The sequence below is a fragment of the Microcaecilia unicolor genome, chromosome 1 (genome assembly GCF_901765095.1).
Source record: "Microcaecilia unicolor chromosome 1, aMicUni1.1, whole genome shotgun sequence".
In the NCBI taxonomy this organism is placed as follows: domain Eukaryota; kingdom Metazoa; phylum Chordata; class Amphibia; order Gymnophiona; family Siphonopidae; genus Microcaecilia; species Microcaecilia unicolor.
The window spans coordinates 406412786-406900372 of record NC_044031.1 but is presented as its reverse complement, the minus strand read 5'-3'; the positions used below and the strand labels follow the sequence as shown (position 1 = coordinate 406900372).

At 42.8% G+C, this 487587-nt stretch overlaps 4 protein-coding genes across 6 annotated transcripts in view; 3 read left to right on the top strand and 1 right to left on the bottom strand.

The window, feature by feature from the left end:
* Positions 1-24256: 24256 nt before the first annotated feature.
* Positions 24257-197856, bottom strand: KDM1B (lysine demethylase 1B). The gene is given in 24 exon segments (XM_030211446.1): positions 24257-26503; positions 50792-50944; positions 69982-70103; positions 75358-75487; positions 75707-75823; positions 87927-88001; positions 91491-91622; positions 99742-99869; positions 101961-101988; positions 101990-102045; positions 102048-102099; positions 102101-102133; positions 107196-107333; positions 127354-127428; positions 130482-130658; positions 134133-134317; positions 135699-135906; positions 137208-137246; positions 156632-156748; positions 160164-160275; positions 161087-161176; positions 174605-174729; positions 182209-182311; positions 197776-197856. Coding segments are annotated over 23 exon segments (2466 nt in total). The 5' UTR covers positions 182299-182311; positions 197776-197856; the 3' UTR covers positions 24257-26419.
* Positions 197857-205819: 7963 nt separating this feature from the next.
* Positions 205820-303870, top strand: LOC115460296 (thiopurine S-methyltransferase-like). Of its 3 annotated transcripts, none has more exons than XM_030190090.1 (9): positions 205821-205974; positions 244894-245022; positions 266878-266970; positions 267907-268039; positions 276420-276472; positions 288058-288129; positions 298624-298709; positions 301744-301788; positions 303246-303868. In XM_030190090.1, the coding sequence occupies exons 2-9, from the start codon at positions 244895-244897 to the stop codon at positions 303368-303370; spliced, it is 735 nt and encodes a 244-aa protein (XP_030045950.1). In that variant the 5' UTR covers positions 205821-205974; position 244894; the 3' UTR covers positions 303371-303868. The 3 variants fall into 3 exon arrangements, with proteins under 3 accessions (XP_030045952.1, XP_030045950.1, XP_030045951.1); XM_030190091.1 differs by lacking the exon at positions 205821-205974 and adding an exon at positions 227985-228006 and having other exon boundaries at positions 303246-303869; XM_030190092.1 differs by lacking the exon at positions 288058-288129 and having other exon boundaries at positions 205820-205974; positions 303246-303870.
* An 11100-nt stretch (positions 303871-314970) lies between these two features.
* LOC115460295 (E3 ubiquitin-protein ligase NHLRC1-like) lies at positions 314971-317248 on the top strand. The gene has a single exon (XM_030190089.1). The coding sequence runs from the start codon at positions 315048-315050 to the stop codon at positions 316221-316223; it is 1176 nt and encodes a 391-aa protein (XP_030045949.1). The 5' UTR covers positions 314971-315047; the 3' UTR covers positions 316224-317248.
* A 37318-nt stretch (positions 317249-354566) lies between these two features.
* Positions 354567-487587, top strand: part of KIF13A (kinesin family member 13A) — an 818528-nt gene continuing 685507 nt past the window's right edge. The window contains 4 exon segments of the mRNA XM_030211397.1: positions 354567-355018; positions 355308-355401; positions 463358-463365; positions 469903-469907. Coding sequence (XP_030067257.1) covers positions 354964-355018; positions 355308-355401; positions 463358-463365; positions 469903-469907 — 162 coding nt within the window. The 5' untranslated portion in view covers positions 354567-354963.

The window sequence follows — 487587 nt, the reverse complement described above, 5'->3', positions numbered from 1 at the left end:
TGAGCCCTGTACAGAAGTTTTGACTCCTTATTTTAGGGTTGTTGTTTTTTTTGTTACATTTGTACCCCGCGCTTTCCCACTCATGGCAGGCATAGTGCGGCAGGCAATGGAGGGTTAAGTGACTTGCCCAGAGTCACAAGGAGCTGCCTGTGCTGGGAATTGAACTCAGTTCCTCAGTTCCCCAGGACCAAAGTCCACCACCCTAACCAGTAGGCCACTCCACTTCTCCATTAGGGAATATTGACCTTCAGTGTTTTGTTTGGACTCCTACCTAAAGGTTTTGACCCCGTGCCTGGAATTTTGATTATTTTCTAGAATTTTGGCCCTTGCACAGAAGTTTTGACTCCATAGTTTAGTATTGATCTCCACCAGGGAATATTGACAGTCAGTTTGCAGCTTTGACTCTTACCTAAATGTTTCGATGAATGGCTTGGAATTTTGACTCTTTTCTAGGATTTTAACCCATGTACACAAGTTGTGATTCCTTAATTTAGTTCTGACCCCCACCAGGAAATATTGACCCTCAGTGTGGAGCTTTGACTCCTAAATAAACATTTTGAAACCTGGCCTTGAATTTTTCCTCTTGTCTAGAATTCTGACCCCTGTAGAAAAGGTTTGAATACTTAACTTAATTTTGACCCACACCAGGGAATATTGACCCTCAGTGTGTAGTTTTGACTCCCGTCTAATAATTTTGATGCCTGGACTGGAATTTTGACTCTTGTGTAGAATTTTGATCCTTGCACAGTAGTTTTGACTCCTTAATTTAGTTCTTACCACTAGTGTGTAATATGTATATACTAGACTTTAAGCCCGTAAAGACGGGCTATTATAGGAAGGGGGGGTTGAAAGGCCCGCCCCCACCGCCGAGTTCGCCGCTGCCCCTCACCTTCCGAGTTTGCGCCCCCCCCACCGAGCCGTCACCACCCACCTTCCACCCGGCCGGGCCCTCGCTCCGCTATTGAAACAGCGAGGGTCCGGGAACGCAGCACTGAGCTCTGCTGAGCTGCCGACGTCGGCCTTCGTTCTTCTTCTCTGCCTGTCCCGCCCTCGTGTGACGTAACGTCGTCGAGGGCGGGACAGAGGCAGAGAAGAAGAAGGAAGGGCGATGTCGGCAGCTCAGCAGAGCTCAGTGCTGCGTTCCTGGACCCTCGCTGTTTCAATAGTGGAGCGAGGGCCTGACCGGGTAGAAGGTGGGTGGTGGCAGCGACTCGGGTGGGGGGAGCGTTAGACGGCGGTGTCTCTCCCTCAGCAATGCGCAGTACAGACCCTCTGTGTTCCGCCCCCCATCATCACGTATTGACGTGGGGGCGGGGCAGAGAAGGTCTCTACTGCGCATTTGCGAGTGAGTACGGTCACTTGCTGTTTATATGGTTGATATCATGGGGCGTGTCAAGATGGTGCCGTGAGCGGTTGTGTTTGAAGCGGTCTCCTGCCTTCCCTGCTAATTAAATATATATTTCTGTTAGAATGCCGCATACAAAACGCAAAGGGACGATCCGGGGAGTTCCCCTACCTTCCGGGACATCCACTCCGGCGAGGACAGGCTTGGAGCGCTTCTTCCCCGCGGTTTCCCGCGTTAGCGGAGCGGAGTCCTTAGCGGGGGGAGCCGGTGAAGCGGTTCTCCCGCTGGACATAGAAACATCTCTTTCCCCGCTATGCTCTATAACCCCTCCTTGCCCGGCAACTCTCGCTAGTCGAACGGGGTTTCCTCTAGGACCCGGAAAGGGTGACACTGAGGAGCCCAGAGGGGAGCTCGACCTGACGGGGAGATCAGAAGTTGCAGGAGAGACGGAGGTGAATCTAAGTCGGATTTGGCTGAAGTTATTAGAAATTGAAAGAACCCTGAAACAATCTTCTGATGAGGTAAAGACATTAAATTTATCGGTACAGGAAGTGAAGAACTCTATGGAAGTGGTTAACCAAGATTTTTCAAAGAAAATTGAGGCCTTACAGACAGACTCTAAGCAAACAGAAGAATTCAAAGTAGCTGTGATAAAAGATAGTATTGAGATCAGAAGAAAAATGGAACAAATGGAAAACTATAACAGGAGGTTAAACCTTCGACTATTAAATTTTCCTAGAATGATGGGAGTCTCTCCAAATGATATGTTTTGTAGATTTTTGAAAGAAAATTTGAATTTTCCCCATAGGCGGTCAGTGGCCCAACTGTTTGGGGAGGCTAAAGGGGGTGGGGTTATGGGTGGGGCCAGGGGCGGGGCTTACATCCATAATTGTCTGACAACATAGAAAAAAAATAAGTAAAAAATAAGTCACAATTAATACCTTTTATTAAATTTAGATATTAAATATGTATCATATGTCAAAATAAAGTGGTTGCTCAAAGCATGTACTAACCACAATTCCTCAACTGCAAAACACTATGCACAAATTTGTGCAAAAACACACTCATAAACCTTACTGTACCATAACACTGGGCAGACCTTAATAAACCAATATACCACCCATACGGAAAATGCAGACCGTCAATAATATGAAACAAGGGATCATAATATAATTCTCATGTAGAGCCACAAAAAACCCTTTTAGGGTGGAAAGTGTTCACAATGAGCTCCTTTTATGTAGATCCTTCAAGAGGTAGTGTGTCATGATTTAGGCTCTAAAACCCTTTCTGATGATTTGGTGCCACTTCAGTAAGGCCAATACACAATCTCTCCACTGCAAAACACTATACACAAACTTGTGCAAAAACACACTCATAACTTTACCAAACCATAACAGCACTAATTCCAAGGACAGGACAAGCTACAACCTTATGCATGGAAAGGCAGAACTGTAATTACACCGGGCTCTAAAACACCAATACACTACCTCGTGAAACAAAAAAACACCAAAAAGGGCTGAAAATACTACACGCTAGCAGAATACTGCACCTTGATCACACATGAAAAACACATGACACAACAGATATGAAGGCAAAATACTGAACTGGAAAGTTACCTCAAGAAGTCAGACTCAGCATGCAGCAATACTAGAAAAATTGAAACTTACATGCAAAACAGCACAGATGCACATTTCCAAAAGCTGACATATTCCAGTTAATAAATTCTGAATAAAATACTTTTTTCTACCTTTGTTGTCTGGTCATTTAGTTTTCCTATTCGCTTTGGTCCCAGTGTCTTCTTTCTATTTGATATTTTTTCTCTCACCATGTCCACCATCCTCCTGTGTCCTTATGCGTCCTGTCTACCATCTGTAGCCCTGTCCCTATCCTTCAGTATCCCGATCCAGCTCTTAAATTCAACAGTTTCTCCTCCATCCATATCCAGCATTTCTCCTCACTCCCCTCCATCCATGTGCATAAACTTCCCTCCCCTCCATCCATGCCCAGCACCTTCCTTCTTTCTCTCCTACCCTTCCATCCAGTGTCATCCCTCTTTCTCTCTCCATCCTTCCACCCATTACCCTCTCCCAATCCTTCCGTCCATTGTCTCCCTCTATCTCCCCTTCCTTCTAGACAGTTCTCTCTCTTGACCCTTTTCCATTCAGCATGTCCTCTCTCACCCCATCCTTCCAGTGTCTTTCCTCTTTCCCTCCCTACCAGCGTCTTCCCTCATTCTGCCCCCTCCTTCCAGCATTTTTCCTCTTTCTCCCTCCTTTCATCCAGCCAGCATTTCTCAGTCTGACAGCTAGGGTCTCCCCCAGTTTCTCCCCAGCAGCTTCTCTCTCTTTCTCCTGCCCATGTCCCCTCTTTCCTCTCCCCATCTTTTTCTGGCTCTCCCCTGCTTTTTTCCATGTCCCTGGCTCTCCTCTGCTCTTTTCCATGGCCCCTCTTTCTCTCCCCATCTCTTTCTGGCTCTCCCCTGCTCTTTTCCATGGCCCCTCTTTCTCTCCCCATCTCTTTCTGGCTCTCTCCTGCTTTATTGCATGTCCCTGGCTCTCCCCTGCTCTTTTTCATGGCCCCTCTTTCTCTCCCCATCTCTTTCTGGCTCTCCCCTGCTCTTTTCCATGGCCCCTCTTTCTCTCCCCATCTCTTTCTGGCTCTCCCCTGCTTTTTTTCATGGCCCCTCTTTCTCTCCCCATCTCTTTCTGGCTCTCCCCTGCTCTTTTTCATGGCCCCTCTTTCTCTCCCCATCTCTTTCTGGCTCTCTCCTGCTTTATTGCATGTCCCTGGCTCTCCTCTGCTCTTTTTCATGGCCCCTCTTTCTCTCCCCATCTCTTTCTGGCTCTCCCCTGCTCTTTTCCATGGCCCCTCTTTCTCTCCCCATCTCTTTCTGGCTCTCCCCTGCTTTTTTCCATGTCCCTGGCTCTCCCCTGCTCTTTTCCACGGCCCCTCTTTCTCTTCCTATCGCTCTCTGGCTCTCTATTGCTCTTGTCCATGTCCCCTGGCTCTCCCCTGCTCTTCCTCTCTCTCCTCCTACCATTTCCCGCCAGTGACCACGTTCTCTTCTCTCCCTCCAGCCCGGGCCTCTTAACAGCTGCGCTGACAGAAGAAAAAGAAGCGCGGGGCCGCAGCAGCCTTCAGACATGCGCTGTCGGCTCTGCCGGTCCTCTAACCCCGGAACGGGAAATTGACGTCACGGGGCAGAGACCGGCAGAACCGACAGCGCATGTCTGAAGGCTGCTGCGGCCCCGCGCTTCTTTTTTTTCTTATGTTATGCTGGCTGTGGGTGGAGAGTAGCGACGGCAGGTCTCGTTCGGCTGCCGCTGCGCTACTAAATAGAAGATTTCGTCGAGTTTTGTCTTGGGCTGCATTTAGAGGTAGGCGTGGCCGCAGGGAAGTTCACAGCTGGGCTGGGGAGGCTTAGCCTCCCCAAGCCTCTTATACGGGGCGCCTATGATTTTCCCCAAGAAATATTTCCTCCTTTGAATAAAATTTATTATATTTCAAAAACAATGAATAAAGTAGAAGGAGAAGACTCAGTGGATTTACAAAATGTCACAGCCATTTTAGAACAATCAATTACAAATGTGAATGAAAGAGGAACGTTGATAGTCTCCTTTGTTTTCCAACAGGACTTAAATGCAGTAATGAGACTTTATTTTAAATCAACCAACCGCATGTTTGTAGGCCAGAAGATCTGGCTTTATCCTGATGTAACCAAAATAACTCAGGAAAAAAGGAAAAGGTTTCTGTCAATGAGGTCAAAATTCTAGAGGTGGGAGGTTCCTTCCTTCTTGTGTACCCTTGTAAATGTGTTATCAGGATAAATCAAACAAAATATATATATTATATGCCTGATCAGCTTCAGAACTTCTTAGATACTAAACAAGCTTAGAGATAAGAATTATGGGAATAACGATGTCATTAATTTTCTTGTTTAAATATGTGAAATTGTGTAAATACACTTCACTAATTCCTACCCCCCCAACCCTTCATATTGTGGTCTAAGGAAGCCAATGTTATATAAATAATTGAACAAAGTTTTACTTTTTTCCTAAGTTTGTAAAGTTATTACAATTGTGGCTGTATTACACTTTGCAGTTGTATTTATCTGTATAAGTATATATAAAACAATAAAAATTATAAACTATATATGTTTGATATCATATATTACATGTTATATATTACATAAGTAATATATCATATATTAGCTATGTAATATATATACTATAGTACATATGTAATATGCATCATATCATACTACTACTATTTAGCATTTCTATAGCGCTACAAGGCGTACGCAGTGCTGCACAAACATAGAAGAAAGACAGTCCCTGCTCAAAGAGCTTACAATCTAATAGACAAAATGTGTAATATATGATATATATTACCTATGTAATACGGAAATATATCACATATGTAATATCACATATTACATGTGTAGAATATGATTTATATTACACATGTAATGTGATATTTTAGATATGTAATATGTCATATATATCACATATGTAATATTTATCACCTATGACATATGTAATATATGATGTGTATTACATATGCAATATATGATATATTATGCATAATATATCACACTAGTAAAAAAGCCCCGTTTCTGATGCAAATGAAACGGGGGCTAGCAATGATTTCTTCTGTGTGCATGTGGGAGTGTGTGTGTCCCTGTCCTCTGCCCTCTCTCCCCTCCCCCCCTCTGAGTCCATCAGTAAAAAAGCACTGTTTCTGATGCAAATGAAACGGGGGCTAGCAAGGTTTTCTTCTGTGTGCATGTGGGAGTGTGTGTGTCCTTGCCCTCTGGCCTCTCTCCCCTCCCCCCTCTGAGTCCTTCACTGTTACAGAGCCAGCGATTTGATTTCGTGCTCTGCTGTTTTCCTTCACTGACTGTTTGTGTTACAGAGAGGGCGGGGCAGACACTCATGGGGAAACCGGATATCTCTCCCCCTTCACACTTCCGGCTGGAGGCTTCATAGAACGTTGGTGTTGCCTTTTATATAGAGAGATATTATGTATGCAATATATGTCACATATTACATATGTGATTTTGACCCCTGCACAGAAGTTTTGATTCCATAATTTAGTTCTGACCCTAAACAGAGAATATTGACCTTCAGTCTGGAGTTTTGAGTCCTACCTAAATGTTTTGACCACATGAATGGAATTTTGACTGTTTATTTAGAATTTTGACCTCTGCACAGATGTTTTGACTCCTTAATTTAGTTTTGACCCTCAGCGTGGAGATTTGACTTGTACCTAAAAGTTTTGACCCCTGGCTTAGAATTTTGACTCTTTTTAAGGATTTTGACCCCTGCACAGAAGTTTTGATTCCTTAATTTAGTTCTGTCCACCAGCAGGTAATATTGACCCTCAATCTGCAGTTTTGACTAATAGCTAAATGTTTTGACCCCATTCCTGGAATTGTGACTCTTGTCTAGAATTCTGACCCCTGTAGAGAAGATTAGATTCCTTAATTTAGTTTTGACTCCCACCGGGAAATATTGACCCTCTGAGGCTTTGAGTCCTACCTAAAAGTTTTGACCCCTGACCGGAAATTTGACTCTTTTCTAGAATTTTGACCACTGCACAGAAGTTTTGACTCCCTAATCCAGTGCGTAATATATATGTATTACATATGTACTGTATATCATATTAAATATGTTATATATCGTATTTTGCTCTGCAGTTTTGTTCTTTATAATAATCTTGAATAAAATATAATAATTAGAAATACAGAATTTAAAAATAAAAAATTAGGGAATAAATAATGAAATAAAAAGTAAAAAAAAAAACCAGTAAATTACATAAATAGAAAATCTAAAAAAAAGTTAATTAAATAAATAATTAGAAATACGTAACGTAAAATTAAAATAAATTAAAGAAATCAGTGAATAAATAAATAAAATATAAAAAAAACTAAAGGGTGATGATGTTGAGGCACTGAAAGAAATCTTGGTGAACTTGGAAGACGTACTGAGTCACACTGACAAGTTTAAACACAGAAACAGAGAATAATGACGGCAGATATAGGCCAAATGGTCCATCCAGTCTGCCCATCCTTTGTAACCCCTAACTCTTCCTTTTCCTAAGCAATCCCACGTGCTTATCCCATGCCTTTTAAAATTCTGACACAGTCCTCGACTCCACAACCTCCACCGGGAGGCCATTCCACAGTTCCACCACCCTTTCCGTGAAATAATACTTTCTTAGATTACTCCAAAGCCTATTCCCTCTTAACTTCATTGTATGCCCCCTCATTCCACAGTTTTCTTTCAGTTGAAAAAAGCTCACTTCCTGTACATTAATGCCCTTGAGATATTTAGATGTCTCTATCATATCTCCTCTCTCCCAGCGTGTATACATGTTAAGGTTCATAAGCCTGTCCCTATACTTTTTGTGTTCAAGAACGCTTACTAATTTTGTAGCCACCCTCTGGACTGACTCCATCTTGTTTATATCTTTTCGTAGGTGCGTTCTCCAGAACTGCACACAGTACTCTAAATGGGGTCTCACCAGAGACATACAAGGGCACTATCACCTCCTTTTTCCTGCTGGTCATTCCTCTTTTTATGCACCCAAGCATCCTTCTGGCTTTGACCGTCGCTTTTTCTACTTGTTTGGAAGCTTTAAGGTCATCAGACACAATCACCCCCCAAGTCCTGCTCTTCCTTCGTACACTGAAGCACTTCACCCCCTATACTGTACCGTTCCCCTTGGATTCTTGTGACCCTGCATTTTTTAGCATTAAATCTTAGTTGCCAAATATAGGTCCATTCCTCCAGCTAGAGTGATAAAATTACCTGTATTGAATGGTATACACCCCAGTGTATTGAAAGAATTCAAACAGGAAATTGCTGAGCTGTTGCTAATGATCTGAAACCTGTCATTAAAATCATCTGTAGTACCTGAAGACTGGAGGGTCGCCAATGTGAAGTCAATTATTAAAAAGGGTTCCAGAGGTGATTCAGGAAGTTAGACCAGTAAGCCTGACTTCAGTGTCAAGTAAAACAGTGGAAATTATTATAAAGAATAAAATTATGGCACACGTAGACAGACATGGTTTAATGGAAGAGAGTCAGCATGGATTCAGCCAAGCAAGGCCTTGCCTCACCAATTTGCTTCATTTCTTTGAAAGCCTGAATCAACATGTTGATAAAGGTGAGCTGGTTGATGTAGTGTATCTAGATTTTCAGAAAGCTTTTGACAAAATACCTCAAAATTAAGGAGTCATGGGATAGGAAGCAAAGTCCTTCTGTGGATTAAGAATTAATGATTGGACAGAAAACAGAGGGTAGGGTTAAACTGCCATTTTTCTTAATGGAGGAGGGTGAACAGTGGAGTGCCACAGAGATCTGTACTAGGACCAGTGCTATTTAATATATTCCTAAATGATCTGGAAAACGGAATGGTGAGGGAAGTGATAATTTGCAGAGGACATGAAACTATTCAAAGTTGTCAAAATGCATGCGGATTGCAAAAAATTGCAGGAAGACCTTAGGAAACTGGAAGACTGGACATCCAAACAGAAGATGAAATGTAATGTAGACAAATGCAAAGCGATGCACACATGGAGGAGCACTTTAGGAGTCGGCACTCAAGAAAAAGACCTAGGTGTCATTGTAGACAATATGCTGAAATCTTCTGCCTACTGTGTGGTGGCAGCCAAAAAAGCAAACAGGATGATAGGAATTATCAGGAGAGGGTTGCAAAATAAGACAAAAAATATTATAATGCCTTTGTATCTTTCCACAGTTTGACCTTACCTTGAGTATTGTGTTCAGGTCTGGTCACTGCAGGTCTGGCTCAAAAGACCATGGCACCGTGAGCCAACTTTTGGTTTGGCATCCTTCCCCCCAGCCTAGCTTTAAAACTAGTTTTGCCCTCCTGAATACTGACTGCATTTCACCCAATGCTGCCCACATCAGCCCCTGTGTCTTCCCTCTCGCAGATCACCTGCTAAAGTGACTATTTTTACTTTCTCAAAGGATCATATAAACTGAAAACAGACAAATAAGAGGGTGGTTCCGCAGATATAGCCTTATAAATAAGGTAAAGGATTTTAAATTTTAACACACCAGACCACCGGGAGATAATGTACTGAAAAGCAAGCAGGATGAATAAGCTTAAACTGAAACACCAGGTAGAAATCAAGCACCTGAGTTTTTCTGAATTGCCCAAAAAGCCTTGGTAAGAGCTAAGACCATAGCTAGTAATGAGTACACGATTTTAGGTACTCATTTGACAAAGCTAAAGTGCTGCAATGTCTGCATTATCCAAGAGTTGGTAGTTTGATCTCTGGGAGTGAATCCACTCTGTGGCAGACCTCCAGCTACAAGGTAATTGGACCTGCATTGGCCACTGTTGGCAAAAGGGGAAAGTGAAATGGGACTTGATATACCGCCTTTCTGAGGTTTTTGCAACTACATTCAAAGCGGTTTACATATAGTCAGGTACTTATTTTGTACCAGGGGCAATGGAGGGTTAAGTGACTTGCCCAGAGTCACAAAGGGCTGCTGTGGGAATCGAACTCAGTTCCCCAGGATCAAAGTCCACTGCACTAACTACTAGGCTACTCCTCCACTAGCAACATTCCATGTAGAAGCCTGCCCTTGCAGATCAGCAATGCAGCCACGCAGGCTTCTACATGGAATGTTGCTAGTGGAATAGCAACATTCCATGTAGAATCTCATATAGTAGCAGCATTCCATCTAGAATCTCCAATAGTAGCAACATTCCATGTAGAATCTCAAATAGTAGCAACAGAATCTCAATAGTAGCAACATTCCATCTAGAATCTCCAATAGTAGCAACATTCCATGTAGAATCTCATATAGGGAAAGGGAAATGGGACTTGATATACTGCCTTTCTGAGGTTTTTGCAACTACATTCAAAGCAGTTTACATATATTCAGGTACTTATTTTGTACCAGGGGCAATGGAGGGTTAAGTGACTTGCCCAGAGTCACAAGGAGCTGCAGTGGGAATCGAACTCAGTTCCCCAGGATCAAAGTCCACTGCACTAACCACTAGGCTACTCCTCCACAAAAGGATACTGGGCTTGATAAAGCTTTTGGTCTGTGCCAGTATGACAATACTTATATTCTTAGAACCAGGCTGCACCTTACTAAGTGGTCCCGCCAGGCTAAACACTGCTTTCAAGCAACATAAGAAGCCATTGATAAACCAAAAGGCAATGACTGAAGGCAACATCAGGCCCAGCACAAAGAACTTCAACTGCTCCTAGGACTCCCTTCAACTTGGAACCAAGGAACGTCAAACTCTCATTTCTGCACCACCACTAATCACCAAGGTGAAGCACTCCTTTGAAAATATGGAATGCAGAGCTCTAAGGTTATGCTCTATCAGGCAAGAACTTTACAAAACAAACTGTCTTTGGATCCACAAAGCACATTGGATCACTGCCTAGATGTGATCTTCATTACCAGGGGAAGAGACTGCTAAGGCTCTTGCTCTACACTTAGTGAATCTGTTGGCCACAACCATAGTCCACAACAGTGCTTCTCAACCTTCTCCTGGAGGTATATCTAGAGGAGTATTTTCAAAGCACTTAGACTTACAAAGTCACATAGGAACCTATGGAACTTAGAAGTGGTTTGAAAATGAGCCCCTTAGTCAGTCAGGTTTTCAGGATTAACACAATGAATATGCATGAGAAATGTTGCATACAATAGGTTTTTATTATATGCAAAATCTCTCATATGCATATTATTGTGATGGTAATTCTGAAAACCTGACTAGCTACATGTGTCTCCAGAAGACGGTTGAGAAGCACTGATGGATAGTTTAGGTTTCCTAACCTGGTTGAAATACCACCAAACACAGACATACATAGCAGGCTTTAAATGCTTTCCAGCTTTCCACTCGATAGATGCCTTGTCAACGAAATCTGGTTGTTTTTTTCTCCATTGCTATTCTCCTGCATGATGTTCTGCTGTCCAAAGCTTCAGTAATGGGGCAAGAATTCTTACAACCTTGTCCTTGTTTGTGGAAGTCCTATCTGATCCGACACAATGTGTGACCACTCCTTGTGAAAACTGGATAAATAGCTTCTAGTCCATTCCATCATGAAGTGGACCTCTAGAACCTGCAGCAGCTGTCATGCCTCCTGTTTGCCAGGCACTCAAGGACTACAATCAATCAGATTATGTCAAGACAGACTCTTGCCTCACTCTCCTCCAGCAGTGTTGGCATTTAGACTGTCCCCAATCCAAAACCTCCAAGTGCCTAGTCAAACTGAATCCATATTTTAACAGATAGTACTTGGAGGAGGCTTTGAACTGTACCTGTTGCTCCACTCTGGAGTCACCTTAAGCACTTAACTAAGGGTTACCTTAAAGAATTTGCATGAGGGCTCCACAATGTATATCCATTGCTCAAAACAGTGTGCTTACGATTCAAGCCTCCTCCAAAGAATTTGTAGGTAGTGGCTGAATCCAGGGTAGTCAAGCCCTGGACTTGTGACATCTGTACCCACAGCTTACAAACCCAGCATGCCATTTTAAAGGAATGCTTCCACGGGGTTCCTGTCTTCTCATTTGATGTCTATTATGAGCCTAGGGTGGTGGCTTGGCAGGAAAACAAGGTCTCCAGCTTGGCCAACTGTCACCTTTTCTTTTCTTGGAGCAGCAAGGGCCCTACCTATTTCTGAATGGACCCAGGCGTATCCCCACTCCACTGGGGGCCATGTTAATGATGGCTTGAAGTTCAGGGACCAACTTAGCAGGGTCTCTCGCGGCCTCCACATTCTCAAGCTCCTCAGACCTGTGGCAGACTGGAGAGGGTCTTCCCTCTGGAAGGTTTAAAATTATCAAAGGGCCTTCAACTGGCTGTCCCCCCTCCCCAAATGTATTCCAGCAAAACCACTATCTGAGCCTGCACAGACCCTGCTTGCTTGCTTTCCTTTAATTTTTTTAAACTGAACCCATTTCCTTGGAAGCTGAGAGGGAACCTTTAACTCCCAACAAAAGGCAGCTCTACGACACCAACTGGACCAGCTCAGGGGAAATAAGCATTGTGAACCCTGAGATTCCTTTGTTCTCTACAGAACCAGGGAGTCTTTGATGAGACTGAAAAGACTCCACTGCAAGCTCCTTCTTGAGCAAGGCTTCCAGTGAATCAAAGCTCTCTCAGAAAATACCCACAAAAGTGGCCAACACATGAGAGCACTTAAGTGCCAACTCCATTGGCCTCTCAACATGCTGCAGCTGCAGAAATAACCATTGTTGTAGTCTGACTAACCCAGGCACAAACTGCCATGTGGGGACTTCTGCTTCATCATCTGCTGCCACAGGAACTGTGCTCAGTTCTCCCTGCTAGAAGCTTCAGGGAGTGAACATTTACTTATTGTTACATTTGTATCCCACATTTTCCCACCTATTTGCAGGCTCAATGTGGCTTACATAGTACCGGAATGGCATTTACTGTTTCCGGTGTGAACAAATACATTGTGCTGTTGTGGTAAAATGAAGTTAATAAGGCAAAGCCACAGAATAGTCGTAATGTAGAAGGGTAGTATTGTGATCATACGTGCTTTGGTTTTCTTGTGTAGCCGAGGTCAGTCTTTTAAGTTGGATTGGGATGGTATGCCTTTTTGAACAGGGTGGTTTTTAAGTTTAATATCTTTTATTGGATTTCAACATAATACAATAGAAGCAAGAGCTCACCACAGTTCAACAAGCAACAGTTACAAACATGGCAAAACTGGAGCTCACATTCAAGAAACAACTATCCACAACTAGAAACGCATTAAGAAAAAGGGGGAAGAAAGAGGAGGTGGAGAAATAATAAAAAAAAAAAAGGAGGGGAGTGCTGGAGGATACAAATCCAGACATGGAGCATGCATAGGCCACAAAATACATCAACCTCAGTGCTTAACTCTGTACCGAAGCAAAATAGGACACCAGTGGCAGCCATTTTTCCCTATAGGAAGCGAAGCGAGACAATTTCTTCGCCAGATATAATTCGAATTTGTACATTTGGAGCAATGAGTTCCACCATTCCTGATAAGTGGCCTGATGTTCCAAAATGGCCGCCGACTAACGGGCAGACGATCAACTCCTGATCCCATCTCGGAGCTCGCCCGTTGTCTGTCAGGGCATTTTGACCCTTGGGGTCTGTGGAAATCTGGGGCTTTTCTTCTCACCTATTTTGGTGTAACTTGATGTTTCGGTGCCAACCTGTTCGCTTTGACAGGGCGGTTGCAGAGGCCAGCGATTTCTGTCTTCAGGCTCCGGTTTCCTCCGCTCTGCGGGACTAGCCTGGTGCGCTCTGCTTTAACCTAAAATCGGGCACAGGCTAAACATCACGTTGTCAGTTGAACTAGGGCTACATCGAGTCACCTTTTCCGTCTACAACTTGCTACTCGCCGGCTTTCCTTTCTTCGCAGCAGCCACTGCAGAACTCTCCGGCTCTGCTTCCTCACAGCTGATCGTTGCTGAGCTCGCCGGCTTTCACCTCTTCACTGCAGCCGCTGCTGAAATCACCGTTCTGCCTCCTCCAAGCTGATCCCTGCTGAAATCGTCGTCTTCTGCAAACTTCTCCAGTGTCAACTCTTCTTCCCTGCTGCTCTTCTGCTTGCTGCGGACTTCGTTGGCTTGTCTGATGGAGTGGATTCCCCTGTGGATTTAATTTCAACCTTCTCACATATCAGCTGTCCCTCTCATCTTCAATTGCTGGATTACAGTCTTCGTTCATCTCACCCCCTGGATTAATCATGTTCTCGTCTTCCACAATTCAAATTCTCTACCTGTCAGCCCTGTTGCATTCTGCCCTAACTGCTACTGAACCCACTTACGCTCACATTCCCATCATCTCTGGACACAGGAGGCTTTCATCCCGTATGCCATCTCGCAACTCATCACAAGTTGCTCAACTATCTGTCTCTGTTGCCTCTAAGCCCCATCCTCGCAAACAATATCATCGCACTCTGGTTCCCATTGTGCATGCGAATCAAGTGCAATTCCAATCATTTCATGTGGGCTATATAAATGCGAGATCCGTAGTGAGTAATCCCGAACTGATATCTGACTGGATCTCCTCCGATGCTCTAGATATGTTGTTCATCACGGAAACCTGGATAAGAACACCTAAAGACCCCATTGTGCTGGATCTCTGCCCAGCAGGCTACAAGATCATCCACTGGGACAGATTAGATAAGCGAGGGGGCGGGTTGGCGCTCATCTACCGCTCCCACCTCATAGTAGATGCAAGTTCGGTTTTGATCTCCTCGTCGCTGGAAGTTGCTGCTGTCAAGGTTCATCACCCCTCCCTTCATGGCCAGCTGGCCTGTGTGCTGTTTTACAGGCCTCCAGTTACCTGGTCAAGCAGTCAATCTGCGCTTTTGGATTTCATCTCTAATGCAAGCATGAACAACTCGAACATACTTTTCTTGGGTGATCTCAACCTCCATTTGGATAATCCAACATCCCCAGAAGTATCCCAGTTCCTGGATTTTCTCCACCTTTGTGACCTTGAATGTCCTATCTCTGGTCCAACTCACTGTAAGGGTCATTCACTTGACCTCCTCTCATTTAAATTTTTTGACGATCAGAACTTTTCTGTTCATGATATTCGCTGGCTGGAAACGGCTTGGTCGGATTACTTTAAACTACAGTTCACCCTGCGTTGGCAAACCTCAGGTCCCCTCCGGCCTCGTCAGTCTCACCAACATTACACCAGAGGTGTCATTGACCCCAGCTTGTTCTGGAGGTCTCTTTATAGTCACGGCTTGGATCTGCAACCATCCTCGCCCACTTATCTCACTGACTGGGACCACTCTTGCAATGCTGTGCTGAATACAATTGCACCCCTGCGTCTCAAATCCTCGTACATTCGCAGATTATTACCCTGGTTCTCAACAGACCTGAGAGCTTTGAAATGTGAGGTACGACGTATGGAAAGAACTTGGCGAAAAGGTAAATCTGATCAGGCTCGGGAGGCCTGGAGAAGTAGTCACCGCAAGTATAAATACGCCATCCGAATTGCAAAGCGCACCTACTTTTCATCTAAGATGCAGGCGGCTGGCCGGGACATCCGACAGATATATCAACTACTAAACACCTTTCTAGATACTCGCAAGCTAGAACGCTCCAGTGTTGATCCTCCCTCAGCTATACAACTTGGAACCTACTTCAAGGAGAAAATTCTTACCCTGCGGTCTTCAACCGTCAGCTGTCTCTCTGATGTGGACGACTTTCTGGCATCCTTGGATGTGCCTTCGGGTGCTTGCCCTGCTGACCGCTTTTGGATCAAATTCAATCGCCTGTTACCCGACAAGGTGACTGCTGCTCTACGTAAATTCACAAATAAAAGCTGCAGATTAGATGTATGTCCGACTCATCTCCTAAAAGTCGCACCAAAATGTTACATTGTAGAACTGACCTGTTACCTTAACTATATGTTAAGCGCAGGATTCTTCCCGCCAGGTCATGGAAACATCCTTCTCACCCCAATCCCAAAAAATTTAAAGATCAAGCCAGATGTCATCTCTAATTATCGCCCAGTGGCTTCGATACCTCTAGTTATCAAGCTGATGGAGAGTCTGGTCAATGTTCAGCTCAACGAATTTTTGACTAATTTCGATATCCTCCATCATTCACAATCAGGTTTTCGAGTTCATTACAGCACGGAGACTGTCCTGGTTACCCTCTTATCCAACTTTCGACGAGAACTATCTATTGGACGGAAGATTCTTCTGTTACAATTTGACATGTCTAGTGCTTTTGACATGGTAGATCATGAACTCCTGCTCCATCTACTGGATTCTATTGGTATAGGAGGGCCAGTTTTGCATTGGTTCAAGGGTTTCTTGACCTCAAGGTCCTATCAGGTCATGGTGAATTCCCACACTTCTGAACCGTGGAATGCTTCCTGTGGGGTCCCTCAGGGCTCTCCCCTCTCACCTACCCTATTCAATATAATGATGATGCCTTTAGCCACAGCACTTGCAAATCTGGACCTCAATCCTTTCATCTTTGCGGATGATATTACAGTCTATATCCCTTTTCAATCCACAGTATCAGAAGTTGCCAACCTCATAGATGCCTGTTTCTCCACTTTAGATCAATGGGCCAGGGTGTTTCGCTTCAGGCTAAACAGGGAAAAAACTCATTGTCTCATCCTCTCGTCCATGCACGCTCATGTAACTGACACAATGCTTCCAGTTCAGGGTTCTGCCCTCCCGATTGCCAACAGCCTGAGACTTTTAGGAGTGCATCTGGACTCACATCTCCAGCTGGTTGATCATGTACACTTGGAGGCATATTTTCAAAGCACTTTGGGAGGCTAAGTTCCATAGGTTTCTATGGAACTTTGGGAGGCTAAGTGCTTTGAAAATGAGCCTGTTGGTCTCCAAAAAAATGTTCCAGGCCATGTGGAGGCTTCGGCGCATCAGATACCTCCTTCCCAGAGACTTGTTTCGTACCCTTGTCCATTGGCTTGTCCTATCCCACCTGGATTATTGTAGTGGTATTTAGGTGGGTTGCCAGGCCTCCTTATTGAAAACTTTCCAAACGGCTCAGAACACTGCGGCGAGGCTCATCCTAAATGAAAGGCGTTTTGCACACACCGACCCCCTGCATTTTAAACTTCATTGGCTGCCAGTACAGGAGCGAATTGCTTTTAAGATCTGCTCCCTAACACATAAAATCATCTATGGGGCTGCCCCGGAATACATGCTCCCCTTGATCGACCTTCCGCCTAGAAATGCCAACCCTGCTGCCCGGTCCTATCTCCACCTTCATTTTCCGAATTGTAAGGGAGTCAAGTATAAGAAAATCTTCGCCTCGTCTTTCCGTTATTGGAGTCCCAAACACTGGAACACGTTACCTCGTCACCTTAAAACTCAAGTGGACCATGCCCTTTTTAAGAAGTTGTTAAAGACATTCCTCTTTGCTAAGACTTATCCCTCAAGTTACCATGTTGATTAAAGCATCCCTTGTCCCTTACCCTACCTAGTTCACTTTGTTAGTTTCTTCCCTCCTACTTACTTCTTAATGTTTGCCTAAGCTGTTAAGTTTGTACTCTTATTTAATGCTCTGTAAGCCACATTGTGCCTGCATGAGTGGGAAAATGTGGGATATAAGTATCAAATAAATAAATAAATGTAAGGACTTCCAGTGAGAGAAGATCACCTTCAATGCCAAAGAGACCATGGCACTAACAAGAGCCCCCTCACTAGGAGTTAACTGACCCCCAAAGGACTGTTCCCGAAGAATCACAAATTGATAAGAGATGGAGCCAGGGAGGGGAAAAATGGCTACCAGCTGAGACCAGACTTCTGACCAGTACTTATGAAGGCACACACATTCAAATATAAGATGCCTGAGAGTACCCGTTTGGGAGTGACAAGACCAACAGACAGCTGGACTACAGAGATTAATAACATGCAACTTATACGGCGTCCAGAGGGTGGTTTTTAGCATCTTCTGGAAGTTTAGGTGGCTGTAGGTTGTTTTCATTGCTTTTGGTAGCGCGTTCCACAGTTGTGTGCTTATGTAAGAAAAGCTGGATGCATAAGTAGATTTGTATTTAAGGCCTACACAGCTTGGGTAGTGTAGGTAGAGATGTGATCGTGTTGAATTGGAGGCGTTTTTGGTTGGTAAGTCGATTAAGTCTATCATGTATCCTGGCGCTTCACCATAGAGAATTTTATGAACCATGGTGCAAATTTTAAAGGCAATGCGTTCTTTGATTGGGAGCCAGTGTAGTTTTTTTCTGAGGGGTTTTGCACTTTCGAATCGCGTTTTTCCCCAATATGAGTCCAGCTGCTGTGTTTTGAGCGGTTTGAAGTTTATTTAAGGTTTGTTCTTTACATCCTGCATATATTCCATTGCAGTAGTCTAGTTGACTGATTACCATTGATTGTATCAGGTTGCGAAAGATATCCCTCAGGAAGCACTGTTTCACACATTTGAGCTTCCACATTGAGTTGAACATTTTCTTTGTGGTGGATTTTACTTGGCTCTCCAGTGTAAGGTTGCGGTCTATTATGACGCCCAGGATTTTCAGGCTGTCTAAGATGGGGAGGGTGTGACCTGGGGTGTCGATGCTTGTGGGGTTGTCCGTGCTGTATTGGGACAAGAGGACAAGGCAGTGTGTTTTTTCTTTATTGAGTTTTAGTTGAAATGCATTGGCCCATGAATCCATGATATTCAGGCTTAGCTCGATTTTGTTGGCGATTTCTTGCAGTTTGGCTTTGTAAGGGATGTAAATTATTACATCGTCTGTGTAGATGAAAGGGCTGAGGCCTTGATTGGCTAGGGACTTAGCTAGTGGGATCATCATTAAGTTGAAGAGGGTCAGTGATAGCGGTGATCCTTGTGGTACTCCACAGTTTGCTTTCCACGGTGATGAGTTTGACTTTACTTGATATGATCTTGTGGTTAGGAAACCTTTAATCCAGCTGAGTATGTTTCCACTGATCCCGAACTTTTCTAGTAGACTTATTGTGGTTTACCATATCAAACACACTCAACATGTCGAATTGAAGGAGGAGGATGCTTTTGCCTATTGCTATTTTTTGTTTGAATTTGGCTAGAAGAGTGAGCAAAACTGTTTCGGTGCTATGGAGGGGGCAAAATCCTGATTGTGATTCATGTAATATTGAGAATTTATTTATGTAGTCTGTGAGTTGTTTGGTTACCATGCTTTCCATCAGTTTAACTGCCAATGGGATGGATGCTACTGGTCGGTAGTTGGTGATGTCGTCTGTTTTTTTTCTTGGTGTCTTTTGGTATTGGGGTGAGTAGAATGTTGCCATTTTCCTTGGGGAAGCGACCTTGTTGTAGCATGTGGTTTAGGTGGGATGTGAGGACTGTTATGAAGCGTTCCGGGGCGGATTTCAGTAGGCAGCTGGGACAGGTATCTAGTTTGCAGTGAGAGTTGGAGAACTTCCTGATAGCCTGGGTAACTGTTTTGGCAGTCAGGGGGGCAAAATTTGACCAGGTTCGGTGAGCCAGGTATTCAACAGGGGTTTGGTCCAGCTCGATAAGGAAGTTTTCGATGTCAGTATTGCCTTGTGGTAGCGGTGTTGCGTAGATTTATGATTTTTTCATTAAAATATTTGGCGAGTTTGTCTGCAGGTGAGATGTCTGTGTTCGTTGTACTGACCATGTTGGTATCTAGGAATTTATTCACAAGCTGGTGTAGTTTTTTCGTGTCTTTGTGATCTATCCCTATTTTGGTTTTATATGATCTTTTGGTCCGTCTTATTGCGTATTTGTATTTTCTTAGTGCTTGTTTCCAAGCGTTGTGTGTAAGATCATCTTTTGTTTTATTCCATGCTCGTTCAAGTTTCCTGTGTTGTGTGTTGAGTTTTTTTCAGTTCTTCATTGAACCATGGTATTGCGTTGTGTTTGTGCGAGGTTCTTGTTTGTAAGGGTGCTATTTCATCTAATATTTTTTTTGCATCTTTTGTCCCAGTCTGTGAGGTAGTGTATGGAGTCCGTTTGTGTTGTCCAGTCGTTATTGTACATCATCTGCCAAAGCATGGCTGCCTGCAGACAGAAAGAGCTCAAGCAAGCACTGCCATGGGCTCAGATGTATAGTGGCTCTTGGATTAAAGGATAGCTATCATTGGAAGCTGCTATTCCCACATGGTGCTCAAATGCTGATCCTTTGTTGCATCACTACCGCATGCCAATCTCAGTGCTCAATCCTTCGATGATGATGGCTGACATCAGGCGTTTCCTCCTGTTCAAACATGCAGACATGCAAAACTCTGCACCCTCCAGCCCCGGCAGATCACAATCCACCTCCTTCTGCTGACCACATCAGGACCCATAATGCCCCAGCCTAAAGTCCTAATTTTCACTTATCAGTTTGTAAAGTTTAAAATTATAACATTTAAGAAACTAAAACAAACCCTAGCCAAAGGATATTAAGCTTAGTTTCTAATCTAAAAGAATGCCAAGGTAAAGAGGGATCTAAATTTGTCCAAGTATCAATCTAGATACAAGAGACTGATTCCAAGAGAGCTCAAGGACATTCCCCATCTACCCCTGCTCACCTAGTTGACCAGTTCTCCAAATGGGCCCAGGAGCTAAAACCAGGATTGCACTGCTGTTATTGGCTGGCCATCTATCACTTGCCGGAGATGGAAAAAATGAAGAGGAGCTGGCTGCATAGTGCCCTATATAGGGCAGGACTCACAAAGAACAAATTGACATTGGTGAAAGAGAAATATTACAAAACCACTAGTTTATTCCCTACTTCAACTTTTTGTTTTAGGGCTTGCAGTTTCCTGCTGCTGCTGCTTTGGAGTTCCAGTTCCAATTGATTGAAATCCATCTTTATAAAAAGCTACAGTGTTATATACACCTTCGTTCACAAGCAGCTGGGTGGTGTTTCACTCCCCATCCCTACTATTTTGATATCCCCCTCCCAACATAGCCCAGCAGTCATTGACGTTTCTTAGCTAGAAGGCTCAACTGCAGCACATCCAGTACATGGTTAAAAAGGACCATAAATCCAGCCTTTAGGAATTATCATTGAGTGATGATTGGGACTCCCTCTCAACAGGGGCTGCCAATACTGCCTCTGCAGGATCCCTTGCAAACCCAAAGAATTAAGGTCTTGCACACAGCAGTATGCAATTTGTTACTAAGATAAAAAACCTTACTCAGCTGTTCCTTCAGCCATGCCAACATTTAATTTTAGCCAGAAATTTTTCATATCATTACAATGTAGGAATCAAATGTACCATAAAGGGTTGTGGGAATGAGGAAAAAAATTGAAGTAATGACTAGTACCCTGTATAGTGCAAAAAAAAAATCCAAATTTTAAAAGAAATCTCCAGTAAATTAGTAGACTAAGGGGCTCATTTTCAAAGACTTAGATTTACAAATTTTCATAGGTTACAATGAGGCTCAAGAGAAAAATGTCCAAAAAGTGTTAATAAAGCATCATTTGGACAAATTTCTTCTCAAAATGTCCAAATCAGAATTTTTGAAACCTATTTTGCAGATGTTTATCTATGCAATTTGTCTGCAGTGCATCTAAATCACAAGGTGCCATTTTGAAGGTGGGGATTAGGGTGTGCCTAACACTTGGATGTTTTACAGCCATAATGGAACAAAGCCAAAACCTCTAGGGTAAAAACATCAATATTTTGGTCTAGACCTGTTTTTCTAACAAATACGACACAAAAAGGTGCACTAAATGACCAAATGACTACTGGAGGAATTCAAGGATGACCCCTCTTACTTCCCTCAGTGGTCAGTGACCCCCTCCCCCCCAAATGTGAATAAAAATAGTACTCACCAGCCTCAGATATTATACCATTAGAGCTGAATGCAGGTCCCTGGAGTAGTATACTGGTGGATGCAGTGTGCACTGTAGAGAAGTAGACCCAGGCCCATACTTCCTACACTTGTGGTGGAAACTATGAACCCTACAAAACTCACTAAAAACACACTATACCCACATATAGGTGCCCCCTTCACCCATAAGGGCTAGTGGGTTTTGGAGGGCTCAATAGACAAGATAGGGGAGCAAAGATGAGATGTGTACCTGGGCATATTTATATGAAGTCCACAGCAGTGCTCCCCTATGGTGCCCCATTGCTCTCCTGGTATGTCTGGGGGACCAGTCTGCTAAATCTACTGGCCCCTCTTACATCCTAATGGCTGAAGTTTGTGCATTTCTAACTGATGCATTTTTTAAATTCAAAAATGGCCTAAAAATATAAACACACAAAGCACAAAACCTTGTTTGAAATGGTATTTTCACACACACAAAAAAAAACAATTTTTGACATTTTTCTTTTTTCAAAAATGGTTGCATTTGCTATTTGGATTTTGGACGTTTAGTGCAAAACATCCAAGGTCCGACTTAGATGCCATATCGAAAATGCCCCTCCACGTAACTTTGTAAGTCTAAGTGCTTTGAAAATCCACCTCTAAGGGGCTCGTTTTCAAAACAGAAAAACATCCAAAAAGCGGCACATGGACTTTTTGCCAAAACGTCCAAATCGCTATTTTTGAAACCCATTTTTAAGCTGATTTTCTATGCAGTTCATCTAAATCTCAAAGGGGCCTGTTGGAAGCGTGTTTTGGACAGTACTATAGTGGGCTTATGATTTAGACATTTTTCTGTGATAATGGAACATTGTAAAAACATCCAGGGCAAAAATTAGGATGTTTTAGGATGGACCTGTTTCAATAACGACTAAGTGCCAAAAAGGTGCCCATACTGACCAGATGACCACTGGAGGGACAAAGACATGACCCTCCCTTAATCCCCCAGTGGTCACAGACCCACTTCCCTAAGAAGTGAAAGTGACAGTACATACCAGCTCTATGACAGCTGCATATACAATGGCCATTCCTCTTACAGCAACACGCAGGTCCCTAGCATAGTCTAGTGGTCGGTGCAGTGGACTGTAGAGATGGGGAGCCAGGCCCATATCCCACTATAACTGCTACACTTGTGATGGAAATACTACAAAATACCTATTGTACCTATATATAGGTTATACTTGCAGGCTTAAGGGCTATTGCAGTGGTGTACAGTATATTTTTTGCTATTCCTGGAGGGTTCACCATATATAAGGGAGTTATGGTGAGATGTGGACCAGGGACCTTGTTTCTAAAGTCCACTGCAGTGTCCCCCTAGGGTGCCCTGCTGCTCTGTTGGGATGTCTGTGTGGCCAGTGTACTAAGAATCCTGGCCCCCAGCCATCCCAATAGTTTACTTTTGTGCATTATTTTCCTAGGAAATTATTATTTTTTTTAATGGTACCAAAAGATAGATGCACTGAGCACAAAAGCATCTAGAAAACAGCAATTTTCAAAACAAAGAATTTTTCTGGTTCGAAAATTGCTATATCTGCCACTCGATTTTTGGATGTTTTCAGCAAAACGTTCTAAATCGGACTGAGATGTCACACTGAAAATACCCTCTAAATTATCTGATAGTTCAAAAAGAATGTATGTATGTATGCAGGAGCACAATCTTTTGAGAAGCTTGACTCACAGTCCTACTTAAATTAGATTAAGTTTCAGGTAAGAGTTTACTAAAGTTAACATTTGTAGTACAGACTGGAGCCTACTGTTAACCCTCAACTGTCCAAACCATAATCCAAATTTTTTCTAAAACTGTTCCTCCACCCTATGCCCAATACCTAAAATGGTAGGGTGAATGCAGGCCAGCCGAGCTCCAGTCATTTATACTTTGTAGCTGAAGCAATACTGAATTGAGTAATTTTTAATACAAATGGCCAAAAAAGCACAAGCAGCCTTCAAGATTGAGGGCGTCTCAACTTCACTTTAATAATCAGACCGACATGGTTCGTGTTTCGGCGAGGAATGCCTGTGTCAGGTGTCTAGGTAAATAAACATCAATAAATGAGTAAACAATATTTAACTTAAAAAAATATAAACATGAATCTTAAATATCAGAAAAAAGAATATACATAAATTAAATAAAACCATCTTCATCATATAAAAACTTAAAACATACAGAATGGTAAAATACAAAATCTTACAAACCATAAGGAGATTTCTGATTTAAATGCAAAGCCAAAAGATAACAATAAATGGAAGCTGAATGTATCTCATATCCAATGATGGTATCTCAATCCAAAGGATCAAATCATCCGGTGAAAGTACACAAACTCGTCTTTAAAAAGACAAATCTGCAAGAGACTAAAGTGGCAGAGAAAATCAATATAGAGAAAAATATTTTAAAATGGTTGCAAGTGACGACGCACACATTCCTCGCTGAAACACAGACCATGTCGGGTCTGATTAATAAAATGAAGTTGAAACGCCCTCAATCTTGAAGGCTCCTTTTGCTTTTTTGGCTATTTGCTTCCACTTTTGTGCCTTTGGATTCCATCTCCTTTGTATTCTTTATTTTTTATAACACAAATGGCCAACATATTGTTTCCAGTTTTATTATACAGGTTTGAAAGTCACACAGAAGAGTTATAAAATCAATCATGTTCTGCATCCAAACCCCACTGATAACATTTTAAGGCAAAAATAGATATTTCCTACCCTATTTACACACACATACAATCTGTATATACATAGCAAATAGTTAAAATTAGAAAAACAGACCACCATAGTTTAAGTCTGACATAATAAATGTTTAAAGTGATCTTCAGGGGCTTAGAGGCCAGTGTGAAATCTCATAATACATTTGCTAATGGACTGTAGAATGCACACATGAATACAACTGCAATGCAGGCTCTGTTTATCTGTCCTGCAGTGTGATCTTTCCACAGCACAGATATTATGGTAGTCCACATCTCTTCATTTTACACCAGGTGGTTTTGGGCCTGGGTTTTAAGTGTTTGATTAAATATATAACTTATTTGTCATGTATGACTTTTCTAATGGTGTAAACACATTATAAAGAATAGGTTGTCCTTCTGTTTGTGGAGGAATTGGAGACTGCAAACTGTCAACACTGGTTCCTATACACTGCAAGCTCTTAAGATACGACATTAGCAATGGATTTTCATTTCTTTCTTTTTTTTTTTTTTACCACATAGGTAGGCCTTTTGTGTATTAGGAAAGTACAGTTCTGCTCTTTCTTTGACCCAAACTGCCAAATACGTTTTCTGAAATCTACAGCACTCAATTCATGAATGAGATCAGTATTAATGTGACACAACAAAAATAATGACCATTAGGCCACTTTAATCAACATTACTATAGCATCCATAAAACAAAAAGCATTGCACTTGCTGAAAACAAACCTAAGATCCAAAGAGTTTATACTGCTGAATTATAAATCTAGCTTTTTCTTAGTCATGCTGTATCCTTTCAACAAACCACTATTCAACTTTAAGTATTACTTTTCATCAGTAATAAAAGCGTCTTGCTCTATTACACAACACACACACATCTTACATTTCTGGTTTGCAGAATATAAGAACAGCATTCTATTGCTTGAATGGTACAATTACAGCCAAAATATTCCATCTTTGTGTCACTGATCTCATGCATTCTCTCCAAAGGGTACTTTTCAGGACAGAAAATGAAAAACAGAAAAACATGCTTTACTAAGTACAAATCTGTTCATACTCAAAACACTGTACATACAACATTGTTCTTACTTTCCTAACAGCTTATTTAACCAATTTCACTTTTTTAGTTAAATAAGTAAAACCAACCACCAAACCTAATTTTGTTAGTTAAAAAACAAAAAAAAAACACACCAATGTATGTCTTTTCAAATCTTGATGTTCAAAACCAAACATTGATAGGTTTGCTTCTTATCTAAAATGGCCCACTCTGCTGAGCCATTGCATAATTTAAAGAGGGAAAAGATTAATCACCTGAACATCTACCAAAATGAAAACAATGCAAAATATATGTGAAGCCCAAAGAAATGACCACTGTCATTTTCTTTCTGAGGACACGTGGTAGGTATCACTCATATCCAGTAGGGCTGTACCAAATATTCATATTCGATTCGGCCCCGAATATATCATTCATATTCAGACAAATAGTGATTTAAATTTGAATATGAATAATCCAGGGCTATACTGTGCTAAATCTTATTAAATAAACGCGATCTCCAATTTCAAACTGCTTCTTTTATTATTTATGTTAAAGCTCAATGCCCATTATTTGTATTTGGCAGAATAATATTTTTCTTTATTCAGATATGCTATTCGGTACAGTTCTAATATCCAGTATTTTTATTCACAGTAAGCTAATTACAGCTTTTATTTCAAGCAATGATTATATTTTTTGAAAGGCTGGCTGAGGAAAAGGAGGCATGTATCCTCAAAAAAGTGTCACCATCGTTAGTAGCAATGAGGTAATGTCAAATTCCTCCTCCACCCATCTTCTGTGTACAGAGATCCACAGTAGCAGGATTGTTCTAAGATCACCTAAGGCCTCTATTGCAAGAGGAAACAGTAGATCTGGCACATGAGCATGGTAGATTAGTTCATTGGTGGTTGCATAGGAGCTGATGTGAAGAATAATCTTGAGCTGTACTTCTTCTAATCTCTCCCACCAGTCTTTTTTTTTTTTTTTGAACACTAGAGAAAATGGCAGAAAATGCAGGTTCTCGGTACAATATTTAAGATGCAGCTATTTTGCTTGCTTCTCGCACACCACTGAGGTATGCTCCTGTGACAGTCTGTGGAAAATGTCTGTTTGTAGCCTGCAATAAAACAGAAATAATTCTTAGCAGTTTTGATATTATGTTCAGTATTTATTTCTGTTCTAGAAAATCTTTTCAAGAGACATCAATAAATGGAAATTCTTGGCTACTTATCTCAACCTATGGCTGCCAAAAACTATATTTTATGTGTGCATCATCTTTATTCAAAGACCATAACAAATCTCTATAAAGCACATAAAATGTCCTAACTTAGCCAATACAGTAACAATCTATACCCATTCTCATTTTCTAATTTTTCTCTTAAAGGAGGGTGGGGCAGGGAAGGGAAGGGAGTATCACCATCTTTATTTTACAATTCCAGAGTATTCAATAGCGCAATCCTCCCTGTCATGAACAATGACCCCAGAAATTACTTCCATACATTAATAAACTTTTACATTCTCCCAGCGTGCTCCAGCCATCCACGCCATCCACAACAGGTTATGCATTTGATTTCTCCAAAATAGAAGATCCATGGGAGTATCATTAGTTCATTCTCTCAAGATGCACTTCTTTGCAATCAGACAAGCTTCCTGCACAAAATCTGTGTCCCAGAGCCTAATGTAAATTACTCCCCCATATCTGACATATTTCAATATTTTTACCCATTCTAACCCTCATTAAGCCTCTAAATAATCCCATATGTCCTGCCAAAAGTTTTCTACAGCAGGGCATTTTTAAAGGTTCTTTCCACATAAGAACAAAAGAGTAGCCGTACTAGGTCAGATCAATGGTTCATCTAGCCCAGTATCCTGTTTTCCAAACAGTGGCCAAGCCAGGTCACAAGTACCTGGCAGAAACCCAAATCATGGCAACAGTCCATACTACAAATCCCAGGGCAAGCAGTTGTTTCCCATGTCTGTCTCAATAGCAGACTATGGATTTTTCCTCCAGGAATTTGTCCAAACCTTTTTTAAACCCAGATAAGCTAAACGCTGTTACTACCTCCTCCAGAAAAGAATTCCAGAGCTTAACTATTCATTGAGCGAAAAAATATTTCCTCCTATTTGTTTTAAAAGTATTTCTATGTAACTTCCTCGAGTGTCCTCTAGTCTTTGTACTTTTGGAACGAGTAAAAAAAAAATCTATTAACTTCTACTCATTCTACTCCACTCAGGATTTTGTAGACCTCAATCATATCTCCCCTCATCTGTCTCTTTTCCAAGCTGAAGAGCCCTAACCTCTTTAGCCTTTCCTCATATGAGAGGAGGAGTTCCATCCTCTTTATCATTTTAGTCACTCTTCTTTGAACCTTTTCTAATTCCGCTATATATTTTTTCAGATATGGTGACCAGAACTGAACGCAATACTCAAGGTGCGGACGCACCGTGGAGCGATACAAAGGCATTATAGTATTTTAGGTCTTATTCCCCATCCCTTTCCCAATAATTCCTAGCATCCTGTTTGCTTTTTTGGCCACCTCTGCCGCACACTGAGCAGAAGATTTCAGTGTATTATCTACAAAGACACTCGGATCTTTTTCTTGAGCGCTGACACCCAAGGTGGACCCTAGCATCAGGTAACTGTGATTCGGATTATTCTTTCCAATTTGCATCACCTCCCATTTGTCCATATTAAATTTCATCTGCCATTTGGACGTCCAGTCTTCCAGTTTCCTAAGGTCTTCCTGCAATATTTCACAGTCCGCACGTGTTTTAACAACCTTGAATAGTTTTGTATCATCTGTAAATGTGAACACCTCACTCATCATTCCGATTTCCATATCATCATTTCTAAATATGTTAAATAGTACTGGTCCCAGTACTGATCCCTGTGGCACTCCACTGTTCACTCTCCTCCATTGAGAGAAATGACCATTTAACCCTGTTTTCTGTCCAATAATCAATTCCTAATCCACATAAGAACTTTGCCTCATATCCCATGACTCCTTAATTTTGAGGTATTTTGTCAAAAGCTTTCTGAAAATCTAGATACATTACATCAACTGGCTCACCTTTATCCACATGTTTATTCATGCCTTCAAAGAAATAAAGTTTGTGAGGCACGACTTCCCTTGGCTGAACCCAAGCTGACTCTGTCCCATTAAACCATGTTTGTCTGTGTGTTCTATAATATTATTCTTTTTAATAGTTTCCACTATTTTGCTTGGCACTGACTTCAGGCTTACCAGTCTATAATTTCCCCGATCACCTCTAGAACCCTTTTTAAAAATCGGCGCCACATTGGCCATCCTCCAATCTTCAGGTACTACGGACGATTTTAATGACAGGTTACATATTACTAACGAAAGATCAGCAATTTCATGCTTGAGTTCTTTGAGTACCCTTGGATGTATGCCATCTCCAGGTGATTTACTACTCTTTAATTTGTCGATGTGGCACATCTTCCAGGTTCATGGAGATTTCTTTCAGATCCTCCACGTCATCATCCTAGAAAAAAAAAAAAAAAAAAAATTCCGGTACAGGCAGATCTCTTACATCTTCTTCCGTAAAGACAGAAGCAAATAATTAATTCAATTTCTCTGTTATGGCCTTGTCCTCCCTGAGTGCCCGTTTTGCTCCTTCATGATCTAACAGTCCCATGGATTTCCCTCACAGGCTTTTCTGCTTCTGATGTACCTGAAAAAACTGTTACTCTGAGTTTTACCCTCGCAAAGCAAGTTTCTCTTTATATTCTCTTTTAGCCTTCTTTATTAATGGTTTGTAGCGGACTTGCCAGTGCTTATGCTGCTATTTCTTCGTTTTGGTCCTTTTTCATTCTTTGAAGGCAATCTTTGCTTCACCTTTCAACCATGCTGGCTGACGTTTTCTCTTCGTCCATCTTTGCATATACATGGAATGCATCTGGACTGGGTTTCCAAGATGGTATTTTTAAATAACTTCCACACTTGATTGAGTGTCCTAACCTTGGCAGATGATCCTTTTATTTCTTTTTTAACCATTTTCCTCCTTATTATTATAGTCGTCCTTTCGAAATTAAATGGCAGCTACAGTAGATTTCTTTTGCAGGTTCATCCCAGATAGAAGCTCAAATTAATCATGTTATGATTACTGTTTCCCAGGGGACCCAACACCGCCACCTCTCACACTATACCCTGCATGCCACCAAGGACCAGATCCAAAATGGCTCCCCCTCACGTCGGTTCCTGGACCAGATGCTCCAAGAAGTAGTAATTTATTATATCTAGAAACTATCTCCATGGCACTCCCTGATGTAACATTTATCCAGTCAATATCGGAGTAATTGAAATCACCCATTATTATAGCATTGTTCAATTTGCCAGCTTTCCTAATCTCTGTAAACATTTTTTCATCAGTCTGTTCGTTCTGCCCCAGTGAACGGTAGTACTGCCCTACAAGAATACTGCTTTCCTTCACACATGGAATTTCTAACCATAATGATTCCATGCTGCTATCTGTGTCGTGTGGAATGTTTATTTTATTTCACTCTATTCCCTCTTTAACATATAGCGCAACCCCCCTCCAATTTGAACCTCTCCATCATTGCGATACAATTTGTACCCTGTTAATACAGTGTCCCATTGATTGTCCTCTTTCCACAAAGTCTCTGAGATGCCTATTATATCTACCTCATCATTTTGTGCTATATATTCTAACTCTCCCATCTTATGTTTTAGGCTTTCCGCATTTGTAAACAGGAACTTAAAATTATGATTTTTTCCTTTGATCTACAAGCTACTTAGAAGTTGAAGGGGATAATGTGCATTCTTTATCCTGCTCTCTCATTAAGCACACCTGGCTTACTTTAAGCATTGTTGAAACCTCTCTACTGGGATTCCCTAAATGTCCTGTTTCAATAGTATCCTTCAAGGTACTCCACACCGAACCAAGTGCTCCTAGGCGACTGTCAGCTTCCCCCACCTCCCCATTCTAGTTTAAAAGCTGCTCTATCTCCTTTTTAAAAGTTAGCACCAGCAGAGCCTGGTTCCATCCCGGTTAAGGTGGAGTCCATCCTTTCAGAACAGTCTACCCCTTTCCCAGAATGTCGCCCAGTTCCTAACAAATCGAAATCCCTCATTTCCTATATGTGCTTGACTAACACCTTTGCTTTGTATGCCCTATGTGGGTACATATACATTCTGTGAAGTATTTTGAAATGTGCCTTCTTGAATTGTCTACTTTCTACTATATTTCTTCCCCCTTCAACCACACACCATCCCTAAAGTCCTCCTCTGAGTATTTTAACCCTAAATCCTGTGCCCAATTTTGTACCACTACTGTACTACAAAAGCAGACTTCAAATGACCCTCAAAAAACCCTTCATACCAAATTCTATTGGATTTCTTCATCTTGACCTCCTGAGGTCAAATTCTGAATCTTCAAACACCTCCTTGTGCTCACGAAAAATCCCTACCAAACAGTGCTATATCTGGGTGTATATTTCTCTTTCAGCTCTCCGAAGCTCATCACATTAGCTCCAGCAAATGTTTCACTAGGGCAATCTTCTTTTCATCCCACCCCTGAAAATTTGCAGCTCCTGTACCCTACAAAAAACTCTCCATTTCCTGATATAGGCAGTATCTGGAACACTGTGGATCATGTCCATAGAGTTTTCATAGTAACATAGTAAATGGTGGCAGATAAAGACCTACACGATCCATCCAACAAGATGGCCAGAGTTGAATCTGGCACTCTGCACAAGTTTCACTTCTTCATGATTAAATGCTTGTATAGTCAATCTGTATCACTCCACGCCAATTTTGAGGCACAGACCACAGAAATCTGCCTGACATTGGTCCTACCTTCCACTAGTGCAGTTGCTGCTGAAGCCCATTTCAGCCTTGATCTTGATCTGTTTTTGCCATTTACAGAACCCAGATCATAGAAGTCTGCCCAGTATCAGCCTTACTTCCCAATATCTCTGAAGCTGTAGTCAAAGCTCACTACAGTGATGAGGCCACTTAAGTTCTGCTTTAATTGGATTCCATCCTTTTTCTAGATAGTGATCCTCTGTGTTTATCCCATGCATTATTGAACTCTGTCACCATTTTAACCAATTTACGTCTCATGGGCAACGGAGGGAAGGACTCAGTCTTGGCATACAGCAAATATTTGCACTACACAAGGCTCCCACGTGTTTTCCCATAGCAATACCACTAAACTGAGCAGTCTCCTGCATTTGTCTAAGCAAGCAAGCAAGCAATATTGTACACCTGAAGATCAGATAATCCCAATCTTCCCTCGCATTTGAGTTACAAAATCATATTTTAATTTTGAATATGTTAACAAGCCTGAAGCACCATGCCCTAGATATAAACTATTGCAGATAGGATATCATGATGCATGAAAGTCTATGCATTTAGAAAATAAATATCACTAATCCTGGAAAAGCAAATCAGATGATTAGCTGTGTTGGATTAATTAATGTCAACGCCACAAAATCCATAAAACAATATACCACATATACTTGACTATGAACTTTGATAACCTTTTTCTCCTTTTTTAGGAGAAAAATGTGAACTTGAATATTCCAGCATTCCTCCCCTTCTTTCTTTTCTCCCCTGTGGTGTCCAGCATTCCTCTATCTCCTTCCTGCCCGCTGGAAGTCATAACAGCCATTTTTACCATAGAGGCATGGGGAGGATCAAGTGTGGATCGCTCCTGACCCAATGAACCACTAGACCACCAGAAAGGTACAACAGGCCTGAGGAGGGGTGGGGCTATCAGTGGGACCGGGAAGGTTCATCTGGGGGAAGGGGGAAAGGGAGGGAGGAACTAAGAACTAAGTTCGAGCCATGACTGTCCAGGGAGAGGGAGTCAGTGAGAACTCTTCTGGTTCAGTGAGGGGGGGGTGGGGGGCTGGCGATAGTGTTCCTCCTTCTCCACTGTTGCCGCAACTAACAGGAGGCAGGAAATGGTAGGAATTCCAGACATCACAGGGGTGGGAGAGAGGTAGGTCTCAAATATAAACCAAGATTAAGCTTTTGATACTTTTTTTTGGCCAAAACATCTTGGTTTATATTCCAGTATATATGGTATATGCAATTGCACGCACATGTTTATGCCAGTATTTAATCAACCAGAGTTCTACAGAATCCACATGTCCTGCAAGCATCCTTAGAGAATTCCACCCAGTTTTACATATACAAATATACAGCAGGAAGGGGCTTCTCATACAATTTCATATTATAACTAGGACTCCTTTACCCAAAACAAAAGAAAAAGAGAGCTTTTGGAAACCACTGGCTGAGAAAGTGATCTTGGTTCATTCCCTAGTTATTTCGAAACCTGACTACTGTAATTCGCTGTATAAAGGTTTGAGACAAAATCTGCGGCATCTACAAATGATACAAAACATCTTAAATTAAATTTCAGGTTCACGGAAGTTTGATCATGTCACACCACTTCTTAAAAATGCACACTAGCTACCACTCACACATCGTATCACCTGTAACATTCTCCTTTTGGTTTTCAAAATTAAAAACTCTGGATCTCCTCCCTTTTTGGTGAGATTGTTAACTCCATATGTTCCTATGCACGCTTTTCATTCATGCCAACAGCATCTATTGGTTGTACCATTCTTTTCAGCATATTAGATATGAGGCTACCCAGGATGCTATTTTTTTTTCTGTTCCTGGTCCCTCCCTATGGAATGCATTACCACTATTTCTTAGATCACAAACTTCCTTGACTAAATTTAAGACAGATCTCAAAACTTTACTTGAGAATGCATTCGTACTACCCTAGAAGCTATTCTAAGGCTGAATCTGTCAACCAGTTTAGACTTGCCCCCATCTATCCTTGGACTCATCTTTACTTTCTTGACTATTTGACAATGGAGTTCCTTTTCTACCCCTCCCTGACCTGTTCCTTTCTCTCTTAATCTCCAGTTTCTCTTTATTTATATTGATCTGTGGGATAGCAAGTTTTAAATAAACCTTTAATAAACCTATTGTTAAAGTCAAATGCCATCAACAGTTTTATTCTCTTTGGATGGGTTTTATATTGACCTTTGATCCATAAGAATTATTTTACGTGCACATCTGCAGTTGTTTGTTGTGACACCAAGTACCTGCATATAAAATGTATGTAAACCGCTTTGGTTGTACCTACAGAAAGGCGGTATATCAAGTCCATGACCATTTACCCAGTAATATAACACTGATGGTTGTCTAATGATTTACATATGCATTTTCTTGTTTGCCAGCAAATTTATATACTTTGGAAAGGGGCATCCAGATTGTGAAATTTTGAAAATTTAAGAACATATGAAAAATGGATCTCACCACATCTATATAATAAACCATATATACTTCTATTTTAGCTTGATGGAGTTAAGTGGCAGGACAACCAGGTACAGGCTACCAAACATGTCCTCACCCCCGGGATGAACCCAATCCTATGAGATAGGGGCTGAATATGATGCTACAGCCTTGCCATAACATGTTGTTCCTCCAAAGCAGAAAGCAGCATCCCATCTACTCAAGAAAGGGACTCAGCTCCCATTCCAAAAGAGGCAAAAAAAACAACGGAAGTGGAAAAATTATATAGAAAGGGTCAAGTCTATCCATCTGGGAGTAAAATAACTCAGAAAATGTAACAGAATGGGATGAAATCTGGCCCCGAGAGAAAAATGGTAAAAAGACAAATTCAAAAGCAAACCAGGGGTTTAGAGAGAAATCCTACCTCCTCCCTCCCCAAATGGCCCAATGCATTTCTATGGGAAAAGTGGTTTGAGGGTCTGAGTGTAGAAACAGAGTGAAATGTACAGTAGCAGTTAGAGAACAGGGCAAGGAGATTAAAAGGTGACACCCCCCTACTCTTCAAAACTCCAAATAACCTCCACAGTTGAAAAACTACCCAATATTCCACCACCCTGCAAATCTGCCTCATCACCAACAATTACCTTACAACTCAAAAACAAACCACCTGCAACTGCCACACCACTCCCAAATTTCCCCCAAGAAATATCCCATGCAAAACTGCCCCACTCCAAAAACAATCCCATAATTGCCTCCCCATTCTGTAAACTGCACCAACCCCCAAAACTACCTCATCAAGTGCTCCCCAACCCCCACTACCTTCCCCACAGTCACAACATATGCCCTGTACACACACAGACACATGCAGACCCCACAGATACACACAGAGAGAATGTAAATAATTTTCTTCCTTAACTTCATTTTCTTTGATTCTTGAAGTTTTCACAGTAGAATTAACAGACATTTTTCTTAATAGTTATTATGTGCGCTGCCAAGTAACATCTGTTGCCATGGACAAGGCCAGATTAAGACATTGGCAAGCTCTGCATACAGTTTGTATCCAAATGTTTCAAGAGCCCTGGGGGATGTACTCAGGACTGGGGAGATTAGGATTACAAACTGTCTGGCATTTTCATAAGTCAGCAAAATTTTGCATTAACATAGTGCTTATCAATCTTTCTGTGGCCCTAACCTCATTTGCACTGGCACAGAAAGTGCGTGACCCCAAGGAGGCACAGGTCAATGATGTCTTTATAGCATACCTGCCAGGGGATTTGACCCAGAAATTGGGAAGCCCTGCATTAATGTCCAGAAGGGAGAAGGATGGGAATAAGTGAAGGAGTGGCCTAGTGGTTAGGGTGGTGGACTTTGGTCCTGAGGAACTGAGTTCGATTCCCACTTCAGGCACAGGCAGCTCTCCTTGTGACTCTGGGCAAGTCACTTAACCCTCCATTGCCCCATGTAAGCCGCATTGAGCCTGCCATGAGTGGGAAAGCGCGGGGTACAAATGTAACAAAACAAAAAAAATATGTCTGGGCATTTTTTGTAGTTTAAAACCTCTAATATCAGCGGGCTCATTTTCGAAAGAGAAGGACGTCCATCTTTTGACATAAAACGGAACATAGACGTCCTTTTCAGAGAGAGGCCCAAATCGGTACAATCGAAACCCGATTTTGGACGTCTCCAACTGCAGTCTGCCGCAAGGACGTCCGAATTTCAAGGGGGCATGTCGGAGGCGTAGCGAAGGCGGGACTTGGGCGTGCCTAACACTTGGACGTCTTTGACCCATAATTGAAAAAAGCAAGGACGTCCCTGACGAAAACTTGGACGTTTTCACCCAGATGTGTTTTTTTTAATAAGGCACAAAAAGGTGCCCTGAAATGACCAGTGACCTCCCGTTACTCCCCCAGTGGTCACTAAACCCCATGCCAGCCTCAGATGTCATACTCAGGTCCGTGACAACGCATGCAGGTCCCTGGAGCAGTTTTATTGGGTACTGCAGTGCACTTCAGACAGGTGGACCCAGGCCCATACCCGTTACGTCTGTGGAGGAAACAGCGAGCTCTCCAAAATCCACCACAAACCCACTGTACCCATATATAGGTGTCCCCCTTCACCTGTAAGGGCTATGGTAGTAGTGTACAGTTGTGGGTATTGGGGGGCTCAGCACACAAGGTAAGGGAGCTAAGCTCCTGGGAGCAATTTATGAAGTCCACTGCAGTGCCCCTAGGGTGCCCAGTTGGTGTCCTGGCATGTGACGGGGACTAGTGCACTAAAAATGCTGGCTCCTCCCACATCCAAATGGCTTGCATTTGGACATTTTTGACATGGACGTCTTTGGTTTCGAAAATCACCAAAACTAAGAAACATCCGAATCCAAGGACGTCCAAATTTAAGGATTTGGATGTCTCTGACGGTATTTTCGAAACAAAAGATGGACGTCCATCTTTTTTGAAAATACGGTTTTTCCCGTCCCTGGATTCTGACGTTTTGCAAAGACGTCCAAATTGCAACTTGGACGTTTCTTTTGAAAATGCCCCTCCAGGTATTTTCCTTCTCCCCCACAACCCCACCCTGCTGTGTACTTCCATTGTAACTAGCAGCAGAAACTGTAGGTAGGATACAGCTAATGTGAAAGCAGTAGAGTTGGAGGACGGGAAGGCAGTTCTAGTCATAGAAGTGAGGAGGTGATCTAGAGAAAGCTTCTGTGCTGCATGTAATGAGGGGAGGCAGAGAAATGAACCCCTTCTATGCCCCAATACATTTCTATGGGAGAAGCAGTTCCAACAGCTGCAATATATATACACTGGTGATTAAACTGCACCTTTTAAATGGTCTTCCTCTTATCCTCTCTCTTGATCACAGATACACAGAAAGCAGACACATGAACACACACTCCCCGCATACGAACGTATTTACATGCAGCGGGGCTGGAAAGAATTCCTTGAGCCACACTCTCCATACTTAACTCACTTGTATCCAAATACAGTAATATTTTTAATTCTTGCTCAGTCTGATGTCCAGTGTCATGGGGGAAGGCCGATAGTAGCTCAAAAGCGCATGGTTCAGAATAAGGTATCTTTCAAAGATATTACCAAAACAGGGAAGATAGGGTATCCCGATAGTGAGGTTGCAAAAGAGACCACAGTAAATCAGGTGTCCTTAAATAAAAATCAGACAAAAGACTGCAAACTAATACTGTCAAGTACTAAGCATGATGTAAATAGGAACAACAAAGATAGTTTGAAATGTCTAAATGTGAATGCCAGAAGCCTAAGAAATAAGATGGGACAGTTAGAATATATTGCACTAAATGAAAAATTAGATGTAATACGCATCTCTGAGATCTGGTGGAAGGAAGATAACCAGTGGGACACTGTCATACCAGGGCACAAATTATATCGTAGTGGATTAAATTGGTGGACGGGTAGTATTGTATGTTTAGGAGAGTCTTGAAACAAATAGAGGCGTGGATACTATTCAAAAATACCATCCTGGAAACCCAGGCCACATAGTAAAAATATTTTTAGGTATATTAAAAAGAAGAAGCAGGCAAAAGAATTGTTGGACCGCTAGAAGACCGAGGAGTAAAAGGGGCAATCAGGGAAAACAAAGCCAAAGCAGAGAGATTAAATGAATTCTGTGCTTCGGTCTTCACCGAGGAAGATTTGGGAGAGATACCAGTGCCAGAAATGGTATTCAAAGCTGACGAGTCGAAGAAACTGAATGAAATCTCTACAAACCTGGAGGATGTAATGGGGCAATTTGACAAACTGAAGAGTAGCAAATCTACTGCACCAGATGGTATTCATCCCAGAGTACTGGTAGAATTGAAAAATGAACTTGCAGAACTATTGTTAGTAATATATAATTTATCTTTAAAACTGAGCATGGTACTGGAAGATTAGAGGGTGGCAAATGTAACGCCGATTTTTTAAAAAAGGTTCCAGAGGAGATCCAGGAAATTATAGACAGGTGAACCTCATGTCAGTGCTGGGCAAAATGGTAGAAAACTAATACAAAGAACAAAATTACAGAGCATATTCAAAAGCATGGATTAATGAGACAAAGCCAACATGGATTTAGTTAAGGGAAATCTTGCCTAACCAATCTACTACATTTCTTTGAAGGGGTGAACAAACATGTGGATAAAAGTGAGCCAGTTGATATTGTGTATCTGGATATTCAAAAGGCGTTTGCCAAAGTACCTCATGAAAGACTCTAGAGGAAATTAGAGAGTCATGGGATTGGAGGTAGTCTCCTATTGTGGATTAAAAACTGATTAAAAGATAGAAAACAGAGTAGGGTTAAATGGTCAGTATTCTCAATGGAGAAGGCTAGATAGTGGGGTTCCCCAGAGGTCTGTGCTGGGCCCGTTGCTTTTTAACATATTTAAAAAATGATCTACAGATAGGAGTAACTAGTGAGGTAATTAAATTTGATGACACATTATTCAAAGCTGTTAAATCGCAAGAGGATTGTGAAAAATTACAAGAGGACCTTATGAGACTGGGAGACTGGACGTCTAAATGGTAGATGACGTTTAATATGAGCAAGTGCAAAGCTGTGCATGTGGGAAAGAGGAACCTGAATTATAGCTATGTAATGCAAGGTTCCACATTAGGAGTCACCGACCAAGAAAGGAATCTAGTTGTTATCGTTGATGATAAGTTGAAACTTTCTGCTTAGTGTGCTGCAGCGGCTAAGAAAGCAAATAGAATGTTAGGTATTATTAGGAAAGGAATGGAAAACAAAAAAATGAGAATGTTATAATGCCTTCGTAGCGGTCCATGGTGCGACCGCACCTCGAATACTGTGTTCAATTCTGGTTGCCGCATCTCAAAAAAGATATAGTGGAATTATAAAAGGTACAGAGAAGGGCGACGAAAGTGATAAATAGGATGGGATGACTTCCCTATGAGGAAAGGCTCAAGCGGCTAGGGCTCTTCAGCTTGAAGAAAAGACAGCTGAAGGGAGATATGATAGAGGTCTATAAAATAATGAGCGCAGTGGAACGGGTAGATGTGAATCGTTTGTTTACTTATGTTGGTCTTGCAAATCTGAAAAAGGTACACTTTTACACATGCTTATAGAATGCAATCATACTTTTCAATTTTGGAATAAAGTATGGCAAAAAATCTCAACTATACTCTCCTTGTCTGAAAACATCTCTACAAGCAAAATTATATTTGGTTCTCTTGTTTTGGAAACCCCAATAGACCCATATCTTTCCAAACTCTATGACACATTAATTGTTATAGCGCTAAAAATGGTGGCAACTAACTGGAAAGACAATACCAAACTCAATATTCATTTCTGGTGGCATTCTGTACTACAGATTCATAAATTTGAAATTTCCCTTGCCATTAAACTAAACTCAATACATCAAGTTAAAAAAATATGGCTACCAATTGAACACTTTTTGACAAATGGTCAACCCAACTCTTTTATATAATGTTCTTTTTTGTCTACTTATCTATATGCAGAAACAAGTAATTACCCTCAAATACCTTAATTTTTTTTTCTATAGTGTCATGTATTCTAACAAATCATATATTCTAACAAGCCATTTAAACTCTTGTTGTACTATCACATTATTGCATAATGGTCATTGTACCCATATCTTCATTTTAGGTCTTCAGCTACTTTCACTCTCCCTTCTCCTTTTTCCCCCCTTTCTCCTACCCTCCTTTGTTCCCAATTTCCTTATCATTTATTATTCTCCTTATACATATTATACATTTTCTATTTTCAAGATATTCACTTAAATCTTAAAAAATTATAAAAGTTTAAGTTTTGAGAAATTTATTATAATGTGTTAAAGGTTATTAGGTTATCACTTTGCATAACTTACTAGAAAATGTACAAATAAAATAATAACATCTTTGAATATCTATTTTCCCTGTTCCAATGTGTATCCCTTTTTTCTAACAAAAATTTCAATAAAATCTCTTTAAAAAAATTAAAAAAATAATAAATTTAATAAATAGATATACAGAATTAAAAAAATAAAAATTAGGGAATAAATAGAACCTAAAAAAAATGAAATTAAATTAATTAGAAATACTTGACTTAAAATTGGCCACTGTTGGAAACAGGATAATGGCCTTGATGGACCTTTGGTCTGTCCCAGTGTGGCAATATTAGGAACAAGAAATACAGAATTTCAAACTAAAAAGTTAATGAATAAAAAATTAAAATAAAAAATAAATTACATCAATAATTAAAAAATTAATATTTAGCAAATCAAAAAATATATATAAAATAAATAAATTACAACATCTTTTTAAAAGACTTAATTTATATATTTTACTTTTTAAAAATATTAGAAATACATAACTTAAAATTACTGAATTAAAATAAAAGAACTATAAAAATATATAAATGTCAAAGTAAATATATTAACTAGAACTACAGAATTTAAAAATCAAAAATTAGGGAATAAATAAAATGGAAAAAAAGAATTAGAAAAACTAAAAAAAAAAAAAAAAAGTACATTAAGTAATCTAAAAATGTATAAAAATTAAAATAAAGGCAAGATCCAAGATGGCAATGGATTGAGTAGCATCAACAGACGCACTTTCTATCCGGCCCACGCGAATGCCACTGCGAGTTCCTTACCCGTCGGAAGATGGGCAAGCGTAGGGGCATGGTTCGGGCTGTTTCCTCCGTCCCAACCGGAGTGCCCCATCTCCAGCAGACAACGCTGGACCGTTTCGCAGTGCTTCCCGGTCTCGAGATGGCGTCTACTCCGACTGCGGAAGCCTGCCCTTTGGAGCAGAACAGCAGTGTAGACAGGGCTTCCCTTAGCCCTGTTGTGCGTGTGGCGCCCCCAAAACCTGGAAGGAAGAATCTCCAAGCAAGCCCTGACAACGTGGTTAGAGTCCCGATTGAGAAGGGAGGGAGTTTGCTGGAGAAGACATCTGGAGCTGAAAACTTGGAGGAACCAGAAAAAACAACTTCTGTCGTGTCTTCTAGGGCAGTGAGTATATTGGAGCAAGTTTCAAAAGCCCACCTACCAGACTGTATAATGGGAGAGGTAGTCAGACCAGCCGTAGTGACTTTAGAGTCACTTTGGGACTTGACTTCTAAGACCCAATCTGCATTGCAAACAGTAATTTTAAAAAATATGGGGACAATTAAAGTTTTGTCAGAGACTGCACTGATTCAGTTAAAATCTGGTGAAAGCCAAGCGTCCGAAGTTAAAAGACTGTCTGAGAAAGTTGGAAAAATTGAACTTGTGGAACAAACTTTACTAAAAGACAAGAATTTTACCCTAAGACGCCTGGAATACTTGGAAAAATCAATCCAAGAGATTAACTTTGCGTTTTATAAATTTTCCGAGGTCACCATTGATCGTCCCGACGCAAATGGTTAAAAAGTACTTAATGGAAACTCTGGGAATGCCTGAAAGCTCATTGCCCCCAATAACTAGGGCATATTATTTACAGACTGGTGTTAAGACATCAGAGAATATTTCAGAACAGGGAGCAATGGGTTTAACAACATTCCTAGAGTCGTCTCTTGAGGTGATAACACAAAGAACTACACTGCTTGTAACCTTTGCGCTGGAAATGGACAGAGTCGCAGTACTTAGGCTTTCATTTAGGCATCTGGATTCATTATTTTTGGGTTCAAAGGTGAGAGTGTTCCCGGATTTATCCAGGGAAACCCAAAAGAGACGCAAGATGTTTTTGCTATTGCGCCCAAGAGCTCTGGCAATTGGGGCAAATTTTCTTTTGAGGTATCCATGTGTGTGTAGAGTAATCTTGCAGTCCAAGCAATATCAGTTCTTTGACCCAAAACAATTAGAAGATTTTCTAAAAAGCAGAGAAGAGGTCAATATACAAGTCTAGTCACTTATGTAACGCTGTATGCAGACTTGAGTAACCCAATTGGGATAGTAGCTACTTATTTGAATTTAATATAATTTGAAACTGCTTGTTTTAAGCAAGAATTCTTTTTCTATTTCTTTCTTGGATCGTTTTCATGATTATTGTGGTCGTTAGTAAATCATTATTATTTCCTGTAGAATTTATTTCTAATATTGGATGGAATGTAATTCGATTTGTGCATTATTACTCATAAATATATGTTTGATAAAAGTTTAAAGATTTAAAAAAAATTAAAATAATTTAAAAAATCAGTGAATAATTAAATAAAATCTAATAAAACTTAACAAAAAATAAATATGTAAATAAAGTAAATAAATTAAATAACTAGAAATACAGAATTCAAAAATAAAAGATTAAGGAATAAATAAATAAAATGTTTTAAAATAAAATTAGAAAATCTCAAAAATAGTAAAATTAGAAATACATTAAAATTAAAACAAATTTTAAAAAATTGGTGAATTAAATAAAATCTAAAACAAATTCACAAAATAATAAATCTGTAAACGTTGAATTAAATAAATTAATTAGAAATACAGAATTTAAAAATAAAAATTAATTAAAAAATGTAATAATTACAAATACATAAGAAATACTTAAAATTAGAATTATAAAAATTAGTGGTTAAAGAATTACATAAAATCTAAAAACTATATTAAAAAATTAATATGGAAACAAAGTAAAATAAATTAAATAATTAGAACTATAGAATTTAAACCAAAAATTTAGAGAATAATTAAATAAAATGTAAATAAAAAAATAAAGCTATCAAATGTAAAAATATATAAATTAGAAAATATATTAAAAAATTATAAATAAATTAGAAACTGAATGAACTATATTAAATAATTAGAAGTACAGAATTTAAAAATAAACAATTAGGGAAGAAATAATTAAAATGTAAAAAAATAAAATTAAATAATTAAAAACTATATAAAAGAAATTTAAATAAATAATATTAAACACTTAATTTAAAAGTAAAATAAATTTTAAATAGTGAATAATTACAATTTTAAAAAATAAAAAAAATAAATATGGAAACAGTAAATAAATTAAATAATTAGAAATATAGATTTAAAAATTTGGAATAATTAAAATCTTTAAAAAAAATAAATTACATGGTTAGAATATGTAACTTAAAATTAAAATAAATTTTTTAAATTAGTGCATAATGAAATTAATAAAATTAAAAAATAATAAATATGTAAACGTAAAATTAAATAAATTAAAAATTAAAATAAATTTTTTAAATTAGTGCATAATGAAATTAATAAAATTAAAAAATAATAAATATGTAAACGTAAAATTAAATAAATTAAAAATTAAAATAAATCTTACAAATTAGTGATAAAGTAATTAAATAAAATCTAAAAACGTAATAAAAATAAATATATAAATGTAAAATTAAATATATTAAGTAAATAATTAGTAATACAGAATTTAAAAATAAAAAATTAGGGAATAAGTAAATAAAATGGAAGAAAATAAATTAAACAAATTAGAAATGTAAAAAAGTAAAACTAGAAAATCTAAAGAAGTACAATAATTAGAAATACGTAACTTTAAAATAAATGTAAAAAATTACTGAAACAAAAAATACTAAATATGTAAACGTAAAGGTAAATAAATTAAATAAATGAGAAATAAGTAACTTAAAATTAAAATAAATTTAAGAAATTTGTGAATTAAATAAAATCTAAAAAAAAAATTAACAAAAAGTAATAAATATGAACACTTCCGAACATGGCAAGCTTAAAACTTGGTGGGTTGGGGAATGTGTAGCAGCTGCGGCACAAGGGAAGAAGGGAGAAGTTGTCATGTTATTTAGGAAAGGGATAGCAGAGCAAATGAAATCTACTTATGCGGACCCTATTGGTAGAAAGTGATAGTATACAATATTTATACTCCTAACCAATTTGATCGTAAATTTTACAAGAAGATGACTACCAAACTTTTGAATTATTCTACGACACCTTTAGTGGCAGGGGGGGTGACTTTAATTCTGTTTGGGATCCGACAGTGGACAAAACACTCCCCACAGCTTCCACAAACCTCCACAACAGCAGAGGTTTGTCTAATACGTGCCTTCAATTAGGCATAATTGACATCTGGCGGGTGCTTCACCCCCAAAAGAAAGACTATAAGCATATATCCTGTGCACACTCCATGCAGGCTAATATCGATTATTTGTTGATATCTAGACAGTTATTTGGGTCAGTAGTCAAGGCAGAAGTAGGACCTTATACTATTTCCGACCACATTTGGGTGTGGATGGATTGGTGCCTGAGAAGAACTGCAGAGTGGAACTGACGGTGGGTCTTCCCCTTGGAGCTATATAAAGATCCAGCTCGTCACGCTAAGCTCTTTACCTGTTGGGAAGGACTACAAAACCCACAACATAGGACATGAAGCTTATCCAATCCTTTATTGGGAAGCAGCGAAAGTTGTGTTGAGGGGGGAGATAATCAGCTACACTCGCTACATTAGGAAGACCAGACACATTATAGTTGAGCCGCCAACTCTGCGCAATGCGTCAACAGTTTGGTCAGACACATACTACAGAGAATAAAAGAAAAGTCCTAGAGCTCCAGGTAACACTAGATAAACTTCTTCATCAGCAGACCCTTAAATCCCAGACCTATTATAGATATATGTTGTACCGCTATGGGAATAAGATGGGCCAGCTGATGTCTCAATTGTGGAGAAGGGGGTTGTTCAAAAATTTTGACTATGTGAACAAAGCAGGGAGGCCATGTTAATACAGAAAAGGATATTTGTCAAATATTTTACTCTTATCAACAACTCTATGCCGCCTCAATGGATGAGGGGATCTCGAGCGATCTATACTTAGAAAATTTAACTTTGCCTTCTTTGAACTTGGCAGATCAAGATGTGTTAAATCAACCTCTACAAGCTGACGAGGTGCATTTGGCAATTCAACAGAGTCCTCTGCTAAAGGCACCTGGCCTCGATGACTTTCATACTGAATTCTATAAAATTTTAGGTGAGATCGTATTCCCTCTCACGAGTTTGCTCAATGCCATGGTAGATGCTGAAGCAATGCCCCCATTGTTAAATACAGCTCAAAATTATAATACTTCCTACTGTTCCAGAATCCTATCGCCCTATTTCTTTATTGAATTATGAAGTTAAACTGCTTGCAAAAATTATGCCCAACCATTTGGCTCGATTTCTTCCTAAGCCCATTCATGACTCTCAGGTGGGTTTTGTTAAAGGCCAATCAGATCCCCAACACAAGTGGTCACATACCTGACATCAAAATCAAAATCCAATTTGGGAGAGGAAGCGGTGCCACTGAGCTGAATGGCAGCTATGTCTTTTAGCACTTCTCCATCCTGATTAAAGCTGCACCCATTGGTCACCCTCTTGGTGATTCTACAGAGCCAGCCTGTAGAATTTTGTCTCTCACAGACTGATACAGAAAGCTTCCCACACAGTTATTACAGGTTTAAAACAGTTTTACCATGGGAAAATTTATGCCAAGGTTCAGGGCAGTGTAGAAGGGTTGGTTGAGAGGAGTGGGTGTCTACACAACTCTCTCTCTCTCCCCCCAACTCGACCACCCTGTCCCAGATACCTGCAATGCTCACCCCCCACAGTTCTAAACATTTCCCTGGTGGTATAGTGACCATTCCCTCCCCTGGACCCAAACCCCTTGCTTCAAGTAAAAAAAAAAAACATTTAATCCTTGGTGTTTTAGTGGCACACTCCCACTGCCCAACTTCCCCCCCCCCCCCCCCAGCCTACCCAACATACCTAATAAGAGAGGTAGGGGCGATGCTCACACACTCCTGCCTCCAGTGCTACCATCTTTTGAAAAAATGGCGAACCTTGCCCTGTGTGGTGCATCCTGGGAAAGGAACGTAGTGAAGTTCTTACGACTCCGCTGTTTGGCCTTTTCAGTGATTCTTTAGAGTCAGGAGTAGTCCCAAAAGACTGGGGAAACAGAGGATAGTGTAGTTTTTGAAATCCAATGGATTGCAGGACTTTAAATAGTATGGTTTTGCTAAAGGTAGATTTTGTTTGACAAATCTGATCAATTTCTTTGACTTGGGCAACCAGAAAGATGGTGCTAGATGTGGTGTACTTAGATTTTAGAACCACCTTTAATATGGTCCCACAAACTGGTTGAGCGAAAGACAACAAAGTGTAGGGGTCAATGGAATTTATCTTGAGGGAAAGAACATTTCAGTGGTGTGCCTCAGGGATCAGTTCTTGGACTGGTTCTTAACATTTTTGTTAGTGATATTGTAGAAGCACTGTCTGATAAGGTTTACTGCTTTGCAGATGATATCAAAATCTGCAATAGACTAGACACCTCAGATGGTGTGGATAACATGAGGCCAGATCTAGTAAAGCTTGAACAATGGTCTAAAACTTGGCAGTCCAGATCATAAGAACGTAACAGTAGCCATAATGGGTTAGACCAATGGTCCATCTAGCCCAGTATCCTGTTTTCCAAACAGTGGTCAAGTCAGGCCACAAGTACCTGGAAGAACCAAAATCGTGGCAACACTCCATACTACAAATCCCAGGGCAAGCAGTTGCTTCCCATGTCTGCCTCAACAGCAGACATGGGAAGCAACTTTTCCTCCAGGAATTTGTCCAAACCTTTTATAAACCCAGATACACTAACCGCTGTAACCACATCCTCTGGCAAAGAGTTCCAGACCTTAACTATTGGTTGAGTGAAAAAATATTTCCTCCTATTTGTTTTAAAAGTATTTCCATGTAACTTCCTCGAGTGTCCCCTAGTCTTTGTACTTTTGGAATGAGTAAAAAAATCCATTTACTTCTACTCGTTCTACACCACTCATGATTTTCTAGACCTCAATCGTATTTCCCCTCATGTGTCTCTTTTCCAAGCTGAAGAGCCCTAACCTCTTTAGCCTTTCCTCATACGAGAGGAGTTCCAACCCCTTCATTATTTTGGTTGCTGTTCTTTGAACCTTTTCTAATTCTACTATATCTTTTTTGAAATATGGTGACCAGAACTGAATGCAATACTCAAGGTGCAGATTACCATGGAGCAATACAAAAGGGCATTATAGTATTTTCGGTCTTATTCACCATCCCTTTCCTATTAATTCCTAGTATCCTATTTGCTTTTTTGGCCACCGCCGCACAATGAGCAGAAGATTTCAGCGTATTATCTACAACACCCAGATCTTTTTCTTGAGTGCTGACTCCCAAGGTGGACCCTAGAATTAGGTAAATATGATTCTAATTATTCTTTCCAATGTGCATCACCTTGCATTTGCCCACATCAAATTTCATCTGCCATTTGGACGCCCAATCTTCCAATTTCCTAAGGTCAATGCTAAAAAAATGTAGGGTCATGCATTTGGATTGCAAAACCCTACAGAAGTGGTACAGTATAGGGGATGACGTAGTACCATGCAAGAAAGAAGATCTGGATTTGAAGGCAATTGAACCTGATGTTCTTAAGAGTGACAAACAGATAGAAAAGGTAATGGCTAAAGCCAGAAGGAGGTCTGGCTGCACAGGAAGAGAAATGGCCATAAGGAAAAAGGAAAGCGAAAGGGACTTGATATGCCAACTTTCTGTGATTACAATCAAAGCGGTTTACATACAGATACTTTTGGCTCCCTTATTATTTAACATCTTTTTGGCACTCCTCTTGACTCTGACACACTCCCTTGAGTTCACTGCATTTATTTACACCGACAATATTCAGTTCCTTTGTAATCTTGATCCATCAAACTTACAGAAGATTTCAGTCCTCATCACTGATTGGCTCTGGTCTAATAAACTGGTTTTGAATCCCAAGAAATGTAATCTTCTTTTTACTGGAGATAAAGAGACTTCCCGTAGCTCTCCACTATTTCTTTGTCAGTCTTCTGTTCCTTTGGCTTCTAGTACTAGAATTCTTGGGGTGGTCCTCAATAACAAACTCACTTATTGTCTGCAACTCTCCCATGCCATCTGTTGGTCATTCCATAAGTTAAGGCTAATTCGCTCTGTTCGAACACTCTTACACCTACTGGCACTCATTGTCTTAATTCACTCCCTTATTCTTAGTCAACGTGATTACTGTAATTCACTTTATAAGTCGCTTACCATGAAAGACCTCCACCACCTGCAGTTTGTTCAGAATACGGCAATTAACCTCATTCATGGTGCTCAGAAATATGATCATGTTATGCCTTTATTACAGTCTTTCCACTGACTCCCACTCCCTTACTGTATTACCTATAAAATCATGCTTTTGGTTTTTAAAATAAGGTCTACTGGAGATCCCTCATTCCTTGCCTGCCTACTGTCTCAATCTGTCCCAGCCCGATCTCTCCGCTCCCTTCCGCGGCATTGTCTGATCATCCCTACTATCCGAGATATTGCTCATGTTAGAATTAGACACACTGTTTTTTCTGTTCAAGGCCCAGATTCTAGAGTGTCTTAGATCTCAATCTTCTCTGGAACAGTTTAAGACTGAACTTAAAACCTAGCTTTTCACTGCACTCCATCACTCTCTTCTTTGGCTCTGGCACCATCAGGCTCCGGGTTTGCTCTCCTGTTGTGTCCCCCCCCTCTCTGCTTTCCTATCATGACTATTGTAGTTTTTCCCCTCTTTTGTTGTGTTGTCCTTTCTTTGTTCTCCTCTTCTCTCTTATTAGTCTGATAGGTGGGGTAGTAAGTTCTTCATAAACTTGAAACTACTTATTTTGTACCTGGTGTAATGGAGGATTAAGTGACTTGCCCAGAGTCACAAGGAGCTGCAGTGGGAACTGAACCCAGTTCCCCAGGTTCTCAGACCACTGCACTAACTACTAGGCTACTCCTCCAAGAAGATGATAGTGCCTCTGTATAGATCAATGATTTAAAGACCTCAATATAAATACATTTTTCTGGAAGAAAGACAGGAGAGGTCAGATACAATAGATACATTTAACTACCTCAGTGGCATAAAAGTACAGGAAATAGGCCTCTTCCAATTCAATGAAAGCTCTGGAACGAGGGGCATAGGATGAAGGGGGATAGACTTGGGAATAATCTAAGGACAAATTATAAGGAAAGGGTGGTGGGATGCATGAAATGGCCTTCCAGCGGAGGCGGTGGAGATGAGGACTTATCTGAATTCAAGAAAGCATGGGATAAGCACAGAGGATCTCTAAGGGAGAGGAAGGGATAGTAGAGATTAGTAGTTAGTATGACAAGTGACCTTTATCTGCCATATTTTCTATATTGCTATGTCTGGGAAGAAGGAAAAATGACATGCAGCAGGTAAGTCATGATAAAACTGTGTCAGCCAGTGCATTTGGTCTGGCCTGGGAGCAGGTAGGCAAGTTCAATGCATGGAGGTTTAGCACCCAGCCCAAAGTGAAACTGGAAAGGTCTGTGGCCCATGCAGTGTGCAGAGAATAAGGTCTGGTCAGAGTTTGGGCCAAAAATAATAGGTCAAGCATATGTTTTGTTTTCTCTACATATCTACTCTCAGGCATGACAGAGCATGCACAAAGCCAGTTCTCTACTGAGTTATTACTTCAGCAGGTGACCTCGCAGGCATATTAGAGATTCTCTCCTGCTGAATACAGTAAGGTCTTTAGTCTTCATTTGGATAACCATAACATTTGCAAAATGAGACTGCTGTAACCCCGGGAGAACTCAAACCAATACCTTTACTCCAAACTACATAAACAATCTTGTGCACTCTACCCTTTAGTCTAAACATTTTAAAGATATGAACATTTTTTTTGTGTAGAAATTATATTATGGTAATATAATTTTTATTGATTTCATATACTTACAGAGATATCAACACTGCATAGTGTAATACAGCCAATAATTACAAAGTAAACAAGAAAAGAATACTTCTTCAAATAACTGTACATCACTTGGCTTCTTCACATAAAAGAAGGGGGGGGGGGCAGGAATCTGTGAAGTTAACACCACTTTACATACTTAAGTTAGGCAATATTTATGGTTCCGTATATCCCATTACAAACTTTGAACATTTTTTTCTGATTAAAAAATTTTTTTCTCTTCATTATATTTATTTTGTTGGGGGAGGGAGTAGGATCTATTGTATGGATGAGGAAACACAACTATTCACTAGATCATCCCTTTTTCACCAGGTCAGTGCCCCAGTTATTCAAGTTATTTTCAATTTCCATGAAATGTAAATAACTGCACCTCAACCACCAATTAAAACTATGCAAAGAAAATTAACAACCCTGACAAACTAGGAATTTGAACATTTCTGAAGTAACTTCTCTTATCCCAGCATTAGCTGCTGTGACTTATTTCGCTATATCTTACATTTATTTTAGCCTTTTGATTTTTTTTCTCTTTTAGTGTTTATAATGAATATTTGAAAGTACTAAGGTCATGCTGTGGTATCAACTGTAGTAACTGATACCTGTTTGATAACCGTGCTATGGCTGAAAACATAGGCAACTGTAACAGCTCAGTAGCAGCTGACTCAGGAAGATGGGCTAATCCATGGTTTGATTGCATATCTTTGCTTCTGCACCACATTTTGTCTACAATTGCCAGTAATTTTCAAATGTTTCCTTTTTGCCATAGGGAGTGCAATTTTCATACAGGCCAATTTGCCCAGATAAAACATATTGAAAATTGCATTCCTCTGCCTAAGAAAGATTACAAGTTAGAATGAACACTGGGAATATGCTTGATCAAGTTAAAGACAGGCATTCTCAGAAGTGTGTTTAGGCTGGTGGAGGAAAGCTACATGCACACATTTGAGTTTAAGATGTATGAATATGCCTTCCTCCGTCTTTCAAAGAATGCCCATGACTGGTTAAAAGTAGGAATGTACTCTATGCTAAGCATTTTTCAAAGAGAAACTACCTGGGTAGTTTCTCTTTAAAAATAAACTAGAGCAGGTGGAGTAGGCAACTCTGGTCCTTGAGAGCCCCAGGCAAGTCAGGGTTTCGAGATATCCACAATGAACATGCAGGAGATAGATTTGAAAAGCAAGGAAGCAGTGTATGCTATATTCATTGTGGATACCCTGAAAACCTGACCTACCTGGGGCTCTCAAGGACCGAGTTGCCTACTCCTGAACTACTGAGTATATGCATTAAAAATAATTTGCAATTAGATGATTTGTTAAAAATTGCCCCATGATTTAAGAATCTAGGCAATACGAGTTTATACCCCTTAGTGGATTTAAGAAAATAAATGTGCATCAAGAAGTTAAGGAGAACTTACCTCACCAGCAAAAAATATTTTCTCTTGTAAGTCCTCAGCAATAATGTCATATGCCTCACCACTTCCTCCAGTCTTTACAAAACTATAAGCCATCTGGATCCAAGGGTCTTTGCTCCACTGAGTAACAAAATATTTTAATGGGTCTGGAACTTCCTATGGCATTGAAGAAATATTACACATTAATTATGAAAGTCTTCAAAAAGCATCCTATATAATAATTCTCACCTCCAACGTTCTGTGCCTGGGACCGTAGCTCCCTAGGCTGGAGGTGGTCTGCTAGGCAGACACACACTGACGTCATGACAGCGGGTTCCAAGGCAAGGGGAGGAATAGGGAAACACGCGCAGTGTGTTTCCCTACTCCTCCCCCTGCCTCGGAATCATCTGTCACCCCACACGCTACAGCCCCCTCGACCGGACCGCCGAAAAACGCCCCCCCCCGCCGTTGTGTACTACCTGTGCTGACGGGGGACCCAAACCCCCGACAGCCGAAGTGTTTTCGTGCCCTTCGCGTTCCTTCCTCATCTTCTCTGGAAGTTCCTCTGCGTGCGTCTGACTGCGTGCGTCTGACTGCGTGCGTCTGACGTCAGACGCACGCAGAGGAACTTCCAGAGAAGATGAGGAAGGAACGCGAAGGGCACAACAACACTTCGGCTGACGGGGGTTTGGGTCCCCCGTCAGCACAGGTAGTACACAACGGCGGCAGGGGGCAATTTTTGGCGGTCGGGGGGGGGGGGGGGGAATTGCCTGCCTAGGGCCTGTTTCCTTGCCTTCAAAAATGGGCCTTTTTTACTAGTAAAATATAAGTCTCAGTGTAATTGGACCTCAACAGTGAAATTATTTCTCACGTATATGCCAATAGAATATACAGACATTTGTAAATCATTTAAAGAAAAAATTATATTTAGAAGGGATTCATCAAAAGATGATTGATGTTTTATACAAGCTCTGTATAAAAGATTTGCTAGTTAGGGTAAAAGGGGTGATTGAATCTGGGGTTATCATTATGTATTACCTGCACTCTCTCGCTTTGACATAGGTGAAGAATTAAAATTCTTGAGACTTGGTGCAAAACCACAGGAAAAGACTGAGGAAACTAATCAAGGAAACTAAAGCAGCTTACTTTGCTGAACATTTTTGGAGAAGTCATTCTTCGTAGTCTTATTTTTACCCTCTATAAACCCCTCCACACTTGAAAGTATGCCTGGGCAGCACTGGTAATAAATTGTCAGCCCTGGGAGTTGAAAGGATATCTGCTTGGTTCCACCACAATAGTAGCAGCTATACCCTCTCCTTCCCTGGGACTAAGTGTAATGCCTCTACAGAGCACCCAGCCCCATCTAGCCTTTACAAACTCAGACCTAAGCATTATAACCTAAGACAAGAAGCCAGCCCAGTTTTGTCTGTCTTTTGAGCCAAGGGTTGACTAAATTCTAGAATCCTGTATGTTTCTCTCACTTTGATAGCCACTTTAAAAAAAAAATCCTCTCATACTCCATGTGTTCATATATTTTATTCAGTTCAGTTTAGAGGAAAACAGACTATCAAATTTTAAATCTTTCTGCATTACTAAGTAGATTCAAAAGCTTTACTTGATAGATAACGGGTGGACAACCTTTTTACATGGAGGGTCACATGAACATCAACATCATCACACTGCACACATTTCCTCCCTCTCCCCTGCATAAAGTTCTTTCATCCACATATGGTTTCCTGCATTTCTCTCCTTCCTGCTCCCCCCCCCCATTCTCATCCACCTGTCCCACAAGCCATGTGTCCTGGTTTCCCTCTCTCATCTTTGCCCCATGATCCATATGCCTTGGTTCCCCTTCGCCTTCCCTGCCTCACAATCCATGTGCTGCAGTTCCCCTCCCTCTTCCCTGACCCACAATCCATGTGCCATGGTTCTCCTTTCTTCATGCACCCCAGTTCCCCTCTCTATCTCCTCTCTTCCCTGATTCCAACATCTCCCCTTCTCTTTCCCTCAGCACCACAAGCATATCGCCCCTCTCCCTTCCAGACCCATGGGACTGAAGAAAAGTATCTGGCCCAGCTCACTCAGTACTGGCAAATAACTTCAGCTCAGAGGAGCCTTGGTGCCACATGCACATGCATGAAAGCCTTGCTGGTCCCGCCCCCTCTGATGTGTTCCATACACGTTATGTATGCATCAGTGGGGGTGGGACCAGCAGGGCCTTGTGGTGCCAAGGCTTCCCTGTGCCAAAATTAATTGCTGATATTGAGTGAGCTGGGCCAGGTACATTTCTTCGGTCCCGTGGGACTGGAAGGGAGAAGGAAGATCTGTTTGCAGGCTGTATGAAATTTGTTATTGGGCCACATGCAGCACACGCAAGCAGTAGGTTGCCTACCCCTGTTGTAGATAAATGAAATTATAATCCAACCACTAACTTGTTTTTAAAAATATTTTTCCATACATTTTTCCTGCACCCAAAAGTCATCACAAGCATCATGATCTTCTCACATGATACTAAATACACCATTTCTGAAACATACCAATGTGCCCAGACAGACCTAAATCTACTGTAATTTTCCTAACTGGGAAATGCTAGGATGTTAATGTTAATCAGCCTACCTGAAGAAAGTCTGAACTTTTATAGTGAATGAAATTACTCACCTGTAAAGCTCATTCTCTAATAAAAGCAGCACACTGGACTTACACACAGGTAGGGAGGATAATTTTCAAAGCCACTGATGTAACTAAAATGGCTGTCTCACTACCTCTGCCAATGCACAGAAGTGGAAGATGCCAAAAGCAATGTCCACTGGATCAAGGCAAATTGTCCAAAAGGTTACAGAGAAATGCTGACATGCAGACCGAACACAGGCCATGTTTCAGCACTCCAGCCTTCATCGGGGGTCCTTACTAGTCAGCTATTATCAACTTACACTGTAAGACCAGGACGTAGTGTATAAAGTCTTCGCAGAGAATATTTACAAAAGGTCTTCCTGTCAGGAAGAAATAATTGCTTTACTTTTCGTTCCTTCTCCCCAGGAAATGTATACTTTTGCAGTGGCGTAGTATTGACCCCCTGAAAATAACACAATGGTTGAACCTGGTCTACAGAGTGGCCTGGAATGAAGCTAGATGTTGGATCAAGTTTTAAAAAATATGGGAGCCAATCTGGAGAGGGATGTCTCATAGGGCACACAGCAAGATTCTTATTAATTCAGAAGGTCTTACAGTTGTCTTGTCTTTTTTGTTTGGGGAGAAGGGGTGTTTGGTCCAACTCTGGCGTAATGAATACTGCTCAATTTGGACCTTAAGTTATCATCTATGGGTGGGGGTGGGAGTGGCTAGGATGAACACTTCATTAAATTAAATTTTGCTGTAATTTCTCTTGTTAACATAAAGTAGGGCAGTAAGCTATTGCTATTGATATCAAAGGACAAAAAGTAGGCACAATTTTTTTTTACCCTAGATCTCTGCACATGTTATTTTCCACAAAGCATCTACAAAAAGTGTCAATACCCCCCAAATATCAATACAAAAGTACAAGCTTACGTTTGCTTTAAAAACTGGTGAAAATTTGGGAAACAAAGTACCACAAAACTGAGAATATAATGCCTTTTCATTGCCCCATGGTGTGACCACACCTCAAATTTTGTGTGCAATTTTGGTCACTGCATTTCAAACAAAAATAGTGGAATTAGAAAACACTCAGAAGAATGATGAAAATTATAAAGGGGATGGAACGACCTCTATGAGGAAAAGCTAAAGCAGCTATGGCTCTTCAGCTTGGAAAAGAGACAGATGAGGGGAGATATGACTGAGGTCTACAAAATCCTGAGTGGTGTAGAATGAGAAGTAAATTGATTTTTTACTCATTCCAAAAGTACTTGTGACCTGGCCACTGTTTGGAAAACAGGACACTGGGCTAGATGGGCCATTGGTCTGACCCAGTATGGCTACTCTTATGTTCTCCATTAATTCCAGGTACAGAAGCAGCTGGTCGTGGGAAGGTTTGCTGTCCTTGGATGAGAAGGAAGATGCAGAGTCTCCTTGTTTCAGTGATCCTCCCAGTGCCTGGACATCAGCACACAAAAGCATCAATCGGTCTGGTCATCAAGACCGAAGCAGTGGAGGGGGGCCTGATGGCTTATGTACTCCCTTTTCTGTTTACCCATAACAAGCAAACAGCAAAAAAAAAAAAGGTAAGAAAGCCTCACAGCACCACCATCATCTCAATTACAGACCAATTTATGAGCATAATAATATTATTAAGGCATGGTGAAAGGGGTGTTTCAAGATGGCCGCATATTGACTAGCAGAGAAGCGCTCGCTATTCTTGGGGAAATATACCTTGAATAATGCCGCATACCAAGCGGAAAGGTGTGGTGAAACGGCTTCCCTCGCCTCCCACGACCTCGACACCAACACAGCCAAGAATTGAATGCTTCTTCTCTGGCTTCTCTCAAGACAACCAGGAGAGGGATCCCCTTGTGGAGCCAACCGGAGAAGCGGAAGCTTCACGGGGAGAGGAAGTCTCCCTGTCGCCACCATTGTTGGTACTCCCTCCGTGCCCGGCGACAAAGACAGCCCTGGAGATGACGTACCCGGCCACCGGAAGTGTGGAAGAGAAAGCGCCGTCTGAGGGACTAGCGCTGTCGGAGGAGACGCCGAGAACTGAGATATGTTCTCAAGGAAAATCTCCAGAGGTAAATCTAGGAATGATTTGGACACTGTTGAAGAAAATGGAAGGAACTTTGCATAAGACACCGGGTGAGTTACAAACTTTAAATGGAAAATTTGATGAGTTGAAAAATGTTGTGGACACGGCAAAACAAGAATTTGCTGCAAAAACTAACAAATTAGAGAAAGAAATAGAACATCTACAAGACTTTAAAATAACAACAATGAAAGACAATACAGATCTAAGGCGAAAAATAGAACAAATAGAAAATTATAACAGACGCCTGAATCTTCGAGTCCTGAACTTCCCTAAGCTCTTAGGAAATTCCCCGTTGGATTTGTTTAAAAGATACCTTAATGAAAATTTAAAAATTCCTAGAGATGCTATACCTCCAATAAATAAAATTTATTATATTGAAAATCCTAAAAGGGAAGCAGGAAGACTGGAAACAATGGTGAAGGCCAAATTGATCTAAATAATGTTTCGCTTTTACTAGAACAGTCTCTGGAAAACGTAACACAAAGAGCTACTCTCTTGGTATCGTTTGTGTTTGAGCAGGATTTGAATTCTGTTATGAGATTGTACTTCAGAAATGCAAAATCTCTTTTTGGAGGACAGCAAGTGTGGATTTACCCCGATGTCACTAAACAAACTCAGCAAAAAAGAAAGGCATTTCTAGCTCTGAAAAAAGGGACATTGGAGGTTGGGGGTTCCTTTTTCTTAGCATACCCATCTAAATGTATTGTAAAGCTGGGATTAACAAAATATGTGTTTTATTCACCAGAACAGCTCAAGTCATTTCTAGAGATGAGACAACTGAAATAATAAGTAAAATGAGAGATTTGCAACCTTGTTTAATTATAATAATATATGATGACTAATCTTCTCTTTTCATTAGCCCCACTGCACTATAATTTGTGGTCTAAGGAAGCATGACAATTTAATTTTGTTGGTTTTACCTATGCTTTGTAAAAATATTATTGCTGCATTTCATACGACCTTTGTTTTTGTTTAAGAGGTTGAAATAAATATATTAACATTAAGAGTATTAGGAGAGAGTAAGCAGCTCTTTTCAGTTCATCTCCCTCAGCTGTTGCTCAAACAGGTTTTACAAATGGGAGATGTAGGGGTTGACAAAAGAAACCGCTATAAAGATGGGAATCCCCATTCTTAATTAGAGAGAAATGATAAGTGTATGCTATACATTTGATTAATTTAGTAGTAAATTAATCAAATACAGCTTACATTAGAAGAAACAAAGTGTAGAAGAAAGGCCTCTCATTTGGTATGATTTCCAGGTACAATGTAACGTAAATTTTCTACATAAATCAAAGATTACGGATTGCTTTTCTCAGAAGTCTACCAATAATTTTGAAATTTCGATAGTCAAACAAGACTCTGCATGGAGCCCACCAGGTCCCACAAACCCTCTGATTCAGGCATATGAAAAAATGTTTTCATGTGAGAAACAATTAAAAAAAATAAAAAATAAAAGAAGGATGTATTGCACTTTTACTAAAAGAAAAAGAATGGCCTTAAATAAGCTCAAGAGAATCCACGAACGTGAAGAACTCAATGTACATATATAGGTCTGTATATGATATGAGAAGGACTAACCTTATAACTGAAAGCAACAGTGAAATAAGATCATGAATTGATATTATAAAGAAATGTGTACAAAAATAAATAAATAAATAAATAAATAAATAAATATGAGAAAAAAAACAATAAAACATAAAAGAAAAAAAGAAAAGAAAAAAATACAGGTGAAGAATAAAAAAGTATAATGTAAAGGAAAAAATTAAATTAAAATAAAGGTAGACTAACCTTAAATCACAAATGAAAAATCTGCAGACAAGAGCTTAAAAATGGTCTGCAAAAAACAGAAGAAAGTATAAGAAAATATATATATATGGTCATGCATGCATCCTGCAAGTGCGTGAGAGGAAGGGGCTTTGACGTGTGAGCTGGAGTCTGAAGCAGAATGCATGTGACTTGACACCGTGAAAAATAAGGGGAAAGACACTGATTATGCATGTGCCTCTCAGTATCCTGCTTCCACCAGTGGCCAGTTCAGGTTACAAGTACCAAGCAGAGTCTCAAAAGGTAGCAAGATTCCATGCTACTGAACCCAAAAGTAATCACCAATAGACCACCTCCTCTTTTCCCTATTCTTGACTGGAAAAAAGCAATATAATCAGAAGGACAAAGCTGATTGAAAATAACAGAACCCATGTTTGATAACAAAGACTCAGTAACACATAAAGGCATTTATTTGCAAAGCATATGGTCATCTCAAAATGCTGAAATGGCCATCCATAAGCTTGAAACATCTAAATCTTGAATCTGCAAAGGCAGAAAAGAGATGTCCAACACTGCAGTACATCCAAATAGCAAAGGGACATGTTTTAGCTGTGTTTGGGTGGGACTAGGGAAGGCCCAAAATCAGGCCCAACTGCAATAACTGAACAGGCAATCTAAAAAGGACGACGTCCTTAGACCTGGTTCAATCAAGTCTAGGGTACAAAAAACTGCTCTGATTGAGCAGCTGACCACTAGAGGGATCTCCACTACATAATAATAATAATATGGATAATGGGATTAAAACCCACCTCCCCAAATGAATGTAATAAAATCCCTATATGCATAGGCGCCAACTCCGTGTGTCACGATTGTGGTCGTGACCCCTCTCAGACTCACCTTATTTCCGGCGGTCAGCTTCTGAGCTGGCTTCTGTCTGTTCTTCCTGGGTTAGTTCTGTCTCTGTGTGCTGACTGCTTCCAGCATGGCTCTGATTACTCCACTATACTGCACCTGTGTGTGTTTAGCCTCTCTGTGCTTCAGTATGCTTTCTACCTGTGTCTTGGTTTGTGTTCCTCTTGCCCTCTGGTGGCCAGAACCGGTGGCTGCCATAGACTTTCCAGACTTTCTTTCTGGTCCGGTCCGGTCCAGATATTCCAGCCCTCCAGACTTGGTTTGGCAGCTAGCCTCACCCATAGCTGCCTCATGATTCCTGCAGTGAGTTTCAGCTGCTGATGGGTTTATTACCACCTGGAACCTTCTAAGTTTGCCTTTGCATCATCTAAGGTCCCTGGTTTGTTGGTGCTTTGTTGCACTTCTGCCTAGTCTGGTTTCTTGTTGGAGTTTCTTGTCCGGTTCTAGTTAGTCTGTGTGTAGTTTAGCTTAGGTTTATTGCTTATTTCCTAGTCTTGTTTCTCGTCTGTATCCCTGGTCTAGTTTCTGTTTGTGTCTCTTTCTTAGTGGCTGTGTGGCAGCTTTCAGTCCTGACTCTTTTCTCTCTGTGTTCTGGCTTAGTGGCTGTTACTTTGGTTTTTGGATTGTTGTGAGAGTTGTATTTAGGAACAACCTAAATACAACCCTCACAACAATCCAAAAACCAAAGTAATAACAACAAAAAGGCAAGCCCTGAACAATCAACACGACCACAATTTCAAAAAAGATAAGTCACACAGACAACTACAAAATGTTAAGCATCAAATACGGCACCTACGTCCCAATAACCATAGGATATGTAAATGCGTGATCGGCAGACAAGACAGTGTCTATAATTAAGTTTTATTTCAGGTATACTGCATTAACTTATTTCAGGTATACTGCACTATTTCCCATCCCACATCTCTCTTTTTCCTATCAGCCACATGAAGGAATTTCTGGCTGGTCACATGCTCTGATGGGGTCTCATCTTGCTAAGGCAACTCAGATACCTGGTATTTCCTGTTTATCAAAAGTGAGTTAGAGGTGTTGCAAGGGACAAAATTGCAAGCTTCCAGCACATATGAAAGTCCCAATTACAAGTCTCCAGCCCATGTGCAGCACCTATGATTGGTCCAGGGTAGAGGAGAGGTGAATGCTCAGAACAGCCTATAAAACCCTGCTGCAGTGCAGACACAGGAACTCTAAAAACCAGGCATGTTTGGAGAGAGAGTTTCAGATCCATCCGATGGCCTATGTTTTTTCCCAAGGGGGTTTTACTCTCCCCCCTCTTGATAGAAACTAATTCTCTATAGCTATGAATCTTTCTTTCATTCGTTCATTCTTTCTGTCCCTGCCTTTTCTCTGCTTTCTCTCTATTCTGTGACCTTTGTATGAGGAACAAGCTTTTCTTCCTTTTTTATCTAATTAGTTGAATTACTTATAATTACCAGAGGTACGGATGTTAGATTTTGTAAGTTTGTTATAAGTTGAAACTGATGTCTGATGCTGTGCTGGTGGGTGAGTAATTAAAAAGACTTTTAATTCTCTCTACTTCCTGTCAATTATTTCTGTTTTATAATGTGATACTTCATAAGTGTTGTAGCGGATAGCAAACCAAATTGCGCAGCCTAGAACAACAGAGACTGGATAGAAACAGAACTAGGTCTACTGTTCATTAACAGAAACATGGCTACGTCTCAAAGGTGACCCAGTACTGCTCGACATATGCCCACCAGCATACAAAATGAACAGAACTAAAAAGAAAAGAAGCAGAATCGCAATATGCAAAGCCTCCTTCACAAATGCATCAAAAATGCACATCCTCTGTAACTGAAATCTTAGAAAGCAAAATTGCAGACACCACACTAAACAGCTAACTATGCATCATACTGTTCTACCACCGTATAGGAAGCTGGCCCAACACCCAGGAGGACTTCCAAGATTTCATATCAAACATTTGCACAAACCAGTCAGAGGTCCTACTACTAGAAGATATCAATCTACACCTAGAAAAACAACACAACAGCAACACCAGAAGTCTAATGGATTTTCTAAACGAATAGAATTTTAAAATAGCACAAGCTATGTCATAACACACCAAAGGGCACCTACTAAACATACTTGCCCACAGATTCTCAGACAACCACCACCACATATCAGAAAATCACAAAGGGGAAGAAGTAATATGTTCAGACCACAGTAAACTCACATTTACATTACAATGGACAAAGAAAAACATGAAAAGAAACCTGTCTCACCACAAACCTTCACAACCAGAGGAAAAGTGAACAATCAAACCTTCTGGACAACAGTGTTGGACGACACAGCAATATACTATCCAACAACATCCACTTCATAAGAAATTGGGACATACTAAGCAAAAACACAAAATAGCATCATTCAAACCGAAAACAAAAAACAACCACAACCTTGGTTTCACGATGAGTTACTACAAACGAAAAAATTATGTAGGAAATTAGAAAGAAAATCAACCAAAAAGAAAAAAACAAACAAATAAAACCATATGAAGGAAAGCCATAAGAATGTACAACAAAATAAAGAAGGCAAAAGCAGAATACTACAGTACACACGCGAACCACGAGCAGATTAACACAAAAAAAATATTCAAACTTATGACAGCTTATTGAAAACCCAAACACCACCAACTGCCTAGTGGTTAGAGTGGTGGACTTTGGTCCTGGGGAACTGGGTTCGATTCCCACTGCAGGCATAGGCAGCTCCTTGTGACTCTGGGCAAGTCACTTAACCCTCCATTGCCCCAGGTACAAATAAGTACTTGGTATATAATATGTAGCCGCATTGAACCTGCTATGAGTGGGAAAGCGCGGGGTACAAATGTAATAAAATAAAAATAAAAATATTTTGAACAAAAAATAATAAAGACAAGAACAAATCTAGCGCAAAAACTAACATCCATCACATACTTCTTACACGATGGCCAAACCAATGATACCCACATCATAGGAGACAGAATCTGGTCTGACTTAAACCACCCAAAACCATAACAGTTAAGACACTACTGACAAGATATGCACATGCATACTGTGTGCTAGATAAATGTCCCAATTATATGATGAAAAACCTACCAGACTGGTTCATCGATTGCCTCACCGAACACATCACCCACATGTTTCGAATGGACAATTCCCCTCTGACAAGGGCGATATTATACTCACTCCGATCCCTAAAAACACCCACCACCACCATCAGCAACATCAAAAACTACAGACCAGTAGCCTCAATACCACTACTGACAAAATGGAGGGTCTGGCAGCACAACAACTAATGGAATACCTGACACAATTCTCAATCCTTCACAAGTCTCAATTAGGTTTCAGACAGCACAGAGATGGTAATAACCACTCTGACAACAAAAGTTCAGAAGTTTAATATGCCAAGGTCAGAAAATCTTACTACTACAATTTGACATGTTGAGTGCATTCGACCTAGTAGACCACACAATACTAATGGCCCTGCTCGACAGTATGGGAATCAGTGGAGCAGTGGCAACATATTTTCCTAAGGACCAGATACTACATTGTAAAGATGTCCAACCAGCTATCAGCCTCCTGGACCTCAAAATGCAGGGTACCACAGGGCTCACCATTATCACCTATACTGCTCAATATAAAGATGGCCCCACTCAGAAAAAAATGGAACATATGGATTTGAACCCATTCATATATGCAGATGTCACCATCTGCATACCTTTTAACCACAGCATCACAGCAGTACTAGACAAGGACAAAAAAGCCCTGGACCTTATGGAAAACTGAGCCCACAACCTTCAAACTCAAATTAAACAGAGAAAAAACTAAATTCCTGGTTCTATCCAGCCCGCACAACCCCACAGCTCACCAAAACTTTAAAATCAATCACCCTACCTACCAAATCAAAATACAACTAAAAATAATGGGACTCATTCTTGATACACATCTATCTCTGGACAGTCAAATATCAGATATTATATCACAATGCTTCAAAACACTATGGAAACTGAGAAGGATCAGAGACTGCTTTCCTAAGCAAACATTCTGGCTAATAGTACAATCGATATTATCAAAACTAGATTACTGTAATGCAGCATATGTAGCATGCAAAGAAAACACAAAATCGCTGCAAACTGTCCAAAATACAATAGCACGGCTGACATTTTTTTTTTTTTTCAAAATATGAGAAAGCAAACCCACTACCTGTAATGTTACACTGGCTGCCAATCAAGGCAAGAGTATTCTTAGGGAACAAGATGGCCGAATACAGCAGACATGCGTGTTTGAGCTCCCAACTCACCAGACTGTGAACGAGAAGTTGGATACATACTCTGTGCTGGTCATGGGGAAACGGAAGGGAAAACCCAAGGAGTCGGCCTCCTCGGTACCTGGGTATGACCCCCCTCCTCGCCAAGCATCTTGGAGCAGTTCGAGATTCAACCGTTGGCTATGCGGGCGCCCCCGCTTCGGAGCTTTCCACGATGACATCGGCGGGAAAACAGCGCGGGTGGAGGCGATCTCATTGAGTCCGCCGGGGAGTACCATTCCTCCACGACCCAGAAGCAGTATGACCTCGACGGAGAAGACGGATGGAACGCCCAGAGTGGAGAAGATTCTACCGCCTTCAGGAGGCCTAGTCGGTGGTCTTTCCCCAATTGGTATTGAACAACAGGGGGGTTTGTCCATTTCTACCCCACTCCAATGGGAGCTGCACCGGTGTTTCGGGAGGTGAAGAGACCTCAAGTGGTAATGTTAGACTCTATATGGGATGCTATCCAGGGTATGAACTCTCTACTCTCTCAGGTAACCAATTCCTTTACTCAAGAATTTGATAATGTGAAACAAGTTCAGAAATAGCTTACAGAGAAAATGCAAATCCAAGAAGGTCAAATGGAATCTTTAAAGATTGAACTCTGCTCTTCAGAATTTTGCAGGGACGGTGGTTAACGATAGAGAGGTTCTAGTTAGGAAACTAGAATCTCTTGAAAATCAAGGGAGAAAGAATTTGCGGTTTATCAATTTCCCAAATCGTACCTATTCTAGCTATGGAGATGCTACGTAAATATTATACACAAATACTTGGATTTCCCCCTATTGTTCGGCTTCAATACACAACTGGAAGAAAGTCTAATCCTTTGAATCCTTCACCTCAACACCTGAGATGAACTTAACACAGTTTTTAGAAAACTCTTTAGAACTGGTAACAGAGAGAACTACTCTTATAGTTTCCTTTGCACTTGAAATGGATAAGATGAATACCTTTAATTATATTTTCATCATTTGAATGATAAATTTCTTGGGGAAACTGTGCGTATATTTCCTGATTTAACCAGGGAGACTCAAGCCCGTCGGTGAGAGTTTTTGAATTTAAAAAGCTAGAACCCTTGCTATAGGGGACTCGTTTAAGTTAATATTTCCATGTCGTTGTATAATATCCCTGGATTCAGCTAATATATATTTATGGAACCCAAGAAATTGAGAGAATTTTTAATTGACAAAGAAAGTAGTGATAGATTAACCCAGGAACGCCCAATAGAGAGTGAAAGTGCTGAGTTCTCTGGCTGTGGGTGTTCCTCATGCCTCTGCCCTGTGGTTTGCTTTTTTTTTTTACCTTGTGCATTTATTCAGAAATCTTTACCTTGTATCTTGTCCTTAAGGTTGTGGTCTAAAAGATGTAAATTTACCTATGTATAATTGATATTTTTTCTTTTTTCTGTAATTAACATTTTATGTTATTCTTGATGATTAAATGGAAATAAAAAAAGGCAAGACTAGTCTTCAAAATAAGCACCCTCATCTACAAAATACTATTTGAAATGTCTTCCTGAATATATGCTAGACCTAACTGAACTAATCCCCAAGAAATACAAGCCCAGAAACAGAGACTACCTACTTCTCCACCTACCCAGCTGAAGACATAATATACAAAACCATGTACATACGGCCAGACTCAGCTACCTAGGCTCCAAATAATGGAACTGAATACCCAAAGCCGTAAGAAGAATCACTAAATATCTCTAGGTCAGAAAGAACTGAAAGCCTACATTTTCAAAACGTTTTATAAATAAACACAAACTACAGGCGCTCTACAATACTAAGTAAATGAAAACACTACTGTAAATTTATCTAACTGTAAAATTGTGAGCCACTTTGAACCAAAACCTGTTTTTGGAAAATAGTGGGATAATAGTGGGATACAAGAACACACAAATAAATAAATAACTAAAATTTGTTGTTGAATGTAAGAGGGCGATAAACCATATATGATTTGGTAAACAGTCACACATATTTTAAAGGTGATCCTTCAGTTTAATGGAAGCCAGAGAAGTTTTAACAAGAAAGGGGAAACCTTCTCAAAGTGAAGAGCATGGCATACAAGGCAGGCGGTGGTATTCTGTGCTATTTGTAATTTTTTAAGGAGTGAGATTTTAATACCCCCTATATGGAATTACAATAATCAAATTTAGACAGTACCAGAGATTGGGTGATAGTATGGACCCTGGGAGGAAAGGACGCAATCTTTTTAACTTCAATAGTGTATGGAAGATGCTCGAGACCACCTTTGAGACCTGAGATTCGAATGATAAATGCTGGTTGATGGTGATGCCCAAGATTTTCATCGATTGATCTAAGGCATATGATGTGTTGTCAATAATGGAAGTCTTTTTTAATGAAATGGGTTGAAAGGGGTTGGTAAGTATGAGGAATTTAGTCTTTTCTCAATTTAATTTGAGTTTGAAACTGGATGCCCAAGATTCCATCAGATCTAAACTGACTAATTTTATATATAATTTCTAATGATTCCCTTTTGAAGCGGCTATAAATGGTGACATCATCAGCATAGATGAAGGAATTAAATCTGTGAGCCTCAAGTAAGTAACCCAGTGGTGCCATCACGATATTGAATAAAATGGGTGACAGGGTGAGGGAGATATGACTTGATTGTTTTACTTGGTAGGATCTTGATATTAGGAAACCATGGCACCACTTTAAGACAGTTCCACTAATACCAAAGTGGTCTAATAACAATATATTGTGGTCAACGGTGTTGAAGGCACTGGACATATTAAATTGTAAAATTATGATTTTTCTGCCCATGCTCAACTCTTTTTTGAAATTTGCAATAAGGGTGGTGAGCCCTGTCTCAGTGCTAAAGGATGGCCAAAATCCCAATTGTGTACTGTGAAGGATGGAAAAGGCCTGTAGGAAATCCATGAGCAGACTAGTTACTAAACCTTCAATCACTTTTACCAATAAAGGCATAGAGGCTACATGTCTATAATTAGATGCTTCACTTCTACTGGGCCTTGGGATTCTTTGGGACAAGTGTTAGAATTACTCTGCCATCATTTTCAGGGAATAGTCCATTTGATAACATGAAGGATAAGTATGATTGTAAGCGACTGATAAACAGGTTGGGTGCTGACCTTAGAAGATAAGATGGGACATGTATCTAAAATACATTGTGACATTCTGAACTTGAATAGAAAAAAATTTTACCTGATCCAAAGTAGGAGGGGAGAAGTCAGACCATGTTCTGTCTGCTGGGTGGCATACAGCAGAATTGACAGATGGAAGAATATATTTGTCAATATTGGTGATGGAGCCTTTCATTTTTTTCTAATTTTATTAATTTTCTCCTCAAAGTAATTTGCTAGTTGGTCTGCGGAGGGAGTAGATTCATTGGTTACAGTCAGGTATTGCGTGTTAAGTAGATTATTAACCAAAGCATAGAGTTTTCTGATATTTAATGTAAACCCATCTACATATTTAGCATAATAGTTAGTTTTGGCTTTTTAAATTTTATATTTGCATTCTTTTAGTAATTTTCATCAGCTGTTCCAGTTGTCTTCTGTTTTTGCTTTGGACCATATTCTTTCTAGACACCTGTATGATCTTTTTGCCGCTAACAGCTTGTCATTGAACCATGGAGACAGTTTTTTGCCAGATCTCATCTTTGGTGCTATATCATTTAAAAGACCTAAGAATATAGTGTTCCAGTCATGTATGAAGTTTGATGACTGAGAAATAGATCCTAATTGGTCAAAAGGTATTTTGGAAAGCCTATTTATTTAGAAGTACATATTTTTGTTAGCCTTTCATTGTTTATCATCTATTTCTTCTGAGTTTGTCCATTATTACAATTTTGTTTATTCTAAATGTTTGACTGTACTCCGCCTTGGCCCATGGTAATTTGGTGGGTTATAAGCTTTGTAAATAACTAAATAATGTGGTTCTAGGTACACTGTGCTTTCCCAATGTTATGAACTATAATTTGTTCTTCAGTATGTATGTTATATTTGACCACAAAACATATTTTAAAATGACATAGGATGTTTAGTTTCTTTTCATACATTGCAAGTCTTATTTTTTATTGAAAGATTAGCCACTTTCTTTGGGCTATGACCTGTAATCAGATATATTTTATTTAACAACTAGGAGATCCATCTGTCATTTGGCTTGTTTGGAAATACAATGTTATGCTGACATCCTAATATTTCTAAATGTTCGATCAGCATTATTAGTTTTAATGACCACAAAATGTGTGGGGGTTTTTGTTGGTTCTTCACAATAGGTCATTTGAGCTGAAAGGATGGTCTTGTCCATTTGTGACCTAAGAGCAGATTTTTTTTTCAGTATAATCACATACAAAAAGGCTGTCTTTCAGTATTTACCTGAGGATACAATGATAGCATACAACACAATAGACACATATAAAATAATATTTTTATTATGTTTTTATTTACATGCCTTTCAAATCTTGACATCTGTTATAGTTCACAATACTATATGAGCGGTTCAAGTATTTCACATATAAATCTTATTTGCTTATTTGCTCATTATTGGTTTTATTCAGTGGCATAGCCACAGGTGGGCCTAGACTCAGGCCCACCCAAAATTCTGTCCAGAACAAGTCACTCCCCTACTTGCTGCAGCCAGTGGCACTGTCCACACGCTGCTGTCGCACCTGCCCCACCCCCCGTACTAAATTTGCATATGTTAGTTTCTCTGAAAACCGGACAAGTGTGGCCTCCAGGACCACACTTGGAAACCCTCCCATGACCTACAACTATTACCACGGACTTTGGTTCTGGAAAAACATTTGGACATTGCCAACAACTTCATGGTCATTTTGAAACAGAATCTACTCCAAGCTAAAAGGAGATTTTCTTCTTCAAAAATAATGACAAAAAATGAATGAACAGCAATTCAACAAGTAGACAGACTGCTGCAATTGACATGGTGCAGCCATTACAATAAAATAAGTGAAAAAAAGCTCAAAAAAAGTTGAAATACCTATCTAGGGTCATTAAAGATTTGATTTAGTAAGGCTTTTTCCCCCCATTCTGAGTCTAAGGAAAAATACTATGATCAGTCATGTTGTACAAAAGAAAAGTCAGGAAAAATTTAGCAAAGAAAAAACTGTGACAAAGCAAGACTGACATGAAAAACAATAGAGGTCCAGCAACAATCCTCACCAGATGGCAGACTAAACAAGAAATCGAGCAGCAGTTTACCAATTGTGGCACAGGTCTTCCCCTGGCATTCTTCTTGGAACACAGGTCACATAACCCACATGTGAACCCACTGAAGCTATACATCTTCACAGAAATGCAAGAAAAGAAGCAGTGGAAGACGAAAATAGCAGGACAAATCAACTTATCATAAAACCAAAAGCACAAATATCACATAATAAAAAGTCCACCATGGTGGGGAGAGAGGACGACTACTAGAGGTGAGAGGAAATGGCTGTGATTCCCCTTGTTCAGCAGCTAGCAACCTGTGGCATTACCATTTGTGGGACACCTTCAGTTACATTTCTGTGCGACCCAGATCATCATAAATGCTAGCTCCAACTGTGACAGGCAGCTCGGAGCTCCTTAAGAACATTTAGGGGCCCTTTTACTAAGGTGCACTGAAAAATGGCCTGTGGTAGTGTAGACGCGTGTTTTGGGCGCCAACAGAATCATTTTTCAGAACACCTTTAAAAAAATGCCTTTTTAAAATTCTTGCCAAAAATGGACGTGCGGTGCAACCATTTTGGGTCTGAGACCTTACCACCAGCCACTGACCTAGCGATAAGGTCTCACGCGGTAACAGTCTACGAGCGTAAAATGCTAATTATCACCCACTTTCCGTCTGCATCCCAGAAAATAAAAATATTTTCCGGCACGCATAAAAAATGAAATTACCACACAGGCCACGCGGTAGCCGAGCAGTAACTCAGAATTGCCACACGTTAGGTACGTGTAGGCGCTTATGTGGCTTAGTAAAAGGACCCCTGAAGGAGCAGTGTTTATTGTAAGCCACATTGAACTCAAACTTGTTTGGGATAATGTGGCATATAAATGTCACAAATAAATAAACAAGTAGTACAGCCTCAGGTTTCCATCTTACAGGCAACGAGTCTATGTTTAAGGATAGTCTCTCTGTTTGGTTTTGGATTGAGAGAGGCTTTAGAATTTGCTAAATCCAGGAACTTTAGATTTCTGAATTTTCCCTAGACAAGATTGCTTTATTCTGAAATTTTTTCTTTTAAGATATTTCAGGAAGGTGCTTTGTACTGTATCCCTCAATCAGATATTAAGTTTACTAATTAGTTTCTCAGTATACCCAGATAAATGATGCAAAGGAGAGCACCTTTCACTCCCTCAAGGGAAAGAAGCCCGATTTAACTGTTTTCCTTGAATTCTTCTGACATTAATACCAAGGTTACCCTCTACTTGTTGTGTTCTCTTCTGAGAAAGATAAACTAATGGTGTTAAAATCTTTTTTGAAAGAAAGAATAGTTTCCTGACAAGGGAAACAATTTGTATTTTTGAACCTACTCAACTGGAAGGATCTCCTTCTAGGTAACTCTACCTAGTAATGACTACTGGGATACGTGCGGGGATTGTTTGGGATTTGTAAAGAATATACTATTTATCGTGCAAGATTATATGACTTTTCTTGTTTGTTTGTTCTATTTATAATGTCAATTCTTCTGTTCTCACGGCATAAGCTATACCATCTTTCATTGAACAGGTGTTTTTTTGTTTTCATTTTTCAATATTGATACAGTGATTTTTCCTTAATGTTTATTTTCAAAATCTCATTTTTTTTTTGTTACTTTTGTACCCCGCGCTTTCCCACTCATGGCAGGTTCAATGCGGCTTACATGGGGCATGGAGGGTTAAGTGACTTGCCCAGAGTCACAAGGAGTTGCCTGTGCCTGAAGTGGGAATCGAACTCAGTTCCCCAGGACCAAAGTCCACCACCCTAACCACTAGGCCACTCCTCCACAGTGCATTTTTATTGTGCGATATTTCTTTTTTTGTTTTTTTTTAACAAATTTTGTTTTGTAGGTAGACAGGGCAGAGGTATAATCAGCTCAAATGCACATCCAAGAGAACACAACCACGATCTGAACTGGTTTTTCTTTGTTACTCCTGAAGCTGCCTAAGGGCAAAACATAGCACCATGTCAGGTTATCACTTTGGATATCAATAAAGGAGTTTTGAATTATAAGTGCAGCTCACTGTTCTGGGCTCGTAAATTCCCTTTTGTCCTGCTATTATCTTCCACTGCTTCTTTTCTTGCAGATCTCTGCTGCTGCAGCTGGTTTTACCTCTCGTTTGACTTCAGAGAATTACCATCACATGGATTCCATAATGTCTAATCGAGAGCTAGCCTAGAACCATATCCAAGTCTACGCCAAGTTTTAAGAATGAAAAAAAAAAAACCCAAACTTAAAATGTATATTACCATATGAAAGAATTAACATAAGACCAGTAGAAAATCAATTCTTATTTCAAAAAAATACAAACTCTTACCTGCTCCTTGAACAGTTCTCGAAGTACTATCATACATTCCTGTATAACTTGCTTTTCATTTAAATCCTTAATTAAAGTGACAGCATCTCCGGTAATTACTGACATCAAAATAGCTTGCTTAACTAAAATAGAAACAAAATATGAGATAGATGACACCATTTCATTTCACAAACTATAACATCTGAACTCTACAAGGCGTCATGTTTGATCCTGTATATTAACACAGTTAAATCTGGGGCTGCTTATTACCAAGAAAAGACTACAGTCCTTAATCCAATACTTCACTGCAGTTGATGACAAGATAAACAAATCAGTCACTTACAGTTGTGTTGAGCCAGATTAGGGATTCTGTACATACAGAGCGGGTCTGTGTCTGTTATTAGTCCCTCTCCCAGAGAAGAGGAACTGTCAGTGGCTGATATGAAATAATCTGCAGCCACTACAGTAACCGCAGCAGGTAAATCAATATGGATTACTAACTCAGAAGAAAAAAAATTAAAAAACAGAAGTTTACTGCCTCAGCATGGAGAGTTCAAACTCCCTTCCTGGATATATGACCTAGGCACAGTTCTAAACAGGGGGTCATATCTTTCTTTCTTTTAACCTCGGAGAGCAATTGGAGGGAAGGAGGGGGAAAAATGTTTCTCCCAGCATGCTCCGAGGCAGGAAGTAACATCAAAAACTCCAAAAGGCCCTGAGAGCAGAACACGTGTTCATACAGGCTAATCACAGAAGACTCAGACATGCAGGGACCTGGTGCATTATACACAGCTTAATAAATATACAGACATGTAATCTGTTACACACAGACAGCAAAAGCTGACCCATGTAATGAGGGCAGAACAGTACATGTTTCACAACCTTTTTAAAGCTGCTTTCTATCAGGAGGAACTATGCTAAAAGATCTTGAACAAACTAACCAAAAAGGAAAAAATCCTTACATGCCCAACAGTTTAATCAAAGAAGTAAGGATGAACCATCCAAAACCAAATCAACATTTATATCCCGCATTTTTCAGAAAGGGAAATGGGACTTGATAAACCGCCTTTCTGTGGTATTTTGCAACTACATTCAAAGCAGTTTACATACATACAGGTATTTATTTGTACCTGGGGCAATGGAGGGTTAAGTGACTTGCCCAAAGTCACAAGGAGCTGCCGTGGGAATTGAACCCAGTTTCCCAGGATCAAAGGTTCGCTGCACTAACACTAGGCTACTGCTCCACTCGTAAACTTAACAGATTAAGGGAATTAATCATAATACTTAATGAACAAATAAGTTTGACCAATTTCCAAAAAGTCACATAAGACGTAATTCATATAGTCACTGGAAGGTTGTTCCACAACTTACTGGAAAAATAATAAAATGAGTTATAAAATCTTTTCAATAAAACCCTTTAGCTGTTGGGTAACCCAAGCTAAAGGTAAAGCAAAATCGGGGAGGTTATTCTAAAGGAAGGATTGACAGTAAATGTATAAGAGAACTTGGACAAGGACCATGGATAATTTTAAACACCGTGCAAACAAAAACTCCACACGGAAGTCCACCGGCAACCAATGTAGGTTCCTCAGCAATGACGTAAAATGACGAACGTTTGGCCCAAAGATCAATCTGGCCACAGTATTATCATCAGCTGCAGTCTAGTTAAATTTCTGTTAATTTCAACATATAAAACATTGCAATAATCCATCTGATTTAGGATTATTGACTGAACTAATACTCAAAACTATTGTGGAAAAAATGAGATCTAACAGACCTCAGCTTATGCAATTTAAAGTGTATCTTCTTACTTAAGCTGCTTAATTTATTGTTCCATAGTCAGCTGAGAATCTAATATCACTCCTAAGACCCTTCCAAAAGTTCCAATCTTAATTGTTCTCCTGAATCTAAAGTAACAGCATTCAGAATATCCAATATAGTAGACTTGCAGCCAACCAGGGATAAGTAAAAATGTGTTTATTAAGCACTACTTGAATTGTAGACCCGACATGGGGACGTGTTTCAGTAAAAAAAAAAAACGCCTGCTCAGGGGTCAAAACAGCCTTGGGTGGGCGCCAAAACCAGCCAACCTTTCAAGGAAGGAGGACAGAAAGTATTGGTGTTCAAATCACCTCTGTCTACAGGAAACCATTCCTCAGGAAGAACAACCTGAGGCAATTGTCAGACCACATTGCAATTTAAGTTGTGATTTTGTGTTTTACCCATTGGGAGAATAAACTAAAAGATGCATGTAACAGGCCCGCCCAGCAGCAGTATTCCTGCACAGCAATTCCGGTCACAGGCTCGGCTCGCAGCGATTCCCACACGCTGCCTGCCGCTCAACAATTTCCTTGCAGCTACTAAGTGCTAACCTAGAAGTCTCTCCTCTGCCGCATCTTGACTGGGCAGAAACCGGAAGCTGTGGCAGAGGAGAGGCTTCCGGGTTAGCGCTTAGTAGCTGCAAGGACATTGTTGAGCGGCAGCCGGCAGGCAGCGTGTGGGAATCGCTGCAAGCCGAGCCTGTGACCGGAATCGCTGTGAGCTACAGGAACACTGCTGCTGGGCAGGCCTGCAAGGATGGTGAGGGAAGATGGGGTTAAAGTTGCTGCACAGGGGAAGGAATGATGGGGAAAAGATGTTGCACGGGGGAGGGAAGACGGAGGACAGCAGCTGCACAGGGGGGAGGGAAGATGGGGAAAAGATGTTGCACGGGGGAGGGAAGACGGAGGACAGCAGCTGCACAGGGGAGAGGGAAGATGGAAGGAAAGATGCTGCACAGGGGGAGGGAAGATGGAAAAATGAGGCACGGTGGGTGGGGGAGATGCTGCACGGGGAAGGGAGAGATGCAGAAAAAGGGGTGAACGGGTGAGGAAGGGAGAAGTCTTGGCTGAATATGAGGTGGAAGGGAGAGAGACATGCTGCATAGAGAGGGGGAGAAATGTTAGACATGATGGTAGAGGGGAGGAAGGGAGAGATGCTGCATGGGAAGGGGAGAGAGATGTTGGACCAGAACACAAGGGAGAGGGAGAGAGAAATGTTGGACATGATGGTAGAGGGGAAGAAGGTAGAGATGTTGTATGGGAAGGGGAGAGAGATGTTGGACCCAGAACCCAAAGGAGAGGGAGAGAGAGATGGTGGACAGTGGGAATGAGAGGGGAGATAGACATGGGGGTGGATGAGAGGGAGAGAGAGGTACACAGTAGGTGGTGAGGGGGGAAATGCTGGGCCATGGTGGAGAGAGAAGGGCAGGAAAATATAGGCTACCAGGGTAGGGTGGGGTGGGGATCAGTTGCTGGTTAGAAGGGTGGAGGGAGGAAGACGATGGGAATGGTGGAACCCTGTGTGGGAGAGGCCAAGAGGGGGAGGAGGGGGTGGCAAGGAAATGAATGAGAGATAGTGATTACAGAGGGGAGTAGATTAAAGATAAAAGAGAAAGTAGGGATGGGGAGGAGTAAGATGGGGAATGGGAGAGCTAGTGGGTGAAAGAAGATGGAAATTTGATAGGTAGTTGAAAAGTAAAAAGGAAACAAGAAGGGTGAGAGAGAGGAAGAAAAGAGCTAAAAAGTAATGATCAATATGTCAGAGGCAGGAATAGTGAGGGAACAGACAGGAGAGAGGAGAAAAGAGAAATGGCCTGCAGCTGCTTGAAGAAGAATTAGCAGATGACAGAGAGGAAAGCAGAAAAGAGAATTGGAACCAGCAAGATGGAAAAATAAAATGTCCAGACAACAAAGATAGAAACCAAGCATTTTATTTTGAATGTTTTAAATGGAATATGTTAGCTTTTGGAAATGTGCATAGCAAATGTCTTTGTATTGTGTTCTGTAGAAAGGAAATGCATCTCTGTTTTATGTCTCCAGTGTTGCAGTAATGCTATGTTTAACTTCTTGGGGTTCCCTTTCAATTTTGTCTAAATATTTTTATTTCTAATTTGTGATCCCTTGTTCTGTATTTGGTGAGGGTCTGTTGGTGTGATAGTAATGGCAGGTGGGAAATTGGAGGGGAGGCAAAGAGGAGAGGAATCGGGGAGGGGAGCCCTCCTTTATTTTCTGACCTGGGCCCAAGCAGGTCTAACACCAGTCCTAACCCTTGCTGTATAGTTGGTGAGGATTCCCAGGCATCCCCAGCTAAGGACCTCCTCCAAAGGCGGCCAGAACTCCCTTCTACCAAGCTCTGGCAACAGCATCCTTGAGCCATCGATAGCTAAGCATGTGTTGGGTGCTGGCATCAGTGGCTTAGGGTCATTGCTGCTGCCTGCCAAGCTTGGTAAAAGAGAGTTTTGGCCACCTTCAGAGAAAGTCTTCAGCTGACTGAGCTTGAGGATCCTCATTAGCTAAAGAATTTATATTTTGAGGTGGAGGTAGGGCAGAGCAGAGAAAATTTTGTGCCCACCCACTTTGGGCTCAGGCCCACCCAAAACTGGCTGTCTGGCTACGCCACTGATTTGCTCATTTGCTGCGCCAGGAATCACTAGCATGGCTTAGTAAAAGAGGACCTAACAGCATTATGATAGGGTAAGATATCAACGTTTGATAGCATTTGAGCACCATATAACAGTGAGTGCTCTCTGAGGCAATCAAAGACAGAGTATGAGCTATTTGGGGGGGGGGGGGGTGCAACTTTAAGTGATAGGGGAGAAAATAAGAGGGTGGAGTTTGTAATCCATCATGCAAAATGGGAGATCTGGTATTTTTATATTTTGTAAATCCAATATGCTTTGATCAAGTGAGATACAGTGACAATACAGCTATAAGTTAAGTGATCCCTGCACGTTTACATATTTGAGTGCCAGGAGACACAATAAAAGTTAGGAGGTTTTCAGCCTATGATGATTAGGATGATTAGGTAGAAGCTCCCTTAAGTTGAAGTCCAACAAAGGAGCTTTCTACCCGTGTTTGAGGCATTTTCCTCCAATTTAACATCATAATACCATAATAGTAGAACACATGGGAGTGTATTGATTGAGGAAAGACTGTTTAATTATTTACACTCTGTAAGCTCTATTTTGTTAGATAACAGTAACATAGCCAGAGGTGAATTCCTGGGTGGGTCTAAGCATTTCCTCTCCTCCAACCCCAGCATGAAAAATACCTTGGCTGGTGGGGATCCCCAAGCCCCGTCAGCTGAAGATGTCCTCCACTGAAAACCCGCTGGACTATATGAACACTGGGGAAGTTGGTGGTACACTTTCATTTGCTGACGTTTGCACCCTTGCACCCTCTCCCATACATGCTCAGTTCATGTGCATGAACTGAGCATGCGTGGTTGGGTTCCGGCCTCGGTGGATAGAAGCTCATCGCCAATTTCAGTGTGGACAAGACTCGGGGCATCCAGAAGAGGATGTCTTCAGCTATAAGGAACTAATGTGGACAAAATGCATGCTCAGCTACAACATACACACCTGTGGATCCATGTCATAGAACATCCCAAATAGGCCTCGTTTGCTGGAAATGGGAGGTATATGACCAAAGAAATCTGCCCCTTGAATTTTACTATCCCAAAATCTATATGGGAAATGCAAAACAACCTATAGGAGAAAAGAAAAACACACACGCTGAAAAGACATTACATCTTTTACTTACCGACTTCTATTAACAAAAATCTCTAGCCCCTAATAGTTGTAAAGTGCATTACTTGAATGCCAATTTTATAAACTTCTCTTTGCTTCCCCCAAATCTTTTAGAGCATGGTTTGCTAAGGGCTTTCTCCTCCCTTTCACAAACAAGCCGAAATGTGTTCTACCTACCTTTTCAATAACTCCTGCTCCTAAACTGTTAATGGCCTTCATTTTTCTCTCAGGCAATAGTGGATTAAACTGTATGACGCTTTTCTGAAGCACAGCAAGTGGTATAGTAACTAAAACCTATTAAAACAAGACACAATGGATTACTACAAATAGCCTACAGTTATTGCCCAAAAAGCAAACCTTTTTGTATCCACAAATGCACACAGAGTAGTTATCTAATGGTTAGAATAGCAGACTGTGAATCAGGGAAGCCAGGGTTCAAATCTCGTTGTCACTCTTCATGATCTTGAGGCAAGTCACTGAACCCTCAGATATAAACTTAGGATCTCATTTATTAATATATATTAACATATGTTAATGTGATTTAACTTATGTTACTGAATGACTTCATAATCTGCAGGTTATTCAGAATGCTGTGGTGAGATTAATTACTGGAATCTCTAAATCAGCACACTGTATTAAAAACACTTCATTGGGAGTCACGTGACGCGATGCACAAGAGCGGACGCTAAAAACTTCGCTCCGTGCCTACTCCCGCATTCATCTGGGCTAAAACCCATAAAAACAAGAAAAAAACATTCACCCTTTTTACACCCTATCGTATTGCTGGGAAACGGCGATCGACGGCTAGATTGACGATGGCGGCGAAAACTTTGAGAAAAGACAAAGACAGAGGCAGAGTCGGGGAAGACAAAATGGCGGCCCCTGTGAGTCTTTTGGGTTCGTCGGTTAGCTCTGCATGGACAGCTGAAATAGTCGGAGAGGTAACAGCAGCTCTGGAAGGAGTATTGGACAGAAAACTACAGGGGCTGGAACAAAAACTGGAGGGGATAAAAGACAACATGTCCCAACTCACCCAAGACATGGCAGGATTCCAAAAACAAACGGGAGCGCTGGAAGACCAGGTATCAGCTATTGAACAAAACTATGCTAAGTTGTTAAAGTTGGTTGAGACACAGGCTGAAAAACTGGAGGACTTAGAGAACCGGTCCAGTCGCAATAACTTGCCTTTTGTGGGGATATCAGAGGAATTGAGCGACGGAGACCTATGTTCACTTTTGGAGGACTGGCTTGTGAAAGAACTGAAGCTGCCCGCTGACATGGGGCCGCTGATAATAGAGCACGCGCACCGGGTGGGACTCAAGCGCCAGAACGAAAACAGACCCCGAGTTGTAATTTGCCGAGTGCTCAACTTTGCCCAGAAAGTGGCGATTATGCAGGCCGTTCGGAGCGGAGCTGGATTGCACTATAAAAATCAAAAGATTATTTGTTTCCAAGATTACTCAGTTGCAGTGGCGGCGCAACGAAAGGCCTTCTCGCCGACATGTTCAACACTGGTAAAACACAAAATTAAATTTGCGCTGATGTATCCAGCCAAATTGAAAATATTTCACCAGACAGGCATAAAGATTTGTGAAACGGTACCAGAGGCCCAGCAGTATGTTCGCCAAATATTAAATACAGGTGATGAATGACTCCAGCAAGAGAGCGGACCGGAATGGTTATGTATTGCAAATAAGGAAATGGATATTATAAGCTCTAAGGCCAAATGAGCTGTTGACAGAATGATATCCCAATGATCCTGGGAGGTGATTTTAATATGGTGTGGGACCCGCAAATGGATAAATCGCTTGCTACCCCCACGCCTCCCCGGTGGATGTTGAGGGGACTCCCGAACTTGGGTATGTTGTTAGATCTTTTGGACATATGGAGGGTTTTTCACCCACAAGAGAGAGACTACACACATATGTCTAGGGCCCACAACACGCAATCACGGATTGACTATCTCTTGGTGTCTCGATCCCTAATAACAGATATACAGGACACACAGATTGGCCCATATGCGATATCAGACCATGCAGAGGTATGGGCAACTCTGAATTTTGGGGGACAGGGTACGAAAAATAGACAATGGATATTTCCTAGCCACTTAGCTCAGAACACACGGTTTCATGAGCACTTATTGAAGTCTTGGAGAGAATATAAAAGCCATAACGAACATTCTGTATTAGACACAGACATAGGGACGTACTGGGAGGCGGCGAAGGCTGTGATAAGGGGAGATTATCAGTTTTGTAAGCCAGTTTTAAAAGGACGAGGGATAGAGAAATATTGAGATTAGAAAAACAAATTCTGACATTGAGGAAGAAATTTGGGGAACTGCCTTCCCCACAATTGAAAACAGACCTCATAGCAGCCCAGGTGAGTTTGAACTCCCTTATACATGAGAGGGAGAAGAAATCCCAGGACTATTATCGGTATCAATTATACAAGTATGGTAGCAAGGGAGGGCGGATGTTAGCCAGATTGATAGCCCGGAAACAAGCCTCAAGAACAGTTACAGCGTTAAAAGATAAGGCTGGGAAGCTGTGTCACACAGATAAGGAGATTAGAGAGATTTTCCATGAATTCTACCAGAAGTTATATAAGGCAGAAGACGACTCTGGTCTTGCAAGCAAGGCCTACCTAGGGAGTGGATCACCCAGTACTTGGAGACAAAGATCAGAAAGGTTTAAACGCCCACATTACAGCAGAAGAAGTACATTGGGCAATTACCCGCAGCCAACACTAGTGGAAGTCTTTAGCTGGGTCGACAAAGGCTCGGTACCTAAGCAGCTAAACATAGCCCAAATTATTTTAATACCAAAGCCTAAAAGGGATGTGGTTTTGGCAGAATCTTATCGGCCAATCTCCCTGTTGAAGTGCGAATTGAAATTATTGGCAAAAATTCTGGCCAACCGCCTGGGTTGAGTGCTACCAAAGCTCATCCATGAGGGACAGGTGGGGTTTGTAAAGGGGCGATCAATCTCCAAGAACTTAAGGAAGATACTAGCAGCATTGGAGTTTACGGGTACAAGAGCAGAACCCACATTAATGATTAGTTTTGATGCAGAGAAAGCTTTTGATCGCGTAAAATGGGAATATTTGTTTGACACCCTTAAAGCATATGGGATCACAGGGTGGTTTGAAAGAGCGGTCAAAACATTATATCTAGACCCAATGGCACGAATTATGGTAAATGAGGGTTCCTCTGCAGATTTTGCGATAGGGAGAGGCACCCGGCAAGGATGCCCACTATCGCCATTATTGTTTGCCATATACTTGGACCCTCTGATCAGGGACATACATTCCATGCCGACAGTGAGAGGAGTAAAGATCAACAAACAGGAGTTTAAATTGGGGGTGTTTGCAGATGATCTGCTGGTAATGCTTACGAACCCAGCGGAATCACTGAACGCTCTATTGGAAATATTTCAGGAATTTGGTGCTCCCCAGTATCTCTCCACACTCGTCCTTCCCTACACCCCTTCCCGTGCACTCCGCTCCATGGATAAATCCTTCTTATCTGTTCCCTTCTCCACTACTGCCAACTCCAGACTTCGCGCCTTCTGTCTCGCTGCACCCTACGCCTGGAATAAACTTCCTGAGCCCCTACGTCTTGCCCCATCCTTGGCCACCTTTAAATCTAGACTGAAAGCCCACCTCTTTAACATTGCTTTTGACTCGTAACCACTTGTAACCACTCGCCTCCACCTACCCTCCTCTCTTCCTTCCCGTTCACATTAATTGATTTGATTACTTTATTTTTTGTCTATTAGATTGTAAGCTCTTTGAGCAGGGACTGTCTTTTTCTATGTTTGCGCAGCGCTGCGTATGCCTTGTAGCGCTATAGAAATGCTAAATAGTAGTAGTAGTAAGTTAAATCTAGAGAAATCAGAGGCGTGGGAAGGAACATCAACAAAAACGAGCTAGGGCAGGAACGTTTTCCCCTCAGATGGGCGGAGGGTAAATTCAGATATCTAGGAATTATGTTGACACCCAAAACTGAGGACCTTTAAGGAACTAATATTCAAATATTACTGAACACGACAAACAACAATTAGAGAGTTGGAAAGTACTACAACTGCCTTTAATAGGGAGAATATGCTTAATTCGAATGATCATACTCCCCAGGTGGCTTTATGTCCTGCAAACAATTCCCATTTGTTTATTACGCAAAGACCTTCGTGTGTTTAATAAATGGTAGTGAAATTTTGTTGGGCAAACAAGAAAGCAAAGATGAAATCCCAATGGATGGTGGGGGGTTGGCAACAAGGAGGGCTGGGACTGCCAGATCTGGAGCAATACAATATGGCTGCTTGTTAAGATATGTCAAAGACTGGATTTTTGGTACCACCTATTACACACCTCTCGAATTGGAAGAGCCCTGTTCGTCCCATTGCGGCCACAAGCCTTGGTACAAATAGAGAAACGCGAATACCTGTAGGATACCGACACAGTCTACTGCTGCTGGGTCCTCTGAGGAAGGCATGGAAATTTATGGAAAAAGATTAGGTATAGGGGATGGAGAACAGAACTACTACCGATAAGGGGAATCCACTATTTGAGGCAGGAGGGATAATGCAGTTTTTTCTGCTGGGAAGAGAGGGGACTGATAACTTAGAGGACATCATTGGGGAAACAGGGGAGATTCGGACGCTAGAGCAGCTGGTGAGGGCAGATGAACTGCAATGGGGAGACATCGCCTATTGCCAATTAAAACACTTTGTTAAATCTATGAACAAAGAAAGACTTTCACAGAAATTAAGCTAAGATCAAACAGTTTTTTGAAAAATCTCAGAGACAAATCCCTCCATTTCAGGAATTATAGGCCCTGTGGGAAGGAAGCACCAAAAGATCTAACACACCTAAAAGAACGGGAAAAGATTTGGATCAATCTAGTAACATGGGACATTACTAAGGAATTGCAGAGGATTCCCAGATTGTTAAATGGAGCACAATATAGGGAATGTGCATTCCGATTCATCATAGAGCTTACATGACTCAAGCACAGCTGGCGAGGCTCGGGGGGATACAGTCAGCGCTCTGTAGGAGGTGTGGGGGAGCAGAAATACCTTTTATCATGGATTTTGGAGTTGCAGGAAACTTAAAGCATTCTGGAGGAAAATAGCCCAGTATTTGACTACAATTATGGGACAACGGGTAGCATGCACACCAGAGCAGTTGTTGTTGAACCTCCCAGGATCAGGCAGAGGTGTTATCAAGGGGCAACATATTATTTGGTAAACTGACGCTGCTGGCGAAAAAATGTATTCTGCTATACTGGACGACAGAAACGGGACCCGAATTCTGGCACTGGCGGAATCTAGTTCACCAATTGGTGATGTGGGAGGCAAAGAAGCTAGGAGTGGCCCCAAAAAACGTATTAAATTTCTGAAGATTTGGGGCGGATACCTGGACTCTTTGATGCCTAGGAGTAAGCTCTCTCAACACCCCCATACACTTGACAAATAATCTCACACCCCTTCTGCACTGACCCCATAGCACTCTTTTTCTGCCCCCTTCAGCATGCACCTCCATAGCTCTCCCCATATACCCCCATATCATTTTCTGACCCCCTCCCCAATCGCTTATTCTCAATCCTTCTTTGGCATTCTCCCCCTCTGCCCAAATTTCAAACTTGGCCTCTCTTTCAGCACCCCCTAGGCATAATCCCTCACAAGGCACCCTCCTCCTACAAACCCCAAGTTTGGCCTCTTATTCCCATCCATCCTTTTCAAGACACACCTGTCCTGCTCTGTTCCTCTCTTGTGCTTTGTGCTATATTTATTTTGTTGATGCACTGTGGCTGGGATTGTTAAGGGGAGAGAGATAGGGTGAGGTATGGGAGTTTGAATGACATTCTTATTAGACTGATTAGTTGTATTGGTTTTCTATACCTTGTGAATTGATGTATCTGTGTTTCCTGTTGGTAATTGTGCCTATTCCCAAGTTGTATAATCAATTAAAAAAAACATTCAATAAACAATTTGAAGTTGTAATTGTTACTTGCATTTTTCTCTTGTTCTTTTACGTCTGAAGCTTAATTAGAACTAGGTCAATACCAGAAACGTTAAGTTGCACTGCCTGGGCATTCTCCATCTATTTTATCTTTATATACCTTTGTCTTTCTGCTCCCAAACAAATAGCCAGTTTGGTCAATGCAGGTCACAAGTACCTGGCAGGATCCCAAAAGAGTAAAATTGATTTTATGTTGCTTATTCCAGGAATAAGCAGTGGATAGGCTGAAATGGGCTTTGATGGGAGCTCCAGTAGTTGGAACATAAGGACAGGGCCAGGTGGACTTCTAGGTCTATGTCCCAAAAACACCAAAGAAAAACCATGATCAAGTATATAATATCACGTTCATTATTGATTTAAATCTTGAATTGATGTGAATGTGACTATTGTGCAGACTGGATGGACCATTCAAGGTCTTTATCTGCCGTCACTTACTATGTTACTATGATTTTTCAGTGACAGTCCTTGCTCAAAGGCTCTGTAGTGGGGTGCTCCTTCCAGAATCCAGCAGTCTTAAGACTGAATGCAAGCACAAGGCACTGACCCTAATACCGTCATCTTCTTTTCACTTCCCTTAGTTCTGTGATTGTTACTCTGTAGGCATCCCCAGCTGAGTTGGAGAACAGAAAACCCCAGCTGTATCCAAACAGGCTGGCTGGGGCTCACTTTAAAACATTTATTTAATAGAGAGCAAATAGACATCTGAAGCTTCACCTGATACAGTACAACTTTATTTCAGTGTTTCATTGTACTTGAATCACACTGACTCAAAAAATCAGCAAAGTTAAAGTTCCCTTTAAAGGATTATGCCTCTAAAATATAGCATTATGTATCTCTTAAATGGCAAAAACACTTGTAAATAAAGATTATTTAGTTTTAACCATTTATACTGCTTGAGGCCAAAGTGGATTATAATAAAAACATACATAAAAAATTAAAACAAACACAATCATCTGATCTATGCCTAGTTGAGAGTAAAATGCATTATGCTTATGCAGATAGAACAGGTTTGCACAAAATAAAGATTTAAAAACAAAATTAAACTGAGTAGCATTAGCACAAAGCCTTAGACAGCCAGGAAGTTAATTCCATAACAGTGGTTCTGCAAGCGGAAAAGCACATGCTCAAGTCTCAGCATAAAGAAAATCTGACGCTGAGGGCAGAGCTAACTGCTTTGCTGTTTCAGATCTTAATTGTCAGCATGGTATACATCTGCAACATCTTAGAAAAATAAGTTGGGACAGTAGCATATATTCCCTGGGTATTATTGACAACATTTTAAACTGCACCCTGTTAAAAAAAATTGGCAACCAATGAAGTGTTTTTAGTTTTAAACATTTTTTAATGAACAACAATAAAATATTACAAACAGATTTTATAGCACATGTTCATTTTCTTTTGTTCCCCCCTTCATGAGTACCCACCCCCAGCCCTCTTTTACAAAAACAGTATCCATTCTACATACCTAAAAAATCATGCCCTGACAATTTTCACTTCAAGTCCAGATATTGAGTACGTTGATGAGGGATTCCTGGTTTTGTTCTTTCCCACAACCGATCCTGTTATTCTCCCTTGGCATTAAGTAGCTTGAGTTTATGATTTATAGCATACTATGTTTTACCGTGTGGCTGCCTCTTATCAACAATGAATACATTCTCGCACTTTCCCACTCATAGCAGGTCAATGCGGCTCTACATAGTAGTAGACTTAACAACGCATAATGCAGAGGAAAAACGGCTAAGCTTAGCGGAGTAATGGGGATGGTGGGATAGGTAATATTATAAGGGAGAGAGGTAGAGGAGGTAGGAGGAGGTGTTAGTATTAGGTTAGATGATATAATCAGGGATAGGGTCAGGATAAGCATAGGGAAAATTGGAGGAGGCGTGGTCGGAGTCCTTGCCGTTGTCACAGGAATGGTGATGATTAGGTGGGTTCGTAGGGTTAGGTCGCTGGCGTTTGGATAAGCTCCTTGAATAGATGGGTTTTCAGCGATTTTCTGAAGGGTAGGTAGTCTTTAATAGAACGAATGGATCTGGGAAGGGCGTTCCAGAGTTGATGCCTTTGAATGAGAAGTTGGAATCATACGAGACTTTATACTTGAGTCCTTTGCAATTAGGGTAGTGCAGGTTTGAGGTAATTTCAAGAGGATTCCAACGTGTTTCTGGTAGGTAGGTCGATTATTATGCAATTATGCAACTTGAAATAGTATTTTGACATTTACTTACCCAAGTAGATGTACCAATGTGATGCAGTTTTAATTGCTACAATATTGTCTAATCTATAATCTTTCCCCAGTTTTAAATCTGCTTTGCCTGTGCTGTGAATTAAGTTTTATGTTGCCATCTCATCTGGAGCAGATTTAAGGAAGTCCTTGTATATGAATATTTTGGGTTTGGACAATTGTAACTGTGATTGAATCTTGTAGAATTAATGTGAATCACATCACATCACTTTCTCCTTTCCCCAGTTGCCCTGAATTTCAGCTGCTTTATATTGTTTTCACGTATAGTGCTTACACTCCTCCACCTTTTCAGCCATCTCTATACTTTCTAAAGATATTATAGCCTGGTATGGTTACATCCCATTCATGGGAGTCATTAAACCATGTGATAGCAACAAGATCTAAGTCTGCAGATCCTGCACTTTGTTGCTCAGACAGCGAGCATTTGTGCTCATTGCTTTCCAGCTCTATTTATTGAGTCTCTTACCTTTTGCACAGTTCTTTTTTCAAGTATCCTCTTCTGTTCGATTGCTGATAAACAATTTGCTAAGATGGCTTATTTTAGTGTTTCTCCCACTGTTGTCTAACTTTTGTTTTTGCTGGAGTTGACTTCTTCAACTCACTTGGTTCTGTTTGTCACCCCCACTCTTTAGTTTAAACACTTGAAAATATATTGACTAAATTTCTCACCAAGGATCCTCTTTCCTGCCAAAGAGAGGGATAGGCCGTCATTACAGTATAGCCTTTTGTTTCTCCATGTACTGCTCCAGCCTCCTATATATCTAAAACCTTGACACCAAGTTTTAAGCTACTTATTGAAGTTCTCTGTATTATGTTATCTTCCCTTTCCTTTATATGGGTAGGAAGCACTTCAGAAAAAGCTACAGTCTGTACCAAAGACTTTAGCCCCTCCCCCAACTTCTGAAAGGCACTCTATACTTCGAGAGCCTACTGCGTTACCACAATCAAAAAAGAAACCTAGCACTCACAATACATGTCACACAGAATACATCAAGACTGTCCTCAGGACCTCCAATTATTACTTTTAAAAATGCAATAAAGGCAACAGAACTGCTAGTGAAACTGGTAGTATAGAAGACAGCTATCAAGTGAAAGATAAAAAAAATGCTACTTTCAAAACATTGATGACTAATCATAGGAAACCGAAAAATAAGGCAAAATTCCATTTAGGGAAAGAAGCGACCAACAGAACTCAAAATTTAACTAGATTTAACAACTTAATCTCTTCACGGAATATGCAGTACAGTACAGTCTCAATTATCCAACTTTCGCTAATCCAACCATCCAGCATATCTGACAGACCCCCTAGTGACATCATCACATTGCTGTTAGAGCATGCGACTTCTCTTTCTGTTTTCCAGAGTAGCAAAGACTGAAGTTTCGCACCAGAGATGTTCAGTTTCAACTTCTTACCTGCTTGAACCTGAAACAGCATTGTGTGAGGCACGACCCTGCTTTTACTGCGCAGTGAGTTTTAACTCTCTGTAACATTTCTCATACAGTAGGTACTGTATTTTTATTCTTCCCCTTCAGATCTGTAGATCATCACTTTTGCAATAGCCAGTCAAAAGAGGAAAAAAGTTGTTTTGTCTATACAGCAGAAACTTGAAGCTTTAAAAGAATGACAATGAATCCATCCAAAAAAAAAAAAACTGCAACAGAACTAGGAGTGGGAAAAGTAACAGTTCTTGACTGGAAAAGGCAATGCAGTGATCAGGAGAAATGAGACTCAAATCATGTGTTTACATTTTCACTGGACTCTAGAAAAACTATGAAAAAAGTGCAAATATGAGAAGGTGAGTAAAGCCTTATTCCTGTGGTTCACACAGCAAAAAGACAAGGGCATACCTATATCAGGACCCATAATGCAAAAGAAAGCCCAGTTTTGAAAGGAATTCAATGAAGGTGACCCTGATTTCACTGCTAGTATTGGGTGGCTTGATTGTTGGAAAAAAAAGACTATGGCGTAAGGCTCAAGACACACACACACTATACACACACACATATATATATATATATATCCTATATAATAAAAAGCACCCTCAACGTTCTGAAGCTGACTCCGTGGCTTCAGTGAAGGGTTGTACACATCCGAAGCTCAGGCTCCATCTCTGTCTGCTCCGCTCTCGCGTCAAAACGTGATGACGTCGAGGGCGGGTAATGAGTTATACTGGAATTAAAGAATTGCACTCGCGCCACTCGCGTGCACATACGCACGCACCTTCAACTAGACTCGCATGCAAACACCAAGCGCGCCTGTGTCTCACTGCACAAAAACCCACCAAGCCACTCCCGTGCCCACAACAAGCGACCATCTCTGTCTGCTCCGCTTTCGCGTCAAAACGTTATGAAGTCGAGGGCGGGTAATGAGTTATACCGGCATTAAAGAATCGCGCTTGCCCAACTCGTGTGCATACAGGCGCACGCCTTCAACTCCACTCGCGTGAGAACATCAAGTGTGCCTGTGTCTCACTGCAAAACAAAGCGCCAATCGAGTCCCATGCCCACAACAAGCCCACCTGCACACCAGCTACGATCAATGTGTCAATCCGCTCACGCACAGCACCAGCTGTCATTTTACCACAGTGCTGCAAAACGGACAGGATTATTTCAAAACACAAAAGTTGATCCTGGTGAGTGCCCAGACTCTCCCACACAGACGCTGCTAAACTGTCCCCACCCCCCCAATCATACACAAACTCTGACAACCTCCCCACACACACACCCCCACTGACACCATACAAGAAATGTCCAAGGAAAATCAGCATGTTTCTGTATGACACACACACAGACATACATTCCTTCAAACCCCCCCTCCCCCAACCCTTCCCACAAACATCATACAAACACTGTGCCATGGAGAATCACACTCACCCAGACACACACACACTACCCCCCACCACCCCCACAACAGCAGACACAATCTCTGCCACGGTATGTCTCACTTACACCACACACTCCCCCCCCCCCCAAAAAAAAAAAAATACATACACAAGCTCTACCCTGGAAAATCAGCATCTCTCACTCACACCCACAAACACAACCAAACTCCACCCCCCCCCCAACCCACACAACAACATACACACACTCTGCCATGGAGAGACAGCATCTCTCTCTCACACTCACCACAATCCCACCCCCCCCCCCTTCATACACAAACTCTAACAAGGACATTCAACATCTATCTCACTCACACACACACACCCACAGCCCCCCCCCCCCCACCAAAAAAAAACACATACACTAATGTAGGACAACACTACGCTCCCCCTCACCCCCAAGAATGGGTACGCAGATTAGACATGCAAACCAAACAATCCCCAAAAAAAAAAAAAAAACAAGGCAAACCCCCCCTCCCCCCCAACTTCCAAAACAGGGCAAAAGAAAGGGAAGTACCGGGGAACAAATGCAATTGTCCTCCCCCCCAAACACTCAAGCGCAGACGCCTCTACCCTCTCCCCGCCCCACATCATACACAAACTGTACAACCCTCCACACTCAATCTCATACACTCTCGATCTCACAGAGAGTCTCAATCTCACACACACACTCTCTAACAGACACACACATTCACTCTCACACACTCACTCACACACAATCTCTCAAACATACACACTCCAAGGAAAACCTTGCTAGCGCCCGTTTCATTTCTCACAGAAATGGGCCTTTTTTACTAGTGTATATATATATATATAAACTTTCTGGTCAATATTTCATGTCAGTAGTATTTTATGATAAGATATACCTGGATATGGTGTGTCCTGTTACTATACGTGTTTTACTGTGGCCAAAACACAAACTCGTGTCGCGTCATTGAATGTTTTAATAAACTTTGTTTCTGGACATTGTCTAATTTTCACTTTTTGTCATCTTCGCTGTGGTTGATCCATTTGTGTGTTTGCCAAGGTTCCTGTTCTTCTGTCCCTTTGGTGTTTACTTCAGCCTTTCCAGGTATGCAGTTCAAAATACCCCCTCTCTAGACAATATATTGTAGATGTAAGCAAATTTTGAGAAGTGTTTCCAGCAGCATACGAGAGCCTTTGTCACAATACTACTCTCTGGGAGTCAAATAAGAAATTCCCCTTCCCTCCTCCCCCTCCCCCCCCCAAAAAAAGGAGATTTCCCTTTCAAATTTACCTTACGTGCAGTCCACACAGTTCCATCTGTACTGGTGACCCGGACTACTTCTCCAGAATAATCAATACTTCGCACCTGGACAATGAACAAAAACAGTCAAGAATCAAAGTGTGGCAATCTCTGACAATTCTAAGGTGCACTGAGTAAGGGCTATTGAAAAAGGACACATACTATCAGAATGTTAATGAGATAAGATGGGAGAAAGTTTAGAGCGCCCTCACTGCATATAAAAAAAAAAAAACATTTTAGTTACTACGGTAAAGAAGGGATGGGATGGGAATGCAGAAGTATGGCAAGAAACTTCTATGGTTATAAAAGACATAATTTCAGGCATGCTGAATAAGTGGCCCACAACGCAGAGATAATGTCCATAACCATGCCAGATATTCTGGGTATGTACAGCATTCTGAAAGATGGCACAGTACTAATAGCAAAGTTTCCCATAAAATGATTTGGCTTGTCATCTAATTGGTTTAAGTGTAATTATTGTACACAGATCTTTCTGTCTGCTGCCCTCCTATAGAGGGAAAGTCTTCTGAATATCCTGCTCTCTGAAAGAAAATGCCTCAAGCAGCCATTAAATGTCATATGGTAATGTTACCATTTATCTCCTTATTTCAAACATTTGAAATAAAAATAAAGGTCCTCCTTTAAAGAGATCATTGGGTAGCGAGATGTGGTAGCCGTGTTAGTCCACTTCTAAAGCCAGACAACAGAAATAGAATAGAATAAAATAAAACATAGAAAAGAAAATAGGATACCTTTTTTATTGGACTAACTTAATACATTTTTTGATTAGCTTTCGAAGGTAGCCCTTCTTCATCAGATCAGAAATAAGCAAATTTTGATAAGTAACAGCATATATAAGTGAAACATCAAAGTATTTCAGTAACAGTCTGAAAGAATGATTAAAATCTGCCACAAAGGCAACTTCCTAGATGGTTCTTTGGATCCCGATTTCAACAGATGATAAAAGTAATGAGGTTAAACGCTGAACTATGTCTCCATAATTGGAACTACTTTAGATTTATTTTTTTTTTTAAAGTTCTGCATTCCTTTTCATTAAATATCCTAAATTCAGGTTAAAAGGGCATCCAGACTGTGGTTTGGAAACAATTCTCCTATTATAATGTCCATAGTTAGGCCAACTGTAGTCATATTTTTACAGGACACCCCAAGGCAGATTTCAATTATTATGGTGATGACCTTCCCCAGGTAAGTATTAGTGTGACAGTGATACTTATGCTGTCTACTGTAAAACATACAATTTGAAATGAACTAAAATAAGAAGCTGTTTCACTGAGCTAGACAAAGCATACTCTATACTTTAACACCAACAATAATAAAAATATTCAAAAATTAAGAACAAAGTCTCTATACCCTTTGTTATGGCAAATCCACATTAGCTCCCTTCTTGAAAACATACCTTAACAAGGCCATAATAGGTTACATAAAGCTATCTGTATTCAGTGACAGTAGCAATGCCGAAGAAGTTAGTTAAAAGTATGGACTGGGTGAGGGCTATAAGAAAAATGCATTATGCTTTAATATTCCCTGGAGCACTGTAAAGTGCAAACAGTTTGGTACCACTCAGACACTGCCTCAATCAGATCATTCTTCCAAAGTCAGGAGCTATGGGTTAGGCAAACTGTTGAAGGTGATTGAGGGACCTAAGATCAACTTGAAAGAATTAGAGAGGTAGAGAAAGAGTTTAGTCCACAAACATTGTCTGTAAAGGAAAGCGGCAAAAAGAAAGCCACTGCTGAAGAAAAGCCATATGATGTGCCACATGTTGTTCACAAAACAAAAAACAAACCATAAAGGGACAATACTCACATGCTGAAGGTTTTGTCATCTGCTGATACCAAAGTGGAATTTTATTCTGAATGCTAAGTGACATGGAGCACAAAAGTAGCTCAAGGGGGAAGATCAAGGAAATCTGCTGCCCGAGGCAGGGATGAGATACCTCCCCCACCCCGTCTGGCATCTCCCCCCTTCCCTCCACAACCCTCTTCCTCACGTTTACCTTATTTTATTCTTTTCCAAAAAGTGGCAGCGATTCCCATAGGCTGCCCTGCCACGGTGTAGCCAACGCAGGCCTATTCACTCTACTGCATCCCGCCTCTGAGGCAACAAGTTATGTCAAGAGCCGGGCCGCAGTAGGGAGAAGAAGCCAGTGCCGGCAGAAGGGCAGCCTATGGGAAATTACTGCTGCTGCAACATTTTGGAGAAGAAAAAATAAGGTAAATGTGGGGAAGAGGGTTGAGGAGGGAAGGGGAGAGTGCAGTCTAAGGCCCCCCACCTCAGCTGGCCTAATGATAGGGCCACCACTGCAACACCCTAACACCACCCCTGAAGAAAAACACATGCTGCTGGCAGCACTATATTGTGGGGATAATTTACAGCAGTAAAGGCAGGGGCCCTTGTACAGAATGAGGGAAAGATGATTGTGAAACAAATAGGCAGGTGCGCGAGTCGAGCAATAAGAGGTCAACTGCAAAAAACAGGGTCTTAAGAGTAACAGGACCTATAGTAAGGCCATGCACCGCCTCCTCCCTCCGCAAGGTACACAACAGGGCTCCAAGGTCAAAATAAATAATAAAGGAGATAAAGGACACCCCTGATATATCCCCTGTCCTATTGAAAACAACCAGTACAAACCCCATTAACAAGCAGGGAAGCAAGCGGTCGGGTATACAGCATTCAAACAGTATCAAGAACCAGCCAGTGATACCTACATAAGACAAAACTTGAAACAAATGTCCAACTCACTTGATCAAAGGCTTTGGTGGCATCCAAACTTGCCAATAACGGTACATTCCCACTGCTAACTATAGGCTAGAGCTAAAATAGCCTTCCTGACATTCAGAACAGACTGACATCTTCGAAAGAATCAAGTGCCAGACTTATAAAATACTGTAATTTGTGTACCTAGGTATCAACATTTAGGCGCTAACATTTATACCTATATTTTACATAGTATAAATGCTGGTGCCTCAAGTTAGCTGCCCAAATGCCAACTTATGCTCTATTCTATATTGGAATCTTAGCACACAGATTTTGGACATCTAATTTTTAGTGCTTTATAAAACTGCCCCCTAAGTGTGTGGGAGAGCAGATTCTGTCATTTGGTCTTATTAGAAATGCTTAAGGCCATGTGGCCTGACAGACATGAGAAATTTGAAGAGCAAAGGCAACCATCGCTAAACTTTGTGGGGATATACTGTGGAAAGGGGAAAGACATTTGAAGGTTGAGAAAGGAGTGGGATCCCTACAAGGGTGTACCTGACAGTTTCAAGGACTGTTGTAAAGTGGATGGCACAGATTTATGAATGAAGGAAAGAAAATGAAAGGAGTTTGGGGGGGGGGGGGGGTTACAGGAAAACACACTGCTCTAACTGTAGTGCTGTAGTTCGTTCTGTGTTAAGTGTTCAATGGCGCAAATAAAACAAAGATATATAACAAAACTGAAAAAGACCCACCCAATTTACACTAATTATTCCTTTATACCAATCCAGCGTGAACAAATACAAACTGCATATCAATTTCAGTTCTGAGACTCACGGGAGACTTAAGCCGGATATCCAGTCCTTCAGCTAGCTTGTCAGTTATGGTAGAATATCCTGCTGTTAGAAGCGTGTGATCTCCAGCAAACTGGGCAAAAAACTCATTATGGTCCCAAGAACGAGCCGATACCTGTGAATAAAACCCGAGATAGACATTGACCTGTATATAACACTTGATGAAAATGAAGTCAGATACCAACGACAGAAAGAATAAGAAATCCACAGGCCTCACAATATGAAGATTACCAAGAACAACTGTAAATAATTAGAAAAAAAAAAACTCTTCTCTCAGAACTTGCTGGAACGATTTATAAGGAAAAACTAATTCTTACCTGATAATTTCCTTTCCTTTTTGTCCCAAAGGTTCAGTCCAGGATAATGGGTTATGCCCATCTGCCAGCAGGTGAAGATAGAAGCACTAATAAGCTGTCTTTTATTGGGTACTGTGCAGCTTAACTCAGCCAATATTCGATAGCTAAGCAGTGAGGAAAAAAAGTGACTTAAGCGAAAAACTCCTTTCTTCTTAAACAATGTTAGCAACATGAACCAGAATATAGCCCAAAACCTGCAAAAAAAAAAAAAAAAATTTGTGCCTAAGAACCAAAGAAACCCCTAAACTATGTATACTAAGAAAGAACAAAGTACCTATGAAGTGTGGGTTCTGGACTGATCCCTTGGGACTAAAGGAAAGAAAAATCAGTTAAGAACTAATTTTTCCTTTCATTACATCACCAAAGGATCAGTTTAGACTAATGGGATGTAAACAGGGGGTGGGGGGGGGGGGGGGGAGGCAGTCAATTAGGGAGGGATTTTGACAACCCTGCAGAAATAACCTGAGACCCAAAGGAGACACCTGATCTGGCTGCCATATCTAAACAATAATGCTTAATAAAGGAATGAGAGGCCCACATAGCACACCTACAAATTTCCTCCAGAGAAATACCTTGTACTTCAGCAAAAGAAGTAGACAAGGATCTTTTAGAATGAGCCTTAACATGTAGGGGATCAGATTTCCATAACAATAAATAAGCTGAAGGGATAGCCTCCTTCAACTTTGAGGCAGGCATACCCTTCCTGGGGCCCGAAAAAAGGACAAAGATGATCAGCGCATCTAAAATCATTGGTAGATTTTAAGTAACACATAAGTATTCAATGTCTAAGAGGTGAAGCGAGAAGTAGTCCAAGACACAATCTTCCCTTCAAAACAAGGTGAAAAAGAAGAAACTACTTTGGGTAGAAAGGAAGGAACCATCCTAATAGAGGCTCCTGATTCAGAAAAGCAAGGGAAAGGATCTCTGCAAGAGATCTTGTATCTCTGAAATTCTTCTTGCAGAGGATAAGGCAACTACAAAAAATTGATTTCAAAGTAAGATCTTTGACAATGGCCTTAGGAAGAGGTTCAAATAGAGCCTTTTGAAGAGCCCTGAGAACCAAGTTAAGATTCCACTCTGGACACACCTTGCCGAAGAGGACGCAAATGAGTAGCTCCTTTAAGAAAACAAATCACATCAGATGTGCTCCATTCAAAACTCGTGATTACGGCCTCTATAACATGCAAACGCTGCAATGAACTTTTAGAGAATTAAGGGTCAATCCTTTTTTTTTTTTTTAAACCTTTCTGAAGGAAGGCCAAAATCTGAGGTAAAGAAGCTTTAAGCAGAGAAATATTAGATCAACTTTCAAAGGCTCTCTAAACTCTTGCATATGCAGTCGAGGTGGATCTTTTCCGAGTGTGGAGTAAAAGTTTTAACAACTTCCTCTGAATACTCTTCCTTCCTTAGACGAGACCTTTCAATAGCCAGGCCGTAAGACCAAAGCAGGAGGGATCCTCCATGAGAAATGGACCCTCATGTAAGAGACCTTTTTGAGAGGGAGACGAAAGAGCAAATTGAAGGAAAATGAAGTCCGCGTACCAGGGCCGCCTTGGCCAGTCTGGAGATACGAGAATTACCTACCCTAGATGAGCTATGCATCCATGCATCCTCCCTAGGGTTGGCCGAGAATTACCTACCCTAGATGAGCTATGCATCCATGCATCCTCCCTAGGGTTGGCCAAGGCGCATCCAAGTGTCTTCCTAGCATTGGCCAAGGGAGAAAAACAAAGAAGATCTGCTGGCCAATTTTGAATTATAGCATCGATTTCCCAGAAAGCCTGTTTCCCTTAGCAACTAAAGAAGTTATTCACTTGTGCATTGACTCTGGAAGCCATGAAATCCAGAACAGAAAGCCTCCAATGGCATGTAATCAGACTGAATGCTGGGCATGACAGCTGCCATTCCCCTGTATCCAGAGGAATTCACTGAAGTAGTCTGTTTGCATGTTCAGAGTTCCCACAATGTGAGTCACTGAAAGAAGGGGAATGTTCAAGTCCCCTACTGAAAGAGAAGGTGAGCTTCCCTCTCAAGCAGAGCACTCTTTTGTTCCTACTTGTCTGTTAAGGTAAGATACTGCAGGTATGTTATCTGAACGCACACACACCAGTTTCCCCTGAAGAGGGACAAAGGCAAGAAGAGACTTCCTGATGGCCCATGAGTTTCCAAACTGCTGATAGCCCATGATGCCTCCACCAGAGACCATCGCCCCTGTGCAGTCTGATGAAGACAACCTAGAAGGCTGGCATCTGAAGTCATCACACATTAATCTTGAATGTGCAATGAAAAAGCCTGCTTGCATGTTTGGAGGATGAAGCCACCAGTTCATTTCATTACATTCCAAATGGTGGAACTCAATAACAAAAACCATAAGAAACATCACAAATCTCTTCCAATTTAGAAAATAAATAAAAACCCACCTCTTTAAAAAATTCTACAACTAAACACAGTGACCATCACGTTCCACTCCAAATCAACTTCTTCTAAATCCATATGTAAAATTGCCAGACCTCCACAATCAATTTAACTCTCCTAAAACTCCTTGAATAGCAACACAAACTATAAATACCCTCCCCACGTTGGGCAACCCTACTGTAACTTCACCAAAACTTAAATTGCAATGTAATGAAATGTAAATTATAAGCCACTTTGAACCAAAACTTGTTTTGGGATAACAGTGGGATACAAGAATGCATAAATAAATAAAGAAAATAAAAACTAGCTTTTGTAGGTCCTCACCAAACTGGAGCTTGCCTCTGAAGGGTAACTTAGATTTGGAAGCCATATGGCATATTTTCAAAGCACTTAGCCTTCCAAGTTCCATAGAAACCTATGGAACTTTGGAAGGCTAAGTGCTTTGAAAATATGCCTCCATATCAGCTGCCCAGTGTCTTAACCATAACACCTTCTTGCACAGGCAACCAGTGCCATTGCTCGGCTGAAGCTCTAAGAATGTCAATAAGGCATCTGCGAGGTAAGATGAACTTGTTTCAAGAGAAGTGAGAAAATCTGGTGGTGAATCCAACACAGACAACTGCAGAGCCCAGGATAAGGAAGCTCTAGCCACAAAAGAACTGCAAACTGCAGCTGCAAGAAGAGTGCTGCCACCTGAAAGAGAAGCTTTAAAGATGACTTTAAAGTAGCTTGTGGTCATGCAGATCCTTAAGCACTGTGCCCCCTTCTACTGGAATAGTTGTCTTTTTGGTGACAGCAGTAATAAAAGGGCATCTACCTTAGGTAAATTAAACTGCTCCAGCACAGAAGAAAGAAGGGGGTAAAAGCTTAGACATCGCCCTAGCCACCTTCAGTCTGGAATCTGGAAGTTCCCATTGTGCCATAATAAACTTGCCTCATGAATATGAAAAGTTTTTGGAGGTCTCTTGGTGCCAGACAAACAGAAGGTGCTACAGTGTTAGCCTAAGCAGCTGGTGAGGAATATTCAACACCTCTAAAATATTTGTAATTAACAATAACTCCTCTTTAAGGAATAGATTTTGTTGTTATGGTATAATCTCCTCCTCCTACACCAGGAATCTTTGCCTCAAGTAACCCCTGAGGAACAGACTGGTCTGAAAGGAAAGACCCCCTTCTGACCCATGAGAAGAAGGGAAGACACTTCATCAACTTCTCCAGGCTGAGGCTGAGAGGGAGGTGACTCAAACATTTTGTGTACTTTTTAACATGAATGCCTTGTGCAAAAGGACAAATTCTGGTGAAATGGGCACCAAAGAAACTATCTGAGAGATGGGTAAAGGCTCTGCAACTGCCCACATTAGTAGTGAAACAATTCAAAATAACCACGGCAACATCGTACTCTGCAGCTCCTGCAGCTAAGCTCACCAAAACCCCGCCAGTAGCCTGACCCTCCTGCACCATAATAGAGCCCCGAGAGGCACCTTAAAATGGCTGGATCTGTCTGACAGCTTAATACTGATAGCGTACTGTTCCCACACTGAAACCAGACTCCCACAATGGGAACAGCATTTCGTTCAGTGATAATTAAAGCAGAAGTACTCACAATTTAAATTCAGGAACTGCCAGTCTGTTTAGTCCCAAGGCACTTCAGAGAAACTTCTTCCAAACCACAGAGAAAATCTTGTCAAAATATGGGTTTGTTTGTTTGTTTGGGTTTTTTTTTTTTCGGGGGGAGGGGGGTAAAAGAGGCATGAGAAAAAATTATTGAAGAAAACAGAGGAAGAGAAGTGGTAGCAGGGGAGAAGGAAGGGGGACCTAGCACCACTAGGTCTATACCTTAAGCTTAATAGCACCTCAATCCCAGACTCAACTGAACCTTTAGAGAAGGACAGGAGACTCAAAAATAGTTTCTAGGCTTTAAGATCCAAATTTTTCCTGATGTATCAGAGACACTCAATGTAGACATAAGCAGTTTCTACTATTGAAACCTGGAGTTCTTCAAATAGGTGGAACTTTTTTTTTTTTAAGATATCCACGTAAATGTATTATTAGATATAAAGCTGTTAAATATATTTTCTTCAAACCTTCTCACCCGTTAGCCTTTTTAGGCAACTAAGAGAACTACAGCAGCTTGAGATGAGCTCTTCATTTAATTAGTATCTAGCCCGTGTACCTAAGGTATGTTATTGCCTTCAATGTTTTCTTATTTTTCCTCTATTTATGTCTTGGATCCTGATATTGTGGACTTGACTGTTTGCTTATCTTCTTTAAGAACATTCTTTCTATGATTTCCTTTTGTAACACTTTTCTGTACGAGTGGAATTGCTTGTAAAGTAGTGTTAAACTTTATAAATGTAAAGGAAAAAAGAAAAGGACAGGACACTACCAAACAAGAGCTCCTATCCACCTGCTGGAGATAGAGAACACTGGCTAAGCTAGGCAGCACAGTACCCTATAAAGTATAGCTCATTAGTGCTCTCTATCTCCACCTGTTGGCAAATAGGCACAACCCATTAATCTGGACTGATTCTTTGCAGACGTAATGGAAATATACCATACACACACATTCCGCAATACCCTCTTCCTGCCACAAGCAATGAGCCTTTACATCTCTAAGAGTGATCAATATGGATGGAATATTTAGATATGATGTAAGACCAGTTTTAAACAATTCATTCTTTTCAACATGTGGGATTGTGTGAAGCAGACCAAAAAACATGCTTAACAGAGCTTACTCAATATGTGGACCATCTATGGGAAAAGTCCTGGAAAGCATCTATTTTAGAGTCTTTATAAAAAAATACAGGTGCTTTTGTATCTTTATTTTAGAGTCTTTTATAAAAAACAACATATGGTAGGTGCTTTTGTATGTTTATAAAATAGGCTTCAAGAACAACCCCAAATGGTGCACAATTCTCAAATATCAATTTATATCTGCTCCCAAGGGTGCATTGCACTCACATGCTGCTCATTGACAAGTACACACTATCTTGTTAGTGCACACCTTCGGCCATGCAACTGTATAAGAGCCATTTTCTACATGTAAAACACTCTATATGTGGAAGATATTTTATAAAATGATCTAAAAAAACATATACACACACACATATATATATATATATATATATATATATATATATATATATATATAGTGCACTCCATTTATGTGCATATCGGATAAGCGCATGCTCTGTTTAACTGCATGCCATACTTCGGTCCCGTTTTTGGTGCCATCAATTTCTATGGGGAAAACTTCGGTTTAGCGCACCACTGATAAGTGCAAGATTCGCTTATATGCATGGTGTAAGATCGCTGCTCTGAAGGAAAGACTCGCATAAACCCACGCACAGACTATGGAAGCCGATTGGCGCATAACAAAGGGGCAGTAAATTTGAAATCTCGTTGATTAACTGCCACAGGCAGAATAAGTGAAAAAATGTTGTTAGAGTGTACATTGGAGTTGTCATCGTCATCACACAACTGTAAGACTTTAACACTAGCTGAACTAATAGAAGTTCTTAAAAAATTAGAAACCAAAGTCAATATGGGGTCAATCCCAGTCAAATTTCACGTATCTTGAAGCAGAAAGACCAGCTTCTGGAAGACTGGCAAAACAATACAAATCCACAACGGAAACGGGCGGGGAAAAGCTGAGGATGTAGAAGATGCTCTTCTTCGGTGGTTTTCTCAAGTCAGGAGCAGACAGTTCCTCTCAGTGGTCCACTGCTTATGGAGAAAGCTAATCAGCTAGCTGAAAGTCCTGGACTAACTGAATTCAAAGTCACTGTTGGATGGTTGAAAGATGGAAGGAGAGGAACAACATAAAATTCAAGAAACAGCATAGTGAAAAACAAGTCGCTGATGACTTTGGTGCTGAAAATTGGGTTGTTTCAGTTCTTCCTATCATCTTGAACGAGTTTGCCACCTCGTGACATTTTCAATGCTGACGAAAACGGCCTCTACTGACGAGCAATTCTGATGGAACACTTGCATTCAAACAAGCCGAAACTACAGGAAGTAAAACGTAGAAGGATCGACTGATGATCCTCCTTTGCTGCAATATGGATGGGAGTGAGAAGTTGGAACCACTCATCACTGGAAAGAGCAAAAAGCCCGTTGTTTCAAGAATGTTAAGCGACTTCCTGTGTCATACAAGGCTAACGCAAATTCATAGATGACTGGGAAAATTTGGAAGCAGTGGCTAAAGAAGTTAGACACTAGAATGAAGGCATAAAAGCATCAGATTTTGTTGCTTTGTGATAATTGTGCTGCACACAGTGATGATGTCAGGCTGTCTAACGTCAAGGTGGTCTTCCTGCCACCAAACACTACCTCTCTGATCCAACCTATGGATCAGGGCATAATAGCCAATTTCAAACAACGTTATCCGGCTCTTATGCTACGTCGTCTGATGAGCGTTATTGATAACCAGACTGGCAAGGATAAACGTGCTGTTGAACTGGCTCGTAATCTATCACTGCTGGATTCCCTACATATGCAGAAAGAAGCCTGGAATCATGTTACACAGGCAACCATTGTGAACTGCTACAAGCGGGCAAGCTTTGTTAAAGATGTGGAGAGGGACGAAACAGATGCAGCCGTTGCAAACGTGTCAGATGAACAGGCTATTGACATCCCAGCCGGTGTTACTGAAGAGGAGTTTCATCACTACCTAGCTGTTTGATTATGATCTACAAAACGCTGACGACAGCACTGATGTCCAGATACGCACCTACATGCAGGCAGCGGCTGATGATGAAACAGATGATGAAATGAGCAACAAGGCACATACTGACGAAATTCACAACCTCCTGTCAGTTTTGCAAGAGCGCTGGAGAGTCTCAACACCGTACGGCCTATCTGGAGGCCACTGGATGTCAGTGCTATGACAGTTTTTACCGTCTGGCAGACGTAGTCTATGGAACTCACAAGAGTGTACAGAAGACTATGACTGATCACTTCAAGTAAGCCTAACGTCAGTTAACGGGAGACTGTATAACATCAGTTAAGGGAGACTGTATAACGTCAGTTTAACGGAGACTGTATACTGTACGTATAATAAACAGTACTGTGCATATGTTTATCAGATGTCACACTTCTTTGGGTCACAACGCTTAAGTGCACGATCCGGTTAACTGCATGTATTTCTTTGGTCCCAGACCCTTGCACTTAAGCGGATTGTACTGTTTGTTTGTGTGTGTGTGTATATATATATCTATATATATATATATATATATATACATACACAATATATACATACATATACAACACACATACACACATGTACATATAAATTTGTGAGGTAAAGTTATTGATCCCACTGATTTTTGCTCCATTAAGAAGAGAAATAATTCTTTGGAAAGAAAGATAAATAAGGCTGTTAAATAATTCTAATCTAATGTGACCAAAAAGAAACTGGACTCAACAGACACACTGCCCTTTCTGTGTACAAACTAAACCTACCTGAGAAAGGCTACTGCCACAGGCATACTCTAGATTACTTAGATGAAACTGTAACACCTTTTCCTCTAACTCGGTAAACTGGATACCTGATTCTTGAACAAAGGCTTTGTAGATTTCCTGTATTTTTTCTATTTAAAAAAAGAAAAAAGATTAACATAAAATTCTCACAATTTATTAAACTCCTGAAACTTTGTTTCATTTTTCTATACCCTTCTTCGTTCATCAGCAGCATCACAAATGTCAAGAAACACTTAAAGAGTGTGTTGGCACTGTGTCACACATTTTTAACACAACAGAAAAAAAAAGGTGAACAGCAGCAAACTAGGCAAATAGAAAACGAGCAGACCTGAAGTCTGGAAAAATGTGCAGCTCTATTAGAAATAGTCACCCTATAGAACTTAAATGTTCAAAATGACAAACATCAAAACTAAATCAATAAAAATGATACATAAGACAGACAATGATGCCTTGAAAAATTCAGTGACTGTGAAAACCGCCATTCATTCTAAACAATGCTCAACAGCAGTGATGCCATCTTTAAACAAATCAAACACACCATTGTGGTGCACAGTATCCATGCAAAACCACAGCAGTGATAATGCTTTCTTAAAAGCCAAAATAAACACTGAAAGGGAGCACATAACTACTGAAGAATAACCATACCAACCGGGTTTCATTCCCCAATAGGTATGTGCTCCTTTCAGTGTTTTGGACTTTTTAAGAACACACCATTCATTGAATTTTTTCAAGGCATCATTGTCTTCTGTGTGATTTTTATTGATTTAGTTTTGATGTTTTGTCATTTGGAATCTTTATTTTGAAGTTTAACAGAAGTTTTATAGGGCCAAAAGGAGCCAATGACATTGTTTACAAATAACATCTTGGAAGTCCAAACATGCAGCACAGTAAAAAGACAAGAGGTACCCTAGCCATTTTTTCCTTAAAAAATGGAAAAAAGAAATCTTGGAAGTGGCATAAGTAACTGGCAAGTTAGATGCTGGGACTTCAAGCAATAGTCTTGTACCAGAAGTCCTAGCAGCCATGGTTGAGATTGGAGCTAGCATGGATAAGCAATCAGTGTACCCATGCAGGCTCCAATCTCAACATGGCTGCCGCAAGACTGCTCCTTGAAGTCCTAGCAGCCATGTTGACAATGGAGCCGGCAAGGGAGTGTGTGGATCGCTCCTGCCCCCACTGCACCTCCATGCTTTTAAGGTAAGCCTGGGGGTAAGGGTCATTTTCGGTACCAAAACTGAAACCAAAATTTGGTCAGCCTCTACAGTAGTACATTCTCTTGCATCACATGTAACACTGTTGTTACAGGGCGAGTACAATGAGCTGCATACAGCATTGAGCCCCACCACATACTGTGAAATAATACCACAGTACACATGGCAATTAATAGCATGTTCTGCATCCGCTTTTCCTTTATATTGAAGATAATTTTTTTTTTAATGCTTTGAGCTGCAAGAGCATTACAAATTATATTCAAGACTCGGATACAATTGGTCTACACTGGCTAATGTCATAAGCAATAAAACAAACTACACAAACCCATCATAGCTTTATGTGCCATATCAAGTCCGGCTCTTACTAGATGATTAAGGGAATGGAACTCCTCCCATTTTAGGAAAGGATAATGAGGTTAGGGCTCTTCAGTCTGGAGAAGAGACAGCTGAGGGGAAATATGATAGGGACCTATAAATCCTGAGAGAAGTAGAACAGGCAAATGCAAATCAACTGTTTATGCTATCAAAAAGTAAAAAGATAGGGGCCTCTCCACGAAGTTACAGAATAGTAGAATTACATTTAAAACAAATTGAAAATATTTTTCATTTAATGCATAGTTTAAATTCTGGAGCAAGTGGTAAAAGCAATTCTTGTACCCATGTCTTAAAAAGGTTTTGAACAAACAGAGATAAACTCCATAAACGGTTTATGGTTAGCCCCGAAGGAAAGCCACTGCTTATCTTTGGTGTTAGAATGGAATCTTGCTATTTTTGGAGATTCCTTCAGGCACTTGTGATCTGGATTGGCCACTGTTATAAATCAGGATACTGGGCTAGATGGACCTTTGGTCTGACCCAGTAGGGCAACTCTTACATTGCTACATGTGTTTGGTTCTCAAAGATGTAGGATATGCCATGGGTATTTACTAAATATTCCACATTGAATAAGGCAATTTTCTCCTAAAAATATATAGAACAAGGCAACCATACCTCCCAGAGGAACATCTTGATGCTGAGATCTTATCCTTTCTCCATTCAGCTACAACATCCAAAATGGCATTGAAATGAAAATCCTGCGTTTGTCTATGGTGGGGTCCGTAATTCTTCCACCTTCCTGAATTAAGTCGCATTCTCTCCCTAAGTTTGCGCATCTTAATGCCAAGCTTCATAAATAAATAATTTTAAATAAGTTCAAAAGAAATACTTAATTCCTATGATGTTAAAACAGAATATGGCAAGTGTCCTACTTCCTAATATACTTCAATGACTAAAATACTTTAAAGGGAATACTTTAATAAATTAAACACAAAATTAGTCCTGAAGAAGTGCTGGGAGAGGACCTGCTGAGGGGAGAAAAACTTCACTGGTGTATCTTACCTGCTGGAAATTGCATTCAAACTTGAAAAAAAGGTAAACTTGGGGTTGAATAGGTAATTTAATCATATTTTTTTGTTAAATTACTCTAATTATTTAAGCAAAGTCAGTTTAGACAACAGTGTAGCCAGGTTTGATATAACTAGTATTTTAAAGTCTAGCTTAGTATTTAGGTTGTATTTTAGGAGCTTAGCATAGCATCCAGTTTAGCACACATAGTTGAGAGAAGCTTTCCCAAGGTCTGCTAAGCAAAGATGGTGTTCATGTATCAAAGAAGGGAAAAAATGTTTTTAGTAGCAGACTGGCTTAACCTACTGAAGAGGGCTCTAAACTAGAATCTTCAGGTAAGTGAAGATTCAATTCCTCTACACAAATGGGAAAGAGGAGCAACATTTGGAAAGCAGGATGAGCAGGTAGACGCAGAAATGATAAAAAAGCAGAGACGCAAACAAAATGGGCAATGTGATAATAATGGGTGACTTCAATTATCCAAATATAGACTGGGTAAAATGTAACATCGGGACATGCTAGAGAGGTACAATTCCTTGATGACGACGAGAGACGGAAAAATTCTAGACTTGGTCCTTAGTGGAGCGCATGATCTGGTGAGGGACGTTATGGTACTGGGGCCGCTTGATAACAGTGATTATAATATGATCAGTTTTGATATCAACAGGAAGTCAAATACGTTACCGTTAACTTTAAAAAGGAGCTATGATAAAATGAGAAGAATGGTGAAAAAAAAAAAAAAAAAAAAAAAACTTAGGGGGGCAACTGAGAGGGTAAAAACTGTACAACAGGCATGGACACTGTTCAAAAATACCATCCTGGAGGCCCAGGCCAAACATATTCCGCGAATTAGAAAAGAAAGAAGGAAGTCCAAAAGACAGCCGGCGTGGTGAAAAGTGAGGTGAAGGAAGCTATTAGGGCTAAAAGAAACGCCTACAGAAAATGGAAGCAGGAAACCGTCTGAAAACAAGAAGAAAAGCATAAGGAGTGTCAAAGCAAATGCAAGGCGCAGATAAAGAAGGCCAAGTGGGATTACGAAAAAAAGATAGCATTAGAGGCAAAAAACATAGTAAAAAAATTTTTCGGTATATTAAAAGCAGGAAGCCAGCAAAAGAATCGGTTGGGCCGCTGGATGACCGAGGGGTAAAAGGGGCGATCAAGGAAGACAAGACGTAGCGGAGAAGATTGAATTAATTCTTTGCTTCGGTCTTCACCGAGGAAGATTTGGGTGGGATACTGGTGTCGGAAATGGTATTTCAAGCGGATGAGTCAGAGAAACTTACTGACGTCACGGTAACCTGGAGGGCGTAATGGGGCAGTTCAGCAAACTGAAGAGTAGCAAATCTCCTGGACCGGATGGTATTCATCCTAGAGTACTGATAGAACTGAAAAATGAGCTTGCGGAGCTACTGTTAGTGATATGCAATTTATCCTTAAAATCGAGCGTGGTTACCGGAAGACTGGAGGGTTGCCAATGTAACGCCAATTCTCAAAAAAGGTTCCAGGGGAGATCCGGGAAATTATAGACTGGTGAGTCTGATGTCGATGTCGGGGAAAATGGTAGAGGCTATTATTAAAAACAAAATTACAGAGCACATCCAAGGACATGGATTACTGAGACCAAGTCAGCACGACTTTTGTGTGGGGAAATCTTGCCTGACCAATTTACTTCAATTCTTTGAAGGAGTAAACAAACATGGACAAAGGGGAGCCGGTTGATATTGTGTTATCTGGATTTTCAAAAGGCGTTTGACAAGGTATCTCATGAAAGGCTACAGAGGAAACTGGAGGGTCATGGGATAGGAGGAAATGTCCTATTGTGGATTAAAAACTGGCTGAAGGATAGGAAACAGAGAGTGAGATTAAATGGGCAGTATTCACAATGGAGAAGGGTAGCTAGCGGGGTTCCTCAGGGGTCTGTGCTAAGACCGCTGCTTTTTAATATATTTATAAATGATTTAGAGATGGGAGTAACTAGCGAGGTAATTAAATTTGCTGATGACACAAAGTTATTCAAAGTCGTTAACTCGCGACAGGATTGTGAAAAATTACAAGAGGAACTTACGAGACTGGGCGGCTAAATGGCAGTTGACGTTTAATGTGCGCAAGTGCAAGGTGATGCATGTGGAAAAAAAGAACCCAAATTATAGCTACGTCATGCAAGGTTCCACGTTAGGAGTTACAGACCAAGAAAGGGATCTGGGTGTCGTCGTCAATAATACACTGAAACCTTCTGCTCAGTGTTGCTGCTGTGGCTAGGAAAGCTAATAGAATGTTGGGTATTATTAGGAAAGGTATGGAAAACAGGTGTGAGGATGTTATAATACCATTGTATCGCTCCATGGTGCGACCGCACCTTGAGTATTGTGTTCAATTCTGGTCGCTGCATCTAAAGAAAGATACAGTAGAATTGGAAAAGGTGCAGCGAAGGGTGACTAAAATGATAGCAGGGATGGGATGACTTCCCTATGAAGAAAGACTAAGGAGGCTAGGGCTTTTCAGTTTGGAGAAGAGACGGCTGAGGGGAGACATGATAGAGGCATATAAAATAATGAGTGGAGTGGAACAGGTGGATGTGAAGCGTCTGTTTACGCTTTCCAAAAATACTAGGACTAGGGGCATGCGAAGAAACTACAGTGTAGTAAATTTAAAACAAATCGGAGAAAATGTTTCTTCACCCAACGCATAATTAAACTCTGGAATTCGTTGTTGGAGAACGTGGTGAAGGTGGTTAGCTTGGCAGAACTTAAAAAGGGGTTAGATGGTTTCCTAAAGGACAAGTCCATAAACCACTACTAAATGGACTTGGGAAAAATCCACAATTCCAGGAATAACATGTATAGAATGTTTGTACGTTTGGGAAGCTTGCCAGGTGCCTTTGGCCTGGATTGGCCGCTGTCATGGACAGGATGCTGGGCTCGATGGACCCTTGGTCTTTTCCCAGTGTGGCATTACTTATGTACTTATATGTAATATATACTAATGCCCAAACTATGGGAAATAAAGTTTAGATCTTGAGGCTGTCATGGAAAAGGCTGATTTGGATTTAGTGGCGATCAAAGAACATGGTTCACAAAAAACCATGACTGGAATATAGTTATACTGGGTTATAGTGTATTCAGGAAAGATAGGGTAGGAAGAAAGGAAGGGGTAGTGGCATTATATATTAAAGACAATACTGAAGCTACTAGAGGCCGACTGCAACTTTTTTTCCCAGTTTCGGCTGAAACCAAAAATGCTACCAAAATGGTCTGAACACTTTTGGCCAAAACTGAAACTGCAGCCATAACTTATCACCTGGATTAAGCCGAGACCAAAACCAAAATTCTGTGGATAGCCTTTTCTACTGCTATTTTATGCAGTGAGCCTTACAGTGATTTTCCTGCATAGATAATTTTGAAGACAGACGTCTCGTTTCACAGATTTTTTTTTTTCTGTGCCCTGATGGTGCTACTTTTTGTTTTGGACTTATTGACTGATATCCTTGCACTATCAACTAGACAAAATTACTTGACTCTTGAGACAGGCACCTTCTGCGCCGAAATGCAGGACCATGTCGAGTTTTAACAAGTTGATTGTCAATAAGAAGGACCATTTTAGTTTTATTGTACACTCATTTTTTACATTCAAATAAATAAGTACCCTCAAGTTGGAATTTGATTGGTCTGCTCCCATTTTTTCTTTTTCCCTTTATTTAATTGTACAACCACATTCTAGTCTTCAAAACCTGTCCTCCTCAATTACCTTATTATGAGCTCAATGTATGTTCAACTGTTAAGTCACAGTTCATGCACAAAGACAAAACTTCAAGAATTACTTTCTGAAATACTTTATTTTTATCAAAGTAGTCCTGAAAACTATATGACCCCAAACTATGTGACCCCAAATGGGCTCGCAAAACCCTCAGCTGAGGTCATCAGCATGTCTGCAGAAAAAAAAAAGGGCAGGACAGGAGGATTGGTCTAGTTATGCCATGCTAACATTACAACTCGGCCTGCATGGTTTAATGGAGGAAGGGGGGGGTAAAAATGGCTGAAGTAAAGAAACCCAGGGGTATGTTTACTAAGTTGTGTTTACGTTTCTAACACACCTTTAAATTTAAGGTACGTTAAACGCTAACAATCCTATACATTTCTATGGGCGTGTTAGCGTTTAACGCTAAAAATGCTAACGTGCCTAAAGCACACCTTAGTAAACAAAGGCGCCAGTGTCAAGAGCGAAGACAGGGACCGGGGTTCACTTGTATTTTCAGACTGCTATAATAGGGTTTACATTTGTGAAAAGTTTGGCAAGCACTGATCTATAACAATAACTCTCTTGATCTTCAGAATAGAATGAGACACCCAGGTATTCATAAAACCATACTTGAAAGTAAATATTTGGTGTACTCTGTAGTCAAAATAAGGATTCTGTCTTTGCATATACTGTACATATGAAAAATATAACCTTAGTCAAATCACTTTGCCTGTGCTTCAGTCACTCATCTGCAGCTGGGTAAAACAGTTTCTTGTCACCTCCAACTTCCAAAATGGTACCACACAGTGTGATTTACTTAAGCTGCCAGGCCATGTATCCCAAAGATACTTCCACGTACATTTTCAGCCCATTACTATTTAAAATATAGTCAGATCCCTGTTTGTCTGAGAGGTGCTGTACAAATGCAAGTTTTCCCTGTTATTACTGCCACCTCTGGAAGGATGATTCTGATAAAAGGAGAAGTGATCAACAGAAACAAAATCTTCCTCACTTATGCCTTGACGATCAAGGGGATCAATGTGTATACACTGCCCCCGAATTAAAACTAACAGTTTCATAACAGACACATCCATTATAGAAACCCACTTGCTCACACATTAGGGCTATAGGGTTGTTGATGCAGCCATTAACAATTTGTGCTCCTCTTCCCACCGTCACGCCTTTCAGAGACTTCTCATCCCACACTCGCCCTCCAATTCTATCTTTTGCCTCCAGTACCATCACCTACAAGAGATGAGCAGAAACAAGGAATTGTAAAATTAATAAGTAACCCACAAAAATATATCACTTGAAAAAACAAACACAAAATACACTAAACAGTGATTCCAAAACATGGTTCTGGAGGCACCCAGCCAGTCAGGTTTTCAGGATATCCACAATGAATATCCATGAGGGATATTTGCATGCACTGCCTCCATTGCATGCAAATCCTTCGCATGAATATTCATTGTGGATATCCTGAAAACCTGATTGGCTGGGGGTGCCTCCAGGACAAGGTTTGGGAACCTCTGCACTAAAACAAAAAAGAGGCTTCATAATTTAAAGTAATCTTATAATAGACATACTGAAACATTCAAAATGCTTCAAGCAGTTCTTTCTTAATGATGGATGCCTAGCACAATTTTTAGCATCCACATTGATTAGTAAGACTGTTCTATATGATCCCCATTCTAGTTTCATTTTGCACTTTTCTTTATAGAAAACTAATGTTGACTGCATCTAACAAAGTTCCTGCTGCAGCACCAAGTAATTGAACAGTTCTACCAATACACTTATACCACACTTTTCAATATCTGTATGGGTCTAGGGTTTCCAAGTGAGCAGACTTTTTATTGTCCACTGCACCTCACTTATAGTGACTGGAGCTTTTAAGCATCGCCCATTAGTCTAATATCTCTCCTCCAAGGTATGCAGCTCCTAAAATAATTTTTTTAAACATTTTGGTGACCTCTTTGGCTAGATACTCACTTGGATCTGTTGGTCTGCAATTTTACAAACTGCCCGACTACACCGTTTCCTCTGTTATCTTTGCAACCAGTTTTGCAATCTTGTCCCCATGTATAGAAAAACCGCTTTGAATGTCAAAACGGAGATTTGATCTCAGCTACTTGAGGATTTTTAAGCTCTTCTCTGACAAGAGTCAAAACTATATATGTATTTTTGAAGCCCTGTACATTTGTGTTCCTTTCAGCTGATTAATGATTCATGTTCAAGGTGGTATTCCAATTTAAATTTTTCCAAGAAGCTTTTACAGTGTCCCACCACGATGTTGGGACTGTTCTTCCTGAAGACTGCTACTTTGGAAATCCTTTACTGAGCTCTCAACTAATTTCTGAAACGTTATGCATCCCAGTAAAAAGACATTTATTCTCCACATGTATCCAGGTGGGGGCTAGTGATTTACACAGATGAGGTGGTGGTCCAGTGTCACACATAGCCATATTCTCTCATTATTTACACAGGAAGCTGGTAATATTTAACATAAAAGATCTTGTTTATAGTGTGTGTTGCTGGGGGGGGGGGGGGGGGAGGAAAAGTGGGTTTATGTCCCTAGAATATACACTGATGAAAGGTTTATATCTTACAGTTACAGGATTTTTTTTAACCCTACCATATCTTCCATGGACTCTATGGCAATTGGATCAAACATGACCAGCTGTTGCATCTAATCAGGGCCATACTAGAAGAGGGATTTGTGTTATCTACAGTACATACCCTCCAGGAAAGGGTTGTAATGTTACCTGATTAATTACATATACATCAGTGGGAAGAGGGTTGTGGGAATCAAGGGGGGAAAAGGGGGGGATGACAAGGTGAGGAGGGGAATTCAAGAGCTATTGGGTGGGGGAAAGGGTATTTTTTTTATTGTTTCTAAAAGGTAACTGCCTTATATATCACTTCATCACAGGTGAGCCTTAGGCAGATGGGCGGCAGATGTGGACGAATGGTGGGAGTAGAGACAAGTTTTCTAAAGACCAGATCAGAAGCGGGGACTGGTGGCTGAGACAGTCTACCATTTTAGTAGACCAATTTTATGGTGGTTCACACAATGATACACATGATTTAATGTGAAGATTATAACCTGAAAGATGAGGGGTATTAACTCCCCGATCAAATGATCAAAAATTTAGCAGCAGCTTCAGAGACATACAGTAGACATACTGTCACTGTAGGAGACACCTTAATGATGTGGAGTATACAAAACTCAAAAGGTGGTAGGTGGGCGACTGCATAGAAGTGCCAACGCATGGGAAAAAGGATGGAGTGGTCATCCTTCTCCATAAAAGGTGTTGCAGACCAGATTAGACCTCTCACTGTAGATTCAGGGGTTAGATGTTTTTTGTCAGCTAATGATGGCACAGAGTGAGGTGCACTTGGGTAGTATCCATGCCAATTACAGAATAAAGGACCAAAATTATAAAAGGAAACACTGAGAAATCACATACTCTGTAAGCAGTATAACACAGCCCGCACGGACCGTAGGATGAAATTACCTCGCAAGGAGGCACCCAGGCATGGTATGAAGTTGCTAACTAAAATGTTCAGAAGAGGAAATAAAGAGGTTTCTAAAGAAGTCACTGAAAAAACTGCCATGCCCCTAAACCAGTAAAGCATGCCACTGTCAAATAATGCACATTTCATAACCTCAGACCCCCCCCCCCCCCCATGCGCCCTGGTCTTCTGAAGGATCCACAGGGGCAATCGAGCACGCCAACCCTGTCATATGAATGCTTGACATTCACCCCCCAGCTGCCTCTCATTTCTGGTAGTAAGATACAAGGGTAGCATCTGGAACACATAAAGCAGATGGGGAGCCAGTATCATATTGAACAGCTGAATTCTCCCCAGTAAAGAGACAGTGTGGATGCGCCAGACAGCCAACCTATGTTTCATGACTTGCAAAACAGAGCACACATTGCAGGCATACAAACAGGAAAGATCAGGGGGAATGAAAATACCTAAGTACTTACGAGGTCCCTCGGCCCACATAAGAGGAAAATCCCTTCCCTAGCATGTACACAGCGTAAAGTCCAAGGGCAGAGCCTGGAATTTCTGTAGATTGTCAAAAACCCGCCAAATCTCCATAAGCCAAAATAAGACAGAACAGGCAATGAGGCCCTGGGATCCCACAGAATTCAATAGCAAAATACCTTCAGGTCCATCCTGTAGGGGTATTTCCCTGTGATCTAGCCTGAGCTGGTCTTGGCCTATACAAGCCTATGACAGCTTAGTACAATAAGATGGCTGCTGCACCCTCTGACCTGCACATCTCTGTGTCAGCAAGATCCAGCTTCAGCTTGTGGAAAATCACCGACAGGCTTGCTGAAGCCAAGGACATTCTGTGTTCCAACCATCCCCCTTCTATCTCTGAGACGCTGGGAAGGGTGTCATACTCATGGCACCAGAAGTTACCATCTCCAAGGTCACAAAACAAAGAACTCTTCTTGCCCATGCACTGGACTGTACGAGAGGCTAATTGGTCCGGGCTATCACCTGACCGGGAGGTCTGGAAGAACGCTGGAAGAGTGGGAGAAGTTAGTCGGAGACCCTCGGAGGAGGAGTACCTGTGAAGGACCTGAGAAATCCAGCAAGGCTCGGGGTGAGCTAGAAACTGTATGATACCAACCTTGTGACCTGCATAACTGGTGCAAATACCTGTGGCAGAGATATTGGCTCTGAATACCAACGGAGCGACGGAAACCTGCTTGGTTGCTGAGTAAGACCTGCACTATATCTAAGACACAGACAGCTGAGATAGCGTCTGGGGAGATTCTACTCCGGTCTCATCTGAAGCCGTCATCAGGACAGCGTGGTAAGATCACAGTGATATATTTCCTAGTCTGGGATTAGGCAGTGGTTTTATCTAAGTATGACTGGTTTATGTCATCTCTTGGTCAGGGACAGCTGCTAATGTGTATTTTGCATAAGATGTGATAAGTTTTCATAAGGATCATTAGGATATCATTTGTACTGTTCTAATCATTACTGTACGTAGTCTCAGGATAATCAGAGTGTAGTTAGACAATATATTTTGTTAGTGTGCAGATCAGTAAGAGATATATATTGCATATAAGCTATTGCAGAGTGTTCCTATTTTTCTACCTATAATAAATTATAACAACATCATCTGTGACGTACCTTCGGTTCTTTGGCGGGGAACAAAACACTTGCAGGGTGCCAGCTCCAAGGTTCCTTTATAATATCCCCTAGACTGAGCGAGGAACCTTGTAATAAGTATTATCAGGGAATAATTATTGCCCTAATTACTTATTTTCACCCTACAATCCCCCAAATATGCACCCCGACCACAGTTTTCGAACGATGCAGCATACATAACAAGGGTTCAAGGGAAAGTACAAAGAGCAGCAGGGAAAGGGGGCATCCCTGGCGAGTACCACAGTGAATAGAAAATATATCCGTTCAAATGCCACTGACCAGCAAAGAAGCCCAGGGATTAGCATATACAGCCGCCACTGCCTGGGAAAACCATCTCACAATATCCACATAAGTAAGAGTTTGAAAAAGAAAAGGCCACCACATCTGATCAAAAGAGCACTCAATGTCTAAACTAGTCAACAGCAATGGCACCCCCTCCTGGTACCTGTACAACATTGATAACAACAGATTTCAAACCCTGCCCACTGAGGGCAGGTCTTTAACAAAGACAACCTGATCTTCTCCAATCAGCCCTGGCAGAAACAGCGCTACGCGATCCACTAAAATACGTAAGACAACCTTATCATCAACATTAATAAGCGAGATCGGGCAATATGCAGACAGCAGGCTAGCCTGCCTGCCCAGCTTAAGGAGAAGGCTGATGAGCATGACATTAACATGGGAAGGAAAGCACTGCTCCGTGACCATAGTATTGTAATAATCCAAAAAGGGAGCCCATCAGCAGCACCTGGAGCAATTTATAAAATTCTCCGGTAAAACCATCTGAGCTAGGAGCTGAGTGAAGCTTCAAAGCTTTGATAGCAGACTTAGCTCCTTGGCCTACAATGGGTTATTCAAAGCAGACACTGCTACCTCATCTAGGCGAGTCATCCCATCTCGCAATCCGAACTCATCAACTGCAGCATACTGATGTCTAAAGGGGCACAAAAAGCATTCTGCAATTTCCTCCATCTTAGCGGTCAAGTCACCTCCTGGCCACTGGAGAATAGGAATGTAGCGAGAACCATACCCAGTTTTTACTACCCATGCTAAAATCTTACCCGCTCTGTTACGGTATCAAACTTTTAAAAAATTGTATTTGCGGTAAAACAACATGCGTGAAACACGCTCATTAAGCATAGAATTCAAAGCAACATAGGCAGCAGTTAAGATTTCAAACAGGGCAGGTGTAGGGTGTGCCACATATTGATGCTTTAACCTGCGCAGCTTCTGCTCCAGAACTATAATTATCTTGAGCAATGTGCCTATTACATGCACTAACATACGCAATGATGTCTCCATGTAAAAAGGCCTTCGTCATGGGCCAGAACAAGCAGGAGTTACCCATATGCTGCCAATTATGACACACAAACTCCTTTCACCTAGTTTATAGATAATGACCAAACAAGAGAAGTAAAGAGGTAGGCTGGAAAGCACCACCCAGAGCATTGACGAAAATAAGGTTCTGCTTCCAGATCTAGACTGAAAGCCCACCTCTTTTACATTGCTTTTGACTCGTAACCACTTGTAACCACTCGCCTCCACCTACCCTCCTCTCTTCCTTCCCGTTCACATTAATTGATTTGATTTGCTTACTTTATTTATTTTTTGTCTATTAGATTGTAAGCTCTTTGAGCAGGGACTGTCTTTCTTCTATGTTTGTGCAGCGCTGCGTATGCCTTGTAGCGCTATAGAAATGCTAAATAGTAGTAGTAGTAGTAGATCCACCCAAATTAAAGCATGATCTGAAATCTCCTCAAGACCAATGGTCCCAGAAAGCACCTGCGGAAAAAGATCTGTGCTGAAAAAGATATAATCAAGATGGGATAGAGTATGATGTACCTGAAAAGAGTAAATTCTCTTCTCATCTGGATGACGTAAGAACCGAAGCTCAACAAGATACAGCACATTACAAAACTGTAAAAGGGCACACTCTGAACTTCTGCCTCTATTCAACCCTGGGGAGCAGCGATCCATCTCAACATCAAGCACTAAATTCATATCCCCGATAACTAACAACGATTGGCAGGCATAGGAATGGCAGACCTATAACAATTTAGATAAAAAGGATAGGTCAGAATTGAATGGACTATATACCTCCACTAAAATTATCTCCCATCCCTGGAAATTAATCTGTACCCCTACATAGCAGCCGCCCTGATCCTTAAATAAAAGTCTGGACATACAAGCCAGAAATTTACATACTAAAATCGCCACACTCCCACAATGACCAGAGGCAGGAGAGCCATGAACCACTCCCATACAAGAGTGTCAAGTGCTCCTCAGAGGACAAGCGAGTCTCCTGGAGACAAACTATGTCCGTCTTATGGCGATTCAGAGCTGTTAAAATCTTTGTGTGCTTTATGGGGGAAGAAATCCCGCACACATTCCAGGGAACTAAGCGGACAGATTAACCCCACAAAGAACTCATACAAACTAAAGAGCCTACAGCCCAGCCAAAGAATGTGCACATTCCACAGAAAGCCCCAAGGTACTCAGCCCTCACCCCAAGTTAAGCCACAAATCAGAACTCCTCCCAGCGCACCCCCACCCTCAGGAATTACATGTCTCAAGGTCACGCATACCCACACGTTCAAACCAAACACTCAGATCAACCCCTTGCAGTGCACCAGATAAACCCACCCCACCTCCCAAACTTCCCAGTACTTAATTCTAACCCCTTCACATCCTCCTCCCCTTATGCAATAACTAGAAACCGATCCCATACACAATGTATGCAAAGGTGCAGGCACGGAGATCACTCTAGAGCTAAGAGACTTCCCTGCCAAAACTCACAGTCATAGCCCACAAGCCCAGATACACGGCTAAAACAGTCATTATGATGCAACCTGAGAAAGACTATTCAATAAGTCCTCTGCCTCTTATAAAGTCTCAAATGTGTTCAAGGTGCCATCCACATTAACTGAGACAGAGAGGTACATAGAAGAGACCTACAGGGATGTTGTACAGAAGTCCTACCTCCAGTCTGGTAGCCCCTGTGCTACCTTGGACGAGGGAGGTCTCCTAGAAGGACAGCATCACCCTGGTGAAGTAGGAAGTACTCCTGTAGCCAGGACCTGCCCACCAGGGGATGTACTAGCTCTCGCACCGAGGATATGTCTCCAAGTGCTGCCCAGGAGGGAAGGGTTAGGACAGCTGTTGTAGTGATTTGCTCATTAGGCATATAGATAGCTGGGTGGCTAGTGGACGTGAGGATTGCCTGGTGACTTGCCTGCCTGGTGCGAAGGTGGCGGACCTCACGCGTCACCTAGATAGGATTTTAGATAGTGCTGGGGATAAGCCTGCTGTTTTGGTACCTGTGGGTACCAGTGACATAGGAAAATATGGGAGAGAGATTCTGGAAGCCAAATTTAGGCTCTTAGGTAGAAAGCTCAAATCCAGAACCTCTAGGGTAGCATTTTCTGAAGTGCTACCCATTCCACGTGCAGTGCCCAAGAGACAGGCAGAGCTCTGGAGTCTCAATGTGTGGATGAGACGATGGTGCAGGGAGGAGGATTTTAGATTTGTTAGGAACTGGGCAACATTCTGGGGAAAGGGGAGCCTATTCCGAAAGGATGGGCTCCACCTTAACCAGGGTGGGACCAGGCAGCTGACATCGGCATTTAAAAAGGAGAGAGAGCAGCTTTTAAACTACAAACGGGGGAAGGCCGACAGTCGCTCAAAAGCACATGGTTCAGGATAAGGTATCTTTTAAAGATATCACCAAAACAGGGAAGACAGGGTATCCCGATAGTGGGGTTGCAAAAGAGACCATAGTAGATCAGGTGTCCTTAAATAAAAAAAATAATAAAAAAAAATCAGACAAAAGATTGCAAATTAATACAGTCAAGTACTGAGCATGATGTAAATAGGAACAAACAAACAGTTTGAAATGTCTATATGTGAATGCCAGAAGCCTAAGAAATAAGATGGGAGAGTTATAATATATTGCACTAAATGAAAAATTTGATATAATAGGCATCTCTGAGACCTGGTAGGAGGAGGACAACCAGTGGGACACTGTCATACAGGGGTACAAATTATATCGTAGTGATAGGGTAGATCGAATTGGTGGAGGGGCAGCATTGCATGTTAAGGAAGGCCTTGAATCAAATAGATTGAAAATTCTGCAGGAAACAAACCACATCTTGGAATCCCTATGGATTGAAATTCCATGTGTAAAGGGGAAATGGATAGTGATAGGAGTGTACCACCATCCGCCTGGCCAGGATGAACAGACAGATGCAGAAATGTTAAAGGAAATTAGGGACGCAAACAAACTGGGCAACACAATGTTAATGGGTGATTTTAATTATCCCGATATTGACTGGGTAAATGTAACATCAGGGCATGCTAGGAAGGTAAAATTCCTTGACGAAATCAAGGACTGCTTTATGGAGCAGCTGGTACAGGAGCCGACGAGAGAAGGAAAAATTCTAGACCTAGTCCATAGTGGAGCGCATGATCTGGTGTGGGAGGTAATGGTGCTGGGGCAGCTTGATAATAGTGATCATAATATGATTGGATTTGATAATAGCTTGAAGTAAGTATACATAGGAAATCAAACACGTTAGCGTTTAACTTTAAAAAAAGGAGACTATAAGAAAATGAAAAGAACGGTGAAAAACACAAACAACTTAGAGGATCGGTTGCGAGGGTCAAAAATTTACATCAGGCATGGATGCTGTTCAAAAATACCATCCTGGAAGCCTAGGTCAAATATATTCTGCATATCAAAAAAATAGGACGGAAGACCAAACAACAGCCGGCATGGTTAAAAAGTGAGGTGAAGGAAGTTATTAGAGCTAAAAGAAAATCCTTCAGAAAATGGAAAAAGGGACCAACTGAAAATAATAAGAAACAGCATAAGGAATGTCAAATCAAATGCAAAGTGCTGATAAGGAAGGCTAACAGGGACTCCAAAAAAAGATGGCATTGGAGGCAAAAACACATTGTAAGAATTTGTTTAGGTATATTAAAAGCAGGAAGCAGGCAAAAGAATCGGTTGGACTGCTAGATGACCGAGGGGTAAAAGGGGTGATCAAGGAAGACAAAGCCATAGTGGAGAGATTAAATGAATTTTTTGCTTCGCTCTTCACCGAGGAAGCTTTGGGAGAGATACTGGTGCCAAAAATGGTATTCGAAGCCGACGAGTCGGAGAAACTGAATGAATTCTCTATAAACCTGGAGGATGTAATGGAGCAGTACTACAAATTCAAGAGTAGCAAATCTCCTGGACCAGATGGTATTCATCTCAAAGTACTGATAGAACTGAAAAATAAACTTGCAGAGCTATTGTTAGTAATATGCAATTTATCCTTAAAAATCGAGCGTGGTACCAGAAGATTCGTCGAATTCTTATGGCTATGGCACATAGCAAATATGCCCAGTCGCCTATGTTGGTGGCAAGCTTGGATGCTGCTAAGGCATTTGATCAGGTGGACTGGGGATATTTGTTTCATGTCTTAGACTGGGTGGGTCTGCCCAAAGGTTTCTTGAGGGCCATAGAGGCACTTTATTCTGGCATGGCTGCGCAGGTAGTAGTGAATGGGACTAGATCGGAGCCATTTGAAGTGCAGCGTGGCACGAGACAGGGGTGTCCCCTTTCTCCGCTCCTATTCGATCTGTCGCTGGAGCCTTTTTTTGCGGATGCTCAGATGCTGGAGATATGAGGAATTGACGTAGGTGGGGAGGAGCTTAGAGCGCTTGCGTATGCAGATGACATTATGCTATTGCTTACGGATCCTCAGATATCACTGCAACATGTCTTGAATGTGATGGACCATTATGGCACATTATCGGGGTTTTCCCTAAATCTCCAGAAATCCTGTGCGATGGCATTAGAAGAGGATGATGTTATACACTCTTGGAAAGGCCCATTTCCACTTCAATGGGAAGATGTAGCATTAAAATATTTGGGGATTTATATTCCTCAAGATCTTACATTGTTATATGAGTGTAATGTTAAGGGGCTCCTGGAGTTGACTAAGAAACAATAGATGTTGTGGCAAGCTCTACCTTTATCGTTATGGGGACGGATAGCGTTATTTAATATGATGGTTGTGCCTAAGTGACTCCAGAGACCCGAGATAGTGCAAAAAGTCTCCACACCATGCAAAGCCTGTGACAAGGAGAATGGCGGACACATCAATGCCATTAGGAGGTCGTCCACAAAAAGGGCCAATTTAAACTCTCTACTCTCCACTGCTATACCAGAAATCTCCTGCTCATCTAAGACGGTCAACGCTAAAGGCTCGATCCCCAAAATGAACAAAGTGGGTATTTAAGGGGCACCCCTGCCGCATACAGGGTATGATACATACCTGTAGCAGGTGTTCTCCGAGGACAGCAGGCTGATTGTTCTCACGACTGGGTGACGTCCGCGGCAGCCCCCACCAACCGGAAAGAAGCTTCGCGGGACGGTCGGCACGCAGGGCACGCCCACCGCGCATGCGCGGCCGTCTTCCCGCCCGTGCGCGACCGCTCCCGCCAGTTGAATGACTAGCAAAAGATGAAACACACAACTCCAAAGGGGAGGAGGGAGGGTAGGTGAGAACAATCAGCCTGCTGTCCTCGGAGAACACCTGCTACAGGTATGTATCATACCCTTTCTCCGAGGACAAGCAGGCTGCTTGTTCTCACGACTGGGGTATCCCTAGCTTTCAGGCTCACTCAAAACAAGAACCCAGGTCAATTGAACCCCGCAACGGCGAGGGTACAACAGAAATTGACCTACGAAGAACAACTAACTGAGAGTGCAGCCTGACCAGAATAAATTCGGGTCCTGGAGGGTGGAGTTGGATTTACACCCCAAACAGATTCTGCAGCACCGACTGCCCGAACCGACTGTCGCGTCGGGTATCCTGCTGGAGGCAGTAATGTGATGTGAATGTGTGGACAGATGACCACGTCGCAGCCTTGCAGATCTCTTCAATAGTGGCTGACTTCAAGTGGGCCACTGACGCTGCCATGGCTCTAACACTATGAGCCGTGACATGACCCTCAAGAGTCAGCCCAGCCTGGGCGTAAGTGAAGGAAATGCAATCTGCTAGCCAATTAGAGATGGTGCGTTTCCCGACAGCGACCCCTAGCCTGTTAGGGTCGAAAGAAATAAACAATTGGGCGGACTGTCTGTGGGGCTGTGTCCGCTCCAAGTAGAAGGCCAATGCTCTCTTGCAGTCCAATGTGTGCAACTGACGTTCAGCAGGGCGGGTATGCGGCCTGGGGAAGAATGTTGGCAAGACAATTGACTGGTTAAGATGGAACTCCGACACCACCTTCGGCAGGAACTTTGGGTGGGTGCGGAGCACTACTCTGTTGTGATGAAATTTGGTATATGGAGCATGAGCTACTAGGGCTTGAAGCTCACTGACCCTACGAGCTGAAGTAACTGCCACCAAGAAAATGACCTTCCAGGTCAAGTACTTCAGATGGCAGGTATTCAGTGGCTCAAAAGGAGGTTTCATCAGCTGGGTGAGGACGACGTTGAGATCCCATGACACAGTAGGAGGCTTGATAGGGGGCTTTGACAAAAGCAAGCCTCTCATGAATCGAACGACTAAAGGCTCTCCAGAGATGGCTTTACCTTCCACACGATAATGGTAAGCACTAATCGCACTAAGGTGATTCCTTACTGAGTTGGTCTTGAGGCCAGACTCTGATAAGTGCAGAAGGTATTCAAGCAGGTTCTGTGCAGGGCAAGAACGAGGTTCTAGGGCTTTGCTCTCACACCACACGACAAACCTCCTCCACTTGAAAAAGTAACTCTTTTTAGTGGAATCCTTCCTAGAGGCAAGTAAGACCCGGGAGACACCCTCAGACAGACCCAACGCAGCGAAGTCTACGCCCTCAACATCCAGGCCGTGAGAGCCAGAGACTGAAGGTTGGGGTGCAGTAACGCTCCGTCGTTCTGCGAAATGAGAGTCGGAAAACACTCCAATCTCCACGGTTCTTCTGAGGACAACTCCAGAAGAAGAGGGAACCAGATCTGACGGGGCCAAAAGGGCGCTATCAGAATCATGGTGCCGCGGTCTTGCTTGAGCTTCAGTAAGGTCTTCCCCACCAAAGGTATGGGAGGATAAGCATACAGGAGGTCAGTCCCCCAATGGAGGAGAAAGGCATCCGACGCTAGCCTGCCGTGTGCCTGAAGTCTGGAACAGAACAGAGGCAGCTTGTGGTTGGTCTGAGAGGCGAAAAGGTCCACCGAGGGGGTGCCCCACGCTCGGAAGATCTTGCGTACCACTCTGGCATGGAGCGACCACTCGTGCGGTTGCATGACTCTGCTCAGTCTGTCGGCCAGACTGTTGTTTACGCCTGCCAGGTACGTGGCTTGGAGGAGCATGCCGAACCGACACGCCCAACGCCACATCCCGACGGCCTCCTGGCACAGGGGGCGAGATCCGGTGCCCCCCTGCTTGTTGACGTAATACATTGCAACCTGATTGTCTGTCCGAATTTGGATAATTTGGCAGGACAGCCGATCTCTGAAAGCCTTCAGTGCGTTCCAGATCGCTCGGAGCTCCAGGAGGTTGATCTGCAGATCCTTTTCCTGGAGGGACCACAGACCCTGGGTGTGAAGCCCATCGACATGGGCTCCCCACCCCAGGCGAGATGCATCCGTCGTCAGCACTTTCCCGGGCTGCGGAATTTGGAATGGACGTCCCAGGGTCAAATTGGTCCGGATGGTCCACCAGAGCAGTGAAGTGCGGCAACTGGTGGAGAGGCGGATGACATCTTCTAGATTCCCGGTGGCTTGGAACCACTGGGAAGCTAGGGTCCATTGAGCAGATCTCATGTGAAGACGAGCCATGGGAGTCACATGAACTGTGGAGGCCATATGACCCAGAAGTCTCAACATCTGCCGAGCTGTGATCTGCTGGGACGCTCTGGTCTGCGAAGCCAGGGCCAAGAGGTTGGTGGCCCTCGCTTCGGGAAGGTAGGCCTGAGCCGTCTGGGAATTCAGCAGCGCTCCTATGAATTCCAGAGACTGAGTTGGCTGGAGATGGGACTTTGGGTAATTTATCACAAACCCCAGCAGCTCCAGAAGTTGAATAGTGCACTGCATGGACCGGAGGGCTCCTGCCTCCGAGGTGTTCTTGACCAGCCAATCGTCGAGATATGGGAACACGTGCACTCCCAGCTTGCGTAGGTAGGCCGCTACCACCACGAGGCACTTGGTAAACACTCGTGGGGCAGAGGCGAGCCCAAAGGGCAGCACACAATACTGAAAGTGCCGTGCGCCCAGGCGGAATCTGAGATACTGTCTGTGAGCTGGCAGTATCGGTATGTGAGTATATGCGTCCTTTAAATCCAGGGAACATAGCCAATCGTTTTTCTGAATCATTGGCAGAAGGGTGCCCAAGGAAAGCATCCTGAACTTTTCTTTGACTAGGAATTTGTTCAGGCCTCTCAGGTCTAGGATGGGACGCATCCCCCCTGTTTTCTTTTCCACAAGGAAGTACCTGGAATAGAATCCCTGCCCTTCCTGCCCGGGTGGTACGGGCTCGACCGCATTGGCGCTGAGAAGGGCGGAGAGTTCCTCTGCAAGTACCTGCTTGTGATGGGAGCTGAAAGACTGAGCTCCCGGGGGACAATTTGGAGGCAGGGAGGCCAAATTCAGGGCGTATCCGCACCGCACTATTTGGAGAACCCACTGGTCGGAGGTTATGAGAGGCCACCTTTGGTGAAAGAATTTTAACCTCCCTCCGACCGGCAGATCGTCCGGTACGGACACTTGTAGGGCGGCTATGTTCCCGTGGATCCAGTCAAAAGCCCGTCCCCGGCTTTTGCTGTGGAGGCGCAGGGGGCTGCTTAGGCGCACGCTGTTGACGAGAACGAGCGCGCTGGGGCTGTCCCTGTGCCTGACGAGGCCTTCGGGCCGGCTGGTTGTACCTACGCTTCGCAAAAGAATAGGGTGCAGCCTGCCGGGCCCGGGAAAAACGTCCACCTGTAGAGGTGGATGCTGAAGGCGCCCGGTGGGAGAGCTTGTCGAGAGCGGTTTCCCGCTGATGCAGTTGGTCCACCATCTGCTCGACCTTCTCACCGAAAATGTTATCCCCCCGGCAAGGGACGTCAGCCAGTCTCTGCTGGGTGCGGTTGTCCAGGTCAGAGGCACGCAGCCATGAGAGCCTGCGCATCACTATACCTTGGGCCGCAGCACGAGATGCCACGTCACAGGTGTCAAAAATACCCCTGGACAGGAACTTTCTGCACGCCTTCAGCTGCCTGACCACCTCCTGATAAGGCCTGGACTGCTCCGGCGGGAGCTTCTCGACCAGGTCCGCCAGCTGTTGCACATAGGTCCGCATGTGGATGCTCATATAGAGCAGGTATGACTGGATGCGGGTCACGAGCATGGAGGATTGGTAGGCCTTCCTCCCAAACGAGTCCAGAGTGCGAGACTCCCGCCCCGGGGGCGCCGAGGCGGTATCCCTCGAACTCCACGCCCTCTTGAGAGCAGAATCCACGACCGCCGAGTCATGGGGCAGTTGGGGCCGCATTAACTCTGGGTCAGAGTGGATCCTGTACTGGGACTCTGCTTTCTTGGGAATGGTGGGGTTAGTTAACGGTCGCACCCAGTTCCGGAGCAGCGTCTCCTTCAGGACATTGTGCAGCGGCACCGTGGAGGACTCTCTAGGTGGTGATGGATAGTCGAGGACCTCGAGCATCTCGGCCCTCGGCTCTTCCACAGAGACCACGGGGAAGGGAATGCTGATAGACATATCCCGCACAAAGGAGGCAAAGGAGAGACTCTCAGGAGGTGAGAGCTTCCTCTCCGGTGAAGGCGTGGGGTCCGAGGGAAGGCCCGTAGACTCCTCTGAGGAGAAATATCTAGGGTCCTCCTCTTCCCCCCACGAGTCCTCATCCTCGGTATCGGACATTAGCTCATGTAGCTGAGTCCTGTACCGGGCCCGGCTCGACGTCGAGGCACCGAGGTCTCGGTGTCGTCGAGCGGTGGACTCCCGCGCCGGCGGGGACGGAGCTCCCTCCATCGACGTCGACGGGGACTCCACCTGCGTGGCGGTCGAGACCGGCACCGCAAGCGGCGGCGGTGTCGACAGCCCCGGCGCCGGGCTAGAGCTCGCCGGCGCCACAGTCATCGGCGCCGAGGGCGCAAGCACCCCCGGCGCCGGCACAGCCTGGCGCATCAGCCCTTCCAGGATCCCCGGAAGGATGGCTCTGAGGCACTCGTCCAGGCCCGCTGCCGGGAAAGGCGGTGGGGCCGGTAAGGGTGTCGGTGCCGGAAGCTGCTGGGGGCCAGGAGACGGCACCGAGGTGCCGGAACCCCGACGCGTCGGTACCTCCACAACCGACGGAGACCTCTCCTCACGACGATGACGCTTCGGCGTCGTCTCCTCTCCGACATCGGGATGCACCGAAGGCGACCGGTGACGACGCTTCTTGTCTTTCTTCCGATGCACGTCACCGGCGCCGGAGGGCATGGAGGAGGAGGTCGATCCCCCTCGGTCTCGAGGTACCGGGTCAGACAGGGTTCGGTCCCGCGGCCCACGAGCTGAGGGCGTGACCGGGGCCGACTGCCCACGCGGCCTCTCCCCACTCTCACCGGAGGACCGGCGGACCGACGGGACCTGTTCTCCTGGGGTCGCTGCCATCGGTGCCGAAGTCTCGGGCATCGATACCGGTACCGAAGGGCCGGGCGTCGATACCGATGCCTTCGAGGTCGACGTCGAGGGGCCGGCGCAAGTTCCAAAAAGACGGTCCCGCAGAACTTGCCTCGCAACCTGAGTCCGTTTCCGGAGACCGAGACACAAAGAACACGACTTGAGATTGTGCTCCGGCCCGAGGCACTGGAGGCACCAAGCGTGGGTGTCGGTCTGCGAGATCGGCCGGCCGCAGCGACCACACTTTTTAAATCCACTCGGGACCTTCGAGGACATCGACGGAAAAATCGCGTCGGCGAAGTCAAAGTCGTCAATGGTGGCTAAAATCACACCACGAAAAACAAACGACCGAGCGGCCACTAGGCCGCAATGTGGCGTCCCCGCTGGAAGCGAGGGAAAAAAGGGAGCGCGTGTCCCACACGCGCAGGGTTTCTTTTTTTTTTTTTTTTTTAAAGGAAACCGGGCGATAACTAAAACCGAAAAACAAAGTTAGAAAAAGCACGATCAGCGTAAACGCGATCGAACGATCCGGCGGCTGAACAGAGAGAGCGCAAAACACGACTCTCTCCAGGCGCGGAAAAAAAGGAACTGGCGGGAGCGGTCGCGCACGGGCGGGAAGACGGCCGCGCATGCGCGGTGGGCGTGCCCTGCGTGCCGACCGTCCCGCGAAGCTTCTTTCCGGTTGGTGGGGGCTGCCGCGGACGTCACCCAGTCGTGAGAACAAGCAGCCTGCTTGTCCTCGGAGAACCCATTGAATATCTAGCCTAGGAGATAGAAAGCTATTGATCAAGACCTGGGCCCAAGGATGCTGATACAAGAAATTATAGCCAATATCTGCCCAGAAAACCCATATCATGGCAAAACTGCCCAAAGATAGGACCAGGAAATTGTATCAAAGGCCTTTTCTATATCAAACCCTATCAGCATAGAATCTTTTTGGTCACTCCACAGCATTTCGTCCCTTAACAAAGCAAGCCTGATGCTAGCCCACTAAACAGGGAACTATATCTGCCAAGCAATTGGCCAAAATTTTAGAATAAAGCTCAACATCTACATTTAAAAGGGAAATTGGTCGATATGAAGATGTCTGCAGCAGATCTCTGCCCTGTTTAAGAATGTGAATAATAGTAGCACCCCGCATAGTCTCTGGTAAGATGTCTTGTCGCAACACGTTCTCATACACAGCAAACAAAGTAGGAGTGACATGGTGAGTCAGTATTTTATAATATCCTACAGGGAAAGCCGTCCGGGCCCGAAGTTTTCCACGAGGCAGTAGTCTCAATTGCATAACGAATCTCACCCTCATGTAGTTGAGAATTAAAAGTAACTAAGTTATCCCACAACTTTAAGAAACAGACACCCTTCAAAAAGGCTGCCTGAGGCGGAGACTCCACCTCTTGCAATGTATACAGTGTCATAGTAACTGGAAAACATTTTGCAAATAAAAGAACCGTCTGCGACAGGATGACCTCCCAGGTCTCTGACTATGGGAATAAATCTATGGCCCACTTCCACGCATACCAACCACATGAGCATGTTCCAGCTCGATTACCGTATCTATAAAAGCAATGACGCCGATACTGGATGCCCTGTATAGTATGCACATGTAGGAGTTCATTAATGGAATGCTAAAGATATAAATATTATTTTTTATTGGCTGGGGTTCAACATTTAGCTAGTTCTCACTGTGCCTTATTTAACTGGTCATGAAGGCACAAAATATCCCGATTAAGTTGCATCTCCCTATGATGTAAATAAGAGATGGTCTGACCGCCTCCCAAAACAAACCTGGTTTATCTGTCGATTATTCATGCTATAGTCTTCCCACATAGCGGCGAGATATTGGTGGACGGTTACATCATAGAGATGTAACGGCAAAGCAGACTATGTGCTTTTCAAGCTACAGTTAAAGTAAGGTGAACCATAGCATCATCAGAAATGCATCCTGAAACTATCTCCACAGCTTTAACAGCCAAGAAAGCCATCTCGGAAATCAAAATATAATCTAATCGACTCTCACTACGATGGGCTCTAGAGATAGAGGTAAAATCAAATTCTCCTGGGTGGAGAACTCTCCAAACCTCAATTAAACTAGGACATGATAAATCATCCTCCCCACCCCCAGCAAGATCTGACAGCGGGGCTCAAGGCAACTCTTTTTCTGTCCCACCACAAGTCCACCACTGTATTAAAATCACCCCCCCCCCCCCCCCCCAGCAGAATAGGACAGGACAAATAGGGCAGAAGAGTCTGAAATAGCGAGACAGAAAAAAAGAGCTAAAAGTGATATTAGGATGTCTCAGATCATTTAATTATGGCTTGAGATCCCAAGAAATAGAGTGACCTTTCTCCTCCTCAAACTAGTGAAACTTCTGATTCCACATTCAAGACTGACTCATGTTTAGGAAACACATGGTGCAAGATGAGCAGTAGGCTTAGTCGTCTCCTTCAATTTAGACTTTTGAGTCATGGCCAATGCACAAGAAATCAAAAGGTTGTAAATTCCTGCCTCTAACCGGGTCGATAATCAGGTTTATAAAAGATATTAAAGAGGCCGAGCGGCAGCAAGGGAACTAAGCAGACATAATGGAGAATGAAATCACTTCCAGCTCCTCATGGTTTCAAGTTTTACAAGGCTTCCAATGGAAATTCCTGCACTGTTCAGTGTAAATGTACTGAATGCCATGCCTGCAGGTATACATGAAACTCCTGCAGATACAGTATCATGAAAGCTCATGTACTAAGGTTCAGTTCTTAGGTGCCATGGCAGTCTGACACCTGCAATTTACTGAGCCCTGATGTAAAGTACTAATCCATTACATGACCCTTAAGGGCAGCTTAATTTCCTTCAAAGAACCTCTTTAGTTCTGTATTGTGTTATAAGTTATTCCAGAGAAAATGGACCCCAAGTAACAGCAAAACAAGAATAAAAGTTTATGAAAAGAAGCATACCTCCCACCTAAACATCATGGAAGAGACCATGTTTGGCTGTCACTATTTATGTCCATCTCAATCAATTCTTAGATGCGCTGGTTCTACAGATAGGGGCACTGACTATTTCTCTGGACACTCCAAGTGATTTTTAGCCTAGTGGAGTACAACATGGCATAAGAGTTAACCATTCTTGCAGAGTTCTTCTTTCAACTGGTACCAATAAATGTCTGTGGCACTGTGAGAAGGCAGGAGTCCTGTTAATGCATTTCCCCAAACTTCTAGACAATTGTCATAATATACTGCTTATCTCCAAAATAACACAACCTAACAATCACAGTGCCAGAGAACGATGAACACGGTCTATTTTAATTGATTCGTGGCTGATATATTTAGAATTGTAAGGGGGGGTGGCACTATGAAAATAACTCAACTGGCCTTTAAAAAAAAAAAAAAAAAAAAACTTTCCATCTTTTTTTTTTTGGTAGGCCATTATCTGTATGCTGTTCCAATGTCTTCTACTCTCTAAAATCATCCTGTTCCTTGGCCTTGTCACTGTCTCACCCTCAACTCACTTTTCTGCAATGGTACAGTAAGTGACTCTTCGATCTCCCCCATTCCATCCTCCGCTTCTTCAACCTGTGCACTGGTCTTGTTATGGAAGAAACTATTTTGGCAGCTAATGAAAAAACAGAAGCTAAATGCAAATAAATATATCTTGTAGAAAAATATATATTTCCTGTTGCAAATCCAAGCTAGTATGAATTTCAGTGGACAAACGATCCAGGACCTATTTCATTGCAATGATCATATCTGGGAAGAAGAAGGAACTCACAATTTCACACATTCGATTGCCATTTTGTCATTTGAGCCCACCTTCCAGATGCTTGATTTTTTTTGATGGTTAGTACCAATTAATAAAAAATGGCTTGTTCTACCACAGATATTCCAAAAAAAAAAAAAAAAAAAGCCCAGTGCTAATAAAAGCATTTCTTTTCAAACTTTATTGCACATCTTTCTTAAAAGTATCACAGACTGACCGACTTTTAAGAAGGATGTGCAATAAAGTATTATAAGTCTGAAAAGAAATGTTTTTATTAGCACTGGGCTTTTTTTGGAATTTTATTGAGCAGCCCCCATTACAAAGATCACCTCTATTGAATTCAATTAGGTTGTTCTACCACAGAAGCACATATATGTTAGAGCGCACTTTAGCCATTTGGGCAGCAACTCTATAACCTAGGTGCTAACATTTACCTGTAAATATATGTAGAATTTCTATTTCTTTTATTCAAACGGACCCGTAGCCACGTTTCGCCAATTAGGCTGCTTTAGGGGTAGCGATACAAAACAGCTAATCGGGGGCAGAGAAGGCTTAACCCAGCTAGTACAACTGACCATCCAAGATGACTTCAGTATCCGTTTCCTCACAGGACGATAAGCATCAGCTTCATACTTCTACATCCACCTCTCATATAGCCCTCGGGACGGCTCTGGTTTAACCCCCCTAATGAGGAGCTTATATTTATTCTCACCTTAATTCCAAAGTTCTGTAATTGTCTTGCAGCTGCTAGCCCTGCTGGGCCAGCCCCAACGACAATGACGGATTTCTTGAAAGGGAAAAAATGAATAAACGAAATCACAAGTTGAACTTAAAAGATATTTTATATGTTATTTAATGTGTACTATTTGCTAGAGGGCTCATTTTTATGTATTAGCAAACTTAACTGGGCATCACTGGGTGGAGCAGGAGTAGCATGCTAATGTATATGAATATTTTAGGAAACACACAAGTACAAATGTAGAAAACTGCACACATCTGCACCTGCCTCAGAGCATGTATAAATAAGTGCATCGCATTTGCACACTAATCAGCTGGATCTTAGAGCTTATTTTCTAGCAGTGCTTTAATAAAACAGGAGCCTTTCTGGACTCCTCATACAGGCAACCTGTTACAAAATCGGGCTCTAGGCTGCACATGCATTCATCCAAAATACGTTAAGATTAAAATGCACGATGGGGGCAATTTTATGAAAACAAATATCCTAGGGTAACCCATGTAAACGTACTGAAGTGACAAGGAGAATGCTTTTAATTAACCCATGTGTAGTGTTCAGGGTGGAGCGCGGCAGTTTTGTGGTTTACATGTACTATTTCTAAAATACATGCATATATATGAACATTTATGCACATTTCTGAGCAGGCATGTATATACCCATGGCTTCAACCTAGCAGAGATTTCTGACATTTTGCTCCTAGTATTCTTTTTTTTATACAGATAGGTGCCTACATGCTTTTATGAAACAGGCTGAAAAAAGGTGCCTAACTTGCCCTTCACCTACAGGCAGCCGTTATAGAATCACCCTCTCTGCCCCTCATTCTATATTTTCCGGCATACATTGTCAAGCTTAACATGCAAAATTATGCAAACAGGTTATAGAATACTGCCAGTTAGTTGGCTAATTAGGTGAGAATTCTGGAGTTAATGGGCTCTAATTTAGTGTTACATATGTATTTGCACTTAGGTGCTATTCTATAATGTTGGTGCCTAAGTGCTACAGTGCATAACCGCTAGAGAGGTGATGATTGAGTGGGTGGGGGGAGGACGGCATGCCAAGTACCTATGCACTAACCTTTTTAGAACACTGCCAGTTACGCACATAATTGGCGCATTTAGGTGCAAGTATTGACACCAGCCTTTGACACAGTATAAGTAGTCGAGCCTAAATGCCAACTTGTGCAAAACGTTAATTATGCATGTAATTGGTGATATAGAATCCATACTTAGCACACATCCTAGTGCCTAACTTTAGCTGACCTTCATAGAACGACCTCCATACATGACTAGACATGAAGAGGGGACTTCTATAAAAGGGTTCCTACCTTGTGCACCAGAAAAGCACATAAATGATGACTATTTTACAAAGTATATATATATATATATATATATATATATATATATATATATATATATATATATATATATATAAATAATGATAAAGTCACCTCCAGGATATTTGGGTTAAGGCAGTTTCAGTCTGAAATACAAGTCCCAGAAGGCATTGCAGGCAAGGAGCCAGAGGGTGAGATGAAGAACCCGGACTGGACTCCTAGCTGCAATCGGGGAAGACATGGGTGTAAGCTGGCAGGTTGTGTAGAGTGGCTGCCACTAGGCGGAAAGAGAGTTGGGAAACCCTGTGTGCAGGAGCTCATCATTGGTCTCATTAGTCTAATGCTTAACTCAGCTGGTTTGGGTGTGAGGAAGCTAATGGTAGGAGAATGACTGGTGGTGGTAGCGGAAGCCAGGGATTGATTAGGCAGGTGGGAAGGAGTCCCAGCAGAGTGGAGTTCAGGTCAGTTCAGTTCAGGACAGAGAAGCAGAAGGAGAGAAGCAGTTGCAAGCTGAAAACCCTTGGGCAGGGAGGTCCCTAAAGTATTTGCAGGCTAAAAATCCTTGGGCAGGGAGGTCCCTAAAGTACTGAAGCAGGCTGAGATTCCTTGGGTGAGAGGAAGTCCCAAAAGTATTGAATTCATTGTGAAGCTGATGCAGGGGAAAACCCTTGGGTAGGAGGAGTCCCTAAAATATTGAACTCTCCTAAAGTGGATAAAGAGCCCAGACTGGAGCCTGTAAGCCTGTATTGAATCCTGGTATGTGCTATGCTGCTATTGGAACTGTGTACTAGAAACCTGCATGGAATAAAAGTTCTTAAGATTGAAGTTACTGGTGGACATCTGTTTCTTCACTGTACCGGGAGCCTGTGGCTGGAGGAGATTGTTCTATCCTTGGCTGCACAAGAGAGGTACCTGGTTACAATATATATATTTATACATATACACACATATATATATGTACACATATATATTTATACATACATACATACACACACCTGCCCTTACAAACCAACCCTCTACAACCCTCTAATGAGTACCATGCACACCTACTGCGAGGCTCACACAGAACGTCAGACATTTCTAGCCACTTTTACACATGTTTAATACCCAGTGTGCCTAAGTCATGGCTCTGCCTCAGCTCTACACCTTGGAATGCCTCCACTTATTCTAAGTAAAGTTATGCGCTAGAGGCAGTTAGTATATATTTATGTGCATATAACCCCAGCAATTTTATATTTGTGTATTAGAACACCATTTCACACACAGAAATCAAATAAATTAAAGTCAGTCTCTCTCTGTATATCTCTATATCTATCTATATATATATATATCTATATATATATGAGAGAGAGAGACAACATTCGCAATCTTGTTAAAATCACACTGGAAAAATTGACAAACGCAGGGGTAGATATAATGCTGCAGCGCCAGAATGGTCACAACTAGAGAATATAAAGGGGACAAAGGGTGGGGGAATCAAAGAGTAGGGGGTATTCGGACTGTTGGGGGGAGAGGTAAAGAGGGAATGGAGGTGTTGGAGGGCGGGGGGGGGGGGGAGGGAAGGAAAGGTGGGAAGGAAGGAGGGATAAAAGGGCTTGAAGGAAACTGTTAAGATAAAAAATAAGTTGTAATTTGTTCAGAGCCAGAAGCTCTATGTTGTACTTGAGATGATGTTTCAATAAAATGTATAAGTTAAAAAAAATAAATAAATAAAAACGCACTGGAATTCAAGTTTATTTCTTAAAAATACTACAAAGCCATGACTACGTACATTATGATACTCTTTTGGGAGGAAATGCTGGCCAGAGCGGGCAGAGAGAATCCCTGTGTTGACCAGTCCTTTTCTGGTCATGAAGTGTAGTATCTTCTCCACCTCTTGCACACAGCGGATGCGCACAAGCCCTCGTACCATTATGTGATGAGAGCACAACTGTGGGGTAAGAGCTTCCTGAATGTAGAGAACAAAAGTGAAACAAAATTGGAACTCGCTCTAGATATAATATTCGACAATTACCAGGTACTTTGAAAAGGCCTAGTGGCTGCAGCATGGGACTACTATTTAGCAAAAGTGCTGGGCCATAAGTTCAAGAATCCTCTCTACCACAGAGACCTGGGGCACAACTACGAGTGAAAACACATTTGACTTACCGGATTTTCCAGTCAAAAACTTTGTTATTAATTTAGATACAACACGTTTACAAGGAACACAGGACAACTAAAGAGTTCCATGCACACAACTGCCCACACTGATGCTGTCTCAATTGACATTAATAAAAGAAAAGCAATAAAAAAAAAATAATCTCTAGCTAGACAGTCACCAAACAATAAAATTAAGCCCTAATTGTGAAGCTAATCGTTAGCAACAAATTATTGGTGCTAATTGGCTCATTAGCCAATTTAGTTGCGAACACATCTCAGGATAGTGATCCAGATATTTGCACCCCATTTACAGAATGTGGGGGTTAGCGTGCAAATTTGCATAATTTATAGAATAATGTTAGTTATGTGGATAATGCTAATTAGCAGCTAATTAAGTTAACTATCAATTATTGGCACTAATTAAGTTACATATGTAATTGTCAGTATAAATTAGTCTGAATTCTGCAAACTGCATGTTCATAATGCATAACTGCAAGGGGGCTTGGGCATTATAGAATTGGTGCTTAGTGCGCATCTTCCTGGTGCCTAACTTTCGAAGACCCTTTGAAAATTAATCCCATGAGATACTAAAAATTGCAAACAGTATTTAGCAAAGGGTTTTGTCCTCCCTATAACATTAGGCCCATCAACAGAGCAATTCTGGACATGCCCCACCCTGGTTTCTGGAGTATTCCGAGTGGACAGTGCAGGGGCGTATCTGCATGAGGCCACAGGGGCCTGGGCCCCTGCAGATTTCGCCCTGGCCCCCCCTCCCGTCGCCAACCCTCCCCCACTAATGTTGTTTACCTTTGCTGGCGGGGGACCCCAACCCCCGCCAGCCGCCGAGGTCTTCAAAGTTCTTGTTCGTCGTCCTCCGTGGCCATGCTGTACCCTGTTGATTCGGAGTCTGTCTGACGTCGCACCATGTTGTACGTGCGTACAACGTGGTGCGACGTCAGACAGACTCCGAATCAGCAGCGTACAGCATGGCCACGGAGGAGGACGACGAAAAAGAACTTTGAAGACCTCGGCGGCTGGCGGGGGTTGGGGTCCCCCGCCAGCTGAAGAATTATTTTTAAAAGCAGGCGGAAGCGGACCTCGGCTGGCGGGGGTTGGGGTCCCCGCCAGCAAAGGTAAACAACGTCAGCGGGGGACGGTTGGTGGCGGGAGAGGAGGTGGAGAGAGTCGTTGGTGGCGGGGGGGGGCTCTGGCAATGGCGGGGGGGGGGGCTAAATGTGCCCCCTCCCTCTGGCCCTGGCCCCCCCTACTGCCAGTCCAGATACGCCCCTGGGACAGTGAAAACTCCACCTTGAGCACCCCATCCGGTACTTACCCTTCTCATCTTTGCTCCCTAGAAGCAGGGCTGTTTTGGTTATGTAATCCCAGTGTGGTTGCTACAACTGCTTATGCCACCTACCAGCTTCTGCGAGGTGGGTGGCCAAGAGGATTTAGAAAGCACAGGCAAATGCAAGAGGCCAATGGTGTTAACGATAAGGGCGGAAATGTTTGTCTATGTTTATTAAAATTTGATTGTATATCCAAAAACAACAGAGCAGATGTCAACATTTGAAGAGAAGCTGTTGTAATGACCCTTAGAGCATTTATGAGAACAGGATCCCACTATCCAGAGAAAAGTATCAGGGGTTAAAGATATGAGTAGGGAAATAGACAAAGAGTGAATTAAGCAGTTTTCCAAGTTTCAGTGCATGGGCAAGTGTATCCCGTGCAGATGCTGGAAATTTTCTGAACGTTGTCTGAAAGCTGTAAATATCTCTTGTGCAAACAGAAAAGGAACAAAGTTGAACTTAAATTTTTAGCTTTGCTTATCTCTGAACTACTAGAACACTGCATATGTACCCAAAATTCAACGTATACATGTAATCAGTATCTGTTTACTGATTATAATAGTGGGACTTTACCACCTAACTGCAGACTGTTATTGCTTTATTGATTACAGTATTTGGACTGCTGAACTGTTGATTTATATAACACCTGTCAGAGGCTCTTCAATAAAAGAGCAAGAGTGACAGGGTGGGTTGAGTCAGTCAGGTGTCAATTCACTAAGTGAATGCTGTGACTGCTCCCAAAAGCTTTTGCCATTTAACTAACAATTGTTTGTGTGTGGTATTCTTTCTATTGGTCTCTCCCAGGAACAAGAGGCAAGGGCTGAGCAGGTGTTCTGCCTGAGTAGATATCCAAACAACTGCTACCACTGCGAATGAGGTATGTGTGGTACATAGGACCTGTCCTAGCCTGTCCCCAGCTACCCACATTGTGATAGAGCTGCTAAGATCAAGGGAACATAACCAGAAATAACCTGTGGGCAGAACTACTAGCCAGTTCTTTATTTTAGTTACAAGTCATGGTTTTACCCCACTGCACATGGCAACGTATGTTTCTGGTTTTCTAAAGAAAGAAAAACTGGGGGACAACTACAAATACCATTTACCTTCTAATTAGCTGCCCATCTATTTATCCCAATGACTCTGTATTACCCATTTTGTCCCATCTATATCTCTCAACTGCACTTGCCCCCTTGTCTGCCTATTAAAGTGTTTCATCATATTTTACAAACAGCATGAGCATCATCATACAAATGTTTGACAAACCTGCTGTACACTATCTTGGGTGAATTTCTTTATAAAGGTACTTAATAAATCCCAAAACATAAATAAAAATATAAGAACAAGTTCTAAAGTCTGGATGTTTTCTACAAACGTTAATTTTAAATTAGGATTGACGATCTGGTATTTTACAGAGGAGTTTGATGATCTAGGTACTTCCTAGTTGTTGGTATGACTAGATTTGTGGCTTTGGTTGTCAATCTTTGTGGTGCAATATTTTATTTCGTTCTTTTATTAATACGCTTGAGTTTTAAACTGTATAATTTAGGCTATTAGCAGCACAAGTTTATAATCTGGTCTTGCAATTTGATTTTAATTACTTTATTGATGCTCAAATGAAATATGTTGTTATTTTAAAGACATATGTCACTTTGCAGATGTAATCGAAAGGTGGATAACCACATTTAAAAAAATGAACCTAAGACTACTCAGCAGTTCCTTAGAACTAATTATTCCTTCCCATAATATCCAAAAAGTGCCATTGTTTAGCATTCTGGCTAGAAAAAAGATCTTACAAAAGCAGAGGAGGTTGGTTTTCTCATATTAGGGAAAAAAAAAAAAAAAAGAAGTTCATGACAAAAGTAATATTTTTTATTACTTTTCTGACTGTCAGATGAAAGGCATCAAATTATAGGATAGATCTAGAGGATTCCTCTTACTTTGCAGTTTTTGTACCACAGAGCTAGAATAAGATTCCTCATGGCCAGGTACATGGTAGGGTCTCGGGAATACTCTGGAAACTCATAGAGCTCGTCTAGTTCCATCACATCTGGCCTCACGCACAGCGCTTTTCCACACTCATTGGGCTGGTAGAATGGCTGGAAATACCGGTTCATTCCTGTAACTGAAAAACAACACTGCATTATTTTCACATATTGGGATTCATTTTATAAAAATCTCCTATTCTTCTATTCAAGGTGCCTTTAAATATTAAGTTTCCCTTTGGTTACTTCCCTGCCATGATGTGTTTATTTACTTTGAAGAAGAAAAGGTTGTTGGATAGGCAGTGCACTACAGTATGGAGGAGAAGTCCCAGATGGTGATGCTGGAAAGATTGTTGCAGGAATCACTTTAGACCGCGCTGCCATTTTTAAGGTAAGTGTGGGCTGTTAACTTAATGTTCAGAATAGTTGTGAAATATTAAGTATACTCATTCATTCTAACCTGTTTTACAAGGCAGAGGGATTTTTTTGGAACCAGCCATTTTTCTCCATTAGTTAGGAGGTTTTTTTTAACATTGGTTCTTTTTTTTCCCTCTTAGGAACCAATGATATGAATGTACATAAGTAATGCCACACTGGGAAAAGACCAAGGGTCATCGAGCCCAGCATCCTGTCCATGACAGCGGCCAATCCAGGCCAAGGGCACCTGGCAAGCTTCCCAAACGTACAAGCATTCTATACATATTATTCCTGGAATTGTGGATTTTTCCCAAGTCCATTTAGTAGTGGTTTATGGACTTGTCCTTTAGGAAACCGTCTAACCCCTTTTTAAACTCTGCCAAGCTAACTGCCTTTACCACGTTCTCCAGCAACGAATTCCAGAGTTTAATTATGCGTTGGGTGAAGAAACCTTTTCTCTGATTTGTTTTAAATTTACTACACTGTAGTTTCATTGCATGCCCCCTAGACCTAGTATTTTTGGAAAGCGTGAACAGATGCTTCACATCCACCTGTTCCACTCCACTCATTATTTTATATACCTCTATCATGTCTCCCCTCAGCCGTCTCTTCTCCAAGCTGAAAAGCCCTAGCCTCCTTAGTCTTTCTTCATAGGGAAGTCGTCCCATCCCCACTATCATTTTAGTCGCCCTTCGCTGCACCTTTTCCAATTCTACTATATCTTTCATGAGATGTGGCGACTAGAATTGAACACAATACTCAGGGTGCGGACTCCAAAAGTGATAGCAGATTGCAAAATTGTTGGCTATTCCCCTATCGGTTCCAACAGTTTAATATGTGTTAAACAGGAAGAGTGGATGTATTATAGCTTTATTATTTAACAAACTGCATTATTCTGGTCTTAGTGTTTATTTACTATGAATGTGTTCAAACACTTATTCTCTCATTATCATTTTTGAATAAAAGTACCACCTTCATGTTGGTTGAACAAGGCCTCTACACTTTCAGAACTTACAGTGAAAGTGTTACAAACCCCATACTAGTAACAAAGGCACACGTAACCATAAATTGATACCACCACAGAATTCTGCACATAGCTCTTACCCACAGGGTTGGCTATAACACCTTTGTAGTGTTCTAGCTTCCCAAGGCTAGGTTCACTGAGTAAGCGGTTGGTACTGGTACAGGACGGGCTCATGCCTACACAATCTGGATAGTATGCAGACAACAGGGCAGCTGCCGGACTGTCCTTCAGCAAAGGAGGCAAGATAAGCATAGAGTACCACCGATGGTCTGAGACTTCACATACTCTCTTGGGTAGGGAGCACAGTGGTGTGTTGGAAGAGAAGAAAAGGCACAGAAACAAGGGGAAAATGAAAGAATTATTTTGTTGTGATTTAGATACTATATTCTTTCATCATTTTATCCTTCAGTATTATATTCCTTATGAAGAAATTCTTAGGAATGTTCTGCATGCCTCAAATGGTAAGATAATTACTTACTACAATATATCGGTTTTAACCAATAGACTAAATATATAAAAGTGTAAAAGATTAGAAGATTCAGGCAATTCAGCTGGAATTCTGAATAACCTTCTGCATATCGAACTCTAATTTACTGACACTGCTTTAGGTGAAGCATATTTAACAAATGAAATCTAAGACTGGAAGGGGAGGCACAGAAGGCTGCAAAAGTAAAATTTAATCTTGACTCCTATTTGCTATATCCACTAACTCAAAAATAGCAAACAAAAGAAAAAGAAATGCCACAAGAAACCTTGGGCAATGCAAATTTTGAAACCATAGTGGATCGCCTCTTTATGCAGGACACAAATGTTCTCATTAACCTGCCATTACAATCTAGGCTTTTCTTATCAATTAAGCCTTACATTTTTTAATCAACATGGATCCCTAGTTTAAACTAATTGAGATTAAAATTGTTAATAGCAAGACTGATCGCATATGTTGGTTAATAGATGGTTTTATTGTCTGGTACACTGCTATAGTAATCCTATCTGTTTAAAAGGTTACCTCTCCCCCCTCCCCTCCAGCTAGTAGGAACCTCTCCTCTTTGTCTCTCTCTCTTCCCTCATCCATGATCACCCATTTTTTAATCTCCCCACACTATCCAGTAATTACATCATCTCTCCTCCCCATACCATCATCCAGTATCACTTTTCTCTCTCTGTTCCCCCATCACCCAGCTCCCTCACTCCCTTCTCCCATTGTCCAGTATCACCCATCTGTCTGTCCCCCCTTTCCCCACCACCATAAAGCATTGCCTCACCTTCTCTGTCTCACTTCCCCATACTATCCAGCATTGTCTTGTCTCCATCTCCCCAATCATCATCAGTTTTAAACTGATTTTCATCCAGATTTCAAAACCACAAGCCCACTATGCTTTCGAATAATCCCTCTCTAGAAAACCGACAGTGGGTCAGATGCAAGAATTGAGCCCAGATCACAAGTGCATCAAAGTAGTACGGATTCTGTATGCACATGCATGCTGCAGTCACAACTATGTGCCAGGACTACAGGAGGAAGACAAGTGGATTCACTGCTCAAGTGGAAGTGAAAACCAAGAATATCTCAGGAAAGCAGCTGCATTACATACCATATCCTCAGGCATGGAGCACTGGTCGGGGCTCTCATTCTAAAACCCAAGAGAAAAGCAGCACTGTCAAAAGCCATTCTAAAATATGATGCAAATGAGAGCTTACGTCACACTGGTTTATAATAAAGACAAAACCAAAAACATACACTAAAAGCCATGTCCCACTCACTAGATTGGGGAAGCTTCATACTATTGTAGTATAACTTGGTTTGCTCTTAGTGGTCATTTATTTCTTTGTTTTCCCTTCTGAATCTGCATTGTGTTGATGGAATCTCTTTTTTGTGGGATATCTCCTATAATATAGGCTTAAGTGATAAACATGAGATTTACCTTTTTTTCTTTTTGCTTGTTTTTTTAACATAAGATGTGTCTCTGTAAGATCTGACTATCTGCCATCTTTGGAATATTATAAATATAAAAATAAAACAAGGTAATTTGAACCAAGTAATGTATATTTTTAGAACTGAATCCATGTTCAGAAGTTTTGAGAAAAAAAAATTAGTGCATTTTTGTCATGTTCAATATGAAACTCGTACTTTGTAAATCATTTAGCTGGGATTAATTCTTAAATTTACACACCTAATTACAACCAAGAATAATTTATTTTTATGGCACTTCTATCTGCAAACAGTATATAATGGCTAAATAGCTGGAAAAAAAGGCTCTAACCTTTAATCCCTGTTCATCAGAATGACAGAAAGATGTCTTTGGAAAAAGTTACAGCCATCATCTCAAAAGAAGAATAAGAGCAAAAGTTATTATAATGCAAGAAGGGAATGGTGCCTGTTACTTGCCAAATAAAGAGCCCTATTTACTAAGGTGCGCTAGCATTTTTTGCTTGTGCTAAAAGTTAGCATACACTAAAGCTAGACAGCAATAGAAATATATGGGTGTCGTTAGCATGTGCTAATTTTTAGCATGCGCTAAAAACACTAGCGCGCCTACAACACGGCTTAGTAAACAGGGCCCTTAGAATGTTTAATGACAAAACTATGTGTTATTTGCCCCTAATGCACAATATTTTAGCACAACACATGGTATATAATAAAGAGTTGCAAAGCATACAATTGTATGCAAAGCAGCACATGGTTATACAAAATTAATAATACAGCTTGCATTTAACTTTGCAAGCTGTGTTATTATAGAAAAATAATGCCACCTCAAAAGTGGCATTATCTTTCTTCTCAGGATGTATCTGGTCTCTAACATATGGCCTGATACTCCTTCAGACCCTCTTACAGGGGCCAATGGTGAACCAACCAACCAACCTGCTCATCCCCAGCTCCCATCATCCCAGCACTAAGAACATCTCCATCCCCCTGACAACTACCAGAGTAGTTGACTAATGAGACAAAGGATAGATCCCTGGATGCGCTTGCCCCAGTGACTCTATGAATCAAAATGGCTGCCTCAGCCCCCTAGCAATAACCTTTTAGTACTATTACTAAGGGACTCAGACTGGGGTAGAGTCAGCTTACCTGGAGAACACGGTGTCAGTGAGTAGAGTTGAACACCTGGGGGAAGGGGGAAGAGTAGTAGAAATGGGCAGAAAAGGGTGCAAGCTGATTTATCTCTGTTTTATTAACGAAGTACTGATTTAGATTTACTGTATAAGTTAGAAGTTATTATTTGGGTTGCAGGAATACATATTTTCTTCTATTGGACTGCAAGAAGAAATGCTTGAAAAAAAAACAATATTTGGCAGCAAAGGGGTATTTGGAGCAGGCTCTGACTAGACTGGCAGCTCAGGTAAGTTGGAAAGAAAAACAAAATACCAACCAAAAAGGAAGGAAGAAATCCCTACATGAAAAATACCAGGAACCAGAGTAGAGGTGGGCCAAAGAACTTCCCAGCACTTTGCTCGAATTTCTTTGGCCCAACCCTACTCTGTTTCCTGGAAAGTAAAACAAAACATTTAAAGAGAAGAAATTTTGTCTGAAACAGCATAAACTTCCTTCAGAATGAGCAGTACCCAACTTATTCAAAGAGTGAATGTAATGAATTCTGGATCCAAACTGATCCAGTGAGCTTGAGGTAATTTGGCAGAACGGAACTACTCAAGCTTAAAAACTGATGTGGAATTTCTAAACTAGCATTGATATCTATAACTGTTAAAAGGAAAGTTATTCTTGCATTACTACCTGAGAATTACATATTAAATAGTATACCTAACAAATCACCAGGACCAAATGGTATCTACCTCACAATTCTGAAACAACTCAAAAATTTAAAAATACAGACTTTGCTATACAGTGCACTCCATTTAAGTGCACGTCGGATAAGCTCGTGCTCTGTTTAACTGCATGCCGTATTTCGGTCCCGTTTTTGGGGCCATCAATTTCTACGGGGACAAACTGATAAAACCGCACCACTGATAAGTGCAAGATTCGCTTATATGCATGATTTAAGACCGCTCCTCTGCAGGAAAGACTCTGCATAAGCTCACGCACGGAATATGGAAGCCGATTGGCACATGACAAAGGGGCGATAAATTTGAAATCTCATTGGTTACCTACCACAGGTAACCAATGAGAGTTAATTTGTTAGAATAAGAGAAAGAAAGTTGTTAGAGTGTACAATGGATTCATCGTCGTGCTGTAAGTCTAACACTGGCTGAATGAATAGAAATTCTTAAAAAATTAGAAAACAAACAAAGTCAAGCATCTATTGCTAAAGATGGTTGACTGAATTCAAAGTCACTGTTGGATGGTTGGAAAGACGAAAGGAGAGGAACAACATAAAATTCAAGAAACAGCATGGTGAAAAACAAGACGCTGATGACTTTGGTGCTGAAAATTGGGTTGTTTCAGTTCTTCCTATCATCTTGAACGAGTTTGCACCTCATGTAGTGACATTTTCAACGCTGACGAAACCGGTCTCTACTGGCGAGCGATTCCTGATGGAACACTTGCGTTCAAACAAGCCGAAACTACAGGAAGTAAAACTTCGAAGGACCAACTGACGATCCTCCTTTGCTGCAATATGGATGGGAGTGAGAAGTTGGAACCACTTGTAATTGGAAAGAGCAAACAGCCCCGTTGCTCCAAGAATGTTAAGCGACTTCCTGTGTCATACGAGGCTAATGCAAATTCATGAATGACTGGGGAAATTTGGAAGCAGTGGCTAAAGTTAGACACTAGAATGCGGGCACAAAAGCGTCAGATTTTGTTGCTTTGTGATAATTGTACTGCACACAGTGATGATGTCAGGCTGTCTAACGTCAAGGTGGTCTTCCTGCCACCAAACACTACCTCTCTGATTCAACCTATGGATCAGGGCATAATAGTCAATTTCAAAAAACATTATCGGGCTCCTGAGCTACGTCATCTGATGAGCGTTATGGACGACCAGACTGGCAAGGATAAACGTGCTGTTGAACTGGCTCGTAATCTATCACTGTTGGATTCCCTACATATGCAGAAAGAAGCCTGGAATCATTTTACACAGGCAACCATTGTGAACTGCTATAAGCGGGCAAGCTTTGTTAAGGATGTGGAGAGGGACAAAACAGATGCAGCTGTTGCAAATGCGTCAGATGAACAGGCTATTGACATCCCAGTTGGTGTTACTGAAGAGGAGTTTCATCACTACGTAGCTGTTGATTATGATCTACAAACAGCTGACGACAGCACTGATGTCCAGATATGCGCCTACACGCAGGCAGCGTCTGATGATGAAACAGATGATGAAATGAGCAGCGAGGCACATGCTGACGAAATTCAACAACCTCCTGTCAGTTTTGCAAGAGTGCTGGAGAGTCTCAACACCGTGCGGGCCTATCTGGAGGCCACTGGATGTCAGTGCTATGACAGTTTTTACCGTCTGGCAGATATAGTCTACGGAATTCACAGACACAATTGTGTACAGAGGACTATGACTGATTACTTCAAGTAAGCCTAACGTCAGTTAACGGAGACTGTATACTGTACGTATAATAAACAGTACATATGTTTATCAGATTTCAAGCTTTTTTGGGTCACACTACGGAGACTGTATACTGTACATATAATAAACAGTACATGTGTTTATCAGATTTCGAGCTTCTTTGGGTTACAACAGTTAAGTGCACGCTCCGGTTAACTGCATGTATTTCTTTGGTCCCAGACACTTGCACTTAAGCAGATTGCACTGTATATTATTTTAAAATTTCTATTCCAAATAAATCTAAGCGGATTATAATCAAAACATACATACCATTAAAAAAAAGAACACACAATAAAATACAAACTCCCAAAACAATGTACAGTTAATACTTAGCACAAAAACACAGCCCATCAACCTTTTTCATGTGCCGCCCATCTACTATTGTACAACATGAAAAGCCTGAACAAATAAATATGTTTTTAAAAATTCAATCTTGACCTACATAAGTGTAAAACCCCTGGGAGTGCACTATGCTGCAATAGAAAATGCAGACATTCTGGCACTTGAGAAATGTGTGACACAACAACCATTGATAAGACAGGTGCATAGCTGATTCAGAACTTAAATTACACCTCAGCTAAGTTGAGAGCAACAGTTTTAAATGTCATAGGGCATCAAGATACAGAATTTGGTGAACCAAACACAAAATCTTCAATTATATCTGAAAGTTAACAGGAAGCCAATGAAGACTCTTTAACTCAGGTGTAATGTGTTCTCTTTTGGCTATCCCTGCAATCATCCTGGCTGCTGCATTCTGCACAATTTGTATTGCACTGCAATGGGATACAGCAATCCCAAGGTAAAATGTATTGCAATAATCTAATCTTCATATAACCAAAGCTTGAACTACAGTTCTAAAATCAGCAACAGATAACACGGGCCTCCATTTACTTAAGAGTCTCAACTGAAAAAAGGAACAACAAACAACTTGTGAGGTCTGATACTGCATAGACACACCTGAGTCTAGAATCGCTCCCAAAGACCTCAATTTCCATTTTACTGGTAGTGTTGTTTATCACATGTTCACAGCATCTGGCCAGCTTGGCTCCTCAACTCTCCCAACCAACATCACTTCTGTTTTATTTATATTCAGAACCAATTTATTGGCACATATCCACCCTTTAATCTCATTCAAGCATTTAGGTTACTGACACTGCCAATCATCCCAGCTACCTTCCATGCGGGGGAAAAAAACTGCACACCTTCGACATAACTGATATTGTACCTTTAACTTTTCAAATGCTAACCCTAAGGGAGCCATGTAGAGATTAAACAAAAAGGCAGACAAAGCTGCACCCTGCAGACCACCTGTTGATACTTTAACTACTCATGAAATAGATCTGCAACTTCACTTGAAATGTAAGTCTCTTCAATTAATATTCAAACCATCGCATCACTATACCCTGTAATCCATCTGCGCTCTCTCAATCACTATTTCGTCAGAGTCAAGCTCCATGCCCAGCAATTTCTCACAGATCACCCACGCTATAGTAGGTACATCCTCTATCTCCGGACTCGTGGACACCTCGGAGGCGGAGATTATTTTGGCGCCCCCGATTCTCCAAGTCGTTGACTTTATACTGCAGTTCCTCATAGTGAGCCAAGACCTTTGTGAGACGGGAATCAGCACTATTTATCTGTTCAGTGTGGTCATCCATGCACAACTCCAAGTCCTCCATGTGGCCCCCCAGTTCATGGAGATCAGCGCTAATAGCATCCATTCACTCAAGAATTTCCTACTTGGAGGATTTTATCTCCACACGTATCTCCTCAAGACATTAGGCTAAGTCCTTCGGGAGCCCCCCTTAGGAAGCGCATGTCACACATCAGATAATGACAGAGCAAAATCAGAGGTGGAATGAGAAAGGTGTGCAGGTGACATGTGGTGTTACAGGCCCTTACCAAATTGTCTGGCAGAATGGCACTCACCATCCTTCCAAACTACCGACATAGCCTTGCTCAACTCACAATAGCCTCACAGATATCAAAAATGATGTAGGGGGACAGGATACAGGCCAGATGTTAGCAGATTTTGCTCACTAAGGATAGGAAAGTGTAGGCGCTATGGACTCAAGCGACCATCTAGTACCGTGACGTCACTTCCTAATTTCGGCCTATTTTTTTTTTTCAAATTACACTGGCTCCCAGTAACATACAGATTTCAATTCAACACTCTTGTATTCACTGATCAACGTATATTTGGGAATGTTCCAGCCTATTTTCAAAATACCCTGCAATCATATAAACCGAAATGTATTTATTTGCTGCATTTGTACCCCACATTTTCCCATCTATTTGCAGGCTCAATGTGGCTTACATTATGTTGCAAAAGGTATAATCATAAACAGAGTAAGAGGTTTGGTCTAATTTAACATATTACTGTGTAAGAAATTAGGTAGATAGGTCTGTAGAATGATTTACATAACACAAAATAAAAACAGGTAAGATATAATGACCAATAGTGATAATATGATTAACATAATCAATTTAGAAATGAGCACTAAGAGCCGAGACGTCCCATAAGCTCTGTTTATATTCCACTAAATCATATAATTACGATGAGACAAAACCGCGAGTCTTCTCTATCACTGCCCCATCCACGTGGAATGCTCTACCTGGATACCTGAGATCATGTGAAGACATTCAACAATTCAAGCTGCTGCTAAAAATGCATCCGTTTGTGAAAGCCTTTTTGGCTACATGACGACTTATCTGATTGACCCGTCTTTCTCTGGGGTTTTTTTTTCTTTGGTTAGGACCAGTCTAGTGATCATGTTTGAGCTTAACATGCTTAGAGATTGTTATGTGTTCAAGACTATGTATTTGAATATTGTTACCCACCTTGGATAAAGGTGAGATATAAATGTAGTAAATAAATTAAATAAATAAATAAGATGCGAGCTCCCAGAAGTAACAGGCTTTCCGCTTCAAATACCTTTTCCTTTTACTCTCACTAACAGTCAATGGGACAACTAAAAGGATAAAAAAGGTCATGCAAGAGTGCAAAGCTTTGGAGACTATGAGCTTTAACAATCTGGAATGAAAACAGGAAGAGAGGGTTTTGGTACAAGACTTCATTGGAGGTCTCGAGGTAGTAGCAGATCCCCATGAAGGGGAAGTGCTTCTGCTGCACATCCAAGATGACAGACAAATGCCAAATAAGCTCGAAGAGAATGTAAAGTGGAGGAAGGAGGGGAAGAAATCTCCTGAACTTCACAGCTGAAATTAACATGAATACTGGAAGAACACATTGGGGGGGGGGGGGGGGGGTATGGGGAGTGCTGAATGCATGAGGTGTGTGAGGGGGTAAATTGAAATGATGTGTGGACTTCACGCGGGTGAATGTAAGAAACTGCAGTTGACAGATAAGTGATGGGATAATGAATCCATGCAGGAGAGCAACTTTCTCACAGTGGAAGTGAAGTTGGGTAAAAAGACTCCATGTGTGTCAGAGGGCTGGGAAATGAGGGGGGAGGTGTTAATATAATGAGTCATAGAATGTGAACATCAAATAGCCTTACAAAAATCAAATCTTAAAAAAAAAAAAAAAAAAAGAAGAGTTAGAGTTTAAAAGGTAGACTGGTCTATTGCCATGCTGTAGAAGATAAATATGAGCATATGGGAAAAGGGATTATTGCAAAACAAAGGATATGGGCAAATACAGTTCATTAAAATTTTATAAATCACCTGGCAACTAATGATCATGGTGGTGTACAATGTATATTAAAAATACATATAAAACTATAAAATAGAAAGGAACTCCATTATGGATAGGGAAGACCTAATCAATATGAGTAAGACAGGTTCTAAAGCAGCAGGGGTAGCCATAATAATTAGGAAGGATTTGGGATTTCAGTTGGAAGTAGTTTTTTGGTTTTTTTTTAAATAAAAAGGGAAGTTATCTTGCTTTGAAGGGGACAGGCTACCTTCATCAATATTTATGTGCCTAATTCCAATAAAAAATGTGTTTTATAAGAATTTGGAAGAGGACCTTGGAGCCTTTGTAGGAGGAGAAATTATTAGGGGTGAAGACTATAACATGATGATTGATCCCTTCCACCCCCTCCCCACCCCCCACATGGATAGGTTGAGAGGGTCTGGAGAATATTATAAAAGCCTACAACATGTGATCAGTAGTTTTAATTCACTTGACATTTGGAGGGTTCAGTACCCAGGACAAAGGAACTATTTTTTCTACTCCCACTTGCACAAAAACTCACACCTACATAAGCTTTATGTTTATAATAAGAAATCTATTCCAGAAAGTGATGGGGTCAGAGGCTGAAGGTATACTTCTACCAGATTATTCCCCAGTGTTGTTGGAATTGCAAAGGTTTGTGGAAGAGCAGAAATGATTATTAAGCTTCCAAAACAAAGCATTGCTGAGGGATAAAAAGAGGTGAATATGAAACAGTAGAACAACGTGGAAGTGGGAACGGAGTAGTTTGGGATGCTTTAAAAGCAGTGAGGTGACAGTTTATTGGAGGATGAAAAAGAAAAGGTACAGAAATGGTAGCAGACAGAGGAGACCAGAATGGAACTGAACAGGCTACAGAACAATTGAAGGCACTCCAATTGGAGCATGTCAAGTTTTAATTGACAAGATAGAGTTTAGGAATAAAACAAGCAAGCAGTTGGTGAGTAAACTGGCAGTGAGGGTGGCAACCACTCATGTGCAGAAAATAAAACCAAAGGAGAAATATTGGTGTATATGACAATAAGAATACAATTTGTTAAGTTCTATCAGCAATTACATGCCAAGGAGGGAGTGCAAAAGGGGTAACAAATAGGAAAATACCTAAGAAATAGATACAAGAAAACTCTGAAAACTATACTCCAAATACTCTGCAAGGAGAAGTATTGATGAAAACAACTGGAACCCAATTTCACCAATGAAAATAACTCGAATAACTGCTGCGGCTAAAGACCCAAGCTGCCTTGCTGTTTAGTCAAGTCACCAATAAGACCAAAACTGTATGGCCCCCAATGCTCCATCATCAACTGAAATGCCTAGGGATTCGGTTCCCACACACTGGGATCTTGAATATGTTACCCAAGAAAGTGCACCTGCATGTTTTCTATGCTTGTCATGTAGGTCACTGGAGAGGGCTACCAAATGGCATTCTGCCTAACACCAAGAGCAGAAAAATCTCAGGACGCCTTTTGCTCCAGATGCCTCCCTGCTTGTTGGCATATGAATGGTTGTGGTACTGTTGGAAAGGAACCAGACTGTTCCCACTACAATCTCACAGAACTTCTCCAAGGCTAGCCGAATTATCGTCATCTCCAATCTACTTTGACAACTGACCCAGCTCTAACTGACCTTAACAATGGGCCCTTCAGCCCAAAAGACAGGCATTGGTAGTCTAATACTTGTAACTAAATGACAAAGGGATCACCACCAGGTCAACTCTCTCCTCACCAATGCCAGGAGAGGTAAAACAACCGTTACGGGAGCCTGTGCACCTACCTGAAGAGGCTGGAGTTCAGGAATGAAGGAATGCACTACCTATTTCCTCCCAAAGTTTCCAGCTAATTCAGAAGTGAGAGCACAGTAGAGATGTCATCACTGCATGCTTCCAGACCATCTTAAAAGCCAGCAATGCCTGCGAATCATGGCTGGTGTGCCCTAAGAGGCATGTCAGACCCCTTGGAGTGGCAAGGAGTGGGTGTCGTGGTTGCCTCTCTATAGCAATGGGGAAAAGGAGGAAGGCACAATCTTAGAATACATCAAGTGTAAGTACCCCTTTGAGGGGCACATGGATACAAATGTCCAGCCTGCAGCAGTTGATAATCATCATGGTGTGTCTGCTTCTCCTGAAGGAGTGTCATTTAGTTCGCCAGAAAGGACTCCCTCTCCTATGACCATAGCCTCTTTACCTTTATCCAATTCTCCTCAAGATAGCAGTCCCATGAAGGTTGAAGATGTGACAGGAGGCTTGGAATCATCATTTCGACACTCCTTGAGGACTATAAAATCTAAACCAATTTCTGCTGTAACTTAAGCGTATGTTTTTCCTCCCCAAGTTAGTTCAGATATTACTCTGCAAGATATATGGGCTATAATCATAGACTGTCCTTGAAACTAAGAATCAGGTTCACCAACTCTGCAACTTTACCAAAAAGAGACTGTAGATAAATTTCAGGAGATTGATAAACAAACTGCTGAAATTGATGAGGTTCTAAAAAAAATAGACCCTCAAATTTTTACGCTTCAAACTACTGTGGTGCTGGCGATTAAAGACCACCTTTCTTTACATTTTGGTACTGAGGGGATTGAAAACTTGCTGCATTCCAGGGACCTGATGCTTTTGAATTTTCCCCAGATTTTTGTTTTCAGATATTTTGTTGAAACAATAATTTAAAGAAGTGTTGAAGTTTTCTTACCCAGATGATTGCTCAGAGTTGTTTTACTTCTCAATGCTCTCAGATGATGAATCTGACAGAAGCTGTTCTGTATTCCCTTGTGGAATCAAGTTTGGATTTGACTAATTTCCTTGAGAGTTCTAATAATGTGATTACTAGGTAAGCCATTGTACATTCTCATTCAAGGAACAGAAAATTATGGTCTTACTCAAACTGTACGGATGTGCATTTTTTGTGGACAAAAAATTCAGATCTTCCCTGATGTGGCTTGTTCCACACAGCTGACAAGAAAGCAGTTTTTAGGAGCCACTTTTTTCTTCAGGTTCCCATGTAAATGTTTGGTCAGCTGGCAAAGAAAGAACTCTCTCTTTTTCAACCCCACTCAACTGGAAAATTTTATTGGAGGTAGAAAATAAAGTAAATATATGTAAACAAAGTGACTGGAAGAGGGGTTGATATCCTTTAATTATTGTGTACTCCTTAGATAGTTTAGGATAATCTGTTCTATTTAGATAGTCAGATGGACTCCTAATTTGATTGCTTTATGGGGTTTTTTAGGATCACAAGTCCCCCTTGACGTGGGATAAGACACCCCAATTGGAAACAGAATACTGGGCTTGATGGACCTTTGGTCTGTCCCTGTATGGCAATGGTTTTGTTCTTATGTTATGTAATGCACCAAGTACAAAACTGAAAACAAAAGAACCCTAAAATCCACTATCAGCCCAAGAAGAAAACACAAACAAATCCAAATGTCAGTGCCATAAGTCCAATGTCAAAGTACTCATCAAAAAAAACAAAAAACAAAAGGAAATAGCTTGATTCTGGGAGGTCATATGGCTTTTTCTCTCTGGCCCAGTCTCAAGAATAAGCAATACACAGCTACAGGGTACCAATTTAATGAGATTGAAACAAACATCCATCATATGTAAAAAGGAAACATTGTATCAGGTCTGGAAGCCCAGTGGTACACAATATTTAGGAAACTTCCCTCTAATCCAAATACAGGAAAACACTTTAAAAAAGGAAGAAAAAAACACATGCTAAAAAGAAGTTTAAAAGGTTGGTTGGGGAAAATATACAAAGTAAAAGTCCCAAAGATATAATATCCAACATTCAAAGAAAAATACTCCAAAATTAAAAACAATTCCAGATTTATTTTTATTTTGTTACATTTGTACCCCGCGCTTTCCCACTCATGGCAGGCTCAATGCGGCTTACATGGGGCAATGGAGGGTTAAGTGACTTGCCCATTTCTAAGACAGCAGAAGGAAACAAGTCGTTGCAACAAGATAATGAACTATCAGGTCGAACTCTGCCTCAATCTGAGGATCCCCCTATGGGTAAGCAAGCTCCAAAATCAACAGGCAGCCCTGAATCCTCATGTGTCCAATATAGGTTGTGAAGGTGACTGGAAGAGATTCCAGAAAAGCTCTTGCATCCTCCAGTTGAGCAAAAAAGTGTGATCGACCCTCATGAGTGACCTGAAGTTTAGCAGGATAAACAACGCAAATCACACACGAGATTTGAAAAGCATAGCACATATAGGAGCAAAGGCCTTCTGTTGTTGCTGCACTTGTAGTGAATAATTCTGGAAGCATAAAATCTTGTGATTTTGGTATGTCAAAGTGTGCCCTCCATGAAGAGCACGCAAGATGAGTGGAATGTGGGCATAGTTTAATATCCTCAGGATCACTACTCTCAGTAGCAGAGCACACTGGGCCCAACCTATGGGCCCGCTCAACACAGAAGTGTTGCAGTTGTTTGCCCAAGTTCAGGGAAAAAGGCAGCCATGATTCTAGGAAGCCTGCAAGTTCCCACTCAGCTATAGTCTTTGGTAAACCCACAAGGCACAAATTATTGCGTCTCGAATGATTTTCCAAATCATCTATTTTACTCTCCAAGTCCGCCATTCATTTCCGCGGGCTGTCCTGTTCCGATGCCATGGACAGCATCTGATCTTCCAATGCCAAAGTGAAATATAGGCCTCCATCCAATTCCAAGCACACACTATCCAAGCACTCATGTGCCTCCTCTGCCCGATGAAATAATCGCTGCAATTTAGCATCGAGCACTGCTTCCACCACCGCCTTCACTTCAGCCGTGATCTCGGCCATTCTCGCCGGGCTCAAAGAGTGGTTAGGAGGGCCAAGCTGGTCAGCCATTGTGGATTCTGCTGGCTGCAGCTTGTACCTCTCCTTTACTAAGCCCAACTTTACATTGTTTTCTACTGTTTTATTAAAATTCTATTAACTTTGTATTTCAAATTACTATGTAAGCCGCATTGAGCCTGCATTATGTGGGAAAGCACGGGGTACAAATCCTATATAATAAAACTCACCCGCAACGTTCTGAGGACACTGACATCACTGTCAGGTCCTCCGGGCACTTCCTTCCAGTTCGAAGCCTTCATGGTGGTGAAGCCACCGAAAACACTGTGTTGGGGCCCCGCCCTCGCGTCAAACGTGATGACATCGAGGGCGGAGCAATGACAGCAGATTGAAAGTGGCATGCAAGGTCAGCAACAATGGCGGACGAACGACGACGGAGTGAGTACGGAGGGGGGGGGAGGCCCAGAAGGAAACCATGCTAGCGCCCATTTCATTGCCGCAAGAAACGGGCATGTTTTACTAGTGTAATAATAATAATAAAATGCTACCAGCTGATGCCACTTGACTTCCCACTCAATTTGAAGCAGCTAAAGGAGTAATGTGAAGAGATAAGCTGCCAATATGCTGATTAATCAAGGGAGCCCAGCGCTTTAGCTGCTGCTCCTTTCCATGGGAATCATGTGACCCTGCACAGTTGGGTTTAAAAAGGGTTTAGACAAGTTCCTGCAGAAACAACTGAACGGCTTATTTCCAAAACCCACTAAGCCCATATTTATTGCAATGCACTTAGAGGGTTTTGGAAATAAGTCTTTCAATTGTTAGCCATGAAGATGTGGAAAAGCCACTGCTTACCCCTGACTATGAGCAAGAACTGGATCTATTCTTTGGAATCCTGCTGGTACTTGTGACCTAGATTGACGACTTTGTATGAACCTTCGGTCTGACATAGTATGGCATTTCTTATGTTTTTATATAACACTAGAAAAATGGTACCAAATTGATCTCCAAATATGCATAATTTACATCACTTTAGCAATTAAAAATAAATAAAACGGAGAATTTTGGGCAACTTCTTTTTTCAGTTTTCACAAGGCAAAGCTCAAATGAAGAAACATTTTAAAAAGCACATATCCTGAAAAATTGTTTTAAATCTCTTAAATTTCTAAGTAAATGTTTTTTTTATATAGTAGCATGAATAAACCATGGCATTTAACAAATAATCTATTTAAACTCCTCATTAGAAGGTGACCAAAACTGGTTTTTTTTTTAGTTTCAGCCAAAACAATCTGTGGCCAAAATTTGCTGTAAAATTTCAGCCAAAGCTGAAGCCAAAAACAGTACAACCCCCTCCCAATTAACAAAAATGGGCTCCGCCTTCACCCTGCTCTCATTCTGCCCTGAACAAAACGGGTCCTCACTAGTAGGCCCGCTCAGCCTACCTTACAAATCTTAGTGGTCTAGTGGGCCTTATCAGGAGGCCATAGGAGTTCACAACAGTCATTTTCACAGCAGAGCCGTCATGAGCAAGAGCAACCGAGGATTGCTCCTTCCACGATGAGGCCCAATAGACCACCAGGGTCTGTAAGGTAGGTCCAGGGGGAGGCCTGTGGGCAAGGCCCATTTTTGTTTGGTGGGGGGGGGGGGGGGGTTGAGTGAGGCCAAAATGGGTCCCACGACTGGTGGGGAGGGGAAGAGTTTAGGTTTCAGCTGAAAATGCACTGGCATTTTCAGGTGAAACAAAACAAGGCCGACTTTGAATTGTGGGCCAGTTTTAGTGCCAAAGCCAAAATTCGGTTGAACTCCACTCCTCATTTTACTACAGAAATTGTCTAAAACTATTTTGATGCTGGCTCCGTTTGCCACAAGAATGAAGCAGGTTAACAAGAAAGACCTGGACCGTAGATCTACTTCTCTTTCATCTATGGTTGCCCAGGGAGTGAGAATCCCACCACAGTGGTAACTTGTAGAGACTCTAAAATGGCAGTGAGCAGACAGAAAAGATCTCCCTCCAGCCCACAGCCCAAGGGGTGCATTTAAAAGTTACAATCAGATCTTCTATTCTCTAGGGGGTAATGTCTTCTAAATGAGCTGGTTTTATGTTTACCATGAGAGTAATGAATTCATTCTTAAGCCAAGGAGATGGAACTGACGCAGAGATTTCCAATCATTTTGCCATGGTGACACTTACTAGATGGACTCGGGTGAATGTGTACTGGATCTGGGAGGGAGGCAGGCACGGACTCTGACCTGGCCAAGGTTCATTGCCACAATGGCTGGGTATGGTGGAAAGGTTATAAAATTAGAAGTAACCCCAGGGATCTGCAAACTAAGGTTCATGGCACTGTAGCACAACAAGGCTAATTCTGACTCAACTGAAGTTTAAAAACAGCAAAGAAACTGCTGGGTTGAAAGATTATACATGAGGAAAAAAATTAAAAAATTGTATTATTACTTAAGTACCAGGGGTGTAGCCACATCACGGCGGGAGGGGGGTCCAGAGCCCAAAGAGGGGAGGGGCACATTTTAGCCCGCCTCCCCCCCTCACCGCAAGGTACCTTTGCAAGTGGGGGTCCCCAACCCCCGTCAGCCGAAGCCTTCTTCAGCGCCAGTCTCCAGCGCACTGTGTTTCTCTGATCTGTCCTTTCTTGAGTCCTGACCTGCATGTTCCTTTAGGTGAAACTGAGAATGCTCACTTTCACTTAAAGGAACGTGCAGGCGTGCCGCGTTCACTGATCTGTGCATTCTTCCTCCTGACGTCACCGGATACTGGTGCTGAAGAAGGCTTCGGGACCCCCGTCAGCAAAACCAGAGGCCCACACTAAATCTGGGGGGCCCATGGCCCCACCTAGCTACGCCCCTAATAAGTATTGCCACACTGGGACACAGCAAAGCTCCATCAAGCCCGCATCCTGTTTCCAACAGTGGCCAATCCAGGTCACAAATACCTGGCAAGATCCCGAAAACGTTCAATACATTTTACGCTGCTTATCCCAGAAATAAGCAGTAGATTTTCCCCAAGTCAATTTAATAATGGTCTATGGACTTTTCCTTTAGGAAGCCGTCCAGACCTTTTTTTAAACCCCGCTATACTAACCGCCTTTACCACATTCTCTGGCAATAAAGTCCAGAGTTTAAATTACATGTTGAGAGAAGAAAGATTTTCTACGATTTGTTTTGAATTTACTACTTTGTAGTTTCATCGCATGCCCCCTAGTCCTAGTATTCTTGGAAAGAGTAAACAAACGATTCACATCTACCCGTTCTACTCCACTCATTATTTTATAGACCTTTTCTCCAAGCTGAAAAGCCCTAGACGCTTCAGCCTTTCCTCATAGGGAAGCCATCCCATCCCCTTTATCATTTTCGTTGCCCTTCTTTGTATCTTTTCTAATTCCACTATATCTTTTTTGAGATGCGGGGACCAGAATTGAACACAATATTCAAGGTGTGGTCACACCATGGACCGATACAAAGGCAGTATAACACCCTCACTTTTGTTTTCCATTCCTTTCTTAATAATACCTAACATTCTATTTGATTTCTTAGCCGCTTCAGCACACTGAACAAAGGGTTTCAACGTATTATCAACGACGACGCCAAGATCCCTTTTCTTGGTCGGTGACTCCTGATGTAGAACCTTGCATTATATGGCTATAGTTCAGGTTCCTCTTTCCTACGTGCATCACTTTGCACTTGCTCACATTAAACGTCATCTGCCATTTAGATGCCCAGTCTCCCAGTCTCGAAAGGTCCTCGTGTAATTTTTCACAATCCTCTCGTAATTTAACAACTCTGAACAACTGCCAGCAAATTTAATTACCTTACTAGTAACTCTCATCTCTAGATCATTCATAAATATGTTAAAAAGCAGAGGTCCCAGCACAGACCCCCTGGGGAACCCCACTAACTACCCTTCGCAATTGAGAATACTGACCATTTAACCCTACTCTCCTTTTTCTAGCTTTTAACCAGTTTTTAATCCACAATAGGACTCTACCTCCTATCCCATGACTCTCCAGTTTCTTTCGGAGTCTTTCATGAGGTACTTTGTCAAATACCTTTTGAAAATCCAGATACACAGTATCAACCGGCTCACCTTTATCCACATGTCTGTTCACCCCTTCAACGAAATGTAATAGATTGGTGAGGCAAGATTTCCCTTCAATAAATCCATGTTGACTTTGTCTCATTAATCCATGCTTTTGAATATGTGCTGTAATTTTGTTCTTTATAATACTCTCTACCATTTTGCCCGGCACTAACGTCAGGCTTACCAGTCTATAATTTCCTGGATCCCCTCTGGAACCTTTTTTTTTTTTTTTTAATAATCAGTGTTACATGGGCCACCCTCCAATGTTCCAGTACCACATTCAATTTTAAAGATAAATTAAATATTACTAACAATAGTTCCGCTAGTTCATTTTTCAATTCTATCAGTAGTCTGGGATGAATACCACCTGATCCAGGAGATTTGCTACTCTTCAATTTGTCAAATTGCCCCATTACATCCTCTAGGTATAAAGATTTCATTCAATTTCTCTGACTCGTCAGCTTTGAATAACATATCTAGCACCGGTAACGCTCCCAAATCTTCCTCAGTGAAGACCATAGCAAAGAATTCATTTACTCTCTCAGCTATGACTTTGTTCTTCTCTGATCGCCCCTTTTACCCCTCAGTCATCTAGCAGACCAACCAATTATTTTGCCGGCTTCTTGCTTTTAATATACCTAAAAAAAATTTTACTATGTGTTTTTGCATCCAACGCAATCTATTTTTCAAAATCCCTCTTTGCCTTCCTTATCAGAGTTTTGCATTTGACTTGACAATCCTTATGCTGTTTCTTATTATTTTCAGTCAGTTCCGTCTTCCATTTTCTGAAGGATTTTCTTTTAGCTCTAATAGCTTCCTTCACCTTACTTTTTAACCATGCCGGCTGTTTGGTCTTCTCCATCCTTTTTTAATACATGGAATATATTTGGCCTGGGCTTCCAGGATGGTATTTAAATTTTTGACCCTCGCAGCTGTTCCTCTAAGTTTTTTTTCACCGTTCTTCTCATTTTATCATAGTCTCTTTTTGAAAGTTAAACGCTAACATATTGGATTTCCTGGGCATACTTACTCCAAAGCTATCAAATTTGATCATATTATGATCACTGTTATCAAGTGGCCCCAATCACCATTACCTCCCGCACCAGATCATGCACTCCACTAAGGACTAGGTCTAGAATTTTTTCTTCTCTTGTCTGCTCTTGTACCAGCTGCACCATGAAGCAGTCCTTGATTTCGTCAATGAATTTTACCTCCTTAGTATGCCCCAATGTTACATTTACCTAGTCAATATTGGGGTAATTGAAATCACAAATTCACTCTAAATAATTCTACTATAGTATACACGAGTATTGGAGGTGTACTACTGCCAACACATATGAAAAAAGTGGAGAAAAAAGACTTCAGAAATTCTAACGAGTGCTCTTCATGTGGAAAACCACCTTTCAAATTTCTAGCACTCTAGTTCTTCAATCACCAGTCTTCACAAAAAAACTCCACTCTTCTAATTCATATAATGCATGCCTACACACCTTTTCACAATACTCGATGTTGAAGGCTCAAATCATAGTGAACAAACGGTGAAAATAATTTCAACTTAACTGAAATATTCTGTCATCGCATATAATGTTCCAAAAGCCCAACAGGAGACCCTGTTTCGCCAATCCTAGGCTGTTTCAAGGGCCAAAGTTCTCATAAAGACAGTTCATTCTTGTTTTCCAATTTCACCGCATTCAACTGCCTCTTATCGGCATCACCCATTATTATTGTGTTGCCCAGTTTGTTAGCCTCCCTAATTTCCGATAACATTTCTACATCAGTCTGTTCATCCTGGCCAGGTGGATGATAGTACACTCCTATCACTGTCCTTTTTCCCTTTACACATGGAATTTCAATCCATAGGGATTCCAGGATGTGGTTTCTTTCCTGCAGAATTTTCAATCTATTTGATTCAAGGCCTTCCCTAACATACAATGCTACCCCTCCACCCTATCACTACGATATAATTTGTACCTCGGTATGACAGTGTCCCACTGGTTATCCTCCTTCTACTAGGTCTCAGAGATGCCTATTATATCTAATTTTTCATTTAGTGCAATATATTCTAACACTCCCATCTTATTTCTTAGGCTCCTGGCATTCGCATATAGACATTTCAAACTATGTTTGCTGTTCCTATTTACATCATGCTCTGTACTTGACAGTATTAAATTTGCAATCTTTTGTCTGATTTTTATTTTTAAGGACACCTGATCTACTATGGTCTCTTTTGCAACCTCACTATCAGGATACCCTATCTTCCCTGTTTTGGTGATATGTTTGAAAGACACCTTATCCTGAACCATGCGCTTTTTCTAGTTTAAAAGCTGCTCTCTCTCCTTTTTAAATGCCGATACCAGCAGCCTGGTCCCACCCTTGTTAAGGTGGCGCCCATCCTTTCAGAATAGGTTCCCCTTCCCCAGAATGTTGCCCAGTTCCTAACAAATCTACAAAACAACTTTGTAATAGTGGTGCAGGTTTGTGGTTGAGATGGATGGGTACCCTTGGTAGAGTGACGGTGGGGGGAGAAGGGGGCATGTAATTGTTATATACCTTTGTGGGATATTTGTATTTTTATTGTGATCTGCTATGGACAAAGGCAGAATATAAATGTTTAAACCATTAAGATGTGGCATGGAGTTAATGGTCACCAAATAAAAGCGCTAAAGGTTCATTTTCAATCTGCTCTTCTGAGCATCGCATCTGCACTGTTCTGTTCTCTAAAAATGTGGTGGGAAAACATTTCAGCATGTGAATTTGAATCATCTGCAAACACAAGATTGGAGAGCATGTTTGTCACACCTGATCCACAGTCACTAAGTGCAATGAAATCTTCAAACATATCACAACACATGCACACACATAAAGACAGCAGAAGAAGCAACACACAATAGGAACTTCAGTGTAAAAGCTACAGTGAGAATAAAATACAGTACCTTAACAGAATTGTTTGGTTTCATTCCACATCTGTAGGTTCTTGCCATTTGGTGGGTAAGCTGGATTTCCTTTGTCAGCTGACGCCATTTTCCACATTCAGGTTTAGTACACTGCACCTGAAAAATATTGATTCCTTTTAAAGGTTTTTTATAGAGAGTTTAGCTAAGGTGACTCAAACCAGTTGGGTTTTCATGGTATCCCTAATGAACAGGGAATAGATTTGCATACAAGGGAGGTAGATGAGCTAATTCCACCTCTGCTCCACCCATTCTCCACTTCCTGTACTTTCCAGGTGTCTACACCCACAGGCAATTTATAAGAGCCTACTTGAACATGTAAAACACTGTTTCAACACTCAAATCACTTACCTAAGTGTACAGAGGTGGCAGAAGAACATACTCCCACCTTTGCTAACTACAGGAAAATTCTAATTTTCTACAGAAACTCTGGTTTGACCTTTAAAATCAAAAGACAGGAGCAAAAGCAGAAGTGAGTTTGCTGGTAGAGATAAGGACATCTGAGCTAGAGACACTGAAATCCTTCATTAGAGAAGGGTGCTACCCTATTAAACTGCATTTATTTATCTCGTCTCACATTACATGTGATGGGCCTATTTACTAACGACTGCATTAATGCAGTTTACAAATGCCAACATGGCAGCATTCTCCACTAAATCTAGCTTCCAGATGCATAACACAACAGTTAATAGTTTGGCTGTGTTATGCCACTGGAGTGGCATTTAGGATTTATGAGAGCTTACATCCACTGTATGGCACTATAGACCACTATAATCATCTCAGAATGATTTAATCTCCAAACAATATAGCGATCTTATCAAATATGGCCATAGCTCATCTGCTAGCTTTTTACTATGAACATAAAAAAAAAACAACTTATGAGATGAATTCCCATACTATGGCACATTCCTGTATAACATAAGAACTCTCCCTCTGATTTTGCCATCTTAATTTTTGTTTTATAATTTGCTACAACTCACAAATTATGAACAGTAAACACATATATTATTCTCAAAAGATATCTCTGTAAGACATCTGTGTAAGAAAAAGGACGTCACAGCCAGACACCAGAGATTTCTCTTTCTACAGCTAGAAAAAGTCCAAAGACAAAACAAAAATTTTAATTGGGAAAAAAAGCGTTGAAGAAAAAAAAAAAGGGTTTTAACCTAGATTCTAAAAAGGTTTGGCTATGTTAAAGTTTTCTAAATATTTTTCCCATCTCTAATTTAGGAAAATAGGATAAAACTGGTTAAGTAGGATAAGGAACAGAGTGACTATTAAAAAAAAAAGTGAATTCCAACTCCAAGTACAAGCCAATTGGAAAAACCAAATATAGATGGAAAAAGCAAACATGCGCACTTGAGTGACACTGTACACAGCTAAGAACGAACATGCATGTTCATTATAAACCATTTCCAGGCACTCATAAAATCTGACTCACAAATCAAATCTGGCTGAAACTTGCCAGCTTTCATGCCAAACTACAGTAGAATGTTTAGTATGGTTTTTTTATTAACTGCATTTTAGAAATGTTACTAAGAAAAACATACACTCAAACTATGCCCCTTAATAGCCTTAAATACATAAACCCAAATTCAATCAACTGATAAGTTGCTCTCAATAACAGTCATATTGTTTCATCAAATTACAACATAAACATCAGTTACACCAAGGCATCTAATTCATGTTACCCATATTCTCATAAATACAATTCTGTGCCTTCCAGTTGTACATATGCTCATGCAGAATTGTTTTTCTAATACAAAACATCTTAGCAGGTCAGTCAAGAACCCATACTGGATTTTGGCACACTAATCTCCATATTGAATGGGACTGATTCTCTGATCATATTACTCATCTCTACATATGCTGTGGGTCAGCAGGGACCTTACCTAAGATCCTTTGGAAACTAAGATGCCCCTTTGTGTTATATCAATGTGCTAGTGGTATGGCAGGGCAACTGTATTAATTTCAGTTCTGATGCTTAAATTAATATACATATTAGCACCAATGTATGCACAAATGGCAGCTCTGAACATACATATAATGTGGGCACCACAGCTGGAACTGTAATTCAGAAGGTCTAAAATAAAAACTTGCTCTGACTACCCCAAACCCAACCTCATATTATATAAATATTATCCAGATTTGCAATCAATTTAAAATATATGGATAATGAAGTTATATGTTCATTGGCAGGCCAGGGAACATGTGGAGGGGCATTTTTGATCGGGGACGCCCATCTCTAAGGGCGCCCATCTCAGAGGACGGTGCCACGAAGGGGCGGCGCCGACCGTATTTTCGAAACAAGATGGGCATCCATCTTTCGTTTCGAGAATACGATTGGGGGGGCCCAAATCTCAACATTTAGGTCAACATTAGAGATGGTCAACCTAAATGCTGAGATCGTCAGATTTAGAGATGGGCGCCCTCGGTTTTCAGCAATAATGGAAACCGATGGCGCCCATCTCAAAAACGAACAAATCCAAGGCATTTTGTCGTGGAAGGGGCCAAGATTCGTAATGCACTGGTCCTCCTCACATGCCAGGGCACCAACCGGGCACCCTAGGGGGCACTACAGTGGACTTCGCAAATTGGTCCCATGTGCATAGCTCCCTTACCTTGGGTGCTGAGCCCCCCCCAAAACCCACTCCCCACAACTATACACCACTACCATAGCCCTAAGGGGTGAAGGGGGGAACCTACATGTGGGTACAGTGGGTTTGGGGTGGGTTTTGAAGGGCTCCCATTTTCCACCACAAGTGTAACAGGTGGGGGGGGGGGGGATGGGCCTGGGTCCGCCTGCCTGAAGTCCACTGCACCCACTAAAACTGCTCCAGGGTCCTGTATACTGCTGCGATGGACCCGAGTATGACATTTGAGGATGGCATAGAGGCTGGCAAAAAAATGTTTTTAAAGTTGGTTTTTTTGAGGGTGGGAGGGGGGTTAGTGACCACTGGGGGAGTCAGGGGAGGTGATCCCCAATTCCTTCCGGTGGTCATCTGGTCAGTTCGGGCACTTTTTTGGAACATGGACCTGAAAAAAAGGGACCAAATAAAGTGGACCAAATTCTCGCCAGGGACGGCCTTCTTTTTTTCCATTATCGGCCGAGGGCGCCCATCTTTTAAGCACGCCCCTGTCCCACCTTCGCTACCCTTCCGACACGCCCCCGGGAATTTTGTTTGTCCCCACGACGGACTGCAGTTGGGGGCACCCAAAATCGGCTTTCGATTATACGGATTTGGGCGCCCGCAGGAGAAGGACGCCCATCTCCCGATTTGTGTCGAAAGATGGGCGCCCTTCTCGTTCAAAAATAAGCTGGATAATTTCATTTAAATATCTGGCCAGTTCTTCATATCTTTGCAACATGACTTCAATCTAACAGTCTTACAAATGGAACCATTATGACAACCTCCAAATTAGTCTGAAACGGTGAACTGACATTTCCACTAAATTCTTAAAAGCTACAGAGCTAAACTGCAAACTCTGACTGCTCTAACGCTGGAATCCTTACCCAGTAAGGAAGCTGCTGATCTGCCATGAAAGCTTTCGGACTAGGCTCACTTTTACCATTACCGGTCCAAATTCTTTTCCAGGATGCATATTTCTCATAACCATCTTTATGACTAAAAGATAAAAGAACAAATCAATGGTCAAAGAATGAGATGGTTTCTATTCACTCCATACCACACACTGGAGAGCCCCTTGAATTTTAAAAGCACTCCACTTTCCCTGCATTACAAAAGCAGGCCTATTAAACAAATTCAGTAGCGAACACGTTACTGGAAACAATCAAGTATCTTGCTTAGGTAGAGTGAACTTTCATCTCTCATATGAGGCAGAGAAAGCAGAAGAAATTTGAATTTATTGTTTCTAGTCCATCCTTATCCAGGGCGGAGTACAAATATACATACATAAAATTAAAGAGCGAATCACAAAAACATAAGGTACAATTACAAAAAACATCCAATAGAATGCCGTTCCAGCAGGGAGTCCAATCAATCTACATTATTCCTTCAATGAGCAAACAGCCACTCACAATCCCCAGGTCCCTGTCAAGCAGTTTAGAGTAGGGGTTCTCAACTTAGTCCTCGGGTCACACTAGGCCAGTCTGATTTTAAAGATATCCACAATGGGATATGAATGAGATAAATTTGCACACAGTGGAGGCAGAGCATGCAAATTTATCTCAAGCATATTTATCATGGATATCCTAAAAACCTAACTGGCTGAGTGTGTCCCCGAGGACTGGGTTGAGAGCATGTAGGAGAAGTGGCTGAACTACCAATGAAAGGGACTAAGATCTTAGCTCAATAATTCCCGCATACTTCTGTAGCTCTGTGGTGCAGAGAAAACTTGGGCCATGTGTCCCAGAAACATTTTATTTCATTTTTGCATGCCAAAAAGAACCAGTGAATGACCCAAAAACCAACCTACCTGCGATAATAATGATCGAAGCACTCATTGCAGAAATGCTCCCCACAGGAGAGATGATACCACCTAGATGTGTAACCGTTTTTAGCGCACCTAAAGTGAACAGAGAATTTCAACACAGGATGACACATTTAAAGAACTGATCTGCAAAAGCATCTCTGCTATAGGTGCAAGAATGAAAGGCAGCAGGGAGATTATTGGTGAACCCTGCCATTATCCCATGTAAACAAGTATGCACAACTTTGTATGTCTGAGGCATTATGCTGCCCTAAATCATCATTATTTAAACAGTACTCAGGAGCAGATCAGTCAAGGAAGTTGATGGCCAACCTAAAAATCAGCAATAACAACCCCCTTCCCCTCCCCCTAGTAGATCAGCCGGGAGTTAAACAATGATAAAGAACCACTTTTTCCTGATTCTTTCATTCTTTGAGAGCTCGATAGCAATGTTCCCTCAAAGATGCTTGTGCACACACCTGCACAGTTTTCCTCCAGTGAGGGTCCAAGAAAACAGCAAGGCAAACGATCCGCAAACTCCAAGGTGGAAAACGACGAAGTAGATCAGTGGTAAATGTAAACAAATGTTATTAATAAAATATACTGCCCGACAGACGAAACACGGTCTGTGTCAGGCAGTATATTTTATTAATAAAATTTGTTTACACGTACCACTGATCTGCTTTGTTGTTTTCCAGTTTTCTTCCAGTGCCATACATGCTGCTAACCTCACTGCCCCACAAAAACAGCTATGCTGGCAGGAGCACGCAAGTGCTAGCCCTTTGAACATGCTCATGGGGCCAGTAATTATGGGGCAGAATGGCTGGGAATGGCACGGTGTACACCCTTGAACAACTGACTGATTTTGTGAATAAGAAACAAATATTGCACAGAAAAATCAGGTTACAGACATCATCATAGTACCAAGTCTCTCTTGTGCTCAGTAGTAGATGAGGTGCAGGTAATGGGGTATCAAGGTGATAACACTCTGTGGCTTCAGTTTGATTTGAGTGGTTCGTTTATCATATCATTTATTAGCTTGATATGCCACTTCTTTTATGCACGAGTTGAGGCGGTTTACACTGTCTTCCATTCAAAACTGCTTAATTTGATGCAGGGCCTTCGAGAGACAGAGCCAGGCCCAGGGCAGGGCAGCCACAGCACCGCCCCCTCCCACTCGGTACACAGCCACCGCCCCTCACTCGCTCAGGCCACCGCCACCCCCTACCTTCCTGCATCACTGCGTCTGCTCCTCCCCAGCCTCCGAGGGGGAGGGGCCCGACACTGGGGTCTGTCTCTCTTCTGCTTCTGTGTGCCAGGACTGGGTTATCGCGTTAATGCAATCACCCGGGTCCTGACAGGAGCAGGAGAGAGGCAGGTGCCGGGCCCAGGGAATTCTGCACCCCCCCCTCTTGGCGGCCCTAATTTGATGTATAAAGGTGGAGATTCGTTCCACTGTACTGAAGTGATTCTAGTCATACTTTACCAATCGTTCTCTGTTTGTTGGCATCAGTGGCTCGGATTTTGGTGGCAAAACATTGGAAACAAACTACAGTACCAACTGTGGCTTTCAGCAAAGTGGATTATTGTTGTCTTATGCCTAAGCTCACAGCTAAAAAAACGTAGACACCTTTTACAGTTCTCAAAAAATATGGACGCCCTATATGCGATGGCGAGATATAATAACAAAATCCTTCATACAGAAATAACTGTTTATTTCTTGATTCATCACCACGATTGAAGTCCTTGCATTGTTATTCAAGTTGGGTTAAGGAGGAGGGAAGGGATCTTACTGAGGGGATGGGAACTGTGACAACACAAAAAAAACAAATAATTGTATCATTGCTTTAATTGTGAACATGCTTGTTTTTGGCAGTCTGGATAAATAAAATATGGGTGGGGGGGATTTGTATGTGTTTAGATCTGCAGTTGAAGTTACCGATTTTGAAATAGCGAGCAATGCTCAAAGGAATTTGCATGCAAATGAGCTGCATGCAATTTCAGCAAGCAACTCGGTAGGGAAAGCAACTAGTGCATGCGTAGAACAGTAACTTCCTAATTGTCAATGCTATACGCATGCCCAAGAAAAAGAAAAGCTATAACCGCGTCATAGCCATTATCCTAGGCCTGTGTCATACACATCCACCAGAAAAATGCCATGGGATTCCACAAACAACTTTCACTCTCATGGGGGTTTGTTGCTCATATGTAAATATATGAAAGCCGTGTGTAGCTTTTTTCCAGCTGCAAGTGCCATAGACGCAACTCCACTACATGCTTCTGCCTTTTTTTTTTTTGTTCCGTGACAACTTTTTCACACTGCTGTTATGCACTGAACACACGCACATAGCATATTTAACACACAAATGATAACAGACTGCTCTGCCCAGAAGTCACTGTCATACTACAACAGCTCCAGACCTCCCATAAAAGTCTGCATGTTAAAGGAAGGTGTTCCTTTCTATGCATCGCTTGGAATGCTCATTTTAATAGTAATCAGCTCGATGTAATACATTTGCATAGGATTATCATTAGCTGCTACCGCGAATGGTAAGATCAATGCAGAACCCCTTTGTGCATTATTCACTGAATAATGTGAATGCTAAACCAGCTAGAACCAGTCTAAATCGGATGTTGCTAGCACAGTAAGCTCTGTGCATCAGCCCCTTGGTCAGGAACACCATAATGCTAGATATGCTTATCGCCATAGTGGTACACTGCACTTGAATAAGCTGCCTATACATGTTACATCTTATGAATTCCAGAAAGAAGCTCTCTGTGGCACAATGCAAGTACTATGGCGAGTGTTAGAAGTAAATTGGACAGACTGAGATCATACTCCACATGCCCTGGCTTACGAGTGAGGTTCATTCTTATCATGGTATGTGCAACACTAACCCACTTAGAGAAACTGCCCCCAAGACAAACTGAAGGTCCATCAAGCCTAGTATCCTGTTTCCAGCAATGGCCCATCCAGGTCACAAGTACTTGGAAAGATCCAAAAAGAGTAAAACAGATTTTACGCTGCTTGGCTCAGGACTAAGTAGTTGATTTTCCCAAGTCCATCTTATAGCTTTTGGAAATTTCTTTTAGGACCTTATCCAAACGTTTTTTTAAATCCTGCTAAGCCAACTTCTTTCACCACATTCTCCCAGAGTTTAATTACATGTAAGTAAAGAAATGTTTTCTCCAATTTGTTTTAAATTTACTACTTAGTAGCTTCATTGTGTACACCTTCATTCTTGTGAATTGCTTCTTTACTCTTTCCAAAAAATAAAACTACCTATTACACTCCACTCAGGATTTTACAGACCTCTATCACAAATCCCCTCAGCTATCTCTTCTCCAAGTTGAAGAGCCCTAACATCTTTAGCCTTTCCTCATAGATAGTCCTCTGCTTCCTTAAAGAAGATGAGAAGAAATAACCATGACCATGCTATTCAGGGATTTTTTTACTTCTCTCATGTGCCTTAAGGAAGCAGCTCTTAACGTGTGCGTGTATCATAAAGGTCCACTGTACATGATTAATAAAAGGTCAGTGGGAAGGAAAAGAAAACATTGCATCTAATTTACAAGGGAGAGGTCACATGCTACAAGTTTTCACTAATGACCTTTCACAAACAAATCCAGAACATACTCATTCTGTACAGGAGCTATAGGATCCCTACTGCTGAGCTCTACCGGTTATACTGCCCTGGAATCCTGCTTGCCTCAAACTCTTATTCCTTTGGACCTCTACTGCACCAAAGTGCAGTAATTATTTGTAGTTACCATATGATAACTTCAAAATTCAAACATGATAAAAACTTCAGGAGAATCCTGGTGTTTCTGGGATGGCTGCCAGGCAGTCAATGCAGAAAGCTACTACCACACCTTAACAGCACATCAGATAACATATCACGAAGTTAATATCACCTGTAAAGGTGTAGCTAATGGCTCTGCATTCTCTGCATATTAACAGTTAACACATGGTAACGTTATCTCCAATAACTGTAAGACACAGTAGCCACCCATTTCATATCGCCAGATAGCATTTCCCACTTCAGCTGCTTAACATGAGAATTAGCACATACTAATAGTTAAATATGCTGCAATAATAGCTCGAGCCCACTTGGTGAGTGCAAAACAGTTACCACATTTAACAGTGCTGCTAAGTAAATGAACCCTTTTACCTGCTAACAGCAGCACACCACCATCATACTGGATAGGAAATCCTCAAAGCCTAGAACTACACTCAGCCAGAAAACACATCCTTCAATTTTGTTATGATTTGTCACTAAAATGTATTTGTGAGGGGAAGGAGTGGCTTAGTTTGCAGTGAACTTCAGGAAAAGTGCTGTAATGATCATACGGAAATCAAATCCTCCATTTATACATGGCACAACTGTATCAGGGGCAACTGCAGTTCAAGCTTCTACATACTTTCCTGTCAATGTGTCCCACCCCTTCTTTAGGGACAGCACTTTAAAGGACAAGAGAGCAATTCAGTCTCTCTGTGCATACAGTCTTCTGTCTACCAGACATGACTGCCAATGGCCAGCCTATTATAGTCAAATTATGCTAGTGGATTTCATTAACGTGACCACCTGTCCATTAAAACTGTGCAGAAACCTTTCCTTTTCAATGGGTTGAGGGGAGTGAAGTATTTCGGGATTTTTCTTACTATTAGGCCATCTGATCTCTTTGCTACGAGCTATCCTAAATGTTGTAAATCTCTCAGGGAGGATCTCTGCAGATAGAAGGGATAGAATCTTACTTGGTTCAGTAGAGTTACTATCCTCGAGATGATGGCGCCACCATGAATTATTATCTGTTTTTCAGGTCTTGCCCATGGCAATGCCCAGGAAATACCTTCAAACTATAGAATCTGATTTTTGTCGCTTTACGTGGTTTGATAGGAATCCTAGATTTTCCAAGGAAGTTCTCTATAGGAGTAGAGAGGTTCAGGGACTGGGGGTTCCCAATGTAACTACAGAGCAGCACAGGTGAGGGCTGCCATATAATAGTGTCAGTGACAATCTCACATGTTGTGGTTGACTATCAAGCAAACTTTGGCAGGGGATACGCCTTTGAGACATTTTCTCTGGCTCCTGAAGTGCTACAGAAAAGTGTCTCCCAATACGAGTGCTATTAGCTTATATGTGCTCCATCAATGGGGCTTTATGAGCAGGGAGACTGACTTTCAGTCATCTAGATTCACCCCAATATGTTACAATCTATTATTTCTCCATGGACTTACCTCTTCTGTTTTTAAGCTCTGGGACACATACAAGCTCATTTTCAAAGCACTTAGCCTCCCAAAGTTCCATAGAAACCTATGGAACTTAGCCTCCCAAAGTGCTTTGAAAATATGCCTCTAAGGGACTATCAGTCTGGGGTGACTTACATGGTAACTGTACATTGATGACCTTTGAGGTGCTGGCTTGTATTTATCAACTCCCTTCCTCTCACAGGAATGCTTGCATGCAATTAAAGCATCTCTTGACATGTAAAGACCTTCAAGGTAAGTAACATCTCTGGTCAGTCTATCTGGAACACATTAGTGAAGATTTTCATAATACTAAATATTTGAGAACAGCTCTTTATAGATGGCAAATAGAATCTAACCCACCTGGGCATGTGCAAAAGACCAAACTGGAGGGTGGAGGAGTGGATATTGGTACAGAATACAATGAAGCTGAATGGCTGGCCATTGAGGCCTTGTTGCCTAAGCTAGCTGTGTCTACCCATATTCAAGAAAACCATGTAAAAATTATGTACTGATAGTATCTAATTCCAAATAAATTACACAAATGGTAACCTACAGTCTCTCCTAATAGTTGGAAAGGCTGTTCTAGTGTAGTGTCCATGATCCATATCTGGTGGAGTTGTCTCTAAACACAGGCTTTTTGGAGAAGTATTCAATTTCAGCTTAAACTGCTTACTGGGTTACTGGTTCCATGGGATCCCAGTATCTTTTCATTGAATAAGGCAATTCCAGGTTACCTTATTGCTCATTCTGAATTAATGCATTTCTGCTTCAATGTTGCCAGATTGGTTGTTGCAGCTTCTCAGAAGGATCCTGGAGTACCCTCTGTGCAAAAAAGTGGCTGCACAAATTGAGATTTATTTACGAAATGGAATACCTTACAGGGGTTCACCAGAAATCTCTGACAAAGTACATAAGTAATGCCATACTGGGAAAAGACCAAGGGTCCATCGAGCCCAGCATCCTGTCCACGACAGCGGCCAATCCAGGCCAAGGGCACCTGGCAAGCTTCCCAAACGTACAAACATTCTATACATGTTATTCCTGGAATTTTGGAGTTTTCCAAGTCCGTTTAGTAGCGGTTTATGGACTTGTCCTTTAGGAAACCGTCCAACCCCTTTTTAAACTCTGCTAAGCTAACCGCCTTCACCACTTTCTCCGGCAACGAATTCCAGAGTTTAATTACACGTTGGGTGAAGAAAAATTTTCTCCGATTTGTTTTAAATTTACTACACTGTAGTTTCATCGCATGCCCCCTAGTCCTAGTATTTTTGGAAACCGTGAACAGACGCTTCACATCCACCTGTTCCACTCCACTCATTATTTTATATACCTCTATCATGTCTCCCCTCAGCCGTCTCTTCTACAAGCTACAAAGCCCTAGCCTCCTTAGTCTTTCTTCATAGGGAAGTCGTCCCATCCCCGCTATCATTTTAGTCGCCCTTCGCTGCACCTTTTCCAATTCTACTATATCTTTCTTGAGATGCGGTGACCAAAATTGAACACAATACTCAAGGTGCGGTCGCACCATGGAGCGATACAACAGCATTATAACATCCTCACACCTGTTTTCCATACCTTTCCTGATAATACCCAACATTCTATTCGCTTTCTTAGCCGCAACAGCACACTGAGCAGAAGGTTTCAGTGTGTTATCGACGACGACACCCAGATCCCTTTCTTGGTCCGTAACTCCTAACGTGGAACCTTGCATGACGTAGCTATAATTCGGGTTCTTTTTTCCCACATGCGTCACCTTGCACTTGCTCACATTAAACATCATCTGCCATTTAGCCGCCCAGTCTCCCAGTCTCGTAAGGTCCTCTTGTAATTTTTCACAATCCTGTCGCGATTTAACGACTTTGAATAACTTTGTGTCATCAGCAAATTTAATTACCTCGCTAGTTACTCCCATCTCTAAATCATTTATAAATATATTAAAAAGCAGCGGTCCTAGCATGGACCCCTGAGGAACCCCACTAACTACCCTTCTCCATTGTGAATACTGCCCATTTAACCCCACTCTCTGTTTCCTATCCTTCAACCAGTTTTTAATCCACAATAGGACATTTCCTCCTATCCCATGACCCTCCAATTTCCTCTGTAGCCTTTCATGAGGTACCTTGTCAAACGCCTTTTGAAAATCCAGATACACAATATCAACCGACTCCCCTTTGTCCACATGTTTGTTCACTCCTTCAAAGAATTGAAGTAAATTGGTCAGGCAAGATTTCCCCACACAAAAGCCATGCTGACTTGGTCTCAGTAATCCATGTCCTCGGATGTGCTCTGTAATTTTGTTTTTGATAATAGCCTCTACCATTTTCCCCGGCACCGACGTCAGACTCACCGGTCTATAATTTCCCGGATCTCTCCTGGAGCCTTTTTTAAAAATGGGCGTTACATTGGCCACCCTCCAATCTTCCGGTACCACGCTCGATTTTAAGGATAAGTTGCATATCACTAGCAGTAGCTCCGCAAGCTCGTTTTTCAATTCTATCAGTACTCTAGGATGAATACCATCCGGTCCAGGAGATTTGCTACTCTTCAGTTTGCTGAACTGCCCCATTACATCCTCCAGGTTTACAGTGAAGTCAGTAAGTTTCTCCGACTCGTCCGCTTGAAATACCATTTCCGACACCGGTATCCCACCCAAATCTTTCTCGGTGAAGACCGAAGCAAAGAATTCATTCAGTCTCTCCGCTACGTCTTTGTCTTCCTTGATCGCCCCTTTTACCCCTCGGTCATCCAGCGGCCCAACCGATTCTTTTGCCGGCTTCCTGCTTTTAATATACCGAAAAAAATTTTTACTATGTTTTTTTGCCTCTAATGCTATCTTTTTTTCATACTCCCTCTTGGCCTTCTTAATCTGCGCCTGGACTAAGATTTAGGGACATTTAAAAGATAAACTTTGACCACTTATAGTATTTCGTTGGTGTTAAAGTGTCTACATTTTGGAGACTTGTGAGGTACCTCTTTTCTCCCTTATAGAATTGCATTTATGTTCAACCTTAATTTTTCTTTGTTTTCCTTTCTGTTTATAAAATCTTAAAAGAGAGGTTTTCCTCAGTTCTGAAATTGTTTGGGCCAACTTTGAGATATTTTTATAATGGTGGCTAGATGTTACATAATATTTGTTGTATGCTTTCAAATTATGCCCTATTATACCTCTCTTGAAATTAACAAAACAAAACCAAAAAAAAACCCACACAAAAATGTGCAGGAACCAAAGGAATCTTGATGCCCCTAGGTAGTACATTAAAAGCCTGGCTTTTTGGCTAGGCTTTTGAGTAATTTTTTCCTGATGGGATATTTAAGATTATTTGATTGTGGTTTTTCTGTAATTTTTGTGAATTTTTAATTTTCCTCTTATTCCCTGTTCTATCTTGTCATTTGTTATTTTTGGCTACAGTGTGCCATGCTATACCTACCCTTCTTTTTTAAGGACTTTGTTTGTTTTGTCTATTATTCCATTGCTCTCAGAATTTTTGTAAACTACCTTTACATGCTGATGATTTGGCAATGCAACAAATGTCCACATAAACAAACTAATAAATAAATGGTTTGGTCGCTACTAACACATGCAGGGTCTTGATTGGTGACCTAGAGATAAAAGTTTCTGCCATATTTCTCTGACTTTGATGAATTTTCCTCAGTAGCAGTGCCACTTATTGCGCAGACAAAATTTACACAAGTAGATGAAAAAAAAAAAGGAGAAATTAAGTCTTACCTGAATTTTCTTTTCATTAGTGCTTCCCACTATTCCAGATCCTGTAGTACAGTCGTGACTATCAACCAGCAGGTGGAGATTGAGAACTGAAAACTGAGCTGGGACACATCTCTCTTGGCATCCAGTCCAGTTCCTCAATATTTACATACGCAAGCAGTAAGGGGAAAATCAAAACAAACACAACAACCTTAAACAGTTCGCTAACCTAACACTAACCAGACAAGCAAATGTGTGTGGACATCTAATCTCTGGACAACTTGTAGAGGAAAAAAAAAAAAAAAAAAAAAAGAGAGAGACATAGGCAGGAAACACCATGCAAGGTGAAAGTCATTAATGGATCCATTACTTCACACAGACTAAACATCTCAGAAACCTCAAGCAGGCCTCTGGAATAGTGGGAAGGACTAACGGAAAAAAAATTATCATGTAGGATCTAATTTCTCCTTCCACTACGTAGCTTCTCACTATTCCAGAGCCTGTAGGATGTTCAAAAGCAATCCCTAGAGTGGGTGGAATCCTGGTTCCGCTGCCCCGAGGACCAAAGCCACAAAATTGGCTTCTGAGAGAACAGCAACTTCCACCCTATACTGCTTGGCAAAGGTATGTAGCGACGACCATGTCGCCACCTTGGAAATATCCACCAGAGACAGTAAGGTAGTCTCTGCACAGGATGCCTCTGTATGCCTCGAGCCCGCAAGGCCTGAAACTTATTTGTGACTTCCAGATATCTAATGAGAATTTATGGAAAAGCTTCAAGGAAGAATACTGAACCTCTTCACCCTCTCAACAAAAGGACGAAAACTCCACAGACTAGTTGATATGAAATGCTGCTACCACTTTCAGAAGGAAGAAAGGAAAGAATTCTGCGCAGGGAGACCCTTGCCTCCGAAAAACGAAGAAAGGTATTCCAACAAAAGAGAGCCTGACACTTCAAAACCCTAAATGCCAACACAAGAGCCACCAAGCACACTATCTTTAGTGTAAGATCTTTCAAGGAGGCCTTCCAGAGTGGCTCAAAAGGAGGTGTCTGAAAAACCCGAAGAACTAAATTAAGGTTCCACTCCGGTAAAGGCATACAAAAGAAAGCATGCAAATGGCCCGCTCCCCGCAAGAACTGAACAATATCCGGGGGAGCCACAATAGACGTCTTCTGTAGTCGGCCTCTGAAACAGGCCAAAGCCGCAACCTGAACTTTTAAACGCCAATCCTTTTTGAAAACCTAGGATGTGCGCAATCTGAGCAGAGAAGGGAGAAAGTCTGCACTCAGAACACCAGTCCTCAAACGTCTTCCAAACCCTTGCACGACATGGATGTAAAGCATTTCCGAGCATGAAGCAAGGTAGCAATGACCGAATCACAATAACCTTTTCATCTCAACCGAGCCTTTTCAAATGGCCAAGCCGTAAGACCAAAGGGGCACAGATCCTCCATGATCACTGGACCTTGCCTCAGTGGACCATGTACCTGTGGAAGATGGGTAGGACTCCTGTCCAGCAGTCAAATTAAGTCCATGTACCATGGCCTCCGTGGCCAATACGGGGCTACGAGAATTATTCGACCCCAGTGCAATGTGATCCTTCTCAACACACGGCCTACCATGGGCAAAAGAGAGAAGACATACAGTAGAAGTATCTCTGGCCAGAGCTACAGTAGGGTATTGATCCCCATCGAGCATGGCTCTTCCCAAAAACTGAAGAATTTGGTTACTTTGGCATTCCTTTTCATCACCATCAAGTCCAGAAGGGAGAAAACCATCAGTCCATTACCAGCTGAAAACCTGGGCTGAATATTTCCCATTCTCCTGGGTCCAAGGAATGCCTGCTCAGAAAGTCTGCCTCCACATTCAAGGACCCAGAAAGTGAGCCGCCAACAAGCAGAGAAGATTTCTCTTCGCCCAACTCATAAGGGAAGCTGCATCTGCCATCAGATGGCTGTGGTTCCCGCCTTGCTTGTTGATATAAGTCACCGCCATTGAATAGTCGGAGAAAACTCAGACTGGGGCTTCCACCTCCACCAGAAACAACTACTACTACTAATCATTTCTATAGTGCTACTAGACATATGCAGCACTGTACACATTATATGCAGGTACTTTCTCTGTCCCTAGAAGGCTCACAATCTGGCCTTTCTGGAGAGCCCAAAGACCCCAGCATATTCAGATTCTGCGCTGAATCCGAAGATGTGCTGCTGTCGACTGTTTCGACCATGGGATTTCCTCCCATGGGATTCCTGGCTTGCACACACTGCAATGCCCCAGCACTGGCCAGTGGGTCCCACAGTGGGAACACCAATTAACTGCCTTGCGGGAGTCGTCATTCACCTCGACTATCACCAGGGCAGCACAATGTGTCCCACATAGCGAATCAGGATCCCTCCCCTGCACCAAGCAGAACTTGCAGCCCCTCCAAGCAGTTGTAAGTCAAACTTTTCACAGACTTACCATTGCCAGCTGCTCCCCCCAAGCTCAGTCTCTCCACAAGTCTTACCCCAGATGAGAAAGGCTCACGCTCAGGACTGATACTCTGTACCACGCTCTCCAGCAAACCTCTTTCCTTCTCCTTGTTTTGTTGTGCTGGAAAAGTAGAACTCCACAGGAAACAGGGGAGAGGTGAAGGGAGGGAAGAAGTAAATTCACGGGGCATCACAGACCTCCAGATATGACTCTGCAGACTCAAGCCATCTGCAAAGCTCAATTGGGGACCAGGTGACCAACTGGACCAGAAGCAGCGCACTCAAAACCAGAGGATGAAAAGCGTGTTCATCCACCTTCTGGAGGTAGAAAAAGCTGGACTGGATGCCAAGAGAGATGTCTCAGTGCAGTTGTCAGTTCTTTACCTGCACCCGCTGGTTGATGGGCACAACTATCTTGGAACAGTGGGAAGCTACATAATGGAAGATCTTATTACACTACTATTGTGTGGGGGGAAGGGGGAAAGGGAGGAAGGGGGGGGAGAGGGGTCTCATACACTCTCTCGGTCTCACAGAGAGTCTATGTATCGCACACATACTCTCCCTCTCTCTGTCTCACACACACTGTATCTGTGTGAAACACACTCTCTCACACTCATTGTGTCTCACATACGCACTCGAACACACTCTCATTCTCACACACACACTCTCACAGACACACTCGCACCCAGTCTCACTCTCTCTCACACAGTCTCACACACACTCTCTCAAACATACACACTCCGAGGAAAAAATCTTGCTAGTGCCCGTTTCATTTGTGTCAGAAACAGGCCTTTTTTACTAGTCAATTCATAATTAAGTCAACAATGAAAGTGATATTATATACATGATTATGGTCTTTCTTTGGCGTTTCTGGAACATAGACCATAGAAGTCCGCCTATCTCTATCCTTATGTTCCAACTGCTGGAGTTGTCATAGAAGCCCACTCCAACCTATTTCTCTTCTCATTTGCGGGAAAAAGACCATAAAAGTCTGTCCAGCACTGTCCTCATGTTCCAGTCACTAAATTTGCTGTCTAAACCCTTTCCAACCCATCCTAAACCAGATTGCCATATATGAGACACAGACCATACAAGTCTGCCCAATATTGGCCCTAGTTCACCACAGCCGAAGTCACCATCTAAGCGTGACTCAACACATCCACACACATGCAGCCATTTAAGTATAGGTTTTTTTATAACTTCCATTTTCTAATTAGAGATCCTCTGTGTTCATCCCATGTCTTTTTGAATTCCGTCACCATTTGTGTCTCTACCACCACCTTAATGGAGACTTTCTGCATCTGTGCTGTTAAAGCAAGGAGGAGGAAGAGGAGGAGACAGCACTCAAAGAACTTGGTACTCGGTAAATGAGAGGCTGGCACAAGTGCAGCATACACTTCCATGGGAACCTCGCAGGAATCATTTCCATCCCCACAGGAACCCCGCAGGAATGGCTTCTGTATTCCCACGGGAACCCTGCAGAATTGCTTCTGTCCCCACAGGATTCTTGCGAACCCATTCCCGTGCAAGTCTCTACTCCGAAGCAGGCAGTGTATAGACATTGATGCTGCTCTCTGAGCAATTTGGAAAGTACAAATGGAGGGCAGGGGAGCAGAGTGTGTGATGCTAGACTCGTGGGGGGGGGGGGGGGGGGGGACAGAAAGAAGGAAAGATGTTGGACTGTATATCTCTGCTTGCCTCTGATATTGTTCTAATAGTGCAATTAATTGCAATTAAAATTTTTCATTGAAATGCAGTCCTAATTAAAACACGTCAGAGTAGCTGCTATAGAATGGAAATGTTATTATTTTCATGCTAATGATCTATATTGACTTTTCTCCCCAATATTGCATTTTGTATACGTTTTTATATTTTTTTGTACGTTCTTTTATGGTACTCTTCTGTACAAGAGGATTGTTTAATTATTGTTATTTTCAAAATAAATAAAAAACATGTCAAACTTCCCAGTGTCATACTCAAAATGTGATCAATTTCTATACAGTTAGAGGACACACACAACTTCATTCCTAAAAATAAAATCATCCTAAACACAATCACAACTTTCAGGGTTTGCTAAAGACAGAAGCACACCAACCTTTCGGCAGCACTAGCAAAGCACACAGGACATGTGGCTGTGCAACCAGCTTTCTCACACTTCCTGTACTTCTTTTCAGAGGGTTCATCCTCCTCCTCCATCGAGTCAGTGGCCTTCTTTTTTACCTAACAGATAAGATCGTTACAATTTTTTAAAAGGCTGAGCTATCTTAATGGCCAAAAAATCTTTCTTGCTCAACTGGCTCACACAAGACACCCCAAATATACCGCAATGGTGTTCTTAAATTATAAATTTATTTTTATTTATTATTTTACAGCTTTTATATCCCACAATATTCCCACCCTTGGGCAGGCTCAATGTGGTGCACAACAGTCTACAAAAACTTTGCTAACTATGGGGTACCTTGGGATTCAAGATTTGAACACAGTGAAAGGACTATCTTTCAGATGATCTGAGAACCTTTTTAGAACACTCTCACACCAGTTTACAGTAGTGTCCTGAATTTCCAGTACTTTGGAATGAGGACTCTCTCTTCACCAGACAGTGATAATAAGTCCCTGAGGGGTGTGGGATCGGGTAAGTTCTGTTGTTACAAAAATTGACCTGATAATTCACAATCATGTGTGTTCTCTGTATTTATGGGAATATTGTTGTAAATCATGGTCTTATAATTGTATTGAGATAACTTTTTTCTAGTTGTTCATCAAATGGTAGAACTATAAACAGGAAATTGTTATTCTGACAGCAAGTAAGGGGGTCATACTGGTGAGATCCATTGTGTTCAAGGTGCAGTACAATATCCTGCAATTATCAAAGTAAACATTTTGGGATGTGTCATGCACAAGGGGACACTATCATGTTACTACCACCTGGCCCATATCTTTCCAAATCATGTGGACAGGGGGACTTGATGGGGATAATGTTGGGTGGGGGTATGGATCAGGAAAGAGATGCAGAGTAGAAGACAAGAGAGATAAGAGGAGGTTGTGCTAGAGCCACTGGCATCCCAAAGAAGGGGTTAATGTGCCACAACTGTCAACACCAAAGGGGTAAGAAATAGCACCAACTTCACAGTAATATAGTGAATAATGGCAGATAAATTAAAAAAAAAAAAATAATGGTCCATTACCATCTAGTCTGCCTGCCAGCCATTTGTCTATTTGGGTAGATGTGCATGAATATTTCCATAAGGAACTTAACAGTCAGACCCCTTTCATTTATATCCTCAAACCAGTATTACCGTTTTCACTCAGGGCACCAACTGGCCTAGACCCAAGCCTTGGCAGAGATGCCCCCCAAACCTTATTTCTTCACAGAAACGGTGATATTAGGCACAGATTCCCAAAAGAAAACCACCAGAAGTCAAAGAAGTCTAGTATATGCTTTAGTCACAAATCCAGACACTTGCAGGTTATGACCATCTAACAGCAGGTGGAGTTAGAGAGTACTGAACTGAACCCTGTGACATAAGATGGTATGCTGCTTGGACAGTCAGCATTTCTCATAATAAAGTAGGAGAAACAATTATCCAAACATCTCAAACATTTCTCCCTCCTCATAGAAATGAGGACCTACAAATGAATTATAACAATCCAAAATAATCAAAAGCAGCAACAAGCGAAACAGAATGAAAATGACAGGCACAATCCTCATTACCAAGGGGAACTCTGGATTCATCTAATGTAACTAAAGGAAAGAAAATTATCAAGTACGAAATAATTTTTCCTTCCTGGTCATCATCAGCAGATGAATCCAGAGACTTGTGGGATGTAGCAAAATAGTCCTTAAGTAGAGTGGGATGCAAACACCGCCATGGAAAAAACCAAAGTCCCAAAGGATGCTCCCACTTGCGTCCAATGTTTGGAAAACATGTGCAAAGATGACCGAGTAGCTGATCTACAGATTTCATCCAGAGAAAAAAGCGCGGGACTCCACTCAGGAAGTTGACTGGGCCCTAGAAGAGTGCACCCAAAGAGAATATGGAGAGGACTTTCCCGCCAGCACATATGCTAAAGAAATAGTTTCCTTGGTCCAATCAGCTGTGGTACCCCCCCCCCCCCCCCCCCCAAGAGAATAAAAAGGTGATCCGAGCATCAAAATTCATTTGTGGCCTGTAGGTACTGAAGAAGCACCAGCAAACATCAAGATAACAGAGCACGTGGAAATCCTTGGGACAATCCTCCTCGGGAGAAATAGCGGCTGTTTCAAATTAAAGGGTAGAGAGAATCCACAAAAGTGGAGAACTCAATAGATCCCACGAGGCTTGAAGTGAAAAATAAAAAAGGTGGGAATATAAGCCAGGCTATCCAAAGAATGGAACCAAATTATCTTTAAAATAAGCAGAATTTAATAATTTTCGAACAAATGATAATAAAACAATCACACATTAAAAATGACTCGACACAACGTTGTGTTTCGGCCGGATAGGCCTACATCAGGAGTCTATAAATATAAACAAATAAGTAAACAAATTATGCATAAAAATAAACAAATTATGCATAAAAATAATATACAGCAAATGATATACTGAAAGAGGAACATATATAGACTATCAAAAAGATCAAAATAGTCGCCATATAAATGCAAATAGTAATATTCTATTAACATGAAACCAATTAAAAACTATATATATATATATATATATATATATATGCCAAATAATATGCTAAACAAATATACTAAAAGGAACAATAATTAAGAAAAGGAGCAAAAAAATTGAAACCAAAAAACAAATTAAAATATACATACATGACGTAAAAAAATGAATGAAAAGAACTAACCTTTTAATAAAGGTGCAAAAATGAATTTAACACATCAAAGGAATCTCAAATCACGAATAAAAGATTCCAAGGATTATCTGGTCTGCAGGCAAGACCTTAAAAATGGTCTGTGGAAGGCATCTTTGTTCTGTTTATGCGCGTTTTCTTCTCATATAAATATGCAGGGCGTGTTTTCTTCTCTAACTAACTTTTAGCTAGTCTTATGTTTCAATCACGGACCAGTGCTGCAAAATGGCTATATAGGTAGATCACGTGACCTTTTCTTTTTGTTTGGCTTTCTTCTATTCATTGTTTGGCGCTACTAAACGGTTAAACATATATTTCCTCGTGAATGTTAACCACACGTGATCATATGGACTATTTTCTTGTTTGTTATCCATGCACATTATGCTTTCAACTACATATGTGCTTATATGTAATAATTTTTTCTCTGCCTTCCACAGACCATTTTTAAGGTCTTGCCTGCAGACCAGATAATCCTTGGAATCTTTTATTCGTGATTTGAGATTCCTTTGATGTGTTAAATTCATTTTTGCACCTTTATTAAAAGGTTAGTTCTTTTCATTCATTTTTTCACGTCCTTTATCCCCATGTATGTATATTTTAATTTGTTTTTTGGTTTCAATTTTTTTGCTCCTTTTCTTAATTATTGTTCCTTTTAGTATATTCGTTTAGCATATTATTTGGCATATATATATATATATATAGTTTTTAATTGGTTTCATGTTAATAGAATATTACTATTTGCATTTATATGGCGAATATTTTGATCTTTTTGATAGTCTATATATGTTCCTCTTTCAGTATATCATTTGCTGTATATTATTTTTATGCATAATTTGTTTATTTTTATGCATAATTTGTTTACTTATTGTTTGTTTATATTTATAGACTCCTGATGTAGGCCTATCCGGCCGAAACACAACGTTGTGTCGAGTCATTTTTAATGTGTGATTGTTTTATTATCATTTGTTCGAAAATTACTAAATTCTGCTTATTTTAAAGATAATTTGGTTCCATTCTTTGGATAGCCTGCTTTATATTCCCACCTTTTTTATTTTTCAAATTAAAGGGTGACACCACCTTGGGCAGAAAAGAAGGCATTGTGCGGAGAGCGACTCCTGCTTCCGAAAAACGGAGAAACGAATCCTTGCAGTATAATGCCTGGATCTCAGAAATGCAATGCGCAGAAGAAATCACTACTAGAAAATAGAGACTTCAATGAGATCTTTCAATGTAACCTTTCAAAGAGATTAAAAGGGGGCCCCGTTGCAGGGCCCTAAGAACCATATTGACACTCCATTCCTGACAAGGATAATTGGAGAGGAAGCTTCAAGTGACTGACCCCCTATAAAAAATGAACTAAGTCCAGAAGCTCAGCCAAAGAAGAATTCTGCAGCTGACCATGAAAACAAGTCAAGGCCACTACCTGTACCTGAAGAGAGTCGTAATCCAGACTCTTGGAAAGGTTCTCCTGCAAGAAGCCAATATCTGCACAAGGAAGACTGAACAGCTGAAACCACCCACTGCAAGCACTACCCCCTCCCCCCGACTAAAAAACAAAAACCATCTTTAAACTCTGGCATAGGCAGATGAGGTAGAATGCTTCCAGGCTTGCAACAAGGTAGTAATAACTGCTTCATAATATATTTTCCTCCTCAACTTTGACCTCTCAAGAGACAGGCAATAAGATCAAAAGCAGGACAAGGTCGTTCATTTGAACTGGACCCAAACAAAGGAGGTCCAGAAAGGGAGACAGGTGCAGTGGCTTGTCCACCACCAGACAAAGAAGATCAGCATACCATGGCCTCCTGGGCAACCCTGTGCAGAACTCTGCCTATCAGCGGCCATGGCTGAAGTAGAGCGTTCAGTCTCTCTGAACTGTGGTCCTTTCTTCTGCTGAAGAACTTAGGAAATTTGGTGTTGCGAAGTGACCCATGAGATCCACAATCGGGTGCCCCATTTCTGAGTGACAACCTGAAAGGTCATCCCTGACAGTTCCAGCTGAGAACGTCCACCTGAACATTCATCATCCCTGCAATGTGTGGTGCTGAAATGAGCGGCAGATTCCACTCAGCCCACTGAAGCAGCAGGTGAGCCCCCTCCACCATCTAGGCACTGCGAGTGCCACCCTGCCAGTTTATATATACACCACTGTAGTGACAATGTCCGACAATACCCGGAACAGCTTGCCCTTGAGGTGTACCCGAAAGGCAAGATTGCCTTGTGAACAGCCCGGATCTCTAGGTGATTTATCTGCCATAGCAACTCTATCCTGTCCCAGAGACCTTTAATACTGAGATGCAGACAGACCTTGAGCATTGAGATGCAGACAATGACCCCCAAGCTCAAAGGCTGGAGTCCATGACCACCACCATCCAAGGTGGCAAAACCAAATGTATCCCCTGGCAAAGACTAGTCGACTACAGACACCAGGACATGTTGTTCCCGACAGCATCCAGTGAGACCCAAATTATAGTCTTGGGACACTGGGGACCAACAGAACAAGAGGGGCTGCATATGCTCCCTGGCCACAGCACCACCTCGAGAGTCACAACCACAGATCCGAAGACTTGGGCATAATACCAGGGTCGCTTTACTCATACTACCCCTCTCCTCAAGTCGCTTCACTGGCTCCCTATCCGTTTTCGCATCCTGTTCAAACTTCTTCTACTAACCTATAAATTTACTCACTCTGCTGCTCCCCAGTATCTCTCCACACTCGTCCTTCCCTACACCCCTTCCCGTGCACTCCACTCCATGGATAAATCCTTCTTATCAGTTCCCTTCTCCACTACTGCCAACTCCAGACTTCGCGCCTTCTGTCTCACTGCACCCTACACCTGGAATAAACTTTCTGAGCCCCTACGTCTTGCCCCATCCTTGGCCACCTTTAAATCTAGACTGAAAGCCTACCTCTTTAACATTGCTTTTGACTCGTAACCACTTGTAACCACTCGCCTCCACCTACCCTCCTCTCCTCCTTCCTGTACACATTAATTGATTTGATTACTTTATTTTTTGTCTATTAGATTGTAAGCTCTTTGAGCAGGGACTGTCTTTCTTCTATGTTTGTTCAGCACTGCGTACGCCTTGTAGCGCTATAGAAATGCTAAATAGTAGTAATACCAAGTGTGTGGCTTCAGCTCTAACAACAAACTGTAGATCCGAGATTGAAGCTGGTCTTTCTTGAGGTTTGGAGAAAAGCTTTCCCCTGAGCCATATCAAAGCTAACCCCCAAATCTCCTGGACCGGATGCTATTCATCCCAGAACAGATCTTCTTCAAAATCTGAACTTTGGTCCATAAAATCATCTACGGCATAGTCCCAGGATACATGACAGACCTCATAGATCTACCAACTAGAAACAGATCCAGATCAGCGCGATCCCACCTAAACCTGCATTACCCCAACTGCAAAGGGCTAAAATACAAAACAATATTTGCATCTAGCTTCTCCAACATAAGCGCACAACTATGGAATGGACTACCGTATGCTGTGAGAACAATACATGACCACCTAAACTTCAGTAAAATAATTAAAAACTCACCTCTTCAAAAAAGCCTATCCCTCCGATCCAACATAACTCCCCACACCCAGCAACACAACATAATCAAGGATCGTACTGGACAACTTATTATCATTATTCCCCTCAACCCAATGACGCCTGAATCACATCTACCTCATCTGACCACAACACAATCTTGTATTTGTTATCAACCGTAACGGAAAATGCCTTTACGGTTACTTATAAGCCACATTGAGCCTGCAAATAGGTGGGAAAATGTGGGGTATAAATGTAACAAATAAATAAATAAATAAAAATACTGATAGAACTGAAAAATGAACTTGTGGAACTATTGTTAGTAATATGTAATTTATCCTTAAAATCGAGCATGGTACCAGAAGACTGGAGGGTGGCCAACGTAACGCTGATTTTTTAAAAAGGTTCCAGAGGAGATCCGGCAAATTATAAACCGGTGAGCCTGATGCCGGTGCCAAGCAAAATGGTAGAGACTATTATAAAGAACAAAATTACAGAGCATATTCAAAAGCATGGATTAATGAGACAAAGTCAACATGGATTTAGTGAAGGGAAATCTTGCCTGGTTAAAAGATAGAAAACAGAGAGCAGGGTTAAATGGTCAGTTTTCTCAATGGAGAAGGGTAGTTATTGTGGTTCCATGGCTGCAATGAGAAGAGGAGAGAGTAAACGGAGACAGAGTCCCAATAAATCCCCTCAAACTCTTTTCTACATAAAAGATCTGATTTACGGTCACTACCACCACCACACTAGGTTTACTGGAGTCAAGGGCAGAGGTGTAGGGTAGGATATAATAAGGGAAGAATCCCTGGGCAGATGTAAGTGAAGGTTCATGGTGCCAGAATCACAGCCCCAGATCCAACTGAGTCGCAAGCACAAAGGAAAAGGAAACTCCCATGGCAAAAATTTTAAAAGATTTTGCTTCAGTGCCAACTTTGCTTTTCTTGCCCCTATAATTATTTTATACAAGAAAGCTTCTTCAGGGGAAGCAGTGAAGCTCAACCGCCTCTTTTTCTCATGGTGATCACTGAACATATTTTAAATTAAGTTACCACCCAAAGACAAGGTTGTTTCTTCTAGCTTATACCATGTGTCTCTAAAGCCAGCAAAACTTGCTGAACACTAACAAATCATTACTATTACTACTACTACCTCACATACATAGGCACAGTGTTACAGAAATGAAGCGCAGAATCTTGCAAAAGATGAATACTAGAACATGGGGTAGAGTATCGCTTCAATAACACTCCAAGCATGTATATAATATTTATCACAAAAAGGTAAAAAACAAACATTTCATTACTAATTCTTCATACTACCTGTCTTCCCGAAGATCGCAAAGGCAGGCTATCAGGGGACTGGTCGAGAGAACTTGACTTTTTCTTCGTTCGTACCCGTGAAGTTGACATCGTGCTTGATGATCTGCAAAACAAAGTTTCAGCAATGATGCAGGCCCTAGGCTGTGAAACAGACATCAGCTGATCAGATGCGCCCCCTCTCTTGCATTGGAAACCTGTAGGATGAGTACTCCATCACAATTACACATGAAGAGAAATTTTATAAACAGGTTGCCTAATTTTATAACAACATAGATGGCTATATATCTTTATAAAACTGCCACAATTGCTGCGAAAATGCCCCTGCATAGAATCAGAGCTGCTCAGCAGCAGGTGTGTGTACATATGTGCATATTCTATCAAGTACACAAGTACTTGGTGACTCCATCACTGTACGTTATGCTCATATTAGCCCTCTCCTCAAGTCACTTCACTGGCTTCCTATCCATTTCCGCTTACAGTTCAAACTCCTCTTATTGACCTATAAGTGCATTCACTCTGCAGCTCCTCAGTACCTCTCCACTCTCATCTCTCCCTATATTCCTCCCCGGGAACTCCGTTCACTGGGTAAAGCTCTCTTATCTGCACCCTTCTCCTCCACTGCTAACTCCAGACTCCGTTCCTTTTATCTTGCTGCACCATATGCCTGGAATAGACTTCCTGAGCCGGTACATCAAGCTCCATCTCTGGCCGTCTTCAAATCTAAGCTAAAAGCCCACCTTTTTGATGCTGCTATTAACTCCTAACCTTTATTCACTTGTTCAGAACCCTTATTTTATTATCCTCACTTTAATATTCCCTTATCTCTTATTTGTCCTGTTTGTCTGTCCTAATTAGATTGTAAGCTCTGTCGAGCAGGGACTATCGCTTCATGTTCAAGTGTACAGCGCTGTGTACGTCTAGTAGCACTATAGAAATTTTAAGTAGTAGTAGTAGTAGAGTACTACTTCTGAATATACTACTACTACTTAAAATTTCTATAGTGCTACTAGACGTACACAGCGCTGTACACTTGAACATGAAGCGATAGTCCCTGCTCGACAGAGCTTACAATCTAATTAGGACAGACAAACAGGACAAATAAGAGATAAGGGAATATTAAAGTGAGGATGATAAAATAAGGGTTCTGAACAAGTGAATAAGGGTTAGGAGTTAAAAGCAGCATCAAAAAGGTGGGCTTTTAGCTTAGATTTGAAGAAGGCCAGAGATGGAGCTTGAAGGAACGGAGTCTGGAGTTAGCAGTGGAGGAGAAGGGTGCAGATAGAGATTTACCCAGTGAATATGCCCATATGGCGGTCATGTAAAAGCTTGTGCCTTCTTGTCAACCGTATGTTTATGTGCAAATGTTATAGGCAAGGGTTCTAAGGTGTTTATGAATTATAAATGTAGCTTACTTTCAGGCAAATTAGGATTCTTTGAGGGTACAGGTACAACTGCTGCATACAGAATCTAACATGTATTTTGTGTCACTTAAGAACCATTAATGGAGAGAAGAGGCAAAAACTGAGTGAAGGCTACAAGATGGGCTCAGAAGGGGTAGGACTGGGGTTTTTTTCCACTCTTTATCCAATAAACACCTTTTACAATTATTTTCCATTAGGCATGTTTTATCAGTTAAAATCTGAACTCAGATGCCCTCTATATAAACAATGTATTTTTATTCCAGTGGACCCCTATGAAACAACTACTTAATGCACTCGCACACTTACTAATTGTTTTTTCCTCTGGAAAGTTTTATGTACACTTTCTTTATGTAACAAAGTACATGCTGAAAAGTGAATACTTTAAATCTCAGGTACGAAAACCATTGTTCAAAGTTGCTTAATTGCAAGTTAACTCTTTATTATTCATTTGATGGCAAATAGAGAAGTCTAGGATTTCCCATCTACGCGTCAAACACACCAGAGATTTCTCAAACTGTATCCTGGTAGATCCAAAAATAAAACATTTTGGGGGCAGAATTGGTCTTTATCATAGAAGCATACTGCCAAAGGAAGCGTGTCACAGTTTGCACCACAATTCCAATATTCTAGTACTGGTCCAGACAGGTCAATTAGCAGCTCTGGGTCATTCTTCTTGGTTCACATCACACCAAACTTCAGGTGGCTTCACACTATTCCCAGCACTAGTCTGTATGCAGTAGGAGAGGTGCAGCAGATGTGAATGGACCCAGAGAGAGTCCCCTGGGGAAGGGGTTCTCAACCCAGTCCTCATGACACACCTAGCCAGTGATGTTTTCTGGATATCCACAATGAATCTTACTACTATGGGATTCTGGAATCTTGCTACTCTTTAGGATTCTGCACGGAATCTTGCTACTCTTTGTCCTTATCCCTTATTTGTTCCGTTTGTCTGTCCTAATTAGATTGTAAGCTCTGTCGAGCAGGGACAGTCTCTTCATGTTCAAGTGTACAGCGCTGCGTACATTTAGTAGCGCTATAGAAATGATAAGTAGTAGTAATATGTACAAGATAGATTTTGCTCGTACATATCCATTGTGGATATCCTGAAAACCTCACAGTCTGGGTGTGTCCTTGAGGACTGGGTTGAAACTCCCTGCCATGGAATGGTACCTCCCTCATATCTACCCTCTGTGGTTGGTGCTGCTTTAAAATATTAACTACACTGTTTAAAGCTGTACACAGATACTGGTGCTCATCATCCTGGTATAAGGCTGCTGCTGGAAGTTATTTGAGTACTGCTGATATTCAGCACCGATACCTGGAAAACTATCCTGGCAAGTTAGCACTGCAAAACAGACATATGAGACTGGAGGTCCTAAACATGCATACCCTAGAATAGCAGTGGGACAGAGGAGCTAGAAATAAAGACTTGAAAAGTATAAATTAACAAACAAGCCCTAGATCTAAAGGTAAAATACTATGAAGCTAGGAGGTAGAATCAAAAGCAACATCTGGATTTCTTTTTTCCATGGAAAGGGTAGTGGATACCTGGAATGCCCTTCCTAAAAGAGGTGGTTGAAACAAAAAGAGTGTTGGCGTTCATAAAGGAGTGGGATGAACACGTGACCTCTAAAGGTCAAGATGCTGGAAAGCAAGAATGAAATACCTCAGCTCAAAGCAGCTGTGAAATGACCTTTATACTTCAAAGAAATCACAGAAAAAGTAACTAGCACCATGTGGCAGGTACAGCCCCAAACACCTTGCTGGTCACATTCATCTTTATTTGCCATCACCCCACTATTTAATAAATATACATTTTGCCTGCAGATGAAGAGGCTGTGCCTTTCCAACACCACTACTACTACTACTTAACATTTCTAAAGCGCTACTAGGGTTACGCAGCGCTGTACAATTTAACATAAAAGGATAGTCCCTGCTCAAAGAGCTTACAATCTAAAGGACAAGTGAATAGTCAGTTCGATAGGGGCAGTCAAACTGGGGCAGTCTGGATATCCTGAAGATAAGAGTTAGGTGCCGAAGGCACTGGGGATTCCTAAGCCAACCCTCGTCTATTTCTGAAGGTTGCTCTCTTTAGGGGACTGACTGTATTTGACCTTGAACTTCAAATTCATAGGCTAGAATTACTTCTCTATGGTTACAGTTCTAATAAGTTACTAGAACTGTTCCCTGTTGCGTGAAACAAGCTACACTTAAAAGCAAAACAACAGCTCAGGATTTAAAAAAGAAATTATATATCTTTTCCTCTTACATTATGTTGCTGGGAGTTTCATAAAACAAACACTTTGAAAAATAATTAACCCTTCCTAAGTGGGACAAGAAGTTATAAATGAAGAGAAAAATGATAGGGTTGCATTTCTTTTCCAGGCACATCTGCTGGGGTCAATCAGCATAGCTTGTGCAAATTACACTGCTCTCCAACTGGCCTAGTGGAAGACAGACACAAAATGATGAAGAAGAAAAAAAAAAAAGAAAGAAACTATATGATCACTGCTATTTCTTTTATTTATTTCTCTAAAAGGAAAGGCAGCACTAGCCAGTAGCAGTACTAAACTGAGTCAGAGTGGGAAAAGATGAAAAAATATCCAAAGGGACAGATACAAATTTCAAGCAGAGAGCATGTAATTCAGTTTGCTTGCGTGACTTGGAAAGAAAAGTACAATTTAGCCCAGGGATTTAGTTTATTAGACTGTGAGGAAGAGATACAAAAAATCCACAGAAAGCACTTCATAAACAAAATCTTTTATCCAATGCTTAAGTTTACAGTGTTCCTACCAGAGAATGTTAGATATTCTAGCACAGTGGCTCCCAAACCTGTCCTGGGGTTACTCCAGCCAGTCAGGTTTTCAGGATATCCACAATAAATATGCATTAGATAGATATGCATACCAAGGAAGCAGTGTACACAAATCTAAATATTCATTGCCAATCCTGAAATCCTGACTGGCTGGAGTTCCCCCAGGCCAGACTTTAAAACCGCTGTAGTAGTGTAATCCACCACCTCTTCTGCTTCCCCTGAATTACAGGAAGCTAAGAAATGCACACTATACTAATATGATACTAAACATAACACGAAGCAGTTAAAGTGTCTCTGGACTGCAAAGATTTGACATCACAGTATTAGCAGTATAATGCCCCTCCCCCCGTTCCTTTTTTTTTTATATATATTATTTTTTTTACCTAGATTTAGCTCATGTCTCTCTCAGTATTTTGAGGCCAGTTATATTCAGGTCCTGTAAGTATATCACTGTCCCTGGAAGGCTTACAACCTACATTTCAACCCAAGGTAATGAATGGATGATTAAGCGAATTGCCCAATATCATGGGAAGCAGCAATGGGGGGGGGGGGGGGTTTACCCTGGCTTCCCTGGTTCTTAGTCTTCTGCCCTAACTACTGGACTACTCCTCTGCTCCATGTTGAGAGGCATTTGAAGAGCAACATTTAAACGATAAATCTGGAACACCCATATGAACACATACATGCCAAACAACTAGTATTTGTAAATTCTAGGGAATTTTATGCTTTTGGCTCCCACCAGACTGCCAAGAAACATAATGACCATTCTACTTCTCTGTTTAATTTAATTTCAATGGATATTTATACAAATTTCACTTTATATAAGTTCCAGGACTATAATCACTAGGGCAAATTCTTAACTGAACACCAAGAGCACGCAAATATCAATTACGTATATGCACCCTAATTCTAACCCTAGGTAGCAGAATGGAATCTGCAGGTTTCAAAACCTTCATATAAGCAGATGACATCACTATTTACTTCCCTTTCAGTAAACATATATCTGAAATCTTACACCAAATCAAACTAGGCCTTGACCTCATGGAATCTTGGGCATCTGAATTCAGACAAACTCAACATGGACAAAACAAAATTTCTAGTCATTACTAACCCATACGATTCCACTTCCTTCAATTCATTTACCATTAATCACACTTCCTATCCTATAGAATCCACTCTGAAGATCCTTGGTGTTATCATTGATCATCAGCTCACATTTGAACATGTTTCTCAGGTCATTTCCAAATCATTCACAACCCTCTGGAAGCTTAAGCACATCAGGCCCTATTTTACATCTGGAACCCTTAGACTACTGGTTCAATCTCTAATTCTCTCACAGTTGGATTACTGTAATGCTATATACTCTGGTTGTAAGGAGCAAGTCTTAAGAAGACTCCAAACTGAACAAAACACAGCTGCTCGATTTAAGTACCCCCATTGTGAGTGAGCCATTCTTTTATTAATTAGATTACATTGGATGCCCATTAAAGCCAAGATCTCATTCAAGTTATGTATCTTTATATTTCAGGTAGTGCATGGACTGGCTCCAGATTATATGAACCATTTAACAGAAATATCTTCACATGAAGCCTTCCATGTAGCCAGGGACCCTGTCATACTTCGTCCACCAAAATTTAAAAACATGTATATAAAGCGGTACTTTCTGCTAATTTCACCTATATTGGAACCAAATGTTGGAAATCTCTCCCAAAATGTATTCGATTTCATCCTAACTACTTACAATTGAAAAAAACTAGAAAAACTAATTTCTTCACCAACTCATTCCAGAATTTATTACATTAGTTAATTTAACAATAACCAGTGGATAATCTTGTCTCTTTTCTGTATTGCAAATCAATATGTACACTATTTGTGGTTAATTTGCTGATCCGTTACTCTCAGCCACTTCATCACGCTACTTCGCTATTCTTGAATTCGACTTCTGTATCTTTAATCTAAACTGTAAGCTACACTGAACTCGAGCTTGTTTTCGGGATAATGTGGGATATAAATTTTAATCATTCATAAATATATATATAGCAGCACAAATTAGGCACCAATTTGGTGTGTAACTTTTGGTACTCAAACAGAAATTAAGTGTCAAAACAGGGGTAAAAAGCAGTTACATGCGTAACTACCCTTATGTGCTATTCTATAAAGATAGTGCTCCAGTGCTTTAGCGCTAGGATGACATGCATGCAAGTGGGGTACACATTTTCACATCTAACTTATAAAATATTATAAGTTGCACATGTAAGAGCCAAAATTTAGGTGCTAACATTTATAACTGCCTTTTATGTGGCATAGGTTGTCATACAATGCCAACTTATGCTCTATTCTGTAATGGAATTTGGGTGCCCAGCAGAGCAGCCAACTTTTGAAAATGACTGGGGGTGCTAATCCCAGTGGAACTTAGGAGTTTGCTCAACATTGGGGCTGCTCAAGCACTGACAGCACCCACAGACCTGGCTCCTATGGTGCCCAGATGCCATTATAAAACATTATCTCAGCACAAAGATTCTTGGCGCCTAACTTTTAGTATCCTCTAGATCTGTCCCCTTGGTGTCCTTAAGGGGCACTCAAAAGCCCACCATGCTTCACTGCAGCCTGCCTGGTCTCTCTCACATCCAACCCCCCCCCCCCCCCCCCCAGCCTAGAAATGCATCAAAACAAATAAAAAGCAAACTGTAAGAACTGCAAGTTGCCTGGATTCTTTCAAGGCTCTACCAGTCTCATGAGAAGTGTGGAGATTTGAGAATTACACAGTTCAAACTTACATAGAGCTACATGGCACAGATACAAAATACAACTGTCAGGGGGCCACCACTGGCCCTTAGGTCATGTAGTGAAGCATGCAGGTGTAGAGGGATTATACCCAGCCAATAAAGGCCACTGAAAGTTCCTTCCATACTGATAGCAAAGCAAAACAAAATAATAAATTTCACCTCTGTAAACTCCAGTTGGAAAATATGCCTAGTAGCCTAAGTAAGCCACAAAGGCCCCCTCCTACCTTCCCATAAAACTCCCTGGTGGCTTAAGTGGGCCCCAAACTACTACCCACTCTCCCCTATGCAACCCATCTTTTACTCAGGAGGGAGAAGCAATGTACCCCAACTCCTTTCCCCAGCATGGTCATCTTGAAAAATGGCAGTGCCTAATTCCTACTGGTATGCTATGGGACAAGCTGCCAAATAAAGCACTTTTTATCTAGTAAGCTAACGCCCTGCTTATGCATTCTGGTATACTTCTAGGGATAAAGCATTACCATTTTACACAACGACAGCATACAAAGAGGAAGCCACTGGAGCTTTGCCAGGATGAGGTACATACCGTTGGTCCGTGAGCGGAGAGAGTAGGGTGTTGCAGCTTCAGGGGCTCTCCCTATGCTGGATACCCTGGACCTAATAGCTTCCTTAAACTAGAGAGTCATTTTTTTCTTTTTACTTTGCAGTCAATGCCTGAGCAAATTCTCATTCAGTACTCAATACTAAACAGGGATTGACTCCAGCACCAACAGGAAAAGGGGGAGGGGGAGAGAACTTACACCTGATACAGAAAATGGTGAAATGTTATCAAAATAGTTGCTTTTTTTTTCTGTCAACACATTTTTTTTTAATGCCAGGGTAATGTGCATGCCATTTCTTTATTGCATTGTAATTAAAACATGTTCAGCATGTGCATTAGAAAACTGCACTGAAGCTCAGCATGCAATTCTAACACCAAGCTTAGTACATTGGCCCATTTGGAGTACTTAACAGCCATCAGTGTTACAACTGTAGCTAACATACATTCAACTATTTCACGCATCACACCCATATGAGTTACTACCAGTGGTGTGCTGGAGCAGGCTCTCACAGGCTCTCGAGAGCCGTTTGTTAAGTTTTTAAGAATTTTGGGAGCCGGTTCTCCATGGCTACTTTAACAAATGGATCCCAAAATGTGGGCTTGGGCCCCTCCTGAATTCTCTTTTACTTTGCTGGCAAGAGAGAGCCCCCTGTTAACAATTTACCAGCACACCCCTGGTTACTACCCACTAACACCCATCACCTCACATATGGATTTCTACCAATGTTTTTCTAGTTAAAAGACTTTACCAAAGGGGCGCTCGCTAGCGAGCCCGGTGAAGATGGCTGCCTGAGTTCACAGCTCCTGATCATCATCTTAATGCAAAATATATCTTCACTAATTCTCACTTCATATAATTATTCTCCATCACTCATGGCATCACAGAATCAAAAACTTGAGCCTGGAGCTGCGACACGTCCAGCTTCAAAAAGACCTAAACATGAGAAGGTCTCAGAAACCACACCAACGAAGAACAACAGTGACCCCTCTTTGCAAACAATAATGCAATCTATAATAGATGAGATTATCTTACTGAAAGGAATCATGCAGGATAATCAGGGGACATTCAAAGAGCTTAAAGAGGACATTAATGAATTAAAATAACCAACTCTCACAAATGAAGATATGCACCATCACGCTGGAAACAATGTGTACAGCCAATTCGGATGCCATTACAGTGCTGCAGGGAAAAAAAATCAAAACAAAACAAAGAACTGACTAACCTTTGAAAGGACGGAAGATCTTAACAACTGATCCAGAAGGAATAACCTACATATTCTCAGTATCCGCAAAGGCCTGGAGGGAACGGACCCCATAAAACTTTTGGAAAACCTACTACCAAGATTACTGGACATTAAATCATCCACTGGATCTCGAACATGCGCACCGCATGCCTTCTTCGCGTTCTCAGAATCAAAAATTCCCCAGGCCCTTCGTTATCAACAATAACTACAAATTTTGGAAAAACCTGTACTCAAGTCCCCAATCACACTGGAGGGAGCAAAAATTATGATTTTCCCTGATCTAAAGCAAAGACACTGTCCAAAGGAGAAAACGCATCTTGGCTCTTTGCGATTGGCTGAAAACCTTGAGAGCCCAATATGGCCTGCTGTATCCGGTGCACGCCTTCAAAGACCCAGATTCTCTGCTCAATTTCCTGGAGACTCTGATCTGCAACTGAAGTTCCTTTCATTTTAACTGCCTAACTTACACTGACATTTAATTTCCATTCTCTTCTGGACCCAAGGTCAAGCAGCAAGTCATGGTCCTTTGAGACGGCAAATTATAATCGGACTTCAACATGCAAGACCTCCCCTCTTGATAGGATCTGAAAACCTCATCTCTCACCCCACAAGTTCCTGTACAGTGCAGTGGTGTGCTGGAGCAGGCTCTCACAGGCTCTCGAGAGCCATTTGTTACGTTTTTAAGAATTTTGGGAGCCAGTTCTCCATGGCTACTTTAACAAATGGATCCCAAAATGTGGGCTTGGGCCCCTCCTGAATTCTCTTTTACTTTGCTGGCAAGAGAGAGCCCCCTGTTAACAATTTACCAGCACACCCCTGAGTATGTGGCACATACCTTCAAATACAACATATTATCTGTTGACTTTCTTATATTTCTTTTCAGACCTCTTCATCTGCCTAATAACTTGACAGCAACCCTTCTAGACATATAAACAGTACAATTCAACTTTCGCTACTCATTTTGAGTTATGTTTCTGCTTGCTAGAACTATTCATTTTTCTCTCCTGCTGTGAATGTTTTCTATATTTATTCATGTCATATTTGAATATCCTTCTGTTTTCACCAGAGATCACGGGTCCTAGATCGGCACTGCTGGCGAGGCCCACTCTCACTCCTGGGCTGGGTCGACGAGACTGATCAGGGGCCAGTGATGCGACAGGCTAGAAAAAGCCCTTACTGATTTTAATGTTAATATGCTCCTATTCTTTCCTTAAAAAACAAATTCAACTTATGGTGAAAATCACTTTTTATAGTCCACTATGTTGATATACGGTTTTATTATTACTACTATCACACATTCTTAATTATATATTCTCCTATGATTATCCATACTCATTGTATTTGAATCCAGACTTAAGATCTTAAAAAGCTTCTTATTTGATCTTTGGCACCTGTCTACCCTCTCTCTCACTATGCACCCACATGGTTCATGTAAGGGCAGTGCTTATTCCTACTAGCATGGGATAAGACACTCTGGTCAGTTTTTTCAATTCTGGTTTTCACACAAGGTTCTTCACTCGCATCACCACACATGTATATATGGAGTCCCTCAAACACATGCACTCCCCTAAACTGTTTTCTGGAACCCTCTTCATTTCACATTACCACATTCTGAAAAACAATTACCCCTCTAATACACAGTTTCTTTGAATATTAAGGGGCTGAATAACCCCATAAAAAAAATGGGGGGGGGGGGGAACTCCTGCTTTATCTTCAAATGTCTGAAAGCTAATTTGGCCCTCATTCAAGAGACTGATTTACTATTATCTGACACTAAACACCTTAAAGATACTATCTATTCTACTATAGCCTCCTCCTCAGAAAAAGATTGGCGTACCTATACTTATTCACAAATCTACGCAGTACACATTATTTAAACAATTATCAGATAGTTGTGGTAGAAGGGTAGGGATGCTGCTTTTAATCAACAGTAGCCCACTCACTGTTTTTAACATATACGCCCCTAATTCAGATGACCCTCAATTTTTTCACCATTTAACTGCTACAATAGCCTCTCTGGTCTCTGAATCAGTAACCTTAGGCAGTTACTTCAATCAGACTCACGACTTGGTAATGGACAGGAAATTAAAAACCTTTTACCGCCCCACCAAAGCAGCCTCTGTGATTGTGGTCTTAAAGAAAAACTTTAGGCCTTATAGACCCTTGGAGATTGCACCTTCTTCTCACCACCATATATAAGATACTCAAGGACTGATTATTTCCTAATCTGTAAACAACTCATGCCTCAAGTGATTCACAATGAAATCCTTAGTCAAACTATTTCAGTTCACTTTGCCATTTCCATATCCTTCTCTAACTTAGAAACACATTCCCCACAAAGCAACTGGAGATTTAATACATCCCTATTAGGTGGCAAAACATTTGTTACTCTACTTAGATCCAAAACAGAAGAATTCTTCTTTCACAACCCTACGACGGAATACTCCACCAACAACTGGTGGGATGCATACAAAGCAACCATCAGAGGTGTTATTATGTTCAGATATTATAAAACCATTAAGGAAACCAAAACCCAAAATAATCAAAACAATAAGGTAACCTTAAAGAGAGCGCTGAGATCCCAATGCATTAATTCTAAATCTTAAACAATTAATATAAATATTTGTGATATGGGAGCCCTCAGCATCCCCTCCTCTGCCCAATGAAATGGGGTAATGGGGCAGATGTCACAAAACAGGTCTATCCTATCACTGGCAAGAGGGAAAGGAAATGTATCTACATTGGTGTAATATACAGGTCACCTTCACAGTCAAAAGAAATGGACAGAGACTTAATTGAAGACATCCACAAAATAGCTAGAAAAGGGGAAGTACTATAGACAAGTGATTTTAACATGCCAGATGTAGATTGGGGTGTCCCTGCTGCACGGCTATCTAGAAGCAAAGAGATTTGGGATTCTCTATATGAAGAATTGTTTCAGCAGTGGGTAACAGAACCAATGCGAGATGGAGATATCCTAGACCTGGTGTTCACAAATGGAGAGAATATTTCTGATGTTACAGTGGAAGAACATTTAGCATCTAGCGATCACCGAATGGTGTGGTTCAATATTAAGACAAAGGAGGAGAGGGCTTACTCAAGATTGAAAGTCCTAGATTTCAAAAGAACTAACTTTGCTAAGACAGGGGAATTTCTCAGGAAATAGTTAGTTGGATGGGAACAGCTGAAGGAAGTGGAACAGCAGTGGACAAAACTGAAAAACTATTTAAAGGCGACAAACCTTTATGTTAAAAAAAATTACATAAAAATAAGAGGAAAAGAAGGCCGCTCTGGTTCTCGAACGCAGTAGCTGAAAAGAAGGTTAGCCTTCATATGTTACAAGAACACTCAGAAAGGGGAGGACAGGCAAAACCACCTGGAAAAGCTGTCAGGAATGTGAAGAGGCAAATAGAAGAAAAGATAGCTAATACAGTAAAACGACAAGACATTTTTCAGATACATAAAAGACAGGAGAAAGTGCCATAATACCATTGTGAGGCTCAAAGCTGAGGGAGAGGAATATGTAGAAGCTGTGAAGAAACAGTATTTTAGGTCTGTAAAATGTACTGGATATTTTCCTGTCTTGATTATGTCCTGAAGTGTATTTCTCTTATTTGGCCAGAAGGTGGTGTTTCTTTACTGTAAAACTGTTACAGAGAACCGAATATTCTTTTCTTTAACACAAGCAAGAAGCAGTATACTTTTAAATCTTGTTGACTGGGCTCTGAAGGACCAAGAGCTCTTTTCCTTTAGAGTGCACTGATTTTGCCTCCAGTCTTAGCCCAGGAGAAAAGAGAGACAGATCTCTTTGCTGAGGCTTGGTGAATTATGTATCCTTATCTCCCAGGTATTTTTTTTTTAAGGAAGCATACAAATGTCTAGTTAATGTTATAATTGATCCATATTTTAGTTACTGTATTTGTTTTGCTGATTGCACATTTTCTTTTGTTCAAGTGACAATAAACCTGTTTAGTTGGTTGACTCTGCATGTCTGGACCGATAAAGACTCCTGATGGTTTGTGTGTTGGGTCTGTAAGCGCTTTCTGGGAACTGTGGGACCACTGGGTGTGTGGCCCCAGTGACCTACAAATCACTGGGGATAATTGGAGAGCGGGATACTCACCAAGAGGCGGCTGTGACCCAGTCGGTGGGAAGAAGATGCTAGTGTAGAGCACAAGCGTCAAGTACAGGCAGATCTGATCTGTGCTGGGGATAGACCCTCTAGGTGGTCACGGGGTAACCCCAGGCGGGTGGCTAGGCATTTCGTGGCAGAAGCTGATAAGGATAAAGCTGAACTGCTCAACAATTATTTCTGTTCTGCATTCACAGATGAAAGGCTAGGGGTAGGACCACAGAAAACAAATGCTAATGGGAATGGATGTGTGGTAGACCGGGACAGATTCTCAGAAGACTGTGTTCGTGAGGAGCTAGCTAAACTAAAAGTAGACAAAGAAATGGAGCCTGATGGGGTGCATTCAAGGGGTACTCAAGGAACTTGGAGAGGTCCTGGTAGCTGACCTCTTCAATGCTTCTTTAGAGTCTGGAGTGGTCCCAGAGGACTGGAGAAGGGCAGATGTGGTCCCTCTGCAAAACAGCGGAAGTAAGAAGGAGGTTGGAAATTACAGGCCTGTCAATCTGACCTCGGTGGTGAGCAAACTAATGGAAACGCTTCTAAAGCGGAGGATTGTGAGATTTCTCAAATCGAATGGACTGCAGGACCCGAGGCAACATGGTTTCAATAGAGGTAGGTCATATCAGACAAACCTGATTTATTTCTTTGACTGGGTGATCAACAGTTGGACTTGGGAGGTGCGCTAGATGTGATGTACTTTGATTTTAGCAAAGCCTTTGACACAGTTCCGCACAACTGAGTGCCCTCAATATGGGACCTAGAGTGACTGAATGGGTTTAAAAAAATGGTTAAATAGAAGCAGCTTCTAAACTCTATAAAATTATACAATACACAGAACCCCACTATACTCGCCCACTCAAAAACAACTAGGAACAAACCCTAGGCATATCCCCCAACTCAATCAACTGGCAGGAACTATGGTCCAAATCACTCAGACCAACTTTATCAGCAACTATTACACAATCGTCATTGTTCATTATGCACAAAGTTTACTGGACACCCATAAAACTGTCCAAGCTCCCTAATTTCCCCACTTCAAGTCAATGCTGGTCCAGTCAACAGGAAGACAGGGACCTACCACACCTTCTCTTCTACTGGCCCAATGTTCAAAATTTCTGGAAAAGTATCTGGGAAAGAATACTTACCATCATTCCTTTAGATAATAAACCTGACATCTCATATAGTAGTATCATTCTAAAAGCCTCACACTCTGATCTTCAATTATCTGACAAAACTTAATGCTTGCCATAGCCTTACATCTTATAGTTTTACATTCAACAGATAACTTGAAAACTTCACTGTAATGAATAGCCTCATATCTGTTCAACCAGAAAGTATGAAGCCCTAAATGATCTCCATATTCACAATTTCTCCTAGGCTCAAAAAACATGGTCTCCTATTGATAGTTACTATTACAATCCAGTGTGTAATTTACATATATTTCTCCTTTTACCTTTCTTTTCTTTTCTCCTTCTCCCCTGCACATACAGATATGTTATATGCTCCAATTTGAATAGGTGATGTGATGGCACACTGTTTTACCATTTATGTTTGTTTTCACATGTTTTATCTTATCTCAAATACGGTACATGTTATGCTTGAACTATGTGCCGTTTTCTCAAACATATAACTGCACCAGTTCTTCAATGTGTTTATGATATTCATAGTGCAAGATCTGTTCTATTCATGTACAATGTTTACTTGTTATAACTTTGTAATTTTAAAATTCTAACATATATTTTTTAATCACTTTACCAAATAAACCAGGTGTTGCTACATTCTTTTACCATATTTTGTTCTTTATCTGAGGCAGTTAGAAAGCAATAAACAAAAAAAAAGGAAGAAAGAAGAAGCAACTGTGGAATTAAAACAGAAAGCAAAGCCAAATACAACAAAAATACCTGTTCTTACTATCAGTTTTTAGGAGACACACTGTGACCTCACAGTGGAGCTTTCCCTGAATTAGACCTACAACATACTGTAGTCCCTAGTAGCGCTCTAGAAATGTTAAGTAGTAGTAGTAGTAGTCACCTGGAACAAGCAGAATATAATCAGCCAGACATGGGCAGCTACATCAGCCACACAATTCCTCCCATCTCTCCTTGCAATTAAAATGAGAAACAAGGTTGCAGCAGGAAGAAACACTACAGCATGCCCATAGGATTTTCTAAGCTCTTCTGGGCTTTGGAAGGGCAGGTCCTAACTGTCACTATCTGCGATTACAACATCCACGTATGGCCAATTTATCCTGCTGTCCACGTAAAACACTTCACAAGTAAACAGTCTAATCAAACAGCAACATTTCTATCAACAAACTTATTCTGTACAGCACTGTGTCCGTCCAATTCACTAGAAAAGAAAGTGTTAAATACGGTCATGAAAACCATTACAGTGAAAAGTCATTCGGATTGGGCTCATGCAGGAGCTTCAATGCTCCAAGACCTGGGAAAGAGAGGGAAAACAGAGACTACAGTGGGGAACACGGAGAAAATAGAGAAAGCAACTTAGGGAGAAGCCTCTTTGTTTCCAACTCTCACGTTCAGTAGAGCTAGAGTCAAGAGCAGAAAAAGAAAAACGGGCGGCTTTTAAAGGAATAATAAGAATACTAACAGCACTGGCGAAGATATCCCAGCACTTCCGCTCTTAGTAGTCGCTTTCTTTCTTTCTTTCTTTTGGCCCCGCCCCCTTCCTATGCCGTCACTAACCGGAGAGCGGAAAGGACGCCACAGCACACAAGAAGACGAAACGCACATTCCAAGCCTCGCTCTGGTGCGTCTCACAAGGTTTAATAGACAGGAGGTGAACTGACGTCAGAACGCTGAACCCAGTTAGGTCAATCTAAGTGTCTGCTTCCCAGCGCAGTTGTCATCCCCGTTCACTCAAAACAAACAAGCAAACCTATGAGCTGCTGCATCCACCCTGTCGTTCGTTATTGTTGGTAGCATTTTTTATTTAATCTCGCTTATATTTTCAAACATGCCAGCTTGTACAGTAGAGTCAAGGAGGTTTAATGTGTGGAAGTGAGCCTATCTAGTCCACTGTAAGCAAAGAAGCCAACTAAGACAATCTAAGTTTCCCCTTCCCAGCATAGCCGTCATCCCCGTTCACTGAAAACAAAGCAAGCAAACCTATGTGCTGCTGCATCCACGTTGTCGTTTTTTTTTATTGTTGGTCCATCTGTAACAAGTCTAAAGCTGGCTCAATTGGACAGGCAGTGCCTTAAAGGTGGAGGACAAAAGTTTGTTGTTTTGTTTTGTTTTCGTATTTTTTTGACAGATTTTTATGTAGATATAAATATAATGAAATAACAATGGAATATCATTAAAACAGCTTAAACTGGTAGAAACAGCAATTTTAAACTCTGTATTTTGTGCTCATTTTTCTACACTAAAAACTAAATAAAAACACTGTATACAATACAGATGGCCAAATTTCAGTGAGGATATCTTGTTTCCTGATGGGTTCATCTTAAATTTTGTTATAATCTGCCTTGGGGGAGGGGGCGCTAGAGAGCACTTAAAGAATGGCAGCATGATTAAGGAGCTCCTCACCTCCCTGGCTCGATAACATGATTTAACCTTCCTTTTCTGCAAGTAAGAAGTATATATTTGCTTAATAGCACTTCATTAATGGCTACTAGCAAACAATCAAAGAGTGAGTCAACTCTTACATTGGGTTCCAGCTCTAAACGATCAAAACCGGATCTATCATCGCTGGATAAAGTTACAAGAGACAAGCCTGACGTCGTTGCTACTTTTGCTTTAATAACGGAGCAACTTACCTCGATAACCGGAATGCTCTCTGAGAATTCTTCAGATGTAAAATTTATCAAGGCAGAGGTGGCTCGCATCAATGCGCATCTTGATTTGTTTGAAGGAAGAATAGATCAAGTAGAACAACGCCTTAGCTGCATGGAAGATCAGGCCCTAGTATTTCAACATGCTACTAAAATGGTGCAGGATATGCAACTAGCCATGGACGACGCAGGGAATCGACAGCGTCGGAACAATATCTGTCTGCTAGGTCTTCCAGAGCATTCAGAGGGGGAAAATCCCATTAAATTTCTTGAGGAATTTATCCCAAAGCTACTGACGATCTCTTTTCAGCATTCTTTTGAAATAGAAAGAGCACACAGAGTTCCATCTGGTAATTTTTCTGGTGAGAAAACGCCACACCCTATTATAATGGAAATCCTTCGTTTTCCTCAAGTCAATGAAATTCTGCAACTTGTTAAGAGGCAACATTACATTAAGTGGAATGGTAATCACCTTCCATTTTTACCAGACTTCACCAAAAATACAGTGGATCTTCAAAGGAAATTTCTAAATCTTCGTCCTTGTCTGAGGGCTTTCAATGCCAGATTTGGTCTTTTAAGCCCTGCTCGCATGAAGGTGACGCATCTTGAAATCACAAAAATTTTTCCTGATCCTGTTATTTTGGAAAAATATATTACTGATCATGAAGGGGCCCGTATGCAAACAACTACGTGACTCATGTAAAGACGTTTTGTAATCTTTTTCATGAGATGGTATATGCGTTTATATTATATATACCATGACCTGTAAGTAGTCGTGCACTTATATTTGAAGGTTAATAGTACCTAATATTTCTCTTTTAGGGAGGAGGATGAGTTTTTCTTTTTCATCTTCATTCACTTTCTCACCTCCGGGAGACTCCTAAGGGAGATTCAGACTTTTATGGTATACTCTTTTATTGTTATTTTTACATTTTTATGCCATGACTGTTCTGTTTTTATTTTTCTTTGTGTTAACGTTAATGTAATATCCTATACAATGCAACAGTGTTTGACGTAATTTAGGTGCCTTATCTGCTCATTTTCAAAAGGAAAGGGCGCCCATCTTCAGACACAAATCGGGAGATGGCCGCCCTTCTCCTGAAGCCGCCCAAATCGGCATAATGGAAAGCTCATTTTGGGCGATCTCAACTGCAGGCCGTCGCAGGAGCAGACAAAGTTTAAGGGGGCGTGTCGGAGATGTAGCGAATGCGGGACTGGGGCGTGGGTAAGAGATAGGCGCCCTGGGCTGATAATGGAAAAAAGAAGGGCGGCCCTGATGAGCATTTGGCTGACTTTACTTGGTCCATTTATTTTCACGACCAAACATCAAAAAGGTGCCTGAACTGACCAGATAACCACCAGAGGGAATTAGGGATGAACTCCCCTGACTTCCCCAGTGGTAATTAACCACCTCCCACCCTGAAAAAAACAACTTGAAAAACTTTTGTCTTTTTTTTAGAGTATGTTTAAATTGTATAATTGATCTGACACTAATATTATCTCTTTAAATTTTAGAGGTGTGTTTAAATTGTATGAGTTTGTAACTATGGGGGAATGTGCAGTGAAGCCTGTTACAAGGCTTCTGTTTGGCTGTCTGAGGCTCCAGGGAGAGCTGGGAGTCTGAGGGGCATGTGAGGCAAGCCTGAGGGGCAGGGTAGAAGGTGGCCAATAGGAGCCAGGATCTGGTAAAAGGCATGAATTTGGGCCGATTAGGTGGCAGGAGGCAGCCTGACCCATAGATTGGCACAAATTTCAAGCCAATCCAGGGGACATGAGGGGTGGAACAGCAGAAAAAGAATAGCAGCCCAGAGGCAACCTGGGAAAGAGAAAGGCAAGCCCGGGCAAAGAGAGGAGGCTGAAAGCATGCTCTAAGAGGAGAAGATCGGATCCCGGCAGGAGTGTGCTGCAAGCTGGGGCAGAGAAGGGCATGCTCAGGCAAGAAGAGGCAGCTGCAGGCTGAAGGAGAAGAAGATCAAACCAAAGCAGGAGTAAGCTGCAGGCTGGAAGAGAAGGACCCACTGACAAGCCCCAGATGAAGAGAGAGAACTGGTGAGTCCTGTAAGGGGCCGGGCACCAAAGCAGACAGAAACAGAGGAGGAGGAGAAGGGGATCTGGAGCGAGCCGGGGGCAAAAGAGGAGCCGAGCTGCAGGGGAACAGGCGAGCTGGGGCCAAGAAGAGAAGCTGTAGCAGTAGCCACAGAGGCCATTCTTCAGGCAGACAGAGAAGCAGAGGAGGAAGAGGGACCACACTGGGGAGCTGAGACGTGTTGGGAGCAGTGCAGAGCTGAATAGAGAGCAGCGTGGCAAGGGCCCTGAATCCCAGAGAAGTCCACCCATTGCATCCCTCCGTGTGTGTGTTTGCCTGTCCAGAGAGGAGAAAGCCGGCCGTGTGACTGCCTGTCCTGTAAAAAAGAGGCCTATCCGGAAAGGGAAGAAGCCCCACAAAGAGAGAGACACCCCCCCCCCCCCGCACTGAGCGCCCAGACTCCAAAGGAACCTTTTTAGAGCGTCTGCCAGCGTGTCTGCCTCAGGAGGATCCAGCACAGAAGCCTACTAGTTCGAGAGTCCACACCTAAGCGATCCTGCCCTGGGGGAAGGAGCTGCCCAGCCTAAGCCTCGAGCCCTGTGAGTGCCTGCAGTTAAGGGCCTGCCTCTAGGAGGTTTAGTTTAGCAGTCCACCAGTTTGAGTAGAAGGTGTATAGCAACATAAAAGAAAAGGGGTCATGAATTAGGAGGGCTAGATAGGAATTTCCCTTGCCTATCTTTTTATTTGAATTTAGTTAGCCCACAAGGTCCCTTGCCAAAGAAAATACTGATTGAGGTTAGCACACACAATGACTACAGGGAGTCAGGATTTTCATTTTTTTTTAGTTCTTTGAGTCAGAGCAGTAGGTATCCTGAAGTTCCTGAGCCAGTGAGCTGACCTCACCAACCGAGGAGACATGGATGTGGAGAAGACCAAGGTACCCAACGCAAGAGAGCAGCGATGCTAGTGAAGATTTGATGCACCAGTAACATTATTGTGTGCACATAAATTGAAAAAAAAAAAAAATATATATATATATATATCAGATCTGAGTACAATAATTGGGGTGGTGTACATGTTTGAGATGGTTTGTGTTATTGCAAAAGTGGGATCGGGGTCTTGGTAACTGTAATTGTAGTTTTGAACATCTTATTGTCTTTGTAACTTATCACCAAATATTTAACACCTTGCACTATTTTTATTTAATACCAGCAAACTTTAACAATTAGTACCAACATTTAGGAACATATCCAAATGTTTCTATTTACTTTACCATTTAATAAAATATTTAATATTCTTGTCAAATCCCTCGGTTGCGTGGAGTTTATTTGGGAACCCTATTTGAAACTGTGACATTCCTATATATTTATTTCTTTACTTATTGTAATTACCTGCTCCACCACTAGGGGGTTTACAGTAACTATAAATTATTTGATGCACTACTGTGTTTCCCCGAAAATAGGACATCCTCCGAAAATAAGACTTAGTAGAGGTCTTGCTGCAATTTGAAAATATAAGGCCTCCCCCGAAAATAAGACCTAGCAGGGGAGGCCTTATTTTTCGGGGAAACATCGGGGTCACCCCCCCCACCCGAGATCGCCGGCTCCCCCCCTCGATCGGCGGCTCCCCCCGCCCTCAGTCGCTCCCGGAACTAACCTCTTAAATGCTTCCTTTCACCTTCGCACTTGCCGCAAGCAGCAGGGCAGGCCACTCCTTCCTTCCCTGTCCCGCCCTCGCCTGACGTTACGTTACATCAGGCAAGGGCGGGACACGGAAGGAAGGAGTGGCCTGCCCTGCTGCTTGCGGCAAGTGCGAAGATGAATGGTGAAAGGAAGCGTTTAAGAGGTTAGTTCCGGGAGCGACTGAGGGCGGGGGGAGCCGGCAATTGAGGGGGGGGCCGGCGATCTTGGGTGGGGGGGCCACCTCAGGTGGGGGGGAGTGACCCGATGTTTCCCCGAAAAATAAGGCCTCCCCTGAAAATAAGACCTAGCGGTCTTGGGGAGCAAAAATTAATATAAGACAGTGTCTTATTTTCAGGAAAACATGGTATTAGCGGTAGCAATCTCTACTATTATAAAAAACTGGAAAAATCATAAACTGGTTTCTTTTTGCTTTTGGTGGGCTACTCTATGTATGACTATTAAATATTAAAAAATACTAGCTGAACGTACCAATTCTTTACCGTTATTTCATAAAACATGGGAACAAGTAGCCAAATGTTGTCAAATTTCAACTGTGAATTAACTCCTGTCTGTTTTGTTCTTCTTTAACCGTCTGTAATGGCATTCTGTATTTAAGGATATTGCATTGTATAGAATTTTTAATGACATCCTGGTTAGGACTGTGTTTCTTTTGTTTATTTGTATATTTGTTGAAAACTTAATAAATACATTTGAACTTAAAAAAAAAAAAATCTACCTTGGGAAGCCTGGTGTTATAAAGATGATGGATTATATTGAAATTAAATGGAAGTAGATTCAACTCTCCTTTCATTTGGGCACGTTGAATCATATCTTCATCTGTTTTGTAGAAGTTTACCTTTTAGATACACAAATGGACTATTCTGTTGTTTGAGCATTTTTCATGGACAAGTGGTTTATAAGTCAAAATAATAAAAATATTTTCTGTCAAACAGATCTCTCATTTGTTTTGACATAACTAAATGGGCCATAAGCCCCTAATGCAGTCCATTGATTTTCGTATATTTTGTTCTTGTGATGGCTATTTGCAAGATTTTGTGTTACTTCTCAGTGTCTGGTAGGGGAGAGAGTTTGTGTTGCTCTCACTGATATGACACCAGTTTGAACAGAATGTTTTGTTGTAACTCTACATCTGTTCTGTACCTGTTGCTGGAATTTTATTGGTTGATATGGAAATATTCCATGTGAATGAAATAGTTGTACTCTATGGAGCCAGTTCTGTATCTGGGCGCCACAGTGGCAATGCTGCATGCTGAGCGCTGATTCTCTAATGGCATCTGTGTACCAAAATGCCATTAGAGAATACTAGTCTAAGTTAGCATCGATGCACCTAAATGTAGGGGTGAACAGTTAGGCCAGGTCTAGGGTTATCATATGTCTGTGTTTACCCAGACGTCCTCTTTTTGTGGGGCATCTGGGTAGGTTTTTCCAGCCTGCCCATTTGTCCAGGTTTGAGGACAGGCTGGCTAGCGGGCAGGTGAGTCTCAGAGTGCCCTCCCCTCAGATAACATATAATGCCCTTGTAGTCCAGGGGCCTCTTCGGGGCAGGAAAGAACCCCACTCTTTCCTGCCCTGTGCTGCCACTCACCGCTCGCTTGCTGCAGGTGCTGCTTCAAAATGTCTGCTGAGGTCGGCCTTGCGAGACTTCCACAAAAGTCTTGCGAGGTCACCGCTTGAAGTCTCGGCAGACATTTTGAAATGATGCCTGCAGTGAGCAATCGGTGGCAGCGCCAGGCAGGAAAGAGTGGGGTTCTTTCCTTCCCTAAAGAGACCACTAGACTACCAGGGCACAATAAAGTATGGGAGGGGATGTGAATGGAGTCATGTGGGTGGGTGGAGGGAGGAAGGGAGAGAGTGAGCTGTAAAAAAATGTGGGTGGAGGGAGGCTAGAAAAAAGATTGGGGAGGGGGTATGCATGGGTGGAGGAAACAGAAGGAAATACATAGAAGGGGATGGAGAGGAGAGGAGAGGGGGATATGCTGCTCATGGATGGGAGGGGATAAAAAGGGAGACATGCTCATGAAATGTACATTTGTAAGCATTTCATGAGCATGTCATGTACACTTTTCATTTTGTGTTTGGCTTTCTTGTGAGGGTCAACGTGACTGTGCTGCGCAGGGCCATGGTGTCTGAATTTATTTTGTGTCCGTTTTGTCACCCAAAACTTTTTGATATCCAGTCAGAGTTCAATGATCATTCATTTAGACAGATATGGATCACCTTCTCTTACTTCAGCTGTCAATTCACTGTTTCAACACTTTTTAAGATTCTTATAGATCTTTAAGTGACCTCAGTGATGCTCACCGCCCACCACCCTTACAGGTTTTATGTGGCGATATCAATAGCATCAACCTCTTCATAGGTTCACTGTTAAGATATTACACTCACTTTTAGAAAAGTATTTAATGAATTATTTATTAGCTTATCTTATCAGAGTTATGTTCAGTCCGACCCAGGGGTTCTATTGTCCGACATGCATGTTTCGCTCAAAAAAGTGAGCTGTCTCAAGGACACACCCCCTGCAAACTTTTTAGCGCCAGCTCTGCATATTATCTCATGAGATGAGACAATAGAACCCCTGGGTCCGACTGAACAGGCAAAGGGTTAAACCCACTTGTTAAGCCCCCCCCCCCCCCACGCCCTACAGAAGCGGTGTAAGCCTCTGTGTTATATTACTCAGGAACCTATAGACAATAACATAAGGTATTCTTCTTTACCGTGTATGTATGCACCTTAATGCAATACCATTGTAACTTTGCTAACCGGAAATGGTAATCGCCACTACGGCTAGGGTTACCATATGGCTCCAGTAAAAGGAGGACGGATTGAACCAGCCGGGTTTTACTTCCATTGCTTTCCATTGTCTACGGCAAATGTAAGCCACATTGAGCCTGCAAATTGGTGAGAAAATGTGGGATACAATTGCTACAAATAAATAAATAAAAAGCTGTACAATCCGATTTCAGATTGCGCTACAATCGACCTGGCTTGCGGGAAACCCTCTAGTTCAGGATGGAGTTAACAATCAACTTGAGCCATGTATCACCCTTTCGTTCCACACTCGTAGCTGGGAGGAGTGGATCATGTGTCCGCCTGTGTGTGCAGCCTGCAGTTTCACTCTAAATCAGCAGAGCGTGTCGTAGTCCTTGAGACCTGCAGGGTGCAGCCCTGGCTCTATGATTCGAGGAGAGGGGCAGGAAACAGAGAATGAGGCCAGAGGTTTCTGTGATCAGCTGCCAGACGGTGCTCATTCTGATTCCCCCGGTTCCTTGAGGACACCTAAGAAAGTGAGTTCCCTTCCACGTTTTTCTACAGCAGCAGACTGCAGTACAGTTTATTTCCTGATTAGCACCACATATTACAGGACTGTAACGGGTTGAAGCGTTAAGAGGTGTTTTGTGTTCTTTTGCATATTCTCGTAGATAGTAGTACAGGTTTATTCTGCTTTTTTCAGTAAGTTTCTCCTAGACGGTAATTTGGTCTGGCTGGGGGACTGCCTTCGATAGAAGACAGCTGCAAACGAAGGAGCAACGTAGTAATAATTTACTATAACCCTTTGACTCCATGGCTTTGAGTTGCTGATAATCCATCAGATTATTCTCTCTGGAAAGCCAGATGCTTTATCACTCATTTCTGAGTAACTTGATGTAGTAGCAGTGTTAGTCCACGTTTAAAGGTAATAAATAAAAAGAAAAGATAATAAGATGATACCTTTTTTATTGGACTAGCAATACATTTTTGATTAATTTTTCAAGGTAACCCTTCTGCAGAAATAAGCAAATATAATGTTGGCAAATATTATTTATTTTATTTATTTATTGCACTTGTATCCCACATTTTCCCACCTATTTGCAGGCTCAATGTGGCTTACAAAAACCTGTTATGGCATCGCCATTCCAGGATAAAAAGATACAGTTGGTGTTACAAAGACGTGGCTTAATGGTTCCCATGAATGGGATGCAAACATACCAGGCTATAATCTATTTAGGAAGGATAGAGAGGGTCGAAAAGGAGGAGGAGTAGCTCTGTATGTAAAGAATGATATCATGGCGACTGAAATGACAGGGACCTGGGGAAAAGAAGAAGCGATATGGATCACCTTAAAAAGAGAGGATAGAACCTCTGTCCACGTGGGTGTTGTCTACAGACCCCCGACACAATTAGATGAACTAGATAAAGATCTGATCGCAGATATTCAAAAATTAGGAAAGAAAAAAGAGGTTCTGTTGATGGGAGATTTCAATCTGCCAGATGTAGATTGGAAGGTTCCGTCTGCGAAATCAGAAAGAAGTCGAGAGATCGTGGATGCCTTCCAAAGTGCTCTGCTCAGACAAATTGTGATGGAACCCACAAGGTAGGGAGTGACGCTGGATCTGGTGCTCACAAATGGGGATAGTGTGTCAAATGTCCAAGTGGGTGCACACCTGGGAAGCAGTGACCATCAAACGGTTTGCTTTGATATGACGGCTGAAGTGGAGGGCGGCAACTCTAAACTCAAAGTCCTGGATTTCAAGCGTGCTGACTTTAGTAAAATGGGGGAATACCTGAGGAAGGAGCTGATGGGCTGGGAGGACGTACAAGAAGTGGAAGAACAGTGGTCCAGGCTGAAAGGGCCCCAGACCTTTATGTAAGGAGAGTAAATAAAAGCAAGAGAAAAAGGAAACCGATATGGTTCTCCAAGCAAGTGGGTGAGAAAATAAAGGCTGAAGAGTTGGCGTTCCAGAAATATAAAAAATCTCAAGAAGAGGAACACGGGGAGGAATACCGGATGAAACTGAAAGAAGCCAAGAGAGAGGTACGTCTGGTGAAGGCGCAAGCGGAAGAACAAATGGCTAGAAATGTAAGGAGGGGAGACAAAAATTTCTTCAGGTATATTAATGAAAGGAGAATGACTAAAAAGGGAATTGTGAGACTAAAAGATACAGCAAAACGCTATGTAGATAATGAAGAAGAAAAAGCCAATTTGCTAAATAGATACTTTTGTTCTGTTTTCACTGAAGAAAATCCTGGAGAAGGACCACGAGGGACTGGCAAAAGTACACCTGAGAATGGAGTGGATAGAGCACCGTTCACGGAAGAGAGTGTGTATCAACAACTTGGAAAGCTAAAGGTGGACAAAGCCATGGGACCGGACGGGATCCACCCCAAAATATTGAGGGAGCTCAGAGAGGTTCTGGCGGGTCCTCTTAAAGATTTGTTTAATAAATCCTTGGAGAAGGGAGAGGTTCCGAGGGACTGGAGAACGGCGGATGTGGTCCCTCTTCACAAAAGTGGTGCTAGGGAAGAAGCTGGAAACTACAGGCCGGTAAGCCTCACTTCGGTTATTGGAAAAGTAATGGAAGCAATGCTGAAGGAAAGGATAGTGAATTTCCTGGAAGCCAATAAGTTGCAAGATCTGAGACAACATGGTTTTACCAGAGGGAAATCGTGCCAAACGAATCTCATTGAATTCTTTGATTGGGTAACTGGCGAATTGAATCATTGACATGCTATAGACATAATCTACTTAGATTTTATCAAAGCTTTTGACACGGTTCCCCACAGGAGGCTCTTAAATAAACTCGATGGGCTGAAGATAGGTCCGGAAGTGGTGAACTGGATTAGGAACTGGTTGACGGACAGACGACAGAGGGTGGTGGTAAATGGAGTTCGCTCGGAGGAGGGAAAGGTGAGTAGTGGAGTGCCTCAGGGATTGGTGCTGGGGCCGATTCTGTTCAATATATTTGTGAGTGACATTGCCGTAGGGTTAGAAGGTAAAGTTTGCCTATTTGCAGATGATACTAAGATTTGCAACAGAGTGGACACCCGGGAGGGAGTGGAAAACATGAAAAAGGATCTGAGGAAGCTAGAAGAATGGTCTAAGGTTTAGCAATTAAAATTCAATGCGAAGAAATGCAAAGTGATGCACTTAGGGAGTAGAAACCCGAGACTTATGTGTTAGTTGGTGAGAGTCTGATAGGTACTGAGGGGGAGAGGGATCTTGGGGTGATAGTATCCGAGGATCTGAAGGCGACGAAACAGTGTGACAAGGCGGTGGCCGTAGTGAGAAGGTTGCTAGGCTGTATAGAGAGAGCTGTGATCAGCAGAAGAAAGGAAATATTGATGCCCCTGTACAAGTCGTTGGTGAGGCCCCACCTGGAGTATTGTGTTCAGTTTTGGAGGCCGTACCTTGCAAAGGATGTTAAAAAAATGGAAGCGGTGCAAAGAAAAGCTACGAGAATGGTACGGGATTTGCGTTCCAAGACGTATGAGGAGAGACTTGCTGACCTGAACATGTATACCCTGGAGGAAAGGAGGAACAGGGGTGATATGATACAGACATTCAAATATTTGAAAGGTATTAATCCGCAAACAAATCTTTTCCGGAGATGGGAGGGCAGTAGAACGAGAGGACATGAAATGAGGTTGAAGGGGGCAGCCTCTGGAAAGATGTCAGGAAGTATTTTTTCACATAGAGGGTGGTGGATGCTTGGAATGCCCTCCCGCGGAGGTGGTGGAGATGAAAACGGTAACGGAATTCAAACATGCGTGGGATATGCATAAAGGAATCCTGTGCAGAAGGAATGGATCCTCAGAAGCTTAGCCGAAATTGGGTGGCGGAGCAGGTGGGGGGAAGAGGGGTTGGTGGTTGGGAGGCGAGGATAGTGGAGGGCAGACATATACGGTCTGTGCCAGAGCCGGTGATGGGAGGCGGGACTGGTGGTTGGGAGGCGGGAAGTACTTCTGGGCAGACTTGTACGGTCTGTGCCCTGAATAAGGCAGGTACAAATCAAGGTAAGGTATACACATATGTTTGTCTTGTTGGGCAGACTGGATGGACCGTGCAGGTATTTTTCTGCCGTCATCTACTATGTTACTATCCAGCTTATAATCAAAAGTAATCGCGAAAAGCGTATAATCAAAAGCTACATTTGTGATAGCTTCGCTGCTTTCCCTTCGCCTCGCCGGCAAAAGTTCAAAGGGGCGTGTTGGCGGCGAAGCGAAGGCGGGACATGGGCAGGCTTGGGCATGCCTACCAGATGGCCGGCTTTCGCAGATAATGGAAAAATAAAACCCGGCGATAAGCAGTATTTCGCCGGGTTTACTTGGTCCTTTTATTTTCACGACCAAGCCTCAAAAAGGTGCCCTAACTGACCAGATGACCACCGGAGGGAATGGGGGATGACCTCCCCTTACTCCCCCAGTGGTCGCCAACCCCCTCCCACACTAAAATTATTAAAATACAAACCTTTTTTGCCAGCCTGTATGCCAGCCTCAAATGTCATACCCAGCACCCTGACAGCAGTATGCAGGTCCCTGGAACAGTTGTTGGTTGCAGTGGACTGCAGAAAGGCAGAGCCAGGCCCATCCCCCCCTACCTGTTCCACTTGTGGTGGGTAATGTTGAGCCCTCCCAAACCCCCCAAAACCCACTGTACCCACATGTAGGTGCCCCCCTTCAGCCCTTAGGGCTAGGGTAATGGTGCACACTTGTGGGCAGTGGGTTTTGGGGGGATTTGGGGGACTCAACACACAAGGGAAGGGTGCTATGCACCTGGAAGCTAATTTGGTTGTTTATAAAAGATGTTTGAAGTGCCCCCTAGGGTGCCCGGTTGGTGTCCTGGCATGTGAGGGGGACCATTGCACTACAAATGCTGGCTCCTCCCACGGCCAAATGCCTTGGATTTCGCCGGGTTTGAGATCGCCGGCAGTTTTTTCCATTATCGCGGAAAAACAAAACTGGCGATCTCAAACCCGTATTATCAAAAAAAAAGATGGCCGGCCATCTTTTTTGAAAATACGGTTCCAGCCAGCTGTTGCGCCGCTGCCAAAATAGATCGCCGGCGACGTTCGATTATTCCCCTCCACGTTACTATGTTATTAAGGATGACAAGAAAGCTGATCAAACAATTAAAGAAAGAAGACAATCAGAATAAGGGTGGAGTGGTGATGTGTTATAGTTAGAATATATAAGTGGAACAAACCCATTTCAATGACAGTCTTAAAGGAAGAAGGTGGTGTGGGTAAGGTAAGAAACAGGGAGAGCTGGATGGGTGAGAGATAGGAAGAGATGGATGGATGATAAGAGGGTGACAAAGCAGTATAATTTTATGGTTTATAATGGGCTAGAAAACCCAGACCTTTGTTAAGTCCTGTCTGGTGGGTGTCAAAATATTTAATCATTTTGACTTCAAAGGTCTTACATTCCTGGATTGTCTTAAAGTTTCCTTTTAGTATTCTCTCCATAAAATCATTGATGCAGTGTTCTGGTTTTGTAAAGTCCAGTCCCACAGAGGTGATATCCTGGTTGGCATTGTCTTGTGTCATATGATGTCTATGTAGATTAAATCCTGTTTTTAGTAGCTGGTTTGTTTCTCCAATATAGCACCCTTCTTCAAACTTTCAGTGTAAAAAAAAGTGTGAAAAATGTAGGAAAATACAGTTGATTTGTAGTTACATATTTATTAGGATCTATTTACCGCCTTTTTGAAGGAATTCACTCAAGGTGGTGCACAGTAAGAATAGATCCAACTTGAGCAATAGGCAATTACAGCAATAAAAATATTCACATAGCAATACAAAGTATGGCATAGTATACTACTTACAATGTCAACACAATATGTAATAGAACATTTGAATTGATAGTGAAGGGTAAAGCAAAGATGGAACATATAGATAGGTAAGAGAGTAAGAAGAGTTAGAAAGTAAGGTGACTAATTTAAAGAAAGTTGCACAGGAGGTCAGAGAGATGATTAAATATTATCTCAGCTAGGTTAGGTGTGGATAAACATGTCCTGTTGCAGTATATGCAGCCCAAGTCACTTCTTGTGTGTGTGTGAGTGAGACTAGCAAGTTAGTTTCTTCTTCCATTAAAGGCCTGGTTGAAGAGCCAAGCTTTCACCTGCTTCCTGAAGTAGAGGTAGTCGTGTGTTAAGCGGAGCCTTTCAGGCAGTGGCGTAGCCAGACCTGATATTTTGGGTGGGCCCAGAGCTAATATGGGTGGGCACTATATATATAGATAGATAGACAGACAGACATGAGTAGTGTTTCTGCCACGCACCAGTCCACCCAGAGAAAACCGCCAGTGCCTACACTTTTTTTTTTTTTTTAAATTTTAAACTACGCACTGCAGAGACCATCCCCACCCAAAAACCCACCAAAATGAGAGAAAGACAACTTTTTTAAAAGTAAGCTAGCTTGCCACTATTAAAATTTATTGTTGGGGAATTTTTAGGTGGGGATGGGCTCCTCATTGCCCTAGGGCGGCACTGGCAGTGAAACGTGATGTCTACCCCCCCCCCCCCATCCAGAAGCCCACTACCAGACCACAGCCATCATTTTGATAACAAAAGAGTGATCAAAATGCTGGCAGTTCATGGGGGTGGGCTTCTGGGTGGGGGGTGGGCTCTTCACTGCAGGGCAAAAAAAGGTATATTTTAATTAAATATATACATTTTTTGCCCTAGGCAGTGAGTGAAGTGCTTACCCCACCCAGAAATTCTACAACAATAATTTTTATTAGTGCCCACCAGGCCCCAGCTAGCTTAATTAAAAAAAATTACATGATGATAAAATTATGATGTAAGAAAAACCAAAAAGCAGTTACAATTTTATTACCTGCTGCTGGGCTGGCAGCTGTTGCTGCTTGACAGTGCACTGGCAGTAAAGTTATCTGGGGCCACAGGATCTGATTCTCAAATGATCTCTTCTTCTCTCAATTCGAAGACCACCTTTCCAGGGAGGGCAGGCAGGGCCAGGCTGAGGCTCGCACAACCCTGCGTGCGTGCATGTGGCCATGTGCAACTATTTTTTTAGCCTGCCCTCCCTCAGACCACGTCACGACTCACGAGCGAGCAGATGAGGAGCCAAGCGGAGCGAGAGCGAGGCTGAGAGCACGCCGCCGTGCACAGCCACGTCCGGGTCCGCTACTGCGTGAGGATGAAATCTGTGGATAACTAACCACGACTGCAACGTACTCTCTGCCTCTTAGCCTGAAGGTAGGTGGGCTGGACTGAATCTGATTGATCATTGGATCCCTGAGTGCGGGTGCCCGCGACCGCAATGCGATGCGAGGTACCCTAGGCTGTGTGCGCTTGGGTGGTGGGCGGGCCTGAAATCGGAGCCTGTGGAGACTCAGAGAGGACAGATCAGCTGCCAGAGCACCGTGGTGCCGTCTCTCTGCCATCAGGCTAAGCTGCTGCGCTCGCTGCTGCTGCAGTTGTGTGACGCTTGGGTGGGCGGGCCTGGGACTGCTTTCAGGCAGTGCATTCCAGAGTATGGGGGCTACTCCAGGGAAGGCTCGCTTGCAGGTATCACATCCTGTAATGTCTTTTGGAGAGGGTGTGGTTAGTGATAGTCGTTGAGAGGACCTTAGTGTCCTTGGCGGTGGGTAGAGGATCATCCTATTCTTCAGGTACCCGGGACCATTTTCTTTAAGGGCCTTGAAGAACAGACAGAGTTTTAAATTTGTCTCTCCAACTGGGTTTGCTCTGCAAACCTTTTGTTTCCCTTTCTGAGGACCTACAAAATGGAGAGTAAACAGCAAAGGGCTTTTTTGTTTGTTGTCTACTACTACTACTTATCATTTCTATAGCGCTGCTACACGTGCGCAGCGCTGTACACTTGAACATGAAGAGACAGTCCCTGCTCGACAGAGCTTACAATCTAATTAGGACAGACAAACAGGACAAATAAGAGATAAGGGAATTACTAAGGTTATGGAATTTTCCCCCGGATTATATGTAGCATGACCTAAGTTGCATGTACAAATCCAGTAGTATTCTGGATATGCGTGCACAACTTAATTAGCAAGCCAATCAGTGCCAATAATTGCCACTTAACAAGCAATTATTGGCATTAATTAGAATTTACATGCAGAACTGCCTAAAGGCCCTGTTTACTAGGCAGCGTTATAGGCGCGTTAAACCATGTACGTGCCTACAATATCACTATAGGCGCCTACATGGTTAGTGTGCACACTAAGTGTAGGTGCGCTAAAAACACTAACGCACCTTAGTAAACAGGGCCCCAAGTGTATTCTGTAACATGATGCACGTAAATTCTAAGTCGCATAGTTGAAAAGAGGGTGTGGTCATGGGCATTTCTGAAATTAGGCATCGGCATTTACACCAAGTTTTATGTGAAGTAACTGCCTGTAACTAAATTTAGTAATGTGGATGGGTGCTTGGCGTATTCTATAAACCACCCAGAAATGTAGGCGTATTCAATAAAATATGCCTAAATGTAGGTGTATTATATAGAATACTCCTAGGCATATTTTGTTTCTGCGTCAATTTTGTAGGTATGATAAAGAATCTAGGCCTCTATGCAGTGCCGTAGCAAGGGCGGCTGACACCCGGGGTGGTTCGCCGCTGCGCACCCCGCCTCTGTGCACGCACGCACCCCCCCTTGGCGCACGCGCACACCCCCCCGGAGCACATTCTTACCAAAGAGGGCGGGCGGGAGGGCCGCTGCACCCCAAGTGCACGTCGCTGGGAGCTATGTCGGCTCCGCTGGTTCCCTGCTCTCTCTGCCCCGGAACAGGAAGTAACCTGTTCCGGGGCAAAGAAAACAGTGAACCAGCGGAGCTGACACCCCCCAGCAGCATGCACCCGGGGCGGACCGCCCCACCCCCCCCCTTCCTACGCCACTGCCTCTATGTCTTGTTCTTGTCAGTTTATTAATTCTTACCTGCTTTTCCTCAAAACAGGCAAATCTTGCTTTTCTGTTCAGCTTTTGAGGGTAATTTTAAAAGGCATTATTGTGGATTTAAAACTCACTTTTATGCAGAGTTAGGCAGTTATTAAATGGTCCAACTCCCAATATGTATAAATTTATGTGCATACAGCTTGTATGCACCTAAGTTGTTTTAAACTATAGGGGGGTGCGCAAGCATTTCCTGAGGCAGAATAGGGGAGAGGAGAGAGCTTTTGCACATGTTTTTTTATAAAATGTACATTTGTCTGCATAAAATTAGCTGTGAATTTTGTAGATACTAAGTAGCAGGTAGTTTTCACTGTAGCAATTTTCGAAATGAGAGGGTGTACATACTTTTCTGTTTGAAAAGTGTTTCAACTTAGGCTGTCAAATGTGCACCTTATCCACTTGATTTATTTCTGGCCAATCCAGGATTTGTGTTTGTTTTTTTTTATTCATCTTAACTGCAGCTGTTGACTGGGGTTCCTGGTCTCAGTTTTACATTATTTATGGTATAACCTGTCATGATTTTGTTATACTTGAGTCTTATATACTGATTTCATCCTTTTTTTGTATACGACTGAGACCTGAAGCACTGTAGAGTACAGAAGTGTTGCTATATTGGGGCAGACCGAAGGTCCTTCAAGCCCAGTATCCTATTTCCAACAGTGGCCAATCCAGGTTACAAGTACCTGGCAAGATCCCAGAACCATAAAATAGATTTTATGCTGCTTATCATAGAAATAAGCAGTGGATTTTCCCCAAGTCCATTTTAATAATGGCTTATGGACTTTTCTTTTAGGAAAGTATCCAAAACTTTTTTTTAAACCCTGCTAAGCTAACTGCTTTTACAACATTTTCTGGCAACAAATTCCAGAGTTTAATTTTCTTCAATTTGTTTTAAATTTACTACTTAACAGCTTCATTACGTTCCCCCCTAGTTCTAGTATTTTTGGAAAGAGTAAACAAGAGATTCACGTCCACTCATTCCATTCCACTCATTATTTTATAGAATTCTATCATATCTCCCCTCAGCTGTCTCTTCTCTAAGGTGAAGTGCCCTAGCCACTTTAGCCTTTCCTCATAGGGAAGTCATCCCATCTCTTTTATCATTTTCATCGCTCTTCTCTGTATCTTTTCTATTTCCATTATACCTTTTTTTAGATGTGGTGACCAGAATTGCACACAGTATCATGGAGCAATACAAAGGCATTATAATATTCTCATTTTTGTTTTCCATTCCTTTCCTAATAATTCCTAACATTCTGTTTGCTTTCTTAGCTACCACTGCACACTGAGCAGAGGGTTTCAACGTATCATCAACAATGACATCTTTTTCCTGGGCAGTGACTCCTAATGTGGAACCTTATATCAAGCAGTTATAGTTTGGATTCCTCTTTCCCACATGCATCACTTTGCACTTGCTCATATTAATCGTCATCTGCCATTTGGATGTTCAGTCTGCCAGTCTTGTAAGGTCCTCTTGCAAGTTTTCACAGTCCTCTTGCAGTTTAACACGTGTGAATAAATTTGTGTCATCAGCAAATTGAATTACCTCACTAGTTAGTCCCATCTGTAGATCATTTAGAAATATGTTAAAAAGCAGCAGTCCCAGCACAGATCCCTGTGGAACCCCACTATCTACCCTTCTTCATTGACAATACTGACCATTTAACCCTACTCTGTTTTCTATCTTTTAACAAGTTTTTAATCCACAATACAATTCAAGTGCCTTTTGAAAACCTAGATACAAAATATCAACCGGCTCACCTTTTTATATAGAAACTAGGAAAAAATGCCCATTTCTGAGCGGAATGAAACGGGCGCTAGCAAGGGGCCCCCTCCCTCCGTCCCTCGAAGCTACTTGCCTTGTTCGCTGTGGGCCGTTTCGGCCCTCGAGTGTCAATAGCTCCGCCCTCGACGTCATGACATTTTGACGCGTCATGACGTTTTGACGCGAGGTCGGTGCAGACACTCCAGGGCACACCGGATATCTCGGGCGCCTCAACTTCCGTGGAGGCTTCAGAACGTTGGGGTTGCCTTTTATATATATAGATGTCTTTATTGTTATCATAAGTAAAAATAAAGGCATATAGAACAGTAATGAAATCTACATTACAGCACTGCAAATAACAAAGCAAGCTCTGGAACGCTGACAAATACATTTTGAATATAGCCCTCCCCCTTTCATAGACCCCTTGAAAGTTCCCTAAATCCCCCCCCCAACTCCCCTTACGTCCCCCGCCCCTGATTCCCTCCTAACAGAGAGAATGCAAAACCTAGGAAGTTAAATAAAACCTCACAAGTTTGCTATTGTTTTTGGTAGTGATAGCAGTTGTTTTGTTCTGGCCAATATGGCGGGGACAGGGGGTGGGGGGGGAGAAGGAGACAGCTTAAACTTTTCGACACAGAGCTGCCAAGAGGGGGGGCAGGGGGGACAAGATTCTCCCTGGCCCAGTTTCCAAGGGAGGATCCAGCGCCAGCAATTGAAATGCCACTTTTTTCAGGCTTCCGATGGCAGGCACAGGCATTAGGCTGGATTGGTCTCCTGCTCCTATGTGGCAGGTTATCACGTTAATTCTGCTCTGCCGGCCACGTCCTGCCTCATTTGTGAAGTACCTCCTATTTCCACATAGGTGCCGACAGCCGCACACCTGCACCTGGGGCGGACCACCGCCCCACTACTGCAGCTCTGCTTCTGCTCTGGCCAAACAAAATCTCTGGGAATGCATAGAAGTGATCTTTCCAGTGCACATATTTACATATGTGTTTATTGCCATTCATTGTTATAAAAACCCTTTTCCATGTGGAAAATTCCTTGTGAAAATTACCTTCTTCATCTGTGTCTTTCTGCCACATTTTATTGGATTCTACTTGAATCTCTTAATACTCAAGAAATCCCTTTGAAGAGCTCCGTTAAAATTCTTGGCATGATCTTTTGGTAGTGCTTTGACTTTCAAAGTGCAAATTTCATCTGTTGTTATAGAGAGATGGTTTTACAGACTTTGACACTTGTGCTCTGTTATGCTGTTCACTAACCAGCATGAGCTTTGCCTCCTGCAATATGTGCCTAGTCATTTCAAAATTTATCCATCTGTTTACTAATCTGCACTAGCAGCTGACACGCAGCAATGCTGACACAGCCCATTCAAAGTGAATGGGCTGTGTCGGCATAAGCGCACAGCAACCGCTAGTGTGGCTTAGTAAACGGGGGGGGGGGGGGGGGTAAATTATTGTCATTTCTTCTCTCAAGGTTTGCCAGTTAGACAGTTTTAGAATGTTCAAAATACAGCTGTGAAAATTGTGCTGATTCCTTGTACACCATCCCGTAAATTGCATTGTCTCAGCAGAGCCTGGTGGTCTCTTCACATCTTCAGATTCGGGTGGATACTAAATTCCTGCTTTAGCGTGATTGGACCTATGCTGTGAAAACCATTTGCCAGCTTATATCTGTGAAGAGATTTCTTATAAAGCCTTTGGGTGGTGGTCAGTGGTTGTTTCTAGAGCTATTCATTACTGATGCCTGAACATGGCCTGGCATTGAATATCTGGTTATACATAACCCGATAACACTTATCCAGTTAAGTGCAATATTCAGCACTAAACCAGATAAAGATAGGACTGTGTTTTATGTGGTCCTATTTATCTGGTTAACTTATACAGTTAAGTGCAGTTTATGGGCACTGTGATAAGGAAGAGGCTGTCCTACCCTGGTTAGGCCCCTAGATGGCGCTGTTCCCCTAAAATGTCCAGGGAGAAGGGCTGGGTGAGTCACTAAAGGGAGCCAGTAAGGGGTGTATAGCAGGAGGTCGCTAGGACCGAGGAGAATCCTGGGGATAGAAACAGGTGCAGCAGGTTATGGGCTGGGTCCTGTTTGGCCATTAACCACTTAATACCCCACCTGAGTGGTGAGGGAGAAAGGAGAGCTAGCAGCGGAAGAAGAGAGCTGGTAGCTGAAGCAGGAGGTCCCCATGTGAAGTACTGGCTGAGCCCTTTGGACTGGTGGTGAACTCTGGGCAAAGCAAGGAAGCTGGCTGGGGTAAGAAGGCCCTAGAGTGCCAGGTATAAGAACTGTGTGTTACAGTACAAGGACGGACTGGGTGTCCGGGTTATAAGGAAGGACTGGGGTGTTCATGTTACAAGGAAGGACTGAGTGTCCAGGTGCTTAAGCTGGAAGATTGAACTGACTAGGAAGAAATGTTTAAGCTGGAAGGACTGTTTAAGCTTGTAAAAGTGTTTTAAGCTGGAAGAAGTGTGCCCCAGGAAGGGGGAATAAAAGATTTGTAAGAGAATATCCTGTTGGTGAGACCTGACTGTGTTTGCCTTTGAGAAGCAGGTCACCCTGAGCAGAAAGGGGTAGTAGAATAATTTGCATAAACTCTGCATACTGAGAACCAGCTCACCCTGAGTGAAAGAGGGACATGGGATCCTGAGGTGGGAGCTTCATCCTCATCTTCACAGCAGCCTCATCTTCACAGCACTTATCCAGATGTGTACCGATTCCACCCTGGACCAATCACAAAATAGTCGTTTTTAGCTTGGGTGCTAACTGGGTATATTCAGTGGCACTGTCCAGTTAAATGTACCCGGGTAACTCCGTACAATTGATTTAATCAGCCAGGAGCCTCTCCAATGGTCTGATGCTCAAAACGTAATGCTGATGCTAGAGGCAGTTAGCGCCGGACTAGCGCTGGCATTAGTGAGTGCACTTTGCTCAGAGAGTTGTAAAGCTGGAGACAATGTGCACACCAAAGATTAGCACAATTAGCATGCAAATGTAGTCAAACGGATGTAAATGAGGTAATTTCCTATTCCTTCCCAAGGCTCGGAGAAGAGCACACAAAACAAAGCTGCCCTTACTGCTGAGAACCTAACGCCATCTCGGAGCACGTATTGGGGTGTTTGAAGAGAGGGTTTCTCATGATTCTCTCTTTAAAATCTGTAAATTTGTATTTAACTTGGAAGCAGAAGGAAGCCTGTGCAAGCCCCTAAGCACTGGTAGTGAGAGAGGAATGTGTGCAAGTCAGAGCAAATCCAGAATTGAAAGCACACATTGGCACCTGAAATATAAGCCTTCAAAGTAAAAAATAAAAATTGAAAGGCTTATATTTAAAGGTGCAGAAAACAAGTGCTAATGTGTGCTTCACTTTTGGGTTTGCCTGACGTGCACAAGAGCTGAGCTTACCGTGAACCTCTTCTGCACATATGCCAAACATGTTCCCCACCTTGCTTTCGCTTTTACAGCGTGCATATAATTTGAATACCATTTCTTTTGCGCATTAGTGAGCTAGTTTTCTGCGCTGTTCTGGCAGTATGGGTTCTGAGCTGTTGGCTTTACTGTGGGAGTTCTGAGCATCAGCCTGCTAGCTGTTTAAATTGCTTTGAATATCAACTCCATACTATTTCACAGTTGCTTTTGCCTCTGAATAGGTTGCTACTCCTGGCCATTTCCCCAAAGGCGGCAGCCCTACAACGGTGACCTTTCTTTGTCTTGTTGATCATGTATCTACCCACATTTTGTTTTTATTATAGGATAAGTATGGTTTTAATGTCTGTAGTATATTTTCCTTGTATATTGTAGGCCTCCTCTTGTTTATATCCTTTTTATTTTTGTAAACTGCTCAGACATTGCTAATTGATGGGTGGTTTATTAAATAATGTATGACCTATAAGGGTCTTCTGTGGAAAATGAGCAAACAGATCAGTATATTATCCAAAATATTTTATTGAAGATACCGTATTTAAGACAGTTGCCCTTTTTTTTTTTCACAGGCCGTGTTTCGCCCACAAAAGGGCTGTGTCAGGGGCTTTAATAAACAAACATATTAAATGATAGAATCTAAACATTATAGAAACAAATCAATGATATTTAATATTAAAAATTACAAATTAAAACAAATATAAAATATGTAAAACATGAATTATAAAATGTACATGTAAAACATAGACATGAATTGTTAACAATGAGAGTCACTTTCAATTTAAAAAATGGATAAAAACATAAAATATTTATAAATATATAATTATAATAATCAAATGAATAAGACATTAACATAGGAAAATATAACATTATATATATATATATATATATATCTGTATCTACTATAATAAAACTCACCCTCAACCTTCTGAGGACACTGACATCAGTGAAGCCAAGCCCTGACTTCCTTCAAAAAGGTTTGAAGGTTCGTGGTGGTGAAGCCACCAAAATCGCTCCGGGCCCCGCCCTCGAGGGCGGAGCAATGGCAGAACAACGAAGGAGTTGGCAGGGAGGGAGGCGGGGGGTGGGAAATCGCTCCGGGCCCCGCCCTCACGTCAAACGTCATGATGTTGGGGGCGGAGCAATGGCAGAACAACGAAAGGGTTGGCCAGGGAGGGAGGGGGGGTGTTGGCGACGAAAACCTTGCTAGCGCTCTGAAACGGGCCTCTTTTACTAGTATATATATATGAAATACATATATACATATACATACATATATATTTAAAATATATTACCAGCAAAGAAAGGGCACAGGTGCAAACATATAAAAATGACTATCAAACATCTTTTCAAAATATTGTATATTAAAATTGTCAATTGATAAAATGATAAAAGGAAAGAACACATACCTAGTCTGTATCTCTACGAATAAGAGCAACTAAAAAAACTGAAAAAAATATATATGAAAATATAAATATGTTTTGTACTATTAGATAAACTAAAAAAAATGAAAAATGTGAAAAAAATACTAATATGAAAAAAATATAATAATTAAAATAATAAAAAATGAAAAATACAAAATAAATGATGGAAAAATTAATAATTGAACAATGCATGAATAAATGGTGAATAAAATAATAACCAAACAACCAAATCAAAAAGCAAAACATTGTTAATAACAAATATAAATGAAGATATAATTAATGTGTAATACTTACTTGCAAAATGCATATCAGGACAAGTAAAAAGGAAATGCAAAAAAAACAGCACAAACAGCATGTCCCTAAATGACAAAATTATTAAAAAATAATAATAATAAAATAAAAATGAATGAAAAAATGGTGACATACAGGTCTGTGAAACAACTTTTATAAGAAAATGTTATTTAAATTCCAAAAATCTGGTGTCATATGTACTTGGTTGTAATGTAATGTGTACTTATTAGTATGTAAATCGGCAAATATAAGCTTCTAAACCACTAATATAAATTGCGGTGCTACCCCCGTGCCGTTTATTGTCATCAAATGCATATTTATGAGAACATAAATTTTAACTGATCCCTCAAACTCGTATGCTGTATAATTCTAATTTGAATAACAGGGACCTGGTATCATACTTACTTAAAATCAGTATTTAATCAAGTGTGCATCAAAGCTAACATAAATTAAAGTTACCCTTGATGAACCTTAAGGTCTCATAACACACTGATCTTGTAAAGATATATTCTTATTACTGACAGCATTTGAACAAAATTTCAAACATTTATAAGTTAATATTTTTATAACACCGTCTTCTTCCGATTGCTATTATATAAAACACCATTGTTAAGCTTCTAAGTTGCTAATGTCATTTGTACTATTTCCAGTCCATCGCGGTCCTTCTCCAGGATTTTCTTCTGTGAAAACAGAACAAAAGTATCTATTTAGCAAATTTGCTATCAGTGGCACTTAACACGTTAGTACTGGTAAAAATGTCTGATCTCTGACGTAGAGCACAAAAAATTATGCCAACAATGGGTGGGGGGTTGTTTCTTCTCTTCTGCAGTGTAGGCGCAGGGGAGTGGCAATTCTTATTAACAAGAAAACTGCCTTGTCACGCTTGTTTGGTGGGAAAGGACAGAGAGGGCAAATATGTTTTGATTCATCTAAATGTAATGGGCCATGAGTTTTACCTCTGTGCAGTGTATGCCCCTAATTTTTGCAGAGGTAAGGGAGTAGTGTGATCAACAGGACACTTCCAAACAAATCCAAGGAGACGAAAGATGGTAAAATATTCTTTAATAGTGGACCATCTTTCGTCTCCTTGAATTTGTTTGGAAGTGTCCTGTTGATGACGCTACTCCCTTGCCTCTGCATTTCTTCTTGTAGCGGATCTAGTTTCTCCACTTCTGTGACTTCTTAATTCTTGCAGCCGTACTTGTATTTTATTTAAAGTGCATTTTATTGAATGAATAAACATCAGTAGAAAAAAATGAAATAATTCAAGCCAAGAAAAGCTGTCCTATACCAGACACTCTATGAAAGGAGCATCATCATTTTAGTTATGTTTATTTCTTCATATGCTCACACACTCTCAAAATCCTCTTCAATCTAAATTACCTTCCTCCCCCCCCCCCCCCCCCACAATTTTATATCCCCCCACCCCTGGTACCACAAGGATAGTGACAATATGGAACGACAGTAACAGAACCATCTACAATTAATAGGTTTACACAGCCAACCCATTAAGGATTCTACGTCTTACTCTTGTAGGCAGTGATGAATGTGTAGCTCCCAGATAGACAACATTAATTTTCTTTCCCAGTTAATAAGCTCATACAACTTGTTTCTCCAGTGCCAATAGGAGGGTGGGCCTGTTCCCACCCAATATTGCATTATACAATGTTTTGCAATAATGCTGACTTTTACCAGTAAGAACCACTCCCCTTTAATCAAAGTACCACATTCTGCAGATTTACCAAACAATAAACCAAGTAGTGATAATTTAAGACTTTTCCCCATCAGGGACGACAAGTAGCGAACAATCTGACAGTGTTGTTCAAAGTACTTAAGTAAAAATAAATGTGTATTTTAATACTTCGGAATTCCTACAGCTCAAAAATAAATGATTATTCTGTTTTGAATTGAATGAATACTAGATATTAACCAAGCATTGAGATACTGTTGCTTTCTGTTTTAGGTTTTTATAAGTTAACTTTTAGGGGAATGCTTTGTAATAATCCCCTTTTAGGTATGTAAACACTTGTTTTACCTTTTGATAACTTCTCTATGTGATGTGATGTGATCACTTCAACATTAGCACTACTTTGAATCAAAAGTATGATAGACTGGATAATATGGAACTGCATGTTACAATGGAAAATGGCACTAATCTGTGTATTTCCTTTTCTCCACATACACTTAGAGGGGCATAATTGAACGCGAACACCCATCTCCATGGGCGTCTATGACTGAAAACGGGTATGTGAAGAGGCGGGACAGACCGTATTATCAAAAAAGATGGGCGTCCATCTTTTGTTCGAAAATACGGTTTGGACGGACCAAATGCCATGGATTTGGTCCCTTCTGAGATGGGCGGGTTTTTTTTTTTTTTGCGATAATGGAAACTAAAAACGCTCAGCTCAGAAACGTCCTAATCCAAGCCATTTGGTCGTGGGAGGAACAAATGTACAACACTACCATAGCTCTTAGGGGTGAAGGGGGCAACTACATGTGGGTACAGTGGGTTTTAGAGGCCTCCCATTTACCACCACAAGTGTTACGGGTGAGGGAGGTATGGGCCTGGGTCTGCCTGCCTGAAGTGCACTGCAGTACCCACTAAAAGTGCTCCAGGGACAGGACTTGTTGCTGGTGTATAACCTTGGCACAGCAGTTCACACTTGAAGACTAATCTCGCTGAAAACGTCCTTTATTTGAATAAGCACCTTTACTCACAGTTAACTGCAGATCAGAGGTTGTGCCCCACTGGCAACGAGTCTCCCTGGTACTGAGATAAGCAGTAGGTCCGAACTGGCAGAATGGTGTACAATGCCCTCTTTCAGCAACATTCAAGGTAAGAACTAAGTGCTGTAACGTGGCTAACACATGAAAGGGATCTAAAAGTGTCTTACACAAATGGCCACTACCTCATGGACTACCGGAAACAAAACAGGGCACACTCTGACCCAGCAAGCAGAGGGAAAAGTAGAGCCTACCAACTACCAACATTGTGAGCATTTAACACAAGCTAGTGGAATCACGGAGCCAATACCCTGCACCCACCATAGGGATGACAGAAAAGGTGTCACACTCACCCGAGACCCACATCAGAACCAGGGAAAGGCTGTCAGAGGATACAACACATTCTGTTGTCATGGAGGTGGGTACGGCATTTGAGGCTGGCATACAGGCTGGGAAAAAAGTTTGTAAAGTGGGTTTTTTTTGGTGGGAGGGAGTTAGTGACCACTGGGGGAGTCAGGGGAGGTCAACCCCGATTCCCTCCGGTGATCATCTGGTCAGTTGGGGCTCTTTTTTGGGACTTGGACCTGAAACAAAAGGGTCCAAATAAAGTGGACCAAATTCTCGTCAAAAACGCCCTTCTTGTTTCGATTATCAGCTAAAGAGACCCATCTCTCCTCGGCTGATAACCACGCCCCAGTCCCGCCTTCACCACACCCCCTGATCTTTGTTCGTCTCCGTGACGGACTGCATTTGAGGACGCCAAAAATCGGGTTTTGATTATACCGATTTGGGCACCCACGGGAAACGGACACCCATCTCTCGATTTGGGTCGAAATATGGGCGTCTTTCACTTTCGAAAATAAGCTGGCAAATCATGTTGACATCACTTGTCTCCTGCGTGTGAATATTTAATCCATATAGCTCTTTTACTCATATTTTCAAATTTAATTTTTGTGTTTTTATTATATGTTTTTAAATGTTGATGTTACTCATTTATGAGTTTTACATTGCATTCATTTTAATTATTGTGAATTATTGTTCATTATGAGAGTTTTTATGTATTGTTTTTAGTTTGAAGTTTTTACTCCTGATGCAGCTTGAGGGCGAAACGTGGCCACGTCGGGTAACTGTTTTAATAAACCACTTCTCTTTTATCTTATTTTTTATTGGTTAATTTGATCTGCAGTTTTTTTGTACTTGTATCTGAACAGACTATTTGGTGCCTCTTGTGTTTTTTCAAAGTACAATGAAGAACACATTAAAAAATGTACTTAAGTAAAAGTAAAGAAGTTACTTTCTAATATAATACTTTTTGAGTGAAAAGTAAAAGTACTGTAACTACAGTGAATGCAACTATTGTTAACATTTTTATCCCAACTGTCACTCATGTGAGTGCGCTTGTGAGTCATTAATCCAGCACAGATAAAAAGGTGTTCAACAAATAAACTAGCAGGAATTGGATTGTTTAGTCTGATAAAAAGTTCCATCAAAACAGGCCAGGCCATAATATTACTGATGCCTTTTAACTGGGTCTGCAGGTGTTGATCAAAGGAATCTCTGGCTGAAGCACTTGACTTCCTTAGAGCAAATAATTCTTTATCATCATCATTGTTATCATCTGCGTTAGTAGTAGTGCTAATTCAGCACTTACATCTTCATCTTTGTTATTGTCTTGCCGTCCAATTACAGAGAAGGGTTTCACAAAGTTGAAATTGTCTGTTGTCGTCCTAACAAGTTTTCATCTGATGGCAAACTCTAAATATCTTCAAGAACTGATGCAAGAATGTCAAGTGTATGAAACGTCTTCTGTTTTAAGGCCAGACAAGCAGACTATCAATCCAGTGGACAGTTACGCCAATTTAAAATTTTCCATGGGATGTCCAGCAGTCTTTTGGGGTAGAAACATATTTCTGTTCACCAAGAATTGCAACCAGCTTCAGCTTCATCAGCACTTCAAAGTGACTGGATTCATTACTGTTCTGTTTGACTGGAGACTAGTAATCAGTTCAACAAGCACTGGCAACTCTATTGTTCTCATAGGCTGTATTTCCTGAACACCAAAATTTAAGATGAAATGATCCACTGTTTGTGTGACAAGGTTTGCAATAGAAAAATCCTGTTCCAGGTTTTGCTGTTTCATTTGGTTTATTGAGGAATCATCATTTAGGTCTCTCTGCCACTTTTACTTTTTACTTTTAATTGCAAGCATCAGAACTAACTAGGTCGTAGAGCACAAAAAATTATGCCAACAGTGGGTGGGGGGTTGTTTCTTCTCTTCTGCAGAGTGTAGGCGCAGGGGAGTGGCAATTCTTATTAACAAAAAAACTGCCTTGTCACGCTTGTTTGGTGTAAAAGGACAGAGAGGGCAAATATGTTTTGGTTCATCAAACATATAAACGGCGAGTGACCGACTCACTCGCAAATGCGCAGTAGAGACTTCCCTCTCTGTCCCGCCCCCGCGTCAATATGTGATGACGAGGGCGGGACAGAGAGGGAAACTGCGCCGCCGAGGTTGATACCGCACCCGCCCACCCGAGGTCACCGCTACCGTTACCCTGCCCACACACACACCCGGCCCGGGCCCTCTCTCCGCTACTAAACTTACACATCCATTCGCCGGAACGCAGCATGCACATCAGCTGAGCTGCCATCGGCCTTCCTTCCTTGCCTGTGTCCCGCCCTCGCTGACGTTACGTCACAGGAGGGCGGGACACAGGCAGAGAAGGAAGGGCCGACGGCAGCTCAGCTGATGTGCGTGCTGCGTTCCGGCGAATGGATGTGTAAGTTTAGTAGTGGAGAGAGAGAGGGCCCGGGCCGGGTGGAGGGATGGCGGTGACTCCGGGGGGGGGGAACGGTAGCGGTGGCGACCTCGCAGGGAGGGAGGAAAACCCCAATACCAGCCCGTTTTTACGGGCTCAACTGCTAGTCTAAATGTAATGGGCCATGAGTTTTACCTCTCTGCAGTGTATACCCCTAATTTTTGCAGAGGTAAGGGAGTAGTGTGATCAACAGGACACTTCCAAACAAATCCAAGGAGACGAAAGATGGTAAAATATTCTTTAATAGTGGACCATCTTTCGTCTCCTTGAATTTGTTTGGAAGTGTCCTGTTGATGACGCTACTCCCTTGCCTCTGCATTTCTTCTTGTAGCGGATCTAGTTTCTCCACTTCTGTGACTTCTTAATTCTTGCAGCCATACTTGTATTTTATTTAAAGTGCATTTTATTGAGTGAATAAACATCAGTAGAAAAAAAATGAAATAATTCAAGCCAAGGAAAGCTGTCCTATACCAGACACTCTATGAAAGGAGCATCATCATTTTAGTTATGTTTATTCATATACTCACCCACTCCCCAAATCCTCTTCAATCTAAATTACTTTCCTCCCCCCCCCCCCCACACTTTTATATCCCCCCACCCCTGGTACCACAAGGATAGTGACAATATGGAACGACAGTAACAGAACCATCTACAATTAATAGGTTTACACAGCCAACCCATTAAGGATTCTACGTCTTACTCTTGTAGGCAGTGATGAATGTGTAGCTCCCAGATAGACAACATTAATTTTCTTTCCCAGTTAATAAGCTCATACAACTTGTTTCTCCAGTGCCAATAGGAGGGTGGGCCTGTTCCCACCCAATATTGCATTATACAATGTTTTGCAATAATGCTGACTTTTACCAGTAAGAACCACTCCCCTTTAATCAAAGTACCACATTCTGCAGATTTACCAAACAATAAACCAAGTAGTGATAATTTAAGACTTTTCCCCATCAGGGACGACAAGTAGCGAACAATCTGACAGTGTTGTTCAAAGTACTTAAGTAAAAATAAATGTGTATTTTAATACTTCGGAATTCCTACAGCTCAAAAATAAATGATTATTCTGTTTTGAATTGAATGAATACTAGATATTAACCAAGCATTGAGATACTGTTGCTTTCTGTTTTAGGTTTTTATAAGTTAACTTTTAGGGGAATGCTTTGTAATAATCCCCTTTTAGGTATGTAAACACTTGTTTTACCTTTTGATAACTTCTCTATGTGATGTGATGTGATCACTTCAACATTAGCACTACTTTGAATCAAAAGTATGATAGACTGGATAATATGGAACTGCATGTTACAATGGAAAATGACACTAATCTGTGTATTTCCTTTTCTCCACATACACTTAATCATATTGACATCACTTGTCTCCTGCGTGTGAATATTTAATCCATATAGCTCTTTTACTCATATTTTCAAATTTAATTTTTATGTTTTTAAATTTTGATGTTACTCATTTATGAGTTTTACATTGCATTCATTTTAATTATTGTGAATTATTGTTCATTATGAGAGTTTTTATGTATTGTTTTTAGTTTGAAGTTTTTACTCCTGATGCAGCCTGAGGGCGAAACGTGGCCACGTCGGGTAACTGTTTTAATAAACCACTTGATATTGTATATCTGGATTTTCAAAAGGCGTTTGACAAGGTACCTCATGAAAGGCTACAGAGGAAATTGGAGAGTCATGGGATAGGAGGAAATGTCCTATTGTGGATTAAAAACTGGTTGAAGGATAGGAAACAGAGAGTGGGGTTAAATGGGCAGTATTCAAAATGGAGAAGGGTAGTTAGTGGGATTCCTCAGGGGTCTGTGCTAGGACCGCTGCTTTTTAATATATTTATAAATGATTTAGAGATGGGAGTAACTAGCAAGGTAATTAAATTTGCTGATGACACAAAGTTATTCAAAGTCATTTGAATAACTCGCGACAGGATCGTGGAAAAATTACAGAAGGACCTTACGAGACTGGGCGGCTAAATGGCAGATGACGTTTAATGTGAGCAAGTGCAAGGTGATGCATGTGGGAAAAAAGAACCCGAATTATAGCTACGTCATGCAAGGTTCCACATTAGGAGTTACGGACCAAGAAAGGGGATCTGGGTGTCGTCGTCGATAATACACTGAAACCTTCTGCTCAGTGTGCTGCTGCGGCTCGGAAAGCGAATAGAATGTTGGGTATTATTAGGAAAGGTATGGAAAACAGGTGTGAGGATGTTATAATGCTGTTATATCGCTCCATGGTGCGACCGCACCTTGAGTATTGTGTTCAATTCTGGTCGCCGCATCTCAAGAAAAATATAGTGGAATTGGAAAAGGTGCAGCGAAGGGCGACTAAAATGATAGCGGGGATGGGATGACTTCCCTATGAAGAAAGACTAAGGAGGCTAGGGCTTTTCAGCTTGGAGAAGAGACGGCTGAGGGGAGACGTGATAGAGGTATATAAAATAATGAGTGGAGTGGAACAGGTGGATGTGAAGCGTCTGTTCACGCTTTCCAAAAATACTAGGACTAAGGGGCATGCGATGAAACTACAGTGTAGTAAATTTAAAACAAATCGGAGAAAAGTTTTCTTCACCCAACGCGTAATTAAACTCTGGAATTCGTTGCCGGAGAATGTGGTGAAGGCGGTTAGCTTGGCAGAGTTTAAAAAGGGGTTAGACGGTTTCCTAAAGGACAAGTCCATAAACTGCTACTAAATGGACTTGGGAAAAATCCACAATTCCAGGAATAACATGTATAGAATGTTTGTACGTTTGGGAAGCTTTCCAGGTGCCCTTCGCCTGGATTGGCCGCTGTCATGGACAGGATGCTGGGCTCGATGGATCCTTGGTCTTTTCCCAGTGTGGCATTACTTATGTAGGTCTCTATGCCACTTTTTACTTTTAACTGCAAGCATCAAAACTAACTAGGTCAGTGATCCCCAAACTTTCTTGGGTAATGGCGCCCCTAGGCTTCACATTTCTTCTCAAATCTCCCCAGCCCCGCCCCCACCAGCATTGAGTTCTACCTTTGCATCACTAACTATCCAATTCAGGAAAGAAATGACAACCTACCTTTTAAAATAATTCTATAGCTAACTGTCACGTCTGTGGCCGTGACCCCTCTCCGACTCACCGTATGTCCTGTGGTCAGCTTCTGAGCTGGCTTCTGTCTGTTCCTTGTGAGTTAGTTCTGTCTCTGTCTCAGTGTGCTGGCTGCATTAGATTGTCTGTGTGCTGTCACCCGTTCCAGTTTTCAGCCCAGTCCGGTCCGGATCTTCCGGGCTGCCAGACTTGCTTGCTTGGATTGAACCTACACAGCACCCGTAGTTTCCTGGTGATGGTTGCAGCTGAGCTCCAGGTGCTGCTGAGCTTATTAGCCATTCTGAAACACTCTGCTTTGCCTTTGCATTGCGTCTAAGGCCCTGGTATGTTGGTGCTTGTTGCACTTCAGCCTAGTTTGATTCCTGTTCTAGTTCCTTGCCTGATTCTGTTTAGTTTATGTGTAGCTTAGCTTGTACTGTCCTAGTCTTGACTCTTGTTTGTATTTACTGTGTCTGGTTCTGGGTTCTCTGTGTTTCTTGTTTAGTGGCTGCCTGGCAGCTTTTAGTCTGTCTTTTGTTTTTCAGTGTTTGGTTCCCTGCTGCAGTGGCTGTTTACAGCTTTCAGTCTGGTCTTTTGGCTTCTCATTCCCTGCCTGGCTGTCTCTGTATAGTCCTCTCCTCTCTGACCCTCAGTCCTGGTTCAGCCTATTGGGGTATCCAGTCCTGCCTTGCCCAGTAAGCCCTGCCGGCCACCTGCAGCCAGAAGCTCAACTTTTGGTGAAAAGTGGCCAAGTGCAGGTGAAGTTTAAGGGTGCCTGCTCTGCTTCAGTCCTGCCTGTTTGCCTCTGCTGCAACTCCAGTCCGGTTCTGCTTAGTCTCTGGTGTGGGGTGGTTTTGCCTTCCACTGCCGCTCCTCGGCAGTGGCCCAAGGGCTCACAACCCAGTTTCCAGCTTTGAGAACGTGACAGCTAACTACATAAGCTAACAATGTCCCCCCTCAATGGAAAACTACATAAACTATAGTCTTACCTTCTTCTAAACAGCTCCTCAAAAAATTCTAAAGACTATAAATATCCTCTCCACGTCATAATGGATAAAAACTAATGTAATTGTTTACCAAAATATAAATTGTAAGCCACTTTGAACCAAAAGTTGTTTTTGGATAACAGTGGGATACAAGAACGCATACATAAATAAATGTCCTAGTCAGACAGGATTTTAAGGTCATTTTGTACACTACAACAACATGTTTTTGTGGAGGAAGTGTGACTTCCTGATGTAAGTGCCATGGCTTTAGGCTAAGAGGAAATAATTTCTAGGTACGTGTCAAGAAGTTTCAATCTCTGTAATGGGTTTTCTTTTTCATTTCCCATGTAAAATATTTAATTAAATTTTAACATAACCACTACATCTTCTGTGACCCAGAACAGATAAAAAATTTCTTGGACAGTTGGTGCTCTCCAAGCGTTGCTGTGGGGACTCGCAATTTCTTCTAAATGATTAAGACAGTGGTTCCTAAACTTTCTTGGGTCATGGTGCCCCTAGGCTACACATTTCTTCTCATCTCCCCCCACATTCTCCAGTCCTCCAAGTCTTACCTTTGCTGGCAAGGATGCCCAAGTCTCACAAGCTGAAGAGGTCCACTGCCCGAGGTCCTAGTTCCATGCTGCTTGCGCAAGCAGATCGGTAGCATGCTTCACCCACCAACACCTGTATTCTCGTGCATGCCCTCCTTCTCTCACCCTTCCATCCAGCGTCTGCCTTCCTCTCCCCCCTTCCATCCAGTGTCTGTCTGCCTGCCTTCTCTCTCCCTTCCATTCCTCCCTCGCCACTTTCATCCGGCCTCTACCCTATGTCCTCCTTCCATCCAGCCTCTGCCCTCCCTCTCTCCCCACTTTCATCCAGCCTCTGCCTTCCTTCTCTGTCCCTTACATCCCTCCCACTCTCCCCACATAGGATTCTATGTTGCATTTAAAAAGTTATGCACCTTTTGGACTTAGGCATACTTTTATAAAACAGGCCCCAAAGGTATAAGGCAGTGTTTCTTGCACAGTAAGAGCATAACTTGTATAGACATGGGAAAATGGGCCATGGGTGACATTACATTCTCTGCAGTAGCTTTGCTTCTGCACTTCATAGAGGCCTACCTTGTTCATCCCTGATCTGGAATGCATGCTTTTTTTGGTGCCTCTTAGGGTTTGGGAAAGTTCCAAGTGGGTTACCAGAGTGTTAGTGCATGACTGGCTATTTACAAACTCCCTCAGTGAGTTTTGGATTATTTTCACCAGGGGTATGCTGCCATCTCCACAGTGCTGCTGTGGAGCTGTCTTGCATCCCTTTTGAACAGTTTCCACATTTCAGTTGAGGGCTTCAGAATTCTGTTGGATGACCCTCCACAGGTAGTCTTACCCTTCAGTGATTGACCTTTCTAATATGTAGAGCCCTGTTGATCAGGTAAATGACAGCATGGCAGGAGAAAGATCACAAAAAGATGCAGGTTTTGGAACTGGTAGAAAAGGTCTGGTGTTGATTGGAGTTCTGTGCTACTGGGTTTCTCCTCAAAGCTGAAGGCTCCTAAAGTAGCAGCTGCTCCAACTGATCCTTCTCCTCTTCTGTTATTTTTTTTTTTTTAGATGTCTGCTTCTCCTACTTTGTAATGGAGAGGCCTGGTTCAATCTCTCTTGTTCCCTCTGCAGTGGCTACTCGATATCTAGGGATTTCTAGGCCATCCTCCTCTTCTTGCAGTCTTAGTACTTTGTCTGCCTCTTGCACTGTTAACTCAGACAGCTCCTCAATAGCCAGAAACTCTTCTTGGGATGTCCTGGGTCCCTTCTAGAATAGGGGAAGCAGTAGTCTCCATAGCTATTTGGATGGACCCATAAAAGAAAATAAGATAAATCTACATGAAATCAATATGGAGTCATGGATTATTCCCTTCCCAGCTGCTACTGTAGCTGAGAGTGAGAATCCACATTGTTGTCAGCATAGGAAAGGTGCAGGCTTGCATGAGTTGGTGGCTACTCGTCTGCTTCTTCTGCAGTTTGGTCTGTGGCAATATATGGGTTCCTTAATAGACCCAACTAATCCAATGTAAAACGGTTTTAATGAACAGGTTTATTGAGTAAGCCAGTAATATCTGCTTTACTACATCTAAAAAATGTGAAGAAAAAGACATCAGCTAAGCCTGAGGCTCACTGGCTTCCGATCAGATACCGCATACAGTTCAAGCTTCTCCTACTAACCTACAAATGCACTCGATCTGCAGCCCCTCCTTACCTCTCTACCCTCATCTCCCCTTACGTCCCTACCTGTAACCTCCGCTCTCAAGACAAATCCCTCATTTCATTACCCTTCTCCACCACCGCCAACTCCAGGCTCCTCCCTTTCTGCCTCGCCTCACCCCTTGCTTGGAACAAACTCCCTGAGCCCATACGCCAGGCCCCCTCCCTACCTTCAAATCATTGCTCAAAGCCCACCTTTTCAATGTCGCCTTTGGCACCTAACCACTACACATCTACTCAGGAAATCTAGACTACCCCAACTTGACATTTCGTCCTTTAGATTGTAAGCTCCTTTAAGCAGGGACCGTCCTTCTTTGTTAATTTGTACAGTGCTGCGTAACCCTAGTAGTGCTCTAGAAATGTTAAGTAGTAGTAGTAGTAGTACTGTAATAACAAGATATCATGTTTTCTCAAAAACAGGCTTCTATAACACAATCATTGGCCAAATAAATGTACACACACTGTATAATCAGTGCAAATTGTTTGTGTGACTAAACCGTTAGAATTCAATGTGAGATCTCCAGAAGAAACCGCAATATAATATCCAAAAATATCTGACAACAGCCATTTGACAATCAGTTTTGTAAGGGTCTAATTATCTTAAAAGCAGGGATCAGTACAAAATATATAATATACCTAGGGCTATATTCTTTACATTTGATAATGTGCAATAACATACAGGATCTCAACAACCATCTTATAAATTTCAGAACTCAGTGATGACTCTTTTCATGTAGGAATGCTGTCCTACGGCTTACCAGTATTGTCATTGGTCTCTAAATTTTACATTTTTAAATTTATTTCCACTCATTTTAACATAGTTTATAATATATTTTAATAGACTCTGAATGTGTACTTATCTATTCTAAACAGAAGGACTGCAACCAGCATGAGTCATGTTTTGCCAAGGGCTGCATTAGGGTATGGTCCTCTAAAATTACTGGCCTTTAGATCGGGACCCTGTTGCTGATGTGCATTTTTGGATAATATTTTAACCATGTAGGAGATGGCATAATTGTGCACTCCCCATCCATCCCCTAGAATTTATTTTGTATCTAAGATACATAAAGGTTTGCACCAACCTCCGGGTCACCCTATTGTTTCTATGTGTAATTCAGTGTTGGAACCACTTAGCAAATTTATAGATTATTTTTTGAGGCTACAGGCCAGGTGCATTCATTCTTTCAAGATACCAGTCATTTTTTGAGGGAGATTGAACACATTCAGTTGACCATTGATACCAATTTTTGATTCTCTAGTTTCCCTTTACACTCAGATATCTCAAGATGAGGCTTTGAAAGTAATAAGGATGATCATAGCCCACCTCAACATCTGTTTTTAATGGATTTGGTGTCCTTGGTAATTAAGAAAAATTACTTCCGTTTGTCTCTTCATGTTCAAGTGTACAGCGCTGTGTGCATCTAGTAGCACTATAGAAATGATAAGTAGTAGTAGTAGAAGAAATATTTTGAACAAATACAGGGGGTGGCAGTGGGAGCCTCTTTGGCTCCAACTATGGCTAGGCTGTATGTGGCAGCCTTTGACGACATTCACATGTATCATTCCCATTGGTTTAAATCCATACAGGTTTGGCAGCAATTTTTGGATGACATATTTTTCTTTTGGGAAAACACTGTGGACCAATTGAATGTTTCTTGAACCAGCTTAATGAGAGAGACCCTAATTTACAGTGTACTAGCATCAACTCTCACGACCCGAGACCACAGATGGGAGATGATGACTGCCCAGCCCAAAGGCTAGATGGAGGCCCACCAGGTGGCAGGTAAATCACTCCTAGGAAGAACTAAATGAGAGGATGAATCAAAAGGACCCTGGAACACTGTTGGACTGAAGACCGGAGTTCAGTAGGTCTGGAGACTGGAGCTTGGCAGGACTGGAAACAGCAGGGCTAGAGCTTGGCAAGACTGGAAGCTGAAGCTCAGCAGGACTGGAGACAGCAGGACTGGTGACTGGAGCTTGGCAAGACTGGAAACGGAAGCTCGGCAGGACTGGAGACTGGAGCTTGGCAAGACTGGAACTAGCACAGGTCAAGACCAGAACTAGGTGGCAACATACACTAGGTCAAGACCAGGCAACCCGTTGAAGGCCTGACCTCATGATGTCATCAAAGAGTGCCAGGACCAGCCCCTTGCCTCCAGTCCTCAAATGGCCATCTTCGGCATGCGCTAGCTCCTGCTGATGTCACAAGAAGAGAAGAACACCAGACTAGGGAAGTTCCCTGAAGCAAGCAGTCCAAATTACAAATAGAGCTGCTGGAGGCCTGAGAATGCCGTGGGGCCCGCCCCTCCAGGGGAAAAGGTATGTCAGGGCGCAGAGGCTCAGCTGCGGCCATGATACATACAATTGATTTTTGTTGACGTGCATGATTTTCATGTTGGCACCACTGTTCAAACAACTTTATACTGAAAAGAGGTGACTAGAAACAGCTTATTACACTTTCAGAGTTTTCCATCTACCTATCACTCAATTTCTAAGAATTCGATGGAATTGCTCCACTGTAATTGAATTTGACTACCATACTCATCTATTGTTCCATCACTTTTTGGAGAGGGGGGTACCACAGTTTTGTTTTAAGGAAGCATATTTGAGGTTAAAGTTTGCCTAGTGAGATCTTTTGCTTCAGTACAACATGAAAACCCGAGATGATAAATTGGTTTTTCTAATACCTTTCATGTCTTTTGCTTCTAAATTGGTGGCTCTTCTATTTAAACATTGAAAGTCTTGACAGTGCACAAGTGTTTTACAGAATATCCAACTTTAGGGGACGGACCATTGGGGAAATGCTAACTTACAAGTGTATTAATTATTTGCCAGTTGGAGGAGTGGCCTAGTGGTTAGGGTGGTGGACTTTGGAACTGAGGAACTGAGTTCGATTCCCGGCACAGGCAGCTCCTTGTGACTCTGGGCAAGTCACTTAACCCTCCATTGCTTGCCATGAGTGGGAAAGCGCGGGGTACAAATGTAACAAAAATAAATAAATGTGGCACATGCCAATGGTGTGAATTTGCTGTTGTTTATGTCATCCAGTGCCCTTGTGATCTGCTTTATGTGGGCAGAACTTTGAGACCCATTAAAGCGAGGTTGAGCATAAGTCTAGAATCTTGAGGGAAGTTGTCGGCTCCTTTAGTGGCTCATTGACTGGACAAAACATCTCACTGAGATTAATTGGAGAGACAAAATTGAATTGGGGTGGAAGGGTGGTGATTGAGTATTTGTTAAACTAGAGAACAGAGATGGATTTTTACCCTGAATACGGTAGTCCCTGTGGGTGGGGATGGGACCATGTGATATATTTAAATGGTGGAATTTTTCTGCAGCCGCCATTTTGAACATTTAGAATATGGAGACTGAATGTCAGGTACTGTGTGCTAGTGACTCAGGATTAAAGTAGTATATATATATAGGTTATAATGCTATTATTTATTTATTTATTTATAACATTTATATCCCACAATATTCCCACCCATGGGCAGGCTCAATGTGGCGTACAATAGTTAATAAACAAACCATAATACAATAACATAAAGTACAGTGGACAAGGGCCACAGGAGGGAGAAAGAGATGACTGATGAGGGAAAGGAAGAGAGGGTGTGTGATAGGGTATCAAGGAGTGAGCTGTGGGCTAAAAGGCTGCGGCTCCTGCAGTGGTAAACGCTCTGCCAAAAAGGAAGGTCTTGAGACGCTTCTTAAAGGTCGACACTGACATGAATTTATATGCAAAATAAAATTTTAATTTCAGAGGGTCATATTCGGATGCAGCCCTTGGTGAAGCATGACACGTTGTTTGTGGGTCCTTCTGTTTATATAAGTACACATTCAGAGTCTATTAAAAAGTATATTATAGAATAAGTTAAAATGTGTGGAAATAAAGTTTAAAATTCAGAGACCAATGACGATGTTGATGAGCCATAGGACAGCATTCCTATGTGAAAAGAGTTGTCACTGAGGTCTGAAATTTATAAGATGGTTGTTAATATCCTGTATGTTATGGCACATTATCAACTGTAAAGAATATACTTTAGTGCTGGGTAGATTAAATATTCTGTATTGATCCCTGCTCTTAAGATAATTAGACCCTTACTAAACTGATTATCACATGGCTGTTGTCAGATATTTTTGGATATTATATCGTGGTTTCTTCTGGGGATCTCACATTGGATTCTAACAGTTTAGTCACAGAAACAATTTTTTTTTGCATTGATTATGGCACATTATCAACTGTAAAGAAGATACTTCAGCGCTGTGTATATTATATATAACAGCCATGTGACATGTTGTGCTATGGACTTCCTATCATGACATTGCAACAGGGCTCCTTTTTTTTGCCAAAGTAGCTGCTTCAGAGAACAGTATCCAGCTTATTTTCGAAAGAGAAAAATGCCTATAGTGCGACCTAAATCAGGAGATAGACGTTTGTCTCGCAAAGGCGCCCAGATCGGTATAATCAAAAGCCGATTTTGGGCGTTTCCAACTGCACTCCGTCGCGGAAACGAATAAAGTTGATGGGGGCGTGTCGGAGGCGTGGTGGAGGTGGAACTGGGGTGTGGTTATCAGCCGAGGAGAGATGGGCGTCTTTAGCTGATAATCGAAAAAAAAGGCGTTTTTACCGCGATTTTGGGTCACTTTTTTTGGACCCTTTTTTTTCACGAACAAGTCCCAAAAAAGTGCTCCAACTGCCCAGATGACCACTGGAGGGACTCGGGAATGACCTCCCCGGACTCCCCCAGTGGTCACTAACCCCCTCCCACCAAAAAAAACCCCCACTTTAAAAACCTTTTTTCCAGCCTGTATGCCAGCCTCAAATGCCATACCCACCTCCATGACAGCAGAATGTGTTCGATCCTGTGACAGCCTTTCCCTGGGTCACATGTGGCTCTCGGGTGCAGTACAGGGTCACATCAGCATTGCATTGTGGTGGGTGTAGGGTATTGGGCTCCGTGATTTCATTAGCTTATGTTACAGTCTCACGATGTTGGTAGTTGGTAGGCTCTTTTCCCATGGTGTTTTTCCCCCTGCCTACTGGGTCAGAGTGTGCCCTGTTGTGTTTCCTGTTGTAGTCCATGCGGTAGTGGCCATTTTTGTAAGCTAGTTTTAGTTCCCTTTCCTGTGTTAGCCACGTTAGACAACTTAGTTCTTACCTTGAATGTGGCTGAAAGGGGGCATTGTACAGCATTCTGCCAGCTCTGACCTACTGCTGATCTCAGTACCAGGGAGACTCGTTGCCAGTGGGGCACAACCTCTGATCTGCAGTTAACTGTGAGTAAAGGTGGTTATTCCAATAAAGGACGTTTTTGGAGAGATTAGTCTTCAGGTGTCAACTGGTGTGCCAATGTTATATAGCAGCAACCAGTCCTAGAGGCCTGCAAGTATGCAGGTCCCTGGAGCACTTTTAGTGGGTACCGCAGTGCACTTCAGGGAGGTGGACCCAGGCCCACCCCCCCACCCCCCACCTGCACCACTTGTGCTGGCAAATGGGAGGCCTCCAAAACCCACTGTACCCACATGTAGGTGCCCCCTTCACCCCTAAGAGCTATGGTAGTGTTGTACATTTGTGGGTAGTGGGTTTTGGGGGAGGGGGTTAGGAGCTCAGCACCCGTGGTAAGGGAGCTATGCATGTGGGAGCTTTTTCTGAAGTCCGTCGCACTGACCTAGGGTGCCCAGTTGGTGTCCTGGCATATCAGGGGGGCGAGTGTACTACGAATCCTGGCCCCTCCCATGACCAAATGGCTCGGATTAGGACGTTTTTGAGCTGGGCGTTTTTAGTTTCCATTATCGCTTAAAAAAACAAATGCCCAGCTCAAAAACGTCCATTTTTTCGAAAATACGGTTCGGCCCGCCCCTTCACGGACCCATTCTCGGAGATAAACGCCCATGGAGATAGGCGTTTCCATTCGATTATGCCTCTCCACGTCAATTCCCTTTCATTCCCACAGACACTGAAGATGAGAAGTAAACCAACAGGATGGGAACCAAGAAAGAAAAAGCCAGAGATTGAGAGATGTTAAGAATCTTAATGTCTACCTAAGAAAAGCCAAATCTTTAAATTCCTTAGTTTATTCCCCTTACACCACTGACTAATTTTGCTCCATCCTGGCCTTCTTTTTATACTTTTTCAAGGGAAGGTTTTAGATAACAATATTTTTGGCACTGGGAATGCTCAGTTGATGTTTCAATATTTATTATGCCTGCCTATTGCTTTTGTAATAAATGGTGTTCTTACCATTCTACTAGAACAGTCAAGACTAACCATTTATATTGTGCTACCAGTAGATGGGAGGCAGAAAGGCTGAACTGTTTCAATGACATTACCAATAAAAGGAGTGGTGTAACCTAGAACATCTTAGTATTTCTCTGCCTTCAGTAGATGGTGCAGGTTAGACTGGTTCATCAGCAGTTCCTTCTTGGAAGGGGCTTCCCAGTTGATGAGGCTTGTTCACAGGGAGGAGCTCACCTCCTTAATTAATCAGGTCTCCTCAGCTGTTTGCATTTCCACACCCATGTGGGAAGAACCCACAGATAAGGGCCCCATTCTGGGGGGGGGGGGGTCTCCATAAATCTTCCAGGGTCTTCCCGTTTCATTGTTCTCTCTCCCAGATGGTGTTAGCTGATAGGTGCAGGATAGGGTTCTCTGGAGCAGTAAGCTTAAGGGCAGGCTTTATCCGCTCCCACAGGAGGATCTCATTAGGTTTCTGCACGTAATGAGAGGTTCTAGTGACAGCAATCAGTAGGAAGATTACTATTCTAATGGAGGGTGGTTCAGCTGTTAAAGTGGAGGAGTAGTCTAATGATTAGTGCACTGGGCTGAGAACCTGTGGAACTGGGTTTGATTCCCACTGCAGCTCCTTGTGACCCTGGGCAAGTCACTCAACCCTCCATTGTCCAGGTACAATCTTAGATTGTGAGCCCACTAGGGAAAGAGAAAGTACTTACATATAATATAGGTAAACTGCTTTGGTTTTACCCACAGAAAGGCAGTATATTTAATCCATGACCCTGTACCCATGACTGCAAGATGGATTTTTTTCGAGCAAGCCTTCAGCATCCAAGCTGCTGTCTATGGTATCTATGTGGCCAGGTCTCTCTTGTGGTGCAGCCAGCAGTTGTCTGCCTTACCAGAGGTAGCTTGGTTGGTGTCTGTTGGGCTTTCTGACTGATGCCCTTTATAGCCTGGTGTATCTGTTCCCCCTTGGTAATGGCTGTGGCATTGCCTTATAGCTGTGGCTGCAGAATTGGTCAGCAGATGTGGCCTCCATTTATGTTTGAGTAAGCTAGCCTTTCAATGTCAATTGTTTTGGAGAAGACTTTTAAGGAACTTGGCAAAGCTCAGCCATAGTGTCTCCCTGAGAACAGGGTCTGAGCTTGGCTTTGGAGGCCAGGAGTCAGGAACAAGTCCAAGGATTGGGCTCAGTACCAGCAGAATAGGAAGGCTTCTTCTGGTTCAGCAACTTGTGGCCAGAAAGGATTTACATTTTTAGGCCCTCCTCTGTGGCTGCTTCCAAGAGTTCCCAATAAGGACTCAAGGGTCTCTTCCAGGGAGCTTCAGATGTCATATCACCATGCCCTGTTCCACCAGGAGTGGGCTCTTACCTCATTCCAGTGGGTCCTAGAGGTGGTCTGTCAGAGGTAGGCCTTGAAATTTGAGGAGCTGGTTTCAGGCCCCCCTCAAGACACGAGTGATTGAGTCCATATTACAACAGTTGCTCCAGTCCGAGCTGTGGAGACTGTTCCAAGCCAGGACCTAGGGAGAGGCTATTATTTCATCTACTTTGTGCTGCCCAAGAAGTTGGGGGAGGTGTTCATTTTGGCATATTCTGAATTTGAAGGGAGTCAATGCCTCGCGTTGGGTACTACATTTTTGGATGGAGACCTTACGATTGGCGGTCTCAGTGGTTAGGCCAGGGTCAAACACAAGTGCTTCCTAAGCTTCTGTGTTCCCTGATGTAATTTTCATTTTCAGATTCTCCCATTTGGGTTGGCAATGGCCCTGAGAACCTTTTCCAAAGTCATGGTGGTCATAGGAGCTCACCAGCACAATCAAGATATTAGAATTCAGCCATGCTTGGATGATTGGCTGATCCAGGCAGATTCAATGTGGCAACCTCTTAGGTGGTCCATTGGTTGATCCAGGCAGATTCAAGGTGGCAACCTCTCAGGTGGTCCAGTTGCTCAAGCTTCTTGGTTAGGTAGCAAAGTATGTCAAAAGTCAGCTAGTGCCTTGTCAGAAGCAGTATACAGTACCTTGGGGTGCTTTTCAACACCCAGCATAGCATGATGTTATTTTCAATAATTTTTATTAACATTTTACGAATACAAACATGTGAAACAGATCAGTGAAGCAGCAAATACAAACAGCAACTTGTCCAAAATATGGTGGAGGGCCTGAGATCTGATGGCCCCCACCCAACAGCAAAGGATAAACAGTAGATAATCACCAATGAAACCGCGACCCCCCCCCCCCCCCCCCACCCCCACATACACACACCATAGGGTTTCACAGTATTCCTAATTACAGATTCAAATCATTAAGAATGAGACTACAGGCTCTGGGTGAAAGAGATTTAATATAACGTTCTGAAATGGCCCAGAAACGCTTCTTACGTTTAGCTGTTAAGCAGGCATCTCAAATTTCCATTACCAATAAGGTGTGAAATATACTCTTCCAATACCCCAAAATATAGGTAACTGTTCCATCATCCAGTATTTTAAGGTACATTATTTTGCCAATTAGACATGCCTTATAGAGCAAGACCTGTTCAAATTTGGTAAGCGGGTCACAATGAGTCGTTTTACCAAAAATGATACCCAGCGGAGAGGAGAGGATTGCTTTCCCCAGTAAGGTCTCCAAGAAACCTAATATTCTACTCCTATACCATTGTACCAGGGAGCACTGCTAAAACGCATGAGACTGTGTATTTTCAGTGGTACCACATTTAGAACATTGAGCAGAAGCAGCACATCCAGCATAAAAAGCTTGCTTCTGAGAAAAATATGCTCTAGGAAGTATACGAAACTGACATTGCCTTTGAAGTGCATTGTGTATCATTGATGGGATTTGTCGTATCGCTACAGTCAAATCGGCCCCTCATAGATGCACCCCAAGCTGTGTATTCCATTTAGTTATAATGGAATCATAATTCTTCAATGGAGATAGTGTTTTAAACAGTTTATATGGGGCAGAAAGTGTGCATCTGACCAGAGGGGACATAGAAGTTGTCCAAGGTAGCAACAATATCCCGAGAACACTGATTTTTCAATAACCTGTTGATATAGTGTGAGACCTGCAGATAAGCAAACAAATCCACATTTTGCACCCCTGGGGTTTGTTGACGAGAAGCAAATGACCTTAAGTCAAACCTCGAAGTCAAACGATTAGCTACTGTTACCAAACCCAGAGAGGCCCACTGCCGAAATGCTATATGTTCAAGACCTGAAGAGAAATCCAAATTCCCCACAAGAGGTAAAAAGTTCATGTGGGTAGGATCCTGGTGTAATTGGGATAATACAATGTGCATAGATTTCAAAAGAACATGATGTTTTAGTTCTGCTGCCAGTTTATAAACAGGCTTTTGTTACTTATATATCATTTTTAAACCACTTATCTTAAGTATATTCGGACGGGGGGCTCAAATGCGTCCGACATGCATGTTTCGCCTCCCGGCATACAGCCCTCCCTGCCTCCCGGCTGTATCAAGGACCTCCCCCTTATGCCGTTCTAGCGCCAGCTTGACCCATTTATCAAAGGAACAAAAAAATAGGCAGAAGAAAATAATAATGAATTTAGACTGGCGGTATCAAAGCAACATATCATGAAAATGTCTTATAGAGAAACAATGAGAGAGGTCCAGCCTGGACATGGATACGGTGATGTGAAAAGAAGTGTTAAAGAGTAAAGAAAGACAACAATATAAAGAAAAAGAAAAACATAACGTGAAGGACACAAGAAATGTGCATACCACAATTACTAGTGAGGAGTGTAACGAGGGGTGAAAATCAGACGTGACTGTGAGGCTCATTAATAATAGTAAATCGGACCAAGACCGATTTGGTTCATACAGTTTTGGAATGATTTATTTATTTATTTGTTACATTTGTATCCCACATTTTCCCACCTATTTGCAGGCTCAATGTGGCTTACATAGTACCGTAAAGATGTTCGCCAATTCCGGTATGAATACAGTAATGTTATGGTAGAATATGGCTGGACAATGTATTGTCATGTTTACAGAACATCATTTGAAGACTGGACAAGCCACGCTTTGATTTTGTGATGTGGCTTATGGACACCACTGTGTGTTAGGAGTGAGTCATAATTCCGAGTAGTAGGGTGCGGGGGTTATATGCCTTTAATGAAGTTTGTGCTCAATGTGCATTTGAAGAAGCAGCACTATACTGATATTTTTGTGGTTATGAGATTTTAATATATTTTGTAATACATAATAAATGTTTGAAAATTATACATAGTTGTGAGAATGCTGTACATGCATATTCATTAGGGTTATCCAGAAAACTTGGCCTGTTTGTGGCACTCAAGGCCTGCACTGCACTGAAAGGTTGTATAACTTGTAGCCATATTTGTTTTATTTTGGGCTCATAATAAAAGTGTGTTCAGCCTCAAATCATTAAGATGACTTAGACACAGCCAAGGAAGTCTATAGTTAGCAGGCTTATGACCTCCAGAATTAGTCTGGTGCATTGCACAAGAATAGTAACTGTATTCTGGGTAGGAATGGAATCTGCTTCTTTTCTTGAAATATCCAGGTCCACCTCTAACATACCCACAATGCTGGTCAGTTAGAAAACCATTAACCGGCTGGCATCTCTGTGATGTGTCCATTAAGACACAGCTGTGGCAGCTAAAGCCAATTCAGTTTACGGCAGAGGTCAGATACTCAGTTACCAGGGCCGCCGAGAGGGGGGGGGGCAGGGGGGACAAAATTCCCCGGGCCTGGGCCTCCAAGGGGGGTCCGGCGCCACAGTCCCCTCCACCCGTCCCCCCTCCGTCCACCACTGGGCCAGGCCCCCCTGAATTCAAATCATAGCACCTCACCTCGCTCCGTGTGAAAGAAGTGCAGCAGCAGCAGTCTGCAGATCGCCTCCCTTCGGGCTTCCCCTCCCTATGTCCCACCCTCCCGCAAGTTACGTCAGAGGGCGGGACACAGGGAGGGAAGTCCCGAAGGGAGGCGATCTGCAGACTGCTGCTGCTGCGCTTCTTTCACACGGAGCGAGGTCGAGGTGAGGTGCTATGATTTGAGTTCAGGGGGGGTCCGGCCCGGTGATGGATGGAGGAGAGCGGGTGGAGGGGGTGGGGCCTTGCCCCGGGCCCAGCCCAGTCGCTCGGCAGCCCTGTCAGTTACAAGTTCATGTTGTCGATGGACAGAACTATTTTACCTAACCTGATCTAGTACTGTAATTATCAGGGGTTTATCAGCTTTGGTTGGAACAGATGAATTCAGCTGTTTCATCTGTTCCAACCAAAGCTGATAAACCCCTGATGCAGGCCGGTGTGGCCGAAACACGATTTGTGTCGGGCTTTTATTGATTTTAATAAAGACATTGTTTGGGAAGACATTACGTGACGTGAGAGAGGACTCTTTTTTGGATCCACTGTGTGTACCTGGTGTTCTTCATTTCTCCTGTAGAGAGATCACCTTCTGTGGTTGTTTCGCTAGTACTGTAATTAAAATGAAGAGTTGCAGTTTTTATCTGAGGTATTCACTCAGCTTTTCTGCTTTAAAGGATGGAAGGTTCCACAGCAGAAACAAATACATCTACTGCAATAAAACAAGACAAAGTAGTGGCTAAGGCGGAATGGATAATGAAATGGGAGCAAAAGAATATTTGTTTTCATCAACAGCATGTACACAGGTAAGAGCTTATTATCAGATGCTGGGCCAAGTTATTTTTTCACTTGCTTTCATCTCACAATGTGCACATCACATTACTTTCAAGTTCTTTGATGTCATTGTATACCAGCTATGCTTATATACTCTATAAGCTAAATTTATTCAAATTTGCCTCTGGAGGGCAAATAAAACCAAAATCCCAAATAACAGATGCCATAAAAGTAAATATTTTGGAACTTGTTTGAAGGGAGTGAGAGAGAGATTTACCAAAGCCCAACAGTATCTTAGGAAATTACACCCTGGGTTCTCGCTCATCATGGTAAGTGCGAGGCAGAACTTGGAGTGACCTGTGATAAAAGAGACTGGTCTAAAATGGACGGAGCCTTGGCCAAGTGTTCTGTTACAATTAATATGCAAGCGAACAGTGTAAAAGTCTTCTGTAGATGGTACTTGACTCCAGATAGGCTGCACAAATGCTTCTTTAATGTTTTGCCTTATTGTTGTAGGAAATGTGGGGAAGGGGGACTATGGGGCATATTTGGTGAGATTGTGCTAAAGCACAGGCATAAGGGGCTCCCAGATGTGAGATTATATAATTGGGCCTGCTTACTTAGACATTTTAGAGACTGACCAGCTTATTTTCGAAAGAGATCGCCGCCCATCTTCCGACACAAATCGGGAGATGGGCGTCGATCTCCTGAATCCGGCCAAATTGGCATAATCGAAAGCCGATTTTGGCCGACTTCAACTGCGTTGTGTTGCGGGGCTGGCGAAAGTTCAAAGGGGGCATGTCAGCATGGTAGCGAAGGTAGGATGGGGGCGTGCGTTGAGATGGCCGGCTTCGCCAGAGAATGGAAAAAAGAAAGCCAGCTGTCACGAGAATTTGGTCCGCTTTATTTGGACCCTTTTTTTTCAGGTCCAAGTCCCTAAAAAGGGCCCCAACTGACCAGATGACCTCCCCTGACTCCCTCAGTGGTCACTATCCCCCTCCCACCCTCAAAACAGCAACTTAAAAAATTATTTTGCCAGCCTGTATGCCAGCCTCAAATATCATACCCAGCTCCCTGACAGCAATATGCAGGTCCCTGGAGCAGTTTGTAGTGGGTGCAGTGCACTTCAGGCAGGAGGACCCAGGCCCTTCCCCCCCTACCTGTTCCACTTATGGTGGTAAATGGGAGCCCTCCAAACCCCCCCAAAACCCACTGTACTCATATGTAGGTGCCCCCCTTCAGCCCTTAGGACTATGGTAATGCTGTAGAGTTGTGGTCAGTGGGTTTTGGGGGGGATTTGGGGGGGCTCAGCATCCAAGGGAAGGGTGCTATGCACCTGGAAGCTAATTGTTTTATTTTTTAAATGTTTTAAAAGTGCCCTCTAGGGTGCCCGGTTGGTGTCCTGGCCAGTGCACTAGAAATGCTGGCTCCTCTCACGCCCAAATACCTTACATTTCGCCGGGTTTGAGATGGCCAACTCCGGTTTCCATTATGGCTGAAAATCAGAGTTGGCCATCTCATCTAACCCCAGCGAGCGATTTGGCCAGCGCCAAGCGTATTTTGAAAATACACTTCGCTCCGTCCCTTTGCGTAGCTGGCCCCGAAGTTGGCCGCCCATCGATTTGGCCAGCGCCGTTGGATTATGCCCCTCTGAGTCATCCAATTAGATGATTTATTTATTTATTTATGTATTAGGATTTATTTACCGCCTTTTTGAAGGAATTCACTCAAGGTGGTGTACGGTAAGAATAGATCAAACATGAGCAGGAGGCAATTAGAGTAGTAATTACACCCCCTCTTGCCTTAGAAAGGGAATTCTTCTCTCCTTTATGTTTATATTATCTTCTGCAAGGTCCAGTGGACAGAAGTTCTCATTATGTTAAGATTAGTACTCTCATTCAGTGTTCTGCTCCCATATTCATGAAGGCAGGATATATTGTGATTGTATTTAATTGCATTGTTTGTGTAATAGATAACACTGTGTATTAGGACTGCTTTTTCTATAGTTTGCAGTTCTGAGATGGATTCCTTGTGAGCTTTTCCTATTGGCTGTTAGCTCTGAGCTAGGGCCAGCCCTCCTCCCTCTCTGCCCTCCTGTGGGCTGTGTGAGAGAGCTCAGTCGTCATAGTTTGTCTTTGTGATTAGCAGCTGTTCTAAGGGCTGATCCCTCCTTAATGATTTTTCACCAGTTCTTGTCATTCAGTGGCGTAGCCAGACAGCCAATTTTGGGTGGGCCTGAGCCTAAAGTGGGTGGGCACAAAATTATCACTGCTCCGCCATACCTCCACCTCAAAATATAAATATTTTAGCTAATGAGGATCCTCAAGCTTTGTTAGCTGAAGACTTTCTCCAAAGGCAATTAATACCAATCGGTCCAGCACTTTTCTCCCTTCCCCGCCTCCAGTCTACGGTCTGGCACCTCTCCCTAGCTCCACCCCATTGACAATTAATACCTTTAATTACATTTAGATATTAGATATGTATCATGTCAAAGAATTTTAGATATTAGGTATGTATCATATGTCAAAGAATAAAGTGGTTGCTCAAAGCATCAATCAAAGCGACAATCGCTCAACTGCAAAACAGTATGCACAAATTTGTGCAAAAACACACTCAGAACCTTACTGTACCATAAATATTACACTGGGCAGACCCTATTACACCAATATACCGATACAGAAAATGCAGACCGTCAACAATATGAAACAAGGGATCATATCACAATTCTCATGTAGAGCCACAAAACACCTTTTTAGGGTGGATAGTGTTCACAATGAGCTCCTTTTATTAACGACCATATATAGATCCTTCAAGAGGTAGTGTGTCATGATTTAGGCTCTACACCTTTTTAGGGTGGATAGTGTTCACAATGAGCTCCTTTTATTAACGACCATATATAGATCCTTCAAGAGGTAGTGTGTCATGATTTAGGCTCTACACCCTTTCTGATGTTTTGGTGCCACCTCAGTAAGGCCAATACACAAATTCTCCACTGCAAAACACTATACACAAACTTGTGCAAAAACACACTTATAACCTTACCAAACCATAACAGCACTAATTCCAAGGACAGGACGAGCTACAACCTTATGCGTGGAAAGGCAGCACTATAATTACACCGGGCTCTAAAACACCAGTACACAACCTAGTGAAACAAAAAAAACAAAACAAAAAAGGCTGCAAATACGACAAGCTAGCAGAATACTGCACCTTGATCACACATGAAAAACACATGACACAACAGATATGAAGGCAAATGTCTGAACTGGAAAGTTACCGCAAGAAGTCAGACTCAGCATGCAGCAATACTAGAAAAACTGAAACTTACATGCAAAATATCACAGATGCACATTTCCAAAAGCTGACATATTCCAATTAATAAATTCTGAATTAAAAAATGTTTTCTACCTTTGTTGTCTGATCATTTAGTTTTTCTATTCACTTTGGTCCCAGTGTCTTCTGTTTTATGCAGTGTCTTCTTTCTATTTGATATTTTTTCACTCACCATGTCCACCATCCTCCTGTGTCCTTATGTTTTCTCCCCCTGCCCTCCCCTCCCCTCTCCTCATCCATGTCCAGCAATTTCCTTTCTCCCCTCCATCCATCCATCCATGTCCTGATGTCCAGCAATTTCCTCTGTCCCCTTCCCTCCAGCAATGTTCTCTCCCCCCCCCCGCCCTCCTCTCCATGTCCAGCGAGTCTCCCTGCCCTCCCTCAGCTCCCCAAAAGCCCTCCGAGTCCTCTCCGGTCCTCCTTCCCTCCCACCCATGGCCAGTGAGTCTCCCTGCCCTCCCTCAGTTCCCCAAAAGCCCTCCGAGTCCTCTCCGTTCCCCCCTCCCCTCCCACCCATGGCCAGCGAGTCTCCCTGCCCTCCCTCAGCTCCCCAAAAGCCCTCCGAGTCCTCTCCGTTCCCCCCTCTCCTCCCACCCATGGCCAGCGAGTCTCCCTGCCCTCCCTCAGCTCCCCAAAAGCCCTCCGAATCCTCTCCGTCCCCCCGCCTCCCGCGCACATGAACCTGGCCTTTTTCTTTCAGTAGCAGCGAGCAACGTGAAGGCACTGCAATGCTCGCCAGCTTCAAGTTCTCCCTTTCCGCTTCACACAGTGTTTGTCCCGCCTTCGCGGAAACAGGAAATACGTCATCGTAAAGGCGGGACGGACACTGCGTGAAGAGGAAAGGGAGAACTTGAAGCAGTGTCTTCACGTCGCTCGCTGCTACTGAAACAAAAAGGACAGGTTAAAAACATTTGCGTGGGTGGAGGGGGGGCGGATGGAACTGAGGGGGGGAACGAAGGAGGAGCAGAGGAGGGCTGACGGCCGGGCAAGGGAGGGAAGGAGGAATGCCACGCGGGGCCTCTTACTGCGACTTGGGGTGCACCATTCCTGGGTGGGCCTTGGGCTTAAGTGGGTGGGCCTAGGCCCACCCAGGCCCACCCGTGCCTACGCCCCTGCTGTCATTCCCCATTTATTTTCTCTGAGTTCTCCCCCTTATTTTCCTTGAGTGTTATAGCTTTTCCTCTCAGCTGGGCTGAGGTTCTGGCCACCTCCTTGCCTCTAAGGTGGTTGGATACAGACTCTATAGCAGGAGGCCACAATTCTTTTACAAGCAACTAAATTGTAAGTTGGATTTTCTTGTTAAATTCTGAATACTACAATAAAGAAGATTTGTTAAGAATTGAGAGTCTACTGGTGAAGCTTCTGTTTGGGGATGGTTTATGCTGGCTGTTTAAGCTATACTTTGCGTAGAACAGTACATTCAACCTTTGAGTAATGCCTGGTGTCAGTTGTTATCTGCATGGTATTTTAACCCAGCCTATACAGATCTTCTCCCTATAGGGGGTAACTTGGATTTTATTCCAGGTATGACAGATGAGCTCTTTAGATGCTTACTGGACAAGGGGCTTAATATTATTGCACAGGAGTATGGGGGAGTGATGCCCTTCCGGGCCCTTTCGCAGCATCTCGCAGTACGGATCACAAACACCTTTGGGTATATGCAATTAACCCATTATGTTTCTTTTTTGAATAGAGGATCCTTCTCCATGGGGGTGTATGATAAATTTTTCGAAGAAGAAGAACCCAGTAGGATGTCAGTGTTGCATTTATACACGTCCTTATAGGTATATTGACTTCCAGAACACACAATGTATTAACTAATAAATGGAATCAGGAACTTGGCACGAGACTGATGTCTGCCGATATTAGTCATGCACTAAAATTCCTCCCTAGGATGGTTTTGTGGGTGACTTGGTGAGAATGCACCTTTTGAATTCTTACTAGAGCCTATTTTTCTCAGGTTCAAGTGTCTTATTCTGGGTGTGTTGTGTCAGCAACATTCTTAAAGTGTGGTAATTCTGAGGGCTCTCTTTTCCATGCTCTGTTGGTATGTCCACAGGTTCACCAATTTTGGTCCAAGGTGTTGCCATATTTGAGCAGACTTTTAGATAAATCAATCCCACTTTCCCCCCTTGGTATCTTTTATTTAGGAAAACATCTAATTGTGGGATCTTTGGCTTGGGGAGGTGTTTTTTATTTCATAAAGCATGTGTGGCGAGGCATAAATGTTTAATGCTGCAAGACTAGCCACCAAGTTATTGGCATTGGAGAAATCTATTTCATTCTTTTGATGCTACTGGAAGCCACAGATGTTAGTACAACCGTGAAATGAATGACGAGATTCCTTACCATTTAGGACCTATATCTTCAGAAACTTTCACATTGAGCACAAAGCATGGTTTTGAATGACAAGCCCCATTTTCAGTCACACTTGAGCTTTATTCGTGGGGAAAGGTTTGGGAGTTGAGTTCTGGTTGGCTGTTAGTGGGGGTCATAGGAACACAGACTTCCTATTAAATTTTGTTTATATCAGGAGGAGGGGCGTTAATGGGGAACAGATGTACAAGTCCAATGTTTATAATTGATCATTGTATGGATTTGTCTGCTCTTTTGTATTTCAATAAAGTAGATTTGTACTAATTAAAGCCCAGGCATATTGGAGGGTAGTATATTATAAGCTGAAACCTGAATGGGATGGAGGATCCTTTCCCTCTTTGGAAGACTGATGCTAGAATTGACTAGCTTTGCTTCACCATTGCTTTAATGTGGTGAAAGTAGTTTTGGCTAGGGCTTGGAAAATTGATGGAGTGCCCTCACACCAGGAATGGAGGAATAAACTTGAGTTTTTATATGATATTATCCAACTACCGCCCTGTTGCAACAATCCCTCGACTAGTCAAGTCTGTTGAAAGCTTGGTCAACTATCAGCTCACTGATTATTTGGATACATATTCTATACTCCATGCCTCCTAATCTGGGTTCCGGTCTCACCACAGTACCGAGACAGTACTGGTCGCTCTCCTTTCCAACTTTAGGAAGGAAATTTCAATTGGGAGAAACATCTTACGTCTACAATTTGATTTGTCCAGCGCATTCGACATGGTGGACCACGACCTCCTTCTTACTTTACTATCTGAATTCAGCATTTGAGGTTATGTCTTAGAGTGGTTCAGAGAATTTCTCTCTTGTCGATCCTATCAGGTCACAGTCCATTCCTCTACCTCGCCACCTTGGAGACCCCACTGTGCAGTCCCTCAGAGCTCCCCCCTGTCACCAACCCTATTTAATATTATGATGTCTCCACTTGCTACGGCCCTATCCAACCATGGCCTGAACCCGTACATATATGCAGATGACGTAACTATCCACATTCCCTTCCGATCTTTCTTAACTGAAATCTCAGACACAATACGAACTAGTTTTGCCATCCTGACCAGCTGGGCGAACGCTTTCAAATTCAAGCTTAATAAGGAAAAAACCCAATGCATCATTCTCTCCTCCCCGTTCAATAAATCCCTCCCAGGCTCGATTACTGCGCCGGACTATGCCATCACCATTACAGATAATTTGAAGCTACTTGGTGTCATTCTGGATTCCCACCTGTTCCTCAACCTTCAAGTCTCATCTATCACAAAGAGAATGTTCCTCTCCATGCGGTCACTGAAACATATCAAGCAGTTCCTTCCGTTTGACCTATTCTGGACTCTAATCCACTCTCTAGTATTGAGCCATTTTGACTACTGCAATGGGATTTACACTGGATGCAAAGAACACACCCTATGGAAACTCCAGATGGCGCAAAACACGGCGGCCAGATTGCTCTTTAGAAAATCCCGGTTTGAGTCAGCTAGACCCTTAAGAGAGAAGCTCCACTGGCTCCCAATAAAAGAGCGTATTGAATTCAAAATTTGTGCTCTAACTCACAAGATCGTCTACGGGGTTGCTCCAGTTTATATGTTCAGTCTGATTGACCTCCCCCCCAGAAATTCCAGAAAACCGTCACGTACTTATCTTAATCTCCACTATCTTAACTGCAAGAACCTAAGATACAAATTGCTCTTCGCCTCCTCTTTTTGCTTCATGAGTCCCTGTTACTGGAATGCTCTGCCTTCAACGTTAAAAGAGATGGCTGACCACGTTCTGTTCAAGAAACTCCTCAAGACTTATCTGTGTGAAAAAACTTACTCCTCTGCTTCTTAATTCCCTGCTGTCCCTCATTTGTCCTCCCTGTTGTCTCCCCCCCCAAGATGTTCCTTACTCTCTATTCCGCCATTGTATTAATATGTTGTTCCTTCCATACATGTTGTTAGCCGCATAGAGCCTGCTATGTTGGGAATATGTGGGATACAAATGTTCTAAATAAATATGACAGACCACTAGCTTAGTAGAGGAAAACATTACACAAGTGAAATAAAGTATGGGGTCCCCTGACAGTACTGCAAACTTAACAGTGCTTCCTGTGTTAGTTTACAGGACTAATATATTATTGAAGATTTGTGCAGGCATATTGTGTGACCAGGGTTCTGGGAGTTTGGGGGTGGGACGACTGTAGGGTAGATGGGGTGTAAGAAATCCTGAGCTTTGGTGAATTGAGCCCATTACATAAAGATAAATGGACAGCTTGTCGACTATTCAGAGCATTTCCTTCAGATTTTTTCTGTACCGTTTCATAAAGTTGTTGGATCATATAAATGTTCTTACATGTAACCTATTGTTTGTATTATGCTGGCATTTATTATATTTCTGTTACATGAATGTTTTACTGTGCTGTTCTAATATTTATATTTCTGATACTGTATCATATCATTGCTATGACTAGGATTTAATTTGCCTGTCCCCAGATTTACCTCATTGATTATATTTTATGTTTACATTTTAGTAATTTTATTGTTTGTGTCAAGGGTTCTCGCTTCTACCAGAGGCAGCAGAGGGTCCAGAAATTCCAGCCAGCTCCCCAGTCAAAGCAGGGGAATGAGCTTTTGACTGGCTCCACTAAAGCATAGCCACAATAACCATAGCTGTCCCAGATGACCTTCCAGAAGGAGGGAGGTTGAATTTTTTTCTAAACAAGGTGGCCGCTTGTAACCTCAGGCTGGTGGGTTCTTAAAATAGTCCAGACAGGTTAGACACTGCAATTGGAACACACTCTTCCAAACTGCCCACTGAGAGGGTCAAAGTTAAGCTCTCAGCACTGGGAATTGTTTACAAAGGAACTCTTGTCTCTTTTACAGACAAATGTGGTCAAACCCGTTCCACCAGAGGGAAAAGGGAAGAGATCTTATTCCAAGAACTTCTAGGTCCCCCCAAAAATGGGAGGCTTTTGTCTTGTCCTAGACCTAAGCGCCCTGAAGAAATATCTGGCAAAACAAAAGTTTCATGATGGTTTCCCTGGGCATCCTACTCCTTAGATTCAAGAACAAGATTGGTTATTCTATCTGGAATTGAAGGACAGTTATAACCACATACAGATACATCCCAGTCACAGAAAGTATCTTGAGATTCCAAGTAGGAAAACAGTACTACCAGTAGTGTGTACTGTCCTTTGGCCTCGTGTTAGCACCCGGGGACTCTACAAAATGTCTAGCAGTAGTCGCAGAGTTCCTACACTGACTAGAGGTACAAGTGTTTTCCTACCTGGACAGTTGGTTGGTCAAGAGCATTTCTTAGCAAACCACAAAAGAATCAATACACAGAAGCATTCCGGATTGAATGCAAAGAGAAACCACAATTTGAAGTGTCTGTATACAAATGCTAGAAGCTTAAAAAATAAGATGGGAGATTTAGAATATATGACACTAAATGAAGAGGTAAATGTTGTAATAATATTTGTGTTTGATTTTATTATGTATATGTTTTGAAACCACGTAGGTTTTAAGCAGGGTATACATTTTTAAAATAAACACATAAAATAAATAGGTATCTCAGAGACCTGGTGGAAGGAGGACAACCAATGAGAGAAGGGTACCAATTATATTGCAATGATAGGGTGAATCAAGTTGAGAGGAGGCTGCGCTATATGTTAAAGAAGGAATTGAGTGAAACAAAATTAAAATTCTGCAGGAAACAAAAAGCAATGTGGAATCCTTATGGATAGAAATTCCATGTATGAAGGGCAAGAGTATACTGGTAGAGCTATACTACCATCTGCCTGGCCAGAACAAACAGACAGATGAAGAAATATTAACAAATTAGGAAAGCAAGCAAATTGAGCAACAGTATAGTAATGGGTGTTTTCAGTTACCCCAGTATTGATTGGATAAATGTCACATCAGGGAGTGCTAGGGAGATACATTTTTTAGACATAATAAATGACTGCTGCTTGCAGCAATTGCTTCAGGAGCTGACGAGGGAGATCTATTTTAGATCTAGTTCTTAGTGGAATGAAAGACTTAGTACAAGAATTTGACTTAATAACTGGAGTGAAGTCTAAGGAAATCTGCTATAGAAGCATTACATTTTTGAAAGGGCAACAATGATAAAATGAGGGAAATGGTTTAAAAAAAAGCTAAAAGGATCAACTGCAAAAGTTAGGACTTCAAATCAGCCATGGATGTTATTTAAAAATACCATCATGGAAGCCCAGACCAAGTGTATTCCATATATTAATAAAGATGGAAAGAAGAGAAAATGATATGGTAGCGCTATATAAATGCTATTAGTAGTAGTAGTAGTAATATATCTGTGAGGGAATCCGTGGGACTGTTAGATCATCAAGGAGTAAAAGGGGCACTCAGGGAGGACAAGGCCATAGCAGAGAGACTGAATGAATTATTTGCTTCAGTCTTTACTGAAGAAGATGTAAGAGATCTACCCGTACCAGAAATGGTTTTCAGAGGTGACGATGGGGTAGAGCTGAAAGAAATCTCGGTGAACCTGGAAGACGTACTAAGCAAAATGGACAAATTAAAAAGTAGTAAATCACCTGGATCAGATGGTATACACCCAAGAGTACTGAAGAAACTCAACATGAAATTTTTTATCTGCTGTAAGTGATCTGTAAAATCATCTGTAGTACCTTAAGATTGGAAAGTAGCCAATTTAACACCAATTTTTAAAAAGGGCATCAGGGATGGTTGGGAAATTACAGACTGGTAAACCTGATATCAGTGCCAGGGAAATTAGTGAAAACTATTATAAAGAATAAAATTACTGAACACATAGACAAACATTGTTTAATGGGACAGAGTCAACATGGATTTAGCCAAGGGATGTCTTGCCTCACCAATTTGCTTTGCTTCATTTCTTTTAAGTCATGAATAAACATGTGGATAAAGGTGAGCTGGTTGGTGTAGTGTATCTAGATTTTCAGAAAGCTGTCGACAAAGTCCTTCATGAGAGACTCCTGAAGTAATTAAAAAGACATGGGATAGGAGGCAATGTCCTTCTGTGGATTAAAAACTTGTTATTGGACAGAAAACAGAGGGTAGGGTTAAATGGCCATTTTTCTCAATGGAGGAGGGTAAACAGTGGAGAGGCGCAGGGATCTATACTGGGACCAGTATGTAACATATTTATAAATGATCTTGAAAATGGAACAGTGAGTGAGGTGATTAAATTTACAGATGACACAAAACTATTCAAAGTTGTCAAAATGCGTACGGATTGTGAAAAATTGCAGGAAGAACTTAGAAATCTGGAAGACTGGGTATCCAAATGGCAGATGAAATTTAATGTGGACAAATGTAAAGTGATGCACATTGGTCAGAATAATCCAAATTATAGTTATCTGATGCTAGGGTCCACCTTAGGAATCACCTCTCAAGAAAAAGATCTAGGTGTCATTGTAGACAGTATTCTGAAATCTTCTGCACAGTGTGTGTCAGCAACAAAAAAAAGCAAACAGGGTGCTAGGAATTATTAGGAAAGGGATGCAAAATAAGATCAAGAATATTATAATGTCTCTGTATCGCTCCAGTATGTGACCTCACCTTGAGTATTGTGTTCAATTTTGGTTGCCATATCTCAAAAAAGATATAGCGTACATAAGTATTGCCATACTGGTCCATCAAGCCCAGCATCCTGTTTCCAACAGTGGCCAATCCAGGTTACAAGTACCTGGCAAGATCCCAAAACAGTACAGTACAATTTATGCTGCTTATTTAATTGTATTTATTTCATTTGTATCCCACATTTCCCCACCTGTTGGTAGGTTCAATGTGGCTTACATATTACAAAGAGATGGTTACAGTGTTTCGTTTAAGTTGAAATAAAGCACTTAATATAAGTGATCAAAACTGGCGTGGAATATGTTTATAATAGTCTAGGAGAGTGATTTGTATAGGGGTAGGGGTTAGTATTCCATTTCTGAGGTTATTTCAATAATATTTAGTTTGTTTTGAGGTTAGGTAGACATAACCTTATTTATCCTATAAATAAGCAGTGAATTTTCCTTAAGTCCATTTTAATAATGGCTTATGGACTTTTTTTTTAGGAAGCAATCCAAACCTTTTTTTAAACCCTGCTAAGCTAACAGCTTTTACTACATTCTCTGGCAAAGAATTCCAGAGTTTAATTTTGCAATGGGTAGTGACCTCCTCACCTTCTCTTCTAAGGCACTAACATTTATGTGCCAGATATGTGCATAAATGTGCGTATATACCTAGTTACACTAGTATTCCCTCTGGGCACCTAACCATAGATGCACAGCCATAGAATTACTTTCTATGACAGTACAGCTATACCTAGGCACCAAAAAGATATCTAATTGGAGTGCAACCAGGTATATGCATGTACAATCATTTAGGAGCAAACACTTACACCAACCATACAGTCAGATACTGAGTGCCAATTCCCAGTTGAGAAACTGTAATACTGACTGAGTGGATATTTATTTTATTTATTTATTTATTTATTTATTTATTGCATTTGTATCCCACCTTACCCCACATCTTTGCAGGCTGAAAGTGGCTTACAATACATCATGAGTAGTGGAAGAATGTTAGTAAATAAACATTTAGTATTACAAAGTCTTGGTCATCATGATGATAATTAAACAAAGTTATAGTATACAAGCAGATAATTGAGAAACAGTTCTAAACATATATAGGCGAGTTGTGGCCAGGCTTGGTTGCCTGAACTTAAAGAAAATCAGGCCTCCGTTAAAGAGACATTATTCCTTTATCCTTTTATTGTGGATTGGTTGAAATGCTGGAGAACTGTAAGGCACAGGAGTGGGAGAGAGAAATATGCTTGCATTTGAAACCTTTTTGAAGGGGACTTGTGTTTTCCCCTCCTCCCCTTTTCTTTGTTTGCTCTGCTGAGGAGAGTAGTTTAGGTATGTGGTTACTGTGTGCTGTGTTTGAAGACAGTTTGGAGAAGTTGGCAGTTCAGATATTAGCTGCTCTGCAAAGTCTCCTTAGAGATTTAGAGTGGGCATTTATACAAATGTTAAAGGGCCTAGAGAGACTGGGCTATATTACCTGGTCGTATTCCAGATGGAGAAAAGGCTAAACCAAGAAGCCTGAAACACTTCAACCTCCTTTCTTCTGGAATAAACCACTGGAGAATTTTGTCCTGCAGAATGTTTGTATCTAAATTTGCTGACATATCTCATGGTCAATTCTATATGTGTAAAGCACTGTTTTAAGTGCAGAATTCCTTTTAAAGATTAGCCTCTAAGAGGAGAAGTCATCAAGCAGCATTAGGGCCGTAACGCACCTTAACGCATGTTAAGAGAATTAGCACACGCTAACTAGAGAATTTTATATATGGTGACTAATTAGAACAGTTTCAAAGAAGAGAGACCAAAATGATAAAGGGGATGGAACTCCTCCCATATGAGAAAAGGCTCCATAGGCGGTCAGTGGCTCAGCTCTTTGGGGTGACTAAAGTGAGTGGGACCAGGGCAGGTTCCGAGTCCATAATTGTCTGACAACATACAGAAAGAAAGATCAGCAAAGTAGTTGCAAGGACTTTAAAATTTAGATATTAAATATGTATCAAATGCCTAAGAATAAAGTGGCAATAAAATTAATTAAACAAATATATATATGTGTGTGTGTGTATATATATATAGATGTGTGTGTGTGTATATATTTATATATCTTAGGCAATTGAATTAAAGCAGATTGAATTAAATCTGAATTGAATTAAAGTAGATCATAAGTTTGCTTCTCTACTCTCTTACACATCTCGCTTGCTCTCAGCCATCAGTTCTGGTCTGAAGTTAGGACAAACTAAAATTATATTACATTTTTTAATGTCATCATAGTAAGGCCAACATACAATCCCGCCAGTGCAAGACACTATATAGATTTGCACGAATATTTGTAGAAATATGCTAGCCCTTGCTCTCAGTAAAATACAGGCCAGTGGCTCAGGCTAAGAGCTAGGCCTCTTAAAAGCAAAAATCATCTCTGATACAAAATAAATTTCACTGCAGCTCACGCTGAAGTGAGTTCCCAGAGAGCTGGCAAGGGAGGGGGGCATTTGCTCTTGTAAACAATCCTGGGACTGTCACCTGTGAGAAGTCATGAGCTAAGATGTTTTGATTAAAATGAAAGATAGTAGTGGGTCAGATGCAAGTAGGATGAGAACATCCAAAGGGGAGGGGGGAGCTGAGGAGAGCAAAATCACCTGTGAAGTCATCTCACAAGTTGCGCTCTGAGCACATCTTGTTTATAGTTAGAGCTTGAGAATATGTGAAGTCATTTCTTATCAACTGATAAGGGTCAAGAGCTCTGGTGAGAAAGCTGGGGTCCATTGGAATCAATAGTGCCAAAATGGTATAAAAGGGGGAGTCTGAAGGGTATTAGATCAGAAGACTTCAGAAGACTCCAGAGGTATGTAGTCATGTCGTGAAGTGCTGTTCCATCATGTAAATGCCTGATCTGCATGTACGATCGTTGGGTAAGATACTGATGCTAATAAACTATATTACTATATCTACTGACTACTGGGTTTCTCTCTAATTGGGGAGCCTGCTGCTGCTCTATGTAAAACTGTCATGAGCAGACACAAGGTTGGGGTAATTAACTATTTGGAGGGAACATGCAATCCTTTTCAAGATAGTAGAAAGCCCATGGCTTCCGCTGCCCAACAGAGGTGGCAGACCTAATAAATTAACAAAAATACACTCATACCATAACAGCACTAACTCCCAGGACTGAAAGAGCAATAACCTTATATATGAAAAGGCAGTACTGTAAATATTATACCTCACCCTAAAACAGCAATGCTCTACCTAGTTAAGAAAACAAAACAAACAGGACTACACAGACCTTACATGACAGCTGAATACTGCTCCTTGGTCACACATGCAGAACACAGACAGATCCTCAACAAATAAGAAACAAGGGACCACAGATCAATAATAAAGATATGATGGCAAAAAATGAACTGGAAACCTCAAGGTCAGACTCTGCACACAGCACTAATAGAGAAATAGAAACTTAAATGCAAAAGAGATGCACATTTCCAAAAGCTAACATATTCCAATTAATAAATAGAAAATATTTTTCTACCTATGTTGTCTGAGCATTTTATTTTTCTATTTGCTTTAGTCCCAGTATCTCTTGTCTGCTTTTCTCTGTTTTTTTCCCCTGTCTTTTCAGGCTCTCCTGTCCATTTCCTCTCCATATCCACTGTCTATCATTTCTCCGAGTCCCTATCCATCCTGTCTGCATCTCCCCTGTATCTCTATCTCTATCCCAGTGGCGTAGCCACAGGTGGGCCATGGCCCACCTACTTAGGGTTCAGGCCCACCCAACAGTAGCACACATTTAGTGGTAGCTGGTGGGGATCTCAAGCTCTGTCACCTGAAGACTTCCCCCTGATGGTAACAAAAACGCTACTGTCCACAATACCAGCACCTGCACATACTCAGTTTTCAGCGAATGCCTGCTGCAGACTGCCAAGGTGGAAAGAAGCATTTTCCCGCCAGCTGAGATATTTTTTTGATGGTGAGGGAGAGGGAGGAGAACACTTGGTGCCCACCCATTTCTTGCCTAGGCCCACCCAAAATCTGTTGTCTGGCTACGCCCCTGCTCTATCCCTTTCTCCGTGTTCAGCATTTGTCCTCTGTGTCCCTATCCTCCCCTAAATTCAGCATCTCCCTACCATGCCTCATTTTGCATTCCCCCTCCCTGTGTCCCTAATCCTCCCCCTGTGATCAGCATTGCCCCTGTGTCCCTATCCCCCCTATGATCAGCATTGCCATGGTGGTGTAGTGGTCTCTGCGGCTGCGGGGGCTGGAAAGAATCCCACTCTTTCCTGCCCACTGCCGCTACTCTGTCTTGGGCTCTCTTCAGTTTTCTCTTCTATGCTGCGGGCATTCCGCCATGTTTTCCCAAAATGGCTGCCGAGACTGCCACCGGAAGCCTCTGCAGCCATTTTTAAAATATGGCGGGGCCATCCGAGGCACAGAAGAGAAAAGTGGAGAGGTTAGGGCTCATCAGCTTGGAAAAAAGTTGGCTGAGAGGGGATATAATTGAGGTCTATAAAATCCTGAGTGGTGTAGAACAGTTAGAAGTGAATCGATTTTTCACTCTTTCAAAAAGTACAAAGACTAGGAGACACTCAATGAAATTACACGGAAATACTTTTGAAACAAATAGGAGGAATATTTTTTAACTCAAAGAATAGTTAAGCTCTGGAACTCACTACTAGAGGATGTGGTAACAGCGGTTAGCGTATCTGGGTTTAAAAAAGGTTTGGACAAGTTCCTGGAGGAAAAGTCCATAGACTGTTATTGAGAGGGACATGGGGGAAGCCACTGTTTGCCCCGGGATTGGTAGCATGGAATGTTGCTACTAATTGGGTTTCTGCCAGGTACTTGTGACCTGAATTGGCCACTATTGGAAGCAGGATACTGAGCTAGATAGTCCATCGGTCTGACCTAGTATGACTATTCTTATGTTCTTATTAGGAAAGGGATAGAAAACAGGACAAAGAATACTACAGTGCCTCTGTATCGCTCTATGGCACGACCTCACCTTGAGTATTGTATGCAGTTCTGGTTGCTATATCTCAAAAAAGATACAGCAGAATTAGAAAAGGTTCAAAGAAGGGTGACCAAAATGATTAAGGGTATGAAACTCCTCTCATATGTGGAAAGGCTTAAGAGGTTAGGGCTCTTCAGCTTGCAAAAGAGACAGCTGAGGAGGGATATGATAGAGATCTATAAAATCCTGAGAGATATAGAGCAGGTAAACATGAATTGATTGTTTATTCTTTCAAAAAGTACTAAGACTAGGGGACACTCAATGAAATTACAAGGTAATACTTTTAAAATGAATAGGAGGAAATATTTTCCCACTCAATGAATAATTAGCCTCTGGAACTCATTACCAGAGGATGTGGTAACAGCAGTTAATGTATCTGGGTTTAAAAAAGGGTTGGATAAGTTCCTGGAGGAAAAGTCCATAGTCTGCTATTGAGATAGAAATGGGGAAGGCCACTGCTGTCCCTGGGATTGTTATCATGGAATCTTGCTACTGTTTGAGATTCTGCCTGGTACTTGTGACCTGGATTGGCCATTGCTGGAAGCAGGATACTGGGCCAGATGGAACATCAATCTGCCCCAGTATGGCTATTCTTATGTTCTTATGCTGTAATTACTAGGGTTCATGATAAACTATCCAAAGGCCGACATCGGCCCATCCGAGCAATTGGAATTCATAAGAGCCCTTCTAGACACAACTCGAACTAAGGACTTTCTCACTGTCAATTAAATAGAGGCTTTCAGCCGTATCAACTTGGCAAATGTTGAGGCTGCTAGCCACATAGCCCCCATTGTGGACATCATACTATCTGCCTTATTTTCGAAAGAGAAAGACGCCCATATTTCGACCCAAATCAGGAGATGGGCGTCTTTCTCCCGTGGGCGCCCAAATCGGAATAATCAAAAGCCGATTTTGGGTGTCGTCAACTGCAATCTGTTGCGGAAACGGCAAAAGTTGATGGGGGCGTGTCAGAGGCGTGGTGAAGGCGGGACTGGGGCGTGTTTATCAGCCGAGGAGAGATGGGCGTCCTTGGCCGATAATCGAAAAAGGCATTTTTAGCGTGAATGTGGGTCACTTTTTTCGACCCTTTTTTTCACGACCAAGTCCCAAAAAAGTGCCCTAAATGACCAGATGACCACCGGAGGGAATCGGGGATGACCACCCCTGACTCCCCCAGTGGTCACTAACCCCCTCCCACCCAAAAAAACAACTTTAAAAACTTTTTTTTTTCAGCCTGTATGCCAACTTCAATTGTCATACCCAGCTCCATCATAGCAGTATGCAGGTCCCTGGAGCAGTTGTTAGTGGGTGCAGCGGACTTCAGCCAGGTGGACCCAGGCCCATCCCCCCCTACCTGTTACACTTGTGGTGGTAAATGGGAGCCCTCCAAACCGCCCCCAAAACCCACTGTACCCACATCTAGGTGCCCCCCTTCAGCCATAAGTGCTATGGTAATGGTGTAGAGTTGTGGGCAGTGGGTTTTGGGGGGGATTTGGGGGGCTCAGCCCCCAAGGGAAAGGAGCTATGGACTTCAGAGGAAGTTAACTTTTTAAAAAATTTTTACAAGTGCTCCCTAGGGTGCCCGGTTGGTGTCCTGGCATGTGAGGGGGACCAGTGCACTACGAATTCTGGCCCCTCCGACGACCCAATGCCTTGGATTTGGTCGTTTTTGAGCTGGATGCCTTCAGTTTCCATTTTCGCTGAAAAACGAAACCGCCCAGCTCAAATCCGCACAAATCTGATGCATTTGGCTGGCACAAACCGTATTATCGGAAAAAAGATAGACGCCCATTTTTTCCGAAAATACGGTTTGTCCCGCCCCTTCACGCACCCGTTCTCGGAGATAGACGCCCATGGAGATGGGCGTTCGCGTTCGATTATGCCCCTCCACATCATGCCTCAGTTCAACCCTGTCTTCACTGTGGTCTCAAGCCAAGAGGAACATTCACGATATCATCACTCATTCAGGAGCTCTCTGTCTTGGTGTGTAATTCAAAGCAATTTGGACAAGGAATTCTCACTTTGAATTCTTCAACACTATAGACACTGATGACAGATGCTTTCAGTCTAGGGTGGATCTCATATAGATGGGCTCCACACCCAGGGTCAGTGGTCTGTTCAGGAGAGGCAACTCCACAACTTCCTAGAGATAAGAGTTATTTGGAACACTCTAAAGGCCTTCAGAGATAGAGAACCAAATCATTCTGATCCACATAGACAACCAGGTTGCGATTTTCTATGTAGGAAGGCACGGATTCTTACCATCATTGGTGGTCTGTCTCCCACAGTATAGTGCTCAGAGCCACTTACCTGGCAAAGATAAACAACTGTCTGGTGGACACATGAGTTGTCCTTAAATATGGGTGCTGCCTGTAATATCATCTGAGAGTGGGGCACCCTTTTGGTGGATGATTTTGCCACCACTTGCATCAACAAGATTCCTCAGTTTTGCTCCAGACTAGGGTCATAAGGCAAGCTGGTCTTGGATGCCCATATCCTTGATTGGGGGATGGGCCTTCTGTTTGTGTATCTTCCAAAACCTCTTATAGTGAAAACTCTCCTGAAACTCAAGCAGGAACAGTGGATTCTCATTGTGCCATATTGGCACCAGTAGATATGGTTCACTCTACTTCTGGAGCTGTCCTCCAAAGATTCATAGAGACTGGAGTACTTTCCAACCCTCATCACTCAGAACGAGGGGTCCGTTTTAGAGCCTAATCTCCCATCTTTGGCCCTCATGGCTTGGATGTTGTGAGGTTAGAAGTGAACATTTTGAACCTACTAGAAGATGCAACTCAGGTCATTCTTGCATCCAGAAGAGTTTTCACTAAGAAGTCATACGATTTTCCATCTGGTATGAGAGCAAGGCCCTAAACCCTTTCTCCTGTCCTACACAAAAACTGCTTGATTACATTGTACACCTCTCTGAGACAGGCCTCAAGGACAAATCTGTAAGGATTCACATCTTAGTACAGTTGGAGCTTATCATCACTGAGTAAAGCAGGAGTGGGCAACCTGCGGCCCGCCACTGAATTTCATGCGGCCTGCAAGCATAAGTATCAGAATGGGAGAAACCGCAGGTGCCATGGCACCCCCACATTTTCTTTTCCTGCTTCCCTCACTAGCGAGGTGTTTTAATTCCTTACTTCCTTCCTCCTGGATGGCGAATCTACAATCACCATAAGAGGCATTGTGTGGCTGGCTAGTGCAGGACCTTGAGCATCTGCACATAGATAGATGCATAGATGCTCAAGGCGCTGTGCTGACCAACCACGCAATTCCTCTTATGCCAATTATAGATTTGCCACCCCTGGGGTGAGAGGTAAGGAATTGAAACAGTTCACAGGGAGGGAGAGGTAGAAGGAAGGAGAGAGATATTGGAGATTGGGAGTGTGTGGCATAAGGAAGGAGAGAAATGCTAGACCCTGTGGGGGGGGGGGGGGGGGGGGGAGGAGAAAGATGTGGCCTGCTTGGGATAGTACTGACATTCATATATCCCTCTGTATATAAAGGTTGCCCACTCCTGGTGTAGAGGGTAAACTCATCTCTGCTCGGCCTTTAGTTTTTCACTTTATGAGGAGCTTGCTTTTACTAAAACCTCCTATCAAACCTCCCACAGTGTCATGGAATCTCAATGTTGTCCTCACTTGGCTGACAAAAACTCCTTAAGAGCCACTTGATACCTGTCACCTGAAGTACCTGACCTGGAAGTTCTTGTTTTTGATGACCATCACTGGAACATACTGACAGAGTGTCAGTATGCTCCAGGCTTAGTTTCAAAACAATAGAGTGGTTTGTGCACACATCCTAAATTTCTTCCTAAGGTAGTGTCAGAATTCCATCTTTACCAGTCAGTTGTTCAGCCAACATTTTTCCCAAAGCCACATGCTCATCAAGGTGAGAACACAATGCACAATCTGGACTGCAAGAGAGCCTTGGCCTTCTAACTTGAACAGACTAAAGCCCATGGAAATCCACTCCATTTTTTTGTTTCTTTTGACCCTAACAGGATGGGGACTGCCATCAGTAAACATACTTTTTCCAATTGTCTTGCAAACTGCATCTCCTTTACTTATGCCCAAGCTGAGCTGACTCTGGAGAGTCACGTCAAAGCTCACAATGTCAAAATCATGGTTGTGTTGGTAGTCCACCTGAGGTCAGCCTCCATAGAGGAGATCTGCAGAGCTTCAACATTGGTCTTGATTTCATACATTTACCCTTTCACTGTCTGGAAGAAGACTCCCTACACGACAGCCAGTTTGGTTAGAATTTATTGGGGGGGATCTAGAATCCAACTCCACCCCCCCCCCCCAGGCCCCATTTGTTTTGTTTTTTTGTTGTTGTTTTTTTGCAGGCTGTCATGAAGTTTTGCTTATCATATTAGGCCATGCCTGTTCCAAACCTTTTTTCCTGTTTTATTTAAGACAACCTGGTAGCTAGGGATTCCCACCAAGAAAACAAAATCACTCAACTATAGCAAGTGTTTTCTGAGGAGAGCAGGATGGATAGCCTTACTGATCTACCCACCTACCCTTGGAGTTTAATTCTATCAGTTATCGAAACTAGACTCACCTGGTCCCGCATGAAGATTGCAGGAAAGAAGGCACATGTGCTTGGTACATAAGAACATAAGACTAGCCATACTGGGTCAGACCAATGGTCCATCTAGCCCAGTATCCTGTTTTCCAAACAGTGGCCAAGCCAGGTCATAAGTACCTGGCAGAAACCCAAATCTTGGCAACACTTCATATTACAAATCCCAGGGCAAGCAGTTGCTTCCCATGTCTGCCTCAATAGCAAACATGGTAGGCCATTTCCAAAGGCTTTGAGAGAGAACGCTGGTGAGTGCTTACCACAGGAGGCTCCGTTGGATGACGCCACTCACCAGTTACAGTATCCATCAAATGAAGGAAAATTCTGGAATGAAAGGGCATAGGATGAAGTTAAGAAGAGTCTTTCATTGAAAGGGTGGTGGATGTGTAGAATGGCCTCCCAATGGCAGTCGTGGAGATAGGCTGTGTCAGAATTTATGAAAGCATGGGACAGACATGTGGGATCCTTTAGGAAAAGAAGGAGTTAGTGGTTACTGTGGAAGGGCAGACTGGATGGGCCATTTAACCCTTATCTGCCATCATGTTTCTGTTTCTATCTTGCTGTCCTTGGAGACCATCTACTACAAGTGAGTGTCTTTGTTTTCTGTGAAATGAGGGAATATAAATGAGGCAAGAAAATCTAAGTGAATACAAAACAAGATCCAGTGTTATCAGGGCAGAGATGACATGTGCCAATGCATAGTGCTGGCTAACTTTGCCCAAGAGTTGCATTGCTGTTTTCATCTTGTGTTTTAAAAAGCAAACCAAGCACAGATGAACCAGTTTTTTCTGTTTTTGGTTATGCAAAATACAGCAGGTATACAGTATAAATTGCCTCACTAGGGAGAATACATTTTTTGCATGTCATTCTAGTTGCAGCTATTGCGGTAGATTTCATTCAGAAACTAATGTTGAGCCACCACCCTACAGGGTTAAAGACCAAAGGCATACATTCATATTGTCCTTTGTATAATATTTGATTATGAAGGTAAAATACATTTAGCTTCTTACTTTTCTGCAGGTTATTAGAAAATTACGTGGATCTTCTCCTAAACAACAGGACCAATCTCAGGATATTTTTCCCTCTTTGTGGAAAAGCAGTTGACATGAAATGGTAAATAAATTTTTCTTTTTACTGGATTTTCCATGTTACATAATAATTGTGTTAAAGGAAGCATAGTTTATAAATAAGGGCCCTTTTTACTTAGCTGCGCTGTAGGCACACTAATGTTTTTAGCACATGCTAAAAATTAGCATGGCTAAAGCTAGAGACACCCATGGGTAACTCTAGCGAAATGACAGTAATCTAGGCCCCCAGGCAGTAAAGGTCATTGGGCCCCCCTGGCCGCTGCCCACACCCCTTCCCCTGCTGTGCTGCCACCACCCTCCCTGTCGCAGCTGCCACACACTACAGTCCCCTGAGCTTCAGTTAGCCCATCCCAGTCCTACCTTGAAAGGCCCTGGAGGTGGCCTCTTCAGAGGCAGGAAAGAACCTCACTCTTTCCTTCCCACTACCGCTATTCTGCCCGTGTTTTCAGAATGAGTGCCGAGACTTCCCACGGTAGTCTCGCAGGTCTCAACAGTCTTGTGAGACTACTACGGGGAATCTCAGCATCTGTTTTTAAAACATGGCAGCACCGGGCAGAATGGCAGCAGTGAGCAGCAAAGAGTGTTGTTTTTTCCTGCCCCCGCAGAGGCCACTAGACCTCCAGGGCCCTTCAAGGTGGGACCTGAGAGGTCCCACTGAGGATTGGGGGGGGCTGTAGTGTGTTGCGGCGGCGGGAGGAGAGCCTCTGGGTCCCCTGGAGTCTCTGGGCCCTCGGGCACTGCCTGGCTACCTGAGTGGTCAGTCTGCCCCTGGATGGAGGGCAATTTTCAGATAGCCAGTGAACATAGATAAAAGATTCTTAAAATTGTCCCCAAAATTCAGTCCTTAGGTCTTGCCTGTATAACGTGTGCTTCAAATATATTTTATATGCACAGTAAATCCACATTTTGTAGACGGAAGAATATCAAACACCAAACACTGGTTTCCTTTCATGTTTTCCAGGTTAGCGGACATGGGACACAGCATTACTGGGGTGGACGTAAGCGAAATTGGGCTGAAGGATTTCTTCACTGAGCAAAATATTTCTTACGTTGAAGAACAAGTATCAGACATCCCTGGGGCCAAAGTATTTAAGGTTTGATTCTTGATTAAGTCTTACAGAACAAAAGCTTTTCTGACATTAAGTTGATGAACCTACACAACACAAGTCTTTTTGGCAGAAGTTAAGAAAGATGAAATGGTTATTTGTAGAGCTAGGTTCATTCTATTATGGGGTCATCTTTTTACAGGCATCAATAAAAGTTTCCAAAAAAAGTGCAGATCTGTTCACTAAACATGTAAGAAACAGTCCCTCTTATAATCGAATCAAGACAGACAAACAGGACAAATAAGGGATTGGGAAATTTACTTATTGTGGGAATGATAAAACGGACATGAGTAATGAACAAGTAAATAGGAGTTAAAAGCAACCTCAAAAAGGTGGGCTTTTAGCCTAGATTTGAAGATAGCCAGAGATAGAGCTTGACGTCCTGACTCAGGCATTCAAGGCGTATGGTGCAGCAAGATTAAAAGGTATAGAGTCTGGAGTTGGCAGTGGAGGAAAAGGTACAGATAAAAAGAGATTTACATAGAGGAGACCTACAGGGATGTTGTAGAGAAGTCCCACCTCCAGTCAGGTAGCCCCTGTGCTACCTTGGAGGAGGGAGGTCTCCTAGAAGGAGAGCATCACCCTGGTGAAGTAGGAAGTACTCCTGTAGCCAGGACCTGCCCACCAGGGGATGTACTATCCTTTCGCACCGAGGATATATCTCCAAATATTGCCCGGGAGGGAAAGGTTAGGACAGCTGTTGTACTTGGTGATTCGATCATTAGGCATATAGATAGCTGGGTGGCTGGTGGACGTGAGGATCGCCTGGTGACTTGCCTGCCTGGTGCGAAGGTGGCGGACCTCACGCGTCACCTAGATAGGATTTTATATAGTGCTGGGGAGGAGACGGCTGTCTTGGTACATGTGGGTACTAATGACATAGGAAAATGTGGGAGAGAGGTTCTGGAAGCAAAATTTAGGCTCTTAGGTAGAAAGCTGAAATCCAGATCCTCCAGGGTAGCATTTTCTGAAATGCTACCTGTGCCACGCGCAGGGCCCAAGAGACAGGCAGAGCTCCAGAGTCTCAATGCGTGGATGAGACGATGGTGCAGGGAGGAGGGCTTTAGATTTGTTAGGAACTGGGCAACATTCTGGGGAAGGGGGAGCCTATTCCGAAAGGATGGGCTCCATCTTAACCAGAGTGGGACCAGGCTGCTGGCATCGGCGTTTAAGAAGGAGATAGAGCAGCTTTTAAACTAGAAATGGGGGGAAGGCCGACAGTCGCTCAAAAGAGCATGGTTCGGGATAAGGTATCTTTCAAAGATATCACCATAACAGGGAAGATAGAGTATCCTGATAGTGAGGTTGCAAAAGAGATTGTAGTAGATCGGGTATCCTTAAATAACAATAAAAATCAGACAAAAGATTGCCAATTAATACTGTCAAGTACTAAGCATGATGTACTTAGGAACAACAAACATAGTTTGAAATGTCTATATGCGAATGCCAGGAGCCTAAGAAATAAGATGGGGGAGTTAGAATATATTGCACTAAATGAAAAATTAGATATAATAGGCATCTCTGAGACCTGGTGGAAGGAGGATAACCAGTGGGACACTGTCATACCGGGGTACAAATTATATCGTAGTGATAGGGTGAATCGGATTGGTGGAGGGGTAGCATTGTATATTAACGAGAGCCTTGAATCAAATAGATTGAAAATTCTGCAGGAAACAAAACACTCCTTGGAATCACTGTGGATTGAAATTCCATGTGCAAAGGGGAAAAGGATAGTGATAGGAGTGTACTACCGTCCGCCTGGCCAGGACGAACAGACAGATGCGGAAATGTTAAAGGAAATCAGGGACGCAAACAAACTGGGCAACACAATAATAATGGGGGATTTCAATTACCCGCATATAGACTGGGTTAATGTAACATCTGTACACGCAAGGGACATAAGATTTTCTTGATGAAATCAAGGACAGCTTCATGGAACAGCTAGTTCAGGAGCCGACAAGAGAAGGAAAAATACTAGACTTAGTCCTTAGTGGTGCTCATGATCTAGTGCAGGGGGTAACGGTACGAGGGCCGCTTGATAACAGTGATCATAATATGATCGGTTTTGATATTGGCATTGAAGGAAGTGAAACTAGGAAATCAAGTACGCTAGCATTTAACTATAGAAAAGGTGATTACGACAAAATGAGAAAAATGGTGAAAAAAAGACTGAAAGGAGCAGCTCGCAGAGTAAAAAACTTGCGTCAGGCGTGGATGCTGTTTAAAAACACCATCCTGGAGGTTCAGGACAAATATATTCCACGTATTAGAAAAAAGGGAAAAAAGACTAAACGTCAGCCGGCGTGGCTAAACAGTAAGGTAAAGGAAGTCATTAGAGCCAAAAAACAATCCTTCAGAAAGTGGAGAAGAGAACCAACTGAAAGTAACAGGATAGATCATAAGGAATGCCAAGCCAAATGCAAAGCGGAGATAAGGAGGGCAAAAAAGGACTTTGAGAAGAAATTAGCGTTGGAAGCAAAAATACATAGTAAAAATTTTTTTAGATACATTAAAAGCAGGAAACCGGCCAAAGAGTCGGTTGGGCCGCTGGACGAAAATGGTGTTAAAGGGGCGATCAGGGAGGACAAAGCCGTAGCGGAGAAATTAAATGAATTCTTTGCTTCGGTCTTCACCGAGGAGGATTTGGGGGGGACACCGGTGCCGGAAAGAATATTTGAAGCGGGGGAGTCGGAGAAACTAAACGAATTCTCTGTAACCTTGGAGGATGTAATGGGTCAGTTCAGCAAGCTGAAGAGTAGTAAATCACCGGGACCTGATGGTATTCATCCCAGAGTATTAATAGAACTAAAAAATGAACTTGCGGAGCTACTGTTAGAAATATGCAATCTGTCCCTAAAATCGAGTGTAGTACCGGAAGACTGGAGGGTAGCCAATGTTACTCCGATTTTTAAGAAGGGTTCCAGAGGAGATCCGGGAAATTATAGACCGGTGAGTCTGACGTCGGTGCCGGGCAAGATGGTGGAGGCTATTATTAAGAATAAAATTGCAGAGCATATACAAAAACATGGACTGATGAGACAAAGTCAGCACGGATTTAGTGAAGGGAAGTCTTGCCTCACCAATCTAATGCATTTTTTTGAGGGGGTAAGCAAACATGTGGACAATGGGGAGCCGGTTGATATTGTATATCTGGATTTTCAGAAGGCGTTTGACAAAGTGCCGCACGAAAGACTCCTGAAGAAATTGCAGAGTCATGGAATCGGAGGTAGGGTATTATTATGGATTAAGAACTGGTTGAAAGATAGGAAGCAGAGAGTAGGATTGTGTGGCCAGTATTCTCAGTGGAGGAGGGTAGTTAGTGGGGTCCCGCAGGGGTCTGTGCTGGGTCCGTTGCTTTTTAATGTATTTATAAATGACCTAGAGATGGGAATAACTAGTGAGGTAATTAAATTCGCCGATGACACAAAATTATTCAGGGTCGTCAAGTCGCAGGAGGAATGTGAACGATTACAGGAGGACCTTGCGAGACTGGGAGATTGGGCGTGCAAGTGGCAGATGAAGTTCAATGTTGACAAGTGCAAAGTGATGCATGTGGGTAAGAGGAACCCGAATTATAGCTACGTCTTGCAAGGTTCCGCGTTAGGAGTTACGGATCAAGAAAGGGATCTGGGTGTCGTCGTCGATGATACGCTGAAACCTTCTGCTCAGTGTGCTGCTGCGGCTAGGAAAGCGAATAGAATGTTGGGTGTTATTAGGAAGGGTATGGAGTCCAGGTGTGCGGATGTTATAATGCCGTTGTATCGCTCCATGGTGCGACCGCACCTGGAGTATTGTGTTCAGTACTGGTCTCCGTATCTCAAAAAAGATATAGTAGAATTGGAAAAGGTACAGCGAAGGGCGACGAAAATGATAGTGGGGATGGGACGACTTTCCTATGAAGAGAGGCTGAGAAGGCTAGGGCTTTTCAGCTTGGAGAAGAGACGGCTGAGGGGAGATATGATAGAAGTGTATAAAATAATGAGTGGAATGGATCGGGTGGATGTGAAGCGACTGTTCACGCTATCCAAAATACTAGGACTAGAGGGCATGAGTTGAAGCTACAGTGTGGTAAATTTAAAACGAATCGGAGAAAATTTTTCTTCACCCAACGTGTAATTAGACTCTGGAATTCGTTGCCGGAGAACGTGGTACGGGCGGTTAGCTTGACGGAGTTTAAAAAGGGGTTAGATAGATTCCTAAAGGACAAGTCCATAGACCGCTATTAAATGGACTTGGAAAAATTCCGCATTTTTAGGTATAACTTGTCTGGAATGTTTTTACGTTTGGGGAGCGTGCCAGGTGCCCTTGACCTGGATTGGCCACTGTCGGTGACAGGATGCTGGGCTAGATGGACCTTTGGTCTTTCCCAGTATGGCACTACTTATGTACTTATGTACCTGTTGAACGGAGTTCCCAGGGAGGAGTGTAGGGAGAGATAAGAGTGGAGAGGTACTGAAGAACTGCAGGATGAATGCATTTGTAAGTCAGTAAGAGGAATTTGAACTGTGTGGGGAAATGGACAGGAAGCCAATGAAGTGATGTGAGAAGAGGGCTAATATGAGTGTAGTGACAACACTGGTGGAATATAAGTCATGCAGAAGAATTTTGAACATATTGAAGGGAAGAACTCCTAGGAATATCTTATTCAAAAATAGTTGAGAACGCCAATGCATATAGGGCCTTATTCTATAAAGGTTATACGCCTACATTTACACTCCTAAAATTTATGCTCCTGAATTTATGAGCATAATTTATGATCCTAAATTAGGAGCATACATTTTATGAGAATAAGGCCCATATTGTGCAAAAATATGTGCTTTGAGCTGTGTTGCCTATTTTGTACATGTGTATAGCTCCACAGAATTTTACAATAACCATTTTCCTTGCATATAACCTGCCTTACACGTACATGCTCAGATTTTTACACTAAAATTCTGAGCGCTGGGAGAGCAGTTCTTTCGTGGTGCTGTCAGATGTTGCCCACCTGAGTGCTTTATGAATCCTACTGACTTTGAAAACACTTGTTTCAGGTGAGCAACGTTGCTATTTCTCCAATTGCAGAAGATCTGAGGAAATTTAGTTCAACTCAATGCCCCTCTGTTAGCCATACTCATAAAATGTGAACCTTCCTCAGGGCTGAACAGCACAAAAGTCAAAATAACATCTGTGCAAAAAAACAAAAGGATACCCCTTGTCTCTTCAAGACTTCACACAAAGGATTCAAATGTTTAAAAAAAATCAATCAAATGAGAACAGAGCCCTGAGGGACCTCAGATTGTACTGGAACCTGTTATAGTTCCTGTTACCCATCAAACATATAAACGGCGAGTGACCGTACTCACTCGCAAATGCGCAGTAGAGACTTCCCTCTCTGCCCCGCCCCCGCTTCAATACGTGAAGATGGGGGCGGGACAGAGAGGGAAGTCTCTACTGGCATGCTGTAGACGTCGCCGCCGCCCCTCCATCTGGCCCGAGCACTGTGAACTTACATCACCACGCAGCAGCAGGCACATCAGCAAAGCTGCCGTCGGGCTTCCTTCTCTGCCTTTGTCCCGCCCTCGCCGACGTTACGTCACACGAGGACGGGACACAGCCAGAGAAGGAAGCCCGCCCCGACGGCAGCTTTGCTGATGTGCCTGCTGCTGCGTGCTGATATAAGTTTACAGTGCTGCTCGGGCCGGGTGGAGGGGTGGCAGCAGCGACTCCGGGGGGGGGCTCGGAACCCCCCCCCATTCCAAAAGTAGCCCGTTTTCACGGGCTCAACGGCTAGTACTTATTATAAATGATCTGAAAGATACAAGGTAAACTGTTGCCAGATAGTTGAAGCTACCTCCGTTGTGAAATGATCAATTGTGTCAAATACTGATGAAATATCTATGTTATAAGTTTGGAACAACAAATTCCACCATTCCTGATATGTGACCTGGTTCAGGGATTTCCAATGTAAAAAAAATTACCTTCAAAGCCAATGAAAGCATGGTGTTAAAAACCGCACATTCGTTAGGCTTTAAACTGTTTTATAAACAGCGGTCTTTAAGTACCACACATTTAAAAGACAGTGAACCCGAAAGGTGGAAAACATCTGTCAACAGCGACCAAATGTCTTTCCAGTAGCTTTGAAGGCACGCACTTAAGTTTGCCTTGCATGTGGAAAAATGGTCTCCCCTTGTATCTTATTTTCAAAAATGTACCACGCTGTGCTTAATATCACTAGCTGCTGTTCTTTTACTGAATATGACATGTGCATTTTTTTTTCTCTTCCTTTCTTTTTTTCTTCTATTGCCTTAAACACCGTGTATAATCTTTGTTGCACAGTGGTTTGTACTATATTGAAAACCAATGAAAATATTAAACAATTAAAAAAAAGAAATATCTAACAACACCATCAAATAAGCCATGTACACATTATTCTTTCAGACCACAATCGATCAATGAATGGTGTTTCTACCTCATGACCAGCACATGCTCCTCAATAAATTCTTGAAGCTGAACACTATACATTCAATCAGCTTTCCCAATAAAGGCAAATTGGAGAAGGGATGATAAAAAGCAGGAATCAATGAATCCAGATCAGCCTTCTTAATTGCATGGTACACAATTGTCTATTTCCATGCAGCTGGCAAAAGCACATTAGTAAGGAATAAATTTATAATCTGCTGTAGACTAAAGGAGAATCATAGCCTTGACTAGCTCTGTAGGACAAGGGTCCATTACAGACATTGTTGAATTCAGTGAATGAAATATTTGATAAGAGGAAAGTCAGTCCATAAACTTGGATATGTAGAGACATCATCCTGCTCTGTCTACATAACAGTTCCTAAGGAGGACTGAATGACTTTGACCTTATCTAGAAAATATTGAGAATGCCTCAGACTGCAAGGACAGGTGTTTTTGTAAGAAAGATTTCTCTTAACATGAAAGAGTTTATGGGGATCGATTCAGTGAAATCTCTAATTTATGTGCATAAAATGAACACTTTAGAGTGGGGTGGGCAACCTGCGGCCCGTGGGCTAAATGCAGCCACCTTTGAATTTTTTTAATAGTATTTTATTAAACCAAAGTAATCAATCAGATTAGTAACAAAAGCTCCAATAAAGTAAACCAACGAAAAAACACAATGTAAATTACAGTATTCCACAAACAACTTGTAGTAGGCATATATGCACCAATAAAAAGTCTAAACTGATAACACCCTCTCAACCTCCCCTCCCCCCAGTCCTAAAAATTCCAACATAAATGCATTCATCTGAAGGGAATTATGCAAACTGTGGGCTCGGGCATAAGAATTAGGAGCCTGCTGCGAGCAGTCGGGGAGAGCAAGTTTCCAGAACAGTTCCTAAATCAAGCAAAAGCGTTTTCCAGGTATGGAGTGCCCACCATCAAATTTTATGCGGCCTGCAAGATTGTAGGAACTATACACAGAAAATGCCATTAACCAAAATGTTGGTGATTTTAAATTCTGCATTTCACAAATATTTTCATAGCTACTTTAGCAGTTTATTTCCATCATTTTTAGTTACATTTTCACTTATCACTGAAGGTCTGTGGAGCGCTCTGCATGTTCAGTTCTGACATTACATAATGTTGTGCCCCGCTAGGGACCGTACTGCAGTGGCGTAGCAAGGGGGGCGGGAGGGGCGGTCCGCCCCGGGTGTCAGCTCGGGGGGGGGGGTGCTCCCTGCCAGCTTCCCCCCCCCCCCCCCCGGGTGCAGCACGATGACACCCCGACCCAGTGCCTACCCTCCTCAGCTCCCTCCAACCAGCTGAGCACCCTACCTTTAAAGATATTTCGGAAGCCGTGGAGAAGCGCCTGCAAGTAAAAGAAGTGTGGATCGTCATCGGGCCTTCCCTCACGCTGTCTGTCCCGCCCTCCGCTGACGCAACTTCCTATTTCCGCAAGGGCAGGACAGATAGCGTGAGGGAAGGCCCGATGATGATCCTCGCTTCTTTTACTTGCAGGCGCAAGGCGCTGTGCCTCCCCTCTCCACGGCTTCCAAAATTTCTTTAAAGGTAGGGTGCTCAGCTGGTTGGAGGGAGCTGAGGAGGGTAGGCACTGGGTCGGGGGGGTGTTGATGCACTGAGGGGGGTGTCATTGTGCTGAACCGCGGGGGGGGGGGTGCAACGGCGAACTGCCCCAGGTGGCAGCCCTCCTTGCTACGCCACTGCCTTACTGACATTCGTGCTGCCCTCTAGATATAAAGGTCTTGCTTTAGAGTCTTGCTTCTACTCTTAACAATTTATAAGTAGGCTTCCTCATCTAAAGATGAATGTCTTCACTTATGTGCTACTCTTTTTAAAGAAACAGTAAAATGAAAACTTTATCTTCATTTGAAATTTACCAAGCTCTGTCTCTTGCTGTTTGTTGCAGAGTTTGTCTGGGAATATTTCACTCTACTGCTGCAGCGTTTATGATATGTGCAGGTAAGCTTGAATAGTCTTTCTGAAATCTTATGATTGCCACAAAACATCAGGATTGTGACCTCTGTGTGGATTGTCTGATATCATAAAGCTTATGTTTTTGTTTCTGACTGCACACTAAATTTCAGCCTGAAGTCATGTGTTCTCCTCCTCTTTACTTTCCTTCCTTACAAATCAAACTTTGATACAGCCAATAAAGTCTTAGTAAAAAATGCTGCATCAAGATACAAGTACAGTACCCAAAAACTGGGAAAGAGATAGTCCACCAGCTTCTTGCACTTAGTATAGTATCTGAAGCTTGTCCCTATCTCAACAGGAAGATTTCTAATCAATTTAATTTTCAAAATGAAATCCAGACAACCCTTCTTGATAATTACTAGGTTGCTGAGTTAGCTTCAAAGAGCCTGTTTAAAAGAGGCCCCTTAGATTCAAAACTATATAAAGAGGAAAGGTCCCACTGAAGTTTCTTCTGAGAAGTTCTGAGAGAAGAGGACATTTCTCTGGTAAGTGAACATTATTTTGCTTTGTGCTTTGGAAACTTAAAGATTGGGGTTTAAAGGAGGAATTGTAGGTTAGTGTTAGGCAAAATAAAAATATAAAAAGCACATTTTAACAACTAATCTCCATAGTCTTTTCCACTTAGTTTTAAAAGCCTTGTACCACAGCATTAACAGATAGAATCTAACAGGCACTGCAGGATCTAGTTTATTCTTCCCGCCCACCCCTAGGACAACTCTTCATTCATAGTCAGTTATTGTAATTAGGGTAACAAGCAAGGAGTGCTCTTACAGAGTTTTAAATACATTTCATTACCATCGAAGAAGGAAACACTAAATAAATCATACAATATACTATATAAACTAAAAGACACTTTTATATTAGGCTAATATCCTTAATACTGTAGCAAGTTTTAAATTATTGAAAAACTCAAAAACACTAAGATGGAGTCAGCAGTCCAGCAGTGAGAGGGGTGCTATCCAGTCTTTTGCATTGAGTGTCACATATATGATTATCTCCCAGTTGGTGAGATGTCATATGTGTGTGCCTGATGCAAAGAGCTCCTAGCTCTTAGAGAACGTGTCTCTTGAGGCTAGAGGAGTAGCAGACTTGGTGGAGTTGAGGGAGACAGAGAGGTACGTAGAGGAGACCTACATGGATGTTGTAGAGAAGTCCCACCTCCAGTCTGGTAGCCCTTGTGCTACCTTGGAGGAGGGAGGTCTCCTAGAAGGAGAGCATCACCCTGGTGAAGTAGAAAGTACTCCTGTAGCCAGGACCTGCCCACCAGGGGATGTACTATCCTCTCGCACCAAGGATATGTCTACAAGTGCTGCCCGGGAGGGAAAGGTTAGGACAGCTGTTGTAGTTGGTGATTCGATCATTAGGCATATAGATAGCTGGGTGGCTGGTGGACGTGAGGATGGCCTGGTGACTTGCCTGCCTGGTGCGAAGGTGGCGGACCTCATGCATCACCTAGATAAGATTTTAGATAGTGCTGGGGAGGAGTCGGCTGTCTTGGTACATGTGGGTACCAATGACATAGGAAAATGTGGGAGAGAGGTTCTGGAAGCCAAATTTAGGCTCTTAGGTAGAAAGCTCAAATCCATATCCTCTAGGGTAGCATTTTCTGAAATGCTACCTGTTCCACATGCAGGGCTCAAGAGACAGGCAGAGCTCCGGAGTCTCAATGCTTGGATGAGACGATGGTGCAGGGAGGAGGGTTTTAGATTTGTTAGGAACCGGGCAACATTCTGTGGAAGGGGGAGCCTATTCCGAAAGGATGGGCTCCACCTTAACCAGGGTGGGACCAGGCTGCTGGCGTCGGCATTTAAAAAGGAGATATAGCAGCTTTTAAACTAGAAATGGGGGGAAGGCCGACAGTCGCTCAAAAACGCATGGTTCGGGATAAGATATCTTGCAAGGATACCTCACAAACAGGGAAGATAGGGTTTCTGGATAGTGAGGTTGCACAACAGACCGTGGTAGGCCAGGTGCCCTTAAATACAACTAAAGATCCGACAAAAGATGGCAAATCAATAGTGTCAAGTACTAAGCATCATGCAAATAGGAATAACAAACATACTCTGAAATGTCTATATGCAAATGCTAGGAGTGTAAGAAATAAGATGGGAGAGTTGGAATATATTGCACTAAATGAAAAATTGGATATAATAGGCATTACTGAGACCTGGTGGAAGGAGGATAACCAGTGGGACACTGTCATACCGGGGTACAAAGTATATCGTGGTGATAGGGTGGACCGGACTGGTGGAGGGGTAGCATTGTATATTAACGAGAGCCTTGACTTGGATAGATTACAAATTTGGCAGGACACAAATCACACCTTTGAATCATTGTGGGTTGAAATTCCATGTATAAAATGGAAAAGGACGGTGATAGGAGTGCACTACCGTCCGCCTCGCCAGGATGAGCAGGTAGACACAGAAATTATAAAAGAAGTCAGAGACGCAAACAAAATGGGCAATGTGATAATAATGGGTGACTTCAATTATGCAAATATAGACTGGGTAAATGTAACATCGGGACACGCTAGAGAGGTACAATTCCTTGAAATCAAGGACAGCTTTATGGAGCAGCTGGTGCAGGAGCCGACGAGAGAAGGAAAAATTTTAGACTTGGTCCTTAGTGGAGCGCATGATCTGGTGAGGGACATTATGGTACTGGGTCCACTTGATAACAGTGATCATAATATGATCAGTTTTGATATCAACCTTGAAGTAACTATACACAGGAAGTCAAATCAGGGGTGTAGCTAGACAACAGACTTTAGGTGGCCCTAGGCAAGAATTGGGTGGGCACCAAGTGTTGTCTCCCCCCCCCCCCCCCCCCAAAAAAAAAAAAAAAAGATTATCTCAGCTGGTGGGAAAATGTTTCTTTCCACCTTGGCAGCAGGCATGCAGTGAAAACTGAGCATGCACAGGTGCCGTTGTCATGGAAAGTAGCGTTTTCATTAGCATCAGGGGAAAATCTTCAGCTGGCGGAGCTTGGGATTCCCACCAGTTACCACTAAACATGTGCTACTGTTGGGTGGGCCTGAGCCAAAAATGGGTGGGCCCTGGCCCACCCAAGCCCACCTGTGGCTATGCCACTGAGTCAAAAAAACTTAGGGGGGCAACTGAGAGGGTAAAAACTGTACAACGGGCATGGATGCTGTTCAAAAATACCTTCCTGGAGGCCCAGGCCAAACATATTCCGTGAATTAGAAAAGAAAGATGGAAATTCAAAAGACAGCCGGCGTGGTTGAAAAGTGAGGTGAAGGAAGCTATTAGGGCTAAAAGAAACGCCTTCAGAAAATGGAAGAAGGAACCGTCTGAAAATAACAAGAAGCAGCATAAGGAGTGTCAAAGCAAATGCAAGGCGCAGATAAAGAAGGCTAAGAGGGATTACGAAAAAAAGATAACATTAGAGGCAAAAAAAATAGCAAAAAATTTTTTCTGTATATTAAAAGCAGGAAGCCGGCAAAAGAATCAGTTGGGCCGCTGGATGACCGAGGGGTAAAAGGGGCAATCAAGGAACATAAAGACGTAGCGGAGAGATTGAATGAATTCTTTGCTTCGGTCTTCACTGAGGAAGATTTGGGTGGGATACCGATGTCGGAAATGGTATTTCAAGAGGACGAGTCGGAGAAACTTACTGACTTCACGGTAAACCTGGAGGACGTAATGGGGCAGTTCAGCAAACTGAAGAGCAGCAAATCTCCTGGACCGCATGGTATTCATCCTAGAGTACTGATAGAACTGAAAAATGAGCTTGCGGAGCTACTGCTAGTGATATGCAATTTATCCTTAAAATCGAGCGTGGTACCGGAAGATTGGAGGGTGGCCAATGTAATGCCGATTTTTAAAAAAGATTCCAGGGGAGATCCGGGAAATTATAGACCGATGAGTCTGACATCGGTGCCAGGGAAAATGGTAGAGGCTATTATCAAAAAGAAAATTACAGAGCACATCCAAGGACATGGATTACTGAGACCAAGTCAGCACGGCTTTTGTGTGGGGAAATCTTGCCTGACCAATTTATTTCAATTCTTTGAAGGAGTAAACAAACATGTGGACAAAGGGGAACCAGTTGATATTGTGTATCTGGATTTTCAAAAGGCGTTTGACAAGGTACCTCATGAAAGGCTACAGAGGAAATTGGAGAGTCATGGGATAGGAGGAAATGTCCTATTGTGGATTAAAAACTGGTTGAAGGATAGGAAACAGAGAGTGGGGTTAAATGGGCAGTATTCACAATGGAGAAGGGTAGTTAGTGGGGTTCCTCAGGGGTCTGTGCTAGGACCGCTGCTTTTTAATATATTTATAAATGATTTAGAGATGGGAGTAACCAGCGAGGTAATTAAATTTGCTGATGACACAAAGTTATTCAAAGTCGTTAACTCGCAACAGGATTGTGAAAAATTACAGAAGGACCTTACGAGACTGGGAGACTGGGCGGCTAAATAGCAGATGACGTTTAATGTGAGCAAGTGCAAGGTGATGCATGTGGGAAAAAAGAACCCAAATTATAGCTACGTCATGCAAGGTTCCACATTAGGAGTTACGGACCAAGAAAGGGATCTGGGTGTCGTCATCGCTAATACACTGAAACTTTCTGCTCAGTGTGTTGCTGTGGCTAGGAAAGCGAATAGAATGTTGGGTATTACTAGGAAAGGTATGGAAAACAGGTGTGAGGATGTTATAATGCCGTTGTATCGCTCCATGGTGCAACCGCACCTTGAGTATTGTGTTCAATTCTGGTCGCCACATCTCAAGAAAGATATAGTAGAATTGGAAAAGGTGCAGCGAAGGGCGACTAAAATTACTACTACTACTATTTAGCATTTCTATAGCGCTACAAGGCATACGCAGCGCTTCACAAACATAGAAGAAAGACAGTCCCTGCTCAAAGAGCTTACAATCTAATAGACAAAAAATAAATAAAGTAAGCAAATCAAATCAATTAATGTGAACGGGAAGGAAGAGAGGAGGGTAGGTGGAGGCGAGTGGTTACAAGTGGTTACGAGTCAAAAGCAATGTTAAAGAGGTGGGCTTTCAGTCTAGATTTAAAGGTGGCCAAGGATGGGGCAAGACGTAGGGGCTCAGGAAGTTTATTCCAGGCGTAGGGTGCAGCGAGACAGAAGGCGCGAAGTCTGGAGTTGGCAGTAGTGGAGAAGGGAACAGATAAGAAGGATTTATCCATGGAGCGGAGTGCACGGGAAGGGGTGTAGGGAAGGACGAGTGTGGAGAGATACTGGGGAGCAGCAGAGTGAGTACATTTATAGGTTAGTAGAAGAAGTTTGAACAGGATGCGAAAATGGATAGGGAGCCAGTGAAGGGTCTTGAGGAGAGGGGTAGTATGAGTAAAGCGACCCTGGCGGAAGATGAGACGGGCAGCAGAGTTTTGAACCGACTGGAGAGGGGAGAGGTGACTAAGTGGGAGGCCAGCAAGACGCAGATTGCAGTAGTCTAAACGAGAGGTGACAAGGGTGTGGATGAGGGTTTTGGTAGAGTGCTCAGAAAGAAAGGGGATAGCGGGATAGGACAACTTCCCTATGAAGAAAGACTAAGGAGGCTAGGGCTTTTCAGCTTGGAGAAGAGACGGCTGAGGGGAGACATGATAGAGGTATATAAAATAATGAGTGGAGTAGAACAGGTGTGAAGCGTCTGTTCACGCTTTCCAAAAATACTAGGACTAGGGGGCATGCGATTAAACTACAGTGTAGTAAATTTAAAACAAATCGGAGAAAATTTTTCTTCACCCAACGCATAATTAAACTCTGGAATTTGTTGCCGGAGAATGTTAGCTTAGCAGAGTTTAAAAAGGGGTTAGACGGTTTCCTAAAGGACAAGTCCATAAACCACTACTAAATGGACTTGGGAAAAATCCACAATTCCAGGAATAACATGTATAGAATGTTTGTACGTTTGGGAAGCTTGCCAGGTGCCCTTAGCCTGGATTGGCCGCTGTCATGGACAGGATGCTGGGTTCGATGGACCCTTGGTCTTTTCCCAGTGTGGCATTACTTATGTACTTATGTACTAAAGTCAGGTGGAGAGGCATTTTCGATAGAACATCTAAATCAGAATTTGAACGTTTTACAAAAACGTCCAAATTCTGAACAGGAAAGAAGGTCATTTTCGAAAAAGATAGACGTCTATCTTTTGTGTTCGAAAATGCTATGGCCGTTTTGTGATTTGGATGTCCTTTTTTTTTGGTCCATTTTCGAACAAAAAATGTCCAAATGCAAAACATCCAAAACAGAGGAGGAGTGGCTTAGTGGTTAGTGCAGCGGGCTTTGCTCCTGGCAACATGGGTTCAGTTCCCACTGCTGCTCCTTGTGACTTTGGGCAAGTCAAATGCCCAAGGGGCATTTTTGGATATGACATCTGTTTATTTATTAGGTCTGCCATCTCCATTTGGGCAGCGGAGCCATGGCCCTTTTACTATCCTGGACAGAATTGCATATCCCCTCTAAATACTTAATTACCCAACCTTATATCTGCTCATGACAGTTTTACACAGAGCAGCAGCAGGCTCCTTAATTAGAAAGAAACCCAGTATTCAGTAAACATAATGGTATAGACTGGGCACTGACAAGCTCCATAATCAGAAGGACTCACTGGGATATAAGAAGATAGTTTATTACAATCTCACCAATAGCGGTACAGGCAAATCAGGCATTCATATGGTGGAACAGCTCTTCACAACACGACTACAGCCCTCTGGAGTCTTCTGAAGTCTTCTGATCTAATACCTTTCTGACTCCCCCTTTTATACCATTTTGGCCCTATTGATTCCAGTGGACCCTAGCTTTGTCACCAGGGCTCTTGGCCCTTATCAGTTGATAAGAAATGACTTCATCATATTCTCAAGCTCTAAGTATAAACAAGATATGTTTAGAGCGCATCTTATGAGATGACTTCACAGGTCATCTTGCTCTCCTCAGCTCCCCCTCCCTCTACTTGCATCTGACCCTCTACTATCTTTCATTTTAATCAAAACATCCTAGCTCATGACTTCTTGCAGGTGCCAGTCTCAGGATTGTGGACAAGAGCAAATGCCCCCTCCCTTGCCAGCTCTCAATTACCTCATTTCAGCACTTGCCACGGTGAAATGTAATTGTGTCAAAGGTGATCTCTGATTCTTAAAGGCCTAGCTCTTTAGCCTGAGCCATTGGCCTGTATTTTACTGAGAGCAAGGGCTAGCATATTTCTACACATCTAAGTCTGAATATGGACGTTTTTTGTAAAGCGTCCAAAATCAGAACAGGAAAGGTCATTTTCTACAAAAAAAGTCTATCTTTTCCTTTTGAAAATGCTGCTTGGAAAAATGTTTTGTGATTTGGATGTTTTATTTTTTGGTCCATTTTCAAACAAATACATCCAAATGCAAAACATACAAAATACACAAGAAAATCCACAATAAAGTGAAACCATTCACATGTTCTAAGTGTGGTAAAAGCTTTGGTTGTAATGTAAATCTCAAAGTGCATCAGTCCACACGGGAGAGAAACCATTTGAATGTATAGAGTCTGGTAAAAGCTTTGGTCAGAAGGTAAATCTCACAATGCACCAGAGATTACACAAAGGAGTGAAACCATTTACATGTCCTGAGTGTGGTAAAAGCTTTGGTTGGAAAGAAAGCCTCACATGGCATCAGAGAATCCACACAGGGATGAAACCATTTACATGCACTGAGGAGGTAAAAGCTTCAGTTGCATATGAAGTATGGAAAATAGCACTCTGGTATTTAGATATATGTAATGAGACCTCCTTTTCATCTATAGATACAGTGGGGGAAATAAGTATTTGATCCCTTGCTGATTTTGTAAGTTTGCCCACTGACAAAGACATGAGCAGCCCATAATTGAAGGGTAGGTTATTGGTAACAGTGAGAGATAGCACATCACAAATTAAATCCGGAAAATCACATTGTGGAAAGTATATGAATTTATTTGCATTCTGCAGAGGGAAATAAGTATTTGATCCCTCTGGCAAACAAGACCTAATACTTGGTGGCAAAACCCTTGTTGGCAAGCACAGCGGTCAGACGTCTTCTGTAGTTGATGATGAGGTTTGCACACATGTCAGGAGGAATTTTGGTCCACTCCTCTTTGCAGATCATCTCTAAATCATTAAGAGTTCTGGGCTGTCGCTTGGCAACTCGCAGCTTCAGCTCCCTCCATAAGTTTTCAATGGGATTAAGGTCTGGTGACTGGCTAGGCCACTCCATGACCCTAATGTGCTTCTTCCTGAGCCACTCCTTTGTTGCCTTGGCTGTATGTTTTGGGTCATTGTCGTGCTGGAAGACCCAGCCACGACCCATTTTTAAGGCCCTGGCGGAGGGAAGGAGGTTGTCACTCAGAATTGTACGGTACATGGCCCCATCCATTCTCCCATTGATGCGGTGAAGTAGTCCTGTGCCCTTAGCAGAGAAACACCCCCAAAACATAACATTTCCACCTCCATGCTTGACAGTGGGGACGGTGTTCTTTGGGTCATAGGCAGCATTTCTCTTCCTCCAAACACGGCGAGTTGAGCTCAATTTTTGTCTCATCTGACCACAGCACCTTCTCCCAATCACTCTCGGCATCATCCAGGTGTTCACTGGCAAACTTCAGACGGGCCGTCACATGTGCCTTCCGGAGCAGGGGGACCTTGCGGGCACTGCAGGATTGCAATCCGTTATGTCGTAATGTGTTACCAATGGTTTTCGTGGTGACAGTGGTCCCAGCTGCCTTGAGATCATTGACAAGTTCCCCCCTTGTAGTTGTAGGCTGATTTCTAACCTTCCTCATGATCAAGGATACCCCACGAGGTGAGATTTTGCGTGGAGCCCCAGATCTTTGTCGATTGACAGTCATTTTGTACTTCTTCCATTTTCTTACTATGGCACCAACAGTTGTCTCCTTCTCGCCCAGCGTCTTACTGATGGTTTTGTAGCCCATTCCAGCCTTGTGCAGGTGTATGATCTTGTCCCTGACATCCTTAGACAGCTCCTTGCTCTTGGCCATTTTGTAGAGGTTAGAGTCTGACTGATTCACTGAGTCTGTGGACAGGTGTCTTTCATACAGGTGACCATTGCCGACAGCTGTCTGTCATGCAGGTAACGAGTTGATTTGGAGCATCTACCTGGTCTGTAGGGGCCAGATCTCTTACTGGTTGGTGGGGGATCAAATACTTATTTCCCTCTGCAGAATGCAAATAAATTCATATACTTTCCACAATGTGATTTTCCGGATTTAATTTGTGATGTGCTATCTCTCACTGTTACCAATAACCTACCCTTCAATTATGGGCTGCTCATGTCTTTGTCAGTGGGCAAACTTACAAAATCAGCAAGGGATCAAATACTTATTTCCCCCACTGTATGAATTCAAAGCCCAGATCTAATGATAAACAATAGACTCAAGGCTCAGATGTTACAAAAAAAATAGAAAGCTTGGCATCAGGTAGAATAGTGGAAAAGTGACATCCCAGGAAAACAATAGGGCATCCTTGGGGGCACTGCAGTGGATTTTATAAAATGCTCCCAGGTACACATCTCACCATTGCTCCCTTACCTTGTCTGCTGAATCCCCCAAAACCCACTATCCCCAACTGTACACCACTACCATAGTCCTTACAGGTGAAGGGAGAACCAATATGTGGGTATAGTGGGTTTCTGGTGAGTTTTGGATGATTCACAGTTTTCTCCACAAGTGTAACAAGTAGGGGGAGATAGAATCCTGGGTCCACCTGTCTACAGTGCACTGCACCACTACTAGACTACTCCAGGGACCTGCATGCTATTCTAATGGACCTGAGTATAACATCTGAGGCTGGCATAGAGGCTGGCACGTAATATTTTTAATCACATTTTTTGGGGTGGGAGGGGGATAGTGACCACTGAGGGAGTAAGGGGAGGTGATCCCTGATTCCCTCCAATGGTCATCTGGTCATTTGGGATACCTCTTGTGTGGAGTGGAGGAGTAGCCTAGTGGTTAGTTCAGCAGACCTTGATCCTGGGGAAATGGGTTCAATTCTTACTACAGCTATTTGTTATAAAAACAGGTTTAGCTCCAAATGACTAAGTTTTAGTCTTGGACGTTTTTGTTTTGTTCCATTATGGCTGAAAGACGTCTAAGTCTTAGGAATGCCCAAGTCCTGCCTTGAACACACCCCTGGCATGCCCCCTTGAGATTTAGACGTCCTTCTGACTTTTGGGTCCGGTGTGAGGAAGGGAGTGGGGGCAGTTTCATTAACGGTTTTGGTTTCTGCTGAAACAAAGTGGCCAATTTCAGTCGCAGATTTGGTTTCAGTCAGGCTCTATTCTCTTTTTCAGTTCTGTATAATACTTGATATAAACTACCCTCCACTTCCACTCTCAATATTTTGTTTCTGTCTTTATGCCAACATATTTACTCCAGTATATATACTGGAAAGCTCACTGGAGGAGGAGGAGGCAGTGGCTAAAGAAAATCAAATAATGAAATGCACACAGAGAATCACATTTATCCAATCTGCATCCTATTCCTTCTGTTATGGAAGTGAGCTTCTGCTGGCTGACCAGCAAGAAAGAGATCTCTGGATATTAAACAGGCATTAGACACAAATGAACAAAGCATAGTAACCCGAGACCTAAGAGGGAGTAACCAGAAAAAGTCAAACTAAAAATGGGGAAAAAAATCCGAGGAAAGAAATACATAAAGCTTTTTCTAGGACCAGAGGAAGATATTTAATATCTTTGTTCGCCATCTCTGTAGAAGATACTTACACTTTAGGTTGCTACTCTCAGAAGAAAAGAAGAAACATGTTCCTGGTAAAGGGATATGTACTGATGGCCAACCTTCTCTTAGTGATTTGAATCACTGTATTAATTTCATTAGACCCATAAGGGGAAATTTGGACACCTGATAATTTCCTTTCCTTGAATCCTGCCAGACCAGTCAAGATGAATGGATTCTCGACTGGTCTGGCATGAAAGATAAGGAAGGGGAAATTTCCTTTCCTTGAGATACCTGTTAATTTCCTTTCCTTGAATCCTGACTAGTCCAATATTCACTCATCTGGACTACTCTGGCATGACTGATAAGGAACTTTTACCATGTAGATATTTTAACTGGATTTATAGGAAAACTCAGATTTCTTCATGTTCAAGTGTACAGCGCTGCGTACGTCTAGTAACGCTATAGAAATGATAAGTAGTAGTAGTTGGTGTAGCTGGGTTTTAAAAATGGTTTGAACAAATTTCTGGAGGTAAAGTCCATGCATTTGTTTATACTTGATATTTTACTATCGTTCTGCTGTTAACAAAATTGTAAGTTTTATGTTAAAGCTGCTGTACACCACCTTGGGTGAATCTCTTCATAAAGGCAGTTAATAAAGCCCAATAAATTAATTTAATAAATAAACTATTACTAAGGTAGTCCTGGGAAAAGCCACTGCTGTCCTGGGGTTAAGTAGCATGTTTTCTTGTTACTTTTTGCAATTCTGCTGGGTACTTGTGACCTGGATTGGACACTTTTGGAAACAGGATGCTGAGCTAGATGGATCTTTGGTCTGACCCAGTATGGCTATTCTTATGTTAACAATTTTTATTCCTTGCAGAGTTGCAGACAAGTTTGATTGTATCTGGGATAGAGGAGCACTGGTAGCTATTAACCCATGTGACAGAGAACGGTTAGTAATTTTCTTTCAGTTAATATTTATTGTAGACTTCCAATTATATATTGCCACAGAACAAACCATATTTTGGGGGTCCTCTCCCCCCACTTACCCTGTTTCCCCGAAAGTAAGACATCCCCCGAAAATAAGACCTAGTAGAGGTTTTCCTGAATTGGTAGATATAAGGCCTCCCCCGAAAGTAAGACCTAGCAAATTTTTGTTTGAAAGCAGGGCCGCCGAGTGCTGGAGAAGGCCGCCCCCGGGCCCCCCCTCCACCCACCCTCTGTCGCTCCCGGAACTAACCTTAAACGCCTCCTTTCACCTTCGCAGCAAGCAGCAGCAGGGCAGACCTCTCCTTCCTTCCGTGCCCCGCCCTCGCGGACGTTACGTCAGGCGAGGGCGGGACACGGAAGGAAGGAGTGGCCTGCCCTGCTGCTACTTGCTGCGAAGGTGAAAGGAGGCGTTTAAGGTTAGTTCCGGGAGCGACGGAGGGCGGGCGGGCCAACCCCGATCCAACCCCAATGTTTCCCCAAAAAATAAGACAGCCCCTGAAAATAAGACCTAGCGCATTTTTGGGGGCAAAAATTAATATAAGACAGTGCCTTATTTTCGGGGAAACATGATACTGTTGCACTAATCTACATATTTAAATCCCAAAGCAGGCTCATGTACAGTGGTAGATTGTGGCCAAAATGCATGAGAACCCTAATCCCCTAGTTCCTTCACTCCCATCAGTTTCCCTTTCCCTCCTCCTCCTCCTCCTCCTCCCCTCCCCTCCTAACCTTGATACTGCCGCTTCTGTTGCTCCCTGCCCTCCCTGCAAACCATACCACACAACCTTGGCCTGCAATTGATGAAAACAAATTGCAAGAATAGTATATCGCCTCTGAGTCTGCCCTCTTAAAAGGCGCAGGGTCTCATGGACTGGCAGCTATTCCTATACTATTGGCCTGCCAACCTCTGCACCTATATGCTTAAATTGTTTATTGATTTTACAAACAATAACCATAAGAGTGAAGAAAATGTGATAAATCAACTCAAAGCAAGGCAAGCCATATCACAGCAATACATATAGTAAAGAAGGGTTTTTGGTTCATATTTCCCCTCTCCCACACATTTATACCTCAACATATGCAGCAAACCCTCTCCCACCCCTCCCAGCACTCCTTCATTCACTTCCCTCCCCCCCCCCCCCCAACCAAAGAAAAACCCCACAACAAGGGAATGGAAGTGACCAGATCCAAGAATTACAACATATTTAAAAAGAAAGTCCGAGTCCTACCTCTGTACCTTTAAGAAGGCAGATTCAGAGGGGATGTACTGCCACATTTTGTTTACCTCATCAGGTCTATCAGGGGTGCCTGATCCCCCAGTCCATGTATAGTTTTTCATAGAGAGAATAAAAAAAATAGAAACAACTAGCTTTTGAAGTGGGAATAATGTATTTCTTAGGTCAAAGTCATTTTTATAACAGAGAGAATCCACACTTTTATGGTATTTTGTTGAACAGTCCTTTAGACACACACATTCTTCCCCATTATATATTTGCAATGTTTCCGTTCATTTGGGAACAGTCATCCAAAGAGCTGGCTGCCACAAGATCACAGGGTTACCAGACATTTATGACTTAAATTTACATAGCTCGCTATACAATGTAGGGAAATTCAGGAGAAGAGCAGAGATGTACATTCCCTGACAATTTTCAATTATGAAAACATCTGATGCACAATATTTTTTATTGTTTATGTGAAAAGTAATTTTACAAAATAAATACATATAGCAAACATTTCTACATTGGGATATAGGCTATGACAATGTATTATCATCATAGGGGTCAATATTCAAAGTGATTTAACTGGGCTGGAGACTCCTGGCCTGTTATTGTTAGTGTGGGCCATACGACGGATGTCCCCTCTAACTGCCTGTGCCGACACCGGCTATTTTGTGGTTGGTCTGGGGGTGGAGTTGGCACTTAATGCAGTTAAATACCAATATTCAGCACTTAACCACCTACATTAATTTATTTCTTTATTTTATTTATTAGGATTTATTTACTGCCTTTTTGAAGGATTTCACTGAAGGCGGTGTACAGTAAGAATAGATCAAACATGAGCAACAGGCAATTACAGCAGTAAAAATATTCAAATAACAATACAAAGTATGGCATTGTATACTACTTACAATGTCAACACAATATATAATAAACATTTTAATTGATAGTGAAGGGCAAAGCAAAGATGGTAAGAGAGTAAAAAGAGTTAGAAAGTAAGGTGACTAATTTAAAGAAAGTCGCACATGAGGTCAGAGAGATGGTTAAATATCTCCACTAGGGTAGGAGTGGATAAACATGTCCTGCTGCAGTATGTGCAGCCCAAGTCACTCCATGTGTGTGTGTGTGTGTGTGTGTGTGTGTGTGTGTGTGTGTGTGTGTGTGTGAGTGAGTGAGACTAACAAGTTAGTTACTTCTTCCATTAAAGGCCTGGCTGAAGAGCCTTCACCTGTTTCCTGAAGTAGAGATAGTCTTGTGATAAGTGGAGCCTTTCAGGCAGTGCATGCCAGAGTGTGGGGGCTACTCTGGAGAAGGCTCGCTTGCGGGTATCACATCTTGTAATGTCTTTTGGAGAGAGTGTGGGTAATGATAGTCCTTGAGAGGACTTTAGTGGCCTTGGCGGTGTGTAGAGGATCATCCTATAACTCAGGTACATGGGGTCATTTCCTTTAAGGACCTTGAAGATCAGACATAGAGTTTTAAATTTAGCTCTGTATTGTACTGGTAGCCAATGAAGTTTTTGCAAAAATGGTGTGATGTGCCCCCCCCCCCCCCCCCCCCCCCCCCCCACAAGGACAGCTAGATTTCAAGGGAGTGGAATGGAGGAGTGGCCTAGTGGTTAGAGCACTGGTTTTGCAATCCAGAGGTGGCTGGTTCAAATCCCACTGCTGCTACTTGTGATCCAAATAAATAAATAAAGGGCATGTCAGAGGCATAGCAAAGGCATGGATGTCCTTCTCACAGAAACATCCAGGCATGGACATCCTTCTCACAGAAACATCCAGGCATGGACGTCCTCAACGACCATCTCTAAGGTTGACCATCTCAAAGGTCGACCTAAATGTTGGGATTTGGGCGTCCCAGACCGTATTATCAAAACAAAAGATGGATGCTCATCTTGTTTCGATAATACTGGTTTCCCCGCCCCTTCGCGGGATGTCCTGTGAGGATGCCCTCAGGAAAACTTGGGCGCCCCATTCGATTATGCCCCTCCAGGCTTCCCAAGGCAAATTACAACAACAGTTAAGACAAGCCCATCAGTAAACAGGATATCCTCACTGAAATTTGGCCATGTATTACTGTATTGTATAGAACATCGTAGAAAAACTGAGCACAAAATACAGCCTTTATTAGTGCTGTTTCCACCAGCTACAATAATTTTTGAAGCTGTTTTAGTGCTATTCAGTTTTTATTTCATGACTAGTAAAACAGGCCCGTTTCTGACACAAACGAAACGGGCGCTAGCAAGGTTTTCCTCGGAGTGTGTATGTTTGAGAGAGTATGTGTGAGAGTGACTGTGTGAGAGAGAGAGTGAATGTGCGAGTGTGTGTGTGTGACAGAGAGAGATTGAGACTGGGTGCGAGTGTGTCTGTGAGAGAGTGTGTGTGTGAGAGTGAGAGTGTGTGCCAGGGGCCCCCGCCCCTTCCTCCCAGTTCCAGTGTCACCCCTTCCTCCGTGTTCCAGGGTCGTCACCCCCCCCCCCCCCTCTGAGTTCCAGGGTCGTCACCCCACTTTTTTTTTTTGTTTCCTAGTCTTACCCATCCCTGCACACAGGATGTCAGACGCACGCACACAAACAGATTAAAACTTGATCAGATGATTCGTCCACACCGCGCGCGGCCGAGAAGAGGACTTTGGCTGGCAGGGGTTGGGGTCCCCGGCCACCACAGGTATGCGATGGTGGCGGGGGAGGGTTGGCGGCGGAAAGGGGGGCTCGAGCAGGTCGCGGCAGGGGGGTCCAGGGGTCAGGAACTCGGAGGGGGAGTCTGGAAATCGGAGGGAGGGAGGGATTCTTCTGACGTTGCATTACCATGGGCGGAGCTATTACAAAGCCTACGAACACATCATGGCTTCACTTCCAAGCTGGCATGGAGAATGTTGGAGGTGCGAATTATTATATTAGATATAGGAACTTTTCAAATAAATTAAAAAGCTGTCAAATAAGTTAAAAAAAAAACTTTTGTCCTCCACCTTTTAAGGCACTGCCTATCCAACTAGAACAGCTTTTGACTTTTTACAGATGGACCAGGCATAGGCAATCCATTATTTCTAGTAATATTTTACTATTGCTTTCAATAGTGTTTGCTATTGTTTTGAGTGAACTAGTGACTCCGCCCACTGCCAGCAAGCTCCACCTATTGGCTTCAACCCATATAATAGGCTAGATAGCCTCATACTGTCTCCTGTTCTCAATCTAACCTCCTTGGTGCAGCAGCGTATTGGCCAGAATGGAGCAGGAAGTTCGTCCAGCGGTACTGTGATAACAGCAAGAAGCTGTTTCATTGCAAGAGGAGTCTCTTCCTCTGCCTGGAATATTGCAGGAGGGGTCTCTTCCTCTGTCAAGAATCCAGACTGAGATATTTTTTTTCATCATTAAGACCTACAGTTTTTACTTTGGAAGAGATATAGAAAATTATTGTGGCATTAGGTCAATCGATTACTACCCATACTTTTGACCATGCCAGAATTGTAGGATTAGACCAAAGAGTGGACTCCCAGGAATCACAAGTTATCTGTTGCACAGAATACTATTCCAATTTTAGATACTGAATGTAAATCTCTGACTACTCTTTCAACTTCATTAGCAAAAAGTTTGACAAATTGAAAATTGAGAACTTGGGAAATGTTCTTAGAAGAAATCTTTGATTGATTTCTCTAAAATTCCTGGCATTTCAGCATAGGCGGTCGGTGGCCCAACTGTTTGGGGAGGCTAAAGAGGACGGGGTTATGGGTGGTGCCAGGGGGTGGGGCTTACATCCATAATTGTCTGACAACACACAGAAAAAAAAAATAAAAGTAAAATTGTTACAATTAATACCTTTAACAATTCAGCATCAGATCCTCCAAAATATTATAAAACCATGTCTGATGTTATGACAAACAAACTAAAATTAATTTAAAATGTTGATGTCACCTTAGTACGGCCAACACACAATCTCTCCACTGCAAAACACTATACACAAACTTGTGCAAAAACACACTCAGAACCTTACCAAACCATAACAGCACTAATTCCAAGGACAGGACGAGCTACAATCTTATGCGTGGAAAGGCAGCACTTTAATTACACCAGGCTCTAAAACACCAATACACTACCTAGTGAAAAAAACAAAACCAAAAGGGCTGCAAATAGTACACGCTAGGAGAATACTGCACCTTGATCACACATGAAAAACACATGACAACAGATATGATAAAAGGAACTAAAAATCAAAAGATATGAAGGCAAAATATTGAACTGGAAAGTTACCTTAAGAAGTCAGACTCGGCATGCATCAATACTAGAAAAATTGAAACTTATGTGCAAAATATCACAGATGCACATTTTGAAAAGCTGACATATTCCAATTAATAAATTCTGAATAAAATACTTTTTTAGACCTTTGTTGTCTGATCATTTAGTTTTTCTATTCGCTTTGATCCCAGTGTCTTCTGTTTTATGGTGTCTCCTTTCCATTTGATATTTTTGCACTCACCATGTCCACCATCCTCCTGTGTCCTTATGTGTCCTGTCTACCATCTGTAGCCCTGTCCCTATCCTTCCTCCAGTTGCAGCATCTGCCCTCAAGGCGTTCCGATCCAGTCCTTAAATTCAGCAGTTCCCCTCCATCCATATTCAGCATTTCTCCTCACTCCCCTCCCCTCCATGTGCATTTACTTCCTCTGTCTTCCCTCCCCTCCATCCATGTCCAGCATTTCTTCTCTCTTCCCTCCCCTCCATCCATGTTCCATGTGCATATCCTTCCTGTCTTCCCTGTCCTTCATCCATCCATGCCCAGCAACTCTCCTATCCCCTCCCCTCCATCCATCCATCCATCCATGTCCAGCAACTCTTCTCTTTTCCCTGCCCTCCCCTCCCTTCATCCATCCATGTCCAGCAACTCTCTTCCCTCCCCTGCCCTCCATCCATATCTAGCAAATCTCCTCTCTCCCCTGGCCCCTCCATCCATCCATGTAGCAAATCTCCTCTCTCCCATGGCCCCTCCATCCTTCCATATCCAGCAATTCTCCTCTCTCCCCTGCCCTCCCCTACATGTCCAGTGATTTCTCTTCTCTCCCCTGTCATCCCCTCCCATCCATGTCCAGCGATTGTCCTCTGCCCCTGTCCTCCCCTCCATGCCCAGTGATTTCTCCTCTCTCCCCTGTCCTCCCCTCCCATCCATGTCCAGCGATTCTCCTCTGCCCTCCCCTCCCTCCCATCCATCCATGTCCAACGATTCTCCTTTGTCCCTGCCCTGTGCTCCCATCCTATCTATGTCCGGTGACTTGCCCCAGCCCCCCAGTTTGCGATGTAACCCAGCCCCACCTGCCTGTTCTCAGCTCCCCGACAGCCCACATTCCGTTCCTGCTGCAGCCACCCTGAGTTTAAAACCTGTTATTTTAAAGTTGCAGCAGCAGCTCGCCTTCAGCCTTTCCCTTCCCACTCAATGTCCCGCCCTGGCGGAAACAGGAAATACCTCATCAGAGGAAGGCGGGGACACTGAATGGGAAGGGAAAGACTGGACTCAAGCTGCCGCTGCGATTTAAAATAAGAGCTTTAAACACAGGGCGGCTGTGTCGGGAATGGAATGGAAGGTATGTCGCGGAGTTGAGGGCGTGCTCAGCCGGGAGGCGGAGGCGGAAAATGCAATTTGGAGGAGAAAGCAGGCGGGGAAGGTCACAGCTGGGTCAAGCCTCTTATACGGGGCGCCTATGCATTTCAGCTGAGGAAATGTTTAAACAGTATATGTTGGAGGTGTTGAAGGTGCCTTTTCAGTCATTGCCTCTGATTTCTAGTGTTTTTTTTTTTATTTTGCCATTCTTTAAAAAGAAAGAGAGGTGTGTAGAATGTAGACCCTGAATAACTTTGTGTCATCTGCAAATTTAATTACCTCACTAGTTACTCCCGTCTCTAGGTCATTTATAAATATGTTAAAAAGCAGCGGTCCCAGCACAGACCCCTGAGGGACCCCACTAACTACCCTTCTCCATTGAGAATACTGACCATTCAATCCTACTCTCAGCTCTTAATTCATAGTAATACCCTACCTCTGATCCCATGACTCTCCAGTTTCCTCTGGAGTCTTTCATGAGGCACTTTGTCAGACGCCTTCTGAAAATCCAGATACACAATATCCACCGGCTCCCCATTGTCCAAATGTTTGTTCACCCCCTCAAAAAATGCAGTAGATTGGTGAGGCAACTTGCCAAACTAAAAGCATCAGTTCCCAAAAACAACACAGAAAAATGCTGGTCATGTAATAAAGATAAAGGAACTCTTAAACATATTATCTACTCCTGTACTTTCATACAGGAATATTGGAGATCAATATGGAACACCATATCATCTACATTGAAGATCCCAGAATCCTTTTCATATGAAATAGCCATATTAGGATCATTAGCTTTACATTGCCCACTGGATAAATATCAATCACAAGTTTTGGATATACTTCTCCATATAGCCTTAAGAATACTTTTCTTCTGTTGGAAAGACTTATCCAATGCAACCTACTTAACATGGTGGAACTCAGTAAGCATACTTGCCAAATATGAATATGCAGCGGCTGAGAAGTATAATTCAATGACAAAATACAAGAAAATATGGACTCCCCTTCAAGATCAAATATGTAGTACTCTTGTGTAGATATGTACTCTTAACTGTCTGTTTTCACAATATGACTACCTATCCATCGTTACTAATCCGTAACCATATCTTGTATCAGATGTGCGTATTGTTTGATGCTCAGTTTATTGTTCATATTTGTATACTGGCTAACATTTTAGCCATTTGTGTTTTGTTTCATTGATAAAATCAAATAAAAAATATTGGAACTAAAAATAAAATAAAATGGGGGAAGAATGCATGTTTCAAGGACTGTTCAAGAAAATACCATCCAATGGATTATAGGACCCAAGGCAACATGGTTTCCCTAGAGGCAGGTCTTCTCAGACAAATCTGATTAATTTCTTTGACTGGGTGACCAGAGAGGTGGACTGAGGGAGAGCACTAGATGTGGTGTATTTAGATTTTAGCAAAGACTTTGACATGGTTCCGTATAGATGACTAATAAATAAACTGAGTGCTCTCGGTATGGGTCCTAAAATGACTGACTGAGAAAGAAACTGGTTGAGTGGAAAGCAATAGAGGGTAATGGTAAATGGAGCTCATTCTGAGCAAAAGGATGTTACCAGTGGTGTACCACAAGGTTCGTTTATTGGGCTTGTTGTTTTTAAACATTTTAAAAGTGATATTTCTGAAGGGCTGTCTAGTAAGGTTTGCCTCTTTGTGGATGGTACTAAAATCTGCAATAGGATAGACACCCCTGATGGTGTGGATAACAAGAGGAAGGACTTGGCGAAGCTAGAGGAATGATCTGGAATTTGGCAGCTTAGATTTAATGGTAAAAAATGCAGGGTCATGCATTTGGAAAACCCGAGAGAACGGTACAGTTTAGGGGGTGAAGAACCTTTGTGAATGAAAGAGGAGTGGGACTTGGGTGTGATCGTATGTGATGATCTTAAGGTGACCAACCAGGTAGAAAAGGCAACGGCAAAAGCTAGAAGGATGCTTGGGTGCCTAGGGAGAGGAATGGCCAGTAGGAAAAAGGAGGCAATGATGCCCCTGTATAAGACCTCATTTAGAATATTGTGTACAATTCTGGAGACCACATCTTCAAAAAGATATAAACAGGATGGAGGTCCAGAAGGCAGCTACTAAAATGGTCAGTGGTCTTCGCCATAATGCATATGGGGACAGACTTAAAGATTTCAATATGTATGATTTGGAAGAAAGACAGGAAAGGGGAGATATGATAGAGACATTGAAATACCTATGAGGCATAAATACACAGAAAGAGTCTCTTTCAGTTGACAGGAAGCTGTGGAACAAGGGGGCATAGGCTGAAGGTGAAAGGAGATAGACTCAGAAGTGACCTGAGGAAATACTTCTTTGTGGAAAGAGTGGTGAATCTGTGAAACGGCCTCCTGGTGGAAGTGGTGGAAATTAAAACAGTATCTGAATTCAAGAGATCTTGGGACAAGTACATAGGATCTCTAAGAGAGTGATAGGGAGAGTAGATGGCATGGATGGGCAGACTGGATAGACCATATGGTCATAATCTGCCTACATTTTTCTATGTTTCTAAATGGTCTTCTGAAATGACATCCAAAACAATTTTCATCCGCTGTTTACTATATTAATCATCAGTAGATCTGGAAATTCTGATTCTTATTAATGATTCTCAGAATTCATCTACCCACTGTTTTCTAATTCTGATTTGTATAGCTCTGATTGGTTCAGTGTTTGTTTCCAGCCTAGCTCCTGCTTGAAGATTTGTGCAGTCGGAGCTCAACCCTTGTATACAATCCTTTTGTGTGCTGGACTCCTGGCCAGTGTTCTCTGTAACGTATTTGCAGCAGACCTCCAGTGGTTGTGCATACTGTAAGCCAGGCCATTCAGACTGCCAGATTACCACGATTTAGGATCTGGCAGGAGGAGTGATAGAATCCATCCCAGGATTGCTAGGAACTGTGATCAATTTTGAAACATTACTTCCCGGCTGCTGACTGTAATGTCCTTGAGAGACACATGCTAGAAGTTTTGAGCAAGACGTATTTGTGCTTACTACTAGCTTAGTTCTGCTTATCCTTTACCTCTTTTGAAGACAATACCATCAAACTACCAGACGTCAAAGATTCAGTCTCCACATGCAAACAAAGGGGCCCTTTTACTAAGGTGTGTAGGCACCTACGCAAGTCCAGTGCATGCCCCAGGAGGTAATTCCATTTTTGACTGGTTCCCAAAACACGCGGTAGAAAATATTTTCTGTTTTCTACCACGTGGCACTTACCCGGCGGTAATCGGCAGTTAGCTGCTTACCGTCCAGTTAGCATGTGAGACCTTCATGCTAAGTCAGTGGGTGGCGGTAAGTGTTTAAGAACTGAAGCCTGAGCAGTGGCCACAGCCCAGAACAGATGAAAGCATGAGCTGTGAAAATGTAACAAAAGGCTATTAATACTCAAGCTTCAAACCCAAATAACAGTGTCTGGTAAGGTCTTCTCCAGCTGCCTTGCCTCACTCTCGCTTTTGTCTTTTTACACTTTTCCCCACCTTTTTTACACAAAAAGGACTTGTCTAGTCTTGAAGGTTCATATGCCTAGTTTCATATACTGTCCATGTTTGTCCAGTAATCTGTGACAGTCCCCAAAGAATCATATTCTCTCATAAAATTAACATTTTTTTCAATTGTATTTTTTAGCTATGCAAATGTACTGTCGTCTCTAATGGGGAGAGAGTTTCGTTACCTCTTGGTTACTGTTTCATATGATCACACCAAGCACAGCGGTAAGAACTTCCTGTGTTACTCATTAGCACCAAATTTCGGGTCATGGTGTTGGAGATGTATTTATTTTACTTAAAACCTAAACAGGTTCCAGTATTAACATACATAAAAGAAAACACAAGAGAGGGAATCCAAGATACACTCCTACAGGAACGAAAACAAAAAAGCACAAGGAGCCTTCAGGAATGGGGGCATCAACTCAGACTTTAATTAAAGAGACCCCACATGGTCCATGTTTCAGTGAAGCCACCTGTGTCAGGGGTCTTGCAATGATAGTACTGAAAATAGCCTTACTCTGCTGGCAGACTCCATTTATGTGGGATTCCTGTTTTTGTATTTACTGGTTGCACCTGAGTGTTTTTTGGCATCTCTTTTGAGCTCTGAGATTTGACAATCTTCATTGATACTTTGATATTTTTGGATTTTGAAAGACCCCTGACGCTCCTTGTGCTTTTTGTTTCGATACATAAAAGAAATACACACAAATAAATATCAGAAACCAAGTGCCACAACAAATCAGTCTCTCATTTCTCCTGACCACTCAATTACAACAATATTTATTAATTTTATTTATTTCTTTGTTACATTTGTATCCCACATTTTCCCACCTATTTGCAGGCTCAATGTGGCTTACATTGTTCAGTAGAGGTGATCGCCAATACCGGTATGAACAAATACAAAGTTAGGTTAAAGGCAGAATACTCATCAAGTATGATAGGCACATTGGGGGTTGTAAGGAAGAAGCGTTAGGTTATGTCCACTACGAGCTTATATCTTCTTGTGTTGCAGGTTAAGGCATTTAGGTTGGATCGTTAGGGTATGCCTTTTCGAATAGGTTAGTCTTTAGGAGTTTCCGGAAGTTTAGGTGGTCGTATGTTGATTTCATGGTGATTGGTAGAGCATTCCATAGTTGCGTGCTTATGTAAGAGAAGCTGGATGCATAGGTTGATTTTTATTTGAGTCCTTTGCAACTTGGATGGTGGAGATTTAGGTATGTTCGTGTTGATCTTGTTGTGTTTCTGTTTGGTAGGTCTATGAGGTCTGTCATGTATCCCGGGGCATTGCCGTAAATAATTTTGTGAACCAGGGTGCAGATTTTGAACGTGATGCGTTCTTTGATTGGGAGCCAGTGTAGTTTTTCTCGTAGAGGTTTGGCACTTTCGAATCTTGTTTTTCCGAATATAAGCCTGGCTGCTGTGTTTTGAGCAGTTTGGAGTTTTTTAATGATTTGTTCTTTACATTCCGCATATATTCCTTTACAGTCGTCTAGATGGCTTAGTACCATGGATTGCACCAGGTTGCGAAATATTTCCCTCGGGAAAAAAGGTTTCACTCGTTTTAGCTTCCACATTGAATGAAACATTTTCCCAAAGTATTCTAGGATGTTTAATAGTATGTTGTGGTTCACCATGTCGAACGCACTAAACATGTCGAATTGTAGGAGAAGTACGCTTTTGCCTGTTGCAATTTCTTGTTTGAATTTGGCTAGTAGGGTGAATAGTACTGTTTCGGAGCTGTAGTTGGAGCAGAATCCTGATTGTGATTCGTGGAGTATTGTGAATTTGTTTGTGTAATCTGTGAGTTGTTTTGTTACCACACTTTCTATCAGTTTGACTACCAGTGGGATTGAAGCCACTGGGCGGTAGTTGGTGATATCGTCTGTTTTTTTTCTTGGTATCTTTTGGTATTGGTGTGAGTAGGATGTTGCCGTTTTCCTTAGGGAAGAGACCATGTTGGAGCATATAGTTTAAGTGGGATGTGAGGTCTACTATGAAGCGGTGGGGAGCGGATTTTAATAGGTAACTGGGGCAGGTATCCAATTTGCAGTGAGTCTTAGAGAACCTGTTAAGCACTTGGTTGAGCTGTGAGGGGAGCGAAGTTTGTCCAGAGTCTGTCCGCAGGGTATTCCCCAGGGGTTGGGTCCAAACACTCGAAGTTTTTGATGCCAGTGATGTTTTGAGGTAGTGTGTTACGTAGGTTTACAATTTTTTTCTTTGAAGTATTTGGCAAGTTTGTCTGCAGGTGGGATGTCTGTGTTGGTTGCGGTGACCGAGGTGATGTCTGATAGTTTGTTCATGAATTGGTATAGTTTTTTTGTGTCTTTGTAGTCAGGCCCTATTTTGGTTTTGTAGTATAACCTTTTGGCTTGTCTTGTTGCGTATTTGTATATTCTTTGATTTTGCTTCCATGCATTGATTGTTTGTGTATCTTTTGCTTTTTTCCATGCTCGTTCAAGTTTCCTGGATTGTGTTTTTAGTTTTTTCAATTCTTCATTGTACCATTGTACAAAGACCTCCACCAAATACCACTCCTCCACTGAAGAATCACACAACACCCTCATACACACATTGATGCACGGTTCCCCATCATATTCTTCTTCAACCAATTTCCCATATCATCTCCCATTAGATGAACATGCCTCATTCTCAAATGCCTCCATTTTATTCTTAAGAGCTAAATTCTCTTTCACCAAAGTGGCATCTAAATTTTGAATAGTACATCTTTTCTTCTACATATTCTTTCATAGGTGAGCACTTTTCAACTTAAGTACATAAGTGTTGCCATACTGGGACAGACCGAAGGTCCATCAGGCCCAGTATCTTGTTTCCAACAGTGGCCAATCCAGGTCACAAGTACCTGGCAAGATCCCAAAACAGTACAATGCATTTTATGCTGATTATCCTTGAAATAAGCAATGGATTTTGCCATGTCCACTTTAATAATGGCTTATGAACTTTTCTTGCAGGAAGAGATCCAAACCTTTTTTAAACCCCGCTAAGCTAACTGCTTTTATGACATTCTCTGGCAACAAATTCTCCAGAGTTTAATTACATGTTGAGTGAAGAAACATTTTCTCCAATTCGTTTTAAATTTACTACTTTGTAGCTTCGTTGTGTACCCCCTAGTCGTAGTATTTTTGGAAAGAGTAAACAAGAGATTCACATCTACCCATTCCATTCTACTCCACTCATTATTTTATATACCTTGTTAGTATAGGGTTTGAAAAATTAATGTTTACTTGCCTCTGTGTTGCAGGGCCACCATTTTATGTTCCAGATGTTGAAGTTGACAAATTATTTGGTGAGTTACACAATTAAAAATTGAAAATCAGATTTGATTTGTATGCCTGAACCTAAATAATATACTCCCTGTAGCAGTTTCACAATAAAGATTTTTTTTTGTCAGATTCAACTACAGTCTCCCTTAGAATGTGGAAATATTTTAGCATTTTCCAAATTACACATTTCTATACTGATTTAAATTTCATTTCTAGCATATAACTCTTGCTTTCAATTGATTTGTCCTTCTGCAGTTCATAAATCTGCTAAGTCCATTGGCAGGTAAATTCCTCCTTGTTGGGGATACTTGCTATGTTTGCCCTCCCCTGTCTATAATTTTAGCTATCCCTAGATCCTGAGCAAATAACTTAGATCCTGTAATTATGAAGTAGTGATACATGACTCATTGCTTTTAACATGGGCTCATACAGAGCCATATAGTTGATGGCAAAGCAGTCCCCTAAGCCAAGTTACCCTAACCTGTGTTGTCACTGCAGAAACTCTCTTCTCCACCCCTTCAGTAGGGTTTACACACTCCAGATTGTTTATTTGTTTCAGATAATACTCTGATATTTGTTCAGATTTTAGCCCTCCAGCTGCAGTTTCCCAATTTTCCCTCATCCCCTCCCCAGCTAATAGCCAGTTCTGCCAGCCAATAGCTTAGTGCCACCACAACAGCCTGCGTGCTGATAGGCTTTCTGGCTGTCTTGGACTGCACATGCATCATGGCACCACCTGCGAATAGTATGAAGGAAAACAGAGCGGCTGCTGAGCTGATAGGTCAGGTCCAGTCCTGTCCTGATTTCTGCTTGTCAAGTGCCTGTTGCAGCTGAGGTCTGTCACTGCTGCGGTGTGGCGGGAAGCTCAACTGTCGCGCTGCTAGCCTTAAGGCCCCCAACCCTAATAATCTTCCCCAGCTGCACTGGATTTTGCTCTGGTTCTCCTCCACTTCTCTCTACTGGTTTCCTGTGCTGCTAAGTTGAAAGATTGTTTACTACCTCGTTGTATAGTGCAAACTGATGAGGGCCTGGCACGACAAATGGAAGCCCATCTCCAGCAACACTAGACAAGAGTGGTCTTCTGTAGCTGCTTCTCTCCTCCTTGAGTTGAGTCGCTTTGATGAGCAGGGAGGGTGAATTTTGGGCAGAGAAATTGCTGGACTCATCCTGTGTCTGCTACTGTGTGTGGTGATGCCTGGCCTCATCTGATCTGAGGAGGAATGCTGGAGTTCAGTCCTGGGGAGAGTAAGGGGAAACAGAGTACCTGGAAGGGAGGGAGAGAGCTAGAGTAAGACCTTCAGAGGGAGGAAAGGAGGAATGTGCTAGGGCTAGTCCTGGGAAGTGGAATTATGCTGCAGTAAGATAACATCAAAACAGCCTTGGAATAGCTATCTATTGTGACTTTGCAGATTTGGTATTATCAAGCTAAAATCCCCACTTACTGTAATAATGTAACTTGTAATTTTTTGTTCCTTTACAGGCACATTTTGCTGCATTAAGCATCTTGAAAAGGTTGATGCATTCAAGGAACGGCACCAAAAATGGGGGCTGGATTATTTTTATGAAAACATTTATTTGCTCACACCAAAGCCCAATCTTAACTGATTTGCACAAAAAAAATATGCAAAGTACCTCTACAGTAATCCCTTGATGTACAGAAGACAGGGACACTTCTGTGCATCTGAAATCTGTAAATTGAGTCCTAGTTTCCCATTGATTTCCATTAAAAGCCTGGAGATAAATTGCTATGCACACTCGGGCAAGTACTTCTGGATACTAATACAGAATAAAAGGTGCCTATCAGAGGATGCAGCTTAATCTAGAGCACTCTTTGCTGTTTTGTTATCAGACACTTTAACTCTTTGTTTCTTGTCACCTTCTTTGCCACTAGAGCATTTTTCTTGCTTACCCTCACTGGAAGATTTCCCAGCATCTTTAACTCTGCTTCATCCCTGATCATTTTTCACTTCTCAGGGAATTTTTTCTTAATTATCATACCCAACTTTTGACATGTACCACCTTGTCTCATGTTGAGTTCTGATATTTAAGATGTTGTAAAATAAAGAAAGCGCATACTGTACTCTCTGCTGCAGGGGCGTAGCCAGACACCCAATTTTGGGTGGGCCTGGGCCCAAGATGGGTGGGCAGAAGAACTCCGCCCTGTCCCACAAGTGATTTGGTCTCTCTCTTGCCTGCATGCCATATGGTCTCTCAAACATCCCCCTCCCCCCATACCTTTTAAATAGCAGATTTTCACTGGCAGCAAGCAGCAAATAATGCACACTGCTCATGTTGGCTCCACAGCGTTCCCTCTGATGCAACTTCCTGTTTCCACATAGGCGGGAATACATCAGAGGGAAGGCTGGTATGCAGGAAGGACATGAATTTTCGGCTGGTAGGGCTTGGGAATCCCTGCCAGACACTTCATAGGTGTGCTGCTACTGGGTGGGGCTGAGCCCAAAGTAGGTGGGCCTGGGCCCACCCTTGGCTACGCCACTGCTCTGCTTTTGGTATATCAGGTTCAGCTCCCAAAATATAAATTCCTGTATACTGCAGTTTCTTGAAGTGAATAGCCATATAATGAGGGCTTGCTGTATTGGTAATAAGGAAACGGCCAGGGACTCAGAGCAAAAACCTTAGTCCCCTAAGAGGTGCAGTGGCTGGGGATCTGAAGCCAAAGTCAAGAAACCCCCAAAGACGGTATTTCCAACAGCCCAGTTTTTTCCTGCAAGGGATATATCCTCAGAACCTGTCAATCAGGAAGACGACACAGCCCTGTTCTGACCCTTTTCTTACCCCATAGTTTCTAGAACACCTTTACTCACGTAGACCGTCTGAAGGATCCTGTTCAGCAGCAGGTAGAATCTTAGCTACCAATTTTTACTGTTTTTCAAAATTTGTGTACATTGCTTTGTTATCCTTGTGACGAAAGGCGATTAACTAAGTTTTAATAAATCAAATCAGAATCTGGGTGGTCCAGGGGGCAGAGTCAGGGAGGAACTGGCAGTTATGCCGGCATGGGCCATATTCAGTGCCAGTGCCCACATAGCTAAGTGGCAAGATAGACACATAAAAAGCAGCACTGAATATTGGCTACTAGCTGCATAACTTCAGGATGCAGATTGGATGTCCACTCTATTTATCCCTCCCCCCCTCTGAGCAATGAAAGCCTTCCTCCCCCTCCCAGAGGAGCTTTGGGCCCCCAGGAACCTGCCCCTGTAGCCCCCCCTGGACCTATCTTACTAACCCCCTTTTGGACTAGGGTCCTTCCCATTTCCACTCTGGCACCACAATGGCTGCTGTGACCTCAAGGACCAGCCTTGTGATGCTACTGCTAGGACTGCAAGACTGCCACTAGAGGTCACAGCAGCCATTTTGAAATTGCTATGATAGGCAGGAGTGAATACAGTGGCGTACCAAGGGGGGGGGGGCGGTCCGCCCCGGGTGTCGGCTCTTCGTTTTCATTATCCCTTTGCCCTCCGGGGCAGAGGGAGCATGAAAACGAAGAGCCGGCAGGCGTGCTGCACCCCCCCCCCCCCCAAGCAGCGTGCACCCGGGGGGGGGGTGCATCGGCGATCCGCCCCGGGTATCAGCCCCCCTAGGAACGCCACTGAGTGAATAGGCATCGCTTCTGCCCTTAGGACCCTAGACCAGTGTTTTCCAAGTCCAGACCTGGAGTAACTGTACCAACTGGGCATGGAGAAGATAGTTTTCAGGATATCCACAATGAATATGCATGAAAGAGATTTGCATATAATGAAGCCATTGTATGCAAATCAAGTTCACGCATATTCATGTGGATATCCTGAAGACCTGACTTTCAAAGGGTACTCCAGGACTGGACTTGGGAAACACTGCCTTAGACCACCAGGGGTTAGTAAGGTAGGTCCAGGGGGCCTGTAGGGAGTGGAGTGGGGGGTTTGGGGGGGCTCAATGCTGTTCAGAGAGAGGGGGTGTTGGAAAGGGGGTAAGCTTTTCTCTGCTCTTTGGGAGGGAGGGGTGTCAGAATGGAGAGGAGGGGCACCTGACCCATTTGAGGGTCCAGACTGAATATCAGCTGGGACCCCCATAAATCTTGGCGTCAAGCTCTCGGTGGGTCAGACCCACATATTCAATACCAATGCCTGGATATGGCCCAGTATCTTTCTGACAAGCAGGGCAAGTCACTTAACCCGCCATTGCCCTGGGTATAAATAAGCACCTGTATATACTATGTAAACCACTTTGAATGTAGTTGCAAAAACCACAGAAAGGCTGTATATCAAGTCCCATTCCCTTTCCCTAATGTAGCTGAGTAAATTCACATAGGTGCAACCACTTACACCAATCATCGAGCCCTAGAGGTGTAAATGCTCACACCTAGACACATACACTCACCTTCAAACTACACCAGTGTTCTTCAATGCAAGGTCCAGAGGCCAATGGAGACTTCTGGGGCAAATCCCTTCATCTTCCTGGGGATTTTCTGCTACTATCTGCCTCTCTAACCAAGCTCGCAACAGAAAGGAGGAAGGTGACAGGGGAAGAGCCACTTGCTTGAAGGACAAGGCATTTCTCAATAGACAAAGAGAATACATTTGGAAATGCTCTCCTCCTTGAGGATACCCTAAAAGAAAAGTGTGAAGTTTCTTATAGAGTCAAGGTGCAAGTTTTTAAATGATTCCAGTTGGGCTGGTGGGGATGTATGTCATTGACACACACTGGTCAACATGTGGCCCCGTGTCAACTCTTGGCGGCTATTTTAAACAAGTGGCAGCGGCAAGAGGATCAGCGGCAGCGGGCAGGAAAGCATGGGGACCTTCCTGCCCAGAAGCAAGCCACTAGACAAGCAGGATGGTGTAAGGTATATGTGGGGAGGACATCCAGGACTGAAGGAGAGGTGGATGGATGGTATATGTGTGTATGGGTGGGAGGGAGGAAAGGAGGGAGTTGAAGACAGGGTAGTCTCTGTTTCCCCTTCCTTGCACAGCCGTCATCGCCATACACACAAAGCAAACAAACCTATGAGCTGCTGTATCCATGTTGTTCTTTATTGTTGGTAGCATTTTTATTTAAACTCACTTATATTTTCAAATATACCCACTTGTGTAGCATACAGATGTACACAGAGGAAGTATAATAATGGAATAACTTTTCATAGGTAGAGTAGTAAATTGTTTATAAATTGTAATCAGTGTCATTTGGAGGAGCTGTTTAAAGGGACACCGTAACACTGTTACATTTGTGCAGAGATTTTTTTTCTCCTGGTAATGGGCCACTAAAACAGATATCATGTTCTGAGAATCAGGTGCTCAACATTCAGACTTTCTATTTATCACATTTATATCCCACATTAAACATGAATTAGGTTGAAACCTGGGAGCATTTAAAATCTTTTTTATTTCCTGTGCCTACATTAAAAGAAAAAGATGGCATATGGGAATTTGCTCCATTTGTTTTGTGGATTGCAGTGGTATATTATAAAAATGCACTTGCCTTTTTTTATTACTACTATTTCACAGAGGGGTATTAAATAAAGAGGGAAGGCTTCCTTCATGCAGAAGTTCTGTCCGTCAGTCTAAATGTTCCAACATTGTCCAGTTCAGCACAGTATTAGCCGCCAAGTTTAAACAAAGTTAATTAGGTTCAGTGGAAAATAAATCTGTTGCCTTGGGCTGCTTGCTGTGTGAATATTCTATCACTGTTTCATTATTGCTACCAAGTAGTACATATTAAGGGCATTTGCTTTAAACTTTTGCTTTTTTTATCCAGTCCTTACATGCACATGGTTTTGCTTTTTAAACCCAAAAGCGAATTCTAAGGGCAGTTGAACAATTATGTATAAACTGTGTTGTTTCTGACTTTACTTGTTTTGGACTGCTTTGGGTCCTGTTAATCTGTACATCTGCTGTCTTAGCAGAGTACAAAAGAAAATGATTTATGTTATTTTTACTAGAATTTTTACTGCTTGTAGAATTTGGCTTTCTTGGAGGTGGGGTCAAGGTGATTGTGGCACGGCAAAGGCTGTGCTGTCCCGGAGCTGGGATGGAGGAGATTACTTGTGGCGGGGATGGGTTATATTTCTGTTCCCATGCAACTCTCTATTCCAGAACCTCCCTCCCACATTTTCCTATGTCATTGGTACCACATGTACCAAGACAGCCAGCTCCTCTCCAGCACTATCTAAAATTCTGTCTAGGTGACGTGTGAGGTCAGCCACCTTCACGGTTCTAGGTCAGTTCTCACCAGACAATTCCAATTCCCCAATTCCCATCTAGAAAATTGCCACCTAGGCCAATTACCACCTAACCAATTCCCACCACTCCAGGGAGGACAATTCCCACTCTTAACAATCATGAAGCATCACATTCTGAAATTTATCTCCTTCTCCTTCTCCTTCTCTTTCCCCTTCCAGATCATTTGTGGGTGGCATTGCCCCCCCCCCCCCCCACACCACCCTAAACATTACCTTTAACACACTACACAAACAAAAAAAAAATAAAACAAAATTCAAATTAATGAGTATAAAATATAATGGAAATTGATATACCACCTTTTTGTAGCTACATTGAAAGTTGTTTACATAATATATACAGGGGCAATGGAGGGTTAAGTGACTTGCCCAGAGCCACATGGAGATGCCTTGGGAATCAAACCCAGTTCCCCATGATCAAACTCTGCTTCACTAACCACTAGGCTACTCCACCACTGTCTAGAATTATTCCATTATATATATCTCCATGCCATGCAATGACACTTCTCAACAAAAAATACATGATGCATAAGGAACCCACACACACACACAAACCAGCACAATAAAAACAACAAAAACTACATGCCAGTAAGAAATAGCCAGGGGGAAAGAGTTGTAGGAGGGAATTGTCCACTTTGGGGAAAAGTCCTAGGAGGGAATTGTCCAGGCTGGAAATAGTGGGTGGAAGCTCTCCTGTGGGAACTGTCCAGGTGGCAACTAGCCTGCTACACACCTTCACACCAGGCAGGCAAGTGACCAGGCAATCCTCAAGCCCATCTAATTGCTGGAAAGGGTGTTCTAGTGTGGGGTCCATGGTCCATATCTGGTGAAGTTGTCCCAAAACACAGACCTTGTGTAGAAGTATTCAATTTTGGTTTAAATTGCTTACTGGGTTACTAGTTCCATGGGATCCTGGTATCTTTTTATTAAATAAGGCAATTCCAGGTGTGAAGAGCAAAGAAACTACAAGCCCCAGAAGGCAGTGCAGCACCAGAGAGATTCAGAACCAAGGAACTACAAAGCCCAGAAGGCAGGGCAACGTCAGAGAAGCCAGGAGCTAAGAAACTACAAGCCCCAGAAGGCAGTGCAGCACCAGCAGACAGATCAGGTGAAGGGAGAAGAACCTATGCAAGGGAGGGAGGAGCCGGGTTGTGATTGGGAGATGGAATCAGATGGGGGAAGGGAGGAGCCCCTAGACCGGGAGGAAGGGGAGGAGAGAATGGAACTGGAGGAGGAGAAAGGAGGGGAGAATGAGGAGGAAATGGAAGTGCTGGTGGAGGGCTCTTAAAGTGAGTTATGAACTGAACTGGAGAGAGTGAATGAAGCCTTGGTGAATTGACCCGGTGGGTGGATGTCAGGTGGTTTTGTGCTGACAAATGAGGGTGGTGGGTCATTAGGTCTAAGAGTGAGAAAGTGACTTAGACCATATTGCCATTGAATTGAACTGTTTAATTTCATTTCTAAGATGAACTGTGTTTGAAGGCAATGCTAAACTAAACTGTGTTTGAAAGCAGTGCTAAAACTGAATTGAGGAGGAAAACATTGCTAACTGAACTGAATTGTGAGCAGTGCTCATTAACTGTGGGAAAGAGCAGTGCTACTAAGTACTGGATTAGAAGCAGTGCTGGGGAAAACCATATTGAAAGCAGGGCCAAAGTGAACTGTGTAGAAAGCAGGCTCAAGCTGAACTATATTGCAAGCAGGGCTCCAATGAACTGTGTTTAAAAGTGGAGCTACACTGAGGAGAGGGAAAGGCCTGTGAAGCCTTAAAGCAGAGTAAATGTACTCAGGAGATAATAAAGCAGTTCTGGTGATTTGCCTGTTGTCCTGAGACCCTGATTGCAGACTGTCGACTCGGGAGTGAAGGGCGTGCTTGGTAAAGAAAGGAAGAGACTGAGAAAGAGTGGTGCGGATCTGGCGGCAGAGCGTGACACAGGTTACCCTATTGCATGTTCTGCATTAATGCATTTTATTTTTATTACATTTGTACCCCGTGCTTTCCCACTCATGGCATACTCAATGCAGCTTACATGGGGCAATGGAGGGTTAAGTGACTTGCCCAGAGGCACAAGGAGCTGCCTGTGCCGGAAGTGGGAATCAAACTCAGTTCCTCAGTTTCCCAGGACCAAAGTCCACCACCCTAAACACTAGGCCACTCCTCCACTCTTCTGCGTCAGTGTTGCCAGATTGGTTGTTGCAGCTTCTCAGATGCATCCTGGAGTGCCCTCTGTGCAAAAAAGTGGCTTCACAAAGTGAGATTTATTTACGAAATTGAATACCTTACAGGGGTTCACCAGAAATCACTGACAAAGTGGACTAAAGATTTGGGTATGTTTAAAAGATAAACTTGTTGGTTTTATAGTGTGTCCTGTCTCTACTGTGGGTGAGCCCTTAGGTTCCCTAAGGCCCCGAAAGACCTCAGAGGACAGCCGTGCACCCTGAATCTTCACCCGCGGCGGCCGCCGTTCACCAAGGGTTGAGCCCCCAGCTGCAGGCGGCCAGCAGGACTGCTGGAACCGCGGGGTGACGGTTGGCCTGGCTGGTAGTCAGCAAACACAGTCAATGGATGGATGGCTAGCAAAGTCGGCCAGCACTCCGTGGGAATCGCAGCTCGGGCTCTGGACGATAGCTAGCAAGGGCGGCTAGCAATCCGGGAGGAGAGTAGCACAGTCTCTGAATGGCAGCTAGCAAGGGCGGCTAGCAATCCTTAAGAAAGAATAGCACAGTCTCTGAATGGCAGCTAGCAAGGGCGGCTAGCAATCCTTAAGAAAGAATAGCACAGTCTCTGAATGGCAGCTAGCAAGGGCGGCTAGCATACCACACGAACTCCACTGTGCCAGCTTCGGGAAAACAACGAACCGGAAGCGCCGATGACTGCCAGCCCCGGAGTTTAAATAGCGCGCCTTCCCGCCCCCACCGGCGAGTTCCTCCAATCCGACCTTGGGAGTCGGCAGGGCCTCTTCTGATAGGCCCTGCCTGAACTCCCAGGCGGAGCTATCTCCTGTTTCTCCAATCGGCGTGAGGGAGGCAGAGCTCCAGAGTCCTCCGACACCGGAGCGGAGAGGGCATCGGCCCTGTGTTCTAGCGCTGCCATTTTGGGCAGCGCGGGTCCTTTTCTGGCTCTTCTCCCAGCGAGACCGGCGGTCGCCAGCCGCCGACCCCGGCCGCCGGTCCACGGCGGCGCTGGTCCCCCTGCAGTGATTGGTCGACCATCTGCCCACGCCGGGGCCAACGACTCCCGCCTCCCCGCGGCGGGAGGGGAGCAGGTAGGCGCGTGGCACGCAACATAGTGTACCTATATTTTGGAGACTTGAGAGGTACCTGTGCTCTCTCTTAGATGGTTTTGTTTTCTCCCATTTTTCTTTTCTTTCCTTATATGTTTATGAAAACTTTAAAAGAGAGAGGTTTTCCTCAGCTTTGAAATTTGTTGCGGGCCAACTCTGAAATATTTGTATAATGGTTGGTTAGAATGTTACATGTTTGTTTTAGACAGTCACAAACAGAAGGCAAAAATGCTCTACTGGAAGGGAGGCAGCAAGTGGGAAAAAGTAGAGCAACGCAACCTCTCACAGATGGTGTTCAAAACAAAGTTATTGAAAATTCTTCCAAAATAATGATGACGACTTGACACGACTCGTGTTTCACCCTTCTTGGCCTGCATCAGGGGTCTAGGGGTTCAATATGTATTACAGCATTACACTGTACATGTTAAAATTAAAATTAAAAATACATATTTGTTTTAACTGGACAGCTGGGCTTGTATGTGGTGGCAGATGGTGCTGGCTCCTGTGCCTGTTGTGGGGCCATGGGGGAGTGCTGAGGGTAGCCTGGGGGGGGATCAAGAAAAAGCTGATCTTGCTCCAGTGAGGGCACAGTGGAGGAGCCGTGACACTGACGGCAGAGTTTTCCCTGCGGCACTGGGAGGAGGGGAAGCAAGGCACAGCAGCAGTGTCCACAGTGAGGATGGTCAGACGTCAGAGTGAGTGAGGGAGTAGCAGTGTGGGAGTGCAGCACTAGACTGGCCAGGCTTACTGACTTCCAGGTCAGGAGAAGAGGACCCACGCTGAAAAAAAAAAAGGCTGGTAGGAGGAGGCGGATTGGAGCGCTGCCGACTGCCTTAAAGCTGCACATCGTGGTGGCTCAGCTGAGCCGTGGCAGAAAGGCGACAAAGTGCACAGCCTATGAGGACAAACTGGGTGGGCCTGAGCTGAGATTTGGTGGACCTGGGCCCACCCATAGCTATGCCCCTGCAGAAGTCAGAATTCTTTTAGCTACCACTGGCATTATCCCCAGATATACAATGCTGAGTCATATCCAGGCACTAGCATTGAATATCCCTTTACCAGCCTCTTGTTCAGTTAAGTGCAATATTCAGCACTTTACCACCTAAGCAACACCGCATAAAGACAGGACTGAGGGCCAGATGCACTAAACCTAATGAGCCAATAACGAGCCATTAACAAGCAAGTAGTAAACCCTGGCATGCACTAAAAGCCATTTTACGACGGTGGTAGCAGCTAACGAAAACGGAATGCTGATGAGCAAATTGTGTAGAAACCCTATTGTAATGAGATGCACTAAGCTTTTCCGATTGCCTTAACGCTGGAAACTCTAACGAGAGGTCTGTACCTCTCATTGGGGCTGTGCGGGATTGAAAACTGATAAAAAACCACTATAAAAGTCATTCCGCCCCCCCCCCCCCCCCCGCCGCAATAATACGGAATGGCTCTAACGATGACTTTAATGCATCCTCCCCTGAGTTTTGTGAAGTCCAATTTGGCTAATTAGGTGGTTAAGTGATGAATATCAGAATTTAAAGTTAACCACATAAGTGCTAGCTCCGCCTCAGACCACCCACAAAATAGCTGGCTTTTACTTTACTAGTCAATACTGAGATTCAGTGGGACTAACTGATACCAGATAGTCCCATACAGGTGATTTAAGTGGCCTCTCCTGGCCATTTAAATTGCTTTGAATATGGACTCCATATACATCTCTGGTGTTAATTATCTAATCCATGGTCTAATCCCCTGATGGCGAACCTATGACACGTGTGTCAGCACTGACACGCGTAGCCATTTTTTATGACACGCGGCGCCGCCGCAGTGTGGTCTGCCCTCCCTCCTCGCTCCCGGAAACTAACCTTAAAGCCTCCTTTCACGTCGCAGCAAGCAGCAGCAGGGCAGGCCACTCCTTCCTTCCGTGTCCCGCCCTCGCCTGACGTAACGTCCGTGAGGGCAGAGCACAGAAGGAAGGAGGAGAGGTCTGCCCTGCTGCTGCTTGCTGCGATGTGAAAGGAGGCTTTAAGGTTAGTTCTGGGCCCGGTAGCAGGTGGAGGGGGGGCCCAGCGACCTCAGGTGGGCAGCGAACTCGGGTAGTGGGGGCCCGGGGGCGGTCCTAGTAGATTTTTCTCGAAGTGACACACCACCCGAGTTATGCTCGGTTTTTTCGCAAATTTTGACACACCAAGCTCAAAAGGTTGCCCATCACTGGTCTAATCCATTGTCTTATTGCGTATTTATATTTTCTATGTATTTGCTTCCAAGCGCTGAGTGTGTGATCATCTTTTATTTTTATCCATGCTTGTTTGAACTTCCTGGTTTGTGTTTTTAGTTTTTTCAGTTTGTCGTTTTGCTAATTATCTTGATTTCCAGTTTAATGATCCTAATTGTTCAAGCTATTTTTTGTCATGATTGAAGTTTAACCTATTACCTTTAGCTCTTATCATAGGACAAACTTTCCTCTTGTAACCTAACCTAATCTGTCCCTTTGCCCCAACTATGTATTTCTCCTATCCGGAACTGGTAATCACCACTTGCGGAATTATGTAAGCCACACATTGAGCCTGCAAATAGGTGGGAAAATGTGGGATACAAATGTTATAAATAAATAAATAAAAAATCTGATGTACTTTCAGTGCTAGTTGCAAGGCAGTTTCTCAAGCTTCTTACACAGCACAGACACTGAAACACTGGATCAGCTTGCCTCTCTTTAAGTGGATGCTGTGAGTAAGTGGGGTGGGAGGGCAGCTACGAGTGAATAGTTGCGGTCTATGGGTGCCAGTGTGTGTAAATGGTAATTGGGTGTGTAGTGTGTGTGTGTGTGAGAGAGAGAGAATGACTGACTGGGGTGCAATGTGGATTGGTGTGAAAAGTGAGTCACCCTCTTCTCTCCCTTCATTCCCCTAACACTACAAATTTTGACCATGCTCTTCCTCCTACTGGCTTTGTATTATCTGCCCTCATTCTTTTTCTTTCCTTGTTTCCATCACACCCCCTTCTGCCTCCCTCCTCCACTTTCCCTCCATTGCATTCCTTCCAGGTCACCTCCCCTTTTCTCCTTCCATCAGAGGCTGAGCCCTCCTTCCCCCCCCCCCCCCCAGACTCAACCACTCTCGTCCCCACGACCCCATCTGCTCATTTCCTGTCACAGCCTTAGGTTCATTCCATCTCTCTTATCCCTTCCCACCTCCCACAAAACGCGTCCATTGTACTTCCTAATAGTTTATCCCTCCTCAACATCATTCTTTCCTCTAACCTTTGCCCCCTGACTTATTCCCCCTCCCCCCCCCCCACTACCGTCTCACTTATTTGCCCAGTACCCCGATCATTCCCTCTCTACAACTCTGTTCCCTCCCTACAAGCTCCTTCTCTCCCTATAGATAGTTGGTCTTCCTCTCCCCTCCTGAATTCTATATTACGCTCCAGACTCGCCTTTTCACTTTCCTACTGCTTTAAACCAAATATTAACTAGTCTAAGAATAAAAAGATGACAACGACTTTTCTAATTGCTTTCTTGTGGTCAATAAAGGGTAAAGAAGCAGCGACACGAACTAATGCCACCAACTCCCTGTAGCACATTCTCTTTTATGATGTGTCCTTAGAGGGCAGTAAAGTACCAGAAATGCAGCTCAAGCAGCAGGAAATGCAGCGTCACCATGTTTATAAGCGGGGCCGACACAGCCCTACCTAACCTTGTAACAGGATCCTCGTGACCAGGCTCCTGCTTTTCTCGCAAGGGGCAGCTCAAAATCCTCTTGCAGCTCTAGCAATGAATGCCACGACCTCCAAGCAAATCCGGGCCATGCAAGACCTCTTGCACGTAGCAGAGGTTAATCTGCTTGAATGCAAGGTCTGCTTCGAGAAGTACAGCCAGCAGCAGCCACGCCGGCCCAGGAACTTAACCTGTGGCCATGTTCTGTGCTCAGCATGTGTTTCTTCCCTGGCACGGCCAGCCCTGGAGTGCCCTTTCTGTCGCCGGGCCTGCAGTCCTTCTGAAACCAGTGACTGTCTGCCCCTGCTTCACCTCAAAGACATCCTCAGTCGTGTGGCTAATGATCCTGTGTCCTCAGATGCCTCAGAAGCAGAGGGTCCAGTGACCAGACTGTCACCAGCAGGCTTTATCCTAAACTTTTCTTTTGGAGGCTGGGGACTGTTAGTCAGTCCTACTGGCATGACAGTGTGTCAGAAATTAGGATGCATAGCAGTGGTGCAAGATGGGAAGAAGAGGATCAAACTTTTCAGCATGACTGGTGCGTGCATTCAGCAGCTTGGAGAAAAGAGAGATTCTAGTAACAGTGTCCGATACCCCCTGGATGTCGCAATCACTTCGGATGGCTATTTGGTTGTTACAGATGCTGGTGACCGGTCCGTTAAAGTGTTTGATTTTAAGGGCAGGTGCAAGTTAGTGGTCAGGGGGACATTCTGCCTTCCCTGGGGTGTAGATGTCAACCCCCAAAATGAAATTCTGGTGACTGATACGGAGGCAGGAGCGCTGTGGCTTTTGCAGGCAGATCTCAGAAAGGAACAAGTGAAGAAAAGCCAGCGGCTGCACTCCAGCCTGTGCCAGCCAAGAGGAGTGGCAGTCTGTCCCGCCACCGGCACTCTTGCTGTCATCGAGCATCTGAACACACAAGGAACAAGAGTGAAACTGTTCAGCAGCGACATGACATTAATTGGCCAGGTAGACAGTTCTGCCTGCAGTTTACTGTTGCCTTCTGAAATCCACATGACTGGCGTGGCCTTTGGCAGAGGGGGTAATATTTTGGTGACAGATGTGCAGAATGGAGCTGTACTAAGTCTGGGGACAGCCAGGGATTTTCCTTCTGTCCGGTCTCTTGTCACTCGTGGGCTCTGCTACCCTACTGCTGTGAACTGGCTGGAGAATGAGTCCTTGGTTGTGCTGGACAGTGGAGACCATTCTGTCAAAATATTTGCAGGCTGTTGAACGTTTAGGGCCTATTCAAAAATCTGTGCTAACAGGAAACAAAACAAAAAAGCATTGATGAAATAGCGCAGGACATTAAGGGCCTTATCTATCTTAATTTATTTTGGTCTTAATTGACTTTAGCTGCCTTCTTTTAATAAGGAAGCTAACTGTGTGGTTTGGCTAAATACGTGTGTTGATTTTATTCCACTGGACTGGTTACATTCTTTTAGCGTGTATAGACTTGTTCAGTTACCTGAAAAGTAACCTGGAAGTATACACGTCACAGCTGTTCAGCACCAAGGTCTGGACAGCTCCTGTGACTTACTGATGGCCAGTGGGTCAGGTTGAAATAGCTCATTTCACTTTTTTTTTTTTTTTTAACATGCTTTAAAAAAAAAAGAAAGTTTTCTAATACTAACTGAAGTTCATTATTATCTTTCTTATTGTGTGGTTTCAGACCTATGTGTCATCTTTTCAGGGTGAGGTATAATGTATTTTTCAAAGATGTTAATCATCCCAAAAATGCAAATTTCAAAGCCATGTATATGGGTACATAGTGCTTTCCTTGGGCAGCCTGGCTATCTGAAAGCTACTCTCTCTCAATCTCTAGCTAGAAGTAGACCTGGGCTTCTGGAGCATACATGCTTTTAGCAGCTCCGTAAGAAGGCAGTCTCAGAAGCATGCCTAGGTCAGAGAGGCAAATAATATACATGGAATGTATTTTCAAACATATGTGCATTAACTTCCAATGAAATTTCACCCACATAAAAAGTAGGTGCAAAGCCCATAGGTCCTTTCTACTCATGGACAGTTGTCAAAGACAAAGCATGTGTTTGTAGTTTTCCCTTGAAAATTAGATAAGAGTCCATGGGTACAAAGCTACTGTGGACACAGATTCTCCACCTATCCAAAGAATGCCACTGATTTGTGTTGAGAGGAAGTCCACATTCCAGTCTCAAGCTCAGGAGGATTCCAAGAATCACCCTGATATGACTCCTGGGGGAGGGGAGGAGAGGAATTGAAAATAGAGAATAGAAAAGGTTTTTAAAAAATGGAACAATGAAAAAGAAAGAACAAAATTGTTACCCAGGCACAACCAAACAGTTTGAAAATTATTTATTTTATGCATATTAAATAATGTACTAAGAAGTGTAACTCTGGCAAGCAAACCACAAATATATTAAGTTAATTCAATAAAAATAAATAGCATCTACAACGGTTGACCTTTATTGCTGTCATATCTTGTTGGACTAGCGTGGTACCACACGACTTTATCCATAGAATGTTAAAATCTGTAACACAGAATTTCATAACCTTTTCTACAGAGCCTATGCAGGGACTGCAACAGGAAACCTGGGGCTTTGCCATAGTACTCTATAGTGAAACAACGAAATAAGCCATTGGTTTATCTTGTCTACTTCACCCCACCCTGCTATAGCATAAAATGATTTTGTTATGAAGAGTGACAATCACATGACATGTTTGCTAACCTGAGACAATTGTAGAGACTCTTGTCTGTTGGTCAGGGAGAAGGATAATCTCCATGGCAGTACACACTCTGTTAACCTGGGTTTCTATCACTAACAAGAACGTAACATGCAGAATATGGCTCATGAAGTTTTTTCCATCCCACTGCAGGTATATGTATGTATATTTCCATGGGGTGTGTGGATTTGCACTTGTATCCAGATGTCAAGAACAAAGTGGAGCATTTTGTCTCCCACCACATGTGCCCAGGCTTTAGTTCCATAGGAATGTCTCCAATTAGTGCAGTTATTCAGGATTTGATATACCACCATTTGGAAGTATAGTAGTGGTTTACAATATTAAATATCAAGCTAATAGGATAACAAATAAAGTACAATTTCATACTAAATGAAAAGCAGAATGGCAGATACTGTGTATGTCATGCCCCTGTCGAGTTTCACTATCTCCCCTGTTGCGCTGTGTCAACCAATCCCAAAATACATCTAAAAATTTTAAAAAATGTTTAAAGACCTTTCTTAAATGCATAATAAGATGGTTCTATTCTTAGGAAACTGGACAGATAATGTGATGAAGAATGTGTAACTTAATATATCTGAATGCTGGCACAATCAGAAGGTTCTGCTAAGTAGATCTCAACATTCTATCTGAAGAATAAGTGGAATACTGGAATGATTGTATATACAAGTATTTTATAAACAAACGTAAGGAAAATCTCCTTCTTAATTCTCTGAATCATCAACAACCAAAAAGTGGAGGAGATGTATATTGAAAATGTCACCAGCTCCTATTACAATAAATATATATGATTAATTAGAGTGTTGTTGCCTCAAGAAGCCCTCGGCTCTAATCAAATTTGAGCTCACGAGGGCTGGGTAGCTTCATCATTGGCAGCAACACCCTGAGTGTAGCGATTTTGTCTAGCTGTTTTTAAATTGCATACTTCTTTTTTTGTTTTTTTTGGTCGAGGTCGTGTTACTTATGCAGCGAGTTGTAAGAAGGATCGGACTATAAAAAGCTAAGTAGCTGTTATATGTTCAATTCATAGACTATTTACCACAGGTTGAAATTGTATATATACTAAAATCGAAAAATAAGAAAAAGACAAAAAAAACAAAAAAAGAAGTATGCAATTTAAAAACAGCTAGACAAAATCGCTACACTCAGGGTGTTGCTGCCAATGATGAAGCTACCCAGCCCTCGTGAGCTCAAATTTGATTAGAGCCGAGGGCTTCTTGAGGCAACAACACTCTAATTAATCATATATATTTATTGTAATAGGAGCTGGTGACATTTTCAATATACATCTCCTCCACTTTTTGGTTGTATATACAAGTATTAACATTTTGAGTGGGTGATTGTTTTAGAGACTAGAAGAAGCCAGTGCTCCTCTTAATAATGGTATAACATGATCCCACAAAATTAATACATAACTGTGTTCAAAGGGAAGGTTGGCAATTGGGTTTATTTTCCATACAATCATCAATACATAACATATAAAATTAAAGATTCTGCATTTACAGCTGTACAATTTGTGCTCCTTAACAAAACAACTACTCTTTAAGGGGGAAAAAAAACCTACTTGCTGCTGAAAGTTCATTCAGTCTCAAGTATGACCACCAAAAGAAAGTAAAAGGTGTCCCTCATGTCTTTACAAATAAAGTCTGCTTTGCAAGTGAAGGTAAAACTGTTCCTCCTTATCTAGATCAAGGAGTTCCAGCCCCCATGTTTGTTCTATCTCTGAGGCTTTTCAAACCAAACAGTGGTATTCACATCAATATCTGATTCTTTTATAAATACTACATAAATTTTTAGGGCAGAGGGGCTGCCCCTCCTCTCTCTCTTACCCTCACCACTTCTCCCCCCTTACTGCATGTAGCTTCTTGGTCAAGAGAGAAAAAAAAAACTTTTCCAGGTTTCATAACTACATGATGAATAAAAACCTTGCTGCCTCACAGTAGCATTCCCTCCCCCTCCCCCACCCCCTCAGCTCCTGGCAAAAGAGTAAAAGCAAGCTGGGAAGGCCATTCTCATGGCAGTCTCACAGTTGCCAGCCTCCTGCAGAACTTCCGTATCAGCTTTTCACAAAATCTCAAAAAGAGAAAAGAAAAACACAACCCACAATTTTTAGTAGCCTGTGGCTTCTGTCCATGACAGTGTCTTCATCAGTGCTCTTGGGCACTTTCCAGGGTCCAGTTCCATTTCTACCAGCTCCTCCTTTGGCTGTTTCTGCAGGGAATCCACAGAGTTCACAGGTTAAAAAAAAAAAAAGCTCTCCTTCCTGGGTGGCATACTATACTGTTGTAAATCCGTGGGGACACATTGGCCACACCCATCCTCCCAGATTACCAAGGAAACTGCTCAGTCACAAAACTCTGGGATTGGGGTTGTCTTCCTTTTGTGGGGTGGCTCTTACTTCAGACTCTGGGTTTCACCTGCCCTTAGGGACTGCTCAGAACTACATTTCCCCAGAGGGTATCTCAGAGCGAGCTGTCCTTTGCTATCCCGAATAACTGATGGTGTTAACTCTCAAAGTTTAATTCCTCCTTTCGGGGGGGGGGGGGTGCTCTGGGCACTGCAGGTAGCTTCAGGGTCCTGTCCTGTCTTCTCTATTCCTGAGCAGCCCCTGGGGTAATGTACTTGTCACGTACCCCACTCCCTATGTTTCTTCTAGCCCCTGCTATGTCGGAGTACTTTACTATCCTTTTCATGTAGGCAGGACAGAACATCAGCATTGATGTGTTGCTTCCCTGCTTGCTGCATTACTTTGAACCGGTATGTTTGCAATGCTTAGTACCACCATATAAAACTAGCATTAGCATTTTTCATCTATCCTAGTCATTTAAGTGGAGCACTATCAGTGACCAAAATAAAGATCTGTCCCCTAAGATAGTACCTGAAAGCTTCAGGGACCCACTTAATGGCTAGGCATTCTTTTCCCACTCTGCAGTTCTTGCTGTCATGGGACAGGAGTTTCCAGCTAAGATACAGCACAGGGTGTTCCTCCCCTTAATATATCTGAGAAAGCACAGTTCCTAACCACCCTGCAGAGGTGTCTGTCAGTGGTGTCTCTAGACAGAAATATTTGGGGTGGCACCAGAGGGGCAAGGTAGGTATGGGAGGGGGTAAGTTGCAGTGACATTTTTGCAGATCATACCTCTTTTCCCCTTCCCACACACACTTAAATTGTCATTACAATTGATAGCGTCATTCAACAAATTCTTCTGTATGGGAGTGGTCTGGATTCTCACAGGCTTGAACAGGTTTCTACATAAACCCTAAAGGTGCAGTTCTATAATACAAACTTCATATTCCCTAGCAATGGAGCTATCTGTCTTACAACTCGCCACACAAAAAAATATTCAGATTGTGATTACATCCTCATGTACTGCACACACTCCTTCCACTGCCAGACACTTTTTTTTTTTTTTTTAAAGCAGATGAGGTTTTGTTTGTATGGTGACTCTATAGAATGTGGAGACCACTTGTCCTGAACATTTTTATCTTGGGGGCTCCAAAGGCAACTCTTGCCCCAGAGCCTGCTTTCAAACAGACCAGACACTTTGCAAAATTACACAAAACCCTACAAAAAAGACACTCAAAGCCTATACAGGGAAAAACAAAATTACCAAACCATAACAGTCCTGACTCACCTATGAAAAGACAGTGTTATAAATATTAGACTGGGCCCTGGATCATCAGTAAACCTGCTACTGGGAAATGAACAAGCTGGACTGTTCCACATTCCTACGGACACTATATGCTAGCAGAATCTTTCACCTCAATCACACATGCAGAACATGGACAGACCCTCACCTGATGCAAAATAAGGGACAACAAAAAATAACAACATGCAGATAACAACTGAAATGGAGACCCCCCCCCCCCCCCCCACACACACACACACACACACACAAGTAAGCCAGACTCTATTAGCAGTGAAACTACTGGTAAAAGGCACAGAAATGCATTTTCTCCTGTGTTCTGCTAAATACAAAATCAGACAAGATGTACATTTCCCAAAGCAGACACATACCAATCCTTTAAAAAATGCTAAATAAAAACCATTTTTTCTTTTACACCTTCCATTTTGTGTCAGACTTCTAAATTCTTTTCCAGGTTTGCTATTCCATTTCTTGTCCTTTTTTTTTTGTTACATTTGTACCCTGTGCTTTCCCACTCATGGCAGGCTCAATGTGGCTTACATGGGGCAATGGAGGTTAAGTGACTTGCCCAGAATCACAAGGAGCTGCCTATGCTTGAAGTGGGAATTGAACTCAGTTCCTTAGTTCCCCAGGACCAAAGTCCACCACCCTAACCACTAGGCCACTCCACTTCTTTCCTTCCTTTTCTATAACTGTCTGGTACTGATCTCTTTTTTTTTTTTTCTTTTCTCTGCCTCTATACCCACCCATATATGATTTTTACCCCTCATTCTCCCTTTCTTTCATCCTCTAGTACTTAATCACCTTCTTTTCACCTCTCATGTCACTTGCATTCCCTCTCCAGCAATCCCATTGCTCCCTCTGCCTGTCTTTCTCTGTCCAGTCAGCTAATCCCCCTCTATCTTTCACTCTCTAGTCCGCCATTTCCATCTTCTGTACTCACTCTCTCAGCCCTCAGCTACTCTTCACTGCTTCTCTCTCCATCAGCCCTAGCATCTTCTTTCACTTGTCTACAGGCCATTCTGTCCCTTACCTTCTACTCCATCTCCTGTTGCCTCTCTGTGACAACATTAACTCCATTTGCACCCTCACTCAACCCCTTGGGATCTATCTCCTTCCTCTCTCATACTCTTCCATCCTGGCCTCGGTCACACATGCAGAACACAGAGAGCTCCTGTTCAAATACAGGAGAAGCAACCATAAACGAAGGGTCTCTTTTATCAAGCATGGGCTTTGTCGGCATTGCTGCACTGGGGATTGCTAGTGTGGTTTAATAACAGGCCTTTACAAGTACTAATGTAGACAAAAATTAAACTGAAACCCAAGATGCCAGATTCTGCGTGCAGTGCAACATCAGAGAAATAAGAAGACATGCAAAATACAGTGCAAAATAAAGCTGACAGATGTAAGTTCTCAAAAATTACATAATTTAATCACTAACTGAAAATAAAATAACTTTTGCTACCTTTGTTGTTTGGTGATTTTATTTTTCTAATTATCTCGTTCCCGGTCTCTGGTTCTGTTTCCCTCCCTCTGTGCACTTAACCTCCTTTCTTCTGTTCTTCTTGCCCTACATCCATCTTTAGGACTCCCAGTTTTCTTCCATTTTTCTGCTTCCTTCTGAATCTATCTAGTTTTCCACCTCTTTCCTTCTCTTCCGTCCATGTGCAACATGTCCCCTGTCCTGTCCTCTCCCTTCCCTTCCATTCATGTGCAACTTGTCCCCTCTCCCTTTCCTTCCATCCATGGGTACTTTGTCCTCCTCCTCCTCCCCTCTCTCATCCCTTCTATCCATGTGCAGCATGCTCCCCTCTCCTCTCCCTTCCCTTTTATCAATGGGCAATTTTCGGTGCTGATTTAGGCATGGTTTATATAATACGCCTAGCCAGTTTATAGAATACACCTAGTTGCCATGCCTGTGTTTAACCCTAGGCACATCCATTTACGTCAAGTAAAACTTGGTGTAAATACCGGCACCTAAGTTAGGTATGGAGCAGGTGTATTCTATAAACGTGTGCATAGATTTTCAGACTGCCCACAGTCAGTCCATTCCACACCCATGGCCACACCTCCTTTTTGGCAGCGTGCATTAGAATTTACGCACACCACTTTACAGGGTATACCTACTAAGTTGTGTGTGTAAATTCTAATTAATGCCAATTAGTTTAAATAATTGCTTGTTAAGTGACAATTATCGGCACTGATTGGCTTGTTAAGTAATTAAATTGCACATGCAAATCCAGAATATGACCAGATTTGCGCATGCAATTTCGATCATGCTATATACAATCCGGGAAGTAGTGGTAGCTGGTATATACATATATCCTCTGTTTATTTTCACTGAACTATACAGATAGTGTTGGCTGAATGTTAATCAGCCTAAGGGCAGAGTGAGGGTGGGAACCATGAAGTATCTGTAGAACAGTGATAATCAGCCTTCCATTCTCTTTCATCTGTTATCATATTTCTACCCTCTGTAATCACTATCATATTTCTACCCTCTGTAATCACTATCCTCTCATTCATTTCCATGCCACCCCTCCTCCCCCTCCTGGGCTCTCCCACATGGTTCCACCATTCCCAGCATCTTCTTCCCTCCATCCTTCTATCTGGTCCCTCTTTCTCCTCTCCCCTTCCATTCCACCTCCCAGCATCTTCCTGTACCCTTTTTCTTCACTCTTGCCCCCCTTCCCCCATGGTCCAGCATTTCCTCTCTCTCTCATTGTCCAGAATCTCTCCCTCAATCCCTTCTGCCTCTGGATCCAACATTTCTCTCTCTCCCCTCCTGTGCATCTCTCCCTCCCTCTTCTCCACCCCATGTCCAACACCTCTCCCTCTTTCCCATTGTCCACCATCTCTCCCTCCCTCCCTCCCTCCCTCCCTCTCTCTCTCTCTCCTTTGCACCCTGGGTCCAACATTTCTCTCCCCCTCCCCATGCAGCATCTCTCTTTTTTTGTGACCAAGAAAGACGGCTCTCTGCGACCCTGTATCGACTACCGGGGTCTTAATGAGATAACCATTAAGAATCGGTACCTGCTTCCCCTTATTCCGGAGCTTTTTGACCATCTGCATGGAGCATCTATCTTTACCAAGCTGGATCTCCGAGGTGCCTACAATCTGGTCCAAATCTGTCACAGGGACGCATGGAAGACCGCTTTTAATACACATGAAGGACATTTCGAATATCTAGTTATGCTGTTCGGCCTCTGCAATGCTCCAGCGTTTTTTCAGGAATTCATAAACTTAATTTTTCAAGATCTTCTGTACTCCTTAGTAATAGTCTACCTGGATGATATTCTGTTTTTTTTTTGCTTCTGTTCAGGATCACCCTCGTCATGTCCGCACAGTTCTCCAGCGCCTCTGGGACTACCGTCTCTTCACCAAACTAGAGAAGTGCTCGTTTCATCAATGGTCTATTCCATTTTTTGGATATATCCTCTTCCGAGGGCCTCCAAATGGACCCCACCAAACTCCGAGCTGTACGGGATTGTCCCATGCCCCAGGGTCTCCAGGCCTTGCAACGTTTTTTGGGGTTTGCTAACTACTATTGACAATTCATCCACCAATACTCCCTCATCACTGCCCCTCTTACCGCACTGAACAGGAAGGGTGCTGATGTGAAGAACTGGACACCGAAGACCCAAGAGGCCTTTGCCACCTTAAAGCAAGCCTTTCTGTCTGCCCCTGTTCTTTGGAGTCCGGATAGCAAAAGACCATTCATCTTAGAAGTGGATGCCTCTTCTCTGGTGTCCGGGGCCATTCTGTCTCAAACCTCAGACTCTGGCAAGCGTCACCCCTGTTTCTTTTTTTCCAAAAACCTTTATTCGGCAGAGCGTAATTACACTATTGGGGACCGAGAATTGTTAGCCCTTAAATTAGCTCTCCAAGAATGGTGATATCTCCTGGAAGAGACTTTACATCCCATCACAGTGATCACCGACCACAAGAATCTTCTATACCTCCAGGATGCTAAAAGACTAAACCCGCGACAGGCACATTGGTGATCGGGGCTCTCAATTCACTTCAAGGGTCAGTAGGCAGGCAGCAGACACAAGAGTAATCCAGGTACAGACAAGGTCAGAAGGCAGGCAGCAGACACTAGAGTAATCCAGGTACAGGCAGAGTCAGTAGGCGGGCAGCAGACATGAGAGTAATCCAGGTACAGGCAAGGTCAGGAGGCAGGCAGCAGACACAAGAGTAATCCAGGTACAGGTAAGGTCAGGAGGCAGGCAGCAGATACAAGAGTAATCCAGGTACAGGCAGAGTCAGTAGACAGGCAGCAGAAACATGCTAGGGTGTCCCTTTAACCAGTCCCTCAAAATGACACACTGATTAAAATTTATAACAAACTAGTGCAACCAAGCCTGTTTCGTCTAAGAGATTTCGTCTAAAGCTCTCGTCTAAGAGATTTCTCCTCTCTTCCCTGCCCTCCCCTCCATGTCCCGCGATTCTTCCCTTCCCTCCCATCCATGTCCCGCGATTCTTCCCTCCCCTCCCATCCCGTGTCCCATGATTCTGACCTCCCCTCCATGTGCAGTGATTCTCCTCTGCCCTGCTGTCCCCTCCGTGTGCCGTGATTCTCCTCTCGCCTCCCATCCCCTCCTTGTCCAGCGATTCTCCTCTGCCCTGCCCTCCCCTCCCCTCGATGTCCCGCAATTCTGTCCTCCCCTCCATGTCTAGCGATTGTCCTGTGCCCTGCTCTCCCATCCATGTCCCACGATTCTCCCCTCCCCTCGGTGTCCCGTGATTCTCCCCTCGCGTTGCCTCCAGCATTCCGTTGCCTTCACTTGGGTTCGTAAAATCCTGACGTCAGCTCACCTCCAGCGTTCCCTTCCCTCTCACTGTTCTGCCCTCCTCTGACGTCATTTCATCATTAAGCGAGGGCAGGACAGTGAGAGGGAAGGGAACGCTGGAGGCTTGCTGACGTCAGGATGTTACGAACCCAGACAACCAGCCAGTCATAGAACGTTGAGGTACAAATTATTATAGATTCTCTACCTATGAAAAGTTATTCCATTATTATATTTCCTCTGTGTACATCCATATACTGCTGGCATGTTTGAAATTACAAATGTTAACAGGGTACACACTCTGTTAATGGGGTACAAATTGTATCGCAATGATAGAAAGGATCAAATTGGAGGAGGGTGGTATATGTTAAAGAGGGAATTGAATCAAATAAAATAAACATTCCACATGACACAGATAGCAGAGTAGAATCATTATAGATAGAAATTCCATGTGTGAAGGGAAAGAGCATTCTTGTAGGGCTATACTACCGTCTGCCGAGACAGAACGAACAGATGGATGAAGAAATGTTTACAGAGATTACGAAAGCTGGCAAATTGGGCAATGCTATAATAATGAGTGATTTCAATTACCCCGATATTGACTGGATAAATGTTATATCAGGGAGTACCAGGGAGATAACATTTTTAGCTGTAATAAACGACTGCTTCTTGGAGCAGCTGGTCCAGGAACCGACGAGAGGGGGAGCCATTTTGGATCTAGTCCTTAGTGGTGTACAGGGCATAGTGTGAGACAGTGGCGTAGCCACAGGTGGGCCTGGGTGGGCCGGGGCCCATCCACTTAGGGCTCAGGCCCGCCCAACAGTAGCACACGTTTAGCGGTAGATGGTGGGGATCCCAAACTCGGCCAGCACAAGATTTCCCCCCAATGGTAACGAGAACACTACTCTCCACAATAACGGCACCTGCGCATGCTCAGTTTTCAGTGCATGCCTGCTGCAGACTGCCAAGATGGAAAGAAGTGTTTTCTCACCAGCTGAGATATTTTTGGGTGGTGGTTGGGGGGGGGGGGGGGAGAACACTTGGTGCCCACCCACTTCTTGCCTAGGCCCACCCAAAATCTGTTGTCTGGCTATGCCCCTGGTGTGAGAGGTGGCGGTGTTGTGTCCCCTAGGAAACAGTGATCATAACATGAATAAGCTTGAGCTACTATCTGGGATGAACCCGCAAAAGAAATCTATTGTAGCTGCATTTAATTTTCGAAAGGGCGATTATAATAAAACAAGGAAAATGGTTAAAAATAAACTTAAAGGATTGGTTGCAAAGGTTAGGACACTCAATCAGGCATAAACGTTATTCAAAAATATCATCTTGGAAGCCCAGTCCAGATGCATTCCACGTATTTGTAAAGGTGGAAAGAAGAGAAAACGTCAGCCAGCATGGTTAAAAAGTGAAGTAAAAGAGGCCATTATAGCCAAAATATTGTCCTTCAAGGAATGGAAAAAGAGCCCAAATGAAGAAAATAAGAAGCAACATAAGCACTGGCAAGTCAGATGCAAAGCATTGATAAAGAAGGCTAAAAGAGAATACGAAGAGAAACGTGCTGCAGAGGCTAAAACTCACAGTAACAACTTTTTCAGGTACATCAGAAGCAGAAAGCCTGTGAGGGAATCCATGATACCATTAGATCACAAAGGAGCAAAAGGGGCACTCAGGGAGGACAAGGCCATAGTGGAGAAAATGAATTAATTCTTTGCTTCTGTCTTTATGGAAGAAGATGTAAGAGATCTATCTGCCTGTACCAGAAATGGTTTTCAAGTGGGATGATGTGGAGAAATTGAAAGAAATCTCAGTACTGAGCCAAACTGCCAAATTAAAGATTAGTAAATCATCTGGACCAGATGGCATACATCCGAGGGTACTCAAAGAACTCAAGCATGAAATTGCTGATCTGCTGTTAGTAATATGCAACTTGTTGTTAAAATCGTCCATAGTACCGGAAGATTGGAGGGTGCCACAATTTGGATTTCTGCCAGGTACTTGTGACCTGGCTTGCCCAATGTTTGGAAAACAGGATACTGGGCTAGATGGACCCTTGGTCTGACCCAGTATGGCTACTCTTATGTTCTTATATGTTCTAAGTGAGATTAAATAAAAATGCTACCAACAATAAAGAACAACAACATGAATGCAGCAGCTCATAGGTTTGTTTGCTTTGTTTTGAGTGTATGTGGAAAGACAGCTGCGCAGGGGAGAGGAAACAGAGACATCCTACTTGGCTTCAACTTTTTGATGTCATGCCGTCTCCTGTTCTCAAACAACCCTCCTTGGTTGAGCCCTGCAGACACCAGGCCTCTGCGTGGCCTTCTGGGATTTGTAGTTTGAAAGTTTTTTAAAGGAACCTCTGCTTTTTGGGTGCCTAAATTCATTTAAGAAATATGTCCTTGTTCTATGCTTTCTTCCTGCATGATAGTCAGCATCTGGTTGCCTATCAGAAGAGTTAAGATGTCAGAGATGTTATCTAGTTCATGGAGTGTCTTATATGGAGTCCCTCAGGGTTTCCCAATATAACCCATACTATTTTAGCATTCTAACACAACCATTAGGAAGAGTTAAGCAGAATGGGATCAAATTGTTTATGCTAATGATAGTACTTTATTGATCCCTTTTCCCTAGGACATAGGGACTATTAAGGCAATAATACATAGCCAAAATTTTTTTTAACTAAACAAAGAAAACTACACTTCTATTGCATGGGACTACATATACTGTAATTTCAAACTATAAGAACAATTGAAGGTGGTCTCCTCTTATATTAAACAAAATATCTAGAAAAGGCAGGCGATCCTATATATAAATGATAGGCGTATCAGACTTACTCATTCGTGATTAAACCACTCTCTCATGGTTTGAGGAAAAGGCTTCAAGAAGCCCCCAGCTTTTAAATTTTGGATTTTAGTTTCGGGGGCTGGACTGCTTCATCATTGGCCAAAAACCTTGTGATATTTAAACTTTATACGTGGCTCATTTGCTTTATCACATTTAAATGAATTCTTTAAGCATGTCCAACTGGGTGCATGTCCAATTTGTGCATGCAATTTAATTGAATAATGAGCCAATTAGCGCCAATAATTGGGTGATAATTATTGGTGCTCATTGGCAACAATTAGAATTTATGTGTACATCTTCCTAGTCAGGATTCTATAAAGATGCACATGTACATTTTTTGTGTGGGTCCGAAAAGGGGGTGTGGTCATAGGAGGGGCATGGGCAGATCATGGGCATTCTTAGAATTTGTGCGCAGTGTTATAGAAAATGGTAGATCTGCACCTAATTCAGGATGAGGATTTGCATCAGGTTTCAGCTGGTGTAAAACACCCAAAATTGGGCTGCTGCTTATAGAAAAGCGTTTAGTGCTCATTTTTTTCAGTGCTCAAATTTGGGTTCCATTAACAGAATCTAGTCCTAAGTGGATAAGTTATGTGTTTAAAGTTAGACCTGCCAAAATAGTGAAGGGTGTTCAGATGTATATTCTGCAGCACTAGTTAAACAAATAGTGCCACATATGTGAATATAAAGTTAAATATGGCAGTGCTTAACTTTATACATTGTCTGGGCCAGTTGAATATCAGGCCTTCAGCATTTAGTTTTCATTTATCACATTTGAAAAACCAAATGAGGAAAGTAAGAGGGCCTGGTTCCAGAAGCGTAGCCAGGTGGGGCGCAGGGGGAGCAGTCGCTGCCCCAAACAGCTGTTTTGAAAAAAATGGCGCCTATGCACCCTGTGCCAATAATTTTTTTTTCTGCTCCCTCCTGAGTCCTATCTCTTCTGCCCGTCTTCTCCCTCCTGCGCAGCACCGGCGATTCAGAGTCAGCCTTCTACCAGCGTCGGGGCCTCTTCACAGGCGCGTCCCACCTCTGCGGAAAACAGGACGTTGCAATAGAGTAGGCGGGACGCGCCTGAGAAGAGGCCCCGACGCTGGTAGAAGGTTGACTCTGAATCGCCGGTGCTGCGCACTCAGCAACCTATCCAAGGAATGAAACAAGAAGCGGCCCAGGGGGTCGCGCAGACAGTCACTCACTGCTGCAGAACAGGCGCCGAGTTCGCACACAGCCCTGTCTACCAATCGGATCATGAGGCTGCAGTCATCTCACCCTGTGCCTTCCAAGTTCCGACGACTTGAGGCTTCGGGCGGGTTGACAAAGGAAGTGTCGGAAATAGAAAAAGAAAAAAAAAAATTGGGGTAGTAGGGTGTTGAAATGTGGATGTTTGTGAGCGGCCAACCAGTGCAGGAAGCTACAGTTTTCCCAGAGTCGGATAATGCCAGTCCTGATAGGATTAGAACCAGGCGCAGGCTCGGAAGAATAGTTGACTGATAGTCTGGCTGGCAGCCAGCCTTTTCCACAATATTACGCTGGGACAGACTCCCAGTCCCAACTCTCGGAGTCCAACAAAACTTCAGCACAATTGGCGTTAAACAAAAAAACCCCAACAACTTTATTAAGACTTGATTCACCTTAGTTTGCACACTCCAGAAAATACATAAATAGAGTTTCAACTATTATTTCCTAAAATAAACATTTTCTACGTCTAGCAACCCTACCAGTGACTTAGAATTTTAAGTTCACTATATTCCTTTGAGTACTGGGAGAAGACGGGCAGAAGAGAAGGTGAAAGATGCAACGTGGGGGGGGGGGGGTTGGTGCTGGAGAAGGGAGAAAGCGGGCAGGGGATGTGGCTGGAGAAGGGAGAAAGTGGGCGGGAGGGGGTGACTGGAGAAGGGAGAAAGCTGCCGGGGGGGGGGGGAGGGGTGTGTGCTGGAGAAGGGAGAAAGCGGGTGGGCGGGAGCTGGAAAAGGGAGAAAGCGGGTGGGGAAGGTTTAATTGACCAGAGTGGAAGTGAGTCTATCTAGTCCACTTTAACAAGGGAGCCAAATTTACTTTCCTTGTGCCATCACTATCCAGCAGGATAGGCAATGTGGAGGATAAAGGATTTATATATATATATATCACACATTATCCCAAGCAAAATTGGATTCAGTGTGGCTTACATTATAAAATACAGTGAGACAGAATAATAGAATTTAGTTATATCATGGGAATAAATAGATGGATGTGTCTGAAACATTTAAAAAAGTTGAGATTAGCATATATACCCAACTGGGCATTTAAAAGTTTGTCCTTTATTGATACCACATGTTCAGAAATCATAGCCATAAGTATAGACAGTTATTCCATGATTATCACATGGGAGGGGAAGGAGATAGGGACACAAAGAGGGCACCACTGGAAGGGGGAATGGGGATATGGGGACAATGGTGAAAAATGGGTGAGATGGGGACAAAGAGGTAATGCTGGAAAAGGGGGAAGATGGTAACAGTGGTAATGCTGGAAAAAGCAGGAAGATGGGGACACAGGACAATGTTAGAAAAAGGGAGAGGTGGGGGACACCAGGATGGCAGATGCTAGAAAGTGGGAGATGAGGAGACCAGGTAGGCTTGTGCTGAAAATGGGGGAAGATGGGGACACAGAAAGGGCAGATGCTGAACTTGGGGGTAGGATAGGGATAAGGAACACAGAAGGGAGATGCTGGACAGGACAAATAGTGGTGCAGAGGAAAAAAGGATGGTGCACTTGGAGACAGAAGATGGGCAAGAGACCCTGTAAAGGCAGAAGAAACAGAGAAAAACAGAAAAGAGACAGTGGGACCAAAGCAAATGAGAAAACAGTAGAGGGGTCCGAGTGCATTTTCTTAAGTCATTTTGGATGTACTGCAGCACAGATTTTGATGGGTAGAATCAGGGACTGCAAATCCCACATGAATTTGGGATGTGAGTTCACACTAGGACTGGTTGAAAAATCTCCCTTCTGGAACTGGATCACTTGGCAGCTCAATACACAGCTATTTGATATTGGGGACATAAATCATCCAAACCTAATAGGACACCTTAACACAATCCTATTCTACAGACCACCAGGAAAATGGCAAGACTCCCAAACACAACTCATGGATTTCATCTCGAACTCCTGCATGTCAGCCTCAAACATCCTCATACTAGGAGACATCAACCTACACCTAGAAGATGACACTTCACCAAGCACAAGAGAATGCAAAGAATTCCTAAAACTCTGGGACCTGCAAGCACCCAACACACAACCAACACACGAAAAAGGACACACACTTGATATCATAACAAACAAATTCGAACCGAATTCAACCATCATACTCACTGACACAAGATGGACACCTACACTATGGTCAGACCACCATAAAGCAAATGTCTCTCTCTGCTGGCGAAAAACACACACTAACACAATCAATAAAAATGAGTGAACAACATACACAACAAGAGGAAAAATAGACCCCACAATATTCTGGCAAAAGATCTACCAGAACGAATGGCCAACAAACGCTGACACCATCCAATTCCTCCAAGAATGGGACGATCTATGTACAACAACATTAGACAAAATCGCCCCAATCCAAACCAGAACATCACGCAGAAAGAAAACAAATCCATGGTTCACCGAAGAGCTGAAAAACCTTAAAACACAAGTCAGAAAACTAGAACGAGAATGGAACAAAAAAAAAAAAACGAAGAAACACTGAACGCATGGAAACTACTTCGGAGAACATACAAATACACCATAAAACAGACCAAAAGACTATATTACAAAACAATAATAGGACCAAACTACAAAGACACACATAAACTCTTCAACCTTGTGAACAAACTGTTCGACACCACACCAGTTACAAACAACAGCAAAGATGTACCAGATGCGGACCACCTTGCGAAATACTTCAAGGAGAAAATCATACAACTACGACTCAAAATACCTGCCAGCCCTATGGAGTACGCCACAATTTTAGACTGTCTAGACCCAGAAGAAGGAATATACCCTGCAGACAGAACTTGGACCGAATTCGAAATACTATCTGAAAACCTCATCTCTGAAACTCTCAAAAGATATGCAAAATCCCACTGCAAACTTGACACGTGCCCAAACAACCTCATGAAATCCGCTCCTCAACAATTTATAACAGACCTTACGAGCCACGTAAACTTCATGCTACAAAATGGACTTTTCCCAAAAGAAAAAGGAAAACTCTTACTCACCCCAATCCCCAAAGACACAAAGAAAAGCACAAGTGAAATAACCAACTACAGGCCAGTAGCATCCATACCTTTAATAACCAAAGTAACAGAAGGAATGGTAACTAAACAACTCACAAACTATCTAAACAAACACTCAATACTACATGACGCCCAATCAGGATTCAGATCGAATCATAGCACAGAAACAGTATTAATCACCCTTATGACCAAATTCAAACAGACAATTGCTACTGGCAACAATATACTCCTCCTTCAATTTGATATGTCAAGTGCCTTTGACATGGTTGACCACGGAATCCTATTACACATATTCGAATACTTTGGCATTGGAGGTAATGTCCTGAATTGGTTCGAAGGGTTCCTAACCCAACGTTCATATCAAGTCACATCAAATTCGACCACATCTAAGGCATGGATACCTGAATGTGGAGTACCACAAGGATCACCTCTCTCACCAACCATTTTCAACTTAATGATGATCCCTTTGGCAAAACTCCTATCAAACCAGAACCTCAACCCATACATCTACGCTGATGATGTGACAATATACATCCCCTTCAAACAGGACATTAACTAAATCCTCAACAAAATTAATCAAAGCCTACACATCATGAACACATGGGCGGATGCATTTCGACTGAAATTAAATGCAGAAAAAACTCAATGCCTAATTCTCACCTCTCAATACAACACCAAAGAATTCACAACCATAAACACTCCAAACTTGAACCTTCAAGTCTCAGAAACGCTAAAAATCCTTGGAATCACCATCGACCGCCACCTAACGCTTGAAACTCATGCAAATAACACAACAAAAAAGATGTTTTACAGCATGTGGAAACTAAAAAGGATAAGACCATACTTCCCAAGATCCGTCTTTCGCAGCCTAGTGCAATCCCTTGTGCTCAGCCATTTGGATTATTGCAACTCACTATACGCAGGTTGCAAAGAACAAACACTGAGGAAACTTCAGACGGCCCAGAATACGGCAGCCAGACTTATCTTTGGAAAGCCAAAATATGAAAGTGCAAGACCATTAAGAGAAAAACTGCACTGGCTTCCACTCAAGGAACGCATCACTTTTAAAGTATGCACATTAGTCCACAAAATCGTTCACGGTGAAGCCCCAGCCTACATGTCAGAGTTGATAGACCTACCACCCAGAAATGCCAAAAGATCATCTCGAATCTTCTTTAACCTCCACTTCCCCAGTAGCAAAGGCGTGAAATACAAAAAGTTACACGCGTCAACCTTTTCTCACAAGAGCACGCAGTTTTGGAATACACTACCGCGCAACCTAAGAACAACCTACGAGCAAGCTTCCTTCCGCAGATTATTGAAGACCCATCTTTTCGAACAAGTCTACGGAAAAAAAACCCAAAACACATAAAGTCCATACTTACAGTTCACTAATGCATCGTACACTCATCTCGGAACTCCCATTCCCGTATTATCACATAACTCACACCTCTACACTCAGAAAGTTGTTTACCATATGACTTCATGTCTTTCTATCGCCCCTTAGCTCCCATTGCTTCCTTCCAAAGTTGCAATGCCTATGTTCCATTATCACTTCCCTTAACGACACCTCAATTGTTTCGTCTAACCTTGCTTAATATAATCCCTAACTATCTGTATAAATTGTATTTCCAATATTCAACTCATATTGTAAGCCACACTGAACCCACAAAAAGGTGGGAAAATGTGGGATACAAATTCAATAAATACATAAAATAAAAAAAAAATTAAAGATCAGTGCCAAACAGATGTAGAGAATGAAAGGAAGAAGACAAGAGGTGAGAGAAGAAATGGAAAGGTCAACCTGGAAAAGAATTTGTAAGGCTGACTCATGGAACATGGAAAAAAGACTATTCTCAGACAACAAAGGTAGAAAAATATTTTTATTTAATACTTTGTAAGCACTGAGATGTACCTGCTTTGTAAAATGTACATTTTTCTATTTTTATTTTGCAAAGTACAGGAGAAAATGCATTTCTGTCTCTCTTTTTTTTTTTTTACCAGTATTGCACTGTTTAGAGTCTGGCTTCCTTGGGCAGGGGGGTCTCTATTTCAATTTTTGTTGTTGTTGTTGTTTTTTTTTTTTGTGGCTCCCTATTCTGCATTAGATTGTGGAATGTTGTCACAATTTGGGTTTCTGCCAGGTGCTTGTGACCTGGGTTGGCCACTGTTGGAAATTGGATACTGGGCTAGATGGATCATTGGTCTGACCCAGTATGGCTACTCTTATGTTATATAGATGAGGTCGTCTGTTCATGTTCTGCATGTGTGACTGAGGTGAAGGATTCTGCTAGCATGTAGTATCTCTGAAGGAATGTGTAACAGTGCAGCTTGTTCCAGTTTCCCAATAGTAGGTATATTGGTGTTTTACAGCCCAGTGTAATGTATATAGCACTGTCCTCTGATAGGTGGTTTAGGGGCTGTTATGGTGTGGTAAGTTTTGTGTTCTAGGGCAGTCCTGGAGTACCCCCTTGCCAGTCAGGTTTTCAGGATATCCACAATAAATATGAATGACATTGATTTGCATATACTGCCTCCATTACATGCAAATCTTTTTCATGCAGATTCATTGTGGACAGCCTGAAAACCTTAATGGCAAGGGGATACTCCAGGACCACCTAAGGAAACACTTCTCTAGGTCCCACTGTAATATTTATTGCATTGTCTTTTCATGGGTGGGTTAGGGCTGTGGTAAGTTTTCAGTATAGGTTTTGGGTGTCTTTTTGCAGAGGTTTATGTTATTTCACAAAGTGTCCAGCCATATTTGAAAGTCGGCTCTGGGGCAAGGGCCCTTGTCACCCAAAATAAAAATGCTCAAGACTAGTGTTCTTCACATTCTGTAGAGTCACCACACAAACAAAAGCCCATCTTGATTTAAACAAGGTGTCTAGCAGTGGAAGGACTGGGTGTGCTATTCCTGAGGTGATGGTCATGATTTGAATATTTTTATTTTAAGTTAAGAAGACAGGTTGCCTGCTCTGGCCAGTCCAGGGACCTCTTCTGCGTCCTGCCTCCTGATGTAACTTACTGTTTCCTTGTAGGCAGGATGCAACAGAGACAGCCTGTATTAATCATTGCCCGCCATAGCACCTGAGCAACAACACAAATACTGCTGTCTAGCTGACACCAACCGGCGCCTATTTTATAAAAGTCTGCTCCCCCTGAGATCAAAACCTGGCTACGCCTCTGCCTGGTTCAATACTTTTCTTTCATGTAGCCGCAAAATGGGAGAAAAGCTTTAGTAAATCAGGCACTAACCCCCTGTTTACCAAGGGGCCCTTTTACTAAGCTGCGGTGGGGCTACCGTGCGGATAGCGCACGCCAAATTGACCCTTCCACTGGGGAAGAGCTGGTGCCCAGCAGGAATTCCAAAGTTGGTGTGTGCATTTCCCACGGTAGAAAATAATTTTCTATTTTCTACCGTGAGAAGTGTTTCCGGTGGTAATCAGCAGGGTGGCCACATTGCCAGGTGTTGCCTGATTACCACAAACATTATAGCCAAGTAAATAGGTGGTGGTAAGGGCTCAGGCAGTAAATAGACACACGCTGCTTTTAATATTGGCGTACAGCCATTCGCTGCCCTATTTTTTTTTAATACTTTTTTACCCACCACAGTAAAAAATGGGCCCAGCACGTGCCAATTTCACATGTCCACACTAGCGCAGCACACTTTTTACCACAGCTTAGTAAAGGGCACCTAAGCCACACTAGCAGTTGCCGTGTGCTAATGCTGACACAGCCCATTCACTTTGAATGGGTTGTGTCGATACTGCCGAGCAGCAGCCTCTAGCACGGCTTAGTAAACAAGGGGGTAAATTTGTTTATGTGTCACATCTGAACTCATCCAATCTTGAAAATGCATTCAGCCACATATTTTTGTGTCCAGGATAAGGTAACATAACCTGCAAATTATTTAAGAAGTATTTTGATAGAACTTACTAGGTACTTTCCTTTAGAAAGAAAAAAAAAACACTTAATTAATCATACTGCATAATATAAGGGATGCACTCATGTTGTTAGGCTTTGGAATATGTAAAAGATCAGATGCTATGTTGCAGAGTGTGGGAAGACAGACAGGCAGCCTGTTTACAATGCCCTAGCCTAGGGTACATATACTGTAGTACATTTCTGTAGGTTACTGTTTTAAAAACAGGTAACATTATACATGTGTGTGGATTTTGTGCCCTGAACCAAAAACTATCCAAAATGGTAATAGGATTTGATATACTGCCTTGGAACTCGGGAGGAAGGGAGGGAGGAGGGGGGCCTTGGAACTCGGAGGGACCCTGGAACTCGGAGGGAGGGGGACCCTGAAACTCAGAGGGAGGGGGACAACCCTGGAACTCGGAGGGAGGGGGAATGACCCTGGAACTTGGAGGGGGCAGGGGGGATGACCCTGGAACTCGGAGGGGGGACCCTGGAACTCGGAGGGGGACCCTGGAACTTGAAGGGAGGGGGGGCCTGAACTTGAAGGGAGGGAGGGAAAGGAGAGAGAGAGGGGAGGGAGGGGGGCCTGGAACTGGGAGGGACTGGAACTTGGAGGGAGGAAGGGCCTGGAACTTGGAGGGAGGGGGAGAGAGGGAGGGGGATGGGGAGGGGGGACAGAGGGAGGGGGGATGGGGAGACGGAGGGCGGATGAGGGGGAATATCTCTTGTTTGTTCTGTCTGTCTGTCCTAATTAGATTGTAAGCTCTGTCGAGCAGGGACTGTCTCTTCATGTTCAAGTGTACAGCGCTGCGTAGGTCTAGTAGCGCTTTAGAAATGATAAGTAGTAGTATAGTAGTAGGAATGCACCACCTGTAAAAAAAAAAATGTTCAGCACCCCCAATCATTTTGAAAAGTTGGCTCCTATGGGTGACAGTGTATAGAGTCATGATTCATAGGCCACATGTAGATTTGCTCCAGAGCAGGTGTAAATGTACATGGGTTCATGACATCTGCAGTTTCTGCAGTATTCGTGCTACTATTTTATAGACATATAGATCGGTACCCGTGTGCCTTTATGAAACAGGACTAAAATAGGTGCCCATTAGACCTTTCCACCTAGGCAACTTGCTATAAAATTACTCTCTAAATGGTAATAGCACTGAAGAATTTGAACACATCCCTAACAATGGTGGCAACTTCCAGTGTGCAAAATTCCAAAAGAAGAAACTAGTATCTGATTCAGATTCCTGGTAGCCATTTCTATTCCGAACAGCTAGAATTTCTGGATTTGCCCATCTGCAGGGTCCTAGACCTGCAGTGGCAGAAGCTCCAGCTAAGGCCCGCCAAGCAAAATATAGTTAAAGGCCTGCAGAGCAGAGGCAACCCACTTCACAGGACCCCAGAGAACCTACAAGTGGATATGCTTCCCCAGACTCCCACCCCCCACTGCAGGGGCTGCTTAGGTAGAATTTATCCCCTGTCCTAGAAAGCAGATTCTAGGAAGTTCATTATCCTTGTTCTGGGGATACTTTGTACAGACATTCTAGAGTCTTGTGTGAACTAAGTGAATCAGTTTGGAATACTGTACTTAATTGTACTCAGCTGTTTCTTATCATGAGCTGCTTTCAACTTTGTGGTATTGGCTGTTGATAAATGTGATTTATAATGTAATCAAGAAATACATTCTGTAGGCTCTGGATTTAGTGAAGGGAAGTCTTGCCTCACCAATCTAATGCATTTTTTTGAGGGGGTAAGCAAACATGTGGACAATGGGGAGCCGGTTGATATTGTATATCTGGATTTTCAGAAGGCGTTTGACAAAGTGCCGCACGAAAGACTCCTGAAGAAATTGCAGAGTCATGGAATCGGAGGTAGGGTATTATTATGGATTAAGAACTGGTTGAAAGATAGGAAGCAGAGAGTAGGATTGCGTGGCTAGTATTCTCAGTGGAGGAGGGTAGTTAGTGGGGTCCCGCAGGGGTCTGTGCTGGGTCCGTTGCTTTTTAATGTATTTATAAATGACCTAGAGATGGGAATAACTAGTGAGGTAATTAAATTCGCCGATGACACAAAATTATTCAGGGTCGTCAAGTCGCAGGAGGAATGTGAACGATTACAGGAGGACCTTGCGAGACTGGGAGAATGGGCGTGCAAGTGGCAGATGAAGTTCAATGTTGACAAGTGCAAAGTGATGCATGTGGGTAAGAGGAACCCGAATTATAGCTACATCTTGCAAGGTTCCGCGTTAGGAGTTACGGATCAAGAAAGGGATCTGGGTGTCGTCGTCGATGATACGCTGAAACCTTCTGCTCAGTGTGCTGCTGCGGCTAGGAAAGCGAATAGAATGTTGGGTGTTATTAGGAAGGGTATGGAGTCCAGGTGTGCGGATGTTATAATGCCGTTGTATCGCTCCATGGTGCGACCGCACCTGGAGTATTGTGTTCAGTACTGGTCTCCGTATCTCAAAAAAGATATAGTAGAATTGGAAAAGGTACAGCGAAGGGCGACGAAAATGATAGTGGGGATGGGACGACTTTCCTATGAAGAGAGGCTGAGAAGGCTAGGGCTTTTCAGCTTGGAGAAGAGATGGCTGAGGGGAGATATGATAGAAGTGTATAAAATAATGAGTGGAATGGATCGGGTGGATGTGAAGCAACTGTTCACGCTATCCAAAAATACTAGGACTAGAGGGCATGAGTTGAAGCTACAGTGTGGTAAATTTAAAACGAATCGGAGAAAATTTTTCTTCACCCAACGTGTAATTAGACTCTGGAATTCGTTGCCGGAGAACGTGGTACGGGCGGTTAGCTTGACGGAGTTTAAAAAGGGGTTAGATAGATTCCTAAAGGACAAGTCCATAGACCGCTATTAAATGGACTTGGAAAAATTCTGCATTTTTAGGTATAACTTGTCTGGAATGTTTTTACGTTTGGGGAGCGTGCCAGGTGCCCTTGACCTGGATTGGCCACTGTCGGTGACAGGATGCTGGGCTAGATGGACCTTTGGTCTTTCCCAGTATGGCACTACTTATGTACTTATGTACTCTGTCTTGTTTTCGTCATTAACAATGATCTGTGCAGTAGGTAACACATATTACCATGTGGCTCATAAGAAGGTGTTGTTGGCTATGTTGATACAAGCTCCACAATCAGGATTTGTGCTGTGTTAATATGGGCAAAGTTAATGGAAATGTTGGCCCTCTTGTTTCACAAATAAACAGCTAAGGTTGTAATTAGCCATTTAGAAAGCAGGCACAGCAACTTTAAATGTGAGATGGTTCCTATTGAAATATAATTGCTACTAATAAGCATTTATATGTAATTGGTGGGTTCTAATGATGTGGGTATTTCCTCTTATTTGATGATGTCACTGAGGGCTAGAATCAGAATGGCTTTTCATTAATGTTTTGTAAGCGCTTTAGCAGCATAAAATATCATTTAGACAGTATATAATTTGCCTTTGTGATGAAATTCAAAGTCTGAACAATGTTTTCCGTTCATAGCTAGTCACTGCCATCTGAAAGCTGCTGGGATGCCTATTTAAATGATTTTGGGGCCTCCTTCTAGATTTGACTCCATCACAATTTGTCATTAATTTGCACCATTGTTATGGGTCTCTGCAGAGCAGCCAAAGATGGCACGAGCTAAATGATTTCCTCATTCCTTAGAAATTTACCTTGTGGACAAGGTTCAAGGTATGTTGGCAGGGCAGATTGAGAAGGAAAGGCCTGAGTTCCTCCGTTTCTCTTCTCCGCAAAGTAGGTACACAAATTTTAAGAAGGAAGTCTTCAGAAGAAAAGTCAGGCCAGCATTATTAATCATTTTATATATTTTTGGGCTCATCAGTTTTCCTTCCCATTCTTTAGGCTTCCAGCTCAGTTGAAACCAGCCTCTACTGGAGCTATGACAACATGAACCCTCATTTGTGAATATACAAGGGATTTACTTCTATTTTTATATTGCCTTCCAAAATCTGCCACCCATCACAGCAACAGGTTCCTTCTAAATTTCCAGTTAACATAGAACCTATGTCTGATCACTAGGTGCCACTGCTGAGAAATGGCTGAGACTTTCAGCCCTCAGGGTGGTGGATGCTGCCTCTGCAGTCCTGGCTGGAATCTGGGACAAGGAGCAGTCCTGTGCCCTGGACTTGAACCCACATTTTCAACATTGCAGTATGCCATTCCTCTATAACGCCTGCTTTTGGCTTCTTCAGTATGGGAAGAACTTTTAAAGTTCGGTTCTGTTTCTGTGCTTTTGGGTTGGCAACATTTATTCAAGTTCTTAGCAGATTTGTCTTTTTCAAGACAAGGCTGTTTTTTTTCCTCATTGGATGGTTTGTTACCTTGGAACTAGACATCACCATTAGACCTCTGATGCAGGCTTTTGTTACCGAAACACAGACCATGTCGGGTCTGCTCAAAAAAGTGAAACTGAGACGCCCCCATTCTTGAAGGCCTCCTGTGCTTTTTTGTCTATTAGTATGCCAACCTTGCCATTGAGCCACTGGGCCAGTCCAGAGATTACATATTTTAATATACTGTTTACAAAATTATAGGTATCCCAAATGCTATTTTGCAGAGGCTAAACTATATTTTCCCTACTGGTACTGGTAGTAACTGGTAATACAGTACATCTGACTCTTGAATAATCCATCGCTCCCAAAACTGTCAACATTACTTCAAATGGTGATTGGACAGAAGCCTTTACAGAAGAAAACATTTATAGTCTATTTGCAGATCCAACTGAGGCACTTTGGGATGGAGGAACTGTGTCTCCCAAGTTCATTACTATTGTTGTTCATTACTGCCAAAACTACTAGGACACATGTTTCCCTTAGTCTCTGACTTTTCTGCAGACTCTAAATGGTTATACAAAGGACTTTTTTCCTAATATTGAGCAGTTTTCATTTGGCCAACAAAGTAACAGAGTTGGCCCTACCACAGAATAGCACAATCTAAAGAAACAAAAGAAGAGGGATATGGGCAGACGTGCACAAAATTCTTGTGTGGTAGGAATATCAAATAAAAGTAAAATAATAAATAAAATAAAATAAATTTAAATACAAAGTAACGGTGCTGGATAAAATGGGATTCATGGGACGCTTTATTCATTGGCTCCATTTAATTTATATAACCCCTCAAGCTTCCATTAGAATAAATGGTAGATTGACAGAGCCCTTTACTTTATAAATATATCTACTGAACAAAAGTCCCGCCTACAAATTACAGCCCCATTCCGATGGGCACCGCGATACATTTGATATCTGGGGGTTAATATCCCCAGGGGCATCGAGGAGCTCTTCCAGGTTAATTTCCCCGAGATAGCGAAATGGTTGCTCCGAGATTTGCAGAGGTGGGAGGGTCTCCAGCTGTCCTGGGTTGGGAGGATAAGCGCAGTAAAGATGGTAGTGTTACAAGAAATTATTTATTTTGGGGAAAATAGCTCGAGAGCAACTCGCTACTGTTTATAATTTAAGAGCAAGCGCTGTATTTATAAGTTTTAGGATATTAATTTCTCCACCAATCACCAAAGGTGATAATTGCAATAAATTAAATAAATTAAGTATATATATATTCAGAACACAAAGAGACCGTATTTTTAGCTTCAAAAAGATTGATTTAATATACAATTGCACACGAGAGGTAGGTTTTAAGAGATCTTTACAGGTAATCTGTGCATAAAATAGAACAAAGTAGCAGGTAGGTTAACTTACAAGTCCTTGTTACAAGCATGCTGTGGTCCAGCTGATTGATGAGCACATGTTTCAGGAGCAAGGCATCAGCAGACCCCAAAGAGAGCAGCAGGTCCCAAGAGGAGGCAGGTCCGAAGAGGAGGCAGGTTCCAAGAGGAGGCAGGTCCCAAGAGAGCGAGCTGGGCTGTTTCCAGGCCTTTTATAATGTTAGCAGAGAAGCATGGTGTGTGCATGTCTTGGATATTTTGCAAGGCATTATGGTTAATGTAGTCTGTTCACATGACCACATTATAAGTCCTTCCTTTCTGCACATGTCTGAAAGCTGATGGGAGGGGCAGGTATACCTTTGACAAGCAAATGTCCTGTTTATGGTCTCCCCTCTGAAGTCTTTGTTTTATTCAGGTGTCCACCTTAGTCCATCTTTTGTTAGGTGGGAGGGCAGAGGAAGCTCTTAAGTGTTTGTGATTAACTATTCCTGCTCTGAGAAGTTCCCAGAAAAAGGAATGGAGAGAGAGGGGCTTGAAATGAAACTATTCTCCAAAAGCTGCACAAACATCTATCTTCAAAAGATACACAAATATATTGGTGTATATATAATCCAGCAAACATGCTACATATTTCAGTAATAAACTGATACCATTACATTAGTGCTTCTGAGGATATTATATCTTTTTATGGCATTACCGATTTCTATCCCAGATAGCTTCCTACGAGGCCTCCAGAGGGACATCTTCTCATTTATTTGGAAAAAAAGACCCCCACGAGTTAGAAGGGAAGTTATGTATCAACCAAGAGAGCGAGGAGGAATGGGGGTCCCTTCTGTCATTTTGTATTACCAGGCAGCGCATCTTAGAACACTAGCTGCTTGGTTTACTTACATAGAGAAATTAAGTATAAAGATTGAGCAGGGTTGGATGGGCCCCTTCCCGCTTAGGGCTATACCATGGCTAGCTAAACAGGAGTTGGATGAGCTAATCAAGGGATGTCCGCCATTAATGCAGTGGCCTTTGCTTACCTGGAGTAAGGTTCGAGAACAGTTTTTTCCAGGGCGTAGGTTTTTTCGTCACATGTATCTCAGATTTGTTCCTCATTTTGCACCAGGAAGGGACACCAGGGCCTATTGTAGTTGGGAGGATATGGGATTATGTACGTTAGGCCAAATGTGGGAGGAGGGTACGACGATATCTTTTGAGGAGCTTTGCAAAGAGCATGGACTATCCCCCCTACAAGCCTTCCAATATTACCAGGTGCAAGACTTTATAAAGCGAAGGGCAAAAGATGAGCTTAGTCTATCAGAAACTAAGATAGAACTGGGCATGGTGAGAGGGGGAGGAAAGGGCAGTATATCAAGACTTTATGAAGCATTACTTTTACATTCCAACCCAGTAGAACACTACTTAGCTAAATGGCATGAAGCCTTGGGGGAAACATACACCTTCCAGCAGTGGAAATTAACATTTAGATCTTTGCTTAAAGTCTCGATTTCTAGCTCCATGATTGAGAATGGACACAAAATATTATACTGCTGGTATTACACTCCACATCACATTGCAAAGATGTTTAGAGGAAGTTCAGCTACATGCTGGCGGCAGTGCGATGCTATAGGAGACATGTTCCATATTTGGTGGGCCTGTGCGCACGCTCAGACATACTGGGCTGCGATTTTGAAATTTCTGTTTGAGGTCACTGGGGTGACCTACCCAATGAAGATGGACTATTGTTTGCTACACTTTAAGCCTAAAGGAATCCAAAACCCAATACATCAGTTTGCTGGACAATTGTTTGTAGCAGGCAAGCTGGTGTTCGCAGCAGCTTGGAAACAACCCTCACTGCCGGGCCTTCAGAGAGTCTTGCAGAAATTGGACTATATCTGCCTTATGTCAAAACTTACAGCACTACGGACTGGGCATCTAGTGCAGCATCAAAAGATTTGAAAGCTTTATGAACAATGGTTGTCCTCCCAGCATAATTTAGGACAGTAAAGTATATGATAATCATGTGTGGGCTAAAGCGAGGGGGGGGGGGGAGGAAAGAGGGGAGGGGGGTTCTAGTAACGGAAGAGTGGAACTAGTAATGTGAAACAGTTCTGGAAATTTGATTAGCAATATGGTTGTATTAGAAATGTTTTACACTCTGATATGTTTAGATATGAAAATAATAAAATAAATGGTTAAATACAAAGTAACGGATTTTGGCATATAAAAACAAAAAAACTATCTAAAAGCCTGACATGGCCACTTTTCAGCAGTCACTGGCACCAAGGGTTCATTAAAATCAGTGCATCCAAAACAGTATCATTCCACAATTGAGTGTAGTAGGTGAATTTACATATGGGTATAGGAAATTAAAAAAGCAGCCTCATCTATTAGGAGAATACAGTTAAGAGGGGTATACCTAACAAAATACACATGCCAACACACAGCAAAAAAACCCCCAAACAAACAAAAAACCAAACTAAAGACCAAAGAAGCGTGACAAGAAACCTTTATAAAAGTTAAAGGGATAACCTGTAAGGAGAGCAACATATTTCCCAAGCATTCTGCTGTATTTTCTCATTATGCAGGAACTGCAACAATCACACAATGGGGCTACTTTTCAAAAGAGAAAAACAACCAAAAAATTGCATAAGAGGCACATAAACGTTTTTCTTGGAGGTAAATGTTCAAAGCATATAATCAAACAAAAGGAAACAAATGGTCAAAACCGCTAGTACGTTTAGATCAGAACGTTCCCAGAGAGGGTGTTTCATGTGGTCTTATGCAATGAACGTCTCCAGGCCATAATGGATAGCAAAATGACTTCCTAGTGGCGGGAAGAAAATTGAGTTAGTTCTGCTTTAAAAGCATCTATAAGAGCAAAGCTGTCTTTAGACCCATTTGCGACTTTGTGAAATTGAAGAGTTGGAAGTGGTTGTTTGTGAGAAAAAGTGGAGAGCTGCTGAGTGCCATGTTACTATTTGTCTGTTTGCTGTAGTCTGAACCTTGCCACCCATCAGTGACTTGCCTCTTCTGCTCAGCTCCTTGCCCATACCAGCTAGCCCCCCCAGTCACACCCATTCCTTCCTTCACCAAACCCTCAATGTCCCCAAACCCTCACACCTCCTATTATACCCCGTTACCTGCTTGTCTTCTGTCTATCATTGTTACTCTGTCTAGTCCCAGGTTGTCACCATGCTCTGTATTCATGCTGTGTGTGTGAGGACTGTTGCTGCTGGGAGAGTGCTGTGTGCTGTTGGGTGAGTCACGACTGCTGTTGCTGAGTGTTTTGTGCTGCTGCTATGTGTGTCTGCATTGTTTGTCAGTGGTGGGAGGATGAGTACTGGGTGCTGTGGTGGAGGGACTCACTAGGTTCAGTAGGTGAAGGTGTGCAGTGGTATTTCTGGGCTAAGTGGATGGCACCTGAGGTGGTGGGATATGGATGAACTGAATGCTTTGGTGGCTCACACCTTACTGGAGGTGGAAGATATTATGGAGAGGATCCTCCTCGTGACCAAGGTAGAGAAAGCCATCGGGGAGGGGGAGACAGACACTGGCAAGGAGGTTCTATTGGATACTGGGATGCCAGACCCATGGTGATCATGGTTTTTTTTTTTTTTAAACCAAGGAGCAAGGCTTTTTACTGCCCTGCACCTGTATTATTATTATTATTTTTTTTTTTTACTGCGGATTACTGTGGGTCCCCATCCCCATGTCATTCTCTAATTGTGACTCATACACTCTAGGAATAAATAATGATAGCTACTCCCTGGCTTATATTACTTGAAAGAATTGTAAACTTCACAATAAAGGATTAAATTTAGCCCACGCTTACCATGTAGTGCTTATACTTATCTGTTCCCAGTAAAGATCTCTCTCTCTCCCCTTTCTAAATGGAAGCCTCTCACTACAACCCCAACCAGGGTCGGTCATGGGCAACAGGGGCAGTTACACAGGGCCCCGCATCTCTGGCACGTCTGTCCTCCTGTCTTGGAACACTTTCTTGCTCCATTACTTAATGTGAATCTACATTTCAGTAGAGAGCATCAGGCAGTGATTTTCATATCCCATCAGCTGCCAAGCCCAGAGCCGCCTCGCTGCTGCATCCTGCCCCCTTTTGATGTCGCTTCCTGATTCCGCAAGGGCAGGACACAGCAGCGAGAAAGCTCTGAGCTCAGCAGCTGACAGGATATGAAAATCGGCTGCTGCTGGCTGCCACTTTCTACTGAAACGTGGTGGATGCACATCAAGGTACGGGATGAGGTGGGGATCCAAGAGTTCTAAACCTCCTTTTAAACTCTGATAAATTATGGCTTAAAGTAGCAGGCGCAGGAGGGGGGGTGCAGGCGTAGGGCCTCACTGAACTGGTCTGCACAGGGCTCCGCAATTGCTAAGACCGGTCCTGACCCCAACAGGCTAATTTTCGAAACAGAAGGATAGAGGACTTCCATCTTTTGATACATAATTACCGCTGTATGAACTTGGCAGCTAATATTGTGCTGAACTGGACAATGTTGGCACATTTAGACTGACTCTGGTTAGTTCTGCACGAAGGAAACCCTTCCCTCATTATTCAATACCTTCTCTGTGAAATAGTAGTAATTAAAGAAGGCAAGCGCATTTTTATAATATACTACTGTATTCCACAAAGCAAAAGGAGCACGTTCCCACATGTCATCTTTTTCTTTTGAAGTAGGTACAGGAAAAAAAGATGATAAATGCTCCCAGGTCTCAACCTAATTAATGATTTTTTAAAACTGTACTGCTTATGTGGAACAGGAAACTGTAGCAGAGAGAAAGCTTCTGGGCCGCCGAAGGCAGTGTGCTTATGCTGCTGGTGGCTCGGATTGAATAAGGCAGCAGTGCAGGGAGCTGAAAGGGAGTAGCAGAGAGCTGACCAAGGTGGTTAGATTGAGAACAGGAGACGGCATGACGGTTGAAACAGGGACCGGGAGGGAGATGCTAAGGCCATTGTGGGGCCCCTGGAAGAACAAGGCCTTGTGCAACTGCCCCTGTCTAAGAGCAGCCCTGAGCCTTTCCCTAACAGATTCCCAGTTTAGATATCCCGCATCCCCCATCTACCTTAACAACTGCCTCTCTTCAAAGGGTCACCGGCAGCAGTAGTGATTCCTACATACTACCTGTGGCTGACCCTGAAGCATTCCTTCTGCCATTTTCTGTCCAGTCAAATAGGAAGTTGCATCAGAGGGGAGTGGGACACACAGAAAGAAGGCTTCCAGGTCAGCTGCAGATAGTTTGTAGGAATCACTACCATTGCTGGGGACACTTTGAAGCTTGTTAAGGGAGGAAGAGAGGAAGATGGTGCAGCTTGCTTCCCCTATACCAGCTGTCAAGTTGTGCACCAATGCTGGGTGGGCCTGAGCCCAAAGTGGGTAGACCCAGGCCCACTTGAGGGCATGGTCCAGGAAGTATATAAGCTCAGGGCACAGCTAGGTTAAGGAAACAGAGGGAAGCAGCCACAATCTACTGTATATGCCTCCATCACATATCTGTGAACTGTAACCACAACAGTCAGGTAGGCCAAGTTCGACTTCAAAACTTGCAAACAGGTATCTTTGACCTAGCTGGATGGAGGCCGGTCTATGGGAACTGCTAATGATTATGCTGGTAATTCTGGGGAGCCAGACCAGAGCCCATACCTTGGTTCTACAGCAGCAGGTGATGAAGGGACATTCTTAAATCTAAGGACTATTTTTGTGTTTACTTTTCTTCCCCCACCTGTGAATTGGACAGGACCCCTACCTGACACCTTAAATAAATATTTTTTATTCACCTTAACCCACTGTGTAACTCTAGTTTATTATGGCTCCAGGGCCTATTCTTGTTTTCATTGCCACAGTCCGGTACAACCTTTAGTAGGCAAGAGATTCCCAGCCTGAAAAATCGGTGATATGCCTAACTGCAGGTATGACTAGCCAAGGCAGAGGGTAGTAGTGTGCATTTAACCTGCAACAGTCAGAATACAACACATGCCTACTTCTCCCTGAGGGCACACTGGTGGCAGGTGGCAAGGCAAGGGCAGACTATACATGTAATAAGGGTGCACCAGCAGCACGATACAGGTGGGCTGTTCTGTACATCAAGGTGTTGGATAACAGTACCTCATTCCATATCTTAGCAGAAATAAGGGAACTGCTGGAACTTGCAGCTAAGCTGGAGAGACAACATGGTTTCTGTCTGTTTTGTAACAGACAGTGGAAAGAATATGGTTAATGATATTCCAGCAGATAGAATTTGGGACATTTGCTTCTGAGCATCGGGGCCTGAATTTCTCTCATAAGAAAGTCTTCTAGAAACTGAGCTATGCAGTGTAAGATGGCTACCTGGCTAATGCTTGCTGTAGCTTGAAGGGTGTCTGGAAGGATCCAGTGGCATGAAATGCAAGGGCCATTCCATGCAATGGACACAGGTCAGGCTTTAGTTATTTGCACAGGTGAACTATTATATCCTTATCAAATCTAAATCTGTGCCTGCATTGGTCCTCTTTCAAGTCAAGGAACTGTGCTCTGGGCCTGCAGAGAGCACCTTCTCCTCCTCACATCTCTCTTTCCCGAGAGCCAGAGCACACAGGACCCACATCTATCTTGCACTCATGGAAGACACCAGCACCATCATCACCGGCACAGGGATTCACTTGTAAACACACAAACAGTGGGAGTCTGACACACATACAGAAAGACAGAGCTTTAGAGTAAGGGAGAGGAAGGGCTAGGGTGGAGGCTGTGGAGAGAGGAGTTGGAGAGCAAGAGGAGATTTTGAAGGTGGTAGAGAGAGGGGGACAAGGATGAGCATAAAGGGTAGGAATAGGCAACATTTATAGAATATGATGACATGCATGCTACTCTCCCACCCCACCCAGTACACACCCATTCCTCATCCCAAACATTATTATTATTATTTGTTGCATTTGTATCCCACATTTTCCCACCTATTTGCAGGCTCAATGTGGCTTACAATGTTCCGTAATGGCTTTCGCCATTCCAGAGTGAAAGATAACAATTGGTGTTACATAGATAACATGGATGATGTAATAGAATTAGGCAAATAGATATTGGAAGAAACAATTCAGAATATAAGGTACAGTGCTGATGTGTTCCATTTACAGATATTGATCATTGTGGTATGCCTTGCTGAAGAGATAGGTTTTCAGAGATTTACGAAAGTTAGTTAGTTCGTAAGTTGTTTTTAGGTTAAGTGGCAGTGCATTCCACAGCTGCGTGCTCATGTAGGAGAAGCTGGACGCATGTGTTTGTATGTATTTTAGTCCTTTACAGCTAGGGAAGTGAAGATTAAGGAATGTGCAGGATGATCTTTTAGCGTTCCTGGCTGGCAAGTCAACCAGGTCTATCATGTAGGCCGGGGCATCTCCGTGAATGATTTTGTGAACTAGAGTGCATACTTTGAACGCAATGCGTTAAGTGGAATCCAGTGTAACTTTTCTCTTAGGGGTTTGGCACTTTCATATTTTGTTTTTCCAAATATGAGTCTGGTTGCAGTGTTCTGGGCTGTTTGAAGTTTCTTGATGATTTGCTCTTTACAACCAGCGACGAGTGCGTTGCAGTAATCTAGGTGACTCAGCACCATTGACTGTACCAGGTTGCGGAAGATGATTCTTGGGAAGAAAGGTTTTACTCTTTTAAGTTTCCACATTGCATGGATCATCTTCTTAGTTGTGTTCTTCACATGATTTTCAAGTGTAAGATTTCTATCAATAGTAACTGCAATTTTCAGGGTGTCTGAAACGGGAAGGGAAAGGTTTGGTGTGGTTATGGTAGTGAATTTGCTTGTGTTATGTTGTGAAGTAAGTATAAGACATTGATTTTTTTCTGCATTAAGTTTCAGCTGAAATGCATCCGCCCATGAATGCATGATTTGGAAGCTTTGGTTGATGTCATTGGTGATTTCCTTTAAATCATATTTGAACGGGATGTAGATTGTGACGTCATCTGCGTATATGTATGGATTGAGGTTTTGATTGGGTATCATCATTGGGTTGAAGATGGTGGGCGAGAGAGGAGATCCTTGAGGGACTCCGCATTCAGGTGTCCAAGGGATTGATGTAGTTGTGTTAGCTATCACTTGGTATGATCTTGAGGTCAGGAAGCCTCTAAACCAATTAAGAACGTTACCTCCAACTCCGAAGTATTCTAGGATGTGTAGTAATATTCCATGATCAACCATGTCGAAAGCACTGGACGTGTCGAATTGTAGGAGAAGGATGTTGTAGCCGGTTGCAATAGCTTGCTTAAATTTAGTCAGGAGAGTAACTAGTACTGTTTCGGTGCTGTGGTTAGACCGAAATCCTGATTGGGAGTCATGAAGTATTGAAAATTTATTTAAGTAGTTGGTGAGCTACTTGGTCACCATACCTTCCATTAGTTTGGTTATCAGAGGGATAGATGCTACTGGGCGATAGTTGGTTATGTCACTTGTGCTCTTCTTTGCGTCTTTAGGTATAGGGGTGAGTAGAATATTTCCTTTGTCTTTTGGGATGAGTCCATTTTGTAGCATATAGTTCAGGTGCTTCGTGAGGTCAGATATGAGTTGTTGAGGGGGCGGATTTTATAAGGTTATTAGGGCATATGTCTAGATTGCAGTGGGACTTGGCAAATATTTTGAGTGCTTGGGAAATGGTATCATCTGAGAGCGTGTCGAAGTTAGTCCAGGTTCTGTCAGCTGGGTATTCGCCAGGGATTGGGTCTAGACAGTCGAGAAGTTTTACGCGATCGATGGTATTGACAGGTATGTACTTAAGGATGTATTTAAGGATGCCATTGACTATATATTTGCCTAATCTTGTTCACTTATAAAATAACACATAGCACTTTCCTCCCAATATATATTCTTACATGCCTGATCTTGGCGCTCATATGGTACCTATCTTTTATAAAATTACCTCCAGAGGGGTTAATTTTATAAAGTCATTTTCACTCAGATATGCAAATATATGCATGGATAATGCCTCTTACAAAATTACCCCATGATTTAAAGTACACATGATGGCAAGATCAAATGTACTTGTACATGTATTTGGTTTAGGCATGTTCTGGGGCCGAGTTTAGGTGACATCACAATGTATACACACACACTTTATCCAAACCATGTGAGGGTGCGTGTAAATTTACATGTGTTCATTTCACCCATGATTTCTACAGGATTCATTAGTATTTTATAAAGACATATGTGTCTTTATTTAATAGGCTGCCCTCAATCCCAGTGACCAGTTAGAAAATTATCCTCATTGTGCATACTTTTACGTGATATATGTGTAGGTGTTCCTAGGGTAAGGCTGCCAACTGGACCCAGATGTGCAGGGCGGGGTGGATCCAGTGGGTGGACAGGAAATACATGAGCCATACCTATCTAGTCTATCCTCAGGTCCACCCAGAAATTGAAGTCTGGCTATGCTACTGCCAAATACATACCTGTACTAACATATTTGTTTAAATTCAGGACTGCACATTGCAGTGATCTTCAGTCATTTGTAAGTTGGGGTCACTTTGGATCCAATCAAGGTGAACAGAACCACCAAATATCCTCCCATACGGGGCTGAGCTACTGCTGATCAGCATGTGTCAAACGACATCCATCCCACCAGGCCACCTTCAAACTTTTCATTGGGGATATCCTCAAGGAGGTGGGCGTTTCCAAAGACATTCTCCTCTTCTATTGATATGCCTTGTCCTTCAAGATATGGCGCCTCCTCCCCATCAACTTCCCCCTTTCTGTTGTAAGCTTGGGTAGAGAGAAGTGGAAATAAAATCATAGAATGATGATGGGGCACCCCAGAGGTCTCCAGTGGATACCATTGGCTGCCAGGTCTTGAACTGAAAACACTGGCATAGTGGTACAGCCATGTGCCAATGGCTAAGCACATGGTTTCTATCACAAAATTACTGTGAAAATATATTGCAGTGATGCAGTATTCAATGAGAATGTAAATTACAGTCATGCTAAACAATGTGTGCAGTCAGAGAAAAAACAGTGCCCACCGTGGTGGTAATCTGCAGCTCATTGCAAAAATGTCTCTCTTCCTATCAATTCATGAGCGGTAATTGGCTCTCATGCACTGACAGGAAAGAAGACATTAAAAAAAAAAACATTGCCCTGCGACGGGTCATCTTCATCCATCCCCCCCCCCAAAAACCCTAATTTTTCCCGAGTTAACCCTATTGAATATTCAATTCTCCCACCTCCCTGAGATGACCCCCAATCCTCTACCCCTCATCTCACAATAAATAGCCCTGCAGTCCAATGGCATCCTCTCACCTCTTCTCCCTGATCCTCTCCACCCCACAAACTAAAAAGCCCTGGTTCTAGTGGTACCTGCAACTCCCTCTGGGCCACCCATATCCCCCAGCATACTTTCAAGTGACAAGAACAATGCCCACTCGCTCCTGCACTGCAACGCCTGGCAGACACTACCAAATAAGGAAAGAAATTCTTTAATTGGAAGACTGAACCTAGGTGGTGTGTCCCAAGATGCACCATAAGAATAGTCATACTGGGTCAGACCAAGTCTATCTAGCCCAGTATCCTGCTTCCAACAGTGGCCAATCCAGGACACAAGCACCTGCAGAAACCCAAATAGTGGCAATATTCTATGCTACCATTCCCTGGGCAAGCAGTGACTTCCCCCATGTCTATCTCAATAGCAGACTATGAACCTTTCCTCCAGGAACTTGTCCAAACCTTTTTTTTTTAAACAGATACGCTAACCATTGGGGGTCAGGCGCCACCAATGTTTTGAAGATGGCGGTCTGGAAGCAAAAGCGAGTAGGCATTGCTCCTGCCTCTTCTTGAAGGTACGCTGGGGTTCCACAGGTGTTACTAGATGCTAGAGCTCTTTTTTTGTTTGTGGGGTCGGGGGGAGGTGGCATTCCATTTGAAACCGGGGCTATGTTTTTGGAGGGGAATGAGGGGACCACTAGACACTAGGACTATTTTTATGTATTTTTAGGGGGTTTTGGGAGGGATCTGGGCCAGTGGGGGGAGTAGTTATACAGAACACGTGACACCATATATGATAAAATCCCATTAGTTGCCTGTTAATGCGAGGATAGATTTCAAAATTTTAACATTGTTTTTTTTTTTTTTAAATATTATGAGTTGGCACTAGAATATTTGGGTCATTTTGTACATATCCATGTTCCTAGGAGGAGCTTAAGATCTGAATCAGGACTGAGACTAGTGATACCAGGACTTTTGGAGCTTCGATTACAAAACACTAGAGGTAGAACTGTTATAGGCCATGGACCTAAGCTATTGCCTAGTGCATTGAGGATAATTTCTTTCTATAAAATTTGTAGACAAAAATTGAAAACGTGTCTTTTTCATAAATATCTTCTAAATGCATGATTATCTTATGTTACGTTACGAGTTTAGATATGACATGATATAATTATATGATTTTAGATGCATTTTAAGTACTTTTCCTAATGTGTATGCTATGTTACGATTGTAAACGCCTTGAACTGTAAGGTTAAAGCCGAATATAAATGCTCCTATTAAATTACATTTTGAGTTTTACAGGATATTCTGGAGAGGTGTTATTATGGTGATCATAATTGTTGAATTGACTTATTCAAACTCTGGGGGTGGGGTGGGGAAGGAAGAGAGCCAGAGGCATGAAAGTTAAAGGGGAGGAGAGGAAAGAGTGGAAAGCCAAAAGGACGTTTAGTACTTGTTCTACACTGTCACCGATCAAGCAGGATAGCACGGGTGGCCCGGCCCTCGGTTGAAAAAGTGAATTTCCCTCCTCGCCGTCGCGCTCTAGTCACCCGGGAAAGCTTCGTGCGTTTCCGCCGCGGTTTCGGCAACCGTCTCTGTGCGCACAGATCCTGCGGGAGGAGGAGGAGGAGGCCGGGGCGCGGAGGATGGCGGGGAGGCCGGGGCTGCGGGAAGCAGGACGAGCAGTTCGGCCGTGCAGCCAGGGCTAGGCAGAGCCGGAACCCGGCATGGACCTTGCGCCGCCCGGGGCGGCTCCTCGCTTTGCTCGTGGAGGCGATCGGCGGCCGACGGCGGCCCAGTGCCCGCTTTCCCTGGCGCCCAGAGGCCACTGAGCGATACAGAGACACAGGGAGTCGCTCAGTCCGCGTGCGAAAATGTCGGATAGCAAGGTGAAAGTTGCAGTCCGAGTTCGGCCCATGAACCGGAGAGGTAATTTCTGATCTCGTTTTCCTCGGGCGGGTGGGATGGGAATAGTTTGCAGACTTGATTTTTTTTTTTGGGGGGGGGGAGGGGAGAAGCAGTCCTCTTGCAACTGCTTTTAATCGTTTGCACTCAGGGACTCGATGCATGCTGCAAGTTAACTTGCTGCTTTTAATAAATTAATTTTTAATATACTTTCGGTTCAAAGAAAAAGGCTTTGTTTTTGAGTAACTTGGGGGGGGGGGGGGGGTGAAAAACAAGCAAACTCGCCCCCAACCCTCCCACTTGTTCCATTTAGAGCTGGAGCTGAACACAAAGTGCGTGGTGGAAATGGAAGGGAATCAGACGGTCCTGCACCCTCCGTCCTCTAACACCAAGCAAGGAGAAAACAGGTAAAAAAAAAAAAAGAAAAGAAAAGCTGTGGGATTTACTACTTGCACTTGGTTACATGTTCTGAACGTGAAGTTCAAGTTAATGTTCAGGTGTTTTTAACGTTTTTCACTTGCTTTACTGATTTGGGCTCCGTGGTTTATTTTATTTGTTTTTTTTCCCTCTCCATTGGGCATCTTTTCCCGAGCTGGGCAGGGACTGGGAGACTCGGTCCCTCCCCCCCCCTTCTTGGCATAGCCTGGCTTGGGGAGCTATTAGCCCTGCTTGGGACCCTCTTTCCCATTCTCATTGACCTGAAAGTACCACTTATAGGAAACGAGAAAGCGCTTTGGAAATTTGGAATAAAAATAAACAGTCCCTAGAAAGTTATGTGAAGTGATGGTTACCGCAGAGCGACACTTAACTCTGAAAGATCGGGCTGGCAGGAATCGAATGTAGTTGTTTGGATCAAATTAAGACGGACCATTTTTTAGATGGTTGGGGGGGGGGGGGGCGCTGGAATAAATGATTAGTAAAAAAAAATTTCCATTTGGTACACTGAGATTTATTTGCATCTGAAAAGCAAACTGTTGGCCGCTTTATTCTTGCATCACTGCTCTGGGCAGTGAGAGAATGAGAGCCCGAGACAAGTTGGGAAGCTCTCGGAAAAGCGGCTGCTGGCAGGGATCCAAAATAGCAAAGCACCAGACTGTAAAAATAGATCACAGAAGGAAAGCGCTTTTTGTTTGGAGAGGGGGAGCATTTTGGTTATTCCTCGTCATTACCTGTTGGTTGACGCTATAAGCTTGCGCTCTAGTATGCTGTATTCGTATTTTAAAAAAACTGGATGATGGAAGTGGATATTTATGGACGACATTTTTTAATAGCCTTATATACGTTTTTGTTTAAATAAATAAATATATATATATTGCCATTATATTTGGGGGATTTTAATTTATGGGTTGAAATTTTAGGGGTGTCAGTTTTGTGGTGCTCTCTTACAGACTTGGAATTGTAGAGTATTAATGTTAGCTCCCAAAACAATTTTGTAGTCTGGGGTTTGATTCTGTGTGCCAACAAAATATCAGAAGAACCTAACTCTAAACAGTCAGGTTGGATAAGCTTATGTTTATGGCACCATTCTAGAAAACTGACATTCCAGCAATGTTAAGTGCCATTAGCCTTCTTTGAAATGGCAGCAGCTGTTTGTATTCCTGTGATCTGAATCCAGTTCAGATATGAATATACATCTTATGCATGGATACATCACAGATCTTGTGTATGGAACTAGCACTGTTATCCAACATCTGTTTTTTTTTCTCTTTTTTTTGTTTGGGTTTGGCTCAGAAGGATGTGTTAAAAACTAGAATCATGTTGGGATAGCTTCTTTTTCCGTTTGATATTTCTCTGATTAAGTTAGTTTCTGAATTGGGTTTTTTTAAACTTCCAGCTTTTCAGATGACAGTTAACCCGAGGCCATAGCTTCCTGTGGTTTAACATCTACAGGCCAGATTCAGTTTTTTAAAGCAGTATCTGTCAGCTTTGCTGTTTTCCGCTTGTCATTCTCTTTGACTCTTCTCTTATGCCCTGATTTTTGCACTAGTTTTGTGTATTTGTTTTCTAAAGAAAGTGTTTATTCAGATTATTCTGATGAGTCCAGCTCCTTGTGACTCTGGGCAAGTCACTTAACCCTCCATTGCCCCTGATACAAAACAAGTGCCTGAATATATGTAAACCATTTTGAATGTAGTTACAAAAACCTCAGAAAGGCAGTATATCAAGTCCCATTTCCCTTTCCCTTTATTTTGTTTGCTGTCTTCACATTGTACATTTATCGGTGTGATATCTGCATGAGACTGTGTTGAAGGGCAATGTACTAGGTCCTTGATTTTACATATATTTACATTTATAATGATGGCAGTAACTGAGTTGGAGATTTGTGAAACTAGGCAGTAATTTCCCTTCAAAATCCTTCAGTTGGATTTTTTTTTTTGTATCGTGTGTATATTAGGGCTGTGGATTAATTGAATTAACTAATGTGATTAGTTAATTTGTTTTGCATGATTTCAAATTTTAATTGCAACTTAATCTTGGCCTGGCATAGCTGTACTCGCCTGGGTTGTGGGCAGCATCTGCAATGCAAGTCGGCTTCCTCTGCAAAGCTGAGCTTTCCTGCAGCTGCGTCTGCCTCCTCTGATGCAACTTCCTGTTTCTGTGGCTGCAGGAAGGCTCTTGGGTTGGTGGAGGAAGCCTGCTTGCATTGCAGTGCTATCCGCGATCCAGGCAAGTACAGAAATGCTGGATCAGTTAATTCAAATTAAAAATGTTAACCCTTTAATGTCCAATGTGCCCGTAATAAGCCATATGGGAACAGATTGATGGGAACATTGGACACTAAAGGGTTTTAATTGTGAGATTAATATCCCTAGTGTATATCGCATAATATCTACAGCAGAACGCTATTTATTTAACCAAAGACGCATTATCTAGAATCTCTCATCTATCTAAAAAAAATCTGGGGCTTCTGCCTATTTTTAATGTTTCAGAAGAACTTAAAATACCTGAAAATTGACTGTCTTCATATGTTCAGTCCCGTTATCCCCCAGATTCTATATAGTGCAACTAGAGATCTGCTCTAAAATCCAAGTGGATTCTATAATAATGCACGTGATTTAATTGGCTTAAGCTAATTAGCATCGATAACAGCACTTAAGCAATAATGAGCACTAATTGGGAATAATTAGAATTTGCACACACAACTCACTAAGCGTATTCTGTAACTCACTGCGCCTAACTTCTTACATGTGCAGACAAATATGGGCGTGGTTGTGGGCATTCCTAAATTTACACGTGTAGTTATAGAATATGGCCCTCTGTGCCTAAATCTACGCGCTGGGATTTACACCATGTTTTCCTTGGTGTAAATGGATGTGCACAGTTTTGGGCACTGGGATATCAACTAAGCGTATATACCATGTCTAAATCTAGGTGCCAGTTATAGAATACGTGTTTTCCATGTGGATTTTTTAGGCGCCATATAATAGAACCTACCTTATATGGGAAATTAGAATGTCTGGCTTCAGCTATTCTGATGCGTGTGCACTCTTCAAGCTGTGTTTTTACACACATTTCTTTAAAAAAAAAATGCAGAGGCTACTAGAATCAGATGAAAAGAGGTGTTAAAATTAAAAATGTAATTTCAGAGAGCATTGTGGGATTGTGATGCATTGGCAGCACAACCAGTGACCTTGACCAGTGAGAGGCAAGCTTCATGTTCAAGTGTACAGCGCTTCGTACGTCTAGTAGCGCTATAGAAATGATAAGTAGTAGTAGTAGTTTAACAATCGGCTATGATGTCACAATGAGGGGCATAATCGAACGTGAACGCCCATTTGTAAAAACGTCCATCTCCGAGAACGGGTCCGTGAAGGGGCGGGCTGAATCATATTTTCGAAAAAGATGGACGTTTATCTTTAGTTCGAAAATACGGTTTGTGCCGGGCAAATGCATAAGATTTGGGCGTTTTTTGAGCTAGGCGTTTTCGTTTTTCAGCGATAATCAAAACCAAAGCGCCCCAGCTCAAAAACGAACAAATCCAAGGCATTTGGTCGAGGGAGGGGCCAGCATTGGTAGTGTACTGGTCCCCCTGAGATGCCTCTGCCAGCCTCAAATATCATCCCAAGCTCCATGACAGCAGTATGCAGGTCCCCCGAGCAAATTTAGTTTAGTTGGTGCTGCCCGGACCCATGCAGAGAGCAAAAATCGGAAGAAAAAAAAAACATGCAAGTGCAGTTGGGGACGTCCAAATTAAAAAATAGTAAAAGGGAGATTTGAACCAGCCACCTTCTGATTCCCAGGCCAGTGCTCTAAGCACTGCACCACATGAATCAGTTGTTTAGACGTCCTTCCCTTTCCATTAAGTCCCTTCAAGTTTCTGTCAGCCAATCACAACTCCAGAGCTTTATGAAATAACAATATTTTGCATAAGACCCAGCATGGTTTCAGACCCAGTCATAGCACTGAGACATTACTCCTTGTTCTTATTACAGCGAGAAAACGTTATTTGAGCAAGGGACAATAAGTTATTTTACTTCGATTTGCAGCTTGTGATGCTATTAATCATTCTATACTTCTGCTTAGATTTAGTTAACATGGTACTTGCCTGGTTCGAGCAATTCTTGACTACGAGGTCATGAAATCTCAGTGAGTTGGAATTCTGGTTGCGGGATTCTGCATGGTTCCCACTTTCCCCTTCCTTGTTTATCATGTACATTAGTTCCCTGGGTGCATTTCTTACAGGTTTTGGAATTTTTGTTTTGTCATGTGCAGATGGCATTTTTCTTTTATGTTCTGCCTCTGATAAATTCACTGATACCTTGACAACAGTAACAAGTTATATCTCAATCATAGATAAATGGGCCACAGATCACTTTCTGAAGCTAAACAAAAAAAACTAAGATTCTGTGATTTGGTGATATCGATCATATCTCAGGACATTAATATTAATATCCAAGCGAAAGTTTAAAGATGGAAGATCATTCAAAAGTTTTGGGCATTAGGTTAGATTCAAAGTTGACATATGAACAACAAATTTACACTCTTAGGACATTTTTTTTTAAAAGACTCGGACAATTACGGGCACTCGGATCTTCTTTACATCAAATGAATTTTAGAGAAGAACAGTTCAAGCAATACTTTTGCCCCAGTTAGATTACTGTAATTCCTTGTATAATAATGTTTCAGCCAGGTTGCAGATGTGTTTGCATCTGCTGCAGAATAGGGCAGCAAGATTGATTCTTGGCTTGAGTAGATTTGATAGTTTCTTCTATTTTGAGGGAACTTCATTGGTTGACAGTCCAACAATGTATCCGATTTAAAATTATTTGTCTGATATAAAAATGTATTTATGGTCTGAATTTCTATAGTATTGGAGAGCAGCTTGTACTATCATCTCGGGTGCGAAGTCTTTGTTTTTCTAGGACCTTTTTTGGTTTTTTTTGTTGGGGGGGGGATTATTCTTCAGTAAAAAAAACTTGCGCTAGATGTCTATATGTGAAAGCTCAAGGAGCAAGACTCTGGAATATACTGCCTGTCAAAATTATGATTTAACAATTTTTTACTGATGATGCATTTACATAACACCACATTAGTCATTGTATGCCCAAACAAAATAATACAAAGCGGGCAATATCTTCATGCCTGTAAAAATTAAACAAGTGCCATCGTATCTTCTCTTTTGGAAATTTCTAGAGACTTATTGTATGATAAATTAGATGTATATTCCTCTTTTGCAGAGTGCTTCTTTGGAATGTAAAGCACTATGAATCCTTATGGAAAGATACGAGGTATAAAAGACGCACATAGAAATAGAAACTGCGGGGTTGAAACTCAAAGCGATTTATACACCCAGAAATGTCTTCTGGCCATTTAAATCGCTTTACTGGGATAATTTGGCATATTCAGCAGCATTGAACTGGATAGTGCTGCTGAAGATGCCTGGTTACTACCCGAAATGAGCTTGGGTGTTCGGGGTGGAGTCGGCACTTGGCTGGTTAAGTGCTGATTATTCAGCGCTTAAGCGGCTAGGATACCCACATTAGTAGGACTGCATAAAACACAGTCCTATCTTTATGCGGTTAATTGCTGAATAGTGTACTTAACTGCATATGCATTAGTGGTTGAGTATGCCCGGGTATTCAGTACTGGAGCCTGTACATCCAGGCATAAAGCTGGCAGCAATCGGCAAGATGCTGAATACCGCTGTTTGAATATTTACCACTGTGCTTTCACTCTGGGATATGCATGTTTAAAAGCTGGTTACAGGACATTAGCCAGAGGTCACTTTTAATGCTCTTCCTTCTTACTTATTTGATGCAGTGCAACTTTGTGGAGAAATGGAGAAATTATTGAATAACGTTTACTGCAAGTCTTGGATCCTGCTATTTAGAGTAGCATTTAAATAATAAAATAGTGTAAGATTTGTCGAGTTTGTTGCTTTATTCTTGGGTTAGAGAGGTTTAAACAAAAATTTCAGTGTCGTCCCTTTAAGGGCATGCAATGGAGTCGTTGTAATTGTCCTAAACAGCTGTCAATCTGAGTGAACTAAATATTAGAGTTAGCTTGCTGGAGAGAGGAAATGAAACAGTTTTTAAGTTGTGTGGTAGGTTTGGGGCAAGGGAGAGCAGCCAAGAATTGCTGAGGTTTTGATATTTAAACTTGAATTTTGGGCTTTTGTTATTCTGCCTCACTGAGTTTTGTTCTTTCCAGAATTCTTTTGTTTCTGGAAAGCTGAGCTGCATAGTTTTCTAGTACAGGCATAGCCTATTGGTTAGAACCCTGGGCTCAGAAACGACAAAGCCAGTGTTCAGATCGCACTGGCACACTGATGCTTTTGTGAACTTGAACAAGTCGTTTCAACTTCCATAGCCTCGTGTCTTAATTTAGATTGCAAACCCTCCGGGGCAAAGGTACAGTCATGCAGGAGGCGTCTCTCTCTCCTGAAGCTTGGATTTGGAAATGGCGAGTATTTAAAACTGACAAGCTACTTGAAAAATAGCTTGAAAATTTGTATTTCATTCACCTTCAAAACTTCTTTACGAAAATTTAAACAAATAAGACCCTTTAACGCCTGATAGAGGCAAATACATGAAGTATTATAAAGTGCAGTATCGTAGATGGAAGTAAGGTTATTATCATTGGTCGATTTAGAAAAGACAGGAGGGAAAAAAGAATCAGCCGCAAAAACTCCCAACCTATGGAGAAAATCAACTGATTAAAAAAAAAACCAAAAAAACAACCCCACTCCTATATCAAAAGAAGAACAAGTGTTCTTATGTAATGCTTTTTTTGTTGTTTTTTTGTTTTGTTTTCTGGATGACTAGTACAGCCTATAAATTGTTTTAAACAAATAACTGTTAGGGTCTTTTTTTTTAATAGTCTTGGGGCTCCCTGCCCGTGTGTGTGTTTTTAAATGGCTAAAACCACCTTTTCTGATTTTTAGATACAGGGTTCATGTGTATTAAAATTTTATGATTTTAGTTACCTGAAGTTGTCTGTTGAAAGGAAATGAGATTAGACCCTTCCTTATGGAATGATAAGTAGTTCAGTTAATGGCTAATCTAAATTGTGCTGTTTTGTAAGTGCAATAAAGCATGTCTGAGTATACAGTACAGTAGGATGAATAGTGCCGCATTTCTTGGTTAGCAGTGCAGCTCAAATAGTTTGTTGCCTTTAAAAAAATGTTTAGCAAATAGAAGACTGTACCTAGGTGTGCAAGAAACTTGACGTTCCAAGGACTATAGGGGCCTCATTTACTAAGGGCCTGATATTCAGCTGGCAACAGTTACTGTTTTGCTGACTGCCGACAGCATTATCCACAGAAATTCAATGTCAAGCCCTGTCGGTGCTCCCACGTTGAATTTCCAGGTATACGGAGGCAGCGAAAACATAGCCGGTTAAGTGCGATTTTTCAGTACTTAACTGGCTATGGGAAACTGCATAAAGTTGCCCTTTTACTAAGCTGCGGTAAAATCGGCGCATCTTTTTGATGTGCGCTGAGGCCCCTTCTACTGTAGCGGAGGAAAAGAAATGACTGGGCAGTAAGTGAAACACTTATCATGTGGTCATTTGGGGTGGGGGGGGAGAGGACTTACCACCATCCATGGAGCTGGTGGTAAGGGCTCCCGTGCTAACCTGGCAGTAACCGAGCAGCTCGTGGCGTTGCCCGATTACCGCCAGTTAAGTTCCGGCACTACAAAAATAGATCATATTTTTGTAGCGCTGAAAACGGCGTGAGTTAGGAGTGGGAAGTAATGCCGGGCTCCTGCGGTAGTCCGGTGGTAGTTCCAGACTGGCATGTGGTGGACTTACCACTGCTTAGTAAAAGGGCCCCAGAGATAGGACTGTGTTTTATGGGGTCCTATTTATGCAATTATCTTAGTTGCTTAAGTGCTGACTCTGCCCACGGAATGTCCGCAGACTATCCCGTTAAGTGCTGCTGGAAATTCTTGGTTAGCCCCGGAGAGGTGATTTTAAATGGCTTTTAAATTGTTTTGAATATTGGGCCCCAAGCTTTTATTTTCCATATGACACAGACCCCCCCCCCCCTGTTTACTAAGCTGCTCTAGAAGCTGGCCACGTGACAGTTCTGACAGCCCATTCAAAGTGAATGGGCTGTGTCAGTATTGGCACACGGCAGCTGCTAGCGCAGTTAGTAAACATGGGGGAGAATGGGAATGAAGGGCAAGGTTCAGTAAATCGGGCCTTTAGTTTTCAACTGCAACAGCATTGCTGTCTTCAAAAGCACTATCAGCTCCTCCACTATACCTGGTGGTGTCACTGATATTCTAATAATGTTGGCTGTTGTGAATGCTCTTTGCTTGTATCTTGTAAATGCTGTGAACAGAAGTTTTAAGATGAATTGCTAGGAGTGGAGGAGTGGCCTGGTGGTTAGAGCAACAGGTGTTGAAATCCAGAGGTGGCTGGTTTAAGTCCCATTGCTGCTCCTTGTGGTCTTGGGCAAGTCACTTAACCCTCCATTGCCTCAGGTACAAACTTAGATTGTGAGCCCTCCTGGGACAGAGAAATATCCAGTGTACCTGAATGTAACTCACCTTGAGCTACTACTGAAAAAGGTGTGAGCAAAATCAAAATAAATAAATACAACTGTGTTTTTTTGTGTGTGTATGTTTATTTCTTTTCAGGGATTACAGCATTTGATGAGTTTTAGTTTTCTTTGAGCAGCGTGGGTTTCATATTTCTTTGTGAAGGATTATTCTTTCTGAAGTAGATGTAACTGTTAGCCAAGGATAGAGGCAGTCTAGGAGAATTTTGGGTGATTCACTACAGGGTTGTGGAGTCGGAGTCTGAAAAATGTACCGACTCCAGCTTCAAAATAAAATCTTACAACATTATAAAATAATACATTTATAAAGGTATATATAGATCCAGGGCAAAATGTATGTATGTGTGTATATATAAAAAGTACTGATAAATATAAGTTGTACTTACCAGTACTTTAGATCCAGAACAAAAAATTTAAAAGACTAATATTAGTTGGACAGTTAAAAATAAATAAAGGAGTCGAAGGTTTAGTGTATTGACTACACAGCTGTTTACTTTGTTATTTAAATGCTGTCTGCCTTTTTTCTGTTGTCGGACCTCAATTGTGGAATGCTTTGCCTCTTTATGTATGACAATCTCGACTTTTTTGGAGGTGTTTAAGAAACAGATAAAGGCTTTGCTGTTTCAGAGAGCATTTCTGAAGCTTAGTTGGTGGTGGTGGTGGGGGCTTGGGCTTCTAATTTTAAGACTCTGTTTATATTTATTGAGTGTATTGATGTTTATTGAGTGTATTGATGGTGTTTTATGTGATTTGATTATGTTTGTTTTGATGTACTCCCCCCAGACTTTTGGATGGGTGGATTATAAATGCTTGCAAATAAATAAATAAATGCTGGTATTGGTTCTGGTTCTAGGCTGGTGTCCTGCTGCCAGAGGAAGACAGCACAAACACGTTCAGTAAAGGATATCGTATTGCATTTTTTTGTTTTACATTGATAAATTGTAATGCTTATGAAACAATGGCATTCTGACAGCATTTTGGAAGTGGAAGTCTGCTATTTGTTCACACAATGGATGCGATTGTGGCAAAGTGGCACTGTCACGTTCTCAATACTTCCCTGCCAGTGTGATCTGTGCTGCTGTGGATAGAGGCTAAGGATGTGATTCATTAGCACACAGCGTGTTAATGTTCCTTAAATGTATTGTGTGCTAAATCAAATGAGCATTAATTTATTTAATGTGCATGTGAAATGAACCAAGAAAACTTCTGAAAATGAAGGAAAAAGCCCAAATTGAGAAGGTTTCTGCTCTGTGGATCTCCCTACTTTTTGAAGGGTGGAGAGCAGTTAGGTCCCTATTCTTGTACAGCTTTTGGCCATTCTCCCAAGACTGCCCAAAATGGTGCTGGTTAATGCCAAACTTTGATTTCTGCCTCCCTTCTGGCCATATTGACACATGTTCAGGCAGCTGCACTGCTCCCCATCTCCTTTCACAGAGGCCAGCAAATGGCTTTCTGGTGATAATGAGTTTGTCACTTCTGACCAGAGGAGGAGATGAATTACTGGCCTAGAGAGAAGTTTCTGTAGCACCATGCCAAGCCCCCATTTAGACAAGACAAAGGAGCAGCATTCTCCCTAGCTTTAGTTCAGGTTCCTATGTATGTCCTATGGCCATATTGCAAAGTTAGCCTCCCTGTCAGCACTCAGGTTTGAAAAGTAAACAGGCGAATTACACACCCAGCAGCAGAGCTCTGATCTATTGGGTGGAGGTAGACCCAGTTCAAAAGTTATAAGGATGGAGGCCTTAGTGCTTGCCTGCCTCATGTGATGTAAACAGGGATATTTCCCTGATGGTGGGTGGTGGGCTGTCGTGGACCATATGCCTTGCATTAAGTGTGTTAAAAGAAGTTGGTCTTTGATAAATTGCAGACAGTTTTCAGTAGTGTTGATTTTCTGTCCCCCAATTTTGTTTTTTCAGTATCATTAATGTACTTTGAAAAATCAGTAGGGCATCGCTGTCTTAGCTTAGGTGCATGTTTGCTAACATTTAGGGCCAGATTCTATATATGGCCGCTGAGAAATCTGTATGGAATAAATTTACGCCTGAGTGTATTCTGTAAGCAGCGCCTATATTTAGGCGCGGTGTATAAAATACACTTATTTGATATCGCAGTACTTAAAATATAAATACCGGTGTGTAGATTTAGGCACAGAGGGTCATATTCTGTTACTGTGCACGTAAATTTTGGAACACCCACGAAACGCCTATAACCATGCTCCTTTTTGGCTGCACTCATTAGAATTTAGGCGCAGTGCATTACAGAATACGCTTAGTGAGTTGTGCGTGTAAATTCTAATTACTGCCAATTAGTGCTCGTTATTGCTCCTTAAGACCTGTTATCGATGCTGATTAGCTTGTTAAACCAATTAAGTTACGTGTCTTTTTATAGAATACATTTGGATGTTGGCACTAGGCATGATAGAATCCGGGGGTTAATGTGATATGTGTTGTGGATAATCCACCACAAAGCCCATTTTATATAATGGGTTTTACAGCATATTATGTGCAGTAGTTCTGCAGTCATGTTCTAATCATTAGTAAATTGGTACCTTGTAAATTCACGTTGTGCAGTGTGGCCTGTCCATGTTTTGGCAGTCCTCTCGTGCTTCCCAGACAGCTGGTATGAGCTTTATGTCCTGGCATGTCAGAAATGCAGCTTGGGGCCTGCTAGGCTACAGTTCAAGAGCTGGGCGGACAAGTGAGAGGGATGCTGTATTGAACTGATGTTTTAGTGGGGAACAAAATAGACTTGGTAGCACATTTGTTTCAATTAGTAGTGGTGGTGTAGAAGTAATTTTTATTTTTTTCTTTTCTAATTTTTGTAATAAATTCATGACATGGACGTGGAGGGGCATAATCGAACAGGGGGCGCCCAAGTTTTCCTGAGGGCGTCCTCACAGGACATCCTCGCGAACGGGCGGGGAAACCCGTATTATCAAAACAAGATGGGCGTCCATCTTTCGTTTCGATAATACGGTTGGGGACGCCCAGATCTCAACATTTAGGTCGACCTTAGAGATGGTCGTCCCCGCTTTTCAGCGATAATGGAAACTGAGGATGCCCATCTCAAAAACGACCAAATCCAAGCCATTTGGTCATGGGAGGAGCCAGCATTCGTAGTGCACTGGTCCCCCCTCACATGCCAGGACACCAACCGGGCACCCTAGGGGGCACTGCAGTGGACTTCATAAATTGCTCCCAGGTGCATAGCTCCCTTACCTTGGGTGCTGAGCCCCCCAAAACCCACTCCCCACAACTGTACAACACTACTATAGCCCTAAGGGGTGAAGGGGAGCACCTACATTTATAAATGAATTAGAGATGGGAGTAACTAGAGAGGTAATTAAATTTGCTGATGACACAAAGTTATTCAAAGTCGTTAACTCGCAACAGGATTGTGAAAAATTACAGAAGGACCTTACGAGACTGGGAGACTGGGCGGCTAAATGGCAGATGACGTTTAATGTGAGCAAGTGCAAGGTGATGCATGTGGGAAAAAAGAACCCAAATTATAGCTACATCATGCAAGGTTCCACGTTAGGAGTTACGGACCAAGAAAGGGATCTGGGTGTCGTAGTCATTAATACACTGAAACCTTCTGCTCAGTGTGCTGCTGCGGCTAGAAAAGCGAATAGAATGTTGGGTATTATTAGGAAAGGTATGGAAAACTGGTGTGAGGATGTTATAATGCCGTTGTATCGCTCCATGGTGCGACCGCCCCTTGAGTATTGTGTTCAATTCTGGTCGCCACATCTCAAGAAAGATATAGTAGAATTGGAAAAGGTGCATCGAAGGGCAACTAAAATGATAGCAGGGATGGGACGACTTCCCTATGAAGAAAGACTAAGGAGGCTAGGGCTTTTCAGCTTGGAGAAGAGACGGCTGAGGGGAGACATGATAGAGGTATATAAAATAATGAGTGGAGTGGAACAGGTGGATGTGAAGCGTCTGTTCACGCTTTCCAAAAATACTAGGACTAGGGGGCATGCGATGAAACTACAGAGTAGTAAATTTAAAACAAATCGGAGAAAATTTTTCTTCACCCAACGCGTAATTAAACTCTGGAATTTGTTGCCGGAGAACGTGGTGAAGGCAGTTAGCTTGGCAGAGTTTAAAAAGGGGTTAGACGGTTTCCTAAAGGACAAGTCCATAAACCACTACTAAATGGACTTGGGGAAAATCCACAATTCCAGGAATAACACGTATAGAATGTTTGTACGTTTGGGAAGCTTTCCAGGTGCCCTTGGCCTGGATTGGCCGCTGTCGTGGACAGGATGCTGGGCTCGATGGACCCTTGGTCTTTTCCCAGTGTGGCATTACTTATGTACAGTGGATTTGTGGTGGGTTTTGAAGGGCTCCCATTTACCAGCACAAGTGTAACAGGTAGGGGGGGATGGGCCTGGGTTTGCCTGCCTGAAGTGCACTGCACCCACTAAAACTGCTCCAGAGACCTGCATACTGCTGTCAGGGAGCTGGGTATGACATCTGAGGTTGGCATAGAGACTGACAAAAAATATTTTTAAAGTTTTTTTTATTTTTAGGATGGCAGGGGGTTAGTGGCCACTGGGGGAGTAAGGGGAGGTCATCTCCGATTCCCTCCGGTGATCATCTGGTCATTTCGAGCACCTTTTTGAGGCTCGGTCGCAAGAAAAAGTGGACCAAGTAAAGTCGGTCAAGTGCTCGTCAGGGACGCCCTTCTTTTTTCCATTATCGGCCGAGGACGCCCATGTGTTAAGCACACCCCAGTCCCGCCTTCGTTAGGCTTCCGACACGCCCCGGGGGAACTTTGGTTGTTCCTGCGACGGAAAGCAGATGAGGACGCCCAAAATTGGCTTTCGATTATGCCGATTTGGGCAACCCTGGGAGAAGGACGCCCATCTTCCGATTTGTGTCGAAAGATGGGCACCCTTCTCTTTCGAAAAAAAGTCTGCTAGTAACTTAATTTTCAATATCAGGAAAAGCATGGAGATCTGATTAATGGCATGCTCGTCAATAAAAGAGGGCAGTGCTGCACGGAGGAAAAAAGAAAATGTTCCATTCCTTTCTCTGAGCAAAGAAATGGGGCATGCGGGAGTCATTTTTGAACGCTTTAGAATGGGACTCCACAGAGGTTGTATTGGATAAATGTCTGAGAAGAGGCATATCTAATCTGAATTGCTAAGGGGTCTTTTACTAAGCCATAGTAGCATTTTTAACTTGCGGTAGAAATCAGCTGGTGGTAAACGTCGAGACACCCCAGGCATCTTGGCATTTACTGCCAGCTGATTTCTACCATGAACTAAAAATGCTTCTGCGGCTTATTAAAAGACCCCCTAAAAGAGTTATTTATATATTGCTAACTCCTAGTACTTAAAAGTGATGTACCAAAGAAAGTTCACAGCCAAACATTTAATCACTAACATCAGAACTAGGAGCTGGAATAAGATTAGAGCACATCAAAGCCAGCACATATACTGCCTGCTACCTGTCCTGTGTTCACTGCTCTGAAATGCTACAATGGGAGAGAAAAGCCCTTTGGTTCTCTTGTAGCTCTCAACTGAGTGCTAATTTGTTTCAGCCTGGCTGAATTATGTTATGCAGTCAATTTGCAAGGAACAATTTTAATTAAGTGGCATCTGTTGCATAGTTAGTGGTGGGGAAAAGAAACTGGTTCAGATTAATGAGTCGGGCAAATGCATTTTCCTCAGTGAAGGAAGTGAGGCCAAAAAATGGTGGTTTTGGCTGCTTGCCATGTGGAATGTGAGTAACAGGTGTGCAGCCCCGCGTCCTGTGCAGGGGCTTTTGGAAGTACTGCACATTGCAGATTGTACAGCCTCATGTTTTTTTTTTCTATACACACTTCGTGTTCCTCCTCACCTCACTTCCTTTAATTGGGCAATGGTCATGTGACACCAGGGCACGTATAGGCCATGCTTTGTATTCCTACACATTTTCATACAACAGTTTTAGCTTTTTAGCTACATAATTCTGAGGTTCCTTATTCAAGATATTTTGGGTTTAGATTCTATATATGGCGCCTGAAAAATCCACGTGCGAAAAAAATATGCCTAGGCATATTTTATAAAGTATGCCTAAATTTATATTCTATAAAGTATGCCTAAATTAATGCCAATTAGTAATTGTTTTTTAAAGTGGCAATTATCAGCACTGATTCACTTGTTAACTAAGTTGCACACGCAAATCTGGAATATGACCGGAATTGCATGTGCAAATTAAGTTGCTCAATATAGAATCCGGGAGTTTATGTATGTCTAGAAAGTAACATGGTTTCTCTGCTCACTTATGCTGAAACACAGGCCTGCAAGTGCTGGTGGTGTGGTGGTGGTTATCTGAGGGTGGGCAATCTGTGGCCCACCGCTAAATTTTATATGGCCCGCGAGACCATGGGATGTAGACACAGAAAACATCATTAACCAGAGTTTTGGCAATTTTAAATACTGTATTTTGCAACTATTTTCAGAATGGCCACTCTAGCTCAAGGGCGTAGCCAGACATGACATTTTTTTTTTGGGGGGGGGGGGGCTAGAGTTAACATGGGGGGACACTAGGCATATAGGCTTGAGTAGTGCTTGGTGTACTCCTAAATAATGCCTTAGAGTGCACTTGATAACGGATTTCTAAGAAAACAGTCTGCCCTGCATCAACATAAACTACATGCAGACCTATGGAAACCTAACACTGACTTCCTTGTCATCAAGCAGATGATTCCATTACGAATGGGTTGTGTCCATCTACCAGCAGGGGGAGATAGAGAGCACTGAAAACCATAGTGCCTCTTGGCCAGCTAGCGCCATCTGCCTCTCAGTATTCTCTATCTCCCCAGCAGGGTTGGACGCAACTTATTCAGCTCCTTCAAAAATCTGCCTGGGGTGGCACCTGGGCTTTTGCAGTTGTAGCAGGGGTGTTGTGGCTATTGCAGCTTCACTTTAAAGGCACATAGGTTCGCCCTTTCCCTTCCTTACCCTTCCCCCTATGTGGATGCAGGCACATTGGTATGGCCTTTCCCACACTCTTCTATGTGGATGCAGGCACATTGGTATGGCCTTTCCCTGCCTTTCCCACTCTCCTGGACCTCTGGAGTGCCTCTGTAGCTGTTGCCTCTAACTTTCCTCACAGCGTTAAAAACAAACAAACCGTGACGCGCTTGTTAGCGCTGCGATTCTGAGGCTTCCTTCTGTCTGTGCAGCGTGACCGGAGCTCTGTGACTCGGTCTGGTGAGGTAAGAGAGTCTTGTATCTCCTCCGGGGAGGGCCCGTGATCGGGACGTTTTTGGCGCAAATCCGCCATTTTGAAATTTTCCGCTGTTTTCAGCGATGGCTGTGGAGGTTGTTAAGCGCTGTTCATGTTGTGGCAAGCGCAGATCCGCAGCATGGCTCTGTAAATCGTGTTCTTCAGACGTCAGGGCCAGCCCAAGCATGGCGAGCGAGGTTTCTTCCCACTCGGTGGAGCTGGCAGCGGGCGCCATCTTGGATGTGCCGCATGGCTCGACCCCCGCAGGAGCAGAGGGGTCTGAGCCTGGAGAGGAGCCTCGGATGGAGGCTACCAGAGGAGCTGCTTACCCCGGATTGGAACCGGGAGGCTAGGGTGAGCCTTTCTCCCCTGAGTTTGTGTTGCTTTTACATAAAGCGTTCATGTTAAAAGAGCTCTGCCGCAGATGTCTGACTCTGCGTTGCTACCTGGTTCCCCTCCAGTGGAGACCAGGTTTTTTCCCCCAGACAGTTGGCCGCAAGACAAGCGCAGAAGGGTAAATTCCCCTTCAAAGAGTGGTGCAACCCCCTCCCCCCCCCCCCGTGGTCGGGTAGTGGGGATTCTGAGGGGTCTGACAGGCCTTCGTGGTCCGAAGAGCCAGAGGAAGGTTACGGATTGCCACTGGATCCAGATGATCCCACCGTGGTTAGGATTTTCCACCACGAGGAGCTGCTAGCGCTTATTGCTGACGCCTTGCAGGCCCTCTCTATTGAAGGTCCTGTGATGGGCGAAGCCTCCTCTGGTTATCCGAGGATGGCAAGAACTTAGAAGCCTGCTCGAGCCTTTCCTTTGCATGACTGCATCCAAGAGCTTATTTCGGCTCATTGGGCTGACCCTGAGGGGCACTTATACCCTCTCAGTGAAGAGCACTTGGCACGCTTGGCCGTGCCTAAAGTGGATGCCCTAGTCATGGCTGTGACAAAAAAGACTACCCTCCCAGTAGAGGGAGGGGTCGCCCTGAAGGACATGCAGGACCGATGTCTGGAATCAGCAGTCAAACGGTCCTTTGAGATTTCAGGCCTAGCCTTACAGGCATCTGTGCGCAGTTGTTATGCTGCTCGAGCCTGCCTCTCTTGGTTGCAACAGGCAGTGGAACAGCCCGGGGATGGAGCGGAGCCCCTTGCAGAGGTGGCACCGCGGATGGAGTCGGCCTTGTAATTTTTGTCTGACGCCCTCTATGATCTGGTCAGAGCTTTGGCTAAACAGATGGCTGTGGCGGTGGCCGCTCGCCGCCTTCTATGGCTACGGCATTGGGCGGCAGACATGGCCTCTAAGCAAAGGTTGGTGAAGTTGCCCTTCCAGGGCCTTCTCCTATTTGGTGAGGAGTTGGAGAAAATTGTTAAAGGCCTAAGGGAAACTATACCCCAGCGCTTACCTGAGGATAGGCCGCGGCCTTCTTCCAAGGGTCAGGCGGTTCCCTCCTCTTCCAGATCTCGCTTCCATGAAGCTAGAAGGTACCGCCCGGGGCGTTCTGCTGGGTTTACTTCATGTGCTCGCTTTCAACAGAGGAACTCCTTTCGCTCAGACATACATTCCGCAGCGGCCGGCTCAAGGCCTGGAGTTAATGGGCGACTCTCTCAATGATGGTGCGCCGACCCACTCCACGATTCCTGCAGTTGGAGGACGTCTTTCCCTCTTTCTCGAGGAGTGGGTCAAGATTACCTCAGATCAGTGGGTTGTGGACCTGATCAGAGACGGCTACAGTGTTATGACTGTGCCCCTGTGCCATGCTCTCATTCATCTCGCCCCCTGGTGGTCAGACCTGGTGGTCGCAATGGACTGTCTGTTTGTGGTTTTTCCGGTTCCAGAAGTCATGCCAGTCCCGTCCGGATTTTCTAGCCTGCCAGTTGGTCTTGAGACTTTTTGGAACTAAGCAGTTTCTGTACCTGGTGACCTGCCTGGCTGTTTGCCTTTATTAACCACCTGGAAGCTTTCCTAGTTTGCCTTGCAACAGAGCTCTTCAGAGGTGTGTCTTCTGCGATTGATTGTTGCTGTGCTTCCTTGCTACTTTCAGTTTCTGCCTATCTCTGACTTTGAACCTTTGCCTGGACCTGGACTTTGACTTTGCTTGCCGCCCTCCTTTGAACCTTTGCCTGGACCTGGACCTTGCCTTTATTTGCCTGCTCCTGGCTCTGCTGGGTTTGTGGACTATCTTCCTGCTCTCTGCTATGGCTTCTGTTTTGGTCCTGCTGCTCCCGTCTGGAGGGTACCGGTCGGTCTGGGTTCCGCCTTGTTCCCGGTGGGTGTTCCTCCTGCCGCTCCTCGGCAGTAGCCCAAGGGCTCACTATCCAGTGTTTCATATGAAGCGTGACATACAGATTGGAATTTACTGCCCCGGTGAGAGACATGTTTTTGGAGTCCCGATTCAGCACTGCCGTCAAACGGGCAGCGGTAGAGGAGACCTTGCAAGGCTTGTTGCACCGGGAGCGGTGATCCCCGTGCCTCCCGCCGAACGCGGCTGCGGTCGTTACTCTGTTTATTTTGTGATGCCGCAAAAAGGTGGGTCTTTTCAGCCCATTCTCGACTTGAAGAAAGTCAACGACTCACTCAAAGTACGGCATTTCCACATGGAAACCCTGCGCTCTGTCATTGCGGCGGTTCAGCCAGGAGAGTTTTTCACGTCTCTGAACCTGAAAGAAGCTTACTTGCACATCCCTATTTGGCCCCCGCACCAACGGTTTCTCCGGTTTGCAGTGTTGGGAAAACACTTTCAGTTTCGGGCCTTGCCTTTTGGCCTCGCCACAGCTCCTCCGAACCTTTTCCAAGGTAATGGTGGTAGTAGCTGCCTTTCTCAGGCGAGAGGGTATCCGGGTTCACTCGTACCTCAACGAATGGCTCATCAGAGCGGACTCTGCAGAAGAGAGTTGTGTAACAGCCAGAGTGGTCTCAGTATTGCAATCTCTGGGCTGGGTCGTCAATATACCCAAAAGTCACCTGACCCCCCTCTCTCAATCTCTAGAGTATTTGGGGGTTCAGTTCGACAAGCTTCAGACCCAGGTCCATCTGCTCCTAAGGATGCCTCGCCCGCGAGCTTGGGACATTGTCCAGCTCTTGGGGTCGATGACGGCCACTGTAGAAGTGGTGCCTTGGGCGAGAGCGCACATGAGACCGCTGCAGTGTTCCCTGCTACAACGTTGGTCTCCCATTTCCCAGGATTATCAGTGCAGACTCAGTTGGCTCCCTGCGGCCCAACTCAGCATGGAGTGGTGGCTCTCGGACAGCAAGCTGCGGTGAGGAATGCCGTTAGCACTCCCCGACTGGTGCCTGGTGGTAACCGATGCCAGCCTGAAGGGCTGGGGAGCTCATTGCCAGGAGAGGCATGCCCAGGGTCTGTGGACACTTGAAGAATCGAAGTGGTCCATCAATCGCTTGGAGTTAAAACAATTTTCCAGGCGTTGCTGGCCTTTCAATCGACCTTGGAGGGATTGGCTGTCAGAGTGCTGTCAGACAATATGACGGCAGTGGCCTACATAAATCGTCAAGGCGGAACGCAGTGCAGAGCACTGGCTGCGCAGGCCACTCAGATTTGCCACTGGGCCGAGCTGCATCTACATTTCCTGTCAGCAGCTCATATTGCAGGTCAGAGCAACGCGCAAGCCGATTATTTAAGCAGACATCACATCGATCCAGCGGAGTGGGAGTTGGCAGACGAAGTGTTCCTTCAACTCTGTGCCAAATGGGGAACTCCCGTAGGAGATCTGATGGCGTCAAGCACAAATGCCAAAGTCCCGTGCTTTTACAGCAGACAGAGAGATCCTCGCTCTGCGGGGTTGGATGCCTTGGCTCAACCCTGGCCTCTGGGACTCCTATATGTGTTCTCTTCTTGGCCCTTGATAGGGCGAGTACTCCTGCGAATTCGGCTGCACCAGGGAGTGGTGATTCTCATTGCCCTGAATTGGCCCAGGTGGCCCTGGTAAGCGGACCTCCGGCGGATGCTGGTGGAGGCTCCTCTTCCTTTGCCTCTGGTACCGAACCTGTTGACGCAGGGCCCAGTAACCATGGAGGATCCCTGCCGCTTTGGTCTTACGGCATGGCTATTGAGAGGGCACAATTGAGAGACAAGGGCTATTCTAACAAGGTCATCTCCACTCTCTTGCAGGCACAAGCGGTCCACTTCCATTGCGTATGGCCGGATTTGGCACCCATGCGGTCTTCTGTCTAGCTGATTCTTGACTTTTTGCAGGATGGTGTACAAAAAGGCTTGGCCTGCGGGTGCAACTGGCAGCATTGGCATGGTTTCATGGGAAGGTCATTGGCCTCTCCTTAGCTGCGCATCCAGACATTGCACGGTTTCTTAGAGGGGTGCTTCAGCTCCGTCCTCCCGTGCGGGCACCTTGTCCGACTTGGAACCTGGGGCTGGTATTGAAGGCTCTGCAGGGTTCGCCCTTCGAGCCGCTGTGGCGGGCTTCGGAGAAGGATATGACTTCAAAGGCAGTCTTCTTGGTGGCCCTCACATTGGCGAGACAGGTGTCAGAGCTCCAGGCGCTGTCCTGTCGAGACCCATTTCTGCAATTTTCGGAGTCCGGAGTAACAGTAAGTACTGTGCCTTCCTTCCTGCCTAATGTGGTTTCAGGGTTTCACCTAAACTAGCTTATTTTTCTGCCCTCCTTTACTAGGGAGGAGTTTCCGGAATCTTTTGGGCAGTTGCACCTTCTGGATGTGCGCAGGGCTCTGTTACAGTATCTGCAGATGTCAAATGCTTTCAGGACCTCTGATCACCTTTTTGTATTGTTGTCAGGTCCTCGCAGAGGGTCTCCAGCATCTAAAGCCACTATAGCCCGTTGGCTTAAGGAAGCCATTTTTTCTGCATATCTGCTATCTGGCCGGTCTCCGCCTGACGCCTTTAAGGCACATTCCACAAGAGCGATTTCTTCCTCTTGGGCTGAGACGGGAGCACTCTCTCTTCAAGAGATATGTAGTGCAGCTACTTGGGCTTCTAAGCTGTCTTTTGCCCGTCATTACAGGCTGGATGTGGCTGCCAGGAGGGACGCGCTTTTTGGAGCACAAGTGCTTGCGTGTGGTGTGGCTTGTTCCCGCCCTATCTAGGGATTGCTTTGATACATCCCATTTGTAATGGATTTATCTGCTGTTGATGACAAGGAAGGGAAAATTAGGTTCTTACCTTGGTAATTTTCTTTCCTTTAGTTACAGCAGATTAATCCATGATCCCTCCCTGATTGACTCTGTTTTGTGTTCAGTTTTTCCTGCAGACATGTTCCCTCATTGGGAGAAGTTGGAAAACAGTCTTCAGGATTTCTGGTCTACTACAGGAGGTTGAGTTCGTCCCTCCTTTGTGTTATTGCTCCTGTTCTGGGGCATTCGTGCGCTGTGAGGAAAGTTCATGTTATGCTACTTTGCGGTTTAACACTGCTTTGGAAGCTTCAAATACTGAGAGGCAGATGGAGCTAGCCGTCCAGGAGGCACTATGGTTTTCAGTGTTCTTTATCTCCACCTGCTGGTAGGTGGACACATCCCATTCGTAATGGATTCATCTGCTGTGACTAAAGGAAAGAAAATTACCTGGGTAAGAACCTAATTTTCCCATGCGGGATCGTCCAGGGGCTACTGTGCAGTTATTAGGGGCAGATGTATCCATTGCGGATTCATTTAAGTATTTGGGAGTTTAGCTTGATTATCACTTGGATTTTGTAGTTCATAAGAATGGTCAAACAAGGTTACGTGATTTTGCGTAAGTCGCAAGAAATTCAGGGATATGTCAATGTCAAGAGTTATGTGCTTTGTCCCATCATGATTATATGAATGCCATGCTGATTGGCCTACCTTCTAATAGTTCAAAGAGATTACAGACTGTGCAGAACATGGCAATTGGGTTGTTGGGGAATTTGGGGAGGTTAGATCATGTTACCTCCACCTTATGTCCACTGTCTTCGTGGAGTTTTGGATAAAATTTAAGATTTTAGTACTATGTATACCATGAGCAGCTTCCTGCTATGCTTGCATCACTGGCTGGTTATTATACTCCGGGGAGGAAGCTGCTTTCTGAGGATGTGGGATTGTTGCGGGTTCCAGGTGTGAAAGAGGCCTGTTTAAATAGAACTAGGGGTGTGTGTTTTTTGTTGTGGAATAATTTGCCAATAGAATTGAGGGAGGAAGTTTCCTTATCCTGTTTTCGATGTTTGTTGGAGAAACATTTTTTTTTGCTTTAATGTTTCTGAGGGGCGGGGGGGAGGGCTCTGTCGAGGCCGTGACCTGGAATGTTGGAATATGTCTGTTTTTCCTCTATCTTTTCTGTCTTTATTGTATTTCTATTGCTGTTGTGTGTGATTAATTTTTAAAATTGTAAACTGCTTTGATATTTTATGTATTGTGGTATATTAAGTTCGCTAAACTGTAATTATTATTCTCTTGTAGAGAATCCTTTCTTGGGCTCTGATACATTATTTTCCTTAGTGGTTATTTTGCGCAATGCTGTGTTCTGAGCTCTGTATATAATTTTTGGTTTTTCCCTGCAAGAGACCTAGACGTTTTGGAGAAGCAAAGTAGCAAAAGCTTTTTTTGTTTGTTTGTTTGTTTGTTTTTGTTTCTGGGAGGCCTGGTGGGGAAAGGGAGAGGATGAAATTGTGTAAGTGGTGTTTTTTTTTCCACTGTTTGACAGAGTCTGCTTCTTGGCTTACCAAAAATCTGATCAGGAGCCCAGCACAGGTCACAGCTCCTGGGAACTGGGGGGTCTGCTGCTAGAAGCATCAGGCGAAAGGAGCCAGCGGCCTGGTTTCCATAGGACTAAAGGCATGCTCTGTGCTGAAAACACATGACTGTGAGCAGGGAGACACTGGGGGAAGAATGTTTACTCTACTTATAGGAAGCTAATTGGTGCTTTGGCGTTTGATCTTCATTAAACTGCTGCTTTCCTGTTTTGTTTTACTTTAGTTTCCAGTTTATTGGCTGGTTGTAGACTCCCTTTCAGAAATGAGGTGGAATTTATTGTCTGTCTTTTGAGCTTAGTGACAGAGACAACCTTCAGCTTCCCCTGTGAAGCATTATGTGAGATGCAGATGCTGCTATGGATATGCATCTTTCCACAGTTGAGTACTTATAAATTAAAGCTAGTGAAACACTTTTTTTACATGTTGGTGCTCTGGTCGATGATGTATGCATTAGGATTAGATGTTTTAGAGCAGGGGTGGGCAACCACGGTCCTCGAGGGCCACAACCCAGTCGGGTTTTCAAGATTTCCACAATGACGTATGCGTACAGTGAAAGCAGTACGTGCAAATCAATCTCGTGCATATTCATCGTGGAAATTTGTGGCCTTCGACAGTGGCGTACCTAGGGTATTTGACACCCGGGGCCGATCATTTTTTAACACCCCCCTCCAAAATCCAGGATTATACTTACATACTGAGAATACAAAACACAACAAATGTCATTCAGGACTTGCATATCCATCAAAAAATATGGCAGGTATATGAAACAGTAAAACAAAATTTGATTTGACCCCAGGGCTGAAGGGGGAGGGAGGGTGGGTAAGGCAAGATGGGGAGGGTACAGTTCTGTTGAGGATAATGCTAAGGATTGTGGGTAAGAGTTGTTTGTTGAATCATATATCAGAGTGTGTAACCAGCCATTGGTTTATGTTTTGTTTGTCAGAACTGTTATGATAAAAATAAAAAACATATTTGAAAAAAAAAATGTCATTCAGGACCTACTGAGCAAATTCTACCATATCTTAAGCAGTAACTTCTACGAGTCACACAAGAGTGTACCTAGGAAAAGGCAGCATCTTAAACATTGCAGTGAGCAGTAGAACATCAAACATGCATGGTAAAACTAAACCAGCCACAGATCGTTGATTATTGCACATGTATCCCACATATTTTCCCACCTATGTGCATGCTCAATGTGGCTTACAAAGACCTGTTATGGCATCGCCATACCAGGTTAAACAATCCAATTGGTGTTATAAAGAAGTTAATGAAGACAGGAGGGTTTGTTCAAGCAGTTGTAGAAAAATAACATTGAGTAATGTTGGATAGGTGTTGTGTTACAGTTAGTTAAGGGTTCTCGTGGTAGGCTATGTTAAAGAGGTAAGTCTTCAGGGATTTGCGGAAATTGGTTAATTTGTTGATCATTCTCAGGATCCTCCATAGTCAATGCCAACACAAAACCATGTCTTTTTCACAGACACAGGTACACCCAAATCAACTATAGAATAAATAACCACAAACTGGTTTTAATCATTGTGAACGCTGAGACCTGCTAAGACCTGCTAGTGAGCATTAGCAGTATAGCAAATTTTAAATAAAATACAAACTAACAATAGAAATATTTAGACAAAAATTAAACTGAACCCCCAAGAAGCCAGAGTCTGCATACAATGCAACACCACAGAAACAGTGATAGTGATGTATGTCCCCTAGTACTGTGCAAAATATAAAGATAGCAGATGTAAATTTGAAAAAACTGGCAAATACCAATCCCCACTTTAGAAATTAACAAATAGAAATAAAACAAATAAGGAGAACAAGACAATACATTTAGCTTTCAGAGGCCAGAACCTCCTTCCTCAGGTCAATACAGTATACTGTTATTACAGTATCCTGTCCTGACCAGAGGAAGGGGGTTTTGGTCTCTGAACGTTAGTCAAAATGTATTAAAATTAATCTAATAAAAATTACCTTATTTCCGTTTTCTATTTATAAACATGTTTTAACACAGCTACAATAGTACTTTAACCTAAAGCAGAAAAAATAAAAAATCTTTTATCTACCTTTGCTGTCACTGGTTTCTGCTTTCGTCATCTTCTCTTCACACTCTCCCTTCCATCCACCATCTGCCGCCTCTTTCCCTTCCATCCGGTGTCTGCTTTTTCTGTCTCTGCCTATTCCATCCACCGTATGCCCCTGTCTGTCCTGTCTCTCCCCCTTCCAGCCATTGTATGCCCTTTCTCTCGCTTCCATCCTGGATCTTCCCTCTTTGTCTCCACCCTTCCATCCTCTGCCATTTCTCTCCCTTCCACCCAGGGTCTGCCCTTTCTCTCTCTGCCCAGTCCATCCACTATCTGCCGTTTCTCTCTCTCTCATCCATCCATGGTCTGCCATCCCGCCCTCTACCTTCCATCCAGGATCTGTCCTCTCTCTGTCTCTGCCCCTTCCATCCACCATTTGCCCTTCCTCTCCCTTCCATCCAGGATGTGCCCTTTCTCTCTCTGCCCCTTCCATCTACCATGTGCCCTTTCTCTCCCATCTATCCAGGGTCTGCTCTCCCTCTTTCTCCCTTCCATCCAGGATATGGCTTCTCTCTCTCTCTTCCCCTTCTATCCACCATCTGCCGTTTCTCTCCCTTCCATCCAGGGTCTTCCCTCCCTCTCTCCCCCCCATCTTCCATCCACCATCTGCCCTCTCTATCTCTGCCCTTTCTTCAATCCACTGTCTGGCCTCTCTATCCTTTTTACCGGATCCATTAGCCCCCCCCCCCCCCCCAAATGCTGCTGCTTCTCCCGCTTCAAACTATCAGCAGAAAAAAATAATAAACCATGATCGCGGGGCCTTACCTACTCGTGGCTGCTGACTCTGCTCCAGAACTGGAAGTGACGTCAAAGGGGTGGGATCGGCAGCCACGGGTAGCTTCGACCCTGCAATCTTTATGCTTTTGCTTACCGCTACCGCTGCTAGTCTGCTGGATGAGAAGCAGCAGCAGCGGTGGTGGTGGTGGTGACAGCTTGATAGGGCTGGAGGCTGCTGGAGGAAGACGTGGGACCGTCTGGCCAGAGGAGAGGCAATAGCGGTGGCAGTCTGGCAGGGGTGGAGCAGAAGGAAGGAGTGGAACCAGCTAGAAGAGAGGCAGGGACAATGGCCCGAACGGAGGGACTGGCGCAGTGGGAGTGGAGCACCCCCCCCCCCGTTGATTTGCACCCGGGGCGGACAGCCCCCACTGCCCCGCCCTTGGTACGCCACTGGCCCTCGAGGACCATGGTTGCCCACTCCTGCTCTACACTAAAGTAATGGCCTTTTGTGCGAATCTACTCACAAAATCTGTGAAGAAGTTGCAACTTATTCAAATGGTGATCATTATTGGGAAAAATGCCCATTTTGATGCATTTTTACAGCTTTCTCCACTGTTGGAAGCCAAAGTTTAAATGGTTAGTGTTGGTTTACTTGTGTGCAGAGTAGGGGTTCTCAACCTAGACCTCGTCACACACCCAGCCAGTCAGATTGTCAGGATACCCACAATGAATATGCATGAGATAAGTTTGCATTGTATGCAAATCTATCTTATGCAGGCTTGGGGGGCACACAATGAAGCTACAAAGTAGTAAATTTAAAACGAATAGGAGAAAATTATTCTTCACTCAGTGTGTAATTAAACTAGAATTCGTTGCCAGAGAATGTGGTAAACGCAGTTATATTAGCAGGGTTTAAAAAGGTTTGGATAATTTCCTAAAAGAAAAGTCCATAAGCCATTATTAAAATGGATATGGGGAAAATCTACTGCTTTATTTTTATTATAAGTAGCATAAAATGTATGGTACTGTTTTTGGATCTTGCCAGGTACTTGTAACCTGGATTGGCCACTGTTGGAAACAGGATGCTGGGCTTGATGGACCTTTGGTCTGTCCCAGTATGGCAGTATGTATATTCTTATGACCAGAATTCCTATTCCTATTCCTGTGTGAAAAGCACCCCCCCAGTCCACTGGCAGCTCCACCTTTCATCGCACAGTTCAAAATGATCCTTTTTTTCTGGTCTCAGAATTCCATCTCTCCTTTGCCTGTTTGTGTTCATAACTCCGGGTTTCTTGTTCTCTGACTCCCATTGTTTTTGTTTCAGAAGTGTAACTGCAGTGACAGATGGATACAACTTTTTCTGACCCCCCCCCCCCCCCCCCGTGTCTTCTGCAACCTGCTTCTTTACATTGTGCTTTTGTATTCTGCCAATACCCAATGAGTTTAAAGCAGATCACAAACAAGAAAAACTAGGTAAAACAACTATAAAAAATAACTTATGCAAATAAAATCCAGATTACATCAGTTTAGAAGTAATATATTCACAAAAAGAGTATTGTAAAAATTATTTTCCTAAATAGTATAAAATTATAACTCCTGTCTTTAAATTCTCTGATAGTACATTCCAAGCTTTAGCTGCCTGACAGGAAAAGAGAGAATTAAGTCTCTTTTAATCTTATCCCTTTAGGATCTGGAAAACATAGCTGGTTCAAAGATTGTAAAAAATGTTTACAGAAAGACCATGAAAAATCAAGTAAATGAACCATATAGACAAGGAGCTATTCCTTGTCGAATCTTGAAAATCCATGCAGTACTGTTTAAACAATACTCTGGCCTTTATAGGCAACCAGTGATGCTGAACATACAAAGGGGCCATTCAATCAGATTTCCTACTGAGTAAATCAGTCTTACTGCAGCAGTTTCGTCTCTTTTTCTCCTCTACTCTTCCTTTGGATGCCATGTCAAGACCTTTCACTTTCTGTAATCGCTAATTGATCTCGGTTTGATAAAAATGCAGTGAGGTGTTGCTTATTGTTTCCTTTATTTGTGCTCTCTGATTTTATTTTATATAACATTTCTTTTTAGAATATATCTCATAAAGCTTTGGAAGGGCTCTGTTTTTATGCAATACAGGAAAATCATATGTAACCACGTCAAGATGACTTGGAAACGTGGTAAAGGTGATCTCGTGAACCTCCTAGAGCTCATTTTGAATTCAAGTTATTTAAACTTATGTTTCACTTTGACTACAGTAACTCAAAGCAATTTGATAACTATAATCACACACATTTATGTAATAAAACTGCACATAAGTATTTGATTCATATATTTTACAATTTAGAAAGCCTATAATTTGTGGTAAGTGTATCTTATTCAAAGGAAGTGTTTCAAAGCTGAAATGCTTTAATGTACAGTACTGGATATCATTAGGTGGCAAAAAACAAGAGTTTGTTTTGCACACTGAGAAAATAGATGTAGTTTGCCCGCTTGGTTTGGGGGGGGGATTAAGGGGTAGGGAGCTCAGATTAGTGGGGAGGCTTTTCTCTCCCTCGTCCCCCCCCCCCCCCAACACACTCTGTCTTTTAAACATTGCTTTTTTTTTTTTGCATTTACGCTCCCCTTTTATTTCTAACAGGTCATTCCTTAGCGTCCCTTCAGACCGGCCCAGGATTGGACTGATGGGTTGTGCACGCCTTCCAGCAGGTGGAGACTGGGCCGGTCTGGAGGGACTAAAGGAAAGCAAATTAGCAGGTAAGATCTAATTTCTCCATTCTGTGGTCCACATTTAAAACACAAAAGTGTAAAGAAAAAGGGTGGGAGGTTGACCACGCATACCAAAGACTGGAGAGATGAACACTGTAGTAAAACCGTTTATTGATAAAAAGACTTGACACAAACGTGTTTCGGCCGCTAGGCTTGCATCAGGAGTGTACAAGAGAATATGCATATATAAATGTATAAAAAAATGAACAATAAAATATTCTAATGTATAGAAAAATAAAGAATATGCATAAATAACACAGGGTTCATCATCACATCGTTTAAATACGTAAATAAAAATAATTCAATATACTGACGTGTAAAAAGATAAAAGTATGCATAAAAAAGACATAATTCATCTTAACATTGCTTAAATACATTTCAAAATAATATACATATATAGATAAATATCGAAATAACGTCGCTGGTGGCACCTATCCTAAGTACCAATTGTAAATATATATTGGAATGATGTAATGAAGATACATAAAACTGAATGAAAAATACAGCAAATTATTAAAGAAATGTTGAAATGTATATATAATAAGTTGATAAGCCCACAACAAAGCTAAAAAAAAATCAAATGGGCCCATAGTTATCATACTCTAAAAAAGAGTGGTAGAAAACTTTTGAAACTCAAAGAAAATAAAGTATTTGGCAAAATGTATACATAATGCATTTGTATGTATATATAAATGTATGTAGACAAACATGGTGTATGTGCAATAAACAAATTAGTGCCAGCATACAGACCCATAATACATATGCAAAAAATGTATTAAACCATGGAAACACAAAGAGGCATATTTTCAAAGCACTTTGGGAGGCTAAGTTCCATAGGTTTCTATGGAACTTTGGGAGGCTAAGTGCTTTGAAAATGAGCTTGAATGTATATCAAGGATATATCAAATCATACTTAGGGCAAATACCACAAATTATATGATATAAAATATATTGTAGAACTGAAAGCATAGGGGATATAAAATGCGAATAGGCTTGGTAACTGTGCATGGGCATACTAGAAAGGACACTAACCTGTATAGACAGAAAACGTCCGATACGCTGATGTTGTAAAATACAGAATTGTCCGTGTACATATAGTAATGTCCAATCTCTTGTTATAAGGGGTTGGATAGTGGTCTGCAACAGAGTGTAAGCATCTTGATGATGAAAAAAGACAGTGTGATAAGACGGAGACAGTAACGAAGATAAAGTGTATAGGAGAGTTGATGAAAAACGGGATGTTTGTGGACCTTGGGGAGCAAACTGGAAAGACAACAAAACAACAAACGAAAAATGATAGAAAAGAGCATCTGCAATTAAAATGGAATGCTAAACCTACTCTAAAAAAAAAACTGTGAAATGCAAGTTACTAGTGCTGTGGTGTCAAAAGCTGAAGCCAGTGTATGTTGAAACAGAACTTACCTTTAAAAAGACCCTTGATTGATAAGATGTTCTTGCCGGTGACGTTGGTTTTTAGCGTTTGCCAAAAGAGAGATGGTTTGACAGGATCCTTTATAAAGGTAAAAAAGGCACCAAAGTTTGAGGATATGACATGTGGTGACGTATATGGCAAAAGAGAATAGTTAAAAACCAAAATGTAACCTTAATTAGATATATTACCGTATTTTTCGGACTATAAGACGCACCGGACCATAAGACGCACCTAGGTTTTAGAGGAGGGAAATAGGAAAAAAAATTTTCCTCTTTCCCTCCTCTAAAACCTAGGTGCTCCGGTGCGTCTTGTCCGGGTTTTGGACCTCCGTCCCGTACTTACAGGATTCCGTGTTCCCTGGTGGTCTAGTGACGTCGGGGCAGGAAAGAGCCCCCTCTTTCCTGCCCATCGCGCTGCTCTCCGTGCTTCTCAATGCTTTCCGACGGTCTCGGCGAGATTCAAAATGGCCGCCGAGAAAGCATATGCACCAGTGGTATTGTGGAAGGTGTGACATGGCGCTAGGGATGATGTGGCGTGGCGCTGATGATCAAAACGGAAAAAGACTATTAAAAAAAAGTACTTGCAAATGAACGGGAAACGCGATGGTAAAATCGCAGCTCCCGATTTGTGCGAGAAAAGGAGTGAAATGATGTGTCTAAATACTGAAGATTGTATAGGAAAAAAGTGTACTAGCAAGTGTGCATGCAGGGTTGTGGTAAAAGCTGATGTGACGTGACTGTGGGAATCACAAATTGTTACAAAATGAAAAATAATACATAAACAAGAAATTGCTTGAAAAGTGTGCTCGCCAGTGTGTGAGCAGAGTGTCCCTTATCACCCACCTTGTTCAACATCTTTTTATATTCTTGGCTCAGAGTTGAAAAGAGAGGGTTTTATGACCCATAGCTATTCAGGCAACATTACTGTTATGATTCCAGTTCTTTCTTCTTTGGCTCAAGTGTCTTTACTGGTCCAAAACTGCCTCATCTTGATTAGTTCTCGGATGTTTCGTTATCATTTGAAGCTAAGCATTGATAAAACTACATTTTTATTATTTGATAATAACCTCGATCCAATGGTAAATCACATACTGGTTGTCCAGACTAAATATACATTCTCCCCTGTAGTGAGGATCTTGGGGGTATATATCGATCAAGCTCTTTAATTTGAAACACAGCTCAATGTCTTGACTAAGAGTTCTTTTTTTTCTTCGGAATTTGACGAATACGTAAATTTTTTTGAATTTGAACAGTTCAGATCACTGGTGCAGTTATCTAAGGTAGATTATTGCAGTCTTACATATATTTGGATACTCCAAGAGATACTATTCGAAAATTACAAACCATCTAAAATACTGCTATAAGATTGACTTTTGTTTCCTTTGTAGAAAAGGAATAGGATTTCTTTGTTTTGTGGAACTCCATTGGCTACCTGTAGAGGCTAGGATTATGTTAAATTTTCTTGTTTATTGTACAGGAGTCACAACAATGAGTGTTCAGTTTATCTGCCAACTCCTTTAGAATTCCTTCCCTTCTGGAGTGGAGGAGTAGCCTGGTGGTTAATGCAGTGAACCTTGATCCTGGGGAACTGGGTTTGATTCCCACTGTAGCTCCTTGTGACTCTTGTCAAGTCACTTAACCCTCCATTGCCCCAGGTACAAGTAAGTACCTGTATATACTGTGTAAACCACTTTGAATGTAGTTGCAAAAACCACAGAAAAGTGGTATTTCAAGTCCCCTTCCCTCCCCTTCCCTAATAATTGGGATAGAAGATTCCTCTTAATTCACTTTTTGCTACACCCTCTATTAATGGAATAAAGAGATTTAAATTTAGAATAGAATTTTAGCTGTGCAGGCACCAAAACTATGGAAGAATTTATATCCTTGTGTAAACTTTAAGCTGGATTTTCTTTTACATAAGAGAAATTGAAAACTGTGCTTTTTAGAAGATTCATACGATATTGATTCCCAAGAGATTGGCTTGGCTTCCTATGATGTAAACTGCTCAGAACCTGGGGGTAGAAGCGGTATAGAAGCACAGTGTGTAATGTAATGTAATGTGCAGCTCAAAGTGGCGCGGATCTTGCAGACAATTGGCGAGGCCCAGAATCTGGAGCTGTGGGTGTGATTCAGAAGAAGTGGGTACTGCCAAAATAATCTGCTGGGCCGCATTTGAGAAACATTCTAAATGGATGTGTAAAGGACAAGGAGGTTGGGAATACGTTTTTCTTTTTGTTTTATTGAATTTTAAATTTGTTACATAGAAGGTAAGGAAATACAAAGTAAATAAGAAGCAGAAAAATAGGTGCAGAATTGCTCCACATCAAGAGGACCATAATTTGAGTGCTACATGCTTAAGTATATAATTCAGATAATTATTAAAGGGAAAAAAATCTCTAAATTACAGGCAATATATTAGAGAACAAAGTTTTCTGAAGAACCTGTAAGTAAATGATTAAGGGTCCCTTTAACCCCTAAATTGCATTTACCGCAACGTAAAATGGCTTACTGTGGGACGCTGTCAGGCATCCTGCAGTAATTTTCAAATCTGTGCACATACAAATCATGCAGTAAAATATATATTTATTTTATTGTAGAGGGGACGTGTCTGGGAGTGGAGCATGGGTGTTTCTGCGCAAGTTAATTGATTAGCCAGGTTTAGCATGTGAGTCCTTACCGTCTATAAAATAGATGTTGGCAAATGCTCACACGCTAATATTTTTAATGGCTGTGCGCTAATGGCAAAATTAGAGTATGGCCATTAATTTAAGAAATAGGAAAATCGGCAATTTTACAGCTGCAGTAAAAAAAAATGGCTTTAGCGCATAGGACAGACACGCGTAAGGATGTGCGGAGGCCACTTTTTACTGCAGCTTAATAAAAGGACCCCTAAGCATGTTCTTTAATGAGAATTTTATTGGACAAGAAGTTTTCCAGATGAGTGGGGTCTAGAACAAGAAGTTATGCCAAGATCCAGGAAAGATGGTGAGTTGTGAGAGTTGTTTAGAACTGGCTGCTTTAAGCACAGCTATGAACACAGACACCTGGACAGAGCTTATTCTGCCTTCGTCTCTTGTACAAAAATAAAATCGTAAAAGAGAAGCCAGTAGCCTTTGAGTGCCAGTCAGCCTTCTGCTCCTAGCTTCCTACAGAATTAATGAGCAATTGGAAACGCTTTGGTAAATGAGAGCAGATTATACATGAGCTGAATTATAGATGCCAACCAATACAGTAAACATTAACATAGTAACATAGTAAATGACGGCAGATAAAGACCAGTGTGGTCCATCTAGTCTACCGAGGAAGGTGGCTAGAGCTGCACTTGCCACTCCATGCAGCTTACTGCTTCTATTGCCTCTTCTGAAGTCTGAAATTCATTTGCCTTTATTCCATCCTCTTGCCACATAGGGATCCTCAGTATTTATCTCACGCCTTTTTGGATTAAGTCAATGTTTTTGTCCCAACTGCCTTCACTGGGAGGGCATTCCAGGCATCCACCACCCTTCCATGAAAAAGTTTAGTTTCCTGATATTAAGTTTACCTCCTTTTAGCTTCATGTCATGTTCACTAGTTATACACTTTCCTCATCTTTTGTCCATTAAATACAAATGTTTAATACTTGAAATGCACCACATTTCCCCTGTCCCTCTTTTCTTCTAGGGTAGGGCTTGGCAAATCCCAGACACCAGTGACCATGGTGACTAGAATTTGTGGTCCTTAAAACATCCTTTTTTTTAAAATAAATTGTAGCTGCTGCTGCAAATGAATCAGGGACTGTCTGCACTGTGGGGCTCTTTGTGAGTCTGTGCACAGTACAGGAATTCTCACAATAGTCTTGCAAGACTTGAAAACGTGAGACCAACAGGACAATTCCTGCTCCATACAGTTGAGCCTCCTGCAGAGCTGTGCAGTGTGGGGAGGAGGAAGTTTTGCTTTGGCAGCCACAGAGAGCAGGGTGTGTGCCTCTGAGGGTTATCTGGTAAGGGTAGGAGGCTGACTAGCTTGTGATGGGGCTGGGGGTGGGATGACTGGCTTACTTGGGGTATAGGCTTGAGAGAGAGACTGACTAGCTTGTTGGAGGGTGATGATGGCTGGAGTGTCATCGACTCACTTGCAGTGGTGGGAATAGGGGCTGGGGTTGCTGACTGCTTTGCGGGGGATAAGGGTTAAGGGGGGTCACTGACTCTTTTGTAAGGGGGGATAGGGGCTGGTGGGGTGGACTGGGCTGACTGGCTTGCTGAAGGGAAGGGCTGACTAGCTGGCTGGGGTGGTGTCCGGTTTTAAGAGAGGAAGGAGAAGGTGGGATTAAGGAGAGAGAGTGGCGGGGAGGAATAGGCTAAAAGAGACTGGACGATGACAGGGTAGGGAGGGGAGAGAGAGAGAAAGAAGCTAGGTGACTTCTGAGTGGGGAAGGGGGCTTCAGGCTGTGTATTTTTTCCAGGAGCCTGGTTTTCTAAACTTTCTTTTTTCCCATTTCACTAATTGTACTACCTTTACTCTTTTACCTCTGATGCTTGCAGTTAAAAGTAAAAAATAAAATCAGAAGTGAGACATAATTGAGAGTTCATCAGTAAACCAAATGAAACAGCAAAACCTGGAACAGCATTTGCTATTGCAAACCTTATCACACGAACAGGGATCATTTCATCTTTAATTTTTCTATTCAGGCAACACAGCCTACGAGAACAATGGAGTTGCTTGTGTCTGTTGAATTGGTTACTAGTCTCCATCCAATCAGAACAGTGATGAGTTGGGTCACTTTGAAGCAAAGATGAAGCTAAAGCTAGTTGCAATTCTTGGTGAACAGACAAATGACTTTATCACAACAGACTGCTGGCCATCCCATGGAAAATTTTACATTGGGGTGACTGTCCACTGGATTGATAAAGTCTTTAAAGAGGAAATCTGCTTGTCTGGCCTTAAGACTGAAGGGTTCCCATATATTTGACATTCTTGCATCAGTTCTTGGAGATAGTCAAGCAGAGATTTCCATCAAACAAAAAATTCTTAGAGCAACAAGACAATGACTCCAACTTTGTGAAAGCCTTCTCTGTAATTAGACGGTATGACGGTGATAAGATGAAGATTCAAGTGATGAATTAGACAGCACTACTTCTAATGCAGATGATAAAACATTCTTTTCTATAAGGAAGTCAAACGTTTCAAATAGAGATTCCCTTGATCAGTGTACCTGCAGACCCAATCAAAAGACATTAGTAATATTGTAGCCTGGCCTGTTTTGAAGGAACTTTTCATCAAACTGAACCATCCACTTCTTGCCAGTGCAGTTGTTGAACGCCTTTCTACCTGTGCTGGATTAATGATTCACAAGCAGACTTGCATGAGTGACAGTCATTTTCAACATTTAGTTTTACTAAAAGCAATAAAGTTGTTGGGATAAAAATGTTAACAATAGTTACAGTACTTTTACTTGTCCGGCTCGAACCCGGAAGAGTGGCCGGAATGGACGCAGCGCAAGGATAGGCAACGGGAGAGGCCGGCCACACATGCCTCACTCCAGCCCGACCTTGCCGCACGGGGAGGGGTCCCGATCCCACGAACCCTACGGCCGGACGCCTGCTTACTCCCATTAAAACGCCCGCATGGCTCCGAGTGCAACATCCCACCTGCTGAGGCCCTCCTGGATACCCCGATCGCTCCTCCGTCTCCAACGTCACGCCCGGCACTTGCAACGCCTGGATCGGAACCTCTGGTAGGCTGCTGTGGCGTCTGGGGCGAGCGAAAACGCGCGTTATCCATGCTGCATGCGGATGGGCCCTTCTTCGTGCGCGCGGGGGGTCGCATGGCAGGACACGGGCTGCTGGACCGGCCGCTGTAGGCCGACCGAGGCACAGTAAGGGATCGACCGTGTATGCTGGTCCCCAGACGCCTGAAGAGGCCGTCCGGGCTCCACCCAGGGGCTTTTAAACCCCTCTGTAGTTCTGCCCCCTTTTCAGCGAGGTGCCCTTTGGGCGGTGGGCATGTGCCCGTCACGCCTAGTTGCACCCCGCTGGCCCGGTGCGCATGCCCATCGGGGCACGGCGCCATATTAGGGGCGGCTTCGTGCACCCGTGGGGCACTGCACCTTGCTTTTTAGTTTTACTAAAAGCAATAAAGTTGTTGGGATAAAAATGTTAACAATAGTTGCATTCATTGTACTTGCAGTACTTTTACTTGTTACTCGAAAAGTATTGTTATGCAATAACTTTTTTACTTAAGTAAATTTTTTTAATGTGTTCACTGTGCTTTTACTTAATTATTAAAATATACATGAATTTGTACTTTTTCTTAAGTACTTTGTCTTAGTGACCAATGCTGTACAAAGAACTATCTCCTTTCTGCTGGTTATACCTCTCTCTATGCAGCCAAGCATTCATCTGGCCTTGGCCACCTCCTTGTTTCACCACATTGAGATTCTCAGACACTATGACTCCAAGGTCCCTCTCCTTGTCCGTGCACATCAGCCTCTCCTCCTATCACATATTAAAATCTTTTGGCTTTTCAGTGCTTGTTTTCGGCTTTAGCTCTTCTGTGTTTCAAGGTGCCTCGAGGCTTGGGGGCCCTTTTACTAAGATACGCTGAAAATGGGCTGTGCTAGTGTAGGCATGTGTTTTGTGCACGCACAGATCCATTTTTAAGCGCACCTGTAAAAAAAAGGCCCTTTTTTACATTTTTGCCGAAAGTGGACGTGCAACAAAATAAAAATTGGCGCGTGTCCATTTTAGGTCTGAGACCTTACCGCCAGCCATTGACTTAGCAGTAAGGTCTCACATGGTAACAGTAATTGTCTACGTGCGTAGAATGACGATTACTGCCCAGTTACACTTGTGGTGGTAAATGTTAAGCCCTCCAAAACCCCCAAAACCCACTGTACCCACATCTAGGTGCCCCCCTTCATCCCTAAGGCCTATGGTAGTGGTGTACAGTTGTGGGTTGGGGGGGGGGCTCTGCACACAAGGTAAGGGAGCTATGTTCCTGGGACCATTTTATGAAGTCCACTGCAGTGCCCCCTAGGGTGGCCAGTTGGTGTCCTGGCATGTCAGGGGGACCAGTGCACTACAAATGCTGGCTCCTCCCAAGACCAAATGCTTTGGATTTGGTCGGGTTTGAGATCACCGGCATTAATTTCCATTATCGGCAAAAAACGATTTTGGCCATCTCAAACCCGGCCATCTCTGACATTTGGCTGGCCCGAACCGTATTATCGAAACGAAAGATGGCCGGCCATCTTTTTCGATAATACGGTTCGGGACTGCTCTTTGCAGCACAGGCCATATAGATGGCCGGCGCTGTTCGATTATGCCCCTCCACGTGTCTTAGTAAAATGGCCCCTTATTGATTTAAACCCATTTAGTTCAGGAATTTTTTAATCTTGTCATTCTCTCCCTTGTTCTCTACAGTTGTAAATCTTTGAGCAGGGCTTTGCTGCCATTCATGGTCATTCTGCTCATCATATCCTTCCACTTTAGTAGTCTGTGTGAGGTATTATCCATGCTGTGTGCTTACTCTTGAGGTTTTCTTTTTCCTCACCTCTCTCCTTCAAAGTGCATAGCAGTGCACAGAGCTATAGTTCTTCATTAATTAAGCAGCAGGTCAGAATAGCTTTAAATAAACAAATAGATCTGATTTCACTATGTCAAAATTCTGTACTCCTTGGATAATATGGCTGTGTAGTGCTGCTTGGGAGAAAATAGACAATTACAGTAAAAATATTCAAATAGAGGGGAGATGATGGTCATAGAGGGGAGCACAGGGACGATGCTGCATGCGGATGGTATATGGACACAGGGACAATGCTAGACATGGGAAAGAACAAGAAAACAAGGAAGATGCTGGACTTGGGGGGGGGGGGTAGAGACACAGAGGAGTGATGCTGGACACAGGGGGAGGGGATAGGACATACAGAGGTGATGATGAAATGTGTATCCTTCCAGAGCTGGTGTTAGACATTGCTGGGGCCCAGGGCAGAAATATGGGAGAGGACCCCAAAGCCCACTACTAGACTGTGCCTTCTTCAGCTTCCAGCAGGCTTAGGGCTCTCGCTGGCCAGGGGGCAGTTGTCCTAGTTGCACTCTACTAACACCATCCCTGCTATGTGTGATCTTTATATTTTACAGAAGGAAATGCATCTCTTTCTATTTCTTTGGTGTGGCTTCTTTGGGTTTTCGTTTAACATATGTTTATCATTTTTGGTTAGCTATTATATACTTGGCATTTGTGTTCTGTGAGTGTGTGATCGAGGTATTCTGTTAGCATGAATTGTCTGTGTAGCATAGTCTAGTAATTTGGTTTGTTCAGTTTTCCCAATAGTGAAGGGGATATTTGTGAGAGGGGAGGGGAGACAGGGGTTTTGTTCATCCTTGTTCTGTATTATTTATGATTTATAGAATGACAGTTATACAGAATATTGTTTCTTTTTATACTTTAATAAAATTATTTAAAAGTAAAATCATAACTGTTCGAAACTGGTGCAAATGGGATCAGACAGAGCTCATAGGGATGGGGACAAACTTTGTCCCCATGTCATTCTCTAGTCAGTACTGGTATTCATTCTCATAGTTAATCCTTAGAGCATGCAGCTCCCATTCATCTTTCTAGCTAATAATAATAATAATAATAATAATAATAATAATAATAATAATAAAACAAGCGCTTATAAAGCTTACTTTCTGTTCTGAGTATTTCTGACAATATATCTGCTCACAGGATGAAAGGTTCTTCAGCTGGAACTGGGGCATGTTATACAGTATATACACAAAAGAAAAAGCACCCATATTTCTTTCCAGAAAAATCAAATTGCTCATGTTTGATTTATTCTTACTGTACACCACCTTGAGTGAATTCCTTCAAAAAGGCGGTAAATAAATGCTAATAAATAAAGGTGGACCCTAGCAACAGGTGGCTGTGATTCGGATTATTCTTTCCAGTGTGCATCACCTTGCATTTGTCCACATTAAATTTCATCTGCCATTTGGATACGCAGTCTTCCAGTTTCCTAAGGTCTTAATGCAATATTACCGCTGCTTGGTAAAAGGGGCCCTTAATGTGCTAATTTTTTAAACATTTACAGCAGTTTACTACAGGTTCCTATCCCCTGTCATTCTCTAGTACTGACCACATCGTAAACAAATTCTGAAAATAGATTGTGGACACTAATCTGGTATGTTTTTTGCTTTTTATTCCTTTTAGATACAATAGAATCTACTAGTGCTGATCCATCTTAATAGCAAATTCTTTTACTTAGGAACATAAACCCTTTCTTATAAATAAGCTGAAATCTTAGCCACATCCTATATAATAAAACGCACCTCCAACATCCTTGAAGCATTCCTGCAACGTTCCAGAACTACATGTCGTCAGTTGAGGAGATAGAGCCTTACAGAGCACATTAATGCTTCAAGGCTTGAAGGCTTCTCTTTCTCACATACACACACTCACTCTCTGTCTCTCACATACACTTTCTCTCACACACATTCTCTCTCTCACACACAGACTTACACACACACACTCTCTCTCTTTGACACAAACACACACACACACACACACACACTCTGTCTCTCTCTCACTCATTCTCTCTCACATACACACTCCATCTCTCACCCACACACTCTCTCTCAAACATACATACTCAGAGGAAAGGGGGGCATGGAACACGCTGGGGAGGAGAGAGAGGGGGGCATGGAACTCGGAGGGAAGGAGGGGCTAAGAACTCGGAGGAGAGAGAGGGAGATGAGAGGGAAGGAGGGAGGCCTGGAACTCGGAGGGGAGGAGAGGGAGGGAGGGAAGGAGGAGGTCATGGAACTCGGAGCCCCACACACTCACTCTCTGTCTCTCACATACATTGTCTCTCACACACTCTATCTCTCTGTCACACACACTCTCTCTCTCTGACACAAACACACACACACACACACTCTGTATGTGTCTCTCTCACTCATTCTCTCTCTCACTCACACACACACACACTCCATCTCTCTCTCAAACATACACGCTCCGAGGAAAACCTTGCTAGCGCCCGTTTCATTTGTTTCAGAAACGGGCCTGTTTTACTAGTAAAAAAAATAATTCTGTACAGTAATTTAGCAGTCAAATTCTAATTCAGAACCTACTGCACAACAGTGGAGCCATCAGTTGTACATCAAACATAAACTGTACATCTTCCTTTTTTGTTGTTTTAAACATTTGGCAAGCTGAGATCCCTCTCTGGGCTCTTAAAGTCGGACTGGACGGTCCTCCCCCCCCCCCCCCCCCCCCCCCCCCCCGGTGTATGGTAGGCTGCTGAGCTTGTATGCTGTACAGTACTGCCTTCAAACTTCTCAAACTCTTTTCCTCCTTCCCCTCCTCCCTCTCTTTTTCCCTTTAGTTCGGCAGGTCAAGGCCCATCATACAAGTGGGCATTGTTTTCTTTCTTACAGTGGAAATGGAGAGAATTACTTCATAACACAGAATCCGAAATGGGAACAAGTGTAATTTGTGTTACCATTTGGTTCTGATTTCCTGGCGTCGACCTACAAAAGAATGTCTCTAGTCCGAACTCTATCCCTGCCATCTGGAGTCATTCTGAAACATTGTGCATGCATACTTTTTGTTTGGTACTCAGGCAAAAAGTGCCATGTGTTCTATTTTGTGTACATTTCTACTGAAATTCATGTGCCTGATTGGGATAATGCCCAAATAGGCCTTTTTAAAACCATCCTACAAAACTTGTACCTATGTCTCTTAAGATTAGATTGAAGCAGTCTGGGCAAAGTACAAGTTCCTTGCAGAGTGAAACCTGTTTTTTGGTGCTGAGAATGTGCGGAAACAGTGTGTGAAATCTTAATTGGGAATGAAATGTCAAATGCATATAGTATACCACCAGGTAACTGTTTGTACTACCAGGGCTTCTCTAGTATTAAAACTCAGTAGTGTTTGTATTTTCTAGCACCCATTCTGACCTCAAATTAGCAGAACAGTAAGCAGTAAGGAATATTAAATAGGAAATTTCAACACTGGCATATACAAAACTATGCTTTGAAGCTGCTGTATTTTGCTTCAGTTCTCCAGGAGCTGTAAATAAACACAAGTTAATGTTGTCTATTGGTTTTTTGGCAATACTGTGATGGTTTACAGTAGCACAAGTTGTTTTATTGGAAATTCCTACTGTTAAGGAGGTGATAGGATGCGGAGCAGAATGGCCTCCATTTGGTGGCATGAATTGCCCAAGGACATCTTTCTGAAAGAAGATGTTGGAAAGTTTGAAAACTTTGGCCAGCTGGGTGGCATTTCAAGGACAGTAAATAGGTAGCTGGGAAACTCATAGGGGGCATTGTGACTGACTGGATGGGAAAAAAGATTTCAGAAGCTTTTGCAGAGATTAAAATTGAAATGTCGCAGTAGGTTAGGCTAAACATTTCTTTAATTGGTCTTTAAAAACAAAAAAACAAAGAAAACCTACCTGAACAATTTTGTATAATCTTTCCGGTGCTCTAATTCCTGCACACACTTTATGTTACTAATGAGGGTACTTTAAATCTTAAATTCCAGTTCCAAACTTTTCTTATCATATCTGAGTCATGGAATTGGAGTCGGAAGCAATTTTGTGTGGAGTCGGTGTCAGGAAAAATGTACTGACTCCAGCTTCAAAATAAAAACTTACAACCTTATAATATATGGTACATTTTATAATTTTATACTTACAGGGTGAGTCAAAAAAAAGTAAACCCCTAGAGGTTTTTGCTGTTTTCTCAGCAACCACTTAGAATTTTAACGTGAAATTTTAAAACTTAGTTTGTTACTACGTTTATATGCAGAATATCTTTAAACATGGTGAAATGACAGAATTTTTAGCGTGACCACCCAGCGATTTTTGCATGTTCAAAAATGTTTGCACTGTAACATGACCATTATTTGGACCCCCCCCCCCCCCCCCCCGGTACCAGCTTACTGTTAATGACATCACTGTGATGTAGACTTTTGTCTGGGGAGCAATGTTGGATGCCTGTCACAAGTTCCATCCAAAGCCGCAAACAGTTGTTGAACTCATGGAAGCGCTGCAGATGGTCTGGGACAGACTGCCACAGGGACTGATTGAAAGCTGTTAAGAACTTCCCAAAGTAATTGAAGGCCCGTGTTAAAGCTGGGGGCGAACACTTTGAGCATTCACAGTGACTGCAAAATTCTGTCACTCTGTTAATTGTATCATTTGAATGACATTATTTTACTGTGTTGTAGCTCAAATATTTGTAACTTGCAAATATCACTAGGTAACATGTGAAAATGTTGTTAATATTAACATAGCTTAAGATAATTAAGTGTTGTTTAATAGTAATATGTAAGCATGATGACTAAATAAGTATGTAAAATTTCTTGTTGAAATTCAAAGCAGGTGCTGAGAAAATGGCAAAAAACTCTAGGAGGTTAATTTTTTTTTTTTGCCTCACCCTGTAGATATGTTTTTTTCTTCAGGTTCTTTACAGTTGCATTCAACTTAATAACTGACCTCCAAGACTCGGTTACAGCAGAATGGGTTTCACTGGACAGAGGGCAGAGAGTGGGAGGAGCCACGGCTTGCCTCTACCCATTGGTTCTGGAGGAGAAAGAGAATTTACAGCATCCCAGGATGGACTCCCTGGTTACGGTGGTGACTAAAAAGACCACCTTGCCATTGGAAGTGGGCATTGTCCTAAAAGACCTACTGGATAGGAAGCTTGAAGGTTTACTGAAACAAGCCTTTGAAGTGACATCTATGGGTCTTCAAGCGACAGTGTGCAGCTTGTTCGTGGCTAGAGCATGCCTGAAGTGGTGTCAGCAGTCTGCAACACAAGATGGGCACCATAGTGTCCAGCTGGAAGCAGGGTTGGCCTACTTGGTGAATGCTATTTATGACATGCTATGGTCCACATGCTATGGTCGGCGACTCTAGTTGTGACATTCGGCAGTGGATGCTGCGGATGCAGCATCAAAGTCACATTTAGTTAAGCTGCTTTTTTAGAGGGGGGGCTAGTGATGCTGTGAGAGCGGAAGGATGTCTGTCGTAGCAGTTCCGGGGCCCAAACCCCTATTTTTGCAGTTGATACCCTGCTTACTGTAACCCCTTGGTGCATCTCTTTAAGGCCACTGCTGTTTGGCATAGTGCTTGTTAGAGAAAATGGGTGACAAACATTTTCTTTGCCAAGAAAAAATACAGGTACTATTCTTTATTCTATTATCTTCATTGCCTTTTGTAAGAGTCACTGGATAATGGAACCTTTCAAATACTACATTGTTTGCAATTAAAAGTTATCAAACAAAAGCCATAATAGAAAGGAATGGCATTGGTCATAGAACAAAATCAATTGGAAAGTGAATCGGCAAATCTGAAGGTTGAGGCAGACCCAAATCTGCATCCTTTGAATGAGAAGATGAGTAAGATCTGTTTTTTTTTTGTTTAGGTGAATGTCTTGGGAAATGGGCCAGAGAATGCTTCATTCAAGGCAGTGATTCATTTGAATCTAGAAGGGACAAGAACAACATTAATTGATTTGGTGCTGAAATTTGAGAGTGAGGCCCAAAGCCTGCCAGCAGGTGGACCTTCTTTAGCTGTAGGCAGGCTTGGAGATCCTGGGTAGTTGTCCTGGGTACATCTCTTTAAGGCGAGTGCTGTTTGGCATAGTGCTTGATAGAGAAAATGGGTGACTAAATTTTTTTTTGCCAAGAAAAATTACAGGTACTGTTCTTTATTCTATTATCGTCATTGCCTTTTGTAAGAGTCACTGGATATTGGAACCATTCAAATACATTGTTTGCAATTAAAGGTTGTCAAACAAAAGCCATAATAGAAAGGAATGGCGTTGGTTGTAGAGCAAAATCAATTGGAAAGTGAGTCTGCAAATCTGCAGGTTGAGGCAGACCCAAATCTGCATCCTTTGAATGGGAAGATGAATAAGATCTGCTTTTTGAGGTGAATGTTTTGGGAAATGGACCAGAGGATGCTTCATTCAAGGCAGTGATTCATTCATATCTACAGTATGTCACGGTGCTAATACTGCTTACTCAACATATTGTTATATAGACCTAACTAGCAAAAGATAAAAGGAGAGACAAAACTTCCAAGCCCCTGGGATATTAATATGCCTAAATTATAGGTTTTATGTTTTAACTTTTACAAGGTTTCCAGTGAATGAGATGTATCACCTTATGATGTCTTTATAGACATCATAAGACAGAACTACACAGCTGCCTATAAGATTAAGAACATAAAAATAGCCATACTGGGTCAGACCAATGGTCTATCTAGCCCAGTGTCCTGTTTCCAATAGTGGCCAATTGAGGTCACAAGTACCTGGCAGAAACCCAATTAGGAGCAACATTCCATGCTACCAGTCCCAAAGCAAGCAGTGGCTTCCCCATGTCTGTCTCAATTGTAGACTATGGACTTCTCCTCCAGGAACTTCTCCAAACCGTTTTTAAACCCAGATACTTATTTCAAGTTCTTTCTTACAGAATCTACAGATGTCTCTGTTGTATCAGTTTTTTCTACACTTTCTGTAAACCATCTCATCTGTAATTTGCTGTCCTGGGCTACAACTATGATTTTTTCATCCTTAGGCTTCAGTTGACCTCTCCTAAACCATTCTAGTGTCCGGTTGTGATCAACAAATGGTTCCTGAAGCAACACATTATATTTCCCACTGTGCTTATACATTTGCCACTTGCTTTTTCTCATTTGCTGATCTAGTTCATCGTAGAGATTTTTTTTCTTGTTTTCTGCAAATTCTGTCACTTCCTTGTCTGTACGGTTGGATTCTCACTCATTCCTTCTGCTCCTCAGGACACTTCTCCAAGTTTAATGGTGGAGATGGATTCTGAACGTTTTACTTTCATATTTCAACACCTGTTGCACGTTTGGATTTGATGATGCTGTTACTAAGCCTCGAATCCTATGATAGTAGCTTGTCAAATGGGAAAACTACCATTAAAAAAAGGCAGTGATGCATCCTTTGCTAAAGAAAAACAAGCTTGAAAGTTACCAGCCACTATCTAACATCCCATTCTAGGAAAACTTATCAAACAAACTGTCTGTGTTCAGCTCAACGATTGGCTAGATAATGCCAATCTGGATTCGGACCCGGTTAACAGAAACTGTTCTCTTATCTCTACTAGATGATCTTCACTGAAACCAAGATGGGGTTTGACTCGGTGTTAGTACTGCTGGATTTCTGAGCAGCTTTTGAAACTGGGGATCATGATATCATGTTAGCCCAGTTGGCAGAAATAAGTATCAATGGAACAGTATTTGCTTGGTTCAAATTCTATCTGTCTGATAGGTAATAGTCCATCCCGTTTGGCAGCACCTCATCACCACCATAGGCACTGACCTGCGAGGTACCACAAGGATCGATACTGTCATCTATTCTGTTCAATATTTACCTCAAACCACTAGCTGAGCTGATTCGGTCGATGGACGTTCGGATCTGTACGCAGAAGACGTGCAGCTAGTTATACCGACAGCCCTGAATAAACAGACTACCTATTTAACAGCAGTTCAAGAATAGGCTAAAAACAACAAACTTTGCCTGAACCCAAGTAAAACTGAGTTTCTATGGGTCCCTAACACAAGTGAGCACATACCTGTTACCAAAATCTCTTTTGGAAAGTACGAACTCCCCCTTAAATTACAAGACAGGAACCTTTGGAATACAGCTAGATTCAACAATTATGCTGATCCTCCAAATCCAAGCAACCTTCATGAGCTGCTTCTATCATTTGTGACAACTTCACTGCCTCTCTCCTTACATTGATAAGGCAGGTCTTGTCACGTTGTGCATGACATGGTAACATCAAGACTGGATTACTGTATTGTTCTGTACACCGGTCTGACTATATAGAATTTGCACCAGATCCAACTGATTCAGAACGCTGCGGAAAGACTGATAGAAGGTTGTAAGCGACATGACCACATTACACCATTTTTGCAAAAACATCACTGGCTAACAGTATAATACAGGTCTAAATTTTAAACTTTGATTTCAAGGCCCTTAAAGGAAATGGCCCAGATCACTTAAAGACCAGAACCTCCCTCTACACACTTCCAAGGTCACTAAGGTCCTCCCATGGATTAACCACAATCTCTCCAAAGGGCATCTCATGATGTGATACCCACCAGCGAGCCTTCTCCGGCGTAGCTCCCACATTTTGGATTGCACTCTCTGAAAAACTCCGCTTAACACAAGACCATCGCTACTTCACGAAGTAGGTGAAATCTTGGCTCTTTACTCAGACCTTTAATGGAAGAAGGAAGTAACTTGCTAGTCACACATACACAAGGAATAACACTGACTGCTCATGCTGCAACAGGACATGCTTATCCACTCCTACTGTAGCTGAGAATATTCAAGCACCTTTCTGACTTCATGTGTAACTTTCTTTAAATTAGTCCCCTTATTTTCTTACTCTTGTTACTATCTTAACTATCTATATGTTCCATCTTTACTTATACCCTGTGCTGTCTATTAAAATGTTTTATCGTGTATTGTGTTGTCATACCTTTGTATTGTTATTTGAATATTTTTATTTCTGTAATCGTCTATTGCATATGTTTGACTTATTATTGTTCTACACCACCTTGAGTGAATTTCTTCAAAAAGGCAGTAAATAAATCCTAATTAAAAAAAAAAAAAATCTATTTTCTAAGTAACCTGTTCCTCCGTTGACTTGGGGAATGCACAGTTTTGGCATACACTGATTTCTTATAACTTTGTGGGCATGGAGGAGGGTTCTTGTTTGTACAACCAGTCTTTGATGATCCTTAAGTGGTGGGAGATATTTTTGGGCCAGCATGCTCCTTTTCTTATATAATTTTATCATCAAGACTTTGAACAGCACATTAAACATTTTGCATCCAGAAGGCATTTCAACACTTCGGTACATTGCCTTATAATACAGTCATTCTTCCCCACTCTCCCCTCTCCCAGAGTCCTGATTAGGTGAGCCCCTATTTACTGAATCCCCTACTTGAAAAGATCATAGGAGCACAAAAACAAACTTTTGCAATATGCTGATGAATTAAATCAAAATGTGTTTCTTATAGTTTATTGCTTACAAAATGCTTACTATACCGCTAGATAAGGATGCTCAAAGTGGTTTATAATCTAATTCAGAAAGGAAAGGAACAGCTTCACAATATAGAAAAAAGTGAAAACCCCTCCACAAAGCCGGGTCGATGCAAGGGTAGGAGAGGCAGGATGTGGAGCCACCAGTAACTGAAGGCTTATGGGAAGAGGTGGGTCTAGAGCAGCTCTAAATCTAAGGTAAGAAGGATTTTTGTGAAGGTCTGGGGGCAGCGAGTTCCATAAGGAGGGGATGACACAGAAAAAAGCAAAGTGACATATAAATTCAAATTGGGAATGAAAAACAGATTCTGTGTCCATTTAATTACACTAAATTAAGTGACTTCAGGTGGCCTGCAGGTACTGAAGAAGCATGAAGTGAACTTTACAGAGGTGATGTAAACTTAATGGGGTGTTTTATTTAAGTATTTTATTTTAAATAATAATTCTGTGTGATAAAAATACTTTTAGTATAGTTAAGAGACCATTGTGCATGTTTTTGTTTTTATTTTATCTGGAAAGTAATGTTTTCTGATGGGATTTTGAAACTGGCACTAGATAAAGCTAAGGATCTTGAAGTAGCTGTTATGTGCAAAGATGCTTGGTGCATGCCCTCTTCCCAAGGGAGTGCTGCCCTTATTTCTCACAACTGGTTCTTTTTCAATTTCAAGGCCAAGATGGTATGAACACCAGGCCTGATTTGCTAGGGCTTTTCTCATTTCATTGTCCTAACAAATCGGGCCCTTAGGGGTGTCTTTTACTAAGCTGTGGTAGAAATCAGCTGGCGGTAAACACTGAGATGCCCATAGCAAGATAATTGGTGTCTCAGCGTTTACCGCTAGCTCATATTTCTGCCGTGAGCTAAAAACGCTACTGCGGCTTAGTAAAAGACCCCCCTCCCCCTTTGTGCTTGTCCTAACCTTGTCACCTTCCAGAGGTTTTGGCATCTCCTTGCAGTGCTCTCATTCTCTGACACAGCAGTGCTTTCCTAGCTGCAATCCAGGAGAGTTGTCAGAGGGGCACTTCTGATGACCCAGTGATTTTTTTACTTCCTTTATTTTGTATAGAAAAGTGATGCTGTTTTTCTAATCAGTAACTGTAGATTTTGTGACAGAACACGTTCCTATTGTGTCTCTGAAACATTAGTAAGTCTGGCACAAGGTCTTTAGGGAGGAGCTCACGGACACCTGACGTAAACAGAATGTGGAACTTTAGCCAAGGATAACACAGGGTTCTTGGCCTCTTGTTCTGGAGGTTTTAAGTCATTATCAGAAAACTTCTTTGCTTATAACTAGAATATCTAATTTAAGCATAATATTACTGTCAAAAGTACTGGTCAGGCAAACAACTATTATGCCAACCTTTTCATTCGTGTGCAGCATTAATTAGGAGCCTCTTGTTGCCCTCATAATTGATTAAAAACTGGGTACCCAGCAGTTGCAAAAATGGAGTGCGCATAATTGCTTTTTGCGTTCTGAATGTCAGAAATGGTGTTGTCTGTATCATAGGGAAAGGAGGTCATATTGATTTGGGGGCGGGGGGAGGTAGAACTGATTAAGCACCAGAGCTTGGTACATTTGAGAGTGCACTGCCCCCTCCGTGTGTTCCCCAAACTGTACCTATGATCTGTTCTCAGTGTTTTGCTTAAAGTGGCAGAGAGGGTGCATAACATGGTGTATAAGCAGCTTCATAAAGGGGAATAAAACATGTCCAGTTTGAGATCAGATAACGCACAGCAAGGTTTCTGTGCACCACACTAAAACAGTTGTTTATCACAGCTCCAATTTCATCAAACCCAGCTCTAAAGTACAGTTTGTGTCAGATGAGAACATTGTATGCTGTGCCAGTCTTAACCCAATAATAAGTATGATAAAGAGAAATCACAAGCCTTTTTTTTGGTCTAAAACACTCTTCACTCCGCCCCTTTTTTCTCCCCATTTTCAAGCATCAAAATGTCTCGAACATAAAAGGGTAATTCTATAACTGTGTACCTGTATTATAGGTGCCCAGAGGGCGCCTCACAGGCACATAACCTATAAAAGAAAATATATGCCTACTGTCAACGTGTTCCCAAACAGTGTTCCCCAAGTGCCAGTGATGCATGCAGTTAATTCGCAAGAGGATTATAAAAATTTACAAGAGGACGGGCATCCAAATGGCAGATGATGTTTAATATGAGCAAGTGCAAAGTGAATCATGTGGGAAAGAGGAACCTGAACTATAGCTACGTAATGCAGGGTTCCACATTAGGAGTCACCGACCAGGAAATGGATCTAGGTGTCATCGTTGATGATACTTTGAAACCCTCTGCTCAGGGTGTGGTGGCGGCTAAGAAAGCAAATAGAATGTTAGGTATAATTAGGAAAGGAATGGAAAACAAAAATGAGGATGTTATAGTGCCTTTGTATTGCTCCATGTGTTCAGTTCTGGTCACCGCATCTCAAAAAAGATATAGTGGAATTAGAAATGGAGCCGAGAAGGGTAACAAAAATGCTAAAGGGTATGGGATGACTTACCTACGAGGAAAGGCTGAAGTATCTAGGTCTCTTCAGCTTGGAGACAAGACAACTGAGGGGAGATATGATAAGAGGTCTATAAAATAATGAGTGGAATGGAACGGGTAGGTGTGAATCGCTTGTTTACTCTTTACAAAAATACTAGGACTAGGGGCACACAATGAAGCTGCCAGAGAATGTAGTAAAAGCAGTTAGCTTAGCGGGGTTTTAAAAAGGTTTGGATAGCTTCCTAAAAGAGAAGTCTATAGAACATTATTAAAATGGACTTGGGGGAAAATCCATTGCTTATTTCTAGGGTAAGCAGCATAAAATGTATTGTACTTTTTTGGGATCTTGACAGGTACTGGTAACCTGGATTTGCCAGTGTTGGAAACAGGATGCTGGGCTTGATGGACCTTCGGTCTGTTCCAGTATGGCAACACTTATGTACTTATATAAATTTTGCACATAAATGTGTGCCCTACCTATGTGTATGCCTCCAGTAAAATACCCACAATTTTAAAATAGTCATCTACATTCATATATGCTAATATTTAAAACCTTTATGCTCATAACTGGAGCATTAATGTTAATGCCTACTTTATGGAATTACCTCCATAGGATTCATGACAATACTTAATTAGTTTATCACTTCTGTCTAGTCTTCTTCAAACTTGTCATGAGTCCCCATGTTGCAGTGCTGTCAGCTTGTCCATTATAACCACTTTACATAATCTTTAACCCACTCTCCTAGCTTGGCATGTCAAGCTGCTTCCTGTAATATGCTAGCTCACATTTTGCTACAATCAAGAGAGCCAATTTTTGCTTCCTTCATTTCCTGGAAGCTCCCCCCACCCCCGACCAACCACTCAACAAAGTCAGCTGACATAGCTTCATCCTTAAAAATATCTAAGGGTCTGCTGAGCTTGCCCCTCAAATTCTCTGACTTTTGTTCAAGTCCACCGATGTGAGAGCCAGTTTTCATCACACCCTCTCCAACCGCTGAGGGCACTGGAAACAGTTTATGCAATCTCTCAGGTATTTAAGCTCATCTTAACAATAACTTATAACTGATTTGTTTCATTCCAACAGAAATTGATGATCGACTGTTCCCCTCCCCCCCCCCCCCCGAATAATCCCTTCCCTACTCTTTTCTGATTGTTTCCTAAGATCCCATTCCTTAATCTATCTGAATTTTTTCAAACTCATGTCACCTCATCCTATATAATAATTCTCACTTCCAACGTTCTGAGGCTGCCTGGAACCGTGGTTTCCGGCCAGAGCTGCTCAGGAAAGTGGAGTAGATAAAAGTGATGTCATTCCTGAAGTTCCACTGATTGACTGCTATGACATGCTGCAGGACATTCAATAGACAGGAGTGGAAGTGAACAAAGCAAGTCTATGGTAAGCAAGGAAGCCCATTGGTTCATCTCTGATTCCACTCTCCAAAGCAGCCGTCATTCCTATACACTCAAAAAAAAAAAGGAAACCTAGGAGCTGCTTCTCATTGCCGTTTTTACAGCTGTCTCCACTGGACAAAAGGAGGGGGGAGACACACAGACCCTGCAACTGGGAAAAAGGGAGGGGGGACCCTGCAACTGGGAAAAAGGGAGGGGGGACCCTGCAACTGGGAAAAAGGGAGGGGGGACCCTGCAACTGGGAAAAAAGGAGGAAGGGATGGAGGGGGGGACCCTGCAACTGGGAAAAAGGGAGGATGGGAGGTGGGGGGGACCCTGCAACTGGGAGGGAGGGAGGGGGGACACCCCTGCAAATGGGAGACATACTGGGGGGGGGGACGACCCTGGAACTGGGAGAGAGGGGGGACCCTGGCACATACTCTCATTCTCAGACACACACTCTCACCCAGTCTCACTCTCTCTCTGTCACACACACACACACACACACACACACTCGCACATTCACACACTCTCAAACATACACACTCCGAGGAAAACCTTGCTAGCGCCCGTTTCCTTTAAAACAGAAACGGGCCTTTTTTTTTTTTTACTAGTTATCCTATATTATTCTGAAATCAGACCTTTCCAGCCAAGATGGGTGTCGGCTGGGGCAGTCCCAGTTAGAATGTTGTTCTAGCTGTACAAACTGCTTATTGTCTGGCCTTTCTCTCCTGTCCATAAGAATAGTCATTCTGGGTCAGACCAGTGGTCCATCTAGCCAGTATCCTACTTCTAGCAGTGGCCAATTCAAGTCACAAGTACCTGGCAGAAACCCAGTTAGTAGCAACATTCCATGCTAGCAATCCTGGGTCAAGCAGTGGCTTCTTCCCATTTCCATTTTAATAACAGACTATGGACGTTTCCTCCAGGAACTTGTCCAAATCTTTTTTAAACCCAGGTACGCTAACTGCCGTTACCACATCCTCTGGCAGCGAGTTCCAGAGCTTAAGTGTTCTTTGAGTGAAAAAACATGTTTCTTCCTATTTGTTTTAAAAATATTTCCATGTAATTTCATTGAGTGTCTTCTTGTCTTTGTACTTTTTGAAAGAGTGAAAAATTGATTCATTTCTACCCGTTCTACACCACTCAGGATTCTATAGACCTCAATCATATCCCCCTTCAGCCATCTCTTTTCCAAGTTGAAGAGCCCTAATCTCTTTAGCTTTTCTTCATTTGGGAGGAGTTCCATCTCCTTTATCATTTTGGTTGTTCTTCTTTGAACCTTTTCTAATTCTGTTATATCTTTTTTTGAGATACGGTAACCAGAATTGAATGCAATACTCAGATCATTTTTTTTCCCAAATGAACTGCGTCACTTTTCTCTGCCGTTACCTTGCTAGGTACCTGAGTAGGAAGCTCTCAAAATAAATATGTAAGGCAGGATAGGACAGAATGTTCAACATCACCACTGCAATATGCCCCAGCTAGGAAAACTTCCTTTTATCTGCCTCCCCCCTGACCATTTTTCTTGATAATCTGTAATTTGCTTGGGCAAAGACCCATAATTGACAGTATAAAGTATAGTGTGGTCACTTGGTACCTTAATCCCTAGGCATTTAAGGGTCCTATCCATCTATCGGAAAGGAAAGTTTGCCGATATCCTAGCTAATTTCTTCTTGCCCATTCTTGTCTGTTTATTGTGAAACCTGGTACTTGCACATATTTAATAGATTCCCTGAATTAAGACTTGGAGAGTGACCTGCAGTTTTGTGAGCGAAAGCATGTCATTCGAAGGTAAGCAGCATCATGTGTTATTCTGCTCCTGCCATAATTTTCTTAATGAGCAAATACCTGACAGAAGGTGATCTCTCCACAGGGGAAATGAGAGCCAAATAGACGAACAGTGGATCCAAAGAAGAAGTCCTCTCACAAATGGTGTTTCCTAAACAAGGTCTTTATTCAAATCAATTAAAACGACCCGACACGAATCGTGTTTCGGCTGCAACGGCCTGCCTCAGGGGTCTATTAATCTTTGATGCAAAAAAACTGGTAAAACAGATGACTCACAAACAATTTCTATTCAGAGATATCCATTGCAATTCGCCACTGCACAAACCTCTCTGTCAGCTGTAATATGCCAAATAAAATATATTACAGCTGACAGGTTTGTGCAGTGGCGAATTGCATGGGATATCTCTGATTGAATAGAAATTGTTTGTGAGTCATCTGTTTTACCAGTTTTTTTGCATCAAAGATTAATAGACCCCTGAGGCAGGCCGTTGCGGCCGAAGCATGATTCGTGTCGCGTTGTTTTAATTGATTTGAAGAAAGACCTTGTTTAGGAAACACCATTTGTGAGAGGACTTCTTCTTTGGATCTACTGTTCATCTATTTGACTCTCATAATTTTCTTAATATCCAGATTATCTCTTATGGACTATGCTACACGCTTCATAACCGGTGCAAATATTAATGGCAAAAGGGGGCACCCTTGTCTGGTTGAACTTCCCAAAGTTAAAATTGCTTGAATACCTGCCATTTACTTTTATATAGGTGTAGGAGGTGCTATGCAGTTCTGTAACCCGTTTCAAGACAAGCGGCCTACTCCCGCCGTTTTCAATACACTATGAATAGAGTCCCAGTGCACCCTGTTGAAAGCTTTTTCAGCATTGACCACTAGCAACATTTTCTATTGCATTGGCCCTCTAGACCAAGTGGAGAATTCATTTGATATCCGCTGTTTGCCTTCCTGGTACAAAGCCAGAAGGGCTATTGGTTTAACCTATTTCTTAAGATTTTTGCTAATATTTTTATATCTGTGTTTAATAAAGAGATTGACCTATATAGTAAGTACAGCTAGTGCGATCCCTGCCTTCTTTGCATATAATGGGAATTCCTACCACCCTCATTGATTGTGGCAGAGGTGTACCTTACAGTAGTGCATTGAATAACCTAGCTAACAGGGTCACTATTTGAGGGGCCACTGCCTTATTAAATCATAACTGCGAGTTCATCTAAGTGTTTGAGGGCGTCCAGTATTTATATATTTGATATTCTAGGCTAGTTTCCATCATCTCTCACACGTCCTGTGGAATTCATGGGAGCTATACTCTAGCCAGGTAATCGGTTCTGCTCTTTTCTTTTATATTGGTGCCCTTTGCACATGTTTTTGAAAGAGCTTAAGAAATTACTCTTTATCTTGTCCTCCTTAACCTCCATATCCTCCTTCACCTTTTATCTTCATTGCCACATTTTTATTCATTCAACCTATGGGCCATTAACTTTGCTCTATTTATTACAAAATGTAAACATTTTTGTTGAACTCTCTGCAGCTTTAAGTCTGTCATCCACTCCAGTGAGGCACCCTAGATGATCCAGTCTTTTATGTTCTGTTTCAAGCCTCATAATCTCCTCAAGCACCACCTTCCTTTTCTTTCTAAAACTTGTACCTTCTTTTTTTGAGGCCCACACGGTAACCCCCCACCACCACTGCATTCAGTCCATCCTAAACCACAATATCCAAACCCACTGTTCCCTCATTAAACTGCAAGTACTGCTCCATACATTGTTTTATAACCTGTATCACTAATTCTTCTTTTTAATAAGCTCTTGTTCAGTCTCCAGAAAAGTCTCACTTTGTCACTGGGTCCCTAGAGAAAGGCCACACACACAAGGAGCATGTAATGACTAAGTTATTAATGTCTGTTTCTGCACCTGTAGCAGCCTGTGATCACTGATGCTCCATTAAGAGCAAATTGATTCTAGTATAATTTCTTTGAGGATGGAAATAATAGATAAAATTCCTTAATTTTGCATATGTATCTGTTTACAAGTCAGCCAGATTAAGACTCTTCATTGGCTCTTTTTTTAGTTCTCTCCGCACTAACCGAAGTAACCACTCCCCCCCCCCCCCCCGCCTTCTTATCCCAGTCAACATTCAAGGCTGAATTAAAGCCTCCTTTTGGGATCAAGCTTTTCCTCAATGTCTGTATGAGTACCTCCTTGAGGTTCCTCCAGAAGGGGGCTTGCTCACTATTTGGGGTGCACTTAAAATGGCCTTAGCACCGTGAAAAACCTGCCTAAGAGCGCGCTGAGACCACTTTTTACTGCAGCTTGGTGAAAGGGCCCCCTCGTTCTCATCTCATATGGCTCTGCAATCACCTTTTTATGGAACAGTTCTGAGTAGTGAAGTTTCTCAGGTGACTTTTCGTCTGGGCAAATATGCGAAGGCAACCTTCCGTATTGGAAGAGTAAGGCAAGCTGAAAAATCCCTCCAACAGAAGACTGTAGTATAAAAGAGCTTGAGCAAGAAATTTGAATGCAGCTGCGACAATCCAGCACAAATTATTGGGAGAAAAATTCAGCAAAGAAGAATACGGTAGACTCAAATAAGATACAAGTTATCTCTCAGTTCGCAATCCCAACGTTGTCCTATAGCTTTGGAACTGCGACCTGGTCACATAATGATATTGAAATTTTGGATGTAAGAATAAGGAAACTCCAAGCCTGCCCATGAGGTAATCTTTAAGAATCGATGTATGCAGAGACTGTATATTTCAAGAGCTGAAGGTGGAATGGGCCTTATAGAAACAGATTATATGTTCAAAGCCACTATTATAGGCCTTAAAGTCTACTTTACAGCCTCAATGGACCCAAATATTTTAAAAAATGTTGAAGTAGAAAGCAAATGGAATTGGTCTTCATCTTTAAACTTAGAAAGGCATTCCAGTGAATAGAAAGGCATTCCAGTGAATAGAAGGAATGAGTGAGAATTCACCAGCACACAAAGAGAAAGACGTGATAGAGATTGCAAAACGAGAGAAACTTTTATAAAGAATTAAGTATAGGTTTATTGATTTGATATTCGCTTATAAATGCAGCATATCTGAGCAGTTTACAAAATAAGTTGAAAAGTTTGCACTTACTGTGACAAAATGGTGTATTTAGGGACTGGGTGTGAAGAGACATGGTAAAGTGTTTCTCATTGGGGTGGCAGGGGCTATATGAGGCAAATGGTGGCATATCCACTGTATCTTATATCAGTTCCTTATATCTTGGTTAACTGTACAAAGAACTTACTTTTAGTTTAGCCACCCATCTGTTTATCCCAACTGACTCTGTACCATGTCCTGAATTTTTTTAGGTTTATTTATCCCCTTCCTAGAGTAGTATGGACCTGCCACCCCCTAATAGGTGGAATAAATAAACCAAGGCTACGTAGGTATAAGAAATGCATCTGTTTATTACTTACCAAGGATAGATAACAATAGTAATGTCTCATGAGAGTACAGAACTGCTATACAAAAGTATGAATTGTTTAGGGTCTTTTTCACCCTCACCCCAAATTAACAGCCAAAGCCAATTTGCAAATATAAAAGATCCAAGGCTACGTATGAGAAAGCAATAGGATTTATTCCTTATAAGAAAGGCAATTCTTTTATTATTACTTGCTAATGCAGATACAATTGATTGGTTTCTCATGGGAGAGCAGCCCTGCTTGTACAAAGGTATTGGCTGTGACTGTCTCCCCATTGAAGTAGGAAGTACACTCATTTTTATATGTCCATTCCGGATATAGGTAATATGACAGTAATTACACCTTATTTGATATATGGTAATATAATGGTTAATATTTCTTAGAATCCTACTGTATGTGCTTGGCTGTTTTTAGCATTACTTAGAAAGCTTGGTTATCTCCCTGTGAGACCACTCAGTTCTGCATTCTGACCATATCTTCTTGGGTGTATCTGACCTTGCCCTGTTGGTAGGTCATACTAGCCTGTTATTGAGGTTTTTGCACCCTAGCCCCTTCCTCATTTTGCTGCATGAGGGTATCAGCTCAAACGTTCTACTGTAACTCTAGAATTCAGATTAGAGTTACAGGCCTGTAAGCTTCTCTGTCATTTTTAGATCCTGAACCAAAGTCAGGCCTTGAACCAAAGCTCTTAGCTATGATGATAATATACAGCCCCCATCTATATATCTGCACTTGGCCCCACAGCCAAATGGTAGCTATATTGTAGAAAAACATTATTATCATAGCGATGTTATTTGAATGTTCTAATTGTGTGCTTGTTAGATATTTCATTAGTATTATGCTGACATGATATTATATCTCTGTTATTTGAATTTCAGTGCTATTAAATGTGTATATTTTTGATCCTGTCTCATGGTAGTCCTATTAGGTTTCAATTTGCTGTTTTCAAGTTTACCTCATTAATTGTATTTATGTTTATACTTGGTTATTTTACTATTATGTTATTAACAAAATTGTAAGTTTTGTGTAAAACTCTACATGCTGTACACCGCCTTGGGTGAATCTCTTCATAAAGTCAGTTAATAAATCTCAATAAATAAATAAATAAATAAATATCCATTCAAGATGTGTATGTTGCATACACACTCTCTGTCAGACAGTTTATCTGCATTCTCCCACCTTTCTCTGCCATGGAGGGCAGGAGGGAGAATGCAGATAAACTGTATGACATTTCTCACTTCCCTTCCCAGCCCTGCAAACCTCTGCAGTTCTCCCCACCTGCCTGCCCCCTCTGCTTCTGACTTCAAATTGCCTCCAGCAGCACCCAGAACTTTGGATGGAGCGAGATAGAAATTTGTGAAATACAGAAATACATAGTCTTCCTGCACCGGGACACTCTATGTACCGTCCTGCCCCTTCTGACGCGACTTCCTATTTTGTGAATGGTGGTATGGTTCAAAGAGAGAGTCCTGGTGCAGGCAACCTATGAGTGCCTGTGCTGCTGCCCAAATGAAGACTGGAACGGAGATGATTTGAAGGTATGGGGGGTGGGGGGCGGCGGCAGATCTGAACAATTCCTGGGTATGTTGCTGAAGGCATATGTGTGTGCCCGTGCATACATCTTGATGGACGGAGCCTCACTATTAGGTGCTATCACTTGGTTGAAACTTCCCTAATTAGACCAGCACAAATACTGCAGAAAATGCAGAGGGTTAATTCAGAAACTGCAAGTAGATCAAAACTTGACATGATTTAAAGAGAGGTGAATTTAAATTAAAAGATGAGATTTATAATTGCATCACAGGACAGTGGACTACGGACAAGATGGTTCATAGCCAGCACGGGCAAAACTGTAAAACAGACAAATGTAGATTTTATGACATTGACCTGGAAAGAGTCCAGCATTTCATCACTGGATGTGATTTATGCTGAGGTCAAAAAAATTGCATATAGAAAGGCACAATAAGGTAATATGTCTTATCCACTGGATGTTATGTAAACACAGCAACATCGCTGTGCTTGGAAAATATTGGAATCATGACCCTGACAGAATTGTGGAGAATGAAGTTGTGATTGCTTGTGACACTTCCTACTGATAAAAATAAACTTGATACAAGAACACCAGACATTGTGGTAAAGGAGAAAAGCACAAGAACAGTAGTTCTATTAGTGCCCATGCCAATAACTATCCAGGGTTGTCCAACCTCAGTTCTTGAGGGCCGCAGTCCAGTTAGGTTTTTAGGATTTCATTGCATGCAAATATATCTCATGCATATCATTGGGAAAATCCTGAAAACCCAAAGTGGCAAGGGCCGAAGTTGGACACCTCTGGACTATTATATAATACTTTATTGGATTTATACCCCGTTTACGTTTGTGTCGGGGACTCAGTTCAATGTGGTGTACATTAAGTTCAGTTAGAAATAATATGATGTGGAGAAAGAAGATCCTCAAATGCAGTGGAAGACCAGGAAAATGTTGCAGAAAGATCAGAAATGTCTTAGTTGAATTGGGTACCATCAGCTATGAATTTCCAAGTGATTCTTGGTATAATCACCTGTGCATATTACACCTTATGAACTCCAGGAGGAGAATTTCTTTGAAACAATGAAAGCGTCGAGGTGATTAGCATTGAATCTAAGATTGACATCTCCAGCATATCCTGGAGTAGGTGTGAGTTTTTTTTGCTGTCATGATATGTGCAATATTAACCCATTTGGAGACATTACACAGAGTGAATTCCCTTTATTACCAGCCTCTTTAGGCTGTTCCTTAACCATTTGACTATGCAGTCCACCACATTTGGGATCCACCTTCAGGCAGCTTGGCTTATTTATAAGCTTCTTATGTGAACAGTATCAAGTTTACTGAATTCCTAGTAAATCACATACAACCTACAGTCCTCATCTAATTTTCTAGTCACCCCAATTGAATTTCCTTCCATCTCCCTCTGGTAAAACCACGCTTCTTTGGCACCTTCAACCTGCTGACTTGTAAATGTGACTCATTGAGCAAAAAAGGTACTAAAAGTGGGATATGTTATTTATACTACAAGATAGAGGGATATCATCTGCATCATCCTGTAAAATTTCAGTCTCGGATATGGACTAATTACGTCTTTATTTCTGTAATTTGTAACCCCACTTTTGGTACCTTTTTGCTCAGCAGGTCACAAATACTTCTCTTTCCTTAGTAAAGTATCAATTAACTTTCCAACTGCCAAGGTCAGAAAAACCAACCTGTAGTTCCAGTTTCTGGAAAGTGGTCGGACCATACCCCCAGGACTCAAACCACCCGAGCCATGGGTCACAGAAGCAGTTGAAAAGCAACTGCTGAGCCACAGCTGAAAACTGATGAACTAATAGAAACTACTGCTTTGCTTAGAAAGCTTTTTATTATTTTTTTTTTTAAATCTTCATAGTTCTCTAAACCAACTAAAATAACATTAGATTAGTTGAGCGAGGCGTTTGGCTTTGAGGAAATAGGAAATGTGGGTGGCATGGAGAATTTCTAATCTCTCTCCAGTCCATTTTGCTTTCAAGACTTGCAGAAACATGTTGTCATACTTACCTGACAGTGGCATAAATTCTGCCTAAATAGCCCCTGTGGGAGGAGGAGGAGGAGGGGGAGCTAATTGAGATCATCTGAAGTTTGGAATTCATCCTTCCCCCCCCACCTTGAAGGACTTTTGACACAGTAAATGATGCCTTCATTTTAGTAAACCTGGATTTGAAGTGGAATGTCTGCAAAGTTATTGCTACTTGTGAACCAGAGGTGAATGTTTTCGTTGGAGGACTAAGATTGTGTTCACAGGAACATGAAGAGAACGTCTAACTAGAATTTATCGTCACCTACTGTCTGAAAAAGCATATTTCAAAAATTATAGGCATCACAGGAGCATATTTAATAGTTGAAAACTCACTTAGAAATATTTACAAGAGAGGTATGGCATGCTGCCAGAGCCATGCCAGCACTGTGATCCGAGGGAGGCAAGCACAGCTAGTTGAGCTGAACTTGTGATTCCTGTTGTAGTTACGCTCAGGATTGATCTGAATTGATTTTAATTTTATTTTGTGCAATTTTAAACATTAACTATTCTTGAAATTAAGCAACAGAGTCAGCCTTCAAATGAAAATAATCACGCAAAAAAATAAATATAAAAGAATCTATGGAGCTAATTTGATAAGAGGGCACCCATGTGAAAAACCAACAGGTGCTTATCTTATAAAGGCAATATTAGAGCTCATGTTCTTTATCATCAGCTTCCACAATGACCTGCAGTAGCACACAAGTGACCTGCGGAAAAAAAGCTGTGTATGTACTATATATACTCGTCTATAAGTTGAGAAATTTTGACCTCAAAATCCCTTCAGTGACCCATAGATAAGATTACTTTGTTTATTCTTATCAGTACCATAGGTGCTGGCCATGCTGACATTGCTTAAGAGGATACAGCTAGTGCTATATATGTCCCTGGTGTGGGAAGAACCCTTAAGTCGGGTGAGCTTGTACAGAGTTCAAATGAAAAGACAAGAGGTTGAGAGGAAATGACTGGGGAGTGATTGATTGTTTTAAAATCTGTAAGTGTTCTGGCTGGTTGAACGTTTGTGCTGAGCATGTAGGGCATCACCATTGCCATCTAAGCTCTATTGGCTCCCAATTAAAACTAGGATCACTTTCGAACTTTATGTTCTTATCTACCAGATGTTGTTTGGTAGGTCCCCTGACTATGTGCAACCTCTTGTTGACCTTCCACCACGTAATGCTGTTCTAGGGGCTAGGAATTATTTACATTATCCGAGCAATAAGAAAATTGCATATAAGTCAGTTTTTGAAGCAGGATTTGCTTATCAGAGCGCTAAATGTTGGAACTCCTCACCTAAATCTGTCCATGGTCAATGTGATTACCTGAGATTTCGAGAAATGCTAAAGACCACCTCTTTAGCAGATTTCACTAAGCAGTCCCTGAATCATAGTCGCCCCGTATAAGAGGCCCAACCGTGACCTTCCCTTGGCTGCCTCCTCCTCGTAGGCTGGATGGAATAAAATTGTATCTTTGTGGCGCCGGCTCCTCACTTAGTCAACCTATAATCATGGCTCTCCATTCCTTCCTGCCCCCCCCCTACATGTTTAACCCTTTTATTTTCAGTGGCTGCGACGGCAATGAAGAAGACACCACAGCGGGCTCACTTCCAGCTTCTCCCTTCCCTCACACAGTGTCCCGCCCTCGCGGAAACAGGAAATACATCATCACAGGAAGGCGGGACACTGAGTGAGGGAAGGGAGAAGCTGGAGGCGAGCCCGCTGTGCTGTCTTCTTCACTGCTGTCGCTGCCACTGAAAATAAAAGGGTTAAATGCATGGGGGGGGGGCAGGAAGGAGCGGAGGGCTGTTGGGAAGCTGAGGGAGGGCAGGGTGAATCTCTGGACATGGATGGGAGGGGAGGGCAGGGGGAGAGAAGAGATCGCTGGACATGGATGGGAGGGGAGGGCAGGGGGAGAGAAGAGATCGCTGGACATGGAGGGGAGGGCAGGGGGAGAGAAGAGATCACTGTAGAGGAGGGGAGGGCAGGGAGAGAAGAGATCGCTGGACATGGAGGGGAGGGCAGGGGGAGAGAAGAGATCGCTGGACAGAAGAGGAGGGGAGGGCAGGGGAGAGAGGAGACTTGCTGGACATGGATGGATGAATGGGGGCAGGGGAGAGAGGAAATTTGCTCTATGGGTGGATGGCGGAGAGGGCAGGGGAGAGGAGAATTGCTGGACATGGATGGATGAATGGTGGCAGGGGAGAGAGAGGAAATTTGCTGGATATGGGAGAATGGAGAGTTGTTGGAGATGGATGGATGGATGGAGGGGAGGGAAGTCGGGAAGGAAATGCACATGGATGGAGGGGAGGGAAGAGAAGAGAGGAGAAATGCTGGACATGTGTTTAGGGCAGGGAAGAGAGGAGAAATATTGTACAAGGATGGAGGGAAGGAAATACAAAGGAAGGAGATGCACATGGATGGAGTGGAAGGGAGAGAGGAGAAATGCTGAATATGGATGGAGGGGAGGGAAGACAGAGGAAGTAGATGCACATGGATGGCGGGGAGGGGAGTGAGGAGAAATGCTGGATATGGATGGAGGGCAAATTGCTGAATTTAAGGGCTGGATCGGAACACTTTGAGGGCAGATGCTGAAACTGGAGAAAGGATAGGGACAGGGCTACAGATGGTAGACAGGACGCATAAGGACACAGAAGGATGGTGGTCATGGTGAGAGGAAAAATATCAAATGGAAAGAAGACACTGCATAAAACAGAAGACACTGGGACCAAAGCGAATAGAAAAACTAAATGATCAGACAACAAAAATAGAAAAAAGTATTTTATTCAGAATTTATTAATTGGAATATGCCAGCTTTTGGAAATGTGCATCTGTGATATTTTGCATGTAAGTTTCAATTTTTCTAGTATTGCTGCATGCTGAGTCTGACTTCTTGAGGTAACTTTCCAGTTCAGTATTTTGCCTTCATATCTGTTGTGTCATGTGTTTTTCATGTGTGATCAAGATGCAGTATTCTGCTTGCATGTAGTATTTGCAGCCTTTTTGTTTTGTATTTTTTTTCACTAGGTTCTGTACTGTTGTTTTAGAACCCGGTGTAATTACAGTGCTGCCTTTCCTTACATAAGGTTGTAGCTCACCCTGTCCTTGGAATAGTGATGTTATGGTTTGGTAAGGTTCTGAGTGTGTTTTTGCATACGTTTGTGTATAGTGTTTTGCAGTGGAGAGATTGTGTGTTGGCCTTACTGAGGTGGCACCAAAACATCAGAAAGGGTGTAGAGCCTAAATCATGACACACTACGTCATGAAGGATCTACATATCGGTCGTTAATAAAAGGAGCTCATTGTGAACACTATCCACCCTAAAAAGGTGTTTTGTGGCTCTATATGAGAATTGTGATATTATGATCCCTTGTTTCATATTGTTGACGGTCTGCATTTTCCATATGGGTGGTATATTGGTGTATTAGGGTCTGCCCAGTGTAATATTTATGGTACAGTAAGGTTCTGAGTGTGTTTTTGCACAAATTTGTGCATAGTGTTTTGCAGTGGAGTGTGGTTAGTATATGCTTTGAGCAACCACTTTATTCTTTGACATATGATACATATCTAATATCTAACTTTAATAAAAGGTTTCAGTTGTGACTATTTTATTTTTACTTATTTTTTTTCTGTGTTGTCTGACAATTATGGATGTAAACTCCACCCCTGGCCCCACCCCTAACCCCGCTCCCTTTAGCCTCCCCAAACAGTTGGGCCACCGACCGCCTATGTCCCCTGATCTTCCTATTTAGGCTGATCTGATCACTCTTTTTTTTTTTTTTCTGTCTCCCTGTCTGATCCAGGCATTGTAGTATTTTTTATTCTTTGTAATATTGTGTGATGTATTCACTTTGTTTTGTGTACTTTAGCCTGATTAACTGTATTTTTAGCCATATTGAACTCGGGTTGCTGGGATGAATGTCATAGATAACTATACACTGAGAAGAGCATTCCTATAGGGAAGTCTGCTTGATAATATCAGGAGATTTGGCTGATGGCTCAATCAGTAGGTTCAAAGAGGAAGTTTAGCTGAGCTGGTGAGTGAAATTCTGATTTTATTTTATTTTTTTTGTAAAGAAAAACAGGAGTGTGTGTGTGAGTGCTGAGAAATACTAATTTCTGAATACAATATTTTCCTTGGATAGGAAGAGTGAATGATTTGAGAAAATACATTTTGGTTTAGTGAACTTTCCAAAGTTTAGAGTGAGAGACATATCAGTGAGGGATAAATATATAATCCTCATATACTGAAGTATGATTTAGCTGTTTCCTTCTGGCTTTAAGTCTGTTCTGACCCTGATGAAATCTGTGAACCTGTGGGCTATGGGAAAGGCAGGGGAGATGCTGGAGGGGAGGGAGGAAGAGAGAGAGAGAGAGAGAGCAATGTGGGACTGAGCCTTGATTTATACATGGGTCACAGCATTTTTGACCATTTTTAGTTCAAAATTTCCCTCAACTTATACTCGAGATTGTCTTATAGACCAGTATATAAGGTACTCTATGCTTGTAAACAGATTTTGTAAAATGTGCATGTATGTCACAGTTCTACCCAAACTATTCCCTAGAGCAGTGATGATGAATCTTTCAGAGACCGAGTGCCCAAACAGCAACCCAAAATGTAATTATTTATCACAAAGTGCCATCCCCCCTCCCCCTCGCCCCCTCCCTACCCCTGTCCCCCTCCCTCCCAGTTCCAGAGTCGGCCCTTCCTCCCTCCCCCTGAGTTCCAGGGTCCCCTCCTCCCTCCCTCCCTCCCAGTTCCAGGGGTAACAAAGGAGAAAATGTGTATAGGGAAAGTATTAAGGGAGGGTGGAAGAGAGACAATAAATAAGCCTACCCACCCCCACCCTCTACTTCCACTGCCAATTAAACTTCTAACTAATCTATAAAGAATTCTTTTTCTTTTGTAGTGGCCATGAAGGATGAAGGGAAAGTGGCTGGGCGCGCATGTCCTCTGGCATGCGTGCCATAGGTTCATCATCACTGCCCTAGAGAATGAGTGCATGCAGATTATGTAAAGTATAGTGCTGTTTTATGGTGCACCCACTTAATCATTCCTCACAAGTCTCCAGTGTTAAAGGAGCTGAGATTCCTTTGAAAAGGAGCAGATAGTTTAAACAATAAGAAATTCAATAATGGATAAATAAAATAGGTTACTACCAAGAATAATGTGTATGACTACCTATCAATGACCAAAATGATCTTAATCCAGCAGTTTCCAAACTGTACTCCGCGACACCCTGGTGCGCCCCAGCAAAATCTCAGGGGTGCTATAGCAAATCCCGACCTCCCTCCCCCTCGCCACCAACCGAACTGCTGCTGCTCCCCCCACACCCATCCCTGCTGCCATACGGCGCCAGACTCTTCATACATGCGACTGATGATCCTGCCCCCTCGAACATCACTTCTGTTCCGGGGCACAGCTGGCAGCCGCTTTTATGGAAAGTCTGGTCCTGCATGGCTGCAGCTTATTTTGCTGCTGCTCATGTAGAAAAGTGGCAGCACAGGGATGGGTGTGGGGGGGGGGAGCAGGGACAGAGAGGAAGCAGATGCTGGATTGAGGGGAGAAACAGAGAGGGGGGCTTAGGCTGGATGGGAGGGGGAGTGTGAGGGAGGGCAGTGGCTGCATGAAAGTTGGGGAGAGAGAGGGCAGATGCTGGATGGAAGGAGGAGAGAGGGCAGAGGCTGGATGAAAGTGGCGAGAGAGGGGAGGGATGGAAGGGAGAGAGAAGGAAGACAAAGGCTGGGAGAAAGGGATGACAGAGGCTGGATGAAAGTGGCAAGAGAGTGAGGGATGGAAAGGAGAGGAGTGCAGATACTGGATGAAAGTGGGGAGAGAGGGAGGCAGAGGCTGGATGGAAGGGGCAAGAGAAGGAGGGCAGACGCTGGATGGAAGGGGAGAGAGAAGGAGGGCAGATGTTGGATGGAAGGGGGAGAGGAGGGCATGCATGGGAATGCAGGTTTTGATGGCTAAAACATGCTACTGATTTGCTTGTGCAAGCAGCATGGAGCTTGGACCTTAGGTGGTGGACCTCTTTAGCTTGTGGTGCTTGGACATCCTTGCCAGCAAAGGTGTAGGACTCAGTGCTGGTGGGGGCGGGGGTCCTGGGGCATGGTGGGGGAGATGTGAGAAGAAATACGTAGCCTAGGGGCGCCATGACCCAAAAAAGTTTAGGAACCACTGTTTTAATCATTTAGAAGCAGAAATAACGACTTCTCACAGCAACACTTGGAGAGCACCAACTGTCCAAGAAACTTTTTATTTGTTCTGGGTCACAGAAAATGTAGTGGTTATGATCAAGATTAATTAAACATTTTAAATGGGAAATGAAAATGAAAACCCATTACAAAGGTTGAAACCTCTTGACACGTACCTAGAAATTATTTCCTCTCAGCCTAAAGTCATGACACTTACATCTGGAAAAGCCACACTTCCTCCACCAAAACATGTTGTTGTAATGTACAAAATGACCTTAAAATTCTGTCTGACAGTTTCTAGGACATATTTATTTATGAGTTCTTGTATCCCAGTGTTATCCAAAAATAAGTTTCATTTCAGTTTATATTAGTTACACTAGTTTTTTTCCTTTATGACATGGAGAGGATATCGATAGTGTTTAGAATTTTCTGAGGGGCTGTTTAGAAGGAGGTAGGACTTCAATTTATGTAGTTTTCTACAGAGTTTTGAGAGGTAGGTTTGTAGAGGTGGGACATTGATAGATGTAGAACGATAGTTTGTGTGGTTTTCTGAAGGGTTTTGATGAGGTAGATTTCTGGAGGTAGATTTGTAGGGGGGAAGACGTTTTTAGCTCATGTAGTTAGCTATAGAATTTTTTGAAAAGGTAGGTTGTCATTTCTTTCCTGCATTGGAGGTAGTTTAGTGGTGCTTCTTGTGGCTTTTGTTATTGAGTTCCACCATTTAGAATCCAAGTAGCTAAATCCTGCTGTGTATATAGTTTTATAGGTTATATTTCTGCAGTTGGGTAGGTGAAGAAGTAGGTAACCTCTGCTTTCTGGACTTGCGTTTCTCGGGGTTAGCTCAAACATGTTTAGCATATATTCAGGTGCCATTCCAATTAATATTTTGTAAATGATGGTGCTCATTTTGAAGAGTAGTCTTGCCTTGATTGGCAGCCAGTGCAATGTTTTGAGTAGTGGAGTTGCTCTTTCATATGTAAACTTCTTGAATATCTTCTTGATATTCTTCTTGAATATGAAGCCAATGCAGCAACCAGAACCACACACAGTAGTTAAGGTGCATAGAAAATTATGATGTTTTTAAAAATTCTCGATTACTTTCCTAATAATTCCTAATAATCTGTTTTTTGGTTTTTTTGGTCAACTTCGCACAATGAGCAGAAGATTTCAGTGTGTTGTCCACAATGACAGATCTTTTTCCTGGGTGGTGTGACTCTTAATGTGGGACCCAGCGTTGTGTAGCTGTAATTTTGGGTTGTTCTTCTCTAGGTACATTACTTTGCACTTGTCTACATTATATTTCATCTGCCATTTGGGTGCCCAGTCTCCTAAGGTCTTCCTCCAATTTCTTACAATCCATATGTGATTTAACAATCTTGAATAATATAGTGTTATCTGCAGATTTGATCGCTTCACTTGTTCCTATTTCCAGATCATTTATAAATATATTAAAAAGCACCAGCCCCAGCACAGATCCTTGGGGCACTCCACTATTCAGTTTGCTCCAGGCCATTTAACCCTACTTTGTTTTTTTTTGTTCTCTCTTTTAACCCAGTGGTTCACAAACCTGATCCTGGACCAGCCAGTCAGGTTCTTAGGATATCCGCAATTAATATTCATGAGAGAGATTTGCATGCAGTGGAGACAGTGCATGCAAATCTCTCTCATGAATATTCATTGTGGATATCCTGAAAACCTGACTGGCAGGGGGACCTCTAGGACCAGGTTTGGAAACCATTGTATTAACTAGTTCCCATCCAAAAGAGGTCATTGCCTCCTATTCCATGGCTTTTGAGTCTCTTCCAAAGCTTTCTGAAAATCTAGATGTTCTACATCAATTGCCTCACCGTTATCCACATGTTCATTCTTGTCTTCAAAAGATATGTATATAGCAGATTAGTGAGGCAAGATATTCCTTGGCTAAATTCATGTTGACTCTGTCCCATTAATCCATGTTTCTTGTGGTGTTCAGTAATTTTGTTCTTTATAAGTTTTTATCATTCTGCCCAACACTGCCATCAGGCTTACTGGTTTGTAGTTTCCCAGATATTCCCTGGAGCTCTTTTTAACCATATGTAGTTACCCTTCAATCGTAAGGTGCCATAGCCAATTATAAAGATAGGTTACTGAATGTTAATAGTAGATCTGCAGTTTCATTTTTGAGTTTTTTTGACAGTATTTTGGGGTGTATACTATCCAGTCCAGGTAATTTGCTGCTCTTTATTGTTGCTTGTCGATTTTGGCCTATTATTTCCAGGTTCACCAATATACTTGTTTCTTTGAGGTGTCTTTAAATACCATTTCTGGCATGGGTAGCTCCCTTACATTTGTCCTAATAAAGACAGAAACTAAGAATTTATGTACCCCTGGATTCAATGTGTTCTGCACTACTGAGATACGCATGAAATCTAATTGCTTAATGAGCAATCAACTACAGTGGAACCCTGATATGCGCCCCACAATAACACGAATCCGCATATAACGCAATGATGTCTTGGCTCTCTCTCTCTCTTTTTTTTTACATACAGCTCTTTTTGCAACAGATCAGTTTTGGTTCGGTTGTGTTCATGTTCTATTGACCCTGCATTTAACATGATATTCTATGGATATCTTAGCGTAATATCAAACTGGTGCTAACAACCAATTATTGATGCTTATTGGCAACAGTTAGGTTTTGCTTCTTGGGTGGTGGATGTGGAAAAGGGAGTATTTCTGAGAATGCTACCCAGAGGTTATAGATTTCAGCTTCCTACCTAAAAACCTAAATTTATCTTTCAGAATCTCCTTTCCACACTTTCCTATGTAATTAGTACTGGCATATACCATCACAACGGGCTCCTCCCCTACACTGTCTAAAATTTTATCTAGGTGACCTGTGAGATCTGCCACCTTTGCACCAGACAGGCAAGTGACAAGCAATCCTCAGGCCCATCAACTACTTCTTTATGATTGAATTTCCATCTAAATCAGCTCGATCGCAAAAAGGGTCGGTGGGATTTGAACCCTGGCTTCCCTGGTTCTCAGTCTGCTGCCCTAACCATTAGGCTACTCCTTCATTGTCTTATCTTTGATGATGGGAATGTATAAACACAGACTTCTTTTCCTCCATTGTTGGCAGTCTTCATGGGAACATGATGCTTTTCCATGTGCTGTGTTATTGAATGGATTGTTCTAAACTAAAGCAAGAATCCCTGTCAGTTCTCATGCCAGGAGCCTGAGTCTGCCAGTGAGGAAACAATTGCTAGCCCTTGATAATGATAATGAATGTTTCAGATTGTCCATTCTACATTGTTTGTTCAGAAGGTGGAACTTGCTTTGGGAATAATTACAGCATTCTTGCCATGGATCTTGTGCACTGAAAAAAAAAAGTTCTGTAAAAGTCATTATTCAGAGTGCAAGGGATGTTGCCGTTACTTCGGAAAGTTGCATTTAAAAAAATCTTGAATACTGCTCTACTAACCTCATTTGTTTTCTTTGACTTTTGATACATCGTCACCATGGTTGGTGAGACACAAGTTTTATACATATGTTTTTTTTATGCATGAGATTCAGGAAGCTTTATTGTCTTGACAGTTTGTAAATCTGTTGCTAAAGTAATACACATGGGGGTAATTTTATTACGCTTTTTTCCACATGTAAAGCCTGTTTTACATGCGAAAAAGGCTTTTAGAAATGCGTGCTGCTGTATACACGATTAAGAAGTGACAAATACTTTCTGTGCACACCTTTTAGATGATCTGCTTGTAGGTGTTCCTGGGGGTGGAGCAGAGGTGGAGTTGCAGTGCGCATGCATATTCAACAAAATACATATGTACAGATGTGCGCCCAAATTTGTGTGTCTGCCCAAGATGTGTGCGCAAATTGAGGTATGAGCCCTTAACCATCAATAATTGGGTGGTAACAACTAGTTGTTGAAGTTCATTGATTTAAAATTTGAGCACACATTTGGCTGCATGCTATTCCATAAGGCATGGCACCTAACTTTACTAGCGTGTAACTGAAAAGGGGGCGTGGCCATAGGTGTGTCAGTAGTATACCAAAACGGTGCATATGTAATTATAGGATTCCGCCTCAGAGCACCTAACTTGGTTGCCAGTATTTACACTAGGTTTCACAAGCATAGGTCTGGCGCCTAAAGTTAGGCCCAGGCATTGGTGCTACACGCTATTAACATAACATAAGAATAGCCATACTGAGTTAGACCAATGGTCCATCTAGCCCAGTATTCTGCACGTGCCCTTTATAGAACAGTGCTTAGCGCTGATTTGTTTTTCAGTGCCATTTGTAGAGTGCACACTCACACCTTGTTTTTTTGGCACAAGTATAAATTTTACATATTATTTTATTGTTTTTTTTTTAAATTTTGCTCACACCTTTTTCAGTAGTAGCTCAAGGTGAGTTACATTCAGGTACTCTGGATATTTCTCTGTCCCAGGAGGGCTCACAATCTAAGTTTGTACCTGAGGCAATGGAGGGTTGTGACTTGCCCAAGATCACAAGGAGCAGCAGTGGGATTTGAACCGGCCACCTCTGGATTGCAAGACCGGTGCTCTAACCACTAGGCCACTCCTTCACTCCCCACGGCAAGATGATGATGGCATTTTTTGTGCTATTAGGAATGGTTCTGGGACCCTGTGTGGCACAAGTACCTATACTGCTGTTTATAAACTAGGCTCAAAATAGGTGCTTTTTCAAACTTCTCCCGTAGGCGTCCTGTTATGAAATCAAGCCGAAAGAGGGTAATTTTATAACGGGGCACTTTGACATCCATCAGAGATTTAGGGATTCAGGCCTCGACTGCTGCAAACAGGCCGGGTTTTCAGGATATTCGTAATGAATATGCGTGAGAGAGATCTCCCTGGCCTGCAGCGCTTGACCCCTGAACTCCTGCAGCTCTTTGTTATACCTGTTCTAGAAAAAGTAACATATATATCTATGCACCTTTCTAAAATTACTCCAGGGAAAGAAGGTGTACACATTCCTAATTTTGTCTGTGTGCATGTATTTGATCAAGTACATGCCTAATGTCCATCTCACTCCCAGTCTGCCAACTTATACATTATGTAAAAAAATAGATGCACAAGTCTCTGCCTACTTTGTACACACATGTATTTATTTAAATTTGTCTAAAATTATTGAAAGTCTATTTATTTTATTCATATCTGTTCCTTCCTTGTCATCAAGCAGATGAAGCCATTACGTATGGTTTGTGTCCATCAACCAGCAGGGAGAGAGCACTCAACTTTTCACAGTGCCTCATGGCCAGCCAGCTCCACTGCCTCTTCAGTATCTCCCCAAGCAGGGTGGCTGCAGCTTCTTCGAGCTCCATTAAAAATCTGCCTGGGAGTGGCTCCTGGCTTGCCAGTTGTTAGCCGGGGTGTTAGAGGCTATAGCAGCTTCACTTTGAAGGCACATAGGTTAGCCCTTTCCCTGCCTTACCCATGCCTCCGTGGATGGGGACATATTAGCTTGTTTTTCCCTGTCCTTTCCCACTCAGTGGATGCAGGCACATTGGTTCGCCTTTCCCTGCCTTTCCCACTCATCTGAGCCTCCGGAGTTCTTATTACCTCTGCTTTCTTCACAGCGTTAAAAAAAAAAAAAAAGGAAGAGGTTTTCCTTTGATTCTTCTATGGGACCGGAGCTGTGATACTTGGTCCGGTGAGGTAAGAGTGTTTTCTAACTCCTTTGGCGCGAAACCGCCATTTTGAATTTTCCCGCCATTTTCAGCGATGGCAGCAGAGAATGTAAAGTGCTGTTCCCGGTGTGGCAAGTGCAAATCAGCAGCGGGGATCTGTAAATCGTGCCCGTGCATGGCGAGCGATGATTCTTCCCGTTCAGAGCTGGCAGTGGACGCCATTTTGAATTCTCCGCATGGCGCGGCCTCCGTAGAGACGGAGAGCCCTGAGCCCGGGGGGGGTGGGGGGAGACCTCAAATTGAGGCTATTCAGGGAGCAGCTAGCCCCGGATGGGATCTGGGTGCCCAGGGCGAGTTTTTATCCCCTGATTTTGTGTTATTATTGCATAAAGCATACATGCTGAAAAGAGCTCTCTCTCAAGGGTCGTCTGAGGCCCCTTCTATTGTCCCCCCTGGTGGATTCTGGCCTGGGACTGCTCGCTGAGGCTATTTTCCCTGATAATTGGCATAAAGAAAAGCGTAGAAGAGCTAATTCCCCTTCAGATTGTGGTGCACCTCCTTCCCCTCCCCCCCCCCCCCCCCCTGGTCGGGCTGTGAGGATTTGGAGAGTTCTGGCAGGCCTTCGTGGTCTGAGGAGCCAGAGTCAGGTGCAGAATTACCACAGGATCTGGATGATCCCTCCGCGGTGAGGATTTTCCACCGTGATGAGCTGCCAGCGCTTATTTCAGCCTGCGGATTCGGCTGCACCCAGGAGAAGTGGTCCTCATCGCTCCGGATTGGCCCAGGAGGCCTTGGTATGTGGACCTCCGACAGATGCTAGTGGAGGCTCCCCTTCCTTTACCTCTGGTACCGAACCTGTTGTCACAGAGCCCGGTAGCCATGGAAGGACGCCTGCCGCTTTGGTCTTATGACATGGCGATTGAGAGGGCGCAATTGAGGGACAAAGGCTATTCAAACACAGTCATTTCCACTCTCCTGCAGGCCCGCAAGCATTCCACTTCCGTGGCTTATGCCAGGATTTGGCGCCAGTTTGAGTCTTGGTGTGCTTCAAAAGCGATCGTACCCATGCGGTGTCCTGTCTTGCCGATTCTGGACTTTTTGCAGGATGGTGTACAAATAGGCTTGGCCTATAATTCCCTGCGGGTGCAAGTGGCAGTGTTGGCCTTCCTTCGTGGTAAAGTTGAAGGCGTGTCTTTAGCTGCTCATCCAGATGTGGCACAGTTTCTTAGTGGGGTGCTTTGGCTCCGGCCCTCCGTGCGAGCACCCTGTCCAGCTTGGAACCTGGGGCTAGTTTTGAAGGCCCTGCAGACTTCTCCTTTTGAGCCGTTTTGGCGAGCATCGGAGAAAGATTTGACACTAAAGGCCGTTTTTCTTGTGGCCATTACTTCGGCGAGACGGGTGTCAGAGCTCCAGGCGCTGTCCTGTAGAGACCCATTTCTGCAATTCTCAGAGTCGGGGGTCATGGTTCGGACCGTGCCTTCCTTCATGCCTAAGTTGGTTTCAGCGTTTCACCTAAACCAGCCTATTTTCTTGCCCTCCTTTGATAAGGAGGAGTTTCCAGAATCTTTTGGGCAGTTGCACCTGTTGGATGTGCGCAGGACTCGGCTGCAGTATCTGCAAGTTACTATCTCTTTCAGGATCTATGAGCATCTGTTTGTTTTGCTATCAGGTCCTCGCAGAGGGTCTCCAGCGTCTAAAGCCACTATTGCCTGCTGGCTCAAAGAAACTATCTTTTCAGCTTATCTGCTTGCTGGCCGGTCTCCGCCTGTAGCCTTTAAGGCGCATTCTACCAGAGCGATTTCTTCCTCTTGGGCTGAAACTGGAGCATTCTCTCGTCAAGAGATATGCAGTGCAGCAACATGGGCTTCTAAGCTCTCTTTTGCCCGACATTACAGGCTGGATGTGGCTGCTAGGAGGGATGCGCGTTTTGGAGCACAAGTGCTAGTGCGTGGTGTGACCTGTTTCCACCCTATATAGGGATTGCTTTGTTACATCCCATACGTAATGGCTTCATCTGCTTGATGACAAGGAAGGGAAAATTAGGTTCTTACCTTGGTAATTTTCTTTCCTTTAGTCATAGCAGATGAAGCCATGAGCCCTCCCTGTATGATTGTCTGTATGCTGTGAATCTGTTTTAGGTTCTGTTCTTGTTTCCTGAAGTTCCTTCCTTGGGAGAAAGTTGGAAAACAGTCTTCAGGATTCATGTTCACTTATAGGAGGATGAGTCCATTCCCTCCAGTTTATGTTTTGGAGGATGAGATTATTCCCTCCAGGAGGTTGTGTGTATCCCCTCCAGTTATATAATAAGGAGGACGAGTTTATTCCCTCCAGGAGGATGAGTTCATTCCCTCCTTTTGAGTTCATGCCCTTGTTAAGGGGCCATCGTTTGCTGTGAAGAAAGTTCGTTATTCCCATTGCGGTTTGCCATACTGCTTTGGAAGCTTCAAATACTGAAGAGGCAGTGGAGCTGGCTGACCATGAGGCACTGTGAAAAGTTGAGTGCTCTCTATCTCCCCCTGCTGGTTGATGGACACAACCCATACGTAATGGCTTCATCTGCTATGACTAAAGGAAAGAAAATTACCAAGGTAAGAACCTAATTTTCCCTTTTTTTTTGCACCTGAAAGATGTTGGGCTGATGCTTTAGATTTCTAAGTATTTGTCCACCCTTGGCTTAAACTATTCATTGTCATAGGCTTGAATCTATGGTCTTTTCCCCCTCCTCCAAGATGTAAACATGAGAAACAGGAATGGAGGAGTAGCTTAGTGGATAGGAGAAACAGGGGTGATATGATACAGGCGTTCAAATATTTGAAAGGTATTAATCTGCAAATGAACCTTTTCCGGAGACGGGAAGGCGGTAGAACTAGAGGATATGATTTGAGGTTGAAGGGGGGCAGACTCAGGACTAATGTCAGGAAGTATTTTTTCACGAAGAGGGTGGTGGATATGTGGAATGCCCTCCTGCAAGGTGGTGGAGATGAAAACAGTAATGGAATTCAAACATGTGTGGGATAAACACAAAGGAATCCTGTTTAGAAGGAATGGATCCGTGGAATCTTAGTGGTGATTGGGTGGCAACACCAGTAATTGGGAAGCAAAACCAGTGCTGGGCAGACTTCTACGGTCTGTGCCCTGAGAAAGTTAAGGACAAATCAAACTCGGGTATACATATAAAGTATCACATACCGTGTAAAATGAGTTTATCTTGTTGGGCAGACTGGATGGACCGTACAGGTCTTTATCTGTCGTCATTTACTATGTTACTATGATAGTGAAGTGGGCTGAGATCCTGAGGAACTGGGTTTGATTCCCGCTGCAGCTCCTTGTGACTCTGGGCAAATCACTTAACCCTCCATTGCCCCAGATACAATAAGATTGTGGACCCACTAGGTACAGAGAAAGTACCTGCATATAATAATTATAAACTGCAGTATATCAAATTCCATTACCCTTACCCGTTACCCTTTTAACAACATGAGAGTGCATCCAGAATTCTCTAGAGAAGAAACATCCATATGCAGTAAGACTTATGTAACATCTACTAGCTATTAGCGGCTGTTATTTGCAGCCACTGACCTTCCCAGCTGGCCTCTGCTCCCGCTTTTCCATCTCTCATTGTTGGAGGATGCATCCACACAGAAAACTGGATGGGGACGTGGCTTTCTAGCTGTCATTTGTGGCTTCATTAAAATTATTTTTAACCAATAGTGTGGACTATGTACCTGTCTATATATGGTGGTTGTTGTTGTTTTGCAAAAATGTAAAAGTATAGGCTAAGTTTGTGCCTTAAAAGAAGGGTCTCTGAGACTTAGAAACTTTATTCCCATTACTGATGCGAAGGATTTTACATCCTGTTCACTAGCTGTATGCACGTTTCTCCGTCTGCTGCTTTTTTATTCATGCAGTTTGTGCAGACATGTCCATCTGTCTCAGAGGGCTGCAGATGGATGCTTTGTGCTTGGAGAATTTCTTAAATAAGTAATGAGAGCTCCTCTTCTGTCTGTGTCACTGTGACATTCAAGTTGTCTCCTTGCGCTCTGCCCCTGCACAGAGCACAGCAGAGGTGAATAGATTTTAGAGTATTTCCACGCTGCTGAGCAACTTTGTTCTAAAACACTGGAATGTTTGGAAGGTGAAGTATGTTTTGGAGCATACCAAAAATAGTGACACACTGAATAGTAACTAAGGCGACTGATGCTCTCAGTAATCAGATGTTCCCTGGGTTTTTCACGTTCAATATTTAAACTCCTGCACTTATTCAGGGATTGTAAAAAGTTCAGAAAGGTCCTTGCCATTCGGTTGATAAAATAAGAAATGTTAGTTCTTGGCAGCTGTAGATTTTGTAGTTTGTTTTAATTGAGTTCTACGGAGGTGGGAAAAGTTGGGGACAAAGAAAATGGATAACATCCTAAGACATCTCATATTCTCCGAGGACAAGCAGGCTGCTTGTTCTCACGACTGGGTTGACGTCCGCGGCAGCCCCCACCAACCGGAAGAAGCTTCGCGGGACGGTCGGCACGCAGGGCACGCCCACCGCGCATGCGCTGCCGTCTTCCCGCCCGTGCGCGACCGCTCCCGCCAGTTCCTTTTTTTCCGCGCCTGGAGAGAGTCGTGCTTTGCCGCTCTCTCTACTTCAGCCGCCGGATTCTTGCGATCGCGTATACGCGGATCGCGCTTCGTTAATTTAATTTAATTTCCTTTTATTATCTTTTCTTTTAAAAAAAAAAAAAAAAAAAAGACTGCGCGTGTGGAGCACGCGCTCCCCTTTTTCCCTCGCTTCCAGCGGGGACGCCTCGTTGCGGCCTAGTGGCCGCTCGGTCGGCTGGTTTTTTCGTGGTGTGATTTTAGCCACCATTGCCGACTTTGACTTCGCCGACGCGATTTTTCCGTCGATGTCCTCGAAGGTCCCGAGTGGATTTAAAAAGTGTGGTCGCTGCGGCCGGCCGATCTCGCAGACCGACACCCACGCTTGGTGCCTCCAGTGCCTCGGGCCGGAGCACAATCTCAAGTCGTGCGCGCTGTGTCTCGGTCTCCGGAAACGGACTCAGGTTGCGAGGCAAGTTCTGCGGGACCGTCTTTTTGGAACTTGCGCCGGCCCCTCGACGTCGACCTCGACGGCATCGGTATCGAAGGCCGGATCTTCGGTACCGGTATCGATGCCCGAGACATCGGCACCGATGGCAGCGACCCCAGGAGAACAGGTCCCGTCGGCCCGCCGGTCCGCCGGTGAGAGTGGGGTTGAGAGGCCGCGTGGGCTGTCGGCCCCGGTCACTCCCTCAGCTCGTGAGCCACGGGACCGAACCCTGTCGGACCCGGTACCTCGAGACCGAGGGGGATCGACCTCCTCCTCCTCCATGCCCTCCGGCGCCGGTGACGTGCACCGGAAAAAAGACAAGAAGCGCCGTCACCGGGAGCCCTCGGTGCACCCTGAAGGGGAGTCGACGCCGAAGCGTCATCGCAGAGAGGAGAGATCTCCGTCGGTGGTGGAGGTACCGACGCGTCGGGGTTCCGGCACCTCGGTGCCGTCTCCTGGCCCCCAGCAGCTTCTGGCACCGACACCCTTACCGGCCCCACCGCCTTTCCCGGCAGCGGGCCTGGACGAGTGCCTCAGAGCCATCCTTCCGGGGATCCTGGAAGGGCTGATGCGCCAGGCTGTGCCGGCGTTGGGGGTGCTTGCACCCCCGGCGCCGATGACTGTGGCGCCGGCGAGCTCTAGCCCGGCGCCGGGGCTGTCGACACCGCCGCCGCTTGCGGTGCCGGTCTCGACCGCCACGCAGGTGGAGTCCCCGTCGACGTCGATGGAGGGAGCTCCGTCCCCGCCGGCGCGGGAGTCCACCGCTCGACGACACCGAGGCCTCGGTGCCTCGACGTCGAGCCGGGCCCGGTACCGGACTCAGCTACATGAGCTAATGTCCGATACCGAGGATGAGGACTCGTGGGGGGAAGAGGAAGACCCGAGATATTTCTCCTCAGAGGAGTCTACGGGCCTTCCCTCGGACCCCACGCCGTCACCGGAGAGGAAGCTCTCACCTCCTGAGAGTCTCTCCTTTGCCTCCTTTGTGCGGGATATGTCTATAAGCATTCCCTTTCCCGTGGTCTCTGTGGAAGAGCCGAGGGCCGAGATGCTCGAGGTCCTCGACTATCCATCACCACCTAGAGAGTCCTCCACGGTACCGCTGCACAATGTCCTGAAGGAGACGCTGCTTCGGAACTGGGTGCGACCACTAACTAACCCCACCATTCCCAAGAAAGCAGAGTCCCAGTACAGGATCCACTCTGACCCAGAGCTCATGCGGCCCCAGTTGCCCCATGACTCAGCGGTCGTGGATTCTGCTCTCAAGAGGGCACGGAGTTCGAGGGATACCGCCTCGGCGCCCCCGGGGCGGGAGTCTCGCACTCTGGACTCATTTGGGAGGAAGGCCTACCAATCCTCCATGCTCGTGACCCGCATCCAATCTTACCTGCTCTATATGAGCATCCACATGCGGACCAATGTGCAACAGCTGGCGGACCTGGTCGATAAGCTCCCGCCGGAGCAGTCCAGGCCATATCAGGAGGTGGTCAGGCAGCTGAAGGCGTGCAGAAAGTTCCTGTCCAGGGGGATTTTTGACACCTGTGACGTGGCATCTCGTGCTGCGGCCCAAGGTATAGTGATGCGCAGGCTCTCATGGCTGCGTGCCTCTGACCTGGACAACCGCACCCAGCAGAGACTGGCTGACGTCCCTTGCCGGGGGGATAATATTTTTGGCGAGAAGGTCGAGCAGATGGTTGACCAACTGCATCAGCGGGAAACCGCTCTCGACAAGCTCTCCCACCGGGCGCCTTCAGCACCCGCCCCCGCGGGCGGGCGTTTTTCCCGGGCTCGGCAGGCTGCACCCTATTCTTTTGCGAAGCGTAGGTACAACCAGCCGGCCCGAAGGCCTCGTCAGGCACAGGGACAGCCCCAGCGCGCTCGTTCCCGTCAACAGCGTGCGCCTAAGCAGCCCCCTGCGCCTCCACAGCAAAAGCCGGGGACGGGCTTTTGACTGGATCCACGGGAACATAGCCGCCCTACAAGTGTCCGTACCGGACGACCTGCCGGTCGGAGGGAGGTTGAAATTCTTTCACCAAAGGTGGCCTCTCATAACCTCCGACCAGTGGGTTCTCCAAATAGTGCGGTGCGGATACGCCCTGAATTTGACCTCCCTGCCTCCAAATTGTCCTCCGGGAGCTCAGTCTTTCAGCTCCCATCACAAGCAGGTACTTGCAGAGGAACTCTCCGCCCTTCTCAGCGCCAATGCGGTCGAGCCCGTACCACCCGGGCAGGAAGGGCAGGGATTCTATTCCAGGTACTTCCTTGTGGAAAAGAAAACAGGGGGGATGCGTCCCATCCTAGACCTGAGAGGCCTGAACAAATTCCTGGTCAAAGAAAAGTTCAGGATGCTTTCCTTGGGCACCCTTCTGCCAATGATTCAGAAAAACGATTGGCTATGTTCCCTGGATTTAAAGGACGCATACACTCACATCCCGATACTGCCAGCTCACAGACAGTATCTCAGATTCCGCCTGGGCGCACGGCACTTTCAGTATTGTGTGCTGCCCTTTGGGCTCGCCTCTGCCCCACGAGTGTTTACAAAGTGCCTCGTGGTGGTAGCGGCCTACCTACGCAAGCTGGGAGTGCACGTGTTCCCATATCTCGACGATTGGCTGGTCAAGAACACCTCGGAGGCAGGAGCCCTCCGGTCCATGCGGTGCACTATTCAACTTCTGGAGCTGCTGGGGTTTGTGATAAATTACCCAAAGTCCCATCTCCAGCCAACTCAGTCTCTGGAATTCATAGGAGCGCTGCTGAATTCCCAGACGGTTCGGGCCTACCTTCCCGAAGCGAGGGCCACCAATCTCTTGGCCCTGGCTTCGCAGACCAGAGCGTCTCAGCAGATCACAGCTCGGCAGATGTTGAGACTTCTGGGTCATATGGCCTCCACAGTTCATGTGACTCCCATGGCTCGTCTTCACATGAGATCTGCTCAATGGACCCTAGCTTCCCAGTGGTTCCAAGCCACCGGGAATCTAGAGGATGTCATCCGCCTCTCCACCAGTTGCCGCACTTCACTGCTCTGGTGGACCATACGGACCAATTTGACCCTGGGACGTCCATTCCAAATTCCGCAGCCCACGAAAGTGCTGACGACGGATGCATCCCGCCTGGGGTGGGGAGCCCATGTCGATGGGCTTCACACCCAGGGTCTGTGGTCCCTCCAGGAAAAGGATCTGCAGATCAACCTCCTGGAGCTCCGAGCGATCTGGAACGCACTGAAGGCTTTCAGAGATCGGCTGTCCTGCCAAATTATCCAAATTCGGACAGACAATCAGGTTGCAATGTATTACGTCAACAAGCAGGGGGGCACCGGATCTCGCCCCCTGTGTCAGGAAGCCGTCGGTATGTGGCGTTGGGCGTGTCGCTTCGGCATGCTTCTCCAAGCCACGTACCTGGCAGGCGTAAACAACAGTCTGGCCGACAGACTGAGCAGAGTCATGCAACCGCACGAGTGGTCGCTCCATTCCAGAGTGGTACGCAAGATCTTCCGAGAGTGGGGCACCCCCTCGGTGGATCTTTTCGCCTCTCAGACCAACCACAAGCTGCCTCTGTTCTGTTCCAGGCTTCAGACACACGGCAGGCTAGCGTCAGATGCCTTTCTCCTTCATTGGGGGACCGGCCTCCTGTATGCTTATCCTCCCATACCTTTGGTGGGGAAGACCTTACTGAAGCTCAAGCAAGACCGCGGCACCATGATTCTGATAGCGCCCTTTTGGCCCTGTCAGATCTGGTTCCCTCTTCTTCTGGAGTTGTCCTCCGAAGAACCGTGGAGATTGGAGTGTTTTCCGACTCTCATTTCGCAGAACGACGGAGCGTTGCTGCACCCCAACCTTCAATCCCTGGCTCTCACGGCCTGGATGTTGAGGGCGTAGACTTCGCTGCGTTGGGTCTGTCTGAGGGTGTCTCCCGGGTCTTGCTTGCCTCTAGGAAGGATTCCACTAAAAGAGTTACTTTTTCAAGTGGAGGAGGTTTGTCGTTTGGTGTGAGAGCAAGGCCCTAGAACCTCGTTCTTGCCCTGCACAGAACCTGCTTGAATACCTTCTGCACTTATCAGAGTCTGGCCTCAAGACCAACTCAGTAAGGAATCACCTTAGTGCGATTAGTGCTTACCATTATCGTGTGGAAGGTAAAGCCATCTCTGGAGAGCCTTTAGTCGTTCGATTCATGAGAGGTTTGCTTTTGTCAAAGCCCCCTATCAAGCCTTCTACTGTGTCATGGGATCTCAACGTCGTCCTCACCCAGCTGATGAAACCTCCTTTTGAGCCACTGAATACCTGCCATCTGAAGTACTTGACCTGGAAGGTCATTTTCTTGGTGGCAGTTACTTCAGCTCGTAGGGTCAGTGAGCTTCAAGCCCTGGTAGCTCATGCTCCATATACCAAATTTCATCACAACAGAGTAGTGCTCCGCACCCACCCAAAGTTCCTGCCGAAGGTGGTGTCGGAGTTCCATCTTAACCAGTCAATTGTCTTGCCAACATTCTTCCCCAGGCCGCATACCCGCCCTGCTGAACGTCAGTTGCACACATTGGACTGCAAGAGAGCATTGGCCTTCTACTTGGAGCGGACACAGCCCAACAGACAGTCCGCCCAATTGTTTATTTCTTTCGACCCTAACAGGCTAGGGGTCGCTGTCGGGAAACGCACCATCTCCAATTGGCTAGCAGACTGCATTTCCTTCACTTACGCCCAGGCTGGGCTGACTCTTGAGGGTCATGTCACGGCTCATAGTGTCAGAGCCATGGCAGCGTCGGTGGCCCACTTGAAGTCAGCCACTATTGAAGAGATCTGCAAGGCTGCGACGTGGTCATCTGTCCACACATTCACATCTCATTACTGCCTCCAGCAGGATACCCGACGCGACAGTCGGTTCGGGCAGTCGGTGCTGCAGAATCTGTTTGGGGTGTAAATCCAACTCCACCCTCCAGGACCCGAATTTATTCTGGTCAGGCTGCACTCTCAGTTAGTTGTTCTTCGTAGGTCAATTTCTGTTGTTCCCTCGCCGTTGCGAGGTTCAATTGACCTGGGTTCTTGTTTTGAGTGAGCCTGAGAGCTAGGGATACCCCAGTCGTGAGAACAAGCAGCCTGCTTGTCCTCGGAGAAAGGGTATGATACATACCTGTAGCAGTTGTTCTCCGAGGACAGCAGGCTGATTGTTCTCACCTACCCTCCCTCCTCCCCTTTGGAGTTGTGTGTTTCATCTTTTGCTAGTCATTCAACTGGCGGGAGCGGTCGCGCACGGGCGGGAAGACGGCCGCGCATGCGCGGTGGGCGTGCCCTGCGTGCCGACCGTCCCGCGAAGCTTCTTCCGGTTGGTGGGGGCTGCCGCGGACGTCAACCCAGTCGTGAGAACAATCAGCCTGCTGTCCTCGGAGAACAACTGCTACAGGTATGTATCATACCCTATGTTTCAGCTCTGTTTATGCTACAGAAAAAGGGATGGTTGACTTTGGGATGTGTCTATTTATTACATTCTTTTATTAAACCAGTATGTGTACTTAATTTTTAAAAATCCAGAGATATTCAGAAATCTGGGCTCTGGAATCAAGAGTCGGTGAAAATCTACTGACTCCAACTCCAGCTTCTAAACAAGAACTTATAATATATGGTAAATTTATCACTTACCAGTACTTCAGATCCAGAACAAAAAATTTAAAGCCTTATATCAGTTGGAGTCAAACAGTAGAAAAATAGAGGAAGAATTGGAGTTGGAGACGAAGGTTTGGTGTACGGAGTCCACAACTCTGTCAGAAATAAAAATTGTACTTGAAGAATATTTTCTCAAGGCATGGCAGCCTTCATTTCATTTCATTTCTTTCTTTGGATTTAGCTTTTCATTGGTAAAACATGGCAAGTTACATGCAGGGCACAGTATTTCCCTGTCCCCATGTGACAGTTGAACCTCCAATCTCTTTTAATTTTGTCCTAACATTACCAGAAGTATTTAGCTTGGTGTTCTTGGTGCCCATATCTCTCCAAAATCTTTGGTACAGAGCAGATGTTATTGGGGACTTATCAGTAAACACTTTTTGCATCTGTCATGCTATACTGTTTGTGGGTACAGCGTGATTAAGGTCATATCATTTAACTGTTGTTTAATATCAGGAAGTACTTTTTCATGGAGAGGGTGGGAGATACCGGGAATGCCCTTTCGCGGGAGGTGGTGGAGATCAAAACGGTAATGGAATTCAAAAATGTGTGGGATAAACACAAAGGAATCCTGTATAGAAGGCATGGAACCAGACAAGCTTAGTGGTGAGTAGATGGCAACACCAATACTTGGGAAGCAAAGCTGGTTCTGCGCAGACTTCTGTGATCTGTGCCCTGATTGTGGCGGGACAGATTCAGCTTCAGTAACTGGAGAACACAACCAGTGCTGGTCAGACATCTATGGTCTGTGCCCTGAAAATGGCAAGGACAAATCAAGATCGTTTACCTATGTAGTATCACATCATACCTTATATGTGAGAGTAGAATAGCATAGGGAAGGCAACCCTCAGCTAATACCGTATCCTAGGAGGGTGCTGACATGTGAGTTTCAAGTTTTATTGAACACTTATCATTTATTATCTCATGTTGCATTATTACCTTACATTGTATATTGGTGTCAGTATAGTGAGATGACAGTAAACTCATTTATAGCTTTCAGTTTTATTTATTTATTTTTGTCATTTAGTTTGAGGCTGTCGTTTGTAGCTGAAAGTGTGTTACCTTCAGGTAAACGTACAGGTCTTTTTCTGCCATCACCTACTATGTTACTATGTTAACAAGTCATCTGATTACTTCAGTAGTCAGCTTTAATTATCTAAAGATGATCTAAACAGAGCTGATATCTTAGTATTGGACTAGCTTTCAAGAGTTATACCCTCTTCATTTGGGCAGTGTAAAGTGCGCTAAGGATTTTGTTGCCAGAACGTACAGTGCATTTGTAACTAGAGTTAGTGAAAGATGGAATTATAGATTTTTTTATTGTACATTTTTTCATTGTAGAAAGGCTTTATAGTATAATTTTTTTATACTTGACTTGGACCTGTGATTTTACCCTTAATGTGAAATGTGTAAGTTGTAGTTGTGTAAATTGGTGTGCCCACTTTGGGTAAATAATTGACTGGAAGGACAGCCAAGCATATCCAGTGCAAAACCATCTTTCTTGACCCAGCTCATTTAAAGCCAATGCATCTCTTTTTGGAGGAGCAGCCTAGTGGTTAGTGCAGCAGACTTTGGTCCGGGGGAACTGGATTCAATTTCCATGGCAGCTCTTTGTGACTCTGGTCAAGTCACTTAACCCTCCATTGCCCCAGGTCCAAATAAGGACATGTATTTACTTTGTAAACTGCTTTGAATGTAGTTGCAAAAACCACAGAAAGGCGATATATCAAGTCCCAATTCCCTTTCCCTTTTGTTTATTTTTAGAGAGTATGGTCTCTTTGGGTGTGTTCTTTCCTATCCTGAAGAATAGTAGTTCCTTTCCCTGTAGTCTGTACACTGCTTTGTTCTGACTGTCAGTTAAGGCAGTATAGCAAATTAAGAAAAAAAAAAAAAAAAAAAAACCAACAAAAGCATTATGTGGTATGCCAGTGTTTGAGGAGCAGGTAGTGTGGACGTGGCGAAGACTCAAAGCAAAAGAAGAGGTAGTGATGCACTGAAGCAACATCATTTTAAGGCCCTGATGCATGAAAGTAATGTTAAAGAACAGTAAACATTAAGGTCCATGGTAGAAGTTACCAATTTTGAAAAAATGAGGGATCCCAAATGAAATTGCATGCAAATGAGCCACGCGGTAATCCAAAGGCCGATGCATATGTCCCGCTAACCTGTTAAAATCCACAGTAGCAAGGTTGCAAACACATGTGCAAAATAGCCATTCGCAAAACACATGGCAAGCGCTGCAGCTGTTGTACTCATGTCCAAGAAGATTGCATCATAGACATGCGTCCAAGGTATGTGTAATATATGTCACGAATACATTCTGGGCCTATGTGGGAGGAGAGATACTGGAGCACATAGGAAAGGTGCTCCAGTTCTTTCTCCTCCCACACGCATCAGCTGTGTCGCCTCCATCAACTCCTCTCCTCTAAGGTCTGCCTGGGGGAGGATGCACAGTCTATGAGGGTGGGGGTGGAAGGAACAGGGGAGGTGGATCTGTCAACAAGGGTGGGTGTGGGAGGAATGGGGGGGGGGTGCTGCGGTTGACTAAGATGGGGGGGGGGGTGAGGGGGGATGTCTTTCCCCTCTGTGAGGTCCACCACGTTGTCTGCAAGTAAGAAGAAGACTTGTCAGACTGATCTGCACAGACAGCCTCTGACATGCACACACTAGTGTAGGTAGTATCTGTGGAACTCACCGTGGACAAGTATGTCCTGGAAATGTGCTAGGATGGGGGTTACTTCTGTGTAGGGGCCCCGACAAGGCAGTGTATGGGGGAAGGGGTGGTTCTATATGGGAGGGAGGACAGTCTGATGGAGAGCATGGGTGGAGAGGAGGTGCCTGGAGGGATGTCGGGGCGGGGCAGTCCAGGGGGGTAGAAGGGGGCACGACTCTGGGGGGGGGGGGGAGAAGCAGGAGTGCATGGCTCTGGGGGGGAGGTAGGGGGTTCATCTCGGGGTGGAGAGGGGAGAGGTTGGTTTTGCAGGGTCGGGCTTGGGTGTGGGCAGACTCACAAGGGGGCTAGTGGTTTTTTGGTGTCTCTTGGGAGGGGGTACGGAAGAAGGCCAGAGGAGAGAGTAAGGACAGGGATGGGGACCAGGGGCAGGACCGGAAGGGAGGAGAGGAGTGACACCTGGCAGGCACCCCTCTTCATCCTCATCCTCCATCATCATCATTATTCTTCTCCTCCTCCTCTTCTGAGGACACTTCTACAGAGAGACAAGAGGGAAACTGTCACAACTCCTGAGCGTTCAGGTCACCCTTCTTAATTAAACCCCATGGCCAACCAGTGAGTACTTGGACTGTTGTCGAGGTACGCATGAACCTCTTGGAGCCATGCTCTATTATTCTTTCTATGCGACTTGGCACGCTTCTTCAGTTCTTCCACCTGGAAAACAAGAGGCCCGCAAGAGTCATTGTTGTCCCGAGGTGGGTATGAACAAAGAAGACAGTAGGGGAGGGAAGAAAGCAGGGTTGGGGGTGGGAGGTAACATAAAGGAGCAACAACATGCAGCTTTTTTAAAAACACGCACAAAAAAGATGCTCAACGAACACGCACATTATAGATGTATGTTGACAGCCGTCCAAATAATTGACAATGGGGGCAAGAGGGAGGGAGATGCACAGCGAGAAATGGCAGAAATACTCACTGATCTTGGATATGAGGCTTGCCTGTTGAAGAGACTGTACCACCTTCCAGTCCCTCATCCATCCTCTGGATGTTTTCTTTCTTCCGCTGCTGGGGAAAGCGGCGCTTTTCGTTGATGATGATAAGCTGTGCCGGCCACATCACATCCATGTCAGAGTTAGGCTTCTGGCTGCGGGGACCCTGTTGCACAGCCATCCCTTCTCTGACACAGATGTTCACGCACACACAAATAATACGTTGATGACCGTGCTTATGCACGCACTTTATGGATGTGCCATATTGAAAGCTCCTTGAAGCTACTGATAGCTCAAAATTTCTCACTTTAAAGATGTGGGGTCCTTTGTGTCCATTGCTTTTAAATGGCTGTGTTTCATGTGTTGCGATCATTTGAATGCGAACCAGCTAATTGGCATACATTTGCATTGCATTTTTGTTGTGTGCTTGCAAGTGCAGTAAACTGCTAACTGTAAACCTTTGCGAATGTTGCCAGCCCGGTAAGTTTTGTGCATCGGGACCTAAATTGGAAACATTGGAAAACTCAATACATTTGTGGGCTTCCCTTAATCTGTGGAGATGGTGAAATATTTGTCCAAGGTTCTTCAAATCCCCCATGAAGCCACTCCTCTCTTTAAGGACAGTTTGGATTCGACTAACATTTTGGAGAATTCACAGTAGGAAGGTCTGACTTGTGGATTCTGATAGAAATTGGGTTTTGACATCATATTTCTATCATCGTGGTGTTTTGGGGTCAGCGCGCATTTAATTTTTCCTAATTTCTCCAGACCCACACAAGCTAGATAGAGGCCGATTGAAACTGCTTTTTTTTTTTTTTTTAAGTTTTGGCTGAAACTGAAACTGTAAGCTTTTGGCTGAAACCAAAACCTCAAGTTAAATTGTGTAAATGTGAACCAGCGAGGGCCCCTGGGGATTGTCAGAGCTTGCTGTCAGCATTCATTACATTACATTACAACATATCTTTATATTCCACTGTTAGTCTTCCGGTTCTTCTGTGAAACTCATAGTATCCAAGCCAGAATATATTTTTTGTTTAAATCATCTTTATTGGTTATCAAATAACAATTACAGGCATTAAGTCTTCAACGTATCTATCTGTGCCACAACATGCAATTAGCTACTAACAATCCTACTTCCCTTCCCAATCTCAATCCTCACACCTCCCCCTCCCATCCCTCTACTTCCCTCCCTCCCACCCCCCCTAGAAACAACGTCTACCATGAGGCAATCTCTACCAAGGAGCCTTGTGTACAGTTACTTGAGAATTCTGCTTCTCGCTGCTGACTGTAATGTATTCCAAAAGCGTTCCCATGTCTGCTGAAGGCATCTGCCCTCCTTTGAGGAGAAATCTTTAATCTTGCACCGCTCCAGTTTCAACAGCTCTTATCATGTGTGTCCTCCATGGACCCAAGGAAGGCTCTAGCGGTTCTCTCTAGCATAGAAGTATGGATTTTTCCCCAATTAGCGTGGCCCGCTGAAAGAAGTGCTTGAATCCAGGTAAAGCAGGCTTTGCATATTTATACACATCAAATAATATCAAGGGGTGTCGTGTCACCTTTCGACCCCAATAGGTGTGAATCTCCCTCAGCACCTGTGAGCAGAAATGGAGCACCCGGGGGCATGTCCAAAACATGTGACCAAGGGTAGATGAGTCATGATTGCACTTGGGGCAAGCCCCGGAGGCTCCAAAACCAGCCCGGTGAGCTCTGACTAGGGATATGTACAGACGCAGCACAAACTTGTATTGTAGTTCCCAGCATCGTGTGAAGGGAGAGTTTTATGCTGTATGGACAAAACAAAGTTCTGGAACAGGTCTGCAGATACGTATGTCCCTAGCTCTGATGCCCACACTCGCGCCTTGCTCCGGTAGTCTAGGTCCTCTAGAATCCAGCAAATATCTGTGGTAAAATCGTAAAGGAATGACATTATGCAGTCCCAAGGTGAGAGCTGTATTCAGCATGTCCTGCACATCCTCACAAAGGTTGGTCCACCCCAATGAGGAAGCATAATGCTGCACTTGAATATAAGCAAAAAAGTCTGAAGATGGCAGTGCGAATTCTCTTTGTAGGTCTGAAAAAGGCCTGAGCTTTCCCTCTTCGTTAACCAGTTGGTACAAATAGTGAATTCCCAGGCTTCCGCCAGCGAACAAAAACCGGCGATGATGTACCAGCTGGAAAATCTGGATTGTGGTATAGTGACAGAAATGGGGTGGCTGCTGCTGAGAAGCCATGTCTTCTACACAGCCATCTCCATGCCGTCCTGGCCGAAAGTGTGAATCGTTTTTTTTTGGAGCCCTGAATCTGGTTTCCTTGTTATCGTATGCAGCAACCAGCTGTGATGTGCTGTGGGAGAAATGGAGGATTCCATGGGGGTCGCAGAAAAGCTCTGCCTTCCTGTCAGCCAGTCTCGCATATGTCTCATGGAACAAGACACTGTTAAATATCTAATGCTCAACAGGCCCATGCCCCCATGTGCTTTGGGTTTTTTTCAGGATACTTAGTGAGAGTCTGGGACGCCTGCCCCTCCAGAGAAACCCTTGGACCAATTTGTGCAGTGCACGCTCCTCCCTCTGTCTCCAAAACAACGGCAACATCTGAAACAGATATAGCCATCGGGGGGCCACCATCATGTTGAACAGCGCAATGCGTCCCATCAAGGAGAGCGGCCATGCGTCCCAGAGTTGTAAAGTGCGTTTAGTCTGAGTCAGTAATGGGGATATATTCTTCTTCTCATACATCAAAGACAAGTCAGTCGGGACAATAACTCCCAAGTATTTTAATTTACCATTAGCCCACTGCAAAGGAAACTGACCCTGCCAGCTTTGCTGCATATCTGTGATGAGGTAGCGCCAGCGATTTGGGAAGGTTCAAGTAAAAGCCAGAGAGCGCTCCATATCTGGTAATGGTGCGGAGGAGGCATTCTAGACATTTTTTTATATATACTTGGATTTTTTGTTCTTTCATTATTATTTTTTTATTTTTTTATTTTTTTCTTATTTTGTCTTTTTTCTTTTGTTGGTCCTCTTCGCTGTTTTGTTTGTTGCTATTTTTTACGAAGACTGGTTTCTTCTGTTTTTTGCACGAGATACTAATCAAGGTCAGATATACACAAAAGGTAGCACATATGAGTTTATCTTGTTGGGCAGACTGGATGGACTGTGCAGGTTTTTCTTTGCTGTCATCTACTATGTTACTGTGGTCTTCCAGAGGAAATATGTGATTAGATTAAAGACAAATTCAGCAAGTCGCAAATTCCACAGGAGAATATTACTTCTGGGAAAAAAAGAAAAAAAAAACCTTAAAACACTGAGCACATTGGTATGTCAGAATCTGAAAGTTTGTGTTCACAGCACTGGCATAAAGGTGTTCAGTATTAGTTTGCAAGCCAGTGTGCAGAGGCAGCCAAAAAAGCAAATAGAATGCTGAGACTTATTAAAAAAGGATTAGAAAACACAACAATGCCTCTGAATCAATCTACATTGTAACCACACCTTGTGCATTGCCACATCTCAAAACAGATATATGGGAACTGGGAAGGGCAACAGAAATGTTTGTGGGGAGGATCACCTCCTTTATGAAGAAAGGCTAAAGAGATTAGAGCTATTTAGTTTGGAGAAGGAATGTTTGAGAAACGAATATCGTAAACATTTATAAAAGTGTTTGATATGGAACACGTTTGTAGGGAATGGTTATTTTTGCTATTAAATTGTAGCAGATTAAAAAAAATTGTAAAGTATTTTTCTAGTCAACATTCAATTAAACTGTGGAGTTTCTTGTCAGAAAGTGTTGTTATAGCTAGTAGTATAGGTGAGTTCAAATAAAGTTTGGACAGACTCATAAACAAATGTTAGCTGGATAGACTTGAGTTTTGGGAGATACCAGTGTGAAATGGACTTTCCTGTTTGGTACTTTAAGTGACCCAGAATGGCTACTGGCAAAGATTAGGATGCTGAATGCTGTGGACCATTGATCTGAGCCAGATTGGCAGTTACATTCTTCTGTTCTGTCAAGAATCCCAGGAAATGCAGCCTGTTATGGAAATAGGTTCTGGGATCCAAGAATTAAGATTGTTTAAAGCACAGTGTATTAGAATGCCAAAGACATGGGTTGGGGAATTCTGTTGAACGTTGGGAACTAGGTAACTGGTCAGTGAGAGGTCATAAGAGCCCAGGCCTCTTGCTGCTTGATAGACTGTTGTTATAGGACAGTGATTTCAACTTTTTTAAATCTTGCGGAACATTTACAAGGTGCAAAAATTGTCGAGGCACACCACTGGAAACTAATCCATCTCCACCCATCCCCGCTAAGATCCATTCCATCCCTATCCATTGCCAAAAACCGGGGACGACCATCTCTAAGATCGACCTAAATGTTGAGATTTGGGGGTCCCCGACCGTATTATCGAAACGAAAGATGGCCGCCCATCTTGTTTCAATAATACGGGTTTCCCCGCCCCTTCGCCGGAACGTCCTGCGAGGACGTCCTCAGGAAAACTTGGGCACCCCGTTCAATTATGCCCCTCCACGTCATACTGATATAATGCAAAATCTGGCCTTGTACTTATCTGTAGCAGGTTTTCATAAAAATGGGTGCAGTGTCAAAAGTCTTCCTGGCATTTATGCAGATATAAATGTCCTCCTCAAATCCACCAACCCCACCACCACAAATCAACTGTTATGTATTTAAAAAACACAGCCTTTCCCAACATAGAACTGTGTTTGATCTTCAGGCTTCTTCAGGAGAGGCTCAAATAGTTACATTTAAAAAATTCCCAATTTCGTAAGTTTTCTCAGCGAGAAGCTGGAATGAGCTTTAAAGCAACATGCATCAGATCCATTAATTTTCATATGTTGGAGAAGGCTGTGTTTTTTTTTATATACACAACAGTTGATTTGTGCTGGTGGAGTTGGCAGTCTACAAACTGAACAAGAGATAAGGCAGACTTTTCATTCCCAGGGTCCCTTACTAACAGCACATGGTAATGCCATTAACATGTGCTATTAGTAAGTGACCCTGTCCATGTAATTTTCTTTAATGACACTGACCATCATTTAATCTTGGTCTCATATAAAACTGTATGCACAGACCAGCGTATAAAGCAGGGTGTTAGGGTTTTTAGAGCAATGTGATGGTCAGAGCTAAACTCTGTTGACTAGGGTTAGTGCACTGTATCCATAAGAATCCCATTTGCTGATTTTACCAAACAAAAATAGTCAAATTCTGCATTTAAAAATAGATCAGAAGCCCTCCATTTCTAAACCAGGGGAGGGAAATCAAATAAGCTCCCTTTATTTGAATTTTAGATCTACTTTCTCTCTGCATCTTGACAGTATTAACTTCATTGCAATATGTAGGATATGTCTACTTTTCCCAATATGAAGGTCTGCGGGAAACCCATGGGAATCCCCTGCAGGTCTGCAGGGTTCTCGTGGCAGTGTGCAAGCCTTTCAGAGACCACCTATCTACCCAGAGTTCTCCAAGACGTCCAACTACCGTCACCTCCTCCCTTCAATAATTCAGCGCAGTGCACATGCTCTCTGCCTGGGCTAGTGCAGCAAGGCTCGCACAGGCCAGCTGCATTTGGCGGATGCCACATGCATGCATCAGTACTACTACTACTACTTATCAGTAGAAACGTGACCTCTGATGCTGCTGGCCCGTTCATGCCTTGCTGACCCCAGCCAGGGCTGAGAGCAAGTGCGGCTGCACTGAATTATTGAAGGGAGGAGGAAGCAGTAGTTGGGCATCCTGAAGGACTCTGGGTAGGCAGGTGCTCACTGAGAGGCTCATACACTTCCATGGGAACCCTGTGGACCTGCAGAGGATTCCCATGGGATCTATGCAGACTCCTGCAAACCCCGTTCCTGTGCAGCCGATCACTGTGGCACCGGTTGAAAAATGCTGGTATAGGAATTTCAGTGGTAGGGATGGGGAGAGGTTGGGCGTTAGGGGGTCAGGGGAGATGTTGATAAAACAATGATGACTGCAGTTTGCAGTTTATTGTTAATAATGTACAATTACACTTTTGCCTGATGTTACTTCATTGTTTTATTGGCTGTTATTTTATGTTATCATCAATAAAAAATAAAAAAGAGTTTCATATGAGAAAGCTAAAGACTTGAAGGGTTTTATTTTGGCTTTCGCTCAGGGATAGAAACAGAGCTATTTCTTCTGTTAGAAGATAGATAATATCTTTTGTAGCCTCATGTATTGGAAGTTGTTTGTTTTCAATAAATGAAATCTCCAAATGAAAACTTTTGTCACAAAAAGTATTTTATAAATTATATTAAAAGACTGAATTTCAATCCTAATAAATAAATAAATTAGAAATGTGGCTTCAAGCGTGCAATGTGGGTGATCATTAACAGATTTCTTGAGGAACAGCTGTACTTGTAGCAGTCTGTCTTTAAAGACCCAGCAGATAGAAGAATTTAGTCAACATAAAAAAAATGAAAAACATTTTCATGGAATTGGCTCTGTGATATTATCGTTTATTTACTATACCGTTACTTATTGCATTGGCAAAACAGAACGGTTTACGTTGTAAAAATATACATTTGGAACACAACATACAAACTAAGAAATCCAGTAATTGATAGAAAAGCACAGCAAAACAGAAACATCCATACTAAAGAAGTGACTGGACAAATACAATACCATTCATACTAAAAATCAAGATTATAATGCTGTATATTGAAATAGCTCATCCATTATGTCTGTTTTTTCCCTTTATCATGCGATGTTTTCAAGCGTACTCTAATCTAATTACTTTTGGGAGGCAGTTCTAGAGTGTGGGGGATAAGAAAAAGAAAGCTGACGCTCGAGTAGATTCCTATCTAGCCCTCAAGGGTGACTGAATTACTAATCTATTATCTGTAAGCGACCGGAGTGTACATGTCGGTGAGTACGGTATGGTGAGATTAGCTAAATATGATGGCGTTGATAAGTGTAATGCTTTATATGTCAGAATGAGGATCTTAAATTTTATTCTGACTTCAACCAGAAGCCAGTGAAGATGGTGTAAAAGGGGTATAATCCTGTCATACTTTGAGGCCCAACAGATAACACGGACAGCCGTGTTTTGAATGTTTTAAATTGACCTTAGTGAGACCTGCATAAATGATATTGCAGTAATCAAGACATGTTATGATATAAGCATATGTCAGGGTACACAAGGAGTCTTTATCTATCGAGTTTCTGATTGAAGGCAATTTCCGTAAATGATAGAAAGATTTTTTTTTTACTACATCAGATATTTGTTTGTTAAAGGATAATGTAGAGTCAATAATTACACCTAAGTATTTAAAAGATTGTACTGTAGTTATCTGCTTACCAAACAAAGTACATATTAAAGATGGTATTGATCCATGACCTTTTATCCAAGATGCTATTGTCTTATCCGGATTTAACACTAAATGGTGCTTTGTAAGTCAACTGGCCACCTCATCAGGACAGTTTTGAATTGGTATCAAATCTATGTTCAACGGCTGCACGTAATGAATAAGAAGAAAGTCATCCGCATATGAATACGAGCTAATACCGAGAGACTGGATAAGTAGCAAAAGCGGACTGACATATAGGTTAAACAGTATTGGTGATAGAACCGATCCTTGTGGTACCCCACATGAGATGGGGTGAGATTTTGAAATTGATTGATTTTGAACAACTTTGAATGCACGGTTACTGAGAAAAGATGAAAACCAATTATAGATTGTGCCAGAGATAACAATTTCTTTCAAACGATTGAGTAGTAAATCATGATCTATTAGATCTAACGCTGCAGACAGATCAAGTGAGATAATCAATGCGATGTAACCTTGTTCCAGTCTAGAATGTACTTCACCTAGAAGAGAAGTCAGAACCGTCTCTGTACTATTGGCTTTCCTAAAACCTGATTGTCTTGGATGTAATAGGTTTTTCGATTCTATGTAAGATTGTAACTGTATAAGCACAACCGTTTCCAATATTTTGGATAAGAATGGAAGATTTGAAACCGGACGATAGTTACTTGGGGAGTAAGGATTGAGTGAGGATTTCTTAAGATTTGGCTTTACCAAGGCCTCTTCAAGAGCTTTTGAGACTACTCCATCTGTAAGGCTTTTTGTTATAATTGAGTATAGATGGGTTAGCAGTCCTAAAGAGGGAAACTTTAGCCAATTTGACGATATTGGATCTAGCGAACAATAGGCGGGAGAAAGATTCGATAATCATTTTTTGAAATGATGTTAGGGATGGAATCTCAAATAGGTGCCATAATCCTGACAAAGTTGGAGTGGACACCTATTCCGCATCTGTTATATTAGAAAAATGAGCCTTCAACTTTTCAATTTTGGAAATAAAACATTTTGCTAGAGTTTCAGACTCTGTATGTGATGTCACTGCACTTATTCCTGGTTTTGTTGTTAGATGTTTCATAACAAGAAACAACTGTTTAGATGAATTTGCAGCAGCCTGTATTTGTTTGGAAAAATCGGTGGTTTTTGCTATCCTTACCTGCACTATAAAATACCGTTGACACTGCTTACATTTATTTTTTAATTCAATTGTTTTTCCCTTACTCCATAGTCTTTCGGCTCTATGTACCTGCTGTTTACATAATTTTTTTATTGTATTTTAGACACTTACAGCTCAAGGTTATTAGTGAAAAAATGATCAGCATTACAGTTGGATGTAGCCATAGGTCAATGAATATATGAGTTACTGCATCAGGATCAGAGTTTTTGCTTATTTGTTCATCAGTGACAAATAAAAGTGTCAAACATCCTATACATTTGAAATATTTCATAAAGGATGCAAGACATTTTGTTGGCTTGAGGAAGAGGAATAATTAGATTTCAGATATAAAAGTAAACAAAACAAAAAAACATTTTCTAGTCAGGGGGCAAAAACCAGTGATCATTTTCTTTCTTGTTATTTAAAAAAAAGGGGGGGGGGGGAAGATGTTCCACCTTCCGCTCTAGTTGCAATGGGGACGTGGGAGCAAGTTGAAAAATGTTTCAAGATGGCGACTCCCTACTCTAGTCTAACATGTATTTCTGTGGGCATGGGGAAAGATAGAGGCCTCTTTTATCAAGCCGCGTGGCAATGCCGACAGAGCCCATTCAAAGTGAATGGGATTTGTCAGCATTATCGCACCGGGACCTGCTAGCGCAGCTTGATAAGAGGCCCTAAGTGAATAGATTTCTTCTTTATCAGAGTTGTTACAGGGAGAGAAAACCCTGGCAGAAATGCAAAGTATTACAGAGTGTTTGTTCTGGTTCCAGAGTCAGAGGAAAAGCAGGGTGTGTACTTAATGTTTCTGATGCCAAAATCCTCAGAAGCTCCTGAATCAATTTGTGAAGATACAACACTTCAAAATGGAGTTTTGAAAGTGAGATAGGGAAATTCTTTGTCAGCATTAGAGTTGAAAGATGCATATCTTCATGTATTAGCAAATCATCAGAATATTTGAGACTTTTTTTTGGTCCTGCATCACAACTTTAGTTGCACATTTTTGCTGTTTGGACATGCCATTTAGCTCCAAGATTAGTGATGGTGCTTGCCTAGACTTTAATAAATACAATTATTAAAGAGAAACAAAATGGGGGTGGGGGAGATTTGGGATGGGACATGGTTGATATTTTGTACTGCTTCTAAGATGTTTTGGTTTGTTGAAAAGTTCCAATAAAAATGTATTAAAAAAACAAGTAAGAGTCAGAAAATGTATATTATCCCGTATCAGTGTGATTATTGCAAAATCAGAGGAAATTACAAGAGTGCTATGTAGCAAGAATATAAAAACATACTACAAGATCATGCAGTAATGATTTGGTTTCATTAGAGTATGTGTTGTTCTCATCCTGACTTGTTACCATTTTGGGAAGACGTTTGGAACAGATAATTTCAAACATAGTAACATAGTAGATGACGGCAGAAAAAGACCTGCACGGTCCATCCAGTCTGCCCAACAAGACAAACTCATATGTGCTACTTTTTATATCTTACCTTGATTTGTAACTGTCATTTTCAGGGCACAGACCATACAAGTCTGCCCAGCACTATCCCCGCCTCCCAACCACCAGCACCGCCACCCACCACCGGCTCTGGCACAGACCGTATAAGTCTGCCCAGCACTATCCCCGCCTCCCACCACCAGCTCTGCCACCCAATCTCGGCTAAGCTCCTGAGGATCCATTTCTTCTGAACAGGATTCCTTTATGTTTATTCCACGCATGTTTGAATTCCGTTACCGTTTTCCTCTCCACCACCTCCTGCGGGAGGGCATTCCAAACATCCACCACTCTCTCCGTGAAAAAATACTTACTGACATTTTTATTGAGTCTGCCCCCCCTTCAATCTCATTTCATGCCCTCTAGTTCTGCTGCCTTCCCATCTCCGAAAAAGTTTGTTTGCGGATTAATACCTTTCAAATATTTGAACGTCTATATCATATCACCCCTGTTTCTCCTTTCCTCCAGGGTATACATGTTCAGGTATTTTTCCCTAACAAATATAGCATTTTGAGATGATCTCGTGTTCCTAATTCAGTCCCTGACATTACCAAGAAATTATTTGACAATCTCAAGGCTATTGCCTTAACTACTATAATACATAATTGGAATTTTCAAAGGAGAAGTCCAAATATATGTTTCCTTTTTTTGAATTGTGTCCATGAATACAATTGGCTTTTGTAGGTTGCACCTGCTTATTCTGTGAATGTAGTTGGCTGGGAAATAACACCTATGCTTTAGAAAATGCTACATATGTGTGCTATTTCCTAATCCCACCCAAAACGTATTGTCTCTTAACCACCTAAAAGGACACATGATGGAGATCTCTGTGGATGCTGTTTAGCTGGGTGGAAAGAGGAAACCAAACTATAGCTATGAGATACAAGGTTTCTCACTAGGAGTCACTGCCCAGAAAAAAAGACCTAGGTGTCATCGTTGATGATATGTTGAAATTCTCTACTCGGTGTGCAGCGGTGGCTAAGAAAGCAAATAGAATGTTAGGGATTATTAGGAAAGGAATGGAAAACAAAACTGAGAGTATTATAATGCCTTTGTTTTGCTCCATGGTACAACCTTACCTCAAATACTATGTACAATTGTAATCACAGCATCTCAAAAAAGATATACTGGAAGAAAAGGTATAGAGAAGGGCAATGAAAATAATAAAGGGGATGGGACGACTTCTCTATATGGAAAGGCTAAAGAAGCTAGGGGTTTTCAGCTTGGAGTAAAGATGGCTGAGGGGGCCTATAAAATACTGAATGGAGTGGAACGAGTTGACGTGAATCGCTTGTTTACTTTTGCCAAAAATATAAGAACAAGGGGATACACAATGAAGATACTAAGTAGTAAAGTTAAAGCAAATGTAAACTTAAACTCTGAAATTCGTTGCTAGTGAATGTGGTAAAAGCAGTTAGTTTAGCAGGGTTTAAAAAAGTTTAGATAATTTCCTAAAAGAAAAGTCCATAAGAACATAAGTGTTGCCATACTGGGACAGACTGAAGATCCATCAAGCCCAGCATCCTGTTTCAAACAGTGTCCAATTCAGGTTACATGTAGCTGGGAAGGTCCCAAAACAGTACAAAACATTTTATGCTGCTTATCCTAGAAATAAGCAGTGGATTTTCCCCAAGTCCATGTTAATAATGACTTATGGATTTTTCTTTTAGGAAGTTAGCCAAACCTTTTTTAAACCCCGCTAAGCTAAATTCTTAGTGGGGTGGTTTTGGGTACTCTGGCAGGTATTTTGAACAGGCCACTTGAATAAAAATATTGAAAACTGCTTGTGACACGTTACTTGCAAGTTCAGAGTTGTTCTTCATTTCATTTCCTTTATGACACTGAATAAACATTAGCAATGTTAACATAAGTTATCTGCCCTGTTTTTTTTTTTAACAATTTATGATCTTTGTTTAAAAGATACAAATTAGATGAATGTTTGTTGCTTGGACTCTTTGGTTTTGTTTCTAATTTACCCAAAATTCTGATTGGCGTTATGAATAGTTGTGTTTTTTTTCCTTTTAATTATTTTTCTGTTGTTTTTAATTAGTTGGTTTCCCTTGACTGCTGAGGAAAGTTTCCAGAATGCCACAGTGCTGTATGCGTCCCTTGAGGCAGTTCTTCATGCACACTGTTGACATGCTGCAGACCCTGTGTTGGTCATGATGAGGAAGTTCTGTTTAGTTTGCTTTGTAGTATTTTGGCTGTTTATTTCTTCTCCTGAACCTTTGACACTAATCTAATCAATACAGTAGAACAATCCCCATCATGGTTTGTACACAAGTATGCATGTCACTGATGTATGCCACTTCCTCTACTGTAGATTATGTGTGCACACATATTTTTAGATGATTAAATGTAGTATGTATCTATAATACTTGGGTTGCTCGTAAATATTATTTTTTAGCCTTGGCTTACTTTAATGGAGTTCTCCTATTGCCATAGCAACAGTATAACAATGACAATCTCATCTGCTGTAGCAGTGCAAGGACAGTGTATCTTATCTCTGCTGCCACACTGACCTCAAAGCCAACTATAGCACATTCCCGTTTTTCAGCTTACCCTTCCAATGCTGACTTAGCATACCCTTAGAGCTGGTTAGGAACCTTTTTTATACCGGTGTACTATGCTTAAAAGAAATAGAGAAAAATGCAGGCAGATAAAGACCAACCCGGCCTATCCAGTCTGCCCCTCCATGCCACCTACTCTCCCTGTTACTCCCTTAGAGATCCAATGGACTTGTCCCAAGCTCTCTTGAATTCAGATACTGTTTTCGTCTCCAGCACTTCCACTGGGAGGCCATTCCACAAATTCACCACCCTTCTGTGAAGAAGTATTTCCTCAGGTCACTTCTGAGACTATTTCCTTTCACTTTCGTCCTATGCCCCCTCATTCCAGAACTTCCTTTCAATTGAAAGAGGTTCGCCTCTTGTGCATTTATGCCATGTTGGCATTTAAATGTTTCTATCATGTCTCCCCTCTACTGCCTTTGTTCCAAAGAATACATATTGAGATTAAGTCTATCCCTATATACTTTATTACGAAGACCAGTGCCCATTTTAGTAGCCATCTTCTAGACTGACTCCATCCTTTGAAGGTGCAGTCTCCAGAATTGTACACAATATTCTATATGTCTGACATAGCTTGAAAGAAAGTCTAGAAATATGCATATTTGGAAGCTATCTTAATTGGCCATTATCCAGGCTTTTTTTTTTTTTTAATGAGATCATTTGGTTGCCATTGCAGTCACAAAAAGAAGATATTAAAAGTGAAACTGTGCATGGTAACTTGGGTGCTACTGGGGATCATTTGTTTCCCTTATAAAATGAGCACATTTTTGAGACATGATGTAGTAATCATTTTATAAAAAGATGCTTATGTGACTTTTAAACAATTTTGCAGTGCACTAATATTTAACATTCCCTGTCTTGCTTGTTTAAAAATATTATTCACCCCAATCTAACTAATGTGTAACTAGACACCTTCAAATAAAGATTTCTAGGGCATCATTTTGGACTCCTATTAAAAAAAAAAGAACACAGGGATCCTGGCAAAGCAGTACATTTATTTAAAAACACATGATGCAAATCTGTGTGGCATAAAATATACAAAATAATTTTAAGGCCTTTATTAGTTTAGGTATCTCTATTCCATTAGCAATTTTAAATAACTAAACAACTCACCAATACTAAGATGCAGACTGTAGTCCAGCAATGAGATGGGTGTTATCTAGTCTTTTGCATAGGTATGATTATTTACCTGTTGGTAAGAGCTCTTCTGTGTGCACTCAGTGCAAGAACTAATGGCTTTTAGAGAACCAGTTATATCTCTCCGACTAGAGCAGCAGACTTGGGGAAGCTGATTCAGACAGAGGTATATTTAGGAGACCTACATAGACATAGTTGAGAAGTCTCACCTCCAGTCTGGCAACCTCTCTGCTGCCTTGGAGGAGAGAGGTCACCTTAAAGAAGAACATCACCTTGGTGAGATGGAGACTGATCTATAGTTAGGAGCTGCTCTTCAGGGGATGCAGAATTCTCATACACGGAGGACGTGTCTCCAGGGACTTCTGCCCAGGAGGGAAGGGCTAGGATGGCTGTTTTAGTTGGAGATTTTATTTTTAGGCATAGGTAGCTGGCAGGGGCATAGCTACATGGGGCCACTGGGGCATAGGCCCCTGTAGATTTGGCCCTGGCCCCCCCACCTGCCAACCCCTTCGACCCCCCCCTCCCGCCGCCACTGTCACCGTTGGGTACCTTTGCTGGCGGGGGTCCCCAACTCCCGCCAGCTGAAGTCCTCTTCTCCGGCGCGGCTGCGTTGCTGATCTGCAAGGCTTCTGTTTCTGTGAGTCTGATGAACCCGCAGGACGCACAGACTCACAGAAACAGAAGCCTTGCAGATCAGCAACGTGGCCGTGCCAGAGAAGAGGACTTCGGCTGGCGGGGGTTGGGGACCCCTGCCAGCAAAGGTACACGATGGCGGCAGGGGGAAGGGGGGTTCAAAGGGTTGGCGCCGGGGGGGGGGGGTCAAAGGTGGTGGCGGTGGTGGGGGGAGGGTGTAAAAAATGGCCGGGGAGCGGCGGTGCTGGGGGGGGGGGGCTAAAATGTGCCCCCTTCACCTCGGGCTCTGGACCCCCTTCCCGCTGAAGTCTGGCTACGCTCCTGGTAGCTGGTGGGTGTGAGGATCACGTGGCCACTTGTCTGCCTCATGCGAATGTGGCAGATCTCACATGTCACCTAAATAAGATTTTAGACAGTGGTGAGGAAGAGCCGGGTGTCTTGGTATATATGGGTACTAGCGATCTAGGAAAGTTTGGTAGAGAGATTCTGGAAGCCAAATATAGGATCTTGGGTAGAAGAAATCTAGAACCTCCAGGGTAGCATCTTCAGAAATGCTCTCCATTCCATGCATGTGACCGAGATGCAGGTAGAACTCTGGATTCTCACTGTGTGGATCAGATTTTGGTGCCTGGGAGAGGGGATTAGTTTAGTTAGGAAGTGGGCAACATGCTGGTAAAGCAGCAGCCTATTCCAAAAAGATGAGCACCACCTTAACCAGGGTGGAACCAGGCTGCAGGTGCTAACATTTAAAAATTAGCTAGAGCAGCGTTTAAACTAGAACCTGGAGGAAAGCTGATAGTTGTTGAGGAAAAATTGTTGAGGCAGGTTTATTGATTGATTGATTGGGATTTATTAGCCTGATAATCTCATTCAGTGCCTGCATTGCCATGACAGTCTGACTTGGCTTGGAGATTTCTGTATCTAGCAAATGCCACCTGCCATCACCCTTGACCTTTCAATGCTTTTAAGACCTGTAACTACTGAACTTGGTTGGAATGCTAGTGTGGGGTGGTAGCTCAGTGGAACAGCATCTGCTTTGCATGCAGAAGGGCCCAGGTTTGATCCTGGCAGTGCAAAATATCATCTAGACACAGAGGAAATGCTGCTAGTCAGTCATTGTTTCTTTCCCTCCTTCCTAGCTGAGCAGCCCATGTCAACCCTCCCCTTCCAGTGTCTGCATTCCTTCTGCCTTGTCTGTGGTCCTCCCCAACCCCCCCTGTGTTCTTGTCTGATTCCGTTTATTTCTGTTAACAGGTCTTTCTTTCCTGAAGTGTTGTGTCCTTGCAAGGACTCCTTACTCCCTTATTAAAAAGTAAACGCATTCCATTTTTAGGTATAACTTGTCTGGAATGTTTTTACGTTTGGGGAGCGTGCCAGGTGCCCTTGACCTGGATTGGCCACTGTCGGTGACAGGATGCTGGGCTAGATGGACCTTTGGTCTTTCCCAGTATGGCACTACTTATGTACTTATGTACTTATATCCCAGACCATCTCTGTAGCAGAGCACCCCAGGCTTCCACTGCACACATTCATATTTTCAAAGCACTTAGCCTTCCAAAGTTCCATAGGTTTCTATGGAACTTTGGAAGGCTAAGTGCTTTGAAAATATGCATTGTAAACTAGAAGTAATCCCCAAATTCTCCCTTTTTTTTGGTTGGAGTCTTTATATAAGTTTGGAAAAAGCATCTCTTTTCTTATAGATTATAAATACGCTTGGTGTCCCTTGATGTTTAAAATAATATTCTGGGTCAAAAAGTGTAAACTTAGTAGCATTTTCCAGTGATAGCGCAAACCAGATGGCTTTTGCAAGGTCAGTTTTCCCTCGTTTTCACAGCTGGGTAGGGTCTCTCTAGTTCATGCACAAAGTTAAGCAGGATGGTTTAAAGAAGAACTGTTCTAGCTCTGCACCTTGTTTTCATTTATTTATTTTATTTGTTTGTAGAGGCTTGATATACTGCCATTTTAAACACATCATGGCAGTGAACAATAAGCACTTTAAAAACATAGTAAACATGTAAGCTAAAATATGTAGACTTATAAAACAAAACACAGACATGCTCAACGATGGGAAGTGTTTGTGTGTGGGGGGGGGGGGGGGCAGTATGAATGTAGTATCAAACACTGTATTACTAACAACAGAACACATACGTTTATCTATTGGGATTTATTAACCGCCTTTATGAAGAGATTCTCCCAAGGCAGTGTACAGCTGGAACAGTTTAACATACAATTTTGTTAACAGGAAAAATGACTGAATATAAACATAAATACAATAACCCCGTTTACTAAGCCATGCTAGCGGCTGCTGTGCAACAATGCCGACACAGCCTATTCAAAGGACTATGTTGGCATTAGCACACATCAGCCGCTAGCATAGCTTAGTAAATAGGGGGGGTAAATGAGGTAACCATGAGAACAGTAAATTAAAACCTTAATAGGACTACCATGAAACAATATCAAAAATATACACGTTTAACAGCACTGAAATTCAAATAACAGAGATATAATGCAGTGTCAGCATAACACCCTAATGAAATATCTAATAAACACACATTAGAATCAGTGTTCCCTCTAAGAAGCGACCTGCTGTGTGCAAATTTTTATTTGAGTGAGCACCAAAATAGCTCAACAGCCAAAAAAAAGAGCAGGGGGGGGTCCACCAGAGCTATCTGCGGAGTGGGAGGGGGGGGGGGGGTCCCCCTGAGCTAAGGAGCAAATTTAGTGTTAAATTATTTAAAAAAAATTATTTCAAATCATAATTTCATGGGGACTGTGGCATCTTTCACTCAACTTGTCTCATCAAAATGGATTAACCTGTCTAATCCTCTCTAGTCCTAGGCCCAATTCAGCACCTTAGCCAATTTGGCTAAACCTCTCTATTTAAGTACCTGTATACAACATGTAAGCCGCATTGAGCCTGCCATGAGTGGGAAAGCGCGGGGTACAAATGTAACGAAAAAAAAAAAACCTCAACTACATCATTTGACTCCTCCTTGCCATATTGGAAAGCCTTCTTAACTCCCAAAGGAAAGAAATTCTAGGAAACAGATTTAACTATCTGTGAATAGCAGCAATTTAATTCCAACCAGTCTTATAGTCCCAGGTTTTGAAAACTGCCTATGGAGTACACTTTTTTCTGTCCTGCATAAGCTCCTCATGCCCCTCCTCCACCTTTTGCTTCTTTGGCAGGGCATTTTATTTTTTCATGTGTTACAAAGTTCTGATCTGCTACTGCTTGGGGGGGGGGGGGGGTGCTTGTGTGTGTGTGTGGTGCCTCCTAAAGCTTCTGCTGCAGTACATAAGAGAGAGAGAGAGAGAGAGAAAAGCAGCCCCGGCCAGCTGAGAACTGGAGCAGCTCAGAGGACCTCTGGGGCTAAATTAACTCTTTCCAAAGCAAAAGAAAATTTAAAAATTTAGTTCAAATAGCATAGATATGATGCTAATAATTTTCTGCAATACAGCTTACTCTCTTTTTTGGCTAATAGACTTTTTAAACTGTATATACTACCAATGAAATCTCCATGTCTAAACTTTCACTGAAAAAAATTCTCAGGTTATTTCTTCCCGCATTATTACATTAAATAGTTTTAAGTTTAATCTAAAAAAAAAAAAAATAGGAAAAACTGCCAGTGCACCAAAAGAAATACTTGAACTTTCATCATTGTTCCTCTTTCAGAAAAGAACCATGAACAAATGAGTTTTGTTATAATGCACGAATGCCAAAGACAGTGGTTCCCAAGCTTTTCCTGATGACCCCATGAACATTGGAGTCATCTGGGACTTATTCAACCAAGTCACAGAGGAAGCTGTTGAAAAAATCCTGAAAGGTCTGCAGCCTACAGCCTGCCCTCTTGACCCTTGTCTAGCAAAGATAGTACAGCTACCAAGTACGGGCCTCATTGAAGGGACCACTAAAAAGATCTGCAGTGTGTGCCTCATACTTGACCAAGACAAGCTTGAAAACTATGGGCCAGCCTCTATCATTCCTTTCCTGGCAAAACTTACAGAACAGACAGAATACATTCAACTTACTGACTGGCTAAATAAAAGTAATTGACTTATACCTATGTCAATCTGGCTTCAGTCCTGGATATGGAGCAGAGACAGTTCTTGTGTCCCTTCTTGATGATCTGTACAGAAACCTTGACAGGAGATCTGCCTCAAAACTAGCATTGCTAGATTTCTCAGTAGCCTTCTACACTGTGGATCATCATAATCTATATAAATAATTCTCACCTCCAGTTCTGAAGCTCACAATGTGGCAGGGAAACACTGAAGCCCTGTACTGTTGTAGCCACTCACTCTCACTCATACACCTGCCCTCAGCTACGCCCCATCTGGACATAATTCGCAACCCCAACGTTCTAATGAAGCCCCAAGCTCCACCCACTTCCATGAAGGGTTTGTTAGTTTGTGGTGGTGAAGCCTCTCCACTGACCATGTCTCTCTGTCACGCTCTCGCATCGACCGTGATGACGTCGAGGGCGGAACAATTTCGGTGAACAAAATGAACGCAATGGTAAGGGAGGAGTAGGGAAACACGCTCCCCTAACAACGCGTTACACACTCCCCCTTTCCTCCGATTGCAACACACCCCCTACACGTTACTGCCCCCTGGACCCCCCTGCCGCGACCCTCTGGACACCACCCTTTCCTCCGAAAAACCTCCCCCGAAGCCTTCGCCTACCTCTGCTGACGGAGACGAACTTCTCTTCTCGCCTGCGGGGCGTGGCTTGATGAAGGAGTATCTGTCCAAGTCTCTGTGCGTGCGTCTGACATCAGACGCACAAACAGAAACTTCAACAGATGCTCATTCAACAAGGAACGCCCCACAGCCGAGAAGAGAAGTTTGCCTCCGTCAGCAGAGGTACGCAGAGGCTTCGGGGAGGTTTTCCGGAGGAAAGGGTGGTGTCCAGAGGGTCGCACCATGGGGGGGGCATGCAGTAATGCCAAGGGGGGGGGGTTCAACTCCGTGGGAGGGGTGTGAAGGGGGCCTTGAACTGGGAGGGAGGGGGTCTGCAACTCGGGAGGGAGGGAGAAACGGAGGGACAGAGGGGGGTTGGGAGGGAGGGAGGGGGGACATGGAACTCGGCAGGGAGGGAGGATGGGTGGGAATTTCCCTTGCAAGCGCCCGTTTCATTGCGTTTCGAAATGGGCCTTTTTTACTAGTATGCTTATAAAGTGGCTGAAACTGGTATCCTGTCATAGTATTTACATGCTTCAAATACTATTTGTCAGACAAACAAGAACATAAGAATAGCCATACTGGATCAGACCAGTGGCCCATTTAGCCCAGTATCCTGTTTCCAGCAGTGGCCAAGCCAGTTAGTGACAGAAAGCAATCCCAGGGCAAGCAATAGCTTCCCCCTTGTCTATCTCAATAGCAGACTATGGACATTTCCATGAACTTATCCAAACCTTTTTTAAAACCCAGATACGCTAACTGCCGTTACTACGTCCTCCAGCAGCGAGTTCCAGAGCTTAACTATTCTTTATGTGAAAAAAATATTTACTCCTATTTGTTTTAAAACTATTTCATTGAGTGTCCCCTGGTGTTTGTACTTTTTGAAAGTGAAAAATTGATTCTGTTCTATACCACTTGGGATTTTGTAGACCTCAGTCATATCTCCCCTCAGCCATCACGTTTCCAAGCTGAAGAGCCCTAACCTCTTTAGCCTTTCCCCATATGGAAGGAGTTCCATCCCTTTTTTCATTTTGTTATTTCTTCTTTGAACCTTTTCTAATTCTGCTATATCTGTTTTTTGAGATACAGCGACCGGAATTGAACACAGTACTCAAGGTGAGGTCGCACCATGGACAGATACAAAGGCATTATAATATTCTTGGTCTTATTTTGCATCTTTTTCCTAATAATTCTTAGCATCCTATTTGCATTTTTGGCTGTGCACACTGGGCAGAAGATTTCAGCGTATTGGCTACAATGACACCTAGATCTTTTTCTTGAGTGCTGACTCCTAAGTTGAACCCTAGCATCAGGTAACTATAATTCGGATTATTCTTCCCAATGTGCATCATTTTGCATTTATCCATATTAAATTTCATCTGTCATTTGAATGCCCGGTCTTCCCCTAAAGTCACAGGTCAAGAATCTTAGGATACTGCTAGACTCATAACTCACTTTGATCCCGCAAATTCAAACAACTTAAAAAAATTCTCTCTTTCACCTGTGGCATCATCACTCATTTCTATTTAAAAGACAAATCTGACCACTATAGTCCATTCCATGGTAATGACATGACCAGTCCAACTAATTCAGAATGCTGCAGCATGACCGACACAAGGCTGCAAACAGCGTGACCACATTATACTGTTCCTGTAGAAAATTTACAGGGCTAAATTTAAAACTATTTTATTTTATTTATTTATTTATTGCATTTGTATCTCACATTTCCCACCTATTTGCAGGCTCAATGTGGCTTACACATGCCATACCAGGATGTCAGATACAATTGTTGATGCAAAGAGATTAAGGATGGACAGAAGTAATAAAATAGGTATAGAAAGATGATTTTCGGATTAGAGTGGATTGGTGAGGTGGTATAGTTAAGCTATTTTTAAGGACCTCAGACAAAATGCACCAGAGTACTTGAAGAATAAGTTAGCCCTCTACACATCTGCAAGACCTTTAAGGTCCTCTCATGGAGCATCACCATCTGTACTCTTGTCAAAAGAAATTGCTCAATGTGACACCCGCCAGTGAGCCTTCTCTGGCGTAGCCCCCGCACTCTGGAACTTACTCCCAGAGGGGCTACGTCTAACTCAAGACTACCTCTGTTTCAGAAAGCAAGTGAGTCTGGCTCTTCTCCCAAGCCCCTTAATACGTGTGGTGACTGACTGTGTACTCACTCCTCAGCTGGACTAGCTTGCTGCACACCCTATAACTCAGACCATTTCCTCATATGTTGTTTAGCTGTACTTGGAACTTGCCTTGAGTTTAGCCACCCATCTATTTAACCCAATTGACTTTGTACTATCTATCTTGCTCCTGTCTATATATCTGCACTTGGCTCCTGGTTACATAGTAAAATGTCTCATTGTATTATGGGGACAGCATTAGCATCATATCTGTTATTTTCATGTTCTAATGCGTGCCTATTAGATATAATGCTGACATCATATTATATCTTTGTTATTTGAATGTTTTTCCATGCTATCACTGTAGTGACATTTATTATATTTCTGTTTTATTATTATTCTGCCTTGCTGTTAAATGTGTTTATTTCTGATACAGTATCATGTTAGTCCTATTACTAGGTTTCAATTTGCCATTTCCAAGTTTACTTCATTGATTGTATCTAGGCTTATTTTTGGTCTTTTTACTGTTGATTATTCTGTTAACAAAATTGTAAGTTTTATGTTAAACTGCACCTGGTGTACACCGCCTTAGGTGAATCTCTTCATAAAAGTGATAAATAAATAAAATAAAATACACCATTTGTTTTTATTGCCTTGATGCTACCTATTTTAAGGGCGAAGCTGGCTGTTTCAGGCACTAGTTTGTAACTAATCCATGTGCTGTAGTGATGCAGTAAAATAGGTGATAGACTATACACCTGGGCCTGCTTCTTCATCTTCAAATTCTGCTGCAGACCAGATCTTAGCTATGGTTGTTAAGCAAAGCACCTCAGTAATGTCTTAAATACTGCTCTGAAGAACTGAAAATCTGTGTGTTCCAAGGTGGGGAGTATATGTGAAGACAGCAAAGAGAGTAGGAAGGGATGGGTGGAGGGGGTGGAAACAGTCTGTCTGGGAGTGGTATTTTCATTAGAAAGACAAACAGAGCTGTTGGCAGAAGGGAAGAAATCCCAAGGGAGGGCATCTTTCTAAATGGAAGGGCACGCAATTGCAAAAACTGTAATGGCTGAGAGGAGGAGGCTGTTCCTCTTAGTAAAAATTTGTATTTGAAAATGCATTTCATCTCTCTGAACATGCAAATGAAAGAGGACAGTATTTGAAAGGCAAACCCCAGAGAACATGTACACACACCTGTGCAATTTACAAATAATCCACACCAGATTTCAGGCTGGTTGTACCAGTTCATAAGGCACACAGCAGAGACAATGTTTCCTTTAGGCAATACAGAAAAGCATGTTTGGAGGCAGAGAATGGCACAGGAAGATGAACTGGGGGTCAGATGCACCCTCCAGTGCTGTCAGGGACAATAAAGCGATGCTTGCTTTTTCGTTCTGTTTTGGCATTTAGGAATTTTTTTTTTTTTGCTAAGCCAGCCGTGCACTTTTCATTCTGAACTGAGCTGTATGCCATAGTAATTTTTCATCATAATGGGCCCATACGGACTGTCCGTCTCACTTTTTGCTTCTGTCTCCTGAATTCAGTGATTAGGTTTGTATGGTACCGAATATTGACTTTCTCTGTTTTTCTTGTCTAAGGCAACTTTGTGTGTGTGTGTGTGTGTGTGTGTGTGTGTGTGTGTTTGGGAGGAGGGAAGAGAGGGTTGAAGCAATTCATTACTTCCCACACAAAAACCCAGAGGTTCCAAACAAAAACAAATAAAAGGGTTCCCACTGTAAGCAGGTACTTCCTTCACATAAATAAGCTAGTGTGTGTTAGGCCAGGACCACTTGTGGATATGGACTCTATGCTATTCCTGGCTGCTTGATTATAGTGTCTTCAAATATACACCGTGTCTCCCCCCCCCCCCCCCCCCAAAAAAAAAGGCAGGACCCTTTTAATTTTTCTCTATAACCAATAAATGGCTGGGTGTACAATAATAAAACTTGTCTCACAAATAGGCCTTTGATAGAGCTATAAAATGATTATGTAGCATGATAAATATTCTTTGCAGACCTCACAAAATAAAGGCACTTTGAAATGTCACATGAACAAATGAAAACAATAAATGTGAATGCTAAGAATGTTACTCTCAGTCAATTTGCATACAAAAAATTGCCATATTGAGATTGTTTGATCTGACAATGTAAAGTACATGTTCAAAATGCCTTTGTGTGGAGTGTCCTGACTTAATACCAGATCTTAAATTTGGTCACAGACACTTGTGTGTGGCTTCAGGGTTGACATTACTGGGGCAATATTTGAAATCACTGGTAATACTGATTTTGTGAATAAGTTTGCTTTCTGTCCACCAAGTGACCTTTGTTTTTTCAGGAAACATTTTAAGAAACTTTTTCGTTCAGTAACATTTCGTTTGTCTCAGAAATGTTATGTGCTTATTGTGTAGTGAAAAACCATGCTGACCAACTGTAAATAAACACATCATAATTACTTCAAGATTTGCAAAGAATATTTATCATGCTACAGATTTGTTGCATGCTCATTTTATAGCTCTTTCGTAGGCCTGTTTGTGAGCCTGATTTTATTATTGTACTCTCAGACGTTTGTTATAGAGAAAAATAAAAGGAGCCCTGATATTCTGAAACACAGTGTACTTAAACCACATTATTGGAAATCAGGATGTCTAGGTCAGCCAACTGGCATCAACGAAACTTAGATATGAAGAAACATAAGGCCCAGGCCTCTCGGAAAGAAAAAACTTAGAATACACTGTAGTTGTTACAGGACTTTGTGAAAAAGTGTATGTCCCAATTTAATTGATTTTCTTTCAAAGACTATTCAAAAACTGTTTAATGAGTTTGTGTTGAACTAGAAATAGGTTGCTTACAATATGTTGACTACTAATTGGATATAAATATGATGCTTGTAGATGTAATGTATTTCCAAAGCCATTGCAGAAAGCAAGCTTACAACACTAATGCAATTTGTGATTTGCAACAGATCTCTGAAACCATAGGAAACTGTTTATGAGGAAGTGTTGGAGTTGATCTTAATCTACCTTTGGAGACCTATATACTAGCTGGCCATTATTCAAAGGTGCTTATATGGTTAGCAGGACTGCTTACTGGGCCCAATATTTAGCAGCATTCTCCAGATAACGCTGCTGAATATTTTTTCTGACCACTGTAGCACTATCCAGATAGTGCTGGGGTGGTCCATGGGTGGAGCTAGGGGAGGGGAGCTGGCACTTTTCTGGATAGTAGCGATTTTCAGTGCCAATGTTGGGATAAAAATCTGCATAATTTAGGATAGAACATTAAGCTGCTCTCAGTGTATGTGGATTGGCTATGCAGATAGTGACCAAATATCATTGCTATCTGGACCATAAGCTCTGGATATTGGGTACCGGCAACCATCCAGATACTGTCATAGAATATTCAGATTTATTTTACTCACCATGGTCAGTCACCCTGAGCTCAGTATTTACCCCCTAGCAGTTTAATTGAATGCTTGAAATCAACATCTTGATGTCCACAGTGCAAGAACTTCAGGCCCTGATGCTCAGAAGCAAATGCGGGTGCTAGAGGCCCTTAGCGACAGACTAACGCCTGTGTTTGCTGGTGCCAAATGCTCAGAGGGCTCCAGTGTGGGGGACAGCGAGTGTGGCAATGATTAGCACAGGTAGCATGCTAATCTCATTTAAATTAGCTAATTTCCTATTCAGCACGATGTTCAAAGAACACCCTGAAGAAGGGTGCTTTTACCGCCGGGAACCTTACGCCAGCTTGGAGCTGGTGGTTAGGCTCTCAGCAAGCAATGAAGCAGCCCGGCAAGCCAGCCCAGGCCAGGGAGAAGAGGTTCACCTTTGTCCAAGCTATTATGATGGTGGTGGGAGGGAGTGGATTAGGGGTATATGGGAGAAACATAGCTCTCATGTAGTGAAGGGTAATATATGTTAAGGGCTTTTATGTTTAAAAATGTTTAGTAAAGCTTATCCCAAAGACCTCATTACTTTTTAATCCCCTATTTCAGTTTTGACTGATTTCCCGTTTTTTGCCTTCTGTCTGCTTCCCTTTTGTTGTTCCTGTTTTCCCATCCGTATTCTCCTATTTAGCTGCTTTTGTTACTGTATTTGTTAATTTTCTATAATTATTATATTCTGCTGTATTAAGTTTTGATGTATTAACTTGTTAGCCACATTGAGCCCGCACTAGCTGTGAAAATGTGGGATATACGTGAACCAAATAAATAAATAAATCCATTGGTGCAGCACACACAGTTTTCTGTCCAATTTTAGCTTAAATTGTGTCAGAAAACCTTTCTTGATGCTGTCGGTACTTCTTGCGACTCCAGTGCATACGCCAAGCACCATCCGCCTGATTTACTTCCTCATGTCAAAGCTTATAGCACACACATAATTTGCATACTATTAGTTTCAAGCAGGAGGACATTGGGCGTTGTTGTAGTAGTAAGCTCCAGCATTGTTCCATATAGCGCTGGAGTTTTGCGCATCGGGGCATCAGTTTCCTAGGAAAGGCCTGTTTCAGTGACTTATTAAAAATATTAATGTTCACTGCTTTTTGAAATTTGTATTGGGGATTACTCCTGCCTCTTGCCATAGTGCCGTATACTGCCGTGCTGTGGACTTTTATTGGAGTCGGCTCTCCACTGGGCCCATAGTAAATCAAAGAGTAGGGTAGCCTGGCTCTTCCAAAAACAGCAAGGGAGACACGTATACAATGTATTTATTGAAAATCACCAAACGACTCAATACAGCTGCCGTGTTTCGGCGCCAAAGGGCCTGCTTCAGGAGTCTTATCGTGTAAGTGATAATAATGAAGTAGATGACGTTTTCAAAATCTAGCACAAATAAAGGCAAAAGGCATACGGAAAATATATTATCGGCTTAACCCAAAAGAAATGTCGAAACACGGTAGCTGTGTCAAGTCGGTTGGTGATTTTCAATAAAGACTCATAGGGATTGAGTGTTCCTCCACATTCTGTGGTGGTTCCCTGTTTCCACAGGGCCCTACATATCCTGGGAACATTGCAGAGGTGATGCTCTTAAGCCCAGGGTTGAGCAATTGTGGTTGTCTCTACTGCAGATATCCCTATTGACCATCAAAGTGGTGCTGAGGCTTTGTCTCAGAGGAGATATCTCTCAAGCCTGTCAATTAGTGAGGACTGTTTGGACTTCCCCAGATGTGCTGCATGAGGGAAAAGGCAATATAATCATGGGAATTTGTAGGGTGGTGGAAGGGAAAATGTAATGGAAAAAAACCCTGCAAAATACCTCTTAAAATGTTAAACTTTTAAATTTACCATATGTCTTGCGGACTTCCAGTGATGCCATTGGATATCATTGCTGAGTGAAGACGAAGCTCTGGCCTGATTAGCAGTTAAACCCTGCCATTCACTAGTGTTCCCCACCCCACCAGACTGACTTGGAAACAAGCGATTTTACCTCCTGGCAGTTTCCTGGATTAAAATATGCAGACGAAGAAGAGGCTAGATGAGTCCCATGGTGTGGCTGGTGCGGCTGATAAGAGCTGTGTCCACCATGTTCAGAGAGTGTCCATGGCGGTGCACACTGATTCAGGCGACATTGTATTGGAACACGACTCAATTGCCTGCAGGTCGCTCCAACATTGAGATACTGATTATTCAGCTCGTCTAACTAAAGTGGAACTTGGTGAGTGGTTGGTGGAAATCAAACGTGCGTTCCAGGGGTTGCAGGGCAAAATTAAGGACACAGGGAAATAAAGACTTTGCAGAACTGGTGTGATGAGTGGAGGAGGCTGAGAAATGGATAGAAGAGCAGGAAGAGGCAGTTATGGAACTTCATACAACCACAAAGAGTATGCAGAAAGACCAATGAGGCCTTATGAGCCAAGTGAAAGACTTGGAAAATAGGTCATGGAAGCAGAATGTACCAATTAGGGGGTGTCCCGATATTGAGGACTTTTGTGATACTGAAAAAATTGTGCTGAGCATTTGCAGGGAAATAACCAGCGAATAGGACATGATAGATGGAGAGATACCAGTTCATGACTCATACTCTAAAATAGATTTGATTTGTTTATACCATAATTGGAGGGGGAAGATCATAGAGACAGAGATTGAGCTGATCACATGGTTGGACCATGCTCCAGTATGGTTATTGGGCACCCATTATTGGAGGCTTAATAATCACTTACTCCAGGATCCAGAGGTGGTTATATCTGTGGAAGGGGCAATTAGAGAATTTTAAAAATATGATAGACCAGAAGAGTACTTACTCAGCATATGGTATTTGGGAATGTCTCAAGGCAGTGTTATGGGGTGGGGGTGGGGAATAATAGCTATAACAACCAATAAGAAAAACTCAGAATAGAGAGAGAAAGCTTAAGGAAGGACATAATTATTTCCATTGTAACCTAGGCATCCCTTTGATTCCTTTCCGCCTCTTTCAACTCAATTATGTTTTATTTATATGCCGCTTGGATAGCTATTTTACTTGCGGTATATTAAATATATTTGAACTGTGAACTGGGCATCCCGGTATGTCAAGCCCAGTGCTCTAACCACTAGGCTGCTCTTCTTCCTCTGTTTTGCCTTTTGGGCTCCTATTTGGATTTCTCACATAGGCATCTTGTGTGTGTGCGCCTGCTTTTTTACCTATGTATACCCTCGGACAATTTTTATAAGAGCCTACTTGAGCAGCAGAATACTGTAATGTCTCTTCTAAAATTACTCCCTTATTGCTTTGCTTTATATCTCTTGATTATATTCAGTTCTCAGACAGTCTGCACCAGGGTTATGTGCAGGTATCAGTAACATGAGACTATGGCTCCTCTGCTGTCGCATCTCTTTTTTTAATTTTTTGCACCTGTACGCTCAAGCACAGCTGGCCAATGACATCAGCTATTCAGGACTTCCTGCCCAGTTAAGACTATTCTGCTGCCAGTGCAGTCTGAGAGGCTCAAGGAAACTAAAATTATTTAGTCAGCTTTTGAGTAAACTGAGAGAAAAGGAAGGAGGGGACTTAGAGGGGAATTCATCAAGCAGCGTTAGGGCCTTTGTGCAAGCATTAGGGCCAATGCTCGTTAAGGGAATTAACCCACACTAAATGCTAAGAAGCCCATTTTATACCTATGTGTTAATTCCCTTAACGCGAGTTAAGGCCCTAACGCTACCCTTAATGAAATGTATTTTGAGTTTAGGTCAAAAGTTAGCCATGGATATGTCTTCTCGGATGCAGGCAGTTGATAAATCCAGTGCAGAGGTTTATGAGGAAACGTATGGAAGTTGGAGATGGCCTGTTTTATACCAGAACCGCAGAGTAAAGTGTGGTACTGAGAGTGGAAAACAGAGTATTAGGTAGTGTCAGACTATAGATGAGAATAAGAAAAGGCTGAATTGCGACTACACTTGTAGGTGAAACCAAATAATTGAAAAATGGCCTGAAATTTAACTAGGAACTAGTGTAATGAGTGAATTAGTGAGGTAGATGATTCATGAGGCGGCATTCTGAAGATGTCAGAGAGGATGAATAATAGAGTTGGCAAGATCAATGATGTGGCAATTCAGTAGATGATGGCAATAGTCAAACGTGACGGAGATGGATTTTGTAGATATTGTAGAGGTGAAGAGAGGAGCAGAAAGCAGGGGCGTATTCAGACTTCGGCAGGAGGGGGGTCCAGAGCCTGAGGTGAGGGGGCACATTTTAGCCCCCTCTGCGCCGCCGACCCCCCCCTCTTTATTGCTGACCCCTGCTGCCGCCGCCACCACCAGCAACAACAACTTTGACACCCCCCCAGCTGCCGACCCTCTCGATCCCGCCGCCAACCCGCTGTCGCCTACCTTTGCTGGCAGGGGACCCCAACCCCCACCAGCCAAGGTCCTCTTCTTCCGGCGCAAGGCTTTGTTCTGTTTCTGTGAGTCTGACATCCTGTACGTTGTACGTGCAGGACGTCAGACTCGCACAAACAGAACGAAGCCTTGCGCTGGAAGAAGTGGACTTCGGCTGGCAGGGGTTGGGGTCCCCCGCCCACAAAGGTAGGTGGCGGCGGGGGAGGGTTGGCGGCGGGAGGGGGGTCCATGGCCAAATCTACGGGGGCCCAGGCCCCCGTGGCCCCATGTAGCTACACCACTGGCAGAAAGTAAATATGAGACTGGAGAAAAATAAGTGGGTCAGTACTTAAACTCTGCAAAAAGACCTGGTGATAACCACAATTACTAGGAGGCCTGCTATACTGTCTGCAAGCCTGAAAGATATTGAAGCAGTGTAGATTCTGGTACAGTAGGTATTTTTCTGTGTTTGGAGGGCTCACAATCTAAATTTGTATCTGCGATAATGGAGGGTAAAGCTACTTACCCAGCTGCAGTGGGATTTGAACTGGGCTGTCCTGTTCATCAACCCAGTGCTCTAACTATTAGGCTACTCTTCTGCTCTTCATTTAAAAGTAGCACAAACTTATTTGTGTAGGAGAAAAATTCACTATGAAATTATACAGAATTGAGGCATAGATTCAGAGAAAACTCATAACAGTTCTGGTTAAATTTTTTTAAAAATCATGTGAATTACTAAATAGTGAGTCATATGACCTGATTCATCCCCAGAGCTTTTGTCTGCCATTAGGCACACAGCAGCTTGAATATTTACTGTTGTTAAAGGGGATGTTTATTCACTATTTGTGTTTTAAAATACTCCAACATAAGAAATGTAGAATAGGATGGAAAGTAATTACCCCAAATCCCACCTCATTTCCTGGCACAGTGACAAAGTTTCCAGTTGATTCAGGTTTTCCCCTCGCTTCTCAGCTCGGGACCCTCTGTACATATCTTATGCTTTCTCACATCTCATTACTGATTTTGCCTCCACTGCCATGATGTATCCATCACCGTGTATTGGGTTCTACTTAGCTCTGGACCCCAAATCAAATGGTTGTTCACCCACGTAGACAGATGTGGCTTTTATTATCCTTCCTGAAGCCTCTATTCCAAATAGGTTTGCTCCTGCACAGAGCTGGATGATCTCTTTTTTTGTTTGCATGGCTGCCATTATTTGTCATTAAGAGAAAAATTGGTATATTTTACTTTTCATTTCCTGCTATAGAAAATATTTTGAGCCAGCCCACATCACTTTCTTTCACAGAAATGTAATAGAATGGCAAATAAGGACCAAAAGACGCATTCAGTCTCCTCGGTGTCCGAGTGCTATTTTGGGGAGGTAGAGCGAGGTGGTACCAGATTGCTTGCTTTACTTCCCTCTGCTGGGTGAGGCTGAAAGAGAGAAAAAGACCCTAAGAGGGAGATGCACAGAACTTCAGCGCTGTTCTCTACAGCTCCGGAAAAAAATGAGTAGGGTACCATTTTTTTTTTGTTTTTTTGTTAAAGCAACCAGTGCTCAACATTAGCAGCATGCAAATTATACGCACACTGTTAGTGTTGAGCATTGGTCAGTAGAGGGCTCGGAACTTACTGGCGCATGCCCCAAAGAGCTGTGCGGTAGGCTCAGCTCTTGTCTGCATGCCCAGTGAAGGGGGAGAAGCAAGAAAGCATTTCAGTGGTTGCTGGAAGTAGGAGGCGATGGGGTGTAAGTATATGGGAAAGAGAAAACGCTGCCTCTGCTGCCTGAGGAGAAGTTAGGAGGCAAACACAGCTGTACAAGTCATCCTGCCCTAACAACTAAAACCTACTGACAGCTTGGGAGCTGTCTGTAGGTTTTAGTCATTAGGGCAAGGAGTTTCCATGCGCCTTTGTTCTGCGCATTGTATGAAATTGCTAGAGAGTTCATTTTAATACTAGTGAGCTCAGTAGCATAAGACTTTCACTTCTTCTGTGCACAGTAAAGCAGTGGCTGAAATCCTCTGTGCATTTGCACAAAAACCCCCCAAAACATTTCATTTAGACTGGCTAAAACCAATCTAAATGAAACTTCACAAGCTCTGTTTGCTTTGAGCATGGGGGCCCCAAGTCTGGATGCTTTGCAAATCATACAGAAAGCAGTAGGTGCTATGTAGGAAAGAAAGCACATCAGTTACATTTTTAATAGAGGTCATCTGCTTCCAGAGCAGATACCAAGGAATATATACATCCATAAATAGCAGGCCTGGGTTGTTTAACACCTTCTCTTTTGCGGGGCAGTTGCTTTCTACAGACAGCCCAGAGAAATGGGGAAAATCATCAGTGGAAGGGGATAATGGTTAAACCAAGATGCAAAAACAAAGAATACTGAAATAAAAAAGAATGCACAGAAGAAAAGACCTACAAAGAAAAAATTGAGCATTTAGAGAGAGCGAGTACTCTGTGAACACAGCTTTAATGGCATAGCCATGGGTGGGCCTTTGTGCTTGGGCCCCCTCAAAACCTGCTCCCTTAAACAGGTAGTGGGGATGCCAAAACCCCACTAGCCAAAGAAATGCAGCGATGGAGCTGCTTCCCTCCTCCTTGAGATGCTTCTGTAACACAGAAGTCCATGGCATGCTTCCTGCCGCCGACGCTGGGACTTCTCGTGCATGCTCAGTTTGAGAAAGATCCGAGCATGCTCGAGCCGCCGACTTCCCCATTACAGAAGCAGCACAAGAAGATGGGGAGCAGCTTGGACACTGCATTTCTTTGGCTGGCAGAGCTTCGGCATCCCTGTCAGTAAATGTATGTTTAACGCGTGGGGGGGGGGGGGGGGGGGGGAGGAGGGATGCATTGCCCCCACAGTCCACCCCTGTGCCCTCCAAAATTGGAGGGCTGGCTACGCCCCTGGAGCTTGTGCCTTTTCCTTTCATGTAATAGGGGACTGCTTACAATGCAGAAAGGTGTACACACACAGACAAAACAGAGGGCATGCACTACAGAAAAGTCAGCCATGTGAAGTACAAAGTTAGAGTAGTGCAGCATTTAATGATTGTAAGGCGCATCTAGTGTCCCCATCTGACCTCTGTTACAATGCTGTGTATACCAGTTGATCCCTTACAGATGTGCCCACACAAACTTCATGAAAAGGTATTTGCAGAGACGCAGACAAGGCACCTTCATGGTGGCAGGTTTCAAGCAAGTTTATTTACATCACTAGTTTCTTTTTGGGTTTCTGATCAGGTTTTAGTTCAAATCATGGAATAAACAGATACATTTCTTTTACCTTAGGGATTCTGAACTCAAATGTGAGCTTCGCCGGTGCTTTGAGTTAGGATAATTCTCAATTTTAGTACTGTACCGGTCCCCTGTGCTGATTTGGGAATAGGGTAGTAAACAGACAAGTAAGTTCAGTTTAAAGCATTCCCTTGCAGGTTAGGTAACTTAATTCAGTTAGCATGTATACTACCAGATTAGGTCTGTAGCGTGGGCTAGGCAGCCTTTAAGGTTCTGAGTAGCTTTAGTGGTATTTTAGACCAAGACCATTCTGGCCTGTACTGGTTAATGACAATGTTAATTCAAACCCATGTATTCAGACAAGCAGTCCAGGTCAAAGTATACATAGTTCCGGTCAGAGTATTCCAGTATGTACAACCAGATCAGATTCTCTCTCATGCAGTTTACTTCAGTATTGAGTGTCACAGATCATAGTATCCAATTTCTGTAGCAGGACTCTGTGGGTCTCAAGTTGCTGAGTGCACCTTTTCCTTCAGCAATGCCATTTCAAGGCCATTTGGTTTGTGGTCCTTGCATCGAGCTCACTGCAGGTTTCTTCTTCTACCTAAAGTGGGATTCACCAGTTTGCAAGACAAGCCATTGCAAGACGTGTACATAGAAATCATCACTGACTGGTTCCATTCAACCAGCCAAGGCTGTTTCTCTAGACTCTCTTATCCCTAATTGTCCTACATGATCTGTTTGGACAATCTTTATTTCTGCTCCTTGGTATTAAGGAGGCTTGGTGTCTGTTCCAACAAATTGACCAATAGCAACACCTTCATGGGGTCCAGACTGATCTGTAAAACATAGTAAAGGAAATTCATTAGTGGTCTGAGTTCAGTAAACACAAAGCAAAATATTACTGTACAGAAAAGGCTCTCACTTCAGATTCATCAGCAAAGTGTGTGGACCCTGCTCTTCTCATTAAGAATCATAGAAGAAAACATGCCAGACTTAACAGAGTAGGCAGGAGGACTCATTGAGGAGAAACCACCTAGTCCAAATCGTGGTCCCAGAGGACCAGCTGAAGGAAGGCTAATGGATGGTGGCTGAAAATAGACAAAATGCTGGTCCTGGCTGACATGCAAGTTCATTTGACTTTCCAGACTACGGATGGTTTGCCTCCAGTCTTGAGAAGTGTTTTAAAGGTTGCGCATTTACCGGTGCACAGTGCTGTCAGCAGTGTTTCTGTCCAAATACAAGGCTTGCTAAATAGCTTTCTACATATAGAGGCATATTTTCAAAGCACTTTGGGAGGCTAAGTTCCATAGGTTTCTATGGAACTTTGGGAGGCTAAGTGCTTTGAAAATGAGCCTCATAGTAACTTCTCTATACGGACAACACTAGGAGACTCCTGAGGCAGGCCAGTGGGCCGAAACATGGCTGTGCTGAGTCTTTGATGTTGGACAATAAATCTTTTAGACTATTGGAGCATTGTCTATTTCTGAGTCACTTTCACTGTTTTGTGTGTGACATGCAAGTTATCAGGCAGCAAACATAAGCTTATAATGCCTCTGTGTTCACATTTTGTTCAGTGCCTTTGTAAAACCAGCATTTAAAGAACCTACATGACTTTGAATAGGACTTATTACTGGTATGAGCTATCTAGTACATCAGAGATTGCCTGACTTCAACCTATAGTGCTACTAAGGCTACCCAGTACTGTGACAGCTGCCTAGCCCTATTCTTTGGTACCTGACCTCCAGGTACGTACTTCGACTTGAACAGTAGACTTTACATAAGGGGTAAGAAGAGTGACTTCTATACGTTCACATTCATGTGTACGTAGCACGGTTATATACATTAGTACTGATGCATGCCTATTTTCAGTGATAACAGCAGGAGGTGTACAGGGGATCATTATCTAGAAAGGGCAATGGCAGCCAATCTGTATGATGGCTGTGTTGTAGAATGTGGCAAAATGCCTTGAAAGGGGCTGTATGAAGGTATAATCCTCTCCCTCAATCTTATCACTGCTGGGGGTCTGCAGGGAGGGGGGTGATGGAATGATTTAACCACTGTATTTGGAGCTGAGGTTTCAGTATCCCAGCTTTTCTGGCTTATGTGAAAGTGAGTTGTTGGATTGTGTAGCCAAAACAGCAGTGCAGGGATTGAGGACTGCATGGTTAGTGTACAAGATAGGTGTGTGGTTAGTATCTTTTCAGTGTTGTCCCTTCTGAATAGGACAACTGTATGTGAAGTATGGAGAATAGGTGGAGGAAATGTTTTCTAAATATGGGCTTCCATGCCAGCAGTTTCTAATGGTTTGCAGCTTGCCAAGACATTGACTCCTTTACTGCCATGTATATGAGTGCTGGAATTTTTTCTGTTAACTCCTATGCAACTGGGGGAATAAATATTTATATTGCTGAGGTGGTATAGTATTAACCCATTAGTGCCCAACGTTCCCATTTGGGAACAAATCAATTTGTTCCCATATGGCTTATTATGGGAACATTGGGCACTAATGGGTTAAAGTGCTTTAGCTTCTTGCCCTTAGTTTGTGCCAACATTACAACCAAACATGCTCATTGTGGTTTCCCTAATGTTTTTCTATGCTGTTCAGATGTCAGCCACACAATTTTGCATGTTTGCATAATCGAACGGGGCGCCCAAGTTTTCCTGAGGGCTTCCTCGCAGGACGGCCCCGTGAAGGGGCGGGGAAACCCGTATTATCGAAACAAGATGGGCGTCCAACTTTTGTTTCGATAATACAGTCGGGGACGCCCAAATCTCAACATTTAGGTCGACCTTAGAGATGGTCGTCCCCGGTTTTCAGCCATAATGGAAATCGAGGACGCCCATTTCAAAAACGACCAAATCCAAGCCCTTTGGTCGTGGGAGGAGCCAGAATTCGTAGTGCACTGGTCCTCCTCACATACCTGGACACCAACCGGGCACCTAGGGGGCACTGCAGTGGACTTCAGAAAATTGCTCCCATGTGCATAGCTCACTTGTGTGCTGAACCCCCCAAAACCCACTCCCCACAACTGTACACCACTACCATAGCCCTAAGGGGTGAAGGAGGGCACCTACATGTGGGTACAGTGGGTTTCAGGTGGGTTTTGGAGGGCTCACATTTACCACCACAAATGTAACGGGTAGGGGGGGGATGGGCATGGGTCTGCCTGGCTGAAGTGCACTGCACCCATTTAAACTGCTCCAGGGACCTGCATACTGCTGTCATGGAGCTGGGTATGACATTTGAGGCTGGCATAGAAGATGGCAAAAATATTTTTAAAGTTTTTTTTTTTTTTTTAGGGTGGGAAGGGGTTGGTGACCACTGGGGGAGTAAGGGGAGGTCATCTCCGATTCCCTCTGGTGGTCATCTGGTCAGTTTGGGCACCTTTTCATGGCTTGGTCGCAAGAAAAAATGGACCAAGTAAAGTTGGCCAAGTGCTCGTCATGGACGCCCTTCTTTTTTCCATTATCGGCCGAGGCGCGCCATCTCTTAATCACGCCCCAGTCCCGCATTCACTACGGTGCCGACACCCCCTCCCCCCCCATGAACTTTGGTCTTCCCCGCGACGGGAAAGCAGTTGAGGACACCCAAAATCGGCTTTTGATTATGCCGATTTGGGTAACCCTGAGAGGAGGGCGCCCACCTCCCGATTTGTGTCAGAAGATGGGCGCCCTTCTCGTTTGAAAATAAGCCTGATAGGTAATGAGGCAGATAAATCATATGTTCTGGAGCAGAGCAGGTCCCAGGTGCTTTATCTGCTCTTCTTTGTCTAGTTAGATGCTGTTCAGCTCTTTGTGCAGTTTGAATGGAGTCTGAAAATAGAATGCATGCATGTCATTTTTCCCCTGCTCAGCTGTCCACACAAAACAAGATAAAAAGCATGCCAGTAATTTTAGTGTAGATACTTTGCTTGTTCTAATTTTCAAAAGGATACAAGGGTAATTTCCCTTTGAAAATTAGCTATAAAAATATATGCAGGCTAAAAGTGTCTGTGTAAATTGAAAATAATATGGGCTATTTAAAATGTCCTCATTAAAAGCAAGGATCCATTGAGTTTGTAGATCTTAGTACTGATCCAGTGTTGCCCTGTCTGACACTTCCAGCAGTCCACCAGGCTATTCATTTTGCACAGGCTGCTTATCTCCTTCATTCTGCAATGGGGTTTTGCATAAAGAGAGTTCATTAGCTTTATTACATCAGCTGAGAGTTAAAGAGCTCTGCTGTCAGGATTCTGTGTTTTTTGCAGTTTGTTTTACTTGGTACTGGGCAGCATGCGATGTAAGCAGTTATGTTAAGACTGAGTCTTGGGCTATTTATGCCTGATCCCTTTTCTGGTTCTCATGCCCTACTGCAGTGGAAAGTTAGGCTTCTTAACCTTTAGAGATTAAAGCTACAGAAATTTTTTCTTTGCCCAGTGTAGGGTTTGGTTGGTTAGATTTAGAAGCATATTGCTCACAGAAGAACTGAGAATAAATGGAAGATACATTTTCCTTAAAGGCCCCTGTGTTTTCAATTGTTGCAGTCATCCTTGTCACCTGTGGGATGAAAATAACTTAAATAGGAGCATGGAATATAAATCTGATCAGAAATAGACCATAAGGCTACACTTTTGCCCGGTTTCGCTTTACTAGAAACGCAAAGATTTTCAGATTAACTTTGTCCAAAACAGGAAACTCCAGTGCTTTCAGGTCCTTCAACATTTAATCCTTAGCTGCTCTTGTTAGGTTGTTGCTAGTTTGGAGATGTTATGGTATAGAGAAAATACATCAGATGACATAAAGCAACTCCTGGCGCCTAAAAATATTCATCAGTTGCTGACCTGACTAACTTAAAATCGGATCTAGGGGAACCTTCAGGGTTGTCCAAATGCACTCATCACTCTACAGATGCCGATAGTGTTTGACTTTAAGGATAACTTCCCTTAAAGCAGTGATTTTCAACCTTTTTCATCTCGCAGCACACTTACAAGGTGCAAACTTTGTCAAGGTATATCACTGGAATTTAACCCATACTTGCTCATCCCCACTAAGATCCATTCCATCTTCACCAGTAATCTCCTCTATCTCCACCTGTACCTGTAGCCTTCAGAAGTAGTTATTTCATTTAATTATGCTACTAAAATACATTAGAGCACCAGTATACCTGCTACTGAGGAAACTGGAACAAGATGGACTGTTACAGTTTCCTACATGGATACCACACGCCAGCAGATTCCTTCACCTTGGTGCAGATATAGAACATGACTCTCACCGGACTGCAAAAAAATATGCAGACAAAAACTGAAAGCAGAGTTACTGGACTCTGCATGTTATCAACACCAGAAAAATAGAAGAAATGTATTCCCTCCTATACAGTGCAAAATAAAGCCAAACAGATGTAAATTCTCAACAGTCACTAAACTGAAAATAAAATCGGTTTTTCCTTTGCGTCCTTGCCAGACCAGTCCAGACGAATGAGTAGTTGGCTCATCTACTGACAGATGGAGACAGAAATAGAAAGTAATTTTGTGTGATTTGTCTCTTTTAGGGCCCTGTGCAGCTGTAGACTGTTCAATGTAGTCTGTCTCTGGTAGATGGTATGCATAGCTCCTATCTGATATTTCTCAGTCAGTTCCTGACTTGGAGGGGGGGGGGGGGTTCCTCTGAGAGTCAGTTGAGCAGTAATGCCAAAAGGAAGAGACTCCATTTAGAGGTGTGTTGCATCATTGTAGCTGGGGGAAACTTGGTGGTGCCATGTCCTTGCTACTTTTCTCCTTCAGATGGCCTTTGCTGGCGGTAGGGGTACAGTAGTACCAGAGCCTGAGTGATGTTTGGAGACTCCAAGCTTTGGTTTCTGTTCGTAAACCCCCCACCCCAACTTACAGTAAGTGTCCTTGTGGCGTTTCTCGGAGGTTCCATGCACAACTGGCCAGTCGGACTAGAGGGAGTGCTGTCGTCTGCTCCAGGGAACACTGTTTAATTTTGCTCGCCACCTTTCCATGTTCAGTTTTTGGCCACCATGTTCTCTTTCTTGGCAGCCCATGCGGTAACTTGAGGGTCAGTGTTTTTTTTGCCTGCTGTACTCTTTGTTTAGTGTTTGGAGTCTCTTTTTCTACTAGCAGGCTCCTCTTTCTGGGCAGGTCTTATAGGCCAATCAGCTCTTGGTCTTCTTTACAGTGGCCTCTTTGCCAAAGCATTTCTTTCTTCGGTTTAAAAAACAAAAAAAGGCGCACATTGCGAACAGCTCTGTCCTCCTTTGTTTTTTTTTTTTTTGTCTTTTGGATTCAATCAAGGGTGATTTCCTTCCTCTGATTTTATTGTGAGCAGTGGCTACATCGCTGTCCTTTAATTATATGGGCATTTTTGGAATGCTCACGTCTTCGGGCTGTTTAGGTTGCGAAACTTTTCTTCCTTTCGATTTCGGTTCTCAGGGAGACAGGCTCAGTCTGGTCCTCCGATGTTCTCTGGGTCACAGCAGCTTGATATGAGAGCTTCAGCAGTTACCCAGAGGTTTAGGCATCTTATGTTCAGCATTTTGGCAGGCTCTTCACAACTGCAGTTTTTTTCTGTTCTTCTGGGTTAGGAGGGTCTCATCCCCTTCCCGGTTGTAGACTTCTCCTGTTTGTTCTCAGCTTCAGAAGTCTCTCTTCTTCAACTCTGCTGTATCTCGTGTTTGTTGTTGCAGCTGCAACAGTCTCTTTCAGGTTACTGACTGCTGTATTTTGGAGCACCAGTGGTCTTCTGAGTTGCACAGATCTCCTGTTTTCAGAACTCCAGCAGTCTTCTCTCTTCTGAATTGTAGAGGTCGTCTGTATTTGTAGCAGCAGCAGACTCCTCTCTTCAGAGTGGCATCTTCCTGTATTTCATAGCTCAAATGGTCTCCGTTCTTCTGAGTTGCAGATGTCTCCTGTCTTGCAGTGCTACAGCGGTCTAATCTCGTATGAGTCACAGGCATGCCAATATTTCAGAGCTGTACAGGCTCTTCTGGGTTGCAGACATCTCCTGTGTTTGGGAGCTACAGCGGTCTCATCTCTGTGGAGTTGCAGGCATTTTCCTGGAGGATCACAGTTTTAGCAGTCTCCTCTCTTCAGAGTTGCAGATATTGCCTATATTTCATGACTACATTGGTCTCCTCAGTTCTGAATTGCATTGCGGCACTTTTAGGGCAGCAGCATCCTCTCTTCATTTCTAGTGCGTCTGGCTCTACCAGTCTCCTCTCTTCTAAGTTGCAGACTTCTCTGTATTTCACAGCTGTGTTAATCTCTTCCTCTCCTGAGTTTCAGGCATCTCTGGTATTTCACAGCTGCACCAGTCTCCTCTCTTTGGAGTTGCAGACCTCTCTGTTATTTCTCAGTTACACAGTCTGTTCTCTTCTGGGGTGCAGACATCTCCTATATTCATGTATTTATGTCATCTATATTCCACATTATCCCAAAACTTGAGTTCAATGTGGTTTACAGTCAGTCGCCTCTCTGGCAGGTTTGCAGACATCTGTGGTGTTTCACAGTTTCGCCAGTCTTCTCCCTTTGGAGTTGCATACCTTTACTGTGTTTCTCACCTGCACCGGTCTCCTCTCTTCAGAGTTGCAGACTTTCCAGTATTCACGGCGGCATCTGTCGCCTCTCTTTGGAGTTGCAGACATCTCCGTTATTTTGCAGCTGCGCCAGTCTTCTCTCTTTGCAGTTGCAAGTGTCTCTGGGGTTTTACTGCTGCACCAGTCTCCTTTCATCAAGATGGCAGACATCTCCTGTAGTTCACCGCTATGGTGATCTTCTCTCCTGCAGAATGATAGGCTTATATTTCTCCGCTGCCAGCATCTCCTATAGGTCAGTGAGTCAGAACTCTCTCTCTCTTTCTCTTCTCCACCTATATCCAGAAAGTTGCAGCTACACTGATTTCTTCTATCTCTCTGGGTTGCAGATGGTTGCAATCTGGCCATCTGGCATTGGTCTCTTTGGTGTGGTAGTCCGTAACCATGCCTCTCTCTTTTAGTTCTGAGAAGGGCTGCTTTGGCTAGTTTGGTGCTTGCAGCACTTCACCCCTTCAAGCCTGCAAGAGCCTAACTACATTATTGCCATAGTGGGACAGAATCCAGCATCCTGTTTCTAACAGTGGCCAATTCAGGTCACAAGTACTTGGGAAGATCCCAAAACAGTACAATACATTTTATGCTGCTTAATAAGCAGTGGATGTTCCCCAAGTCCATCTTAATAACGGCTTATGGACTTTTCTTTTATGAAGTTTTAAACCCCACTAACTAACTGCTTTTACTACATTCTCTAGCAACAAATTCCAGAGTTTAATTACACATTGAGTGAAGAAATATTTTCTCTGCTTTGTTTTAAATTTACTACTTTGTAGCTTCATTGCTTGCCTCCCTAGTTATCGTATTTTTGGAAAGAGTAAACAAGCGATTCACATCCACCCGTTCCATTCCACTCATTATTTTATAGATCTCTATCATTTCGCCCCTCAGCCTTCTCTTCTCCAAGCTGAAGAGCCCTAGCCACTTTAGCCTTTCCTCATAGGGAAGTCGTCCCATCCCCTCTATCATTTTCGTCGCCCTTCTCTGTACCTTTTCTAATTTCACTATATATTTTTTGAGATGTAGTGACCAGAATTGCACACAGTATTTGAGGTGCGGTTGCACCATGGAGCGATACAAAGGCGTTATAAGGTCCTCATTTTTGTTTTCCATTCCTTTCCTAATAATACCTAACATTCTATTTGCTTTCTTAGCCGCTTCCGCTGCACCCTAAGCAAAGGGTTTCAACGTATCATCAACGATGACACCTAGGTCCTTTTCTTGGTCGGTGGCTCCTAATGTGGAAGCTTGCATTACATAATTCGAGTTCCTCTTTCCCACATGCATCACTTTGCTCTTGCTCACATTAAACAAATCTGCCATTTGGATGCCCAGTCTTTTAAGGTCCTCTTTTCACAATCCTATTGCGATTTAACAACTTTGAATAACTTTACCTCACTAGGTACGCTCATCTCTAGATCATTTATAAATATGTTAAAAAGCAACGGTCCCAGCAGAGACCCCCGGGGGAACTCCACTATCTACACTTCTCCATTGAGAATACTAACCATTTAACCTTAATCTCTGTTTTCTTTTAGCCAGTACACTACCTTCTATCCCATGATTCTCCAATTTCATCTGGAGTCTTTCATGAGGTACTTTGTCAAATGCGTTTTGAAAATCCAGATACACAATATCAACCGGCTAACCTTTATCTACGTTTGCTCACCCATTCAAAGAAATGTTGGCTTTGTCTCATTAATCCATATTTTTGAATATGCTCTATAATTTTGTTCTTTATAATAGTCTCTACCATTTTGCCCGGCACTGACGTCATTCTCACCAGTCTATAATTTCTTAGATCACCTCTGGAACCTTGTTGGTGGGTAAGGACAGGGAAAACAAGGCAATATGTCCACATCCACGGAGGTATGGGTAAGGCAGGGAAAGGGCTAACCTATGTGCCTTTAAAGTGAAGCTGCTATAGCCTCCAACACCCCGGTTAACAACTGGCAAGCCAGGAACCACCTCCTGGCAGATTTTTCTGGAGCTCGAACAAGCTGCAGCCACCCTGCTAAGGGAGATAGAGAATACTGAAGAGGCAGTGGAGCTAGCTGGCCAAGAGGGCACTGTGAAAGTTTGAGTGCTCTCTATCTCCCCTGCTGGTTGATGGACATAACCCATACGTAATGGCTTCATCTGCTTGATGACAAGGAACAGTAGTTCTGTAAGTTCATTTTTCAATTCTATCAGTACTCTGGGATGGATACCATCCGGTCCAGGAGATTTGCTATTCTTCAATTTGTCAAGTTGTGCTATTATATCTTCCAGGTTTTTAGAGATTTCATTCAGTTTCTCTGACTCATCAGGTTTGAATATCATTTTTGGCCTGTTCTGCTGCCATTTGTTTTTCCTCAGGCTAGCCTACTTCAGGTCAGCAGGATTGCCCTACTTCATCTCTAAGGGGCTTCATTCAATGTGGTCTCTGCAAGGCTTGGCCTTCTCTCCCTGGGAGCTGATTTCAACACATTTGTCTCTGTTCAGATCGGGTCCTTTGCCTCTTGACACATCTGAAATCCTTTCTGTACCAAGTTCTAGTTCACACATAGTCTGCTCTCCATTCTTGGTTGCATCCATGTTATATGTGTTTTTTTCTGCCCAAGGGTTCAGCTATTCTGGATACAGTTGAGTCAATTATCTGCCTACTGACAAGGTGGTCTTTCTTTAAGAGTTCCAGACTGGCCCTCTAAGGATCTCATATAGCTCGGACTCTTTCCTTTAGAGGTATCGGCTGTCTTGCTGTGCTGAGCATCTTGGTTGGGATTGGATTTACACTCTCTCTCATGCGGGTGCTCCAGCTCTTCTTTTAGCACTTGCTTGCTGATAATAATAATAATAATATGAAAGATCCAGGTGGCCCCTCAATTTCTTGCTGGCAGTTCTGCTCTTGGCCCCTCCTCCCCCTCCCAACACTGTTCCAACCGTCTCATTCAATGCCAGCAGTGTCAGCGATCAAGACAGGCAGTCCCTGAAGCTTTTTTTCCCTACTGCTCCCACCTATGCAGGAACAGGAAGTTGTGTCAGAGGAGGTGGGAGCTGCAGAAAGAAAACTTCTGGGATTGGCCTGCCTTAATTCCTGACACTGCTGCACTGAACGAGAAGGTTGGAAGAGCATTGGGGGGAGGAGCAAAGGAATAAAAACAGTTGCTGGACTTCGGAGGGGGGGGGGGTTGCGTGGGTAGAAAATACGAGTTTGGTGCGGGGGTAGACAAGTGAGAAGTAAGCTGCAGTGTGGAAAATGAAGAGAGAGACTGGATAGGTTCAGTAGTATGTTCAGAAAGGAAGGGACAGATTCTGATGAGACAGAGTGGTTGGTGTGGTAACTGTGCTAGTCCATTTTAAAGGTAATAAATAGAAATAAATCAAAACATAGAAAAGAAAATAAGATAATACCTTTTTGTTGGACTAACTACATTTTTTGATTAGCTTTCGAAAGTAACCCTTCTTCTTTAGATCGGAAATAGGTAAATGCTTATTAGGGTTACCTTCGAAAGCTAATCAAAAAATGTATTGTTAGTCTAATAAAAAAGGTATCTTATTTTATTTTCTCTGTTTTTTTTTACCTGATGAGACAGAAAAATATATTGGAAACAGTTCATGAAGAGGTACATGAAGACCTCTTCTGCCCTCTTGTGAAAGGGGTCAGAAATGTGTTTTTATATACTGGAGCTGAACAGACATTCAGCCAAGTGTTTGGTTTACAAAACTATTAATGTAGTCCTTCAAGAAAGAAACAACATTTGATCTTTCTGCAATATCGGAGCACAGTATACAGTAAGGGTTCAAATGAAGAAGTTTCTCAGTAAGATGCACACTCTTGTATCATATGCGCTATATGCAGAACATCTATGATTACAGTGTAGACGTGTTTGGATGAGTCTTTGAAATGCCCTTAGCCGGCTGTGTTTTCAGGGTACCCAAATGAATGTTCTTCACATGTTTGCATAATTTGCCTCCAATATATGGAAATATACCTCATAGAGGGCACCCTAAAAGCCCAGCTGACTAGGGAGGCCTCACAGTTGGGTTTTTAGCACTTTTGGTACAGACATATAAAACCGGAGGACAAAAAGCAACTAGCAGCACCGGAAAATATGGTGTCAGCAACATTAGTTTTTTTTTGACTGTCTGTCTTATAAACTGCCCCTCCCAGCACAGGCTCCAAAGCAGTGAACAGAAATAGTTCAGCATAGGAAGGACTAAAACAGCAATTAAAACAATTCTTAACAGAAATAATACAGATAAAAAAACAGTGGCCTGTTGTACACACACAAGCTGCTTCCTTAATCTTTGTCTCCATGGCTCTTGTTTCCCTATTTTTCACATGTGAAGGTGCTGATCTGTTAAAATTGACATTGCCAGGGACTTGTTGGCTTTTGGGAGCCATTGGTTTCAGTGTTTGCAACTGCAAAACCTGCAAGATGTAGTTCCCACTACCATAGGAGCTGACTCTGTGGGTGCTGTGGATGCTTGAGCACCCCAATATTGAGGAAATTCCTTCTATGTATCCAGGGAAGGGTTATTTCCACTGGGTTTAGCACCCCCAATAATTTTGAAAAGTTAGCTCCTATGCCCACTACTAAACTGTTCTGAACAATTTCCCAGGATGTGTGGAGGGCTACACATAATTTGATATCTTGACATTTGTTAGACTAATTTTCAGTGCTCCAGATACTGTCCATGTGAAAGTGATTGGAGGGCATGAAAAGAAACTATCTCAATAGCCAATAGAGAGAAAGACCCCAACCCAATTGGATAATATATAATATATAACATATGAATGGGGTCAGTCTCTCTCTCCCCCCTTTCTGGAGGCAAATGCCTGTGGAGGTTTGTATACCAGATTAGATAAATGGCAAGTTATGCCCTCCCTATGTGGGGCCACCCATGTGGTGAAGGTGTATGTCACATGGCACAAGCAGGAAGCTAAGCAGGTGCAACCCTGGTCAGGAACTGGATGGGCAAAGCAGGGGACCAAAGTCAGTGGTGTAACCTTTTGCTGTATTGTCCATCTGAAAGTGATTGGAGGGCATGAAAAGAAACTATCTCAACAGCCCAATAGAGAGAAAGACCCCAACCCAATTGGATAATATATAATATATGAATGGGGTCAGTCTCTTTCTCTCTCTCCCCCTTTCTGGAGGCAAATGCCTGGTGGAGGTATCTATCTCAGATTAGATAAATGGCAAGTTATGCCCTCCCTATGTGGGGCCACCCACATGGTGAAGGTGTATGTCATATGGCAAAAGCAGGAAGCTAAGCAGGTGCAACCCTGGTCAGGAACTGGATCAGCAAAGCAGGGGACCAAAAGTCAGTGTGTAACCTTTTGCTGTATTGTCCATCTGAAAGTGATTGAAAGCATTAAAAAGAAACTATCTCAACAGCCCAATAGAGAGAAAGACCCCAACCCAATTGGATAATATATAATATATGAATGGGGTCAGTCTCTTTCTCTCTCTCCCCCCTTCTGGAGGCAAATGCCTGGTGGAGGTATCTATCTCAGATTAGATAAATGGCAAGTTATGCCCCCCTATGTGGGGCTACCCACATGGTGAAGGTGTATGTCTATGGCAAAAGCAGAAGCTAAGCAGGTGCAACCCAGGTCGGGAACTGGATGGGCAAAGCAGGGGACCAAAATCAGTGGGTATAACCTTTTGCTGTATTGTCCATCAGAAAGTGATTGGAGGGCATGAAAGACTATCTCAACAGCCCAATAGAGAGAAAGCACCCCAACCCAATTGGATAATATATAATATATGAATGGGGTCAGTCTCTTTCTCTCTCTCCCCCCTTTCTGGAGGCAAATGCCTGGTGGAGGTATCTATCTCAGATTAGATAAATGGCAAGTTATGCCCTCCCTATGTGGGGCCACCCACATGGTGAAGGTGTATGTCACATGGCACAAGCAGGAAGCTAAGCAGGTGCAACCCTGGTCAGGAACTGGATGGGCAAAGCAGGGGACCAAAATCAATGGTATAACCTTTTGCTGTATTGTCCATCTGAAAGTGATTGGAGGACATGAAAAGAAACTATCTCAACAGCCCAATAGAGAGAAAGACCCCAACCCAATTGGATAATATATATATATATATGAATGGGGTCAGTCTCTCTCTCTCCCCCCCTTTCTGGAGGCAAATGCCTGGTGGAGGTGTGTATACCAGATTAGATAAATGGCAAGTTATGCCCTCCCTATGTGGGGCCACCCAAGTGTTGAAGGTGTATGTCACATGGCACAAGCAGGAAGCTAAGCAGGTGCAACCCAGGGTCATGAACTGGATGGGCAAAGTCAGGGGACCAAAATCAGTGGTTAATAACCTTTTGCTGTATTGTCCATCAGAAAGTGATTGGAGGGCATGAAACTAGCTCAACAGCCATAGAGAGAAAGACCCCAACCCAATTGGATAATATATAATATATGAATGGGGGTCAGTCTCTTTCTCTCTCTCCCCCCCTTCTGGAGGCAAATGCCTGTGGAGGTTGTGGATACCAGATTAGATAAATGGCAAGTTATGCCCACCCTATGTGGGGCCACCCACATGGTGAAGGTGTATGTCATAGGGCAAAAGCAGGAAGCTAAGCAGGTGCAACCCGGTCAAGAACTGGATGGGCAAAGCAGGGACCAAAATCAGTGGTATAACCTTTTGCTGTATTGTCCATATGAAAGTGATTGAAGGGCATGAAAAGAAACTATTCTCAAGCAGCCCAATAGAGAGAAAGACCCCAACCCAATTGGATATATATAATATATAATATGAATGGGGTCAGTCTCTTTCTCTCTCCCCCCCTTCCTGTAGGCAAATGCCTGGTGGAGGTGTGTATAACCAGATTCGATAAATGGCAAGTTATGCCCTCCCTATGTGGTGCCACCCAAGTGTTGAAGGTGTATGACACATGGCAAAAAGCAGAAGCCAAGCAGCGTGCAACC

Coding starts and splice junctions, on each gene's coding strand:
- LOC115460295 (XM_030190089.1), top strand. CDS start 315,048: ATGAATGCCACGACCTCCAAGCAAATCCGGGCCATGCAAGACCTCTTG.
- LOC115460296 (XM_030190091.1), top strand. CDS start 244,895: ATGGAAGGTTCCACAGCAGAAACAAATACATCTACTGCAATAAAACAA. Junction 266,971..267,906: donor AAAGCAGTTGACATGAAATG/GTAAATAAATTT, acceptor CATGTTTTCCAG/GTTAGCGGACATGGGACACA. Junction 301,789..303,245: donor TGAAGTTGACAAATTATTTG/GTGAGTTACACA, acceptor GTTCCTTTACAG/GCACATTTTGCTGCATTAAG.